Source organism: Colletes latitarsis, chromosome 5 (genome assembly GCF_051014445.1).
Source record: "Colletes latitarsis isolate SP2378_abdomen chromosome 5, iyColLati1, whole genome shotgun sequence".
Taxonomy (NCBI): domain Eukaryota; kingdom Metazoa; phylum Arthropoda; class Insecta; order Hymenoptera; family Colletidae; genus Colletes; species Colletes latitarsis.
The window spans coordinates 38,449,047-38,932,136 of record NC_135138.1 but is presented as its reverse complement, the minus strand read 5'-3'; the positions used below and the strand labels follow the sequence as shown (position 1 = coordinate 38,932,136).

General features: G+C 36.6%; 72 protein-coding genes, 5 long non-coding RNA genes and 1 other non-coding gene across 192 annotated transcripts; 39 read left to right on the top strand and 39 right to left on the bottom strand.

Annotated features, from left to right (window-relative positions):
- The first annotated feature begins 3,646 nt into the window (after window positions 1-3,646).
- Window positions 3,647-11,827, top strand: Ip6k (Inositol hexakisphosphate kinase). Of its 3 annotated transcripts, none has more exons than XM_076764996.1 (9): window positions 3,647-4,154; window positions 4,390-4,516; window positions 4,618-4,741; window positions 5,004-5,083; window positions 5,337-5,512; window positions 5,853-6,058; window positions 6,258-6,524; window positions 10,653-10,925; window positions 11,280-11,827. In XM_076764996.1, the coding sequence occupies exons 1-9, from the start codon at window positions 4,029-4,031 to the stop codon at window positions 11,494-11,496; spliced, it is 1,596 nt and encodes a 531-aa protein (XP_076621111.1). In that variant the 5' UTR covers window positions 3,647-4,028; the 3' UTR covers window positions 11,497-11,827. The 3 variants fall into 3 exon arrangements, with proteins under 3 accessions (XP_076621111.1, XP_076621110.1, XP_076621112.1); XM_076764995.1 differs by having other exon boundaries at window positions 10,650-10,925; XM_076764997.1 differs by lacking the exons at window positions 10,653-10,925; window positions 11,280-11,827 and adding an exon at window positions 10,136-10,614.
- Window positions 11,828-14,067: 2,240 nt separating this feature from the next.
- Window positions 14,068-16,035, top strand: Trprs-m (Tryptophanyl-tRNA synthetase, mitochondrial). Its single transcript, XM_076765175.1, has 6 exons — window positions 14,068-14,312; window positions 14,395-14,559; window positions 14,776-15,038; window positions 15,132-15,253; window positions 15,385-15,655; window positions 15,734-16,035. The coding sequence occupies exons 1-6, from the start codon at window positions 14,232-14,234 to the stop codon at window positions 15,975-15,977; spliced, it is 1,146 nt and encodes a 381-aa protein (XP_076621290.1). The 5' UTR covers window positions 14,068-14,231; the 3' UTR covers window positions 15,978-16,035.
- On the bottom strand, window positions 15,953-18,118 carry LOC143341859 (NAD(P)H oxidoreductase RTN4IP1, mitochondrial). The gene is made up of 6 exons (XM_076765174.1): window positions 17,428-18,118; window positions 17,103-17,338; window positions 16,818-17,027; window positions 16,634-16,746; window positions 16,292-16,559; window positions 15,953-16,187 (listed from the first exon to the last, which is right to left on the bottom strand). Exons 1-6 carry the CDS (start codon window positions 17,693-17,695, stop codon window positions 16,074-16,076), a joined length of 1,209 nt encoding a protein of 402 aa, XP_076621289.1. The 5' UTR covers window positions 17,696-18,118; the 3' UTR covers window positions 15,953-16,073.
- Window positions 18,119-19,243: 1,125 nt separating this feature from the next.
- Sif (guanine nucleotide exchange factor still life) lies at window positions 19,244-47,580 on the top strand. Of its 11 annotated transcripts, none has more exons than XM_076765814.1 (31): window positions 19,245-19,405; window positions 21,362-22,241; window positions 24,134-24,315; window positions 24,403-24,521; window positions 24,808-25,015; window positions 25,166-25,419; window positions 25,491-26,052; window positions 26,851-27,204; window positions 27,295-27,351; window positions 27,492-27,663; window positions 27,735-27,962; window positions 28,590-28,719; window positions 34,034-34,179; window positions 34,247-34,514; window positions 34,646-34,789; window positions 34,868-35,050; window positions 35,451-35,705; window positions 35,935-36,105; window positions 36,187-36,373; window positions 37,093-37,359; window positions 37,551-37,831; window positions 37,917-38,111; window positions 38,198-38,306; window positions 38,397-38,576; window positions 38,716-38,834; window positions 38,916-39,092; window positions 39,181-39,368; window positions 39,705-40,111; window positions 40,304-40,372; window positions 40,442-40,525; window positions 40,779-47,580. In XM_076765814.1, the coding sequence occupies exons 2-31, from the start codon at window positions 22,075-22,077 to the stop codon at window positions 40,955-40,957; spliced, it is 6,042 nt and encodes a 2,013-aa protein (XP_076621929.1). In that variant the 5' UTR covers window positions 19,245-19,405; window positions 21,362-22,074; the 3' UTR covers window positions 40,958-47,580. The 11 variants fall into 11 exon arrangements, with proteins under 11 accessions (XP_076621932.1, XP_076621931.1, XP_076621929.1 ...); XM_076765815.1 differs by having other exon boundaries at window positions 40,304-40,525; window positions 40,779-40,844; window positions 41,240-47,580; XM_076765817.1 differs by lacking the exons at window positions 40,304-40,372; window positions 40,442-40,525 and having other exon boundaries at window positions 19,244-19,405; window positions 40,779-40,844; window positions 41,240-47,580.
- Window positions 47,581-47,669: 89 nt separating this feature from the next.
- On the top strand, window positions 47,670-55,219 carry LOC143342212 (NPC intracellular cholesterol transporter 1 homolog 1b). The gene is made up of 22 exons (XM_076765870.1): window positions 47,670-48,987; window positions 49,341-49,471; window positions 49,684-49,801; window positions 49,876-50,059; window positions 50,276-50,386; window positions 50,534-50,751; window positions 50,853-50,951; window positions 51,047-51,249; window positions 51,337-51,537; window positions 51,601-51,805; window positions 51,942-52,058; window positions 52,124-52,304; window positions 52,432-52,559; window positions 52,646-52,903; window positions 52,997-53,160; window positions 53,251-53,366; window positions 53,479-53,618; window positions 53,703-53,899; window positions 53,981-54,212; window positions 54,313-54,426; window positions 54,531-54,693; window positions 54,793-55,219. Exons 1-22 carry the CDS (start codon window positions 48,454-48,456, stop codon window positions 54,828-54,830), a joined length of 3,852 nt encoding a protein of 1,283 aa, XP_076621985.1. The 5' UTR covers window positions 47,670-48,453; the 3' UTR covers window positions 54,831-55,219.
- Window positions 53,864-54,260, bottom strand: LOC143342214 (uncharacterized). Its single transcript, XR_013079754.1, has 2 exons — window positions 54,125-54,260; window positions 53,864-54,016 (listed from the first exon to the last, which is right to left on the bottom strand). It is a non-coding gene; the product is annotated as an uncharacterized LOC143342214 (long non-coding RNA).
- On the bottom strand, window positions 54,706-65,980 carry LOC143342213 (uncharacterized). Of its 2 annotated transcripts, XR_013079752.1 has the most exons (8): window positions 65,552-65,980; window positions 65,332-65,468; window positions 65,083-65,187; window positions 64,872-64,991; window positions 55,536-55,683; window positions 55,228-55,317; window positions 54,898-54,966; window positions 54,706-54,826 (listed from the first exon to the last, which is right to left on the bottom strand). It is a non-coding gene; the product is annotated as an uncharacterized LOC143342213 (long non-coding RNA). The 2 variants fall into 2 exon arrangements; XR_013079753.1 differs by lacking the exon at window positions 65,083-65,187.
- On the top strand, window positions 55,934-59,904 carry E(z) (histone-lysine N-methyltransferase E(z)). Of its 7 annotated transcripts, none has more exons than XR_013079747.1 (12): window positions 55,934-56,240; window positions 56,460-56,773; window positions 56,857-57,093; window positions 57,153-57,369; window positions 57,538-57,561; window positions 57,748-57,848; window positions 57,942-58,119; window positions 58,190-58,663; window positions 58,772-59,062; window positions 59,137-59,345; window positions 59,426-59,591; window positions 59,658-59,904. XR_013079747.1 is itself a non-coding variant. In XM_076765835.1 (12 exons), the coding sequence occupies exons 1-12, from the start codon at window positions 56,105-56,107 to the stop codon at window positions 59,716-59,718; spliced, it is 2,379 nt and encodes a 792-aa protein (XP_076621950.1). In that variant the 5' UTR covers window positions 55,936-56,104; the 3' UTR covers window positions 59,719-59,904. The 7 variants fall into 7 exon arrangements, 6 of the variants coding, with proteins under 6 accessions (XP_076621950.1, XP_076621949.1, XP_076621955.1 ...); XM_076765835.1 differs by having other exon boundaries at window positions 55,936-56,240; window positions 57,541-57,561; window positions 59,137-59,319; XM_076765834.1 differs by having other exon boundaries at window positions 55,936-56,240; window positions 59,137-59,319.
- Window positions 60,080-67,725, top strand: Adcy2 (adenylate cyclase type 2 Ac76E). Of its 4 annotated transcripts, none has more exons than XM_076765831.1 (19): window positions 60,080-60,529; window positions 62,231-62,397; window positions 62,562-62,894; window positions 62,963-63,157; window positions 63,246-63,352; window positions 63,439-63,550; window positions 63,661-63,788; window positions 63,855-64,013; window positions 64,123-64,255; window positions 64,368-64,420; window positions 64,728-64,833; window positions 65,098-65,162; window positions 65,247-65,459; window positions 65,536-65,770; window positions 65,974-66,137; window positions 66,412-66,574; window positions 66,652-66,906; window positions 67,038-67,155; window positions 67,460-67,725. In XM_076765831.1, the coding sequence occupies exons 1-19, from the start codon at window positions 60,508-60,510 to the stop codon at window positions 67,723-67,725; spliced, it is 2,994 nt and encodes a 997-aa protein (XP_076621946.1). In that variant the 5' UTR covers window positions 60,080-60,507. The 4 variants fall into 4 exon arrangements, with proteins under 4 accessions (XP_076621946.1, XP_076621945.1, XP_076621947.1 ...); XM_076765830.1 differs by having other exon boundaries at window positions 66,334-66,574; XM_076765833.1 differs by having other exon boundaries at window positions 60,128-60,529; window positions 62,231-62,436; window positions 66,334-66,574.
- Window positions 67,726-68,194: 469 nt separating this feature from the next.
- Window positions 68,195-71,207, bottom strand: Hexo1 (beta-hexosaminidase 1). The gene is made up of 6 exons (XM_076765841.1): window positions 71,074-71,207; window positions 70,463-70,871; window positions 69,458-69,904; window positions 68,815-69,329; window positions 68,515-68,645; window positions 68,195-68,427 (listed from the first exon to the last, which is right to left on the bottom strand). Exons 1-6 carry the CDS (start codon window positions 71,205-71,207, stop codon window positions 68,195-68,197), a joined length of 1,869 nt encoding a protein of 622 aa, XP_076621956.1.
- A 694-nt stretch (window positions 71,208-71,901) lies between these two features.
- Window positions 71,902-75,906, bottom strand: Med10 (mediator complex subunit 10). 3 transcript variants are annotated; one of them, XM_076765866.1, is made up of 4 exons: window positions 75,773-75,906; window positions 73,074-73,252; window positions 72,539-72,622; window positions 71,902-72,441 (listed from the first exon to the last, which is right to left on the bottom strand). In XM_076765866.1, the coding sequence occupies exons 2-4, from the start codon at window positions 73,193-73,195 to the stop codon at window positions 72,252-72,254; spliced, it is 396 nt and encodes a 131-aa protein (XP_076621981.1). In that variant the 5' UTR covers window positions 73,196-73,252; window positions 75,773-75,906; the 3' UTR covers window positions 71,902-72,251. The 3 variants fall into 3 exon arrangements, with proteins under 3 accessions (XP_076621981.1, XP_076621983.1, XP_076621982.1); XM_076765868.1 differs by lacking the exon at window positions 75,773-75,906 and adding an exon at window positions 74,715-74,791; XM_076765867.1 differs by lacking the exon at window positions 75,773-75,906 and having other exon boundaries at window positions 73,074-73,545.
- LOC143342205 (epimerase family protein SDR39U1) lies at window positions 73,761-75,407 on the top strand. 2 transcript variants are annotated; one of them, XM_076765854.1, is made up of 6 exons: window positions 73,761-73,976; window positions 74,069-74,175; window positions 74,242-74,512; window positions 74,592-74,857; window positions 74,926-75,039; window positions 75,105-75,407. In XM_076765854.1, the coding sequence occupies exons 1-6, from the start codon at window positions 73,952-73,954 to the stop codon at window positions 75,216-75,218; spliced, it is 897 nt and encodes a 298-aa protein (XP_076621969.1). In that variant the 5' UTR covers window positions 73,761-73,951; the 3' UTR covers window positions 75,219-75,407. The 2 variants fall into 2 exon arrangements, with proteins under 2 accessions (XP_076621969.1, XP_076621970.1); XM_076765855.1 differs by having other exon boundaries at window positions 73,762-73,976; window positions 74,046-74,175.
- Window positions 75,907-76,120: 214 nt separating the features above from the next.
- Atg101 (autophagy-related protein 101) lies at window positions 76,121-78,999 on the top strand. Of its 2 annotated transcripts, none has more exons than XM_076765857.1 (3): window positions 76,121-76,216; window positions 76,278-77,051; window positions 77,185-78,999. In XM_076765857.1, the coding sequence occupies exon 3, from the start codon at window positions 77,193-77,195 to the stop codon at window positions 77,847-77,849; it is 657 nt and encodes a 218-aa protein (XP_076621972.1). In that variant the 5' UTR covers window positions 76,121-76,216; window positions 76,278-77,051; window positions 77,185-77,192; the 3' UTR covers window positions 77,850-78,999. The 2 variants fall into 2 exon arrangements, with proteins under 2 accessions (XP_076621972.1, XP_076621973.1); XM_076765858.1 differs by having other exon boundaries at window positions 76,200-76,732; window positions 76,953-77,051.
- A 2,471-nt stretch (window positions 79,000-81,470) lies between these two features.
- Window positions 81,471-85,569, bottom strand: LOC143342211 (uncharacterized). Of its 3 annotated transcripts, XR_013079750.1 has the most exons (7): window positions 85,430-85,569; window positions 84,994-85,316; window positions 84,802-84,885; window positions 84,139-84,319; window positions 84,004-84,031; window positions 83,795-83,926; window positions 81,471-81,599 (listed from the first exon to the last, which is right to left on the bottom strand). It is a non-coding gene; the product is annotated as an uncharacterized LOC143342211 (long non-coding RNA). The 3 variants fall into 3 exon arrangements; XR_013079749.1 differs by lacking the exon at window positions 81,471-81,599 and having other exon boundaries at window positions 83,896-84,031; window positions 84,127-84,319; XR_013079751.1 differs by lacking the exons at window positions 81,471-81,599; window positions 83,795-83,926; window positions 84,004-84,031 and having other exon boundaries at window positions 84,043-84,319.
- On the top strand, window positions 81,505-85,431 carry LOC143342204 (prolactin-releasing peptide receptor). Of its 4 annotated transcripts, XM_076765850.1 has the most exons (4): window positions 81,505-83,284; window positions 83,530-83,778; window positions 85,019-85,077; window positions 85,147-85,328. In XM_076765850.1, the coding sequence occupies exons 1-4, from the start codon at window positions 82,307-82,309 to the stop codon at window positions 85,193-85,195; spliced, it is 1,335 nt and encodes a 444-aa protein (XP_076621965.1). In that variant the 5' UTR covers window positions 81,505-82,306; the 3' UTR covers window positions 85,196-85,328. The 4 variants fall into 4 exon arrangements, with proteins under 4 accessions (XP_076621965.1, XP_076621964.1, XP_076621967.1 ...); XM_076765849.1 differs by lacking the exon at window positions 85,019-85,077 and having other exon boundaries at window positions 85,147-85,431; XM_076765852.1 differs by lacking the exon at window positions 85,019-85,077 and having other exon boundaries at window positions 83,530-83,770; window positions 85,147-85,279.
- Window positions 85,570-85,985: 416 nt separating the features above from the next.
- LOC143342206 (N-alpha-acetyltransferase 30) lies at window positions 85,986-88,582 on the bottom strand. Its single transcript, XM_076765856.1, has 3 exons — window positions 88,102-88,582; window positions 87,598-87,773; window positions 85,986-87,304 (listed from the first exon to the last, which is right to left on the bottom strand). The coding sequence occupies exons 1-3, from the start codon at window positions 88,301-88,303 to the stop codon at window positions 86,987-86,989; spliced, it is 696 nt and encodes a 231-aa protein (XP_076621971.1). The 5' UTR covers window positions 88,304-88,582; the 3' UTR covers window positions 85,986-86,986.
- Window positions 88,583-89,074: 492 nt separating this feature from the next.
- Window positions 89,075-90,735, top strand: Rps8 (ribosomal protein S8). The gene is made up of 5 exons (XM_076765859.1): window positions 89,075-89,167; window positions 89,585-89,715; window positions 89,916-90,167; window positions 90,241-90,370; window positions 90,579-90,735. The coding sequence occupies exons 1-5, from the start codon at window positions 89,164-89,166 to the stop codon at window positions 90,686-90,688; spliced, it is 627 nt and encodes a 208-aa protein (XP_076621974.1). The 5' UTR covers window positions 89,075-89,163; the 3' UTR covers window positions 90,689-90,735.
- A 120-nt stretch (window positions 90,736-90,855) lies between these two features.
- On the bottom strand, window positions 90,856-101,125 carry Zmynd8 (Zinc finger MYND-type containing 8). Of its 7 annotated transcripts, XR_013079746.1 has the most exons (8): window positions 96,723-97,044; window positions 96,486-96,621; window positions 95,305-95,767; window positions 94,781-95,093; window positions 94,525-94,705; window positions 92,454-94,427; window positions 91,951-92,317; window positions 91,632-91,771 (listed from the first exon to the last, which is right to left on the bottom strand). XR_013079746.1 is itself a non-coding variant. In XM_076765827.1 (7 exons), exons 3-7 carry the CDS (start codon window positions 95,742-95,744, stop codon window positions 91,419-91,421), a joined length of 3,261 nt encoding a protein of 1,086 aa, XP_076621942.1. In that variant the 5' UTR covers window positions 95,745-95,767; window positions 96,486-96,621; window positions 101,001-101,125; the 3' UTR covers window positions 90,856-91,418. The 7 variants fall into 7 exon arrangements, 6 of the variants coding, with proteins under 6 accessions (XP_076621942.1, XP_076621941.1, XP_076621938.1 ...); XM_076765827.1 differs by lacking the exons at window positions 91,951-92,317; window positions 96,723-97,044 and adding an exon at window positions 101,001-101,125 and having other exon boundaries at window positions 90,856-91,771; XM_076765826.1 differs by lacking the exon at window positions 91,951-92,317 and having other exon boundaries at window positions 90,856-91,771; window positions 96,486-96,617; window positions 97,013-97,110.
- LOC143342199 (myotubularin-related protein 9) lies at window positions 97,117-100,114 on the top strand. Its single transcript, XM_076765842.1, has 7 exons — window positions 97,117-97,639; window positions 97,751-97,916; window positions 98,007-98,299; window positions 98,392-98,495; window positions 98,575-98,879; window positions 98,964-99,287; window positions 99,393-100,114. Exons 1-7 carry the CDS (start codon window positions 97,484-97,486, stop codon window positions 99,791-99,793), a joined length of 1,749 nt encoding a protein of 582 aa, XP_076621957.1. The 5' UTR covers window positions 97,117-97,483; the 3' UTR covers window positions 99,794-100,114.
- Window positions 101,126-101,133: 8 nt separating the features above from the next.
- Window positions 101,134-107,316, top strand: LOC143342203 (transmembrane protein 145). 2 transcript variants are annotated; one of them, XM_076765847.1, is made up of 4 exons: window positions 101,134-101,424; window positions 104,821-105,244; window positions 105,310-105,899; window positions 106,117-107,316. In XM_076765847.1, the coding sequence occupies exons 1-4, from the start codon at window positions 101,299-101,301 to the stop codon at window positions 106,384-106,386; spliced, it is 1,410 nt and encodes a 469-aa protein (XP_076621962.1). In that variant the 5' UTR covers window positions 101,134-101,298; the 3' UTR covers window positions 106,387-107,316. The 2 variants fall into 2 exon arrangements, with proteins under 2 accessions (XP_076621962.1, XP_076621963.1); XM_076765848.1 differs by lacking the exon at window positions 101,134-101,424 and adding an exon at window positions 104,222-104,402.
- Window positions 102,021-103,444, bottom strand: LOC143341737 (ribosomal RNA-processing protein 7 homolog A). Its single transcript, XM_076764886.1, has 4 exons — window positions 103,110-103,444; window positions 102,676-103,008; window positions 102,292-102,597; window positions 102,021-102,220 (listed from the first exon to the last, which is right to left on the bottom strand). Exons 1-4 carry the CDS (start codon window positions 103,144-103,146, stop codon window positions 102,135-102,137), a joined length of 762 nt encoding a protein of 253 aa, XP_076621001.1. The 5' UTR covers window positions 103,147-103,444; the 3' UTR covers window positions 102,021-102,134.
- Window positions 104,739-108,065, bottom strand: Alr (Evr1_Alr domain-containing protein Alr). 6 transcript variants are annotated; one of them, XR_013079748.1, is made up of 4 exons: window positions 107,804-107,951; window positions 107,407-107,603; window positions 106,603-107,059; window positions 104,739-106,399 (listed from the first exon to the last, which is right to left on the bottom strand). XR_013079748.1 is itself a non-coding variant. In XM_076765864.1 (3 exons), the coding sequence occupies exons 2-3, from the start codon at window positions 107,494-107,496 to the stop codon at window positions 106,670-106,672; spliced, it is 480 nt and encodes a 159-aa protein (XP_076621979.1). In that variant the 5' UTR covers window positions 107,497-107,575; window positions 108,006-108,065; the 3' UTR covers window positions 104,739-106,669. The 6 variants fall into 6 exon arrangements, 5 of the variants coding, with proteins under 5 accessions (XP_076621979.1, XP_076621976.1, XP_076621980.1 ...); XM_076765864.1 differs by lacking the exon at window positions 107,804-107,951 and adding an exon at window positions 108,006-108,065 and having other exon boundaries at window positions 104,739-107,059; window positions 107,407-107,575; XM_076765861.1 differs by having other exon boundaries at window positions 104,739-107,059; window positions 107,804-107,950.
- L(3)04053 (lethal (3) 04053) lies at window positions 107,977-111,261 on the top strand. Its single transcript, XM_076765845.1, has 8 exons — window positions 107,977-108,297; window positions 108,406-108,906; window positions 108,982-109,184; window positions 109,278-109,351; window positions 109,422-109,533; window positions 109,610-109,672; window positions 109,747-109,904; window positions 110,006-111,261. Exons 1-8 carry the CDS (start codon window positions 108,105-108,107, stop codon window positions 110,136-110,138), a joined length of 1,437 nt encoding a protein of 478 aa, XP_076621960.1. The 5' UTR covers window positions 107,977-108,104; the 3' UTR covers window positions 110,139-111,261.
- A 154-nt stretch (window positions 111,262-111,415) lies between these two features.
- On the bottom strand, window positions 111,416-113,624 carry Asciz (ASCIZ zinc finger protein). Of its 2 annotated transcripts, none has more exons than XM_076765844.1 (3): window positions 113,045-113,624; window positions 112,743-112,954; window positions 111,416-112,641 (listed from the first exon to the last, which is right to left on the bottom strand). In XM_076765844.1, exons 1-3 carry the CDS (start codon window positions 113,324-113,326, stop codon window positions 111,480-111,482), a joined length of 1,656 nt encoding a protein of 551 aa, XP_076621959.1. In that variant the 5' UTR covers window positions 113,327-113,624; the 3' UTR covers window positions 111,416-111,479. The 2 variants fall into 2 exon arrangements, with proteins under 2 accessions (XP_076621959.1, XP_076621958.1); XM_076765843.1 differs by having other exon boundaries at window positions 111,416-112,644; window positions 113,045-113,621.
- Window positions 113,625-136,145: 22,521 nt separating this feature from the next.
- LOC143341902 (uncharacterized) lies at window positions 136,146-160,509 on the bottom strand. 5 transcript variants are annotated; one of them, XM_076765286.1, is made up of 7 exons: window positions 160,330-160,509; window positions 159,930-160,080; window positions 158,893-159,529; window positions 153,147-153,590; window positions 143,320-144,345; window positions 138,981-139,670; window positions 136,146-137,653 (listed from the first exon to the last, which is right to left on the bottom strand). In XM_076765286.1, exons 4-7 carry the CDS (start codon window positions 153,363-153,365, stop codon window positions 136,832-136,834), a joined length of 2,757 nt encoding a protein of 918 aa, XP_076621401.1. In that variant the 5' UTR covers window positions 153,366-153,590; window positions 158,893-159,529; window positions 159,930-160,080; window positions 160,330-160,509; the 3' UTR covers window positions 136,146-136,831. The 5 variants fall into 5 exon arrangements, with proteins under 5 accessions (XP_076621401.1, XP_076621400.1, XP_076621397.1 ...); XM_076765285.1 differs by lacking the exons at window positions 158,893-159,529; window positions 159,930-160,080; window positions 160,330-160,509 and adding exons at window positions 154,405-154,598; window positions 155,104-155,696; window positions 155,904-156,281; XM_076765282.1 differs by lacking the exon at window positions 159,930-160,080.
- Window positions 157,064-157,731, top strand: LOC143341948 (uncharacterized). The gene is made up of 2 exons (XM_076765366.1): window positions 157,064-157,279; window positions 157,362-157,731. Exons 1-2 carry the CDS (start codon window positions 157,155-157,157, stop codon window positions 157,528-157,530), a joined length of 294 nt encoding a protein of 97 aa, XP_076621481.1. The 5' UTR covers window positions 157,064-157,154; the 3' UTR covers window positions 157,531-157,731.
- Window positions 160,510-161,711: 1,202 nt separating the features above from the next.
- LOC143341939 (uncharacterized) lies at window positions 161,712-163,040 on the top strand. The gene is made up of 3 exons (XR_013079698.1): window positions 161,712-162,074; window positions 162,240-162,404; window positions 162,477-163,040. It is a non-coding gene; the product is annotated as an uncharacterized LOC143341939 (long non-coding RNA).
- Window positions 163,041-164,625: 1,585 nt separating this feature from the next.
- LOC143341967 (leukocyte receptor cluster member 8) lies at window positions 164,626-170,296 on the top strand. 3 transcript variants are annotated; one of them, XM_076765417.1, is made up of 7 exons: window positions 164,626-164,774; window positions 164,860-164,995; window positions 165,391-165,854; window positions 166,055-167,217; window positions 167,362-167,695; window positions 167,797-168,004; window positions 168,769-170,296. In XM_076765417.1, the coding sequence occupies exons 2-7, from the start codon at window positions 164,928-164,930 to the stop codon at window positions 168,929-168,931; spliced, it is 2,400 nt and encodes a 799-aa protein (XP_076621532.1). In that variant the 5' UTR covers window positions 164,626-164,774; window positions 164,860-164,927; the 3' UTR covers window positions 168,932-170,296. The 3 variants fall into 3 exon arrangements, with proteins under 3 accessions (XP_076621532.1, XP_076621531.1, XP_076621530.1); XM_076765416.1 differs by having other exon boundaries at window positions 164,632-164,774; window positions 164,857-164,995; XM_076765415.1 differs by having other exon boundaries at window positions 164,640-164,995.
- A 435-nt stretch (window positions 170,297-170,731) lies between these two features.
- Pka-r1 (protein kinase, cAMP-dependent, regulatory subunit type 1) lies at window positions 170,732-178,990 on the bottom strand. Of its 3 annotated transcripts, XM_076765424.1 has the most exons (6): window positions 178,755-178,990; window positions 178,461-178,663; window positions 173,121-173,430; window positions 172,302-172,568; window positions 171,970-172,173; window positions 170,732-171,800 (listed from the first exon to the last, which is right to left on the bottom strand). In XM_076765424.1, the coding sequence occupies exons 2-6, from the start codon at window positions 178,623-178,625 to the stop codon at window positions 171,628-171,630; spliced, it is 1,119 nt and encodes a 372-aa protein (XP_076621539.1). In that variant the 5' UTR covers window positions 178,626-178,663; window positions 178,755-178,990; the 3' UTR covers window positions 170,732-171,627. The 3 variants fall into 3 exon arrangements, with proteins under 3 accessions (XP_076621539.1, XP_076621541.1, XP_076621540.1); XM_076765426.1 differs by lacking the exons at window positions 178,461-178,663; window positions 178,755-178,990 and adding an exon at window positions 175,415-175,919; XM_076765425.1 differs by lacking the exons at window positions 178,461-178,663; window positions 178,755-178,990 and adding an exon at window positions 173,672-173,868.
- Window positions 178,991-179,400: 410 nt separating this feature from the next.
- On the bottom strand, window positions 179,401-185,945 carry Syn2 (Syntrophin-like 2). Of its 3 annotated transcripts, XM_076765421.1 has the most exons (11): window positions 185,528-185,945; window positions 184,860-184,964; window positions 184,521-184,719; window positions 183,987-184,112; window positions 183,749-183,910; window positions 183,480-183,664; window positions 183,195-183,353; window positions 182,877-183,101; window positions 182,595-182,798; window positions 182,345-182,459; window positions 179,401-180,425 (listed from the first exon to the last, which is right to left on the bottom strand). In XM_076765421.1, exons 1-10 carry the CDS (start codon window positions 185,588-185,590, stop codon window positions 182,352-182,354), a joined length of 1,536 nt encoding a protein of 511 aa, XP_076621536.1. In that variant the 5' UTR covers window positions 185,591-185,945; the 3' UTR covers window positions 179,401-180,425; window positions 182,345-182,351. The 3 variants fall into 3 exon arrangements, with proteins under 3 accessions (XP_076621536.1, XP_076621535.1, XP_076621537.1); XM_076765420.1 differs by having other exon boundaries at window positions 179,401-182,459; window positions 185,528-185,944; XM_076765422.1 differs by having other exon boundaries at window positions 179,401-182,459; window positions 184,521-184,716; window positions 185,528-185,943.
- Window positions 185,946-186,806: 861 nt separating this feature from the next.
- Window positions 186,807-189,001, bottom strand: LOC143341972 (mitochondrial nicotinamide adenine dinucleotide transporter SLC25A51). Of its 2 annotated transcripts, XM_076765430.1 has the most exons (4): window positions 188,863-189,001; window positions 188,577-188,711; window positions 188,059-188,359; window positions 186,807-187,968 (listed from the first exon to the last, which is right to left on the bottom strand). In XM_076765430.1, exons 3-4 carry the CDS (start codon window positions 188,203-188,205, stop codon window positions 187,258-187,260), a joined length of 858 nt encoding a protein of 285 aa, XP_076621545.1. In that variant the 5' UTR covers window positions 188,206-188,359; window positions 188,577-188,711; window positions 188,863-189,001; the 3' UTR covers window positions 186,807-187,257. The 2 variants fall into 2 exon arrangements, with proteins under 2 accessions (XP_076621545.1, XP_076621544.1); XM_076765429.1 differs by lacking the exon at window positions 188,863-189,001 and having other exon boundaries at window positions 188,577-188,847.
- Window positions 189,002-189,023: 22 nt separating this feature from the next.
- Acadvl (Acyl-CoA dehydrogenase very long chain) lies at window positions 189,024-192,700 on the top strand. 2 transcript variants are annotated; one of them, XM_076765419.1, is made up of 9 exons: window positions 189,024-189,072; window positions 189,404-189,457; window positions 189,701-189,908; window positions 190,009-190,227; window positions 190,309-190,737; window positions 191,198-191,461; window positions 191,558-191,914; window positions 191,993-192,205; window positions 192,290-192,700. In XM_076765419.1, the coding sequence occupies exons 3-9, from the start codon at window positions 189,747-189,749 to the stop codon at window positions 192,425-192,427; spliced, it is 1,782 nt and encodes a 593-aa protein (XP_076621534.1). In that variant the 5' UTR covers window positions 189,024-189,072; window positions 189,404-189,457; window positions 189,701-189,746; the 3' UTR covers window positions 192,428-192,700. The 2 variants fall into 2 exon arrangements, with proteins under 2 accessions (XP_076621534.1, XP_076621533.1); XM_076765418.1 differs by lacking the exon at window positions 189,024-189,072 and having other exon boundaries at window positions 189,187-189,457.
- A 1,848-nt stretch (window positions 192,701-194,548) lies between these two features.
- LOC143341971 (leucine carboxyl methyltransferase 1) lies at window positions 194,549-197,410 on the bottom strand. Of its 2 annotated transcripts, none has more exons than XM_076765428.1 (5): window positions 196,922-197,410; window positions 196,189-196,372; window positions 195,749-196,100; window positions 195,436-195,654; window positions 194,549-195,246 (listed from the first exon to the last, which is right to left on the bottom strand). In XM_076765428.1, exons 1-4 carry the CDS (start codon window positions 197,129-197,131, stop codon window positions 195,450-195,452), a joined length of 951 nt encoding a protein of 316 aa, XP_076621543.1. In that variant the 5' UTR covers window positions 197,132-197,410; the 3' UTR covers window positions 194,549-195,246; window positions 195,436-195,449. The 2 variants fall into 2 exon arrangements, with proteins under 2 accessions (XP_076621543.1, XP_076621542.1); XM_076765427.1 differs by having other exon boundaries at window positions 195,422-195,654; window positions 196,922-197,409.
- Window positions 197,411-198,375: 965 nt separating this feature from the next.
- Window positions 198,376-211,682, bottom strand: Gyg (glycogenin 1). 3 transcript variants are annotated; one of them, XM_076765349.1, is made up of 9 exons: window positions 211,505-211,682; window positions 206,554-206,689; window positions 206,293-206,467; window positions 205,891-206,180; window positions 205,585-205,765; window positions 203,135-204,301; window positions 202,143-202,346; window positions 201,959-202,076; window positions 198,376-200,435 (listed from the first exon to the last, which is right to left on the bottom strand). In XM_076765349.1, the coding sequence occupies exons 1-9, from the start codon at window positions 211,509-211,511 to the stop codon at window positions 198,775-198,777; spliced, it is 3,939 nt and encodes a 1,312-aa protein (XP_076621464.1). In that variant the 5' UTR covers window positions 211,512-211,682; the 3' UTR covers window positions 198,376-198,774. The 3 variants fall into 3 exon arrangements, 2 of the variants coding, with proteins under 2 accessions (XP_076621464.1, XP_076621462.1); XR_013079696.1 differs by lacking the exon at window positions 203,135-204,301 and adding an exon at window positions 201,348-201,423 and having other exon boundaries at window positions 200,295-200,435; window positions 211,505-211,667; XM_076765347.1 differs by lacking the exon at window positions 203,135-204,301 and having other exon boundaries at window positions 211,505-211,666.
- A 1,040-nt stretch (window positions 211,683-212,722) lies between these two features.
- On the top strand, window positions 212,723-226,946 carry LOC143341928 (guanine nucleotide exchange factor DBS). Of its 4 annotated transcripts, none has more exons than XM_076765342.1 (16): window positions 212,723-213,159; window positions 219,382-219,477; window positions 219,570-219,684; window positions 219,787-219,877; window positions 219,962-220,192; window positions 220,276-220,535; window positions 220,621-220,855; window positions 221,980-222,174; window positions 222,271-222,447; window positions 222,543-222,728; window positions 222,811-223,146; window positions 223,216-223,533; window positions 223,607-223,804; window positions 223,873-224,081; window positions 224,152-224,350; window positions 224,430-226,946. In XM_076765342.1, the coding sequence occupies exons 1-16, from the start codon at window positions 212,988-212,990 to the stop codon at window positions 224,655-224,657; spliced, it is 3,246 nt and encodes a 1,081-aa protein (XP_076621457.1). In that variant the 5' UTR covers window positions 212,723-212,987; the 3' UTR covers window positions 224,658-226,946. The 4 variants fall into 4 exon arrangements, with proteins under 4 accessions (XP_076621457.1, XP_076621458.1, XP_076621459.1 ...); XM_076765343.1 differs by lacking the exon at window positions 212,723-213,159 and adding an exon at window positions 214,075-214,868; XM_076765344.1 differs by lacking the exon at window positions 212,723-213,159 and adding an exon at window positions 218,939-219,232.
- LOC143341934 (uncharacterized) lies at window positions 214,794-218,127 on the top strand. Its single transcript, XM_076765353.1, has 3 exons — window positions 214,794-216,143; window positions 216,544-216,741; window positions 216,844-218,127. The coding sequence occupies exons 1-3, from the start codon at window positions 216,075-216,077 to the stop codon at window positions 217,876-217,878; spliced, it is 1,302 nt and encodes a 433-aa protein (XP_076621468.1). The 5' UTR covers window positions 214,794-216,074; the 3' UTR covers window positions 217,879-218,127.
- Window positions 226,947-228,009: 1,063 nt separating the features above from the next.
- Window positions 228,010-230,641, top strand: Ak2 (Adenylate kinase 2). Its single transcript, XM_076765315.1, has 4 exons — window positions 228,010-228,307; window positions 228,450-228,686; window positions 228,959-229,126; window positions 229,214-230,641. The coding sequence occupies exons 1-4, from the start codon at window positions 228,191-228,193 to the stop codon at window positions 229,448-229,450; spliced, it is 759 nt and encodes a 252-aa protein (XP_076621430.1). The 5' UTR covers window positions 228,010-228,190; the 3' UTR covers window positions 229,451-230,641.
- A 720-nt stretch (window positions 230,642-231,361) lies between these two features.
- On the top strand, window positions 231,362-237,869 carry Cul4 (cullin 4). Of its 2 annotated transcripts, none has more exons than XM_076765350.1 (11): window positions 231,362-231,853; window positions 232,554-232,917; window positions 232,990-233,178; window positions 233,253-233,399; window positions 233,477-233,663; window positions 233,761-233,953; window positions 234,021-234,322; window positions 234,911-235,141; window positions 235,234-235,512; window positions 235,581-235,733; window positions 235,801-237,869. In XM_076765350.1, the coding sequence occupies exons 1-11, from the start codon at window positions 231,550-231,552 to the stop codon at window positions 235,894-235,896; spliced, it is 2,445 nt and encodes an 814-aa protein (XP_076621465.1). In that variant the 5' UTR covers window positions 231,362-231,549; the 3' UTR covers window positions 235,897-237,869. The 2 variants fall into 2 exon arrangements, with proteins under 2 accessions (XP_076621465.1, XP_076621466.1); XM_076765351.1 differs by lacking the exon at window positions 231,362-231,853 and adding an exon at window positions 231,892-232,175.
- A 573-nt stretch (window positions 237,870-238,442) lies between these two features.
- On the bottom strand, window positions 238,443-242,225 carry LOC143341933 (mitochondrial intermediate peptidase). Its single transcript, XM_076765352.1, has 10 exons — window positions 241,854-242,225; window positions 241,525-241,787; window positions 241,166-241,352; window positions 240,948-241,027; window positions 240,629-240,817; window positions 240,405-240,546; window positions 239,989-240,327; window positions 239,688-239,909; window positions 239,378-239,608; window positions 238,443-239,063 (listed from the first exon to the last, which is right to left on the bottom strand). The coding sequence occupies exons 1-10, from the start codon at window positions 241,989-241,991 to the stop codon at window positions 238,770-238,772; spliced, it is 2,085 nt and encodes a 694-aa protein (XP_076621467.1). The 5' UTR covers window positions 241,992-242,225; the 3' UTR covers window positions 238,443-238,769.
- A 2,185-nt stretch (window positions 242,226-244,410) lies between these two features.
- Window positions 244,411-250,850, top strand: Spock (secretory pathway calcium atpase). The gene is made up of 16 exons (XM_076765346.1): window positions 244,411-244,950; window positions 245,023-245,174; window positions 246,985-247,188; window positions 247,303-247,392; window positions 247,492-247,589; window positions 247,726-247,984; window positions 248,066-248,402; window positions 248,484-248,872; window positions 248,957-249,113; window positions 249,198-249,368; window positions 249,453-249,768; window positions 249,848-250,033; window positions 250,099-250,246; window positions 250,315-250,407; window positions 250,484-250,625; window positions 250,710-250,850. Exons 2-16 carry the CDS (start codon window positions 245,028-245,030, stop codon window positions 250,841-250,843), a joined length of 2,871 nt encoding a protein of 956 aa, XP_076621461.1. The 5' UTR covers window positions 244,411-244,950; window positions 245,023-245,027; the 3' UTR covers window positions 250,844-250,850.
- Window positions 250,851-251,963: 1,113 nt separating this feature from the next.
- Window positions 251,964-253,519, bottom strand: LOC143341937 (uncharacterized). Its single transcript, XM_076765358.1, has 3 exons — window positions 253,181-253,519; window positions 252,625-252,737; window positions 251,964-252,101 (listed from the first exon to the last, which is right to left on the bottom strand). Exons 1-3 carry the CDS (start codon window positions 253,196-253,198, stop codon window positions 251,984-251,986), a joined length of 249 nt encoding a protein of 82 aa, XP_076621473.1. The 5' UTR covers window positions 253,199-253,519; the 3' UTR covers window positions 251,964-251,983.
- A 435-nt stretch (window positions 253,520-253,954) lies between these two features.
- Window positions 253,955-254,880, bottom strand: LOC143341936 (uncharacterized). Its single transcript, XM_076765357.1, has 3 exons — window positions 254,770-254,880; window positions 254,344-254,475; window positions 253,955-254,242 (listed from the first exon to the last, which is right to left on the bottom strand). The coding sequence occupies exons 1-3, from the start codon at window positions 254,788-254,790 to the stop codon at window positions 254,099-254,101; spliced, it is 297 nt and encodes a 98-aa protein (XP_076621472.1). The 5' UTR covers window positions 254,791-254,880; the 3' UTR covers window positions 253,955-254,098.
- Window positions 254,876-256,534, top strand: LOC143341935 (uncharacterized). Of its 3 annotated transcripts, XR_013079697.1 has the most exons (4): window positions 254,876-255,001; window positions 255,128-255,266; window positions 255,405-255,912; window positions 256,006-256,534. XR_013079697.1 is itself a non-coding variant. In XM_076765355.1 (3 exons), the coding sequence occupies exons 1-3, from the start codon at window positions 255,222-255,224 to the stop codon at window positions 256,034-256,036; spliced, it is 471 nt and encodes a 156-aa protein (XP_076621470.1). In that variant the 5' UTR covers window positions 255,130-255,221; the 3' UTR covers window positions 256,037-256,534. The 3 variants fall into 3 exon arrangements, 2 of the variants coding, with proteins under 2 accessions (XP_076621470.1, XP_076621469.1); XM_076765355.1 differs by lacking the exon at window positions 254,876-255,001 and having other exon boundaries at window positions 255,130-255,266; window positions 255,405-255,799; XM_076765354.1 differs by lacking the exon at window positions 254,876-255,001 and having other exon boundaries at window positions 255,130-255,266; window positions 255,405-256,534.
- A 2,080-nt stretch (window positions 256,535-258,614) lies between these two features.
- On the bottom strand, window positions 258,615-273,438 carry LOC143341767 (uncharacterized). Of its 4 annotated transcripts, none has more exons than XM_076764929.1 (17): window positions 273,310-273,438; window positions 269,927-270,139; window positions 269,539-269,652; window positions 268,816-269,295; window positions 265,823-268,691; window positions 264,551-265,729; window positions 263,683-263,752; window positions 263,505-263,576; window positions 261,397-261,586; window positions 261,184-261,300; window positions 260,907-261,083; window positions 260,679-260,846; window positions 260,445-260,537; window positions 260,312-260,354; window positions 260,104-260,216; window positions 259,858-259,988; window positions 258,615-259,032 (listed from the first exon to the last, which is right to left on the bottom strand). In XM_076764929.1, the coding sequence occupies exons 2-17, from the start codon at window positions 270,062-270,064 to the stop codon at window positions 259,014-259,016; spliced, it is 5,973 nt and encodes a 1,990-aa protein (XP_076621044.1). In that variant the 5' UTR covers window positions 270,065-270,139; window positions 273,310-273,438; the 3' UTR covers window positions 258,615-259,013. The 4 variants fall into 4 exon arrangements, 3 of the variants coding, with proteins under 3 accessions (XP_076621044.1, XP_076621043.1, XP_076621042.1); XM_076764928.1 differs by having other exon boundaries at window positions 264,551-265,993; window positions 266,024-268,691; XM_076764927.1 differs by having other exon boundaries at window positions 264,551-268,691.
- A 122-nt stretch (window positions 273,439-273,560) lies between these two features.
- On the top strand, window positions 273,561-276,484 carry Pig-z (phosphatidylinositol glycan anchor biosynthesis class Z). Its single transcript, XM_076765653.1, has 4 exons — window positions 273,561-274,263; window positions 274,327-274,727; window positions 274,795-275,333; window positions 275,411-276,484. The coding sequence occupies exons 1-4, from the start codon at window positions 274,086-274,088 to the stop codon at window positions 276,315-276,317; spliced, it is 2,025 nt and encodes a 674-aa protein (XP_076621768.1). The 5' UTR covers window positions 273,561-274,085; the 3' UTR covers window positions 276,318-276,484.
- Window positions 275,662-283,451, bottom strand: Hdac6 (histone deacetylase 6). 3 transcript variants are annotated; one of them, XM_076765652.1, is made up of 20 exons: window positions 282,992-283,449; window positions 282,790-282,901; window positions 282,440-282,613; window positions 281,540-281,962; window positions 281,360-281,457; window positions 281,092-281,265; window positions 280,822-281,014; window positions 280,693-280,752; window positions 280,378-280,467; window positions 280,180-280,286; window positions 279,963-280,106; window positions 279,779-279,885; window positions 279,534-279,703; window positions 279,096-279,436; window positions 278,829-279,024; window positions 278,612-278,741; window positions 277,978-278,541; window positions 277,739-277,905; window positions 277,360-277,647; window positions 276,635-277,224 (listed from the first exon to the last, which is right to left on the bottom strand). In XM_076765652.1, the coding sequence occupies exons 3-20, from the start codon at window positions 282,488-282,490 to the stop codon at window positions 277,147-277,149; spliced, it is 3,381 nt and encodes a 1,126-aa protein (XP_076621767.1). In that variant the 5' UTR covers window positions 282,491-282,613; window positions 282,790-282,901; window positions 282,992-283,449; the 3' UTR covers window positions 276,635-277,146. The 3 variants fall into 3 exon arrangements, with proteins under 3 accessions (XP_076621766.1, XP_076621767.1, XP_076621765.1); XM_076765651.1 differs by lacking the exons at window positions 276,635-277,224; window positions 282,790-282,901 and adding an exon at window positions 275,662-275,771 and having other exon boundaries at window positions 282,992-283,451; XM_076765650.1 differs by lacking the exon at window positions 282,790-282,901.
- Window positions 283,452-283,962: 511 nt separating this feature from the next.
- Window positions 283,963-286,829, top strand: LOC143342129 (2',5'-phosphodiesterase 12). Of its 3 annotated transcripts, none has more exons than XM_076765655.1 (7): window positions 283,963-284,211; window positions 284,307-285,083; window positions 285,277-285,416; window positions 285,505-285,788; window positions 285,876-286,028; window positions 286,099-286,219; window positions 286,314-286,829. In XM_076765655.1, exons 2-7 carry the CDS (start codon window positions 284,353-284,355, stop codon window positions 286,574-286,576), a joined length of 1,692 nt encoding a protein of 563 aa, XP_076621770.1. In that variant the 5' UTR covers window positions 283,963-284,211; window positions 284,307-284,352; the 3' UTR covers window positions 286,577-286,829. The 3 variants fall into 3 exon arrangements, with proteins under 3 accessions (XP_076621770.1, XP_076621769.1, XP_076621771.1); XM_076765656.1 differs by lacking the exon at window positions 283,963-284,211 and having other exon boundaries at window positions 284,491-284,668; window positions 284,740-285,083; XM_076765654.1 differs by having other exon boundaries at window positions 283,963-285,083.
- Window positions 286,830-286,859: 30 nt separating this feature from the next.
- Window positions 286,860-294,768, bottom strand: Caper (RNA-binding protein 39-like protein Caper). Of its 3 annotated transcripts, none has more exons than XM_076765658.1 (9): window positions 294,624-294,768; window positions 294,462-294,535; window positions 291,969-292,033; window positions 290,390-290,692; window positions 289,965-290,172; window positions 289,622-289,888; window positions 289,365-289,540; window positions 289,114-289,284; window positions 286,860-288,853 (listed from the first exon to the last, which is right to left on the bottom strand). In XM_076765658.1, the coding sequence occupies exons 2-9, from the start codon at window positions 294,513-294,515 to the stop codon at window positions 288,556-288,558; spliced, it is 1,542 nt and encodes a 513-aa protein (XP_076621773.1). In that variant the 5' UTR covers window positions 294,516-294,535; window positions 294,624-294,768; the 3' UTR covers window positions 286,860-288,555. The 3 variants fall into 3 exon arrangements, with proteins under 3 accessions (XP_076621773.1, XP_076621774.1, XP_076621772.1); XM_076765659.1 differs by adding an exon at window positions 294,085-294,158 and having other exon boundaries at window positions 294,462-294,760; XM_076765657.1 differs by having other exon boundaries at window positions 294,462-294,760.
- Window positions 294,769-295,703: 935 nt separating this feature from the next.
- On the top strand, window positions 295,704-298,795 carry LOC143341731 (uncharacterized). 4 transcript variants are annotated; one of them, XM_076764874.1, is made up of 3 exons: window positions 295,704-295,819; window positions 298,276-298,398; window positions 298,490-298,795. In XM_076764874.1, the coding sequence occupies exons 2-3, from the start codon at window positions 298,283-298,285 to the stop codon at window positions 298,656-298,658; spliced, it is 285 nt and encodes a 94-aa protein (XP_076620989.1). In that variant the 5' UTR covers window positions 295,704-295,819; window positions 298,276-298,282; the 3' UTR covers window positions 298,659-298,795. The 4 variants fall into 4 exon arrangements, with proteins under 4 accessions (XP_076620989.1, XP_076620988.1, XP_076620992.1 ...); XM_076764877.1 differs by having other exon boundaries at window positions 295,715-295,819; window positions 298,273-298,398; XM_076764873.1 differs by lacking the exons at window positions 298,276-298,398; window positions 298,490-298,795 and adding an exon at window positions 296,859-298,027 and having other exon boundaries at window positions 295,706-295,819.
- A 153-nt stretch (window positions 298,796-298,948) lies between these two features.
- LOC143341729 (putative ATP-dependent RNA helicase DDX43) lies at window positions 298,949-303,218 on the top strand. Of its 2 annotated transcripts, XM_076764872.1 has the most exons (12): window positions 298,949-299,593; window positions 299,730-299,781; window positions 299,857-300,127; window positions 300,763-300,969; window positions 301,059-301,277; window positions 301,348-301,474; window positions 301,558-301,723; window positions 301,819-302,061; window positions 302,144-302,291; window positions 302,370-302,611; window positions 302,690-302,852; window positions 302,926-303,218. In XM_076764872.1, the coding sequence occupies exons 2-12, from the start codon at window positions 299,765-299,767 to the stop codon at window positions 303,037-303,039; spliced, it is 1,917 nt and encodes a 638-aa protein (XP_076620987.1). In that variant the 5' UTR covers window positions 298,949-299,593; window positions 299,730-299,764; the 3' UTR covers window positions 303,040-303,218. The 2 variants fall into 2 exon arrangements, with proteins under 2 accessions (XP_076620987.1, XP_076620986.1); XM_076764871.1 differs by lacking the exon at window positions 299,730-299,781.
- A 574-nt stretch (window positions 303,219-303,792) lies between these two features.
- Window positions 303,793-307,110, bottom strand: Eco (Establishment of cohesion). 3 transcript variants are annotated; one of them, XM_076764869.1, is made up of 6 exons: window positions 307,020-307,110; window positions 304,918-306,577; window positions 304,606-304,825; window positions 304,337-304,510; window positions 304,074-304,279; window positions 303,793-304,001 (listed from the first exon to the last, which is right to left on the bottom strand). In XM_076764869.1, the coding sequence occupies exons 2-6, from the start codon at window positions 306,552-306,554 to the stop codon at window positions 303,866-303,868; spliced, it is 2,373 nt and encodes a 790-aa protein (XP_076620984.1). In that variant the 5' UTR covers window positions 306,555-306,577; window positions 307,020-307,110; the 3' UTR covers window positions 303,793-303,865. The 3 variants fall into 3 exon arrangements, with proteins under 3 accessions (XP_076620984.1, XP_076620985.1, XP_076620983.1); XM_076764870.1 differs by having other exon boundaries at window positions 304,918-306,590; window positions 307,020-307,038; XM_076764868.1 differs by having other exon boundaries at window positions 304,918-307,102.
- Window positions 307,111-307,448: 338 nt separating this feature from the next.
- LOC143341671 (galectin-8) lies at window positions 307,449-311,599 on the bottom strand. Of its 2 annotated transcripts, XM_076764671.1 has the most exons (7): window positions 311,340-311,588; window positions 309,688-309,773; window positions 309,382-309,586; window positions 309,010-309,207; window positions 308,853-308,941; window positions 308,482-308,676; window positions 307,456-308,366 (listed from the first exon to the last, which is right to left on the bottom strand). In XM_076764671.1, the coding sequence occupies exons 1-7, from the start codon at window positions 311,427-311,429 to the stop codon at window positions 308,225-308,227; spliced, it is 1,005 nt and encodes a 334-aa protein (XP_076620786.1). In that variant the 5' UTR covers window positions 311,430-311,588; the 3' UTR covers window positions 307,456-308,224. The 2 variants fall into 2 exon arrangements, with proteins under 2 accessions (XP_076620787.1, XP_076620786.1); XM_076764672.1 differs by lacking the exon at window positions 308,853-308,941 and having other exon boundaries at window positions 307,449-308,366; window positions 308,482-308,657; window positions 311,340-311,599.
- Trnar-ucu (transfer RNA arginine (anticodon UCU)) lies at window positions 310,068-310,140 on the bottom strand. The gene has a single exon. It is a non-coding gene; the product is annotated as a tRNA-Arg (tRNA).
- A 308-nt stretch (window positions 311,600-311,907) lies between the features above and the next one.
- Glyp (glycogen phosphorylase) lies at window positions 311,908-319,848 on the bottom strand. Its single transcript, XM_076764670.1, has 12 exons — window positions 319,232-319,848; window positions 316,282-316,383; window positions 315,891-316,205; window positions 315,700-315,811; window positions 315,420-315,579; window positions 314,873-315,032; window positions 314,474-314,784; window positions 314,285-314,399; window positions 313,927-314,109; window positions 313,386-313,733; window positions 312,957-313,286; window positions 311,908-312,865 (listed from the first exon to the last, which is right to left on the bottom strand). Exons 1-12 carry the CDS (start codon window positions 319,472-319,474, stop codon window positions 312,710-312,712), a joined length of 2,535 nt encoding a protein of 844 aa, XP_076620785.1. The 5' UTR covers window positions 319,475-319,848; the 3' UTR covers window positions 311,908-312,709.
- A 4,019-nt stretch (window positions 319,849-323,867) lies between these two features.
- On the bottom strand, window positions 323,868-342,712 carry Rtnl1 (reticulon). Of its 6 annotated transcripts, none has more exons than XM_076765933.1 (6): window positions 341,541-342,711; window positions 335,432-335,467; window positions 329,181-329,388; window positions 328,852-329,060; window positions 328,308-328,413; window positions 323,868-327,780 (listed from the first exon to the last, which is right to left on the bottom strand). In XM_076765933.1, exons 1-6 carry the CDS (start codon window positions 342,298-342,300, stop codon window positions 327,729-327,731), a joined length of 1,371 nt encoding a protein of 456 aa, XP_076622048.1. In that variant the 5' UTR covers window positions 342,301-342,711; the 3' UTR covers window positions 323,868-327,728. The 6 variants fall into 6 exon arrangements, with proteins under 6 accessions (XP_076622048.1, XP_076622050.1, XP_076622049.1 ...); XM_076765935.1 differs by lacking the exon at window positions 341,541-342,711 and adding an exon at window positions 338,971-339,414; XM_076765934.1 differs by lacking the exon at window positions 335,432-335,467 and having other exon boundaries at window positions 341,541-342,712.
- Window positions 332,751-333,392, top strand: LOC143342244 (uncharacterized). Of its 2 annotated transcripts, none has more exons than XR_013079758.1 (3): window positions 332,751-332,891; window positions 332,960-333,065; window positions 333,253-333,392. It is a non-coding gene; the product is annotated as an uncharacterized LOC143342244 (long non-coding RNA). The 2 variants fall into 2 exon arrangements; XR_013079759.1 differs by having other exon boundaries at window positions 332,960-333,104; window positions 333,253-333,369.
- Window positions 342,713-344,470: 1,758 nt separating the features above from the next.
- Window positions 344,471-355,087, top strand: Lace (serine palmitoyltransferase long chain base subunit). Of its 2 annotated transcripts, none has more exons than XM_076765324.1 (10): window positions 344,471-344,726; window positions 346,468-346,644; window positions 350,305-350,459; window positions 351,082-351,227; window positions 351,555-351,773; window positions 351,886-352,049; window positions 352,134-352,295; window positions 352,370-352,632; window positions 352,719-352,848; window positions 353,353-355,087. In XM_076765324.1, exons 1-10 carry the CDS (start codon window positions 344,592-344,594, stop codon window positions 353,458-353,460), a joined length of 1,659 nt encoding a protein of 552 aa, XP_076621439.1. In that variant the 5' UTR covers window positions 344,471-344,591; the 3' UTR covers window positions 353,461-355,087. The 2 variants fall into 2 exon arrangements, with proteins under 2 accessions (XP_076621439.1, XP_076621440.1); XM_076765325.1 differs by having other exon boundaries at window positions 344,602-344,726; window positions 346,475-346,644.
- A 184-nt stretch (window positions 355,088-355,271) lies between these two features.
- On the bottom strand, window positions 355,272-356,077 carry LOC143341925 (gem-associated protein 6). Of its 2 annotated transcripts, XM_076765337.1 has the most exons (3): window positions 355,937-356,077; window positions 355,726-355,814; window positions 355,272-355,648 (listed from the first exon to the last, which is right to left on the bottom strand). In XM_076765337.1, the coding sequence occupies exons 2-3, from the start codon at window positions 355,800-355,802 to the stop codon at window positions 355,318-355,320; spliced, it is 408 nt and encodes a 135-aa protein (XP_076621452.1). In that variant the 5' UTR covers window positions 355,803-355,814; window positions 355,937-356,077; the 3' UTR covers window positions 355,272-355,317. The 2 variants fall into 2 exon arrangements, with proteins under 2 accessions (XP_076621452.1, XP_076621451.1); XM_076765336.1 differs by lacking the exon at window positions 355,937-356,077 and having other exon boundaries at window positions 355,726-355,934.
- LOC143341915 (serine/threonine-protein kinase dyf-5) lies at window positions 355,392-378,708 on the top strand. 7 transcript variants are annotated; one of them, XM_076765318.1, is made up of 11 exons: window positions 355,392-355,526; window positions 355,631-355,808; window positions 375,243-375,502; window positions 375,565-375,686; window positions 375,785-375,997; window positions 376,098-376,445; window positions 376,513-376,674; window positions 376,824-376,958; window positions 377,051-377,320; window positions 377,786-377,997; window positions 378,135-378,708. In XM_076765318.1, exons 3-11 carry the CDS (start codon window positions 375,341-375,343, stop codon window positions 378,245-378,247), a joined length of 1,737 nt encoding a protein of 578 aa, XP_076621433.1. In that variant the 5' UTR covers window positions 355,392-355,526; window positions 355,631-355,808; window positions 375,243-375,340; the 3' UTR covers window positions 378,248-378,708. The 7 variants fall into 7 exon arrangements, 6 of the variants coding, with proteins under 6 accessions (XP_076621433.1, XP_076621434.1, XP_076621438.1 ...); XM_076765319.1 differs by having other exon boundaries at window positions 355,392-355,547; XM_076765320.1 differs by having other exon boundaries at window positions 355,499-355,630; window positions 355,739-355,808.
- On the top strand, window positions 356,120-357,137 carry Trs23 (trafficking protein particle complex subunit 4-like protein Trs23). The gene is made up of 2 exons (XM_076765334.1): window positions 356,120-356,335; window positions 356,435-357,137. The coding sequence occupies exons 1-2, from the start codon at window positions 356,161-356,163 to the stop codon at window positions 356,911-356,913; spliced, it is 654 nt and encodes a 217-aa protein (XP_076621449.1). The 5' UTR covers window positions 356,120-356,160; the 3' UTR covers window positions 356,914-357,137.
- On the bottom strand, window positions 356,994-361,101 carry LOC143341918 (juvenile hormone epoxide hydrolase 1-like). Its single transcript, XM_076765326.1, has 8 exons — window positions 360,853-361,101; window positions 358,920-359,031; window positions 358,595-358,787; window positions 358,271-358,512; window positions 358,026-358,141; window positions 357,765-357,964; window positions 357,454-357,688; window positions 356,994-357,369 (listed from the first exon to the last, which is right to left on the bottom strand). The coding sequence occupies exons 1-8, from the start codon at window positions 360,909-360,911 to the stop codon at window positions 357,144-357,146; spliced, it is 1,383 nt and encodes a 460-aa protein (XP_076621441.1). The 5' UTR covers window positions 360,912-361,101; the 3' UTR covers window positions 356,994-357,143.
- Window positions 362,120-366,327, bottom strand: LOC143341920 (juvenile hormone epoxide hydrolase 1-like). The gene is made up of 8 exons (XM_076765328.1): window positions 366,169-366,327; window positions 364,081-364,189; window positions 363,747-363,939; window positions 363,423-363,664; window positions 363,098-363,213; window positions 362,837-363,036; window positions 362,526-362,760; window positions 362,120-362,446 (listed from the first exon to the last, which is right to left on the bottom strand). The coding sequence occupies exons 1-8, from the start codon at window positions 366,225-366,227 to the stop codon at window positions 362,224-362,226; spliced, it is 1,377 nt and encodes a 458-aa protein (XP_076621443.1). The 5' UTR covers window positions 366,228-366,327; the 3' UTR covers window positions 362,120-362,223.
- LOC143341921 (guanine nucleotide exchange factor for Rab-3A) lies at window positions 366,595-372,543 on the bottom strand. 2 transcript variants are annotated; one of them, XM_076765329.1, is made up of 8 exons: window positions 372,327-372,543; window positions 371,242-371,554; window positions 370,901-371,143; window positions 370,537-370,772; window positions 370,049-370,432; window positions 369,861-369,963; window positions 369,723-369,789; window positions 366,595-369,642 (listed from the first exon to the last, which is right to left on the bottom strand). In XM_076765329.1, the coding sequence occupies exons 2-8, from the start codon at window positions 371,467-371,469 to the stop codon at window positions 369,563-369,565; spliced, it is 1,341 nt and encodes a 446-aa protein (XP_076621444.1). In that variant the 5' UTR covers window positions 371,470-371,554; window positions 372,327-372,543; the 3' UTR covers window positions 366,595-369,562. The 2 variants fall into 2 exon arrangements, with proteins under 2 accessions (XP_076621444.1, XP_076621445.1); XM_076765330.1 differs by lacking the exon at window positions 372,327-372,543 and adding an exon at window positions 371,690-372,291.
- Window positions 378,709-378,882: 174 nt separating the features above from the next.
- Ent3 (equilibrative nucleoside transporter 3) lies at window positions 378,883-384,326 on the bottom strand. Of its 2 annotated transcripts, none has more exons than XM_076765317.1 (10): window positions 383,943-384,326; window positions 383,599-383,753; window positions 383,391-383,519; window positions 383,242-383,316; window positions 382,937-383,160; window positions 382,833-382,869; window positions 382,513-382,680; window positions 382,260-382,447; window positions 381,805-382,045; window positions 378,883-381,658 (listed from the first exon to the last, which is right to left on the bottom strand). In XM_076765317.1, exons 1-10 carry the CDS (start codon window positions 384,110-384,112, stop codon window positions 381,273-381,275), a joined length of 1,773 nt encoding a protein of 590 aa, XP_076621432.1. In that variant the 5' UTR covers window positions 384,113-384,326; the 3' UTR covers window positions 378,883-381,272. The 2 variants fall into 2 exon arrangements, with proteins under 2 accessions (XP_076621432.1, XP_076621431.1); XM_076765316.1 differs by having other exon boundaries at window positions 378,889-381,658; window positions 382,758-382,869.
- Window positions 384,327-385,173: 847 nt separating this feature from the next.
- On the top strand, window positions 385,174-388,639 carry Wbp2 (WW domain binding protein 2). 2 transcript variants are annotated; one of them, XM_076765333.1, is made up of 6 exons: window positions 385,174-385,330; window positions 385,626-385,960; window positions 386,163-386,315; window positions 386,450-386,647; window positions 388,063-388,148; window positions 388,251-388,639. In XM_076765333.1, exons 1-6 carry the CDS (start codon window positions 385,275-385,277, stop codon window positions 388,296-388,298), a joined length of 876 nt encoding a protein of 291 aa, XP_076621448.1. In that variant the 5' UTR covers window positions 385,174-385,274; the 3' UTR covers window positions 388,299-388,639. The 2 variants fall into 2 exon arrangements, with proteins under 2 accessions (XP_076621448.1, XP_076621447.1); XM_076765332.1 differs by lacking the exons at window positions 388,063-388,148; window positions 388,251-388,639 and having other exon boundaries at window positions 386,450-387,245.
- Window positions 388,640-388,773: 134 nt separating this feature from the next.
- Window positions 388,774-391,493, bottom strand: LOC143341922 (uncharacterized). The gene is made up of 3 exons (XM_076765331.1): window positions 391,005-391,493; window positions 389,758-390,923; window positions 388,774-389,667 (listed from the first exon to the last, which is right to left on the bottom strand). Exons 2-3 carry the CDS (start codon window positions 390,511-390,513, stop codon window positions 389,452-389,454), a joined length of 972 nt encoding a protein of 323 aa, XP_076621446.1. The 5' UTR covers window positions 390,514-390,923; window positions 391,005-391,493; the 3' UTR covers window positions 388,774-389,451.
- Window positions 391,494-392,225: 732 nt separating this feature from the next.
- Window positions 392,226-395,345, bottom strand: LOC143341941 (ubiquitin domain-containing protein UBFD1). 2 transcript variants are annotated; one of them, XR_013079699.1, is made up of 6 exons: window positions 395,141-395,345; window positions 394,275-394,646; window positions 393,990-394,180; window positions 393,723-393,911; window positions 393,429-393,639; window positions 392,226-392,971 (listed from the first exon to the last, which is right to left on the bottom strand). XR_013079699.1 is itself a non-coding variant. In XM_076765361.1 (5 exons), exons 1-5 carry the CDS (start codon window positions 395,151-395,153, stop codon window positions 393,529-393,531), a joined length of 876 nt encoding a protein of 291 aa, XP_076621476.1. In that variant the 5' UTR covers window positions 395,154-395,345; the 3' UTR covers window positions 392,978-393,528. The 2 variants fall into 2 exon arrangements, 1 of the variants encoding a protein (XP_076621476.1); XM_076765361.1 differs by lacking the exon at window positions 392,226-392,971 and having other exon boundaries at window positions 392,978-393,639.
- A 566-nt stretch (window positions 395,346-395,911) lies between these two features.
- On the top strand, window positions 395,912-399,610 carry LOC143342222 (upstream stimulatory factor 1). Of its 2 annotated transcripts, none has more exons than XM_076765885.1 (5): window positions 395,912-396,048; window positions 396,254-396,324; window positions 396,617-396,897; window positions 396,999-397,166; window positions 397,245-399,610. In XM_076765885.1, the coding sequence occupies exons 1-5, from the start codon at window positions 396,008-396,010 to the stop codon at window positions 397,464-397,466; spliced, it is 783 nt and encodes a 260-aa protein (XP_076622000.1). In that variant the 5' UTR covers window positions 395,912-396,007; the 3' UTR covers window positions 397,467-399,610. The 2 variants fall into 2 exon arrangements, with proteins under 2 accessions (XP_076622000.1, XP_076622001.1); XM_076765886.1 differs by having other exon boundaries at window positions 395,921-396,180.
- On the bottom strand, window positions 398,671-403,467 carry LOC143342220 (V-type proton ATPase catalytic subunit A). The gene is made up of 12 exons (XM_076765883.1): window positions 403,326-403,467; window positions 402,281-402,396; window positions 402,095-402,207; window positions 401,626-401,991; window positions 401,476-401,532; window positions 401,271-401,365; window positions 400,920-401,191; window positions 400,629-400,812; window positions 400,393-400,510; window positions 400,030-400,310; window positions 399,764-399,953; window positions 398,671-399,682 (listed from the first exon to the last, which is right to left on the bottom strand). Exons 2-12 carry the CDS (start codon window positions 402,360-402,362, stop codon window positions 399,590-399,592), a joined length of 1,851 nt encoding a protein of 616 aa, XP_076621998.1. The 5' UTR covers window positions 402,363-402,396; window positions 403,326-403,467; the 3' UTR covers window positions 398,671-399,589.
- Window positions 403,468-404,550: 1,083 nt separating this feature from the next.
- LOC143342223 (5'-deoxynucleotidase HDDC2) lies at window positions 404,551-406,700 on the top strand. Its single transcript, XM_076765887.1, has 4 exons — window positions 404,551-404,865; window positions 405,399-405,523; window positions 405,614-405,782; window positions 405,862-406,700. The coding sequence occupies exons 1-4, from the start codon at window positions 404,815-404,817 to the stop codon at window positions 406,090-406,092; spliced, it is 576 nt and encodes a 191-aa protein (XP_076622002.1). The 5' UTR covers window positions 404,551-404,814; the 3' UTR covers window positions 406,093-406,700.
- Window positions 406,701-406,793: 93 nt separating this feature from the next.
- Window positions 406,794-411,387, top strand: LOC143342221 (uncharacterized). The gene is made up of 4 exons (XM_076765884.1): window positions 406,794-407,738; window positions 408,705-408,966; window positions 409,962-410,108; window positions 410,220-411,387. The coding sequence occupies exons 1-4, from the start codon at window positions 407,512-407,514 to the stop codon at window positions 410,625-410,627; spliced, it is 1,044 nt and encodes a 347-aa protein (XP_076621999.1). The 5' UTR covers window positions 406,794-407,511; the 3' UTR covers window positions 410,628-411,387.
- A 144-nt stretch (window positions 411,388-411,531) lies between these two features.
- Window positions 411,532-412,674, bottom strand: LOC143341814 (CD209 antigen-like protein A). Its single transcript, XM_076765053.1, is given in 4 exon segments — window positions 411,532-411,688; window positions 411,769-412,060; window positions 412,145-412,249; window positions 412,332-412,674. Coding segments are annotated over 4 exon segments (894 nt in total). The 3' UTR covers window positions 411,532-411,534.
- Window positions 412,675-413,566: 892 nt separating this feature from the next.
- Window positions 413,567-421,355, bottom strand: Cad96cb (protocadherin Fat 4-like Cad96Ca). The gene is given in 18 exon segments (XM_076764704.1): window positions 413,567-413,872; window positions 413,939-414,210; window positions 414,309-414,646; window positions 414,736-414,909; window positions 414,986-415,096; window positions 415,177-415,246; window positions 415,315-415,429; window positions 415,664-415,810; window positions 415,881-415,990; window positions 416,053-416,140; window positions 416,215-416,409; window positions 416,475-416,600; window positions 416,686-416,787; window positions 416,903-417,010; window positions 417,081-417,206; window positions 417,267-417,553; window positions 419,569-419,685; window positions 421,147-421,355. Coding segments are annotated over 17 exon segments (2,526 nt in total). The 5' UTR covers window positions 419,636-419,685; window positions 421,147-421,355; the 3' UTR covers window positions 413,567-413,782.
- A 1,008-nt stretch (window positions 421,356-422,363) lies between these two features.
- On the bottom strand, window positions 422,364-428,682 carry LOC143341735 (inactive ubiquitin carboxyl-terminal hydrolase MINDY-4B). 4 transcript variants are annotated; one of them, XM_076764883.1, is made up of 12 exons: window positions 428,517-428,682; window positions 427,768-428,134; window positions 427,546-427,687; window positions 424,879-424,964; window positions 424,499-424,716; window positions 424,080-424,305; window positions 423,664-423,729; window positions 423,526-423,596; window positions 423,308-423,458; window positions 423,029-423,228; window positions 422,761-422,913; window positions 422,364-422,613 (listed from the first exon to the last, which is right to left on the bottom strand). In XM_076764883.1, the coding sequence occupies exons 3-12, from the start codon at window positions 427,673-427,675 to the stop codon at window positions 422,568-422,570; spliced, it is 1,347 nt and encodes a 448-aa protein (XP_076620998.1). In that variant the 5' UTR covers window positions 427,676-427,687; window positions 427,768-428,134; window positions 428,517-428,682; the 3' UTR covers window positions 422,364-422,567. The 4 variants fall into 4 exon arrangements, with proteins under 4 accessions (XP_076620998.1, XP_076620997.1, XP_076621000.1 ...); XM_076764882.1 differs by having other exon boundaries at window positions 427,768-428,682; XM_076764885.1 differs by lacking the exons at window positions 427,546-427,687; window positions 427,768-428,134; window positions 428,517-428,682 and adding an exon at window positions 425,424-425,637.
- A 2,025-nt stretch (window positions 428,683-430,707) lies between these two features.
- Window positions 430,708-432,808, top strand: LOC143341727 (spermatogenesis-defective protein 39 homolog). The gene is made up of 9 exons (XM_076764867.1): window positions 430,708-430,911; window positions 430,994-431,150; window positions 431,280-431,461; window positions 431,541-431,677; window positions 431,749-431,776; window positions 431,848-431,992; window positions 432,065-432,306; window positions 432,369-432,545; window positions 432,617-432,808. The coding sequence occupies exons 1-9, from the start codon at window positions 430,837-430,839 to the stop codon at window positions 432,740-432,742; spliced, it is 1,269 nt and encodes a 422-aa protein (XP_076620982.1). The 5' UTR covers window positions 430,708-430,836; the 3' UTR covers window positions 432,743-432,808.
- Window positions 432,809-433,195: 387 nt separating this feature from the next.
- Window positions 433,196-439,534, top strand: Eb1 (microtubule-associated protein RP/EB family member 1). Of its 5 annotated transcripts, none has more exons than XM_076765027.1 (7): window positions 433,196-433,646; window positions 434,058-434,350; window positions 436,016-436,247; window positions 436,584-436,640; window positions 437,506-437,600; window positions 437,663-437,821; window positions 437,936-439,534. In XM_076765027.1, the coding sequence occupies exons 2-7, from the start codon at window positions 434,084-434,086 to the stop codon at window positions 437,957-437,959; spliced, it is 834 nt and encodes a 277-aa protein (XP_076621142.1). In that variant the 5' UTR covers window positions 433,196-433,646; window positions 434,058-434,083; the 3' UTR covers window positions 437,960-439,534. The 5 variants fall into 5 exon arrangements, with proteins under 5 accessions (XP_076621142.1, XP_076621139.1, XP_076621143.1 ...); XM_076765024.1 differs by having other exon boundaries at window positions 433,205-433,646; window positions 437,932-439,534; XM_076765025.1 differs by lacking the exon at window positions 433,196-433,646 and adding an exon at window positions 433,743-433,967 and having other exon boundaries at window positions 437,932-439,534.
- A 1,468-nt stretch (window positions 439,535-441,002) lies between these two features.
- On the top strand, window positions 441,003-449,828 carry LOC143341838 (uncharacterized). Of its 7 annotated transcripts, XM_076765124.1 has the most exons (13): window positions 441,548-441,567; window positions 441,715-442,085; window positions 442,181-442,252; window positions 443,963-444,002; window positions 444,090-444,270; window positions 444,402-444,556; window positions 444,623-444,709; window positions 444,932-445,087; window positions 445,344-445,541; window positions 445,659-445,811; window positions 447,061-447,127; window positions 447,661-447,744; window positions 447,877-449,828. In XM_076765124.1, exons 3-13 carry the CDS (start codon window positions 442,242-442,244, stop codon window positions 448,053-448,055), a joined length of 1,311 nt encoding a protein of 436 aa, XP_076621239.1. In that variant the 5' UTR covers window positions 441,548-441,567; window positions 441,715-442,085; window positions 442,181-442,241; the 3' UTR covers window positions 448,056-449,828. The 7 variants fall into 7 exon arrangements, with proteins under 7 accessions (XP_076621243.1, XP_076621238.1, XP_076621242.1 ...); XM_076765123.1 differs by lacking the exon at window positions 442,181-442,252 and having other exon boundaries at window positions 441,532-441,820; window positions 442,009-442,085; window positions 447,067-447,127; XM_076765122.1 differs by lacking the exons at window positions 441,548-441,567; window positions 442,181-442,252 and having other exon boundaries at window positions 441,806-441,820; window positions 442,009-442,085.
- A 2,117-nt stretch (window positions 449,829-451,945) lies between these two features.
- LOC143341781 (uncharacterized) lies at window positions 451,946-461,867 on the top strand. 2 transcript variants are annotated; one of them, XM_076764987.1, is made up of 4 exons: window positions 451,946-452,216; window positions 459,264-459,361; window positions 459,514-459,717; window positions 461,169-461,867. In XM_076764987.1, exons 1-4 carry the CDS (start codon window positions 452,140-452,142, stop codon window positions 461,672-461,674), a joined length of 885 nt encoding a protein of 294 aa, XP_076621102.1. In that variant the 5' UTR covers window positions 451,946-452,139; the 3' UTR covers window positions 461,675-461,867. The 2 variants fall into 2 exon arrangements, with proteins under 2 accessions (XP_076621102.1, XP_076621101.1); XM_076764986.1 differs by lacking the exon at window positions 451,946-452,216 and adding an exon at window positions 457,266-457,717.
- Window positions 461,868-483,090: the final 21,223 nt, after the last annotated feature.

Below are 483,090 nucleotides of genomic sequence, written 5' to 3'. Positions count from 1 at the left end.
TAACCCAGACCTAACCCAGACCTAACCCAGACCTAACCCAGACCTAACCCAGACCTAACCCAGACCTAACCCAGACCTAACCCAGACCTAACCCAGACCTAACCCAGACCTAACCCAGACCTAACCCAGACCTAACCCAGACCTAACCCAGACCTAACCCAGACCTAACCCAGACCTAACCCAGACCTAACCCAGACCTAACCCAGACCTAACCCAGACCTAACCCAGACCTAACCCAGACCTAACCCAGACCTAACCCAGACCTAACCCAGACCTAACCCAGACCTAACCCAGACCTAACCCAGACCTAACCCAGACCTAACCCAGACCTAACCCAGACCTAACCCAGACCTAACCCAGACCTAACCCAGACCTAACCCAGACCTAACCCAGACCTAACCCAGACCTAACCCAGACCTAACCCAGACCTAACCCAGACCTAACCCAGACCTAACCCAGACCTAACCCAGACCTAACCCAGACCTAACCCAGACCTAACCCAGACCTAACCCAGACCTAACCCAGACCTAACCCAGACCTAACCCAGACCTAACCCAGACCTAACCCAGACCTAACCCAGACCTAACCCAGACCTAACCCAGACCTAACCCAGACCTAACCCAGACCTAACCCAGACCTAACCCAGACCTAACCCAGACCTAACCCAGACCTAACCCAGACCTAACCCAGACCTAACCCAGACCTAACCCAGACCTAACCCAGACCTAACCCAGACCTAACCCAGACCTAACCCAGACCTAACCCAGACCTAACCCAGACCTAACCCAGACCTAACCCAGACCTAACCCAGACCTAACCCAGACCTAACCCAGACCTAACCCAGACCTAACCCAGACCTAACCCAGACCTAACCCAGACCTAACCCAGACCTAACCCAGACCTAACCCAGACCTAACCCAGACCTAACCCAGACCTAACCCAGACCTAACCCAGACCTAACCCAGACCTAACCCAGACCTAACCCAGACCTAACCCAGACCTAACCCAGACCTAACCCAGACCTAACCCAGACCTAACCCAGACCTAACCCAGACCTAACCCAGACCTAACCCAGACCTAACCCAGACCTAACCCAGACCTAACCCAGACCTAACCCAGACCTAACCCAGACCTAACCCAGACCTAACCCAGACCTAACCCAGACCTAACCCAGACCTAACCCAGACCTAACCCAGACCTAACCCAGACCTAACCCAGACCTAACCCAGACCTAACCCAGACCTAACCCAGACCTAACCCAGACCTAACCCAGACCTAACCCAGACCTAACCCAGACCTAACCCAGACCTAACCCAGACCTAACCCAGACCTAACCCAGACCTAACCCAGACCTAACCCAGACCTAACCCAGACCTAACCCAGACCTAACCCAGACCTAACCCAGACCTAACCCAGACCTAACCCAGACCTAACCCAGACCTAACCCAGACCTAACCCAGACCTAACCCAGACCTAACCCAGACCTAACCCAGACCTAACCCAGACCTAACCCAGACCTAACCCAGACCTAACCCAGACCTAACCCAGACCTAACCCAGACCTAACCCAGACCTAACCCAGACCTAACCCAGACCTAACCCAGACCTAACCCAGACCTAACCCAGACCTAACCCAGACCTAACCCAGACCTAACCCAGACCTAACCCAGACCTAACCCAGACCTAACCCAGACCTAACCCAGACCTAACCCAGACCTAACCCAGACCTAACCCAGACCTAACCCAGACCTAACCCAGACCTAACCGGAGGCCCTAAACCAGACCTAACCGGAGGCCCTAAACCAGACCTAACCGGAGGCCCTAAACCAGACCTAACCGGAGGCCCTAAACCAGACCTAACCGGAGGCCCTAAACCAGACCTAACCGGAGGCCCTAAACCAGACCTAACCGGAGGCCCTAAACCAGACCTAACCGGAGGCCCTAAACCAGACCTAACCGGAGGCCCTAAACCAGACCTAACCGGAGGCCCTAAACCAGACCTAACCGGAGGCCCTAAACCAGACCTAACCGGAGGCCCTAAACCAGACCTAACCGGAGGCCCTAAACCAGACCTAACCGGAGGCCCTAAACCAGACCTAACCGGAGGCCCTAAACCAGACCTAACCGGAGGCCCTAAACCAGACCTAACCGGAGGCCCTAAACCAGACCTAACCGGAGGCCCTAAACCAGACCTAACCGGAGGCCCTAAACCAGACCTAACCGGAGGCCCTAAACCAGACCTAACCGGAGGCCCTAAACCAGACCTAACCGGAGGCCCTAAACCAGACCTAACCGGAGGCCCTAAACCAGACCTAACCGGAGGCCCTAAACCAGACCTAACCGGAGGCCCTAAACCAGACCTAACCGGAGGCCCTAAACCAGACCTAACCGGAGGCCCTAAACCAGACCTAACCGGAGGCCCTAAACCAGACCTAACCGGAGGCCCTAAACCAGACCTAACCGGAGGCCCTAAACCAGACCTAACCGGAGGCCCTAAACCAGACCTAACCGGAGGCCCTAAACCAGACCTAACCGGAGGCCCTAAACCAGACCTAACCGGAGGCCCTAAACCAGACCTAACCGGAGGCCCTAAACCAGACCTAACCGGAGGCCCTAAACCAGACCTAACCCAGACCTAACCGCAGGGCCCAAACCAGACCTAACCGCAGGGCCCAAACCAGACCTAACCGCAGGGCCCAAACCAGACCTAACCGCAGGGCCCAAACCAGACCTAACCTTCCAGAGCTAACCCTAGAGCCGAACCCAGACCTACATCTAGGGCCCAACCCGCAGGCCCAACCCGCGGGCCCAACATTTGGGCCCAACTTCCGGGCCCATCCCTCGGGCCCAACACCCGGGCCCAACCCGCAGACCTAACCATAAAGGGTTAGATCTGGGTTATAGGGTGGGATTAGATCTGCAGTCCGAACCCGACACCCAGTTCTAACCACAGATGGTTAGGTCTGGAAGGGGTAGGACTGGACGTGGTTATGTGTGGGGTGGGTTAAGACTGCAGTCCGAACCCTTCACCCAGTCCTAACCGCAGAAGGTTAGGTCTGGAAAGGGTTAGGACTGAAGGAGGTTAAGTGTAAGGTGGGTTGGGACTGCTGTCCGAACCCCCAACCATGTCCTAACCGCAGAAGGTTAGGTCTGGAAAGGGTTAGGACTGAAGGAGGTTAAGTGTAAGGTGGGTTGGGACTGCTGTCCGAACCCCCAACCATGTCCTAACCGCAGAAGGTTAGTTCTGGAAGGGGTTAGGCCTGAAAGGGTTAAGTGTAGTGAGGGCTCTGCAGTTCGATCCCATACCCGAATTTTAACCGTAAAGGTTTAACTCTAGAAGGGGTTAGAACTGAAAGGCGTTCGTTCTACAAGGGTTGGGTCAGGTGTTGAATGACAATGATATGCAGTTATTCTATTCGTGCACGCAGAATTACGCCTTCGGGAAAAGAATACGCTTATGCGACCGTCTTTAGTTACATTCTATTCCTTCTTTTTTTATTCTTAATTATCTCCGCGATAATTAAATTCCCTAGAAAATGATTCTACGTTTCCCCATCTAGTGGTAAAATATTCAAACTATTCCTATAGAATTTTTTTTAAATGCTGAAACACGTATCACGTATGTATCTCGTCTATGGGGTAAGGTCTACTCGTAATGTATAGCTCGGCTGTGATGGGGGACGGTAACTCTCGTTCCATCTCTAACGTCATGGTTAATCAAAGTTTCGCCTGAGAGGGTATGAACGTTCGCGTACACTTTCCATAACGATATTGCATTTCATCGATAGGATAATATCGTCGATTGCATTGCGCCGTGCATTGTTCCGTACGACCAATTGACTCAACAAAACTACGATTATTACAAGGTCTCCTTCTTTTATGTTCATGGTAAACTATTAAAAAACAATGTATTGGTTGAGTCTTCGCTGATGTCGGATGGTTGCAAAACATTGACAAACACGAAAGTAGAAATCGTCTGAATAAATCGAATTTCTTTCAATTTCGTATATCGGACTCTAGTAAACGGTTATGGTGTATCTTTCGGGTGTGTGGGGCATGGGAGAGACTAAACCACAGTGCCACGATACAAACAGTTCTTCGTCCTTTCTGCAGGAGAATGACGAAGAAGTTGCGTTGTTGCCTTTCAAAAATCAGGTACCGTTTTTTCTCCCGTAGTTCTTGTAATAAACTTCTAATTAAATGTTTTCTTATTGTTCTTGCAAAATAAACATTCGTTTTTCAAAATAATAAACGTACGGTACTGTTAACGTACGTCCTTTCTTGATTACGTATACCTTTTTATGATAAAGGTTAATACTTTTTACTTGACCGCATTGCCAAGTAAAGTAAAATTGGACCAACCAAAATTGTTACCATAATTTTCTTATAGGTCGGTGGACATACCAGATTGCTTTTGTTGAACCAGAATACAATTTGCAAACCATTAAACTGCAGAGAGCTTGATTTTTATCGAAACATTCCGCAAGACATAAAAATCTTTGTTCCAAAATTTAAAGGTAAGTTGCTTTTATTATCGCGTTCTCTTCCTTTTTCCTTTCCTTCGATTCCATAATTTCTTTTTCCGATTAATAGTTTTCTATTATTTTCCATGTTTAAGGTGTTATCCAAGCATCTAATAGCGGCCAAGTTACTTTGGATAAACGTTATAGTCCTAGCTTCAGAGATCAAGATAATAGACAAGGGCATGGTTCGACCAAAAGAAAACAAGACGATGTACTTAGGTAAACGTTTGGTGGATAAATTCTATCCAAGTATATGTAAACTTGGTTAAACTGTCGCGGTCAAGATGGAAAAATTTTTCGCGAGCACGATTTGGTCACTCGGTAGTTGTGTTTCCAGAGCGGTCTGCTGTCCTATTTATGCTTGTTGCTAATCACCGACGCATTAAACGAATTCAGAATATTTCCATTTGTTCGTGTCGAACCAGTTTTCGTAGCGTCCTGGTACAACTTTGTAACCGCAATCGTTTATTATTTCTTTTAGAATGAAAATTCATCGTGATAACACCTTAACTGGAATACCAAAATCAGGAATGCATTTAGACAATGCGGCAAACAGACAGTGTACGTATATAAAATGTTTTATTTAAAAATGATATTTCATGGAAATAACAAGTAACAAAAAATTGTTAAGCTTCCTTGTGAATATAGCTAAATTCAACGCTTTTACTAACTTTGTTAAAACAATCTGATATGGGAATTGTGTATCTCGAAGAGGTAAAAACAGAAAGTAATGAAAATTACCTAAAAAACATTAAGTTACGTCGCCCGTGGGATATCATGTACAAATAGTTTTATTATTTTTTCATAAAAATAGATTTTCTTTTATTGGAGAATATTACATCTCGATACACTCATCCGTGTATATTGGACCTAAAAATGGGAACCAGACAACACGGCGACGATGCGTCTGTTGAGAAACGTAACACCCAAATTGCAAAATGTGCTGCCAGCACATCGGCCTCTTTGGGTGTTCGATTATGTGGAATGCAGGTTTGTTATTTTAATGTACTACGTATGATAGACGCGCATACAGACGGCACAACAGGCAACAAATGGCAATCAATGGCAGTAAAGGGCAGTAAATGTATTTAACGCGTTCACGTACGGCTGCGCGTACCACCGGTGACAAATGATGTGTCGCATTGCACTCTGACGTATGGTTGAAAATTAGTATATAGGAAATGTAACGGAGCTGCCCGATGGCAAAAAAGTGAGAAAAAAAAACGTCCAACGCCGACGTGAACGTGTTAAACGATCGACGACGATAACGCTAATAGCAACGAGAACAACGATACTTTTCCTTACATTATATCGACAAAGAATTTTACAGGTTTATCAAGCTGACACTAATCATTACGTGAAACGAGACAAATATTGGGGCAGGGAATTGAACGAAGAAGGTTTTAAAGCAGCGTTGTATCGCTTTTTTCATAACGGGTTTTGTTTACGAAAATTGGTTATCGAAAAAGTGGTGCCCCAATTAGAACAGTTACGACGCGCGGTCGAAAGACAAAGTAGTTATCGATTTTATTCGTGGTAAGTCCGTTGGAATACATTATCCGAGTAGATCTTACATCGGACTACCATACCGACCTGAACATTCACAGGTGATCGAAAAAGTATCAAAGAAAAAAGGAATTTTTCAGAGAAATCGACATCGATGTAAGGTCTACTCCTCGTATACCTGGTCCGTAATTCGAACCTAGACTCTTTAATTGCATTCAACGTGTTCCAGTTCGTTGCTAGTCGTGTACGAAGGATATCAAACGGACAATTTTTCGGGGCTGGATCACTCGTCGACTGGTTTACAAGTACAAGAAGAATCGACCGATTCTAGTTTTGTTCATAGTTCGGAAGCGTGCTATGACGCTGACACGAGTAACAGTTCCACGGATTACAATGTTTCGATTCAAGAGGAAATCAGTCAAGCAACTTTGCACAGAGGATTTGGTGAAGCAGCAGCTAGAGGGGCAAAAAATACTGCTAGTTTTTACCCTCCAAGGTTTGTGATTAGTTATTTTTTCCTCCTATTGTTCGATTTGAATTTTCATCGATAATTTCGATAATAAGTAATTGGTTGTTTCGTTTCGTTTCGATTCGTCGAAAATTTCAAATTTATTTCTCAAATTACAACAACTTCTAATTATGCGTGAAATAAATTCCACAAAGATTTTAGGAAGAAACGTCTTAGGTAGTATATTATCGCGGATATGGGTATTTTAAATATTTTTAACCCTACGGCTGCGGACTAAGCGACAATGGGCTCCGGTCCTAAGCTGACTCGTGATAAAATGTTACAGCAACGTACGCTGTTGGCGAAGCTATTTATTTATCGTAACAAAATACGTAGCAGGAAATTCGAGCCGCGGGATACTATTATATCGGATAAAAATTGACAGACTGATGGCAAAAGCATGAAGCGTCCTGCTGGCATGCCGGCATGGCAGACGGAACCATAACCGAATTACATACGTCGAGGCTCTGGCTGGCTCTCTCTGTCGGCCCTGGTGTGTGTCAACACAAGTTGCGCACTGCTTTTTCTCTTACGTTTACTTTTTTCATTCGTGAAGAACGATTTTTAAGAAGGGGTCAAAATGACGACGACGACGAGGCGTCCGTCGCCAGAGGGTTAAATATTTTACGTCATTCTTTTCTTCGCTTGTATAAAACAGATGTAAAACCTAGCAAGCAAACAACCTTTCTCACGACGACTCGACATGTAACGACCCACGTTAAATTCCTAACGTTGTGATGCTGTCAAAATGCTTAACTCTTTTTCACTATATTTCCTTGATTCGTTCGTTCGTTCGTTCGTTCATCTTTCATTGTCATGTATCTTTTTGATGTATTATAACGGTAGGAATTTAATTATCTTTCTTCTTATTTTTTCTTTCGAAATTACGTATAATTGTATGCTTTTGTTAACGTTGCCTCGGAACAATTGTACAAGATTTTTAATCAATGTGCTTACAACCCTCCGATATTTTCAACAAATAATGAATAATATATATTATCTGGTCAAGTATGTATTTGACATAGGATACATGTATCGTTGGTTGCATATATGTATGTATGTATTCTTTGCGACTTAACATATATCGCGTTAAACGTAAAATCTTTCTTCTACTCGAAAATTAAATTAAATGTTAAATATCGTTGAAATAGGTGCGACCGCGCTGCTCTGCGGCGAATAAAGGACAGTGGCGACTTCCGGTTAAAATAAATTGTTGAATCGGGACTATATCGTTAATTTGATTCACGGTTGCATTTCTAGGTATCTCGACATACTCCATCGGAACATTGGAGGGTTTATCACGAGAAAAAAAACATTAGCTGTTACGATGGTTTTTTAGTACGTTTCAAGCTTATTTAAATGACATTTTGTTAAAAACCGGTTCAGAGGAAATATCGCACCGTCGGTACTTGAGTGTATCAACTGGAATGTGTTGGCTCTTCGAATGACTTTAAAACGTGAGTGTGTATGTGTATATACATATACATATGTGTACATATACACGCGCGCACACGCACATCTATATATCTACATATTTAACTCTCGTATCGGACGTTTCGATTCTTTATTGCACTTAATTATGAATAACGTTATGCTTTTCGTCGATTAAACAAATTCATTTACGGATAATTAGGTTGTTATACATATGTATGAAATGTGTGTTTAATTTATTTTAAAACGTATCGTCACTGCGTGTAAAACGGTAGTAGAATGAAATACGCAACTACGATTCCATACGGACAAGTTATGTATATAGATGCGCGGCGATCGGGGTTGGTACGTTAATTAGCTGACGGTGCGATATTTTCCTAATTTAAGCATGTATATTTCTGTGTACCGTCACTTTTTAGAAAACTGCTCTTTATTACGGCTGAACTATAATAAAGCGCGGCAATACCAGTCCCTAATCGAGCCCGATCAGTTTCTTACTAGGGGAGGATCGGAGCTGAATGTGCTGGATTTCAAAATCCTTTCGTAGGTATACCGTTGCTCATGCGTTGTAGAGTATAACTCTGCAAAAGTTACTAGGCACAAATATTTATCAATTAACAAGAGATTAAAGGGGCATTTATATGTTGTTTCATGGATCCGTACGATGCATGAAATTCATGCGTAGACGCGATCACCGCATATGCGACCGATATACATAAATATATCTAGATAGAAAGAATATTTCGTAAGACGTACATTGAGAATGAGATAGATTTTTCTACCAAAAACAAGATGATTTTTGCAGTTTCGTACGTACCTACACCGCAGAATATGCCTTTAGAAAATTTCAATGTTCAATCGGACGATTGCTTTTCGACCGTTCTTTTTTTAACATTATTTTCAATACGCCACGCTCGGTTTGAAATCTGTGCTAGGAAAATTTTGTCGTACGATACTCGACGTAGAAAAATCCGATCGAGATAGTAAAGCGTGGAAAAGTATCGTTTCAATTTATTTTCGAGTAATTTTACAAACTATGGATCATTTTATTTGCTTTATTAATTTCTCATTCCTCTTTGATATTATCTTTTCTCACATTTTGTATAAATGATGCATCTATTTATTGATTTGTATCGACGCGTATGCACGTACACACACGCGCGCACACGCACACGCACACGCACACGCACACGCGTACAAACACCTCTACATCGCAATAAATTCAAGACAATTTCCTTTCTTTAATTCAACTCGACTTAATTTTGCATTTCGCTCGAAATGAAAGCGAAAGAAATATACAAGATGTTCGGTAAGTGGCGCATTTCTCGTGACGGGGCATCTAATCTAACGTAGTACGACTTTCGATCTTTGTTATTTTTATAAAAACAATTAGAAAACTTGATAGAAACGTGCGTGTCCTGTTTAATTATAAAGTCAAAATTTTTTACGTGCCAGTTCAATTACGAAAAATATTTATCACGTAATTCGGAATCGTTCGTATTCTTTTAGGAATGCTCCTCCTGCTTCTACGAATGTAGAAAATACTATTGTTTTCAAGCATTCTCTTCGGATAATTGAATTTTTAATTTTACGATTGCGAAAAATCATTGATATATCCAATCATTTTATCGGTTATTCGCGTTCATCGGTCAGATTAATCGTTTGAGTTGTTTTAGCGTGCGCGAGTTTCTTTCGCAGTATTGCTTACACGAACAGATCATGTTTTATTTCCCATAATTTTTCCTCCATTTCGCAACCAGATAAATATTGATTAGTCACGGACAGGCCGCCCGCTGGCAGACTTTTTTTTATTTATTTTTCATTTAAAATAGTCATTCTGTTTCGCTAATTAAATGATACGGCGGTACGATTATGTCCTCGATTGTAATAGTAGCTCTGTTTGAAAGCTTTCTGATATAGGAAACACGTTGATCGTGTTGTCGGGATTGTACTGTTAGTTCAAGGACTGGAAAGTACAATTTTATTTAATCTTTTTTTTTCTGCGTGTACCATACTTTCGACCGTATAAATAATATTGTGCAGTACACATGTCTGTTTCCAGAACCAAGTAACGAATGCGTTGTACACGAAACGCGCCATTTACTTCGCATCCTGTATTTATATGAGACGTAAAAATTTTCTTTTATTGAAAAATATATGACCTACAGGGCCTGCATGCCCGCTACGGTCGGGACAATTAAAGGGTTATTGATAGACGGTAAGAGGTCATACGTTATACCATGCAACATCTACGAACAGAGGGTGCGTAAAAATTTCATTAAACGCGTTTTTTCTCTTTCCATTATAATAAATAACGTTTTACAAATTTTCTTCGCAGCATGCGTTTCAGCAAACCTTTAAAACGTATTTAAATATAAAAGAACCTTACGATAATCGAATCGAATAGAAATATTGCAAGTATAGTTTACTAATTATCAATTAATCAAAATTTAACGTAAAATATTCACAAGATAATCTAATCCCGACTGGTGGGGGTGTATTCTCGGTACAATTTTCATTTAGAAAGGAAGGTTACAACTTTAAAATCGCATCGAACTTTTTACGCGCTCCACCATACAACATTATTTCTTTACATCCTAATGTCCTATTTGGTTAACAGACGTAAATTGACTAAACGCCATCAATAATAACGACTTTTATGTCACTAACTCACAATCCCAGCAGCAAGAAGACTGTTTTCGTCGAATCTAGTGACAACTTGATCGACACAGTGCTTCAATCTCCCATATACGAACAGTGGATGCTTTATGACACCTCGAACGACGAGTTTTGTTTTGGACAAAGTTCGGATAACGCGGAGGAAACTAGTTCCGACACGGAAGTTAGATCGGATAACGGACCGAAAAGACAAAGGCACGCACATCGACTGCTTCGTCTGTACGAGAATGAGGAAAGAATAGAGGAACAAGTTGACTGCACCAATATCATGTCGAACAGGTAAAATAAACAAATTTGACGGTACGGTAACGATCAACCCTACACGTGGTATTCCTAACTTGAACCTTTCTATCCCTCCCCGGGGAGGGTACCCTTTCAAGCCAGTGACGCCTGATAGATGACATTTACAGAACGATACGAGCTGTATAGAGCTGTATAAATGCATGATCCTTCGGAACGCAATACTTAAAAAGACACTTTATATTTTTTTTTTTTTTTTTTTTCTTTTTTTTATTACTTTGTTTCAACGTCGAAACATTAACGCAAATAATATTTGAATCGATAAAATACTTAAAGATTCTTAATTTTTATGATTCAGCGTCTCTTTAATATCGTACAAAATTTTATTCGCAGGTATACATCGTGCTCGTATCGATCGAAAATAAAACAAAAGTCTCAGGAAGCACGCGTCGATGTAAAAATGATCGATTTCGCGCATACAACTTTTGTGCACGGTTCGACCGTACCTTGCAATTCAAGTTCCATGGTGCACCAAGGCCCGGATTGTGGTTTTTTAACAGGTCTCGATAGCTTAAGACGACTTCTGCTTGAAATTCTAACCGAAGGTTGAAAAGAAAAATGCCCGATATATTTGCAGCAAAAACCAGTGAAAATTCTATTGGCGGCGTGGCCAAAAAAAAATTACACCAACTTGCGTTGTAACGTAGACGTAGAATACTTCTCCGTTCGTGCAAAGGACACTGACGAGTCGCGACGCGATTGGTTTTCATGATAACGATCGATCTGTACATAACTTTTAGCGTATAATTTCATGTTGCCGAGTTTCATAAGTTATGTGGAACTTATGTTTAAGATGATATCGTGTACGTACGCTGTATACACGAATCCTGTATTGTATTATGATTTCGAATGTAAAGAAATAATATAACAGAACGAACAAATTTTAATCTAAAATGTTGGTTCGCAGCTTGCCTTCGTTATAAATCGACAATGAGAAAAATTATAATCGTCAAATTCAATATCGATTCTCAATTTTCTTCTCCTGCTTCTATCCTCGTGTTTGCCTAACACCGTAAACGACAATCTACGTACTTGGGGTCACTTTGCCCCGAGAAACAAACATGTTGCTACGCACAATCGTTGAATCTACCGGCCACATTGGGATATGGACTTTCCTGGCCCGATCTGAAAATTCAGGGCTGATTTTAGCGCCCTTTTCTCATGGATGGTGGTCAGTTGACCACCACATTAAAGCAATAACATAAATTCGACAAACAATGTAAAAGTAGAAACAGAGAAAAGGAACATTCATAATAGTCAAATAAAATCAGATAGATAAATAAAATTGAATTCACATGAAACAAACAAATAAAAATAATAGAATAAAAATTAGTGGAGTGGACTTACTACTTGTTGTCAGTAGGATGGGATAGTTACCACTGGGCTATCTGTAAAGTAAGAAAATATTCATATTATAGCAACATCGGTTAGACAAGCAAGGCAAAATCAGTTCATTCAAGCGAAATTGGTATCAAACGATAGAATAGAAGAGGGGAGAGAATTTTTAAACAGTTCTTACCGTTGGTCATCACCGTCCGGCACTGGTCAGTAGTGGTCAGTAATCGGATCTGCGTTGGTCAGTAGTGGTCAGTAGTGGTCAGTCCTGGTCACTCCTGGTCACTCCTGGTCCCCCCAGTGGTCAGCACACCACGAATGGCCTGACTTTGGCCCGCGAGACCCGATTCCCCTGGATGCTCCAGGGGTACTGAAGAATTTCTCCAGCGGTAGTCTACGAGTGGGGAAGTCGAAAAGTGGGGAGACAATGTCAACGTGAAGAGTTAAGAACCGCTTGGTCTAGAGAACAATACTATTTCGATTAGTCCCATCTCTTGACCATTTCTGGATCTTAACTGGACCGCTGACCTTAATGCCAACCTCACTGTTGACCACCAGTGACCATAAGCTAGTCATTGTTGACCCACTAAAACTATTACGAAGATTAAAGCCTTCTTACGAGGATCCTCTTACAATTTGATGCATGATCTTTTTAACATTTCGTTCCACTTTGGAAGAGTGTATCTCATGTTATAAGACACTCGTGGTACAGCGACAGCGTTCATCCCACTAACGATAGGTCTATTCTTTACCTCGTTTATGTATAATAGGTATACATAGGTCGGAAAATAAAAATGTCTGGGCAATTGAGACTGAAAATCGTATGCAGGTTGACACAAATCGGGTTTTAGCTGTTTCGAAAGCAAGAAAGAAAGACTCAGATTCGCCTTCTTTCTTCAATTCTCGAAGCTGTCCAAAGCACCTAAGCTCACGTACACATGGCCGTGAATTGGTGTGTGTAAATGGAGGGGTAAGCTTACTCTGGGCACCGGTCTGCCGTCTGATAACACTGTTACGAATCAATTTTTACATTTATCAAGACACATATGTATAACCTTCGTATCTGTAGTATTACTCATTCTCTATTCGTTAATTTTTGTTAATACATGTCTTTTTCTACATCAGTTCGAACCGCTGAATTAGTGTTGATGGGCAGACAGTTGTAACGTGTGCGTAAGTATATACATGTGAGTTGACTATGCATGGATTGAAATTCATTTCTAAATCTGTTGGTAATGTTGCGAGTGACACGAAAATGGTAATGGGGCTCTAGAGCCCCAGAAAAATGGGCCGAAAAAATACATTGGGTGAAAGGTCTACTCGTATAAGTAGTCTGTGGTACTAGCACAAAAATTTTATTTCAATCTGACTCGATAACACTGAAAATACGTAATAGACGTTGCACTTTATACTTTTTTCGTAACATGCTAATTAGAAGCACAAACTATGTATGTATGTATGTATATATAATAGACGTTGGAAGCAATGTTTTTTCGTTTCGCAGTTTCGTAAGCCCTTTATCAATTATACATGCTTTAAATTATGTTTCACTTGGAAAAGTCAAAGTTCAGTTTCACGATACGGACCATTTTACAATATTTCATTTATAGATTTCACAAAATATCCAAGACCAAACTGACCAACGAACCAATATACAAACTTTATTCGCGTATTTTGTTTAAAATGTTTTCGGTATTTATTTATTTTAAATTCTCGTTGTGAAGCGCATCCAATTCTTTTAAATATATTACGTATACCATGCACTAGTTTTCTTGGAAGCCATCTAGCATTCAAGCCACGCACCAACCCAACTAGAAGCATCAGGAGATAAAGAAAAGAATTCGTTTGGAATGAATATATAATAGTATCGATAACTTATTAAAATTACTTTCTCTTATACAACACCTTTCGATTAAATGTAATATAATACATATATATACATCGTTAAAAATGTTTACACTATTAAAAAGTAGTGTTGCATTTAAAAGTGTCAAATACAAAGGCGTATCCATAAAACAGTACAATCGAATGGTTAAGTTTTACTGGATTTTATGTAATTTTAGACTCGAACCGATAAATTTATATTACATGTATTATGAAATTAATAACTCAGGTATCGAAATGCAATTCGAAGAGAATATTTTCGGGAATTCAGCCAACTGGAAACGTACATTTAGGGAATTACCTTGGTGCTATAAAAAAATGGGTGCAACTCCAAGATAACGGAGAAAATGTTATTTGGAGCATTGTAGATATGCATTCTATCACTCTACCGCACGTAAGATTTTCGAAAATTAGCCCTGCGTAATCTGTACAGATATAAAAACAAACATCTTTTGAAAAAAATACTATTTCGTAAAAAATGAAGACATTGCTACAAATATTTAACATTTTAAACTATTATTATTATTTAGTGTTCCTTCATACTCAATAATTGTACTATAATTTGACAAAATAAATAGAAATATGTGCCAATTAAGAGCAAATGTTCTAGAATCCCAAAATATTATATGATAATGTACTAAAAATGACGGCCACATTGTTAGCATGTGGCATAGATCCGAAAAGGAGCATATTGTTTCAACAATCCACTGTACCTATGCACGCAGAATTATGCTGGGTTCTTGGATGTGTAACAACATTAGCACGATTGGCACACTTGCCTCAATTTAAGGAGAAAAGTCAAACGGTAAAAGATGTCCCGCTAAGTATATACATCTACCCTGTTCTACAAGCAGCTGATATATTATTATACAGGTAAATGTCGACAAGGCGACAAGTTTATTAACGTTTCAATTTGATTGACGAGTATTTCCTTTGACAATTTATAAATCTACATGTACTTTGCAGAGCAACCCATGTTCCTGTTGGGAAAGATCAAGTTCAACATATTCAGTTAGCACAAGACTTGGCTATTACGTTCAACAAAAAGTTTGGAGATACGTTTCCTGTACCGCATTCTTTAGTTAATGGTAAAATTTCTTTGTATATTTTAAACGTTTGTATCTTTATAAATTTATTATTGATACGTGCGCGCGCATATACGTATAGATATGAAAAGAAAAGTAAAAACATACGTTTCTTTTAAAATGTATATCTATAGATGACGCGAGTCAACGGATAAAGTCTCTACGCGATCCTCTGAAGAAAATGTCGAAATCAAGTATGGATCAAAAAAGTAAAATAGACATACTAGATGAGCCAAATAACTTGTTGGAAAAAATAAAAAAGGCCGTGACAGATTGTACGTCAGAAGTAACTTACGAACCTGAAAAGCGTCCTGGTGTAACAAATTTAATTACTATTCATTCTATGCTTTCTGGGAAAATGCCGAACCAGATATGTCTAGAAGCGAAAGGATTAGACACTGGAAAGTATGTAGACGCGTTGAAAATTCTATCGTTACTGCATACATCGATCAGTAAATAAGCTTCTTTGTCTGTACAACACAGGTACAAGTTGATGCTAGCAGATTTTATTATAGAGGCACTGTCTCCGATTCGACAAGAATTTTCGAAATTAATCAACGAGCCAACATACTTGGAACAAGTTTTAAAAGATGGTACGGAAAAAGCAACGGAAATTGCAACGGATTGTTGGTATCAAGTTCGCGAGAAAGTTGGGTTTGTAAATCACGCGTCACGCGTAAATAACAAACAAGTAATAGAAAATCTATTTAACAAAAAGTATAATTAATTCCTGTAAAAGTTAAAACATATACCCCGTTCTGATGGAATAAATAAATTCTTCTCTAGACGCTGTTGTTTTCTTGATCAACATTTTTCGTTTTTATTAATACAATCTCATGTCGACGACCAATTTACCCCGTAAGTGACCTTGAGCCACTCTATCGTATGCTAATGGTAATTCTTGGAACTGATATACTTTTTTTACTACTGGGACAACCTGAAATTAAATGGATACGCGTTTGATGAACCAACGTACGGTTCTAATTAATTTCAGTTTCTTCTAAATAGTAAAAAGTTTAAATAATATGTATTTGTAAATACCTCTCCAGTTTCAACAAATTGTTGAAGAGCCACGATTCCTGCTTGCGAAGGTGTAAAAAATCCCCATTTCACGAAACTTTTATTTTCCACAGTAGGGATGTTATATTTCACCAAATCTCCTATATTTTTCATGGTTCCGGCAATTAATCCGTGTCGATCGATATTTTTTAGCAGCGGAGAATTTAAAGTTATATAAGTACAATGTGGATAACCCTTTGATCGTATCTGATGTGGCCCCTGATTAGCACAATCCAAAATTATGTTGTATCTATAGGATAAGTGAGAGGAGAATTTAAAAAAATTCAACTTTCTTCTCTATACGAAGATAAAGAAATTACGTACGGCCCCTCTGTAATCACTTTTGAATCAGCGTCGTCCAGTTTATAATCGATTACAACGTCTGCTCCTAATTTTTGCACGAGATTTACAGCGTCGCTACTACAAGTGGTAATAACCTAAACCAGTTTGATTTATGTTTTATGACAGATAGAAATAATAAGTTTTATTCATCTTGTAAGTGACGCACGTGCATGTTCCAAGCCTTTGCAAGTTGTATCGCCAACGTTCCTACTCCACCGGAACCACCTAATACTAAAATTCTATTATTTTTTCTTGTTGCCATTGTACTCTTATAACATAATCCACCGGTAATCCATAAAGCAGACCATGCTGTAAGTCCAGCATACAATATACTAGCTGCCTCTACGCACGATAAATTTTTAGGATGCAGCGCAACCTAATAGAGAATTTTGCATATCTTTGCTTTAATTTATCCTTTACGCATATAGGAGAAAATAATGCTACTATTTACCAAATTATTATCGACTGCTACGTAACCAGCATGACAACCCTGTTGTTCCACTGGAACTACGCCCCATACTTGGTCGCCTAATTTTAACCTATTGCCGACGCCGTGCCCCTTTGAAACTATCACACCGGAAAAGTCTCTGCCTAAAGTTAATGGAAGCTCTAATTCATTATGCTGTCCACCACCAGTGAGACTCTTTGTTTTCCGCATAAAATTTAGAACTGCTGCTCCATATCCTCCTAACAACATACGTATATCGGAATGAAAATAAATGCACCTTAAAAATGTTAAACCACGAAAAAATGATGAATAACGAGACATGTATTACTCGTCATGGCAATGTCTATTGGATTTACGCTAGATGCTTGGACTTTTATCAAGACGTCCGTCGGTCTAGCGATCACCGGAATTCTGATGTTTGAAAGCTTCAATTCCTCCAGACCTCCGTACGAGTGTATCTGCCAAGCTTGCATTTTATCTTCAACGTTCACCTTACATTTAACAGATAGCTTACTAATAGAACGCGACTGAACATTTCCAAACGTTGACTTGAAATTTACTCGGATTCTGTTGAGCATTATTTTTAATAATGACATTTAACTGAACGCTGAAAAAGAAATTTAAAACGTAGGTTATGTCGAAGTAGGTCGGTTGCTCTCGGGTGTGATTTAATTTACAGAGATATTGAAAATAACGTTTCTCAATCTAGTCAACATAAATTCCTATCTAGACGCGTAAACATATAATTTAATATACGCTCTGAACGTTCTGTAATGAGAAAATTTGTCATGATCGACTCGTCAACATCCCCAACACCAGTTGAATGTTTGTTCTTACGTCTTTTTTTCTATTGTCGTACTGATGTACGCATACTGCAATACATCATAAACACGCATACATAGTATCAATTTGATAGTTTAGTGTAAAAGAATTTGTTTATCGGAAAATTCGAATGCGTTGCGTTTACGAGTTGTGTATTAAAATTTCCTGTAGACAGATGGCGCAGTCATCAGACGCAGTCAGACGCGGGCTATACGATGTTGGAAAAGTTTTAAATATTTTCAAACAATTTTCATTTTTTTCTCAATGCAGTCGAGTATTGGCTTTATTTTGTTTTATATTTAACGTTAATAATTTCCAAGTGACACGATTCGAAATAAAATATACACGTATTGATAAATGCCGATATCGTCGTTGATAAATAAATAAATGGACGAGTAAAATATAACATGTACTTGTATGGAATGTTTAACTTGTAAATGTTAAAAACGATTAGAAAGGGGGGAGGAGAGATAGAAGAGAAGATGTAATGAGATGGAATAGTCGTTGAAATATGTAAAATATGTTTGAATGATCGAAGACGTCGTTTGAGCATTCATTAGAAATGATATAAGAAAGAGAGGTTGATTGCGAGGGTGGTAATTGTTTCGTTTTATAAGTAAACGCGAGAACGCGCATGTCTGATATCGATCTGTAATCACTATGGTTACACCTCGGTATAGAAACGCGGCAGCGACTACGACGGCGACGACGACGACGACGACGACCACGACGACGACCACGACGACGACAACGACGACGACGGCGACGACGACGGCGACGGCGACGAAAACGACGGCGACGACGACGACGACGACGACGACGACGACGACGACGACGATGACGGCGACGACAACGCGACAGTGACAACGATCACTTCGTATTCGTTTGATGGTGAGTTGTTAATGTAAAAAGTCGAGGAATGGGATAGTGTGTTATCGATGGAACGTAAAAAAGTATATAGTGATGGAGAAGTGAATAAAGATTGTATATCGGATAATGGATGAAATAGGAGAGTGAGAAAAGAAAGGATGGTGTAAAATTGTAGAGAGAAGGAGGAAAATAAAATGCGAGTAAGGAAGAAGAATTGAGCGACGGAAGTAAGAAAAATTGAAAGAGCGAGGGCAAGAAGGGATAAGAGTGAGCGAGTGGTGCGAGGGTTGGGCGTATGGGCGGTGTAAGGGTAGAGGGAGGAATAGAAAACGCATACAGGGCTGTTCAGAGTAACATGGAGCGCATCGCGGGCGCAGCAAGAGAGGATATTGACATTTTCGGTCGAGGGGCGCGCATTCGTAGAAGAAGGGGAGGTGGGTAACGGGGCAGTTGCCTCTTTTGCTCGATCCTGCAGTATCCATGGCTACGTCGTTCGCGAGGATTTCGCGCGAAATACCGGAAATTTCGGACGGGTGATCTTTTATTTGTAACAGCGACGCGGCGACGGTGAAGTGTGTTGGGTGCTCGAACGATCCTTGACGGCACGTCGTTGGGTAAATTGTCATTTATTTGCCGACGAGTGATTGTTGGCGAATTATTTGCTTTTCGAAAGGGTGGATTGGATACTGTGGTGATCCCACCCCTCTACTAGGAGCACAGTAGCCCATCCCTTGGTTTATACAGTCCGTAATCCCTCTCCAGTCTTGCATTTACCATCCTATCTCTTACTTTACCACATCCGTTCGCCTCTTTTTGCTGGATCTAGCAAGGGGCGTTGATTAACCACTGGACAGCGGCTGGTGCATCTGGTGCATCTGGTGCATCCTGGCTGACGCAGTGTTTACCCGAACGGCAGGGTGAGGTGCCTCTAACTAGGCTGAGCCGTTTCCTATAAGGTGTCTCGTACCGTACAGTGTTTCGTATGATCCATCGATTGTGCAATCGTTGTATCGAAAAGGTTTTTCGACATTTTTTTAACTCAAACACTTTCGATAGACCAGTGACCAAGCATCCGATTCGTGAAAGTCAATGGAAAAAGGGGAACTGTTTCTATTGGAAATAGAAACTAACCATTAAACGTTTACGGCATACTTGAGCGTGAATTATTATCAGGAAGCTACGGGAGAAGGAAAAAAAAGTAGGCGATAGATATTTGAAACGATGTGGCCGGCTTATGCACCCGCCATTCATGTTTAGGCGCGGACGGCAAGTAACCGCATCAGGCTTGAAATCGATATAGCGTTTAGAAAGTTCTCTTCACCCACGCCTACGCTACTCAAACGCCTACTTTGTCCCAGTCCCTCCTGTTGGGTTAACTGACTCTAGAAACTGATTCAGACGTCCATTCGTGTTGGTGATGATGGTTGAACGCAAACCTTATTTTATCGTACCATGCGATTCTTTACTACACGATCGTTGTTACTATTATAACTTGTAAATGCGTACCATTCCGTCGTACTTTTCCCCTACAATGGCTGGAATTGATTGTCAAACGATGGACGTTCGAGTGTTTAATTAAATTGTGTTACCAGTTACTTTCGTTCGAGGAAGTGATTTTATTACTCGAATAATGTTGTTGCTTGACTCGCACACACGTTTTAGATGGATTTCTATTTCTATATTTTCCTTGACTTTATGCGAATCGATCGATTAGTACACAATTTCTTTACAATTGTAACTTTTGCGTTACGATAGAAACTCACATTTTTATCGAATAATTACGCGTCTATTTTCTCGAATGTATAAAGGGCGGTATTATTACCTTCGAAATAGAGTCGGTAGTAGATGCGCGCGCGCGCTTGTATTATGTAAATAATTAATAGAGAATTACGTATGATTAAAAATAAGTAACATTAATGGTTCTATTGTCAGGAAAAGAGTAGCGAAAGAAAAAGATAATAGCAAGTAAACGTGGATATCGGTAGAGTTTTGTACATTAGAGAAATATTAGGTAGATGAAGAGTCGGCACCGGTTCAGTAACCCTCCCGCGACGCTACCCCTATTATTATCCGTGACACATCCACGCAATGCCCCGCTCCGCTTCATTGACCTCGCTAATATCTATCCTATTGCATCGCGTTACAATTGCTTTTTACTCGTATGTCGAATAGCTTTATATTTAAAATAGAAACAAAAGGAAAAGCACAAAAAATTTTGCAATATTTCAACGAATTTTTTCACGGTTTATCGAGCCAACTTGTCGTCTAGTCGGCTGCTAACTTTTAACTGTAATATTTCTAGTGTTTTCTGCGGTTTACGACTGTTTACAGACAAGTGTGCGGAATGGAATTAACGTTGTTTTATTCAGTGGAATAGAATTGGTTCGTGGAAAGCAACGGTGTCGTTGTATACGTTTAGCCTGACTACTAGTTTTCGTTCCGATTCTCTCATTAGTTGTTCTCTTGTGCATACTTGGGAAAAAAAGAGGCAGAGGGGGCACGTTGTGCTTAAGAAAAACTAAACAGAACGATATTCATAAACTAATACAATAAAATTATTATATTTTCAGCGATCATGTCAGGGACTAGCTGATGACCTTTCGAACATCTGCAACGATGTGACAATAAAGTTATCTTCTCCTATATCCTCTCTCATATCACAGGGTATCGTCCCTGTGATACACATATAGTGCTTCCCAGAACAGAACAATAACAAGAAAGTATAAACAATAATCACCAGTCGAATCGGTGTTTAATGAAAGAAAGAAAACAGTGCCAAAAGTCGACAGACAAGCCAATCAAAGTGAATTTGACATTGGATTGATTTTTCAAAAAGTATCGACAGCGTCAGCAATTGAGAATCGATGTTGGAAGAGAAGTGAAAGAAGAAGCAAGCTACAAGGGTGCCTAGGAAACAGTGTATGTGTGTGTGTGCGTGCGTGCGTGCGCGTGTGTGCGTGTGTGTGTGTGAAACAGACAGACAGACAGACAGACAGACGGACAAAGAGAGAAAGAGAAGGAGGGAGAGAGCGAAAGAGAGGGAGAGAGAGAGAGAGAGAGAGAGAGAGAGAGAGAGAGAGAGAGAGAGAATAGATGAACTAAATGCGTAAAAGGATTAGATAAAAGTTAAATAAAGGGTAGAGAGCATGCCCTGAAGCATCATATTTCTGAAATTAAAGTAAAGTAGTAAATGGAAATTGATCAGCAAGAAGAGGCGTGAAGGGGAGGCGTGAAGGGGAGGCGTGAAGAATCACAGGTTGGATAAGAAAATAAGAAGCATAGAATGGGCAATAAGCTGTCTTGCAGTTGTGCTCCCCTTATCAGAAAGACGTATCGGTACGAAGATTCCCCATGGCAGACAGGGGTTAGGGGCGGAATGAGCAGCAGCGGAGGTCGCAGGGGTGATACTGGCCACTTGCTCAGGTGCGGAAGCTTAAGAGAAAGGAAGAGGTGCGCATACCATAGCATTCAACCATTCAACCACTCCATACGACTACATTATCAGTCTCTATCTTTGAGAAGGTCACTCGTACACATTTACATTGAATGCATTGTAATTTGTTCTTTTCCTCAGGTAGAGCATAACCATTTGCAATTTAGTTTTATCTTGTCCTTTATAACGATCATCGATCGCAGCCTATACATTTCTTAATAAACACTAATTAATATATGATATATAGCGAATAATAGCGTGTATACGTTTTGTTGAATGTCCAACTATACACGTACATGGATAGATTTCACTGATCGGTTACGTTCGTTTCATTTGAAAACGTTTAAATAACGTTATTGACCAACGAAATTCTTGGTTCGTTTGTCCAATCAAATTGTTCTACCTGGGTTCTTTTAATTCTCGTTTATTCCTTTCTACTTGTTCCTCTCCTCCGGAGACACATACGAAAATACGCGCGCGCCCGCACACGTACACTTGCGCAGCACACTCGCACACAGACAGCATACAAAGCATGCATCAGACGCGTGCGCGCGTGTTTGCATCCATCTCTGCGCGTTTGGTCAAGTCACTTTCTCTTCCTTTCTCTCTATTCTGACTTTATTTTTTTAATGCAGTCTATCCTATTTTATCATCCCTGGTCTTTCTCCGTTTCTTTCTCGTATCGCACGTTCTTCAAGTCCAAAGTTCATTTTTCATATCGTTGCCTTTTGCCTGAAGCTGATCACGGTACATGATGAACAAAATTCTCCAAGTATTCTTTTATGATTTTTATATTTACGTTTCAATGTACACATGTGATTTTGGTGTTGGCGTTGCTGTTGCTGTACGACGATATAGAAAATTATGTCAAGGAACCAGACAACTGGTACTTGGACAATTTTCGACCACATACTGTGATCGGTTTGTCCGTTGTTGTTCGTCGCAGATTTCTGCTTGAAACGATTGTTAAAACTAATACGATTGCTAGAATTGACTCGAGACTATCATCGTTTAACATGGTTACTTTTATGCATCGAAAATAATCTATTTATTTAGCACATCGTTCCACAACTCATGCCTCGTTTGCATGATATTTTAATATAGCGTCCTCTTATTGTTTATCGTTTAATTAGTGAAACTACGACCGAACGACCGAACGACCGAACGACCGAACGAACGAACGACCGAACGAACGAACGAACCAACAAACATGTGCGCGTTGAAATTTTCAAATTTTTTCCAAAACTTTAATTACCATCCTGTTTGGATAAACAAAAGCTTTTGCGCGTTATTATGTTGCGCAGAATGGATGATAATGGAATTATTATGTCTCGTAATTTTTCTACATGTATATTTATACATAGATTACCGTGTGTGTATTGGCTGATATTTCAGGGAATAAGGTTAGCCTTTCTGCATCGTAAATTGATAAAATTAGATAATTTCAGCTGTATCGTTTAAAAAAATGTTTTAAATAAAAGCGCAACTTGTTGATTTCCCTTGAAAAATAGACATTTACAGAATTGTTAGTTTTAGTCGTGTCGATGGATTTTTTTCACTGTTCCATCTATATCGCGAGCCGCTTTTATAACACGATACACGTACTATTACTGTGTCGGTTTCCAGAAAAAGCTAATAACTAATAACGACATGCACGCATGCATACATACATAAGCGAAATGTTATTTAAAATTTCGATCGAAGCAAATAACCGACTACTTTAACGAAAAATAATACATACGTATATTTCGATATTCTCTAGTTTTGTTGTTGTTGTTGATCAAGCGACGTTTCTTTAATTCCGTTTTTCTTATCCTTTCTCAGTAATAATATTAAATTAACCTGTTTGATATATCGATGTGATAAAGATTGTTACCGTGACGCAATATCCAGTAATGAGATTTTTTAGGTTGTGGGCCGAAGTGTTCCATGTGAGTGGAGGGGCAGGGACTGTAAAATGGCAACAGGTATCGGAAGATTTAGTTCCTGTAAATATCACTTGTATCCAAGATTCGCCGGAATGCGTCTTCCATATTACTGCGTACAATAGTCAGGTGGACAAAATTCTCGACGTGCGATTGGTTCAACCAGGTAAAGCTGATGATACACGATCTCGTATTTTTCAAACAACACGGCTGCTCCCCCTAATCTCTTTTCACATTTTTCATTCTGTTTAAGGAACACGTATCGGACAAGCGTCGGAATGCTTTGTTTATTGGAAAGATACGATGACTAACGATACATGGGGATTGAATTTCACTTCTCCGATAGATGCTAAACAATTCAGAGAATGTTGCGTAAGTTTAGAGAGAAAAGCTGTTCGTATTAGGTTTGAAGGAAAGTTCCCACGTTTATTCTTATTTATTCTTATTTACGATACTACACAAGGCGTAAAGAACGCGTAGGTTTGCGTGTAATGTGTAAAAGGGTAGAGAGCTTGTTGGATGAAAAACGGCGGAACTTTTCGTACGGCGGTTGGGCATTGTTATCGAGCGATATCGAATACGAGTTTGGGATTAAGAAAATCGATCGCGATACCAAGTATCGAGTAATTTACAGTCATTAGTTAATTTTCTCGTACAGTCACCGTCGTTCAAGATTTCAAGGAAAGCGTCCTCTTCTTACTCATTGAAGCTCGAACCACCGAACAAGCAGAAGATCAAAACACGGAGAAAGCCTCTATCGACGCCGGCATCGCCGAGCAGATCCAGAGAGCCACAATGCACTTGTATGACCCCAGAACAATTTGCCAGACTTCGAAGTCAAGAGGCTAGATTCCGCGGCTTCTGCGGTACGATATTTCCTATTTTTCGTAACGCGTGCTAGACAACAAATTGCCCTGCAACTTGTCGAGATGAGCTCTATGACAAAGAGTTTACTTTTTAACCGAGTCTCGAGACTCTAAACTGTGTAGTTAATTAGTGGAATTAATATCCGACAGACACTTCTACGCTTCCACGAACCATGGCACGATCCACGGAAATGGAAATGACACCGGGCCGCGACGAAATAACGGCAGCAACGTCCAGCGCGTCTCTTTACGATAACGTGAACAATACGGCCGCAACACCGGGGAAAACGCCGAAAGCTACCGGCGGCGAATCGACCAAGCAGAAGGAGAAACAGAATGAAACGTGCCAGACTACACCAAAGACGGCAAACGTTGGCATTGAAACTGTTACCGTTGGCTCGCAGGCAAGTCATCGTCCAACCATGTATTTACTTATCTCGAAAGTCGAAATCGAATCGTTTACTTAAAATCGTAGATTGATAGCCCGGAGGAGAAAGGAGGTAGTACAGTCTCGCCGAAAAAGCCTCAGAAACAAAGTCAAGATACGTCTACTCAGCAAAATGGCACGGAAATGCTAAAGTCGGAAGGCACGCAAGCTGGCGGTACCTTGCAAAACAAATCTCTCCGGAAGGAACAATTGCACCATACAAAGTCTGCCGATTACACGGATCTGGAAATGCAAAACGGCAATATCTTCAATATAGCGAATAACAACCACGGCGCAAGAAAATCGAAAAGCAAGAGCACAGACGACATGAGGATCGAGAATGCGCAAAACGGTGGTATCAGTCTAGACTCGAATACTCTAAAGAGAATGTTAAAGCCTATGTCGAGTATCGATAGTCCTGTTACGTCACCAGAGATGACCAGAAAGAGGAACAGTCACCACAGTTACCATTATCATCCGAGCAATAATAACCAGAAGTATGTTATACAAGAAACTGAGAATGAAAACTATGCGCATCCGTATCGAAGTCCGTACAGTAACAAATTCCAGGCTTCTAGAAGCGTGCACGACATGGGACGTCAGTATACTGGTACATACGAGATATTTTTATTCAAATTTTTACATGTCCGTGCGATGCTGTTTCTGTGTGTTTCTTTTCTTTTTAATTTCATTCTTTCTCGAGTACTAGGTAAATATGTATATTAAAATTCAGTTCTCGTACATTGCTTTCCTAAATAAACATACATATTATAGCTATTTAAACCTGTACACGCGCACACACACACACACACACACACACACACACATTTTTCATTGTGCACGTGCGCCCATCGCGAATAATAATATTAATTGACAACTACTCATCGATGCACTCTTCTACATGTACGAGATTCAATAAATATATGTATATACATATGTATACGTATACATATGTATATATATATACGTATACATATGTATATATATATATTTATTAACGTTTCGCAAAAATTTGTGAAATTTAATAACGCGACAGTTTCCTTTGGTCCATTGTCGAGACGTTGAATAAACTAAAGGATATTATCAGGGACTTTGACGGACAACTTTCGACCTGCGAGTCCGAGACACTTAATGTAATTTCACGTTTAAAAAAAGAAAGGTATTGTACTCTATAAATAATTATAAAAGGGGTGGCGGACCGACGGCCCCCGTAGATCGGTTAACAAGGGTTGCATGGCGCATGTCAACTCAGCAGCACCAGCAGCAGCAGCAGCAGCAGCAGCAGCAGCGGCAGCAGCAGGTTGAACAAACCTGAACGGAATATTAAGTAACGATTCTTTTCGTCCGACAGCTGAATACGTTCGTCAGACCGTTTCGAATTCCTGCATGAGGCACCTGTTTGTCGTAGGCGACAGAGGCAGGACCTATTTAGATTCGGAACGTAATCGGTGCACAGGTGACATGTCGCCGCCGTCGGATAATGTCATCTTCGATAATCAGTGTTACGCGACCACGCCAAGTTCGTCGAATGGTAACTCGGACATGGAACAACCGACACACTGTAATTCCCGACGTTGTAACGGCGGCCAGACATATCAACAACAAAGCATGCAATCCGTTTCAACGCCTGGCAGTCCAACTAGCAGACTCCTTCTCGAGTACGAGATGCATTTAAGGAACACGTTGGCCAAGGGTATGGATGCCGAAAGTTACAGTTTACGAACATTCGAGGCATTGCTCACGCAAAGTCTCGAAAACTTGGGTGAGTGGTAATTTTCATTCCTAATACGAAACAAACTCGAAACTTTCTGTCTCTATCGATTCTTTTTCCATGTTTATTCTTGTGCTGCAGAGTTTGCGGAAAATATACCACTAAACGTACAGCGAACGCCTCACGTTTCACGAAGACGTAAGTTGAAAAGCATATGCCGTTAAAACCTATTCTTACGGAATGGAACATTTTATCCCGAAATATCGTTTAATTTCATTCCTCGCCATATCGCGTTTCCTCACATTTCATTATTTATGCAGAATAAATTTACCTTTTAGGCCCCATTTCTAACAAATCATCGACGTTGCCTCTGTCTTATCGTTATTGCAACGAAAGACAAAATAGTAAAGATAGAGATGGCTACTATAGCGATCGCAACGAAATGATACGAGAAAAAAGAGAGAGAGAGGCCGATCGAGATCGTGGATATCTTAGCGATTATAATTCGAGGTAATTTTTCTAATTTAGATCGTGGTTGGAATAATATTTTTAATATGCTACTTTTACGTGTAAATGTTAAGGTGTGCCAGCTGCATCGGAGAATCGGCACGTGCTCAGTGGTTTCGGCATTCGGACGGATGGCAATCGGTCAGTTCGACTCTCGGCTCTGATGCTTCCAGTTCGATAAATCCAAGTTACTCGGGACATAAACGCGAGGGCCCATGGGATTCTCTTCCATCGTTGAGGCATGACAGCAGCCTTAACGATAGCGGATATAAATCCAATCGAACAGATTCTCTAGAACAAAGGTGAGAAATATACCGAATTTTCCTATCGATAAACCGATAAATAAATAACAAACTTTAACGAAATTTCAATTATAATACGCTAAACTAAATCGATTAATTATATTTAAGTTACGCCTATCTTGTTACAACTACCTACCTACGATAACGTGTTCATTTAACTAAAGAGTCGAAAGTCAGTATTATTGCCATTAAAACGACTAAAATGAAAAATTCGTTTTGGCATATATTGTGTATTAAATCGTCGTCGTCGTCCATTCCCTATTGCTTCTTTGAGCTCGTCCGTAGTCTGATATATTCCGGAGACTTTCTACTGGTGTGCGAGTGCCAGTGAACGCACGCTCGACTAAATTAACGGAGCAATCGCTCAAGATGGTTAGAGAGGGTGTGCTGGTGGATACATATATTCCATACAATTAATTCCATCCAACAAACCATCATTGCCATCGTCGAAATTTCATTTCGATAAATAGATTGGTTTTTTTTCTAACACATGCCCCATTCCATGACCATTCGAACCACTCAAGGCAACACGCAAGTCCAACAACACGTATCCCATTCATCCTTGTACTTTAATGAATTTATATTACCGTTATTAGTTAAATGTAGTACTTTTTCTTAATTTTTTAGGGCCACTTTTGATAGACAAGACAGCGTAAGATCTGATTATATGTCCGACAGGGACGGTAGATACGGAATCGTTCAACAAGCTTCTTTGGAGAGCACAGACTCGAGACTTTGCTACTTGACATCCTCGGAGGTGAGTCGTTTCAATATACAAATTCTCGTCGTCTCGATCCGATAGGTATGCGTATATGTATGTACCAACAATGAGTACGGCAAATAAAATTAATCAGAAATAAATCATTATTATCGTTTTATATAGAAAATAGTTTTTCTATATACACTTTGTTTGCACGCATACATAACGTACACATATCACGATATGATAATGTTTACATACATTAAGGTTATAACCAAAACGATTATCCTGGTTTTGTTAAATTTTATTTTCTACTTTTACGCTTATTTAAATATAGAAACGGTTAATTTTTCATATAGAAAATAATATATATTCATAGAAAAACATATTCCCTATGTGTTTCATCGATATTTGGAAGAAACCGTGAATCTATGTACATACATAGAATATGTATTTGTACGAATGTCGCCGTGTCGCGTCGCATCGCGCCGATGACCTACCAATCCTGTCCGTATACGATCACCTGTATAAGCCTGATCTTTAAATCTAGGTATAGGATGATCACGTTCATTCCGAAACTTGTACTGCTATTGTCTCGTTTTCTATCGCAACCATGAATATTAACATTTTCTAGATACGTGTCTACACACGGGCGCAACTATCAAATTTCACTCCTTGTTTTCTTCGTTTCAATGAAAATGAAACCTATAAATAATGTCAATAACGATCGTTAGTCTACGGAAATTCAAACATGAAATTTCTTTACCCAGTGTATCACTTTCTTTTTTTTTATAAAAATAATGCCACGTACGATACGTTACTCATGATTCAATGGGTGGTTAAAGAAATATTGGAATAGTTGAGTTTGAATAATATTACCTACAATAATATTATCCACCTATGGTAATAATGGCTTCTATAATACGCCATCCGTTTAATATTTTTTATCGTCTATTAATAGTATTGTATTACCGTTTGTAAATAATGGAACGATGTGTATAGCAATGCGGTGGAAATATTCAAAAGATTTTCAGGAGGAGATTTTAATTATCGTTATTTTCTAATCGTGTTAGTATATCGCATAACAGGCGCTAAATAAATAGTTGACAAAAAATGTATACATTCAAGTGTATAATTAATAAGTATTGGGGAAGATAGCAAAGAACAAGAATAGATTAGCGTATCGTTTCCGGTATCGGTGGTGTCGCGTCACGATTGGTACTATTCCCTACCTCGATAAAAAATGTAGCACCTTGTTGGTAGCTCGGTGCTTTTGAAACCTTTCCTTCATTCCGCTAAAAGTTGTACCACTACCACTACCACTACCACTACTACTACCACCTACCACCACCTCCACCCCCACCTCCACCACCCCCACCACCATCACCACCACCACCACCATCATCACCGCCGCCGTCGTCAGCATCGTCTATCCCCACTGTCCTCTTGCCCCTTGTATGCCTTCGCCCATTTTGCCATTCCAACCCCAGTTTCCGCGGCCCCTTCGCCTAACCCCTCGCCCACCTTTCGTTTCCCTACTACCAACTATTGCTGCCTCGTCCCCCTTTCGCTCTCCACAAGGACCGAGGTATTGATTCCCCTCGCGGTAGCAACTCTCCTCTTCCCTGTTCTCCAGCGCAGCAGTCGGGAGCAACGCACGTTCGTGACTGCGGATACCACTAATTTGCCACTCGTTCCGCGGAAAGTCGAGAAAGAACTCGATAAAATTCGATCGAGCTCCGCGAATAATCCAAGAAATCAGGGTCGATTTCTCCGATTAGGAATGTGGTAATTTTGCTTGCTTCCAAACTATTCACGGGTCCTTGAGGAGCCAGAAGACCGACGTTGCATCGTCTGGAGCTTATCTAGCACACGATGGATGGTGATAATCAGTGAAACTGTTGAGATTTGAGAGCGCACCAACTACAAAGTCCGAGCGCCGTATGTTGAGAAAATACGGCCCGGTTATTCGTGATACATCACCTCTATATACGTATACGTATATCATAGATGAAGGATAATCGGGGAAATTTTTATCAGAGATCTAGACAAACTACTACTACAAATTGCTACTCGATGCTAGTAGTTTCGAATCGTCGCGTCGCATAGAAAGTATCGAAAGAAGGAATAATACATATTTTCATTGAAATACCGTACAGGATTCATTCTGCGGTCACACAATATTTCCATTTCCAGTTGTTTGGCACGTGCGGGCTCACGTGGTGTTATCGAACAGCGACTATGTACCAACAAGTCTTTTAGCTAGATTCAGATATATTTGTGCGTATGTATATAGGAAGTAAATTAGGTACCTGGTATCTCTACTATTTTCATCCATCGTACTTAATTGCGCATGCCAACGATATTCCACTAGTCGGATTTGACATTAGAAAAATAATAATAATAACCGATGAATCGAGTATAGATTCATTTCTACGAAATGCTTAAGATAAATATGTAGTTTATTTCAAGTACAAAGGTAGAAATAGTAAGAAAAAGAAAGAGAAAAAGAAAAAGGAAAAGGAGAAGAAGAAGAAGAAGAAGAAGAAGAGGAAGAGGAAAAAGAAGAAGAAGAAAGTTACCTAAATAAAAGAAAAGACGTAGAGGAATGAAAACTATATATATATATACATATGTATATATGGTTAATTAAAAAAAAAGATAAAGAAAGTGATATAAAAAGAAATGTAACATATTTTTATACGGAGAGTTCGTTTCTACACATGTATTACAAAAATATTCTATATATTTACTTTTAACCGCAGAATAGAAAGTTTGCTGTTTGCGAACAGATGCAAGTAGTACGATACGTATACCAGATTTTTAGGAGAATTTTCGAAACGATTGTTTCCACTGGTCGACCAACTTGGAAAAATTGCTAAAGCTTGTCGAAAATACCGATAAATTATTATTATGGAAGAGGAAGATCTAAATCGAGAGAGGAATCTTTTTTTTGTAAAAATTTGAAAAATTCTGGCCGATAAATAAAATCGGCCGATCAAACGCGTTCGGATCAACATGAGTTCAAGGGCTCGTTGCATTCTCCAAGTAATCGACTACGAAGGTGAAATCTTTATACTTATATTGGAAGAGGAAATTAATATATCGCGTGAGCGCAGAAGACGTTTGACATAAGTAGTGATTAAAAAGGTGTAGAAATAATTGAACATGTTTCACCTCTCGACGGTGCTATTCCATATATAATATACATTAAAACTACGTACATAGATACGCATATGCATGTGCATATGTATATGTATGCGTGAGAGGGCGTGTGTGTGCGTGTGTGTGCGCACGTGTGCAGGCGTGCGCGTGCGTGTTTATATCAGGGCCAGTGTTTGGTGCACTTGTTGGAAAGGAAACGAAATATTAGGAGGCGAATTGGAAAATGCTCGAGAGGAAAGAAGATGAAGCGTTTGTTCTCTTGTTGCCTTAACAAAAAAAAACATTGCTATTTAGCTCCGCGCAACTGATTTCTCTTTGATCCTCGAATCGTGCGTGATTCGATCGAAACAAGTCGGTGTTGTTTGTTCGTGGAATATGATGAACGCGAGTCGCCTCTGTATTTTCTACTTCACGTGCACCTTTATAATCGGTCTATGGAATTTACTCGCGGAAGAACTGGAATCGTTAGCTATGATTTTCGTCAAGCAGATCGTTCAGATTTATAATCGAGACAAAGAATTTTACGCGCCAAGAGTGTACTGGAAAGATGGCGATGGCGGCGAGAGCGCCGATGCCGAAACTGTTTGTCACCACAACCGACTTTAACTTACAATTTATCCATTCGGTTTAACACGATAGAAAGAAAGTATATTATCTGGCATGTTTTTAAACGAGGAACGAAAAGACGTTGGATAAAAATCAAACGACAAATCGTTTTAGCAAACCGTGTCGCGACCGTTCGGTACGGTATCGCCGTTGGATAAATTCATTGGTCGGTTTGTTCCGTAGATCCGTGGTGCAAGTTTTGTCAAGTGTAGCGAAAATATCGATATAAAGACGAATAATGGTAGAGCCGAAATGGGCGATCAAATGTACGAATAGCATTTTGAATTTGTTGAATCCGAGCAGTAGTTACGCAGACTTGAGGACGCTGCACAAGAAGAATTGTAAAAAATACTTTTGTCTTTGCAAGAGGCATACCATCAGCGTGATATGTATAAACGAAACAAGGAAATTGTATTGGTTCAATTGTAAGAACGTTGCTGAGAAGGTAAATGTTGGCCTCGGCGACGGTTATTACTACAAGTTACTCAGGATCGTTAACGGAGCTCTGAGCACCTGGTCTCAGCGTTATATCGACGGTCTCAACGTTACCCATAGAGAGATCATGTTCAAGATCAACAGTACCGGCAGCAACGCGAACATGAAGCTCCAAAAGGAGGGTTGCTACTGTCATTACCATCCGCACATGACAGCGGATGCGTGCAACGCCGACTTTCTCAAAAAAGTCGTAAGTTTTTGGGCTGGCGAAGGCTTTAGAGGAATACGCGACAAGCTCCGCGGTATGACGAATTATGCTAAAAAGGTAGAGACACGAATTTCCGCGTAAACATTATTTTATTTTCCTTTGCGTTTATATGTCTTACTTTTACGATATTGTTGTTCTTGGTGTTTTTCTTCTTCTTGTTAACGTTTATCTCTTTTTTTTTTCCTTTTTGTTAATCTTCCTTATCTCGAACGAAAAGCACGATCTGTCAATGTATGTGTAATATACATGTTCCAGCATCTTATACCATCCAACAAATAAATACTGTCGTGGTATATCAGTTGCTCGTGAATGGTAAAGATACATATACTATCTTTATAGAATATATGTATGTATATCTTGTACGCATTCGATTCTATTTATACATTTTCAAGGATATTCACGGTAATCACTAATCGAGTTGTTCGTCACTGGATCACACTTTCCTTTTGCACTCGCCGCGCTGCTCGTATATCTTCCTCCTCCTCGTCCTTCTCCTCTTTCTCCTCCTCCTCCTCCTCCAGCTCCGTATGATACCCCTGCAACCCCTTTGAAATCCCTCCTACTGATCTTGTTGCCCGGCGCTCCGCTCCGTTTCATCCCCCACGACCTCTCCTTCTATCTTGTCATGTATTTTTTATCTCTTAACCGTATCGTTATTAAATACGTACACGCGTTCACGCTGTTGATAGAGGATCCTCAGGATACGCAGTCGATGATAACGTATGGTTTCGTAGTGATTAACGTACACTGTTGTAGATAATCCTTAAAGTTGTCACCTGTATTCGAAAATAATTGAAACTCGTTACGCAAAACACTTTTGTCCGACCGTTCGTCCATTCCAAAGTCGGGGTAAAACTATCAACAACTGCAATGACACGTTTAATTGTACCGTTGTAGATGTCGGACGACGACAGAATGTCCCTAACTACTGCTGTAAGCGACGACGACGATGGCGAAAGCGTGATAAACTCGCCGTATCGAGGAAAAGAGACCGGCACGGCTGCAGCTTCGTTCAATTGTACGGGTGCGATTCGAAAGGCTGGGTGAGTACCGACATACTATTATCCACGCGATTACTCGATTCTATTGACCGATAATGTTCGTTTCTAGATTTCTTAGCGTGAAAAAATGGCTGTTACGGAAGAAACATCAGATCGAGCTTGCGAGGAAAAGGGGATGGAAAGGTTATTGGGTATCTTTGAAAGGGACCACGCTTCTCTTTTATCCTTGTGATTCGCAAGAAAGCAGATCCATGGAAGCGGCGCCGAAGCATCTAATCATAGTCGATGGCGCGATCATGCAACCAATTCCTGAACATCCGAAAAGGGATTATATATTTTGTCTGAGCACCGCATTCGGTGATGCTTACTTGTTCCAAGTAAGTTACGATCGCGCATTAGAAATAATTCGAAATAATAATAGAAGAAAGATGGAAATAATAGAGGAATCGAGAAACCTGTGATTGGTTTGGTAGGTACAATATATTAAGGTTTATGGTTGTCGCGTTAGGCGCCGTGTCAGGTGGAACTGGAGAATTGGGTAAACAGCATACATTCGGCTTGCGCAGCTGCGTTTGCGCGTCACCGCGGCAAAACCGGGACTCTTCACTTGTTACAGGAAGAGATATTTCGGTTAGAAAAGGCAATAGAATCGGTAAGCATATCTCTACAGAACAGCTACAGAAACGGATGCAACCACACAGAAATCCCCTCTCCAACCTGCCCTTTATAGGATCACAAATTAAAGCATATGGCTGATCTTCAGCAATCTGTCGTTTCCGACGTGGAAACGAAACAGCAAATCAACAATCAAATCGTACAGTGGGAAGAGAATCTGGAACGTCTTCACTGCGAGCAATTTCGTCTAAGGTGTTATATGGCTAGTTTACAAAGCGGCGAGTTACCTAATCCTAAAGTAAGTTATACGCACTATCTATGCCTTTCTGCCTTTGGTTAACTTTTATTATCATCGTCGCCGTTTTCTACCCTTGATATTCAAGATGTTATTGTCAATTGCGGTGTTTAGTTGGCTCTCCAAGCAGCATTCGTTCTCACGATACCTCTATACCATCGACTAAGAAAATGTATCTTTCTTTTAAACGCGCACCATTTACGAGATATACCTACATCGTCTCTATACATATACATGGGACGCGTTATATCGGAGACTTGTATCGATCACTGTAGACCATAAATAGAATCTCGTACGACTTGCTCGAGCAGCAGTTTCCGCCAGATTAGTAGGGGCAACCGATAATAATGACGATATATGATAATCGTCTCGATTAAAATCATTTTTTTCACTTTCTATCCAGAGTTTATTGACGCACGTATCACGTGCCACGAAGCAAACATTAAATAAATTAGGAGTCTTTACGGTGTCGTCGTTTCACGCTTTTATATGTGCGCGGAGCCCCTCGTTGCTGAACAACCTGCTGGCAGGTCGTGGAGCTACGAAAAGAAGGCCACCGTTGCTCTCGAGATCCAATAGCGGATCCAGCAGAAGATCCCTTCAAATTTCATCGAGAGACGATGAGAAACCTGTCAAAGTATATGTACCGGAAAATCAGGTGAGCAATTCGCAATAAACAACTCTAACAACAAGAAATAATTAATGGTGGCCGATTTACACGGTATAATAATAGTTTCACCTCTATCCTTTCTATTGAAATTTTAAATGCATACACGATTGTGCGTGCGTGCGTGCGTGCGTATACGACGCACGATGAAATTAGGTACACGTGAAAATCGACTGGAACGAAAAATGAATTACTCGTTCACGTTTGTTTCGACTTACAGCTGGTGTCTGTATTTTTACGCGACGCTATGACGGTCGAAGAATTTCTGGCAAGTGCTTGCAACCGGAAAAATCTCAATCCTATGGAACATTTCGTTCGCGTGAAAAAGCGTCGCGACATGGAAGATCACAATTATTTCGTACCACATAGGACCGACCTGATAGAAACTTATGTAAGCATTTCGCTATTACGTGTTTAATTAAAAGAAAGGCAATGAATATACATAGAGTACATTACGTTATCCATGTTTCAGTCAAATACGCACGAGGTTGTTGAAGTTTGCGCAAAAATCTTGTATCAAGTAGAATTACAAAGAAATACTCTAGAACAAATGTGGGGCTTTTCGGTGGAAGCAGAGTTAATTGAAAATTCCGATAGACAAGACGAGTTGTGTTGTTACGTTAGCAGAGTCGAGGATAAAAGCGTGGCGATGCAAAACGGTAAGAACCGCTTCGTAGACACGACTAGACAGTTGGGAACCCCAGCAGTATTAACAAATATATAAATGACAAGCAAACTTGTGTCCGGTGACAACAGTCTTGTTAAAGATAACTCGAGTAATAACCGCGTCAACTAATCAATTTATTACCGGTTTAATAATAGATACTTGCTCGTACGTGCAAGTTTTCGGGTTTACGCGACTAGCGGAAGATTTTAAGGAACCACACCAGGTTGTAAATGTGTTCGGGCCAACAGGCTTTAATAGGAAATCGTTCGAATCGAGCCAAACATCCTCTTTATACCCTTGTTTGATCTATTTTAAAAACGAAGGTTACCGAGTTCCGCATTAAATGTGGAAACACTTCGGATGACCTTAATAAATAGCATTTTTTCTCCATTTATGTACATCAGAATCTTCTGCTTCGCAACAACATTGGAAAACATTGATTATTTGCATATCCCTATATCCCTATTTCTAGACTTGGCAAACTTGTCTCTAGATTCTGCTTTGACGAAGCTTGCTCGACATACAGTATGTATACTTGTGCAAATATAATGTATGTAGAGGGTGTCTGGCCACCCTTGGGAAAAAATTTTAATGGGAAATTCTAGAGCTCGGAATAAGATAAAAATCAAGGTTACTAATTTGCTGATCGAGGCACGCGGTATATTTTCGGTAAAAAAAAAGTATCAAGCGAGGGTAATTTAAACATTTTAGGAATCATTAAAGGCGACGAAATCATGGTGATCAACGGTGCTATTGTAAGCGACCTAGATATGATGTATCTAGAAAGTGTACTGCAAGAAGAAATCGGTCTCTGTATGATGATGAGATCGTCTCGAACCGAACCACCGGATCTTACGGGTATAATGAGGGTTACCGATGATATCATCGAGAGCTTGGTTTGCCCGCCACCTCCTTCCGATCCACCGGTTATAAGCGAAGAAATGATATCCGGTCTGATTGTCCCAGCTCCTGGTTGGAGTAAGATTACTTTTACTCGTTTCTTGTTTCTTTTCTTGTTTCTTTTCCTTGGTAAATTCCATTTGTTACTCTCGAGGATCTTTCTATTTCTATACCTTAAAAGATTGATTCAATTTAAAATAATAAAATGAATGATGGTCCATCGGTTGATGGACCGACCGATAACGAGATACGTTTAAATCTGTGCATAGGCAAGGAAAGCATTGCACAGGAGTGTGCGTCAGCTTCTCACATAGAAAACGGTAAACAAACGTCACGCACGAATTCGTTCGAAATTGAAAATTTGCTAAAAACCGCCGAACAAGTGACGGGCATCTGTCGATCGCCTGGTGAAACGAGAAAATCCAGTCCTACCGGAAGCGTCGTTAGTTCTCATTCGCAAGCGTTGACGCCAAGCCGGCAGCTAAGCGACGCGGAAAAACTGAAAAAGGTCATTCTAGAATTGATCGAGACTGAACGAACTTACGTAAAGGTAAGTTAACGAGCAGCTAAAGAATACATATATCCGAGCAATACCAATACAAACGTCATTAAAACATATCGCGCAACACTTTCAGAATTTAAACAATTTGTTGGAGAATTATTTGGAGCCCCTTAAACGCGAGACTTTCCTATCTAATGCAGAGATAAATGCATTGTTTGGAAATATTCAAGAAATTGTTACCTTTCAACGACAATTTTTACAAAATCTTGACCACGCGATCGAGATGGAGGCTGATTTCAATAATTTCGATCATCCGAGTCAGTTTAAGGTATACGATATACATCCATACACAGATTGTAACAAAGTTATATGCACATGTAACTGTATCGTATAATACGTATATGGTATTTAAAGGGTGTCCTGTTTTCCATTGGAAGTGCCTTCTTGTATTACGTAAATCACTTCAAGCTGTACAGCTCGTTTTGTGCCAGTCACTCCAAGGCACAAAAGGTGTTACATCCGAGTAAGTGAAATGCTACATATTCGATTGTTTGCTCGCGACACCCTCTTTCAATCTTTTCACATCTCTGTTGTATGTATATTTATCTGGTAGACGAAGGAAATCAAGCTTTACAAGAGTTCCTGCAAGCAAGAAATCCAAGGCAGCAACACTCGTCGACTTTAGAGTCGTACTTGATAAAACCTATTCAAAGAATACTCAAGTATCCGCTGCTTCTACAGCAACTTCGTAATCTCACGGACGAACGAAGCGAAGAACACGTACACTTGATCGGTAAATTAACAATTAACAACGATTCGATAGTTTATTTTAACAAGACGAATCGTTAAACGCTACTCCTATCGATTATTTTTCTTTTATTTCTGCGTGTTTTCTTCTTTTCTTGAATGTGTTTCGATCATCGATGTTGCAGAGGCGTTGAAAGGCATGGAAAAAGTAGCAGAACACATAAATGAAATGCAAAGAATTCACGAAGAATACGGAGCTATTTTCGATCACTTGTTTAGACAACATCAAAAGTCCTGCAAGCAGGTGAGCCGAAATAATGCCAGTATTGCAAGTATTTCATGCAAGATTTGAAGGAATCGTTGAAGAAATAATGTATTTACACAGCCAATCGACTTGAGCCCAGGAGATCTTCTCTATTACGGAGGCGTCGAGTGGCTTAATATTTCGGATTTTCTTGGTAAAATAAAAAAAGGACTAGAGTTGCACGCAATGTGCTTTGTTTTCAAGTCTGCTGTCGTCTTTTTGTGCAAGGAAAGATTGAGGCAAAAGAAGAAACTAATGGTAAGCTCGCGACTCTGGTTTTATCGTATACGCATACACATCCAATCCAGTATTTCGCATTGTTCGCGTTAATGCGCATTGCTTACAGGGAGTTTCAACGAAAGCAAATTCCAGCGAGGTAGAAATAATTCGTTACCAAGTATTGATTCCCGTGACGGAAGTTCAAGTCCGGGCTAGTTCCGCCAAAGACATGGAATCTCATTTCTTATGGGAATTGATTCACTTGAGAAGTCAATTGCAAAGAAGATCGGAGAAAGTATACGTGCTGTCTAATAGGTATATTATCTGTCGGAAATGGCATTTTACTTTGAATTTTAAACACACGTTTTGCCCCAAGTTGCCGATTACCGATCTATTTGCCTGCATTAATTTCATGCTACACCGTTTCCAAGGTATATTTTAACCACTCACACACACACACACACACACACACACAAACAAACATACACACTTCCTTCACGATGGACTAAACTAATCTATCCCATTGTAACATTAACGACGATAATAGTAATTCGGTATTATTGGCTAGTTGGATAGTTGATTTAGCAGAATATATATCGAGAAGCGGGGATAGTCGCGAGCTGATACCAAATTGTCTCTTCTTACCCTCAGCACGACAGAATTTCGAAACGCGTTCCTGAGGACTATTCGTCAGATAATTCGAGAATCAGTGCGAAATATGAGTATACCGTCGACGAAACAGAATCTTAACCAAACTCCGATGACAATTTCTCCACGAATGTCGACCGGGCACGTGGACAAATTCGAAAAACAGTCAATCGGTCAAGGACAAAATGGCGGCAATAATGGAACGGCAACTGTTACCGGATCACTGTCGAAAAAGTTGGTGAAACCACAACCGTTATCGACTTCGCATAACGTAAAACGAAAATATAGTCAATCGAAACAAACGATGGAGCACGAGAGTTCCGAAGACAAGGAGATGGAAGAGCCGGGGGCGATTAATCAACAGCAAACAATCTTTCGCTCCAGAAGCAAGACCATAAGCGATACGTCTGGTAAGAACGGAGAAACAGTTTATTAAGAGTACAACGTTGCTAGCGAAGAGCAGGACAATTATCTTAGTAGTATAGTTTAGCACAAGTAATTACGTGTCGAGAAACGACGCGACCTGTGTGTGTGCGTGCGAGCATGAACGCGTGTGGGCGTGTCTATGCGCGTATAAAAGCGCATTTATTTTAAAAATATAGGAGAGGTGAAGCTCGAGATGGATTCGGGGACGAAATCCGAGGGAGAAGAAGACTCGCAAGCTTTTTTAGGTGAGAAGAAGGCGAATTTGGGCCGCACTCCGAATCATTTGACTTTGAGCACCACTTCAACCATTTCAGCAGGAAGTACGGGTAGTCAGGCAAGATTAATCCAGTCCTCTCATCAACCGGAAAACTATCAACCCATTACAGTGAAAGAGCTTGGTAAGGGATCAATTTACAGTAAAGAAGCACTCTCTCTCCTATATTTTATAATAATTCGATACCTCGAAACCTTTATTTTATTGCTCATTTATTTCATTTAAAAATAGATATTTTAACCGATGATTCCGTTTATTTTCGTCGCTTCTCGACACCCGATTAATCAAAACAATAACTATTCCCATCGAATGATAATTTCTTGTGCTAGACACGGTAAAACTGTAGGTGTACTTGATTCTACTCTATTCTATTAAAGGTTCGCCAATCTGGAAACCGCGGGAATTATCCTCGTTTGGAGAAGCCACTACGCTACCACGTAAGGGTAAGTCGGCCAGCGAGTTTGGGGATATAAGCTCATCTCACAGCGCTTCCCGAAAGTCTCTGATAGAAATCAATAATTGTGCTCAACAATCTAACTATAATAACAACATTTAAGTTAAATAGTTATTAACACTGGCTAACAAAGTATCGAGTTAAGTTTAAAGACCGTGAAGTAAATAAAGTAACTGCATATTCGATCTATTGTGGAAAGATTAACGCGCTTGCCGCCCACGCGGAATGCTTCGACACCGTTTCCCTTTTCTTTCTTTCTTTCTTTCTTTCTTTCTTTCTTTCTTTCATTCCTTCCTCCCATTTCGTCTTCCAAAATCTACGTCTCGTCAGACGTACGTACTATCATTCCTTCTCTGTACAACCAACGATTCAACTGTTTAACAGGAGAGAATTTTGAAGAAGAGAGAGAGCTCCGCTTTTAACGGAAAAATGTTTCGACGAAGAGAGAACGTTTCGATCCTTACGACTGACAATGAGAGTTTTAAAGAAGATAATTCAGGTTCTTCTATCCTTCTTTCGGCAGATTCGAATATTTTGCGTCTACTACAAAATGGATACGCGATGCAGTTGTTGCAACATCGATGAGATGCACCATCTGTTACTACTTGTACTAATAATCGTAATGATTAATCGATTGCAACTAGACACGCAACTCGATTAATAATACACAATAGATATTATTCAGCCTGCAGCGCTACAAAGGAATAATAACGCATCTTCGAATAACGGGAAAGCGTTTCAGGGCTCACGTTACATTTCCATTTCGAGAATCTATTTTTCACGTTCACTAGTTGTTGTTGCTGTTGCTGCTGTTGTTGTTGTTGTTGTACCTACTAATACATGCCATGCATAACAGATTAATTCAAATTTTACCTAGTGGTACAATCGAAATCATTCAAAGCAACGGAGCCCTTTTTCAGAGTGATCCGTGATCGTTTTAAAATAAGCGTTCTTTCGCTCGATTCGTTCGCATTCGCACGATTCAAACATTATACTTGATTGTTTTTCTTTCTGCGTGGACGGCAATGCGGTTATAGAGTAACAAACTCTGTATATAATGTAATAATTATATTATTAATACCAAAATATTATCGTCGTCGTCGTCATTATCATCATCACCATCATCACCATCATCACCATCATCACCATCGTCACCATCATCATCATCATCATCATCATCATCATCGCCATCGTTATCATTATAGTCATTGTCATTGTCATCCTCATTGTTACCATCGTCATTGTTATCCTCATCTTCGTTATCAACATTATCATCGTACTTATCATTATTGTAATTATCATTAACATTGTCGCCGGCCTTTTTATTAGTATTATTAGAATTATTTATATTACCATTGCAGTTAATATTATTACTATTTCGTTTGGCATTATGTATATTATTATCGTTACTAGCATTATTTTTATTAACTAATGTTGCTACTACTACTACTATCACACTATTACCACCACCATCACCACCACCACCACCACCACCACCACCACCACCACCACCACCACAACCACTACTACTACAACTACTACTACTACTACTACTACTACTACTACTACTACTACTACTAGTACTACTACTACTACTATTACTACTACTACTACTACTACTATTACTATTACTATTACTACTACTACTACTACTATTACTACTACTACTACTACTACTACTACCACTACTGCTATTATTCCTACTACTATTACTACAAATCAATATTACTGCTTATGTTACTGATTCTGCTACTACTGTCAATATCATTTTCATCAACGTCGTTATTATCATTATCATTCTCATCCTAATCATCTTCATCGTTAGCATTACGACATCGTTATTATTGTCAACAAATCAATCGAAACGTTATAGTATATACTATGATATACGTAAGAAAAAACGACGACGTAACGAATGAATTTAGCGATGAAAAATAAGAACGTTTAATGGAATAAGTCGTATACATATTATACATATGAAAATTAAGGGGGAAAAAAAATGCGTATTACTGTTGCCTGTACGTATGTATGTGTGTTACGCGTGTATGGGTGCGCGCGTGCGTCTGTGTGTGTATATATTTACGTAAATATAAATAAAGATAAATTAATATGTATCCGTACATGTATATGCGCATACACACGCACGCACACGTTTAATCTATGGAAAAGGACGGTTTTCCACATGTTCGATATTTCAACTATTTTTTAATATCGAGTATGTTCATCGCCATAGGAAATTTTATTTTTAACGTTAGTTAAAATATGATTAGGGATTAGGATGCTTGAAACACAACGCATAATTTTTAAGTGAGATTGATCGAGCTCATCTTTCATGGAACGAATAACAACAATTATATACATACATAATTATGTCGCATTGCCAGAGGAAATGATATAAAGTTGCGTACGTACTTAACAAAGCCATCGACAAAACATTGTTCGAGCAGCGATATAAACGTCCGTGTGGAATATCGTCGAAAACTAGATGATAATATGTTGCAGAAACTAACTATACTTGACTTGTAACGCGTTATTGATGAGTATTAAGATAAGTTCAATACGATATTAAACCATTATTGCTTGTAAATTAGAAAACAGAAAGTGTATCTATATCAATCTATCTATCTATCTATCTATCTATCTATCTATCTATCTATCTATCTATCTATCTATCTATATCTATCTATCTATCTATCTATCTATATCTATATCCATATGATATATATATATATACATATGTAGATAAATATTCGCAGCAAACAATAATGTATACGCATCAATTAAGTGAGTGCAGTACGTGCACAGTGTATACACAATGAGTGTACTGTAGATCGTTGTCCACAACACATATAATAACCGTATTATTTATTTCTATTTTTCCCTGATAACCGATTGAATAATTTTGCCACGTATCAATTTGCCTCTTACTTCCTTTATTCTTGCTTCACACAGAGAAATAATTGCATTGTGAGAAACGATAGTACAAAAATGATGGTAAAATATGTTTGAAAATGTTCCAACAACAATTTGCAATTGCTCGGTGTATACACGAGTGTCTTGAACACCGAAAACACGTATGAATATAGTTGGATGGGTGGGTGGGTGGGTGGGTGGGTGGGTGGGTGGGTGCGTGCGTGCGTGCGTGTGTGTGTGTGTGTGCGCCATATACACGTGTATACACACTTATATGTGCGATATACATAATCGAAGCATCATGTTCTTTTAATTATCGTGTTATTCAGTGTTACATAGGAATCAATGTGTCGAACAAGACAGCTAGCTCTTTTTCGATCGTTATACTTTATAAAAAAAAAGCAATTTGTTAATCGACGGGAATATTAATTGATGAAGACACGGAATAACAAAAGCTATTGCGGAACAACGCAATTTTCCTTCTTTCTTGTCGCGTACACACGTGCGCACTTGTGCACGCGCGCCTATTCTTGCAATCAAGCTTGGTTTCATGCTCTCGTTGCACACATTTGTCTCGATCGACGCACTTTACGCTAATTATTTTATTTTATTTCTAAACAGAAATAAAGGAAAAAAATAATTGTGTTACTTATTGATACATTAATAAGTAGACATACTAAATTATATTTAATTGTAATACGAATAGAACGAAATAATATCGATGGTATAACTATAGCGACAGTATAGCATACGACTGTTGAAAAAGACAGAGGTTCGTTACATAGTCGGTAAATAACATGTTTATTTTGTTTCATCGAGAATCATGTTTGTCTAGGTAAAGTTAACGACACGTTTTCTTGACACGTTGTGCGAGCGTTTCACGTTTCAGCAAATATATACATACGTATGTTGTTTGATCGGCAGTTAAAAATTAAGATTATTGCGTTTAATCAGCGACGTTGATTAATAATAGATAATTCTTGTATAAACGGTTTGACGTTTCACAAGGGTGAATTGAATTTGACAAGGTTCAAAAATTTGGAAATAGCTGCACGATACGATAAAAGAATTTTACCTTATATGTGCATACATACATACATACATACATACATACATACATACATACATAGATAGATACATACGCTTGCATTGTGCTCTCCTGTTCGTTCGACATGGAATACTATCGATGAGACGAGACCGCGATGGCACTGAACAACGTGTCGGAGCAACGGAAAACTTTGCCACGGTCCACCTAATCCCCTCCAGAGGAGCCAAGAACCGAAACAGTGGAGGGAATTTGGTGGAGCCTGTAAACGATTCCTTTTGCCCGTTGCAAATGTGTCTCGTTTAGCTTATGGATAGTCTGTATGTAACTATATCTCGTCTCCCAATAGTACGTGCGCACATACAGCACAAGCACACCCTTGCATTACAAGCGCACGAATGCACGTGTGCGCATATAAACAAAGTATGTATTTAATAGGGTATTGGTTAATATTTCAGAGCGAAGAAAATTAAATACCTATTTACTAATAACTATAGACGTCACATGTGCAGATTTGAAACTTTACGGAGGACCTTCTGTTGCTCGTATTATTACATTGTCCACTATATATATAAAAATTTTATTGTATAAATTTTGTCGAGATGTGCCTCCGAGCGAGAGTCCATGCTTTTTTTTCTCGACCCGCATAACGTGTATGTGTCACAGTGAAACTAATTCGCGGTTGATTAATTCGTTTCGATATGCCAAGTCTGATACGCTAGTGTATTTTCTCGTAGTTGATGCACCGTCGAATCTACACTTATCATCGTTTGCGTTTCAATTAAACATAGTGTATATCTACACGCATTGAAAAATCTTTCATGTTTCGTATTATGCTCGTTCGCGTATCTATTACTCCAGGACTCGTGACAATCAATGCTAACATTCGAATAGCATTTTTTCATGAAAAGGACTACGATAGTCACAAGAACGGAAACCGTAATAATAACATTAACTATAATAATACTAACAACGACAACGGCAATGATAACAATAATAAAGATAGTAATACAATTAAATTCAAAGACATAGTATTACCGAGAGAGACAGAGAGCGAGAGCGAGAGCGAGCGAGCGAGAGAGAGAGAGAGAGAGAGAGAGAGAGAGAGATTATAAAATAGAAATGAAATCTGGATAAAGATCCGACAGAAAGTTATATTGGATAATTTTCTTTGCGGTAACATTGAAATGTAATAATCATCGTTGCAGTTAAATTCCTTTCGGTGATACGTTACTTTTCAATAATCGATTATAATAGACGCGTATACAGTGTGTCAGGTTTATCTAAAAAAAAATTGTGAACGGTATAAAGAATGTTTGAAAATGTATTAAAAGAAAATTGTAGGGTATAAAGGGTAAATATTGTGGTGGCATGTCCTTAACCCTTTGAAATGCTCCATGAAATTCACGTATATTCATAATTTAGAAAAATGTTGGGAATCAGGTAAATGCGGCTCTTGACCCCTCGGCCTTCCTTTAGATATATCTATGTATATGCCTGCCGTCCGTCTTTTCTTTTTCCAAATTGTCAAGCACAATCGTTGCAATTGTTGCAGAAACTGGGCGTATTATAAACCCTTTTGGTTCGCGTGCAAACTTTGCGGGGCATTTCAGGATGGTCTCAAAGCCAAGTACCTATCGATATAATACACATGTGCCCCTTTATACCTTCTAACTTTCCTCTAAACATTTTTTTATACCGTTCACAGTTTTTTAAATAAACTGGACACATTCTATATACGTATGCTGCATGTATGTACATAGTCACAGTTTATGAGAAATATCGAAACGCTCGGTACTTGTTTCTTCAGACTCGAAAGTGTTTCTAATCAGCAACCATGAACGTTGAAAGTGTATTAGGAAAACCGACAAGTTCCTAAAAAATTTGGTCAAAATAGAAAATAGAGGTCGAGACACTCTAGCTCCGAGGCGTATCTCTTAATAGTTGGCCTAGTATCAAGTTTCATATTTTTGTCCTGGTCGCAGAGGATCGTCGACAGATGTATCATCTATTATACGATTATTGGACATTCTCCACAAATTTTATTAATATAAACTTTATCGCTATCGTTGAACGTAACATACTATTATAATGACGATAAAATTCAGTATGATTACGGACACCGTACATGTACACGTATGTATGTATATCTTGAGAAAGGGAAGCGGTGAATGATACACGTATGTAGAATGAAAAGGACAAGACCATGGAAGAGATGGAGAGAGGGACAGAGGATGGTTGTGTGTGTGTGTGTGTGTGTGTTTTATGCGTGCGAGCGTGCGTGGGTGCGTGCAAAGAGAAATGATAAAAAGAAAAAGGTCGAGTGAGAAAGAAATAAACCTTTTAGTGTCCCGTGAACACAAAGATTTTAGATGGTTGATAGAATTATATTATAGATTATAAGGGAAATAGTAGATGGGGTATGAAGCAGGGTGGGCAGATATGGGGTCACGTTATTATAACGAAACAAAAATAGGATAAAGTAACAATGTAACACGTCTTTCCACATTGTTTATTTTTCTTCGTTGACGTTTGCAACCGTGTACGGTGAACCAGGAATGAAAATAATTTTCCATGTACGAATACAAACGCAATGTAAACTGCGTATCGTTTGTTTTTTCATCTATTGTATAATTACAAATTAGTAACCAACATTATAATTGCATTCATTCCTGTATTTATTGTTATTGTTCTTCGGTTACGTGGAAACGTTTAAAAGTGATCCATTTGTACAATCATTGAGTCATTAAAATATGATTATCCAGTATGATAATTGTTTTTAATTTATACCTCTGTATCGACGAGAGAGAGAATGGAGGAGTAATTATAATTAAGTGCACAGTGAGTAAATGAAGCATTCGCGCACGGCCACTCTTTCTGGAATAACTTCTCTTCTAAACAAAAGATAATATCTAGTAAAATATTAAAAAATATAGAAAAAGTTTCTTTCGAAACTTTTAAAGCGATTAACATGCCCATTTTATCCGATTGAGCTCTATTATTATACACAACTGTCCTTCTTTGTCGGTTAAGCGTAAAAATTTCAAGATTTATTGCACGATATCGATTAACGATACAATTTCATGCGTGCAACTGTTGTTTTTCAATCCAAGAATTCAAATCTGACACCGATAAGACGCAGGTGTGCAGTCTAATCAAACAATTAGAACGATTGATCTGTATCAATCGTATCGATTAGATATAAAATGTTTAACCCGACTTCTAGATCCCCCCGTATCGAGCATTAAAAATTTATATACCACTTTTTTTTCTCCTAATACTAGGAAGTAAAAAAGAGTAAAAAGACTATTCTATCCATAGCCAATCAATCGACTGCGGGAAAAGATACCCGACGCTAGATTGTATTCGATACATGTCGATAATAACGAGCGAGCAGTTTTACATTCGATTTATTTCGAACGGAAACCTCGATTGATCGACAACACGCAGACTTCCATGTAAAAAAAATAAAAAGTAAGTAGAGTGTTTGTTTATTTCGATAGGTTAAACGACGATATTTCCATCTTTAGTTATCCAGGTTATTCGAATGTATAGGTATTTGCAGAACGGAGGAAGAAAGAGTGAAAGCGGGGCCAAAGTAGCAAACGGAGAAAAATCGTAGACGATAATTGTTTGAAAGATGATCAGATTCGAGTGGACGTTTCGATGGAACCGAATGCACCGGATTTTCTTAATATTCTGTTGCGTGTTGACATTAGGACACAGTAGTGGAGAGCAGTATCATTGCATATGGTACGGAGACTGCGGTCCCTCGATCGAAAAGCCAACTTTGAATTACACGTGCGCGTCCAATGATCCTCCTCGACGGATCAACGATACAACAATCGCGTTGCTTCTTCGCAATATATGTCCGCAATACTTTGTCAACACTGGTACGTATTTCGAATCGGAGAAAAATTCTACTTGGATAAACACGTCGGTCGTCTACTTGTTTTCAGATTCGCCAAAGTTATGTTGCGACAGTAGCAATATTAAAACGCTGCTCAGTCAGACGACCATGATCGATGGAATCTTTGGCAGATGTCCAACGTGTATAGAAAATATATACAAATTAATATGTGATTTAAGTTGCAGTCCTGAACAGAGTAGATTTCTACAAGTAAAAGACGTTGGTATAAATTCTGAGGGCAAAGAGTACGTGAAAGCAGTCGAGGTACATAAATATGTATACACTGTTTTACAGTTTAAGTAGAATAAAGACATAAAAACGGAATTACTAAAAGCTGTATCCTTTAAAGGAATAAACAAGTATACAACTTTTGGTTGGGAAATTTTGGTAACGCGATATAAAAAAATGTTATCTATGTCTATGTTTAAAGGTTAAAAGAAAATGTTTTGCGTTGTGTTTTTTCAATGGGGCAAAAAATGTTTATTTTATTTTCCGAATTTGATGTTTCGCCTAGCGTGCCATACCGTCGCGTAGCGTAGAAATTTATTTCACCCACCCACCTCGGACCGAAACAAATATATGTCAAATAGAATGTGTATCCAATGTATGCTTGTTAGGTTTATATTGCGGAAGAATACATGAATACTACTTTCGATTCGTGTAAAAATATCGTTCACCCAGCAAGTGGAAATTTGGCTATGGATTTGGCCTGTGGAATTCACGGAGCCAGTTGGTGCACAGCAAAAAAGTAAGTTTAAAAAATCTGTCAAACAGTTTTAAAGGAATGTTTAAACAATGCTCTTTGAATGTGTACGTAAATTAACGAACGAGCTGCATGCAACCAACTAGCAAACGAAAACAGACTATAACCGCGGTTCGAAAATCACAAACATTTTTAAAATTATGTTAACACTAATATAGAATGTTTATTGGATTTTTCATGAAAGCAACTCATTTTAGGTGGTACGAGTATCAAGGTGATGTGACTGTGAATGATTTTGTAACTTTCAACATGCGTTTCATCCCTGATAGCAGTCGGTGGAACGAACCGGTAAAAAGATGTAACGAAACATACGACGTAAGTCCGAACCAATTACCAATGTATTTAAAAAGTTTCAAGTATATACATATATATGTATATGAACTAAATAGGGATCGTCGGCATGTAGCTGCGTCGATTGTCCCGCAGCTTGCCCATTCACGAAAATCGAACAAGATAATAACTACTTTGCCATTTTCGGGTACAACGGCTATGGAGTTTTAGCAGGAATTTTAATTACTATATTTATTTTATCCGCTGCAGTGGTACTTTTCAAGATAAGACGCGTTTCTTCAGGTATTGCATACAATTTTGTTATCGTCTGCACGTAATGTTTAAATGTGTATACGTAGGGGTATTTGAAGTGTATGGCTGCAAGATAAAGAAAAAGTGACATTGTCTTTGCAACTAAAGGTGAAACTGAAATCATGAGAATAAGCTGAGCCTCGCTCTCAGCGTTTTACGTTTACACGTATATCGTGCACAATTGTATTCTTGTATTAATCGTTGTAGATACCAGCAAGGATAAAGGGATAACGGCAAAAAATGAAACTAAATCGAATGTAAATTGGCGGAGGAGTTTGCACGAGATGTCCCGGTCATTTTTCACTGTTTGGGGAAAAGGTATACCATCGTCAACATAATTTTCTGTCGAGTGATAAAAGAGATGTTTGGTTGCTTGAAATCTCCTAGACACGGTAAAAGATCGTACACGCCCCATTGCGCGTTGCTCCAGCATGTTATTACTATTATTATTCCATTGTTGAACAGCATTCGCAGAATACCCGATTATAATACTTTTTACTATTTCGTATATAATATTGGCACTGAGCTACGGAATTAATCAGCTCTCCATAACGAGCGATCCGATTGAAATTTGGGCAGCACCTACTAGCAGAGCTAGAATCGAGAAAAATTATTTCGATTCGCATTTTCAACCTTTCTACAGGACAGAACAAGTTTACATGAAATCGGTGGGACTCGATAAGGTAAAGTCGGTCGATAACAAACGACTCTTTCTAGTTGTACTTTTAAATCCATCTTTTAAAATAAACACATGTACGCGTTCGTTTCATTTGATTGGATCCAGGTAACGCACAATACATCGAACGGCGTCCTTGAATTTGGTCCCGTATTTGGCAAACAATTTTTACTCGCTGTATACAAGCTTCAAAACAAAATTCTCCAAGCAAGTACAACTTGTGTTTATAGATATGTACATATAGATATTTGCCGTGTATGTAGGAAGGTTAAATAAAACATTAGGTAAATTGTAATAAACAGATTGGACAAGAGGTTGGAGAAGGATTGGAACGGATTTGTTACGCTCCTGTACAGAATGACTTTACAGGACCCACTACTTTGGATCTTTGCACCGTGCAAAGCGTATGGGGATATTTTCAAAACAATCTTGAACGTTTTAACGCGACGGATGTATCAAATTCATACGAAAGAAATTATTTGGATCATTTGTACGAGTGTGCGCAGTGAGTTTACACGCTATAACGGCGAATATAATACGATTGGTTAAATATCCATAATAAAATGAAACTTTTAACCGTTTGTTTGAAAAGAAATTCATATAGTCCTGCCTGTATGGCACCATACAAAGGGCCAGTGATGCCAGCAATAGCCTACGGAGGGTTTCTTCGAGACAATGAGTTTAACTATGATTCGAAAGATTACATAAAGGCAACAGGATTGGTTTTAACTTTTCTTGTGAAAAACTCATTGGAAGAATCTGTGGTCGAGTCTGTACACAAGTGGGAACAGCGGTAAGTAAAAGAAGAAGAAGAAGAAGAAGAAGGGACAAGTGAAAATGTTTATCGAAATTTCAGATTCATTGATTTTATGAAAGAATGGGACACTAACGAACGTCCGGAATTTATGGATGTCGCGTACAACACAGAGAAATCGATTCAAGATGAATTGGATCGATCATCGAAAGCCGAAGTGTCGACAATGGTTTTCAGTTATGCATTAATGTTTGTTTACGTTGCCTTTGCTCTGGGTAAAATAGACTGTCATTTTGAAGGGTACTTTGTAAGTTGACTATTCTCTTTTAGCTTACGATCAAATTGTTATTTTCATTTATGTATAATAGATACGATAGATGTGGTCTCGGTCTCTGTTATTTTTCATAGACCGCCGGTGTATTTCTTTAATCGTATGATTACAGGCAAAGAGCAAAATGATGCTCAGTATCGGTGGAATTATCATTGTGATGGCATCCGTAGCTTGTTCGCTTGGTATATTTGGCTATATCGGTGTATCCACGAGCTTACTTACGATCGAGGTGAGCAAAACTTGTACGGGAATGAATAAATACTAGAAAATGGTATAGAAATTAATCGTGTATAGGTAATTCCATTCTTGGTATTAGCCGTGGGAGTGGATAACATTTTCATATTGGTCCAAACTCATCAAAGAAATAAAAAATATTCGGAAGAATCAATACCAGAACATATAGGAAGAATCATGGCCAAAGTTGGTCCGTCGATATTGCTCACCAGTACATCCGAGTGTCTTTGTTTCTTAATCGGTTAGTAGGTACACGCGAAACCTCGTTTTTCCTTTATTCCACTTAAATGGGACAGTGGCGAGCAGAGATTAATCGCATTTAACGTGGAAAATATTTCACTCGAATCGAATTAATATACATTTTGCAGGAGCATTATCTACGATGCCAGCTGTTCGTACTTTTGCGCTTTATGCGTGTTTGTCTATCCTGGTAAACTTTTTCTTACAAATAACAGCTTTCGTCAGTCTGTTGTCGCTGGACGCTCGGAGATCCGAGGTAAGAAATTTTATTACGCGCACGCACGCGTCTGCGTATCGTATTTTCTCAAAGAGAACGATTCACGCTAGTTTATGACATTTCAGAAGAATTTGTTGGATGTCTTTTGTTGTGTGAAAACAAATAAGGAAAATTTGGAAATTTATCAAAATTCCAGTTTAATACAAACGATATTTAAACGTTTTTATACGCCGTATGTTATGAAGACGTCGATCAGAACGATCGTAATAATAGTATTCTCTGTAGCTCTGGTTGCAAATGCCATAGTCGTACCAAATATTAGTATCGGTTTAGAACAAGAACTTTCGATGCCTGTAGATTCTTACGTGTTGAAATATTTCCAAGTAATGTATCCGATTGTTTGTAGAAATCACGAGACACCACGATCGTTCGAATAAATACGCAATAACTGACAACGTATCGATTGATATTTCCAGTTTATGAAGGATCTCTTGTCGATGGGTCCACCGGTTTATTTTGTTCTGACACCCGGACTGAATTATAGCGAGAAAAAGGTTCAGAACATAATTTGCGGCGGTCAAGGATGTAATTCCGATTCTCTCTACACACAAATCTACTCGGCAGCTAAACAACCTGCTGTGTTTGTAGACTAAATAATCAATTTATTTCCATTGAAACGCATTAAATTCCTTATCGATCGTTCTATATACATTATATCTTTACTTTTTAGATCGTATTTATCAAAAGCAGCTTCTTCCTGGATAGACGATTACATAGACTGGTCAACGATTTCTGGCTGCTGCATGTACTTTCCGAACAATCGATCATTTTGTCCGCATACTAACGGTATTCGATCATGATAGAGCAATACTAATACTTTTCGACGCGATATACTCCACACCACACCACACCACACCAAACTAAACTAAACGAAACAAGCTTTTCTTTCTTTTTCTAGTTGACACGTGCAGTCCGTGCGACATTCGAAATATCGACTCTCGACCAGACGTAAACAGTTTTCGAAAATATATACCGTACTTTCTGGAAGACATTCCGAATCAAGATTGCGCAAAATCTGGTCGGCCATCGTATCTCGATGTAACTCGATTATTCGCCTCGTTACACGCACCGTCCGTTTTTTACCCAACAAGTTCTACAAGTTTATCATGTTTAATTTCACAGGGAATTAATTACTACGTCGACAAATATGGACTAGTCGATGTTGGCGACAGTTACTTTATGGGGTACCACGTCCCTTTAAAAAAGTCATCCGATTGGTACGAATCGCTGAAATCGGCAAGAACGATAGCCGAAAACATCACGAATATGATAAATAACGAACGTTTAACCGATCGAAAGATAACTGTATTTCCATACAGGTTTGTAAACGTTACAAAGATATTGCAAGCTTTATCGTCGGAAATGTGAAACATTGTTATTCCGGTTTTAATTTTCTTCAGCGTATCTTACGTCTACTACGAACAATATCTTACGATCTGGAAAGAAACGATATCATCGTTGGGTTTCTCTCTCGTTGTAATCTTCGTTGTAACTGCGTTGCTATCCGGACTTTCGTTATTTTCGGCCGTAACGGTGCTACTCACGGTATTCATGACCGTTGTAAACATCGGAGGTCTCATGTATTGGTGGCATATTGAATTGAACGCAGTCTCTCTCGTAAATTTAGTAATGGTATGTAATAAGATACTCGTTATTTCCATTTTCATCCACGCTTCCAACAAATTCAGTTCCAGTCACAAGTGCGGATATATTATATTTTCGTTTCTTGCAGGCCGTTGGCATTTCCGTAGAATTTTCCAGTCACATTATACATTCGTATTTACATTCCGCGGCAATAACGAAAATTGATCGAGCCACGGAGACTCTTAACGAGATGGGAAGTTCCGTAAGTATACAGAAAAACCTAACAAGATACGTTCTACGAAAATCTTTTCTTTCTCGCCATACGAGATGCGTAACAAATTTACAAACACTTATTTTCCATTACAGGTTTTCTCTGGAATTACCTTAACGAAAATTATAGGAATCATCGTATTAGCATTTTCGAAAAACCAAATATTTCAAATATTTTACTTTAGAATGTACTTGGGCATTGTGCTATTTGGCGCCGCGCATGGTCTTATATTTTTGCCCGTATTACTCAGTCTCGTAGGTAAGAAATACGTGAAATAGATATACATATGTATATCGTGTCGCGTTTCTACATCTAGACTTTAAATTATTAAAGGGTAAACTATAATTTTTATTACAGGCCCCGGAGAATATATACGTATAACTAATGAACGCTGAAAATAATTAACCACCTTTATTTCAAATGCCCCTTCGAGTATTGACAGTTACGTGTATGTATACCAACCTTTTGTTACTATAGTCGTAAGCGTAATGGTATTAAATTTCAATACATGTTTCGATTTTTATAAGCATTCTGAAATGTGCAAAAATTATACTTTTTCTTATTTATTTGTGTCTGAATGGTATAAATTAATTACGCTGTTTTTATCCATTACTCAGCTTGCATAGAAAACTTGTAAAATTTGTAAAAATTCAATAAATACTTTAAAATTAAAATACGACAATTAATTCCCATTTAATTTCCCACTTAATTTAAATCGATAATAAAGCAAATTAAAAAATAATCTATTATTTAATCTCGATTATTATAATAATACATGGATATAAGTTTTACCAATCCTTCCTTATTAGACCGTTTCAAGTTGGCGCGATTTCAATGTGTCCAAGTATGATGGCCTCGATTACGTGCTGCTGGTCAGAGACTCTAACAGAAATAAAATACAAATTAAAATCAAATGCACTGCACTAAACATACCTAATCACGATTAAAGAATAATTTAATTTTAAATAATATGTACGAGATATGTAATTTCGTGTAGAGAAAAAATGTATTAATATTAAACGAAGGCACCGTTAGAGAGTAACGGAGAGTAATAGTAGTGATTAGAAGCGTTTAGATATCGATAGCTAAAGCGTACATACCTTATTAGTCTGGAGACTGACGATCGTTCACTCGCGTGAAAATCCAGAGAACGAATCAAGGCAACCTTGAACTTGTTCCGTTAGCAACACTGTTGCTAGGTAGCATGCCGGTAGCTTCCCTTGTATGTACTCGAATTCCAATCAGAGACTGCAGGCAGAAATAAAATACAAATTAAAATCAAATCTATTAATATTAAACGAAAATGTATGTACATACTTAATTAATCCGGACATTAAACTGCCAACGCGTCTACGATTGAAACTGACACACACACACACACTACAGCTGTGTGCCGATCACACTATTCAACGAGTAGTTTCTCGACTGACCGCCATCCATGAGAAGAGGACGCGTTTGCATGGGCCACAAACAGTCGATGAGAAATAAGGAAAGTCTATTCGTATACCTCGTCTATGACACGAGAAAACAACAACAACACACAGGTGTTGACGGAGATCGCGGATAATCGTCATCATCGTATACTTGCTCGTCGAATCATCGATTTCATTAATACTTTAATGTTGTACCGCTGATGATGTTACTAATGATGAATTGACTTTTCGTTGCAATGTCGAAAGCAAAAGTTTCTGCAGAATGGAGAAAGCGCGTGAAATCCGAATACATGCGTTTACGACAAATGAAACGCTATAAGCGAGCAGACGAGGTAAAGATAGCTTGGAATCAAAATCGCAAGTTTATGTCTGGTTAGTACCTACATTTTCTGCAACTAAATGAATATTTCGCTTAATAATAACTATTGACAAATTACAATTTCCAATCGTGTTGCTCGTTTTCGAAATTTACAGTATCGCATACATAGTTTTCGCGTACGCAAAACAAAATATATATATATATGTATTTGTATATACGTATGTATGTATGTATATATAAATGTGTAATTGGCGTTTAAACTATGCCATTAGAGCTCTTAACGATCGAACAAAAACGATGGGCAGATGGAAAGGCAATGTGGTTAGCTATGCAGGATATCCCGCCTCATGTCTCTTGTATGAAGAAAGCAGAAGTTACTAGCTCTGACGGAGATGCACAAACGTGCCCTGTTAAAATCATTAATGCAGTTACACCGATACCAACCATGTATACCTGGGCACCTATACAGCAAAATTTTATGGTGGAAGATGAAACTGTGCTACATAATATACCTTATATGGGCGATGAAATTTTAGACCAAGATGGTACATTTATCGAAGAATTGATAAAAAATTATGATGGAAAAGTAAGCAGCTAGATCGTGTATGGTATATAGTTTGGTCGTAAAATACAAACGCATAAAAGATTAAAAAACTTAATAAATTTTAGGTACACGGAGATCGAGAATCCGGTTTTATGGACGATTCGATATTCGTGGATTTAGTTAATGCTTTGACGCAATATGAAAAAGAAGACAAAGAACGGGAGCAAACGAAGAAAGGAAAGGAAAAGGAGGAGGATAAAGAAAGAAAAGATAGTAATGTTAAGGCCGAAGTTAAAACCGAAAAGTCGTTGGAAGACTCTAAAATGCATGGGAATCCGTTTCCATCCATGCATATATTCAATGTAAGCTAAATGGCCAAATGTTTCGTCCTGTTTGCCGCAACGTTCTCTGTTAATTTTAGGCGATATCTAGTATATTCCCTGACAAAGGAAGACCCGAAGAATTAAAAGAAAAATACATAGAATTAACGGAAAGATCGGACCCGAATGTTTTGCCACCCGAGTGTACGCCGAATATCGATGGAGCGAATGCTAAGAGCGTACCAAGGGAACAGACGATGCATTCATTTCACACGCTTTTCTGCAGAAGATGTTTCAAATACGACTGCTTTCTTCACCGTGAGTACAATTACGACATCTATATCTAGAATTTGTACGCCATAACTTGTTTGCAATCGGTATACCAAAATATACCGTGTATATTGGCCATATACATGCTGGATTCCCGTTTTAAATGAAACACACATCTGTTAATTACGATAATTTATGATTCCTGATTTATCGTAGCAGCCAGGGGATCATCGCCGCAAGGTAAAGAACAATATTGCATACAAACGATCGTGTTCGAGCGAATGCTTCTCTTTTCTTTTCTTTTCTTTTCTTTTTTTTTTGTCATTTAGCAGAAAGGTATCGTCAAGGACTCATGCATCGTTGTGTCTACTAAAATCACATAGTTTGTTTATTTTCCTTTTCGAATAGTTTAATCGTTATTTATAGGTCTTCAAGTCTGTCATCCGGGACCGAATCTACAGAAACGGAAAGGACCTGATCTGAAACCGTTTTCCGAACCGTGTGGAACGGAATGTTACATGCATTTGGTAAATAAAAAAGAAAAAAAAAAAAAAGTAATATATATGTATGTATGTGTAATGAATGATAGAAAGACATAGGGGTATTTTGTTCGTTTACAGGAGGGGATGAAGGAAAAACTTGCAGCTCAAGCGGCTGATATAAAAGATGAGGAAAGCGACGAGAAGCGTGGAGGTCCTAGAAAAGTACGGAAACAAGCAAGCGTAGATTCCGGTAACGAAGCTAGTAGCGAAGACAGCAACGATAGCAACAAGTATAGCCAGGGAGGTGGCTGTCAAGGTAAGATGGTAAATTATTTCTTGTAGAAAAGAGCAATTTTTTAATATAATTTATCCGTTTATACTATCAGAAGTAATAAATTGTGCAAAAGGTGGCAGATATTCGGTAACACCGCGTTGTGCCTACTATTTAGAGTTGGTTAACTATCGTATAATATCTATCGTATTAGATTTCAAACAGAACGTTAATAAAGAAACAAAGCCGGAAGAGTCGATGGAAGATCAAGCACAACCGGAAAACCAAGTACCGTTTACGCTTCTGGGTCTCGATAAACGTATAAAAACGGAAAGCGAAGTTTCGTGGACTGGTTCGGAGCAAAGCTTGTTTCGAGCCCTTCATAAAGCTTTTCCTGGCAATCCTTGTGCATTAGCACAGATAATGTTAACAAAAACTTGTCAGGAAGTTTACCAATTTGCTCAGAAAGAGGCCTCGGATATCCCTGCGATTGAAAATTTGAAAGACTTTACTCCGCCACGAAAGAAAAAAAAGAAACATCGACTTTGGTCGATGCATTGTAGAAAGATACAGCTAAAAAAGGACTCTGGTAATATGGAGAATGCATAATCGAATAAGTAACGTGTAATTTAATCATTGAGTTTGATTTTAATTGTAAAAATAATTTCTGTTTTTTTTCTCTCTCTCTTCTTAAAAGGTGCTAATCATGTCCATAATTTTGCACCGTGCGACCATCCGGGAAGACAGTGCGACAACTCGTGTCCATGTATACAGGCACAGAATTTCTGTGAAAAGTTTTGTCAGTGTAGCAGCGAATGTCAAAATCGTTTCCCGGGATGTAGGTGTAAAGCTCAATGCAACACAAAGCAATGTCCGTGTTATCTAGCTGTAAGAGAATGCGATCCGGATCTTTGCCAAACATGCGGTGCAGATCAGTTTCATATTACTAAAATATCCTGCAAAAACGTTAGCGTTCAACGTGGTCTCCGTACGTGACGGATCTTTTATTTTCTTGAAACAATATTTTTCCCCGCCGCGTATCAAATGAAGAAATTTTTTTAGATAAACACCTTTTAATGGCGCCATCCGACGTGGCTGGTTGGGGAATATTTCTTAAAGAATCTGCGGCAAAGAACGAATTTATCTCGGAATATTGTGGTGAAATTATAAGTCAAGACGAAGCTGATAGAAGGGGCAAAGTATACGACAAATACATGTGCAGTTTTCTCTTTAATCTTAACAATGGTAAAAAGTCGTGTAAAATGTGGATGGTTGTTAATTTGCGGGATCCTTAAGCTCGAAAGTAAGCAATTTGTGTGGTTTTATGAATTTTTATATTGTTAACTTTCAGACTTTGTCGTGGATGCTACGCGAAAAGGAAATAAAATAAGATTCGCCAATCATTCGATAAATCCAAATTGTTACGCAAAAGTGATGATGGTAAACGGCGACCATAGAATTGGTATTTTTGCCAAGAGAGCTATTCAACCTGGCGAAGAATTATTTTTCGATTACAGGTAAAGCAGCATTTTATTTTATTAAATTTCAACGTTTCTTTATAATGGATTAATATTTGTTGACAGATACGGACCGACCGAACAATTAAAATTCGTGGGTATCGAGCGTGAGATGGAATTTTTGTAACGCGTACACGAGTTGAAATTGATATCGTAACGTTAGAAAGGATGTCTAAATTTCGATGACTACCGAACAAACGGAATTTTTTATGTACTTGTCGTAATGAATATTTTACCGGGTGTTGTAAATTCATTCGATTAATTTTAAATTGACGAAATTTTAACTGAGAAAATATAACGAAATTTTTAACAAGATTGGAAAATGTTTTTATTTATTTCCCAAACCGTACGTAGACGTGTACATAGGTGTACAGTTTAGCCGAAAATATGACGAAGCTTGTAACGAAGGAGTTGCCCTGAATGGAGTGTACGTTAGAAAAGCTTTGCGATAAACTTGGCTCGTAATTCGGCCACCAGTTGCAGACCTTGCAACCGCGACAACGGTTGGTCCAGTATTCAATGTATGTACGTATGTATACGTACATGTGTGGGGGGTGTTAGTTGTGTGCGTCGACTAAATTTACGTGCGATAATAAAATATTAGACATTGAGAAAGGAATTTGTTAAAAAAATTGCATCTCGAAGAGCAGTGTGGGTGGAAAGGAAAGTAACAGAAACGATTAAAGAAAATCGATCGAAGGAGACTGGGGTTTGTCGTTTTTAAGATTGCTGATTATAGACGCAGGCTTTAAAATTTCAAGTTTCCATTAAACCCATCTGCTGCTAACGACCAAAGTAGGAATAAATTCGATACGATAAAGAAAAACCGCGCAAGTTATTGATCAGTTCGAAGCGTTAAAGAAGAGTTTAAAGAGGAAATAGACGATAGCCAAGGAAGTGGAGAAAGAAAAATTGTATGACCGATATGTCGAACGAAGGTAAGAACACCGTCCGTGTATGCGCTTAAATATGTATGTGTACGCGTGAAACTTTTACTAATTCTAAATAACAAGTTGGTCTCGTAGCAACATATTCCCCTTAACTTTTGATACCTGTTGCGACCATTCTCTTGTATTATGTAAAAAAGATTTTATTGCGTTTAAAAGGACAGTGTTGCGTTTAATCGTAATTTTAATATGGCAGGTTAAAATTGTTGGACTAATAAGAGTAAAGTTTAATGCACGTTTCCTGGTGTGATAGAAACCCCGATACCGAACGATGTTGGAATTAATAACACAATTCCGGTCTAGAGTGTATAGCGTCTAGAGAGATGGTAACTGTTTGCGATGGAAAATAAAAACGATTCGTTTCTGTCTACATTTATCCGAACGCAGACGTATTCAGGAACGTTTCGTAATGTTTGTATGTACGTAAACGCGCGGAACGGGTACCTGGTCACGAAATAGATACGAATGGTGGAAATTACGTGGAGAACTCTAGCGAAATAGAATGAAAATAATACTTGTTGGACATTGGCCAATCGTCGAAATTAAGGAGCTGACCACGAGGAATCGAGCAAACACTTTCGCAATTGCTTATCGTTTGGTTTTCCATAAATGCAACCAACGTGCACGGCGTAATGCACGGCACACCCATTTGTCGATCGTCCTTTTCGTTCGCAACGCACGTAAATACTTGTAGCAAGTAGGTAGGTAGGTAGATAGAGTAGCGCGAGCTCGTAGGTTTCGTCAATTTTTTTAGAGATCCAAGAACAATTTTAACATACCGTCGATCGACCATGTTGGCTCCGCCATTTTCAATTTCTTTTCGGATACACAATCGTCAATGATTCTGACACGCACCCTTGTTGTATGTTGGATTTCGTGGATATCCGAGTTTATTTTGTTGCCATGTTTGTCGACATTTTCGAGTGCACCACTATACACAAGTCGTCTGACCGACACCGATCGAAAGGGAACTAAAATGTTCCGTCGAAAAAAATCCACGCTAATAAATATGTGTTTAGTGGGCGCCAGTCACGCTCTCGATTAAACGAATCTTGACTCGTTTGTACGTTCGATAGAATCGATTCGACCGATAAGGGACCATAATTCGGATTGTTAAGAAACGTTAATTAACAGCAATTAATCTTTCTAATGCGATATATAAAATTTCTTCTTGACAGTCTAATATGCGCCTTTAGAGTATGGTGTTGTCTAATTTTGCTCGAATCCAATATCGTTTCCTATGCCTGGTGTATTGTTGTAAAATCGTTGTAACAATAAACGTAACAAGACTAGATGATAATCGAATTGATCCGAGAGCGTTCGTGTCCACTGCAAACAGTTTGCGGTTCGTTTTATTTTGGACGTAACTCGCTATTAATAAAGGGACATGAGGTGGTCGTGGTCGTGGTCGTGATCATCATCATCATCACCACCACCATCACTGCCAACAGTTGTCGACGCAACTGAGCGCACGACAATCCTGTGCGCAAGTATCTTTCTGCATAATGTGTGTGTATACATGAATGCAAGTATAGGCACGACACTGATTCCTTATACGATACGTATGTGCATAGATCCGCCACCGCTTGATCGACGGCGGCCGGTCAATATTTCTCTTAATCCGTCCCCCATCCTACTTCCAAACTGGTCTCGTAATTGTCCAAGTTTGATCGCGACGCGATGTTATTTTAGAAAAATCGGAGGAGCGCGCCGCGAACGAAGCAAACGTCGAGGAATTGGAACAACTTCGTGACAAGTACGAGGGAAAATTGACGACGTCGCTTTATACCGGTACTTTGTTCGTCGCTGTAGCCGCTTCGGTTTTCGCGATAGGAGACCTCTGCGCTACCAGCTACCGGGTAAAATCACCAGTCAATTATCTTTGTCCACGGTAGAAGGTAAACCGGATATCGTTTATTCGATAGCACGTATTCCAATCGTTACTTTTCCCGCGACGATCCATACAACTAAACTAAAACACATAGTTTATATGGATGGTATTTAAAAGAATTTCTTTTTCTAGGATTTATCGAAAGTTATTGTCCCTGCATCGAGTTTAACGATAATGTTATTTTCCTCGTTGAGTTTACTGCTCTTTACGCAACTGCCGTCGGCTTTAACGTCATCTAGAACCAGATTTCTTATCGGTTTCGCTTCTTCCACGATCATCGGTGTTGGAATTTTGATCGTTCGAGGCTCGGTACCCTTATTTATTACCATTCTGGCAATGATTGCCGTGTTACCGAGAACCAACCGACAAACGCCAACCATCCTTGCAGTTATCTTTATAATTGTTCATTTGGGTGGAAAATTTTTATTTTCCAATCAGTCAAATTATTACCAATCAGCTCAGCAGGTATTACTGGTTACACGTTTAGCTGTATCATACGTGTATATTCGTTCTAATATTGTTCGATTCGTTAGATATGCAGTGAAATGATATTCCTATCGGTGGCAGTCGTTTCGGGTTCGTATTACAGTATTTTAACCGGAAAAGCGCACGCAAGAACGTTCTCTGGGACAAAAACGGTCATCGAATCCCGAATAAAGCTAGAATGCGAAAGAGAACAACAAGAACAATTATTATTGAGCGTTATTCCAGCGTACATCGCTGCAGAGGTGAGACCGGAGTATAGTATTTTGTTGCGTACCGACGCCCGCCCGATACTACGTAGTAAAAATGTGTATCTTTGTTCGTTCGAGATAGGTGAAAAGAAGCATTATGCTGAAAATGGCTGATGCTTGTCAGGAAGTTAATAACCACCAACAGACCAGATTTCACGAGATGTACGTACAAAGGCATAACAACGTTAGGTAAGCTAGAAAAGGTAAAAGTTTACTAGATGGGGGGAGAGGCAGTAAAACGCGGTGATATGATTTTATTTGCCCATGTATATCAGTATTCTGTACGCGGATATTGTGAATTTTACACCATTATCGGAACAATTATCGGCTTCGGATCTGGTGAAAACGTTGAACGAACTTTTCGGAAGATTCGATCAAATTGCACAGGTAATATACCGCTACCATCGTTGGACTTTACTTTACCAGTAGTAGTTTAAAAGTGGTTTATAAGATGGATAAAAATAAAGAAAAAATCCAGTTTGGTAAAAATGTTTTAGGATAATCAGTGCATGAGAATAAAAATATTGGGTGACTGTTACTATTGCGTGTCAGGACTGCCGGTTTCTCGGCCGAATCACGCGTACAATTGCGTAAACATGGGACTCGAAATGATCGATGCGATCAGGTAAGGGAAGGTAAGGTTAAATTTCCTCTGATAAACCGTTCCCCTTGGCTTTTTACGCTTCGTTAGATTTGTTCGCGAAGCAACGGGATTTAACGTGGACATGAGAATCGGTATACATACCGGGAACGTGTTATGCGGAGTACTCGGCCTACGAAAATGGCAATTTGACGTTTGGAGCGACGACGTTACTCTGGCAAATCACATGGAAAGTGGCGGATTACCGGGGTAACTTGTAACTTGTACACCAGATATCGACAATTTCTCTATATTCTCGATCCTAGCCATTGATCCGATTTCTCTCTCTCTGTGTGTGTATATATGTGTCTGTCCCAAGGAGAGTACACATAACCGAAGCTACCTTGCATCAACTCGGTAATTGTTTCCAAGTGGAGCCTGGAGATGGGAAATCTAGAGAAAGCTATCTTGCTTGCCATAACGTCGAAACTTTCTTAATAATACCACCCAAGGTAACATTTTTTATCGTCCCGAGAGGTTGTTACGTGTACGAGCGATAAATCTGTGAAAGGATAGAACCGCGCGGTACTGTGCAATGATGGATTTTTCTTGTTATTCTGTTAGAAAATCAGTCGAGAATATTCAAAGGATGTCGGAGCTGCTTCAATACCGTCAAGGTGAGTCAATTGCACAGGGTATATCGTTTCACTTAATTGCATCGGTCTATTATCATCCGACGACGTATGTAGTTACAGATATAAGTACGTATGTCTGTGTCAATTACAATTACAATTGCAATTTCTTAATTTGATTTCAAGTAAATTACTAGACGCGACTAATAGCTAGCCGGTAGATGATAATCGGTAAAATCTACAGGGCAGTAATATTACTTGAAAAACGAGAACAAATATTAGAAACGTAAAAAAAGAAAAATTCTTCTTTTTTAAATTAATTAATTAATCAGTCTCCTTTATTTAAAAACAGATCAAGACCAAGTAGCAAAATGACCAAATATGTTGAATGTTGGGGTGCGGATAAGCCTTTTGCTAATATCGCGGAAGCTACGCTCGCAAAAAATATCGGTCTAACGGTAAGTAAAAGAAATTTTATTAATTTTTCCCTTCTTACCGTTTGCTTTTGTCTCCATACAATCTAAGTACACGTGCCTCTTTGCGGTGAAAATGTCGCCCCTACCGGCAACCGGAAAATTCCAGTTCAAATATCGGTCCGGTCCTCCTTTTTTTTCTCCTACGCAAACAAAATTATTTAACAAGAAAATGAAATTTCATTTGATAGATACTATTACGATAAAATACCATCTAAACGATTCGATATACACCTTTGTTTCTTTCAGAGTATCGCCATGATCGAATCGAATTTGTTATCCAACAGAAATGTAAATTGCTTCGTGAACGTAAAGTGAGTTGTATTTTCTTCTCTCTCTCTAGTTTAAATTAAACGAACGAATAATGAATAACGTATGTATTTGTTGAAACGCGACAGAGAATGGTGCAAGGGTAGTAGCGACGGAAACGGTAACGGTAACGGTAACGGTAACGGTAACGAGGGTATGTCACCATTTACTTACCGATTCAACGACCAAAATCAAGAACTTGGATTCCGTGAACAAGTCGACGAACAATATCTTTGGTATCTTCTCGCCTCCGATACAATTTACGCAATCATCTTCTGTATTCAGATTATTTATTTACCCAAGTAAGTATCCTGCAAAAAATAATGACAATCTAAATAATGTTATGGTTATTTGTTACGCGTCGCGATCCTCTTTCAGAAGCGTCATAGTTTACGGCTGTTTTCTGGTTGGCTTCTTATTCCTGTTCATTTTTACTGCGATATCTTGGCTAGCCACTAAAGCTGAAAGCCAAGGTAACGTTTCCCGATATCGGATAGTTTTGACCAGAGGCGTCCGAACAACGGCGTACTTGGTTACGGTGTTTCTGTCAACCGGCTCATCCATGCTGAGCCTGATCGATGCCGATCGAACAAACGGGTACCATGTCGTGCCAGTACGTATCAAGTTCGTATGAAAGAGGCTTGATGAAACAAGCACAATTAAGCACATTTAGGTTTAAACACGCTCTCTATATCTCCTACATAATCGATCTTTCGTTAAAATTTAACTTGAAAGATAAAAGATTGGAAAAATAGCACCTATAGTTGAAGACATTCAGTGAAATTTCAGGTAAAAGAAACAATATCGTTGTTTCAGCTATACATTTATTCCGCAGTGATGTCTCTGATCGTTGGTTGGACATATTTACGCGTTGGTTTCTTACTGAAATTCTGTGTAATGTTCCTCTCCGTAACAACGATCCTTGCAACGTTTTCGCAAGTAACGGCCATACGACTGTACTGCGCAATCGAAAATGACGAGTAAGTACGAAAATCGATACTGTAAACCGATCAGAAGATGACACGGTTGCTAATTGGCTGTAACCAAATAGTCGTGTCATCTTTTCATCGACCTACACAACTTATTACTCTAAAGCAGGTCCGTTCGTCCGTCCGTCCGCCCTCTCTTCCGTTTCCTACTTGTAAAAAGAGAAAAACTAAATACAATATTTCACAGACATTACCGCATCCACTGCTTCCTTCAAATTGGATATTTGTTCGCACTCGTTTGCATTATATTGCACGTTTTGGACAGACAAGTGGAATATACCTCGAGAATTGATTTCCTCTGGCAAAGTAAACTAAAAATCGAACAAGACCAAGTAGAGACTATGAGGGGCATCAACAAAATTCTTCTCGAGAATATACTGCCGGCTCACGTAGCAGAGCATTTCTTAACAAACGTCAGAGCCATTCAGGTGAATTTCGGCTCCAAATGCCGCACGAGATCTAACGAAAATTTCAAAAACGATTAAACAGATATTTCACCGAATAGGATCTTTATCACGAACGATATAGTAGCATTGCCGTCATGTTTGCATCGATTCCAAATTACAAGGAATTCTACGATGAAACTGACATCAATAAGCAAGGATTAGAATGTCTCAGGTTATTAAACGAGATTATCTGCGATTTTGATAAATTGTTGCTCAAACCAAAATTTTCCGGCATTGAAAAGATTAAAACTATCGGGAGCACGTATATGCTTGCATCTGGTCTCAGTCCAGGGAAAGAAGATGCCGATCGAAAGGTAGTTAATGTATACATATTACTTTTTTACTATACCCATCTATAGTTTCCTATATCTATACATATACATTTCAGGTCAGTACGTGTAAAACGTGTAAAATATCAGACATTTTATCGTTTGTTAACTTTTAGGACCCGTTCAAGCAACAAGATCACAATGTAATCGTTCTCGTTGAATTTGCTCTTGCTTTGATGACCATTTTAGACCAAATCAACAAAGAATCTTTTCAAAGATTTAAACTGAGAATAGGTGAGTTGAAACTAGAGGATTAATCATTTATCTGTTTGCATGTGGATACCGTAGATACGTCCAACGCGTATTTAAACTGCACCGATCGATAGGTACCCCTACAAACTATACCCGCTTATTTACGCGTATTTGTCAGACCTAACCCGCAGTGAGCTCTCTTTTTCTCCGATCATTATCATCGTCGTTTCTCTTTTTATTAATTATCTTTTACCTACATGTATACCGAATTTACGATTTATCATTAAAACTTTTAACGATAATTATATTTCACATATACTGTATTCCGAAAATTTATTTCGACAAGGTTTGAATCACGGGCCCGTGATAGCAGGCGTGGTGGGAGCACAAAAACCTCAATATGATATTTGGGGTAACACCGTGAACGTGGCATCGAGGATGGACAGTTGCGGAGAAATGGGAAAGCTTCAAGTCACCGAGGACACGGCCAAGATTTTAGTAGCTGCTGGCTACGAATTGACGTGTCGAGGACCTACTTATGTTAAAGGGAAAGGCACGTTGATCACATATTTCGTGAAAACACCGTTCGACGACAAAGAGGAAAATTATTAGTCCAACAATTGGTTTCGATGACCAATTGAAACAGAGGCAAACTTTAACAAAGTAAATAAGAAAGAAAAACGTATTTATCGTGTGAACCTAACGTAAATTTCCCTATTGTGATTCGAATTACACGAAATTATACTCTTGCGATACCGACGAAGCTTTTAAACGAAATAACGATTTAAACACGCGCGAATAGATGAAAAATCACTGGTTCACGATTACACGTAAATCATAATAATGATAATTGTCGAAATGAAATGATACCTTATTTTCATAATGGTAGTTTTCGTAGTTGCCTGTCTGATCGAAATCAGCAGGAAAATACAATAAAAGTGAAATATAAAGCTGGAAAGAATCAGGTCAAGAGACAACGAACGAAAGAAAGAAAGAAAGAAAGTTACTTATTAGAAAAAAGTAAAAATAAAATAAAAAATTTTAATCATTTTGAAATGTTGAATAATTTTTTAAATGCAAATTACGCGTAACAAAGGCCTTGATTTTGCAAACACCACTCGGGTTGCAAACTTTCCGCTGCGATTCCTCTTCTCACATATCGTTCTCTGTGCCGGAGCATTCTTTGCTCCGCGTGAATCCAAGTCGAATTTGGCTCCGCCCATAATCTTTCGGCAAAAGCTGCAGCTCTAGGCCAGATTTTCGAACTGATTGTTGCACCATCGGCTTGCTCCGTCCAAAGAGCTGTTTCTCCGCCTGTTACAAACACGTACATTTTACTATGCTCCTCCCTTTCAATTCGCAAAATGACAATTTCGTTGCTTCTAAAAGAAAAAGATTTACCTAGTACGAGGTGCCTTTTGCTCTCGAATTGATGCGACTTGATTATTTTCAAAGGAGAATTGTCGTAAATCTTTTGCCAACCTTTATAAGGAGCACACCAGTTACTACCTTCGCCTATCCATGCCGAAAATCTGAAACGAACAACGGGAACAAGATACAAGAAAAAAAGATAAAGCTTAGCTTCCCTGGATCGTTTAACTTAAAAGAAACAAACAAACAAATTGATATCTTTAATGATCGGTTTCTGAAAAAACAACTTGTAACACTTTATTTTTACCATGCAGTATATTGTTTATTTACCCGCAATCTAAATAAAGAGCGTCGTAATTCGAAAAGATCACTTTAAAATTATTCTGCAACAATGTATCGATAGTAGTGTCTTTTCCGGTTACCCAAATTTGTACGATGTATTTATTCGGGTCCAGATAATGAATATTTTCCGCGTTGGTCAGACCGCTGGTCCACAAAATGACAGGTATGGGTTTCCCTCCATTAGCTAGAATCAATTTTTCCAATGCCCTTTCTTGGAAATGATTCCAGAGCTTATAGAAATTCGACTCCGATAGTTTCCAGCCTTTGACAGCCTGCATCCAATTTTTAATGCTAATCGATGAATTCCAGCAATTTATATTCACTTCATCCCCGCCCATATGAAAAACGTCCGGTTGAAAATCTTCCATCATGTCTTTATATATACCTTGAAGAAGTTCATATACTTTTTCGCTGGTCGGATTAAGTTGACCGCAAGGTGGCTCGACACAGTAATTTCTCCAGGGTTCTGCTTTAAAACAAACGACAGCATCGTCGTCTTCGACCTGAAAGTAGTGATTATGGAGTTTGCTATCTGGTAAATTTCTTAAATTTTATTTCAAATAGCTTTACACCCTTATCGCAACGAGACGACATTATGTCTACTATAAGGTAAAGAACAGTTTGAGCATACCCATTGCCATCCTTCCCCTACATGGGCAGGTGCATCGAATTCCGGCAATACCCGAACGCCGTTAACTAACCCGTATTCAACGATTTCCTTAACATCCATCTCAGTGTAGCGCTTCTTACGCGTATAAGAGCCAAATTCCGAAAATTTTGGCCATGTTTTACTCACGTACGGAAAACTGTGCGAGTCGATAATATGCCAATGTAAAGTATTCAGCTTTGACATGGCCATTCCATCGATCGTTTGCATTATCATTGACTTGTCAATGAAATTACGACTGGTATCTAGTAATAGTCCGCGATAAGGATAAACAGGCCCATCTGCGATCGATACTTCGCTTGGCATCTGAATCTGATTTCGTAAATCATCGTAAACTATCAACTGGCGCAACGTTTCCAGGCCGTGTCTTGCTCCAAAATAAGATTTCGCCATTATTGTTACATTCAACATCTAAATGATACAAAAGGAAAGAAAGAAAGAAGACCGGTTTTAAATAATTTCGCGCTTAAGATATTTCAACTACATATGCATATAGAATGATGTTTGAAACTGTGGCAAGCTGTAGGCTCTTTTATAAGTAACATTTATAAAAAAAAAAAGTTGAATCGTTCGTGCAAAGTCGACGACATCAGTTATTTTTTTCTTTGGTACAACATAATACATAATAACATAAAATATGAAATGTCTCGTAAAATACGTATTTACATATGTATACGTACATGTACATGTACATGCATAACGTTTTCAATTGTTTTCTCACGCTCGTATACATATAGTTTCGGAGATATATTAAAACTGATAATTGTTGTTATTAGACCTTACGTTATTGGAACAGACTTCCTCGAGCCCGAAATATGGATAATCGTTAACGAATAAATTTCTAAAACTCGTTCCGGAATGCTGAATGTCGACCTTGCATCCGTCAACGTAAATTTTTCCTTCGTACCATTCTCGCGATCGAAACAAAGAGACGAGGGATAATATGTGTGAAAAATTTGGCAACCTCACCGTTTCATCTACTTGCGTAACGGTCAACGTATAACTTTCATCCGTGTCCAAAGAAAGCTTAATATTGCTACTTTCAAGGGTTTCTGTAAATCGAACCAACATGCCCACGCCACCACTTTCTGCCAATTTGCCGCCAAATTCCTTCGCGCCATTTCTCAATAAAAACATATTCCTTGCAAGCAGATATCCAATTTCTTTCCCATTATCTGTGTCAGCTATTGAAATTTTGTCAGGATCAAGCTGGACCATGACTTTGCTTAAAGAAAGGTGTCCCGTTGGTTTCGGCCATAACGAACTGGATGCGCCACAAAATAATTCGCATACTTCCAACGAAAACGGTGAATTTACGTCCTTCGTGATTAGTTCCTTTTTACAAAGGCCACCCTCGCATTTATAATGCCAGGGAAAACTGTAAGCAAAATTTATACTTTTTATAATACCTTTTCCTTTGCAAGTGAACATGAAACTTGCAAAACTGTCGCAAACATTGTCAGACACCTGATTCTTACTCGAAAGATAAAGAGATTCTCTCTACATGGAATTTAAATTCGGACAAATTATAAATTAACGACGCTAATAAAGCTTAGTAGAGTAGTAATCATAATACATACCAATAGGCATCCTCGGCATCAACACTGACATCAGTTTGAACGAGAAACACAATAATTAATAAAACAATCATACTTCCCAACTGTAACCTACGATCAGAACAGAACCTCGTCGTCCCTCGTCGTCGTATGGCCATGTACCTTTCATTGAACAAAAATATTCTCTCCGCGCAAACTATGAACACAATTTCGTTGGAAGGGGAATTCTTCAACGAGTGAGAGTATCGACATTGTCATGTAACAAATTTGAAAGTTAATGTATTCGATATCGGAAACATATACTATTCGATGAAAATTTATTTATCTTTATTGCATAGTATCGCTCAAGTTAGGTTAAAAAATTTCTCGTTTGAAAGAATCTTGTACACCTATTTTCATACTTTCAACTAATATCTAAATTCTCTCGCCAACCTGTTATATTGCGTCACCAAACCAATTGGAAAACCAGAAACAAAGATATCAGGTTTCTTTTTTAAAAATTAACAGAGGCAAATGTATTCCTACGCTTACACAACATACCGACGATACTTACGGTATCGTTATTAATGTTATTAACTATGCAACGAATTAGATTTCATCTCATTATTAGAAGAAATAGAGAAAATGTATATTTTGCTCAAAGTTAAATTAGATCTTGAGATAAGAATACGAAACTCAAATATTAAATTTCATTGAAATCCATTAAATCGTTTAAACGCAATCGTGTTAATAGACACGTACCCTTAAACAATATTTTTATTTCTTTTACGGACAAAAACTAAAAATATACATATAATAAGATTTAACATCAACTTCTGTTCAGCGTGGGAAAAAATTGTTCATCGACGTATGTATATTGTCAAATTGATTTACTGTGTAACATAAATTACAAGTAACAATATTTTCAAACGTATTTCTTTGCGTCACAAACTGTTCTCTGAAATTTGATGATTTAAAAGTGAATTCAACTATAAACTGTACTACCACATTAACCTCGATGTTCTGTATTTCATCATTGATCGTAAAATAAAATAATACATTAAATGCATATTTCTAAGACGCATATAATGGAAATAAAATGTTGAAATTACTCGTACATAATTTTTTTTTTCAATAAACATCCTTAATCACAATTATGATCAAATAGAGAAATTAACAAAAGGAAGGTGGACAGGGATATCATATTGAATAATTCACTTTCTTCACTCATCGCCACGTATTGCTCTATATTTAGCCAATTCATGTGGAAATACTCTAGTTAATTCTACAAGCATATTTGCTTTGAATTTACGATAAGCGTCTATTTTACCTTTCACTTGTTCGTTTTTGGTTAATGCCTTTTCGATACAGTCTTTCGTATATAGTTGAGGATTTCTGCCTTGATCGATATAACTGAAATCATGTACGGTAAATTATATATAAATAACTTATTATTTTTAAACTTTGATCGTAAACAACATCGTAAAACAACAAAACTACATATACTTACTCAAAAACCTCCAAAGGTACATGGACATCTTGAACTTGAGATTTTAGTTTGTCTATTTCTTGTAAGCCATTTACCAAACCTTGACTAAAAAATAAAAACATCGACATACATGTATTATTATACCATATATGAATATTTATTTTCTTTGATAATTAACTTTTAATCGGTCTTTATAAATAACTGAACATGTAAAATTACTAATAACGTAATAACTATTGTAATAAATGTTTTTCAATAATTACACGTAACATTAATTAATGATAATCAATCTTATCCCTTATAAATCAAAATCTAAATGTCTCTTTATTCGAAAACGACCTCATTGAATTGACATTGAACCGAATTCATGTCACTTATTATCGTAAACTATATACATATATATATATATATTGCATTCATTGCATACTGTACGTTTAGATTATTTCAAACCACGTGTAGTAATTGTCAGTATAAAAAACGTAAGTTAATATCGTTTTAGTTGATGTTGAATATTTAACAGGAATACAATAAAAATAATACGACATATAATACTTACATCTTCTGATTTAATACATTCTGCCCTTGAGGCTGAAAGTCACTTACTATGATTCGTATTTGTCTCACATTTTCAATAAAAAGCTCCAAATGTGTTTCCAAATTTTCTAGTGTTGACGCCATCTTTTATATTTCATGACGTATGAGTCAATGGCACCGCAAATTCATTTACCTACGTACCTACACATATACAATAGGTATATAATATGTTGGGTACATACGGAAGTTACAAAGTTCAAATCTGTCAAAGCGTAAAAAAAAAAGTCTTTCGAAGGGTGGAATAACTGTCAACTGGTAAAATATCTCGTTTATCAGTGTAACTTCACTAATCGAAAGGCTAACGCCATTTATATGCCACGACCTCGCGACAATTCAATACCCAGATTCTGAACAAATTTTTCACCATAAATCTTTAACCATCCATGATAAACAAAAAGGTGGTTAAAGTAAATGTTATTCAGTTTGATAAGATTTAATCAGATAACAACAACAACATTATACCATCTTACATTTGAAATAAATCTAGGGTAGGGCCCCTTCTTCCCCTCAACGGTTACCCCAAAAAAATTTGTTACGTGTGAAAAGATTACAAATCCCCCCCCCCCAACCCTTCACCCTTTCTCCCTTTCTCCCTTTCTCCTCTCCACTTCACTTCACTCCCGGACTATTTAAATAAAAATAAAAATAAAGTTAGTATTTTAATTTGGTACTGGAGAAAACAACTTGAAAGACTTTATTTGGGCCACATGGTACTTACATGTACTATTCGATAGTTTATGGTTCTATCTCGGATACAATTCGATAAGATTAATGTAACGTTAATGCGTGTACTTAGCAAAAATATTATAAATTTCATAATACATTTGCTCTTCTGATAAAATGACTTTGAAACACGTAGTTGTAGGCAAGTTTATTTTTGTTCAGAAAACTCTTAATAATATTTAGAAATAACAATTAGTAGGTTATGTCACAGATAAGGTTATGTAATTGCCTCAGGTGGTGGTACAGGCTTTATCGGAACACAAATAATAAAGTCATTATCTAGTAAAGGAGTTTCATGTACGTGTATTTCGCGAATGCCTGGACCTAATCGAATATCATGGGTAAGATAAACTACGCGATATATTTGTATATCAAATAATTGATAACATGTGATACAAAACCCATAGAACGATTTAGAATGTTATGGTTTGCCTGAAAATACAACTGCTGTTATTAATGTTGCTGGTCAAAATGTACTTGATCCTAAACAACGGTGGACAGAAGGATTTAAGCAAAATGTTTTAAATAGTCGAGTGAGAACAACAAAATTCTTGGCTAAAGCTATAATTAATACTAAAGCTCATGTTTTTGTAACAATTTCTGGAGTAGCTTATTATAAACCAAACGATATAGAGTATACGGAAGAATGCAAATGTGAAAAATATGATTTTTTATCAGGTAAATTCATAATTTGTATTAAATTTATGCAGACATTGCATAGATTATGTTAGATTGAAATAATCGTTTCACACGTTAGAACTTTGTCATAAGTGGGAAGCAGCCGCACAACTTCCACAAAATAGTACTGTCAGACAAGTTACGATTAGATCTGGAGTTGTATTAGGAAAGAATGGTGGTATGATTAAAAATATATATCTACCGTTTATGTTTGGTTTGGGAGGTCCTATTGGTAATGGAAATCAGTATATGCCGTGGATTCACATAACAGATTTAGTCAACATGTTCTTATTTTCGCTTAAGAACAAAAATATACATGGTATATTAAATGGGGTTGCTCCACAGGTGATTTACTTCAATTCAAATTGTTTAAATTTTCATAAATCTACATGATTTATAAATGTTATTAACAGATTGTGACAAACAAAGAATTCACAAAGGTATTTGCATCGACAATGCGGAGGCCTGCATTTATTCCTATACCGAGCGTCATTTTGAAAATACTTTTAAACAAAGAACGAGCAACAGTTAGTAAAAGTATTTGTTAAATTATTTCTTATTGCTTTTGACAATTATACTAGTCCCATTTCAGATTATGCTAGAAGGACAAAAAGTTGTACCCAAACGTGTTAGAGAATTGGGATTTCAGTACCAGTATCCTGATATAAATTCTGCGTGTGCCGAGATACTTGGTAAAAATATTTGAAATAGGAATAGATAGTTGTTTGATGTTAAATACGCGTATACTTAAAAACTAAGATTTGCATTTAATTGTACATGTTTATACATACATATAATACATGTACAATGTGTGTGTATATAGGTGCAGTATGAAATTCTAGATTGTAAAGTGGTATACGAATATACGTGATTGTAGAGAATGAATTCTCAAGGACATTTTTTCTATATGTTTCTCTTTTCGAATTAACTTGCTAACATCTTTGTTTATCGTATCCAAGTATCGATAAACTTCAATTACAATTTTTTTAATCAATATGATTTATAATTATTTACTTTATTAAACATGATACTTTATCTAATATCGTTATTGCATTAGTTTAGTTTGTGTACAATGTATACAGTCTGTATTAGATGCAATTAAAAACGATTGGTTCAAACTATTTTTGCGAGGCCTCGTAAATAGAATCATATTATCACGGTAAAATTTCTCGTGCTTAAGATCGAGTTTTAATTAGAAAGTAACATGGTACGGAAATGATATGAAAACGTGTATTTTAGTAAAAAAAATTTACAATGTACCTTTGATGCCGGTCCGTCTTGTGTTTTATAGTATAAATCCACCTTAATTGCCGCTGATTATTCATACAGTAATAGTTATTCAGATGTGGTTTGTATCGTTGCCTTTAATGAAAATTAAGCAACACCTTCTAAACTCGCCATTACTAGAGAATTAGTATTTGTCCCAAATATTGTAAAATTCCCCACCGATAAAAAATTCTTTTACATAGATAGTAAAATCCTTTCCCTCGAATCAAATGTTCCCCTTGGGTTCCTAAAGAAAGTCTACTAGCTAAACGAGCTATTTAGAAACGAGTGCAACTAGTATAATTCCAAAAGTTGGTCTTTCTAGTTTCCTTCCTTTCGATCCAAACATTAATTTTATTCGTTAAAAAACTATGCTGCGTAGTAACCGAGAACGTGAGGTCAATTGTGAAGGATGACACAGAATAGAGAATGTGCATGGTATGGTTGTACTTCTTTCGTACATATGTATACCTATATACTAATATAAAGAATCATGTAGATTGTAAAATGGCGCGTGTCGTGAGGACAGCTGTTGTTTACCGACAAAAGAGATCCGTAGAGTCTATAACTTGTTGGTTTCAATGAAATGTATTTGTGCTACAAGTATCACGGACGTAGAAATTTCTTTGCAAAGGAATTTAAAAATGAATGGCTGGTGAGGAAGAAGAAGGTAGAATAAATCATAGAATAACGGATCGGTTTAAAGAATAAAGTGGCGATAGAGTGGTGACACGGTGGTTGTAGCGGTGTGGTAATAGCAGTGGAACTGGGTTGTGTAGGTATTGAAGAAAAGGACAGATGAAAACGATTGCTCGTACATACAAGGATTAATTGAATTGTAGAATGTGTCGTTGGTAATGGAACGACTATAAATGAAATTTATTTAAAGTATTTATCACGAGAAGCGTGAAAATTAAAGTGCATAAATCAGAAGGATAGAAAAACGAACAGCGAGTAAGTTAAAGTCACGCTCGAGCATAACATTTTTCTAATCATTGTTACGTGAAATTGTAAATAAAATATCCAACCAAGTAACAAATCTGTTTCGTAATTGTTCGTTTTATTTTGATGCGAACACGTACGTGTCGGATAATTTCGTTTTAAAAATTTTACAAGAATGTAAGAACTTGGTTGTATGACGTTGTTCATTGATCATTTAATTGTATTTTTGGAGTACTGGACAATATTCTACAACTAAAAGATGACCAAATATCATCCAATATCGCAGCGAGTCTTCAGTGATAATCATCGTTTCTACCGCTGCTTTTACGAGGTTAGAAATTTATCGACGTAATTACATTTTCCTTATTGCCATCCGTAAAATAACATTTTTAGTTTCTTTATCTATCGTGCGGTGTATCGTAAAATACGTATAAATTAATTAGTATTTAAATTTTATTGTATAGGAATCACCATGAATGCAAGAACTCAATTATTTGAATTAAGTATGGAGGGTCGACAAGTGGACGAAGCGGTAGCGAGTATCTTCCACAGTGTTCTTTTTCACAGAAGTCTTGGTAAATTTAAATATAAACAAGAAGGCAGTTATTCTGTAGGTACAGTGGGATACCAAGACGTCGACTGTGATTTTATCGATTTTACTTATGTCTGTTGTTCGTCTGTGCATCTGGATCAAACTCTGAAACGTGAAATATCAGGTTTTTCTGAAGCTTTACGCTCCACCGATAGTCCAGGTTCTGGCCAAATATCGTTGGAATTCTTTCAGAAGAAGAAAAATCGTTGGCCCTTCCAACCAGAATGTATACCATGGGAAGTATGGACAGTACGTTTGGAGCTAATAAAATTAGCAACGGAACACGAAAGACAGATATGCAGGGAAAAAGTTGGCGATTTATTGACAGATAAAATTCTTTACATAACAGAAGTAATGAATCGTCACGATTATCTTCCTAAAATGCCGAATCAAGCTGAATTGGATCTGATCTTTGATACTTCGTATCCCGATATACAACCATATTTGTTTAAATTATCCTTTACAACATCTAGTCCATCGAGTACAACAATGGGTAACACTATGAAGAAATTGATCAAAGAAACATTATCTATTTAGTCGTAAAATTTTGCCAGGATTCCTTAGCGCGATGCGTCTACGATGCGAATTCGTTTGAATAGAAAACTTGAGAATCGCTCTTAATCAATGGAAGAATTTTACTTGCCGTATCGAGTCGATTCGTTTAGGTTCACGAGTACATGGTACGTTTGTATAATTATAATTTTTCTTACTCTCAGTTAGTGATTATTTGTTGCGCTGCGTTTTGCGTGTTTAACTTGCAAACAAACTCTCATACTTGTTGTGTATAGAAGAAATTATTGCATGGAAGATTCGAGGATTAGGGAAAACAGATTGATATCCTCTGTGCACGTTACAAAGATACTGTTTACGATCTATGTACATAGAAGTTCTGTGCCGACAATACTTGTCAGGAAAAACAGACTAATATTTACAATAATCGCAATTATATAGTCCTGAAATATTTGTAAAATTTCTATAGTACAAAAAAACGAATTGTGCATAGTTGTTACCTTTCTGTGTACGTACTGTTCTATATAGCGTCTGTTGTGTAAGTTTATCGATAACACGTTAAATAGCAAATGTCTCTTTGTAGTCTTAAAATTCTGATTTATCCGTATGATTTAACATTATTAGTAGCAAAAGGATATAATTGGTTAATGTAATTTTATAAACCCTAGTCTTTCTCGTTTCTCCTAAAGGTTTTCTTTTCTTTTTCTTTTTTTTTTTAATAGGGATGTATAATAGTACATAAATGTATATGGCAGTGTACAGTGTTTATTTTAGAACAAGTAATTTGATCGGCAATAAATGTATTTTAACGCGTAAAGTTATTGTTCCTTAGATTTGTAAATGCATATTTGAATATTTATTCTCGCAGATTATAGTTACTTATGCGTTTGTTATTTTTCGAGACTTTGAGTATCGGCACAGACATTGTCGGCCCTTAAAAATTATACAGGATAAAGAAAAAAATGTATTATCGAGCTTGTCGTATGAAAAAATTGTCTTGCAGAAAGTTTAATATCATTAGTGTTTAATTATAAAAAATGTGTGTTTAAGCTTGAAATATACCTTTTTAGGAAAATTGTAAACTAGAAATTGTTGGATCGTATTGAGATAAAATTATTAACTATATGCTATTTTTGTAATCGTTTAGTTTACATGTGTTGTCAGAATGTAGGAAAAATAAAGAGAATTTCTCTTTGAGATTCTAAAGATTCCAAAGAGTCATTTGAATCTAACGAATGACAATTGTAACAGTTTGCAGCTTCGATCTCAGTTTATTACTAAATTCGAGTTTTGTCATTTACATGAAAATGTTATATTTCGGTGTGCGTGTGAGCGAGTGGGACGTGCGCGTGCAGAAAGACACGGAACGTTAGATAGCGTGTAGAAATGTGCATATTGACGAAGAGAAAAAGCACGTATTCGGTTCGGTATGAACTGAATATTCTTCTAAATAATGAAATGTATTAGGGGCGCGTTTTATCGGGAAACATGATACATACATATATGTATATGTAATCGGTAAAGACGAACAATCGAAAGGATAATATTGTAAAGATAAATAGTCTGTAAATTGATAAGTTTCTAGATGATTAACAAACAGTTAACAGACATATATGTATAGAGTAGCATCAACATTTATACTTGATGCGATTGAAAAAAAGAAAAATATTCGTTCGGTGTTGGACTGTACTGTGTGTACTATATTTGAGACGTAAAACGACGAAAGAAGCAATGAAATAGTAATAGTAAATGGTATTGTATCGATCAGAGAAGATTCGAACGATTCTGAAGTGTTTAAGAAATAGTGATAGACAGGAAAGATTTGTCCTGTAATAAAAAGTAATTGTTTTACGCGTGGCGTTTGTAAAATAGAAAGCGAAGCGATAGAGATAACTTGTTCGAAAATGGAATTTTCGAAAGTTTCATGCCTTCGTATTGAATTTTTATAATGAATAATTAAAATTTAGAGAGTATGTAGTATATACCTACATGATGTCTGATAGCATACGTAGAATGAAAGCGGCGATACCCCATTGTTACTATACATATACTCGAATGGTACCTTGGACAAGTCGTACGATTAGACGAGAAGAGAATCAGTGTCTTTTGCTGAAAAGGTAAAGGGTAGTTATCCTACTCGTTTGCGAAAGAGCAGAAGAGATGATCCGAGACGAGTAGTTTGTGTAAATTTAGTCCAACTCGAATGTAAAGTGTACTAAATCGGGTCTATGAGAAGGAACTTTGAACAAGTTTGGCGCGTGCATTAATGTAATGTAAATAGAGACTCGTTGATTGCCTTTTCTACGACTAACGAAGAAAAACATAACTATTACTTCCGAAGGTAACATTTTATTTGTTTGTTTATTCTTTTTCCTTGGCGTTCTATCAATAACTAATGATAAAGTTTGTTACTAAAAATTCCTTATCCGTGAAAATAGGTATAAAGTCAGCTAATGTAGGATTTTTCATTGGATCGCGTATAATTTTAACGTGTCTTGGATTACGTACGTATCGTGCGTCGGTGTATGCACACGTGCAGGAATGTGTATGGTAACGATGAGAAACGTAGAAGATGTGTCTCGTGATATCCATCGGATCCGAAGAAACAGAGACGTCCTTCTAAATAGAACGATCATTTCATATTTTTATACAAGCATCGATTTTTTGAATACATTACTCGGTACGCGAGTGTCGATTCAAACGTATTGGAATATTTGTAAGAAATCGTGATGTCCTCTAAGGAGAATTTGCTGATGAAACCCCTGTTTAATCGATCGTACGAAACTATCGAGAAACGTAAAAGTTTCCGTCGACGTATATTTCGGATTTGTTGGACATTGTGCACCTTGCATGATACTGCGTAATTGCGTGCCTGTAAACATTCGTACACGCACAAGTAGATACAAGTGTATATAAAAGAACTGTACAAAGAAAAGAAGAATGTAAGATGAACAGAGAGAGATAAGGGGAAGCGTGAAAAGGAATAACTAGACGTAGGATACACGTGCAATTAAAGATTTACGAAATATGTAGTTGTAAGATATAAGTTGAAATAATACGCGGCAAGTTATGATATTATAGCACCAGGCAAGGTGTAATTGCGTTTTTAATTCAAGTAAATAATGTACATATATATCCGTATGCGCATACATAGGCAGACAGACACACATGTAAGAAATAGTAATTAATGGTAAAATGTAAATTGCAAAGGTACCGAGATAGTGACAAAAATGTTACGTAGCTGTATTGTAATAAAATAATGGAAATGCTTTAGACTTAATTTATGATAAAAATATAGGAAGATAACATTTAACTCTTAATAAATTACCGTATTTTACAAGGAGCATTTTATTAAGTATGTTGAGCGTGCGTGTGTTGAGACCTTTTTTTAGTAAAGTGAGAAAAGATAAAAGAAAAATATGAATAGAGAAGTGTACTACTGACGATGCAAGATGATTTTGAGAAAAATAAAATCAAGTATAGAAAAGGTATAGATGTAACCACCAGCCGAGGTCGAGGATAATAGAGACGCGTGCGCGAGGAAGCGACGGCGGCGGCGGCGGCGGCTGGTCTGAGTTAGGTTCATCAGCGATTTTCCATTCTCTCAGTTGTCGGTAGAAAGACCGCTCGTCGTCACTTTGGATAAGTTTCGTGTAACGTTGTGAATAGCACGCGCGCGCGCGCGCGCGAGCCGTTACTTTTCATCCAACGAAAATATGTATATTGTAGAGAACATCGAGTTGCTTGTTATTTTCTTTCGAAGAAATAGAACGTTTCCTGGAAAAAAAGCCTCGCTTTAGAAAAATAGGATTGTAAAGAAAATTGTTATTGGCTGTGTTTTTGCTTGCTTTTAACTCTATACTGATTTCACATTTACCGCGTAGCTTTTTAAAAAAATACCTATAGAATATCGCTATTACGATATACAATCTGTAAATAATGTTGTACTTTGTTTATTTAGGTAATCCACATTGTCGGTCATTTTCCAGGATTCGTAGAATATGTTGGAAGAATAAGTTTAGTTTGTAAAATCTCTCTCTGCTCTCTCGCCCTCTGAAATGTTGTAAACGCGTTGACACGCGTAATTTCTAACAGGTGGCCTAAGCTAAAATTCAAAGATCAAGTTGTTTAAATTTCACTCTTCGAGCGGGTGAAAAAAAGAAGTAAATTGCATTCGGAAAATGTTTCGGGTGAAAAGATTGTAGCGTCGATTGGACGATTCGTGATCGCGTAATTCTGTTCTATTTTTGGGGAGTGTTTTTACCTCGGTAGCCTCGAGAAACGCTAGATTTTACTATTTTTAAGATAGTTTGTTCGATTCGAGCGACCCGAAGGTGGAAATTGTGTTCTTTTTAAAGAAAGATAATGGGCGAACGAACAAGTTTATCTCTTTTTACTCGTTTTTAGAGAGAGAGAGAGAGAGAGAGAGGATTTTCGAATTTTCAAAAGTCAGAAGAAAGAGAGGGGCGTGAAAGCGATTAATAATGATTAATGTGACGGTTTCGCGGGAAATTTTGCCTGCTAATAATAATGACTCGAATCGTTGGACCGTGGAGAACGATGCGACTTCGAATTCTATAGTGCAACTAATATTTTCTATCTTTTACGGGAACATTTTTGTACTGGGTGTATTCGGCAACGCGCTGGTGTGTTTCGTCGTGGCACGAAATCGTCAAATGCAGACCGTAACGAACCTGTTTATCACGAATCTGGCGCTAAGCGACGTGTTGCTTTGCGTATTGGCGGTTCCGTTTACGCCTCTTTATACGTTTATGGGTGGTTGGATATTCGGTAAAACCCTCTGTCACTTGGTACCGTACGCTCAAGGTGTCAGCGTTTATATCAGTACATTGACTTTGACGAGCATCGCGATCGACAGATTCATGGTGATCATATACCCGTTTCATCCTCGTATGAAGATCGATGTTTGCCTAGGCATAATCGTCGGTATCTGGATAGTGAGTTTGCTGGTCACCTTGCCGTACGGGCTTTACATGCATCTGGAGGAACCGTACGCTTATTGCGAGGAGCATTGGCCGACCGAACGGTTTCGTAAAATCTTTAGCTCTGTCACCTCGATACTTCAATTCGTCTTACCTTTCTTCGTGATTGCGTTTTGCTATATTCGCGTTTCGATAAAGTTGAACGATCGAGCTAAATCGAAGCCGGGCACCACCACCACCACCACCACCACCACCAACAACAACAAGAGGGAGGAAATCGAGAGAGAGAGAAAGAAACGAACGAACCGGATGTTGATAGCTATGGTCACTATATTTGGCATTTCTTGGCTACCTTTAAACATCGTCAACGTCGTCGACGACTTTTACACGCCTGCCAACGATTGGTCTTATTACAGACTTTGCTTTTTCATGACGCACTGCCTCGCCATGAGCAGCACCTGTTACAACCCATTCCTTTACGCTTGGCTCAACGATAACTTCCGCAAAGAATTTAAGCAAGTACGAACTTTTACAAAGCCGCGGACCACCACCCACCCCATCCGTACACAACTGTTTCCTTTACTCTTTCCTATTTACAACATAAAACAATCGAGCCACGCTACTCTAAACAATATTCTATAGTTACACGAGAGAGAGAAAGAGAGAGAAGAATCGCCCACTCGTTTCGCTGCGATTAGAAATTAACAAAACAGAACGTATCGACGAAACGCAAACTTTATCCTTGTAAATGATTTTCGTTCAAGGTACTTCCGTGTTTCCCGAGAATCGTTAATGGTCACGTTCCAAGAATCACCGAACGATTCCGAAACGATAATGCATGCAACGGTAATAACACCCTTCAACAATCATTGCTACCGAGTCATGCTCGAACCAAAACATCGAATCCAGAAGTATGTGAACTGATCGTTCTCGAAGCGACAATCACCAATGCGTGCCAAGAGCCCTCGAACACGGAATTCTATGACTCGATGCAACTTAATTCTGGTAACTACGTACATACGTACTTACATACTTAACTTTGCTGCGTACTAATTGTAACTTGCTTGCTTTCTATTTTCGCTGGAAAATTTCCCATCGCTATTTCGACCACGGTTATTCTTATCGATCAGGGTAATCCATAAGGGTATATCTCCACGTTATCTGTTATACGATAAAGTTTCGGTGGATGGTATCGGAGAAATAGAGATTACATTATCGCTAACAAATTGCAGACTTACTTTGCTCGTAAGCATAATTGGAATATCTCTAAAACCGGACAGACGAACACAATTAAAACCAAGAGCAACGATCGTTCTTTGAAATTGTTACAAATTCTATTTCTTGCTCCTGTTGTTACTTACTTATTTACTTACATAGCCGAGTTTTCTTTAAACCACTACCGCCGTTCCGCGCGATTTTCAATTAATCGTCAAAATCGATTCGATATCCTTTTTCAACGCACATTCCTTTCCAAGATCCTTTTTGGCTTCATTCTGTAGATCGAATACGTATACAAGATGGACCGATGAATGACCCGACGGGAGTGCAAAACGCCTGAAAACGAGCTTTCATAGAAATTTCAAGTGCCATTCAAATATAAAACAAAGCACGTTTCCTCAAGGACATAATCCATTTCAAGCACCAAGCTTATAGTTACGGATTCAGATTCTTTCAATTAATTGCTATTCAATTTATATCTACACTACTTGTTCGTTTCTAGCGTATCGAACAAAGCCGTGATGATACGAGATTACTTATTATTGTAAGCGATAGAAAATTTAACAAGAAAGAAACAGATTTTTAAGCAATAATTTACGCAACTAGCAAATTAATAACTTTCAGTTAACTCCGCCACGATAAATTGTACACGGTACGTAGGTACACTTGCCACGATATGTATTTTAAATAGGTTTCTCAAGTACCGCATCAAGACTACGCGTACTTTTTCTCCTCCGTTATCGTCCATTATCGTTTCTTATCATTCGTTATCATTAGGTATCGTCCATCGTACCGTTTCTTCTCGACAACATACTTACCCTTGCTTCCGCGACTCTATCTTAAACACCTGCTTTTCGCTCTTTTCTTCCGTTCCCCGCTCCCCGCTGCCCGCTTCCCGGTCTCTGAAACACATTTAAATGGAAAATGAATGACCCCGACGGTTCTTGTTGGTCAACAAACAACAGCTGTATTGTGTGCAATATTATGTATACACGGCTGCTCAAAGTTACCTCTTAAACATTAAATTATACATAGAGTAAGAATACAACAGAGGCACAGACAAAAGTCAACTTTCTTCTTCCAATTCTAATAAGGTCTGTCCGTTTATACTGTACTATTTATGCACGTTAGTTTTTCACAATAATTAATCTCTTGTGTTACAGAATAGAAGAAACTACATTTTCCGTCGAGAGACCAAAACCATCGTGGTAATAGTGCCATCAGTGTCAACTATTGCACCAGCTTTTCCACTAATTTTTCCAAAATTAAATAACAGTCGTTGGCGTTCGAAAAAGCATACGTTTTTTTAATTTTTTCATTCAAAGTCCTGAACCTGTAAATAGTCGTAAATTTTATCCAAGAGATAAATATCGGATTGGATCACCAACGATATGACGATCGGTAGGTAATTCAGCGATTCGAAAATCATACATTTCGTATGCACACCTTTCCTTTTCCTCGATTCCTACTTTGGGACTTGTCCGAAATACAGAGAATCATCGATACGCAATAGAATGGGAGAAATTTTACAAATATCCGATTCTCCGTTCCTCCCCGTTACTACTACCACCCCCTTTCCTTTCCTTTCCTTTCTCTTCGCTCATTTCATTTCGACGTAACGTACATGTACATCGTTTAAACCAGTTGCTTGATAAAACCTGCCCTCGTTAGAATCGTCAATCATTCTCAAGGACGAATTCTTCTCCCCTTTCGCTCGTCTCCGATTACAATTTCGCAACAACTTCCCGTTACTTTTGCAAATGATTGCGGTGATCAGCAGAATGTACCTCGTGCGAATCAACATTTCTCGAGACGGTTCGGATACTCGAGCATGGGATACGATCGTCGGGAGGATCGAAAGGAACGAAACAACTTGAAACAAAAGGAACAAAATTTCTTTACTCGATTTTAACGATCAACACATTATTCGATAACGTTACTGGTTTTCTTTTTTCCTCCCATTTTTCCATCAAATTTCCTGCGAAAAATAAATGTAATCGAATCTAAAAACATTTTCGTATTTTTATTAACATTTTTACATATTTTAATAGTTACATTATACAATCTGAGCCTCGCAATTTATTTTATACAAAGGTAGACATAATAAGTAAACAGCAATGAATACGGCCCTGCGATAATCGCGTGCAACATACTTTCTTCGGAATATTTTAATTTGGCAAATCATAGTTTTTTTCTTTTATTCTCTATTCACATGCATTCATGTGCGTGCGCGCTCCTAATATACTTACACGATAAACAGATGCAATACCTGATACAATGAGCTTATATCCAATAATTTATATGTACATACATTGTATCTCGAACGGCGACCGAAATTTTTTCCATTACAACAAATCTATTAATAAGATACTGATTTTACGTATGGTGTAGACATCGATTGAAAATTTACTTTGCATTTCTTACTTCATTGTATCAGTCTATATACATATAATTATAGCATAAGGCATGAGGATAATCTACATCTACTATTTCTAGTAGCCATTTGACAGCATCGATTTTCTTTCACTATCACCTTTTACTTTTATACTCTCCAACTGCAATTGTATTCTATGCCGACAAACGTTAATACCAAAAGAAATTAATTGCTTTCTTCCAACGATTTTACGATCAATTATCACGATAAAATTAAGAAATATACTTAAACCATATTTTAATCGACGATCTAACGACATAATGTAACGAGTGAATTTTCAAGTAAACTTTGCGCAACGTTAAACGATACGCGTTACACGCCGTGAAACATTATTTTTTTTACAACACGAGTCTTTTCTGCCTATACAATCGACAATTCTTTTGGCATTAACATTCCCTATTTCTCGACGTTACACAATTTAAATGTTATCTCTTTTCAATGTTAAAATGATTTAATTCCATTATTGATATATACATATACATTACATATGTATGTATATATATATATATATATATCAATAATAATTAAATCATAATATATATATATATATATATACACATAGATGAATTTCATCTGAGCCATAGCTTTAGCCGCAGAGCATCTACACCGTTCAAGTAATACCGAAATAATCGCTTGTCGCGTACAAACCCTAGATTCTCGTATAAACGTAGCGCTGGTCGATTAGTAATCTCAGTTTCCAAAACTACTTCGTCCGCGTTATCTTCCATCATAGCGTGAATCGCTCGCCTTACCAAATTCGATCCGACCTTCCGTTTTCGATATTTCACATCTACGGCTAACATTGCAATATATCCACGTTTTATCACTTTCCTGTGTATATCCAGCTTGCAAACAATAGCACCGACACATTCGTCACCGTGCATCGCCTTGACGAACAAAAACCAGCAGTTTTCTATAAATTCTACGCCTACGGGACAAACGAATCTAACGAATGCTGGCTAAAAATTCTTATGCTTCCTCGATGCTTTCTAATGCCACGTTGAAAACATTTCTCTGTTCTTTTAAATTCCATCGAAACGACAATGTACAAACATGTACAAATTATTAGGTTTTTTTTTTTTTTTTAGCAACAATTTAATTAAATCTATAGAATCGAGAAATAAGTATCTACACCAGCGTCGTTCGAATATATTTTACACTTGTATTGATATATACGTACCAAGAAGCATAATTTTGGCCAATTGTGAATAAAATATCTATACGTATAAATGGAATAAGGTTCGCTTAGATCCTTTTGTATCAAGTGCATAATATTAGGCATTTGTAATTCGCTAGTGTAACTAACATATTGGATGTTATCGCCTTTGTTCTCCAAAGATAATGTTTCCGCCTCGTCTAAATACATACAAGGAGGAAAGAATAAGAATAAGTTTACCAAAATGTTATTTCTGCTACGTTTAATAAAGTTGACGGTAAGAAAAAAAAATAAACCACAAACTGAATAGATTCTATGTAAAAACTAGTTTCAACTTAATTGATTAACGCTTAGTAATAATAATGCGATATCTTGTATTGACTATTTTTCAATACATTTACAGCTCTATCACCTACTGTAATTATAAGTTGCACGATGCTATGGCTTCGCTATCCTTTTTTCAAGGGCATTCGAGTTAGATACCCCTTGCAAAGACAACAATGTTTTTTAGATACAAATTTCTCATACCGTGTTGGTTTAAATGACCTTGTCGAGGTATTCCATTTGTATGTGGCTCTCCGTATACTTCAGTCGTTTTCAGACTAAGTCGAGATTTAATGTCTAACGTAGTAATATCTGACACAAAGTTTTCGTTCTTCTCTTCAATGTTACTTTCTTGAATCTCCGATTCATTTGTATCTGTAGCGCTGTCCATCTTAATGCTTTCCATTACTTTTAATTTTCTTATTTTTTAAATCTTTCAACTTTTCTTTTTAAACTAGCGAGTATAAAACGACTCGAAGATGTTGTTTTCACGATTTTCTATACAGCACACCGACGTGCCATCAAAATTTTTAGACAGGGCACAGACTTCTCAATCTAATTTTCATCATTACGATAGATAAACGTTTTTTTACAGTTCATTTTACCTTAAAATATGAAAATCCGACTTAAATCGTTCAACGACAAACACCATATTGAATTTTATGCGATGACTACTGCAAGTCAAACATAAACAATGATTTTGTGAGAAACAACGATGTCAGCAAATTTCTTCCAGAAGATTTAACGTAATCAGTTTTCATGGTAACCAATCCAACACTTTTATAAAGGTCCATATTCATGGTAACTTAATCACTAAAAACATTATCCTATCGTTTTTATTATTTTAAATACAATTTTCAACACACGTTAACATTTAATTTATCATAAAGCGTAAAGTCTTCTGATTAACGGAATATTACTAGAAACGCCACATTCTACTGATTGCGAATCAACAATGTCATTCTACCAATTGGAAGAGTGCGCCATACGACAGATTCAGCGCCGCCGTGTATACATAAATATAAAATAAATCATTTTCGGAATTAACAATGCATAAATGTCATTGAAAGCAATGAAAAAACTCAAAGAAATCATTGTCACGATTCATTTATTAATTTACGATATGGTTATTTCCATAAATAAATTTCTATGTATACTTAACTTTACTGGTCGCCAGATGACGCTCGTAGTTACGGGTACTACCGGAAGTAGAGAGAGGGCTTACTACTATTTCCAACACTCAAGTTTCTTTTCGACCTTAGCAAGATGGGTGAGATGCTTGATTTTATAGAATTTTTGTTTTCATCTGTTTCAATCTATATTTTCCGTTTAAAAATTATTAATAAACAATTATTAGTAGTCTAGAAATACATTTAATTCTATAGTTTATGCGTATATTACGTCGATGAGAATAGTACAATTAATTGAAAATTAATTTATTAGCGGCATCGATCAACGTTTTATTAATTTTCTATATGATAGTAGTTATTGTTTTTAAATCGTTCGTTCTTGCTGCTTTCTCATTCTTTCGTATAGTTTCGTACGCTAAAAGAGGTATTCGATGCGTTGTTTTTTTTTTTTTTTTGAAGAAATTTACAAGAGAATAAAATTAAATGTCGGAATATACAATTTCGCAAGTTCGTTTGTTTTGCTACGCAGAAAACCACAAAGAAATGTTTTGTTTCAGGTATTTCTCGAGATCATTGGCATAAAAGGCGAGCAACTGGTGGCAAAAGGAAACCTATTCGTAAAAAGAGAAAGTTTGAATTAGGGCGTCCAGCTGCGAATACTAAGCTCGGACTTCGACGTATTCATACGGTACCGTCGTGTAATTGTTTTCCTTCTTTCAAAATAATGTAATACTATTTTCAAGTAATATGATGAATGCCTTTACCTACTCTGAGCATTGTGTTGACCTATATCTCACAGCGTACTGAATAAAACTAGATATCGAATGCTATTCATTTATCATAAGGTAATTGCAAGTTAAATAAACTCTTTTCTTTTATATTAATCAGGTACGTACACGAGGAGGTAATAAAAAATATAGAGCACTTCGTCTGGATAGTGGAAATTATTCGTGGGGTTCAGAGTGTTCTACAAGAAAGACGCGTATTATCGATGTGGTGTATAATGCGTCGAATAACGAATTGGTGAGGACAAAGACCCTAGTGAAGAATGCAATTGTCACCATTGATGCAACACCTTTCAGACAGTGGTACGAAAGTCATTATGTTTTGCCATTGGGTCGAAAACGAGGTGCTAAATTGGTGAGTAATCAACTTAATTCTTACTATTATTGTTAATGAAATATTCTGACAAAGACAAACTAAATATGTATAGACCGAAGCAGAGGAGAAAGTTTTAAATAAGAAACGTTCCAAGAAAGCAGAAGCTAAGTACAAAGTAAGACAACGTTTTGCCAAGGTAGAACCTGCCCTAGAAGAGCAATTTGCCACTGGACGTGTACTCGGTAGGCAATAATCTTCGTATAATCAATATATTAATTCTGCAGTATACTATTTCGCATTGTTGTTATTTACTATATCATCATAACTTTATCGTTTCTAATATAATTGGTACATTGTACGAGTAAAACATAAGAGGTCGAACATATTTGAAATTACGATCTTTCAGCATGACAAGTTTTTAAATATTATAAAATTAAATATGAATTTCAGCTTGCATAGCAAGTAGACCGGGGCAGTGCGGTCGAGCAGATGGTTACATACTCGAAGGAAAGGAACTTGAATTTTATATGAGAAAGATTAAAAGCAAAAAAGCTAAATAAATGTGTAACTGCAACAAGAAAATAAAAAAACCGGTATAAACCAGAAACTGACTACACATCCATAAATAATACTGGGTAACTGACTTACATATCCTATGCATATTTAAAAATTCCTATATACTTGATAAATTTTACTTAATAGATTTAGATAAGTAATGCCAATTTGAAATTGCAACACTTTGATTTTGCTTACTATCGGTAACATTCCGACCCCCCGTCGATTTTTCTTAAAAATTCGTTTTTTATTTTTAATAACACACAACTATGGGTAATGAATTTATAAAATTGTTTAGTATCGGCGTCACTGCCGCGTGCAGCTGTGTAATATAATGATATATAACATTATCGAAGAATAGTCGGGGTAAATATGCCGGTTTTTCGGACACACCGAATGTGTCCTTAGTAATGAGTTTTAGGTTGCAAAATGATAAAGGATTTTTCAATTTCTCTTTGTACCAGGAGATAGATATTTCTGATAAAACGTCTGAACCATGTCCCCTGAATAAATATTCTGTATTTTTTATCATTTTTATTTTTATAATACGAGAAAAGTATAAAGTATTATTTTGTGTAACATTGCAATTATAATTATACCACTTGAACGTGAACACAAGACAGAGTAGCAATAAAAGAAACATCTAAAGATATTATCAAAACTTAGAGAACGAGTAATTATAAAACCTATTTAACTTTTTACTGTAATTTCAAGGGACTTGCATACCGATGCGCTCTAGGCCCTCCATACATTTGACGTCGCGTGTTGTGTATTTATCACAAGTCTTGGCATCATTTGCTGTTGATTCGAATTTGCAGCAGAACTAGTAACGATAGTAGTGAACGAAGGTTTTTGGGCGCACGTTCTCATATGCATTGGCCAATGTGACTGTTGGCAAGGATAGTCGCAGTACGCGGTATTCCAACAGCAATAAAATAATGCTTCTCGCCCGCACATTGCACACCATTGTTTACGTTTAATTTCCTCGATACATCGTACTTTATCCTCTTCGGCTTCCTTACGAGTTTCTTCGATGGCACGGAATCGTTCGGCTTCCAAACTTGCCTTCATTTCCCTGAATACTCGATCTGCAATCGTAAATGTTTAAAAATTTTGATTTTTTTCTTGGAGAAAATTTACTGTATTCGATTGCGCGCATGACCGTGCTCGGTCCGAGTTCGATTCAGGTAAAATAGCAGGAAAAGTTACTCGAATCGAATAATACGGTATTTGTCCGAAGGGATATTAAAAAAGATCGACTACGTACCAATAGATAAAAAACTAAAAGAGCGGCGAAACCGCGTATACGTATGTAGTGTTACATGTTAAACTTCAAGGTCCGTGCGACACGTTATCCCATTATCCGATAGAGTTCATATTGTCCAGCAGGCATGTCCAAACGAAACTCCGGAGCTTAGACGTCTTCCCCCACTTTGTCCCGTTAGTGTAGTACCACACGCCGGGCGATGTCGCGTAGTACAGAATACGCGTCCAATGTAAAAGTCTCTCTATCATTTTTCGTTTTATAAGCGAAATTTCCAGCAGAAGCAAGAATGCACAACTTGGTTGATTTCTCGACAACGGCGTGTGGAAGAGGAACAAGCCGCGTGAGGGGCTCCACTCGTGGGACATGCCTGTTGCACAAGAATTATTTTTATATGTATTCTAACTGTTCGGGGATAAACGATTTTCAAGGTAAAAAGATAAGGAAGGATCGCTGTTGCGTGTGTGCCGGTACAGGCGCGCGTACGTATAATGAAAATTACGTACCAGTGTTATGTTTCAGTTCGGCAAGTTGTTGTTGATGTTGCCATGTCATCCGTTCCATTTGTAATCGTAGAAAATGAACAGTCGTTTGATGATTCTCGGACGTAACATTTTCTTGAGATGCTTCTTTGTATGCCTCTTCCATCAACTGAGCCATTTTTCTAGCCAAATCATGAGCACCGTGATACAAACGAGCACTTGCAGGCCCTGCTTCTGGCGGAACCATTTGATATTCGGCAGAATTTTCAGCTTGATAAGCTGGAATACAAACCATAGAATCGATTGCATTTGACAATATACTTGTCGACGAGTGTGGAGTAGGTTGTGAACCAATACGAGCTTTATTAGGAAACGATTTCCTTGCTTTGCTCTCTTTTTTCGGATACGACGGCTGAGCCGTGTCTCTCGATGATTGTTGAACCGTCTGCACATGGTTACTTTTTTCTTTCTCGCTTAACGACAGATCGCCGACAGATTTCTTAACAGTGTCGGATACACTATTGTTTACAACAAACAGTAACGCAACAGATTGATCCACAGAATTTTTTTTAACCGTCTGAGCGTCATTTGCGTCGACTTGAGCTTTGCCGGTTGATGTCGAACTAGACGATGATATTAAATTATTATTATTGTTGGAACTTTTTGAATTATCCTTCGATGATATTCCGTCGGTCTGTTTATCTGAAATTGTTATTAATTCTGTCGCGGTCGGTTTCTGATGTTCGCTCGCAATAGACCTCAAAGCCTTCTCAGCGTTGACTTTATCAACCATTCTAGTTTTTGGTTTATAAACTTTCACTACGTTTTTTGTACCTTTAAAGTTATTTCTTTGCGAGCTTAATAAATTTTTATTGGTATCTTCCTTATTAAGGTTAATTGTCAAGAGAGATTGTTCCTTTTTCGATGTTTGAACGTCGTCCATCGAGTCGCTATCTAAGGACATTATTGTCTCTTTTGACAAATTCATCAAAGATTTTGTATTATCGTTCGTTACGTTTTCAGAGTTATTATTCCGTTCTAATGTCATAATGTTTAATTCGCTCGAATCACGTTTGTTCATATTACTTTTGTTTATATCATTTCCATCGATTTTACTTGAACTCGGCTTCGCTTCTTTTTTCTTCGCTACTTTCGAAACTGTTGGTTCACTTTCGTCAAGTTTTCTGCCCTCCTCCTTATTTTCTCTTTCTGTTGTTTCGTTTAAATCCGTAGAAGTACTCGGACTGCTACTCGTAATCAAGATCAATTCGACTTCGTTCGACTGATCAGGTTCTTTCACTTTCGACGCTTTAGCGTCAATTTTACTTTCTTTGGTGCTTGTGAGAAAATCAAATAACGTCCTAGTGTTAGTATCAGAATTGGTAATTGTCTCCGAGTTGGGTTTCGATTTAATTTTAACGTGCAGTCGTTTTTTTAGAATCGACTTTTTTCTGGGAATCAAAAATTGTGAATATCCATAATTGCAGCGAAGTGGGTTATAATTTGGTAACATCAACTTAATTTGCATCGGGTCGTGTGGATTGTATTGGACCTTGGGAGGTGCAAATTTAAATTGACCAAATACAATTTCGAGCTTACGACAATGTCGAGTTATTTCTCTAACGCATTCTTCCATATCCAATCTCCGTTTACGCGGAAGCGGAACCGGCGGCTCTTTAGAATATAAGAATAAATCTCGTGGCGATACCCACGCACGATCGTGTTCGCCAAAGAAACGTACGTCTACAAAACCTTGAGAATTTATCCGAGGCATAGCTTTTGCTGGCCAAAACGGAAAACCTTTTAATTTGGCCCATACAAGTGGATGAGGACGACGACAAGGCTCGATAAACCACGACGGCTGGGGTCTGGGTAAATTTCGGGCATGAGCATAACAATCGGGACAAGCTTCGATTTCTGATACTTCTTGACGCGCCAATTTAATTACTTGTTTTGCGGCATTCGTTAATTTAGATGTGTCGGTGTACACACCACCGCCTGCATAATTAAAAGTTTATTATTGAAATTCCATAGTGATATTAATTATCCTAATTAATCAAACATAATCTACGATATATGTATATTGCATACGTACACGTATTAAATACAATGCAGTTATGCTGGATCCATTTTGCATCAGCCATAAACGCGTCCGTACTACCATAAAGTTTAGATCGCACGTTTGATTCTAAAAGATTCAAATCCATTGGTTTTACCACGTATTCTAGGTAATTTGGAACTTCGGAAAGTTCGACTGGTTTCCAGAATGGTTCCGACTGTAACAACAGAGCCTTAAAATTTAACCAAATGGAAGAATAAAATATTGATGCGAATAAGAAGCTAATACCTACACCAGGGTACTCCCTCATTCTTTCAACCACATATTTTAATAATAGACAGAGCTGATCAATCGATAATTGTGCCATAGCTGTAGAACGGGTTTCTGCATTCTCTGCTTGTAGAATAGCTGCACATTCTCCGCATATCCAATTTTGAATAGACTGTGGTTGCATACCTATGCATCTGCGATGCCACGATCGAGGACAAGCACTGCAATATGCTTCTACGGATTCTTTGTGACACCTCCAACAAAATTTGTCGCTCGTATTTTTCTTTCTTCGTTTACTTCTTGAGCTACTTTCCTCTAAATCTCCATCTTCGGTACTGAAAAGGCAATTTCCTTTTTTATTTCCTATACATAGCCAATACATTATTTTGTAAATATTCGGAAGAAAGATAAAAGTTCACTTCCTAGCAACCTAAAATGTTTTCAGCTTACTTTATCGAGATAAAGCAAACGATACTAAAACAGGTACAGACAGAATTTGTTTAAGGAAAGATATACATATTAAAAATAGAAACTGTCTACACTCACAGAAAATTGCGATGTTTTCTTTTCAAATTATGGCCGCTCCTAATCATAGTGTCTTTTGTATTATCGCTCTTATTAATCTTGGAATCATTTTTCAATATAGAGGGTATTATATTTGATTTTCCTGTCTTCTGAACATGTTCTATTTTATCTATGTTACAATCAACATCTTCTTTGCTGCTGTCGAGGATAATTACCTCGTCTTCACGTTTTTCCTTATCACAGTTTGTGACATCCGCTATGTTTTTAATACTATTAGTTGCATCTGCAATTGAGCTTTTACCTTTTCCCCTACTAGGAGCATCGATGGAATTTTTTTGATTCTCGTGAATATTCGATTGTGAATTTTCCTGTTGCGATTCAGGTACAGCTGGATTTTCTAGCTGTAGAGAAGTTGAAAAACTTCCTTCGTCTTCTACAGATGACATTTTGACACATCGCATGCGTTTACTTGAATATATGTTTACTTAAACACAGAAATAGAAAATAAAACGATTAGAAATTACATAAATAAAAGAACATTCATACATTATGGAAGAATATCTTTCCTATTGAAATAAAATTTGCAAATAATTCTTATCTTTACGATTGATCTTAAATAAGAAACTGAATATATTTTTCTACATAGACATCAAATACAAACAAAGTAATTAATAAGTCAGTTATATAATAAAAAACTCAGCATACCTATTTTTATGCAAAGAATCAAATTTGCAGAGGAGAAGTAAACAAAATTGTGCAATACATATTTTTTAATTACCTTAAACAATACTAATTTTTTATTTATTTAGTTTTAAATCTATGATAATACACTGTTGACGTTTAATAATGAAACAACAGAAGAAATTAAAGTATTTGCCCTTATTAAAATTTTGCTTGTGATATATTTTAATAGCATTATATGAAATACAACATTATGTTTTTGCACTATATATTGATTGACGATAGCATGGTATAGCACATAATAATAGTAACTGTACAAACGTGCTTTAGACTACATATATCCTGCATTATAATGAACCAAACAAGACAATAACCATCTATGGAGTTCGTATATGAATTCAGTTATTTAAATGACAAAAATGTTTTGGACGTTTTATAACTTATAAAAAAAATTTCGCAGGGCGAATAAACCACCTTTCGTACAAATCTCACAACATGGATAAGCGAGATATATCACTTACCAATAAGACATTACATCAAAAAGCATGAGCATTCCTTCTCCCTCCTAAAAATCCGGTTTCTGACGCTGGTGTGTCCATCTCTTGACACTAACTTTAATTACTAGAACCACGTGGTGCGTTTGTATTTATGGGCTATCTATCGAAAATAACGCTCGTCAATTTTTTGTTCTTCAAATTTTTTACATTTTCAATAATGTAATTACACTTTAATTACACGTACCAATAAATAATACATACCTATGTTATTTGTCCACAATTTGTGTGTGTGTGTGGGTGTGTGGGTGTGTGTGTGTGTGGTGTGGTGTGGTGCGCGCGCGTGTAAATGTACTTATTTATTTATTTGCGTATATGTGCATTGTACATATTACAAATAATCACCCTTCGATACAATGTTCGTTGCTGTCTTTATTATAGGTTTACTATATGTCCAAATATTTTTAACACTTCTTTCTATTTGTTAGATACATTTCGTAATAATAGAAAGATGGGTAAATAATACTTGGTGATCGTTTACTAATAAATCTCACCATATTCCTTAATAAGTTCACCAAATAAATAAGAAATTGCAGTATAGAATATTACTTTAGTTACGTCATAGTGTATAGTAGGTTATATAAATGCACAATATGTGCTTCCCTCTATGCGTTCTTTCTTTAATACACGTACGAAAAACTATGAAAGTGTGTGATAAAATGTGTATGCGCAAGCGATGAACGAACGAAAAGTAAACAGCATTGTGACCATTGACAATTGACTTTAATTTATGTTTGAAATATCTTCGAACAATGGATATTAAAAGAAGGCAAATTGAACAATCGAAAAAGTGTACATAATTTTCTATAAGTTTACATTTGTTTTATTTTAACTTACTAAAGAGAAGTTGTACAATAATTTAGTGAGACAAGGACGTTAGGTTATGCAGAGCTGTCAAAACATTTACATTTGCTTAAAAATCATCAACGATTGATACTTTGATTGATCTTTGATCGAAACATATAATGGAACTTGGTGACTTAATATTAATTCCAAATCTCGACAATGTCGTGTTAACGGATAAAAGTGATGGAAATAGTAAATCCATAGATGGGACATTGTGTATTAGTAGTCACCATCTTCTTTTATCTTCGCGACAAGACGATGGGCAAGAACTTTGGGTACATTTTATAAATATAATTATTTTATTACTATATATATATATTATTGTTTAGAGTGTCAATTTGTTGGTTGCAAATAAAACATTTATTCGTCTGTCTGTATTCTTTTAGCTACTGTACAGAAACATTGATCTGATAGAAAAGAAATTAAACACCCAAAGTTCAGGCGGTAGTATTATATTAAAATGTAAAGATTTTCGAATCCTCCAATTAGATATTATTTCAACGGATGACTTAACGAATGTTGCATTATCTATAGAAAAGTTAACTTCGCAAGGTATAATACGTAAATATATTTTCTGCGTAAAATACATTAACCCTTTATCTCCGAGATTAGAGATTTCTCGTTTTTCTTTTTTTGTTGCAGAGCAAATATTACAATATCCTTTTTTCAATAGACCACAAATTACAAATAATATCACGGTACAAATAGAAGATGGCTGGACCGCGTTTACTCCTGTTTCAGAGTGGTCTAGATTATTAACTGCTCATGCAGACGAATGGCGTATAAGTTATTTAAATAAAGACTATAAAGTTTGCAATTCTTATCCTTCTGCTGTTATAGTACCTCGTCACATAGAGGATAAAATTATTATATTTTCTGCTAGTTTCAGAGACGGCGGAAGATTTCCTGTTTTGTGTTACAGGCACGAAGGAGGGGTATGAAATAATATTATACGAAATATCAAAGCGTGAAAAAAGAGACAAGCATGTTCTATAGGCATTTAACAAGGCTTTAATAAATATTACAGAGTATCTTGTTAAGAAGTAGCCAACCAATGTGTGGCTCTACCAGTAAAAGGTGTAAAGAAGACGAAAGATTATTAAACGCAGTGTTGGGTCCAGGAAGACGCGGGTAAATAGTACATTATATGTAACATCGATTGTTAAAGTTACCGATAATAGACTATTGCTAATGTAAGATTTCTCTATAGTTACATAGTAGATACAAGATCCATTAGTCAAGCTCAAAGCTCAAAAGCCAGAGGTGGCGGTACAGAAATGGACGCTGCTTATCCACAGTGGCGAAAAGTGCACAAAGCAGTTCCACGTCCGCACGATTTAGCAGATAGTTTTTTTAAATTGGTAGAAGCTTGTAACGACATAACGTGTTCGACTTCTCAGTGGCTTTCAAGACTCGATAATGGTGGATGGCTGTCTGCTGTACAAAGTGCTTTAAATGCTGCTTGTGTAACTGCTCAGTGTCTTCATCAAGAAGTTGCAGCTGTGTTAGTTCATGGTATATAATCGACAAGTATAATTATATTAAGAGTGTTAATTGAAATAATTGTTGCAATGATATTTATTATATTTTGAACAACAGGAAGCGCTGGTAGAGATTCGACTTTAGTGGTGACCAGCTTGGCGCAAGCGATATTAAATCCTGACTGCAGAACAGTGCGAGGTCTTCAAGCTTTGATCGAACGTGAATGGATACAAGCAGGACACGAGTTTTTTAGCCGCACACGTCATGGGCCTTATCATCCTTCGAGTTCACAAAATCCAACACATGCTCCAACTTTCCTTCTCTTTTTAGATTGTCTTTATCAGCTTCATTATCAATTCCAATTTAGCTTCGAGTATACGATAGAATTGTTGGTTGAATTATATAATCATGCGTACTGTTCCGACTATGGAACATTCCTAGGTATATATAGAAGCGTGGGAGCGCAATTATATAGTAATTTTGTTTTTACGATTAATACGCAATTTTCTTACGGTATTTAAAAATTTTTTTACATATTCTTTTTAGGTGATACAGAAGCAGAGAGAGTCAAACTTGGATTATCAGAACGAACGTGTAGCTTATGGTCGTACATAAATCAACCAGAAGTACTAGAGAAATGGTTAAATCCTTTATATGAACCAAATCCAGGCGTTATTTGGCCTAGTGTTGCACCAATTAGTATTCAATTATGGAAAGAACTTTATCTTTCTCACACGAACGTTGCTCCATGGAAAGGCTTATTACCGTGCATAAAACAAATAAAACAAAATTATACAGCAGTACGGAAAGTTGCTGGCCAATTACGGATTCAAATTAGGCGAGCGATAGACGAAATACGTTCAGATCCGGACATAACTTACGAAACTGAAATTCAAGACGAGCATTCGTGCATAGCACAATTAAGTTTAGAATCTCAAAACACCTGATACATGGATTACAAATATTGAACAAAAAAATTCGTGCTATAAAATACAATGTATTGTCAATTTTCCTTTCTTCGTACTGTAAAATTAGCACATAAAAAATTCATATTTTGCAAACACTTACTATCGTAAAGTTAAAATAACTTGTTTAGATTTCACATTTCTCGAGAAAATTACGGCCGTTGTTGCATCTAAGCGAACACTATTCGAAGAAATTATTAGTTGATAATTGCCTGTATATATGTGTGTACATTGTAATTTCATATTGTATTCGTACTATGTCTACCAATAAATTCATTTTTTCAATTGCGTCGGCGACGCTTAGTTGTTGGAATTTCTTTGGTGTTGGAATGGCCTAAACAAGTACATACTTGAAATCGCCTGGAAAATATTAAATCTTGCGAAGAGCTATACACGATTTAAAATTAATCGCGTCGAAAATAACCAAACTTTTTCAATCGCGCTCATTACCTCAAAATTGAGAAATTTTAAACGATTTGAAAATGAAAGCTTTAACCTTTAAAATTCGCTATTTGCGTAGAAAAATGAAAATGTTGCTAAATATATATCACGATATTAAGAAGATTCATCGATGGAGCATTGTCAGAATTACTTACGGAATATGATGCATACGTTGCGTATGTTCTCATCATTTCCAGATAAATCACGGTAATCGTATACCTTTATAATTAAGAGAACATCATTGGTTAAGTAATATTTTAAAGAAGAGAAACGAAATGGAGTATGGAGGTAAATGTTCTATATAGTGTAATAAACGGCCAAAGGCGGTTGGTTATCTTTCAAGTGTATTGGCAAGCTTTTACCGTTATTCAGAAAGGATGACAGGGACATGGGTGAGGTTAAGGGCGAATTATTGCTACCAATGGAAAGCGGTAGATCGTTGGTGGGGAAATACGGCAGGTGTTCGCACACAAAGAAACTGAATGGAATCTTGCAGCCATTAGCTTGGGCCACCGAGTCTTTTGTGTATTCCTTTAAAGAACGTAAAATAACGTAAATTCGTATATATGTATAGAATAATGTACTAGAATCTTGAAAAAAATTTCTTTATATAAAAATAATTTCGAGACAAGTAAAAACACCATTGGAGTTTAACACGAAACAAGTTTCACTTCCCTTTCCATATAGACGGAAATGAATTTGCGTAACAAATGTAAATTTTCCAATTCTTTCTCCTAATATTATTTACCTTGTTTGTATGCCGAGTAAAGTGTATACGATGAAAAGAAGAGTTCTTGCAAAAGGTTTACATGTAGTATTCCTTCAAGATCGACTTCGAAGCTCGGTTTCCTTGGATGAGTGTGGATCTAGTCACGAATAGAATAAATGAAACGTGGACTGAATTCAAACCCATCCAGGGCCACCGAACAAATTAGTTTTTTATTCTTCGATCGATGACGGTTCAACTTGATAAAACGTAAATTGGAATTTTAATAATGTTTTAATAAACGTTCGATGAGAAAAGAAGAGCGGTAACTTAACCGGCGATGAAATCACAAGCTAAAATGTGGCGGAATGATACGTTTGAAAATGGAATTGCAGAAGTTACGGGTAGGGGGAACCAGAATAAGGGGCCCCGATTGGTGCAACTCCCTACTCTTCTTACATTACAAGTAAGGCCCTTAAAAAGGAAGGGATTTTTCTCAACGCATCGAAATCACGGAACAAAGAATCCTACGTTTCTGCAACTGATCCATTTCGCTTGCCTTTCGATTATTTTTATTCATAGCATGCTACAAAATTACAGTGTTTCTGTCTTTAACAATATTCTAGCAAACGTTCATCGATCGGTACATGTATGTCATATATGTACATATGTATATCGCGTATGTACTTGGGCACATACACCTTTCCTGTAGCTTTCACGAAATTACCGTTTAGATTAATATACGTTATTTATTTGATGCTTATTAAAACATGTTGCATACATTTAAACCATTAAAATGCCTATTTTTCAATCAAACATGCAGGCGATCATTCCAGATTGCAAGCAAAAACAGTAGTATAACAAAACAAAAAACAAAAAAAACCCCTCGCTCCGCTAAAGAACGCGCGCGCGTGCGCGTGTGCGTGTGCGTGTGTGATATTATAATATCATTGTTAGAAATATTTTTTACATACGTAATATTAAGAAAGGGTAACCGGTGCTAGTGACTTTGTCGCTTAGGCTTGGTTGAAGAGGAAGGGGGCGAAACATAAACATGTCGAGTCTAGTCTAGTTATAAACGTCTATTTCATGTTGAAATTAAAAACCTTCTATTTACATTTATCATGCATCAAAGTATTTAGTATTAAAACCCTATGTTTTATTATACTTGTAGAATTAAAATGGTTTAAACGTCCTTTTTGATTTCAAATCTTGTAGTCGTTTTTTGTCTAATTCAAATTTCTTTCTTAACTCTGCCAAATCTAAAAACCAACAGAGTATAATACTTTCGGCATATGAATCTAACAGAAAAACGATATGAAATGAAACTTACTTTGTTTTTTACTTTCACGAATTTGAAAAGTGTAAAAGTTAAGCAGTTCTTTTTTCTTATTTTTTTGCTCTTCTTTACGTTGGATTTTATTAGTAGTACATTCCTTTCTAGAAAGAGGAAACTGTCTTCTTTTCTTTCGTCCAGATACAGTTACCCAACCATCGTTATCTTTCGCTTCTTCTTCGACAAGTTTTGCATTTGCTGTATTATTGGCAATTTCTTTGTCATAATTACACATGTAATCTTCAATTTCTTTTCTCATTTTGTCTTCATTGTATATCGAATCGTTATATTCTTTGCACCATTCTATTTGCGTAAACGTAACAATTTCAGTCAATTATATAGAAATAAAAGTAAACTGAGAAAAATATTAACATAACGCACTTGCCAATCCTGTTAAACATATATTATCTTTATTATTTAATGTTATTATACAATTTGCAGCAAGTTCTAATGCTTTCTCTAAAGCAGACTCTTTTTCAAATACTATATATGCTGCTTTGAATCCCTTCGAATTTGTAAAATACAGATTAGAAACTGTCCCGCAAAGTTCGCTAAAGACACTTGTCAGAACATTGGTTGTAACGTAAGGAGGTATGTTCAATACAAACAATGTCCTTTTTCTTGAATGTCGAGGATCCTGTTTCCTAATAGAATGTTCTTTAAAATATAATTGATGTTCATCTGTGTTTTCTTTGTCAAAACGAATCCACAATGCTAGAAATTAAACGTCCGTATAAAAACTAATTTGATTAAGTAAAGCGTTCATGAAACTGATAGATAAAATATTACACATATATATATATATATATATTTACATTTAAAACCCCTGCAATTTTGTTTATCATTCTTCATAATTTATTTATATCGTTCTATAAATCTTCAAGCGAATTAATAACAAAATTGAGTAATAGTTTGCAAGCTAAATTATAAATTTGTAATAATGCGTAGTATCAAAAATCACAATATTCATTAAATGTAGAATGGTGTAAAACATAAAATAAATGAGTTCACTTTTACCACACACGAGGTTAGGACAGAAATGCCAGATTCAGAACCCGGTGCACTATCCCTCATCCCAGATCACGCATACGTGAGCTCGTGGAGTTTCGGAAAGTCGACAAATTAAACTGACACATGCTTTCTTTCTCGATTCTCCGATGGCGCTTTTTTTCGACCTCAAAACCTCACGCCCTCTGGTGCTAAAACGCCCAAGTTTGTCGAGAAATCCATCTAGCGTGGACGATACAAACTATTTCACGACAAACTTGGGCGTTTTAGCACCAGGGGGTTTGAGGTCGATAAATAAGCGCCATCTAGCGTTGAAAATAACGAACTATTCCACGACAAACTTGGGCGTTTTGCCATCCGGATTTCCAATGTGCCCGGAACATTTCCAAAATGCTGGCGGATTTAGAACATTTCCAAATAAATGGACAAAAATTCTAAAAACGTTTAATTCGATTTAAATACTCTACAAACTATACATCTAAATTAAAATCTCTTAAAAATTTTACAATTACAGTAAAGTTACAATATTATTTACGTGCGATAACATCAAAGCGCAAAGTAACGTTGTAAAAATATTCGGTTACTTGATTTTGAAAGCCTCTAACTTAATGTTATATTTTAAAAAGTATACGTGTATGTACGTATATACACATTACTTTCCATAAATCAATATTGTAATACAATTGTAAGTAAATGTCAAGGTCATACGACATGATACGTACCATCATTGTAGAAGAATTCTGGTTTACTGGAAATACAATTAAAAAATAAGAGACAACTATAATTTAGACTAACGAATTCGTTTTGTTTCTAATTTAAATTTTTTCTATTACGTTTGTTTATCAAAAATATAATTTACAACGATCCATATACATATTCATTCATTCAAATGCATTGTTCTAATAGGTAGGAAAATATTGATCATAAGAAAAGCAGCAGGCAACGTGTAACAGATACGTAGACAACATTTTAGTCCACAGAAATTGTGCAGTAGAGTGTCAATAATGTTTAATCTATTATTGTTCTTTGACATAGTATTCCTATTTTTATTTACGTATTCGGAGACCAAAATTCTTCAAGGACGCCTAGTTACACGCGAAGTACTATAAGCAATCTTTGACAAACTATATGTATAAAGCATTCTTACATTTAATCAGTCACTTGATTTTTAATTAACAAAGATAGTCAATATTATTGCATGTATGATGCGTGCGAGCGCGTGCGTGCGTGCGTGCGTGCGTGCGCGCGCGCGCGCGTATATCGCACATTCTGTATTTCCGTTTGTAACTTTTTTAAAATAATTATAACTATACTGAACTCGATATTAATACCAAGTATTGTATTACACATATGTAGAAAAGGAGTCTTTAAATTAATTTACAATATTTCAAGCAATATTTATTAAAACATTTAAATACTGTTACTTTCAGTAATAGTTAATATTATTTGTTAACCATTTCTAAAATTTATATTATTATTTATAGTGAGACGAATTGGGCATTTTTTTGTTTATTTCAGAATTGGGCATTTTTAGCGAGGTTCTGCTTTTTGACGGAACAAGGCACGTTTCGGTACGAATTTGAGTTCGGAAACGAAGAAAATGATTTAAAAATACTGTTATATTATGATGCACCTGATCAATGGCAAAGTATTTATCCCTCAAACAAAACTTGCATCGAGAAGGAAGCTATACTTTGGGATGGAATTGGTCAAATAGTACCATTATCAACATTATTTCCGACAAAATCAGGATGCGTTGAAGAAGACACAGTAATACGATGCTCTAATTACCGAAGATTTCGATCATCTCGTCCGAGATGGTGGTTCATCGCGTTAGCAGATTGCTCCTTAAAAACCGGATTGAACGTCTCATATTGGATATCGCTAACCAATGCGCCGCATGGCAGTTTTTGGAGAGAACATTTTTCAGCAGATGAATTCTGCAAGTAACTTTACTGTAATTTAAACCAATTCAATATTGTTTAATCGAATCTATTTTCATTTCAGATATACTGCCAGAGTTGATAGTAATTAGTTTCATTTATGTTATACTTGTAATATTAAGTTTGTACATAGCCATGCAATTACGGGCAAGAAGACTTCTACACGTTTCGTATAAAATATTTGTAACTTCTTTGCTTTGTCAATTAGTGGGAATACTATTTGAGATTTATAGCTATACTATTCTTGGTTTAAGAGGAATTACAATAGCAAATGTTTCCTTAATGGGTCAACTCTTGGAAGCATGTTCGGATATTTTGTATACCATACTTATGTTACTACTTGCGCTTGGTTTTACAGTAACTAAAAGTACTTTAACGCCAAGACAAACTCGATGGCTTATATGTTTCGCCTGTCTCCATTCTTTCTGTCAATTTTCATTATATATATATCAATATGATGTGTTTGATCCTGGATTGGTATTGTATATATACGAATCACCTCCAGGTTATATGCTAATAGCATTGAAACTGATAGCATGGGTCATTTTTTCTCTTCGTTGCCTCAAGACGATTAAAAAAATGTCAACAAAGCTTCATTTTTATGGTTCATTATTTTCTTTGGGATCAGCATGGTTCCTGTGTCATCCGCTAACGGTATATAATAAACATATTATCAAATTTTCTCTATGATAATATAAAATATTACTATACAAAATAACTGTACGTAATATCGACTTGCATAGTGTAAATATATAAATACACAATATTTCTGTGCGCGCGTGTGTACATGTATATGTATATGTGTATATAGTTTTAGATAATGTTTTAATTTTTCCACAATATCTATAAAAATCTACTTATAATTCCATAGGTACTCTGCATTACTTTATTAGTAGATGAATGGGTTAGAGAAAGCGTTGCTAAGGGATGTTCGTTATGGATTGTTTTTATGGGACACGTAATATTTTTGTACATCACCCGACCATCTATGGCTAACAAACGTTTTCCATTTCACATTAGAACGTGTCAGGTTATGCCAATTGGTGATGAGGGACAGGACCACAGTTACGAACCACAATTTAGAACAGCATCTTCTGCATTTACCACTTTGCATCTACCACCATCTACTTCACGATTTTAAGAGTAAACACACTCTAGAACAGGTGATAATTAACATAATTATAATTGCATAATGAGTCTATTTTTATTAATATTTTCTCAACACTCGTAATTAACAAAAAACGCATTAACATCCGAGTGTAATTTATCTATAAGGATGAATATGGATTTACATGCGATACTAACGTCTACAGCTATTTTCTTCTTACAAAACTAGTATTTACAACAATTGACTTACATAATATTTTACATCGCGCGTAGGTCTTTCTTAAAAATTTAAAGCCAAGAATAATTATTATTTACTATCAGTCGCACGAACCATCCAGCCAGCCGTCTCGCCATCTTTGGTCAACAAAATTACAATCAAACTTTGGCTTTCCAAGTTTCTTGTTTATTTCATTATGTATATTACAAAGCCAACGACTCAATTTTTTCTGTGAGTCAGTCTGTGGTGGATTGTGTTTCAATTGTTCTTGCAAATCTTGTGCACATACGTAACAGGGATAAAATTTGGAAAATGTATAAAAAAACTTTGTCATATTTGACTGTTGTTCTTCGTTTGGATGATCAGGATAATATGCTGCCATAGTATGTAAAAATGACCATGTCCTTGAACCTAATTCATCTTTATCTAAAGGACAATCGTCGCGTCTGTTACTTAAAGATGAACTTTTTTCCTGCTTCTTCTCAGATTCCTGTTTAAAAAAACTTACATGAAGATACAAATAATTCAAATTATTTTCAAGACAGATATAATCTTATCTTTTAGTTTGTACAAATTATATATCGCTTTTATCATGGAATGTATAACAATTACTAACTTATACGGTAGTTTGTATATTATGAGTATTGTATTTTTATTCCTATATCATACATTTATAAAAAGATAACAACTCAAATATCAATATTTTGTAAGTATAGTATTAAATAATAAAAAATAGAATAAAATTAACTCTTATTTCAATTAATTTGTATAAATAGATATACACGATCGTAAAGAATATAATAAGTTTGTAGAAAACATTTATTTAAGAAATTTTACCTGTACCTTTTCGGACTCGAATGTCTTTTTTTGAATCTTTGCCCATGTTTTAAAATCTGTACACACGCGACAAGGTTTTTCTTGAGACATCGCGTTGAAATCACCGTGTACATCCGTAAAATCGTTTAAAAATTGTTATGATTAATGATACTCTCACGTGGATGATAACCTATTTTGTAAAATTAAAATTCCAGCACCTGTTACACATAGGAACGTGTCAAAATTTAACGCTCTGTCGAATTTTAATGCAATAGTGAATATTGACTGAATCTAACACAATTATTAATATTCGCTATAAATTTTTTTTTTTTACAGGATTTTAGCCAATTTTACATCAATTGATGTGTGTGTGTGTGTGTGTGTATCTATATCATATATATCTATTACGTATACATACCTATATATGTAACAACTTATAACTCATTTCAGATAGGAAGTTATATACATATGTATAAATCATTGAAACTTTGGGTTACGAGATAAAAACATAGGCAGAAAAGATTGATAGGTAAGGTACGTATGTACGTGCGTGTTTCTCTTACGTTCACGACATACTGAGTGAGTGAATAAAGAAAGAGAGAAAAAGACGTATGACTAACCTGACCCGAGCACAGCCAGCGGGTGACAAATGTCAAGTGCAGCTTTGACTGCACCGCAAATGATACGATTGTCGGTAAAGTTGATCTTCTGCATAAGTGATGGCGAATCATAAAAAAAGGTATGAATCGTATCATTCTGTATCAAAAAATATAAGGCGTCATGTCGGCGAGGTAATGTTTACGTCGTTATCTTCGTCTTCTGAAGAAGATGTAACAATGGGATGTCGAAGTTGTAGAAATACGTCGAGAGAACATTTTGGTAGAAGTCGCATTGAAACAGATACTCAAACAGGTTAGATTTCATTGTACTCGTTACGACAATTAATTTTATAATTAGTTTAATTACTTTCTTTTTATATATATATGTATGTATATGTGTATATATATATTTATTTTATAGGGCAAGATACTATACGACGCGAAGAGAATCCTTTTAGTTTTAAACATTTCCTAAAAAATAATTCGCAAACAAATTATTATAATGCAGGAGCTCGTCCAAAAGTTTATTCCCCTCCAACAACAAGTCCAAATAATTTGGAAAAAGATTCCACAGTTTATTCCCGTAATCCAACAGAATTACCCGACTTTGTGCAAGATCATTTAGTTATAGAACAATGTTACCTGAATCATGAATCCAAACAGCAAGGTATACCAGATGCAGATAATCTTCCTGATTTTGCACTCAGCGTGGAACAGAGGCAAACTCGACTTAGAAACGAATCGAAGAAAAGCGATCCAGTATTGTGCGATCTTCCATTTGACCTAACTGGAAGTCTAGACAAAGGTTTAGCTCATAGAACTCAGTCTATACCGAACGCAGGTTGTCCTGCTGATTTAAATTTACCTGTTTACAATAGACATAACGTAGATACAGGCTCTACAGAACATCCAGAATCATCAGGTAGTTAGAAAATAAGACAACGTATTGACAATTATCAAATAAATAAGTTTTATACATATAATTTTTGTTATATAGGATTTCCATTAGATTTACCAATACCTGGAACCGAATCTGTTTCTAGTTCAAATATTGCAGCAAGAGATTGTTCCGGAACAAACGAAACAAATGTTCCAAAGTCTTTACCAGATTTTTTAAACGACGATCCTATTCATAATAGGGCAACACTGTCTACAGATTCCGGAACTATCCCAAACAGCATTGAATCCATAGAGAGACGAGTATGATAGATTTAATAATTTTCTGAGAAAAATGTGTCGTTAAGTAATAATTAAAATAGAAGGTAACGTGTAATGTATTAAAATTTATTACAGGTATTGTTAGAAAATGAAAGATTACGTCATGAATTGGAACTAACTCGAAATCAAGTCAGTGAGAAGTCCAAGAGGTAATTATGAGAATACTGGTATTTGTAACGTTAGATTATATTAATAACTCGTGTGTTGTTTATTATGTAGGATTCAATCATTGGAATCAAAATTGGCATCTAGAAGGGAAGCAGAGCATGAAGAAACAGTGCATCTTGAGAAAGCCATGGAACAGGTTGAGGATAATCTAAAACGTAGTACTGTAAGCATAAAATTATATCTATGTATATTTCCAACTTTCGATTTATTTTCATAATTGTATAATTTCATTTCTACAGAGAAGAGCAGTAAATGCAGAAAGTACAGTTACATCGTTAAAAAAGGAAATAAAAGCTTTAACGGTTAGTATTAATTTTACTTTGCATTATTTACGAAGCACGCAATTATCATATGAAGAAGTGTAATCTCAATGTAGACAGAGATATTACGGTTACGATTGGAAAATAAGGACCTTAAAAATGGAATTGTAACAAGGAGTAAAAAAGAGTGTGGTTCTTTGAGTGTAGATCGAAAAGTAAGAAGGCTAGCTAATGATTTAAGAACTGCTGCTTCATCGGCAGAAGCGTCGCTGAGGTAAAAATTGTGTACATTTTTATTGGACACGATTTTTTTGTTTTCTATTAAAAAACTTTATATAACTTCAGCTATAGCATAATATGTTAATATTCTTACAGACAACTAATGTTTGGTGTGGACAATTTAAGAGTACTAGCTTCTGCGCTCGAGAATGTAGATAGGATAGAAGACCGGACCAAAGATCTTTTACCGGATTCTGATGAAGATAATGCTGCTGGTCCTGCACTTTAATACAATTCTGCATATTCCCCTTTCTGTACACTTTGTTTCATTTCTTCTAAGAAACATATCCCAGCCTGTGCTAATAAGTTCCTCGAATTCACGCGTTCACGTTCACATGTTTAAAATTCTTTCTGAAATCGATTAGTAATAATACATTTTATTGGAAAGCACAATGTTCATATCATATCTGTTGTATCTTCATGTGTCAATACCTCTCGTTTTCCAATTTACGCATTCACAAATATACATAATAGCTATAAATCATCACTCCTGCTTACCAAAGCATACCCTTTCAAATGTCGTTCTAATTTTTATCGACAAACGCGCATAAAAAAAAAAGTGTCTTACCGATACGTAGGTACATGTATCGTAAAATAACTCTACGCAAAAGTCTACAGATTTTAACTTTTATATGTACGCATTGATAAAAATCTGTAACGCGAAATATTGGTAAGGATTCATAATACAATTCCCACGTAATTGTTAAAAAACAATTTTTGGAGGCGTAACATTCCTCAACCTGAAATTCATCCACATACAGCGGCCCGGCCATACCTTTTATGGAAAAGCGTTACAGTAATCATGAGAAAAGCAGCACTAATCCTTGGTAATGTCACGACATAAGGGTCCAGTGACACCCCTCTTCTTCCGGTGTGCCTTGACTTGTGTTGCCAAGTCAGTTATCTCTGTGGTAACTTTTCTGACACCTCTTCCTGAAAACTCTTCAAGCCAAAAAGGATCAACAAGCCGTGCTTTCTTTTTTTTAAAAAGTTGTCTTTATTTGCGAGAGAAAATCAATTCGTAATATTTAAGTTTAACTATTACAATTACGATTTCAGGCATAAAAAGGTAATAAACTTGAAGGATTTAAAAATTAAACTATTTGAAACAAAAAACATTATTCTAGAAATTTGAAAATGTTTAAAAAAATGCATTAAAGATTTTAAGGCTTATTTGTCGCTTGAAAGTTTAAATTAATAAGGACGCTGGTGAAGTAGCTTTTAAATTTATAGATTTATTAACAAGTTACATATAACAGAATTACACTGCTACTACAGTATATTTTTATTATTAACATATGTATAAACTATACGTTAAATATATGAGAGTAAATTAACTATTTTCTGGAAAATAGTCTGGAATATTTAATTAAAAAATTTGCACGTACACAGGAATGTACATCGTTAGTTTGTAAAACGTATATGAAATACCAAAGTACTAGATAGCATAAAAAAAGTAATCAATCTATAATAGAAACTAAATTATTTCGAGTTTATACTTGAAATATGCTTTTGTAAATATTGATGATTATATCGCTATACATATAGCGCATAAAAATGAAATACTTGATTATTGAAGACCTTCGAAGATACTAAGTAAGTCTGTTTGTGTTTCAGTGTGACTAGTTTGAGTACTTAGCCAGGAACGACATACACCTATCGAAATGTTGCATCCAGTTTCGCATATTAAGGATTTCGTTTGCGTTTCGGTAGAAACGGTAGTGTCCTCGAGTTCGGTCCATGCTGTTTGTGTTTGAATATTAGATAATCCTAAGTCGGACGGTATTATATCGTTACAAGTTTGCGTGCACGTATTACTATATAATAGTTGTTCCATGTTATCAAGATTGTTAGTAGTTTGCGTTTCAATATTAGAACTCAAAGCAAATGATCTTGTTAAAGTATCAGAATCGAAAAATGATTGAGAATAAGCTTGCTCCGTCTGAGTCTCTATACTGCTAAATTTATCATCGAAAGTTTTATCCGTAAGCATAGGATCTGATCTTGATATACTATTCGATGGCACAAAGGAATATCCTCCAACAGTTGTTGCCGTTTCTTCAACATAAGGTAAAGTCATGAGAGCGACTGTACTTTTTGGAACACATTGTATCAATGGATTCGTACTATGATCATAAAATGTTTCAAATTCTGTTTGAGTAACATTATCATTTAGAGCTTCGAACATATCTTTTTCAGGTATCGTTTGAGTGCCCGACGTACTCTTTTCTTCCCAAAAATCTTGTAAACCAACATCGTGACTAAGCGGTAATGGACTATTAGGGAATAAATTTGAGGATGTGAAATTGCTAAGATTCAAGTCCTCTTTCAGTAATGTGTAATCAGAATTTTGCGATACACAATTTTTTCTAGGTTTTCGAATCTTGTGTGAACTTTTTATTGCATGGAAAGCATCCGTAGTCTGTGTTTCCATGGACATAACATTTTGTTTAATTCTTTGAGGAATATTTGTCTGTGTCTGTTTTGATATTCCACGTTTTCCATTGTAATAACAACCATTATTAATATGTTTTAATTGACCCGATATTCTCTTGTTTCTCTTATTTTCGTCTGTTTGCACACCAATATCCGAAGTAATTTTTTGCTCATTGCTACCACTACAATTAGATATTTTACTTTCGCTTTGATTCGTCGGCAGTATTGCAATCAGTTTATTTGTTTCTGCGTGGCTAGATGGTAAAATCAATTGCAATGCTTTAGAATTCGTGCGTCTGCTGAAATATTAAAATAAGAATAAAAATTAATGGTATTACGTCGAAACGATTAACAATTACATTTAAGTATTTATTTTAGTTTTTTATAATTGGCTTACCTCAAAGAACTTTTGTATTTGTCATTTATGGTGTGCAAGGACCGTTTTGCATGCGTAAGCAAAGCTTCGTAAGAAGAGTAAATCTTTAAACAAGAACATGTAAACTCAATTCCACATACTCTAGCGTGACCTTCTTTAGCTGCTTCGGTAGAGAAACTTTTTTCACAACGACTACACGCATAAGTTTTTTTTGCGTGTACTTTAAGATAGTGCTAAATATATGTATTTGAAAGATTCGAACATTAAATATGACTTTATAATTAACAAATAATCTTGTATAGCTTTATGAAAGAAACACTAACCTGCTTAAGATACTTCATACTACTAAAATGTCTTTCAGCTTTTGGCGCGTAAATGCAAGACTTGACGGGACAGTGGAACTCTACATTTTCTTTTATTGCTTTGTCTAAATTTTTACGCTGATGTACTTTTAGATCGTGTAAACGATATCGCGGCTCGTTCTGAAATATGAGTCCACATTTGTCGCATTTGACATTATTCGTAATCACGCCAAGTTCCTCTGCCGATGGACAAATACTTTTTACACATTTCAAAACATTTTTTGCCGGTTTTCTTGGTTCCATTAAAGGTTACTTTAGGACAGCACGAATTACCACCGCTCGCTGACACTTATTCAACTCGGGTGACTAGTCGGCTGATCGGCTCAGTCGGCAGGTTCGATCGATCTACACACATGTTGATTAACTATTGTATGCACATGCACTGTTTTATTTGCAATTCGAAGCAACGCTACAGCATTTCATCGGCTCGTTGACGGGTTTTAATTTAATATTATCAAGACTTTATTGGTAAGTGCATACGCAATCAATAAATCATTCATACAAGTATAAGCGAAAGAGAATGTAAGAACATTAGGTGACTTGATATAACGATCAATAAATTATTTTTCTTCAACATAAATAAACTAATAGAATCATAGAATCATTGTTTTCCTAGTAAAGCGAAAACCAGCTTCATAATATACAGGGTGTTCGGCCAGGCTTGAGAAAAATTTTAACGGTAGATTCTAGAGGCAAAAATAAGACGAAAATCAAGAATAGCAATTTGTTGATCGAGGCTTCGTTAAAAACGTTATAAACGTTCAAAGTTTCGCCTGTGGAATGGCAATCCGCGAACAGCTGCGTACGCACGGAAGGTTACGGCAGGCCTGTGCTAGTGAAAAAGGAATTAACTACATAGTTTTAATTTATTTATTAATATAACAATAGAGTAATAGGTAATAGGTAATAGGTAATTTATATCACTTATAAATGCTTCATAATTAACGTCAAAGGTCCAAACTTGTCTAGAAACAGTCCTGAAAGCACAGTGGTGAAAGCACAGACGAGGTATACGAGTAGACCTTTCACCTTATGGACTGAAAGTGGCCCAATCTGTCTGCCATACCGACCTGAAAATTCAGAGGTGATTTTAGCGGCCTCTTCTCATGGATGGTGGTCAGTTGAGAAACTCACTGAATTAGTGTGATAGGCAAACAGGCTAGTGTGTGTAAATGCATATGAATTGAGAAGTACGAATTATTCGCGATTCTTTGATTAGTTAAAGTTGTAAGTAATTTGCATGTAATTAACCAAGTGAATAATGTTAACAAATTCAAGAATCCTGTCATCTGCTATTACAAATCGACAAAAGTGTGAGTTATATTTAATTTGTACGTTATATGTATCGCCATCCATCGATATGATTCTAAAGTCAAGGTATTATACGTTGTTCTGGTAAGTAACCGAGAAATTTTGTCCTTTTTCCTACCAAGTTGTGAATTCTATCCTCGTCCTTCGTTCATTTGTTTGTATTCGTGGTTTCTATCCGAGGCATTCCTCGGATTTGTAATACAAGCTTCGCGAGACATCGGCCCTTCCCCCCACCCCGCCCCCGAAATCGCGAGCGTTACCGAGGTGTCGCCATTTGTACTTTGACGATTAACGTAGGAAGACGTCTCAAGATGTACCGGCGTTTCGCGATCGAGGTGCGTAATTCTAACCTATTCATATTTCGTCATTATTACAACTCGCGTTTTAATTACGATCTCTTGTTATACGGTTTCCATTTATTACTTAATTACAATAAACGTTTATGTACTTTAATGGATCTTTATTTCGTTTCTGTTACAGTCTCTTATTGGAATTCGAAATGAAGAAATTCCCTTTCGAAATACAAGATGTGTCGGTGTATCGCGACCAACGAAGTACGTATTTCTAACCTTTTGATATATTGCCTCATTATTATCAATTATTGTTTAATTATGATTTAATTTGTATTTTAGTTCTGTTGCAGTCTCTGAATGAAATTCGACACCATGGAAACTTTTATTGGCGCGTAAACGACACCATAACAGATGGCAGGCAAATCGACAAATTTTGGAGGGAATATTGGTAACGTTTAAACAATTATAACAAAAATTAACACACGTGTGCTTGTTGTATTTCTTCTCTCCTGTCTCTTTCTTTCCAGGAAATTTGGTTGGCCGCGCGCAATGCGGCCGGTAGATTCAGTGTTTGTGCGTAGCAACAAGTTTGTTTCTCGGGGCGAAGTGACCCTGAGCCATTTAGGTCTGAGTTAGGTTACGCGATAATAGCATCAGTGTTTCTTACGCAGTTTTTAAATTACTTTCAGAGCATCGTGGCTCTCCTTGTTTCCTGAATCGCGAAAATAGAATACTTTGCTCGGCGATTTCAATCTTCGGTCGCGGTACTCTAACTTCATACTATTAATTATTTTTTCAATTTGAAATTTAAACTTCTCGTTACCGGAATTAGAGTCACTGCATCACCGAAGAGGACTATTGGGCGATGCTTGACGAGCAAACAGTGTAAGTATAAATTTATACTTTGAAATTTTTAATTAAAAATCTCTACAGTATTAACAATAGATTCAAATTGTTTTTTTACAGTTTTCTTACAGTCTCTGGACCTCATTCTGGAAACCAGCAGCAGTACCCGGGGGGTATCGGGCGGTGGACCACGAGCGAACAACGTAAGTGTAAATTTATACTTTGATATTTGTTAACTAAAAATCTGTAATTCTAACAATAAATTGTAATTTTCTTGCATTTTTCTTACAGTATCGGGACCTGATCCTGAACCCAACCAACAGGGCCATGCTGACTGATGGAGGACTTGGATGATTTCCAGTCATCATTAGTGAGTCGCATGTTATTTGTGTTCCTCTGGTCCCCAACCATGTTGTAGGATGAAAGATCCGAATCAACACGGGTGACCAGTTGTATACTTGCTATTTTTCACGAGTTAAGCGACTACGGGTATGAAAAATACCCGTGAGTAGTAACTGTTATATTTTTTAGAGCAGGTTTTAGGGTCTTCTTGCACTCGCGTTTCTTAATGCCACAAATAAATATTACACATTACGATTATTATAAAATTTTTACAAATACATATAATACAATTTTTATAAAATATATGAAATATTTTTATTAACTTTGTATGAATTGTATGATCGAATAGAAAATGAATTAATATAATGTGAGAAACATTATATTTATCACATGATCGAGTAGAATATGAACGATAATATGACATTGTACAATAATATTTACAAGATTAATATAAATTATTAAATATCGATCGTTTATTTAATTAACACATCGTATGATGTATTTAACGTGCAAGAAGGCATTTCGCGACAGGTCGATTTTCGAGTCAAAGTAACATGCATTTTATACTAGTTTGATCTTTTAAAATATTTACTTTGACGACAGAATCGACCAAGGATAATTGAATAACAATTTAATGAATTCATTTCAATTTTTCAAGTAAATTATTTTATCATGAAATCTTAATTAAAGTCTTTCATTTTAAGTAATTAAATTTCAATCGTAACAGTTTTGTTTGAATAATAGTATTTTTCAATATTAACGTATTTTATTATTGATATATTATATATAACAAGTTGAGTCATTTAAACTAAAAATTAAATACGAAATACCGTTAGGTATTAACCAGTTTTTCTAGTTAGGATTTTCAGACTAATTTTTCCGTGTTCGTTGCCCAAGTTGATGCACATGCCCAGGTGCTATTTGCACGAGCGAAGGCAACGGGGCACGATGACTTTATTTATAACAATTTAACGATATATCAACGACTGACATTGATTAGTGAATCGTGCGCGACGTACTGTCCACATGTGTGTGTGTGGTTAGGTTGTGGAAGTGCGTCGTTTCAGATATTTTTATACATATTTGTCATTTACATACAGAATTTTATAACATTAGATTTTTATCAGTAATAATATCAAATTTCAATTTACCATTTATTTGAAAATTGTTGACCTTAATGGATTTAAATCTTAATATTTTTCAATCTTCTATAATGATACATCCATACAATATATTTTATTAAATACTATATTCCATATATTAAAACATTCTAAATATTTCACAAATATTTATGCATGTAATAAAAATACGCAATGGACACTAGCCTCTGTCAGACGATTTCAGAAACTGGTATGTACATTTAGAGTATGAATGGAGTGTTATGTCCGGGTGTCGGAGGAACCCCGGGGAGTCCTCTCTAGTGTAGGCTTTTGCGCCCGGACATTCAGAATGAGAACCGTGGAGTGTATGTTTGAGAGACTGAGTTTTACAATTTTTTAAATATAGGGTTAGGTAGGTAGGTAACTTTATGGTATGTGTGCTAGATTTAGGTAGGTATGGTCAGGGCAGGACTGTCCACATTAGTAATTCGGGTAGGCGCGTTTCTCGCGTGGCAGTTCCGTTCCTGTAGTTACGATTTCGAGGGTAGAAATGTTGCTGATTCAAACGGTGTCTATGCTGTTTCTTTCGGCTTTAGTTTCGACTCCTCGAATCGCGCGACTCTTAAAGTCGCTCTCTCGCGGTCGCGGTCGCGATTAGGTCCCTTACGAAACGCTCGTCCCCCTCGAGATTCATCACGTATGCTCTTACAACAATTCGTATATTGTTGGAAGACTACGTATTGCAGAAAATCTCGAGCCAAGTCTTCAGTAAGTTTCAGGCTTCGGCAGGACCGCCGAAGAAAGAAAAGGCTCTCAATGAGCTGAAGAGGCCCTGACAAACTGTCTCAAGAGTGGGCTGCAACAAATGGCTCTTCATCTTCATCTTCGGATGAGGATGGAAAGTCATTCCAGTTACTACTATGTCACTTGACTCGTCTGTAGTTGTAGTTGGTTTATTTTCCTGGCTGGCTCACATTGCACCATACATGCCAGCCATCAGGGCAACTCGCGGTTTTAATATCCATAGAGTTGCGAATGTGCAATAATCGCGTTTGCTCGTAGAGTTGCGACCAAAAATTTATCGCGTTGATGTGTTAGTGTTGCTTATAAACACGATTCGCGATTATTTTTAATGCAAACTTAGGAACCGGACGTTTGCTTTAAAAATAGCGTTGCGAATTCCATACGCGATTGCTTTTATTCTTATTTAAGAATAGTGTTGCGAATTAACCGATCGGTTTGCTCTTAGCGTTGCGAATTACTATTTTTCGCGTTTACTTTTCAGGGTAGTGTTGCGAATAATTACCATTTGCGGTTGCTTTTATTGTTAGAAATCGCGTTTGGAATTTTTCTATTATAAATTAGCGTTGCGATCTTTACTTGTCGCGTATTTTATTAATTAGAGTTGCGATCCAATGCCCAAAAGCTGGCCAAAACGCTGCCCACTACGCAAGCTGGGACGAGTGGACGATTATTTACAATTTCATTTATTGTCTGAGTTTCTGTTTCAGGGAAACATCGTGGGATTAACCAAGACACCAAGAAGAAAATATCTTTTCATATTTCTTTGTTTCGTATGAGTTGTATTTATTGGATATGAGTTTCTGTTTTAGAAAAACATCGTGGGATTGACGAAGACACCAAGAAGAAAATATTTCCTCGTATTTCTTCGTTTCTAGAAATTGCGTTAGAATGTAAGTAGAAATGTATGTAGAAATGTAGATTATAAGATAAAGAAGTGTTCCCCGGCGTTCTATTAAATATTACCGAAGCGTGTGTGCACATTTAAGTATGAATGATTACTATTAAGGTACATATTGGTATTCTAATATGCAAGGTCCGTATGTGCAGTTGTACATTCCAATTTCGTTTCCAGAAAACATGTGGTGGACTATCTCACATGTATTTACATTTTGTTAGGTTTTTCATCTCTTGATTGAGTAGTTCTTTTAAGAACTCACTCATTTCTAACTTTCCTGTAGCTTCTTTCTTAGATAGGTATTCGAATTGGTGGGCCTCCTTACGCAGCAACCTCCGCACGGTGAGACCTGGGGATTATTATTTACTATGCAATTAATATTATTATTAATTACATAGCAAATGATATGAGCTAATGGCTGCGTTCTTCTTATAAAATCTCTGTAATTTCAATTTCTGTCTCACTTGCACTTGCGTTTATTTCTAAATCTGTTGGTAACATTGCGAATGACAGAAAAATGATAATGGGGATTCGAGACCCCATAAAAATGGGCCGAAAAAATACATTGAATGACAGATCTACTCGCATACCTCGTCTGTGACAATACTCTAGAATCTTTGATGAATCAATGAGAATCAAAACTAATCTAGTGAGGAAACTCTATATTTATGATGACTTATGCAAGGCGGATCGCAGCCAATTTGCTAATATTATTTAGTTTTTAATTAATAATTGCATTACCCAGCCAAGAGTGATACGATTAACACCCGACAACCACCCTCCAACGATCGTTGGTCGAAGGAGATCTGCCTAACATAATGGTTAACCAAACACCTGCCTAACTATAAATCTAAATTCGTTTATTGTATCAAGAAACAATTGGAAATTCGCAGCCATTAGCTCGGCGTTACCCACGATAGAAAAGCTTTTTTATCGTGGGTAACACCGATTACCAGGTCTCACCACGTGGAGGTTGCTGCGAGTGGAGACCCGAAGGGAGATAGATGGAATCCAAGTTCCATCGATCTCCCTTTTACATCCTTAGAAGCTAAATTACTAAACTAGAGAGATAGAAGGAAGCAATGTTCCTTCGATCTTCTAGTTTAGTCGTGCCAAGTAATTATTTCGTTTGAAAAGGGATGAAGGTAAATCGAGGGAGACGCGACGCGACGCGATACGACGCGATGCACCATGCAATGGTGCAAGGAACGAAATACGCGACACCCGAACCGAGTAACTGGTCAAAAGGGTCAGCTCCGTTGCCTCTTGGCAAGTCCGATCGAAGGGGAAGGGAATCGACGCACCCGACACAGAGGTTCCCCATTTCTCCCACGCATCCTGTTGGGAGCCAACTGGACCCAACTCGGGATGTCTGACAAAGAGAGGGAGCGTGTGTCGGGGCTACCGCAGACAGGAACAGTCCCTGATCCCCTCTGCGGCCGAAATACTCTTTCCCTTGGATCGTCTCGCCAGAGGACGGCAACTGACCCTTCGGACGAGCTAAACGGCCGATCACTTGCTTTCTACATCGAAGCAGTGGTGATCGGAACGAGAAACGAGGAAACGGGTGAACGAGAGAAGCTAGTTGGTAAATAATTACTTGGCATATACGCAGACGCATACATGGGAGTAAATGTACCAAGCAATTATTTTGTTTAAAAAGGGGTGAAGCTAAATTATGGGAGACGCGACGCGACGCGACGCGATGCTGTACCGTACAGCAGATCTTCGGATGGAATCATGTTTCAAGAAACGAAAGATCGAGAGAACGAGAAGCTAAGTTAATAACTGCTTGGTATCGCGGCCTTAAAACTAAATTTATCCTAAGGGCCTTAGAGATAAAAATCCCTCGATGTCCTTGCGTTGTCGTCCCACGATGTCCAACGATGCTCTGTAAGTAAGCTGAAACAAACTAAAGCAGGCGGCATTTATGATTAGTTAAATATAATAAATTGGGGAACACGAAGCCCTGAAATAAAATAAATTGATCGATCGATGTCCTTGCGTTGTCGTCCCACGATGTCCAACGATGGCCTGTAAGTAAGCTGAAACTAAAAAAGTTTGCATTTGCGATTAGTTAACACAACATATACAGAATAGAATAGAGGAAGAAACACATTCGCAAACAAGGAGCCAGAAGTAACATATATGTAAGAAGACCAGACAAATGAAAGCGAGGCAAACCGATAGATTCAAGCCCAGCAGACATTTGAATGTCGAAAAAGAAGTAAGAAATTGGAGATTGAGATTTCACTCGCCACTGTGTCGATAGTGGTCAGTGAAACAGATTTTACATCGGACAAATGAAACAAGGAACCAGTAGTAAAATATGGAACTGGACCAGACAAGTAAAAACAAGATGTAACCCCACATTCAAGCCCAACAGACGCTTGAAGGTCGAAAAAGAAATTAGACAGGGGAGATTCAGAACTCACTCTCTACTGGTCACTACTGGTCACTAATGGTCAGTATTGGTCACTGGAGTTGTCCAGTGCTCGACCAGTGGTCAGTAGTGGTGAGTAAAGGTGGAGCGCTGACCCACGAAGATCCGTCACGTCCGCCAGCCTAGAAAAGAAAGAGCGAGAGAGAGAAAGTTCGTCACCGGCAGTGCAACTTAGCCTCAGGCAGAAGAGTCGAAGGGGTGGGGAAGACCGTCCTTGGCGAGTTCACCAATCAATTAACGGTTAACCGTGCCTTTGACCGAAAAATTAATATTCTACGCAAAATGATATTAAAAACGATTATTTATACAACCCACGCTATCGAGCATTATTTCAACTATTGCCTGATGTTAATTAATAATTATTGCAAACAATAGGTATGAAAATATGGACAAATTCGCGGAGACTGAAAGTTTCTTTGAATTTCTGTCGAGAACCAAGGTCGTACATCACGTATTCATTTCTTATCAGTAAATTATACAGGATTCTAACAACGATACGTAAACTACGTCACTAAAATCGTAAAACAATATGTTGCAACACCCAACAAAACATGCATTAATACACACGAAGAGAAGTTGTGTATTTTGGATCGTAAATTTGGAAAATATTCAAGCATCGAGGGGTTTAATCTCGAAACATGCGAGAACAACATTCGTGTCGGCCAATTGAAACGTTTTAAAGATATTAAAATGATTATAAATATTATATTGAAAAATTTGAGATCGTTCTGGAAAAATTATTTTCGTTTACGGGGGTCGATTAGAATCGTTTTTGGTAATAGACATATCCTTGAAATTCTATGTATTTTCGAGAAAAACGAGGTACATCCTACCATATTTTAATAATCTTGAAATCTTTAAGTAATCTTAATCGATTGATGTCCAATGATGGACCGTACAGCTTTCATGCCGTTAAAAAATAATAAAATTTCTGTAATTCCATTTTCTGTCTCACTTCTTCTCGTGTTCATTTCTAAATCTGTTGGTAACGTTGCGAGTGACACGGAAATGATAATGGGGCTTTAGAGTCCCATAAAAATGGGCCGAAAAAATACATTAGGCGATAGGTCTACTCGTATACCTCGTCTGTGGTAAGACCTTACACACCTTATGGACTGAGAAGTGGCTCAATCTGACTGCCATACCGACCTGAAAATTTTTAAGTGATTTTAGCGTCCTCTTCTCATGGATGGCGGTCAGTCGAGAAAGTATTCACTGAATTAGTATTGATAGGCAAACAGCTGTAGTGTTTGCGTAAATACATGTGAACCGACTATAGAGGGGATTAAAATTCATTTCTGAATCTGTTGGTAACGTTGCGAATGATACGAAAATAGTAATGGGGTTTCAAGACCCCATAAAAATGGGCCGAAAAAATACATTGGGTGAAAGATCCAAGTACTCGTATACCTTGTCTAGAATCTTTGATGAATCAATGAGAATGAAAATTAACCTTGCGAAGAAGCTCTATATTTATGATGACCTATGCAAGGCGGATCTCAGCCAAAATGCTAATATTATTTAGTTTTCAATTAATAATTGCATTATCCAGCAAAGAGCGATACGATTATTAATTAAACGGTAAATAATATTAGCCAGGTCTCACCGCGTGGAGGTTGCTGCGAATTGAGACTCGCCCTAACCGATTCCCAACCACCCTCCATTAATAAAGATCTTCTGTGACCAACGATGGACCAAAAATGGTCCAATTTTCAAACAGCCATAACTCGTACCATATCGAGTGTATTTGAGTGAAATTTCTTTGTGAAGCAGAGTTAATGGATACTTATAAATAGGTATTAAACAAGATTCTCGTAGTGCGTGGAAAAGTAAGACTCGTCGTGTAATAACGTTCCACTGTGATCGAAGGTATAAACGACATTTTACATTATTTGCGAAATTGCTCAATACAGATCGGCTATATCGGCACACCTGCTTCGAAGCAGATGTCGAGTCCCGCACGGATTTTTTATTTATTTCCGCTGCTTAATGCCGAGATTACTGCAAGGAGAATGTAGGGCGGTGAAATTTTGCTCTGGTTTTCTGAATTTCTTGATTGCAGCGCACCCGGCGCGTTCGATCTGCCAAGTCTTTACTGGGAATAGTTTCGTTAGGGTTTAGTGCACGGTACACTGTAGACCAAGGCAAATGGTGGCAACACGAGGACCACGAATACCGTTGTATTTGAATCGTGTCAAGGGTCATGGTAAAAAAAGAGATACCAAGATAGGTGTCATTTGTACTCGAAAAAAAAAGAAAAGAAGCTTCTTTTGCAGCTTCCAGTAGATGGAAAAAATCTGAAGAAAAAACAAGAGTCTATCGTCGTTTGTTCACTCTTTTCCGACGTTAAATATGCAATGTGTATAGACGCGTCCACCGATCGAATTAAGATTCAACCATAGCTGGAATGAAAATGATCACAGTAGGATGCAACGAACGATCGTGTGAAATTAAAATCTGCCATAGTTACTTTTCCAAATCGGTTCCTCTCGATCTAATTGTCAGTTTTGCGTTACGGTGTGTACGTGTCTGATAGCGCTAGTAGTTTTTAATGCTCGGGAATTCTCTGGACGGGATTCTCGAGATCTTACCGATACGGATCGGCGGAAATATTCTCGCCGCGGCGGTAAAAAGTTTTCCGGGGCGGCGTAGAGACGCTGAAACAAAATAAATACATAGAAACATACTCTTTCTGTATCACTGGAGGCGCGCCATTTAGAGTAATTTCTGTCATTACTTTTCCTTTCTAATTTCATCGGGCGACGCAAGTACGCGAGCAAACAACGCGGGAAAAACGGCTCGATCTCAGCTTTTGGCCGATCAATCGACTGCTGCAATTTGTTCAAATTAATTATCAAAGTGTACGTAATCGCTGTTAGTGGCAATAGCTTCGAAGCGTTATCCAGGTCGATTATCACCTGCACAGCCATAACGGCGATTTTCTTCCAACGAATAGATCCGCGGAAAGGAAGGAGTACGGTTCGAACGCGTCGAGAAAAGAAGACATTCTAACGAACGTTACAACTTGCGAACGTTTACGAAGCAACGCGCCGAGTAACCTGCTTCAGCCAATACTCGGTGACCATGTTAGGAGAAACGTTGACCCAGTCGTTGACGATCGTTTAAGGGGATCTTCTCCTATCGAACGCTCGAAACAGCCATTTTTTCGGTAAATATACATATATGTATATATGGTGCATGTTGCTTTATTTTTCATCTACATACGAGAGTACATTGTACACGAAACATGGTAACTTGTTGTTTAAAAGTAAATTCGGATATATGTAGATTATAATTAAAAAATTTGAAAGATTTACGAGTACCGGCTGTTTTTCGAGTCGTTACGCTAGAGTCTCTCTTAATGGAGAATGTCCGACAAATTTAAATAACGATCGGTAACTGTAATCGCCCTGTAACTTCCGTGTTACGTTCGCCCAATTATTCGAATACGATATCGAATTGCCTCGTGAATGAATATAGACCTCTGTGAATGGTTGTCCGCTTTCGTCTGTCTAACGAATACACGTTAACGGCATACATATGCATGCGAGATGCATATCTAAATACGCGTGCGCCTATATATTAGCATTGAAAATGTGCTCTCGGTATTTCACCGGCCCGCACGGCACGGCACGGCACGGCACTCTTACAATTACCGATTATAATTGATCGTGGAAACATAATAACGGTTTATTCATTAACGGGAATTTTTAATCAATAGAAGGTAACACCCTTCGCGAGATGTGTTTGTTTGTTTAATGGGGGTTTGTACACTTTGCACATAGCAATGGTAATTAATGCTAATTACGAGTTGTTTCAATATCGGTGAGATGAGGGATATCTATCATAGGAAGGCTGTCGAGTCGCGCGTATTTCCTTGTCTGCCTACGACTGCTGGAAAAGGAAACGTCGGAAAATAGAAACTTGTTCTTTGTCTAGAGCCTAGCGTGCAAACACATATGTACATATACTGTGGATAAAATTGCGGTTGTAGATTTATCGATAACGCGTTTCTATCACGAGTAGTGAAAAGTCTGCTCTGCGATCTAGATTCGTTTAAAAAATATACGACGATATCGAACGGGTCCCTGATTATTTCCGATAGTGGCCCTATTAATAATCAGACTGTATCGCTACACCCACTATGATATACATATACATATATGTATAACGTTTGACAGGCAATTTTACTTGTAAATTTCATAAACTAATTTCGAGAGAGTCTAGGAGATCCTCGGCGACCTCGCAACGCTAAATGTTACGAGATTCTCATCGCGAAAACTGAAACACGCATACAGATGTCTTTCTCGCTGGACGTGGAAACAACAGAGAGAACGGACGAGCGTAAAATGAAATTCGAAATGCTTCTGGCATTGGTGGTTGGTTCCGTAATAGGAGAAGTTGACGCGCGCGAAACGTTGCGATAGCTGGATTGCGGTGCGTCCATGTAACTTTTCTCTTCGTGTCACCCTAGGGCGTCTGATGATACGTTGTAAACTGCAATCGACCTCGTGAACTTAAGCGTTACGCTCGTACACACGGGAGTTTATTGCTCATGCCGACAGCATCGCAACCCGGTTGGATATTAATTGGAACCGGTTGTACCGCGTTGCAAACGTGCTCCAACACCGACCGGAGAATTAGAGCAAGGATTTTGAAGGAACTTACGAATACACGTTCTAATCGCTACGAACATCGATTCCTGGATAACTTATTCTAATATTAAAAGCCCAGCGTACATAACGTACATAACGCGCAGAGTTGAGCGTTATCGGATAATTAACGTTCCAAATAACTTGTACGCTGGTTGACTTGCTATCAGAGACAGCTATCATTACGCGAACCCCCGAAAATCCCTCTACATAAAATATGTATATTAACATAAATAGCAATACGCACCATTTGCTCGATAGAGATTTCTCGTCGAGCATAACGCGGCATCGATGACTAGGCGAACCAACCGAAAGAAATGCAACGTGCGTAGAAAATAGAGAGGAATGTAGGCTGATCCACGAGGTGAAAAGTATCACGGGCGGGTGTACGATCGTTAAAACACTGTCTGCTTCGTTTTATCTGCATATCCTAGGTACGTGTTGGGAATAACGCAACGATAATGATATACATACATCCTTTGAGTTACATCCACGTAAAATCTCGGTGAGATTTGTTGCTAGCGACTAATAACTGGATCCCCGGTAAAATTACGTTCCGGAAACTTTGTTGCTTCCAGCACTAGCTACATATTAACTTTGCCTGAAAATCATACCCCTTTCGAACACTCTCTCTTTAGAAAAGCAGCTGTTCTGTTTCCTTCCGTAGAGCTTGTAATCTCTTACGCCTGGAAGGCAAACCGTTCAATAACACGCGCTTATGTCATTTGTTTCGTACGAGGGTTAGCATTGTTAGCAGGAACTCTGGAAGCAAATATGAAATAATTCCGAGTTTTGCGTCGAGAGCGATTCATCAAAATTTTTAGATCCGACCAGGGAAGCAAGATACAGAACAGTGGGTAAGCATTAGAAAGCGAAGGAAATATGTAATGCGTGCGTTTTCTTTGCCAGAAACGCCCGCGGCGCCCGTCTTAACCGTAAACGACTTTATGATGTTACATCGTCGATATACTCCACCGCGGCTGCCCTTCTAATAATTTCCAATAATTATCGTCCGCGATTGTTTGTCGTTCGAAATTGCAACAACTTAATATTTTCTAGTTAAATTTAAACTCGAGACGCGATAAAAGCTACAGGGTTCCCAGAACTTCTTGGACACTTGTATCGTACGATCCATCGTACTGATCCATTTATCTCTGGATCTTTATCCTCGAGCTGGTGTCGCCCCGAGTAGGTACGGAATTCCCGCGTCTCCGAACGCTGAGATCATCCTCTAAGACGGTGAACCGTAATCTACATTTAGGATGGTGTGTTCGGGCAACTTAATTAACGGCGCAATTTACAGGGTGTTACGTTTTCAGTTGGTCTCCCCTTTGGTCCCCTTTGGTCCCCTTTGGTCCCCTTTGGTCCCCTTTGGTACCCTTTCCCATGATCTTTCTCCAAGGCCGACCGAGCGTTCAATAAAACACGGATCTTAATAGCGCGGAACAATTAACTCGGACGAGCGTGTGCTCTAGGAAGCTGGACAGCAGCCTTTTACGATCCTCTAGGAACGTCGCATTTATCAAGCGGCTCTATTATGCCTTGAATCTGCACGTTAAGCGGCGAGCTGCCCTGCCGTGCTTGCGTTTAATTAGCCGCCGGATGAAACATTGTGCTTCTCTGCTTCTTATCAGAATCGCGCGCAAGGTGAAACAAAAATTCCATTGTTTCGTTACACAGTCCGTTCACTTGGAGACTTTTTATTTATTCGGGGCAACGAGTAATACGTTAACGTAAATTACGTAAAAGATTAAGGGAAGGAACGAACTCTGCGATGAGATATTAAAAATCATTTTCATCTTGTTATCCTGTAGGATATCTGGGCCGCGCGCGATTTTATTTCGCGTCGCGTGTGTATTCGTAACATGCGCGATAAATATAAATTAACGGTATTTAATTAATTTATGGACGCGATTAGGCGCCGCTCTGCGCCAATATAAGAAAATTAGTTTAAACGTTTGCTTGGCATTAGTTGCCTGTATCCTGTCGATGTTGATAAAAAATTTATTAGAAATCTCGACGCGACGGTAAATACATATGTATACATATATGTACACGATACAAACGATCGATAAAGCTTAAACTAGATTCTATCGAGGAACATTCGTCTAATCGATCAAGACAGCTTCGCGCTATTCTATTGCCATTTTCAACACTAATGTTCCTTTAAAAAGTTATCAACGTGATTATAGAGTCGAGGAGGAAGGTTGTATCTATTCACAGTCAGCCATAATTATTTCTGACATTGACGCTTGCACAAATATTCACTAGTAATAAGAAAATATATTTTCGAAAACAAGATGGATGTCCATTGCAGCGTTCTGAAAGTACACCGATCGACTTTCATCGAAAGGAGCTCTTTATAGTAAGCGGTTCAAAGGTACCGTCACATTTCTATCCAACGTCGAAATAAATCAACACGGTATAGAATTATCCGGCATAGCTTACCACGTTGCCGATTATTTTTACGAGCATCTCGACTAAAATATGCGACCAATTTCGTCGAGAACCGCGACGTGCGTATCATTAAATGCTTGTTAATACCGAATGAAAGAAACGACTTCTTTATCTTCTTTATCGCGTGCCCGTAAACAGAAAGGGCTAATTGATTGATAACGATCTAGCGGCGAATCGATCGTTTTACGAGCCAGCCGATTTCGGTCACCGTTCTCCACACTATTTCGGTAATTATAAATTTTCTCTAGTTTGTACAGCGATCGTCTTTGTTTCTTTTTTCTCTGAAAAGAAAGGAAACAGAGGCAGGAGAGTTTAAATGACAGTCATCGGACTAAAATCTGAATTTAACTCGTCCCGAAAGTATCCGAAGACGACCGTCCGGCTATTTACGACGCGGCAAACGATAACCGAACCAACGCGACGCGACGATTTGAATTGTCCGAGCCTTAAATTCGGTATTCAGAGTCTTCCCGGTCGTAAAGAAGCGAATTGTAAATTCTCGAATCAATCGTGAACCTGATTCGTGTCGTTGTCCTTAACGGTAGGTAGGTGTCGTGGACGAGACGTCGAACAAAATCAAACAGTTTGAATAATCGGGAGAGATTGGAAATGCAAATGTTTAAATTTACACGAAATGCACGCGTCGAGACAAGTTGTCGATCGCCGCGAAGATTCTCGAGGGTGCGCTCGCAAAGAGGAGAAGTAGCAAGTCCATCCTTTCTTCGCGCGCGAAATAACCGTCGGTACGAAATGTCAAGGTGTTCACCGAGTGAAAGGACACATCAGTATTTGTGCTTCTTTTTCGTCAGCGTTCTTCGTACCGTGGTGGAATAATTAATAAATTATTTTCACCGTCAGCCGCCGGTTTCGACAAGACGAATTGATTTGAGCGTGCCCTTTTCAAGGGACAGATAAAACTGCACCATGTTCGCGGATCGCCGAGTCCCCCGCCCTTTCTCATCGGTTGAGGAGTCTCTTTATAAATATAAACGTAATCGAAACGCGTGATTTAACCGAGCGGTAATAACGGCTCGAGCCGCGAAGCTACGCAAAGTTACGAGGTATAAACGCGACCGAGGAGACATTTTCGTTTATGGCCCGACGATTTCAGTGCAGTGAAAGTCCCGCCGCGCCACACCGGCGTAAATTACCCGAACATTTTACCGTCTCAATCGCATCAAGGTGGTAGAAAAGCAACACTCGAATCGCGAGTACAGTGGACGCGACGATTTCTACGAGGGGGCTCCAAAAAACGTCGTTTTTTTAATAAATAAAGGGGTAAACGAGGCAACCATTGGTGTATGGAATCTGAAATCGTAGCATCAAAGTCTACTTTTTACTTTACTTTAATTTATTCCTCTCGAATAAACAGACCTCATACCAGTAATACTCCAAGCCGGAACGTACACAATTTTAACTCCCTCCTGGTCATTATGTATATCTACGTTTCACAGATTCCTACGCTTCTTTAAAACATGCAGCTCCAAGTTTAATTTATCCTATTTCCCATAATAGTACAGTTTCGTCTTCTCGTTGCGGGTACGACGTAACAGCATCCTAATCGTTCATCTCGTGTTTAACACGTTCTTTGCGGAGGAAGTAGGTAGATTTATGTGTTTGCGTCCGGGCCGACTGGCCGGCTGGCCGGCTGCCCGGCCGTAGGTGGAAGTAGATTTACTTTGCTTACCGAGCGTTTACCGCTACCATTTTCTCCAACGTTGAGCATCCATTTACTTTGTGGGAATTGTTAAAAAATAATAGTGCTCGTGCCGTGCAGAAAGTTTAGAAATTGCGAACAAACAGGTCTGTTTCGTATCGTAATCTGAAAAGCTGTAATTTAAACGTTTATAAATCATAAATCAATCGACTGTAATTCCCTTCGAATTAACGAGAGTAGCGTACACACAATGATTGACATTGTTTCAAGGCGTTCAGCACCGGTTGCCACTGACATTTATCGCCGGTGCAAAAAAATGGCAACAGAAGCGGCGCGGCGTTACGCAGACTGATTTACTCGATTGCACAACCCGTGATTAACGGGCTCTGACATTAGCTTTCTGACACGTTGTTGTCGACACACTCCCATCGTTGCTTTAAAAGAAAGTTAACGGCCGTTTAAACGGCAAATTAAACGGGACACTTATAGATTATAGTAGAGGCGTACCGCCTCGGTCATCAGTGAAACGGTCCCACCGGCCACGGTTAGGGCAAAGAGCATCTCGTTCGTTGCGGTATCGATTAGATCTCGCCTCGTTAGATATTATTTGTTCATGGAACATTATCTACGCGGCGGATCTGCGGATTTGATACATCAACCGTCCATTTTACACGGTCGCGAATATTGTCGAGTATTGCCATTTAATACGCGGAAACAAGTTTCACGACGCTTTAATTTACTTTTAGTCGCTTCAGTATTTACCAATTTTTTCTCACCTAGCCACAATTAACCGCTAAAGCGAGTGCGCAAAGAACTAGATGTATCGCAGAAACGTATAAGGGATTGCTCGTTTCTTTTTCAAATGCAATTAAAGCGTACCTTCGTCCGAACATTCCGGACGAGATTTCATGGACGGGAAGAGTGGTTCGTTTTCATCGCGAAAGATCGCGTTGGTTATATCGGTCGGTCAGCCTTGGCCCGAACGAGACGCCGTTTGTCGTCGATAATTTTATCGTGTTCGCGTAATAAATATCTTGGTACGAAGGCAGACCAAATATTATGTTAAAACCAGTTCGCCGTGGTCGGTCGAGGGAACCTGCTCGCCCCGGATTGTCCGCGAGCCAAACAGATCGTGTCTCTCGCGACCCACTGCCAGATAAAAAGAATCCAATCGATTTGCATGTCGAACACAAAGTAGCATGTACCGATTTCTAACACTTGCTTCGGTGAACCGTTATTTCCTCGTGTTTCGTTTATCGTTCCTCTCGATGCTACTCGTTAACTCGGAAGCAATTGGTTGCAATCGAGAGGCGAGGCGTGATAAGTGCCCCAAGAAATCGCTGTCTATTTCTATTAATATTAAGATACGAGCAAACGATATCTATACTCGTCGAACCGCTATTTTCACCCGATATTTAATAATTTTTCAGCAGATCATCGCGCGGCAAATCGACTTCGATATTCCGTTTCGCGTTTACGACGCGACGATTAGATAATTCATTTTTAAATGAATAATCGGTAATGTTCCGGGCGGAAGTGTGTTTGACGCAGACATCAACGCGAAACGCTTAAACATCATCGGCAGTTTCGATTAAAATCAGTCATCCTCTATGTATTTTGTACCTTTCTCGTGCATACTTGCGTATTTAATGCGCGTAAATGGCACATAATTCTTCCATATTTATCGTGCATTAACATCCACGGTCTAATTATAGCATTGACGCGCAAACCGAAGACGTTTGCAAGCATTTATTTTCGATATTAACGATTTCCTGCAGGATACGCGATCGTAAAATCTGGCTTACGATAATCGTTTTTCGCTCGAGCAGTGTGTGTGTGTGTGTGTGTGTGTGTGTGGAGAGGCGATCCGAGGCTCTTTTTGCCCAGGCCGTTATTCGTGGATTATATTCTGCTTGTCGAGCAATCTAATTTGTATCTCGACAAAGCGTACGTTTCTTTTCTTCCCAGTTCGTAACTTTGTCTCTCTTTCTCTATGCGTGTCTATTCTCCTCGAGCCGATCGCATATTTCATGGACACCTAGTTTGCACAAATTACGTTCCTTTCTCATAATAAATGAATTACTATAAATCTGAAATTTTTCTTTAACCGATCGTCCTCCTTTCCTCGCCATGACCGGCAAAATATTACTTACTACTCGTTATAAAAATATCGAAAGGTATCCTTTATTAGAAACTCTGTGCCAAGCAACGAAACGACTAATGCTGTTTACGATTAGGTAAATTAGAAACATCGATCAGAGGAGAGCGAAAAACAATTGACACGTGGATAGCCTAATCGTTTGAAAAGAACTGTCGTTGAAAACGATCCGGGGAATTAACTTGGAAATCCAGCCGATCTACGTGATCGATACGTATCTTGGGAATAACTCAATTATCGACAACAAGACTTGGATCGGTCCTTGAGGTAAATAATCCTCGTCGTTTTTTACTTGTTGTTACCCAGAGCGAGCAAAACGACGTTTAATTGATCACGAATAGGCCTCCGCTAAAGGAGAGCTAATACTCCACTTGGCTGTCGACGACATCTCGATCGAGGGTTGGTCCCGTTATTATTCTTAATAGCCCAAACGATTTAAGCGACGTTCGTTACTCGATGGAATTATAGAAAATTTGTTTCCAGAGCAACGTTGTTGTGTCGATGCATTCTCATGGTAACCAATAAACTATCAAAGGTTCAAGGGAAGGGCAAACTCCAAGGAAAGATTCGAGTCTGTTGAATTTCACAGTAAAGTTTTTCATCATTTAAACATGATAAATACAGAAAAATAGCCAAGGAGAGATCTGTACGTATGTATATTATAGATAATAATAAACTGTTAAAAAGTTGAATAGAACCAAAGAAATCGTCGGTCCATCCAGTTTTGATGTCGACATGGTTGCTCGACGTTGCTTCTTCTCTCGAGTCAAATGGCACACGCTCTGTGAGTGAATCCTATCTGGGGGCGGGGGGGCAGAACGGCGGCGCATCGCGATCTCGTTGCACCATTCCAGTGGTCGGCACGGACATTTCACCTTTAAGGATCGCGCACTGACCTCCTGAACTCGATGATCGGGGGGAAAAATCCGCCGATGGAACCCGATCGACCAGTTTCAACCGCGTTTTTCACAGGAATCGACGTTAATCGACGTTCGCTGGGAAGCGTGAGGCTAGAGAGGATCGAGACCGAGCATTTCGATCGTAACAGATGTGAAAGAAACCTCTAATCGATTACTTTAAAGAGAATCAAGCATCTTTAACTGATCTTATTACGATTAATTGCTAATTACTTTGTCGGTTGTCTCTCTGTTCTTGTACATGCTACTACGATTCCTACTTGACGCGAAACCTTGTAGAATGCTGATCCAGCAACGTGTGTATTTCAGTAGAGACCTGTAGGAAGACCAAAAATGTCGAGCAATCTTGTTTATCCACGAGTAGGTTGTGTAAAGATGGGAAAAGAGCCGATCGCGTACGCGACGAAAGTACCCTTTTTTCCCCACAAACGGTCTAGACAGGAGAGGAAATTGCAGAACAATTGTTAAGTAATTCCCCTATCGGTTACGTTTTATATAATAACTTGAAACTGTATCTCCCAGAGTCTGTCCCTTTCTCGGTTTCGAATGCGATTCAGAGACTTATCGATCCCCGTTAATTATATTATCCAACAAGGATTTTTTTTTCCCACTCGTTGGCAACAAACATTATCGTTAACCCGTTGTTATGTCATCGCAATTAAACGGAAAGATCGGTTGACGAAACGCACGCGATACGTTCGAACGTGGGAATCTGGTTTCGAATAAAACGAATCGCTAACGATTAATAAACGTTCCCGTCGAATCATTAATTACTTATAGATTCGAGACACGAATCGCGGTGAAAGGTAGTTGATTTGACAGCGTGTCTATCGTCAAATGTTATAGACATCGTACGATTCCTGGACAAAAGGATGCCGCTACGTATCGAATTTTTTCCTATTTGCCACTATTCATCCGATAAAACGTGTTGACATTTTTCGAAATTCTTCCATATACAGGGTGAACCGCGATACTTGGTCAGCTTAATTTACCCTATCGCTAATAGCTCGTGCTATCTTTTTCTTTCGCAGCGTACGCAGTGTACGTGTTATTCGTCGTTGGATAACGGATAGATAAATTCGATCGCGACACGTTGGCCTTCGGATGTCCGTGAAATATCAAATATCTTTTTTTTATACCAGGAAACCGGTGGTCACTCTTGTATGCTGAGCAAACGTTGGCCCACTAATGGAGGAACGTTTATCAAACATTTACATTCAAGGTACGCGATGCGGAGTACATTTGGCGTTCAGGCCTAACATCGAGTGTCCATTGTTTATTTAGTCGCCTTGAGATTACGACTACGTTATTAGAAAGATAGACATTTCGCTCTATTGCCTAAACTCTACGATAACTGTAAACGTGTCGTAAAATATGAACGCCTGTAAATTATACATATAGGATGCGTCCTAACAGAACCTACTTTTCTGCGATCGATCGAGGACACGGAATCGTCCGTGTTTGCTTTTTACAGCTCGTGTGACCAGCAGCTGTAAAAGAAAAGAAAATCCAATACATGAAATTTCGGACATTCCTGCCTCTCTACTTATTAATTCGATCTTGGCCCCGTTAGATTTCCGTTTCGGAGTAAATGGCTCCTTGATCCGCAGCTCCGATCTATCGCGTACCAACAGAACTTATCCCATGTCCAAACAGTCTACAAATCGAATGTCGGTAGCTGTTCGCTGTACTCAAACGTTTGACAGAGTTTTCAACAAACATAGGAGCGTACCGGTTCCTCTCCATTAACGTGCTGATTCCTCGAGCGTATACTTGCATGCCATTATTCCAAGTTTCTAAGCCCGAGCGAAGAGAACAGCTATCTCAGAAATGCCAGACGGAGCCCCGGGTGCACCGGGGACATCTAATTCCACTTTCTCACACTATGCAAGATTACACGTACGTGAGAGCTCGGACGAGTTTCGGACAGTCGACAAAGGCAAACTGACACATGCTCTCTTTTTCGTCCAAAGTAATTTCGGACCGCCTAGTGGGAGTCGAGAGAGAAAGGCTCACATTTGCCTTCTCGTAACGTACATAGAAATCATATGAAAAAGTTTAACGAAACTAACAATTTTTAGTTCTCTGCTGACCATTGCTAATACTTCCGACCGAGTATGTGTCATTTTGCCTTTGTCAAGCTCACGTACGCGTCATCAGGCATAGTGGAATGAGGTGTCCCCGGTAGACTCGGGGCTCCGTCTGGCATCTCTGAGCTATCCTCGTATGAGATACGATCTCTCGGCGCGTCAAGTGGTCCTTTGATTTGCTCGCGCCAAGAGGAAGCAACTCGTCGGTTGTTGTACGTTTTTCGATGAACACGAGAAAGCCGGGGAAGACGTCTATTGGATGGACATCGCAGACCCGTCGCAACCGGCGAGTCATTCCAATTATAACCTTAATTAGAGAGCGGATTCATTAGATTTTTATTACCGTCTTTGCTCTTATCCCGATGGTCGTGATGTATTGTTGACCCCGGGTCGAAAGTTTCCTCTAACGGTTACGTAAGCGTCGCTTAGAAAGCATTCCGAACGTTTCTTATTAGCGACGGATACACATTTAATCGGTCCGCACTAAAACGTGATAGGATCGAATATAATAGGAGGGGAGAAAGTAACGGTGGTTCGATAATCGTGTTATAATTATCGATTTTAATCCATGTTATTCGGAGATCGATCCGAGTAACGAGAGCTACGGAGAGAACCAGAATTCGAAACAAGACTAATTATGGGTTCAGTTGGTTTGGTGGACCGAACGAACGAACGAACGAACGAACGAACGAACGAACGAACGAACGAACGAAATTCGAAAAGAACTGGTGCATTCGATTATCGGTTTAATGAAATTAGGGACACAAGGCTGATTCTAGGATTGAGTTAGCCAAGATGATGGATGAGTGTTGATGCGAGGAGCACAGAGAGAAATGGCATTAGTCGCGGTAATCGCTTAGGACAGTGTTTCTCAAACTTTATCTGCCCACAAACACCCTTAATAAATACCCATTTTGTTAGACATTTTAGTACAACACTGAGAAACACTGAGTTTGGATGTATCGTGCAAAGGTTTCGTAATATTTCTTACGTTAAAACTAACGTTAAACCATTAATCTCATTGTCAGTTTAGAAAATCGTAGTAACATATTTTATTGTATTAAAAGTTCTTTTACATAAATAATACACGGTTTCGAAAATGTGGAATCCGTCGTAATTTTTATTACGACGAAAGGTATGTTGGACAAATACATACAATATTACAAGTAGAAAATGGAGCTCAACGAAGGGTGTCTTTTATTACAAGTAAAAATAGAAAATCGAGGCTTACACGCGATCTTATTATTAAACTATCCCCTTAGAAAAAGAATAACCTAGATTACGAGCTACGTTCCAATGTATGTACGCTTCATTCGTCTCAACAATAATTTCTCTCATTCCAATGCATAAATATTCCGCGTGAAACTCACAGCGACCAACAAAGATTAAAGTCCGTCTTTTTCGTACGAATCAACATTAATGCCAGCAACGATCGAAAAAATAATCAGGCCTGGCGTAACAATTTGCCAACCGAATCGATACGTATTACCGTAAAACAACAATTTCCAGGAAAAGGTAACCGTTCTTGCTGTTATGGTAGCTCGGATTGCCGATCGGACAGAGCCGCTTTCAAACGAATCTAATACTTTCTACAGTCTGATTAGATTTCCAGGGACAGAAGTTGTATCAACCATTTCCGCGCATTAATCGTTCGAACCTCATGCCATCTGGTCGTTGGAAAAATTTAACAAGAAACAACGATTCTTATAGTACGGAATATTTTAGACGTAATCTACGGTCTCGCATAATCTGAAGAGTACGTACTTGAACGATGCTCGACGCGCTAGGTGCAGGTTCCGTCGTTGGTTTTCGAAATGGGCGTCAGGATGCTCAATTCCTGGTCCGAATTCGGTGGCGTGAGGGCGTCCGTGGGCGTCCTCGAGATCATCCTCGTCTGAACAACTCTGGACGATTCTGTTCGAGCAGCAGCAGCAGCAGCAGCAGCAGCGGCCTCGGTCTGCGTGTTCTTCGCCTCGACGGGATTGTTGACGGTGCACTTCTTGAAGTGTGTCCTCATGTTACTGCTCTGCGAGAATCTTAGTCCGCAGTTCGGACAGGAGTAAGGCTTGGTGCCAGTGTGATAATTCAGATGCGTCTTCAGGTGATGTTTCTTGGTGAAAGCTTTCGAGCAGAGCGTGCACTGGTACGGTTTCAATCCGGAGTGAAGTCTGGTATGCAGCGTCATGTTGGACCTATCGGCGAAAGCCTTCTGACAAACCTGACACTGGTACGGTCGTTCGCCCGAGTGGGTCCTCAAATGTTGCTTCAGCAACATTTTCCTCGAAAATGCCTTCCCACATTGTTCGCATTGATGAGGTTTCACGCCCGTGTGTATTCTGACGTGCATGTTGTACGCGACCCGCTGGTTGAAGCTTTTTCCGCATTCCTGGCAACCGTACTCCTTCCGGTTGCGGTGGATCTTCATGTGAGAGCTCAGATAGCCACGATCGTTGAAGTACTTGCCACATTCCGGGCAAGTGGCCGCGAACTCTCTGGTGCCCTCGTGGACGCTCCGATGGTACTTGTAATTACGCAATTGCGAGAACTGTTTGCCACAATCGGCGCACCGAAACGGCTTCTCCCCCGAATGGGTTCGTACGTGTACCTGAAACAGATTTCGGGAGGTCAGAGTTCGATCGGAACGTGTATGTACGTAAGATAAGTGATCGGTAAAATACACAAGTTGCTCTTTACATTTCATTATTTTCATCCGGCAATTGCTACCTTTCAACCAGATATGTACGCGATTTAACGAACCGGTTCTTTAAATTCTACTTACGGCAGGATGATATAAAAATGGTGTAACAAGTTGTTCGTAAAAGATTCAACAAATACTAATAATGGGTCGCCTTTAACAGCAACCTACTACAATTTGCAATATTCATTTACGTACAAATTATTACCAAATAGAAGCTAGGTGATAAAATCTCGTAAGTGGTAAAATTTTGACAACTTTCCCCTAATTGACTGGTCGGTGAATATTCGAATATCATTAGCATTTCGTATTCGGTAGCCACGTATGTGCAGAATACCTGCTTTATTCGGTACTTTTTTTTAATCTATGTAATAAATAACGAACAGCTCGTAGATTCGAAGGTCCAAGACTTTAAATCTTGCGTAAATAAATAACTTTACAGCGATAATAAATATTTCATTAACTTGGAAATTCCGTAGAAATTTATTTAAAAAAATTTTAACAAGTTCAAGTACCGTTCAGGACCTTTGAAAATTTCATCTCTCTTTCGGAAATCAGATTTTCATTTTTATTTAGTTTTAGGTTTGTTCGAGAATGCTGCAGCATCAGCAACACTCCTCTATTTCGCTTAATTATACCACGAACTCTTGTACCGTTTCCGATTAGCAGTTCTGCTGTCTAAATACTGTCGCGATAATTATCCATGTATGTATACACGAAATCTTAATTAAATATTTTTAACAGCGATAATGCACGACAAAGCAATCCACGGTCTGAATTACTCGGACTGAATTCTATGTTTTTTACAGACCATTTTTTACGCTATAGAATGACGCTTTCGTCGAGTGAAAGTTGTTCCTTGGGTGTACAATATATCGATTAAAATTTATCTGGGAAATAATTAAAGAGCAACTTGATTACTCTTCGGTTATCTACAGGATAGATACCACTTACGGTAGAGTCTCCATTATACGAACATAGCATGTTCTTATATTGTCCCTCTCTTTATCGAAAAATCCTTCTATAATAGAGAAAGTAAATCGTTGGGAAAATTTTAAATGAAATCGAAATGACACGGTGACGATTAATACGTTGAAAGATAAAGAAATAATTTGACGATATCGGGACAAGATACTAAATGTATCAGAATCTTCAGAGCAATATGATACATTTTAACCAAACATGCAACAGATTTTACAGACTTTCGAGAGGTTATTTCCAATAACCTTGTCTGTACCTTGAGGGACGCCCTGGTGACGAAAATCTTCCCGCACTGATCGCACCTATGATTCTCCTGCCCGCCGGCCGGCCTCCCACGCCGAACAACATCGTTCCCGACAATCGAATCGTTGTTATTGTTATCGCTATTTAGAACGAGCCTTTCCGCGAGCTTGTCTTCGTTTCGCTGCTCTATTTCAGGCCTCTCGGTGTCCAGACTCGCGAAACAATCGTTTTTAACGTCGGGTTCGATCGTATCGCACAGTCTGCTCACAGGATGAGTGATTTCCGGCTTCTGGGGCGGATGGGGAACAACTTGCCCAAAGTAGCCAGCCTGTCTATTAACGTTTTCGTTATCGTTGGTCAACAGGGACCTGGTCGTGGTAGACACAGCGTTGTTCTGCGGCTGCAAAAGCGTCTCGTTGCTTCCGACATCCTTGCTGATCGTCGGGACGGTGGTCTGCGCGGTCGTGCCGATGAACGGGATGATCTGCGACGAGTAGAACTCTTGGTGTCGCGTATCTGGAACGACACCAGGCTCCAGCAACCTGGGACCATTGTTGTACGTCGTCTCGCGACTAATAGGAACTTGGAAACCGTAATAATGATCGGTGGACACGGTATTTTTGGAGAATTGCCGATTAGGGCTGCCGGTGGTCGCGACAGGCCTCGCTGCTGCTTCCGGTGGACGCTGGTTCTCCCCGATCTCCTGCAACAAAGCAATCAGAACTTCTAGCCCGATCACTATTATTTCGCGTCCACGAGACTCCGTAGCCGTTTGTTCTCGCTTCGATTGCACGTGTGTGCAATTACATTCATCTGATTCGGGAATGTACGATTTCGCTGCAATGTTAACTAGAGGAGAAGAGGTTCTGCTGTTAAAAATTACTTGGATAAATTGTAGAGATAAAGCTAGAAATTGACGGGAAACGATAATGTAATTGACGATTGGCGATCATCGGCGAGCTTGTCATTAACAAATGTTTTATGTAGATTTCACGAGCGTGTTCGTGTCGTTAATATTTCCGCGAGCGTAATGAAACGCGATAAGCAAAGTCTGTTGCAATAAGGATGTACATACATATACGTATACTGTTCGATAATCTATGGCCGAACCGGTAATATTTCCAATCGTTTGTAAAATGAATAAATTGCGGATACATAAAGAATCTACTGTCTTTCTTTGTAGCATTGCCGCAAATTATAGAGAAGCAACCGGAATCGCGCGATAAGGAGATCACTAAACTAGTGGCTTCGTTGCTTTCTGCAACTAGGATCTGGCACGTACAGCGACTCGGGCTTTTCTAAACATTTCATCGACAAACGAAATCCGGATTCTAAAGTGGACGTTATAGACCCGGACAATTGAACGCACCAACCTAACAGTTTACCACCTAATTGGAAAATTGTTGGTTGGATCGATCATCGGGTGTACCCACACTTACGATTTCTTCGAAGCGACAGTTTCGTATCGGATGGAACAGGTGTGTGCCACAGTCAAAGTAACGAACAACGGTATCGTAAAAAAAAGGGGAAGGCCCCGACGTGAGAAACACACGGGCCGCCGCGTTGCGCAAGGTCGTAAAGCAATCTGAAAAAATCTGGAGCATATCAGTGCACGTGTCGAAAGAGAAAACGTTCCTCCTTTCCAGATTGCGTGTAATCGCAAGGTAAAGCCGAGATTCGCAGCTGGCGTGCGCCAGCTGGTAGCACCTCGTACGCTGCTAGCACCTCGAACGAACAAAAAACGTAGACAGAGAAGGAAAAAAAAAAGAAAAAAGATTACATAAAGAAAGGTAAGGAAGAAAGAAAGAAGAACGTAAAGACGAAAGGACCGCCATGTAACTGATAGTTTCATTAATCAGAATGACATTGGCTAACCGAAAGACCGAGCAGCTGGTCGTACAAGTCCTTTATCACCTGGCACCATCGAATTATTGCAGCCTGGTAAGTGAGCTTGCAAAACCGCATGTCGGGGCCAGCACTGATTCTCCTTGCATATTTTACGGAAGAAAGCAAAATGAACGGCTGCCGTGTACGGACGCAATCGGTTGTTCAGCGTGCTTTCATTTGTGGTGAAAGGTCGATGAAGAATAAGCGGGCCCTGGCTCGCCTGGCTTCTTCCGATGTTGTTCTTGTTTCCTTAAGAAACAACAAGAGATCGCCTATATTTTATAGATAAGTGGCGTGCGCTGTGCTCTTTGGCTCGTATCGATGGCTCGCCGCCGATAACGGAGCAGCGTTGGGAATTTACAGACGAACGATCTAACGATGATCGGGATGTTCCTATCGAGATAAACAACCGAAACACTATCCTTTTCAATTGATCCGAGAGCGGCTCAGAACTTTTTTACCCGCACGAATAACAATGGTAATTGTATCAGAAGCCTAACCAGTTCGATCGTCAATGTTTCGCGAAAGCAGTCGTAAAGAGAATCTTTATCTTTTTGTGTCGTATGTTATGCTTGCAACACACACGCACACAACACCGTGCTCGTGATAACTGTAGTACGGAGTTTAAAATTGAACATCAAGAGGACCTACCTAGATAAGAGTTAATTTTCCATTTTTTATTCCGGCTGACTGTACACCACGGAAGACGCATAAATTTTCGATATGCATGTATGTATACCAGAAACGAGGACGATCTCGCGCACTAGGAGACGGGTAAACGTTATGCAACGACCCGTGCTTGTTCGAAAGATGATCAAACGTGAGCAAGAGAAAGAGAAAGAGTCGGAATTAGAGGCAGCGCGGAACGTTGGTTTCTTAGTTTCTAACCAATGACCAATATCACGGAACAACTGCTGAGACCTCATTATCGTCCTAATAACAAATTTTATACTCGAAGAACATGCGGCATCCTGGCGACTAAACTCCGTATCGCAGAAATAATAAGAAATAGAAAAAGCAATTAAACGAGTTTCACATTCGGAGCACCTACGGTGATGTTTTCGTTTAATTAACCGTAAAACGACGCATCTCATAAATAATTGACGGGCCTTGCTGCCGGAAACGTAATGAAAATACGTTAATCTCATGCTACTAAGCAGCCATCGTCCAGGCGTCTGACAAATAAATGGAAGAACCCTACGTAGCGTATCGGGGTCGGATTCGTTTAATTTCTCCCTTAGAGCCGAACTTTGAGATCTATCAAAGGAAATGAGACATTCGTCGAGAAGTGTGCGCGCGCGTAATAATATTTTTAGTATATAATACCAAGCGGTATAAAGAGAAGAAGCATCTCTGATGCGCGTTCCATATGGTAACGAGACTCAAAGGATGATTCGTGCAGTCTCCCCTCTGCGATCAACAGCCACAGCAAACAAGTCACTTTCTGTATGAAAGGATACCGTTTGCTACTGGTCGGATTAGTAATCCGATCCGACGAGATTCATGCATGCAACGTGTGACGTAACAATACGAAGCCATGGAACAGGAATCGGTAATTGTATCTAGCTGACAAATCCGCTCGGACAAATTCATCCTTGCCTGACGAGACAAAAAATTGGTTGGATTACGACAAGTTGATCGATCGGTGAATCACGCGTCCCTAATCGAACTCCCTTTAAAAATAAATGTTACATCTCTATCTTGTACGATCTACGGCGGTGCTCCAATTTTCATGAAAGCGGTGAAAGGAAATGCCTCGGGTAAATATGCCTTCGATCTTCTTCCAACGGGGGAAAAACGACGAGCATGCGCAAATATTATGATCCTAGTTCGTGCAGCTTGCACTTTGCAACATACAGAGTCGCGTTACGTTCGATTGTAGCAACAAGAGTTGCGTTGGAAGAAAGGAAATAATACATATCCTGATTCTTGAAGCGTCCATCTTCGAAAGCAGTAATCGTATTAATTTCATCGACTGTAACCTGTTCCTCTCGATGTTTCGTTTCGAGGAAAATAATCGAGGAAAGCTTGTTTCGCAACAATGTCAATGTGAATTTTTGAAAGTTTTCACCATCGCTGGTAAAGGTGGCTCGTAAGCATGGCAAGTGCAACTTGTTAAACGTCGTCTTCTTTTATTGTGTCAAAACTCGAACATGATCCGAGCGATGTTTCGATCGACAATTGCACGGCCTAGATTTATTCCAGAGATATGCAAATGCGTACCGCGGCCGTTGCAGTGCGGTATTACGAGTTGGATCTTATTTTTCTGGATGCACCCGGACCCTGTGCAATCGGATATTGAGGATCGACTAGTTCGTACGATAAATAATATACCGAACGAACGCCTTGAAACAGATATTTCGCGAATACCTGTCCGATTTATATCGAGTAAATTTTTTCTGCTCAAAGAAATATTCGAAAAGCGTCGAGGATCGATAAGGAAGAAACGATCGATAAGGACTTACGACGTGATCCGCGTGGGGCTGAAGGACGATCGGTTGCAGCTTGGGCAAGTGATAAGGCCTGACGGTTTGTCTCCACGGCGAGGCTATCACGCGATTGGCCACGTGCCTCTTCGGTGTTTTCCAGCCGTAGCAACTTTCCCCGCAAGTTAAATCCTCGCCGTAATCTGATTTATCCAACGACCTCGCGCGACCCGACGATACCGTTCCGCCGCTCTGACAGGAGCCAATCCCCGAACGAATCACAGTGAACCGATGTCCTCTGTCCTCGCGAACGGTCTCGTCGTCGCCGTTGAGCCTCGTGCAGGTTTCATCGTTTCCGATCCTCAGCTCGAGAGGGTCCAGGTCCCCGTGGACGTTGTAAGGACACCTCGTGAAACAGAATTCCTGCTGGGCCTTGATCGGCGGACGTTCCGCGTTGCTGTCGCTCGGCGCCATACCTCCTGAAGGACGATACCTCCTGACGTCCGTCTGATTCGTCCTCTCGTTATCCAACGTCCGATCTAAGCCTCGAACGGTCTTTTCCTGGCTGGCATTTACGAAAGCGGGAACGGGCCAGGTTGTAGAGCAATATCTGCCCGGGCCGTATCTCGGTCCGGCAAAGTTCATCGATTCAGGAAGCGGTCCGATTTCTCTCGCGGCTACCAAGGACTCGATCGCCGGATAGGAGGGTTCCTCCTTGCTCGCTGGACCTCCATCGTCTTGATTAGCCCCGGTTGGCCGGTACCAAGCGTCGCAGCACGGATACTGCTCGCACCGCAAATACTTTGGGTTGATCTTCACGTCTTTGATGTCCTCGTGCTTGCAGTGCGGCTGCGCGCAGGTCATCACGACCGGGACTGGCGGCAGTCTGATGTGCAGGGCCTCCGCAGCGCGCAGAAAAGCGTTCAGACGCGGACGGGGCACCGTCGCGGTACCCGTGTACACGAAACCAAGGATCGCTGCGAGTTCCGGTGCCTCCACCTCGGCGAGGATCACCGTGATTGGCTCGCAATGCCCAGAGGTTTTGCTATGCGCCAGCAACACTTCCTGAAACCAGAAAACCCGAGCCCGCGATTATTCCACGATAGTATATGTATTTACGGGCCACTAGAATCCGCGAATGCACCGGCCGACTTTTTAACCTCGAGCAGCGCGCGTCATTTCTAATCTCCGTTGGCTGTCTGTCGTCCGACCAGATGCAAACGCAACATCCTCGCCCTCGACATACATCGGCAAGTCGTACAGTATCCACTCGTTTTCCTACAATTTTGCGATAACGTTTCATCGATCTTCTCTAACGGTTTCATCCACGCCGACTAATTGCGCGGCTATACATCACGCGACCATCCAAGGATAACAGTTAACGTTACTTTCATGACTCGATCGCACGAAAACTGACATTCGTGGATTCGTTTGGAAATGGTACGCACACCGGGATTACAATCCCGGCGACTTGTGCATGCAACGCGAAACACGCAGCTACGTAGACATTATCTGCACTCGTACATTCCGAATTGCCAGAGGAGAACGACGACGCAAAGACGTTCCGAGTAAACGGAACGCGTATCACGCTCCTCGCGAGGAGATCAGGTGCGAATAACCGTGAATCTTAGATACGTGTTAATAACTCTTAATGACAAAGCGTAAACGATCAAGGAAACGTTCAAGGTAGTCAAGACTAACGGTTCGCCTTCCGTGATAACATTACCTGCGAATTAGAAATACATACATATCTACATTCAGCCGTGTTAATCGAACGTCATTTCTCAAAGGCAGGGCCTCCCAAACTATAATGCACTGTCACTTGTTTTCACATTCCTTTCTAAACTAACATCCGAATTGGTTCTTTCACGTTTTAACGGAACCTCGGACCGGACCCAAGTATCGCGCCTCTTTAAAATTCGACCTTCCGATTCTGTTACACGATCTAGACATTCCGTTATCTGCACGGCAAGGATTAAAATATGTAGTTTGAACAGGAGGACGGCTTACCAGCACATAATTCTACAGTTGCTACAACTTGTTTAAATAGAACTAATACAAGAGTTAATAAATAAACTCGGATGTATACATATACATATGTACATTGCCAACAACCTCTGACAATAACGCTTAACGAAGGATTCCAATAGGTATTTTCGCAATCGTTTCAGAACTGAACCGTTAATCTTCGATCGATTTGAATAATTCAGCCGATTAGAATGTAAATATGTCGTCTATGGTAGATCGAATAATTAATATTGTCGAACGCTCGAAACTCAGGGAACAAAAATAAAAAACTGTAGATATTTCAAGATGTTTAGCGTCTATTCTCCTTGTCAATATACGTCTACAAGACAAATTACTCCGTATCAACGGCTAACATTACACGTACCAGCAGGAAGTACGTAATTATTGTACTAATTTTCTGTCAAGGTATAACCGCAAACTGCCATACGAGATAAGTGATGACGCTCATTACGGTTCCCTGCAGACCTTTTTCCACTACGTATTATTCATAGCCCCACCATCCACCGGCATGCCGAGCATAAACGATCAAAGGACAAGTACTGTATCTGGTCATTGGAAAAATAATCTATCCTTCTTGCGAATATCAATAAACCATGCACTTTTTCTCTATCTTCTCCCCCTACAACGAGAGCAAATAATACAAGAAGGCGGTTAAAATTTCACTCGACGAGCAACGAATATATAATGTTTTAATGTTTCAAAATGTAAACAACGCGTAATAACGTAAGGAACGTTGTTCCTTAATCCCATAAAGTGAGAAAAAACGTACAGGGTGTTCGGCCAACCGTGGGAAAAATTTTAATGGGAGATTCTGGAGGCCACAATAAGACGAAAATCAAGAATACTAATTTGTGGATGGAGATTTCGTTAAAAAGTTATTAACGTTTAAAGTTCCGCCCGTACTGACTTTTTTTCTAGAAAATGGGTACGATTTCGGGGGTAGATCTATTCAGAAAAAATTATTGTAATTGTGCCTAAATTTTTCGAAGAAAAAAGAATTTTTCAATACAAATAAGGTGTAAATTAGACTCGTGTTGCTGATTTGATCGTAAAAGAGGAACAGATTTATGGATTGTTTCATTGAGGTATGTGGGTATTCGAAATGTTGCCAATTACAATAAAATGCTCGTAGAATCGTTAGATAAATATGGAATAACAGTCGTATTAGGAAAATGTTTATATATGTTAATCGTCTTTAGTGGCAAATTAAGCGTTATATGGCCAGAGAATTAGTATTTAATGGATTTTTCGACGATCGCACCATACCGTCGATAGATGATGTCATCGAAACGATGATACGAAAGAATGCATACCTTCCCGTGTATTTTGAATTTCAAATGGAAATTAAGTTATTGCGTCAGATAGGCACTAACGTGTTCTACAATTACCGGGGATCGTGTAAAGATTCTTCGAGTTTTGCGAGTAACGGTAGAAATTGTAAAACCTGCCGTGAATACGTAATACAAGTTCTATTAGAAAATCAAGCCTATATTCGATGTTATGCTAATCGCAGGACATCATTCGGTAGAAGGTTTACCATAAATAGAAAATTTGGTGGTTTAACCATACGGGATATCTAAACTATTATTATTAGATCAGGAAGATGAATGAAATATGAAATCCATGTTTCCGGGTTCCTATTATTCGGATATTTCCTTATAGAAATATCCGAAAAAGGATTCCGCGTGTTCTCGGCTAAAATTCTGTGAAAGTAACTTTTTCTAATTCGACGTCAAACAGAATTACGTTTCTCATTGGATGTCTCTCATTGGGCATAATTAACTTTGTACAATGTTAATAGGTGCAAAGAGTATTTGTCTACAGATTGTTCGCGTAGATTGTTGACAAATGGAGACCTTTCTAAAGAAAGTTGTTCCGTGTAATTTTACTTGTATGTAGGAGACTTGACCACGCGTCGATCTATGTATACATACATATAAAGCATCGATTCTTACAAAAGTCTGGGCAATTCTAGCAAAGTTAAAGAAACGGACAAACCGTTTACGAGAAAAGTGTTCGATCCCGTGGGGAAGAGTCTTTTCAGATGAACGATCAATTTCATTTCCTTAAACGAAGCGTTACATTTTTTACCATTTATGGTAACAGCTAGTTTCGAAAACATCAGGAGTACCTGACGATTTATCAGCCAGCATTGCGTGTGTACGTATACCGAAATGATGTAGAAAGTATATCGATGTTGACGATGGTCACGTTAAAACTTTCGACTGTCAAGTCAGTGACGAGACGAGTCGTTAAATTCGTCTCTATAAGGAGCCAAGTCATTTAAAGGTTATTAAGTTGACCTTGCGGTGCCATTAACACCTATACCTGTCGCTTATTAGTTTAAAACCGTATAAAATCGAGGAAGGAATTGGAACAAACGTCCGTTATCTCCAAACAGATTAATTTTACTCGACGTATGCCTAAGGTAATCTAACTGTACCGTGGATGCGAACAATACGCGTTCGTTTACACGTTCAAGAGCCAACGTTTCCTCTGGAAGAGGCGAGAGGACAGCTTCTACTAAATTGCTTTTTAGAACCGGGACTTGAAGAATGCCAGCAATCCAGAGACACGTTTCTAACGTTCCCAACAATAATATTATCTGCTCCGAAATGGGGTAGTTTGGTCCAGAGGTCCCCTGCTACGCAACGTTCTTAAATATCAGTTAAATCTTGCAGAGAAGATGCTTGCTTGCAAGAAATCCTAGAGGGAATAGTTTGCTAAAGAATACTAAGAAATCAATGCTGACTGCGATGAAAACTGTTGGTAGAATTTTCTCCATCGCGGTTACACGATAATCAAGCTTGGAAGAAACGATGAACCAATTAGATATTTCTCCCGTATCATTAGACAATTATCGAAGAAGACTTGGACGTTGAGTGTAGAATTTTACGCGTTCTTCAGCAGACCAATTCGGTAAATTGCAACTGAAACATTGTTGCTATCTAGATAGGTCGACGATAACGCTTGCTTGTAGTGCGGGATTCAGTAGGTCCAATTAAACTAGAAAACCAGCCGCGACGCGCGCGGACACGCGGAAACAAATTAATTTAATGTACAATATAACGAGAAACGAAACGGGTTTGTAACATATTATCTGCGAAGAAATATAGTTTTTTCAGTTAGTCAAAATGTGTAGAAATGCTTAATAATAATGATCATCGACGTGCTACGGTCGGGTGTGCAAGTGGAACAGTGTCGCGCGTAAACGATACGTCTACAACGACCGCGTAAATCCATCGAGTATTCTTATTAATCATTGTACCCGATTAGCGATCCGATAGGTCTGCGTGTAAATCAGCCGGGGGAATACATAGTGCGGAGAACAGAAGCAGACTGAGGAACGAGGCTGGTGGCAAACGCGATAAGTTGCTCGGCAAATGAGAATAAATCTTGGGGTTCGCGTGTAACACTAACAATAAACGCGGATGAAATCTGTTCCGTAAGGTCGCGGCTTCGATACCGGACGTCCCATCCATCGACGGAGACTTTCATCGATTTTATGCACCAGTGATATTCAGTAAGAGCCATACTCTGCCCTCGGGGGAATATGCAAACGAGTAGCCGCACAAATTATTACTAATCTAATTTTATTTGAATAAAAATTCATCGAGGATAGAGATTTGAAAAAAAGTAAAGAGTTAAATTAATTAGCTTCGAATCTCGATAAGCGTAGATTCGCCACTGGCGATAGGTGATAAATTATCGTAGCTGTGCGCGAACAACGGTCAGCAGTGCGGCTATCGTTTGTACATTAACAGAAATAGCAGTTGACTAAAAAGTAGAGAATTTCATTTTAATATATTATCAAGCTCAACACCGTTGTCGTTGATATATTGCGATTTAAATTCAAGTTTAATTACGTGACTTTAGGTAACCAAGGTAACCAAGATTAACAATCTGTGCTGTTTAAAAATTAATTTCATAATTTAGACGCTGCACCGACTATGTACATACTGTGTTAAGAAAAATCGAAAAACTAATAATGGTAATTATTCGACGATGTAAGAATAAACATCGGCGACGAAGAGCAGAATGGCGCGGCTTGAAGCGTCAAGTTAAACGGTGACTTGAACGCGCGCATAAGGAACGATCATAGTGTACATACCTACATACATATGTATAATCGTAGTTGTTGCGCGCGACTTGGAACAACTTCGAAACTCATAATAGAGCGTTCTTTTTTTTCTTTTTTTTCTTTTTTTTTACGGTGGAAAAAGGTAAGAGAGTGTGTTGCACGAGGCAAAGCGCGAGATGATTTCCCAGCAGAAAATGCACGCTGGTCTACGTGGAAGTTTATGACAATGCGTACGAAGAACGTTCGCGAGCGGGGAGAGTGTGCGCTATCTTGGGAATATAGTGAATCAACTGCCATAAAATAGCTGCGTGCAAGAATTTTAATGGCCCGCGAGCTGGTATCTCTGGAGATCAAACGCGGCGTTTAGCATGCATCAACTTGTATACCGCATATAGCGCGTCCTACGTGCTAGAAGCTCTTACTTTTTACGAGACACCGAAACGGTAAATGAAATCATTAGGGTGCGCTGACCCGCGTATCGAACTTTATTATCAAAGAGATGCGTACACGTCCCATGATCATTGGCATGCTCTTCTGCGATCAAACATCTTGTACGCATTGTGATCAACGAGATCGGTCGTTGGAACAAATTTCTATAAAATTAATATGTTTAGGCAAGTAAATTGTGGGAAAGTTGAGACACGCTTGCCGAACCTGCTAAATTTCTAACAGGTAACAAGATAATTTTCCATCTATCGAGCGTTCGACAGATTAGCTGGCTGCATTCTGTAGCTTTAAGCATGGAACTTTCTGGCGAGAGCGTAACTATTTCACGGGCTATATCTATTTGCAGTGTTGAATAATATGCGGAATCAGGAAACGTGACATTGAAGCGTACGGAGAGTCTGGACCGTAGAAAAAGAAGCGTTCAATTATCTAAGAAGAATTGTCGACGACGTAACAGAGAGCGTAACAGGGCATGGAATATGGCAATCGGCTCGACGACAAAGATGGTAACGGGGAAACGGGCCGTAAGTAGTTCTCATTATCGACTGGTTAAACGTGAATTCCGAATTCAGGATCCCGGCAGCGACATTTGTTTCAGAATGCTCGCGGTTCGGAGAAAAAACGGGACGAAAAAAAGTGGTGCATGCGCGCGCGGAACCTTTCGCAGAGAGATTTGCACCGTGTAATTTTTAAAGCGCGTTTACCAGCCGTCAAGAATAAGAGAGCAATCAAGAAGGAAATAAGAAGAGCAATCAAATTGAAATCGATCGTCGGAAAATTACACCAGGCTAAAAAATTAACCAGATAAAATGTCACAATTACGTGGATTCGCTGACTTGTGCAACGAACGTACAGAGACGGAGAGTTGGATGAAGGAATTAAAGTTGGCTCGAATAAAACGAAAAGCGTTCTCGAGGTTTGCAAATACCATTGTGAAATATAACACCGAACTATCTTGGGTTTCTTGTCGGTTGCTTACAAACTTCCGGGTGTAAACTCTCTCTGTGCGTGCGTGTGTGCATGTCTTTTGGAAAAAGCCTATTTTACCCTCTTCTGTTTAGTCAGAAGAAAGAAACTGAAAAGAGCTACCGATTTTTAGCACTCTTAAATTATCGATTTCTGATTCGTGAAATGTTTATCGCCGCTTAACGATACGCTAGTATTCTCTAATTCCCTTCTTAATTTTATTAGAAATTCACGACACGCGAGATTGCGAATAAATGGACGTTTCCTTTGGAAACTGGAATTTTTATCACTATGTATCGTGGCAATTAAATTTAATGTTCGACCATTGGTGACCGTCGTTAGCATCGCGCGACAATCGTGTAAAAGTCTTGATTTATTCGCGCATACACATGTATGTATAAATAAAATTTAAGACTGGATTCTCAAACTATCTCCCATTTGATTGTTCAAATCGAATTTCTTACGTCGACTTTAAGCTGATCATTACCGCTTAATATTTGATTAATGAACGACACGATTCACCGGTATTACTAATAACATACGAGGCTCGGTTTATTAATTAGTTTTCAACTGTACGCACAGAAGCGTGAGTTGCGATCGAACGAGTCGCGGCACGTATGCAATTAACGCGTTCCTTCTCGATAACACACTCTACTCCTACATTTTCCTATTACGAACCATCCCGAACGCCGACTACACAGTGGACGAAATTTCAAGGAATCTCTAATTTACAAAAACTAACTAAAAAATGACACTTTTCTAACGCTTAAATTGCATTCTTAAAATCATCGTTTCATACGCGCTAAATAGAAGGATTTACTTCGATCTTGTGTTATTTGAAAGAAACGATAAAGATGAATGTTGTTTAAATCGTTATTAAGAATGAATAGAATTAAATGCATCGTACAGCGTGCGTACATAGCAACGTATGTATGTATGTATGTAGTAAGGAATTAGAGACATACCAATCGCAGAATGCAGTTCCCCTTATCTGCATTACGTATGTATGTATATTGATTATTCGGTTTCCCTGAATTTCCGGAAACAATTTTTCACCAACTAAAAATGTGTACCGAGTATCGATATTGGCGCGCTGAATACCGAACAGGACTTTGCCCAAGCGCCTTCTATTCCAAAGAATCCCGCAGAAATTAATACAAATCAGCACATGCTACTGTAATGTAACTTTTAGAACAATGAAACATGACAATTTTCCGACTGCTACTCTTCTACCGCTGCTGAGGGTCCTACTCGTAATTTTTACAATTTAAACCTTACTGCTACGATTGTACCGTGAATTTAGAGACCAGAGTGACAACTTGATGGAAAAGAATTAGCGAGCTGGCCTATCGGACGAGAAAAGCGTATAACTAAAAACGACTAACCGAATTCGCTGCTTTCGCTATTTACATCTACTTGGAGAGTCGTATGTTACCAGTGGATCAATAAGCTCGGTGATTAATGACCGGCGCAACTCGTTGACTATCTTTGAACAGAAGTTAGCTCACTTTATGGCCGGCTTACTCCATTAAGTATTGTACATTGTAAATACTTGAGCGTAAGCTGACGAACGTACGTATTTGGAATCCAGCTTTTTGTCCCTTCTACACACGGCAGACAACCGGAAGCTACGTGTTCTCGGGCAGTATTAACGTTGATATTATACGTATGCGTATGTGTTTTCTATCTCTCCTTCTCCTCCAAGATGAGTTACACACGCGTATATGGTTAACGATCCTTGTTACGAGATGAACATTCGTTTCCTGATTTCTGACACACGTGACTCAGCATTAGATGTATACGGTCGGTCGTTATTTAAAAAGACAGTTACTAAACAATCACGTTTTTACCGTCTAATGGTTGGTCTGGGTTAGATTTAATTAAAATGTTTACGATCTTTCGATGATATTTCGACTTGCTCCTCGATAATAATAAACCAATAACTGGTAAATTATTTTCGAAATACTACACCACCGGCCGGCTGCCTATATGTATACTCTATAGGCTGACGTTTATGGTTATTAAGCTCTTAGCCGAGTTTGTAATCAATTCGCTTCGCTAAAAACCACACGGATAATGTTACACTGTGCGGTAAAAATCCTACTGCACCTTCGTTCCTGCTAAATTGATTTGTTCTTCCGATGATAAATGCTCGCGTTAAATTATCGAGACTTTCGAAACCTAGATTCCTGTGCTTGGACATTCTACGTATAAGAAGAAATAGGAACCGGATATCGAGACTTTTACGGCCGGTGTCGCGTGTACGTGATTCTACAATGTATAACCTTTGTTAGCGTATAGAATGTATGGTACGATCAAGTTAATTAGTAAAAAGAGTACCGACCTGCAAGTAAGGACTAGCGGCTGATAGGACCAAACGATGCGCCAAGAATTTCTGGCCGCCAGGACAGCAGAGAGCAACGTCGGCGAATCTTTGGGATAGCATCGCCTCCTTAAGGAACTCCCCGACATCCGGTGCTCTCCCAGAAACGCGGATCACTTCTCCCATCATGCTCCAGCTCGTGTACGATAACACACTGTATTCGCAATGGTCCGCGGTCATCAAGAAATCGAGGGATCAAGCATGATAATCCGTTAACAGAACTAAGTTACGCTTCGCTCTGTTACTCTTTCCCTCGCGTTGCACTCGAGCATACTGATTTCCATTACGTGTCCACGTGACGAAACGATCCACGACAGTTTATCAAAGTCTCTCCGTGCGTTCTTATAAATAGGAGTTGATTATCCGAGGAACAATTCCATTATCGATGCCCGACATAAGCCACCGCTACAAGAGAAACAAACAGATAGGAATTGAAACATTTTCTGGGAGACCCCATCGGAAGCGACCCCTAACACGTCAAGGCAACTCTATTCTCTCGATCGATTTAAAATTACATACCGTCTACGTAAAAACAGTCTCTCTGTTACGACTAGGAAATGATTCGTTATTATTTTATGGCTCATCGTTAAACGAGAGACGAACAAATTGCAACCCCCTGATGCGTAGATATACCGATCTATATTAATAATATTAAAAAGAACCAAGAGGTTTTATTACGGTTTACCGGACCGGTGGTTTTCTCGAATCGAGCATGCCCCCCTGTCTGATGCCGCTGTACTGTGAAATCACTTTGTGGCCAACTAGTAATTGATACTTTACAAGATAACACAACGATCGAAACGAGCGTAGATCGTGCTGTCATACGCATCGTTGAACAAAGTTATTCGGTTGCGATTCTAATAGCCTCCGAACACCCTCGAGCTGTTCTTTTCATTTCCGAAAATCTTTCGAATCGTTGTGCGTGCCGGTTGCTTTCTACTACAACTGTTTTAAACAAAAACAAATAAACCAACCAACGTTTCCCTATAACCGTCTCAAACCTGTCTCAAATCTTTCTTGACAATTTCATCTACATATGTATAATAGTAATTTTAGTATGCAGTTTCAGAATGCTTTCATAATGTTTCGAATTTATATGGATTCACGGCGCGAGAAAGATTCAATGTTTTACGAAACGTGTCGTTATTCATACAGTCGCTCGCAGCTGCCACGTAATTGCTTGGAAATCGAGATCGAAATAGCTTTCGTCGAGATTTACCAACGATTCGAGGTCCCAGCATTTGTCTGCTTGACGTTCGAATGCTCCGAATACTCCGGTAGTCTTGATGTTCCGTTTAATTATTATCACGATAACAGCGTTGACCTCCATCGGTACCTTTGGAAAGCGGAACTAATTCATTTGCGTTTGTTTAATCGTTGGAATTGAAACAATGTTCCGATGCGTTCTTCTCGCTAATCAGACAAAATAAAAGAATAAATTCAACTTTGCGTAACTATTTTAAAAAACCTTGCTCGTTCGTAGGAAACAATCCGTTGGTTAAACGGACACCGTCGTCACGAGCAATCGTCCAATTGTTCATTCGTGAATCTTTATCGACGCTAAACGAACGATACCCGCTGTCGATTTAAAAATCAAAGATACATTGATGTTAATCCTCTCCCATGATATATAATGTTATTCGACGATAGAAAAATAATTACTAATGGCTTGACTAACGGAACGTGATTCGTCCGTTAGACACGGCAGAATGCTTTTGTGAGTCACGATTTTCAATCGGAAGGTCGGTAATCGTTAAAATTATTTTCGATAGAAAAATAATATACTATACTCACGATTAAATCTTAACCCTCGAGCGATTCTATCTACGATCTACGCAAAGAAGGAGCACGATAGGTGCACGATTTATCATCGTCCGATTCTTAATAAAAGAATATGAATTGAATTATCAGTCGATACCTCAACGTTTTTCCATGCGTTTATCAAATAATCCTTGCGTTCGGATGGAACTTGGTTCGTGTTTTTCCTCCCCGCTATTTCTTGCACTGTGTATCACCCCGAAACTCTTCTCGATGCAAACAATTCCTATTTTTGACTCTGCATAACTTGTAAAGAAAATTGTAAAACATTACGTGGCAACTGAATATCATCGGTGCTATACTTCACTTCAGCATATTTCTAAGAGGAGGCACTTAATGCTCTATTTTATAGTAGATTTTACGAGCCACTTTGTCCAACGATTCAATATACGACGTACACTAACAATAAAATTTAACAGAGATTTCCCATCACTTCCGACATTTACCTTGTTGGTAAACTAACGTGCAACGTCAACAAGGTGACCGTATCACGTTACGTATCAACAGGTTCACCACGATCATCGAATGTTTATCGCGATTCTTGATCGCTCGATGCATCATCACTCTTCCTCGTAACGTTCACTTTCTATCCGCCGAATGCGAACGTCATCGTATTTCATGTTTCGTATAACCTCTTTTCGTCAAACTTCCGCCACCTTTCGTCGATCGCATTTTCGTTGTTTCTTTACGATTCTGACAAACAAAACGTTAGGATGAAACTGTCGGTATTAAAGAATATCTAACGATATCCGTCGATAATTTCGCCGCTTGACGAGGGGGTCTGCTTCAGAAACTTCCAAAGAAATAATGTAAACAGTGCTCGTAAGAGGGAAACTGCATCGAAAGGGAAAAAGAGAGGGAAAAAGAGAGAAAAGAACCATCGATGACGGATAAACTAACCGTGAAAACGCGTGTACTTTAGCCGCCTGAATATTGTTCGTGTTAAAGCGACCGTAAAAATCCGGCATCGTAAGGTTACGTGTGCGTGAGTGTGCAGTGAAACGAGAACGAAGACCGTGTGCTTACGAGATACCCGTCGTTGAACAACTCGGCAGGGCGACTGCCACCTGAAATCGTCAGGTGAGCAGAGACCACCTCTGCTCCTTGCAGTCTCTCAACGGAGAGAGAACTCGAAGGAACTCCTCCCATATCGGTGCTCTACTCCCCTCCTCGTAGTTACGTTTTCCATCGTGGCACACGATTCACCGATCACCATGCGGACACTTTGTACCAATGATCGGAAGAAATGGCGCTGGTCTGTTGTTATTTCAACGCTTAACATTTCTTCCACTCGTAACGGTCGTAAAACTTTTTCTATCTTTCTTTATGTTTTTTACGATAATTCATCCTAACCTTACGGTACTACGTGCACGCTATTTTTCCTTAAAATCGTAGCTACTTTTCACCAAACAGTTTTAGCGTCCCATGTATCTCGGATAAAGATGTCCCAGACAATTTTTTGTCACGTCCCATTTTTTATTAGATTACGATTGCTACTACGCAAGCAGCTAAAACTATTTCTATTATTAAAACGAAGACTTCGAAGGGGTCTAATGTTAACGCTTCCTGTACAACTAACAATTCGATCGTCGGCGATGTATTTAAATTGCCGTTTAATTAGTAAATCATTGTATGGAAAGTATCGTGAAAATAAACGAGAAAGAAAATAAAAATTCAGGTGTTCGAAATACGTACCGCTCTACTTTATAAAGCCGTTAATTTCGATGTGGAAGGTTTGTGGGCCACATTTGCCTCGTCCAAGGCACGTGGTCAGTGCTAAATCCATTAGCACGATGCGAGAACGTTTTCCAGATTGATTATCGGGTAAATATCAGTTTGTGTCGGTTCCTGTTCTAGCCACGTATCACCCCTTTGCGTCAACGTTCGTGTCAAATTGTCAATATTCCCAATTATCGACGTCTCTTTATTCCGATCGAAGCCTGGAACTTTCTAATTGCACAGTGCACATGCAATGCCTTTGCGATGCAACGATTACAGAAAGATGCACGATCCTCGCGTTCATTTGTCCAGCTGAGTTTTGTCAACGGTCCGATGCATTGCATTTTTACCGTTAACCTAATAGGAACTTTAGAGAAGAGAAGTTTGGAAGATTTGAAACCAAAAGCTAGAAAAATTATTTAATTGAAAAGTATGAACGCGACTACAACCGATACCAAGGTGAAGGCGTGGACGCCTACGGTTTCTTGCAAAATTCCAGATAACATAATTTCCTCGCAGTTTGCTACAAAAAAGGTGTTTGTCCCGTCTTACGAAAAGTGCGTTATCCTTCGTTTCGAGTTGGATTTTCAATAGAATCGATTCAATTACATAAAGCATAAGAAAAATTGTTTTATATAGAGAGAAACGTCCATGCATAGAACAATTACTGACGAACGAATACCAGCGCATCTGGTGGCAGGAAAAAGAATCATGGGACAAAAGGCACAGTAGAAAAGTAACTACCAAGACGCTATTGCAACGAATGGTAAGAAAGACTCTCACAGATAATAAACCTTTCACATCGTAATGACTTTTCTTTCCTTTTATTTTACCTTTCTCCAGCATTTATTGGCTTTATCATATACGGAAAGTTGCGTTTAAATGAAATTAAATGCTTCTATTAGATATCAGTTAAACTCGTTAATGATAAGCAGTGCTCATCGCGAATGCCAAGTAAATACATTTTATGAGTCTTCTTAACGAGAGTGACCATAATTTCGCTCAAGTGCACGAAACAAAAAACCAGACAACCGTTTCAACAATTTCACGGTACATTATTCCGTATTTGCCGGCCATTATTCGTTCACTGCTCATCGCATCCCTGGATCTATAGTATTTACGATAAATTTTCAGAGATTGTGTCTTTGCAAACAACAAACGATCTATTAATTGCAAGTCTGACCCTTTAATAAAAAAATATACGGTTTCGAAAAATACAGTCCAAGAGAAATACGACACTCTGTACGAAAAGAACGAGGTTATTATAAAGATACGTTATTGTTGAATAAATCTTTGTTTATTACAGATAATTCGAAGAAAACCGCCGACGACGTCCGTTGTCGGTAAACCGAAGAAAATTGGAGAGCCAAAGAAGAAGAAGAAGAAGCAGAAAGCAGAAAAGCCTTTGAAAAAAGACAAACAAGAGGAAATAACAGCTGCAAGGGAAACTACGAAACAAGAGACGGATAATAAATGCGACGAAACTAAATTAAATCCTTCTAATGTACCATAAATCATACTCGATCGAGAAGGTTTAAAACTTTTTAAAAATTCTACATACAGCATTTTTCCAACGACGATTTAAGATTTAGGTATACAACCTAGATTTTATAACCTTTACTAAACATTCAACTTGGCTATTTCCTTTTTGCAACTGTCACCCAACTCTAAAAACTTTTACTCCGTTTGTATGCGACATTTATATCGCGCAGAACTTTAAGAAGAAGAAAATAAAAAGCTATCGCTAATTACTTTTAATCAGATTCGCCAAGTATCGAACAAGTCGGAAGTAAAATTAACTCGCAATTAGCAATAGATTCGAAGCAAAATAGTAGATTAGGTTTGTTTTTTTCAGCGGAAGAATTTCCAATAATTATTGCCCATATGGGAGAATAAGTAGTTCGCCTTTCTATCCGTTACGGAAATTAATGCATCCGAATCCATTTGATCGCGATGTTTTATCAAATAATTGACGCTTCGGAATCATTTATACGCGCAAGTATGATCCTGCCGAGGCATAACCGCGGCAAAAGTGGACATTAAGAATAATACTGGCTTTGCAACGGTAATATATAACATCTGTGTACTATCGAATATCCTATAAAATGTTTATGTAATTTTGAAGATATTTTTCTATCAATTATGCAGACTTTCTAATGCTATTACTTACCAGTTTGTTATACTATGATAAGATTACGTGAGGTGGACACTACACACGATTGCACTTTGTCGAAAGACGAAAGTGGAAAATGCTGATGCAACGTGCCACGATAGTTGAGTTTGATTTCTAGCGTGCGGAATGAATTTTTCAACGGGGATAAAGAACGTTACCACGTGTTTTACTCTATCATTTATTTTCGTAACAATTGTCGATTCGTCGTTAATATTTTTCTGGTACCAATCGGACCCTATACAGACACGTTTCAAACCAAATCAACTTTCCAAACAATCTAACGAAAATTAATACCTACCCTTCGTTTTTCCATTTTCGTTAACAACGAAACGTATAGATTGCCAGTTGCAGTTTATTAGAACCAACAAACCGTCTACACGTTCGTTTTAACACATTGCAAGATAATTTACGACTGCGGTAATCGGTACATCTTTATTTGTTCAGGGCCAAACAGTTGGCGCAATTATTTTTTTAATAGATCCACTTTTATACACGATTGTTGGGCGACATTTTATGCATCGTTACTTTTTATTCTATTTTTGTCCAACAATATTTTTGAACAGTAGGCCCAGAAGTCGTTCAAGGCAAACCACATGTCTATGTATATCTATCAATTTATTATCCGATATTTCATCTAGAAAACAAGATGAAAGAATCAACGTTATTGCATCATAATCATTATAACATAGTTGTTTTATATCGTTATTAATTAATGCTACAAACATTCCTATACACGATCGTTGTATCCTAGAAACCATAAATTATAGCTAGGAAAACGAATTAAAGAGTTTTACGATTATTCGAAATACATATAAAGAATGAATTAGTTAGTTGGTGTTCGAAGAACAGACTTTTCAGAATAATTTTATTTTTGCAACAAGATGTACACGCAATGTGACGCAATGAAATTCGATCGCAAAAAGCTCGTTAATCGTGGATCAAGAGATAACAGATTGCAGTTTACAACGCTGCTTAAATGTTACGAATCTATCTTTAGCAGTGTTCCGGTATGAAAAAACAGTACAACTACGTACAACTTCATTCGATATCCTTTGGATATAGTATTACATTCGCGCTAGGCCATATTCCGTTTCTACCATTTCGTTGCAAAACTACCTTGGTGTTTCGTTACGTTACGTTACGTTACCCCGCCAGCGTTAAATAACACCCATCGACAATTGTTTCCTATAAATTCGTTGCGACGATCAACGAGAGTGATAGATACATTGCACGCCATACAAGTCTACTCCATTGCAAATGATAACATGAACATTTGAAAATACAAAGCGTCGCAAATTCTTAAGTGTGCTTCTTCTAAAATATAACTATGTACTATACAGTTTCCCTGACTATTTTATCCTGCGATTCTTTTACAATCCCATTCGCGGAAACACTAGGAACACAATTATCAATGTTATCACTAGGAACACTCACCGATTTTATTTAAATTCACTCTGAAATCAAGGTATAAATTAACTTTTAATAAACTCTACTCGCCTCTGCTCACGCTGCATCGAAACGGTAACCTAACAAAACTCAAGTTCGGTACAGAACCTTGTGTTGACTGCGACCATGTTTCTTTAATTCGCTGCTAGAGGGCTATAGGTACCAACCTTCTTGAACGGTATCAATTTAAATAACAGAATCTTCTAAATTTCTTATGTAAACAAATCTCGTATAAAATTTAAATACGAAATAAGACTTAAGCGTAATAATATTATTCGGAATAAAAGAAAATACCAATGTACCAATGTATGTACAAATACTTTCGACAATCTATAAAAATGTTATATCGAAACATTACCACAGACAAGCTATACGAGTAGACCTTTCACCTAATGTATTTTTTCGGCCCGTTTCTCTGGGGCTCTAGAACCCCATTACAGATTTAGAAATCAATTTCAATCCCTGCTTAGTCAATTCACATGTATTCATGCACACACTACAGCTGTCAGCCCATCAATACTAATTCAGTGAACAGTTTGTCAACTGACCACCATCCATGAGAAGAGGACGCTAAAATCACCCCCCTGAATTTTCAGGTCGGTATGGCAGTAGGATTGGGCCACTTTCAGTCCATAAAGTCTATTCGTATATCTTGTCTGTGGTAGCATGTACTTTTTAATTTTTCTACAGGCCTCTGTTGACCACTGCTGACCACTTCTGATATATCTGGCAACGTATAACGATTATTACTTCTCCTTCTTACTTCAGCCTTCTCAGGCTGATGACCCCATCCCCGCAACCTTGCGGTGGACTTTACCGACGAAATTAACAAATTTCAAATCATTCTGAAAAAATTATTTTTAGTTGCGGGGATCGATTACAATCATTTTTGCTGAATAAACATACCCTGAAATCCTACGCATTTTCGAGAAAAAAATTCTTTTTCCAAAACTACGATGTAAAAAAACCTGGTGGAAAAACGTCCAAGTTTGTCGTGAAATAGTTCGCTATCTTCGACGTTAGATGGCGCCCATTTTTCTACCTCGAACCCTCTGGTGGGAAAACGTCCAAGTTTGTCGGGAAATAGTACGTTTTCTCCAACGCGAGATGGCACCACAACTATTTCTCCAGATAGAGAAATAGGCGCCATCTACTGTCGAAGAAGACGAACTATTTCACGACAAACTTGGACGATTTCCCACCAGAGGGTTGGAGGTAGAAAAATAGGCGCCATCTAGCGTCGAAGATAACGAACTATTTCACGACAAACTTGGACGTTTTTCCACCAGAGGGTTCGAGGTAGAAAAATAAACGCCATCTAGCGTCGGAGATAACGAACTATTTCACGACAAACTTGGACGTTTAAAGGCTCATATTCACCTTCTTTTTCGAATTCCCGAAGCTGTCCGAACTTAAGAGTCACGTACAAATTGTTATTAGCGCGCGCAAGTGGAGGGGCAGTTATCTCCGAACACCGGTTTGCTGTCTGATACTCTTGAAGAACAGCAGTCAGTTTACCTTTGTCGACTTTCCGAAACACTACAAGATCACGTACATACGCGTGATCTGTCATCTCTGGTACAAACCAAAGATGCCACACGAAACACCGAGTGCACCGTGGACACGTCTCATGGGAGTTAAGAGAGGCAGGCTCACATTTGCCTTCTCGCTCTTGAACAACTGAAATCCGACCTCACGTCAACGGCATACGATTCGGAATCTCGACTGCCCAGGTATTTTTACTTGCCTTTCCTAGAGTTCATTACTGAACTCTGCAAATTACTCCTGCTTTCTATTTGCCTCTGATGACCTCTGATGACCAGTGCTGACAAAACTACAGAACTCCTGACAACTTTTTACATCATACAGCGACTCTTACTGACTGCTCCTGATTACAGCTTGCCTCTGCTGGACTCTGCTGACCATCGCTTATATTTCTGACAACCTATAACGATTACTACTGACTTCTGCTAACCTCTGTTGGTCTTTGCTGATCTCTGTCAGCGTGTGCTTGTCTCTGCTGAACTTTCCTGCCCTCTGCCGAACGCTACTGACCACTGCAGGTATTTCTGATAATGTATAACGATTAATACTTACTATTGCATGCCCCTACAAGTCTCTGCTTGCCTTTGCAGGTTTCTGCTTGCCTGTGCATGCCTGTGCTGGCCTCTGCTGAACACTGCTGACCACCCCTGATGCTTCTGACATCGTATAACAATTACTACATGCTACTGTTTGCCTCTGCTGATCTCTGCTTGCCACTGCATGCCTCTGCACGTCTCTGCTGACCGCTGCTGACCACCTCTGATGCTTCGGACAACATATAACGCTTACTACTTGCTACTATTCGCCCCTGGTGATCTCTGCTTGCCACTGCTGGCCTCTGCTGACCACCGCTTATATTTCTGGCAACGTACAACGATTACTACGACTCCTGCCTTCCTCTGTTAACCTCTGCCAGCGTCCCCTGGCCTAAGCTGGCCCCTGCTGACCGCTGCTGACCACTGCTGACCACCGTTTATATTTCTGGCAATGTACAACGATTACTACTGGCTACTGCCACCCTCTGCTGACCTCTGCCAACATCTCCCGACGTCAGCTGACCATCGCTGACCACTGCTGACCGTTGCTGACAAATTGTGACACGATGTAATATAATATAATATGTTTATATGTATTAAAGTGTTGTATAATGTAAATCTATGGCAATAAATGATATAATTTCAAAGTATTCTGTGTGTTCTCATCATTTTTACTCTTCTTTTCCTATCGAAATCATTCCCATAGTTATGACACTCCGGATCTTCTAAAATTATCCAAGTTCCCCGGAAAGATTTCAAATTTCGTGCCGCCAGAAATTTTTGCGAATTCCTGGAAATGACGTCATTTCTAAGAAATCCTGAAAATTCTCAGCCCCTGAAACTTACCGGCGTCCCTGAAACTTCTCGGAATCCCTGAAATTTCCAAGAAGTTTCAGGCAGTGGCAAAAATTTCGGCCTGAATTTTTCGGCAAAAATTTTAAAAAGCCGTTACGTAATATTACGTAATATTACGTAATATTACGTAACATTACATAATTTTTGCCGAAAAATTCCGGCCGCGAGAAATTTTCAAGAGCTATTACGTAATATTACGTAATGTTACGTAATATTACATAATGTTACGTAATATTACGTAATTTTTGCCGAAAAATTCCGGCCGCGAGAAATTTTCAAGAGCTATTACGTAATGTTACGTAATATTACGTAATATTACGTAACGGCTTTTTAAAATTTTTGTCGAAAAATTCAGGCCGGAATTTTTGCCGCCGCCTGAAATTTCTTGGAAATTTCAGGGATTCCGAGAAGTTTCAGGGACACCGGTAAGTTTCAGGGAACCGAGAATTTTCAGGAATTCTTAGAAATGACGTCATTTCTAGGAATTTCTGCGAATTTGGAGAGGGAAAGAGGGGTAAAAAATGATGAGAATACATAGAATTCTTTGAGATTATATCATTTATTGTCATAAATTTACAAAATATACAAAACTTTAATAGATATAAACATATTATATTATATTACATCATGTCACAAGTTGTCAGCAACGGTCAGCAGTGGTCAACGATGGCCAGCTGACGTCGGGAGATGTTGACAGAGGCCATCTTAGGTCGGGAGATGCTGGCAGAGGTCAGCAGAGACTGGCAGTAGCCAGTAGTAATCGCGTTGTACGTTGCCAGAAATATAAGCGGTGGTCAGCAGTGGTCAGCAGCGGTCAGCAGAGGCATACAGAGACAAGTAGAGTCCAGCAGGGGCAAGCAGTAACAAGTAGTAATCGTTATACGTTGTCGGAAGCATCAGGGGTGGTCAGCTGTGGTCAGCATAGGCTAGCAGTGGCAAGCAGTAGCAAGTTGTAATCGTTATACGTTGTCAGAAGTATCAGGAGTGGTCAGTAGCGGTCAGCAGAGTCCAGCGGAGGCAGGCAGAAGTCAGTAGTAATCGTTATACGTTGTCAGAAATATAAGCGGGGGTCAGCAGAGGCCAGTGGAGTCCTGTTGACGGGAGGTCGGATATTAGTTGTTCAAGAGCGAGGAGGGAAGTGTGAGCCTTTCTCTCTCGACTCTCACGAGGCGGTCCGAAATTACTTCGGGCAACTTCGGAGAATCGAGAAAGAGGGCATGCGTCATTTTGCCTCTGTCGGGTTTCCGAAACTCCACGAGGTCACGTTACGCGTGATCTGACATAGTGTGAGAGAGCACCTGCGGTGCCTTTCTGGCATCTCTAGCTTCAATTTACGCGACGGTACTGCCGTCTAACAGCAAGGAGTTGCATTGCATCGGCTTCATTTTAACTCGAACCTGTTCGGTCGTTACGTCTGACGCGTGTTACGGTTCGATAAAGTGCAATTTTATTCGTGAAATGTTTTAATAAAAGCCTTTTGCTTGGAGTAGATTCGTGGTAATGCAAAACGCATTTACGGCGGTGAAACATAAAGTGTAAAATAGTTTAAGTATTTCTGATTTTTTCCACGGTATGTCAGAAGGCGAGGCTACAGCGTCGCAGAAGAAACAGCAGCCATTTCAGCAACAGCCACAACTTGGAATTGGTTCGATGGCGAACATGACATGGCAATATCCTTCGCCAAATAGTATTCACAATATGTTCCCTCCATATTCGGGGTAATTTTACATTTCGAATATCTATCGAGTATCGCCAATTTATTGCATAACTGAAACAATGAGTCACCTAGCGCTTCGATCAGAAAAATTATGGAGTAGTCGTATCGGAAATGGCGCAAATAGGCGTAACGTTTTACGATTTTTTGACCCGTTTCGATTTCATTCGATCAAATTAGTTTTTTAAAGAAATCTAGTAGAGAGATATATCGATGCATCCAAAAAAGAAATATTTCCGTTGACCTAATTTTGGAGTAATAAATGCGATACAAGTATAATTGGATAATTATAGATATGCGTCTGGAATAAATGAAATATCTGAAATATTAATGCACAAAATTATGTTTTGATACACCATGTCATACGTATGTATAATTGTTTTTACTTTTTGTTTGCAGACAATTATATGGACCCGGGTATCAAGGTGTACCTCATCAAGGGCAAATATTTAATTATTATCATGCAATGATGCCAGGGTATGGACAACATTTTACTCCACAGCAGATACTACAGCAGCAGCAGCAGCAGCAGCAGCAACAGCAGCAGCAGCAACAGCAGCAGCAGCAGCAACAACAGCAGCAGCAACAACAACAGCAGCAGCAGCAGCAACAGCAGCAGCAGCAGCAGCAGCAAGGCAACACTCAGGGGAAACAGCTTCATCAACAGCCACCTGTACCTGGAACACCAATGTCTTTAGACGACGAATCGGATCTTCCTCCTTTGCCACCTGGACCACCACCATCCGTGCAGATGTTGCAGCAACACAACAGTCAAATCCAACCATTGATGCAGTCCCATCAAGGATACGTGTATAACTCGTTTCCGTATGGTAACTGGAATGGAATGCACGGTGATATGTCGCGTAAGTTCTATTTTCATAAATTTATCGAGTCTTTAACCCTTTTGCTCCAAAGCATGCACGTATACCGGATGAGCGATCTAATTCGAAATAAATGTTTTTCGATTCGATAACAGCTAGTTAAATAACAAGAAATGCGTATACGTGCAAAGACGCCAGAGCAAAAAAATGACAAAATGAATAATGTGTGTCTTTGTTTTCAGAATATAATAATCAGATTCGTTTTAATGCACAAAACAAGAAAAACGGGGGGTTGGCGTTTACTCCGTCTGGCAATAGTGGAGCTGCAAAGAAAAAACGTAAGCGGAACAAAAACTTAGCAGCTCAATTCAACAATAGCTTTCAGGCGAACAATCCAACGACAAACTTCGTACCGGGTCCCAATTTGAAGACCGAACTACCACCCTTACCTCCCGCACAGCGTGAAGTAGCAGCTCCTCCTCCACCGATCGAAGACTCTCCCACTCCTACTACACCTGTTACTACGAGCGTTAATACAACTCCTAGTGCTGGTTCTCCAGCGGTAGGTACTCCCTCTGTCATGACAACTGCCAGTCCAGTCGGAGATTGGCCTGACAGCTTGAAGAACTATGTAAACAGATGTTACGAAAAATGCAAAACAGCGGTCGACAAGGATCAAGTTGAGATTATATTAAAAGGAAAAATAACTCGCGCTGCGAACGATGGTTCGCTTTGGGTCAAGGACTGGGACCAAGAACCTTTGCCTAGTATTCACAGCGAACGTATGACCATGACGATAAAGCCACAGAAAACAACGTTAAAGTTGAACAATTTGGCGAATCCGCTAATGAATGCACAGGGAGGCTTGCGCAAGCCAGGTCTCTCTACTTCTCTCGGGGCTCGGCTTGGCGCGCGTCTCTCTGTGAATCACAAACGGTCGAGGTCGAGGTCGAGGACTAGATCAAGATCAAGATCAAAGTCGAGGTCGAGATCGAGATCGAGATCCAAGTCGAGGTCGCGTTCGAATACACGTAGCCCACCGTCCCGAAAGTACAGACGTAGCACGTCGTCATCGTCCAACGTTAGCGATCGGGAACACGATTATAAGTCGTTAAAATCGAAAAAATCTACTAAAAACAAACAAAATCACAGCGGCAAGAAAGCAAAGAAGACTAAACAGATGAAATCACATTTCTATTCAGAGTTTGGTTTAGCTACAGGCAACACTGAGGAACTAGGATCCAAGGAGAAATTGCAGCAACGCGCCGCAAGATTTAATGACAGTATTTCTAGGACGGTCAGCAACGGTGTGAAAGATGATCCTTCCGGTGACTTTGATTTTACTGGACTTCACATTGTTGGAATATGCAAGGATATAGAGAAACCGTATTTGCGTCTAACGTCTGTAAGATTTCGCTTCTTTCTTTATACGAAATAGAGAAGTTTAGTGGAAAACTAAAGCAAAATATGTCGCATGTGCCTGTTTTTCACCGAACCGATTAATCAAATTTTACTCTCCAACATAATACTTGCAACTTGTTTGTTACAGGCTCCAGCTCCCTCCGCTGTACGACCGGTAAGTGTACTCCAAAATTCTTTGGCACATGTCAAGAAACGCTGGGTGGCTGAACAAGACTATAGATATGCTTGCGATCAACTTAAATCTATTCGTCAAGACCTTACCGTACAAGGTATAAGAGATGCATTTACAGTCCACGTATACGAAACACACGCCCGCGTAGCTCTAGAAAAAGGCGATCACGAGGAGTTCAATCAGTGTCAGACACAGTTGAGGATGTTGTATCAAGATGTTGGAGGAGAAAATCGGTGTGAATTTATCGCATACCGAATATTGTATTATATTTTCACGAGAAACACTCAAGGTAACGAATCTAGAAATATTTTATTCGGTAGGAAAAATAAACGATTCAACGTTAGAGCACGAACAAACTACCAAACGGAATTGTTAATATTTTTTTTACAGATTTAACAACTATTTTAGCTGCATTGTCGAAAGAGGACAAGAACGACGAATGCATAAAGCATGCATTGAAAGTACGTTCCGCATGGTGGCTGGGTAATTTCCATGCTTTTTTCAAATTGTACACTTCTGCACCAAGAATGGCGGCTTTTCTGATGGATTGGTTCGCTGCAAGGGAACGCAAGAATGCATTGAAGTGCATGATAAAGTCGTATGTACTAGATCCTTTGCTACTCACCATTTAATTCAATTCATTAGAACGTTTCCAAATCGATGTTTCTCGCCATTTTACAAACGTTAATAACATTACTGCGAAAAAACATATACTATGCATTTTTCACAGATCATATTTCATAAATTCATCAATAAATCCATTTTTCTACTATCGTAAACATTCAAATAACGATTAGATAACAGTAATGACAATTTTTTAATATACTTTCCATCGTCGAAATAATAGAATAGCTAGTATTTAACGATGAATGTTTTACTTTGTTTGCACTTTTTCTCGCTAGGTTCTATAACATTGCTAAACGCGTTAAATTTTTATTCGAGTCTATAAATTATATTGCTTTTTCATAGACGTTATAGACAAGAATAAGCTAAGAGTATTTAGTGTTAGATGATGCAACAAATACCATTAGGTTTAATTAATTTTTAAGTATATTTTCACGTACGCGTCGAAAATATATTTAAAACCACTTTTGTTGTAACTGTTCGTTATTGGGAAGTGATCAGTTTTCCTAAAAAAATTATTATACAGGTATTACGTCGTTATGCAATGGAAGCGAAGGATTGTAAATAATTTTTTTTAACAATTTATAATCATACATAGATTTCTGTTACAGGATATCGTAGCTGAAAATGACTATTTTTATATTTAGTTATTATTTGTCTATATTATAAATTACTTTGTTTTTATGCGCATGCAATTAACGCACAACTGTCTAATGGTACATTTCTTCTGCTGTTTAGCTACCGGCAAAATTTGGCGGTTGATTTCGTCGTAGCAGAATTGGCCTTTGAATCTTTGGACAAGTTTTATGAATTTGTCAGTGAATTCGGATTGGTTTATGCTGATCCCGAACAACATCTAATCGACTGCAAGACAAGCAGTGGTTCTCTAGGTGCTTGGTAAAGCAACATGACTCTCTTCCTTTTTCGTCGAAGATGCATAACAAAAGCCATTGTCGTGCACACTCTAGGCACAAGCCTTGTACGTGTGTCTATATGCATATGTTTTTTCCAGTATATGCGTATGTGACTAATACATACATATGCATATACATGTGCATATATCATGATACACGTTACCCTCTCGCAATGATTCTTCTTGCTATCCAATTGCAATCATTGTTCTTCGTTGATCGACACGAATTTGTCGAGCAACAGATTTGTAAATGAAAATTCTCCCTACGTTAATTTGTACATAAAGTCATAATCTCAGCCCATTGTTTATACATAATCGCAAGCGAGGAATTTGTTACGGGCTAGTAAGAAAAAGAAAAGAAACGAAAAAAAAAAAAAAAAAAAATAGGATAATCGTTCCGATGATCCGCAACACTACCTCAATAACACTCGGTATGAAACCGAAGCTCGTAGAGAGTCGAAATGAAATTTAAAAAGAGAAAAAAAGATAAGGAAGCCGATAAGTCATCTTCAGAAAATTCTCGTTTGGTCGAATTTCGAATTCTTCGGTACCAGCCAGCCCAGCCCCTCCCCTACCCTCTCTCCCCCCGGCCCCTCTTCGTTGGTGTATCGTCGTTATGTATTTTTAACCGCCTTGTTTGATGATTCTAAACATCTTTTTAAATATTGTCCACAACATGGAAACGAATCTTTTAACCAATTGCCAATTCTTTCGCTCAACAAGAGAATCCGTAATCGTTACGTCGAGGAAGAATTCGAAAAATCTCATGCCATGGATTTACACTACGTGATCGCCGCGCGTCGAATAAAAAGCAGTGATTGTCTCTGTCTCTCGTTTAAACGCGAAGAATACTTGGACTTGATCGAGCAGGCACGCACGGAGAACATCATCGCGCTAGATACGGATATTCAACGACTTCTCGATGGAACATCGTGAGTTTGAACGGAACCTGACGCGACAAGAGAGCAGAAAACGAAGAAATGAACGATGGAGACCAACGAGTTTGTGAATCTATTGTAAAAACGATATAGAAAGTATTTCGACAACGTTACGTTACACGCGCTCAAGAATCGACAATTTGGAACTTTTAACGGGACAGATTCATCGGCGCTACCAAACGCCATTCGCGTGTGATACGAGTGATTTATTTTTATCTTTTTAAGTGTTTACCCGCAGGACGATGCTTTTCTTCCTCGGTAGTATATGTTATCGATTCTCGATTATTGAGAATTTTATTTCTACGCATGAAACAACGGGTACGAAAGATCATATTTGAAAGAAGAAAAGACATTTCATTGTACGATCGCATTCGAACATGGGTGTTGTGCATAATAAATTATTTAATTTTTTCGATGTTAATTATTTTTAATGCGTTACTGGAATCTAACGAATTTACAGGGAACCTCGATTATAAAATTAAAATAAAAAAACTCGATAGTATTTGTTATATTGTTATTAAATATCGTGACCTGAATATTTGGCAAAGCAATACCCGAATAATTCCTACATTCGTTAGAAAGTGTTCTTCGTTACCTAATTTTATAATTTATTGAAAATATTCAAATAAAAAAAAAAATTGCTAATTAAATGATGCATGTTTACAAAGCAACAAGGAAACAATGAATAATATCCGATTCGTATAATGATACTAAAAATTAACAAACACAAAGAATATAGTTGTACACAGTTCGTGGTTTGCAATGTAGATACGTTTAGATTAAAAATTGCAATATTCGTTACCTTGCGAGTATAAAAATCACAAAATTGTATCAAGCAACACAATGCTAATTTTCTTTTCTTTTATTAATATAATCATGTTTAATACTGCTTGATACAAGCTTCGAAGGAGGCTTTTTTCGTTTATTTTATTAATTCTTTGTGCACAGATTCTCGATCAAATTGTGCGACGTTACATTAGAGCTTTTACTTAAATCCAATGTTATATAAATATTCAAGTTTAATATACTTTTCTTTTTATATTCTTTTCCTAAATCATACACGTATATGAATATAAATTAATTGCTACATCATGAAATGCACACGACAGTATTTATCCCATTCTTATATAGAACGATTAAATTCGCAATAATAAAATTTAATATAATAAATAATAAAAACGAAATACTGCAGTAAGAAAAAGAATAGCGATTCAAAATTCTGAATATTTAATAAGACAATAAAATTTTTCATTTATTCAATCTCGATCGTCAAATGTTGCGAGATAAACATACATCTATCGATTATTTTTTATTCTCGCATATTTATTAACACTCTCGAGAAACGTTCGTGTAAAAGAGATTAAAAGATCGTTGAGAGTTACAAGGTGCGTAATAAAGTTCTGTATCGCGGCGTTTTGAATTACTATGTTTGTGTAATCAAAGTTACGTATGCCGTCAGTCGCGCTGAAAATTAATTTAAATTCCAAACGAAACATAATCCAAGAAAGTTTAAATACCGTTTAGCGTAAGAACGATTAGAAATTGATATTTGAAATATTGGAAAAAGGAACACGACGCGACACGATTGCCATATATGTAGAATTCTTCTATCGCGCATATTTTTTTGCTGACGTAATACAATAATTACTTATATGTTATTCAAATGAAAAATGTCAACAGTTTAAGGAAACGCATTTCCATAAAAAGAAATTGTGTCTGACTGATAACGGTCGTTTGAACAGCAATTTATACGGAGAGGGACACGAAACTGTTATACTGGGTGATGTTACGTTTCAGGATATCCGCGCATGGGCCTAAAACTCGTTCAAACCTTGCTCTATCGAGCTTTACACATTTTAAGGGACCTCGTGCCACTACGGTCGCAGCTCTTGGCCTGTCTAAGAGCAATGCAATTTCACCTGTAATCAAGTAACGATAGATATAGATGTAATTAACAAAATGTGATATAAATCGGTAGTGATCAGCTGTTGTATAAGAGGAAGGAAGCACGAGAAGATTTTCTTCGCTACCAAGGACCCGACGGTCTTGCGTTCTCCCCTTGTAAGCTGCAAAGTAATAAAAATTTACCAAAGTAATCGGATGGTCCTAAGCGGCCAACTTCCGCTGGTTCCTCGTTTTCTGAACGTTGTTGAAGAACTACAGCAGTACCCTCGACAATTATATAAAAGTCCTCGCCAGGTTCACCCTGTCTGACTATCGTCTCGCCATCGTCGAACGCCACTGGTTCCAAAGCATCTGCTACCGTAAGCCGTTCCCACTTATCCAAAGATTCTAAACGTAGAATAAAAAATCTAGTTGTAAGAACCGAAATAATCGAATGTTTTTTCATTCTATTCTATAGATACTATTAATTAGAAAATGTATAAATGTTCAATTTTGGCTCGTGTCATTGAACCCACCTAAAATTGAAACTCTGGAGAGAAATTCCTCGTACATCTTTCGTTTTCGTATAGTGGAGCCCATGAGGATTCTACGGTAAGAGTCTCTGTCGATACCCCATAATTTCACGTCGGTTTTCGCTCGAACGGTCGCTGCACGCGGTGTACCATAGATCAACGCAAGCTCGCCAAAACTTCCACCCTCACCGATCGTCGTGGCTAATTCGCCGTTCAGGAATATCTCGACTTCTCCTTGATCGATCACGTAAAAATTGTCGCCCTCGTCACCTTTCGAAACATGAAATTAAATTGCATTTCCTCCAGCAAACACTGTTAACAGGAGTAATGTATGTATAAAAAAAAAACAGAACATTTAAATAACCCCTTTGATAATATCACCAACCATGAAACCAGTTAACCTTTACACCGAACAATAAAGTAATTAAGTGTACTCTGCCTACACGATACGTGCGTGCAATGTGAACACGTACACATATGTGTATCGCAATCTACTGACTATGGATTAAACCAGAGTTGGCACACGTTATTGTCTAGATAACAAATCAATCTCTTTAATCGAATAAGATTTATTTTCTCGAATCAATATTCGAACAAACACGCTTATTCTGTATTTGCAAACGCATTATGCAGTATGATAGAACGAGATCGTAGTGTAGATCATAGTGTACCGCCGCGATGCGCTAAAAAAGTTAATATTGTTTAAAATGTATATGCTTACATGAACACGTTGACTGTCACGCGACGTTCCACGGTCGTATTCGTGACACGGACAGTCAACGTGATTTAAGACTGAAATGATCTACCGTTTAAGATAAACACCTTGACGAATGATAGCTTCTCCAGGTAGAAAGGTGACCGGAAACATGGCGTCGAATATGTCGGAGCGCTCGTTCTCGTCCAGATGAGCGAAAAGGACGTTCTTAGCGATGGCCTTGCTCAGTGCAGCCATCGTTTTGTAATCCTTAGGCACAACTTTTTTAACGTAACTGGTCGCATCCTCCTCGGAGACCGGCTCCGCGGAAATGCCACCTCTGCGCCTTGGAACTTGAGGACCCTGTTGGCCAGCCGGTATGTCCTCGGTGTCCTCCGGACTGGTCGCAATTTGCTGCTTCGCATCGTGTGCCTGCTCCTGAAATTATCAATAAACTAAAGTAAATTTACTGCTTAAGCTGTTTCTGCAATTTCGCTACATTTATACTGGACACGAACGATCCGAGCGACGATTAGCTATTCTTTAAATTTACATCGTTTGTTTGCGTTCTCGTGAGTAATAAAACAAAATTATTTAATTCTCTTTAATACATGCGAATCGCATGCATCGATTATATGTGCAATTTACACGCCGGATCCACGTATTTTGCTTTACTTGCCTGTTGCACCATGTCTGACGCTGGTGTCCTCCTAGTTGTTTTCTAATACTAACTTCGATACGGTTTTCAAAGCGCGGGGGCTCGATTCCTTTTGTCTAGTTTTACTTAAATTTAGACGATAAACGAACGTGTCGGCTGCTAAACGCGCCGATAATGTCTCAATTTTATTTAGACATGCGCACCACTGTCTATGCCCTTCTAAATTTTCTAAATATCTATAAAGACGATGACAGAGCCGTTTTAAATAATGCTTCGACTATTAATTATTGAAGAATTTCACGGTCAAACTAAAAAATGCTCGATGATAATATTAGGAATACGCAAAAGTTCCCATCGCTTATTCCTTAAACGATGGGAAAAGGCGATAGAGAAAGTAATATACGAAAATATTATACGATTTACACTCATCTTCACCCCTAATACATGTATATCGGCAATGCGTTTAATGCGTATTTGTTGAAAAGAGGAAGGGGGACTAACAAGTTGATTGCTCATCGTAAAATTATACAAGTCTTAAAATATTACACGGCTTATGAACATGATGAGCATGGACGTAGAAGGTAAGTAAATAATGCCATAGGTCACTTGGCGTTTTCACGGATGAGTGCCTTCTTGTAAACGTGTAGCATACTATAAAAACATGAAACGTATCGTAACGCTCGTAAAGAAAACTCAATCTTGTTTTTTCATGTTTTTTAGGATGTTGCTTAAACTTGCTTTATTCAAATTTTAAACTGTAAAACGTAAATATTGTTCGCGAGAAAATCGTTTCGAATAATCGGGCATCGTTAACGCCACAGCAGACACACGTCGCGAAACTTGATGAGAAACAAACAACACGATCGAATGATAAATCACGTCTGGCTAGCTACTTGGAATCCGTTTTTCTATCGATCACTGTTATTATACAATCAAGTAGCCAAGAAACCAATAACTATAACTACGAAACGCTCATCGTCAATGTCGTTACTTGTTTAGAAATACATTCACATGCATATGTAGATCGACAAAGTCTTTGCGTTTATTAATTCGACCAGATTTCAACGGTATAATTAAACATTAGAAAATAATGAAATTAAAAGACGTCCTTTCGTCTACACGCTGTTGCACTAACATTATAAATGCTACAAGCCATTACACACATTACAGAAACGTTAAAATAATACTGGTTCGTAATAAATGTCACAACTACTGTGTCAACGATTACGTCTAATTAAAAGGAGAGAATAGCGTAAAAGTTAGTCGGTCGATGGTCCTAACACGTGGTAAAATTGTATCGTTGTATCTTCTTCGATCGGTTCTTTTTAAAATTCTGTTTCGTGCATACCGCTTCTCTTTTCTTTTAAACGATTATAGTATAAAAGAGAGCAGCAATTCGTATTGTAGATATTAGTTATTCTCTTCATGCATAGTGATGTTTTTGAAAGATGAGCAAACCAAAGCGAATCAACCGTAGCAATTATTGATAGGTGAATCTCGAATCCTTTCTATTCGAGATGCCGTTTCCAAGGACCGACAAGCCGTGGAACCATACAGGGTGTCTAAAAATACACAGTATATGTATACGTATAGGTTTTTCGACAGGGACCAAAATACCGGTGTATTTATTTGTATTTAGCAGTAACCACTCCGGTTTAAAAATTTCTTTGGAAAATAATCCATTTTTCGGACACCCTGCAGTAAAACGCACATTTCGAAAGAGTACGCGTGAACTTGGAGTAAGATCCGAATTCACGATCGTACCTCGGTCATTATTTCTCGAGATATTAGACTCGGTTTTCGATTGTCGGCCCGCCCCGGGACGGTGTTTCTTGATCCACACACTGATCTCGCACACCGATCCGATGTATATGTCCCTTTCACGATCGACGCGCGAACGGAAGTGATCCCCGCGAGGTGCGGGAAACGATCGTTCTCTCCGATCACGACGTTCGTCCGCGACACTACGGACGGAATTTTCTAAGGCCTCGGCAAATTCGATTAATGCGACAACGATCTATCGTGGCGCGCGACGTTGCGTTTGCGACGCTGCGTGATGCCGAAACGGAACGGTAAATAAAGCTTCGCGACGAATGCACTACGAAATTTTTCGACGATACTGTCGGATCAATGGATAACGAATCGGTAGAAGAAAAACCGAACGAAACGGCTCAACGTAACTACATAGGTACTTTTCCGGCGTTGTCCGTCGAAAACGTTCCGTAGCAGCGCGCTTCGCACATTTTTCGAGGACGACGCGACGAACGCGCTTACACGCACGGTCTTTCGTCGCTTGTTGGCTAAGGTTGCGCGCCTCGTTATACGTATGTATTTCGAGCATATTCTATATTTAGAGCTGCCCCTATACAGGGTGATTCGTCAAACTGTAACAAACCATATCTTCATTTTTTGCTCCAAGCTACGATTACCACCGAAAACAAGTATCCGCCGTCAGGGCTTGCTTGTAAAGATTCTGAAAATAATTATAATCGTTGTGAAAAACTTTCTCTTACTGTTCTTATCGAACACTTGTAAGTTTTAATAACTGTTACGAATAACTTGAAACTCAAGTTTCAGTTCAAGTTCTTGCACTGGCTCTTCTATGTATAGCGTAAATCGATATCCTTCTCCAACATTTTTGTTCCATCTTGAACCGAAACAAAGATACATACCTACGTATCTCTGTCTTGTTACCATTGTGCGAATCACCGTCTCAACAGATACCGATCGAATGGGGCCTGTATGCGTGTGTGTACAGCGATCGGACCTTCCGATGCTGTGGCGTGCCCCTGATTTCGCGAGATTTAACACTTCCGTGTGTGTATATTTTCCTTCACGCTGTGTCCGCTATGAAATGGCAAGTGGTATCGATCATTCGCACGATATAGTAGTCCAAGTATCACTGATGCACGGTTGAATTTCATCAAATTCGAGACCCAGCAACGAACACTTTCCGTGCAAGCTGACATATTTTTTTAGAAAAGTTGATTGCAACATCAATATCAATCGGGCATTTGTAAAAGATGCTGCTACAACAAAATTTCTTATCCATAATTTCCAAGGTTTATTCCGTGTTTTGAATAAAACAGTTTAAGGCGACAGAGTAAATAGGTCTGAAACTAAGGTCAAACAGCGATTACACTTAAGTAAGTACAGGGTAAACTTGTTCGGAATGTCGGTCATGACAACATGACGCGGACGCGACGCGAGGTACACCCTATTTTCACTAATTATCAAAACATTTTCAATATATGTATTTTAGGTACAGCAATGCTCATGTTCAACTTGAAACTTCCCATAAAACATACTTGTATTATTTTCTTATAAATGTTTAAATATTTATGATTACATACTACTATTTTATTCCGAGAATCACTCTGTGCCAATACTTTTGTTCAGCACTGGAGACAGTGAAGGAAACACCGAAATGTTTCATAGTTGTTTTCGAAACTACGAAAATCTTGTCAAGGACAATGCAGTATAATTCGAAGAAAAGATACAAGTCACTTGATACTTTCGTACCAAAAAGATACAGCAAACGTAAGAGAGTTACATTTCGTTCACGATTACATAATACGTTTATCGTATACGTACATGTATAGGACGTATTTACCGAAATGTTATAAACTTTTTAAACTACTGCGAGATCTCGACAAAATTCTTTCTTCCAACTACACAAATCTTGCAAATTTACGATATTGTAGTATTTCTATCGAATACGTTTTAAAAATAGAAATCCAATAATGGAGAAATTTTTTTAAACATTGCACGAAACAGTTCAGATATAAATTAGATAAATTTTACAATGAAACAGTCAATTTAGAATTATGTACATATTACACTCGATAACGTCGCTAAATATTTATACAATTTTCTCTGTAATACACAGTTTTCGATAAATCTAGTTGAGTTAACCAGGGCAGTCGTGTTTATTTCATACTCGACTTTATTTTAGACCGAACACGATGCGAAGCTCTCGAAAAATTGTTTTTTCACGTTAAAAATACTTCGCAGCGTCGAATATTTTTGTTACAATGTTAAAAATCGTGCGCACATTCGACGCAAAATACTTTTCCCGAATTAACTTTGACCGCGGTTTTAGAAAAATAAATCAACTACCAAAGAATAAACGCACACAGAATGTTTGTTAAAGGATAGAATATTCTTTGCTAGAAAAACGCTTAGACAGTGATTTAACAAACGCACGCACGCACACACACACACACACATCCCTTTTTTAGGGAACTATTTAACTGTAGTTTCCCAGCTTTTATTAAACAGAACAGAGAAATAAAAAATAAGACACATTTTACGCATACCTAACTAATACTATCGATGCTCTACGGTATTGTTAGCTTTTTTCTATTTCTCTTTTCAACGTCATATAACATCGATAACTAAATTACCAAGTCGATAAATAAGTAATGCCATTCTTCTATTCCTCTTTTGAAAAATGACAAAGTTACGTTACATGTTTCTAGTCCTTCCGCATGTTTCCTTTACACTAAGATCGCAAGTTCTCCTAGGCAATGGAAAATAAAAATATAATGTTATCAAACATATAAGAGAAATATTAACAAACCCAATATTTATGAAAGTTTGAATTTTATTAAACTTCTTGATTATAATTGAAACTAGAAAAAAATTTCTATTTACATTAGCATTTGTACCAAATGGACAGATACATGTCATGTCCAAAGGAACAGCATTACCTATTAAATGACCTGATAATTTTGCCGTTTGCAACCGGAGATGAAACAAAGGAAAGAAAATCTAAGGTTATTTAGAAAAAATACAATTCGATACATACCCGTTCCAGTTTCTGAAAGTATTCCCTCAAGAAAGATATGGGATTTTCAGGCCGACCCACGCACAGTTGCACTATACAGTCTTTCAAAACTTGTTGAATATTGTGTCTCTGCACGTATTCCTCGCACTCTCTTAAACTTTGCTCTTCCTCAAGATTCGCCGCCATATTGATACAGAAGTCAGGTTGTCACTTTATAGCGAATACTTTCTCAACGATTGCGTTCACGATACGAACATCGAAAATACGTTATCCAGTTGACAGCTCAATTTTTTCACGTAAACAATATCAACATACCTTCTTCCAAGCTTATTGCTCATTGTTAATTAAGACGTAGCGCAGCCGAAAATCGTGCTACTCGGAACTATAATTCAATAAAATCCAATATCATCGATATCCACGCATATACGTTTAAATAAAAAACGAAATAGTTTCTTATTTTAACGTTTCACAATGATTTTTGTTAATTAATAAGATAGAAACAAAAGTAAATACACGCGTGCAACTCTTGTTTCACTGGAGCACGAAATTATTAAACGACCAAACTTTTTAGGAACTACATATGTATCGCTACTACATATGTATATGGACAGTTATAAGAAACAAGTTGAAAATTTCGCATACGCCACTGAATATTAATGCTTGTTATATATATATGTAAAGTTTCTATTATGAAAGAAGCAACGATATCCAAATTCAAACATTTTTAAAACATAAAGATGCAAATAATTTTTAGGATTGTAAAACATAACCTTAAAAACAGTATTTTTTTTAAATTTTCGATTCATAAAGTAACTAGATGTAATTTGATTTTCCTAGTTTCATCTCGAATAGCGTATTGTAATTATAGTTTGTAACTATGTTCTTTATTCTAAAAATACGTCAAATGGACACACGATCATTATGGGAGTAGGAATGTAAAAAATATTATGAATTTGCTGTTGTAACTTCTAACAATAATATATTTTAAAACATATTGTCAATGGGAGGATAGACATTATAACACATAAACTATATTTTAAAATATAAGATAAGAATGTTTTATGATTTCTTTTTTTTTTCTTCTTCTTTTCTTTTCTTTTCTTTTACCAGACAGTAATTCTTTAATCCCACGTCAATCTAACACCGTTACGAAACAAATTTCCCTGACATTCGGCGAGAATTAGGGAGAAATGGGATTTTAGAATAACAGTTGTTTCAAACTTAAAGCTTAATATTTAGGAAATGTATGGCCATTTTCTTCTTATGTACATTGATACTGTTGTATAACATAGAACGAATTAAAGTATCCATATAATAAATATCGATACACCACAGAATCCATTAAAGCGTTATAACGTTAAAGATTTATTATACTGTAAAAAGAATCTTGTACGATAACGAACGATACAAAAAGTTATGGCAATATCGATCTGTTCACAATTTCACTTTAACGTATTACATACATTTATTTTGTCATATGTATTTCTATTCGAGTATATCTCTCAATAAATTATAAACTCTCGAATGGATTCTCCAATGATTGTATTATACGAATTAATCTCAAAAAGAAATAGTTAATGTCAAATAAATATCTATGCATAGCATTGTATTGAACTTTTGCAGATCAGTTTCACGTTCTCTTGCTTATTTTACCTATACAATATAATTGTGCAGTTCTTTATAATAATCTAAATTTAACTATAGAATGCATGCGATGTATGTGTATAATAGAAAACATCAATGTCATTATGGAATATCGTAACATATTTTGCACTTAATAAATATAACGCACAATTACAATTGCTTCCTGGATGCATTAGTTTGTTCTGGTATTATTTATACGTTATCGGATATTACACGTTTATTTATTGCAAATCTAACAAGTGGATATGCCTATAAACAGTATTTCCTCCCTGTATTTGCATTCTCGACTATTTTCACTCTTGCTAACAGCATTAAACTTTATAAAAATTCACCGCAATGCATCTGTAATTAAATTCAGTAATGAGTTTTGCTTAACTTCTAACTGCATTATCATTCAATATCACTATACGTGTGTGTAATAATGTTCTAAACGAAGAACATAAATAATACATCGTTTCACGCAAAATACTATAAAATATTCTAATACGATAAAGCGATGTTTGTTTTCTAGAGTGCCTCTCGGTGATAATTAAATTACAATAGTATTCAAAAATTCTGACCATGGTAACACCCTTACAGTTTAGACTAGGAGAATAAAACAGTTGAAATTAATTATATTATACATGAAAACAAATTTGTTTTCATAATTCCTATTGTATTATATATATTTGTATAGGCACTTTCTACGAGTAACCGGAGACCCTTAAAATGTGCAATGAAAATTTAATTTTTAATAATCTTCTTATTTTGAAAAATTGTTTTTACATAATTCGTAAAAAAAATTAATTTTATTAATAATACATCATTAGCTGATGATTTTCGATGACCGATCGACAAATAAAAATGTACTGATGTATACAACGGTAAACACGTGCTCGTTTTATTCCTTTCTGCGATGATTATGATAAAATTCTTATAATATCCTAACGATAGAAATTGTGTATTGTGATTAATACAAAGTGCAGTTTGTATACTAAATGGTATTTGTTCTGTTTCTTCATTCAATGTACATTTATTGCTCTATAGTATAGAATTATAAATTGATAGATTAATTGCACAGAGTGTGATATTAGTTCTGTATGTTACTTCGTGTAATTAGTAACGTTAGAACTTTTAAAGACGATAAAAGACATAGAGAAGAATAGATTCTCGTTACGCAATAAAACAAACTTTTCTGCTAAATTTTACAATTTATAGTTTAGAATTTGTGATTAACTTAACGTTACAAATATAAATCGGAATTTCTATAAAATGCACTGCTGAATTCCATTAAAAAGATTGACGATTCAATTATTTATAAAGCTCGTCTAATAACAAGCCTTGATGATTCATATGTTTGCTCCCTGTGATCTATCTCTCGTTATTTATATATATATATATATATATCAATAAATTAATTTTTTCATAGATGGCCACCATGGTCTAATGTTACTACTTATTGCTATTAGGTTGTTACGCCATAATTTTGTTTTATTGAATTAATACTGATTTAAAATTAATATTACACTAATATAATATCATATTTTTGTATTTAACGCAAGATAAAATTTCTCGTAAATTGTGTATATTTATTGGCATTAGATGCATAAAACTTGCCGTTCTAAAGAACTATACAACTTCGATGCTCTTTTTTAACTTATTATTAATTACACCTTGTTCATGGTTTTTAAGGCACCACGTATACTTGAAAGGTAACTCAACACATGAATGTGTGAATCATTGCTTAAGGAAGATTACCTTACCATTGGAACTTAAAAATCATGAACCAGCGCATTGAGAACTTTTTAATTTTTCACTTAACGTTTCTTTCTTCTTTTTTTACACAATAAATGCAAGTATGTTTTTCATATAAAATTAAATTAGTTGCTGTTATGTTTTACCGTCAGCTTGAAATCTTGCATTGAAATATAAAATTTTCTAAAAACACCTAATTTGTTCGATATATAAAAATAAATAGCAGTGCTTAATCAATAGCAAGGTACATAAAAGTATATATAAATAAAATAACTTCTAGCAATTAGCATTATTAATTACATAATAAGTCCATCGATATTTTCTCTTGGAAATAAAATCGGAAGCATTCAATTAAAAAATTGATATAATCTCTCAGAACTCATAAAAACATTCCTTCTTGGAAATTGACTAGTATTTGACATGAACTTTGTTCTAATTCTTTAACCATAAGTATTTCGGTACGCCTATGTAAACATATGAATGTTGAACAGTGATTCATTTTCTGATTTATTGGCAATAGTACTTACTTTAACTTTATGGAGTTGTTGATTTTAAAAAGGTTGGGTCAACTGCAGCAACTTTTGCAGTCAAAAATGCATGCATACAGAACAGTAAATTCTGTAGTTGAGAACATTCCAATTCCTATATATATATATATATAAAATACATATATATGTAAAAAAAAAATAAAAAAAAAATAAAGGAAAAGAAAAAGAAAATATTAAATACAATGAATATAATTTGTTGATTTTATTCTTAGTTGTCGATTATAAATACCTTTGTCTCAATGGCTATGCTGTCAGGTTCTTGAAAGTGTAATTTCAGTCTGCTCTTTCCGTCATCGCTGGATCCTCTTAATTGAGAGAATTTATAACGCCATACGGTCTCGCCAATATCTTCGTAAGAAAGCGTGAATCCTTGAGTCCATTCTAATGTTAATCCAGCACTTCTCCCGTTAAAAGTGACGGGAAACGTTTTACTCTGCGATAAAAGTGTACATAACAAAAATCACGAATATTTTAAAAGTGATGTAAAATGCATAGAAAAAACGACACCAACTTTTAAATGTGTAACGGCTGAACAAACCGCAGTGTGCCATGCTGCTTCAACTCTTAAAAGTTCTTGTCTTGTTTCGACGCTGAGATATCGCGGAGGTTTACCCGGACTTTGGGCTAGAAAACAATGCTGTCTTTCGTCTACATTTTCAGATTCTCGCATTACACGAAACATAGTTTGATACACTTTAAACGTTAATGCGCATCGCGACCAATCTCCAATGTTACACTATAGAGTAAGCACGTATAACATTTCAGATATCTTGATCGTACAATATATGCATGTACTAATCATATAACCGACTATAAAATTAACACTTACGGGTGGCGTTTCAAATAGTAACAAATCGGGCCCCTTCAAAGCTAAAAATCTTGGCCTGTAACTTTGCCATGGCTGATTACTGTTGCTTACTGCTTCATTCACCCAACCCATGTACTCAATACGTTCACCCACTCCAAAATTGCGATTATACAATTTCATCTGAAAATAAGTATAAACGAATCCTCCTAACTCTGGAATTTCTACAATTCGACTTACGCGAAAAACATTAGAACGATTTAATCGTACAAGTCGAGGACTTACAGTAATTAATAAGTTTCTTTTTACCTGCAAATGCGTCAAGCCTGTGATATTGTCAGTGATATACTTCAACCATTGACTAAGAATAGCACTGTCATCGCAGTGAATTACACCAGTGCGAGCACCATTTAATCCCCTTACTTCAAACGCATTTCTTCTTAATTTATCAGTTCCGAAGATGTACCTTGTCACGTACGCCATCATTAATGGAACTACAACGATGAACGCATTCTTTTATTTATTTTTGTCTTCTAGGGGTAAATAGAGAAAAGCAAAACATTAATAATTGTTGTAACCTGTTATAACATCCACCCATTTTTTACATTGTATCGACGCAACAGATGCATTTGAACTTTGTCGACTGTGACCGCATCTAGGACTGCCACCCTGTCTGTTAGACGACAGCCAGTCGTCTTCCGCGCCACCGTTTGCAACGTTATCTAATTTCTCTTCTTTTTCTAAAAATAATATTCCACAAATATTACGTAAAAAATTACGATAGGTAACTGTATATATGCATAAAATCGTGTTTACCATTTTTTTGTAGAAATGGTTTGGCTGCTCGATAATGTTTAACTGTTAAAACAACTATGTCACCAGCATTCCTTAAGATGTTTACAGCATCATCATGGTTACATGCAGTTATGTATTCTCCGTTCACTACAAATACATTGCATATATTTGACAAAAAAAAAAAAGAAATCAATATGCCTAAAAGAAAAGAAAAAAAAAAAGAAAAAAAAAACTATAACTGTAGCTAATTAATTGTGTTACAAAAACGCATTTAAATTTTATATGCAAAATGTAGTTTAATATAGTTTCCTTTGTAGCTTCGATGCAGGATTCAGTTGGCGGTACAAATCGACAGATAACATAGAAACTTTGTTTCAAAAGGAGAAATCAATATTGACAGGTCTGACATAAATAGAATAAGCATTCAATGCAGGTTGCATAGAAAGTAGAAGTTTGACTATTACAAAATTGTGCATAGAGTATTAACAGAAGACACTCCGGAGCATGGTAAAATTACCAATTTCTAACAATTTTTTTTATAAACAATTCATTTACCTTTAATTATTGCATCTCCTACAAACAGTTGGCCGCATTGATCGGCAGCTTGGCCTTTATAAATTCTAGATATAAGTACAGGAAGCTTATGTTCAGCTCCCCCCTTTATACTTAATCCTAATCCTCCAACCTTTTGTCTAGTGATTTGCACCATTCGCTCTTTAGCATCCAATGGCGGTTTATTGTGATTCGCTGCCTGCTGAAAATCAGTGACATTTTGTTTACTAACTATATAATGTTACCATACAGTATAATAAGAAAAGATGTCTTTGATATTATACATACAATTGATGAAATGTTATAAACTAGAATAAAAATGGTGGTTACAGTAAACTTTACCTCCAAGTCTTCTCTTTGAAGTTTTAAAACCTCCATAGATAATTGCAAACGCATCGGTATAGGTTTACTTTTTCCATCGCTAACGCTCACCATCCCGGTCCTCACCTTTTCAAAAATAATGAAAAAAAATAAAATTTATTTATTATATAATTACTCTTCTACTAACTAAAAATTTAAAAGGCACTTTATAAAAGGGAACAAGCACTTCCTAAAACATAACTGAAAATTAGAATAAAAGGAGAGTAATGTGCCGAATTAATTAACTAACACTTTTGAAATTTAATCAACGTTTAAATAGATTTTATTATGTTCGCAATCGAGTGGGATCGATTTTCTAATGTATTCTGACGCTTAAACGGCTGCATAGTTAAATTAAATCGTCTTTCCAAAATAGTACATAAAAAGATCAAACAATAGCAGACTTTTATTTTACCTGCGCAAAAAGTATAATTTTCTGTGACATAACTCTTTCATAATTATTTCGTTAGGTTGATAATGAACGCACGATTAACGCGAAATCATCGAGAATGTAAGGAAATATAATCGTATAATAAACTTCGTAGCAGTGTGTTTAGGTCTGCCATTCGAAACATTCGAATTATTAGAAGCGTTAACAACAACAAATGAGAAAAAAATAGCAAGAGAAAGAAAAGTTATTAAGATCTCACCTTCAGCTTCTGATCAATCTTCTCCTCGATCGGAGTGCTCATCTTCGTTGCGTTGATTCTCATTATTCAACGTGATTACAGAGACCGCACGAGCAGCTTCCCGTACTGCCGAATGCAAATCTCCGGTTTCGACGAAATTTCGGTGATTGTTGATACGGCGAGTCGCATGTTATGTTAGTTTCCCACGAATCGTCCGACTCGACTGTGGCCAGCGTTCGAGCGACGAGAGTACGAGATCATATCCACGGTCTGTTTGAAATAAAAAAGAGAAAATAACGGGCACCGAGTCACGTCGTAATATAAGTGGCAACACGCGATATTTCACGACGAAGCACGCTCATCCGAAATTGCGAATCGCGAGACCGTGCATCGTGACGTTTCGAGACGTTCCAACGAGGCGAAAAGCCCCGTACCGTAAACCGGGACGCAGAAAAATTGGAGTGGGCTAAAAGTAGCTAAAAGCCCGCGGCCGAGGCGCATCGATTTACACAATACAGCGCGCATCGATGAAATTTCGTTTCTTTCGAATCGCGGGAAATACAAAACTCGACAGGTTCATCCATAAATACAGATTTTGCTCTTCAAATTAACCCTCTTTCTTTTAAACGATAGCTCGCCAATTACGAATATACTCATAAAAAAAAACAACAAAACGATATTGTATTACTTCACTTTTGAATCTTTCACAATGTGATTACAAAACTTGATTTACAATAAGATACAATAAGAGCGTGTACACGAAAACTGATAACTGAAATTTTTAAACATCGCTTATTGACAAGTTTTAATACTTATACAAGATAATATTAATCGTATGCATGAGTAATATTATCGTAAGAGCATGCGCCCTATGATTCGCGTGATACCTATTTTTAAGTAATAAACGTATCTGACCTCGATACATTTACATATCGTAATGTAAAAAATATTTGTTTGTAAGTGTTGTAAAATAATTATACAATGATGCTTTATAATCAAATTTCCGCAAATTTTTGTTACAGGAATATTTGCAAAATGTTTAGATACAATAATAAAATTATAAAGTATAAGCTACAAACTTTTTGTAAAATTATTAATTAACATTGACGCAAACCCTGGTCCTATTCATTTTTATTATATACATTCTTTATTTTGCCAATTTTACTATAGGGGACTATTACAATGTAATATTTCGTTTTTTATTAGCGACATAAGTTTTGAATAATTAAATATGATATATGTATATATTTTTGGAAATCTACTTTATATATTAATAGTTTGAGTGCCATGTCCCCCATTTCTACGAATTAATTTTATTTACTGAAATGGGAACAATTCTCGCACTTGTTTTTTTTGTAATTATATTGAAGATAAATAATGATAAATTAAAGATAAATTTCACATGATTTATATTTATTTATGTACGTTAAGAAAAATAATACTTTCCAATATTTTTACAATTGCAAAAGCCACGAATCGTATATATTTATTTTTTCATATTACGAAACTGTTTAGTTACAAACATGAGCAAGGAAATTAATATTTTTCTATGCTATTCTAAACGCTGTATAGACTAGTTAAAGTCCTTTTTATTTGCGTGCAATCCTCGTAAATTGTCGCAGAAAAAATGTGCGATTAATAGCTTCAACTGCAAAGTATAGTTTGCTAAGTAACACGTTATACGATAAAATCAATTGTTTTTTCTTTGTATAAATATATACATAGATATACATTTCAAATGCTACTTATTATTAAAAAATGATTGTTTTCAAAAAATCATAAGATGCGTTTATCACACCCCAACTAATAAATGATCTTATATAATTCAAATGTACACCTTTGTAGAATGACATTATACTTCTATTTCTTGAAACATATACTTCGCGAGTAACGGTCATAAACTTTTCAAAATTACCGCCTATTTTCGATTGCATGTGTATTTTTATAACATTCATTGGATAAAATAGAGTACTTGTAAAACCACCTATTAAAGCACCATTAACAAAACTCGTTAACAACGAATCGTTCTGGCCTATTAATTGTTTTGACTGTTCTCTTAAAACAAAGAACATGAGATTAGAAGAACTATTTCTACATATAATTGGAACTAAACCACGGTAACATTCTGGTATACCATAATTTTTCAGTAAATATGTAAATGCATGAGAAGTATTCTTAAATTTATCATGGTAACGCCAATCTTGTAGCAGTGTTTGAACTCTTTCAAGCGGCATGAGTATAGCCTCTGCAGTACCAGCAAAATGGGCTGCTAATATTCTAATTAATATATCATTGTTCGTTAACATGTACAAACGTTCTTTACATCCTTCATACACACTAAACATTATACTAAGCGAAAGAGTTTTTTGGCAAAGGGGTGGTAAAATGCCACGATACAACAATTGTACACCTTCTTTGGATATTTGCTGTAATGCAAGTTTGGCTGGTACACCTTCCAAAATCTACACAATAATAACAGAAAATTTATCATTTTAATACACATCCATAAACTTATATCGCAAAGTGTTAATTCAATGTTTTGTTTTACGTACCTGTCTAAATATAATTTTATTAATAGGAAAGGTAACAGAGACATTAATAACAGCAGCCCCCCAACCACAAACAAATTCTTTAAAATCATTATTCTTAAGTGTTAATAATGACCTTAATGAAACATTTTGCGAAGTAATGTTACTCATATTAATATTTTCTAGAATAATTTATTTATAAAATACTACAATTTAGAACAGCCGATTGCATATATATGTGTATATATATGTATATATATAGTATATACTTATTTTTTTTGTTTATCATCCTTTTCAAATTGTTTGAATCAAATAAATCATTCACCTGTAAACGATTAAAGTAATAAGATGAATTATACTTTTTATGAATTACACATAAATGATATATTTACAGCAAATGATAGCCGCTCACAGATGAAAATTAAAATAATAATATTGAGCAAATTAAAATCAAGGTTCTACAAAATACAAAAAAATAAGTTTCATACAGTAAATTCATTGCACGTGTAAATATAATACAATTTTATAAGCATTCAACTTACATCTTACGCGATTTATGATTCAACCGATATTCTCCGTTCAGACGTATCGAATATTCAATATTGTCAGGTTCCTCGAGCCGACACATTCTTTGCCACATATGTATATCATCAACGGTTCCGATTATTCACATTTTGCTGTAACATCAAGATTTGAAGGTACATACTTTTTTATAAGGCCAGCTAACAAAGTGCTCGATTAGAATGGTACGTGTAAATTAATCAAAATTCGTGCATCTTTCGAAAATAATATATATGTGTGTGTGTGTGTGTGTGTGTGTATACTAACATGAAATGAACCTTGCTCGTACACATATTTTCCTCTATCAATTTTCTCTATCTTCGTTTACAAAAAGGCACGTGACTGTGCATTAGCGTATGTAGATACGTAAATGGATATGCAGTTTTCTTTGAGCACTGACTGCCATCTGGTAACACTGAGTGGCACTGACTTATCTAATCGCGCCAAGTCATGCTATGTCACCGAATGATCTTCAAGTGAAGCAATAGTTGTTGTTTATCTGAGATTGATGCATGATATCTGTACGAACCATATAAATACATATAATTATATAAAAGACACTTTCTGCGTATCATTTATAAAGTAGTTTAATTTTCGCAACGATAGAGTATATTACAAACGATCAAGCGGAGTAGGGGAACCTTGTCCCACTTTTCCAAATACGTTCAATCGGTTGTTACGTGTCCTACGTTTACAATCTCGATACCTTAGATCGCTTCCGCGGTCTTTGACGGATCAATTTGCCCCTTTAACAGCGTCTCTTGGCACTCGTACGCGTTAACAGTAACTTAAAAATGTTGCGACTTACAAATTTCGTCGTGCAGAGATCTGGAAATTTGAAAAAAATCAACTTAAATGCCAGGTGAGCTATTTTCATAAATAACATTGGCGTACCCAGCTGTTTCAAAGTAATTGATAACTGTCAAAGAACAAAAAACACGTGATATTCTACGTTCCCGTAAGTGTTTAAACTTTTAATATTGTTAAAAATAAATGTATGAAATGATATAAAAATTAATACAATCTGTTATATTCATATGTCATTACTTATACAACAAATAATATATTTTTGAAGAATCATCTATGGTATTTGTAATTGTTTTAGATGTTTGTCAACACAAGCAGCTATCAAAAATGCTCCAGAGGAAAATATGGACAAACATAATGTTATAAAAGATAGTACATCCTTTACTAAGAATATTTTTTGTGGTCATGTACAAACAAGCCAAGTATTACCTTTCCCAAAACTTTTGAACAAAGAACAAACCGATACGTTAAAGTTATTAATCGATCCCATAGAGAAGTTTTTCGAGGTAATAAAAATTATGAAGGGAACAGGAAAGAGAGAGAAATCCTCGTGACTTTAATGTTATTACCGTGCGAATCTAATTTTATTTAAATTTTTATTTAAAGGAAATAAACGACCCCCAGAGAAACGATGAAACAGCAACCATAGATGACAAAACTATGGCTGCAATGTGGGAACTTGGTGTATTTGGCCTTCAAGTTCCACAAGAGTATGGAGGATTAGGATTATCTAATATTCAATATAGCAGATTTGTTGAAATTTGCGGATATCATGATTTAGGTATTGCTATTACGCTAGGCGCGCATCAAAGTATAGGATTTAAGGTATATTTATTATGTACTGTATTATTTTATTATTTATTATTTGTTATTTATTATTTATTATTTATTATTTATTATATATAGGGTATACTGTTATTTGGTACTCCGAAACAGAAAGAGAAATATCTGCCAAGAGTATGTAACAGAGAGATTGCAGCATTTTGTCTCACAGAACCAAGTTGCGGTTCGGACGCGAGTTCGGTTCGTAGTCGCGCGGTTAAATCAGCAGATGGATCACATTATATTTTAAACGGTAGCAAAATTTGGATATCGAATGGCGGTTTTGCAGAAATAATGACTGTTTTTGCACAAGTTCCTATGAAAGATCCAAAAACTGGGGTGACAAAGGATAAGGTCACCGCTTTTATCGTCGAGAGAGCTTTCGGTGGTGTAACAAACGGACCACCAGAGAAGAAAATGGGTATTAAATGTAGTAACACAGCGGAAGTACATTTTGAAGATGTTAAAATACCTGCAGAGAATATTTTGAGTGAAGAAGGACAAGGTTTTAAGGTATTATTTGAGAGGATCTCATTAAAAATCACGAAATTTTCCCCTTCTCGGCGATTTAGACAATTTTGTGTATTGATGTTCGTGTAAAACATGTTGATGTATAAACGTTTTTTACTATCAGTGCGATTTTCATTGAATAACAGACTTAAATTGGGTTTAGATATATACATATACATATATAGAGATATTTTTACGAACATATGAATAATAAGGAAAAAAGTGTCTGAATTATCGAAAAGAATTATTTTTTGGTTTCGTAATGGTCATTGTAAAAAAATTTATATTAATCATTATGAGTGAAAATATACTCTACGGATTTTGATTAAAAAAAAAAAAAACCCACTATCGCAATTATATCTTGTTTAATGTTCTTTCTGATAATAGAAGATAGATATCGAAAAGATACTTTAATAAGTAACTTTTTAAGAAAGTTACAGAAATAACTTTTGTGTTGTTTCAGGTTGCAATGAGTATCTTAAATAATGGTCGGTTTGGCATGGTATCTGCTCTTTCTGGTACTATGCGTTTTTGTATAAAAAAAGCAGTTGAACATGCAACGCAGCGCGTACAATTTGGACGCACGATAGATAATTACGGAAGCATCCAAGAAAAATTGGGTCGTATGGCAATGTTACAATACATAACCGAATCGCTCGCATACACAATTTGCGGTAATATGGATGCCGGAAGTCAAGATTACCATTTAGAAGCTGCAATTTCTAAAGTATGATTCGTTTAACAAAGTAACAATTATATGACACTATTTTTTTTATATTTAAAAGTTAAAATTATATGCGATATTACTTTTTTTTTTAAATAGTGTTTTGCATCAGAGTCTGCGTGGTGGGTTTGCGATGAAGCTATCCAAATACTGGGTGGAATGGGATACATGAAAGAAACTGGTCTTGAACGCATTCTAAGAGATTTACGTATCTTTAAAATATTCGAAGGAACTAACGATATACTTCGTCTTTTTGTCGCGCTTACCGGAATTCAATATGCAGGAAATCATTTGAATGAATTACAAAAAGCATTCAAAAATCCTGCAGCTAACTTGGGATTAATTTTCGAAGAAGCCACGAAAAGAGCAACGCGAGTAATTGGGCTGGGATCAACAACGAATTTCACACATTTAGTACACCCAAGTTTGCAAGAAGGTGCTACATTATGTGCTAAGGTTTGTATTGATTTACAATGTATGTTTCGATATGGTAACGATCGACTATTGGTTACGAATCAATTTAATCGTTTGTAGAGTGTGGAAGCTTTTGGCGAAAGTATAGAATCTACCCTCATCAAGTATGAGCGAGGAATTGTGGATGAACAATTTGTTCTCAACAGAATAGCACAAGTAGCATTTGACGCGTATACTATGGCCGTTGTGTTAAGTAGGGCGACTGTGTCTGCAAATAAAAACCTTCCTACCGCAGAACATGAAATTCTTATGGCTCAGGCTTGGTGTACCGAAGTAAGAACATGTTTTTATTAACGTCTAATTTTACCATTACTTAAACACGTTATCAAATTTAATGTGCCGTTGATTCTTTTACAGGCATTCGATCGTGTAAATTTAAACTTGAGCGCGGTTTCTTCCAGCAAACAATTAAATGTATTTAACAAATTAAGTAAAATTTCGAGGAATATGTGCGATGTTGGTGGATGTGTTCAAAAAAATCCACTAGGTTTATAATAATGCACAAAATATAATTCGTAAAGCAATTAGATTTTGCAAAGAATTAACCTAAATCATGACAGAAGTTGAACAATCGGAAATTTCTTATTTGAAAATAAATTGTCAACTTCTTTAGACTATTTTAGTAAGCAACGAGCAATGCAATCCATAACATAATATTTGAAATATTATGTAAAATTATATGTATAGTTATAATTAATATTTTTCGTATTTTTACACAAAGAATATTGTATGTAAATCGTTATAAATAATATTATACACATAAAAGTAGATGCTGTTTGTTTTTTTATTAATCCTCACGAAATAGTAAAATAAGTATTTAGGAAATAGAGTAATACACATGATATTTGTGTAATTTCTATATAATAAATTAAATTAAATCTAAGTACTGAACAAAAATGACAAGTTTGTTAGCGGGTCTGATTATTTATAATATAATCTCATTATAAACTCGGAAAGGTGGGTCCATAGAAATAAGATTATACCATAAACAATCAGAACCGTTAACAAACTTTTCGCCTCTGTACAGTAGATGAATCATATTCACTTATACTGTTTTCATCGGACAGTTTAAGATGTTTTGATACCGTTACACTATTCCTTTTTCACTTAAGATTTTGGTATGAAATATAAGAAAACAAGTACCATAAATATTTCAAGTTACAATTAATATTAACTCTTGATTACTTTCCTCTAATTGCAATATATAAATGCACAAGTTAACAATATCACAATGTTACGAAAAATAAGGATAAAGTTTCTGATCAGTTTACATCTGTCTATAACATGGAAGCACACAGAATATTTGTATAGCCATTGTATGGTTGGTTTAAATTTTACAGCATCCATGAGACAGTAATAATATTGCGCATAGAATAAAATACATGCAAAAACGTAGAATCGTGTAATTCGTTATTATGATAGGTATGGCTTAAGTTTGAGATTCAAACTATTGGCAAACCTTAACAATTTATAAAGGATATATCGTTAATTATATTTAATTATATAAAAAATAGCAAAGAAATAACACTTAATGCTTGTTATTTGATTTTAAAGCTCAAATTTTGCAAAAGCAACTATCATTTAACAATATGTTACATTTAAAAACTTTTGAATTATATATTGGCAGTGTTTTTCCCCAATTTGAAATACTTAACAAGAATAATTTGACTCTCAAACTTCCAGTTATCTAAAACATTTAACATGTATAATAGATATTATTTGAAGTAAATAAGGTAAAGTCATATGAAACTATTACGATCAAGTGCAATTTTATTACTGAATGCTTAAAACACGAAATTGGAAAGAATCTACTATTACTGATAGATATAACCGTGATCTATAACTTTCCAGAAAAATAGAATATTAGATTATTTTTTTAGCTTTTGTTACTCCAGGTATGCAATCCTATTTTTGAAAACATACGAATTCATAATTTTTTTAACACACTTATGTATTTTTTCCTATATAATGTTACGTCTTATGGTCTAATAAGCCTTTGTAAGAATATTGGTAAATATATTATCGCGAATAATCCAGAAAATATAGCTAAAGTCAATTGATAATTGACACATTGAAAGATGGGAGAAATAGAAACAACAAATAGTTGTATTGTTATTAGAAGATAAGTTTTTTGACACCATCTGTTAAAAATTCCATTTTCATATTACTCTTAATTTGCATATATCGTAACCCTGATGTTCCTTTATAAGAAAATAAATCTTTATTAATCCAGCAATCAAGCTGTTGGCAATTTAATGAGTCGGTTAGAAATTTCATTCGAATGAAATTAGTTCACATATTGTTGTCTTATTAATGTGCAGACAGTGTGTTTCCTGAGAATTTTTTACTACCACTTTAAGATCCACCTAATGTACTTACTTATGATGACAATGGTGAAAGTACAATTTCCTGTATATACATTTCTTTTTTTAAATATACAGAAATAATTGCATGTTATATATCCTAATAGTAGCATAAGTTACAATGTCTTGCAACGTGTGACTATTGGTTGTATTTTAATTAACCCATTCTGTACATGTAAATAATTAGAACGAAACTAGCTAGAATTTTCGTAAATGATACACTCAAATATTGACTTTCACAATATATGTACTGTTTTCTATTTTTCATATTTAAGTAAAATTTTATTTTCGTTGCATGTTAATATTTTACATAATCACGCTTGTAGAAAACTGCACGTGTAGTGGTTCAATCAATGATTTATAATACTAATTTGGTCTACAACGACTTAGTAAAAATGTAATTATTTATAACAAACACTATAAAGATAAGTGTTTTTAAGTACAAAATAGTAAGCAGCGTAAGAAAATAAATTTACAGATGCTTTAAAATTAAAACTTTAATGTCTGTTTACATCAGACCAACGATTACCATAGAATGCTAGATTAATGTTATAGGAAGTATATGAAATTCATAAAAATTAATTAAACGTTGTATGAATGAAAAATATTAAAAATATATATCTTTAAAAACCAGTACTCTAGTTTTGTTCTTTCAAATATTATTTTATGTTTAGCAGCAGTTCAAAAGACAGGAAAGAACTTTATATTTTCCTTCAATATTATTTTTACATTACAGACATTATAACATTTATAGCATACAAATATAGCCAAAATGGAAATATAGAATGGTGTTTTCAAATTAATATAATAAAATTGAACATTTTTATACCAAATTATCTGTTTTATACAAGTTTACTTACAATTTGCTTCTTTGTAACACCTTAAAAATGTTGTTTGAGTAGATATACACTGTATATATTCACCCCATAATGAAAAATACATACAAAGTCACTATAACGAAAGAAAATATTAACATTACCAAATATAAAAACGAACAGATTTATCAATTCGTACCAGAATTAGAGATTTGCACTTATTAATTCCATTAATGAACAATGATTTTGCATCTTTAGTTACCACACGTGTACTTACAAGTTTATACTTTTTAACAATACAATATTACTACCTGGAGTAACTTACGAGAGTTAGGAAGGCTAACCCTGTGCTATAGACAGATTCTTAAATGTTTGTCCATTCGAAGCAACAGAGATGCAATAATGTTGCAATAACTGTGTCAAAAGCTCTCGTTCATCCAACATTTCTATACGCTCGATTCGACTTCGATCAGTTTGAGGTAGCGAATCATAGACCTCTACCATTGTCCATGCATTAGAGCCTTCCCAATTATTTATTGTAAAGCTGAAATACACAATTTTCAAATCCTCTTGATAATGTTCATTAACTTTATAATATTAGACACAAAGAACATAAAAATAATTTATGTAATACGTACCGTCTTTGTTGGGTTTCCAAAGATTCGCAGTCTTCCACTCCAGCCAACAAACACCCACGACTACGTAAATTGGACAACATAACTTGTCCAAATTTATCTTTCATATTCACTTGCTCATAATTAACAAAAATACTATTTGGAAATTTTGCAGCAAGCCATTTCAACAATGCAGAAGCTGCGCTAGTGTCTACATACACTAAGACACATTCTGCAAGGAACATGGTTGGCAGATTAAAATTAACTTCTGCTTGCGATAATTTATTAGTAAGTTCAGATATGTGCCGCAGATCTATTCCTACTAAGTGATAGTTGGCACCGTGTAGATCTGTTGTCGAAAACCTAATTTCCCCATCTATAAAAAAAAACAGATAGGAAATGATGAAGGAATTTGTCTCTGAAAAATGCCAGTGTTAAAGAATTAATAGCATCTGACACTCTACCTTCTGTATTCATCATATCTATCAATTGTTTGTGCTTTTTAATGTGATAGCATTTTCTAGCAGTGACACTGGGAAAATCAAGTTCTACAAAATTAATTGGGCTCTTTCCTGCATCTTTCAGCCTCCAATAAAGGGTATCAAATCCAGCACCCAAATTTATAATTTGGCCTTTCTCACCAGACAACTATTTTAATGTTATAAATAAAAATCTTCCCTAAATAAATTTATTTAACCGTACAATTATAACGTATAATCTATTTAAAAAGGCTCAACCAAGTTTTATTCTATTTTTGGGCATGAAAATTCTTATTTTATAAACGTCAATTATTATCAAAATATACATATAAACGTATACACGTATTATATCTACAATTTAATAATTAATTTCTATCATACTTTTTAAAGTATGAAAAGAAAACAATTCTTAATTTTCTTTGTATTATCGATGTACAAAGTACAATAGTGATTATTCTAAAGATTAATAATCCGGTTGTAATTATTTATTATTTATGTGCGAATAGTGTGTGACAGGTGTTATATCGCAGTTCCATAGCAAAAGGTGGTCCGCGAAAATTAGGACAGGGCCTTGGTCAGGTCAAGGTTTCCCGCACTGCATACGTCCTTTGCTGCTCAAATCAGCTGTATCCCGAATTGTTTCTATCATGTTTCTAGGTTATGCCAATTTTGGAATTGGGATTACGAAATTCGCAAAAATTATTTCAACGACACGTACCTTAATAAACTTGTCAACGAACACTTCGATGCCCTTTACTCTGGCATAATAACCACGATTGATTTCGGGCGCTTTCCGTCCGGTTTGTTTCACGAAAAAGTTGATAAATGGATCGGACCAGTAACCAAGTTGTACCGCGTATCTTTTACACTCACTCGCGTCATCGTTGGTGGCCTGTATGGCCTCATCATCAGCCATATCTTTGATCATTACACCAATTTTCGTTCACTTCAGTTACGATTAATCATAATTTCGTATGTATTCCTTTAGTCGAGAACCGCGGTACTCGCCACTTACAGACGAAAACCTGGACAAGCGACCATACTGGCGACAACTGGCGACGCGAGGCGAGACTGCTGTATGCTGTATGCAGTGTGGTGGCTAGATTTGGCATAATTGAGTGCATCGACGGCGATACTAGTAACGACGAACTTCCTTAGCTTTTAACGGAGTGGTGGGGAAAGCCGACATATCCTACCCGTACGAGCCACATGTTCGCGAAGGTCAGCACTTGACGCAACTTTGGAAAATCGATAAAGAACGCGAATGAATGGGAGCCTTTCCTTCTTGGTTTGAACAGCTTAAAGTCCTTTCTCGCGTCAATGGCATACAATTTCGAATCTCGACTGCCCAGGCATTTTTACGTTTCAACCTACATAGGCACATACATACATACATACATACATATAAGCAAAGTACCACCATAATGAAAAAAAAATATGTATATGTATACATATACTAGAAACGCCATGGCCTATCAGACGTATCATGGACTGCTTATAGTCAAAGTCTAACCGAATCACGAAACGAGAACACGAAACTTAAACGTAAATTTTCATTTAAATTCAATCAGCTTCTTGAACGACTAAATAATTTATATAAACTATGTAAAAATATTTTTTAGCATTAGCATAGTTCCATGTTTGCAAAAAAAGAAAAAATTATAAAAATTAATTCCAATCCCCAGAAGCTTGTAGATAGGAATTTTTTGGGAAGAAGAATGTAAGAAGGCATAAAGTATAAATAAATTTTATTACTGAATTATTCAAACTTTTCTTTTCACAGATTTAAATAGATTAGCTTCAAACGGGTAATAAATAAAAAATAATGTACGTTGTAATCTTAGCAAGTGTATTTGAATAAATTTAATACCCCTGGCATCTTTTAAACAAGAAATTCGTGTGATGGTATAATTGCATATTATATATATGTATAAATATATAAAGATACAAATTGATAGATAAAAAATTTATAATTTTTACAGTGAATTACCACAACATAAGTGTTAGCGACATTTCTTTAGGAATATTTTTATAATTTATAACAAATAATGTTTCATGTGCTTTTGTCAACATGGTATATTATATATACCATAAAAATGATCAATCACAGCTATTTGCGTATATGCTTTTAAATAAATTGATGCTAACAAATGAGTGAAAAATTAGTCGAGACACGTATTAAAATAATATATTGATACAATTGTAATTACAGAGCACTATACCTAAATGGTATTAGTTTTACTCCAAAGAATATATGTAAATAGATAAGTAGGGATAAAATATAAAAGCTTTATTTAGCATTGACACTTAATTAGAAAGGGCACATAGTAAAATATGTATAAATTACAAAGCAAAACATGACATTGGAATATAATGCAGCTTAATAAATTCCAATGCATTCAAACATCAAAACTAAGGGTGATACGATTCGAGGCATATTAAAAGTATAAAAAATTAGGAGAGACTAGTAAGTATCACCTTTCATTACTTCATTGTTTTTATGGCTCCTAATTTTAAAACTTTTTCTTAGAGTATTTTTATCATTATTGTCAGTTCCTGTTATGGTAATTACTATTCTACGTCTGACTTCTTAACAACTGATTTTGTAGCTGTAGCTTTTACTTTTCTTTTAGGCGGAACTGGAGTATCAGAGGTACTAGACGATGGGGTTTCAGAAACGGTTGTATCAATATCAGGAGTTTGCAAAGTCTTTGTACCTTTTTTAACAAGTTTGACAGTCTTCTTTTGTTTACTATGAGAACTACATTCTTCTGCACCATCATCCAGTGCCTCTTCCGGTTTCAATTTTGACTTTTTTGCGACCTTTTTCACCACCTTTTTTACAACTTTCTTCCCTGTACCATCGCCCTCAGCTGTTTCTACAGGGTCTGTTTCCGATGCCGATTTCTCCGGTGTCTTCTTTACCACTTTCTTTGTGGTTGCTTTCTCTTGGCTTTTTAAGTCCTGTGGAGTTTCTGGAACACTTTTAGAAGATACATTCAATTCTTTTGCTCTCGAGGGCCTAACCGGATTTTCTCTCAACTGTGATGTTTTAGTTACTTCACACTCTGCAGAAGATTTAGGTGTCCCTTTTGTGCAACTTTCAGTTTTTTTAATCTGGTCCATTGCTTCTGTTGTTTTTTTTGTGCTGTCAACGGTTTCTTTAACTTGTTGTACTGGTTGTTCCATTGTCTCTTTCGTGCAACTTTCAATTTCTTTTACTTGTACTGGTTCTGTTATTTCTTTTGTACAACTCTCAGATTCTTTGATTTCTTGTATCGATTCTGTTACTTGTAAATGTGTATCAGTATATGTTTCCGTGCTTTCGGCCATACTTAAAGGTAATGTGGATGTTTCTCCAAGTTGAAGTTGTTCTACAAGAGGTAAAATTTGTGAAATTTCTGCTGATTTTGTAGACGATTCGCTCAATTTATCAACGGTATCGATAATATCAGAACTTAATTTCTCCTTGTTCGGTACAGAATCAATTGCTGACGTCGAACCATTAACTTGTACTTTATTTTCTAAATCTGTTTTGAAGCAGAGTACATTAGATTCATGGACAGGTGTTATTGTAGAGGAAAGAACTTCTTCGGTCACCGTTTGAGAATCTGACACAGATTCTTTAGGTTCCATTTGAAGAACAGATTCTGCAACTTGTATTGGTACAGGACTGACTGTAAGAACTTCAGAAGCAGTTGATAATTCATTTGCATGCTTTTCATCTCGAATATCTGGTTGTTTTATTTGTTGTGCATCTATAGTAATTTCAAGGTTTGTTACAGTACTTGCAAGTACTTCTGTCGGAGTAATAAAACTGACGTTATCTTTGTTACAAGATTCAACTTTCTGTTCTCCAATTGAACAAGACTGAACCAAGTCACATGGTACTATGGGTATAGTTGTTTCTCGTGGTACTCCTCTTAACAATAAACTTTTACTAAATTCCTCTGCAGGTTTTTCAGGAGATGTTTGCGTCGTAGATTGTGTAGAAAAAGGGTCTATAATCATATCATGAGATTCACTTTCAAATCTTGTTGTAGATTTTTCAGAAATATCTTTTATTTCTTCTGATACTGTTTGTCCGTTTTTATTTTTTTCAGCGGAAGATGATGTAGTATTGATAAATTCTCCACCCTCCTCGGATAATTTAGATACTATGTTATCATTGTCTGTTATAGGAACATTGTTAACTAGAGATTGTTCTTCAGTATGACTGATCGTTGCTTGAGCTAAATAAAAAAAATAATCACATTATATGTATATAAATGTAATAATTTATGGGAATTCAAATTGATAATACGTTCCTTGCTAAACAAATTTAATATCTAAATTTTCATACAACTGTCAATAAAGATTTCAATTACTATTACCATTCATGGCAGGGAACGTATAAATAATTATGGATTATGAAATAGAATTATGTGCAAATTAAAAAATATACACATAAGTGATACTCTATCTCCTTAATATTGTTTTCTATTACATACATGTACTTGAAAAGATTCTCTACTTCTAATGCGAAGAATACAATGATTTAAATTATTACTGAAAAAGTGCTCTTATTAAATGCTACATGATAACACTAAATACTAATATGAATGTACCATAAACACTGTGTTAATTTGAAGCACATAAAACATAAAATCAAAATATTTTTAGCATATTATACAGGTATTAGAAATGTTGTATTACAATAATGATACGAAGAAACACGTCATGCACGATGATTGCAAACATGTTTGATTTTTTTGCAGCACAGTTGTTATACCAAGCACACATGTAGAGTATTCTTGTTTTGAAATAAACATAAGCAAGCTATACAAATATATTCATTTAGCATTTTAAAAATTAGTAATATTTAATAATTTATTTTGAGAAATGCCATTAATTTGACATAGATTATTTTAATTTAGTAATAACCAAGTGTCTAAAATTTACTAAATTATATATGTGGGCATTTAATGTTAACGTATAATGAATGAAAACAGAATGGTATGATTTATTATTAAATGATGCTGCCCTAATGATGTCAATATGTATATTATTTACTGTTTTAGTTACGTTCGACAAACTTTTAAATTATTTAAAAATATGATTATAAAAATCGCGGTTGCGACGATGTGAGTTCTTAAAATATTTACCCCATTAAAGCAAAACGACAATACAAGACGTAGCAATGCTATGGCGCCAGGATCTGTTAGTTGCTGTCCTCTGTTCCTGTTTCAAACACTTAAACTTCATAAACTGTGTAAAAGTATATATTTTTCGCGTTTTTTAGATTATATTAAAATTTTCCAATTTAGTATCGAGTACTATTTGCGTTCGTTTTAAATTAACGTTCTATCATAAAAGTTTTATCATGAAATATCAGTTTGAATATCACATGCTGTATTAAAAAAAAGGGGAAAAATAAAATCGCAAAGCGTGTTCGAGAAAACAGTTAATAGCTTTGCACTATTCAGCACTTTAATTTACAACTTCTTACATTTTTATTGATGCTCAAAATTTTCATTGAATTCGTTTTGATATGCAGTCATAATCGTAACATACATATACATAAAAAATGTGTGGAATTCAATTATGTATAATTTGAAATATACAAATATTCCGAAACAAAAATTATATTTTTTATTTCCAGCTCAGAAATCACTTATATCCCAGTTATGCGATATATTTTATAAAATAGCCTATATAATCACAAAATATATGTGATACGTATACCTATGCAAATATAGTATATAAGAACACATACCGGTTTCTTTATCCACCTCGTCTATAGACTCAGCAGGTTGAACAGAACCAAGGGATTCGGTAGACTCAACAGATTCAATTGTCTTATCGGTCGTTGATTTCGCCGACTTTTGCGTTTCCTGTGAATTGAATTATAAACGCGTTTATCTAAATAGCTATTTTACTAAAAGTAGCTAAATAGTTACCTTAGGAGGAGATGGTAGTCGCGTTGGTGCAAGAGAAAGGGTTTGACAGATTTTCTTCCAGATATTGTCGAAACTATCAAGACCCATATAATCGATTTGTCCCTGCTCCCAACTTTGCTTACGCATATGTTCTTCTAATGCAATTTGTTCAGCACTTCTGGGTTCACCCAATGTTATTTGAGCCAAGGCACCAGCAAGTCCAGCCTACAAAAATAAAAAAAATACCTTTCTTTTTAATTCATTTGTAATATAATACATCTAAAAAGTAGTAGAGTGAGACTAAAATACAGTATATGTTTCTAGCAATTATTTTAACAAGTTACCTTATAAATTGTTATAATATACATACAAATGCATATACCACAAACATATAGAAAAGTGACACACACACACACACACAAATCTAGCACAAATTAGTAAAGTAGTAATAATAATAATAACGATGACAGCAATAATAATTAATAATAACAACAACAATAATAATAAAAAGGCGAATTGTTGAAGATAGACGCGGCATCCTTCCGGAAGCCTTGAACTCGAGTATAAACTCAGTTCGTGTATGCCTTACATCTCATAATAATAATAACAATGATAATAATAATAATAATGTTAAAAATTCGAGGATATTATAAATTTCCTTCCTACAAGCAAATACTGTTACTGAGTTTATCGGTACAACTATAGGATAATGCCAAGGATACTAAATAAATGTAAAGTGTAGATAAATTTTGTCAGGATTGTTAGAGACATTTTGTAAAAACACTTTTACTAAATAACTGCATTAAAACTGCAAGTAATGTCCCAAAAACTATTAGTTATACAAACAATATGTTTAATATATATTTTATGTAAGTATCTATGCGATTAATTGTAACTTAATAAATATATATTGGCTATATAATATCCACTATAGAAGATTACAAGAGGCATGTATAAAGTACATTTTTTAACTTTAGTGCAATCTAAAGAAGTATATGGGAACAATTACTTACATTTGAACTGTCTTCCGTTACGTGTAGGTCAGATTGCGTTGCTACATTGTGGATATCTGTACAAGGTTTGGAAACAGGATGAGGGCTAGTAGATATCAGTGTATTAGTTCGTTCGTCTGTAATGTTTATATCTTCACCTTGTTCAGTATTTTGTTTGGTAAAGAGATTACTTTGATGAATTATATTATTTTCTGTAGCTTGTTTACGTTCATTTGTATTATAAGGTTCTTGTTTTTTAGACTCAAAATCATTATATTCATTGGAATGAAAAGTTTGACTGTTTTGTTCATAATATTGAGTAGCTTGATGATGAGTTACATTATCATACATTTGATGTTGAGTACTATGTTGATGATTAACATAAGATTCATGGTGTTGATGCTGTTTTGTTTCTTCTGGTAGTGATTTATTACTATTGTTTGCAGAATGCTGGTAAGCATGTTCATGTTGTGTTGTTTCTTCTGGAAATAATTCGTGATTATCATTGCAAGGATATTGATAAGTATGTTGGTGGTTAACATGTTGATGTCTTTTTGTTTCTTCTGGTACTGATTTGCAGCTATTGCCCCAAGAATGTTGATAATCAACATGACTTTGAGATTCATTGGAGTAATGTTGTACACTATGTACGGGTACATAATTTTCTATATTTTGTTGATTTTGCCAGTAATCAGATTGAACGTTTAAAATGGAAGTATTATCAGAATGAAAAAACATATGTTTTTGTTTACTTTCACCAATGAACTGGTTAGATTGTTCTTGATTGCTATGGTGTTGGATGTGTGAATGAGAAGTATTATATTCACTACATTGTTGCTCATAAAGCACTTCCTTGTTATGTTCTGGTGGTGATTCATAATGTGTCTGATGAACAGACTTGACAGAATTAAATGTATCACTTAACATATTTATGGATGAAGATCTGTCGGTTGTGGAATAATACTGTTTTGTTTCATTATTGTCTTCTTTTCTATGAAAAACTAGATCACTTTGCACGTGATAATTTTCCCATGGGTCTTTAAATTCTGAGAAATCTGGTGTTTCTACATAAAAGTCACTCTGTGGTTTGTCTTGTACGTCTATGTAAGTGGGGGGACTGTTTGGAATATGGGTGCGAAAAGGCATAGGAGAAAATTCGTGCCAAATTGGTGCCAATGTGCTGGTGGTCTATGCAAGCATCATGCCAAAACAGAAAAATGCACATTCAGTTGGTTAGTAGAAAACTAATATAACAGTGTCCATTTTTCTTATGCCAGAATCACTATTTGGGAAATATTTAATATTACTATAGTAAATTATATTATGTTTTAGTTATATTTTTTCGAACTGTTAACAAAAGATGGAATACAATAAAATTTCAATAAAGGATTCCGATTTAACGGATTTCGGATTTAATGGACAGTATTCCATGATTTTATGTCTGAACATATCCAAGTTATATATCGTTCAATTTTTTCCCGTACTATATAAAAATTGGATAATTTCTTGAAGGTGATGAACCGCCTATAATCGGTTAAAAATGATACAGTTTGTGTCATATTAATAATAATAATCATCATCATCATAACTTGATAAAGTACCAAATACCAAACTAAATTGGCAACATTCATCTTTATTAATTCGTTTGTTTATATGTTAACACGAGTCACGTATTGAAATTTACATACTTGCAAATTACAAATGTTTATATTGTAAATACAATAGCGCTAAATAAAAAAAATGGACACTGATCTACAAGAGAAAAAAAAAAAAAAAAGATCAAAGAAGTTCAAAATGTCCTACTAGCTATGCTACTTTGGAAATTCCTTGAAAATTTGTAATATACATTTTATATCGTTTGTTGTATCGCTTCAGCTATTACCAATATTGAAAATTATACTACAACGATAAAACGAAAAATATACCTTGAATGCCACAAAAAATAAATCATGTCAGAAAATGTTACTTGTTTGTTTTGAATATTATTTAGAATGTCGGCATATACGTTTAATTTTTCAAAATAGAAATAATAGTTTGGCTGCAATATGATAATTTTCATACATATGTTATATAATAATACTTTTCAATATGTGCAATATATACAATCTTAACTACTTCATCAAGCATGTTTATATGTAACAGTGGGTGACTGTGCTTGTTATATGTAAACTATTTCTAACGATGTTTAAAAAAACATTTTGCAAAGTGAATGGCACACTAACAAGAGCAATGGAAGCACACTACCTTACCTTTTTCCAAATTATGTTTCAATTCAATGACTTATTGCTTTTGCATTTTATTTGGGATATGTAAAACCTTAGTCTAATATAACGTACAATAAACAAGAAAAAAAAAAGAAAAAGAAATAGAAAAAAAAAATGTACAAAGTTATTTGAAAAATTATTATATTTACAGTGTTCTTTTCCTTATTTATAATTGGTTAAACACTGAAAGTAATTCATTGAACTTACCATAACAGGTGATAAGTGAGGATGCACTTTTTCACAAAATATATTCCACCATAATTGTAATAATGGTTGTAAATGTGCAGATTCCATTGGTGGTTGAACAATACCAGTCAGAGTATCGAAATACTGTAACCATGGTTTTGTAATACCAATGAAATGTATTATTCTAACATCGTTTCCGAATCTGAGAAACAAGAGTATCTGCAATTACTTTATTTTATGTGTTGCTATTATGATATCGCAACTTATACGCGTACGTAATAAGAAGATATTATTCTATAATATAAAAAAAACATAAGGCTTTCTTACTGTTTGAATGCAGGGAGGTACGAATAGGTAGCCGTCGAACACATATTATAGATAAACGGTAAATGTTTCGAAATATCTTTGTGGGCCCAATCACTGAAGTACATGTTTAGTAACCCTTGATCACCGCCATCAAACGAGCCTTTATTTGCAGCAAATGCAGTGATAGAAGCAAAAGTTTGTTGAGATGGTTTGTATACAAATACACCAGAATTGAAACAGTCAGGCCAACCGACGTCAGGGGCAGCAGACAGTTCTTCTCGTTCAAATAATTCATCGCAATTCCTGATGACCTAATGTATATGTATCAAGAATTAAAAATAAGAAATTTTTCTAATTTATCATGGAATCTGAATAAAGTATAATATTGTTATAGATTGGTTACCAATTGCCTTAAACACTTACAAGAGTATCTGCATCAAGAAAGACACATTTATCGTATAGAGTCAGTCTCCAACAATGTAATTTGGTAAATGTAATACCCAATTCTGGTCTAGCTAAAAGTGCCAAATTAGCTTCATCTTTCGAATCGAGCACATTTACTTCCGTTACTAGAGAAAATACTGCTGCCAATTTTTCCCTAAATCGATGAAAGAAAAATTTGAATTATTCGCATACGTAGCACGGATTACTTAAAAATAAATTATTAATAAGTCGCGTACCCACCTCATTGTTTCTGTTACCCCGGGAGTGACCAAAACAGCTAATTCATGCTTGGTACCTACTCGACGCAAAGAGTGTGCCAAAACTAAAGCGCCCAAGGAATAGGCATCATTGGTAGCCAGTGTAACCCAGGCATATCCTGAAATTTATGTAACAATATACGTATAACGATAATTTTTAATTCCTTTATGATAACAATATACACAAGTATGCCAATAAACTATCGATATTTGTATATTATATGTATACTCGTTTCATAAAAAAACATTTAATTGACCAATATTTATTCGCGCACACGTTCATAAATCAAGTTCTCGTTGCTTGATATCATTGATATTCATCGTATCGCAATGCATATTAATTAATATGCTGTGTCTGACGAGTGAAATTAACTTGGCAGACATTGAAACATTGATTCCTGTATTGTCTTTGATATTACATCATCAATATAGCGCCAATTGAAATGCATTTTTCAATTGATACAAGTAGTCGAGGAAAGATAACTCCCTGAACTCTGTCGATGCCATTGACTTTAATTTACCATTTGTTTCCAGCGATTACATAAAACAGAGGATAACATTCCAACAATTATCTAACGTTAAGAATGTTCCTCGGTTAATAATAATAGCAATACGAATACCGGAAAGATTATTGTCGATGGAAACGTAACAATTCGTGCTTCGGTTCAAAGTAGTTGTACATATAAAAATTAGCCCGGTTTTCGAAAATATTTCGAAAATTTAATAGGAGCACGTTAGTTCTGCGAATAAAATGTCGAAAAGAAACGTTCGAAATAGAAGTTGGATCGAAGCGCGCGAATCAAAATGCGTTTGCTTTCCGCAAGCAAAGAAATTTAACGCGTCTTATTTATAACGTTTTCTATTTCTAATTCGCGAATGTCATCGTGGCAGCTTACTCGCTAACCGAGGCCACCAGATCTCGAGAAATTTGGCTCTAGTCTTCCTGGATAAAACTCTATTTTTAGTCATTATCTGAACTTGCTGTGCTGTATATCCCACCAGATAGGATATAATCGGCAAGAAAGAACGCGTCGAATTAGCAAAATAAAACGATTTTGCTAACTCAACGACGTTGGGCACTGGTTCGAGTTGTACACATAACGCAACTTTAAAGCATTCGTAACACGAATTTCACTCGAACCCGAAATAGTAATATAATATTATGCTTGTAGTTTAATTTATATGTATATCTTCCGAATTGGACAAGCAAGCGATTACTCGTGGATAATATTTATCAGAAGGAATACGAAAGGTCTCTAACATTTTATCAAATTTCCTTCTAGACAATATTGTACAATGTAGACGTTTTACGAAATCCCATGTAATTAGCTAACGCATATACAATAACAATTCTAGTTTAATTATACCATGTAGCCTCGAGCCTTGAAAATGTACCGTTCATGTTTCTGTTCATGGTTGCGTTGTACGTATCGACATTGAATGAGGTGTTACGTTTCCCGCGTTAGGTACATACATTTTACGAGGTTGATCGTTATAATCATCGCATAAATGTTATTTTCGCGAAGAATTAAATGTTCCGGAGTAAATGATAGTTGAATCTACGACAAATCGACGAGACTGTACATTGAACATTCATCTTTTACGTTGATTTAATGGAGGAAAAAATATTAAAAATAAACATAGCATCGTTTTCGCGAAATCAACTGTCACTGGTACAACTATTCCGTTTACAGTAAATAGATTATTATTATTTCGAGGCTCGATCTGTCAGAATGTGAAGATAATATAGCCTCAATATCTCAACATTCGTCTAGGTCTATTTATAAGCCAGCAATTAGTGCTTGTCCACTGCATACTGCGGAATTTAAGTAATTTACATCGGTTTACATCGGTCACTTATCGGCTCGACAATAATCGTTCCTTCTATCTACATATATCGGACTTTTAAACATCATCTCGTATATGGTTTTTTTTATCTTTCGATACTATCAAATAAATATAAAATGTATATGCAGTAATTTTGTTTCGTTAGATATACATATGTACATATGTACATCACCGCAGTGCTCGGCGGTCGCGTCAAGCACGGTGGTAAAATTAAATGTAACGAATGCAAAGGAACAGAGGAACCGAGTCACAGATGTAGAACGAGGAGAGATGAGAAGAACTCGGGAAGAGAATAGATGCGGCGGGAAGAAAGCTCGGATTTCTGTTACCGATATTCACCGAAAGAAAACTCGTTCGGTCGTATCGAGTCCCGAGAAAATTAACTTGGGATCATTTACAGTTTATCGCGTGCCACACATATTTATTCTATCAGAGTTCTATTGTTTCAGGCTTCAAGCGCCAACGAGAGAAATTCAACTTAAGGATTATGCGTTAAGATATCGAATGTTGCAACCGGGAAACTTTCCTTTGCAACAATTTTCATTTTGGCAGAAGAACCGCATCTGCAAGAAAAAAGAGGAAGAAGATTTATCTTGGCTATGAGAAACGCCGGTACTCGGCTTCTCGTATATTGTAACACGCAGACGAAACCCGAGAGGCAGAGTGCCGGCGGGTCGTCGTTGTGCCACACAGGTTTATATTTATACAAGCCGACCAGCTTATAATAGCAGCCGAGCCTAGCGTTTGTACAAAATGCATTCATATACTCTTGCCTTAGGTCAAGCACTTGTCGTCCAAGTCTGGCCAGATTTCCTTATACGATCCCGTAAGTACACATGTATCGTCTATGAATCGACACTTTCTCTTCGTAGTAGCGACGCGAAATAAGCATTGTCGTCACTCTTATCGTCTCGGCAGAACGACGATAAACCGGCGATTACACGAGCTTGTAATTTTAAAAGAGCATTCCTTACTGTAATTGTACTTTTTATCAAATGGGAATCTCTTTCTTTGGTAGCGCGTTATTTTCAACTGGCATTAAAATTATTCTATTACTTTTCTTTTTCCATGTCAAAATTCAACGTTAGATTCAACAACAACATATCGCTGTATATTATCATTTACACTACAGATATGTATCATACAGATGTATCTTTTCACTTTTTCAGAGTGTTTATGGTTGGAAAAATGAAATTAAAGTTATTACATACAGTACTTATTAGTTAGCAGTCTTCAAGTATTCAGACGATTCATGTGGCATGAACAGAAAGTCATCAAGCATCGATTCTATACGAAACGTGTTAATTAACGAGAATTGTTCAAATATTTGATCCTGTCGTCCCTTTTTAATGCCACATGTTTCGTGCCTATTTTAAGCCTGCTACGCGTGGAATTAAGGCAATAAGGATAGAAGAAACAACAGTTGCATTCCCGGTGTTTAATTAGGAATCAGTGCATCGTACGAAAGACACAACTGTGTTCGTCGCACGTCTAGACCGTACATCGCAAACTAGAATTACCGTGCCCAACCCAGACGAAGGTCAAGACTGAACTTTATGTATAAAAATAGTAACCGATCCAAGTACAATGCACCGAACAATACGAACGAACGAACGAACGAACGAATTCCGTTTAGCGTGACATTAAACTCTGCTCTTGCACGGCACGTTTTTTATTCGGGGAACATTCGGTTCTCCCGCGTGTTAAATTATTAAAACGCCAAGCAGAATAGCGAGGCATCATTTCAGTTGTGTCAACATTAAATTTTTCATTTTTTTCAGTGGAATTTCTCACGGGTTTATCGCTCCCGGTTACATCATCGTGCCGCACTGATCGATAAACATAAATTAATATAGTCGAAATTAAGCGAAATATGTATCATCCGATTACGAAAATCTTCAATTAGGTAATATGTACCATTTAAAAGTAATTACTCAAAATCGCGGATAAATATTTACAATAAAATGAAGGTAATTATTATTAATATGCAAAACACATATTCTTTTATTTATAATACTTTGTTCACGCATGTTTGCTTCGCGCAGAACAAGCCAGCGAATTTATGCAAGACATTTTTTAATAACATAAGACAATTTTACCACACGTGTAAAATAAACATAAAGAGACGGACGGGGTTTGGCAAAGAGCCGCAATTTCTCCCCCAGACGGCTAAGAATAAACGGTAGGAATACTGCCGACAGTTATCTTATTTTATGCAGGAGGAATCTCGCATCTAATAAAAAAAAAGGCACAAAATACCTCCCTAAGCTTGAGCCAATCCTCCAAGTATGTACTTAATTAATTAAATGCTATACAGCACGAAATTAATTTTATTTCTTAAAGCACGATACTTTTTTTTTTGCAAACAATGTCAACTACTTCGTTTTCTATAAATTTGAAATACAGAGAACATGGAAAAAGTATTATAGAATAAATATTAAGTTCGTTGTATTTATACTAGCGTACCATGTTAGAACTTTAAATATGGCTGCCCAGTTACGCTAACGAAAATAGACTTGCATGTTTGCAATATTACTTTATTACAAGTAAAGACGATGAAATTGGTCAAAGTCGTTTTCAAACGTGTAACTTTGTTCATTGTAAAACATAACCAAGCGTAATGTACTTAATGTATAACTCTGGGTATAGATGTAATATTAAATTGGCGTCGTCTCTTCGAAAAGAAAGCAAAACAAAAAGGTTTCGCGCATGCGTTCGAATAGAACAGCACAAACATAGCGCGAATCTCACCGATCTTTGCAAAATAAATTAAAACAAGCACACACGTTCAAAGGTAAATGAACAGAAAAAAACGTTACAAAAGAAATAACTTTTTCGTACGTAAAGACATATTACGGGGATACGATGAAATAAAACCTAAAACCTACGTGTTTTCACGCGTAAACGGTTATTATTCGTTGCCCATATTAGATATAAATCGTATGAAGGTCATTGGGTCAAGACCGGTTACCGGCGACTTTATCACACACCCCAAATGAACTCTCAATGAACGTAACCTACAAGCCGAGGCGTGTTTAGGAGGAAAAAAAATAAAAATACCTATAACAGACGACTCGTGTACTTACCACCCATGTTTGGAGAGAAACTCTGTGTTTCTTCTTCGATGGATTGACTCTACAGCACACTCAACACTTGCCAATTCCCGCACAACTGACAAAGATTCATACGCACTTCACCAGCGCTACAACACGAGTGACGAATCGAGGGTCTCCTTCCATGCCGCGGCGCTATCCCCACTTTCATTCCATGCGAACCAAAGTTTTCCATTATCGACTGAAGGTGCTACAATCTGACTGCCATACCGACCTGAAAAATCGGACGTGATTTTAGCATCCTCTTCTCATGGATGGTGGTCAGTTGAGAACTATTTGCTAAAAAAAAATCGAATAAGTGCTGAAAATTTTTGGGTGAAAAAAAAGACTTTCGAATCGTCTTGGAAAAATTATTTTTAGTTGCAGGGGTCAATTGCAAGCATTTTTGGTCAACAGACATACCCCCGAAATCCTACTCAGTTTCGAGAAAAAAATTCCTTACCGAAAATGTAATTTCTGGCCAGAAATGTCTCATGCGAATGATTCATGCGAATCTTTAAAACGTCATAACTTCCGAACGGATTGGACGATTTTGATGTTTAAAAAAGCAAACTACGCGTATTTTGATGGAGAATATGTACAAATCGCAAAAATATTCGAAAAGTTGGTCCTTGACCTCGCAAAATGAGAAAATCCCCCTAAAAATGGTCCAATTTTCAAACAGCCATAACTCCTACAATTGTGAATATATTTCAATGAAACTTTTTTCCGAAGTAGAGCTCATGGGTACCTACAAAAAAGTATTAGACAACTTTTCCGTAGGGCGTCAAATAAAATGATTAAAAACGAAAAACTAATTTTTAAGAAAAATCGACAGGGGGTAGGTGCCTAAATTTTTCGGCGAAAAAAAAAAATTTCAAATCGTTCTAAAAAAAATACTTTTGGGCTATATCGGTTTCGGTATAGCTTTGTTGGAATAATATCAGTATCAAAATCATATTTATGTAAAATCCCCGTTTATAACTGTTTGGTAAAAACCGATATACATATAACACTTTGAAACAGTTATTTTCAGAACCTTTTCACTTCTTGATATATAGTCGATCACTTACCGTAGTACATGAATCGAATGCAAACTTGAAATTGTAACGAACAGGCGCAGTACAATGGCAGCTGAATAATCCATGCGCGCGAATTTTACAGCCGTTCGCGACACCTGCCGCGAAAACACTGCAGTGAGCGATGCGTCGTTTCAGTTCCGGGCGTTCCTCGATGACAAACAAACATGCATCGTGTAGCAGAAGAAGGTACGACAGCGGTCGAAATTACAGCGATACGTTCGCTCGCGCGCTATAATTCTTTTGATTTTGGAGTGGCTCTTTCGATGCCATAAAATGTGGCCAATCCATTGGCCAAAATTAGTGCTGCGACGGCCGTAAAAATTCATACCTATGAGATCAGCTCTCATCTCCATCTCCAGCACGTTGACGTTCACCGAGGAGTGGCGCGTAAAAAGATGGCCAGCTCACCGACCAGCATCGAAAATCAAATAGACAGTTTTCTGGAACAGTTCAAACGCAGTGCCTCCCGTGCTATGGAGGAATCTCATAGATCTAGCTACAATGCTTGCAGCAGTAGTATCAGTCACAGTCGAAGTGGGAATCTGGATCTCGAAATCTTGGAGGCTGGTGAGTTTCCGCTGTAACTTTGTCACGGTGTATTGTTCCATCGCATTTGAATTTTGGCCGCCTTCTACTGTTCCTTCTGCCCTTTCTTTTTTCCAGCAGAAAATCAACAGTTTTTTTTTTCACTTGCTGTCGATTGATTTTTCGGGCGTTTCTCACACATTTCTATGCACCCATTTTCTAATAATTTAGTGGTCCAAATACATCTACATCAAATTTTCCATGTACTCTTTCTACATCCTTGATGTATTAAGAATGTTTATAAAATTATATCAGTTAATATTTTTTAAATATCATATTTTAAAGTTTACACATTTATTGCATTGTAAAATTATAATAACACACGTATGCCGTTCGTTATAATTGTATGCAAATGTATTTACACTGACGTATCACTAATGTTCATTGTAAGATAACAAAATAATTCATGCACATGTATAATATACGTCACATTTAAAAAGCGAATATTTTTATGCGTTTTTTTCCAATTATGCGTTAAAATTTGCATTTTTATGAAATCAATAGCAAAAACATTTGTACTGCTGGTTGTTTTAGATTGCACCAATGCATTTAATGAAACAATAGCAATATTTCTGGTGATCAGACACGTTTCTATGTTAACGGTGAAATAATTATCAAGTAATATTAAATTTGTTTCGATTGTATCGTACAGTTTGACAATGACACGCTGCAAGTCACGTGTTGCTACCCCCAGCTATCCCTCTTTAGAAATCGAGTCTTTCGTGATTGGTTGTTTCATTTTGTCCATAGACTTGTATGTACAGATAAACTGCCCCTTCTTCAGGGCGCGTTTTGAAGCATACATCGAAGAACAGAGATAGGCTCTCTCTCTCTCTCTTTTTGTGTGTGTAGGGGGGGGGGGGGGGGTGTCACGCATCACAGGAAGAGAGGGAGTAAATGATTAGAGAACGAGATGATGATAAAGTTTACGATACACGGCACTATTTTTAATATCTGTCGCCACTTTACGCACGAGTTAAAAAGAGGCACATGGACACCACTACTGTTCTCTCTCTTTTATGTTGTCTTCGAGTTTTTTGTCGCTAGTCGCGCAATCTATCCGAATACATATGTCTATGGTCTTGCTTTTGACACCATCGTGAAAATTCGTGAACCGGCATTACGGTGTATTGTAACTCGATTAGGTTTCGCTAGAGGTCGTCGCTTAATATCGTTGCCGCTCATGACGAGGAGTTGTAACACTGCAGGGATGCAAGATGTATTTAGTAGCCTCGTGAAGGAAATATCGACTCGATGTATCGCCATTAATTGCATTTCTACGGATCGCGTAACCAATGTGGCCATAATCTGTTTCTTGATTCACGGTTCTTTTTATCGTTACGTGGAGTGATAAGCGACGCAGTTCTGTCGAGACAATCGAGGTGTATAGGGATCAATCGAAAATACCGGCTGCAATGTTCGAACGACAAACAGGCACCGGCGTCGCTATCAGATTCCGTTAAATCGACGTACGCGACAAATTAGCCTGACTCGCCGCGTCGGTAATAAAATACTCCCTTGAAAACAAATAAACCGAACTGCTGCACGTCAACCTTTACTGATAATACCACGTGACGTTTTCAAGCGCATAGAAATTGACTGTGTGATAAAGAACGATATGATTCTACGACGAAAGTCCGTGCACAGCTGCAATTGTCCCTGTCATCAGCACTGCTCCACGAAATGTGCAGGTTTGAGTGAATTATACGTGTTTTTTCTACTACTAAATTAATTCAACACGAATGGACGTTAACAATGATGTAATTAGAAACGCTAACGACGTAAGCGATCATTCCAGTTCTCTTTTCATAATTATAAACGGATTATTGATTTATGGAAATATCTTATTTGTTTACGTACTGGTTATTACAGTATGCTTGTTACAAATAACCGATGCCATAATTATTTATAAACTTTCTGTATAAATATTTTATAGAAAATTAATTTAATTATGGATATTCATTAATTTCTTATGCATACAGTTTATGCGTTTGTACGTACCTACGTGTTTACACTTTAATATTGATCACATTGTTCACACCCGCGTCAAGATGTTTTACAATTTATTAATCGATAATTCAACACGCCCAGATAAACGTTACAAGTCGATAATAAAGTGGCTTACTTTTTAAATATTTGACTATGTATTTATCTATGTTGTAACATTTGTACTGCATGTATGTATCTTTGTATGCTCAGTTTTGTCAACGTTGTCGGATTAAAAATTTATACAATCTATGCTTGACGATAATGTTTAAGATTTATCACGATAAAGTTATAAAGTGATACATTATCGTCCTACCTGCAGGGTGTTTCTAAATGTTTAACTAAACTTGAATAGCGTATTCTATTAATTGTACTGATAAAAATAGAGATCCGCGACTCTTCTCTTTCCGAGTCTTTTCTTTTAAAACTAGGAGACGAGCTTCTTGAAACACTGTTATTGATTGACGGGCAGATTAAAAAATTCCTTAATATTTAATTACTACTATCGTTCTTATACATTTGTTTGCGATACACGAGCAAAATCAACGTTCAACATATTCGATAATTCAATCGAACGTGTTCGAGTTGTTTCGCGACTATATGTATAATTCTCAGTATCTATGACTCAAAAAATACATTCGCAAGATTTTTAAACGTTTAATATTTTTTCTTTGGCGCAATTAATAGAATATGTACGTTAGTAAAGTCCGGTGAAGCGTTTCAGGAACATCCTGTATTCGCTCGAGTTGCAACGTAGAAACTGATCCTGTATGTACGGGACTGGACCTGTTATCCCCTCCATGCAATGTTACAAACTACGTTCGCCATATCATTGAGCGTGGTGCTTCACAATATCAACCGGTATATCGAGAATCACGAACAATTTGTACCGCGAAACTACACATTTGTAAATGTGGTACCTTTTAAAACATAATATCGTTGACTTTGCGAAGATAATCACAAAGTTGAGTCGAGAAAAGGTAAGTAAACTTTGACGTGCCACGTACCATAAAGATCAAAGTTGGAAAGCCGTCGTCATAGATAGCGATTCTCAACCTTGTTGGTGTCGAATTTCTTTCTTTCTTTCTTTTTTTCATGTATCTTTATACAAGAAATTATAAAAAATTGATACGTATTCGTTTCCTATTTATGTAACGTCCGTTAAAATAATTTTGTTTACTACTGTATTTTTCCTGTTCTCGAGGAATTGTTAATTTCACGATAAAATTTCACATTGGCATGTACATTAAACGAAACTGTAATCAGCTGATCATTTGTTTAGAATGTTTTCGTTTGAAATTTCTTGTCATACGGTATTTCGTAAATATATAATAACTTATTTTTTATTCGAGTTACCTTTGAAATATTGATGTTTACCAGAAAGTGTTAAAAGGCACATCATTGTATAAAGTTTGGTTGAACATGGATGCTAATTTGTGTGAAAAAAATGAGATGCAAGTGCAAGAAGGTGTTATTACAACTCCAGACATTTTATGTGAAAAAAATAAAAAAAAACAGGTATCTAATTGTCAATGTATGGTCAATGATGAATTGACATATACACAAACAAAAGAAAAGGTAAGTGAATATCTGTTTTAAGTTTTATGAAAGAAAATATCTTAAAGAATTTGAATGTTAAATTAAAGTTTACACAATATGAATAAGTTTGTATTATTACAGGTAGTACACACGGATGCGACAAATATTTCTACCAAACCAAAGAAAAGTTTGACTAAAATTAAGGTGAAGAAATCCAAATCTGAAGGGGAATCAAGTTATGACTCCACAAAGTTAGAGGATAGCCCAGCACAAGTATTAGAACGATTTAAGCGAGGATGCGAATGTCAAGATGATCAATGTTTTAAAGGATTAAATCCTGAAACTGTGTATCGGCATAGATTGAATATCGCAGAATTAACAAAGGCTGAACATGATATGTATTTAATGGGTGTTACTATGGCTTGTTTGACAAATCCATATGAAACAGCAAGACATACAGAACGACGTAGATTACGTGCACAGTATGTGTATCAAGGTCGTAGAGTTTGTTTAGATGCTTTTTTATACTTGGAAAACTGTACGCATTATCAAATAAAAAGAATTAGGAAACACTTAATGACTCATGGCGTCACACCAAGAGTTCATGGCAATCATGGAAAGATTCCGCACAACACATTTTCTTTAGATATTTATAAAATTGCGACAGAATTCTTAAAAAATTTTATTGAATTGCAGGAAGCAAAACAAAAGACTAAAGTTGCTAAAAATGCACAGTTACACCTTCCATCGGATGTTACTCGCAAAGTAGTGTATGATTTGTACATACAGTATTGTAGGAAAATGTCACCTAATATTAAAATAATGGGGTATTCGACGTTCAGAAGATTTATGAAAGTTCAATTTCCACAAGTCAAGTTTGCAAAATTAGAATTTTTAGTTAGAAATCAAAGTGTACAAAATCAAGGGTGTAGTAAGACTGACTCGGAAAAGAAAGAACTGATCGGTGAAAAATTGTCCGAGTCAGCAGACTTAATAACAGAGGATGGTGCCTTATTACCTTTATTAATTGCTAGTGAAACAGGACAAAGTGATACTTATTTTTTGACACCAGTCAGCAAATTACAGGATGGTATGAGTTATCAGATAACTACAAGTGGGCTTCTAGTCAATAAACCAGCATTGCCTATCACTTTAACTAAAGTAAATGCTATTTAAAAACAGAAATCTTTATATTTAATATTTAAATATGATTAAGAAAATAATATATGTAATAATATATACATATACATGGAAAATAAATATTTAAGTGATACTTTAAACATCACACTTTATATTGAAGAAGAAGTAATTTATAGTTTATATAATAAAATGAAGGGTCCTTTGTCTAAGATAATTACAGATTTATGTCTTATAATACTTATCCATTGTTTTTTTTAATAAAATGTCGCCATTCTTTTATTCAACTATGTTGCTTTGAAAAGTCTCATGTTTTATAGCAATAATTTATAGAAATTATGTCTATAAAAAATATTATAATTGATTTTTCTTTGTTTTTTACATATATTGACATAAATATATGATCGTTATTCAATAAGTATTCCATAAAGTTACTGGTATTACTCCTTTATATTGAAAAAAGCAGTATTAATTATATAAGAGATGGAAACCTGTTAGAAGTTGATAAATATTTGTTTGAAAGTCAAGTAGTCAATCCTTATAAACATATTTAATGATACAATGTATTATATAATATAGTTGGAATAGATTACACAAAGCTCTTCTACGTGTTTCAGAAGTATTTTATGCAAATTCATGTCCTATATTTTTATATAAAAAAGTGAAAATATATATTTAAGTATGGGACATATTGTAACTAATGTATAATATCCTCTTATAAAATATCTTACTCCAACAAAAAGTCAAACGTGTAAAATAAGTCTTTATAAAAGTTAAGAATTTAATGTATAATTGTTTTATGTTAATGTTTACATTTTATACAACACAGATGTGTAATAAATAATATGAGCAATAAATAATTTGTATTTTTGCAATTTATAGATTTGTTCGTTTCTTTTCATTATTATGTACTAAGCTTATAATAGTTTTTTAACTTAAATTAAACTAGGGTTTGATTGATTTGGAAACTATGGGGGGAATGAAACAAAAGAAAAACTTTACGAAAAGATTTTACTTTTTTTTAGTATAATAATTTTTTTTTGTAGGAATTAAATTTCACATTGATCATTTAGTGTTGAGTTTAAGTTTGAGAGCCTCTTGGTTTACAGTTACAACAGAAATGTTGTAGGTACAACAGAGAACTGTTTCAGTTAGTTGGAGTGAGCAAGGTCATATGAGTGCACTCTGAGGTCTCAGTCACATACAGTAAATATTACATAAGTGATCATCACTGCAAATTGTAATAACATAAGACCATATCTTGATTGAAGTAATTTCTTTAAACAGTTATATACTTGTAACAATAATGTCTTACAAGAGTTACTTGTGTTTGAAAGAAGCTTACAAAGTTTATACACTAAATTTACTGTTTAAATTTATCATATGCAAAAATGTAAATAGTATAAGCAGTATAAGTTATACGCCACATTGATATTCCAGTTATTTAGTATCATGTGTATCGTATAGTGTACATTTATATTTTCAATCCAGTAAGTCTGTTAAATCTGTGTAATGTAATTAAATTAGATTGATGTTTTACAGAAGATGTAGAAAGTATGACTGGTGAGATTGAAAATGGGGATTTGGCAATCCGAGATGTTGCAGACCTTCTCCAATCACAGTATGCTATTATAGCAGGTAATTGATGCTCATTCTTGCTAATATTAGTGAAAAGTATCATTCAATAATTAGTCTTTGATTTTAATTGTATATTTTTTACATATCCGTAGGAGGAAAAACTCGAGAGGGCTGTCCAATAATTACTTTTCCCGATAATGGTAATTTTCACAATTTAACTGACTTGGATTATCAACGTCTCATGCTGTATCTTACTTCCGTGCCAACGTAAGATTTCACTTTTCACTATTATTATTATTATTATTATTATTATTATTATTATGTATCCACAAATCTTAATTATTTAAAAGTATTACCGATGATTTTCAGTTTACAAGAAGCTGATCTTGGGTTTCATTTAATAATTGATAGAAGAAATGATAAATGGAACACAGTGAAAACTGTCTTATTAAAAATCTCTGTAAGTATATGTATAAAAAGATATAATTAAAAAGTAAAATTAATATGAAACTAAACTTGTTAATATAATTATTTTATACTTTAGGGTTTTTTTCCTGGTTTAGTGCATGTAGCATACGTTCTACGTCCAGTTGGATTTTTACAAAAAGCTATTTCCGAAGTGTCAAATAAATTATTTCGAGAAGAGTTCAAGTTCAGAGTTATATTTTTAGCAAATATTGTTGAACTTCATGAGTTTATAGACAAAGATCAGCTGACTGAGCAGCTTGGTGGTAATCTACCATATTGCCATCACACTTGGATACAAAACAGAATTGTAAGAATCTAGTCTATAAAATAGAGAAAGGCAATATAGAAATACCTACTGTGCAATTTTAATTTTATTTCTATTCCTTGCAGAGTTTAGAAAAGTTCTCATCAATGACACAAGACGTATCTTTCGCATTGGATTCTTTTACACGGCGCTTAGCCGAGATTGAATTTCCCAATAATACTGTTGCAACAACATCTTTACTGTCCCAACAACAAGTCGAGTACAATGAATTAAAGGAAGAAATTCTTAGTGCTGCCAGACACGGCGAAGCACTTTTGGACAGTGTACGGCAAGTAAATGGCAAGGGAACGGCTGATAGATTAGGAAATGTTGCAGCAGTAGAAAGGTGCGAGATAGTTTAATTTAAGAACGAATTCATGAATTATATTGTTTATGATTAAAAAATAACATGACATTATTTTCGTTTCCAGATTACTTGTTCAATTAGAAGAAACAGAACGTACCTTTGACTTATTTTGGTCACATCACAGTTCTCGTTTGAGGCACTGTCTAGCCTTGAGACAATTTGAAGCCGACTTTAGAGAATTACAAGCAACATTGGACCAACATTTAAAAACGATAGAAGATATGACAGAAGTAGGAGAAACTCAAGCAAGAGTTGAACAATTACTTTGCGACACATTGGCGTTTCAACGAATTTGTAGAGTATGTACCATTCTTTTACTGATATCTGCACCATTTTATATTGTTAAACAAAAACACCTATTTAAACTTATGATGCGAAGCAACAAATACATAATAAATGTTCCAGCCTAAATAGATATTTTTTAATACATGAGAAAATAACATTCATGTGTCATATATTTAGTATCAGTTTAAAAAGTATTACCACACGTGAATTATTATAACACGTGTCGCTCTCAATCATGCACAGTTAATGAAATTACATAATTAAAAAAAATATCAATGATAGAATACTAATGGCTTTAAGTTTGAGAATGTTTACAATGCACTTAAAGCAACAAGGTGTAATATCCAAACCAGTATAATATTATATTATTTGATCCAATACTGTATTAAGTAACATTCTTTTCTTGCTAACTATGATATTTCTATACATATGTATATTCTAAGGTGGTCCATATTTCAGCCATGTATGAAATCATTTTAATGCGTTTTTATTAAATACAGCTAATAAACGATTCCATGTACAATGTAAATTCTGGTTTGGATACATTTATAAGCAGTCACATATCCATATAATGCACACCATGCACAAATGTTACTTTGCACCGCTTTCCTCATTTTGTCGATAGTCCTATTTGTTGCATACCATGTGGATTTGGGTCTTGGTAAGCAATCCACTCAACAAAATACATATATTTTGTAATAGATTTACATTTTTTAACACAGTGATAATAATTTAGTATTTCAAATATTAAATCCTGTGTTTAATATACCTTAAGATAAAATAAGAAACATATTACTTCTAGCAGTTTTTTTATGGGTTTGTGAATTAAATCTCTATCTGTGTCGTTCTCTTGGTAAATGTATATACATGTGTATACGTAAATTTAAAAATTGTCAATGAATAAAAGAAATAGGGATTTAATTCATGCCTTGTACTGGCATGATGGGTCTTTGAGAATGAATATCATTGTTATTTCTCACTTTGCACTGCACGTAAGATAGTATCTTTTTTTTTTTGGAATACTTTTTTAGACGAATAATATACATTTAATGAAAAAAATTCAATAACTGTTTGTAGTTTTCTTGTTAATGTGATTTCAACGTTTGTTAAACATAAATAAAGTTACATAAATTTATAGGGAGATATAGAACGTGCGGAGGAAGTGATATCAGCTGGTCAGCAACTGTTGTCCGGAAGACACCAATGCCCAACGGACGTCGTAGAACCCAAGTGCGTGGAATTACAGAGGATTTGTACTATTTTGAGTCAAAGATTGGAAAGGCGACTGCACATGTTGACTAAATGCAGAGAACTTATGGAACGAATAGATAAAGTAACTATTTACAACTTACAAAGTATTTAGGAATAGAATTTCTAGTGTTAACTCGGTTACAAAACGTAAATTTATTTCTACATATACACATAATAGGCAAATACGTGGTGTACACGTGGAATAGAATTACTTGCATCGCAAAATAATATAACACCGCCTGACCAAGCGCTTCAAGAATTGCAAGAATTGATAGAAGCCGCGGAAGAATTTCATCATCCCAGATGTATTTTTCAAGACTTCGTAATGCCTGAAACAAAAGCTCTTATTACTCAAGTATGGAAAATTATTTTTATCTCGGCGATTTGATGACAGTGTCAGCAAATGTAAATGTAAAATATTTTACTTATTTCACGAAACGTGTGCATTAGGTTTTGCAAAGAATAGAAGATGTATCTTTAATGTGCGACAAAAGAATAATGACACTAAAGCAGCAATTGATTAAACCAGCAAGACCAGTTCAAACCGTAACACCTGAACCAGTCAAGCCATTACAATCACTGCCTCAAACCGTGAAACCTGGAAGAATTCTTAAAAAAGCTAACACTATGCCAAAGGTAGAAAGAGCTATTGTCTGTTTTTCTTTTTTTTTTTTTAATATAGCATTGTAAATAACTATAATTCGTTACATTCTTTTAGATGGAAATGAGTCCTATAGAAGGGGAATCATCATCGCCGGAAAGTGAATCTAAAGACGTAGAAGCTTTACGTTTAAAACGCGGACACGTTTTGGCGGAACTTGTTGAAACTGAACGAATCTACGTTGCCGAGTTAGGATCTATAATTAAGGGGTACAAAATGGAATTAACAAACGAAACAATGGCACATTTAATACCGGCAGCACTAGTAGGCAAAGGGGATATTTTATTTGGTAACTTGGAAGATATTTACAGTTTTCACGGAGAGACGTTTTTAAGGGATTTAGAGAATTGTATTTCAAATACTGAACTTGTTGCATTATGTTTTGTACAAAGGGTAAGTTGTTTACATAGGTTTTTAATAAATTATGTAAAGTATTCTTAGATAATATATTTTCATTTTTAGCGCGAAGTGTTCTTCAGATTATATAGTTATTACTGTCAAAATATTCAAAGATCGGAAAGATTACGAGAACAGATCCAAAATGAGCCGCAGTTTCTTGCAACTTGTCAACAGAGGCTTGGTCATAAGTTACCTCTTGCCGCGTATCTTCTTAAACCCGTACAACGTATAACCAAATACCAATTGTTATTAAAAGATCTTTTGAAATATAGCGACGAACCATCATGTTGTACTGAATTACAAGAAGCCTTGGACTGTATGTTAGTCGTATTAAAGTGCGTCAACGATAGTATGCATCAAACTGCAATTACTGGATTTGGCGTAAGTGCAATGTTTCTTTGTATTGTTGTTTAATCATGTTCAATGACGTGTTATGCTGTAATCTTATTTGTAGGGAGATTTAAATGCGCAAGGTGAGCTCTTACTACAGGGCTCCTTCAGTGTATGGAGTAGCAGTAAACGAGAACGACTTCTCAGGTTAAAGCCATCTCAACGTCATATTTTCTTGTATGAGAAGGCTCTTATATTTTGTAAGCATAGTAAACCTCAAGCTCATAATAAAGCTACATACCACTTTAAGAGATATTTGAAGGTGATTTTTTACGATTCTTAATATTTTCATTAAATTTTACTCGTGTTATATAATTACATTTTTGTTAGATGTCACAAATTGGACTAACAGAATCGGTCAAAGGCGATGCCAGGCGTTTTGAAATTTGGCTTCAAGGTCGAGCCGAAGTACATACAATACAGGCATCTACCATTGACGTGAAACAATCTTGGGTGCGTCAAATAAAAGGTGTTTTAATGTCCCAATTAGCTGAACTTAAGGGAAAACAAAATTCTGCTCTTGGAAAGACTAACCACAAGTATGTTGTGCGTTAAATTTAAAACTTTGCCAACGGTAATTGAACGTACATTTAACAAAAATATTTATAGACCTTTGCGGCAAACAATTTCGTGGGAAGCTCAAGGCAGTGTTTCCGGGTCTCTACGGACTCTTTCGGTCGATGGTAGCAGTGTTATATCGCACATTACAGACGTCTCGCAATCAACGGAAGACGATGTCGCTTGGAGTTCGGAAAACAGTAATACCGATGACGAAGACGCTTTTAGTGAAAATCCTGGCCCAGCTCCTGTAAGTTTTTTTCGCTTTGAATGCTTAACCATTAGTTAGATGAAGTTAACACCGTGCCCGAAATATTGTATCCAATTAGGGTGGAAGATACGTAGCATTAGCTGATTATTGTGCAGTTGGACAGTCAGAAGTTACTATGCACGAAGGAGACAATCTAGAACTTCTTAAGGTCGGTTGTGCTGGTTGGTGGTTTGTAAAATTAATAGGTACTGGAATAGAAGGATGGGCACCCGCAGCTTACTTGGAACCAATTAATCGAAAAACATCGCGCAGTTCTCAGTCGGTCAACAGCCAAGAAACTATATGAAACAGGCGTCTAACACACTAGGTTTTTCTAGTGTGTTAGGTTTATATAATTGTCGTTAACGAGTATCGATTGTTAAAGAGTAGAATTAAGAATTGCATATGGAGGCTTTTGTAATATAAAGATACGGACAAGACTTTGGAAATTTTGCATAAAATTTAACTCGTAACACACACACACACACACACCCATATTAGATTTCTAATTCTATAAACTACATAATACAGCAATATGCGCTTGATTAATACAATTAATCAATCAACAGTTATAATTACGCGTTACTTTTAATATTGAAATCAGACAAAAGTGATTATCAAAGAACAATCTGATTGTGTAACCTTTTACGAAGAAATCAGGGAATAGAGAAATGCATGAATCTTTGGTTACATAAAGTCTACTCCAAAAAATTTGTTGGCGAAACTACTTTATGCAAGAAAATAGAATTTGCATTTACTAAATAAATATACTATTAGTTAGATTTATTCCTACAAGCAGAATAACATTTATAGAATTGTACAAAACAATGTTTCGATAGCAAATTAAAATCATGTGCGAGCATACACGCGTATTTACATTTACATAGTTTAAAATTGCTACAAATAATACAGATTTCGTTCAATCAACAATCGTTCAATCGTTAGGTTGTTACTTCCATGAAAATTTCCATAGGAATATTATAATCTATGAAAACTTATTTGTACTTATGAGCTGCATAATATTCGACCGAATGCAAATATTCCCAAAGTTCATATGCTACAAGACTTGGAATAATTTTGTTTAGTATAGTACGTTAGCAATGCTTGTAATCTGTTTAATATAGTTGAAACTTGTGTACAGTTACAGAAAAAAATCAAATACATCTGTGTTATATTTACGAATTATTTTTTAGGAAACTCATGTTAATGCACCACACATATAATTTAGGTATATGTATATGAAGTTTAAATGCGAACATGTATTATTTATTTTTACAATTAATACAGTACAACATAAAGTAGAAGTTTCACAGTGTTTTTAAGTGAATTTAGAATATTTGCAAAACTATCGGAAATTGGTTAAAGAGTCCTTACAAGTAGAAACAGACGATAAAATATTTATTTGATGGTTCCGTAAATGAAATATAAAACGTAGTACTACTTTGTTGGCACATTAGTGTAGTTAGAATAGAAAATTATACTGTTAACGAGTCTTCGTGACCAAACAGCTTGATATTAGTACACTATTTTAGTAAGTAATAAATAACTTATTTAAAATATTTCTATAAAGAGAAAGCAAACGATTACAGAGAGATTAAATAACATATACACAAATTTTTTAGAGGATAAAGAATTAACACCAAGCATTGTGCAATATTTAACACTGATTGTAATAAAAATGTAGAATATAGGTAGTAAAGTTGCAATATCGATTTTAGCAGAGTTAATGATCTACCAATTTCTTAAATATTTAATAATAATGAAACATGTATAATAAAGTAATTTGTACTAAAAGTTTATATAAATACAGAAGAATTAAGAAATTGTTAAGGATTAACATTTTTTTTTTATAGGTAAGGAGTGCAATAATTATGTTTACTTTATAATCGAAAATGATAAATATTTCATCGCATAATTTATATTACTTGTACAAGTGTTATTTAAATGTAATTTATGCATTATTTATACATAGCAAAATTCTATTGTGATTACGAGATATGCATATTGAGTACAAATAATTTATTTTAATACTATGAGTATCGTTTAAAAATATTCATGTTATAATGATTGAACTTGATGCTGTAATAAATGCGTCTGCGTAATTTAAATGTATAATTTTTAGTTATGTTGTTAATGTTTGATTAAAAGAAGTTGTGGAGGTTTGACCAAAGAAAATTTTATACTTTTCTTTGGTAAGATAAAGCTAGAGAAACTATTAATTTATAATTACGAATATTTGTAATTTCATGTGATTATTTCCATTTCTTTTAAGTAATAGAAATTTATAATTTTTATCCACTTTTACGCCGTCCTGATACTGACATAATGATAGGATTTAATCAAGCAAACTTCATTATTTTATGTTTACTATTTAATTTATATATCGACATTCGTTTTAAAAATGTTACAAGTGTTTGTGTGTATTCAAATACAGCAATATTTAATGATAATAAAAATCGACTATTGTTACATATTTGCAAAAGCGATTTTAAATTGTATTCGATTAATAATCCTTTTCGTACAAAGAGAAAAATAATGAGGTGTACTGTACAGTGCGTAATATACATATTATGAAATTATACAAACATAAATTGTACTATTTGTTTGAATATGATAGAAACATTATAGTTTTCAATTTTACTTCAAAATTTATATTATTTCTCTTTATTGTTTTTTTTCTGCTAATACACGTGTCCTAATATAAGCGATTGAAGAAACATTCAAACGTTTAGAATCTTCTGTACTTAGACACTATTAAATTAACATATAGACAATAAATATATGCCCATTGTGGAATATTTCCATTCGAATATACATATACGGATATATTAATAATTTTTGACACAAATATAAAAAAATATTAACATACTTCCTTTAGACAGTTAATAAGCAGCAAACTTTGATAGAAAACGTTCATTCTGTGTTATATTCATAGAATTACGATACAAGATTAACTTTGTTTGAGGCATTAAATTAAGCATCAATTTAAAAAGTCGATTATAGTTCAAAGATTGACTGCAAGTTTTCAATAAAGGGTTCCTTCTGTTGTTCCTTCAAAGTAAATTGAATAAAATTTATTTTTACATATAAGATTAACGTGAATGCTAAAATCTCTTCTATTTATAACAACGTTAAACGACAAAAGGCAAATTTTTTAAACTTTTTAATGAAGAAGAAACGTAGGTGGCAGATTCTTGTTCACTCCAAATATAGAATTTTTTCTTTTTATTCAAATTACGTTAATAGTATTAGTAAACGTTAGATAATAAAATTGCGAATAATGTAATAATTGCGTTTAAGTTAGTAATAATGCAAGTCGTTAGTATTTAATTATCGTTTGAAATTCTGAAATGTGTTACGAAGTTAGATGTTGAATATAATTAATATTGTATTTTGTTCAATATTAAACAATACAAATAAGATAAAAATACATATGAATTATTGAAATAATATCCTATTCAAATATTCTTTCTCATTTTAATTGTTATTATAATATAAATTTATAAGTGTATTTTTATTTTATCGAACCTTTAAAAAAGAACAGTAATATTAAAGTAATTTTACCGTATTTGAAATTCAAATTCAAATTCTTTTAAAGTAATCGATTCGACATTAATTTTAAAAAGGAACGCTAGATGAGGCAACAGGCAACTGTTCTGCATACTGATTAAAACCCATTTCGTTGCGTTATTTCGGTGGAGTCGGTGGGAATTAATGGCGCTAGATAATAACGCTGTTCGTAACAGTGATATGTATTCTTGATAGTGAACTCTGACATAAGCGTATTTCGAAAAGGTCGTCTGTTTTAATTTCTACAAGGAAAAATATTGATAAACAAAAATGGCTCCGCGAACGGAAGCAGCAGCAAAGGAACAGGGTGAATTACCAAAAGAAGTACCACATAGAGGTATTAATGCAGTTTTATTGGGACCACCTGGTAGTGGTAAAGGTACACAGGTAAAGGTCTTTTATTTTACACTTATTTAAAAAATATACTTGTTCCAGACATTAAAATGTTCCATCAATTGTACCATATTTTCCAACCTTTTTCAAACTGTTTTATAAATTTGTTCATTAAATTTATATATTTATATTCTAGGCCCCCCTATTCAAGCAACGATATTGTGTGTGTCATCTATCTACAGGCGATATGCTCAGAACAGAGATTACTTCTGGATCTGCTATGGGAGCAGAACTTAAAAAAATAATGGATGAAGGTAAACTGGTCAGTGATGATGTTGTTGTTAAAATGATTGATCACAATTTAAACAAGCCCGAGTGCAAACGAGGTTTCTTATTGGATGGTTTTCCAAGAAGCGTTTCTCAAGCTCAAAAAGTAAGTTAACAATCAACATTCAAGTATCGGTTAGTTTCTTTTATATAATTATTTTCGTAATTAAATTTTTGGCAACATGTAAGCGACACAATGTTAGTATCGTTAGTCATTGCTGCTGTATATTTCGTTTTTTATTTATAAAGACTACTTGACCTTGAAATGACATTGGGCAACATAAATTAAACCAATCATAAAATCATTGTACTTTTAATTAATTCAGTCAACTTGATTAATATAAAGCATATTTTTAATTTATTTTGTATTTTAAATAGCTAGATGATATGCTAAAGAAGAGGAAAACTAAATTGGATGCTGTAATAGAGTTTGGCATTGATGATAATTTGCTGATAAAAAGAATTACAGGTCGTCTAACACATCCTCCAAGTGGTAGATCATATCATGAAGAATTTGCTCCACCTAAGGTTCCTATGAAAGATGATGTAAGTAATAACAATTATAACTTAAAATATTATTAGTAAATAGTACTTGACGAAAATATCGATGAATATATAATTTTCTGTTAACAGGTCACTGGAGAACCATTGGTAAAAAGATCAGATGACAATGCAGATGCATTGAAAAAACGTTTAACAACATATCATACACAAACTCAACCATTAGTTGATTATTATGCTCTACAAGGGATTCATTACTATGTTAATGCAGCTCAATCAAGTAAAAATGTCTTCAAAGATATAGATCGTATATTTCTAAGATCGATTAAGCAAGATGAAAAGAAAAGTTTCTTTAGTCGATTTTTTTAAAATATCAAATGAAAATGTTCCAGATCATTTTTCTCTTTTAAGTGAAAGGGCAACCTGTAGTTATTGGGAAATGTTATACGTTAGTATTATAGTAATTTTTAGAAGAATTGTAGCATAATAGATGTACAATTTTTGATTCAAGAGAAATGTTTAAGAACACATAGTTTAAGCAGTATGTATTTTTTTGATTGGGAAATGTACAGAACATCTAACAAAGAATGTAAAAAAAAAAGGAAAACGGGAAGATAATGTTATCGCATTGATTTAGTTGCATATTACACTGTAAGTTTATAAAGGAAAGTATTATAAATCCATAAGACAAATGCACACATTTTATTAATATTGAGCTCTCGATGATACTATGACATAAATTAGTCATTTAACTACGCGAGAGGAACAATGTGTTTGTATATAATGGACAGCACAGAACATTTATTTGTTTGATTACCGTTATAACAAATATTTTTTTATCGATTTCTACTTTGTTTATTTTTTAAACATATATTTTGAGGATTATTGTAACATTCTTTGCATGTCATTCCTTGCACTGTTCTATTAAAAAAATTATAACTAGCAACTTTTAATACAATGTATTAATGTTTGGACATTTTACGATAATTGAGACATTTACGAGCTAACAAGTATAAATGTAAATAACTAAATTTAAAAAAAAAATTCATTTTAACGCTATTGTTTGTGTAAAATTGTAATAAAAGTAAAAATTTATTTACTCGAATCTGAGCGATTTGACGTAAAAAATTAAGGATTTAAATTTAACAAAATAACATTTTTAATGAACACCAATTTGAACAGTTAGAATAAAATGTCTCATTTATACATTTTACGCGCACACGTATCAACTTGGTAATTTTTTAATTCAATAAATTTTATTCTTATAGAAAAATGTGAATATAAACTAACAAATATTTTAAGGTATTGTACTGTTAATGCACTAAATTTACGCCTATGTATTTTCGAAAACAAACACTTTTACGAACGGCTATAAAAAAAAAACAAAAAAAAAGCACGCAATGTAGATCAAAATCTATTTTCCATAAATCAAAGTAATTCAAATATATTCTGGTACAGTATTTCCGCCTATACATATTGTATAATTCGATTGTGAATATTTTACATAGAGAAATTAATGTACACCTGGGTAAAATAAAATTTCTAACATACTGTAAAATCTACATATTGTGTTATAAAAATCGTTTCAGTATTAATTCAAGTGTAACGTTTAGTTGGGCATGTATGATGAATTTTTAATTGGTTCCCATTTCCTTCCTGAACGATTAACGGCAGAATCATCTTTTTTAATATTATTAAGAAACGATTTCCCGATGATGCTGTTAAATATAATTTTATCATTCCGTCAGTTGTATAAAAAATTGATCTAATAGATACTACTCCTAACTGATCAAGGGAGGGAGGGGGGAGCGTCAGTTTTCTGACCTTCTAGGTCATTTGACCATCCCCTGTAAATTTTTACTTATAAGGCTATTTGAAAAAGAAACTTTACAATACAGAGTCGCGTACAAAAGATAAATTAATTAAAAAAATCTACAAAACATGCAAAGAGATTAGACAAAATCACAATCAACGATAAATTCGATAGTACGTCGATGTAAAATTTGTCACAACGAAGGCGGGCTACACTTTGAAATGTACACATACATATGCATATTCTTACGTTCATATTTACAAAACAGCATAGATGTTTCACTTTCTACGAATAATAAACAGTGCGTGACGCAACAACGGGTCATAGTTTATACCAAAGTACGTGCCATTATCAGTGTTCAATTAACGAGCATCAAATTTAGATGTTAAACGTAGAGATACGAAACGAAGAAAATAGTGGTTAAAGATGCGCGGCAAGCACGCGGAGCGCGCCGGGTAAAACATATCGCGCATGTGCAAAGATTGCCAATTGTTCGCGAGTCTCGTCACAAGCAGGGTCCGGAGATAAATAACTTTTTTCCGCTGGTCGAGCACGCAGGGACAAAGGTAGAACGGGAGAGGGAGAATTCATTGGATTTCTCGGTGGAAAACTGTTTTCCGTGTGCTGAGGGCCGGCGGCCGAGTGATGCACGCATATGTCTAGGCTCGGAGGAACTCAGGTTCTGGCCACAGTACAGGTGAAGAAGACGGCCGCTGATCACGCAGCGGTGGTAAACTTCAGTGCTGCAAAGCGCAGCAAACTGTCCGCCGTTGCGATCACGGAGATCAACGAGATCGAAAACATGACGGATACTGCCGCGGCCACGACCGATACTCAGAAGAGGGCCAATTTTTCGGCGTTGACCGTCGGAAATCCGAACGGCGTCAACAAGATTTCACCGAGTCTGGCGAGCGCGAAGCCAGGCACAACCAGAAAGCTCGTCATCAAAAACTTTAAAAGTAAGCAAGACCATAGGACTACCTAACCTCAAAGTCAGCTGGTACTGACTAGCAATGATTCGTGGTGTATGTAATTTATGGCTGGCAATATGCCTTCAAGGATTACGACATTCTTTTCGAAATACGACTTTACGAGTTTCGTGACACTTTTATCCCGCGTCGCCCGTCCAAGGACAAAGTGGTTCTTACTGCGATTAATAATACGAAACTGACATAACCTAACATGACGCCTAAGAAAAACTGAAAATGGATAAACGTCTTGAAGATGTATTATTTCTCTTTTTTATGCGGTTTCCAGAAGTTCCGTATCTGCGTCAATTATGTAATTATCTAATAACGTAGACGTTACATAGTCATATTTTGATTTCTTCCAAATGATTAGTGCAAAATAAAGACTAATAAACTACTTTAGTAATTTATCAAATGGAATTCTGTAAATGGATGTATAGCCCCAATGTTTTGTTTTCCAAATTATGTATTTGCAAATAGAGATGCAGTAAATACATTTTTTTATTCTATAATAATTATAAAATATATACATGATTTTAATATTTAAGTTGATACAGGAATTGTTTAAATATTATTCAATGATATTTGATTGTTTTAAAACTTTAAATTTTATGCACCTAAAGATTTTTTAAATTAAATCTTGAGACAAAAATAATGATACATGGATATTAACATTGTAAATTTTGTACAGATAAACCAAAATTGCCAGAAAATTATCAAGAGCAAACATGGGAGAAATTGCAAGAAGCTGTAATTGCAATACAAACCAGCAAAAGTATTCGTTATTCGTTGGAAGAGCTTTATCAAGCAGTTGAAAATATGTGTAATCATAAAATGGCATCTACATTGTACACAAAACTCACAAGGTTAACAGAAGCTCATGTTCAGGCTAACATAGAACAGTTCTTGGCAGAATCTATGGATAGGCATATATTCTTAAAAAAAATGAACGAATGTTGGCAGTCGCATTGTAGACAAATGATTATGATTAGGAGTATTTTTCTATACCTGGATAGAACATACGTATTACAAAATCCAAGTATTTTGTCTATATGGTAAGTGGTTTGTGTCTATTTGTCAATTTTGTATTTATCATTATTTTAAGCTCATTCTGTGTGTAATTTCAGGGATATGGGATTACATTTGTTTAGAGTATATATCGTTCTAAACAATTTAGTTCAAACACGAACCGTGGAAGGACTACTGATGCTCATACAAAAAGAGCGGCAGGGTGACACAGTAGACAGAACACTTCTTAAGTCATTATTACGAATGTTATCAGATTTACAAATTTACCAAGATGCCTTTGAAACTAAGTATATATTTGTTACCAAATTTTTTATGTTCATATGCATTAAAACAATTCGTTGTTCAATTTTTATTTCCATAGATTTCTGGTAGCTACGGAAAGACTGTACGCTGCCGAGGGTCAGCGATTGATGAACGAACACGATGTTCCTGAGTACTTAGCACACGTGGACAAACGATTACAGGAAGAAAATGAACGTTTGTTACACTATCTCGATGCGTCTACCAAGTAAATGCTGTATCAATAATCACTACATAGAATATTAAGCTATATTTCTTTCGTATATCAGTAATTTAATGTTATAGGTGGTCACTTATACATACAGTGGAAAAACAATTGCTTTCTGAACATATTACTAGCATTTTGCAAAAAGGATTAAGTGGTTTGTTGGATGAAAATAGAATTAGTGATTTATCTTTACTTTATAATTTATATAGTCGAGTGAAAAATGGCCTTGTAGAACTTTGTTTGAATTTCAATTCTTATATAAAGGTATGTTTTACACATGTACTTGATAGATTTAGTAATGGATATTATATAATTCAAATTATAATTACATTTGTCTATTTTTTTTTTTTTTTTTATATAGAAGAAAGGTAAAACCATAGTCATAGATCCAGAGAAAGATAAGACTATGGTTCAAGAGCTTTTAGATTTCAAAGATAAAATGGACAATATAGTTAATACATGTTTTCATAGAAACGAGAAATTTGCAAATAGTTTAAAAGAAGCTTTTGAAGCTTTCATTAATCAACGAGCAAACAAACCAGCCGAATTAATAGGTAATACTAATATTTTCATATTAGTATATAATGATATCTTTATTAATACATTCTTTTGTAATTGCAGCAAAATTTGTTGACTGCAAGTTGAGAGCAGGTAACAAAGAAGCGACTGAAGAAGAGTTAGAAAGATTATTAGATAAAATTATGGTACTGTTTAGATTTATACACGGAAAAGATGTATTTGAAGCTTTTTACAAAAAGGATTTAGCCAAACGTTTATTAGTGGGTAAATCAGCTTCTGTAGATGCTGAGAAATCCATGTTGTCAAAATTGAAACAAGAATGTGGGGGTGGCTTTACTAGTAAATTGGAAGGAATGTTCAAAGATATGGAACTCAGCAAAGATATTAATATTGCTTTTAAACAAGTGAGTGTCTATATGTATATATTACAAACTACAAACATTTGTAGTTTCCTCCAATACGTGTTCATTCGAGTTCTTCAGTTTCAATCGTGTCAATGCGATATATAGTCGAATATAAAAAAAGCATAAATATTGGTATTTTAACTATCAAACATTGCTTACATGCAAATAATGTTGCATAGCGAAGCACAATTGGCATGCGAGAATCTTGACCGCGATTGGAGAGGTATCGTGTTCAGCGATGAGTCTTTCTGAAAATGATTCAATGTTTTTCTGTAATGAAATATAAACTCCGAGGAGAACGCTGTTTAACATTAAATTCATTCATAAGTAGAAGAAAGCCTAAACGTTTTGAAGAGATAATTGTTAACGGGAAAAATTTTACCCATTATCAAACAAATGCGTATTAGATTTTTAAATATACTTGCGATTTGTACTTAATTTTTTATGAAGAAAATTATTTTTTTCTGATTTATCGCGTTCACGCTTTTATCGAATGGACTGTATATCGCGTTCAGCTTCTGATACATAAATATAATTTTAATGTACATTTTCTTTATTTTGTCAACTATGTATTTCTTTGTGAATTAGTACTCAGGAAATCTGCAAAATGAATTGTCTGCTAGTAATTTGGATTTAACTGTATCAATACTTACAATGGGTTACTGGCCAACATATCCTGTAATGGAAGTAACATTACCACCAGAAATGGTTCAGTATCAAGATGTATTTAATAAATTTTATTTGGGAAAGCATAGTGGTAGGAAGTTGCAGTGGCAACCTACTCTGGGACATTGTGTATTGAAAGCTTGGTTTAATCAGGTATTCTTAATGCTTAATAATAAATACTTAAGCTGCTTCGATGCGTACTCATGAAAAGTAAAATATACCAATTTACGTAAATTTAAAAATAGGGTAACAAAGAGCTTCAAGTATCACTGTTTCAAGCATTGGTATTAATTATGTTTAACGATTCTGACAATTTATCTCTGGAAGATATAAAGGCAGCTACGAATATAGAAGATGGTGAACTTAGGAGAACTTTACAATCGTTAGCCTGTGGAAAAGCTAGAGTACTGCAAAAGAATCCACGGGGGAGAGATGTTGCAGACAATGATAGATTTGTATTTAATGCAGATTTTACAAACAAATTGTTCAGAATCAAGATAAACCAAATTCAAATGAAAGAAACGGTAAAAAATATTAATGTTCTATACTATGCTATAAAGAATCACTTTACAATGTATGATTTTTATTTCAGAACGAAGAACAAAAAGCTACAGAAGAAAGAGTCTACCAGGACAGGCAGTATCAAATAGATGCGGCTATTGTCAGAATTATGAAAATGAGAAAAACGCTTACGCACAATTTGTTGATTAGTGAACTATATAATCAATTGAAGTTCCCTGTAAAAGTATGTTATTAATTTAAAGCGTGTAAACTACTACAAGTATAATTATGTAAATAAAATTTTATTCCAGCCTGCTGATTTAAAAAAGCGAATCGAGTCCCTTATCGATAGGGATTACATGGAGCGGGATAAAGATAATGCAAACGAGTACAACTATGTTGCGTAACCTGAACCAAACGTCAAAGTCATTTCAGACTGGGTCGATGCTATGTTTTATAGCAAAAGGAACCAATTCGTTTTGGTGTTTGCCTATTGTGAATGTGACATATTGAAGAGAAGAAACAAGGAACGTTTAATCGAATGACTATCAACATAATGTTGCAGTATGTGCTAAAAAAAAAAAAAATTAGAGTGGAACTCGTTGTTTTGGTTTTTGTAGTGCTGCATAACGGACACTGGACAATTAAGATTCTTTTTAAACAGTGCTTTACTGTTGTTATTCTTGTGTTGTTTCTGGATTTCGCTAAAAAGGACAATGTGCAAAATATCTTGAATGGTACAGCATTTAAAATACATCAACAATTTTTTATGCAAAACAGTTTTTCACGGCATATTAAAGATTTAAGAAGATAATGTAGTAAGGATATTTTAAGAATAAAAATACAATGTATCGTTTGACTGAAAGTGAACAAAAATCCATTATTTGTGGCTAATATAAAATAGTATATTGTGAACATAAAACATAGTGATTACTGAAATCATTTCGAACAAACGGAAGACACATGAAATAAAAGGTTTGTCTATTTAACTAATATTTTAACATACGGAAAATATTTAATTCGACATAAAAATAAACAAAACATAATACGTGTATTCTAAAGAGATAAAAGCCACAATGGTTTAAAGAAACACTAATGGATACATAATATGTATTTCTGTAATAAATTTTTGTACATTACCTTATAATACAGAGTTTATAAATAAGAAAAGAAATATTGTACAAATGAAATCCATTTTTGTCAAAACAATAGTAAAGCAATACATGTAAGTTTATGATGACTTTAAAAATAATATGGAGCACTTTTTAAATATCGTGTATTGTTTGTAAACTGTTTATTTATATTCAAAGTAGTATTGTTAGAAATAGAGTTTTATGTATAAATAAATCATTCTTACGCTTCCTTTTAGATCATACATAATTAGTTTTGTCATAAGTTTAAAAAAAGTATATATCAATTTTCTTGCGATATTATGTAATAAAATTTATACATTACAAAATATAGTAGAAGTGTTTCATATTATTGTATGTTAAAAATACTCTGTCATTAGCTTTACGATTTTCATTAAAAAATTACAATACTAAGATTAAACATAAATATAAATAATATCATACTTATTTAATTACTTTTTGTATATCGTTTGAGTAAAATTGTAGCTTGTCAGGAGTACAAGTTTATAAAAATGTATGTATCTTCTTATATGTCGTTATATACAAATTAAAAAAGTACGTGATATAAACTGATTTTGGCTACTTGTCATTTTGCTTTGTATATATTATAAAGTATTGAAATTAATTACCATTGTACTGTTTTTAGAAATGTTATTTAAAATTATAAAATAAAGTTTTTTAATTTATATATTTAATTATAGACATTCTATGAAAACATAACATTTATTTTGCATAACGTGTAGTATGTAATGAAATTATGTTCTATGGACATGTCAAAAAGTATAACAAATACAACATATTATTCACAACTTGTTTATAACTTTCAATATATATGTCACCATTATAGAAATTAATTATAATTTTTTTGAGTAACTCTGTATTACAAGGTTATTTTACAAATGATTGTTAAAGAAATAATTTAAAAGCTCATGTAAATGCTGTGCGTAATGAAATTCTAGGAAGATAATAGTACAGTACTGAACCGAAAATAAATAAACCATAAATTGCTGTAATTATATATATTAAATAAAGTACACAATTTCTTACAATCACTTTTAGTGTAATCTAAAAACGAAAACAAGAGACTTGTAAAAAAATGTCCAGTGCTTTTTTGTGAATACAAACGTCTAGTTCTATGCCATGAAATATAAAAGAACAACAAAAACTTTGAAAAAGAAAATAAGCAAAGATTCGCGTAATGTAGAAACAGATTGTTATTAAAAAAAAATATATATGTATGCTACTGATAAGATTTGGAAATGGATCATCCAATGGTTTGTTGTTCAATCGTCTTATGTCAGTGTAATTATTAAATAGCTTATTAATGGAATTTTGTATAAACTCAAGGAAAACTGTTGTTGATGAATCATTAGCTAATTTTAATGGAAGCCCCGATGGAGAGTTTTAATACAAATTAAAACAATCCTAAACGCAGTACATGGTAAATTCATGCTAGAAGTTATATTAAAAAAATATATAGAATATACAAAAAATGATACAACAGTCATATTAAAATTTTGGAGCAATATTTCGTTTTTGTAAAAATAATTAAAAAGTTTACTTTACCACTTAGAATAAAATAATTAGTCTTCTCATAACTTACCTTATACTGCGTTTTGTTTGTATTACACTAAAAAAACTTATTTTTGTGTAATCATTCGTAGATTAATCAAGATTGTAAATAGGGTAAGGTTTCCGTACTTGTAATAAAATAAAACAAAAAACTCGAATTATTTTTTGTTCATGATACATACATTAATTAAAATTATTTACATTTTATTTACAAAGTACATATTTAATTACAAAATTATTTATGTTTTTTTATAGTTTTAATTCAAATATCAATATTTTTACAATATCTATCTCGAATGGGTTCCTTGCTTTATATTAGGTTTTTGTTAAAAAATGTTCTGCCCGTTGTAAAAACGTTTTCGTTTTATGTTTTTTACTTAAAAAATAGTCGTCATTAGTGCGTATTTTATGCATTTATGGTGTATATGAATATGAAAAATAAATGCACCAATATAAATTGATATACTATTGTTTTATAAAACATATTCTGCATATGTTTTCCATATTGGCATACCGCATTAATGCATAAAATTTCCAATCTAGTTATTATTTTACACGTTCCTTTTGTATGGCTTACTTTATCTTTTTACTTTTTGCGCTTCATCGGTTCTCATATCGATTTCGTTCAACAAAGATTTTGCAAAATTGTTAGCACTAGCTTCCTTATTCAAAAAATCAGATACTAATTTGGACGATGGTTTGCCACCTCCATGTGATAAACATTCTTTTCGATATCGATCCCCGGCGGTTCGATTGAAAGGATCTGCTTGGAAATAAGTTTGCCATATCCAAGAAGCAATTGCTCGAGAAATTAAATACGAGTAATATTTTGCACCATATCCAACTAAGTGAGAAAATCTTAAATGCCATGCCTGCAAACAACATTTATAGATTCATAATCATTTCTTATTAAACATTTCCTAATAAACTATCAATTTTTAATATTTCCTTATGCTAGTAATTATTTAATTATTAACTATTGAAAGTCGAATGCCCATGTAATAAGTGTTTCTGGTATATGTATATAAATGTAATTTATGTTGTGATTACCAATATAATTTAGCGTTATTAATACAGGCATATAACTGATTTTCGTTCATTTGGTTGATTCAGAGGTATATTTATAGTATGCGCAAAACAAGTATTTTTATTATTGAAATAAAATAAAAAAAAAACAACAACATACTGTATTTTCAACGTAAGGGAGTCCATAGTATTTTCCTTGTATCTCTCTCAAAACATCAGTTGATGATTTCTCCAACTTTCCACTGTGATAAACTTGATCCAACATGCTATAACATACTTGATTTTGTAACTCAGAAGCACAGAATATGTTTTTGGAGGCATGTAATTTTTCTAATAGAACCGTTGGTATTTGCTCCAATGTTTGAAAGTGTTTCGCGAACGTGGACACAACCTGATAGTACATATTGATTCATTAAAAAATTGTATAATTTATAATTTAATTATTAACACTATGTATAATCATAACTCACTCTTGGATCAGTTGCAAAATATTCCATTAATACACTCGGCACCTCTGCAAAATCTGTACTGCATCTGGTACCAGTTACATGTTGATATTTTGTTCTACCCAACATAGAATGTAATGCATGACCCATTTCATGGAACAAGTTCTCTACAGAAGCAGGACTTAATAAACATGGGTTGGACCATCTTGGCGGTGGCAAAGATAACATTAATACTGCTATTGGATTCTAAAAAAAAAAAAACATATTTATAAAAAGATTAAATTTCCGTTATGTTAATGTTACATGTATTACAAGTATTTTATACTTGATAAGATCCATCAGACAATTGTCTTCCACCCTTAATAGTAAAATGACAGTCTTGATTAGGTTTGCCTTCTCTCTCAAAGAAATCACAGTATATATGTCCCAAAACTACTTCGTTTTCATCTATAACAGCAATTTTATGTATATTATTCGCCCAAACTTCGCCTGATATAACTGGCATAGACTCTAGTCGAATGCCATATAGAGCTTGCGTTAAAATATTTATTCCGTCCATACAGGCACCGAGCGAAAAATATGGAGTAAATTCAGTGCTAGATATATTCAACCAGGTTCTTTTTGCTTTTCCCATAAAATACGCGGTGTCCCATGGCATTAGGTTCTAAGCAAAAAAAAAGGAAGTTTACAAAAGGAGCTACAGAAATTTTACAAGTACAATTCGATAAGCTTGATAACAACCTGTTTTGTAATCGATTCTGCATCTTTCATTTTTTGCATTTCTTTGAAATCCTGTGCTGCTTTGAGCTTCAAGTTATCATTTAAAATATTAAGAAAATCATATATCACTTCCGGCGTTTCTACCGTACTTCCTCTCACGGCTCTAAAAATTGTATTTCCTTCGTACATAAGGATATGGATAATATTTATTCTTAGTTTATAGTCAACTAATAATTAAAATTTACCGATGAGCATACGATGGAAATCCACATAATTTGGCCAAGTAGTGTCTCGAGTTTAAAAGTTCGTGCAAGAGATATTCTTGATTGTTGTCTGGATATAAAAATATACGATAGGCCGCTTCTCGAACCAGATTATTAGAAGAATCTACGTAAAGTCCTTGCACTATTATCCGATTATCCTTCATTGTGAAACTGTGAAACGTATTTAACAAAGTTCAATGAGCTACATTATAAATCCTGTACATAGCAAAATTTCTTAACGAGAGAACACAAACTGCTCAAAGAGGGTGCCTTTCAATGATTTCTCAACCGCAATACTTACTGTTCCCTTACACCCGGTAGAAGAATCTTGGCGTCCACTGTTCGCGCATTACCCGCACCCGCCATGAATTTTTGACCTATCTGTGTTACAAAAATATTGTATATTTAAATATGATTGAGCTTATACAGGATGTCCATACATAAATATCTCGTAACTTGCTTGTACATTTATGGATGAACATCTTGTATACATATACATGTGTAAAAAAAACTACATACTTGTAATATGTAATCATTTAACTGTACAACATTCTCCCGTTCAGATTCTGGTAAATGTATACCGCACTGTTCAAAATCAAATAAGAACAATTTCGCAACATGGTCATCCACGATAGACGTTTCTTGGATATCTCCATTATTTACTGCATACCGTAACGCATTATACAGTTCACAATGAGTATTTAATCTGAAGAGATTTACAAACGATTTTTTCTATTTTCCAAATCAATAAAGAAATAGAATTTAATACATCTAATATTCTTTGAGTTTCTACAAATAGTTTTGATTGCTAAATAACGACAAATTATAAATGGATATGACCACTGTGATTTACTCACACTCTAAGGAAAAATATTTACTTTTCTACTATACCACTGATGAATATACAAGCATTTTCTGCAGCTTTAATAAACTGTTTATCCGGATGCGCGATTCTAATAAATTCTGCCAAGTCTGCAACTTTGCATAGCGCGTCAGACAAATCATCAAAAATTTCTACTATCTTGCGTTTTCTATTTTTACTAGTGGCCTCTGCTATGAGTATATCCGTTTGGATCATTGCTTGATCCTTTAAAATGCTGAATCCCTCGGGAGTTTTTAACTCTGGTATACCAAATAATCCCTGTAGAATATTTAAAAACTTAAAAATGCAAACCATCGAACAATTAGAATAACCAAATTGACTTACAGTTTGATTTTTCGACAGATTGAATTCATACTTTTCCGTGGTAATGGAGTTAAATGCTGTTGCGAGCGGGGACCATGTATTAACGCTCCTATGCTTTTTAAAGTGCTTCAATGTCTGTTTCTTTAATATTTGCATCATTTTTCACGTAACATTAAATTGATCTTTTTAATAGAAACAATATCATTCATTCAATAGTTTGAAAAAAATCTAGATTATTCAAAGAAACTTTACATAGCCTATACTTCAATGTTGTAACAACGAATCATGTTTCACAAAATATCTTCAGATTAAAAACAGACCCAACGTTATAATATTTAACTTGGAAGCAAAATAAATTATATACTATTTAAAAGGCATATTTTACACAACTCTGTGTTATTGTGTACGAAAGGTTATACATAACACATACCGGACGAGTTTATAACACACCATCTAGTGTGTAAAAAGTGAATTATTTCTCGACAAACTTGGGCGGTTTATGGTAGATGTCGTCTTCATATATATATATATATATAGATATACAGTGAATTACGTCGTTATTATAATAATGATAATAAGCTTTAGGCACTGTTTATTAATTAGACTGACGTACATACAGTCTCAAGTTAATGTGTACTTATTACGTTTGACGTGATGTGAAGCCATGTATTTGCTCAAAGAAACGTAGAAATTAGGAATATGTGTTACAGTGTAAAGAGGGGATGTCGGCAGTGTCTTCTGACAGGAATGGGACATTGTTTCTAGACAAGTTTAATATAACAATAGAGTACTCAGTAATTTAGATCTAGATTTAGATTTTCGTTTTATTTTGGCCTCTAGAATCTCCCATTAAAATTTTTCACAGGGGTGGCCGAACACCCTGTATAATCAAAGTAAATTACATTCTCCGTGAAGTAAATTTAATTTGCGCATTGTAACCTTTTTGCTTCACAAAACTATAGGATAAAGTAATGCCAATGAACTGTAAATGTCGTTCAATTGAACACGGCTACACCATCAATATATCGAATCGAAAAATTGAATAACTGACGATGATTCTATTCTCTCGCTTGCATGCATCTTTGTTTGTTAATTTTTAAAGTATGTGCTAAAACATTTTTGTTCGATGTTCTTGCTACAGATCGACTTTGTTTAGTGTGCATGTAAACATATCGATTTTTCAATTTGTTTATGGATTATGTTAGATTATAAGTATTTTAATTTTTCTCTGCATCAACGTATTATTGCATCAATTTTTGTCGAATCTCGACGTTAGGATGTTTTTGCTAGGACACCCCATGTGTGAATTTGCAAGTGTAGCAGCTTAAGGTCGTCGTACGCTGGATGGACGGACACAGCTGCTCCACTTCTAACACACAAACGAAGAAGAACGTATACGTACGCATACATACACAAGCGTGACACGAAAGCAAGTACACTCTATAGTTGCTTTCCCAGATCAGTACTAGCAAGTACCTACTACTAGTACGGTACGAACAGCGCTGCTTGCTGCACTGTCGTTTCTTGTCTGTCACTCGATAGAGTTACACGTCAACCGACCATCGCGTTTGTAGTTTTTTTTTGTTTTTTTTTTTTTTATACGAGTGGATACGTAATCCTCGACAAACACTAAGCTACTTAATTGTTCCGAAACGTACTTTCGAGACGACTATAAATAATCGCAGAAAATACGCGATTCGCGAGCAGTTTGTCGTGCGCACTTCATCGGGCAGCATATCAAGGCTCGGTCTCTTGACGTGCCTCGGATATTAGTAAGGTTACACCATTTTTAAGGGTAGGATATTCTTCTCGAAAATTCTATGTTTATTTAAACGATTATCCGTATTTACTTGTATTTAATTATCGAAGAAACTTTTTTCGATTCAAATTAACGAGAACACGTACATACATACACCTGTAAACCTTTTTGATTACATTACGATAGGTGGATTTTTGTATGATTAATTTTCGATAAGTTTAATTCCAAATAGATACACGGTTCTTACAAAATCTGTAAATTAATCATGTATTTGATTTTTATCGATGTTGATTAAATAATCGAACGATTCGATAACGAACAGTGGACTGATCAATGTTTCTCGATGCAATGTTTATACATTTGCAATTTAATTTGCGTTAGTAAATTAAATGTAGGATGAACATTAAGATAGATAAGTAGGTAAGTATGTACTGTAAAACCTCGTTTCTTTGGAAAATCGATAAAACCATCTTTTCGTTTAACTCGAAAGTAGGTTAACGATAAATGTGTGCGTTATTATGAAGAGGTGTTGTAAATTTTTTAAAAATAAATTACGTTCAAACGAACAGTGAATCGTTAGAGGTTTAATATTCGAAATATAAGAAAAAAATTAAATTGCTTTGAACAGTTTAGTTATATCGTGAATATTATAAATCTAGAAGCAGGCTATGTATGCGTGTCAAAGTTCTGAACAGAAATGAATATTTTTTTCGTTTGTAGTATATTGGAAAATATTCGATTCTGAAAGAACATAACATAGGCACTCGTTCCTTCGTTTGACCTTGGCGTGACTGGAAAGTCGCCGGAAGAAGGTATACATATGTATACAACAGTAGAGTTTCGATTATCCGGCTATTACCCGGTTATCTGGAATTTCCGAATAACCGGCATATTTACCTCGACTATTATTCCGTAAACGTGTCACGGATTATACTATAATATTTCACAGAAACAAACAAGCCACAGCAGCATGCCATCCAGCAGTGACGTCGATGCTAAACAGTTTACGAATATAGCGAAGGAATTTTATATATTTTGTTTTTTATTAATAAATGGCATTACTATGTTACCCATGGTTGTGTTTTAAATTCTATTCCTCGTTTTTATCACTTCGTATGTAGGTATAGATATAGTCCAATTATCCGGCATTGCACCAGTCCCGTGTGTGCCGGCCGGATAATCGGAATTCTACTGTATACACAGAACCATATGCATTTAATCACTTACACGTGTTTCGACAGGTACTCATTCAGACCATGACTATGTGTTTCCATTTTTTGAAATTGTTAAACTGGATCGAGGGACAATAGAGGGTCTGTGTGTTCTATTTAAAACAGACAACACACAAAATCTGCTAGAGTACGAATTTTACTTTAACAAAACCGGACAAGTAAATCTCTATTGTAGAATTAAATAATTGCCGGTTAACAGGGCTTATGTATAAAGGGAAAGGAGAGAAGAGAGAGAACTCGTTGGTAGAAATGAAAGATACAACGAGTAAGAAATATGAACAACTTTTAGACGACAATGAACTCGATGTTGCTGCGGACAAGGAACATAACGAGAATGCAGTATTGAACGAAGTAAGAACAATTTTAGATTAACATTATTTAATGTTACATAATCAACCATTAACAGGAAGCAATAATAAATTGTCTAAATATATTAAAGGTAACAAACAATATATTAAGCGTTAACAACGTTTCGTAGACACTGGCTACCGCGATACAAATCTTTTCCACGAATGGTATAACAAATTAATTATAATCAGAATTATATGCATATGTATATGTATAGTTTTTCCTTACATCGGTTGATTACAAGAAAAATATTCGATACTGACAACGCAAACATTCTACATATAAATATACATATAAATAGCGTGAATCGCAAACAACTTCATTCTTGCAAAATAAACAATTTCTAAACTTTACCGTAACTGTAGTGTTTTGAAATGTTGTGGTATCGATCACACGCTTATCTTCCTAACTACACTTGCCAACGTTTCTATCGTCAATTAGCGAGTTTCTGTACAATTCTGGTAAATAATTGTTACAAATTAAAAAATTTTCACGTTGACAAAAACAGAATGTATATGTATATGTATATGTATACGTGTATTCGCGTCCGATAAGTGACAGTTTTCTAACGATGAAACACGTGACATGCGATACCTTCTCAGACAGTAACCAGCTGTAAACTTTACGAATAAGTTTACATAAAGTAACAAGTACAACAATATATTCTTGTAACATTATACATTTTATTCGTTTGGTATTACATATATGAATACCTTATACTATGTATTAGTAATCAAATTTAATACGATTTAGTATTCTTTTCATAAATATACAAGTAACATAATTCGCTTTTATAACATTATATACACATAAAAATGCAATAATTTTTTATTTATTTATCGTTTGCCTTTTATCTGAGATTCATTCAAGAATTTTCTTCTTTAGAGTTAACGGTTCTTGTACTCGTACGGATACACGAAATAGCCTTCAGGCTGAAACTTGTTTCGTCGTTTCAAACTGTTGTAACGTCAAAAAACGTATATCTGTATGTAAAAATTCGGAACTCTTGTTAACAAAACTCTCCAGCGAATTCCAGGCATTATGACTTTGTAGAGGTATCAAGCTTTTTCCTTTTTATTTTTGTATAAATGTTTAGTTTGCGAAACGTGTAACTTCTTCTTTTCCGATTCAGGAATAAAACTCACTCGGAAGTATTGTCAAGTATATATGTTTATATACAATATGTATATCCATATACGTGTATGTGTTGGATAAACCTTGGTAAAAGCAATGCATACATGTATGTATGTATGTATATATGACTGACATGTATAAACACTCGTTACTTCGAAGCGGCGAATTTCTAAATATTTAGGGTTATCCACTCTTTCTTTCAGTCTAATTTATACCGATATGTATTTATAATTTATCTTTGAAAATTAAGTATCTCGTTGATTTAGGGAATTGTGTACGTACCTCGTTTGTATTTCCATGAAACCTTAAAGGTTAGAATTTATGATATTTCATATTATAATATGACATAAAAAAAATTTTCTTCAAACGGTGTATACATATATTGCTTAAATAGAATGCGAGCATGATACTTGACAGTGTGACGTTAGCAATGTTGTTATCATAAGTTTCCAAGAATCGATTGCTCAAAATGTATTAATAATTTAAAAAATTTAGAATTTTTCAATTTTCTTTTTATAGAAAATAATCTATTAAACATTGCATATTTGCCAAGTACTGTTTTATAACGATGAAAAGCTGTAATAAAGGTAGAGAACCTTTTCTATAGAGGGGATAAAAATTGTTAACAAGTTAATTGTAGAATATTAAAAGGAAAATAAATAAATTTTTATCACTTAAGGTTGCTAAAGATCAAAACCCAGAAATGTGGTTAACGACTAACGAAGCAGCCAGTCTTGGCGCGGAAGAAGTAGCAGCTAGATTGCATGTCGATATAAGAAGAGGACTGTGGTGGCAAGAGGCTGACCACCGGAGACAGTTGGTTGGATACAATGAATTTAGTGTTAAAGAAGAAGAACCAACATGGAAGAAATATGTTGAACAGGTATCTATGCTACGCGTTATCCTCATTTCTTCAGTTATTAGTTGATGCTAATAAGGATAAAAATAAAAATTTATCAAGTCACAACAGTAATAGTAACAGAATCTTTTTTTCCAGTTTAAAAATCCATTGATTCTATTGTTACTTGGTTCTGCTTTCGTTAGTGTATGTATGAAACAATTTGACGATGCTGTCAGTATTACAGTAGTGAGTATTATATTTATAGAAACTGTATCATAAATTTTATAATTGCTTAGTAATCGCATCCTTATAAATATTTAAGTTATGAAAAATATTTTCTTCTAGGCTATCATAATAGTAGTAACAGTTGCATTTGTACAAGAATACCGCTCTGAAAAATCCTTAGAAGAATTAAACAAACTGGTGCCACCAACTTGTCACTGGTAAATAGATACATATATACTTCTTATTAATCAGATATTTTATAAACATGAATTTTAACACGAATAAAACACGTGACAGTGTATTCTAATAATAATAGTTGTAATATAACGAATATTTTATTACCTTTTTTTTCAGTTTACGAGAAGGTCATTTGGAAACATTTCTTGCTCGCAACTTAGTTCCCGGTGATATAGTTTATTTAAATATCGGAGATAGAGTACCTGCGGATATCAGGATATTCGAAGCGATAGATTTAACAATCGACGAAAGCAGTTTTACCGGAGAAACCGAACCAGCACAAAAATCAACGGCTCCGTTGCTTAAAGCTAACGGGTTGACAACAAAGAAAAATATAGTGTTTATGGGTACGTTGGTGCGCTGTGGAAATGGAAAAGTAAGTTATACCATGGCAATTATATGTTCGTAAATATGTCATGTATCAATAATTTACGAACATTAAAAAAATACTTTATAGGGGATAGTAGTCAACACAGGGAAAAAAAGCGAATTCGGACAAGTTTTTTCAATGATGCAAGCTGAAGAAGCTCCGAAGACACCGCTTCAAAAAAGTATGGATATTTTGGGCACTCAATTGTCCTTTTACTCATTTTGTATCATTGGTATTATTATGCTTCTTGGCTGGATCCAGGGCAAAGCTATACTTGAAATGTTTACTATCAGTGTAAGTTTGGCAGTGGCAGCTATACCAGAAGGTTTACCCATTGTTGTAACTGTAACTTTGGCATTAGGCGTTATGAGGATGGCTAAAAGAAAAGTCATTGTCAAAAAATTACCAACAGTTGAAACACTTGGTATGTATACGTCCACTATATTTACATAAAATTTGTATTATTTAGACACAGCCATATAAATATTATATTATCGATGTGTAGGTTGTGTGAACGTGATATGCTCTGATAAAACTGGAACTATTACGAAGAACGAGATGACTGCGACGATACTGATAACTTCCGAAGGATATATAGCTGACATTACCGGCACTGGTTATAACGATAAGGGAGAAGTACGAATTCGAAAGCGTGACAATTATGACCTTGCGCGCACTGCTATCAGCAACATGCTGGAAGTAGGATGTGTCTGCAATAACGCTATAATACAGAATGATACTCTGCTTGGTCAACCAACGGAAGGTGCACTGATAGCATTAGCTATAAAATACGGAATATATGGAGTTGCTGATAAATATTTACGGCTACAAGAATATCCATTCTCTTCGGAACAAAAAATGATGGCTGTGAAATGTGCACCAAAATATGGGGAGGTAGAATAACATTTTAGTGCACGCAACTTGAACTTTTCAATAAGTTTTTTAAAGTTATTATCCAGTATATTTTATATGTTACAGAATAGGCAAGAGATATATTTTGTAAAAGGTGCTCTGGAAAAAATCTTACCTCAGTGTACCAAGTACTCTGCCAATGGTCAAGTATATTCTCTTAATCAAAAGAAGGATGAAGAATTTCTAACGGAAGCTTACGATATTGGACAACAAGGATTAAGAGGTAAATGCTTTTTAATGTCGTTTACAACATGTTAATTTCACTGGTTTCTATTCTATACCCACATACTTGAGTAAATGATTACAGTAATTGGATTAGCACGTGGTACATCATTACAAGACCTTGTGTACGTTGGTCTCGTGGGTATATGCGATCCTCCTCGACCACATGTTCGCGAATCTATAGCAACTCTCGTTAACAGTGGCGTTAAAGTCAAGATGGTTACAGGTGATGCCAAAGAAACTGCAGCGGCAATAGGTATCTTATGCATATGTAATTTTTTTTCTATGTCTTTCAATGGTATTATCATAGTAGTAAATTGCATCTAATTTTTTACTTTAGCAAGTATGATCGGACTAGATATACTTCACTCGCGTCTAATGTCTGGAGATGAGATTGACTTAATGTCCGAACATCAATTAGAACAATGTATTAATAATGTTAGTGTGTTCTATCGTGTTACACCCAAGCACAAATTATGCATCGTTAAAGCTTTGCAAAGGGAAGGAAATATAGTGGGCATGACAGGTGATGGTGTAAATGATGGAGTTGCTTTGAAAAAAGCAGATATAGGTATTGCTATGGGTAAAAATGGTACCGATGTTTGCAAAGAAGCTGCAGACATGATTCTGGTGGATGACGATTTTGGAACTATTATGTACATACTCATAGTACTATGGATTTCTTTAATAATGTTTCTTTATTTTAACTACATCTCATATTTTTTTTTTTTTTAGCGATGCAATTGAAGAGGGGAAAGGAATTTTTCACAATATACGAAATTTTGTAAGATTTCAATTAAGTACTAGTATAGCTGCTCTTTCTTTAATTGCTCTCGCTACTCTGATGGGTATACCAAATCCTTTAAATGCCATGCAAATCCTTTGGATTAATATTATTATGGATGGTCCACCCGCTCAAAGGTAACTGAAAATAAAACTAGTGGAATATTAGACGTCACATGATTATATCTAATCATTTATTATAGCCTTGGTGTCGAACCAGTTGATAAGGATGTCTTGAAACAGAAACCACGTAACACGAAAGAATTAATGATTACGCGACATCTTATTCTCAATGTATTATTATCTGCCATTATTATCATTGTTGGTACTTTATGGGTTTATAACAGAGAGGTACCAAGACATTTTACTAAAAATAGAATATCTATTTGTACGACCGCCTTAATTTCTTTTTAATTTAGATGACGAATGGTACTACTGCAAGGGATACAACCATGACTTTTACGTGTTTCGTTTTCTTCGATATGTTTAACGCTCTAAGTTGTAGATCACAGGTTAGAAAGAACGAGACTATCTTCGAGTATTAAATTATATATTTTTGTTACATTTAATATAATATACATGATTCAGACAAAGTCAATATTCACTATTGGTTTATGGAGTAACAAGATGTTCCTGGTAGCTGTTACATTATCGGTAATAGGACAAATGTTAGTGATCTACTTCCCACCATTGCAACGAGTTTTCCAAACTGAAGCTCTCACGGCAAAGGGTAAATATTCGATCGAGATCGTATAATTAATAATCTGTTTGTTGATCAAGTTCTAAGGAATAAATTCCTTTTTATTTTTCGCAGATATTTTATTCTTGGTGGCGTTAACTTCGAGTGTTTTCGCGGTTAGCGAGATAAAAAAATTTATAGAGAGACAGCTTTACAAACGACGAGTAGATACAGAATATTACAACAAGTCCGAAATGGATTTTGTATGACAGTTACAGTCTGCCGAAGACAAGGCGGACAAGGATCATTTGGAATAAATATCCAAAACATTCTACGGGTAGTAGTAATTCGTTCGTTTATCAGCATTATCTTGTTATACACTGGATTATGCTTGCACATTCGTAACTTGTATGTGCACCTGTCACGAAACGAACATCGTCACGCGTTGTCGGCGCGTCAACTATTTACAAACGACTGCGTTTTTTTAACATTTACAAATTTTCTGACTCTGACGTATGATAGTCGGATTTTAGGATTAGTAGTCGTTTTCACTTCTACTCAACACGATGATTATTGGACACGCCATAGACTTTAGGGGCGCTAATGCACATTCCATACACTTTACATAGAAAGTAAATTTTATAACGATAACTGTTTGTAATTTGTATATGTGTCGGAGATGGGCAAAATTTTATTTGAATAATAAAAAATGAATAAGGGCATCGAATAGTAATTTATTCATAATATTCGATCGAACGGTTAATGTTTAAAGTTTTTGTCTGTACTATGCGAAATATTTAATTCTATAATTTAAATGTTTATTCAACGAATAACTATAACAGGCAAATAGCTGTAAATCTCATCGTCTAGATAAGAATTTTGCCCATTTTTTATCTGTAGGAATCAAACATAAAAAAGATTCTCTCATTCCAACACATTCTCAAACTCCATCGATTAAAGAAGCAATTTATCTCTTAAGACACATCTGCTCGTTTACTCTCGATATATCCTTGCGAGTCACAATGTGTTATCGTATTGTCACGTAATAAAAAACAATTTAAGACAGAACAGAATCAAGTATACAACCAATTGCATTTAAAAGTATCATTAATTATAGTTGAGAGAATAAACGATCTTGTAATGTTCCTTATTTTTACGACAATACCCGACGTGTTTTCGATAACAAGGAATAATATAATAAGAAGAAAGCTGTACAATATGTGACTATACATATGTATATTGGACGATAGGAATATTTCACGCGCGAGTAATATACAATTTCTTGTAATCGGAAGCAAAATCGTGTATGTACTATATTATTTTACAGTCATTCTATATAATATGAGTTACAATTCACTAAAATGATTGTCGAGTAATTTAGTTTGTAACATAATTAGTAGTTTCCAATACTAATGGATTCCTTCAAGGGCACTATAAGTTTTATATTGATAAAGATCTGGTCCTCCATAGCCATAGAGTAATTTTCCTCTGCCGTTTTCATCATAGTATGGATAACGGTATTTAGGCCTATAAATATATTTATAGTAAGGGTCAGTAGTAGAATTTTTTAATTACATTTGTTTTAAATTAATATTTGATAGGTATTTTATAGAAAAAGTCTCAAATATTCGGAGCTATTTTTTCAAATTTTTCTCAAGACGATCTTCAACTTGGAAATTTGTTAATATGTAATTTTCAAGTTAGAGAAACGATTATTCCAAGGGTCGATCCTTTTCAATGAAAAAAAGTAACACGATACGATCGATAGTTCGAAAATAGCTAAAAATCGCAAATCCTGACGTCCTGTCTCTTTTAAATAAATTTGAAATCAGCAAAATAATGATTTATATCCCGCTAATTTCACGTAGACTATTTATAATATTTTTCTATTTCATAAAAATCCGTCCGAGTGGTATAAACCGTTAAAATTTTAAACGATCGTTCAAACGGCATAAGAACATTGCGTAGTTATTTTTATAATTGTTCATGTTTTGTTTATCTATTATAAATTCAAAGTTGACTCGATTGGATAGCGTTTTTAGTTTCTTACCTTTCGAAGTATTGAAAATTAGGTGCCTTTGGTTGTGCTATCGTTGCTGCACTTTCAGTAATTAACCCGAGGAAAAAGACGATGATTAGTGTCACGGAGATCACGACCGTCCACTAAAAGTAGGTTAATCGATGTTGGAATGTTTCAAATCAAGTAGAAACATGGAAAAAAATGACTTGCGTTCAATTGCATTCATCGTATTAAATATTTTATATTAATATGGATTGGGTGGCGCTAAATCTGTCGCGATTGGTAAAATGACAATGAAAACTCCAGGCTCTTGCTATTGGAAGTGATAATAGTGTAATTCCACTAATCGAAAGATTACGCCTTGCAACAGATTTCAATACGCTCCATGTAAGTATACTAGTATACATATAAAAAAAATACGAGAAATACTTATGACATGTGTACCGTTACAAAGTGGGTCAAGCAGCGGTTTTGAACGTTTTCGTGTAAATTGTCGCTTGATTATTAAATTTAATTTTTAAATTAATTGATTCGTAAAATATAACTTGTTTACAACCTGTTTATTCGTCAGTATTAATTTACTTACAGAAGCGTGTCTTGTCATGACGACGGCCAAGGTGCGTTAAGACGTTTGCCAAATGAAAGTTTTGAAAGTTTGTTTTTGCGTAACACGCGAGCGTTGTTTCACTTTGGTAACGGTGGTTTAATTATTTAACGAAATTGACAACTGTTTGTTCACGCGTAGAGACGAATAGCATTACTAAGATCCATACGGTCGGTTAGTTTCGATTTTTCTGAGCCTCCACCTTTCCTCTACCTTGTCTCGGAATCTGTTACCGTTCTTCTCTACGTACATCCCCACTTTGTTCTTTATTCCATACCATCAAGTGAAAGTCGAACAGCGCACGTTGTACTAGTTGTACTTTGTACGTTGCTACGTGTAGGCATGTCGCGATCAAGAAAGAAACCTTGGACGCACTGCTGTATCTTTCGTTACGTTCGTTAAAAGTCAATTGGACGACAGCTAATGTCGAAATTGTTCAAGGTCGAAGAAAGAGTAGACGTTTAGAAAAACATTTACTAGAAAATCATTGGTGATTTAGTCGAAACATACGTTGTTAAAAGTAATTAAGAAATCAGTGAGAAAAGTCACTCTGTAGAGGAACAGTTTACTCGAGATTGAAAATGTAAATTTGTTATGGAAAAATAACGAAGATAATATCTTTATGCAGATATTTAGCCCTATTTGATCTTGTAATTCGCAAACGGTTGCAGTACATAGGTACCTACATACATATTTCTGTCTGTTTAGCGTCGTTTGGTTTTCGACGACAGTTTAAGTTAGCTGCGTGGGAAGGGGAGCGGTCGAAAGGGGAAGCAAACATGCAATATGTCCGTTGTTTTCGAAATATAATAATAATAATAATATAGTTTTCGAAACGAATGATATTTAATGTATCTTTTTACAGATAATTTGTTGTCGATCGATCAATGGGATTTGCCTTTACGCAGACGTTCCCCAAAGTCCTTTGTATCCGATACCCATGCCAATCTTCGCTATTGCGAGTTCGCCGTGACGACCATTTTCTTCTTCGTATCTGATTTTTCTCAGTTTCCCGACTTCTGGATCAAAATCCCAATGCGTTTGCTGCACAACAATTAGAAAGAGAAGTTAATACAACTCATTTACACTTTTTATTGATTTTCATTAATATTATCTTTCTGTTTGACAAAGTCAATTATACTTGCCTCGTGGATGAGCGGCACTCCTGCTACGTTATACTGAACTAGATCGTGAATAAACGAAAAAGCACCAACAGGGCTAGCGGCTAATATGTGTCTGTCGCTGTGAAATACCAGCACGATAAAAGTTAGCAACACCTAGAATTAATTATGTAATAAGGTAACTAAAATTACAAGAACAACATATACATATATAGAGTTGGAATGAAATAAATTGGCCATTCGAGTCCATTTCCCCGATCTTTAATCGATCTCTATATTTCCACGTCAACTTGTACTCTGTAGCGATCAAATAGCTTTTTAATTATTTCGAGCAGCCAGTTGATTTTGTTCCAAATCTAATGTTACAATATACGAATGAATGAATTTTGTTCAATGGGTTGCAGGAAAGTGCGATAACTAACTAACAGCCAGAAGCGAAATCGTAACTACCGAAACACGAAAGAAATTCATGTTGTTCCTTTTCGAAGCGATCACGTATGTAGAAGCACACTGCCTGCCGTTGAGTGACGATATTTGAACGAGTCTGGAATATCAACTAACTACTCGTCCCGCCACGGTTCCAAAGACCATGTATGCGTATAAGAAATCAGGCAGGCAGTCTAGTCTGGCGTAACGTTGCCAGTGAAAGTAAAAACGAACGATCTCGAGCAATGATGCGCAGGTAGTTTGATAAACTATATCTACATATATGTATGTATTATGTTTCGTTCGTTGAATGACAATTTATCGTCCCGGAATCGATTGACGGCCGATGTATTCTACGCACACGACACCTTCGCCCAGAAAGAAGGCATAAAAGTGAATCGACGCGATAAACTATGGGTTAGTTCCTTGCGTCCGTTTCTACCCGAAGGTTCAAATGCTGGAACGAAAAAGAAAAGATGCGGCTTGTAAAAAAAACGTTACCGTTGATATATTCAGTGGTGGTAAGTGGAGGTCATTTTTATGAACTAAGCTAACTACCTTTCTAATAAAACAGAAATGTACCTACGTACTTACCTAGCTTATTTCACCGATACAAAGGTGGTATGCTTTTAAAACGTTTATTTTATTGTCGTGTACAGATGTGCGTAATTGCTGAATCCAGTGGTACAGTGTCGATGCGAACGTCGAGATCGCTTCCGTTCGATTTATCTCCCTCAAGGTGGTCTGGCATGTTTCGGACTGTTTGGTCGGGCGAGCGGTTTTGGGAATGGCCACGAAACAGCGTCGAGGGTCTGTTGAAATTGTTAACTTCCCCAAATACAAGAAAGAAGATGGTCTTCGAATTTAGACCCGAGGATGGACCGCGCGCCTCTTACGCCTATCAAAAACGTTATGGATATAGGGGGCAATGGTTGATCGAATTACTCGGTTCAGGTTTCAACTCTAACGGTATCAACTTTTTCCAATCCTTGCCAACTACTATATTGGTTCCACCACCGCCTCCTGTCTCAGAGATGACAGAAAGGCACCGAAGGTACTCTCTCACACTATGTCAGATCACGCGTACGTGAGCTCGTGGAGTTTCGGAAAACCGACAAAGGCAAAATGACATATGCCCCCTTTCTCGATTCACCGAAGCTGTCCAAAGTAAGTTCGGACCGTCTCGTGGGAGTCCAGAGAGAAAGGCTCACACTTCCCTTCTCGCTCTTGAATAACTAATATCCGACCTCCCGTCAACAGATCTCCACTGGCCTCTGCTGACCGCTGCTGACCACTCCTGGAACTTCTGACAACGTATAACGATTACGACTGGCTACTGTTAGTCTCTCCCAGTCTCTGCTGACCGTTGCTGACCACTCCTGGAATTTCTGACAACGTACAACGATTACTACTGACGTCTGCCAGCCTCCGCTGGCCTCTGCTAACCGCTGCTGACCACTCCTGTTACTTCTGACAACGTATAACGATTACGACTGGCTACTGTTAGCCTCTCCCAGCCTCTGCTGGCCTCTGCTGACCACCGCTTATATTTCTGACAACGTATAACGATTACTACTGATTTCTGCCTGCCTCCGCTGGACTCTGCTGACCGCTACTGACCAGTCCTCTTACTTCAGACAACGTATAACGATTACTACTTGTTACTGCTTGCCCGTGCTGGACTCTACTTGCCTCTGCATGCCTCTGCTGGCCTCCGTTGGCCTAAGCTGGCCATTGCCAACATCTCCCGACGTCAGCTAACCATCGCTGACCACTGCTGACCGTTGCTGACAACTTGTGACATGATGTAATATAATATAATATGTTTATATGTATTAAAGTTTTGTATAATGTAAATCTATGGCAATAAATGATATAATTTCAAAGAATTCTATGTATTCTCATCATTTTTTAACCCTCTTTCCCTCTCCAAATAGAAATGACGTCATTTAAGCGATATCTTATTTGAATATCGCGCTAAAAAGTGACAAAGTATAGTATCGCCATCTAACACCAGGGATTCGTACTATTCGGAGTACAGATCCCCTCTCGCCCCCCAAGGTTTGGTGCAATCGTATAGTATCGCCATCTAAGAACGGGTTTCGAACTAAAAAAATCGTGCCAGGATCACAGAATGTGTAAGGAGGTATCCGGAGACAGCTACCCCCACTCCTCCTACTCCTGATGCGCACTACCTTGATTGTTCATTAATAACTCCTTTCCTGGGATTAAAATGTGAACATTTAGAATCGAAGAATATAGTATAGACCCTTAGCTAGATTCAAGGATACTTTTCATAACCATTCCGGGCGTAATTAACAAGTTATTAACGAATATCGGAAGTCGGAACCTTTACGGCTGTATCACCGTCTACTTTAATCGATCAATTATCAATTTTCCGCCAATAACACACATATTTCCGCTATTAGGGAACCAAGTAGACATCCCTGACAACATTCAAAGACCGATTTTACAACGCTCCACGCTCTAATTAATTAATTATTAGCGATTGTTCGCTAAGGTGTTGCGCAAAACAGTGTTCCGACTTCCGATATTCGTTAATAACTTGTTAATTACAGGCGGAATGATTCTAAAAAGTATTCTTTAATCTTGCCAAGGGTCTGTACTATATTCTTCGATATTAAAAGTTCATAATTTGTTCCCAGGAAAGGCGTAATTAGTAAATTAAGGAGCAGTAGTTAATTACAAGCCGAGAAACACATAGTACGCTATTTTCGCCACTAGTGGCGCCACAGTAGAAATCAATATTTTCAATGAACTATTGCTCCTTAATTTACTAATTACGCCTTTCCTGGGAACAAATTATGAATTTTTAATATCGAAGAATATAGTACAGACCCTTGGCAAGATTAAAGAATACTTTTTAGAACCATTCCACCTGTAATTAACAAGTTATTAACGAATATCGGAAGTCGGAACACTGTTTTGCGCAACACCTTAGCGAACAATCGCTAATAATTAATTAATTAGAGCGTGGAGCGTTGTAAAATCGGTCTTTGAATGTTGTCAGGGATGTCTACTTGGTTCCCTAATAGCGGAAATATGTGTGTTATTGGCGGAAAATTGATAATTGATCGATTAAAGTAGACGGTGATACAGCCGTAAAGGTTCCGACTTCCGATATTCGTTAATAACTTGTTAATTACGCCCGGAATGGTTATGAAAAGTATCCTTGAATCTAGCTAAGGGTCTATACTATATTCTTCGATTCTAAATGTTCACATTTTAATCCCAGGAAAGGAGTTATTAATGAATAATCAAGGTAGTGCGCATCAGGAGTAGGAGGAGTGGGGGTAGCTGTCTCCGGATACCTCCTTACACATTCTGTGATCCTGGCACGAATTTTTTAGTTCGAAACCCGTTCTTAGATGGCGATACTATACGATTGCACCAAACCTTGGGGGGCGAGAGGGGATCTGTACTCCGAATAGTACGAATCCCTGATGTTAGATGGCGATACTATACTTTGTCACTTTTTAGCGCGATATTCAAATAAGATATCGCTTCCAGTAATCGTTAAATAATAACAATTAATTATATGGAAATATGTATAGCGAAATAATTTAAGAACTTAATTAGACAGTAATTAGTTTCGGATAATAATATTCATGAATAATGACAAACACATTCCTTAAATAAATCATTATTACGAGGCAAATAAGAATATGTATGTACCTACTTACTTTGGTAATGATGGTATAGCAGCAACAATAAATTATAGTTAAGTATAGATTTATTCTCGGTCATTAAGATTTTATTTGACAACGTTTTTGATCTACTAAATGTACAACGCCGTAAGAAATTTATACATCGTAAGAATTCTAAAACGCGAACCTACTGCAAGTAATTAATGGTCATTGGTATGAAATATCGTAAAATTTTTTCAACTTTATTTTTTAGTTTATCCATACAATGGTAATTTCTTCAAATTTTTTAACACATATCGTTTAATTTCTCGGTAATAGAACGGTCAATAGGCAGCGTAGGACTATCGTGTACATTTAAACTATACGAATTATATATAAAAATGTATAATGAAAACATTTTCATTAAAGGTAAGTTATTTATATACAGTAATTACAGCGTGCAATAATTTACATAAGCTAAAAGGACTTTATGCCGATTCTACTAAATAACCTTTCCTATAAGACTGTATTAGAATCGCCATTCGAAGAATCTGAAAGTTGTAGGTACCTCGCTTTATCGCTTCTTTGTTCGATTGTAGCCGAATGAAAACAGAATTGTCATTATGATAGCGAGAAAAACCTGCAATAACAATGATCGTATAAGACACCGGAATTCGCTAATTAAACTATATGTAGAGATATTTATAATACAATAACAATCTAATACTTAAATTTCACAAAACGTAATTGAAAAAATAAAGAGCGACATTATCGAATTACATAAGGATTAAAATAAAAATGCACATATATAAATCTACATATAAGAGAAAATTATTTTATAAAAATTCATAAAAATGCAGGTTACAATTTATGGAGAATTTAATACAACATTCACACTGCGTCTTAACCGTGTCCACTTGAATTCCAGCTTAAATGTGTCTTTCTAAAGAATAGTCCACAGCAGACAAATATATACGATAATAAGAGAAACGTAACGCTTCGTATTATATTCTCCCTCTTGTTTTAAAATAATATCTTCCTCGCTAAAATACTCCATTTTAATATATTCTTAGGAAATTTGATAAAACTGTAACTTTTATACTAAAAGGACAGTCTTCGCGCGTTACAGATAATACTGTAAGAATACTTTTCTTACTATCATTCACCAGATTCTTACATCTGGTATCAAGTTTTACTTAGATAAACGTGATAACGTTATTTTTACATACGTTGTACAACTTTACATTTCATAATACAAAAGTTAGTCTTTTCTTTGAAAAAATACAAAACAACAAAAATTACCGTATCGTTACATTTCCTGTTTGCAGGACCAGTAATAATATCATTAGATTTACTCTTCAACTAATTATATAAATTTTTCGACTAGAATTTACAGAGCAAACAATATTAATTTTACTTATAATTTTTCCTAGATATTCCAGAAGTAGAGTCAAGTCATATATACTTTGTGCGTGTTAAGGCGCTTCCTCCTTTTGTCGGATCCATCATACGATCCCAATTGGTGTGACCAACCACAAAACCTACAGCACGCATTTTTTCTTGTTCTTTACGTTCTTCTAAATCTGCCCATCGTACCTGTATGAATTCAGATACGATAACATAGAGATTTATATTAAATTTTATGAGCATTACATTAATAATCTCAAATTACATTATCTCATTATCATTGGCAAGTTAAAAGTGTACTTACACGTTTTTTACCGGAAGTATCTTCCATATTATAGTAGTCAGGAACTTGAAGAAAATCTTTCATGGTTTGTACTTTTCCTTCGCTCTTCTTCTTTGCAAGCCCATCCAAACGGTCTATATTACATATTTATATAAAATAATCAAATACTTAAGAAAAAGGCATAACCAGAAAGAAATGACGACATTTTATACAGTACATGATAGCTAACCTAATTTATCTTCTGCTTCCATGCGTTCCCACTTGCTTACTCCCTACAAGAAAAAAAGGGAGAAAACAGTAATAATACTACTAATAATAATGATGATCATGATGATGATACATGATTGAAAATTTAAACTTACAACAATATCTTGGACATCCTCCTGACTGTCTAGGCTATCTTCATTTTGTTGGGAGGACTTCTCTAGCGTTTCCTCGCTATCTTCCATATGAACCTATTATAAAATACTGAAATTAAGGGTATTACACAAGTACAGTGCTACATTACAGTATTGCACGAAAACGAATTTAGCCGTAATCTGAATTGAAAATAATGATATATGGAAAATAATTGATATACGGGGGAAAAAACGTACCTCCTCGATTGCCTGATCTTGCAACATTGAATTAACGTCCAACTTTTGGTGATAACTTGGGGTAGGTTCAAAATAATCTATAATTCTGTTTATTTCATCTTCCGTACGATTATGAATATTTCTTTTTAAACAGATTTGTAAATCCATTTCCATTTCGCATACGTATACCTATGTACGAATAATTATATAAAACAACGATTTAACAGTTTTCATTCTAATAAAACTTACTTTAAAACCTTTGGTTTTAGCAAAACTCCACATTTCTTCATAATCAGATATTTTTTCATTAATGCAATCGAGTATTATAAAGTTAAAGAAACCATCAGTGATATTTTTTTTAAATGCTTTCACGAGCGACGTTACATAACTCTGTTCCATTGCTTCTTCGTATTCATAGATCATTTCCTACAAGATTCATCAAAGTAAAATAAATTGTGTCAAAATACAAACAAAGTGAATAGTTCACGACCTTAGATTTATTGAAAACTAATAGTTACCACTATACCTTGACTGTAACCTTTTTCCCATTATCATCTGTGGACTCCATTTCCTTTTCGATCAAAAAATAATCATCGAGACTTAAAATTCTTGGTGCAGAACCTCCTTGTTCAATTTCTTTATCCTATAAAACGAAAAAAATAAAATAAATATACGTATAGAATTATATTAAAGAAAAATACATTTCACCGAAGAAACTTCAAAGAACATATAAATTTACTTTAATGAGTTTTGCAACAAATGATTTTCCACTGCCTGGTGGACCTCTCAAAATGATGGCTATTTTTGGTGGTCTGTTCTGACGACCTGGAGGACACAATAAATCATCCACCATTGTACAGTTTGGTGTTTTTGGCAGTTCCAAAGTTTTTGGTGCTGGTCCCACCACATTATGCTGTGTATCTGTAACACTGTAACGTATGATGTTTACTTACTATGAGATCTTTATAATCCATTTATAATTTTTAAATACGTTAGTCGTCGAAATGTAGCAATTTTTTTCTTACAACATAAAATTAAGAAAATTAACGATGAAACATAAATGATCATAAATACGTAACAATTGATATATTTTTGAACATGTTTTGGGGTATTTAAAATATCACTGTTGGTTGGGTCATAAGCAGAGTTTTTTCACGAAATATTGAGATGGTAAGCATATATATATATAGAAACTATTTGTCAACAATTTTTAAGTGTATTGTATACAGTATGAAAATAAATAGAAATGTTCTTTTCGGTAATTGTAAAAGATAGCAACAGCAGTATAAAAACCTGTAAGTATGGTGTACATTCTCCTATCACCTGTACAAAGGTGAAAAAAATTAAATTGTAGAAAACACGTTCGTACATAATACAAACATATAAAAATAAAATATGTTTGCATTATGCCGTTGTACATTTCATCCGTTTAACTTGGTTTAAATTAATTTCCGATCACTGTTAATATATTTTGCGTGAGAAAAAACATATATTAAGTTCTGTTTATTAAGTATCAACATCCAGATCATCTAAAGATGTTCAAAAAGTCGTCAACTTCTAAAAACAATCGCAAGTTGTACTATTCGTACATATGTGGCATATTATACATATAATATATGTGCATATACTAGAGTCAATACAATGACATTAATAATGCTAATAACACATGTACAAAGTGTCTTATTCAATTCTTTTCACGCCGTTATTTCCGAGCTTAGTATTTCTCTCCCTCCCTCTCTTTTTTTCCAAATATATCATATCAAACATAGTTTATTTCGAGAGAGTCACGTTTTGGTCAACATAACATTGTTCCGGACAGAGTCATTTTCAAGATATGAAAGTTCAGACCTTTATTGTTTTGAATAGAATAATGCATTTTTCATTATCTTGTTTTTAAGCTTCTGCACGTACGAATTTAACACCTATAATATTCAGGTCATTCAAAGACAAATTTTTATAAATATTCTCCAAAATTCATCCGTGTCACGCAACATTATATCAGGCGTTAAATAAGAAACATTGTGTACTGCTAGAACGTTTAGTATAGTTTAGATTAATGCCGAATTTCTTTAATGATCCTAATTGGAGCCTGTTACAAAGAAAAGGCACTTGCAGAACCTTTGGATAAAGTTCGTGCTTGGTTCCAACAGAAGGGTAAGTACATCCACCTACGTCGTATGCACAGTTGGAACATTTTTAAATACTTTGTTTCCTGGACTGGAATAAGTTTCAGAAGATATTTATAGAAATTTGGTCTTGAATGGCATGAACATTATAACATTATGAACATTTAGATTCGTCAGTGCAAAAACTAAAAATCTAGATAACGAAAAATGTATCGTTCCATTGACAAAAGTAAAGGTCCTCTTCAAATCTTGAAAACGACTTCATCTATGATAAAGTTATGTTGACCAAAACATATTATCTTCGACAGAAACGGAGTTTGATCTGATATATCTGAAAGAAAGAAAAACCACTAGATTCAAAGATGACAGCGCGAAAAGATTAAAATAGACCCATCCTCTATGTACGTGTGTAAATTCGATAGTGCAACTAGAGAAAACCAATGGTTTTCAAATATATTTCGTATGCACCAACAAGATTGGCACAATATATTTGTACATTTTAACGGTTGAAGACATAGCATAAGTTTGCATAAACAAGTCTTCATACCTTATGCAAAATGCAATATATCCATTTCAAATAATCTATAAATAGATACCCACTGGTATGACATAGCATAATGTGAGTCTGTTTAAGAACACAAAAGTTGTAAATGCGTTTATTTTACAGTTCTTCAAACACTAAACATCCAAGACGCATTTAATAATCAATATAACAACATACCTGATATCTGACGGCTTTGTCTCTACGACGTTCTTGTTTGAGTTCTCCTGCCACTTTATATTTCCTTTCGATCTAAAGAAAGATATATTTTCAAACGTGTTTGGTATAAATGTTAATATAGTTCATTTACAAATGTACATATATAAATTTATAAATTAATTATTCGATATTACTGTACCTCTCCTCATTTTTGTCGTTCTCTTCAATCGTTTCCTTTTGCGAAGTTTCACACCTTTCTCGCGTTCGTTCTACAGTTTTTAAAAGACGTTAACAAACGTGAAACCAGTCGTACAATTTAATAATAAAATAAGTAAATGATTGGACTATGTGTACAGATTTGTAAATATAGTTTCACACGTGTCCTTATTATATTCGATCAATTTTTATTTATAATAAATGGACTATAATATTGAAATTAGAATATTGTATATTCTCATAATTATGGTGACCATGTATCCCGATTTCTTGCCCCTCGTTCTGATTTATTATATTTAATTAAGATTGCAATTTTGTCAGTAACACATTTTCAATTAAAAAAAAAGAGAAAAAAGAAAAAAAATACACGTCATACATATACAGGGTATTCGACCATACCTGGGGAAAAATTTAATGAGAGATTCTAGAGGCCAAAATAAGACGAAAATCAAGAATACTGATTTGTTGATTGAAACTTCGTTAAAAAATTCTAGAAACATTTTCGGTCATACAGTATATTTTCTCAATCAACAAATTGATATTTTAGATTTTCGTCTTATTTTGGCCTCTAGAATCTCCCATTAAAATTTTTCCGAGGGGTGGCCGAACACCCTGTACACAAGAGGAAAAATCTTGAATTTTCTAAGCATTTAGTACAGACACACGCACACACACCCTCACTTTTTCGACCCGGTCCCCATCTTCAACTGTCCCAATTTCGATGCTACGTAATGCAGTCACTTTATCTCATAATCAAAGATCAAATTACCTTCGTTAATGTTCTTATCGTATCAATTTGATTTTATTTTTATCAAACACGTGATCAAATATTCTACTTTCACATTCTTTACCTTTATAGTCTTCTCTCTCTCTGCGTTCCCGTTCAGACTTTTTATTAATAATCAATTCCTCGTTGTCCCTTCTTTGGCTATAATCTCTAAATCGCGTAGAATCTGTTTTTCTCGAATAATGTTCGTATCTCCTCATTTTTTCTGTATAATCTTTCAAATTTTGTTCATTCTCCTCCCAATTTCTAAAATCTTTCTTTGGATAGACCACATGATCCGGTACCAATGGCTTTAAATTACCATGTCCATAATCAAAGCACTGTACAGGAGTTAAGTGATCTTGAATCGATGTACGAGAAGTATGGGCATAGTCAATTACTTTGGCAGGTATATGTTCAACGAATTTCTTGTCAGCGGTAGCCCCACCATGATTATAATTAAATTGTTTTTCTATGCAAAATTCTTTAACAACTGGCAACATAATTTGAGGCTGTCGATTATCCAATGATCGTTTTTTGTGCATATTAGGGCTACCAAACTTTCCATAATCGCACCCTGACGACGATTCTCCATATCCAATTTTACAATCTCCTGATGTTAAATCGGTTATACCTTTTTCTGTTCTTTTATCAGGTACGTTAGATTTATTTGTATTTAAAGGAGACCGTCGTTCTATGTTACTCGCCACACCTTGACTTAATATTTCATTTTGTGGGGGCAAGGGATTCTCGCCATAACAGAAATCTTGTACAGATCTTTGATCAATATCGCCAAAACTATTTTTCGAATATGGTTGCTTCCACCCTGAATTTTCACTGGAATTAAATTGTCCTTGCTGTACATTCTGTTCTAACTGGTTTTGATCATTAGTTTCGAATGCTCCTCCATCGCCGTGAACCTCAGGATCGCCGATTCCTGAAGCCTCTCTAGCTTTGGGGCACAAACTATTATCAATTTGTCCCCTTGGTCGAAACTCTCCAATTCCTCTAACATCAAATTGTCTGTCGGTAGGACCTCGAGATCCAAACGAAGCATCGTTTGGACCACCGCCTATTGGACCTCGTGATCCAAAGCTCATGTCGCTTGAACCTTGAGACCCAAATCTTCCTTCAACGGTAATACCACATTGTTTCTCGTTGAATCTACTGGAAAACTGTCCATCGTTTGTTCCTTTCAAACCAATTGGACTACGCTGATAAGAAACCTCATTGCGTCGTAAACCGGAGAATCTATCATTAGGTCCTGAAAATTTAAGTTGCCCTTCGTTAAGCCCTCTAGGAGCAAATTGCATGTCACCGGAACCTCGATTATCGAAAGGTACATCGGCTGACCTACCAGGACCAAATTGTCTATTGGTAGGACCTTGAGATCCAAATTGCCCGTCGTTAAGTCTTCTTAGTGCAAACTGTCCATCGTATCTGGGACCAAACTGTCCAACGTTGGAACCTCTGGGACCAAACTGTCCACTATTAGGGCCTTTTATTCCAAACTGACTATCGACAGGACCTCTTGGGCCAAACAATCCGTCATTGGCACTTCTCAGACAAAACTGTCCATCGTTAATTACTCTCGAACCAAACTGAGAATCACTGACACGTCTTGGAGCAAATTGTCCATCGTTAGGTCCTCTCAAACGAAATTGTCCATCATTAGGTCCCCTTGACCCAAATTGTCCGTCGGTGGATCCTCGTGAACCTAACTGTCCATCGGTAAGAGTGCAAGGTCCTAACAGGTACGAATTTGGATCGGAGGAATTAAATGAAATCAAATCTCTAGGTTCAAACACGGGAAACCTGCTATCGTTAGCACCTCTAGGACCAGAAAACGGTGCGTTTGGTCTACATTGCATTCCTCTTGAACTAAACGAACTATCAAAATTTTCTCTAGGATCAGAGCATTCTGGATCGTTGGAAAAAGGTTTCGCGGATGGCTCTTTTGCATCATACGAATCGCCTATTCTTCGCAAAGGATCAATAATAGACTCGTTAACGTTTGTGGAAACAAGACCCAAATTTGGAAATTCTGGTGGTGGCTCCATATTTAAATCTTCAGGTTTTGGATCATTTTCTCCCATGAAAGGTAGCACGTCAGTTTTCTTGTTAATATCGGTATAATTATTAGATGGATCTGATTTTCGTTCTGTTGCTTCACTGATCACACTGCGAGTACCCTGTTCATTTTCATTCTCTTTAGTATCGTTAGTATCCTTTCGCATTGAATTGTCTTCGGGAAATTGAGCTTCCATCCAAGTTGATGTTTCCAACAATGGTATCTCATTTTGTACTGGATAATTTTCAGGACAATCTTTGAGCGTACTGTCAATATTTTGTTCGTTTAAATTTAAATTCGTTACTTCTGCTTGTTCTACCACAATAGCAGATTCACCTTTATTCTCATTATGTGTATCTGTATCGGTACGAAGATTTATTATCATCTCTGATCTTGGATCAGTATTCACAGAATCCTGTACTTGCTGCGGGCTAGAAGTGGGTCCTCTAAACGAAACTGTTCCCCCATCTCGGGAATCAAATGAATTATTACGTCCAATTCCTGCGGAACAGCGCGATCCAAATTCCGAATTTCCTGGAGGTTTAAAGTCTCCAGACATTCTAAAATTACCAAGACCACCCGGTCCGAAGTTAGAAGATACGCGCGGCCCAAAATTATTATTACCAATGGAACTTTTCATAAATGGCGAATCACCAGTAATTTTTTTAAAGCTTTCGCTCAATGAACCAACACCAATACTTTTATCAGAATCAAGAAAACTTGGTTTAAAGACATCCAACGCAGCTCTTCGTTTTTCCATAAGCTTCTTCAATTCTGGCGCAAGTTTATCTGGTGGTTCAAACTGATTGCTTCTACTGAAACTTCGAGGAATATTTGGAAAGCCATCGCGTCTATTATCTCCCACATCTTTTTGATCGAAACGATCTAAATTATTCCTATTAAATCTATCGCCTCCCGGACCAAACTGCTCGATGTTTGTGCTAAATCTATCATTTGATCCAAAACGATCAGAGACAGACTCAGTTCCTGATCCAATTCTATCCACGCCTGGTCCAAATCGATCATTTCCAAATCTATTGTCTCCGGATCCGAATCGATCATTTCCAAGTTCAGATCGATCGTTTCCTAAACCGAATCGATCGTTTCCAGGTCCAAATCTATCATTTACCGAACCAAATCGATTGTTCCCTTGCCCAAAACGATCACTTCCAAGAGCAAATCTATCGTTATTAAAGTTCATCTTCTGTTGACTAAACTGATTGCTTCCTTGTTCCGGATAATTTCTATCTTCTCTTATAAACTGCTCATTTTCTAATACTCGGTCATCGTTTAATTTATAATTATCATTTCGTTGACCAAATAAATCATTGGATCGAAATTGATCCAATGGTACGCTATCTTTTTGTCGATTAGATTCATTAATGCTAAGATTATTTGGATGACCCATTGAACCAGCTTGACTTAAACGATCACTGTGCGCAAGATTTCCATCGGGACCGGCTCCATTATTTGAACCAAATGGAGATCTTCCTCGAACATTTAATGAAACCTGCGACCGCAAATTATTGCTTTGCCGTGTATCGTTGTTAGCAAAACCTGGCGGTGGCTGTGAGAAGTTTGGTACATTTGGAAAATTTGGTGGTGGTTGTGTAAAATTTGGTGGAGGCATTTGCGTTGATGGTGCGCCAAAAGGCGGTGGAGGCACACCAGTCATAGACTGAAAGTTTGGAAAATTCGATAGATTCGCTCCTGCGTTATACTGGGACGGCCACTGTTGAGAATTCCAAGGCGACGAAGACATTATATTGGAAGATATCATATTCATGACAGGTAACTGAGATGTTGATTGTGATGTTGCTTGAGAGGAGGATGACATAGTTGTCGTTTGAACATTGGATGCTGTAGTTTCTGTAGCTGGTGGTGGTGGTGGCGGTGGAGGTACATTAGTGTTTTGTTTCCCAGTTAAACCAAGAGTTTTTCCAATGCCTAACAAATTGTTGATCAATCCTTGGTTTTCTGTGCTTGACAGAATATTCATTATTTTATCATCACCAGGTAAGTGTTTATTTTTATCAACTTCTGTCTTGGTAGTAGCTTGTTTTTGCTGTTCGCGTTTCCTACGCATCTGTTCCCGTCGCTCGATAAGTTTCTCTCGCCAAGATGTCCATTTTGCTTCATACTGTTTGTATTGGGTCTACAATAAAATTATATGTATTTTTTAACAAAATTTCGACTGAGACTACTTCGCATATAACATTTTAATTAATATGTTAATCTCTTTTCTTTTATTGGCACATAATAATCATAATATTACTTACCTTGTCTGGGTGGTTAGCATTTTGCTCTTTCCACTTATTAAATTGTTCCTCCCATTGTTTAAACTGGGCATCAAATGTTTTTTCAGCCTCGGTTAACTCTTCATCTTCAACTTTTAACTTTTTAGCACTATTAGATTCACTAATGTTACTACTACCGCGTTTACCGGTTAAAGAATTTTCTTTACTACAATTACTGCTTTCAGGAGGTAATGGCGGCTGATTTGGAGGTAAAGGGGGATTTTGGGGACAGTTTTGTGCACTAGTTTGCACTGTGGTATTCGCACTTTGTTTGGCAGGAAATAATGGAAGATTGTTCTGATGCGGCGGTGGCATGCTTGTAAATTGATATGTGTTTGGAGGTAATGGTGGTTTTGTATCTTCCTTTGGAAGAGGCGGTGGGGGTTGTACAATTGGTAACTGTGACACCTGATTAGTTATGTTCATATTCTGCGCCGACATATGCTTCATCGTTTCCTGATACTGAAACAAAATTAAATCGATGAACAAATGAGATAACATGAATCAATAGAATGTAATATTATGATCGAAAAACGAATTTACTTTCAGTGTTTTATTAATTTTTAATTCAAAAATAGATCATACTTTAAACTTTTACCAGAAATATATTAGAATCCTAATCGTCCAAGACACATTTCTTACAATAATAATATTTTAACATATTTTAATCAAAGCCATTTAACGACACATTAATCTTCCATATACCTTCTCTCCATATTGAGCTTGCCACTGCTGATACTGTTGTTGCCATTGCTGCCACTGAGCCCAATTCTGTTGTTGGGCTGTAGCCCACTGTTCTGCAGTATATCCGCTAGGTGCCTAATAAAAAGTAATGATAGTTTTATTATATATATTATTATAGTGTGGCATAATTACTCTCCTTTCAACATTAAATAAATTAACACATTCACTGTTGTATCAGTAATTAAGATCATATTAACAAATAGCTCTCTGCTATAAACCTCATAATCATTTTACAGAAACAATGTCTTGTACATTTTAATTAATATTAACATTCGATAATTTCAATTAAATGCTTGATTGCTCATGACGGTAAAGCAATATAAGAATTGATTTTTAATGTAATACTTACTGGTTGACTATAATACTGCATATATGCTTGCATCGTAGCCATAGGATCTGCTCCAGGTGCAGCATAACCAACTGGTGGTTGCGGCATTGGAGTGGCAACAGCACCAGCTGACAATTGCCATTGGTTCCAATTTTGCATTTTTAAACCCTCTCTCTAGCAAATGGTTTGCTAGCGCATTCCAAACTGTTTTAAGGGCCGCAGTCCGTTCGGACGCTATTTTGTATTCAAAGAAAATTGTTATAGAGTTACTGCCACACATGTTTATAATTTATAGTAAATATCCCTATTTGTTTATTTAGTTTACTTTCGTAGCATGGCCACCAATCATACATACATTTTAATAAACTTTAAAAACAATTTATCAAATGCATTTGTCAAAATTATATGCATTTATATACAAATATTTGCTAGTATCATAAATACTGAGACCATTTTAAAATAGATACGTTAAAATGATATACCTGGAATATTTTATATTGTTGATAAAAATGTATTATAATGTGAAGATCATATTAAATTGCGTAGGTGATAATTTACTAAACTAGTAGAATATACATATAATGTATAAACAGTTTCTTATTATATGTATAATAGCTAGGATACATAACATAAGGAATAAAATTTTTTGTAAAATCATCACAAAATGAAATACATATTATTAAGCAACTCATAATTAAATTAAACAGCGCAGAATATATTTGATGCAATAAATAAATGTCCAGTTGTTAACATTAGTACACATACAAAACATGTTCAATCAAGTTTTTTATCAAGAAATCCTTTGGATTCTATAATTCACCACAGTGAACCAACAATTGATTAAAAGTATTCTATTCGATAAACCATTTATATTATAAAGCTTCCATAGATGAATGTATTATCGCCATGTTGAACATAGCATTGAAAGCCTTTGAATTGTAAAATATAAAAATATAAATTTTACAAATCAGTTTGTTGTATTAATTTGTGAGATATGTTTACACACATGTTACATTTTGTTTGATAGATAATGATACATGTATTAAAAAATCAACAAAAATATGTGTATTTGTTCGCATAAATATTTTTCTCTTGTATCTTACAAAAGAACTAAATATTACAAATACATTTGCAGACAATACAGATAAATAGTACAAGTATTTTAATGTACACGTATGCTGTATATATTGAAAAATAATTCTTCGTATAATAGATCTTGGTTTATAAGTAATATGCAGAGTGTCTTGCCAGAAACAAGCACCTTAATATTTTTGCTATTAAAAGTAGTAAAAAGAAGCATTACTTACAAAAATTGGAAAAATATGTTATAATGCAAGGAACAATATCATTTATATAATATGGTTTCAAGAATGACATACATGTATCAATAGTTTCTGCGCGAGTGGAAGAGGAGATTTGAAGGTCAATGTTGTCTTTTCAAATCGAATCTTCTACAGGGAAATGGATTTTAAAAATAAAAATATTAAGGTATATCTACTCTAAAACTAATAGGTTCTAGGATATTCGGCTTCTGAAGCAGCATTAAAGCACTGTTTACATCTAAGGAGATGAAACACGCATGCAACATAACAATAACAAAAATTACAATTTCAATACTTTAGTAGCTGAATATCTTAAAAACTACACTTTTAAGATAGATGTTTATGTCTAAATATCTTTATACTTAAAATTCATTGCTCTATTAGATTCTTCCATAAAAAATTGGACTTTTGATTTAAGAATACAAAGTTGATATTCAAATCATCTTTATGCTTCCACCCACAAAAGAAAACTGTTGTCAGTATATTATTTCCCCTTTGAAGCCATAAAATTTTTGCACGTAACACTGTCTTCTTCTTATTTAAAATAACAAAAATATTAATATGGCCTATTCCTAGTAGGATACCCCACAAAATGTATTATCAGGTAATCTGCACAAAACAGAATATTTTGCTGTAATATACTTGTAGTAAATTTGATTAAAAAGAAGCAATTAATGCAATTGCGTTTCGTTTACTTCCACATAAAGGGAAGAAAATCAATTGATTGTCAATATATATTGATAAAAAGATTTAAATTTACACCAAAGATAAATGTAAATAAATCTTCTTTTCAAAATCGTAAAATCTTTGCATCCAATGAATTATAATGTATTTACTTCTTAGTTCAAAATAAATAAAGATTTCTAGAAATTAAAATAAAGTTATACTGAAATAGTTATCGTGGATAATTAAATTGCAAATAATTATCTTATCATCAAATAAACTTATTTAGTTAATTCTACATTAGATTCAATGAATCTATAGTATAATAATGTTCTTTTAACAGATTTAGCTGCTAAATAAATTTATTTGAGAACCAAATAGTTCCTCTGCAAAAATATAATATGTGTAATTGTTGAAGGTCTGTACAAAGATGTATAGAATAACATTAAAACAAAACCAACTTTAATAACTACTTATTACAAAGTATATAAAATACATCCCAATATGTATAATTAATGTATGCTTATAATTATTAAAATATATATCAATAGAAAAATGTAAAACACGTATAACTATGCAACATATTTATGAAAGGTTGTGACATAGTTTAATTACTTTATAGACACATACATATGTAACAAGTTGCAGCACCTTAACAACATACAATGATTCTCTTCATACTTTATAAAACATTAAAAAAATGTTATTTGCTGCGCAGTTAGAATAAAACATATCTTGTTAAACATAAAATCAGATATACTTTTTAATATATACGGATCAAAACTGATATTATCACAATGAATGTAAACTATTTCCTATTATGATTCAAATTACATAAACAAAGAAAGTTTGTAATACATCTTTCATATTTCCTTTATCCCATTGTAATGTAGAAGCGATGCACAAAACTGTTGTGCTATTAAGCATATATTTTTGTAATTTATTTCAAAAAGAATGTTCAATGCATCAAGAGCCAAATTGGGTTGTGTAAAGTGCATTGAATTATTCAATATAAAATACTAAAAAGCGAAACAATTAAGGGTCACATTTACTTTCCCTGCATGTCATCAAAATATCGAAACAACCATGAAATGCTCGTTGATTAAATATGTAAGTTCATCGATAGAGTTTCAAGAATATGCTGTGACAAGCAAATCTATGCAATCGCCATGATTGTTAGCGAAAAATAAAATTCAATTCAATGTAAATATAACTTTGAATTCTGGGTTAGCAATAATATAATAAACGCAATAAACCCTTCGTCAGTTTCTTATATCGATATAAACACACTTATATTGTTCAAATATATAATGAGCCGCGTTACCGCGAATAACTCGTTCATGATCTCTCGGATTCTTACAAAACTGTACAAGGAAAAGATATAATCATAAATACATGAAATTGAAAAATAGTACTCACGACTGGATATCCAAAAGGCAGCGAAACTTTTCACGTTGAGTTCCCGAAAATCACACTTTCTTAAACGATTACTAACGAAAATTGGCACAAGAACGTCGAAACTGATCGAAATGGCGGCTAGCGGCGACAAGTCAACTAATTTGAGATACCAAAAATATCCCTAGATAGAGTTATCACTACTTCATCTTAAATGTTTATACAAGGACTAAAGTACCAATGAAAAGAAATACGAAAACATTTCTTTGATTTTTATTAATACATATAAACGTAAGGAATGTTTTGCAGATTTCTAACTCTATTAAATAAAAGTATGCCTTGAAATTTTAATAGCACGTTTTATAAATAACTGAAACAGACGAGTAATATGTTTTTACAGTAATTGTAAAATGAATGTAAGGTGTATAGATATGTGCGCTCATACATAGAAATAATAAAAAAATTTCTTTTTTCTCAATAGTTTAGTTAATGATCAAGGGATCTTAAAATTTAATTATTTATCCATGACGGTTACTAGTAACCAGAATCGGGAACTATCGTATCCAATGCGACGCGAATGTTTTAATTTTCGTCTGTATTATATTCTATCTGGAATTGAATATTATGATTAGGTAGCTAGAATATGGTAAATTATATTCTGTGGTTAAAACTAATGTCGTATCGTCTTACAAGAATTCGGAAAAATGATCAATTTGATAGAAAAAAATTCCTCTATTCGCTGTCTTAACCTTACTAAACTGATTTGATAAATCAACGGCCTTATTTAATCGCATGTTAGAATGCACTCCAAAAATGAATATAGAAGGTCGATCGACGAATACAGACCTGCTATACCAATAAGAAGAAAAATAGGCCTTTACTGGTTCCTGGCTAGTTTGAGAATTATTTTAACATTACTTCCACAAACTGGATATGTTCATCCTGACGAATATTTTCAGTCGATTGAAGTAATATCTGGTAAGTTAAGGCTTATCATTGCACAAAATAAACTGTATGTTACAAACATTTTTAATTTTACAGGGGATTATTTTGATATTGACATTAACAAACCATGGGAATTCAATTCTACGTTTCCTGTAAGAACTGCTTTAATACCACAGATTATTGTTGGTCTACCATATTCAATTTTAACAAGACTTTCACAGTATACACGTTTTTACTTTGGTATATCATTAAAATCTCCATACTTTCTGGTGCTGTTTCCACGTCTACTTGTATGCAGCTTATCCTTTTTATCGGATTATTGCCTGTACAAAATATGTTACATGTACGGTCAAAATTATAAAATAAGACTGATCACTTATGCCAGTTCCTATGTAATGCTTGTTTATGCAACTCATACGTTATCTAATGCTATCGAGTTGATACTAATGGCTCTGCTATTGTACTACACGTCACATTGTATGGCATATTCAGAAAAGGTATAAACATCCCACTGTAAATATTTATCAGATTATTAAATAATGAAAAATATATGTACTGTTTCAGGTAGTTGTCCAAAGTGACTATCTTTCAGATAAATATAATAAAGCAAAAAGTGGCGTGGAAAGAGTAAAATATTACAAGCTTAAAGCTTCACTGCCCCCACATTCTTTAAATCATTGTATTAAAATTGCAACAATTACTGTGATTGGTGTATTTAACAGACCAACATTCATTGCATTTGCCCTTTCACCTATCTTCTTTTGGTTGCAAAGAGGTTTAGGTTCAAAGAGCATAGGTTTTAGTGATTTTCACGTTCGAATATTCACTTTCATTGTATGCGGAATACCTACAGCTATCGTTTTTATTTTGGTCGACAGCTTTTATTTCGGTTATTTAACAATGGCAGAGATAGGTAACCTTGACATCACCATGAACAACTTCGTCGTAACGCCGCTCAATTTTTTCAAATACAATACGAACACTAAAAACCTACAGAATCATGGTTTACATCCTCATTATGTACATTTCATAGTAAATGTACCTCTATTGTATAACGTTCTCGGAGTTATCGGCCTCTTAACATTTGGAAAAATGTTACACAGGTGATTAATTTATTAATATTCTGCTATTTTTAATAAGTTAAAGTATAAAATTGTTAATGAAAAGTTATTATTTGCAGCGGTTTGAAAGCTCGTTGGTTGGATTTGCCCCGTATACAAAGCGTTGTCGGTCTAATGACGACATCTTTTATTATACCTATCACACTGCTATCAATTTTTCCTCATCAAGAACCTCGATTTATAATCCCGACGTTATTACCTCTAGTCTTCTTGTATGCACCGAATATGAATCAAATATCGGGAGTCGATACCGTTTCACGTATTGCCGAAAATAACGCATATTCGAAATCTTTTACAACAAAGACCAAACTCAGTAAACAGCAGGTTTTTTGGTTCGTGTGTAATGCTGCATTAGTATTTTTTTATGGATTCGCTCATCAAGGTGGTATTTTACCTTTGACATCTCACGTAGCAACCGAACTAAAAGCAAAACCAGACCTTACACATGTACATTTATTTACATCGCACACTTATTCTATACCAACAGCACTTTTACATTTAAGAAATACTAAACGGACATACGTAAGTAGCGGAAATTACAAATATAAGTTAGTTAAAGATTTCCATCTCTATGAGCAAGGTTCAAAACCTATGAAAGATGTATGTAACATCATTGCCTTAAAACTTCGAGAATGCGAACAAAAATATGTTACCCGAAAGGTACCATACAGATTATATTATGCTTTTCCCGCCACAGACATGAAAGAGTTTATGTCCATTCAAAATAATACAAATTTATTTAATTATCATACTGTAAATAGATTTTATCCGCACGTTACAATCGAGAAATTACCGTTCACGAAAATGACTAATGTCCTACATCTGACAAGTATGAATAGCTTGTCGGTGCAAACATTTCTAGAAGTTATAAACGATGTATTCGACGCTTTTCAGCAATTTGAGTTGTTGTTAATACGAATAGAATATTTGATACAGAATAAGTGGGAAGGTGCGCATACATCATGAAAGATATATAAATTTTTTTATTTGATTATTTATTTGTATAGAATAAAATTAATTTATACGTAATTATTATTAATTTCTTGCTATAATTATTACATTTATTAACGAATTAAATTCAAAGTAAGATACCGTCTTAAATAAAATGCGTTTATATTTATGACCTTTAATAATGCAACCGTATTATCCTTATGTAAATATAAAACTTGAGATCAAATTAATGTTCATAAATGTATGTATATGCATTTTTAAAAGAAAATTTCTCTTTTAATATAAATCTACTATACAGGGTGTTCGGCCATTATTATATTATTGATATTTGCATTAAAGCGACTATAAAAAATTTAATTTACTTATGGGCACTGTACTTTAATCTAAGCTTTCATATCTAACATAATTTGTTTAGTTCTATTCGTAACTTAATATTGACCTAATAACCATTAACCTACATAGAAAAATAGAATGTGAAGTTATTTAAAGTCACTATCTTTAGTTCAGCAAAATACGTCGTTAATAAATGTAAATATTGAATACATTTAAAATGAATTTACAAGTAGTTTGATTATTTGAAATTGATTAAAACATCTATATATTTACTATTTGTTATTTACTCGTGAAGGTAAAACATTTTCGTATAATTGATCTTGTTCATCTCATAAATTCTGAATAGAAATGATATAAAATGTAAAAATCGATAAGTCTGAAATTTAACTAAATGTAAAATAAGTAAATAACAAATATTAAAACTGATGATATTTCTATTATATGAATCATTTATAAATATTAGGAAATACATATGGTATTAATAATAAATGTATTATTAAATATTTGCACTTCAATTCTCGTTATATGTCCATGGTAATTCTTCGTTAAATTTACTTTGATGTGCGGCATTACGAGCAGCGTATAGTCGCTAAAATTTTATTAAATTCCGGTTCAGTATTCCAAAAATAATTCGTGTAGACTTATGTCAAAACGGATATCTTTACCAGAACACGCTGAATATTTCAATCTATAATTATTTATAGGTATTAGAACTATAACTCACCGGATTATCTATGTACGCCTCGCAACTGTAGCACCAAACCGATAAATCGCTAAAACTCAGAGCCAAAGGATGTTCCGTTCTTTCTACGTGCAACACGCCGTGTTGATTAATGCTGCGGGCACAGTGTACAGTGTAACATTGTAAACAGATCCAATTTTCAACATTGCTTTCGCATTCCAGACATGGCAAATGTACATTGATTCCCGAAGGCGGTACATCGCTGACACTATCCAGGTGTGGACATTCTCGTAAAGGTACTATTGCAAACATTTCTCCAACTACCAACGCCTATAACAATATGCAAGCCACCAGTTCGTCACCCCTAACAACCCTAACTAAATATATAATAGAGTATTATAAGAGTTCAAGCATTGATTACCTGCAAATTTTGAGATAGGTAATCGTACAAGTTTGTAGCAACACTTCCTTCAGCACCCGATCTCTCATTCTGACCACTGCTGCCACCAGGGTTTGAATTGTTAACATTTTTCTCAGAAGACGCTTCCTTTCCCGGCTGATTTACATTTTTCTTTCCATATTCGGAAACTGAAAAATGGACCAATAAATCATTTACATGTCCGAACATATACATGTATACATTTCCTAGATATATCATACCTTGCATGTTTAATAATTTATTACGAGCTTCTTCGATCGCCTTTGAAGTGTCGTCGTACGATGAGTTCTTTATTTTTATATTCTCCACCTCGTTTTGTAACTTTGAAATTTCTTCGTCCGTCACAGAATTTAGACAGGTTTTATTAATCGAAATTTTCAACTCCAACTTCTCACTTTCAATTTCTTCCAACGCTATCTTGGACTCGGACTGTTTGGAATGGTCTTCAACGTTTCTCGTTTGTTCATTTGTTTTTACGTGTAATACTTTAGCCTTGGGGAGTACATTTTCTTTCGGCAGAGATACATTAAATATTAAATTCGGCCAATACTGCTTCTGCGTTTTTAAAACATTGTTTATAGAGTTAACGGCGCTCGCACACGGAATCTGATTGCTTTCTAACATCGGCAAAGGATCACCAAGTAACGTTTTTGTACAAATAGTCATCGCATGTGATATCGAATTAATATTGTAACCCCCTTCGAGACTGAGGATAATACGACCATTAGCCAAAGAAGATAACCAGTGTGTTAAATGCCCATACATCTCTGGTGTTACAAGGCAACCTAAATAATTAAAAATTAAATATTCGAACAAATCTTTTACAAAGAATATTTATAAAATCGATTTACACACCACCAAGTGGGTCGCCAATGCATGCGTCGAAACCCGCTGAGACTAAAATTAGTTCTGGATTAAACATATATGCAATTGGCATTATTACTTGTTGAAATGCTGCTATGTACTCTGCGTCGCCCATTCCTTTCTACGTGGCGCACATATAAATAAAATATATTAATAATTACATTTTATTCGCATTAGTTCTTTCCATATCGTATTTACAAAGACTGACTTTGTTCCATGGTATATTGACATTAAAACCTTCTCCCGGGCCGGAACCGACAAAGGTATAATTAGCACGTTTAGAATTTGGAAAGAAATTGCCATTATCAAAACGATGAACAGACATATATAGAATTTTTGGGTCTTCTTCGAAGATCGATTGTGTTCCATTGCCGTGGTGCACGTCCCAGTCCACTATTAAAACCCTGAAGGTTACAACATATTATCTTTATGCAAGCACGCATAATTGAGAACAGATCGATGAAACCATAATTACCTTTTCAAGTGATGAAATTCTATGGCATATCTAGCTGCTACAGCAATATTATTAAAAATACAGAAACCGCACGGTGCATCTTCTTCTGCATGATGCCCTGGAGGTCTGACAATAGCTACGCCAGATTGACTTTCTCCATTTAATACGCTATCGACTATTTGTAATAAAGATCCGGTAGATACACAGGCACTTGTCCAAGTTTCAGGATGTAAATAAACAGAGTTAAAAGTTGTGGCTAGCTTCTGCAACTCCTTGTATTTTAAACCTTCGGTGGCCTTTATCTTATCTATGTAATCTTTCGAATGAACCAGTAATAATTCTTCCATCGTTGCACTTCGTCCCTTTAGATAAAAAAAAAAATTGATCATTATAAAGAAAGATGATTATATTTCAGACAAAAGTGTAAAAGTTAACATTTTTTATAGCATATTAAAATACCTGTCGCACACAACATCGATCAAGTAAATTATATTCTTCGTACTTTTTGTAAATACCACTAATACGATTTGGTTTCTCCGGATGACTATCGTCAACTAAATCACAATGATATAGCATTCTATCATCATAAACGACGCACACTTTGTTCGATGACATAGACAAATTAGTAACTAAAATAAAATAATAATTGTTATGTATGTAGCCGTTTATTTCATAAGGTGAATAATATTTAAATAGCAACTTACATTGGATTAGCATATTTAACTGCTTTTCTATCAACTCGATAACTTCTTTACTTTGAACTGGATAGCAATTACTAGTTTCATACACTTCTGGCCTAATGTCGCTTCCTCTACAATAAAACAGTTATACGTTTATATAATTAAAATTAGTAATTAAATTTTCAGTAGGAATCACTTAATTTCTTACTTAAATATAACTGTAGGTAAATGTTGATTAATACTTTGCTCCTTATTATGCGTGGTAGTATTAATACTGTACGTATCCTGATATTGGTAACATTTCCAATATAATTTATGACTGTAAATCGTATTTAAAATTGAGTCGCGTATACTGAAATGGTAATAATTATATATCAATTAATATTATTCCTTATATTAAATTCATATTAGATTCTCGATCGTACCTTAATGAAGGTAATTCAAGATTTTGTAACATGGGACACGGATCGCCTAACAAAGTGCGTAGCGTCAATGCTGCACCTTCAGACAATGATTTCAAACAATAGCCACCCTATAAGAAAAGATACATTGAAAATAAAATATTTAAAGAATTATAAATCCGTCATGTTTAACACATTGACGTGTTAGGATATTTGTCATACCTCTAGTACAACAGCAACTTTTCCAGATGCCAAACTCAGTAAAGATGACAGTAGATGAGCATAACATGCAGGGGTCACCAACATCTCGCCCTTAATATCATGAACAATTAAAATTTAATTAGATGTATATAGTCTAAAAATAATAAATTTTTAAACATTTTTGAAACTGAAATAAATAAATATATACATATAAAAAAAATATCGTTAACCTTTTCACATCTAATTGCTGAATAAAATCCAGCCGAAACAACGATAAAATCTGGATTAAACTAGGATAATAAAAAAAGTATTAAAGAATAACATTTATCATTTTACCTCTGGACAGCCCAAGGCTGCATCATAACCAGCTGACACTATTACCAGATCTGGTTGAAACTATAATAATTAAAATTTTTCTATTTTATATCCAACTTATAAATTGAATTATTGGAATACGCTACTTACCTCGTAGGCCATTGGTAATAAAACTTGCTGAAATATGGCTAAATAATCAGCATTTGTCATACCAATTTTGTTAAGAGGCACATTGAAGTTATATCCTTGTCCTAAATCATCTCCGACAAAATGAAAATTAGATTCTTTAAGATTTGGCCAAAATTCACCATTCTCGTAACGATGAATAGAAAAGTAGATTACCCTACGAAAAATGTTTATATAAAAAGGAACATTCGTTACGAGAAATATTACGAGCAAATTACGAAAACAGCGATGTACCGTGGATCATTATAAAACATTTGTTGAGTTGCTTGTCCGTGATGTACGTCCCAATCGACAATCAAAATTTTATTCGCCAAATTATTACTCAAAACATTTTCAGCAGCGATCGCAACATTATTGAAAAAACAATATCCACAATATTCTACTTTCATTGCATGATGTCCAGGTGGTCTAAAATAGAATAAAAATAAAATGTATTACTGCTCAATATTTACAACATAGTAAATGTCATTCTATATATAGGTAAATTATAAAATTATTATACCTTATAATAGCCATTCCGTTTTGTACTTCTCCTTTACAAATACTTTTCACTAAGTTGATCGTCGAGCCCACGGCTAACAGGGACAATTTGTAGGTAGACTAAAGAAATGTTTAATAATTTAGTATTAAGATTCTTATATTATTTTAAAATTTACTTTGCACTTTATAAACATTTACATACAGGGTGTACATAAATTGCATCGTATTTAGACGAGAGAGACCGTAATTTATCTGCATCTGTACAGCCATCTGTGGCCTTTAAAATATCGATTTGTTTTTGGCTGTGCATCGTGAGTATTTCATTCTCTGTAGCATGCCTAGGTGCAACGAATTTACACCTACTTATTAAACCTAATTCTTCGCATCTTCGTAGAACATTCGTCAATCTGGCAGGACATTCTGGATAATTTGGATCCCAAAGACATTCGTGTTCTGACATAGACAGATCATATACAAGACCAGTTTTCTTTCTCTTTAAATTGTTGGCATCTATGGCTTTTTGATATATATCATGTACAAAGATAGAGCTACACTTTTTTCTTTGTGATATATGTTGTTGCGTTGCCTCTCGTTTAGCAGCTATTAAAGCTGCGGATGGCCGAATCTGATTAAAAGAACGACGAATAAATTCTTTTTGTTCCAAATATATTAGGTTGACCAAAAAATTTGTGGAGTTCTCAATGTTCAAATAGAAAGTAATTCTTTTAATGACCTAATAGTTCTAATTTATGACTTGTTTATGGTTTACTTATGACTTGATAGTTTTAATAGTTCTAATTTATGACCTATTCTGCGCTTTTTCTTTAAAATATTTACATAAATAAACCCTAATACTTGAAAAATTTTGAATGATGTTAGTGTCATTGGTGATGTTACAAAATACTAAGTGCATCATTGAACTTGAAAGTATTTCTAATTGTCATACTAATAATGTTATAATTATATATGATCATTTATGTTTTGTACCAAAAGTAATTGCATTTTGGGGGCCTGAAGACAAGTATTACCAAAACCCACATAAATTTCTTAGTCAAACTAATTATTAAAATTAATAACGATTCTTTTTAAAATATATTCTTACGCTAGAAGTTTTCGCAGATTTTTTGGCACTTTTTTTGACCGACATAGACATGTTTCCAATAATACTGTTGTTGTCTTTTCCTTTTGAATTTTCTATAGCTTTTATGAGCTGGATTTCACTATCTGCTAATTGTTTAGCAGCAGCAAACAGATTTCCACTTATCACAGAATCAGACTACAAGGCAAAAAAGACAAAATTAATTTTATAGATAGGAATCCTGATCATGATTTCAAATTGTTTTATTTGAAACTGTTGTTTCTCCATATACAATTAATATCTCCAATAAAATTAATAAGACAATTACTTCTAAATACAAAGAAACTATAATATAATTAGGGAAGTTTTCTTACTTTTCTGCTAAACAGCGAAACTTATTGCGAAAAAAATGAACTGTTGACAAGTAATATGTAGATATAGTACGAGACGAGACATATCCTTGTATAGATATCAGTACCCCTTCCACTTGAAAATGTATTGTCGTGTATAGAAATCATCATATTCGAACACTGAGAGACGATATGAACGCGAGTGATTAATAAATATCATTCTTACCATTTGCGTTTAACGAATAACCTTGAAATTTGCGATTTCACCAAACCCCGCAATAAATATGACTTTTACAAACATATCATGATCCTTTGGGAGACTGAACTTTGTCGGTCGAATAGGACAACTCTTGTGCATGAAAACTCTTTCGCTACAAAAACGCAGCTATCATAGCGGTCTGTGTCATTTTGCGCTTTCAATTTTGTTCTCACTCCATTTCAACGAAGAGCTGACAGTGTCCGTAATCTAACATGTAACTGCACAAGTCAAAAATAGAACCTCTATTCAGTGTGGCCAGATCTGGCATAATTGAGTGCATCGACGTCGACATTAGTAACGACGAACTTCCTTAGCATTTAACGGAGTGGTGGGGAAAGCCGACATATCCTACCACACGAGCCACATGTTACGCCCGGCCAGCATTTCATGCAACTTCGGGAAATCGATAAAGAACGTGCTCTTGAACAGCCAAAGTCCGTCTTCGCGGCACTAGCACAGAGCTATACATATAGGCACATACATATGTATAAACAAAGCCCATAATAAAAGAAAAATTTACACTGAAATAGAGAAAAAGTAATTTCGGACCCTCTCGTGGGAGTCGAGAGAGCCGCCCAAGTTTATCGTGGAATAGTTCGTTACATTCAACGCTAAATGGCGCTTATTTATCGACCTCAGGCCCTCTAATGCTAAAACGCCCAAGCTTGTCGAGAAGTTCCAATCTGACTGCCATACCGAGTTATTTTTTAAATAAATTATATATTACAATTTAAAATAAAAAATAGAAGATTTACGGTGTACTTAGTAATGAGGTACATCTTTACGTATTTTAATAATCTTGAAATCTTTAAATAATCTTAATCGATTGGTTACTCCATTGAAATTAATCGATCGATGCTCAATTCTGAATCGTACAGCTCTCATTCCGTTAAAAACTATTAAAATTTCTGACACGGAAATGGTAATGGGGCTCTAGAGCCCTAGAAAAATGGGCCGAAAAAATATATTGGGTGAAAAGTCTACTCGTATACCTCGTCTGTGGTTTAAGTACCAACTAGCAGACCGATTGATTATAATGCATTCCGCTACTCTATGACAGTTTGTTAACTAAACAAGAAAAGGCCACTGTTACGAGTACACGTGTATTTGGGCTCTGTTTGTTACGCGTTATTTATAGTCCTTGCCTAGAAATTTATTATTTTAACGTTGTATAATACGTATACCGCGTAAGTTGCACAATATGATAGCACAAGATGTCTAGATTAGTGGGTAAATTCTATTCAAAGTATCTAACCTCATTTTTATCATATTCAAAACTTAGCCAACATCTTCCCAAGTATTATTCTCAGGAAAAGTTATTGTTAAACATGAACGAAGCAATTATAAAATACGACGAGGGTAGCGACAACTTTCAAGTGTCACTTCGTTATGTGAATCCTAATCTACACGTAGACAGGCAATTCAATTTTAATAGAAACGTGAATGAGTCCATAAATACTTTTCTTCACAGAATAAACGTAAATATAACTAATTACGCTATGAAAAATCTAAAGAGAAAAAATAAGAAAATGAGAAAAATGTCTAAAGATACAGAATCAACAAATAGTACAGTGGATGATTTCATCCAAGATAAAACGATTAAATTAATAAAAAATGACTCTGTCATTGATGGCGAACTTACTTGTAAGTCGATTTTAGAAGATCCATTAAATGTAAAATTGATCATTTTTGATACAGAATGTATATTAAAACAGAATGTACCGTGTGTCACCAAGATAAAATTACCATCAAGCATTTTAACCGGTTTTCCAACTTATCCCACAAAATTTGAATCCACTTATGTTGATAAACTAAGGTCAACTTTTAATTGGTACAAAAGCAATAAAAGAAATTGGATCCTTGTTGGAGAAGAATATTTATACACACCTAATGTATCTGATATAGGATGTAAATTAAAAATAATGTGTATACCAAGAAATAACATACAAACTGGACCAACTATAGAAGTCACATCCAATTACACTGTAGAAGCTGGTCCAGGACTGTGCCCTTTTGAAGTCAGACATGAATTTACCAAAAATAAATTGTCTGGTAAAAGGTAAATTTCTAGCAAAAAGGTGTAGTACAGAGCAACAGTACATGTCAATGCTGGGTCAGTGTAACCCAGTTCTGGCCAAATAAGTGTTAAAACATTATTATTCTACTTACATCAAATATTCATAAATATATTGTTTAAAATTTACATACGAAAGTACAAGTAAAAATTGCTACTTTTAAAAACAGAATTGAAGTTTCAGAGTAACATCGTATAACATATTGGCAAGCATATATTCTGATACTGAATTATCCAAAGATGTTTTATATCCATATTGTCCATCATATGCGTTATCGATGGATTATCGAAAATTATTAATTTTGAAAGAATTAATAGGTAACTTTTTAACTTTGGTTCTTTCATTAGTGTTTCGTGTTTATTGTAAGAATGAAGAAATTTAAATATGGGTAACAAATTTTTACAGGATATAATGCAGATATAATATGCCTTCAAGAAGTAGATAAGAATGTTTATGAAAATGATTTAGTGTCTCTGTGTGCGTTGAACTACGATGGTATATATAATCTTAAAAGTGATACGCGAGAAGGACTCGCAATATTTTATAATCAGGAAAGATTCGATAAATTAAGTTGCGATTATAGCATCATGTCTCAATCTACAAATTTCAGTGGATTTAATGCCATTTGGTCACAGATACAAAACGAAAATGTAAAACAGACATTTTTAAATCGAAGTACAATTATACAGGTACTAGAGCACAATAATCTCTATTTTATTATTAAATATAATTTCTTCGTACTTAACGATGCACTATACATTTAAATTATATTGCAGACATTGATACTACGATCTAAAGAAAACTCTGAAATCTTAATTGTTGGCAATACGCACTTATATTACCGACCGCAAGCAGGGTATATACGTTTGTTACAAGCATATTATGGTCTGATTTATTTACAGAAATTTGCCAAAGAAATGATGGAACAGGTACTTACGTTCAATAATTTACATAATTGCAATCTACTTCGTACATCTATAACATACGAAACATTTTTAGAACCCAGAATGCAATGTTAGTATTATTTATTGTGGAGATTTTAACAGTGGACCGGAGAGTGGAGTTTATCGATTAATGACCGAAAAGTATATACCAGAAGATCATGCTGAATGGAAATTTAGTAAGTTAATTTAATGTCATAGTAATATAGTGAATTATATATACATAAAAAATTTATATTTATTTGGAGTATATTTCCTCTTACTCTATTATAGGTCCTGATGAATCTGTAGGCAATGTTTCCCTCAAACACGATCTTAATTTATCTAGTGCTTGTGGTACTCCCGAATATACAAATTATACAGGTACCTTTTGCGGATGTTTAGATTACATATTTTACCAAAAGGATCATTTAGGCATCGAACAAATTGTACCACTTCCTAGTAAAGATGAGCTTAGCTTGTACACGGCTCTTCCGTCTGTCGTGTCTCCAAGTGATCATATTGCTTTATGTGCCGATTTAAAATGGTTGAAATAAAATAAATCACATATTAAAATTTGTATCTCTAAACATTTGTAACAAAATAAGGAAGAAGTAAAAAAATGAAATTAAGCAAGGCGTCTCGTAAGATCCAAAAGGAGTCGCGAAAGAAAATTTTTATCGATACATATGGCAAATGCTGTTTTCAATTAATTTTAGTTAATTTATTAAATAATAATTTCAACTTTGTAGAATTTTTATAAAACGTACACAAGATTACCTTTCATTCAATGTGTTCAAAATAGCATTTGTAGTCTAAGTTAGATACATACAGTGAAGGTTAAAAAATAATCTTTGTATTCTATTCTACAATAAGAAATGAAAACCTTACGTATGCTACAATCACTTAAATTATCACGTGTATGAACGAACAAATGTCAGAAAAGTATGTTTGCGCATTTACAATATGTATACTAGAGGAGGATTTCATATCCACATAACGTATCACATTAATTTTACTTTTATAATTATCGAAGTGTACACCCACGTTTTAATAATACGAAGTTACAGCATTGTTTATATCTACGAACAGTTCGTGTTAATTTACAAACCACTTTATACAGGTTATCGTATTTGATTCTCAAGTAAATAGAGGTCTGCAGGAATAACGAAAGCATATTAAATTGACAAATATTATTTACGAAATCTTTTTCACGCTTCGTGTTTCTACAGGAAATTGTAACACAGCAACGAGCTCTGGACCGACAATTCATTGATATTTTATGATATTAGAAACTCCCATGTGTAAGCGTTGTAAATATAAATTTAAAAATGTATATTATGCGTATTCTCTTCTAACACGAACACCTCTATATTAACCATTTAAATTGCTTCCTTATAATTAAAAACATTCGTGAATAATTTATTTATCTAAATAAATAAATAATTTCACAATGTTAAGGACAAGTTTGCAGACATTTTACGATCAAAACGAAGGCCATTATGTAATTGTGTATATAACAAATACACAGAAATAGTAAGTACGCGCGTAAATTAGTTCCCTGAACGAACATTAGCTTTGCGTCAGTTTGTATCGTTTCAAGAAAATTAACATTGTTAAAAATATTTGTCATATTATCGATTGTACCAAAACGAAAGAAAAATCTTATCGATAATGTTAGTTGCCTGCAGACCCCTTCTTCTCTTTCATCCTCGCAATATTTTACGCGTTTTTTTTTTACTAATATATAACAAGTCTATGTTTTTCCTAAAGAAACAACCTTTGCTGCGAGTTTTGACGTTACGATAAATTTGTGAAGAAAATTCCACCACAATATATGCATTAACATACGCAATGGTTTCACTTTATCATTAATATTTGCTTTTGCTTTAACGGATTAAGCGCCAAAAATCGTTCAACCTTACGAAGAAATAGATAATAGGCAATTGTTTAATAGACAGTTTTCCGTCGCCCTTTTGTAATATAGCTGATAAATAAGGCAATTGAAGCCCCAGTATACCTTCGGTTGTGCTGAATCTGTTAAATATAACGATACGTGAACACAACACACGTAATACTCTTAAATCATTGTACTGTGTTAATAAATAACTATTTTTAAGGGGAAATTTCGTACCCCTGTGTAAGTGTATCCATCCAGAGTATGTATCAAGGGCAATACCTCCGATGTTGTCGTGTATTAATTGGTCAAGATTTCCGAAGTTCGACAAAGTGCTTCCGAGGATTTTTTTTATTGAATAAATACGATCGATTCTCGTTGCAAATGATTTACCATATGTTCTCGCTTCGATGTAAAAAAAGAACAATTGCGCTTACGAATATCGAAGGAGCTTGCGTGTACACGAGATTGCTCTCGTTTGTTCTGTACTTTCGCGATTGATAATTCGAACAGCGACTTGAAATGATGTGATTACGTGTTATAATAATGACAGTTCTTTTCTCTAAAATCGGTAAGAAAAAACATAATACTATAAGAATTTATACATTCGTAACTCGCCTCTCACAACGGCTTTTAGGATCACATCCCTCTTCTTGGCGCGCTTGGAACCAGTAACTGTAACGCGGTCATCGCGTCCGGAAATAGCGAATGATAGTTCACAACTGGCACGTACGCGGCCGTTATCACCCGTCCCGCAAACCATCGACCATGTAACGAATTAACGGCCGCTACCGCCGTCGCAATTGATGGACACTTGACATAAACGTTACCTTGAGGAGAGGCTTGATCCACGTACACGTGTAACACGCCACCATGTTTATTACATTCCTCGATCACATCGTCGCGAATCTCTTTCGCCCAATTTGGATTTGTCTCGCTGAAACAAAATGCATAAATTCTGTTTTAATCGCACGATGCAGTCAAGTTGTACTTGTATTCGATTGCGCACATTTAGGGCTTATTGTAATGTTAAATTATCATTTTTTAACATGCGTATACATACACGCATGAAACAATGTTTTGAGATAACTTGGTTTATATAGCATATGCATTCCCCTAGTGAAAAACGGAAAATCAAACACTAGGTCTACTGATATGCACATTTCTTTTACGTAAAAACTAATTGTACCAACTTACTTTTGTGGATCGAACATGTTCGACAACATAAAACATTGTGTTGCTATAGGCGGGGCAGCTTGTGGGGGTGGTTGTGGCGTCGACATAACAGGAGCCATGTTCAACGCGTTCGCAGCTGCAGGAGGAATTTCAAGACCGGTTCCTTCTGCCAATTTAAACATCAGTTGTAACCTAAAAACATTTTCATCGAAACATTAGTTACAAATGTTGAAAAGGTGAAAAATATTAAAAATTATATGAACATTATTTACCTTCCAGTAGCACCAAGGTCAATACCGCTTCGATCCAATTCGTCTGTATCGAGAAGCGATGGTCCCTGTATTAAGTCTGTACGTTCTGTGACGTTACCAACTTTCATAGGTCTCCCAGCAAGTTCAAAACCGTTCAATTGTTCTAAAGCTTTTTTCGCGTCGTCGGCGTTTCTAAACTGTATGCAGAAAAATAGGAATATATTTAAATAAACAAAAAAAATAATTCAAGTAAATTTGTAACATATTCAAGTACATACGGTTAAAAATCCATAGCCTTTGCTTCTACCAGTTTCTGGATCCATAATTAATTGAATATTGTCAATTTTCCCAAAAGGTTCGAAAATACCACGAAGCATGTCTTCTGTAATATTAAAATGAAGAGATCCAACGTATAATCTCATTGGTCCTGTCTGACCCTTTGGCATAAGATTTGGCATTGAATTGCCCATACGATTCTTTTCAGCTTGAGTGTGTTGTACTACTATAGGAACACCCAATAGCTTTTGACCCGATAATCCGAGTGCCTATAAATAAATTAAATATACTTTAACAAATGAAAATTAACTAAATGCCCAACACACACTATTCGTGTTAACTTACCAGTGTAACGCTTTCCGGATCTTTGAACTCAACATACGCTATACCCTTAAACCTCCTTGTCTTGTTGCAAGTAATAAGTCGGACATCTTGAACTTTACCAACACTGGAGAAGAATTCTTCTAAATCGCGTGCACGTATGCGTTGACTTAGTTGCATACAAAATACTGTACGAGCATCGCGCTCTTCTGGCGTCAACTCATCGTTTCTACTGCAATGTACATATAAATTTATTTTCTTAGTTTCTCTTTTTTTATTCTGTATTGCTTTATTGCATTCATTATTATATTGTACTCCTAATTGGATTAATAACAACATGGATCCGTTCTTCCTTTGTGTCAATTTGATGTCATTAATTGCAAGAGTTATAAAAGTACTCGACAAATGGTGCTGTTTCTTAATTTAATATTCAACACTTGTATACTTACATTCCAAGGGGACTGACACCTTTTCCAAATGGTGGTCTTGCTCGGGGAAGTGTAATCGGTGTAAGCGATCGTTTTCTTCTTCGATCTCGATCCCGATCTCTATCCCGTCGATCCCTATTATCTCTGTCATTGTCTCTGTCTCTGTCGCGGTCTCTTCGATCTCTCGATCTTGATCTGCGTCGACGATCACCACGATCGCGGTCTCTGTCACGATCTTTATCTCTGTCTCTATCGCGATCGCGACGATCTTTCTCCCTGCGGTCTCGCGATCGAGAACGGGAACGAGAACGATGTTTGCTCTTCCTAAAAAAAACAAAGAAAAGAATCTGGGACTTAGAAATTTTATATACGCTTAAATTTTCAATATGTAATATTATGACATACGCGATTGCACATATTGTTGTTACAATGTAAGTATCGAATTAACGGGTTCTGTAAATCTACCATTAATTCGATAACAAGTATGAATTTTTTAAATAACTTTAGATACAATTTGCGTGGCATAATTTTAATACTTTACGTTACAAAACAATTATTAAAGCAACAAATTTCGAATTTACTAATCGAAACCCTTAATGGTAAGAATTTTATTTAATTCAATTACAATTTGGTAATAGCAGGAACATTGCAAGCATAGACCCCCGCATATCCCATTTTAGTTCCACATAGTTCTCTAAAGATGTAGTATATATAAATATGCTATAATTAAAACTTTAAGCAGAACAGTACTTGATATTTTAAAATAACTTATGCAACATTTTATAAATTTTAGTTAATTTCGTTCCTATATACTTTTTACGCTTAAAATCTCTACCAATAATTATTTATTATATTTCACATTTGTAACTGAATCTGTAATACAGATATTCTGCCTAAACACTTACCATCTTTGGGTTTAACCTTTGGAATTATGAAAATAACCAGCATTTACACTAATTGTATGGGGTCTATAACAAAGAGAATATAACTTCAAATAGCTATAAACGTACGCGGAATGGCTATTTTGAAATGTTCACAAACAATTAAGTATTTACCTCAGTTTACAATGCTAAAGATTCAAATGAAATGATTTTAAATACTCGTAAACACGTGTGCTTTATATTTTCAAGAACTCGATATAAAAGGACAGGACATTATAATAATTTTATTTGCAATTAAGCACAAAGAACTAAATTAATAAATAAAAGGAAAACCTTAATAAAAATCCAGTCCTCTTACTGTTTCTCAAGCAATATATTTTGCAAAATGTTAATAAAGAAATCGTTTATTTTTATTCTCCAACACACTATAATAATAATGTACAGAAATGTAATTTTTGACTAGGCAAGAAATATAATAGTGAAAATGTCTAACTATATTCTTAGGATTATTTTAGTTTGCTTATTACTTTGTGCTCTCAACCATTTGCTTTTCAAGTATTATAGAATTACTATACATACATGTAATACAAATATAAAACTCGAACAAGTTCAAGTCACATAGTTTTTATAAAAATAAATCTATAAAAAGATTAAAATTGTTAAAAAAGGTAGTGAGCACAAAGAGTTAATTGAATCAATGACATATAAACTGTGCTTACCCAGACGATTTGCGGCTAGACCCATTCTCCTTGGAAGATTTGTCTTTGGATGAGGAGTCCTGCTCCTACGAACAGCAAACAGTTGAATGCCATGCCAGCCAGCCGATGTGGCAGGGATGCGCGAACAAGGGGACAAAAAGCAAATCATAGAACGTTAGTAAATTTTGTAACGATAGATTGTGTACAAATTGTACAATTTAAAGTCTGACAGTAGTTTCAGAAATAAAATATATTGGTCGTGAAGCTTTGTCTTCTGTTAATCTTTATAACCATGTGGACAACTCTCCTTCAAGCACTATGCAATCGAAGATCTATTTGGCGTTGGACGGTGGTGCACTCTCGTGCTCTTTCTCTTTTCCAGGTAGATTATATTGGTCTGAGGGGGCTGAGATGGGGAGACAGAAAAGAAAGAGAGAGACAGAGAGACGGGGCGAGCGTAGCGTTGCGATGCCTCGCATACACCTGGCTCAAACTTACCAATTATTTTATCGGGTTTTAGGAAAGCATTGCAATCTTGGGTTGAGCATGCCTTGGTCTTAAACTACCAATGGCCAACCACACATCCTTTTTCTTCTGCAAAAGAGAGCCCTCGTCAAAGACAGCACGTTTTTAATGTAACACGAGATGTGAACCCTAATTGCTAGCCTACAACCCCTGCATGTATACTCAATTAATTATCTTGTAATAAGAAAAAAACGATCGACGATCGTTCGCAGCTTCCATTCGATATATTACAAGATGACTTAGCTGTATAGAGAAAATGTTTCAGATGATTAAAACCGAACTCATACTTGGTATACCACATTTGATGCAATGGAATGATGATAATGGTGTTAAATGCATGTACCAGTGATGTTAGAATTATTAATCTATCCTTTTCTATTAATATGGTTTATGAATAATTACTAAGTTTCTACAAAAACTTGGTTGTATTTGCGAATATAGTTTTCAAAACATTTTCTCGTTTAAACCTCATGACATATTAATCCTGCTTGCCAATTTACCATGCATTTTATGTACAAATTACTACCTTTGAATTCGAAATAGCACAGACAATACTTTATTAATGATAAACTATAAGAATTATAAAAGAAAAGGGAACATCAGAAATAATTTAGTGGACATAACGTATTTAATTCCGATCAAATGATCAGGAACAATGGTCCAACATATTTTTAAGCATATAAAATTAATTACATGTTATTTTTTGCAAAATACAAAGTATAATATATTAATTATATGTTACTTTTTACAAGAAACTGATACATACACAATATTTGTAATAAATGTTACTTTTATCATAGAGAAATATAAATTTTTTTTGTAACACAATTATTTTACTTCAAGTTTTATTTTTGTTCCTATCTGGATAAAATATATTTCAATGAAACTATTGTTACATCTCTTATAGCACATAAATGAAATGCAATTTACTCCTTGCAAATTAATTTGATCAAAACACATTTCCTTCTCAACATAAAGACTATTCATCTGATTTATTTAATTTCAAACGATTATATCAATGCACGCTTCTTCCGAAAAAGAAGAATTGATATACAATTATATATAAAATAGGTGCATATACAAGACTCCTGTAAACCAAAAAACAAAGCAAAGCCAATGCGGGAATGCTTCAATTTTAAAAATTGACAGATACCCTTATCGTTCCACCTAAAAATGCAAAAGATGCGTGTAGAAGTTATGCCCTTCTACTATAAAACATTGTCAACACTGTGTAAATAAGTCTATGCACATATAATGGTTACAGAGACAGCTCGATTTATTCTTCTGCACTTTTTATGTACATCGTAAAGATAAAAAGAATAGCATGGCACATGGCAGAACAGCACCTAACAGATTTACTTTTTTCTTTTCACTTTATTCCCTATAATTACAAAACATCGTTTTTCATAATTGTTTCTCTTCCTATGGTTGTTACAAAGATGACAGTAGCAATTCTATCTACGTCATGTAAATAATAAACGTTACGGTTTCTGAGAAAGTAAAATTTAAAAAACAAAAAAAAAAAAACAAACAAATTATACAAAACAAGTGAAAATAAAGAAAGAAAACAGAATTAAGTAAAAATGATGTTAGTGATGGCTTTTCTTAATACCTCGTATTTCAAGTGCATTCTAGGAACTCGCTGCCGAACATCCTACGAGCGCGAGGGTACATGTTACGTACCATCTATAAGTACAGAAAACGGAGGTATTGATCAATAGTCGGTATGAGAGACAAGGGCGTACTTTGTTCTACATGTATATATACAGGAAGGTAAGGACGGACATTTCTATATTTTTTTTTTTCTCTCGAACGCAACATGACTGAACATGCCCAGAACAGTACGCCACCGTAATTGGATTTTGCGTGCGTTGAGACTTGAGGGGTGGACTTTACGGGATTAAAAAAAAAAAAATTAGGACCTCGAGGGAACAAACCGAGACATAAAAACGAAGAAGAAGGAAAGTAACGAAAAGAATTAAGCCTTACCCCTTTTTTGTATGGCGCCTCCAGCATCGCCTCGACATCCAAATCCTCCGCCATTGCGCGAGTAGGAGAGCTTTCTGAAATACCACGCATTAGCACACGATAAACCAAAAGAGGATTACGATGGTCGAGAGAAATGAAGTATGAGGATATTGTGCAACGTACAGACTAGCGAGTGTTCTTAATTATACGATTTTGAACGTCTTAACAATTTATTGAGAAACGTAACGATCAATAACGAACGTGTGCGAACAAGAACACAATTGTACGCGACACGATGACCAAAAGAAAATGGAGAGCCGGATGTGAATGAACGAGCACAGCGCCACCTTCATAGGATACGTTTGCGTTTCGTTGTTTTTCAGATCCGGTTCTTAGTTCACGCGATTTTCTAATATTTCTGCAGATTTTTTATTTATTTTTCTATATCGATGATATTTTTGCACAAAACTCCTGTGCGAAACGTTATTTTAAAATATTTAAGAACATTTATAAACATAAATGATGGAAAATTATACAATCCAGAGTAAATATTCCCAACCTCATTTAAGTTTCAGTCCATTTCCGAAATTGGATTCCATTTGTTTGATCATGACTGATAATAAAACAAAATGCTGTTACATAATAAAAGAAAATTAGAAATAATATGAGATAACAAATTTATCTAGTTATTAGATATAAAGATTATTTACTTTGAAATGGTTAACGACACTGAGAACCATTGCTTTAAGGAAACGTAAAAATATCGTTAAAAAAATGAATAAACTAATCAAACTTGATAACTATCTAAATAGTTTGTTATCCTTAAATATAAATTCAAAATTAAACCCCTTATATTTTATGTTCACGCACAATAAAGTTTTCCTAATAAATATTAATTACTTCCGTTGAGTCAAAAACCTCTTGAGAATACTATGGGGCAAAATGATTCTTGCTCCTCCAGAAGAAAGTCACCAGTTTAGCACCAATCAAAACGCCTACTTAAACGAGCCAAGATTTTAGTTGATGTAGAACCTAGTGACTTTCTCCTAGAGAAGCAAGAATCATTTTGATCCATGGTTCATCAACTAATTTTTAAATGAATCACCTTTATAACATCGGATACTTCTGGTCTAGTAGGAAATAGTTGAAAAGTATAAAAAGGGGGTTCAGTGGTAAGTGTGACGGGTACATCTAAAAAAAACACTAGTTGCGTTAGATTCGAGCGAACTCTATCGGATAAGGTTTACTGTATGTTTTACGTTTGCGATGTACCCTTCCAGAATCATATTTGACTCTGTCTTAGACGTAAATGTATGACGTAACAGTCTGGCGCAGTTTGCGTAGTGGCCATTTTGTTTTCAATCGCACGGCTGATTAAGGTATTTTATATAAAAATATTTCATGTAACCTAATTGTAGAATATTTTGGTGACTAATATAGTTGACGAATTATTCGAGAAAATCCCATATATACCAATATGGTTTTATCTATACTTTTATGGGAACTAATTCAGATTCTAATCCGAAAGTCGTACTTGATTTTGGATAAGGCTTTTCTATCAATTTTCATATTTTATCTATCTCTCTTCCTTTTGTCATTTTTCTATATTATCTATTCCGATGTAAATCAAACTACGTTTGTGATAAATAATTATTAAAGATTTATAATATACAAAAGATGAGATTATTATTCAAGAAGGGCTGAACTGTTTTCTATTCCGTCAACGGCTACCTTTTGTACAGTATTACGTTGAAATTTATACAGTTTATGGATCAAATATGTTACGCTTTAATGTAATTATGCCTTCAAAATCTTGTTATTTATGCAAATGCATTTCTAATTATCGATATCTTCGACACACCAAACGTGTTCTAAATACTTTCCCAAAAATATATGTAAGAGTTAAGTTTTCAATTATCGTACCGTTATCAGTTAATTTGAATCAATTATTATGAACGATGTAATTTGAAATATCATTGACAACATATACATTCTCTTAATATAAAATACTGGAAGAGAAACACAATGGAATTATATAACAATGTACAACTACTTTTTTACGAAAAGATAATTTATTGAAGTATAATTATGAATTAGTACTAGTGGTAGTTACTAAAATATTTGTAGACAATTATGCATATGAAACCATATTTATAGATGAGGCATACAGTCAAAGCTAAATGTCCAATGGTATTGAAATTAATAAATCTTAGCTTTGATTGAACTCTCTTTTCTGTTTCAATGTCAGTCAATATATATATATATCTATATATATCTATATATATCTATATATATATTTTGGTCTCTCGCTATATCCGCTTGTCTCTTGCATACGCGTACATTTAAAACCAATCAGATAAAGGCGTGGTAAGAAAAAATGGGCGGTGTACTTATAGAAGGCAGTTTCTATCCTTATAGGTGTCCATCTGTCCATTCAGCCTGACGAGAGAGGCACTCAAGCGCAACAATGGATTCAAAACGGCACGAACGTGGCTCCAAGTCCAATACAGACTCACCGCCTGCTCCGCCTTCGCCTCCTATGTATAGTGCATCTTATACGACGTACGATGGGTACAAAAACAGAATGTCGTCGCGTCGTTCATCCTCGCCATCGGACTATAGAAGCAGTAGAACTTCTCGAAACGATTCGCCACAGGAAAGACGTAGAAGAAGACGCAGTGGATCAAAATCGCCCCCGAGTCGATCGCACAAACGATCTCGGTCGCCTGACAGAGACAAGGATCGAGATAGAGATAGGGATAGAGATAGATCGCGAAAATATTCTAGAAGGGATAGATCAAGATCCAGATCAAGAGGAAGATCACGTTCCAGAGACCGAAGGCGTAGCCGTAGCCGCAATAGGAGTAGAGACAGGCATAGAGGCAGAGAAAGCCGTAGGTACCATAGAGCGCCATCGTACGAATCCGATAACGCGGAAGATAATATAGAAGCAACATTACCACAACCGGTCGTTCCTCCGCAATCTAATGCTTTTAAGAATGATGGTAGTTTTATGGAAATGTTTAAAAAGATGCAAGAACAAATGCAACCCGCGCAAAAACCGACGACTTCTGTTTTGGAAGAGAAAAGCGTAGCTCCCCCACCATTGATGGTGGGGAAAAGGCGAGGAGGGAGGATTTTAAAAACTGGAATGGTTGCTAAGCCAAAGACTGAACAAACCGTTGAACAGCCCAAGGATGCTTGGTCGCTTTACATGGCCGAAGTAAAAAAATATAGAGAAGTTTGTTGCCAAGAAGAAGACAACACTAGACCACTGGTCAAATAACTGATTTCAGTTTTTGTTTCTCACTTTGTTATTTCATTTCAACTACAATGATCGTATTTTTTTTAAAATACTACTCTTTATAATGAATTCAGAATTACACTTAAGCAAAAACAGAACAGCTGTCAATCAAGTTTAAAGAATTTTGTTCATACTTAAATTATTCTGAATTTTAACGAGCTTCGGAGTAACGTGTTTTGTTATTTGGACAAACATGCTATCCAAAAGAAAAAAAAATATATACAGAATGAATTCTTTTTCCTTTACCATTACAATATAGAATGTACAAACGTGTTAATCAGAAATTATGGATGCATAGTATCAGATTATTAACTACTTTAACTTGAAGAATGTTGTTAAGTAATCAGAGGATGGAAAATAATTGTAGTGGAGAAATAACTTATTTGTGATAGCGTTAAGTGATGCAAGAGACAAACGGACTAGAGCGAGAGACATGCATAGAGAGTTTGCCTTTAGGGAGAAAGGGAGGGTGACATATGTAGGTCATTCAATAAATATAATAGATTAAGTAACTTGTAACTTGTTAAGCAGCAACAATATGGTTAAATACATGAATATTGGAACTCCTACTGATTTACCAAACCTTGATACTGGAGAACTCAAGCCATGCACAGCACCGTATGACCCAAGGTTCCCAAATCAAAACCAAACAAGGTAAAAAGAGAAATATACTAGTATTATATTCTATAACGATAAATTATATTTTTTAAATGTAAAATCACATTTATTTGTGTTCCTAATACAGGTACTGTTATACCAGCTTCCTGGACTTTCATCGCTGTAAGAGCCGTCACGGCGAAAATTACGAAGCTTGTCAGTATTTCAAGAAATGTTACATCGCAATGTGTCCCTCTGACTGGGTAGAGAAGTGGGAAGACCAAATTGAAAATGGAATATTTCCAGGAAATATATAATACACTTGGGGCACTATGTTACGCTTGCCTCGTTTTTAGTGATATTATTTACATGAAAACAGGATTTTGGAATTCTATCTTCCTGTTTGTAAAATAATAAATATCGAATAAATTAAGAACAATCTAATTTCCATTGATTTCAGTGAGTTTTTTTCTTTAATTTTTCGTTTAAAACAATAGTTATCCATTAATAAACAAAAAGTTGCACAAAACTTACATGTATTTATTAGGATTTGTACATGATAATTGAATGTTAACCTCCATTATGTAAGAACATTTCGATTGTGTTTACGATGACGATAGCATAACTTGACTTTAGGTTTATCAATAATCAATGAACCCTATATTCTTATATGAAAATATTTAGTTTTTAAACTAGAATGAACAGAATTTCGAGTTTGAACCAGCTAGAAGAGCATATGAATTCTACAGTCGGCAGAAAAGTAATTTACGTACAGTCGTTACGCAACGTAATAAAGGAGAAATCATAAAGTCCCATTCTATTGTTTCTTATATTCCTTTAAGATACAATTTTTTTCTTATTACGTAGCTGAAATACTGGCTAATTTTATTTAAACTTTAGAATAGGTTATAAAAACAATGAATGAAACTCCTCTTTCCACTTTCGAACACTATGCCAGATCACGTATACGCGAGCTCGTAGAGTTCGGAGAATCGACAAAAGCAAACTGATACTTACCCCCTTTGAACGAAAATGGAATGGGGAGTTCCCGATGCACCTAGTGCCCGGTCTGGTAACACTGGATCCTATTCAAACATTTGCTAGAATTGTTCGTTGTTCTTATTACCCTAGCGGTGAGCCTGGAACTTGTCTCCATAAATTCAATGACTTAAATTTTGAAGATCGTTTACAAAATATTCCTGAGTGTTCTACCGAGCTTTACAATGTCAACGCGTGCACGTGTTTCTGAAAGGTAGATCAATTTAACGTTAATATTTATTTTCTTATAATAATATTATCCTATTCATCGTAATTGATACATTTCGTTTAATGAATGCTAATTTAAAGATGTTTACTCGCGTATATTTTTCGTACGAATATTTTTACAGATATAATTCATCATTACTGTTTTTGGCACGGCAAAATGTTAAATATTAAAATGTACATAGAAACGCACGAAAATAAATACGTCAAAGATCTCTTTATAATGGACAATTAAAAATCTGTTTATAATAGAATGGACAATAATCAACGAAGTTATGGAAATTCGTCTTATTCGTCTGCAAACTATAATCAAGGCTCAAGATCCAATGATAGAGGAGGATATCGAAGGAGTACTTACTCTAGGAGAGGACAAAATCAATCATTTGGCTCTGGTCATGATAGCTTTGACGATAAATCAGAGAAATTTATCATAAATATTGATAGCGACAAAGTAGGAAAACTAATTGGTAAAAGTGGATCTAATATTAGAGAACTTCAAGATAAAACAAGCACAAGAATTCATGTAAGCACATATAAAAGAGTATTAATTTTTGTAAACTTATATCCACACAAATTATATGGTAACAATGTCAAAAAATATTGAAATTCTTAAAAAATTACTAAAACAAAACTAAAGTATTTTATACTTTTCAATAAATGTTACTTACTCAATTTGAGATTTTAAGTGTATAATTTAATCTGACTATGTATGTAGCAAATTTAAATATTTCCAGTGTACTGTATTATGCAGCTTTCTTTAAAGTTTTTGTACCTTGTATATTAGGAATTGTATATGCCATCCATGCCCCATCAAGGTACATATTAATTATGGATGTAGCCAATATTGGCTTGTCTTGTGTAAACAAGGAAAGAGTATAGGTAGGTAATATAAACAAGAACCTCAATTTCTATATTAAGTATATGGATTGTTAAAGGTATGGACGGCATATAAAAAACTTAAAGCAAACGTGGAACAAGTCCACTTACTTGAAAATTGAAAATAATAAGTTCCAAATGAATTTTTACTTATCATGTTTTGTTAAATTTGCTCACTTTTATGTATATATATAAAATCATATACAAGATAATTGAATAAAATAATGTAATTTAACTTAATAAATAAATAAATAAATTTATCTGAAGGTTGTTTTGACACAGGTTAATAGATCAAGTGGAAATTCTACTACTGCTGTAACTATAGTTGGTTCTAAAGAAGCACAGGAACAAGCTAAACAATTGATAGAAGAATTATTGCAAGATCCCTCGTATTTACCGTCAAAGCCAGAAGAAGAGCAAAAAAACAATGAGAATGAATCAGAAATCGATTTTTCCACATTCAATTGGGCCGAAGCTAATAAACAATGTGTAAGTTTATATAGATTGTCAAAATCAATTTGTTATGACTATACTCAACATAGTTCTTAATATTATTTTCTCATGAATATATTTATTAGGATAATTATCGAAATCAGAAATGGTCAAAATTGGCTCCAATTATCAAAAATTTTTATAAAGAACATCCGTCTGTTACTAATATGACAAAAGAAGAAGCAGCTCATATTAGGAAGATAAATAACAATGTAGAAGTTAGGTATATGTTCGATGAGCAGGAGAATCATTCAGAAGAGTTTGATATACCTAATCCTATTGTAACGTTTGAACAAGCTTTTGAGGTAAATAAAAGATATCTAGAAATAAATACTTAACGAAGAAGAATACATTGCTCCAATTAAAACAAATTAGGCTTATCCTGATATACTGGAAGAAATAAGAAAACAAGGATTTACTAAACCCAGTCCGATACAGTGTCAAGCATGGCCTGTTCTTCTCAGTGGCAAAGATCTTATTGGAATTGCCCAAACAGGCACAGGTAAGTTATTTGGATGTTTAATATTGTTATAATTTCGTTGAATACAATAAGCAAAAGCTCTGTTACATTAATGATACGTTCAGGAAAGACTTTGGCTTTCTTATTGCCTGCTTTGATTCACATCGAGGGTCAGGAAACACCGCGGTCGGAACGAAATGGACCCAATGTACTCGTTATGGCTCCAACGAGAGAGTTGGCATTACAAATTGAAAAAGAAGTGAATAAATATTCTTATCATGGTATAAAAGCGTGAGTAGTAACATTTTGTTTAGTTTATAACCTAATAGTTTTCGTATGTACACTACAATTCAACACATATTAACAAAAAATAAATACCTTTGTAGAGTATGTGTGTACGGAGGTGGCAGCCGTAAGGAACAAGTTAATATTGTACTGAAAGGAGTAGAAATAGTTATCGCGACACCGGGCAGACTAAACGATCTTGTGGAGGCGAATATTTTAAATGTTTCATCAGTCACATATCTTGTGCTAGACGAAGCTGATCGCATGCTCGATATGGGTTTTGAACCGCAAATTAGGAAAACTTTGTTAGACGTAAGGCCAGATAGACAAACGGTTATGACAAGGTATATGAGATATGCGGTTTAAACAAATTTAAAATAATGCTTTATATTGAAGCAAAAATTATATTATTTGTTTGTATTTTAGTGCTACGTGGCCTCAAGGCGTTAGACGTCTTGCTCAATCGTACATGAAAAACCCAATTCAAATATTTGTTGGGTCTCTTGATTTAGCTACCGTGCATACAGTAGCACAAAAAATTTACCTTATTGACGAAGATGAAAAGACAGATATGGTTAATATTATACAAAATAGTTTTAACGATATTATATAAAAAAAAAGGATACATTATTAAATGTTCTTTTTTTAACAGATGTATCAATTCTTTCGTGAAATGACCCCAACAGATAAAGTAATAGTATTTTTTGGAAAAAAGTCTAAAGTCGATGATATAGCGAGTGAATTAGCCTTGCAAGGCGTGAATTGTCAGAGTATACACGGAGGAAGGGAACAGTCCGATAGAGAACAGGCATTAGAAGATTTGAAAACTGGAGAAGTTCAAATACTTCTTGCGACGGACGTTGCCAGTCGTGGAATCGACATCGAAGATGTTACGTACGTTCAATCTTATCTAATATCTTTTATGCAAACATCGATTTTTTCGAGTGTTACTAAAATAAAATTCTTCCTTAGGCATGTGCTAAATTATGATTTTCCACGGGACATAGAAGAGTATGTTCATCGAGTTGGTCGTACTGGTCGTGCTGGACGCACAGGGGAAAGCATAGCATTTATGACGAGGAAAAATTGGACTCTTGCGAGAGAATTAATTAGTCTTTTAGAAGAAGCTAATCAAGTAAGTTGTTAAATAATTGTAATTGGAAAACAAATTGTTTTACACAATTCTGTGAAATTTTCGTTCTCTAAAGGAAGTTCCTGTGGAATTATATCAGATGGCTGATAGATACGACGTATGGAAGGAGAAGCGAGCAAATGAAAAACAATCTGATTACTCTCATAGAAGGGGTAGCAGAAGATGGTAGTTAATAAGAAATATGCTCGCATAAATTACCATACATAAACTTATAACCTTATATTATTAATATTTTTAAGATAATTGAACTGGAAGTGTTACAATTTACTTTTTTTGTTTAATATGTTTTTTTTTAAATACATATTTCTCGTAGCTTCTTGTTTCATAACCATTAATAGAATAAAAACTTTATTTAAAGAAACAAACTTTATTCATTCATGTGTGCAGAAGCGGATTTAAGTTTCTGTGGTTCTGCGTGTATGTTTATAATATTCCTATCCATCGCTTTTAACCTTTTTGTTTCGAAAAATTAAATTTAAAATAACACTTATACGTTTAAAATAATGATAAATCATCGTTCACAAACTGATCCGATCGTTACTATTTAAAACGCGTGAAAACATGGATTCACAAAATTGTAATGATTATAGTATTAACCCTTTGAGTGCTATGGATATATACATATGTATATATAGGGTGTCTGAGCAGATAGTCTTTTAACTGCCAATTTCGTCACCCTGTTGTATCTTATCCGAATGGATTATGGTATTCTATATGAAAATAAATCATGAAAACAATAACTTAACTAACATTACATAATCGATCGCATTTTCCATACAACCGTCCATAGAATGTTTGATTTCGAAATGCTCTGCACTCAAAGGCTTTAGAAATGGAAACATTGTTAGTTATGTTTTGTTTAGAAATAATCGTTACTTTAATAAGATGAACCACTTCTGAACGAAAAATCGTTAAAAAAATAAAACAAATAAATAAGTCTAGCATTAAAAAAAAATATGTACCAATTTAAGAAATACTCTTACACAAAAATAAAATTAATAACAAACGGAGGTATAAACCTTGAAGTTTTTAGTCTTAGTATATTTCTCAGCAAATATTTTTCCGCTCACAGTTGGACTCGAAAATGCAATATCATCCAAAGACAATATATAACCATAATAAAATTGAGATCTAAAAGGATTAAAAACATTAATTGATAAGAAATAAAAAATTGTTAATAGATATCTAACAATAAACGTTTACCTTAATATATCAACTAATTTAGATGCTATGCCTTGTCTGCGATATTTCATGTCAGTCCACATAACATTTATACCACATTTAGCTGGTACACTTTCTGCTGTACAACAATCCAATTCCAATAGTTCAGGAATCATACGGTGAGCAGTGTTTATATGCTCTGCAACTAAAACTCCCAAGATGACATTGTCCCTTATATATAAGTACACCTAAAAATGAAACAAATTAGAATGGACCAGTATTTAAAAATAAAAAAAAAATGTTACCTTTTTATGTTCATAATCGGATAGTTTTGTGTTAACTAATCCCAAATCTCTATCTACGTATGTTAAAATATCTTTTATCTTATTCCAAGATTTTTTTGTATCACCAGGTTCTATCAAAATCACTCGACTCGACGTAATAGGATCTTCCATAATTACACGTTCTGTCTTCCAACCCTTGTAATCAGAGATTTACAATTATGCAACATTTGATGTATTATTTATGTGTTCCGGTATTATTTACTTATTGCATATATATATAAGTTACATACAGAAAATTTTAGAGTTCTTCTATTATTGTGATAATTTAAATGAGCATTTTCATCATCAGGACATCCCGACTGATATACGACACCGCATTCTGCACATTGTATGGCCCCGAATTTTGTTTGTCCTACATCTAATTGATATTGATCTTCACCATTTTGTTTCACGGATAATTGCCAATTTACGTTTCCTTTCATACTATTTACTGACTTTTTACCAATTTCGCTGAAATAGTAATTAAAATTAAATCTTCAGCTCGAAATAATCAGTAAGAAATACTTGAAAATGTTGTAGCATACTAAAGACTTTAAACTTACTCAATTATTTTATTAGCAGAGTATCCTTTACTGAATAATGGGTAGTACTTCTGTTCATTCTCTTTAACATTGTTTTTATTATTATCTAAAAATACATTTTCTAAAGTTATTGCTGTATTAACGTCTTTGATATTCATAACTGATGTCAAGTTACTAAGTTCGCTTGCCGGCGACATAGTAACATCTTTCAAAATTGCTACCGGCTTTAGCGGCGAAATGGGTTCAAATTTCTGATTAGTTAGTATTTCCATTGAATCGTATTCGTCGTTGGCCCAATCGTTTTCCAACATTTTCAGTATATTGGTAATATTATTCTCCTCTATCATATCATCTTCCAATTCCGAATTATCTATTGTCAAATCGGTGGTATCGAACGAAATGTCCATTAATTTTGCTCGTTTATTACCTTGTCTAACAGATTGTATATTCTCTTCGTTTAGTGCGATTTTATCATTCGATTCAACCTTTAATTTAACGTTATTGTTTATCATTACCGTAGCAGAACTATTTTTCTTAGACGTTCTTCTAATTTTGAAGAAACGCTTATTACAGTCAATTTCTGATTTAGGTGATTTTTCCCTCAATATTTTACCAGGTGTCCCCATATCTTTCGTTTCGTTAATATTCTTTTGTACAGAATCGACTACAGTATCTTTTACAATATTTACGGCATTAGTTTTTGTAGTACCTAATTTAGCTTTTGGTTTTGGTTTTCTAACTCCATGAAACACTCCACCATTGATGCCTCCTATAGTGTGCCTTCTCATGAACTTTTTACTATGGTGTATATGTTCCATGAAATTTCTTTGTTGCTTCTGTTCAAACGATTTGTTAATAATCCTGTAATTCTTCTTCCAGTCTGAGTTAGAATTATTGTAAAAGGTCTTAGTGCTTAATGTTATGTCTTTCAAGCTTCTTTTGCAACTTTCATCTCGAAACAAGGCTGCTCTAGCTTTGGGCACAGAACAATTGACATTGGTTTTTACTAATTTTGCAGTATTTTCTAATTCTTCGAACGCGTGCCTCTTTAACGTATTTTCATTTCTCTCAAACAAAGAACTTTTTGTTATATCAAATATGCTGAGAGACTTGCGTCTATGTAATTTTGGGAATGGAATCACTTTATTTTCTGAAGTCAATGGTGTAATTAATCTATGCTCTGGACTTTCTTGTTTAGATGGAGTTTCCGTAATATTATTTTGTAATTCTACTCCAAAATGTCTATTTGGTGTTTTTGATGCAGCTTTATTTATCAATGGTGTTAGTTTTGATCTCTCTATTGTCCAAGGACTAGAACACTTTGATGGTGAATTTGATAAAGCTTTTGATGAATCTGGTAGTATTTTTTGCTGCAGAGAAGTCTTGTTTCTTTTGTACCGACTTGGCGATAATTGATTGCTGGTTAGATACATTTTAAACGACGAAGATGGCTGTTTAGGTGTTGTGCATGGAGAGAGAAGCAAAGGTGACATGGGTCCTAAATCTGATTCTTCTTCAGATAAGGTATCTCCTATCCTCATACTATTTTGAATCCTTTGTATGTTCTTTTTAGTTGAACTTTCTGTTGATCCGAACAAACATTTTTGGACTCTACGTGGAGTGTATAATATACTTTCTTGTACACTGTCTACAGACATGTTGTATCAGCCTTAGAAGTTTCCTATAAACAGAAGCTGAGATAGATCAATAATATGCACAAATTATCATAGAAACAAATAAAAAATGGTATTACAACAATATACAGAATATTGTTAACTGTCTGAAAATTGAAATTGCTATGTTTAATAGTAGAAATTATTACACAGTTTTAAATTAAAATGAAATACAAATTGTATAACATGAGAATAACCTTTAAAGTAGAGTATACCAAATATTAATACATTTAATTATTTCAAACGTATTGACTAATTTAAATGTTAGAGATATAACAATTATGTAACACAATCATTAGAATATGGTTTTATATAAACTATGAGAGAAAATATGTTTTATTTAAACTAATTATATTACAACTGAAAATGGTATACTTTAAGTTTAAACGAATTCTTATGAACGATAATGAGTAAAATAAGATAATTAGAATTAATCAATGGATAAACTACCCTGATCACGTATTCGAACAAATCGAATCACATAATTCTGATACTCTAAACCACTACAAAACTTTCCGTTTCGTTGATCGGTGTTCGCGCCTTTCATACCTCCTGAGACTATATATATATGTGATTGGAAAGTTAGGTCAAAAATTTAAAACATCATAACTCCTCAACGGATTGGACGATTTTAATGTTTTAAAATGTAAACATCGCATATTTTGGTGAAGAATACGTAGAAATTCCAAGAATATGCGAAAAATTGTTCCTTCACCCCGTAAAGTGAGAGAAATCCATAAAAATGGTCCAATTTTCAAACAGGTATAACTCCTACAATAGTGAATATATTTCAACGAAATTTAGTGTGGAAGTAGTGCTCATGGATACCTAAAAAAAAGTATTAGACAACATTTCCGTACAGTGTCAAACAAATTTATTAGAAATCGAAAACAAATTTTTAAGAACATTCGACAGAGAGTAGGTGCTGAAATTTTACGATGAAAAAAAATTTGTTTAAATTGTTCTGGAAAAATTATTTTCAGTTGCAGAGGTAAATTACAATCATTTTTGGTCAACAGACATATCCTCGAAATCCTATCCACTTTCGAGAAAAAAATTCCGATAGGTAGATAAATTTTTCGACGAAAATTAAAATATTTCAAATACTTTTGAAAAAATTATTTTCGATTGCGGGGGCAATTACAATCATTTTTGGTCAATAGACATATCCCCGAAATCCTACGCATTTTCGAGCAAAAAATTCCGATAGGCAAATAAATTTTTCGACGAAAATTAAAATATTTCAAATCTTTTTGAAAAAATTATTTTCGATTGCGGGGGCAATTACAATCATTTTTCGTCAATAGACATATCCCCGAAATCCTATGCACTTTCGAGCAAAAAATTCCGATAGGTAGACAAATTTTTCGACGAAAATTAAAATATTTCAAATCTTTCGAATAATTTGTTGAAGGGGAAAATAAAGAAGTTATTACTAATACGTCCACAGCTAAGCTACATTAATCAACATAATTAATTATTTAATAATAAATCTTTGTTAAAATATTAATGTGTTACCTAAGCCATCAACATAATTAAACATATTAACATATACATATAATTCATTCACAGGCAAAATAATTTACCATTCTACTTCTTTAACAAAATAGATAACAAACAATAGAAATTTATACGACGAGGTTCGTTTATGTTGCTTATGTCATTGCTAATTCGTGTAGCACGATATCTCCGGAAATCCTAAGGGTATCGATGATAGATGGTTGTAATCTATGTTTGAATTCGGTAATCATTTTGTCTCCCAACCATATCGTGTATGTTTCGCATTCACATCGAATTCTGTTGGAAAAAGACACAAAGGAAATTCATTTTAAACATCGTAAAAAAAAAATGTAAATAGTGTATCGCTTCTTTGTTTTTCTATTTGATACTTTTAAAAAAGAATGAGGCCTACGTCAAAAGAAAGTCACGACCGGGCATCCAGGATAAGTGTCCCTCGTGTCTTTCCTCGTGTGCCCAAGATCCATTCATCCAACAATTCATTACGACGTAAGGAGCGCAGTTACCGTACATAAAACGGGGATTGAAGTGGAAAGTAATTATGGGATGAGGATAGATCATCTTCCCCTTCTGTAAGTTCACATAAAACCTGTTGCAGAATAGAAGAAAACAAGAAACGTTTACACAACAACTTATGTTTACACAGAATAAAATGATTTTTAATTTGTTCATTTTAGATACGCAAAGCGATCAGAATCGCGACAACCGTGAAGGCATGTTTAACAAAGAGGTCTAGGCAAAGAGAAAAAATTTGTCAAAACTTACGAATGAGGAAGAAGTTTTAATCTTCCAGCAATAAACAGTCTAGTTCCTACTTTAAATTCACTGTCAAGGTCCACCGTGATTGGAACACCCTATACATAATTAAACTTAATTTTAACAACACCAAAGAACAAATCTGTTGAATATTGAAAGAACTTACGAGGCTTTCAACGAGTGGTCGATCGATTCTTAAACTTAAAAAATTGTTTGGCCTGCATATTTTTGGATCAGGATAAACAAACAACTCGAGCTGCCTAAACCTAGTATCTTCGAGCGATCCATTGATTTCGATGCCTGTTATGTCTTCAAGAGACATTCTATATGAGAATGCGCAAAAATGCTCTCCATTTGTAGCAATCTAAAAAAATGTATAAAATTTTGTAATATACATACTCGTCTACAAAATTAGAGGATCGTTAAATTTTCACTGAAAAATTGTTGATCTTTCGGTGATTATAACTTCGTTAAAAGAAATCGTACAATAGTCTCCCTGGACTCATTTTAAACGGATTAGAACATTTTTAATTCTTACCTGAAACGCGTTGGCAGTACAAAAAATCAAAATATGTACGTAAGAGTTGCGCCGAAAGGCGGTATGTGCAGCCGGAGAACATGTTTCCTCTTCTTCCCAAGAACCCTTAAATTTTGTGTTTCGCACAACGTAGCCCCTGTCTAATCGCGCATTGAAATGTAAAGCAATGTTGCCGGCCGCTTTGCATAATAAATTTACTGAAAATCTACAGTAATTACGTTTTATGCATTTATTTAGACGATACATTTTTCTAAATTTATAAAAGCATTCATTACAAATTTCTACGTGTTTTTTGCACAAATTTACCTTAATGCATCGGGGGGAATGTAGCCTGTGACCACGATAGCTGACGTTGGCTTCAGAGGCTGTAATGGATATGCTTTGGATCCATCCTGTAACAAAAATACAATGTATGTGAATACAAAAATGTATCTTAGTTTTAATAATACATACTCTTTAAAATATTAGATGTTGTAGGTGAAATATTTGAGTATTTCGCTAATTGACGTTGTAATTTTTAAGGCATTCGGTATATAAAACAGATATAAAAGATGTTTATATTATTATTGTTTAATATTTTTCTTGTACGTTGACGGTATAACACAGAAACAAAGAAAATAGTTGTACTTTTTTTTTTAAATAAAAAATTTAGAAAAAAATTTCAAGTTTTCGAGAGCAAAACACATCATCCCTTGCGGGGATCGAACCCGCGACCTTTGGATTAGAAGTCCAACGCGCTATCCTCTGCGCCAAAGGGACTACGTGATTCAGATAGTTTTAATTAATTTATATCGTACAATGAATAATCGTTAACTAAAAATTTTAATTTTAAATTTTATTAAGGATATAATATACCGTCAGTTTAATTTCCGCATACCGAATGTCTTAAAGGATTGTAATTACTTAAGACGGGTTTTGCAGGCTCATACATAGAAGCTAGTCAAAGTTTGGATTCGAATCCTCGACATTAGTATTCGTGGAAAACATTATTCTATTTATGCAGGCATTTATCTTCATTTTCTTAATACGAAATAACTGGTCGCGAACCTATTTTGTAAAGATGATAGCAGTCCTAGACAAGGATGAAGAACACCATTAAATTATCGTGTAAAGGTAGATAGAATCTTTTGTATTATAGATAGAAAGTTCTAACGAGTGTGTAGAACTCGAATCTTTATACATATTCTCGAATTTAAAAATAAATCTTATGATAAAATAATTATTAAAATTTGTTAAATATTCCAATTAGAAAACTTCTTATTAGCGTCTAACCTGCAGATGTTTTCCTCTCGATAACTTTACTTTTACATTCTAGTTTTTAATGTTTCTTACGAATATACTATCTTCTTTACAACTTTCTTTATGACCAACTAAAACGAATAAAAGATGTATATATTCGAGGGAGATTTAAGATAAAATAAATGTGTATTTTATTCAAGATTAACATAACCAACAAATTCACTTGTCTGATACTTTTTTAGTAGCTACTCTGTCATAGGAATTATATATAGATATTGATCAATTGAAATAATATTCTCAGAGTTCAAATTGTTTTGTATTAACACAGCATAAGCATCGTTCAAATTATTTGAAACAATAGCAGGCATTAATGTATATTGGTTACATATTCCATATGCTATGTAGTTCGTTACAATGTATTTATAGCTTTAACGATTAACTAAAATGGTAAATATACGTGTAGGAAGGTTGTAAGACAAAGTATTAAAGTAATTAACATCACAAATTACGAATATAGGAATAAACGAAACGTTATGTTATCAAATATTTAAAGCAGTACGGACATAGTCTTATTAAAACTTCAACTTTACTGTGCAGTCATATTTCTATACGTTGAGTACTATCGTTGGGTGGAGGCAGGGAAATAGGTTACATATCAATGCCGAAATTTTCAATTGGTAAATCTATATTTGCATTATCTATGACCAATCAATACTCACTAACGGCACTGTGTCTTCGTCAACAAACGAGAATTCTCGGCGAGCATTTTCCTTTGTTTGCACAAAAATCTCGTCTTGATTTACAGACATACTTTCTGATAATCTCAAAGGATGATTTATTTGAACAATATGTTGTAAGACGTTCGTATACGCGACACTCCGATCGGAAACTTTTCTCTGATTAAATTCGAGGCGCGTATTCAAAAGAAACAGGCAGATGATAACAAAGTAGAACTATGAAACATTGCATTTTTCTCCAAATGTATCATTTTTTCGAAGGATACTATGTAGTTCCGAAACCAAAATTCATTTTTGATCTGAAAATTTATATCTGCACATAGTATATTGATTTGATGTGCTTGACGAGAACAAAATAGAATCGAAAACCCTAATATTAAAAATGATATTTTGCGAGTATTTTATCTAATTCGATATCAAAATAAATAAGTTCTCGAATCCCGAACGAATTTCGGTTTTGGGATCGGATACTATCCCTGGCTTTTTCGGTCGTGTCCCCTAAAAATCATTTTAATAAAAAAAATCAATAGTTGCAATACGTTTTATCGCATTCGATAAAAACAAGTATATTTACTTTTCAATACTAGTTTATTTACAATACTAGTAGATTTTCGTATAACATAAGCATTATGAAATATACAATTAAATATTCATAGTAATATTTATAATGGAGGGTTTAAAATTCAAGATAAATAGCATAGTTTTTCCCGAGTATCACTAAGGTCAGAGTTAGTTAACAATCAATGAATATTTCATCTTTTCCAAATTTATCGCAGGCATTTTATTTACAAGTAGAAAAATACGAGTTAATTAATTTTTGATACTTTTCTGTTAACTATTTTTCTTCTCGACTAGATTGCTTTTACGTTATTTTTGTTTAAAAGGAAATCGTATTTGTTAACAATATATTTTATCTTCGGTTAAAATGGAGGAATACGAGAAATTTGTTTTTCAATTCAACTTTCTTTCTCGTTCGATGATTAGTCGATGGTTATTAATAAAATTGTTAACAAGATTCAGGCAGTATATATGCTTTTTCTTTAAGCAAATATGAATAATTTTCAGTCGTTGGCGAACAAAAATAATACAAAAATAATAAATGGTTTTCTGAAATTTATACAATCTCAAATTACTTAATAAGTTAGAATTGTTTTATATCTTAAGATTTCTCTGTACTGTATTTTAGTAAAATTTTACTTCTTTACAGCTTTAGTTGTAAAATTACTCACCCTTGTCTAAAAATAATTTTTCTTTATCTATTTAAAAAAGGAGAGAAAAAAAAATAACGACTGTTAATGTGCGTAATAAGTGCAAACATAAATTGGCTAAAAAAAAAAGAAGTAAAGTACAATTTAAATGTCTCTCGGTTCGTGGGGCGCAGGAAGTCGCTGCCAGGATGGTTCGACACCCCAAATTTCACGAGCATATTCTGCGATTGTACGATCTGATGAGAATTTTCCTGACGAAGCTATATTGTTAATTGCCATTTCCACCCATTTACTTTCATCCTGAAAAAGTAAAGCAAAAAATAGTAAAGAAAATTTTAAAAGACGCATATTTACAAAACCTAATATTTAACAAAAATTCTTGCTAACGCACCTGATAAACTTTACTGACACGATCCTGCGTTTGAATATAACTCTCATAATCGGCAAACAAATAGAATCTATCCCAGTTAAGCAGAACATTAGTAATGTCTTTGAACTCGTCTGGATTATTAGGACTAAAGAAGCCACCCTGAATCTGATCAATGCATTGTTTCAATTCTGGGATTCTGTTATAGTAATCGTGAGCATTGTAACCCTTCTTTTGTAACTCTTCCACTTGATCGACAGTCATACCAAAAATGAATATATTTTCTTCGCCCATTTCTTCAGCCATTTCTACGTTGGCACCGTCTAGGGTACCGATTGTTAAGCCTCCGTTCAACTGAAACGTGGAATAAAGTACTCCGGTCACTCACAAGCGAATCAATCCAAAAACGATTCAACAAATTGATCGGTAAATCATCTATTCTTCGTTACTCACCATGAATTTCATATTTCCCGTACCGGAAGCTTCGGTACCAGCAGTTGAAATCTGTTCGCTCAAATCCGCGGCTGGAATGATCTTCTCGGCTAAGGTGACTCTATAATTTTCTAAGAAGATAAACTTTAATTTGTCACCAACAATCGGATCATTGTTTATAACATTTCCTACGCTGCAAATCAATTTTATAATTTTCTTTGCCAAATGATAGCCCGGTGCTGCTTTTCCACCGATCATCACTGTTCGCGGAACAAATGGTGCAGTTGGATTTTTCTTTATTCTGTTGAACAGAGTAATCACATGCAGACAGTTCAAGAGTTGTCTCTTGTATTCGTGTATTCGCTTCACCTGTTTTTTTTTTCACAATATAAAAAATTAAGTTGACATATAATATGCATATTTATTTTTATAGAGATTCTAATCACCGTATAACCATAACCTGATTAACAAGGGCTACTGTTACTGTTACTCTACGATAATGAGAGCCGAACCGGGTTTGGATTAGGATTAGAATCTCTGCTTTTATGTTATGAGAAGGTACCTGAATATCGAAAATGGAGGCAGGGTTTACTTTAACACCATAATCTTTTTCAAGCAACTGTGCTACTTTTAGTTTGTTTTCTTGTTTTACTTTTACGACACTCCGTTGAAAAACTGGATCTTTAGCCCATTGTTTCAGCTGTGCCAATTGCTCTAAATGCACTGTCCATTCGTCGCCAATTTTCTAAAAACACGTATCAAGAATGACGCGTTAAACAAATCAAAGATGTCTAAAAGTTTCTTTTCCAAAATTCTTTTGATATTTGTTACTTTGTAATACGGCAAAAGTTGTATAATTGCATGAAAATCAGGATCTAAGCCAGGTACTTACTGTATAAGTTTTTAATAGCGATACTCACTTCTTCGATAACGTCAGACAGATTTGGATTGCATAGAAGAAGCCATCTCCTTGGGGTGATACCATTGGTCTTGTTTTGGAATTTCTCGGGATTCATATCGCAGAAATCTTTGAAACTGAAATAGTAATACTGTCAGAAGTATTCGTCGAAAGTACTGTGACTATATCCGATCGGTTGAAAAATACCTACACGCTGTTTTTCAAAATTTCTGAATGTAATGCTGCGACACCATTAATGGCATGACTACCAACGATGGAAAGGTGTGCCATGTTAACTCTCTTCTCACCCTCTTCTTCGATCAAAGACATACGACGAAGACGATCAACATCGTCAGGATATTTAGCAGATACTTCCTGCAGGTGAAGGAAATTTATGTGGTAGATAATTTCTAAATGTCGAGGGAGAATGCTTTCCAGCATGCTCGTTGGCCATCGTTCCAGGGCCTCTGGAAGCACCGTGTGATTGGTATAGGCACAGGTTCTTTTCGTGATGTCCCAAGCCTTTATAGCAGACAAAAATCATTGAGCTTATCATAGATATATTTTGCATAGACAATGTCATATATAAAATATGCAAATAATCGGTTACCTTCTCCCAAGAAAGTCCTTCGACGTCAATAAGAATTCTCATAAGTTCAGGAATCGCCAAAGAAGGATGAGTATCATTTAACTGGATGGCAACCTTGTCAGGGAACAAGTCAAAGTCTGTTCTATGATGTTCCTTTGAACCAAATTTACTAGCTTTATACCTACGATTAATAATATTCCAAGATATTACTTTATGTATTAAATACTATAACAGACAAATAAAGTCGAGCCAATGACAATGTTATCGATAAATAAAGAGATATAAATATTTTCATGATCTGTGATTAAGTACTTAACGAATGTATGCATAAATATAAACAACCGGGTACAAAATCCATGTACCGTGCGATAAACTAAGAATATTTAGATATACTACACGCGTGCCTATAATGATAAAGAACAATTGGAAACAACCGATGATTACATGTTGCGTATAAATAAATAGATAATGTACATAGAAGTAAATAGAATTGATGATAAAATACATTGTTTTGCCGCAAGCATAAGCGGACAAATAAAGAGCCGGCTGAATAAGAATATTTAGTAACCTGCGTATTATGTCTTGAAGAGTTGCAGCAACCATAAAGTATTCCTGTTTCAATCGCAACTCTTTCCCCTCAAAGAAGTTGTCATTTGGATACAGTACTCTGGAAATGTTCTCGGCTAAGTTACGATCGATTACAGCTTGAATATAGTCACCATTATTGACTGAAAACAATGTTTATAATTTGAAGATGTACGTAATTTAATGGAACAAGTAGATGGAAATGTTATTATGTTGAAAAATAGATGAGCAGATACGTAAATTAATAAATAAGCTTTACTTACAAAATTGTAGATTGAATTCTACTGGTGATTTAGCAGACCACAGTCTCAAAGTGTTTACCACATTATTTTTATATCCAGGAATTGGGTTGTCATAGGGCATTGCAAATATTACCTACATTAAAAAATATGTAGAATTTAACATTGACAAACAGACATTATCTTAAGACCTTATTTACATATTTTATACAAACCTGTGTATTCACCCATTTCTTTCCCTCTGGTGTATCGATAACTTGTCCATAAAAGTTCACTGGAAGCATAAACTCTGGTCTAGCTTTTTCCCATGGGTTTCCATACCGTAACCAATCATCTGGTTCCTCTACTTGTTCTCCATTCTTAATTTTTTGTGCAAATATTCCATACTCATATCGAATGCCATATCCATAGGCTGCCAAACCAAGGGTAGCCATGCTATCCAAGAAACATGCTGCAAGTCTTCCCAAACCTCCATTTCCAAGACCAGCATCTTCCTCAAGTTCCTCAAGTTCTTCTATATCTAAGCCCATCTGCAATCAGAACAGAGTAAAACAACAATTTTTAATTTTTCTTGTATGTTGTTTATTGATTTTGCTCGAAACTGACCTGATACATTGCTTCATCGCAAGCACCTTGAATACCTAAATTAATCATAGTATTTTGAAGGGTTCTTCCCATGTAGTACTCCAAGGAAAGATAGTATACCCTCTGAAACAATGGAAAAAAAAAGAATACTATCAAAGAAGTATTGTAAAACGTAAATAAAAGTTGGTTTACTAATCGATCTAAAATTTGTATTAGTTATTCGCGAATAAAATTCGTCAAAGTGCGATAGGGATTATAAAGAAGAAGACACTGAACTATGATTCAGCGATGTAAAAGTTATTGGCCTTGTGTTGTAACAGCCTCCATAAATTAAGTGTTATTATGTCCTTAGTGTTTCATTACGAAATCAATTAACATAAATCTTGTCTCACGCGTCTCTATTGGTCTGCGAATAAAAATAAATTGAACTGGTGTTTTGAAACGGGAGCAGACGAAAGTGGACTCGTTTAAAATTCATTTTTATCTCGGTTTCGATTCACAAACGAAATATTTTCGATCCTTCCTCGTACAAATACCCGTTGATTGCTCAACGATTAAATTAACTTTAGAATATACGCAACATTTTTTTCAGTTATAAATTACGTATAATTATGTGGATAGAAAATCGTCTATATCTAGAGAATTATGATACCCTAGTTGCTTCAAGCATCGTAAATATTATAGAAAATGCGCCAACTCGTAGAAAGTTGGAAATTTCGAACAGCTTGTACATTCGAATCATTTTTGAAATAATGCGGGACTTGATCCAAAAGCTGAATCTGTCGAGGGAACGTGTTAAACGTGACTTGTCGGCTTTTAATATAGTTGCATCACGTGATTCGCGTTGTTGAAGCAATTCAATTTTACGAATATCTGATAAACTGAATCATTTAATTGTGTTTTGTTCCGTCGTTATTTGCGTAAATTAATTAAACGATTGTTTGAAATTAAGCATGTAAACGAAGATGTAAAAAGTTCACGCTATCTGATCTTATTTTGTCCCTCGTTCGATCATTACCTTCTCTTTCCGTCGCCATGGGACAAGTCGTACAGAATGTCTTTTCTACATTTCTATTATTATCTTTCACTCCCCCTTTTCCTGATCACTTTCCAAATTCATAACCGAGCCAGACTTTATATCATCTCTATCTAAATTTTCCTTATTTTTCATTCCATTTACATATTTTCCTAGTTATAAGTGCAAATTTAAATTACTCACAATCTATAAGCGATTATTAAATTATTGAAAAATACTTGGAACACGTAACAAGCTATGTTTAAAGACTTATGACTAATATATGTAGAGCTGGACGCAGAATGTTACGAGCACAATGGCCTCGTGAAAATTGATAAACAATTATTAATAATTTATCGATGCAATTGGAATGGTTTCAAAAATCGAAACGCTGTTATCGTTGACGTGACATTGTAGGAAAAGAATGAAAATCTTTTGGCTCAAGACCTCAAGATGAGATGATACTAAGGCCAAACTAAAATAGACGCTGTAACGTATTGCATCTGCGTTTCGAAGGTTAATTACGATATAGCATGTTTATCGTATAAATAGTATTGCATACGTATTTGTACTAATAATTCTCGACCGTTGCGAAAATTTCACTTGGACCAGCAATTCAGTTTTATCCTGTTATATTATCTTCCGTAAAGTACACTACTGTCCAAAAGTTTAGGTATACCTACCATATTTTCATTTTACAAGTAAATACATAGACGATAGTCATTATCTTACTATGTGTGTTTTCGTAAAGTAACTTGCATTTTATGCGGGTGTTTTTGTACGAGTTGTTATGGGAAGAATCAGTAACCAGAATTGCGAGGATATACAAAATAGTTATACGAAAAAAAGGCAGATATTTCGAAGAAAAAGATGGGTAATAGTAAAAAGTAACTTTTATGAAATGTAATTAGAAGTGAAAATCCTAATTTTCCTATAATTCGCAAATTTGACAAAAACTTACTTGCGATAAGGTACATTTCTCCCAATAACTACTAAACGTTATTCGATTTGTTCGTGTATGTTGGTTCAATTTTGAGTTCAAGGTGAAGATCGTTGATACGCGTCGTTCGTACATTGATTTAATTATTGCGTCAACTATAATTACAATGGCCGAAATATCGTGTGCCCATTTATTTTCGCACAGCGAACAAAGAGAAAGCCATTGACCGGTAACATATTACATATTACAGACGTGTCATTATCAAGCCAAACATCAGAAGAGAAACGCATAAACGAGAAATCAGAATCTATGGAAATCGATATTTATTATACAACGCTTTTATTATCGTGCATAGGTAAACAATATTTATGACTTTCCTATCAATTAACCGAGTAGAAAGAAAAGGATAACGATGTTTCGTCCAAGAGCAAGCAACTTCAAAATTGATCACGTATATTAAAGAAGACAGAATCATCCTTTTGTATCACCTGTTGCAAATAAATAACAATCCACCACGCTCGATATGAATGTAGAAAATTCGAGCCAAAAAGACGACAATATAAACTCGACTCAAAAACGTCTTTGACTTTCAAAAACCACGTCATGGACACTTGGAACTATTCGAAGGAAACCAAGCTGTATAAAAATGTTTAATAGTAACATCTAAAAAACAATTGTACAGAACCTGTCGCTAACGATTTTACAGTTAGGTTACATTAAGATCTCGTAAGTGAAAGAATGGACTTGGCAGATCTGCCAATTGTCCAGATGAGGGGATTTCTTCCCTCTTTCGTTGCTTTCGACCGGCAGATTAGAGTGAGACAGCATTCTCTCGGCGAGAGCATGGATAATCGCGAAAATTACACTTACCATCTATCAACAGTCGTTGAACAGAATATTCTGTATCAATGTTTATTATTTGGAATGTCTATTCGTCAAATGTTATATGTATGCTTGCAGCTTACGTTTTTGTATTTTACATAATATATTGATTACAGGATTTTAGGGAAACATACCTTGGGGTCTTTTTCGTAATAATATTGCTGAGTACGTATCCATCTTGATACTAAGTTGTCCTTGACGCTGTGTGCCAAGGCGAAAAAATAATCCCTGCTCGTGGCCACATTACGATCTTTCACCAGTGTGTAGTGCAGATGTCTGTTGAAAGTTTTCTTAAAATTCCCGACATTTTCCACATCAACGATTCCACGCACAGAGATTTGCTTCCTTTTCTCGTGATCCACCTCTGACGATGACATTTTTGTCTATTCTTTTTCTCTTTCGATGTTTATTTACTTGATATTATTGTACCTATAACGTGCACTCTTCTTACTGTACACAAGGCGAATACACAGGATCAGTTTTGTACTCGACACGTCAAATCTGATTCGATTGATTTTCGTCGAAGAAAATTTCTATTTTTCTGTAAAATTCTCAATTAAACCGACTAGTGTACACAGACGCTAGATCCGATATCGACGCGTCTATTTACGGGCAGCAATTTTTCACGAATGAAATGCAATGCTTCTGTTATCGTTAGACACAAAACTAACCGGCTTTCACAATGCATCCGTAGACGTCGCCCTGTGACAGATCCGTGCATGTACGACAGCCAGAGGCGAATAGCACGCGTAACTTGAGCAACTTCGAGGCGGTCACCTTGCATCAAGGTCGCGCAAGCGTACTGACCAATTGTCATCACGTGATTTCAGATTACAATACCGATTGTGCTCAGAATATTAAATATTATTTCGAAGCATTTTCCGCCATCTATGGTGTATTTTGTCATACACAAACCTGTGAAGAATCCATTATCGATGTTACTGTAATTTCGAAAATATCGTACAACCACAGACGAGGTAAACGAGTAGACCTTACACCTGATGGACTTTCGTGGCCCAATCTAACTGCCATACCGACCTGAAAATTCGGAGGTGATTTTAGCGCCCTCTTCTCATGGTGGCGGTCAGTTGAGAAACTATTCGCTGAATTATCATTGATGGGCTGACAGCTGTACTGTCGTCGGTAACTAAATCTGTTGGTAATGTTGCAAACAACACGAAAATGGTAATGGGGTTTCGAGACCCCATAAAAAAGGGGCCGAAAAAATACATTGGGTGAAAGATCCACTCGTATACCTCGTCTGTGTTTCGCATAGCATCAAAAGAAAAACGGTAGCTTGGAATGTTTATTGTATTTCTTTTACAATCGCGATTCCTACCTAGGGTAACCTCGATGAAAATTTTTTGTCTCGAAAATGCGTAGGATTTCAAGGATATGTCTATTGCTAAAAATGATTCTAATTGACCACCGCAACCGAAAATAATTTTTCTAGAACGATCTGAAATATTTTAATATAATATTCATAATCATTTTAATATTTTTAAAACGTTCCAACATTAATGTGTGTTTTGTTGGGTGTTGCAACGTATTGTTTTGCGATTTTAGTGACATAGTTTTCGTATCTTTGTTAGAATCATGTATAATTTATTGATAAGAAATGAATACGTGATGTACGACCTTGGTTCTCGACAGAAATTCAAAGAAACTTTCAGTCTCCGCGAATTTGTCCATATTTTCATACCTATTGTTTGCAATAATTATTAATTAACATCAGGCAATAGTTGAAATAATGCTCGATAGCGTGGGTTGTATAAATAATCGTTTTTAATATCATTTTGCGTAGAATATTAATTTTTCGGTCAAAGGCACGGTTAACCGTTAATTGATTGGTGAACTCGCCAAGGACGGTCTTCCCCACCCCTTCGACTCTTCTGCCTGAGGCTAAGTTGCACTGCCGGTGACGAACTTTCTCTCTCTCGCTCTTTCTTTTCTAGGCTGGCGGACGTGACGGAACTTCGTGGGTCAGCGCTCCACCTTTACTCACCACTACTGACCACTGGTCGAGCACTGGACAACTCCAGTGACCAATACTGACCATTAGTGACCAGTAGTGACCAGTAGAGAGTGAGTTCTGAATCTCCCCTGTCTAATTTCTTTTTCGACCTTCAAGCGTCTGTTGGGCTTGAATGTGGGGTTACATCTTGTTTTTACTTCTCTGGTCCAGTTCCATATTTTACTACTGGTTCCTTGTTTCATTTGTCCAATGTAAAATCTGTTTCACTGACCACTATCGACACAGTGGCGAGTGAAATCTCAATCTCCAATTTCTTACTTCTTTTTCGACATTCAAATGTCTGCTGGGCTTGAATCTATCGGTTTGCCTCGCTTTCATTTGTCTGGTCTTCTCACATATATGTTACTTCTGGCTCCTTGTTTGCGAATGTGTTTCTTCCTCTATTCTATTCTGTATATGTTGTGTTAACTAATCGCAAATGCAAACTTTTTTAGTTTCAGCTTACTTACAGGCCATCGTTGGACATCGCGGGACATCGTGGGACGACAACGCAAGGACATCGATCGATCAATTTATTTTATTTCAGGGCTTCGTATTCCCCAATTTATTATATTTAACTAATCATAAATGCCGCCTGTTTTAGTTTGTTTCAGCTTTCTTACAGGCCATCGTTGGACATCGCGGGACATCGTGGGACGACAACGCAAGGACATCGAGGGATTTTTATCTCTAAGGTCCTTAGGATAAATTTAGTTTTAAGGCCGCGATACCAAGCAGTTATTAACTTAGCTTCTCGTTCTTTCGATCTTTCGTTTCTTGAAACATGATTCCATCCGAAGATCTGCTGTACGGTACAGCATCGCGTCGCGTCGCGTCGCGTCTCCCATAATTTAGCTTCACCCCTTTTTAAACAAAATAATTGCTTGGTACATTTACTCCCATGTATGCGTCTGCGTATATGCCAAGTAATTATTTACCAACTAGCTTCTCTCGTTCACCCGTTTCCTCGTTTCTCGTTCCGATCACCACTGCTTCGATGTAGAAAGCAAGTGATCGGCCGTTTAGCTCGTCCGAAGGGTCAGTTGCCGTCCTCTGGCGAGACGATCCAAGGGAAAGAGTATTTCGGCCGCAGAGGGGATCAGGGACTGTTCCTGTCTGCGGTAGCCCCGACACACGCTCCCTCTCTTTGTCAGACATCCCGAGTTGGGTCCAGTTGGCTCCCAACAGGATGCGTGGGAGAAATGGGGAACCTCTGTGTCGGGTGCGTCGATTCCCTTCCCCTTCGATCGGACTTGCCAAGAGGCAACGGAGCTGACCCTTTTGACCAGTTACTCGGTTCGGGTGTCGCGTATTTCGTTCCTTGCACCATTGCATGGTGCATCGCGTCGTATCGCGTCGCGTCGCGTCTCCCTCGATTTACCTTCATCCCTTTTCAAACGAAATAATTACTTGGCACGACTAAACTAGAAGATCGAAGGAACATTGCTTCCTTCTATCTCTCTAGTTTAGTAATTTAGCTTCTAAGGATGTAAAAGGGAGATCGATGGAACTTGGATTCCATCTATCTCCCTTCGGGTCTCCACTCGCAGCAACCTCCACGTGGTGAGACCTGGTAATCGGTGTTACCCACGATAAAAAAGCTTTTCTATCGTGGGTAACGCCGAGCTAATGGCTGCGAATTTCCAATTGTTTCTTGATATAATAAACGAATTTAGATTTATAGTTAGGCAGGTGTTTGGTTAACCATTATGTTAGGCAGATCTCCTTCGACCAACGATCGTTGGAGGGTAGTTGTCGGGTGTTAATCGTATCACTCTTGGTTGGGTAATCCAATTATTAATTAAAAACTAAATAATATTAGCAAATTGGCTGCGATCCGCTTTGCATAGATCATCATAAATATAAAGCTTCTTCGCTAGATTAGTTTTGATTCATCAAAGATTCTAGAGTATTATCAGAGACGAGGTATACGAGTGGATCTTTCACCCAATGTATTTTTTCGGCCCCTTTTATATGGGGTCTCGAAACCCCATTACCATTTTCGTGTCGTTTGCAACATTACCATCAGACTTAGTTACCAACGACACTACAGCTGTCAGCCCATCAATGATAATTCAGCAAATAGTTTCTCAACTGACCGCCACCCATGAGAAGAGGACGCTAAAGTCACCTCCGAATTTTCAGGTCGGTATGGCAGTAAGATTGGGCCACGAAAGTCCATCAGGTGTAAAGTCTACTTGTATACTTTGTCTGTGGTACAACTTCATAATACCGTATTATTTTATTTAAAACTTATGCTGTGACCAAACAATAGATGGATTTTTCGAACGATGTTCAGTATTTTAATTGAAAAATATGAGGCCTCAGGTAAAATTCTTTGTTTTATATCTGTTATTTAATATCGCATCGACCACTAATTGGGTTGTTAACGACAATATAAAAAAAAGTTAAACGGTTTGGAGTTTATTATACAGCCCTATATGCTTTAGCTATGTAGTAGATTCTATGTAGATACATATGCGTCCTTTGTGTTGTCCTGCAAGGTGGATTTTAAATTGTATTATTGCCTTTGTGACGAGTACATATTTCCCACAGTGAAAGATAATGTGATTACGGTCAATGGAATTTTGTTGAGTTTGCATGTTGGAAGTTCTTTTCTATCGATTAAGTGTTGGTGTACGAGTTTTCTGTGTTCTATTTTCATTCTGGATAGTATTACTTGGGAAACTTCTACGTGTGATACGACTTGTTCGACTTCGAATAAATTATAGGAACGAAAAAAGAGAAATCGTCGGTTCAGTGTCTTATTTAATATAATTTATTTATAAATTAATCGTGCGGATGCAGATGCAGTAATGAAAACGTCAATAAGCGATACGCGTATTACAAGTCGCATTCTGAAAGAGACTTCCTCTTCAGTGTCTTTAGCCATTTTACTCGCATTTTTTCCTATCATTGTTGTCTCTTTTCGGACGCCATATTTTGAAGTAAAGAACGACGATTGGCATCCGACAAAATTTCATTGAGATCCTGTTAAATCGTGTCGTCGCAGAAAAGAGATGCGAATACACTTTTTACGCCGGTTAAAAGTAATTTAAAAGCATTCAATTTTTGGAAATACACCGCAAATTATGCAGAGCATTTTGAAACGTGTATTATAAGAATGTATAATATCTTTTAAGCGACATCGTTCGTCTTTTTTTATGGAAGATTTCAAAGTTCTAAAAAGCTCTGTTTCAAATCACGTTGTATAAAAATTAGGTTAAAAGATTGGAGACTTTCAAATTTGCTGATTAAATACATTGATGTTTTACGATGCAACACGATTTAAAAAATTCTAACGGAATTTCAGTACCAACATTGATTTACTTGGAACGATATTATTGTAATAAAAACTTGTAATTCAGCCAACAACTTTCCATCGTAATGTTTAACCATATAGTTACACTTAGTAATGTGATAGCGATAATTGCATTAATCGAAGAAAAAAAATCTTCGAGACCGCCGAAGAAAAAACAGACGGCGTCATATTTTTTATTCACACGCGCGCGCGTACACACTTGTCGCAATCATTCTCTCTGAAGAATTGTTAATGGTTGATGATTAAGGGATCGATTATTATGCAGACCCACTAACGTGCTCGATCGGTTTAATTTTCAAAAAATTTTTTCATCGTTCGTCCGACGAAATTGTGTTATTACTGAAAGTAATGTTTCAACAATATTTCGCTGTTGCAAGAGTAGATCGATGAATTTAAAAACATTCATTCAAGGTACAAACTAAACGATCAATTTTCTATTAAAATAATTATTAAAGATTCGTCAGATGTATGCAGATCTTTGCAACTTGTTTGTACTAAGAAAAACTATCGCATATAAATCTGTTGTTTAGAAAGTATATCTCTCACGGCCGATAAAACTGTACAATAAAGAATGACTATGCCGATCGAATAACATTTGTATCAACAAGAAATAGTTTTAATTAGCAAGAAACACAAACGCGTGTTTTTAAATTCACGATAAAACATAATATATTACGAGAAAAATTTAGGAACAATGTTCTTGAGGATGTTTCTTTATAAGCGAAATTAAAATTTCCCCAAAACAATAACGTATACTCTGTTCATCGATCAACGAGATAGAATTTAACTCCATAACACAATAAACTGTAAAGTAAGCAAATGTTTTGCAGCTATTAATTGACAGCTAACCAACATTTAATCTAATAAAGACGACTTTATTTTGGAGAAATAAATTTCAAATTTAATATTAAAAAAAAACTATCAATCCTTAATTAACCATGAATACAATAAATTAAAAATTTATAAGCGTTCTATCTGTACGTTTCATAAAAGTCTTAAATCTTAAGTATGACATAAATCAAATCAGATTTCATTGAATAATACCTATGTATTAGCATTTATAGTGTCGTTTAAAAAATAATATTCAAGATGAATGTGCAACATTCGCAACATCGTTAACAATCGGTAATAAACTTTTCAAACTTCAGTCTCTCTCTCTCTGTCACACCATCCCTTTCTTGGTTTCACTCTCACATGCATACACACACATGCACTCTTCCCTTTCACACAACGCAGAATTTTTATTTTTAAGGCAATGAATATGCGCAAAGTAAAAATTAACTACTGTAATTATCATAATTCGATATTACTACTGTCAATGGTTTTAATATCAACTTTGATTATTACTGTTAACTGTTTACCTTCTGCTTACGTGTTTGTATAAAACATTTAATATTAGAAAAAAGAGCGAGAGGTTTTTGACTGAACAATTGTTAAAACTATATAATCTACGTTTTTCAATCAAGTCTTATTTCTTAATAATATGTTTTCTTAATAGAAAACGTTCTTTACTACAGATAAACAAAATTAATCGTATATATATTTAACTATGACAACGCGTTTCGTATAAATTTTAGAGATACCAAATATAATAGGAATAAAAACGCTTGAAAAGCTTAAAAAGCTTAAAAAGATAATTATCAATTAAATTAATATGTTATCTAACTGTACCTATGCTGGCGCAGAGAGATTATTTGTTATAAATTTTCACCGTTCCGAATTAAGTTTTTTAAATAGATTTTTTGGATGATCTTTTTTATTAAAGGAATCTGAATTTAGTTTAATCATTTCTTAAAGTACAAACAAATAAAAAAAATAGGACGCATATTTACATACATCTGAAAAAGTTAAAAGTACTATCTAACAACAAAAATTTAGAAAACTGGCCTAAAATGACATATCGAGAAAAAAAACAACTGAATTTCACACAATTATGTATCTTAAATGGAATCAAAGCACAAGAGAGCCTACGTAAATTCAACGTTTCGTAATGCTTATTGTGATAATACATAGTATAAGTATTATCCAATAGGTTTAATAATCTTGCCCGGTTATAATGTTCTTCTTTGATAAACGAAACGTCTTAAAATACTTGAAACTAAACTGAATTTCAAGTAAAAAATTATTTTAAACCACTTTTCCATAACAAAATTATCCAAAGCTTTTAAAACGAAAAATAATCTATATCCATTCCTTTTCAAGCTATCTGTATTATTTCATTTGTAACAATTGAATGCGATCGTGTAACAATATTTTACTTTAAAAATTATTTTTCGCTATTCTAAAAATATTGTTAAATTCATTTTACAACTGCTAAAAACTATAAATAAAAAAAGTAAATTTATTAAGGACTAAGAAAGAAAACAACTTTGTAATTTCTCTACCAGAAAATTGTTTGATTTATGTATGCCTACTATGAAATGAACAAATTTAAAAAAAAAAAAAACGATCATTGATTTTAATGGGGCTGCATATCATCCTACGTCTGAAGATGAAAAATCAGTTTGGACTGGTGTAGGAGAGTGCGAGGAAAAACAAAAAAGGGTAGAAAAACCGGGAAACCCCTAAGAGACACACACGCATTGCACCGTTCGTAGGTTTTGTGTAGAGCACACCAAAGGACTCTCACCACCTTTCATGTCGCAACGAATTATTAACATAATCGCTAAACGGTACTTGTTTTCGTTTATTTCCATCAACAGGGACACTGTGCAGATCCGGAAAAAGGAAAATTCGCGTTACGATATAGCCGGACAATGAAATCCAACTGCCATTGTTTAAATATTAAGAAAAGACATTTTTCCTACACACACTTTAATGATCCTTTCGTTGTCCTTCTGCCCTATTGAAATTGTTTTTAGTTTGACATTTATTTGTTGCTTTTCTGTTCACTGTTTTAGAAAAAAATTCTGTTCAGTGATTCTCTCCGCCTTTTCTTTTTGTTATACATATACGTCTTCTTCTCAATGCTTGTATTACAGCTACTTATATAATTCTTTCATTTGCGGTAAGTCCAAAAATTAAAAAAAATTATTACTTCATTTTCATTTAATTCTTAAGACGCTAAGAACTTTTTTTATACTCTTCTTATTCCCTGGTATGCTATTTTCTGCATTTTCTCATTGTCTTTTTCTTTCGTTCTCCACCGAATCATATTTTACTTTTTATTTCCGTATCCTTTTTCAGTTCGTTTGCATCGTGTTTATTTTCTGCTTCTCATTCCTGCGTGAATTCCTCAGTTGCCCAACAAACTCTTTCAAGTTGTTTGGCCCCGCGTGATGGTGTATTCTTCAATTTATTCTTCCTTCGTTGGCTCTTTCTTACCAAGCGGTATAGCGGCCTTTATTCTGAAACAATAATCGAACGAACGGCAACATACAATTTTCTAGTATTTTTTAACCGACATTTATAGAAAATACGATAAAATGACGTTGTATCAGTTGAGATTTGAGGTAAATTTGGAATGCAAACTCTGTATACCGATCAACGTATAGTTAGTTAGTTATACATCGATGTAGAAAGCTCGCAAGTGAACACTCAATCAATCCCCTCTGCCTTAGGTAGAACCAATTTAAGTGATTATTTTAATAGACTATGCTGTGTCGAACACCCATGCCTGACGCGATGCTCCATCAAGAGCATGAATATCAGCCGTATCTAGTAAATGTAAATACTTTGTTGCGAAATTATATTAATATTTCATGGAAGAGACGTAGCTGACTAGAAAACATGTGTTGGTTGGAAATTAAAATGCCAGACGGCGCAACATACATAATTAAATTATAGAAATTTATAAAATATATATCAAGGAAAATATTAAAACGTGATTAGATATAAAGCTATCATTCGACTAATTTGAAATTATTATACTCACTTGGCGGTGAACTCGTTGATCTTGCCACGCACCACGGCCAAATTCTGATCAATTTGTGCCTTATTTGTCTCGTAGATTTTCGGTAGTGTAAAAAGAGCAACTACCCCTGCAACAAGGATCAATTCTATCGTATAATACTTGTAATATAATAGAACGATAAGGCGATAAACTTGTACAAAACTTTATCGTATTTCTCTAGATTATTATTATTATTAGAGTCGAATGAACGTTTGCTCTGGACAGTTTGAGGACTGTGACGTTGCTCAACGAGAACAATGACCTCGTTATATATTTCGATGACCACGCAGACACGTTAAATCGCGAATGTAGGTTTTTGATGCCGAATGCACTGTCGTGGGACCATCATCAGTCCTATTAATATCCTTGGGAACAAATATACGCGGTAAATAATTTCCGCCACACGGCACGAGCAAACATCGAGTATCTTAATCGACTATTTTACAGAAACATCCACAATTAAGTCTCGCAACTATTATTCGACCAGAAAACATTAATAAATTTAGAATAATGTTACATTGTTTACCGATTATTATCAGAGTCATGCCATTAAACCAAGAACCCACATAGGTGAGACACCAAAGTAAGACTCCAAACTTTAAGGAATCAACGAAGTCCTCAACGAGGAAAAGCCTACGAAGTTCGCTGACCGCTGCATTTGCATGTGCGACAGCCACGTCTGCAACTTCATGTACCTTCTCAGCGGGCACTGTCAAGTCCAGCTCCAAAATTTTCCTGAAATTTGAAGCATTTTATGATTTATTTTTGACTGAGATACTTTTTCTCCTTTTTCAGATTAACAGAACGGTTGGAATCATGTTCATTATCATTATCATTGAAAGATAAAAAACTTACTTGAAAGGATGGCCATCGGAGGTCTTCTGGATTGCTTGAAGAATGGTCTTGTTGATCCTGAAGATGATGGTACCGGTGAGAACGATGAGTGATAAATAAGCAAGGACGCTAATCAAGCTGAAATAGGCCAGCGAGAGGAGTACGCCGAGTATGCACCCAAAAACTGGGCCTGATTTTTTGGGATCACGCCAGTAGATTAAAGCTGCAACTACAAACAGAGAAAATTTTCTTAGTAATCGTACGTGTTTAAAGACAATCCATTATATCGTAATTTTTATTTCTTATCGAATTAACTATCATAATGTACAAATATCGACTAATTTGGTGGTAAAGCAGGCATTTCTATTTTAATTTTCTAACCGATTTCCAAGGTATCGGTCATATACAGGGTGGCCCTTAAAGCTACCTAAAGTGTGCTTGCATCTGAAATATGCGTCATGCGTATGTAAAATTTTCAATCGAACATCCAGTATTAGTGACACTAAGAATGTCACGTTCCGTAGGTCTCGAGAGAAATCAATTCTTTCTCTAGCTCCTTCGTGACCTCCTTTTTACGAACATTTCTCTACTAAAACTTCCAAGTATAACAGAAACCGTACAAACGATGCACCGTCGCGTTAAAATCTAGAACGGCAATAACGCATTTGCGACAGAAAAATACGAGTGTTCGCATCGAGTGTCGCACGAGACCACGTGCTCGAACCATATGTTACCCAGAGATCGACGGAAAATCGTTCCTTCCGATCGAGATTAAATAAAGACTAGCTGTAAACTCACCGGGACCTCTTTCGGGAAGCTCTTCCACGGGGGCCCTTAAATTATTCCTACGTCCCATTCTCGTTGAACAGACTTTACCTATTAACCGTGAGAACGACGCCTGAATGCAAAGAAAGCTGGGAGCACTGGGCACTGCCACCTCCTTCGAGGGTTCGTTTGCACATGGAACTGCTGCCTCGTGATATTACAGAGAGACATACGTGTACACGGGTTCTAAGCGAAGTGGGAGAAGTAAGGAGGAACAGCTAACTGGAATTGAAAAAGAAAAGGAAGGGAGAGACAGAAGACTAGTGTAGTAACCAGCAAAAGTAACCGGCAGGCAAAACGGATGGAGGAAGGAAGGAAGGAAGAAAGAGCGCTACGACCTACGACCGCTTCTAATAGATCGAATACACGAATTACTAAACCGAGCACTAAACGTTTCACTCAACTATTATTTGTACACTAAATTAGAGTGTTCGGTAAGTACCTCGGAATTTATTCCGACTTTTCTAAAGCCTAGAACAATAAAAGATTCAGGTTGCCTATCGTGTTCAACGAAAAAGCATGGTTAGATGAAAGATTCTTCGATTATTTTAAGTAACGTAATAATTAAGAGACTTTCAGGTAGGCAATCGAAAATTTGACGGACAGGTGTATAACCAAGATATTCGACGTTAATTAAGTATCAGCGAGGTAGTGATTAATGGCAGCGACTCGTGTAACAGCCTTGAAGGGGCCCTAATAATAGAGAGCTGGTGGATCCTCGAATTTTGCATTACCGTCGGCTTTGTCTCTAATCCAAAAAGGACGGTCTATTAAACTGTTTCCAAGGCCTTTTCAACGTCTTGCGCTACTGTTCTCCCGTAATTCTGCCAAACGAATTTATGTCGTCTGTTGCAATTCCTGATCGAACGAGCCGAATGTTCAAAGACCAAGAAACTTTACGAAATTCGCGTGCCCGTTCAAGCTTGCGCTTACACGTTGTTTTCATTCGACAATTTAGACGAAAATGCCGATCAATTTTCAACCAACGACCGGTCACGGTCAATGTTTCTGTACATAGCCATGATTTCAAGGAGCTTTGTCTAAAAAATTTAAAGAAAATAAGGCGACGCCAGTGAGACGTTTCATCGTTATTTTTTTCGCCATAAATGCATTAGCATCGAAGAACGCGTTACGAAGAAACTATAATCGATGGCATATACATATGTATGTACGTATCGACTGCGCAATAGGACTGGACAAACATGAGTCACCTCCGATACGCATAAATGCGACCAAGATCTATGTATACGGTGAATCTCATTGCGTGAGTATCGATGTCTTTTACGCATAACCTAGCCTTGAAACCTGCTATGCCTCTTATTTAAGTTGAGCCCAATTAATATAGACATGCTCATTGTGTACATTTGCAACCGTACTGTACACAGTGCGATGCAAAGAGATTTCTTCGATCGATTGAAAATGTGTTAATTTCGGAATAGTTTTCAGCCTGGTTTAGCCTTTGATGAGAAAAAAAAGTCGTACCGGAAGCTGGACACCTTTGAAGATCTGAAACTGACACACACGGTTCATAAAAGACGTATTTCGTAAGTGTCATGTATGAAAATGAATAGGACGGAGGGAAACGCTCGGGGCGCGGTTTGCCGGTGGAAAATCAATAACTCGTCTCTGGTAGTGCGACGCCCGGCGTCGCAGTGTCGGCCGTTGCCTCGGCGCCCCTTACTATTCCCAGAAATACACCTGCCAATGATTCTACCCCTTGATACACGTACGTATATCTACCCTTCGTAACTCGTCCCTCTGCTATAGTGGGAAATTATACATATACAGGGGATCGAATAGTAAATGGACACTTTCGTTTTTATCATTATTTAATGCGACACGCAAACGTAGCTTTAGTGCGTTTTTGTAAAATACAATCATTGGAAAAAATAATGCTAATGTATTATCAAACTCGATGCTTTCACCGATGTCCTAGGAAGAATTCCAAGAACGAACAATCTCCCGATAGAATTGGCAATAAATTTTTACAAATAATACCACTATTTTTGAGAATTCGATTCGATCGAAAGGTAAACTATCGCGAAACCAGACAATGCACTGTTAGAATAGAGGAAAATCAGTACCGGGTTAAGGGATTTGTTGCTCTATCGTCGAGACTCCGAGACACGTTACGTAACAGAATATAGGATAAAAATGACGACTTTTTCACGGTTGGACACGCGTTTTAAAAGAGCGCGCGGTCGGCCCGATTCATTCGATCGTTCTAAATCTATTCCGTGTCGAATGTGTCGAGTCGAGAGACCCAGTTCGAGCTCGACGCTAAAATCATTAACTTTTTCGAAAAATCCCCCACCAGGTGGTCTGACGTAACACGCGTCTGCGCGGATCAGCACCGTCTGGCAGCCTGTCAACGCCCGGGGTGGTAGCGTCTCCTCCCTGGCCTCCCCTCAATTAACCCTTGCACTTTTCCCCGTACTCACGTTCCTCCCTCGTGATGGCCATATTTTCTGCTTTCCGGTTCTTCCTCCCCGTTTGCGCTCGGGGAAGATCGAAGGGACCGAGGAAACACGCGCCGCGGCAACGATCGAGCAGAGACGCGGCGGGCGCTGTTCGTCTACAGAACGGACTGCGGATGACCACTCGGGGAAAAGCGAGAGTTCTCTTTGAGATTTCTGGCAGAGTACCAAGCTCGAACCGCCGCGCCGGCTGGATGCTATATTTAGTCGACGAGGGCCGCCAATCGTCTCCGGCTTTTTTGGATTCTGCCGCGACGAATTTTCGACCGTTCCAACGGAGGGGAGGGACACGCTCGTTCGAGCTTTCCTGCAACTACTACCGATGGAATCTCCAACGCTTTCGAATCTATAAAATCCCGGAAGAATCCAACTCGAATACGACTCGAACCCTTGAAAAATATTGATCGTCTTACACAAGTGGCCGATTCTAGTCAGTATTACGACACTAATTGTGAAAATCAAATTTCAGGCACAATCACCGTCAGTTGCTATTTGCAGTGGAAGCACCTTGAACGCTGATCGATAAACAGAACGAACGATAGTCTCGAATTAGAGAATGTGGCATGTGCCTCGATCTTTGACACACGATGCTCGCTGTCAACAGGTATCATCTACATAGATGCAGTTGATACGAATCAGAATGGTAGTACACTTTCGTTTCTCTGCGACTCGTTCATTATTATAGTTTCTATGCGTGGATAAAAAATTGCCGTTACCGACAATCAAATTTTAGTAACGTAGTCCTATATTATAAGCAGACCTTTAACACATTATCGATTGTTTATTTCTAGACCTCGGATCAGACAAGGGACTCTGGGGTGGTATCGATGAAATCATCGCAACCTTTAATTCTTTACACCTTACCTGGCCAGGGGAATTGAAGCTAGACGTTATCGGTTAAATATTGCAACCTTTATACCGGAAACTTAACCCAGAATCAATTCAGAGTGGAGGAGTCGATCAAGTCAACGAACGACCTTTTGCTTGCCTAATGCGGGACTCGAAACTAAATTTCAATTCAACTTGATTAAAAACTTGTCGATGAAAGAGGGCCCGAAAGCTTCTTGCGACCAAGGTATGCATGTACCTGATTCGTTGTTTAAATTTATCCGACGCCGGTCGAAACAGTAGAATCGCAAAACAGCGATCCTACGATGCACTCGTGTCACTAACAATCAAGATACCGGATAGTTGGACGGAGTTATCCAACGCGAAACACTCGTCACGAACATGATATGCAAATAACCGTGTACCGCCTACTCGCGTCATTCAACTTCCAACCGGTCAGGTACAGTAGCAAAAATACATTTTTTTTTATGAATGAGCCCTTCCACTCGAATATATGTACACATACCTAGGTTGCAATAAAATTGATGCCAGACTAAAAAAAAAAAAACATTTTTCTAGACTCTACATTGTCGCGTTCCTTTTCGTTTTATCGAAGAATCGGTAACTAGTTTGTATGCGGTACGCGAAATGCCATCTATTCGCGGCTGCAGCTTTATCCGCGGTCGTCAAGGAAGTTAACTGAACGTTGCGTCGCGGCGACAATCGAACGACAAGGAAATTATGATTCAAGAAGTGGTTTCGAACTCCGCAGACAGGCCGTTATGCAATGGCGCGTATTGCGACTGCCGTTGCAAAGGATCGAATGACTAACGCGCCGAGTCGAAACGTGCAACTAATGTCAGAGGAGAAGACAAAAAAATTCATGACCAGGTCGTTCAACTCCAACAGTTTGTAAAACACTGCAACGTGGTGGCTGGCTGCCGTGTTAGCCAGTCGTTCGCTACTGCTAAGTTCTCATATTTGTCGTTGACTTGAAGTTTTAAAACAAGCCAACAGAACGTGTTACGGTGCATTATATCGTTTTGCGTTGTTCAATGTTTATCGGTCGGAGAATTGTGGAGATAGGTAGGTGGTGAGTGTGCATTTTTCGGAAAAACACTTTTGTATACATATTATAGTGCTAATAGGATTAATTAGACAGATTAGAGTAAGAATAGAAGGAACGAAAGCGTGGTTGTAATCTTTATGGAAAGCAACAAAGTTTATCTTGTAAATTTAAGCGTTCGTGTACTCTTCGTTCGGCACTGTGTATAAGCGTTAATGTCTTGCAAGCGTGAAAAACACATTGGTCCACAAAAGAGTTTGGAATCAAGCACGCGCCTTTCTCAACGAGCTCACAATCGGTAAAAGCACCGCATTCTGTGTACGAGTGGCTTCTTTCATACACGCAGGGGCGTGTTTTTGCTCCTCGAACGACGTTACGAAAATCCTACATGATAATTTTCTTCGTGAAACAGCGTGAAACGGTATTTTTTACATTCGCGACTAAGCCATTCTATCGACGAGCCAAATAATTTAGCGATAACATCATTCGGTCGACAAGCGAGCGCACGTAAGTCAAGATGACGCGTACGTATTTAATAATAGACTGGTTAATCTTTTACAAGAGTCCATCGGACGGTTCAAAGGTCTGTTGGAAATCAAACGAGACTTTAGTATCGTAATGATTGTACGAGAGTCGTTTCTGCGAACGCGTCGCCTACGAGACACTATCAATTATCTATTATGGATCATTGAACTTGTCTCAACATGAAAATACCAAAATACATATACATTACTGTACAAAACTTTCGAACCGGTGATACTTTTTAGATAAAACACGACACTTTTTTATCGATAGATCGAAAGTAACGTTAGGCAACAGCATACGTAAAAGAATAAAATCATTCGATGCTCGTTGAAAACGTTTGTCTATTTGGTTTTTAGAAAATATTGCGGTAAAGTTTAAGCGGGTCATCCTGTATATGATAATTTAATCTGTCCTTTTATCTCATTCGATACCAATGCTAAGGAAAGGATTTTAAAAAAGAAACAATAAAAATACTGGAATAAATAACAAGCATATACATATAAGACTGAACACATAAATGAGCAGACGGACATCGATATCGAGGCTCTTACCTTTTGGATTCAGTCTTTCGGGATTAAACCATGCGTCTGTAAACAACAGAATCGAAATTATGTTAGTTCCCATCGTCTTTCATTAACGTTTACTTCTACTCTACAATGATCGAAAAATGTGCGGATGACAGAAAAGAAAAATATCGTCGATCGTCCGATTGCGAAGAATAACGAAAAACGACGATAGGGCGTTACGATAACAGATCAAATCAATGACTAATGAATTAGATAATGTAGTGATATTGTATTGCTAAAACTATGACACGTCTGTAGGAATATCGAACAAATTGTGTATGTTTAAAATGTAACTGTACAGTGTACAAGATCTAGATCAGAATCTAATACGACCAGAAGAACCACAAAAAAAAATGATGAAAACCACACGGTGCTATTTAATCTAGACTTGTCTCTCGAAAAGTGTAGCAGTTCATTCAGTCTCTAATTAAAGTTAAAAGTTTCCAGGCGGATTAACTTTTCATCTCTTTTAATTCGCTTCTGCTACTATACAGTTCAATTCACCGATGCACAACTTTTTTTTGCTACCAGGCCAAACAAGAGAAAATAATATATTCCGTGGGCCAAATTTCGAGATTCGACGAGAGTACAATAATATGTTTCTATTCAACGCAATCGCTATTTTATTTGGCAAGATATAAATAATTTATCAAACTTTCTATTTTTTCCTATCACTGTTGTAATGATAATCAAAATCTAATATAATAATTACATAATGAGCCGAGCTCGTTCTTAAATAGCAGATTCACAAAAATCGATTCATTATACTCGGATGTAATTAGCACACTGTGAAGTATTACGCAATGCCTGACCTCGACTTCTATCTCTATGCATACATATGTATACCTCTGTATTTCGGCCAGACAAATCAACTTAAAATCTACGCACGTGATTCGTCTTTATCGATTCCGATAAACCATATAATCAGCGCAGACTCGATACTTTCTTATCGAACAATTTATTTTTTTGGTGTCTTGATATTACGTGATCGGATTGCTTTCAACGTCGAAATGACTCGCAAGATTATTCGTTAAAAAAGAGAGAGAAAAAATATGTTATACGTAATGCAAGACTAATATAAGAATATTTAACAAATTCGCGATAGAAAATCCAAGAGAAATCCATGAAATTTTCACATAAATTTTCGAGACACGCGTGTGTGTCTCCGTTCAGATAAATGTTACGCAATTCAAAGTCTTTCGCGACAAATTCCTCGTATTCGACTCGAACCGGTAAACGTATTTAAATGTGCATGCATGTTATGCGATCGTTTTAAATTTTAACCAAGACAAAATTTTAAGCTGGCCCTCCTAAAGAATCTATACCATCATAATAAACGAGTATAAAAGTATTTAGCGTCTGAAATGGCGTTTACGGTGGTAATTAAAGTCGATCGTCATCTTCTTATGTAACCGATACTCTTGATTTCTGTTGATATATCACTGTTGCGATTCAAACTGATTTTGTCAATAAAATTGTCTTTTTTTTTTTATATCGTACGTAGTATATTACTATACTCTAATTTTCGTACGTACAAACAAACCTGAATAAACAATTCCTGCTACGAGGACACCATTTTTAATAGAGTTGAAATTATTTTTAAAAGATAACATTTTTCCAAGTTGGCAATAAATGGAATTGAGTTCATCGAAGGTTAAATGTCTACGAAATTTGTGTATCAATTTAACCTTTTCGGTACTAATCAATAAGATCGGAAGTTTTTTACTCAGTTTTGTTACTCATTCAAAGATTACACATTATCTTTCTATTATCTATATAGATATTAGTAAAATGATAATACTGCAGAAAATAGTTTGGAGCATTTTAATCAAAAGATAATAATTATTATTAAAGCTATATTACACGATCGAATATAATATCTGTCTATAAGAGATAATCGTTGGTTGCGTGAAAACGGAAAAATTCGACGCCTAGGCCCATTGGCACAACTTTTTTCTAACATCGATCTCGTACCAAAAAGGCCGATGATATTCAATTTTGAGAGTCGTCGAAATAATTAAAAAATAATGTCGAATGCTCGATCGATAAGATTTCTTATTGTTTTTTGGATCAAAAATTCCTATTTACAATGCTGAGTGTGGAATATTATATTTATAAAAACCGATACTCGACGATCAATAACCCACTTACAAATCGCGTTTCTACTGCGCATGTCAGACAGTCGATGCACTCGGAGCTACATTAATTATCTATTTCTTTTCATCTTTCCATTTTTAATGCGAACAATCTATGGATACGGAGACAAATAATTAAACGTTTTCTGATAAATCTAACTCTTATATGCAGGAAAAGTTATTCAAATTTTCGCTCGTTGTATCGCCGAATACTTTAGATAAAAATAAACTATACTCTTTGTACAACCGATTTCATAACAAAAACGAAATTCGCTGAATGCGTTACGAGCCTATGCGGCGTTGTATATTATTTAGTTAAAAATACTATGTTCGTACGATAATCACAGACTAGATTTTTAACATTCAAAGCTTGTTTCAACAAAATTCATTTTTGACAAATCAAATTGCTTCTTAGTACAATTTTACGAGATTTTAAGAATGTTATACATATATTTAACTTTATCCTAATTTTTTTAGGAAACTGATAAGTGTATATTAATAGATTCGATAAGCTACCGAAAATTTTGGCTACGGTGTTTGTTATTTCAAGAGATAAAATTTTATGGCCGACAATCTAGATAAGTAGTCAATTTCTGAGTGAATTTATAGTTATTATGAAAGATTCTCCATTGTGGAAAATTATATTTTTAAGAAATTCAAGGTAACCTATTCAAGATAAAGTCAACAGATACGATATCGGTACGTAGTAACAAGTTTTATGTTCCCGACACGTTACTGGAATAACTTTTACACATTTATTATAAAAGTATGTGGATTTACATATGTTTAATAAATATATGGAAAATTATTTGTGAATATTATTAGTATAATTTGTCCAAAATTTACCCTGCACGGTCGTTTTCTTACGCAACCCTACATTCTTTACGATGGATGATTAGCATTGTAACCCTAGGAATTTTCAGACCCTCTTATAACAAAGCACAATGGCATCAACTTTCCTTAGATACGATGCCAGAGTCTTTTCAAAACGAATAATACGACTACATAATATAAGAAACTGCTTGCTAATTGCCATATACTATATGGCACTTCGCTAAACAACACTTAAATCGGTATTATTCAAATTGATCCTCCTTCCTGTTTCTTTAAAGAGCGTTTTGTTCTATATCTGTATAATGACAGCCCTAACAAAGTTATCTTGTACTCAGGCATGCTGTACAGACGAATTTGACGATTCATTCTCAATTTATATTCGTTTATTGTATGTTCAAAGAATGTACCGTGCGGGCTTTGAAACCCTACCAATCGAGAATCGGCGTCTCTCTATGTATATCAACAATTTCTACGCAACCATGTCTAGTCTCGTAATGCGTTGAACTCTCGCGTCAAATGAAAATGCTAAAAAAGAATGATAAAACATGAACATACACGGATCAAGAATATTCCAGAAACAAGGATTGCCATTGGCTACACCGCAGCACGGTTTCTTGCATACCGCACCAGCGTCGTCCTTTTCCTGAGCTGGAAAATTCACAGGGCATACCGGCTCCGCTTCCATTTTCACCTAACCTTGCGTCTCGATCGAACCAAGGACGACGAATCGCATTCGAACACTGCTTCAACAGTCCGAGCCGACAGCGCGAACGGCGCACTTTTCAAGGGAACACTCGTTTCTTCTCGACTTCTTTTCACCTTTACCCTCTTTTTTCACCGACTTATTTTTACTATTGCACACTTTTCTTTCTTTAATCTCGATCGTTGATTCCGCTTTGCTCATCAAACGATTATCGTACGACTCCAAATCAAACAACTTTTCGCGTAATTTGATTGCGTACCACCCAACGACACTCCAATGTTCGAGACGAGAAGAGAACTGACACAACTATTATCGACCCGTGGACAGTTCCAGATATCCCCCCACTACTTCACGCTGCTATTGGATCGCACCGCTCTGGGAGGCGATACGGCTTCTAGTAAAGTGAAGTTAGTTCGTTTGAAGAACGCCAGATGGCGTGCTTACCAACGACGACGAACGGTAAAGTCTTGGTGTATGTTGTTAGATGGCGTAAATTTAAGGTGTAACGAAAAAAGGTACACCTAATGCATAAGGTACGAAAAGCCTACGATGCTAAAGGACTTTATTCGGTATAACAATTACTCAAAATAAGTACACAGTTAACAATTAATATGTTTTCTTAATATTTCGCAGATGCAAGAATATTACGATACGTAGCCGATAATAACCTTAAACGAAACGATTCAAATAAGAAACAATTTAAATGAAGCTAAAATTTTGGTTCAAGTGAACAATTTTACATTTTACCTCTGTTATTTTGTCTCTTTGTCTACCTACACAAAGAATTGGTAGAAAAGAAGCGACGCGATCTGCTGTGATCGGAAATAATTCATGAATCAGACTGCGAAATTTTTCGTTTTGAAATCATGTACAAAAATATCTCTACGGAGAACGAAACAGCACTGCCTCGGCGAGAAACTGTTCAGAAGTAGATGATTCTTAACAGGAAACTTTGATTTCAACAATTTTCTACCTTTACACGGCAATTATGTATGTATGTATGTATAGGGCTTACAAATACGCTATAACCAAGTATCAAATAAGTTACCCGATATTCAAAGCATGTGCGTTTAACAAAGAAAATATAAATAATCGTAAACTGGTCTGTTTGAGTAGTAAGAAATTTTTTTATTGTAGCTCTATTTTCCCATGGTCTGGATGTTCCTATTGGTTCAACCAAAAGAGGTCGTAAGGTATCCCCGGTGTGGATCAATATAAAGAGAAGATACGGGTGACTTCGACTCACCGTGGAAACCATACGCAAAATGTAACAGTCTCTTTTATGGTGCAACATTCTTGCAACATCTTGCAATTCAAACTTTCAACTACCTAAATTATCAATTGACTAACTCTTTTCAACAATACTGTTGTTCCCTAACAACGTCGACATTTATCTTATTTCTATGATATATGGATTATTCATTTTTGCATTACAAATATTTATCTCATAATTACGCAATAGAAATGATTTTTATGAAAAATGAGAATGAATCTGTCTTGGACAAAACTGTAAATTATTTAGTATGCTATTTAGTAGACTGCGAAAGACCAAAACCGTGATGTTACGATGATCTTTATAATTGTCGACTAAGCTTTAAGTTTAATCTAATAAGGTGTTAACTCGCGATCAACGTAACGGGAATTCATTAAGGTTCGAACGTAACATTTTCAGTTACCGTTACTGATCGTATATACATGTACATATGTATATGTACACATAACGGTATAAATTTCTAGGAACAATTACTTGTACCGTACTCATGGCACAACGGAAAAATTAACAATCCAAATTTGATAACGAATGCTTGCTTCATATAAAATATCAACGAAATCTTATTTATTCTGAACGTTATTTAAACGTTACTGATATCCAAAAATTACGCAGTTACGGTACTTTCATTTCGAAACCTTGTATCATTTCTTAGTTATGTTTACTCTGTCAGATCGTAAACAATTCGAGAAACTATACCGGAACATCATAAAAATTGCGTCCCATATACATATACATTCTTTGTGGATTAATTTTTGATTAATTCAATGGGAGGATAAAACGTCGTGGAAAGAAGTGCGACACGTCTGGAATAAATAATTACGTCGTTACGGCTCAGAAAAGCAGTGACGCTGTAGCCAAGCGGAAGTGTGGTTCACTTCGTACGAAGATGCTAAATTAATTAACATTTCGTACTAATCGTTTCTGCTTTCGAGATTGTAAAGGTCGTTAATAAAAACGTCGCCAAAGTGTTAATGACGAAGGAATATTCTTAAATTAAACAAATGTAAATACATATATTACTATTGTTTAAAGTCAAGCAATGTGAATATGTAGTACGATGTTAATTTGATGAAATTTTTAGTTTTACTGTAACGCATCCTTTCGAATGCACATTTTTTCAACTTAAAAAATGTTGACAGCTGTACTCACCGATTCCCATACTGCAGAATATCTCTTTTGGCGCGATTTCCACATCCTCCACTACTCTTTCCCGTCTTGCTTCCTGTTTTACCGGCTTAAAACATTTCGCCGGTGACGCTTCTGCTTCTGATTCGAAGTCAGATTCCCCGGTTTCTGGCGCACTGATTCGTTCTTTACTTTCCGTATCGACAAACTGATCACTCGCACTTTCTATTTTTTTCTCTTCTTTCGAAATAGACTGTGGCTTTTCCGAAACGGGTTGAGTCTCCTGCAAAACAGGCTGCGGATTCTCCATATTTTTCCATAAATCGTTCCCGGAAGAAACTGTTTCAGGTTTGAAATCTAGAATTTTGGAATCCTTAATCATTTCTCCCTTCTTTTCTACAGCTTCCTGCTTTTCTTCTTCCTTTTTAATAGTTGATTGCATACTCATAATTTCCGATCGGTCCTCTATGTTACCCGTTAACAAATCAGGTTCCCGTTCCTTCGATTTAACCTCAAAGTTACTACTTTCGGGCAATTTACCTTTCTCTGAGTCTAACAGTAACAATGTAGCTTTTCTGGAATCTTCGGATTCTATCGCCGACTGATTTAGAGAAAAATTAATCATGTCCTTTTCCATGTCCAGGTTCTGTTCTAGATTTCCTTGTACTTTATCAGTGTAAGCTTCAAGGTGGCTCGACTGTCCATCCTGGACGTGTTCGAGGTGCTCAAAGTCGTCCATCGAATCGTGCTCTCTTCTGATTGGCTGCTCCTTCAATTCGGCCATCTTTGCTACACGCGAGGAGACGATTATCCTGTCATAGAATTCAACTTTCCTTTTAGGACTCTTTCACTATTTCCTATTAAGTTTACTTTTATTTGATTTCCAGATAAAACTTTCTTACAACCTTTCTTGTATTTCTATAATATTCGATAACTGAAGCAGTTTGCGAGAGTTCTTTTTGCGATGGCGATGTTGACGTTTCACTCTATTTCGATCACTTGTTCATGCAGTTTCACTTTTTCGAATATTTCAAAACTAAAGGTTCGTTAGACTTGATTTGGCAATTTCTCTTTTTACTTACTATTAAACGACGCACAATATTTTATTCATGCGTTAATAAATAAGCTACAGACGTCGAGAAAATAAAAACCGGTTTAACGTTCACTCATCGACGGGTGGATTCTGAAGCACGTTCCGTGACAGAATATCTCGTAGGGTGACGTGAGAGGGCTCTTCCCCACCATTACTACTTGTGCCAGGAACGTATTCGTAATGGGCAGTAAATAATACATTAAACAAATTTTTCATTCAATTTATGCATTTACATATTTATGCGAACCGAACATATTTTTACTAAAGTAAAAGGTGTGAAACAATGCCGAACACTCTTCGACGTAAAATTCAAGTCCTTTTTAGGAATAGACAAAACTATTTATTTAACATATTTATTATTTCCATTTATATTAAATTTAAAATATGCAGCAGGAATATCTGTAAACGTTATACCGAAGTGAGATATTTTATGGAACAAAACACCCGGGGTCTGATGAATATCAACCGTTCCTGACTTGCGACCAATGAGAATCAAGCTACATTCTCCCACTACTTGCTGAGGATGCTAGAGGGAGTCGCAGGAGTTTAAGACAATGAGTCACATTGGAAAGGTTAGGTGAGAATGATACTCATGATACTCGTAGATGTGTCATACTTATTACGCATTATTAATTAATAAAATATTAACTAGGGTGCGTATAATAGATATCGAAAAAGAAACTAACAAGGAGAATAATGAACAATAATGAATAATAATCCTTTGTGTATTAGTTTCAAAGCTCATACGTAGACACGATTCTTTAAAATATTTAGTTACGCGTTTAGAACTAGCGTTTAATAATACTCTATTGTACAAATACGGTTTCACTTGTATTAATTATTCTCCTTCCCTAATCGATACGTCTCTTCAATTTTCATTAATACACAGGGTGGGGCAGTTAACGTTACCAACGAAAGTATCTCCATTGCATGTGATACTGCAATAAAATATGAAACAAGATGTTTCTTTTTAAATGGCAAATTTTGCAATACTCGTAACAATGTTAAGTGTTCCTCGATTTATAATTTTGTATTTAAATTCTATTCTCTAATGCTATAAACGGTGAAAGTTAATTCCCTTGTCTAATCGATACTTTTTATAAATATTATATTCTCAAAAATTAAAAAAATATGTACTTGTAAACAATGGAAGTGTGTACAGGTATGTCATTTGCGCACCTATAAGTTGTTGCGGGTTTACACGTATATACACACAAGCGAAACGTATACATAGGTTAGTCAATGCGCATGTCAAAGCCGGTATCCTGCGTTATAATCACGGTCGCATAGCGGCAAACAATTAATAAAATGGAATTTTGGGAATACGTGCATAAAAACTGAATAAATCTAAATAATAATTCTTCAGAAATGTGATATTTAATGTCGTTAATGTTATAAATATCCTTAGATATCCTTTAATATATTTTTAAAGAGATACAAAGTAAAATACTCCCTTTTAGATTGCACACAAATATAATACATAGTCAATTGAAAGTACATGTATCTTATCCAATTAAGAAACAGGTACATTATGTTTTCCACTTGTTGGTTTTAATTTCGAAAGAAAAGCATGCAATTTATATTATGTTATTAATTTTAATATAGAATTTTGATTTGAAAAATCGCACTAAAAAAGAAGTTAGTTGGGATCTTTGCGTACATTAATTTGATTATCTTTATTTTCAGTTGTATACTAATCCTGAGAGTAATCACTCTAATTCATTTCATCTGCGCATGTGCGTGTCCGTATATTCCTGCGTTATCCCCGTGTTTCGCCGAAAATCGCGGTCACAAAGTCAGCAAGGCCGACGCGCATGCGTGGCGAACATCGCAACGCGTGGTTTCAGCGTTAGTCTTTGTTTGTTCGCCGCGTCGTACAGACGTATGTTGACGCGTGTGTCTCTCTGTATTTTCCTCCTTCTCTGACATATTTTTCTCTCTTTGGTCCTACGGTACTTGGTGAAAAATTTGCCCTTCGCAAAATGGCGGCACAAGCTGCCACTAGAAGAAGGCTGAATGAACACGAGGAGAAAAGAAGCAGTAGAAATGGATTAACCTATCACGATGACTTCCTAGCTAATGGTCATGCCGGTTTACAAAGCAATGGACGTGTAAAGGTTAGATCGTCACCTGTCACGTGAATTATTTGTATTTAAGAGTTATGTTATTTGATAAAGTATTAAATATAATACTTGAAATTTATTGGAAATTCATACGATATACCGTGATTGATCTTTATATTTTCAAATCAAATTTATCAATACTGAAGTTTGTACTAATGACTATATTCATCGTGAAAATGTTATAATTATAGAAGTGCGTAAAGATTGGCCTTAAAATTTGTTTCACAAACAATTCAAATGTGCATATTTGTTTGAATTACTTATGACGTGTATTGAATAAATTTTAAATTCCTTCATTTCATACAGAATTATTTAGATATTTTGTCGATAATAATTTCCGATTATTATTATAATTCGTGTTATCAGTATCTTTTTGTTTAGTTTCGTATTTAATTATAATTATTAGCTCTGTTTATTTTCTGACAAGCATTTTTTTTTTTATTTTTTCACATTTCTGTAAGACAGTATAAAGAAAAATAATTTAAAGCTCAAATTGAATAAATTAAAAGTAAACCAAGTTAAATTTATTGTTATCTTTTAACATATTCCGAATAGATATATGTTACAGTGTGATAAAATTAACAATCATAAGCTTGATTTACCTTTAATTGGTTGAATGACAACTATACATGCCATAAAGCTTGAGCTATTTAAGCCAGTGACTTTGTACTTTCGATTGAAACATTTAAATTTCATTTATACATATATTCAGTAAAATTTTGATTGGTATTTAATAGAATTTAAAACTAATATATTTATTTTAGCTTTGTGCTATATGAAATTAATATTAAATAACATACTGATCATTAAAATTTATAAGCAACTACATAACTTTACGTAGTTTCGTTTACGTATTAATTTCATATCGCATATTGTTTGTTTTATTCGGCAATACTAAAACTAACCTCAAAATCGTAGAGACAATAATTAGGCATTGTTAAATATTAATATTGACTTACACGAAGAGAAGTTGTATGTGTACATACGTACATGTGCTTTTATAACCACATTCATATCGAACCGTAAATCATTTCATTGGCAAGAATATTCGTATGCATAATATGACATGATTTTTAAAACGCTCAAAATCTTCGTAATAGAGACTTGTTATATAAGTATAGAATAGATATTAGATTGGTATACATAGATATATTAATGAAATTTACATAAAAGTACGATTGGTACGCGTGCATTGCGCGTAGATCGTATAAAAAGTAAAATATTCAAAAAGCTTTTGACCAAAAGACTATTTTAATCTTGTAAAAAAAAGTTTATTCGAATTTCGTAAAATAAATTTGAATAAATAACATTTATGATGGATTAAAAGATTGAGGTTATCAATTTTGGCATTGATTCTCTTTTTTAAGTTAAATACGTTTCTTACGCGAAATAATTATTATTCTTCGGAAGCGTTACATTTACCGTGAAAGAACAACTTTGATTTAAAAGAAATTGAATTTTTATGTACTTTGAAACTTGGAAATTTCAGATACTCTTCTAGGCAAGCAGCTTATCTGCCGGCAGTTTATCAGCAATAACCATTATTACGATTGTTATAGAATCTTACAGTTACTTCCGCTAAGATTCGGTAACTGTAGATCTTTTGCATTTTTAATTTAATATGTAATAAATAAATTTGATTGAAAATGACGGGTAACTAAAATAAGTAGAAAATGTTGCATGATCATGATCTTGAGGAAAATGTCAAATGTAAATATGTTAAAAATATACTTAGTTTGCAGAAAAAGAAATGAAAGCAGAGCCGGCGAAGTCAAGGTCGAAAGAATCGTTCGAGAGAGTACCGTTTATCACAGCAGCATTAACCCACCTCGGTTTCTACATTCTTATGTTCCTGGGTTATATAAATCAATTATTTTTTACGCCAAAAGTCGCGAAAGAGTATAACAGAGAGGTAAGATAACGTACAGTATTTATTCCATAAAAGATTTAACTTGTACCACGTTAAATAGTTTTGACAAAAAATCCAAAGTTTTTAACGACGTTGTACCATGGAATAAACATTCGCAGACTGATTTAACGTGCTAGCTGAACGAAATTTACAGAAACTCTTTTATAGATCAATTATGCTCGTCGCTCTATTAAAAATAGGGTAGTAGGGAAGGTGGAATTATCTACGGATGTATGTAACGGGCGAAACAAACAGAGATTCGAAAATGAGAAAGTGGTCAAGGGTCGAGAGTGAGTCAGGGGTAAATAATGAGATTACTAAGGAAATAAGTTTGCCATGTTTTTATAGTTGTTATCAAATCAAGATACCACTATTGATAGATAAACGTGGTAATGTACACTTGGCATACAACAGTCTAATGCAACGAAAGTTAATTTTTATTTAGATTCAATTGTATGGTACCCCCTTCCTCGATGCCTTAACACGTTAAACGTTGTATCCGGTCCCCGGGGAAAGTGAAACAAAATTAGATTCGCGTTTAACGCGTTAAGGACGCCAGAGGTTACATTGTACGGTTTGTCGCGCGACAAGATTCTTGCTAGTTGTGTTGTGGATTAATTCGGCTTGGTTTTTGAACGAGCAAAATGTATTTCAGAAAGTATTCGATCAACGAATACGGTACTACTTGATATTCTGTTCCCGATCGAATGTTTTAAAAGTTATTTGCTTGTTATACTTGTTAGCTGTATGACTCACTCAGAAGCGCGATCCGAAATACGTCGTATTCGTTGTAAGGGCACAACTGTAAACAGATTTTGTTTATACGTATCGCGTATCTCGATTTACGCAGTTAGTCTGTATTCATACTCGATAAAGAATCCATGAAACTGGTACTAAGAAATGCAACTTCTCTACGTCTGTGAGAAATAAAATTATTTTCTTGCATAAGCGCGGGACGACAGTCATCGAAATAACGATTCCATTATCGAAATTCTTAAGTCGATCAAAGCTTCCACAGAGTGTTCGACCACCCCTGGGAAAAATATTAATGGAGGATTTCAGAGGCCAAAATAAGACGAAAATCAAGAATACCAATTTGTTGATGGAGGATTCGTTAAAAAGTTATTAACAATTAAATTCAAAAATTTCAAATCGTTCTGAAAAAATTATTTTCAGTTGCAAGAGTCGATTACAATCATTTTCGGTCATTACACATACCCCCGAAATCCTACGCATTTTCGAGAAAAAAATTCCTTACCGAAAATCTAATGTGAGGCCAGAAATGTCTGCCCGAATTTTCATGCGAATCTTTAAAACGTCATAATTTCTGAACGCATTGGACGATTTTAATGTTCAAAAAGCCAAACGACGCGTATTTTAGTGTAGAATATGTAGAAATTCCAAAAATATTGGAAAAGTTGCTCCTTGACCCCGTAAAATTAGAAAAACCCCATAAAAATGGTCCAATTTTCAAACAGCCATAACTCCTACAATAGTGAATATATTTCAATGAAACTTTTTTCTGAAGTAGAGCTCATGGGTACCTACAAAAAAGTATTAGACAACTTTTCTGTAGGGCGTCAAATAAAATTATTAAAAATGAAAAACTAAATTTTAAGAAAAATCGACAGGGGGTAGGTGCTTAAATTTTTCGACGAAAAAAAAAAATTTCAAATCGTTCTGAAAAAATTATTTTCGGTTGTGGGGGTCAATTGCAATCATTTTTGGTGAATAGTCATATCCCCGAAATCCTACTCATTTTCTAGAAAAAAATTCAGTACGGGCGGAACTTTAAACGTTAATAACTTTTTAACGAAATCTCCATCGACAAATTAGTATTCTTGATTTTCGTCTTATTTTGGCCTCTAGAATCTCCCATTAAAATTTTTCCCAGGGGTGGCCGAACACCCTGTATGTATAATATGTAGATTGAAAGCATTCCAAACCCCGTCACTGGATGCAAGTAAAGAATTGATCGTAGTTAGGAAAGAAAAAGAAGAATGGTCTAAGCGATTGTAGAGGTTGCGTGATAGAGCTATTCTGGTACTTAACTTTACCCGATTGCTTTCTGCATTTTCTCTATTCGCGACACCAAGCGTTGCAAGTTTCCTTGTTACGAATTTTCGAATGTTAAATATTTATCATTTGGTTCTCGCGATACAATCTCAGCATCGAAAATAATAAATGTAAATTGCAATGACAAGTTTTATAAATTTTCATACGGACTTTAAAGCGTTTCTAACTGCTACTCACTGCGCACCAGGTTTCTAGCTCGGTAACTGTTCATCATTGAACTCTGACTCTATTGCATCTTTTGTTGTAAACTACAATATGCGTGAAACTCAACCATTATTATATGACTTTTGTAACATTTATAAAACCAATGATTAATAGATAAACCAGTGGTTCTTAACCTGTGGTCCGTGGACCCCAAGGTCTTTGTATCTACGTACTTATATCTACGGTTCCGAATTTATCCGCGATGGCCGTGTCGCGCGACAACGTATTTAGTGTAACTACAGCTTTACACATTCCTATACAACTGAAATATAATATTTACGAGTTCGGTATTCCCGTAAAACAAACGAATTTTTATTACCGTCAACGACTGTAGATAGTTATTCGAAAAGAATTCAATTAATTGTCAACGAAGAAAGAGGAAGAAAGATTTCTGAATGTTACTTTCTTAAAATAAAAATTTTTGGTCGTCTTTTTTGTCATGATACGATCTTTGATATAACCAAGCGTTTATATCTAATCTCTATACGAGAGATAAATTTTATAGTACGTAAATATAGCATGCCAATACGCGACTCTAATACCGTTTTAGAAAAGCGACAAATTTCAAATAGAATGGTACATGTATACTGCGAACTTGAACTCTCTTTGAAAGAAAGTATCGCAGACTCCTATAAAACAATAGTTTTATACAAAATGTTCGAAAATACGTGTTCCATCTAAAGAATACATTGTTTTTACATGCTTTCATTTTCGTGTTTTCAAAGTCGATTTTCTTGAAAACTAAGGCCTGTGCGAAAAAATGGTATTCTATGTTTTCGATCTATTTTCTCGTGATATCTGATCGTGATACGTATTTTCGGTGTCGCCTGTACTTGGATGCCCCAGTGTACACGGTATACTACTTGTGGCAACGATGCAGTGCGATGCTATATGCCATATATGTATATATAGCACGTTGTTAAGTGGTCTGGTCGACGATGTATGTATCTATTGCTCGCTCTTGAAATAATGAAACGAACAAATTTAAGATCGAGTAGAAAATTACCAGTGATGGGCAGTGTCTTATCCACTTTGGCGAGGAAAATGCTTTTTCAAATCAAAGCCTGTGAACATCGAAACGATAATAAAAGTTCATTGTGTTGAAAACCGTTTAAATAAAAAAAAAAAGAAGGCACTCTGATAATTCTATAACGTGTGGGAAAAGTCAGGTTCTTAGTAACAATTATTCAGAAGGAATGAGGTAACCGTTTCAAGAAATCAAGCCTATATTACAACAGTTTTCAAGGCCTGTTTCTATGTAGATTTGCGCGATAAAGTAACAGATAAAACGGTGATAAGCTCAAGAGATAATCGCTTCGTGGCCTTGAACAGCCAACTGAATTTGTATCGACTTGGGTCGTAAAGTGAAAATCGTTTTTCCAGGGTTACGCGCCGTTATACGAAAATTTTGAAAGGTTTTATCTTCGATACGTGTACAGAAGAGTGAAAGATTGCTGGAACAGGCCGATATGCTCTGTTCCAGGTGCCACTGTTACACTTAAGGACAGAGTAACGCCAGATTACGGATGGACATTCCAGTAAGTGGGTATAAAAAATAGATACGTGACAAATTCCATCGATAAAAAATGATAATTAAACTTTTCACTGATCGAAAATTAAACAAACTATCGATTCGAAATCGACAACAATCTGTTTTCAACTTCTTGATTCAATACAGTTTCGATCCAGTAGTAATTTTCTTTCTTCTATCCAAGTACAACTAATTCTGTAAAAATTCTTGTTCAATTTGAACGGAATTTGGTTCGGTGTTCAGATTCGAAAATCGTAACGAGACTATTGGAGATGCAGGAAGGCAGACATTTGTCTTGATTAAATGTAATGAAGAACTCAAGGAGATTTGATGACCAGTGAGCGCGAAAACAAGTTTATAATTTTAAAATAAAATTCAGCAGCGTCGATTAGCACGATAATTTTTTTTTTTATCAGCCTTGTTGGTTTTTAATAAAATTACGTCATCTGAACTGAACATTGTATTTTTTATATGGCCATCTTGTCGCTGATTCTCAAGCACATTTGATCTTTTAATGCTCCGAATAAATGTACAATACAACATTTCTGAATTTGAATAATATAAGCACAGTAATACGAGACGTAAAGAATACCTAGCTGAATGTTTAATTTATGTTCCTCGCTTTGCAGGTTCACCGGAACGACCAGAAATTGTATAAATTTGGGATCGTACAACTATCTAGGCTTCGCCGAGGCGACTGGAAAATGTGCGGATCAAAGCATCGAAACCCTAAAAAAATTTGGCTGTGGTAGTTGTAGTACTCGTCTCGAACTTGGTAACTAATTTTCGTTTTTTCATCTACTTATTCCTCGTTATACTAAAATTCCGATTATCCGGCATACGTCGGGACTGAGGCAATAACGGATCATTGGACTATACCAACATATGAAGTTAGAAAAACGAGGAATATAATATTATATTTCTGGCCACGCATTATATTTCCAATACAGAATTTTTTTTCTCGAAAGTGCTGCGTACGATTCTAATTTACTCCCGCGGCCGAAAATAGTTTTTCCAAAACCATATTTGAAAAATTTCGAATAATCGGAACTCTACTGTATACGATATCTTACGTGACTTTGTTCGTATTCGTTCCTTCAAGGAAACATGCCCATTCACGAAGAATTGGAAACATTGACGGCCAGATTTCTGGGAGTAGAAGATGCGATTGTCTTTGGAATGGGTTTTGCTACAAATTCTCTTAATTTACCTCCGTTACTAAGTACAGATTGCTTGGTGTTTAGCGATGAGAAGAATCATGCTTCATTGATACTTGGATTGAGGCTTTCTGGTGCTACTATTAGAGTGTTCAAACACAACAGTGAGTTTAAATCAAATTAAATAGAACCAAATTAAATCTAACTTCAATTCAAAATTAAATAAGAGACTAGAATGTAGAGGACATTTCAACTTTTTTTTATTCTTTTACACAGACATGAAACATTTAGAAAATTGCCTGAAAACTGCAATAGTTTTTGGGCAGCCAGGATCGGGAAAACCTTGGAAAAAGATATTAATTGTTGTAGAAGGTGTTTATTCTATGGAGGGTTCTATTGTTAATTTACCTCAGATTTTGGAGCTCAAGAAGAAGTACAAAGCAAGTGCAATTATTTATATTAAAAGAGATTTGTTTTGTATTCTAACGTTAGATTCTAGAATCGATTTTTATTTCATGTTACAGGCATATCTTTATTTGGATGAAGCTCACAGCACTGGTGCAATGGGTAAACACGGCAGAGGCGTTTGCGATTATTATGGAATTAATCCAAAAGATGTGGACATACTAATGGGAACTTTTACAAAAAGTTTCGGATCTGCTGGTGGATATATTGCTGGAACAAAGGTAAGTAAAAAATATTTACAATTTATTGGCTACTTGGAAAATAATATTAATAAATGATATTATTATAATTCTAGACTCTAATAAATCATTTAAGGATATACGGTCACGCTCATACGTATGCAGTGGCCATGTCACCACCAATAGCACAACAAATTATCACTTCGATGAAAATAATCGCCGGTGAAGATGGTACAGATGACGGAAGGAAACGAACGAAACAGCTAGCAAGAAATACTAGGTACTTCAGGCGCAGACTTAACCAGATTGGAGTTATTATTTATGGAAACGAAGATTCGCCTGTTGTACCTATGTTAGTCTACTTGTTTTCGAAAATTGGGTAAGAACAAAGAATTAGAAATAACACAGGATTTAAAATTACGTGGAATGTCGAATTTAAAAAAAAATTATTGTTTGAATTAACAGTGCAGTCGTGCGAACCCTGACAACACATAACATAGCTGCAGTCGGTGTTGGATTTCCAGCAACTCCGTTGATGGAAGGTAGAATACGGTTTTGTCTTTCTGCTGCGCATACCAAACAGCAGCTGGATTATGTAAGTAAACTGTTACTTTTTTTTCTAAATCAGTGATGAGCAACCTTTGTCCCGCAGTACATCAAAATTGAAAGTCTAAAGGCCGAATCTGTTTTTTTTTATTTTTTTTATAAATGGAATATTTTCTGATAGAGCATTTCAGGACGAGTACAATTACCTATAATAGAAGATCGTTTAAGGTCACTTCTGATAAACTACTATGGAAAATAAATTGTTTCAAAGCATTTTTCCCAAGTCCCGGTTAGAAAAACTGCGTAACACAATAGAATACCCCATTAAGTTTTGAGGCAACTCGTATCGAATGTATCTTTCGCTAAGATTATCTTCAGGGCGCATAAAGCGTTAACGTTTAAACGTATTAGTGAGTCGCAGGTAAGGAGTTGAAGGGCTGCGGATTGCTTATCGCTACTCTAAACGTTACAAAGATGGAAAAAGAAGATTCTTTGCTTAGAAAAAAATACGGGTCATTTCCGATATCGTAATTTTAATTTTGTCTATTTCTAGGTTCTGTCACATATCGAAAGTCTTGCAGATTATCTGGGTTTAAGATATTCTCGTAAAGTTCGCGATTCAGCGCCTATAGAATATTATTCCGACGGGGAGACCGAATGACCAACTACTTAGAAAGTGAGCTCTTTAGGGCGTTCACTTTACTCCAAAGAAGCACCTTATACTTCTGTGGAGAGACACTGCCTTGGAAGAACTCTACACGCATTCTTTTTTTTATGCTTTTCCATCGATCCATCCGCGGACGTTATACTTCTTAATCATAGTACATCAGAAATTATTAAGATATCGATAAGTATCGTCGACGCTAGTTTCTTCGTTGTTATTCAATATTGAATCAAGAAATTAGTAATCGCGTAGATGAAACTGCTTTTTCTTCTTCTTCTTTTTCTTCAATATGTACAATGATACTGAAAGTTTAACATGAACCGAATAGTGTTCGAATATCTCTTGAACAATGCACAACGAATTATACTAGATAATAATGGAGAAGCCAGGAGTGTGTCAGAGTTCAGCTGTTGTCCCGTGTTTAGCGGCATATGCACATATCGGTGGCTGTGACATGCCAACAGATCTTAGATTACAAGGTAGTTCGAACGAATAAATCACACGTATAGTTTTGTTTTCATATCGGTAGAAAGAAAGGTAGAGGTTCGATATTTTTTTCAGCAAAGGAAAATAGTCGAACCAAGATTTTCCTGCGGATACCCGAAGCTCTTAAACATATTCTGCTGCACCGACGCACTGCCGTAATTGCATTTATTTCGTATCGAGCTTTTTAATCCTTTTGCTGTGGCAAATATCCTAGGCAGTAGCGCGTCGTGTGCAGCGTTCCAAAGCTTTCAAAATTCTGTATATAGCTAGTAATCCTCGATAACGTGTCAAGGAACGTTCACAAGTACAGTGAACGGTTAAAAAAGGGAGTAATAAATTGTTTAACAGAAAGTATTCACTGCGCACAATGGATGGATACAACGAAATTCAATGCTAACAGAGAAGTTGAGGTATTTTTTTCAACATTCACCTCTTAACAATAACATTGACTTTCAGGCCTTATTGCCACAGCAAAAGATTCAAGTCTGAAATGAAAATAGTGAACATTTTTCCTGTTTTTAAAGTCATAGAGATTTATACAATGGATCGCAATTATAACGTAACTTTTTTGTTTTTAAAAAATAATTTTAAACAAGTGTTATGTACATTCTGTGCGTCTTATATTTTTGTTTACAGTTAAGTATTGTTTGTAACGGAAAAATTATTGATCCCGAATAGTACGTTCAGAGAAATTTCGTATAATTTCTTTTTTCGTTTATTAAATTAAATGTAACTATAATTATATATTTACTTCTATGTAAAAATAATTATACTTCAGTTTGGAATTGATTACATACACACACACACATATGTGGTTTTTTTTACATTAAACAACTTTTCAAATGTCTGTATAAGTTTTTTTAAATATTATTTTTCATTTAAAACCGTACTATCAAATGATTTTATCGATTCTTAAGAAAAAAACGGTATGTGAATTTTAATTCGAGAAAATCGCGACAAGTTTCTTTTATTATTCTAATCGATAACGTGTGCCTAAACCTAATTTATACGCGTACGATGAGTTCAATATCTTCAAGTTACAATCAAACTTAGATTACTATTTTATTATATTAAAATTGAATTTAACTGTAAATGAAATGAATTTTTATCTGCAATTGATTTATAATCAAGCGGAACTTTATTTGCGAAATAAAGAATATTTTATGATAAAAAAGATAATATAGATTGCAAATTTTCCTAAACAGAACTGTTTTGCGATTCATTTGTATCCTTATTATTAAACGAAGCGAACAACTTTAATGACAAAATACTTCCGTCATTTTGTAGTTTCGTTTTTAATGGAATGATAATTTTTAAAAATATTTGTTCGTTTACTTACATAATTTTATTTTGTCCAAAATACTAAATTTATACACGAGATAAAAGATTCTGAATTCTTCCTAAAATGATGCTGTTTGTACAAACGCAATCGTTCGGTTCGTATGGCGGTTTTATAGACAATACATTTTCAATCGTTAATACATTTTCGTCTTCTTTTACGGAAAGTCTATTTTCTTTAAGCATCTTTATGACTGCATTTTTACGTTCTTCTAACGACGATTGGAGAAGATTAGTCGGTGCGTTCATAAATAATTCCGGTAAATCGTGCGGTTTATCCGAACGGATTTTTATGTTTTTTATCGCATGACCGAAGACGATTTTTAAATAATTCTGTTGACAGGTCCGTAGCAAGACAACGCTGTAAAAAAAGTAATCGATAGACAGACAAATACGTAAGAATGTGAATCCGTGTTCGCATAATGAAGATTTTCTAACCTCTCTGATACAGGATCAACAGTGTAAACAACGCCAGAAGCTGTAGTACCATCCACAGTTAAAATGTCCACTTCCATACCAAGGTAACTCTTAAACAACAAAGGATCATTTTTATAAACGTTATGAGACCAATCTGAATTTTCTTCCATATTGTGCATAAAAGAATTTTCGACGCGAAGATTATAAAACGCGAAATGGGTTTGAATCATACATAATATTCCCGTTGTTAAACTGGTGTCACTATCAGAGTTTTGTTAGGCGAATGGTTTACCGGAAACCTCAATCGCAACATAACCTCAAGGAAAGTTAATCTTGACAGTTTTGTTTATAAATGAACAGTTACTTGTAAAATACATTCCAATAAAACTGACGATGGAAAAGTATACGATAATGCAGTGATTGTACTGTTAATTTATATTGTTACGTAATTTAAAAATGGTCGTATACGGTGTATATATCGTGTCGAAGTCGGGCGGATTGATTTTTAATCACGATCATAATGTTCCTCGAATTGAAAATGAAAAGACGTTCAATTATCCTCTGGACATCAAACTAAGTTACGAAAACAAGAAGATTGTCGTTTCGTTTGGCCAGAAGGACGGAATCAATGGTAAGAAAGATATATTTTTTTAAACTAGATTAACATATTGTACTAATATATTATTAACTGAATAAGAACAGTACAAAAGTAATAATCAATTTATTGTAGTGGGTCATGTTTTATCAGCGGTAAATGGCAGTCCAATAGTAGGAAGGGAACTAGAAAATGGAAAAGATGTATTTGAAATGCTCGAGCAGCCAGAAAATTTTCCTCTGATTCTTAAATTTAGTCGTGCCAGGATGACAACAAACGAAAAAATATTCTTGGCATCCATGTTTTATCCTTTGTTTGCAATTGCCAGTCAATTGAGCCCAGAACCACGATGTTCTGGAATTGAAATATTGGAGGCTGATACATTCAGACTACATTGTTACCAAACATTAACTGGAATTAAATTTATCGTTGTAGCAGAGCCTATGCAAAGTGGAATAGAAATTTTATTGAAAAGGGTATACGAATTATACGCAGATTATGCTTTAAAAAATCCTTTTTATTCGTTGGAAATGCCAATCAGATGCGAGTTGTTTGAATCTAATTTGCAAACTTTATTAGAGAATGTTGAAAAATCTGGTTCTGGCAACGTTTGATCAATTATGGTATTATCGATAAAAAATAAAAGAGATTTTGTAAATAATTGAAAATAATGTGTACACAAACAAAACAATGATGAAACAAGAAAAAATTTATTACGTTTGGGGTATGAGTATAGAGAAATAAGAAAGAATATGTTATATATGGTATATGATAACAATTATGAACAATGTAGAGTTTCGTTCGTATTTAATATACCTAATGCTAAAACTTCTCTAAATCATAATTATTTATTCGGCTGCTCCGCTTCTTTCATTTCTTCCGTCTGTTTCACAAAACTGAACACATCGTCGGATAAAAGTCGAGGCTCCTCGAAAGCCGCAAAGTGTCCTCCGCGTGCTATATAATTATACTGAATTATATTAGGATATCTTTCTTTAAGAACAAATTTGGGCTGTATTATTAGTTCATGAGGGAAATTTGCACAAGCTGTAGGTACTTGAATAGGTAATCTAAAACAAAGGAAAATATATTTAAAATATTTCCTTTTATCGTGTAATATGTCTATAATATTTACTATGTAACTATAAACGTACTTTTCGATTTCTAAAGCTCTGTATGCTGTATTGAAATTCTCAGCATAAAGACGAACACTTGTGGTAATACTATTGGTTACCCAATATACCATTACGTTATCTAAAAGTTCGTCCAACGTAAATTTTTCCAATAATCCGCCATCGTCTCGATCTCTATATGCTACATTTGTCCAAGTGCTGAACTTTTCTAAAATGTATGCTGCCAGACCATCTGGCGAACTAGATACAGCAGCACCTAGTACATACAATTTTACATATTTTTGTGTAACATATCCTATCTTATTCTAGTAATTTTTAATAAAAAGTCGTACCTAATGTGTCTGGTTTAGTGGCTTGTATATGAAAATATCCACTTTCCTCGACTAGCCTTAGTAAAATGTCACTGATAGGATAGAATTTTGAGTAGTGTTCATTCACGTTTACTAGCGACGGTAAATAAGAACCGACTAGATACAAAAACCAGTTGCTTGGCGGAAGTGAAGAACACATGTTGGAATGTAAACCAATCACCCTAAAAATTATGCGAATCACAATTTTCACTCTTATTGCAGTCTTGAAAAAGTTTTACTGACTTTTCTGGATAAAGGGCGGCCATGTTAGAGGCAATAATGGATCCCCAATCTCCTCCCTGTACGTAAAACTTTTCGAATCCAAGTCGCTGCATCAGGTTTTTAAAGATAACTGCAATCTAAATAAAAAAAGTAGCAAGTGTATGCTGGACTCTATACCCCCACAACTTTTATTTGAAATAATTTTTATATAACAAACGGTTTTCGAATTATTTAGTTAGATCACTCGGTATATTATATTGTAATACCTGTGCAGATCCCATCCCTGGCCGAACAGCTCCTTCAGAGAACCCATATCCAGGAAGCGACGGTGCAATCAGTTCAAATACAAAATCGTGATTGGCAGATGGTTTTGTCAACATGGGTATTATTTTCTGAAATTCAACAATTGACCCAGGCCACCCATGCAGCATCAATAAAGGTAGAACTTTCACGTTTTTGTCTTTTGGAAGATTTGTTGGTTTAACGTGATAAAAATGAATATCTAGGCCTGAAATATTGATAAGCAATACGATTATGCTTAGTTATTTAGAACTGAAACACTAGTGCTCTTTAATGTCCACTATTGTTACCTTGAATATTTGTTTTAAACTGGGGATATTTATTCAATAATGCTTGTCTTTCTGTCCAATTATATTTTTCTTTCCAATAATCAAGTACTGTATCAAGGTACTTGGTGGAAATACCATAAGTCCATGCTGCATCTTCCAATGGATTTACATACTGTCTTCTCTTTGCAAGACGATATTTCAAATCGTCGACAACCTTCATAAAAAATTCAATTTTAAAAACATGGCACAATCGACCATGCACAAGATAGAAATTATTCAAAATAGACAATATATAAATTATTCGTCGATGCTGAAACGAATAAATATCGTTTTTTTAATTACTCACCGATGTCGGTACATCGATTTTGAAAGATCGTATTTCTGTAGACTGTTTTCCATTCTTCTTCGATCCCCAATTCGTTTCTGGTAAATTCGGTATTGTCAATTTTCTTGGAGTACTAAACAAAGTGTTAGTGAATTATCGGCTATGATCCGGATGGGTTTTAATTTAAGTTGACGTGCGTATAAAAAAATATCAAGTGTTTGTAGATCGTGTCTCATTTTGAAATAAAAAATTCGAAGTTTATTACATCTGAACATTCGAGTGAGATTAAATTAATGAATTATTTTTTTAATTGAATTCGATAAGTAATCGTGGATGATTATTAAAACGCGATGGGTATTACTCGAAATAGTATATCAAAAAAATTAAAAATATCACTCGTGACCTTATTCTATCGAATTTATCACGATATGCATTTATCACAGGGAATAAGAAAATTTTCCATAAGCGACGACTGAAAATCGAATAAAACAAGCCAAGAATAAATTTCAACTAAAAAATAATTTTTAATTGATCAGGATGTTGATCATTGCTTTGTCGTTAACGGTCAAAGTCTTGTAACGGTTAGATGATGTTTTCTCGCAATACAAACGATTAAACAGTAATTTCTAATAACTTTCTAATAACGGATTTGAATCTTCTGCTTACTATTATAATCTACGCTAAATAATAAGATACAAGGGACTAAGGTTTAGAATATAGTGTTTTACATAAAATATAGTACTTTATTTTCTTTTTTACGGTTAAGTATAAATTTTATATCTTTGCTAGCCAATCTATACAGATTTATAAGTAAACGAGAAGTTACATCGAAAAGTTTACTTAATAAAATACACAATCTTTGTTATTATATTTATACGAAATACAGAGACCAGTATCGCAAACTCTCAGTAGAAAATCGTAAAAGTCGTAAATTAAACGAAGCGTGTACGCAGAGGATACAATTACGAGGACAGAAGGCAATCGGAGTAACGAGAATATGTTTTCTATCTTATTTCGGTATTAGTCGGCAACGACGACTTTGATCGTAAACTGACAAGAGTTTCAGCCCATCGCACTATGTATGTTTCATAAAGTTCAATGTGACTTCGGTCAACCATACATAACCGTTATTAATTTTCTCCAAATTCATTATCTCTGTTTAACGTTAGATTTACGTGTTTTATGTTATTGTTGGCGACTACATTAAAACGCGAGTCTTTTTTGATTAGGATATATGTATACATATTCATATCGTTACATCAATCACGTGAACGTAAATTGCTAACAAATAATATTTATAAATCTTTAAGTATGCATCTTCACGGCCATACGTTGTATGTATTATTCTTTCCTAGAATAGACTCTTTAAAACTCGGTGTACTTGGATCCTTGATTATGCAATAATGAATCTCCGTATTACGTATTGCAAGGATAATTAATACTTGAGTCAATCAGTTAATATGCTTGTCTCATTAATAATCGTGTTTTTCTATCGCGATTGTATCCTTCTATAGTGAATTCGGTTAGTTGAATTTATTTTCAATTTCTCATAAGTAAGGTTTGATATAATACAGAAGATAATAACGGTTTCCTTTATTTCGAATTTATGCGTGCGGCAATAGTAGTATATATGTATTTTGTTCCAAACGAATAGATTCTCGTCGTAATAAAAACATTATCGTTTATTATAAATATATTTTGTCACAGCATGTTTCTAGATCTTTATATTGTCGGTACATTTCTAAACAAAAATACTACTCGTAAACGAAGTAACGTACAATTGAAACTGGTGAATATTTGGGCAGCAAAAAAAAAGTATACAAGTTCGTTAAATAATCATCAAACATTGACGAGAAACATTTCCCTACATACGAGTAAGTTATCGAGCAATCTAGAAATAATTGTCGTTTGTCTATTTTCCATTTACCGGTAATTAGAATATTGAAAAGCTCACCTCCAGTAGATGGATATTCCACTAGCCAAAAGTAGAAGTAACGCTGCGGTTTTCAACATGTTACATTAATCGTGAATGGACTATCGTCTGAACTGTACAATCAGTGCTATCAACACTTATACGTGAATGGTTATAAATCTTATCAAAATTTTACCGGGAATGATTGAGACGCAGTGGTGTGATCACTGATAGGCATTGCTGGACTGGAGCCAGACTTTTCTAGCCATAAGCTAGCGCCTCCTACGTCTAAACTGTCGAACCAATATACGCAATCTAAGCGTGTTCGCCGATCGCGGGAAAACGTGTTTATCGAGACCGGAGTCGGATAAATGTTTAAAACCGAATTTAGACTTTGTACTATGGTTGTACGTTCCAGATTATTCATCCGCAATGAATTTATAGTGAATGTAAAAAATTACAGCTGCAGTGTTGACACCATTCAAAGTATGTAATAAGTATTGATATTCAATTAATAAGTTTTACCCTTGCCGGAGAATGTTGTAAGGTATTAGAAACTGAAATACGTACTTGTAAACATTTCGTCATGTACATACTCATTTTTCCATCGAAAAAGACATTGAAAAGCTGAATTGCGAAATTTTTAGCATAATTAATCGCAGAGCGAACTAGATTAATAGATAATACTGAAATCGAATGGCGATACTGGCCTTACGCAGATATTCGTGTTCAGAGTTGTCATTGACGCTTCACTATAGATGACTCCTTCGCGATGCATGATCAATTCATTAATAATCGAACTCGGTTCTACTTCATTTATTATTCATTTTGGGTATTCACGTTGAGGGAAACGCGGATGAAAACAATGTTTAAAAACTAAATACGCCTTAAATTATAAACGTCCGTACGTTTTTGTTTTCCTCTTCCATTTTGACGCTCGTCTGACTTTGACTTTAAATTATGGTTACGTCATACTGTGAGACATCTGCATAACAAACACGGAAAAAAACATATGATTACATCTCTCACCTATTTTCCATACCTATCCTCTATTTGCAATTGTAGATCAAGTTTCGAATCATGTTTTAGAATGAAATTCATTTATTAGTAGCAGAGTTTATACAGATTATGCTTCAAAAAATTATTTTTAGTTTTTGGAAATCCCAAATAAAAGCAAACTGTTTAAGTCTAATTTAATAAGCACCATCCTGGAGAATGTTCATTTCATTATGGTGTTAAAATAATAACAATCATAACTGAAGATAATGTAAAAGAGATATGCTGGCAACATAAAAGAAAATACTTTAGATTTTCATTCATATTCAATATGAAACATTACAATTTATTGAAGTATTTAACAAAATATATCAACAATTTTGCAACTTCATACTAAAACTTAAGTATTACATTACATTACGAATTAGACTTTATATTATTAATTAATTCTGCCTTTCTCACAAAACTGAACACATCGTCTGATAAAAGTTGAGGTTCTTCCATAGCCGAGAAATGTCCCCCACGTGAAAGGTAGTTATACTGAATTAGATAAGGATATTTAGTAAGAAGTAGTGATTTGGGTTGAATTAATATTTCATGAGGAAAAACTGCACAAGCTGTTGGGACTTTTATAGGAAATCTGAAACAAAAGACATTTAAAATATTTTCTGTTATTGTGTAATATATCCATAATATTTAATCTATAACTATAAACGTACTCTTCAACTTTTAAAGCTCTGTATGCTATATTGAAATTCTCAGCATAAAGACGAACACTTGTGGTAATACTGTTGGTTACCCAGTATACCATTATGTTATCTAAAAGTTCGTCCAATGTAAATTTTTCCAGTAGTCCGCCGTCTTCTCGTTCTATATACGCTTTATTTGTCCCTAGGCTAAACTTTTCTAAAATGTATGCTGCCAGACCATCTGGCGAACTCGATAGAGCAGTTCCTGGTACATACAATTTTACATATTTTTGTGTAACATATCCTATCTTATTCTAGTAATTTTTAATAAAAAGTCGTACCTAATGTGTCTGGTTTTGTGGCTTGTATATGCAAATATCCACTTCCAACGAGTAGATTTCGTAAAATTTTATCAACAGGATAGAATTTCGAATAATCTTCATTATTGAGCACTAGTGATGGGAAATAAGAACCGATAGTAAACCAGAATAAAGTCTGTGGTTTAAGCGAAGCACACATAGTGATATGTACACCAATCGCCCTAAAAATTAAATGAATCACAATTCATATTTTTAATAAATTTTATCAAAGGTTTTACCGACATTTTTGGATATAGGATAGCCATGTTAGAGACAATAACAGATCCCCAATCTCCTCCTTGAACGTAAAACTTCTCAAAGCCAAGTCTCTGCATCAGGTTTTTAAAGATAACTGCAATCTAAATAAAAAAAAGTAGCACAGTGAAATTTTATACATTACGATTGAAAAATGCAAAATAAGTTTTTTCAAGAGCAATATAGAACAAAATTAATCATACCAGTGTATGCTCTACTTTATACCCTGCAAATTTTATTCGAAATAATTTTTATATAACAAACGGTTTTCGAATTATTTAGTTAGATCACTCGGTATATTATATTGTAATACCTGTGCAGGTCCCAACCCTGGCCGAACAGCTCCTTCAGAGAACCCATATCCAGGAAGCGACGGTATAATCAGTTCGAATACAAAATCGTAATTGGCAGAGGGTTTTGTCAACATGGGTATTATTTTCTGAAATTCAACAATTGATCCAGGCCATCCATGCAGTATCAATAGAGGTAGAACTTTCACGTTTCTCTCTTTTGGAAGATTTGTCGGTTTAACGTGATAAAAATGAATATCTAGGCCTGAAATATTGATAAGCAATACGATTATGCTTAGTTATTTAGAACTGAAACACTAGTGCTCTTTAATGTTTCCTATTGTTACCTTGAATGTTTGTTTTAAACTGGGGATATTTATTCAATAATGCTTGTCTTTCTGTCCAGTTATATTTACTTATCCAGTAATCAAGTACTGTATCAAGGTACTTGGTGGAGATTCCGTACGTCCACGCCGTATTTTCCAGTGGGTTTGTAAATGGTCTTCTGTGTGCAAGACGATATCTCAAGTCCTCGATAACCTTCGCAAAAAGTTAAAGAACTTTAGAAATCTAACACAAATGTAGTCAATCCTATGTTCGGTTATACAGAAGGTAGAATTTGTTAAAAATTGAGAAGACAAGATACTGAATGGAATAAGTATCGTTTATGTTATTACTCACCGATGTTGGTATATCGATTTTGAAAGGTCGTATTTCTGTAGATTTGTTTATATTTCTTAGTCCCCAGTTTGGTTCCGGTAAAGTCGGGGCGGGTAAGACATTTGGGTAGCTAAATAAAGTATCATTTGTATATTTATAATTTTAAATTAAAATCGTGTTTGAACTTGAATTTAAAAGTTCAATGTTTATTACACCTTAATATTCAGATGCAACTGAAGTAATGAATTATTTATTGAATAGTATACAACAATTGAGGAAATAATATACAATACAAGTAATCGAGGGCAATTATTGGAACTGTACGAAAATTGTTGCAAAAATATTATTACAGTCTGAACAAAATTGATATCCGATAAGTATATTAAAGAGTAAGTAACACAAGGGATTTAATTTAACCAAATTTGTCGCGGTATGTTTTTATCGCAGCAAATAGAAAGTGTTGGATAAGCTTTGAATAAAATATCGGTAAAACGAACGATAAAGTTTGTCCTTGAGAATAATTTTCTGTTTTAATTATCTTTTAACGATCAAAGTCTCTCGGCGATTTTTTCGAAATAAAAACGACTAGAAAATAATATTAAAAACTTTGTAACATCGGATTTGAGTCTTTTTATTCAGAATCGCTATTCATTAAAGAACTTTTTGTTGCATATCAAGAGACAGAGACGTATCGATTTTTTTCTATGTGCAAAAACGTCGGTATTAATTTGTAATCATTTTATTAGAGTAAGAAATTTTTAAATATTTTAGAATATTTCTAACAATTCTTTTGAAACATTTAAGATTTCTTGTATGCAAATTCTAAACTTATAAAGCTTTTCATCAAACAATTGCATATATGCATGTATATTTAGCCCGCGTATCAGATATGGAGGTCGGTATTGCACGTATTAGTTGGTAAAAGCAAATACTGCAATCGTAAGTTAAATATATTTTTTCTTTCTCATGGTTCAATAACAATCGACGCTTTTCGATTACGATAAAAAGATACATAGAGTTATTCCAATTCATAATCTTTTTTCTTCAGCGCGAAAAACACTTGTCGCACAGTTGGACATTTACCCAACAAAAGCAGAGAAAAGTAATTTTATAAAAATATCCTCCTATTGAAAAGTTTAAGGTTAAGAAGTTAAGTTTTTGTCAATAGGTAGTTGAACCGATGGGATGAGCCATAGTTTAGTACAATCTTTTTATCATATAGTTGTCTTGAACTTTTTTCAGTATACGAATAATAATATTAAATAACCTGCAACGCGTATGTGATTATTACATGTATGTTCGACCGTTCTTCTTCCTCTGGCAGTCAAACAGTACAGACGTAGCGTGTAAAAAAAAAAACATTGTAATACAATTCAGTTTTTAATACAAATGTGCCTATTTTGTTTTATTTCTATAATTACAACAGTAGATGAGAAGATAGTGTTGAATACGATAGTCTTTCGTATTAATACCAAATTTTTTCACCGGCTACAAGGCACAAAGATCATCTCCACCGCTATTTCTTTTCTTGAGTACCTCGTAAAACTTACAATTTGTATATTTTTTTATTAACCTCTCATGATAATCGTACCAGTAATCTACCGATAGTCAGAATTTTATCTAAGAAATAATATACAATATTTAAACAATAATCAACATAACGTTTTGAAAAAAAGTGACAATTACGTGATTAAAAATGTCGGAAACTTTGAAAGCTACAGAATTTTGAGACTTACTTCTCGAGATGAATTTCTGAAAAAATACTACTTATAAACGAGGTCGAATACAATTAAAATTTATGAAGATTCACACCACAAAAGGTCTCTAGAAACATTCGTTAAACGATTTTGAAAAATTCATGAAAAAGTAACGCAAGAAATGTTCCTTTACTGAAAATACGTTTGCTAGGAGAAAACTCTTTAATCTTCTAATGTGTGATGTCCGGTTCTCGATAAAAGTCTGTGCGGCACAGGCATACGATGCTAGTAGCGTGTTAAGTAATAGAGTAATTAAAAAATAATTTTCATATACGCGTGTTCTAGTCAACTGACAACGTGTTTTTACATCGTCCGTTTTCAATTTACTGTTAATATAGATTAAAAAGTTTACCTGAAGTAAATGAATATACCAATAGCTAAGAGTACGGAGAATATTGCAGTTTTTATCATGTTGCACTAATATTGAATCGACTGATGTCCAAACTGTACAACTGACGCTACGCGAATGAGTGGAAATCTTATCAATCTTTTATAGAGGATTTAATGAAAAAAATATAGGTCGTTGAGGGGACAACACAAACAGGTAACTTAAAAATTAACGCGGGAACTTGACATTCGACGCCATCCAACGAGCATTTACAAAAGTATTATGCAGATGTGGTGCATCTGATCGGCAGAAATTCAAATTGTAACACGAATTTCCCCATAAATCTTTGAATATTTGTATATTCTCGATAAAGCATTTTCAGACATAAATTTATACAAACATTTTTCACAAGACAAAAAATCGTTATGCACAGGATGAAAACGACAAGCGTAAAGATAAATGACGTAATTTTATTTCGACAGTTTTAAAACAAACTTTATTTGATTAATAATTAAATGTCAAAAAATATTTACGATTACAATGCACAGAGCGTATTAATAATTAAAATAACGTACACTTCGGTATCATACTAATACATATACGAATGTTTCAAATTATGCGTGAATTATTTTTAGATGTTCTACATCTAAATGAGCTTCCGCGAACTTGTCTAGAAAATTACAACTAGCAACAGAAGTCAATGTGTTTCGATAAATGTTGTTCGGGAGCGATCTTTGGCAACTTTGAACAGTTCGAACGAGTACTACTGAGAATATTCCTAATTGACTGTTTAACACGGATACTATTACATTTTTTACTTCCTATTATCTCAGTAATTAATGTTCAACGAATGCATTTGATACAATTCTATCGCAATTATTTTGAGTAATATTATTGTATGAGTACAGAGCACAAACGTTGTTTGATAACATCGGAACACATATATTAGACTACTATACATTGGTTACAAAAATAACCCAAATAGATCTATTTTTGTTTTCTTAAATCTTACTTAAATTTTTAAAATATGTACCGCACTGCGTCGTCTGCGAAAAATAAAATTTAGTTTGATTTGGTAATCTCTTGTTTTCGAGACATACGAAGTTTTCAGAAAATTATTTCATATTAAAATATGCGCGTATTAGACAAATATAATACGAACATATTTCTTTTTTAATTTGATTGTACAAAACTTACCAACAGACCAAGTATTTTCTAAAATTAGTCTAAGAGTTTTACATTTGGAAGTATTTTATACAGTTATCTTCTTAATAATTATTATAAAGCACCTTTAATATGCAGGAAACATATTCTTAATAATTAATTCTTTATAAGTAAATATGCATAAAAACAATTCTATAGTTCAATCTAATCAATATTTAACGGAAGAATAAAAAGCGCGTAAATATACTATTTCAATGGTATCTAAAACTCGAATTAAAAAATTTATACAATACAATGGAAGTATAGTATCAAAAGTTTCATTATTGTTGAAAATTCAAACAATTTCATATACATATAACAATAACAATATTTGATTGTACGCGTAACATATTAGTTGTATTGTTCTTGTTTCAAGTCCCAAATGAAATAATATACCAAAGAAATGAATATATCAAAAAGCAATATAACAAAAAATTGTCATTTTCCTTCAATTAGGACGCAATTTAGGTAGATTGACAAATATGCTTTTAACTATAGCACACATTAAATGTCAATAATTCGAAATATTTCTTATCACCTTAGTCATATAGTAATTATATGACATGTATTGTATAGTGTTTTATGAAACCCTTAACAGTATACATACATCTCTTATATGCACGCTAATTACCAGGTACTAGTTAATGTTTGCAATGGAAGATAACGTATTTCTTAGATCTTAGAAGAACTCTGTACCTTTGGACAAAACTCAAATTTCATTATTCATATCGCGCGAAAATATAAATTACATTAAATGTGAAAATTCTAATACATATTTTATGATCATTGCATTTAACATAATATCATGTATTCTTAAATTATGATTATAACGTTAAAATTATTTTACGCTGTGAAAACTTATAAAGTACAACCCTTACATATTCATAGATGTTCATACTTTTGATTTTTAATAAACGTTTTATGTATGGCATTCTTTAAATATTTTGCCAAGGTTTAAGATACTTGTATATTTCAAGGAAACAATATCGAAATAATCTCGTTATTTCAATATGCTAAATGACACGTCTTGCAATAATTTATTAAGATTGACAATTGTTTTTCAAATTTTTTTTCTTTGAATTAGATATATGTACGTGATTCTATAACAAGATTTGTTTGATAAAATTATAGTCCGATTTTTAATGTCCAAAGGTATGTATACGTATTTAAATCAATAAGAATAAATAAATTAATATTGTACAAAAAGGAACGAACTATATTCGAAATGTTGTAAATAAGAACTGTCAATCGAAAAACTATACAACATAAAATGGAGATTCGTTTTTAATCTACTATAGCCTATAATAATTAGCACTGAGCAATCGCCTTTTAAAAATTCAAGTCAATGAATGTGCACAAATTACTACCATAGATACTAGTTAGCACAAAAAGGAAACTGTAAAAATGATTGATCTGTCACTCGATACAGCTGTTACACATTGACTAACAAGCGTCAATGTGTAAATATAATACGTATTTTTATTATGTACCATGGTCCAAATTAATTTTGAACTTCAGAAGATACTTATTCCTACAGTCTTTCAGACTATAACACTTCCTTTTCACATTAGTGTGCACAACAACTTGTATTGCTTGTTACCATAGTAAAATTTATAAGGAATAAAAAATATAACTATGAATAAATTATAAAAATAATAGAATAACCTTTTTGTGTAATTCGATTAAACTGTCGCGTCAACTATAAAGCTTAAACTAAAATCTAGCCGCGTTTTATCAATGAGCGAAAAGTTAAAAGGCACCGTGTTCCCCAATATCTTACAAATATATCTCATTGCACTTTAAAGCTGATTAAAATGTATTTGTGCCTGTTAATAAAATAACATGCTATATAATTAAGGTCAGATCGTTAACCAAGTCTTTATCGTTTTCTGTTCGAGAACAAAGGTAGCATTAAATATTTTTGAAATTATAATCTCAACTAAGTTCGTTAAACCGACTGGTATAAACCTTTTTTAAATAAGTTGAGCGCGTTTTACGCTATGATAGAAGAATTTCAGAGCTTCTATATATGTATATTAAAACTTTAGCACTTACTCTATAAAATCTCGATCAGTGAGTAGAAAAAAAGATCGAGGCTAGTTGGAACGATTAAAATTTTCAACAATCTACGGTTGATAGATGTAAATGAATAATAACAGATCCATGGCCTAGTCTTTTTACATTTAGGATCAGAACAAGTCGATCGCGAAATACGTTAAGACGACAATGCGAGGCCCAAACGAGCAAACGCCATTTCCTTTCGCAACCGTGTAATTTCCCAATAAACATCGTGAACTATAACAAAAATCATGATTTTTTTTTTATTTCGATACATCATTTTTGGGATTCTAAATAAATATAAATGCGAGATTTACCTGAGCTTTTGACAAGGCCACGTTCAACATAACGCAGGTAATTCAAGAAATCGCAGACTGCTATGATCTACAAAAATGTATTAATTTTGTACCTAGTGCCCTATTATTCTATGTAATCTATGGAATTTTGAAACTTACTCGATTACGACAAATTTGTGATATGCTGTACCACTGATTTTCTTGATCCCCGAATCTCATTCGATAATAACATTGACGTGGTGCTTCGAGTAGTACACATTTTCTAAAAAGAAAAAAAACACCACTATTACAATATACGGTAACACAATATTCGATGTATAGTTTCGGTATTGGAATATACTACTTACTTCGGAAAAGTGAATTTTGTCTTGTCACTGATCGCTTCTATAAAGATGATACCATCGAGAACAGCTTGCCTAACTTTTGTACCCAATTCTTTATTAGGGAAATCAAGGCAGAGATCGATGTCTTCTTTAAAAATTCTACCAACAAAAGGGTCACCTTTGTCAACACATGGATTGGCTTTCCACTTAAGAAATTCTGTGTGCACTCTAGGATCAACTTCAAGGCCGAAATCTTTGCAGTCTTTGTCCTTTTCTTTGTCTGAATCTTTTTTCCAGTCTCTTTCTAGAGTCTCTCGATCCGACGGTAAAGATGCCCTTTGTTCCTTTAGCGGAGAATCCGGTGGAGAGTTCTCTCGACCGTATTTTAGATTGAAATGCGACGGTGACCTAGAAACAGAAACGTTCAAGATTTAACTAGAATATCGATTGTATCGTTTCTATGCACGAGCGTACACTGTATATCGTACTCGTAAAGTTTTAAATAATTTTACCTTCTATGTTTTCTTGCAAAAAGACTTTGCTGACCATCTTCGCTATTTGGACGACTTTTCGTATCGATTTGTGGATGTAAATGGAAGTTCGGTTTAGCAGGCGTTGAAGTTAATACTAGTGTCTTTAGAGCGGCCACTTCGGCAGCTAAAACTTCAGCTTTCATACGACTTTCCTCCAAAAGACGTTCCGCCGTGGCTTGACGTACATTTGCTTCTCGTACCATATTGTGTGCTTCCTATCGACAAAAATTTGATAACGTCGTTTTTTTTTTCTTTTTCTTCTTTTTGAGAATACATTTTAAACAAAATTGTTCTGTATCTCTTTCAAAAGAGAAATAAAGTTGATGGAATTTATGAGATTTACTTGAAAGAGGCTGGCAGTGAGTTCCTCCAATTCGGCTTCAACATCCTGCTTGATTCTTGAAAGTCTTGTAACTTCTTCGTCCTTTAGTTTCAACTCCTCGTGAGCCCTCTTAAGTTCATCTTGTAATTTTGCTACAGCATGTTCCTTTACTTCAGCTATAGCTCTACCCCACTGTAGAGTAGTTGGCGAGGGTGGCTGAATAGTTCTTTTTGTAGAACATGCCTCCTCTTTTTCCTTAGAGTTCTGAAATCAAGGACCAAATAAATTCCTTTAAGCTCCAAACACTTAAAGTAAATGATTCAAAAGTTGGAAAACCTGTAAAAGCTGATAGAAGAAGTTACCTGGGTATCCTTTGAAGACAATAATATTTTTGAGGAGGTATTGCAACAGTTAATTTTTGTTGAATCATTGATGGAATCTTTCTTACTGATTAAAATCTCAGCATCTACTTGGTCAAATGTTGTAGGCAATGGCTTTATACAGTGATTTTGATTCTCAAAGAGTTTTTGTTCAGTCTCATTCAACCTTGCCAGAATGTCACAGGATATTGAGAGTTTTCTTTCTTCCATCGTTGATGAATTTCAATATCGCAATAGAACATTGTGGAGCTTTCCGGTGTATGTAAATGAAGGATCAATTTTGGTTGAACTAGAACTGAATTGGTCATTGAAAGTAAATAAATTTCTGATTTAAAAATAATATGCAATAATGCATAAGAATCTAAATTAGGAAGAAAAGAATATCTCTAAACTGAGGATGTAAAGTAAGGAATGTCTTTGAAATAAATACCAATGTATTACACAATAGCATACATATGTTCATCTCTAGGTCTAAAAAAAGAAACAGCACTGTAAATAGTTTCAATGCATGTACTTTATAGAACAGTGAATTTGTTACTGCTATTATGTTATTCCCCTCCTCCCTTAAAATAAAATTACATTTTACAATACGAACTGCTCAGTGTACATCAAATGGTTTGTAATATTCGATTTCCATGTTTAAAAATTTGCGAATAAAAACAACCAATTTCCATCAATATTTTTCGACACTGTGCCACGATAATTATCTCAATTGGTCCAGCGACACGCCTTCAATTAAAAAAATTTATAGATTCAAAGAGTGTTTGATCAAAGGGACGTCTCCTTTGTACGTCTCTCGTAACGGAACAACTTAGTTAATAGCAGTTTATCTTCGTAATTACAAGTACGTACAGAATAATTCCGTCGAGTACACTTGGATTTTTTACGAAAAAGAAACCTTTCGCTCGCAATGATAATAAAAGAAATGAAGTATTTAACGCATTATAATAAAAAATATGAAACAGCATCCGCGGCGAAAAGAATTCATCGGTATTAAGAATGTATCCGCGTATCGATCCAAAGTCACTGTGGATTCTAATGCTTGGAAGCATCTAAATACAGCTTACCCGTGAACTTCTCTTTACGCAACTCTCCTGCCATTAGTGGATATGACGGGGATCATAAAATAATATCAGAGAGAATAATGAAGACAGGATTTATACAGTTTTCGCGCAATATGTCAACTTCGTGTCACCGTTCCACGACACGCGCCATCCATCACCTTTCGACGACCCACAACACGGTCCAACTGAAGTCTGACGGAATGAATGAACTTTCAAGCGCCACAGGTTACCTACTGCCGAACTACCACCACAGACGACGTATACGAGTAGACCTTTCACCACTTCGTGGCCTAATCTGACTGCCATACCGACCTGAAAATTCGGAGGTGATTTTAGCGTCCTCTTCTCATGGATGGCGGTCAATTGAGAAACTATTCACTGAATTAGCGATGAGCAGCAGTTGTAACGTGTGCGTAAATACATGCGAGTTGATTATGGAAGGGATTAAAATTCATTTCTGAATTATTGGTAACGTTGCGAATGACACGAAAATGGTAATGGGGGCTCTGAAGCCCCATAAAAATGGGCCGAAAAAGTACATTGGGTGTAACATTTCTTCTTTCTGAAGATAAAAAGCTAGATGTCCGTCTATAATGTATAAAAAATTATTTTGCGCGATTCAAATCGTGTTATTGCGAGCAGTTCGTGAAAGGTATGTGGTATGACATTTTTATTCATTATTCGTGAATAAAATTTGCCCAACTCTGTCCCCACCCGTTAACTAGAACGAATTCAAATACGAGTTGGTCGTGGAACAACCTCTGTTGTTGGTTCAAGTTTCAGTTAGTATTTGTTACCATGGTTACACACGGTGAAGCATGGCCGCTCGATTAACAGTTTGCGAACGAGCGTTGCGCAGAAAGGTAATCAAGTACGTGGAATGCTGATGATTCGCGCCGCAATCATTTTCGTAAGTAGAATTAAAGTTTTTCAAAATTACAAATTGTTTCCGTCGAACATTGGACTATTTACAAACAATTGTTATCGTCCATTTTTAGTGCTTCCGGTTTAGCAGCTGTACACAAAACGTATGCACATTTTATGGTCTTCGAAAGTTGGAAACTTCGAAACGTACGCTTTACACAGATATCGTCAAACAGTTATTTTCTATAAATGTTTTATTATAGCTATTTATTCGGTTAACGTGAGAGGAGATCATAATTGTCCTGTTCCCCTTTTGTAGTATCGATAATTTTCATTTTCTGTGGATGAAAAAAATTTCGGTAGTTTGATAACAAAACACGTGTAAACATACTTTTAGATTTTCACTGTAGAACAGTAAAATACTGTTTTCTAATTTCAATCAGTAATATGTGTTTAGATTAATCGTATACATATGTACGTATATGCTACTGAAAAATTTCAGATTAGGTATTCTACAAATTCTAAACTATAAACTAAAAACGTGAAGATGATTTTAGTGTAAAAAATGTTTCAAATTTAAACGTATTCGCAAGTATTAGAACTTATATTTGTACAAAGTGAAAGGGATAAAAAAATTTTCGTCTTTATTGTCTGGTTTTCACTCTGGTAAAAGAGTGGTTTTATCTGTAACCATATAATTCTTCCTGATTGAATTATTATGTTTTTCTGTGACTGTTTTATCATCAACGTAGCTTAAATCAATCGCGTGGCCCGCCTTGCATACATTTTCCAAGAATACGTATTTTCTTGTGTTGCGAGACTGAAGAAAATCTATATCCTCGCATGTCTGACTGGCCAACGAAGATTGTCCGCATGCGAGCGTTAAGAAAATGCTAATCTCGACCAGGCTACTCAGGTGTTGTTGCGCCTGTAGGACAAAGTCATTTGTTAACCCTTTCGGGACGTAACTGGGTTATCGTACGGTCGTTACAGACGGCTGATCTAGTATCGTTTTACGTCATAGAATTTTAAGGCCAAACGTCGAAGAAAGTTGCGACACAATTAGTATGCTGTACTAGAAAGCAAAAAGAAAGAACAATCTTGATCGCGATCGTTGATTTTTATCCGACGCGACGGAAGCGAACAGTTTTGTTCACTCAGAGAGAGAACATTAATAAACCCTGATAGAAAGGGTTTCTGCAAAATTAAAACCAGTCAAACAAGTATAAGAATACGTACAAGTATAATTTTTAGATCGATCTGGAAATAGAATCATTGCTTGGAAGTGACGTAGTGACAGTACGTATGCAGGCACCCCTATAGTATTTCATATTTCACGAACGGTATTTCAACGTTACTAAGCAGTGGCTTTAACGTTAGCGACAAGATTAAACTTTTATTTCGAGCCTTTAACGAACGCGTAGAAGTTTAAGTACAGCTATGCTTCCATCGATTTTAGACCGATAGACAGGGTGAGCAACTCGTCAATGCCGATAGAATTTATACAGAGATAAAAGAAACACTGTATTTTAAAAATTTTCGATATTTTATATTTTTCTCGAGATAAACTTAATTTCGTATCAAGATTGTATTAAAGTTACTTTCGCGTTACTAAATGTACCCGTAGTTTCACGAACATTTTAACGTATAATTCCTACGGTAAGGCTAATGGCCCATGAGTCAAGGTCGTTCAAAGGCAAACAACGCGCAAAACTGGATCGATCTAAATTCCTACAATAATAATCGGTGTTTTTTTCCTGGTCGACGGTGTATAGACTTAGGGTAGCATTATGGTGTAATGCCAATAAGACGTAACGTGTTCTAACGTGTTGTAGACTTTCATATTTTCACTGTTCATCGTACCCCATGACGTTCTTGACTATTGTCAAGAATCAATATCAAACAACTTGTAAATTAATCAGAAAAGGTCAAAGCGCATTCCGTATTAATGACCACAGGTGGACTAGCCGATATTGCGTGATAAAAACGTGTATTTTGAATAGCTACCAAATAATAAATGCATCTGACTTAAACGGTGAAAAATGTACCTTCCAGGGATTAATATAATGCACGAGCCACGTCCTGATAAGACGAATCAGGCGTCAAGCTGAAGGTGTGTGTGTGTGTGATCGTCTTTAATAAACCGAGCGCAAATGACGATGAACCGATACATAACTCTGAATCAATTGGGCGACGGAACGTTCGGTTCTGTCGTTCTAGGAGAACGCATCGATACCGGAGAGAAGGTTGCTATAAAACGAATGAAGAGGAAATACTATTCGTGGGAGGAAGCTATGAATCTGCGCGAAGTAAAAGTAAGAATGATTCGTGATTCGATAAAACGTTTAATGATTAATTATAATACGATCGGTTCCAGTCTTTGAAAAAACTTAGTCACGCGAACGTGGTCAAATTGAAGGAAGTAATACGAGAGAACGACGTGCTATACTTCGTCTTTGAGTACATGAAGGAAAATCTCTATCAGTTAATGAAGGATAGGTAGGATTAGAATCTGTATTAAGGATTCAGTGTTGCATTTGAACGTTAGACGCGGACTATGGAACGATACATGTTTGTTAATATTTGTTATACAACAGGGACAAACTTTTCCCAGAGCCGGTGATTCGAAATATAGTGTACCAAGTGTTGCAAGGACTAGCTTTCATGCATAAACATGGGTTCTTTCATCGCGATATGAAACCTGAAAATTTATTGTGCATGGGACCGGAATTGGTGAAGATTGCTGATTTCGGCTTAGCCAGAGAAATACGGTCAAGGCCTCCTTATACGGATTACGTGTCCACGAGATGGTAATAGTTATTAGATAACATGATTTCAGTCACAATTAAGTCCTTTTATGTTTGTGATCGATGTGAATAGTTTCGTTTAAAATAATGAAACCTATTTCAGGTACAGAGCGCCGGAAGTGTTGCTCCATTCGACGACTTATAATAGCCCTATCGATATTTGGGCAGTAGGTTGCATTATGGCTGAATTGTACACGTTTAGACCACTGTTCCCTGGCAAAAGCGAAATCGACGAAATTTTTAAAATATGTTCCGTAATCGGCACTCCAGAAAAGGACGATTGGCCGGAGGGATATCAGTTGGCTGCCGCTATGAATTTCAAATTCCCGAACTTTACTCGTACATCGTTGAACGTTCTGATACCAAATGCCAGCCAGGAAGCAGTGATATTCATGGAAGACATGCTACAATGGAATCCTATAAAAAGACCTACGGCACAGCAATCTCTGAGGTACTTTTAATCGACGAAAACAGGTCCAATAACAAAGATTTGGATTTACTAGATTGTCTCCACTTAGGTATCCTTACTTTCAAATGTCCATTCCGCGGGCAATCAACAGTAAAAATATCAGCGTCGCGACGCAGCGAGATCTAGTCCTGAACAAAGTGAATCTTCCGTCTCCTGTTCCCAAACAGTACAACTATTCCCAGGATATCTTGAAAAACTCGCTCGAAACCAGGTAAAATACAATAAAGTATCGCGATCGTGTGGTTTAGTAGAGCCTTCGATCATACATATATTAGAAATATTGATAAAATGATTGAGACTGATTATCCGTACTATGGATCCTAATATTCCGAGTAATGCATGAAATTTTCATTATCGCAGAGCACAAGAGAATGTAGTGCAGACGCAACAACAACAACAACAACAACCGATGCTACCGTTACTGAACCATAATAATTACGCGCGCAAAAGCAATCCCTCGAAATGGGATGAGGACGATTTTGCCGAGCTTCTGGGGTGCGTTGCCCGAATTTCGTAATCAAAGCCGTGTTAAGTGGATCTCGTCTGTCTCGCGATTGTATAATCTAATCCTTCATTGTCCACGTCAGAAGCAAGATCGTTCCCGAGAACGCGAACGTAAAGCTTGCTCCAGAACGAGTGTACAAAGAGAATCGTGCCAATTGGAACGCCAATTATTTACCAGACAATCCGAAGCAGAGCAATGGGAATTGGACGCTACCAACGTGGAACGAACCAGCCCCCATACATTGGAATCAGTCGCAATCTAACTTGAAGAACGGTCGAAAAGTTTCGGCGAAACAACACTACCTCACTGTGGCTCGGTACGTCGCTGGGCCGAGTACAAGCTTGTCCTCCAGGTATCCAGAATTCCGAACACCTAAAGCGAAAACCTGAACCCCCAATTATCGATAATACTGGGATACATACTGGTAAACTGCCTGCTTTGACATAAGGAACTTCAGAACCATTTTATCATCTTGAAATATTTGAAAATTTCTACTAACGTTATTCATGCTTGTCGGTGTTGAGATTGCGAGTAGGATGTACTCACAATATACTTAGTAGGTAATTTCATAAATCATGTTGTTTTTTAAGCTGATGTCAAATACGTGTACTTGTACTTCTAATAAGAACGACGAAGAAAATGCCCGAGTGTACAAATGCGAACCGTATCCTTCTTAATTTATTTCTTCCGCTGTAGTCGAAAAATCCCATTGTAAATTAAAAGTGTTCAATAAACTAATGACAATACTCTCGGGTCCGGGCATTTATTGCTTTCTGTGCTGCACATTTCTAATACTTGTTCTCTTTTGCTCTTGAAGAAATGGTGACTTTGACGCGAACCAACCTAGGTTAATGCGGAATTTGGTCGGGCAAACGTTGGAGAAGTATGAAGAATTCACTGATTCTTTTTGGGTACCCAGGAATCCTATCGAGAATCAATCGAAACAGTATTACCTCCCAAGAAATCGTTACATTACAGATCAAACTTTGAGACTGCCTTATCCTAGCGTTTATGGTACGCAAAGTATTAGTAAGTATTTAAAGTTAACAGCACCTCTTAATAAAATGGCATGGATGAACAAATTTGAGCAATTCGCACATTGTAAACAACTTGTACGTACAGTTACGAGATTCTTGCATTTTATTAACAATTTATTAATTTAACAGAAACCACGAACAAAGGAACGCTTCAACCGGGCGTGTATGGAAATGTGCTGAATACAAAAGGTAGCGGAAGCCTTCACGGTAGAACGGATTGGGCTGCTAAGTATCTAAAATGACTGTTTTAAAATTATTACATATATTTCTTAAATTAATCCATTTCTTTTCCTTAAAGCAACTTCAACTGTGATAGAATGATATTTATCACTCCATTGCGTTCTAAGAAAAAACATAGCGAATGAAATCCAAAAAATGATTTTAATGCTATCATGAAAGAACCAATTTACAAACGTTGCTATAAAACTTTTAAAAATGTAATCACTATATCGATTAATTATTTTTCAGACTGTATAAGTGATCACATTTTTAAAACGATCGGATTCGAGTTATCGAGAAGTAGGAACAAATTTTTTTTTTTTTTTTTCTTTTTTTTCTCTTTTAATTGCATCTTCTAATTTTGTTAATGACTATTACTATTGAATTATTTATCGAATAACAGTATTTTAGTATTATCAACGTGACAGAATTCGCTACATTAATTTTCCTTTTTTAAGTTGTTTAATTCGTACGAATGTAATGTTTGATTCATAAAGAATATAATAGTTGAGTAAGGTATATTAATGAAAATAATATACATATATATATATACATACATACATATATATATACACATATTTATTATTTGTACATATCGATTAATAGCGATATGGAGTAATTTCTGATTAATCGAACGATCGATTATATTTACCATTTTTTTTTTTTTTTTGTTTTTCGAATGCATATCAAAGCCTGTGTTCAGATAATTACTCCATGTCGTGTTACATACAATATTTAAGAATGGTACACTATGATGAAAAATACGATATAAAACAAAATGATTTTCCATATTTTCTACACACAATCTTTAAGAAGCATACTTATACTGTACATTCATAATCATACGTCTCACTCGTTTCATTATCTACCATAACTTTAGTTGTCTTATAAATGAATATTTTTTAATACGTTTCCCTTTGTAATAAGTTATACCCTTGAAATAGTTTTTTTTATATAGTTTTGATAGGTATATTTCAGAAGTTGTACGTTTACGATATAAGTTAAAAATAATACAAAATATACTACTATTGCATAATAAACGTTGACTAAAGTATTTCTCCTTATGATGCGATTGTAAAACTAGATTGTTTCATAAAAATGTTTCATAAAGGAACGCGTCATAAAAAAATTCGTTTTAAAATTATTTCTACTCGTAAGAGTTTGTACATATCAGATTCCTCGTTTCTAAATTCTGACGCTACTTTCTTAAATTTATTTTAAAAAAAATTTTTAAGTCTTTTCATAAAGATATGTGAAAGCAAGGTACCCAATAGATCGTGTTTTTTTTCTTTGTCCCTTAATAATCTAGCATATTCTCTATTTCGTACTGTTTTTAAAACGGTATTAATATTTGTATATGCTAGAAATATTGTATGAAACAACCACCTTGGAAGAAAACCTCTCACTCTGTTGACCAAAGAACTGAAAATTGATATGATTAATTTCCATTATCTCAAGTTTGATGTATGTATGTATGTGTTAGACAAGAAATCTATGCCGTTCTTGCGTGGTTCGTTTAAATAATATCTACGTTAGCTTTAAATACATGTACGAAATATATCTGTAAGCTGTTTGGATGGGTGGTACATTGATAAATATTACGCATATACATTTATCCATTAATGTAATATGATTTTATATTTGAAGTAATCCATCGGAATGTTCGTAAAAATGCTTCCGAGTTAACGTATTCGCACACGTACGATTCATCGGTTACGTTCATTTAAGACCATTTAATTCACGAGCTTGGATGAGCTTCATTATAGGATTTGATTTAAAAGAAAGTACAAGATTCTACCCCTTTTAATTATATGTATATTGTTAAATTCTATCGCAATGCATGGATACGATCTGTGAACTGTCGCGTCTGTCTCGCAAATTTCAATCCAATAAATATTCAAAATTTGATTATAACATCTTATGCAACCGTAAATATGTGTTGGGTATATAACATAAATAAATAGCGTGTTCGAAAGAAACAAGTACTGTTTCTTTTCTCTCGTACGGAAGTACGCTGCAAGTGTACGTATCTTACATTTATATGTAAACTATCCACGCAGAAATATAACAATTTCGTAACAATTTCGATCACTGATCTGACAAGTGTAGCACACGTTAGAATCATCAAGAAAAACTTACTCCACGCTTGTTAATCATTTTGTGATCGGTAATAGTCGTTACAGACAAATTTAGAATAACAAGTCTCAATTAAAAAATTAAATATTTAACGTACCCTCGAAAAATTCGATTTAATCCTTGAATGATATCGAACCAAATTCAACCTCAACGTTCATTTAATTTCCTTTTTTTTTCGTTTTCTAGGCAGAGACCTTACCAAGTGTTAATTTCAATGATACATATTCACGTGTCAATTAGGATCTCGAAAATTGTCTCTGCCAGCTTATAATTATTTGTCAACATGCTATTTAAGGATTAAAAGACATTCGTTTTGTTGCCCATGCGCAACAAATTTTGCAGCTATACATTTGAAATTTCTTCGCTTTTAACAATAATATTTAATAAACAATGATCAATTAAATTATTCACAACGGTATGAAAGGCACAATATCTTTTAAGAAAATCAAATATAAATAATCATAGATTCAAAAAGTATCTAGTATACATTCTTTTATATTATAAAATTGTTAAGCATTTCATCGAATTAATACATTCATATAATTCGCGATTGATTATATTATCGAAGATATCTTTCATCCAATTATTACGTTGTTAAAAGTTCAAATAAAACAGTTAATAGGCAGAATAATAATAATAATAATAATAGATAGATAGAATGCTTTGTGTGTATGTGTGTGTGTGCGCGCGCGCGTATGTGTGTGTGTTGAATCTGGCGATATTTTGTATTCGATGATTCTTAATTGGTTTCAAACGTTCTAAAACATTCGATCGAAATAATTTCTCTCGCAGGAGTGCTACAATTTAAGGAACAGAAATAAATAAGTAATGATTCTTAAACATAATTTCTGGTTTCGATAACTTTATTTACATAAAGCACCAGATTTAACACAGCACGCAAACATACGTGTCCTACTGTTGCAAAATCGCATTGTTAACGGAAGCAGTAACATTAGCTAACAGTTTAGGAGACACGGTTGTAGATGCCACCATGATGCTGCCAGTAGTTAACGTACTAACGGTAGTATTAGAAATTAAAGTGGACGTTAAAAGAGTTGACAAGACATTGACGGTAGTCTTCACCTTTGGTGTAATATTTTCTAACGTGGGTAAAGTGGAAGACATAGCGTTTATCATAATATTTGGCGTCGTATTGTTAAGTGGTATTACCGATGATTTTAATATCTCGGAACACACATCTTTGGTTTGTAATGATAATCCAAAGCATGCGTGCATCATATATGCCAATAACGAGCCAATTATTAAACCCGTGATGTACGATATTGTCATGATATTACCTGAAAAACCAAGGATATCATTTAAAAATAATATACGCAGGCAAGATTCGCGGAATATTATTAATAAAATTTCGCATTAAGTTTACAAGTTGCAGCGTATCCTTTTAAACGGTCGCGGAAATACATATACATATGTAAGTGCGTACCTGCTAATTCGCGAAGCCCTTCTGGAACTTTGGTCGGTGCTTGAATCATTGGTACTGAACCAACAATACCATTCGTAACGCCAAGAAGACAAGAAAATAGTAATGGATATCCTTCTCCTGAGAGGATTGGAGCACCTCTTGGTAGCGCGCATAGCAGGAACAAGGGAATTAATACGATCCGTACACTCGCAAAATATAATAACTGATTACGTTTCCATTCGTAAGGTATTAATGCAAGTTGCTGAAATATTAAATAGCGAAACATATCATTTGTTTTAGTTTTTTCTAGTAACGCGCATTTTGTACGCGATCGCTTTGCGGACTGGAAATTCAACTTGGGTACATTAACGAAAGGAAGGTTGTTGCATCGACTAATTTTCACAAAGTTAGAAGTAAATTTTTCTTGATACGACACCCGTCCGGAAAGAGGAGTTGGACGTAGTTCTAGTACCTACCTTGCCCAATACATCGAAAACATTAAACGCCGCCATTAAAATAACCGGCATCCACGATTCAAGCTTGCAAGAAATTATTTCGGACATAATACCAGGATATAGACAGACTGTAACACAATACGCCACGCCAATGCTGGACATGTATGGAAATATTATTTTTGCCACTTCGATTCTTGCAAGTAAACCCCCTGATGAAATTTTTTATATATTATTAAATACATATATGTTATCCGGAAAAGAGAAGGAAACATACTTTTTATTTCAGACCACTGTTTACTGTTTTGAGCGGCATACGCTCCTCTCATGACAACAACGTCTTCAACTTTGTACGTAGGACCAGCGCTACCGGGAGGATTTCCTGATGGCGCACTGGGTTCGTACACGGGATTACTGAACGAAAATGCTGAATACTGATTTGTTCCTAATTATTAAAATATATAACGGGCATAAGTAAATATCTATTTTCATTTAATATAGTAAACATAAACTGCAAGTTACCGTTCGAATCGGTATTACCGCTCGTAGTTTCGTTTCCCAAAGGACTAGTTTGAATTTTTAGAACTCCATACTGACCTTTCGAAGGGTCTCCAACTTGATCCAGAGGATCCATCTAGTTAAGAACATTATTTAACGGATACAATTTGTTATTATCTCGTTAACGATACTCGTATACGTACCAAACCTACATCTTCCGTCGGTTCCAATGTAATTCGATTTCTCTCTTGACACAATGTTATATAGAATTGCACGAAATCAGTTTTACGAACTATTTGATGTAAGACGAAACATATCAGGATCGTTATAATTGACAAAATGAAAAATGTGGATGTATTTCCGCGCTCGTCGTCAAGCAAGGATTTCGTAAGTATTCGATTTATAGACACCCAAAGGCCAGCAATACCTGTATTTAAAAAATTATATTTTTTTTAAACACTGTCATTCAAATGTTTCAGATGATGGACGTTTCAATTTTCTTTCTCACTTTCTCCAGCCATTACCGCCTGAGTATACTGACTGGGAAGCATAGACGTGTATCCATAAAAGCTCGATTGTTGAACTATAATTTATAAATTTTTATATCAAACTCTGAATTAATTCCAGGCCAGAATTATCGATATGGGCAATGTTCACCTGTGCATCCAAACGACACTACTGCAACGGCAACCAAATTAAAAGTATATGAAGTTTCGACGTCGAAACATTTGATCCAAATCACGCATATTGCAACGAAATTTAAGGTAACGAAGGATACGACATATCCTAAAATTTTCAACGATATATTAAACAACGATCCGCCGAGAAACAATGCACGGTTGTCGCATTTGTTTTCAATTCTTACCGAATGTTATCCGCGTATTCAAAGACAGTGTTTCAACTAAGATATTGTTTGCAAACACTGCAAAAAAGGCCACAGTAATGTAGACAATTAACATGTCGAATATTACAGTACTGCCGGGATACATCTCTTGAAAAAAATCCACAGCTATGATAAAGCTGCGAATAATAAAAATATCGACGTTACAACATTTTTAGTTTCAAGAAAAAGATCATTGCGATAACTTGGAACGATAACTTTTTTATTTTACGAGTAAATGATCAGCGCATATTACGGGTGAACAAAACAAACAATAAATGTTTTTTTTTTATTAGAAATATGACAATAATATATTAATGCGGCTTGACCTGTTGTACGGCAAGAGGAATCCCACACCGCCAAGAATAAGGGCAAAGTAGATGAAGTTGCGTCTGTCAACCGGTGGTGACAGATGAGTGAACCCATTGGAGAATTTGAATTCATTCATGCCTCTCGCCTTGCCTAATTGTACGTAGCCACGACTCAAATTCTCATCCATGTTAATCGCGACGTTTGTTGAGAACAATCAAGAAAGAACCAAGTCACTGACCGTTTTATGACTCCATCGTTTAAGAAGAGCTTCGACGGTCAGTTCTTTCAACCGAACTTCACCAATAACTGCACCATACACTTTCTTTCGATCAGTTAATTGCACCTGATCGCTACCTTATTTATTTCTTTACGCGTAATATGGATGCGAATGTCGCGCGTCCGAGCGCATGCTTTGAAAATTTGCGGCATTGATTTTTGCGCGCGCACCGTACACCCTATTTACCTTTTACCGCGTAATACAACCAACAGAATGTCCATTGTAAATTTGATACAAAAGTAAAGATACTTTGCAATACTGTTTTATTCTATGATACTCTAACATAGATCAAATGGAATTTGTAATCGAATGAAATGATTCAAATGTGACCTGCTATTTTTCATTTTAAGAATTAAAATAAATTATATTTAAAGACGCATAACTTGATGAATCACTCAAATGTAAGCGCACAATTTTTCCTCCGTGTCTAGTAGTTGCTAAAAAAATATTGGACGCATACAAAAGTTTCGATGGATTCTCGATAAATATCTGAGACAATCTATTAAAATTCTTTCCGTGTGTGACAACCAACTACTGTCAATTGTTATTCGCAACCGAAATTAGCTGCTTCCGGTTAACAAAATGGAAATTAATATTGAAGATGGACACCGATAGATATTGTTTACGTGTATAACGATGTATGAGTTCCGTAGAGAAATGAACGTTAAAGATACTGTGAAAACCGTGTGTGATGTATTGTTTTTAATCTGCGGTGATTTTTATCTGAAAATAAGTCCCGTTCAGGCAGCTTTTGTTGTCGATAATTACAGTTTGAACAACTTGACGAAGAAAAATCTATGAATTTCATTGAACGAGATTGCTGACGTTAATTAAACATAAGCGATTAAATAAGTTATTTTTCATAAAACTTTGCACGCGTCCTGCAACATTTTTTATTCGAGACACCGTATACATATATTTCACGTACTACATATATCGATGTATCGCATACTATATCGAGATAAGTATGCGCTTGCGCACCGTGTCATACTTATCACTTATGAATCAGCTGACGAGTAAAGAGGATTGTTGCCTGCGAATTCGAGCGATATTAGAGTAAAAGTTAAAAAATATGTCGTTAAATACGGCGCACGCGAATGGCGGCGTTCTTATACACGCCAGTGAATGGTAAGTTACGAAACATGTTTGTTAGTTTTGAAATTGTCACTGATATTTGGCATGTGTCGTCTGTGACGTTTCTGCAACGTAATTACTATCGTGGCCTTCCGAAGGCGACTTCCTTATTGTTTCGATCATTTTTCCTCCATTGATTGTAATATCGCGTACAAACTACAAAAGATGTTCACATTTTCGAAATCGTGTTAATAACCAACATACGAAACTATCGTATTTTATATTTTCCATAGTTGTTGATGCAATCGCTACAGTACTAACGAACAGATTATTTAACTGTTTGTTTTAGCATATTATTATTTTGCGACAATGTTACGATGGAATTCCATGGACAAGAACAACCGGAGTTTATGGGTAGCAAACGTGGTCGATTGTACCTGACGACGCACAGAATGATCTTTAACTCTAAAGATCAGAAAGACAAAATGCAATCGTTTAGTTTTCCATTTGTGACGCTGAACGAAGTTGAAGTGTACCAACCGATGTTTGGAGCTAATTACATCAAAGGCAAATGCCGTGCTCAACCAAATGGCAATTGGATCGGAGAATGTAAATTCAAATTGCAGTTTAAGAGCGGTGGTGCGATAGAGTTTGGACAGGCCATGTTAAGAGCAGCATCAATGGGTAAGTCTATCACATTTTTACATAATTATAAAGAATAGCACGCTTGACTCTGTTATTATTTATTTATTGGCTTTATAAACCAGAGTCTACTTTTATTAGACTACAGACTATAAACAAGAGACTTAACATTTACAGCCAAAGAGCTAACAATGTTACTCCATGAAATTCATTTTTGTATAGAAATTTATATACTTCTTTCTAGCTCAACGTAATGGACCTGCATCCGATGCCCCACCACCTTATCAACCACCAACATCAAACTGGTATGCTGCACCACCACCTGCTTATCAAGCTGCAACAACCGGGTATTATGGTTGGGTACCACCTACTAATGTATTTCCAGATATGCCACCAGGTTAATTGTCTATTTTTTTTCAAACATTTTTATAATACTGCATTAATTGTTCTCGCTAACTAGCTGTTCATAATAGACACTTGTTTAATTAGTAATACATCATTATTTTATATTTTTTTTATATATGTATGTAGCAAACAGTGTATTTATGACGGATATGCCACCTCCATATCCTGGTATAAATGCACCTTATCAAGGATACGCAAACGATGCACCCCCTCAAGGTGCATGGGGTGGCGCTGGTCAACAACCCGTGTGGGCACCACCTCAACAAAACGGCGCACCTGGATGGCCAAATCCAAATTATAATAGTCAACCAATGTCCCAAGCAGGTGCGTATCCAACCTATGGGCAACCGACTTATAATAATTACCTACAAAATCCACCACCATATTCTCAATACCCTCAAAGTAATAGTTATGCTCAACCCGGATATTATCCGCAACAAAATCCTTACAATCAGTATCCACCTACTTATTAGTTACATTTAATTGTGATAATATACACATTTATATCGTATTTTACATATGTGCTATGAAATTACGAAATTTAATACATTTAGAAGTAATGAAAATTTTTAAACGCGATTCCTTTAATCGATTATGCGATATTGTGATAGAGAAAGCACAATGTACATTCGTTTAAAATGTTTAAAACGCACACAAAATTATTTTGAGAAAAGAAAAAAGGATACAAATACATTTATTCTACTATATTCCTCTATATGTGTATAAAAGTCATCCAATAATATAACATATACTACATAATGAATACTGAATTACTTTCAAATACTTTTATTTTTATCAAATGTATTCATGAATAATACAAAAAACATCACCTACTATTGTTACCTAATAAGCTAAAATATTATATTTTCGTTGTTTCAATAGCATACTAGCATTATGATAATCATTATAATACAACAAACATACTATGTTATTAAAATTTAGTCAAACATAACTTGCTGTTTTTATTTAAACCTACCAATTCAAAATGTTATTTTGTTACAAAAATAATCAAAATCTATTTCACAAAGAAATTAAATAATGATGCCATATTTTTTTTACTTCACCTGACAACCTGGAAGGTTTTGAATATTGTGCAATATTGTTGCATAACAGGTTTGGCTGACCTGAAGTAAGGTTGACTTTCACTATGCTCAGTTATTATCTCATAGTTGTCAGAGATAGTTCAAAAATACGTGAAGTGTTATTATGAGTTTTTAATCAGATTTAATCCATTCATTGATTCATATGAAGAAAAAATGTTCATAAAATCGTTAATTTTATATCTTTTTTGACAAACTAGCATTAAAAATATATTATATTTTCAGTGTAACCAATGAATGACTCAATCAGAGTATGCTATGACAAAGTACTATTACTGGTAATAGCAGTAAAAATTGGAAAGATTATATAATTTTATTAAATTTTCAGAATAATAATTTCCAAATTTATATTAAGATTATTTCATCTTATAATTCTACTTCATAAACAGATTATTTGGCATAACTACAATTTAATCGAATACCGATAAAACTAATTTAAACAAAGAATAAAATCATAAAATATTAAAATAATTAATTCGTTGAAATTAATTCTTCTGACAAGAAAATGCCAGATCATTTAAAATTTGCTGCATCAAATATGTACATATGTATGTTACTCACAATAACTTTAAACATATTTTCAATTAAAATTTGATTTCCTTAGTTTTGTCTATGTGTTATATTTTTTCTCTTTTACAGATGCAAAAGCAGCAGAAGCTGCTCAGAGTGCATATTATGATCCAAGCAGACCACAGTGTGCCTATGTCCCACCTCCTGCATACTATGTATGTATAATGTTTATTAAATAATTTGTAATTGTTATCTAGGAACTGTAATCTAATATTTATAATGTTGAAAATAAATTTTATCTGACTGTAATTGTTTAGGAAAGTCCACCGAGTTACCAGCAAACAACGGAAAAAAAGGATCAGTGAAATTACATTAATGATTTCTGAAAACAGTGGGCTAACATCAACGCTGTTGCTGTCTGAATAGTATTATATGTGTAACATACTGCATAGTAACAGGTATATGCATTCCATTTTAGGTTTTGCTATGTCATTTCGATGTGCGCATTTAAATGAAACAATATTTCTATCTTTCCTATATTCACAATTTTGAATATTTACACTATATTATACTGTTATGCTTCAAAATATGCAAGTATTTATACTTATTGTGTAGATTGTATAAATATTCTATAAAAAATTCTACTGTTTTTTGTGCAATTAAATGAATATATAAAATAAAGTTACTGCATACGAATGTAAAAAAATTACTTATACTGAAGTGCGTTACCTATATTTAAACATTTTATTTAGAATTATAGAAGGTACACAATATTTATACATACATAATTAGTAAAATTAAATATAAAATGAACAATTAACAATGTCGCATAAAATTGATATAAAATTTATATTGACAAAATATATTTAAACATATGTAATTTTTTCTATTGGAAGTGTAATAGTGAATTTCAGTCCATGGAAACTCGTAACATGTATATTTAAATGCATATGTATATATATACAATATATATAATAGCAATTATATATATTTATATATTAATATATAAAAATAATTTTCAATTGCATAATAATCAGCTATATTAAATCACAAATCGTTCCATTTGTGGTAATATTTGCTTAAAAAGTTTACAATTTTATTCTGACTAGTTCTTCTCTATGGCAAAAATGGCACATGCAATAATTAATATTTATTTAAAAATTGTATGCTATTTAATAGTTCATAACAATTTGATTAAACGGACAGTCTAAAATGTTACAAAATTCATAATTCTATACATATATTAGAATTTAATTATCGGTACATATATGTATAACTTTTGCTAAAAATGCGCCCATTGTATCTGATAAGAATTCCTTATAAAAGTAAAGTTTAAATCTCGTAATATTAAATATTTGGTAAGTATAAACTTGATATGTTCGATCGAACGTTAATATAATACAATAATTTTGTAAGGCAAGACATTTTGTGTTTTTCGATTTTATGATCTAAAAACTTTAAACTGCATGGAATGCTATCTATGCAGTCTCTAGAATTGTACAATATACATATAAAAGTCTACCCATACTCGGAGGTGACCGTCAAACTGATGTTTCCATCCATAACATAAGTGCCATGATACCAAATTCTTGTATCTAAAAGAACAATATCTCCAGCATGAACAGTGAAATTAAAACGCGTACAAATATGATCGCATTCGGGAGTTGGAGCAACAGTCCACGTTTTGTCGCCTATAATTTGCCCTTGCCACATGAGTCGCGAGATGTAGTCCAGCTGTTTGTATGTAACAAAAATAATGAAACTGTAATATACATGAACAAAACCGTAACTACAAATATCATACATTATTGTTTTTGTACATACATGCATAGTAGCACCTTCCTCGTATCCCAAAAAAACATAATTGGTATATGGAACTTCTGCATCTTCTGGCAAAAAATGAGGTAGACTGTAAAACTTTCTCATAACATCCAAAATTTGAAGATGACAGTTTTTCCAACCAACATACCATGGGTCTTTTCCATTATGTTGCATAGCTCTATCTTTGCTCATTGCAAAAACATCGCGTAAATTAGTGAAATTACTTTTGAAATGCAAAAATTGGCATTCTTCTACCGAATCATAAGCACCATCAATAGATTCGTACAAATCTCTGAAGAATTTCCAACTAAATACCTTTGAAGCTGGCCAATGGCCAGCAGCATTTTTTATCACCATAGGTTGAGAAGAATAGGCATACTGTTTGAATTCTTCTCTAGTTAAATTTGGTAAGATCAAAGCTGTAGTAATATCGCGACAATAATTGCAATTTGCTATTGGTCTTGTAAATTCCCATATGAAATAATTATTTGGTATTAAACATCTTGTACCACGTATACTTTTAATCACATCAATGTACACATATTTAAAAAGCATACTGCAAAGTATTGGTATAAAAAAGGCAAGGAGAACCTTCTTTGAACAGATATAATGAAAAATGGAGCTCCTTGTATGTCTTCCATTATTTCGTACGCTGGCAGATTTTAGGTCAGACAGAGATGCACCTTGTTCCAAAAAGCTTTCAGTTAATATTAAAAATGCTTCTTGTATTTGTTCTAAAGCATTATCACTTTCTTCCATTACTAATAGTATCGATAAACATGAAAAGTTTCTCTATCAAAACAAATTTAAATGACTTTTGATACCCAATATTTCAAAATTTTTTTATCAATATTGTTTTAATCAGTTTCAATAACATTTTATTGTTCCTATTTGTTAATTTAACTTCTGGTTATTATTCAAACAGCTCCAAAACACGTTCATGTTTCAGCTTGAGAATAACATTGATCTTGTCATTACCAGTATACGCGTTATAAAATTTATAAACTTTACATCGTTCTAATAAACGTATTTCTTTTTCTCTTCTTACACACTTTACTCAATTTGACGATCGTATTTGGAGCATAGACTTCGTACGGCAAAAAGATATTCAATAGCTTTAAAAATATTCATCGTGTGTCGTCTAGATGCATACTCGGTATTTGTGATAGCTAAACGAACGTATGTTTCTTTCTTGTACTACATATACCGATGTACATATTACGGTATCAATAATGACAAAAACGACCTACCCGAAGCGCCTGGCTGTGTGTGTTTCACTATAGCTACCTTTGAACACGCACGCACATACTCGTATATCGAGTCAAGCCTTGAATCACTTATGCTTCATCGAAATGTGAAGGTTTCATAGATTGCACAACAAATATGTACTATCATTCTTCGACTTGTGCAAAAATACTATTTTTCCTCCTAATAACTTTTTTATATTTTTCTTCGACGGAGCAAACGGAAAGCCTGAGCCTGATGCCCGTTCGTTCGACTCCAAGTAATTTAATACCCTAATAGGAAGTTTCCTGTTCACGTGCTGAACAAATGTGGGCTAACGTATAAGCCGTAGGCGTAGCATAGTTTGTACGGACAAAAAGCAAATTCGTGAAACGCTATTTTTAACAATAAAGCAAATACAAGTAAGATAGTATTTCAAATGTAACGCGAAAACTTAAGAAATAAAATAATTTTATTTAAATAGAGAAAAAAATGAAATAGTACTTGGGTTTGCGTACGTGCGTTTCAAATAGAGTTATACTTTACTTACAAATAAAATATTTCTCAATGCCGTTTTATAAATTTGATACAGATAACAATGTACAAGGTGTTCAACCACTACTAATGGCAATCCTTTATTTATAATAGCATAAAATATCAAGAAAATCGAGTATAACGAAATTTTGTTGATATTTAATCGAGAAATTAAATAGTAGAAGATAGGAAATAATTTTATTAGTAAAACTAAAATGATACTGGATGATGCATGTGTCTACTTCAAAGATGGAGGGCTTTGGTCACGTCTATTTTTTTCATTCTTTAAAACTATATTTTCAAAAAACTATTAAGATACTCATGTCGATAAATGTCTTACTTTAAAAAATATTTTATTCGTAAAAGTAATACCAAACACGAACGAAGGCGTATAGGAAAAACGTTGAAATGTAAAAGTTCGGATCAAATGCAACAGAATGGATTCATTCGTTGCCTCATTGGTGCATACAAAAGAAAAATAGAGGTAACCTTGAAATCATCGAAACTTGTTCACTTTTGGAATAGGCACAAATACTAAAAAGTTATAGCTGGCTCCAGTTGCGTAAAAACTCAAACGAAATAAAAATAAATCAAATCTTAGATTTTTCGCGAATGTTTTCAGTAATTAATAACTCGGACACAAAACCACTACCCGCAATTTCTGCGTAATCGCTGCATGGAAATACAGTTAAAAAAGAAACACAATACAATAATGAAGTCTTAAAATTATTTATTTTATCAAATCACACAACATGATGTACAAGTCATATTTAAACGGACATTGAAATTGATTTTTAATGTGCAAATTGCAGTTATGAATTCCATGTAGACATTACGGTAGATAAATTTGATTTGTCGTTTTTCCTAATTTCATTTTAGTTGTATACATTACATAGTATAAAACCTAATTTACAGCAGTTATAATATTAAAGTTATGCAATATTAATTTGGTTTATGCTCGTCGAGATACAGTCCACTTGAATTTTAATAAATTTCTGATTCTGAGACAGCTCTTTTCCCTGACAATTTATTCTTTTTCTATAGGTCAATGTTACAACTCAAACGTCAATATGAATGCATTTAATTTGGCAACAAATTCGTTGTTTTATTATCGAACAATGTCGTGTAATGAATTTTTTTTCCTTTCGCGGAAAATGCGGACTATACATATGTATATCTTGATAGTGGCCTAGTTCACTAGAATCTAACCAATACTTATAATTCATACTATTTTATCTTTTGATTAAGCAACATAGAATCGTGATAATATTTAAGAGAGATGTTTCGATATTAAATCTAAATTATTAATATTGTAATAAAATTGAAAACATTACTCGCGTACCTGAACTATTATAATTTATTCTTTAATATTGTTAAATATGATAAAAAGTTGAATTATTTCTCGACGAACTTGAAAAGATTGTAAATGCAACATCATAACTTCTTTCTTCACTTCCTCCTATAAATGTAATTTTATAAACATTTCACTTTTATTTTAAAGGTTTACACATTCCTATTTAAATAAACAGAATGGGTTAAAATTCTTTAATCTGTTCATTTAAACAATAACTTTGTTTATAAAATAACGAATATTTTTAACATAAATGTATTTTTTAAGAGTTAAAAAACTTATTATATTTACAAGTCTTTTACATGGTATAATTCAATGAAATTATTATTATAATTATAGTGTTATCTCAATGTATAAAAAATTTGGATAGTTCAGAAATCACAATATCGTGCAAATACTTTATAATCGAAAAGTATGCTTTTGAAAGCGAACATGCCGATTTTATAAAATGACGGTCATCATTTTCAACAAGATTAAACATTATTTATCTAAAAGATTTTCTTAACAGAATACTTTGATTAGGACACATCGGTTATAATCCAACGCAAAATAAGTTATTACTTACTGTTAAAAGTGTGTGACTAGCACAGTCGTGTTTGTATCAATGCTTACACCTGATTACACTTTGCTTTCGTAGAAACAGGCATTTCCATCAGCGAGATTGATCAGAAGTAGCACCACTTGCCAAGAATAGCATCTTTTATAGCCGATATGTATTGTGCAGGAACCCAATATATCCAATATCTCGAAGCCTCTGTTGTGCCCAGTTGTATAGCCTGTAATGTATAAGGGCATTTAAATAAAAATATTTATGGAAGTTATAAAAATAAATACGTACATTATACGTATAAATACAAACCATAATATGATATTCTGGATGATCGTGTATAGCTTCACTATGTACACCTTTTATGGAATTCATAGGTACTTTATCGGTTCTTTCTTTTGTACCTATCCAAAGTTGATCTTGTTCCAGTTTAAATGTTAATCTAACTTTGCCACCAGATTTGTTTAACATGCCAAATAATGGAAATTCGGGTAGGGGCTCCTAATTTCAATTCAATCCATTTAGTTTAGATTAATTACTTTAATTAATCGATTTAATCATTGATATATAAAATCATACCTTGCTACCTACTAAACCAGGCATAACATCTTCCGGAATACCTTTATCTAAAACTTTCCTATGCATTTTCTGTTGAGACCATGGTTCTTTATCTGCTGTGGAAGCAGCTTCATCCGAAAGATCTTGCTTTGTTGGAATTGACACAGCTAATACATCATCTAACTTTGATCCTACTACCATGACTTTGGCACCTTAAAAATACAATACAATAAAATATGAAACAACAACAATTTGAAAGGAGTAATTAAGATAATGGGAAATATTTTTCTCTGTCTGTGAAATTACCTTTTGTAACACCCAAACTTTTAAGTGTTTGTTCATCTTTGGCTAAACCTTTAATCATAACTTTTTGCATGGCTTGTGGTACAGATATGATGTTTTGTAGATGAGCTTTTAATTCTGCAACAGTCCCATCGAGCGGGAAATTTATGTTAATTCGCTGCTTGTTATAAATCACTTTAAAGTCTATATTCTCTCTGGGTGGATCTTGCGAATTAGTTGCAATATTATCTTTTGGCTGTGCATCTAAAATTTCGCACTTTGGCGCAGAGTCTTTTATTTCTATAGATGAATTTTCGTTAGAATTTGTATTTGATACTAATTCAGCACAAGGGGTTACATTAGAACAATTGTCATTGCTTTCACCCTTTGCAGCATCTGAAAAATATGAAGTACTTATTGGAATATTTGTAATTCTGCTTCTAAATGTAAAATAATCTTTTCTACAAATAAGTAATAATTCTTTTGTATTGTTGCAGTAAAAATTTAATATGCGAAAATCTGTGAACGTTTTAAAAGGAAAAATGTTATAGATAAATTGGACAAGGTTATGACCAAAGTGATACGTGTCTAAGAAAAAACAACGATTTACAGATGAAACTTATATAGGTCGATTGATGCTCGTTATTTAATGTAATTCAGAAATAGATGTCTAGACAGTTTTCAAATAGATGATTGTTTTTTTATAAAATTAATTCAACGTATACAACTGATAGTTAAAATATTTTACAAAGAGGATTACTTCGGGTGACAGATATTCATTATATTCGAAATAATTAAAAACAGACATAACGAACGACGATGAAAAATATTTATTGGTTGACAATTGTTACTAAAAAGCATGAAAAATCGCCAAGATTTAGTGTACGTACCCACGTACTCCATGATGAACTGTATTTCGTTGACCAATCAAAACTGTTGCAAGATGCATGTAATTTCTGCCATTCGTATTTACAGCGATCCTTGGAATGACTTTCAAATTTTCAAATATTTTAGAAACAACGCAAGAATCCCTTTTTTATCCAAATCGAGATAAATTAAATGTACGTTAAAGCGATTCGAGAGTTTTAAATATTCAATTTAACGTTTGAAACATGTTACGTACTAATCGGAACACAAGCTAGAGGTTGATAAGCGTAACAATAAAATTTTTCTGCTGCAAAAATAAAATTTTGAATAATATCTCATTCATCTTTCATAGAAAACAATGTACGGGAAAAAATCTATTGCTTCTACAGTATTCTGTCGAATAGAATAATTTTATTTCGAATACACCTGATAGTTCTGAATATATTTTTCAGTGGCTTTGTTTTTTTGTTAATATGGTTTTGTAGTCGATGCTGTAGCACAATTTGATCATCAAATGCTTATAGGGTAGAAAGTTCATTTATTGGTATTGAATAATAACGAATAAGAAGGAAAGGAAGGAAATTTATTTTCAATTGAAACAGCTTTACATTATCAATCTTCTACGAGATGTATTATGTGTTTTTCGCAAGCTTGAAAAGTATCTAATCTTTAAAATTTTCGTGATTTGTCTGTAAAATAATTATTTAATTGCTGGTTGAGCATCGTATCGGTAATCGGTACGAATACGAATACAAAATCATGTATTGGGACGACGTGAGGTGGCACTGTAATCTCAGATCGCCATCTTGTGCACCACATGACCTCGTTGCCGTGTCCCGTGACCAGCTCACGTGAATTTTGACAAATTCAAACGTTTTTGGTAGAAAAAAATGGATATGTTGGAGCAGCACCTCGAACAGCAGGATGTCAGGTAGTGTTTATGTTAAATATCAACTGGCTGATAATGCGAACACCTATCCCTCCTGTTTCGCTCGAGGTCTCCTCAAGGTCACCACGTAGTGCACAGTGCGCACTTACAAGACTTAGGACAACGGTCGTGGAAGTAATAGGCATAGACGTAATTCTATAGATACGTTACATATCCATTCTTCAACGTACCTACGCTTGTTTTACAGCACTGTTAACGCGAAGGATGACAGCGGCACGGGAATTGTTATCGAAGAAGCGGAAATCGTCGACTGCGAAGGTAAATACCATCAAAAGTTTTAAACTAGTATATACCTCATGAACGTAAAATTTATGCGACAATCTTACGGCTAGTAGGATTAAGTAAATGATACAAGTATTTAAAGTAAAAAATAAGTTTATGCTATGCATTTTGTTGATATGATATATTAAATTCTCTTCTGTAGTAAGTAGATAGCAAATCAGAATTAGAAGATAAGCGAAGCATTACTCATGTGTGAGGTATATACTCGTGCAGTCTGATTTAGAGTAATCATGTACGCGTATTAATAGAAATTATAAATCTTTCATAGGAGAAACTGTCGGAGAAGATGGAATGCGCTATCAAGAAGCACTTGCGTATAGAGTGGTCCAAGTAAACGGCACTACAGGTGGAAATGAAATAGAATTGCCCGTTACTCAGCCAGGAAATAATACTGTACAGGTCCTAACATCCCCGTTAAATGGCCAGTTTTATGTTATTGGAAATGCTAACGAAGTTTTCACCACTGCGCAAACTTCTAGATCTCTTGTTCCTAGAACCACCACTTTACAAATAGAAGCACCAAGAAATTGTACTACAGGATTGAAGAAGGTACAAATCAGTTTTAAAATAATTTTTATATGATCTTGTATCTTGTTTTAAAATTTGTATTTGTATTTGAGATAACACGTGTATTTAATTGTGTGTTTCAGAGGGATGACAGGCGAAGGGCGACTCATAACGAAGTTGAACGCAGACGAAGAGACAAAATAAATAATTGGATTGCAAAGTTGGGAAAAATTATTCCCGAATGCAATACTACTTCGACTGCTAATGGAAGCGGTAGCAGCGGCGAAGGCAAAGCAAATTATGAAACGCAGGTACCACACTAACGTTCACGATAAAAATTTTATAAACAAACATGTATAAGAACTTGTATTTATTGGTATTGTATACAGAGTAAAGGAGGAATTTTGGCAAAAGCTTGTGAATATATAGGAGAATTGCGAGCAGCTAATCAAGGGTTGGGTAAGTGTTTACGGGACAATGAAAAGCTACGACAAGAAATAACTGCCTTAAAGCAACTTATTACACAGTTGAAACGTGAGAATCTTCAACTCAGGACACAAATAACATCCACCACAGGAACTAATGTTGATGTTGTTCATTTGAGTCCTTAAAATATTCTTAGTTTACAACACAGTGCTTCTTTTTGTAAATATTAGAGTACATAAGCTGATTTTTAATGATCAGACGAAGTATTTACTCTTATGATTTTTTTTTCATGCGAGCCACATCAAATTTCGCCATATTGGAATTACATTCTTCAAGGTATATATGTATAACATGGTCCTAATGGTATGGTCATAACTGAATTTTCCAACTATTGCATCTGTATTGTATATTTTCGTCTATCAATTTTTTAATAATGCAAAGAAAGAGTAGCATAAATTATTCTGTGCCTAAAAAATAATTAATCGTGTACGCAAAATCAGATTTTATGCGCACGTATATTTTATTAAAATATCGTTTCATACGATTAAAGAGAATTTTTGTAATAAGTTTGAACTATCTATTGTAAATAATTTTTATCTTTTCTTTTTCTTAGAAAAAGATCAATCACAGAATTTCAAAGTTTACGTTTTTGATGCTACATTTGTACGATTTATCGAAATATTTTAAGTGCAATTTTATATTTTAATATCACAGCAGTCAAAAAGGGGTGAGGTCGATATCATTAAAGTTACGACTATTCCTCTTAATTAGGACCTACTGAAAATGATCTTATTTCTGTATATGCATGTGCATTGGATCGAATTACCTCGTGTACGTGAACGAGCCAAGGCTGTGAATATTGAACATTGGTTTTGGAATTTTTGAAATATGAAATTTTAGACTACGCGAACGATGTTTATTTAAACAAAAAGAGATAAATTTTGTTGTAACATGATCGATGAAATTGCGATATGAAATATGACGACTGAATTATTAGAAGATCGTTAAATATTTTTTATTTTTAATACTGTTTTCACAAGTGTAGAGTAGGTACTTCATGAAAATGAACTAGGGACTGAGAATGTAAAATAGATTAATCGTACACGTATGGATGTGTATGTATATTTATATATGTATATATACACGTGTGTGTACATATACATATACGTATGCATATAGCAATAAACATATTTTTTTCAACTCGAGATTCTGCACGCCATGAAAGCGCATCGGAGTCATTGAAAAATTAAGTAACTGGTTTGTAATATATCGTTAATGTATATACCGCGAAGTTATTGTTATATAATAATATTATTATTATTAAAATGAAATTTAACGAAATTCGTTAATTTTATTCTATCGACAATCCCGAATAAAGTATAGTTATGATTTTTTTTTAATGCATAGTCTTTATTCGTTTTTTTTACATATGATACAATGGAAATGTCGAAGTTAGCGGAACACTGTTTGCGATGCATCGTTTTCTGTACTTTCTTTTAACGATAAAAGACCCTGCACCTTAACAGTTTAACATTTTGACACTTTTTTTTGTAAACTTTCTATATAATTTTCTTCATCTATTTTTATGTAACGTCTGCATTCGTCGTTTAACGCGTTTACATAATACAATATTTAATACTCTTTAATTGAAGTTTCGTACTTGGTAAAAAGCTATCATATCATCCCATACCACAACAAAAATAACAGCGCGTCGTTAACTATATTGGTTTATGCTTCGGTGAAACAACGCGTTAGGATGAATGGAAAGCTTCTTACGATACTTTTATTCTTTTACATACATACAAACGTTCCTCTACTGAAGACCTTTCGATTCGAAAGTTTCGAGTAATAGTTATTTTGACTTGGAACAGACAAAATAACCGGAAACTTGATTATTTCTCCGGACAATTTAAACTAATTACATAGAATTTCATTTCAAGGTTCGGAAGTAATTTATAGCAGTTAATGTATATTTTTAGCAGCTGGAAACACATTTAAGGACGTCCTATTTTATTGTTTCAACAGTCACGCATTATTTTCTGTTAAATGTTAGTTAATACATGTACAGTTATAGTAAATTTTATATTTGTAACTCTTTATGTACAATTATGTTTTTCTTTTTTTTTTTTTTTTTTTTTTGTTTTTTCAAGTATTGAAGTTAATGTATAACAGCTTTATGTGCGATACGTGATTATGAATGCCTATTATATACTTCTCTCCAACAGATCCAGGACATCCTTAAACGACCAGCATAAGATTCCTGAACGTTTACGTGGAGGAATTATATTCGTACGATTGCATTTGATAATTAATCTTCTAGATTTCTAAATGCCTGTTGGATATCTTCGTGCAATTGATCAAAGTCAGCTCTGATTTTTGCTTCGCCGTCTTTCACCGGGTCCTAAAATAAATAAAAGTTAAATAAATTTTGCTCTTCAATTTTAAATATGTTACAACACTATATTTTGACAATAATATTTACCTTGAATTTCATGGAACTCAATTGGTACAGAATGTTACCCATGCTATCTCTAATAACGTTCCACGTTATTTTATTGTCAGATTGTGCTGTAGACTCCACCGCATGTCTCGCCATATCATAGAAAGCAATCATGTTTCGTAACATTCCTACAGTTTTGTAGAATGGACAGAAACGATCGTACGACGAATAACTGCAAAGAATTAAGGTATACATGCATATGGGACGATCAGCGTGTTTGTTAGTACTCAATAAATAATGATCGTAACCTGTTCTGTTGTAGGAAGTCATCTTTCAAAAGTTTTGCGACCTCCAAAGTAATCTTATCCGTCTCGGCTAGAGAAGCTTTACCAACTAATTGTACAATCTCAGACAAGTCCTCCTCTTCTTGCAGAATCTCTTTTACTTTTGTTCTCAGAGGGACGAATTCTTGGAAGTTCTTATCATAGAAGTCGTCTAAAGCTCGCAGATATTTACTGTACGATATAAGCCAGTTAATAGATGGGAAGTGTTTGCGCTGTGCAAGTTTCTTATCAAGACCCCAAAACACCTAAGGAAACAGATAAATGAAAGAAAATTTCAAAGTCCATACTTTTGAAGGGATGTAGAAGAAATTGATGTTGCATCAATACCTGCACGATACCAAGAGTAGCACTCGTAACAGGATCAGAGAAATCACCACCTGGTGGTGATACAGCACCTACAATACTGACGGAACCTTCGCGGTCAGGATTACCTAAGCATCTCACTCTGAAAGCAACATACTTAACATTAGTAACGTATTTGATTGCCAGAATTAATGAAAAAGATAAGTCGAAAGTTTGTCCCAGTTTCTAGAATCATCTTATATAATACAAATTAACATTACCTTCCTGCACGTTCGTAGAAGCTAGCTAAACGAGCTCCAAGATAAGCGGGATAACCGGAATCTGCAGGCATTTCAGCCAATCGGCCAGAGATTTCACGAAGAGCCTCGGCCCAACGAGATGTCGAATCTGCCATCATCGAAACGTTGTAACCCATATCTCTAAAATATTCTGACAGAGTGATACCTAAAGAGTAAAGTAACAAATACATTAACATCTTCATCCAAAGAACTGTTAAGAATGAAAGAGAGTTTACGCTACCCTTTTTATTTACTTGACGATTGTTCACGTACCAGTGTAGATTGATGCCTCACGAGCAGCTACAGGCATGTTTGATGTATTGGCGACCAAAGCAGTACGCTTCATGATAGACTCCGTAACACCGTCAATTTCTACAGTCAGTTCAGGGAAATCACGCAATACTTCGGACATTTCGTTTCCACGTTCTCCGCAACCGACATAAATAATGACATCGGAATTCGAATACTTGGACAAAGCTTGTGAAATTACAGTTTTACCGCAACCGAAAGCACCTGGGATTGCAGTTGTTCCACCTTGAACGCATCTACGATTTTAATAAATAGTCTAAGCAGCCATGTCTCCAATCAGCAACCATAATACAAAACAATGAACTAAATTCTTACGGGAAGAGCGAGTCTAAGACTCTTTGGCCAGTGAGCAAAGGATGATTAGCCGGCAATTTTTCAGTAACTGGACGAGGCTGACGTACTGGCCATACCTGCATGCCATTATTATTTATATTAGTACGATCGTACAAACTATACTTGTCAGCAAAATTTAAGGATCAATAATTATTATACTTATACGAAGTAACAATGATTGATTTACCTGAAGCATACAATACTTCTGCGTTTCGCCATCGAACTCAGTTTCTAGTACAACATCCTATAAAACATACGAAAACATAAAGGTACACTATCAATTGTATTAAAAGACTTGATACAATATTATTTGGAATTGTGAAAACATATAGCTTACTGTAACTTTATAGTCTCCAGCAGGGGCTACATAAGTCACAGTTCCCTTGCTTTTTGGAGGTAAAATCATTCTATGCTTCACTAATGTATTCTCATAAACTACACCGAATAGATCTCCACCGGTGATGTGACTGCCATTTTTTATATTCGTTGGATTAAATTCCCAAGATGTGGTTCTTGATAATGCTGGCACATTGATACCCTTCGGAATGTAAATGGAACTGGTAAGTTCGTTAATGTCCTTTAAAGGCCGTTGAATACCATCAAAAATACTCCCAAGAATGCCAGGTCCTAATTCTACGGATAATGGTTTACCAGTACGTAGCACAGGATCACCTACAGTTACACCATTAGTTTCTTCATATACCTATGTAACAACAAATTAACACACGGTATTGTTAAAACACATATGATTATTACAACATGATAATATGAACATTATGTGAATATTTACAACAAATTTGACATACCTGAATGGTGGCCATATCACCTTCCAGACGAATAATTTCTCCCACCAGTTCATAATATCCTACTCTAACCAGCTCATACATAGCTGATCCAGACATTTTCTGAGCAGTGACAACTACAAGAAAATTAACAATGTAAGGAAGATGAAAAACACGAAGCTGACCATAGAAATTATATTGTCCACTAACCAGGACCAGATACGGCATACACATAGCCAAATATGGATTCCCTTTCTTCATTAGCAATTCTTGGCATCCCGTGGTTCGTCATTGTGAATGGTTATTCAATTAAAACCACACGATAGCTGAAAGCAAGTAACACAATAAAGTATGTCCAACTATAGTAAGAAATTAAATTAATACTCTTTTGTTGAGTGTTCTTATAAGAAACTAATGCAATTTATTAGTACAAGGTCAGTACTGTCAATTAATTTCACAAAAATGTAGACTTTTGTACAGACAAATTTATTAACATATTATGTTCAGAGCCCCTTAGCCCTGAAGATGCAAACTGTAAAAACGTTGGTAAATTGCTAAACTTAGACAAAACATCCATCCAAATCATTAAGCCATAAATATTAGCATTAACTCCGGTCGTAAAAATACCAAATCTCGTGTTAATGCATAATGTTTGATCATGAGATCGAACTGGAGCTACTTCACATTGACATACAATCAAAACGAATTGAACACTTCGCGTTGACATGAAATATAACGAAGCAATTACAAAAATAAAAGCAACGATTTCATATAATATAATCAAATACAGTGTTCTTACAAATACCGCGAGTAAATTTCGCTGATAAATTCAGTGTCAAGTGATGCATTCATTCATCATAAAATTCACGTGAGCAGTTCATTTAAAAAGTAGGCGTAGCCCTCTTTAAGCCCGCGAGACGTCTGCTGGGCTACCAGAACATCGATTCCAAATGAAATATTTGGTAATCGATCGTCAGTACGGAACAGCTTAATTTGCTATTTGCAGGATTTTGTTCGAAAATTGCGATTCTGTGCATTGCTAAACGAATAAAACGTGTAAATTCATATCGTTGACCGAAAAGCGATGGCGCATTCAAACTCATGCGATCGATACAGTACGCGATAGCCTTTTCGTAAAAATTTCAAGCACCATCTATGCATTGCGAAATTATTTTAATCGTACTGGTTATATGGTAAATTAAGGAGTGCTTAGCGATCCATAATCAATGAAATAAATGACAGTAGAAATACTTACGAGATGTACAAAGTATCGAAGCAAGTCCACCCTACAACAGCGAGTTAAGTTTCACAGTCGAGCCTGACTGCTATCACAAGACAGGTCAGCTGACTGAACGACGTGCTAGTTTTCAATTGCTAGTCCTCGTAAAATTAAGGGCCGATTTACAAGTAGACGAAATTGTAACAATGATTTTTAAATTCACTACCAGAGGGTAGTAAAGGTTTCATAGTTTGTCCAATAGAGTCAAATCTCTTTAAATAGCAAAATCTTTCATCGAAAATTAATTTTGTACATATTATAAACTTATAGCTTATAAGTAAGTAACACTAATCAATACAATAGAGTAATGTAGAAGATACAACATTGTAATGTGACTTGGAAACAAATCCAACAAAGAAAACTGATCATTTCATTTAACACAAAACAAAAGAGACGAATACACCTGTGTTCTTTAGTAGAAGAAATTTGATTTATATTTACAAAAGCATCGAGTTTAAAATTAGATATGGACTGGCTTCAAAAAGTTGAAATAAATTTTACGTAGGCAACAACGTTAACGATAAATTGATTATCCATACAATATATGCGGCAATTACAAATTGTGTTCATATTCGTTTTTGAACAGTCCTGATGAGAGCTAGTTAAAATTAGAGCAGCCACCAAGGTACGGTTAAACTGAATTGCTATAATTACAATAAAATACACACACACACAACAAGGAAAATAACGAATATATATATATATATATATTTTCGTCGTTTCCTTGTCGAGCACTTCCTCTTTCAAAAATGAGTAAAAATAGAATTATCGATGCCTCAACAGACGGAAGTATTTACAGTCCATGAAACTATACAAATTTCTATATAAATTTAGTTTTAATTAAAAGTCGTTTAAGCAATCTGCATTTTTTTAATAGGGACAATATTAAGCGTATGATACGTTATATTATTAATGTAGAATATAAGCAAAATTTATTTCTATTTTCAATAAGTTCATCGTATGACCTTAAACTGTTAAACTATGGGAGAAGCTTAGGAAAAATTTCTTGCCAGTATGACATTTATTTTCTTAAGTCAAATTATTTTTTTTCAGACTTTTTCTAATTATTAAAAATCAACGTAGATATTTTTAAGTGGCCAATATGAGAAGCACTGTCCATTCCCCTACCCACGAAATTGTTCGGTGTAAACGCGCCATCTAGGTAACTATAAATCGAAACTAATTTCCTACGCGAACAGTTACGTAACCTATTTCTTTGTAGACGCACGTGTCCGTGTACGTGGTAACAATGTAGGCGCGTATATATCTCTTAGCTTGGAAGCCGAAGCTACCAATCGAATCTCGAGTGCAGGATCGTGTGCATGTCGGCTATTTTGAGGCACGACACTATTCTAACGTTAAAGCTTTGTCGCAGTTTGGTAATTACCCGCGAAGTTCAATCGATCAGTGCGTTTCATCGTAGACCTTAACTTCATCAAAAAGAAGCTATTCACTTTCAAATACCATGGATTTAAACAATTTGCAAGAATTCATGGAGTTGATTGGACGATTAAAGGTAAATTCTATTACGAACTTGTGGTTTCACTGGACGTGGGCAGACGTACGATATTCATATGTCTGTGTCAAACATTTCATTTGGCATTCCCAATCAACTTCGATCAATATGATTTTGTGTAGATAATAATGTAGATAAAATTTGTTACTATACCGTATATAGCATATTTCTTATGTAATGATTTTTAAATAATTCTTGACATTTATGAGAAATAGAATAATCGATCATTGTATAGTAACGTTTATCTGGTTAAATGTTAGTTCATTTAAAAGTGCATAGAGCTTGAAACAAAAGTATGTAAAATACTATTTTGAATGACAGATGTCAAAGCGTTGTCAAAACTGAATAGGGAACAAATGAAATAAAAATATTAAAAATATAAATATTAAAGTTTACATACGATAAAACAAATATATGTATATACATATATACATATATATATAGTATACAGGAATGATTATTTTGAACTATAACTTGTACCTAGAGCAGTTATAAAATTTATTTTAATCTTGAGTATATATTTTTGATATTAGCACATGAAGAGGACAGGATGGGTGCACAAGAAAATTTCTGATCCGGAAACAGTTGCTGGTCACATGTACAGGATGGCCATGCTGTCTTTCTTAGTAGATAACAAAGAAAATTTAGACAAAGTCAAGTATGAAATGGTATTATTAATGTTGTTTGCATATAATTTGTCATTGTCGAAGCTTTATTAATCGAATAAATTATTCTTTGCTAATTGTAGAATTATGCAGATGACTTTAATACATGACTTAGCTGAGTGCATCGTGGGAGATATAACACCTTATTGTGGTATTCCACCTGATGTGAAACACAGGTTAGAAGATGAAGCTATGGAGGAGATTTGTAAACTTCTAGGTGATAAAGGACCTATGATATTGGAAATGTTTCGTGTAAGCATTACTAATATATGCTATACACACATGTATATGTATAAATATATTTTCCATTGATACGTATTTTTATTCGTAGGAATATGAGAAACAAGAATCTGCAGAAGCAAAATATGTGAAAGATCTGGATAGGTTAGACGCGATTATGCAAGCATACGAGTATGAGAAAAGAGACAATATTCCCGGTGTGTTGGAGGAATTTTTTGTAGCATGTCATGGAAAAATCGGACATCCTTTCATTAATAAAATAGTATCTGAAATTACTTCAAAAAGAGAAGCTCTATGTCGTAGTTTATCTACTTCAAAATAACAAGCGAGGTCTCTAAAACAAAAGTTGCGTATAAAAATTTTTTATTTCCCTCAGTTTTTATACATTTAATTCATTACATTTAACAAACATTATATATATAAGCCATTATATATTAGGGCAGGGAATATGATCTAGATTTTTTACTTATCCAAATACTCAATATTTGATTATTATTCTGATAGTCCCAGAACTATAAGGAATGGTAGAAAATAATGTTTTACACCTTAGGATATTTTCCCCTATTTTCTGTAAAAGTGGTATGTCTTGAAATATAGCTATAATCATATTTGAGAATTACAGTTTGATTTACAGTATTAGGTAACAAGAAAAATACAATTTCATTTTCGTTTAGTAAAGTAAGAATGATTGCTAATTTTGTTGTTTTATTTTGTAGTAGTAGTATTTGAAATAAATATATTTTGTTGCTATAGAAGGATAAACATGGAAGCTGTACTTTTAATTTTAAGATTTCAACAAAAAATGAGGTATTATTGTATTAGTTTTAAGTTTTATGCTGAAAATAAGTAACTTATTTTCGTTTAAAAGATGTCTTTTGGTAATGATTTGTCAAATATAAGTAAAAACCGCAATAAAAGATTTCTAGAAAATTTGGTATATTATTTCTACATAAAACAAAATTTTATACATGGAAAGGGTAGTGAAAATAAATTTAACCACCTCGGAAAATATATCGATCAATTACTATATTCTATTGGTCTTAGTTTTCTCGTGTTTTCCCAGAAATTAATTTTTTTGATACACCCACACGCACACATTCGTCATGTAACGCATTCATACGTATCCTATCTAAAGCTTCGGTATATGTTTGTTATGTATATCGAGATTACGATGGAATCGGTCGGTTATACAACTAGGAAAGGTGAATAAAGGTGTTTTGTCGATATTCGGATCAGTTCGAAATTTCGTTCGCGTACGAAAGGATCTGCAAATAGCAGAGTACAACATAAATATAATTCTTATGTTACGTGAATTCCCCAACTGCGTGTATTAAGGATAATGAAACTTTCTTAAGAAAACAATAATCAGGAACGAAAAGTAATAAAGCGACAGAGAATAGAGATCCGTAAGAATAAAGGATCACGTGGTATCGTCGAAGAAATACGAGTACGTGCAGAGCAATCGATCGATTCCGAGCAGCTGTGCGTCGCATGGCGAAAACTTGGCTAAGGAGTAGTATAATCAGTCTCCTAGAGTAATATCGTATCGTTTGGAAATCAGTCGTATCGATAAAGAATCGTAGGCCGATCGTGAATAAATTGAAACTTTCGTTAAACGTGTTCGCTCGTAATATCGATTATTCCAAAGTAGAGAAACAAACCGGCCGGTGAAACTGTTTGTTTCGTGACATTACTACAGCGTTGCACGTGAGCCATACAAACAATAAAAAGTGCCAAAACTATGACCGATTCGTCTGGTAGGAAAAAATGGCCGTCTACTGAAAAATTTTTGGGCAATCTCGATTTATCAGGCGAGGAAAATACTTTAAACGAATCAAACTTTCGCGTGATTTGCGCAGCCCTATTCTCGTCGGACGAGATCCAACAGAATGATTGGAGGATTCTGGACATTTTTAGTTTATTCGATCGCGATCGCGACGGTATACTGAAAGGACAAGAATGGAAGACGTGAGTATCTGTATGTATATGTTGAATTTGAAACAGATAGTGGACCGTTTAAGTACTTGAACGTTACGTTTGAATGCTTTGCGAACGATCATATTTTTTTTTCTGCGAACTGACGTCACTATACGATAGACGAACGGTTGATTGCGATTTCAAGAGATTTAAACGAGGATAAGTTGTTCATCGATACCATCGATATGGTAAACAATAATTTTCCATTGTCGTGAAATTAGATATATGTATTTATTTTTTCCCAGTTTTTGGATATATCAGATGTTTTACTTGTATACATATAATTTGAATGGTTCTTACAGTATGAATAATTGCGAGAAAAGTTTCTTTCCAATACTATCCCCCCCGAGTTTCCAAGTCCTGGTCCCATCAACTGGTGGAATGTTGAATCAGCAAGACAGTATATGCTAACACTGCTGCAAAGATTGTATATGTTGAAAAATATTTCGTTCGAAGTAGGAGGAATTCGATGATACGTGATTCAAGGCCAGTCAAGGTTAAATAGCAATACTTTAGTTGCTATAAGTATCTCGGAAAATATTAGTTTTACACAGGGTCGGGAAAAAGTATATTTTTGACACATTATGAATACATTAATTATTTATTTTTACAAATGCGCACATTAAAATAATACAGTACAATATAAAGCGAATAATAAATATATTTTTTTAAGATTTGAATCCACCACTGGCTTTCGGATTCGTGTACCATTATACTTGTACACTCAAGATTCATTATTCGGTCGAATTACGTCATAAAGAATTCAATAAGAAAGAAGTTGACCTCTGTATTTCTTTATCTTCATTCACAAAAAAACTATTGATATAAAATTATGCCTTCCTTGAAATCAAGCAAGACTCGTTTGAATTATTTTTGTGGATCATCAAAAAATCAAACGAGTTATTCGGGCGATGTCTAAAGATGTTATTCTTCATCGTATTTTTCTTTTCTTTTCAGATTCTACGACTGGTTGCAGACAATGATCGAACCTGTGACCGCTCTACTCGTCGTGGACGTTCAAAACGATTTTATCGATGGATCTTTGGCACTCCGTAACTGCGGATGCGATCAGGATGGAGTGGACGTCGTCGAGCCGATAAATCGTCTGATAAAAGAGGGTCAGTTTAATAAAATTATCTACTCGCTGGACTGGCACCCGGAAAATCATATTAGCTTTTACGAAAATTTGCATTTACGAGAACTTCATCCGGACTCGAAGGTACGTAACGTTACCGGAAATTGTAGTAGTCGTTGCGTAGTTTTTTACGAGCGTGTAAAAATAGACGCAGTGTCGTTGTTACGCGCGTTATCGAAATTCGCGTGCACGCAAACTTAATTCTTTTCTCAATAGGAAGAAATGTTACCAAAATCAATGTCGATTGATTATTAAAGAATTTGATCGGATTTACGATGCAACAGGGTCAATTACAATCATTTTTGGTGAATAGACATACCCCCGAAATCTTGCGCATTTTCGAGAAAAAAATTCAGTACGATCGGAACTTTAAACGTTAATAACTGTTTAACAAAGCCTTCATCAACAAATTGGTATTCTTGATTTTCGTCTTATTTTGGCCTCTAGAATCCCTTATTAAAATTTTTCCCAGGGTTGGCCGAACACCCTGTAGACAACATTTCTCTGAAAGGAGTTTCTTTTCTCTTTTTGTAGAAACATGTGCACGTCGTTTTCCCCATTCGAAGTGCTTCGGATTCTCATTGTTCGGTTAGACTTCCCGACTCCCTGGAAAATTTACGAGGCTGCTCGAGGCAAAGTCGTTTTATCGTTACAGACTAACCTTCGACGTTCTCTAACTCTTAATTTAACGACGACGGAAAAAAAACGTATGTCACCGTGACGTTTTCCAGATTCTATCGGTCTTTTGTTCCTCGATGAGAGGAAACTGTGCATGGTCGCGATGCGATAATTTACCTCTCAAGAGACCGAGCGTCGCGTCAAGATACGATGTTTGGTTTAAATAGTTTATGAGATGGTCGTTCAGAAATTGTTTGGACCCTCGCGAGATTTGATTATTTTGCCACGATCGACATTAACGGAGAGAAACGTGCTTCGGAAAGAACTGCGGTGAAATCTTCCATTTCACAGGCTCGAAAAACCCGGGTTTTAAATCGAAATGGAAGTTATATAAAATACAAAACGATCGGTAGGACGAATGATTACGTGTTCTGTTAGTAATTGACTTTGAATGCGCACAGGTGACAAAGGAAAATGCTAAACCGTTCGACACAGTGATATTCGCGAAACCTCGTTCGGAGCAAATACTATGGCCCAAGCATTGCGTCATGAACACATGGGGGTCACAGTTGCATAAAGACCTTGTGATCGCTCCAGGTACAGAACAGGTACTACAGTAATTACTATATTTCGTGATTTTATTTAACCGAATCGAAGAAGAAATAAACTCGGATAAACGGAGTTTGTATAATTTCCGCTGATAGTAGATCGTCTTTTAGGTACGAAAGGGCGATAATCCGGAAGTGGACGCTTACTCGGTGTTTTACAAGTCCGAGAATTCAATAGAGTTGCAAACCATTTTACGGAAAGCGAGCGTCACGCACGTGTACATTTGCGGTATCGCTTACGATGTTTGCGTGAAAGCCAGTTCGTTGGACGGGCTTCGATTGGGGTACTCGTTGGCCGTGATCGACGATTGTTGTCGCGGCGTCGACACGGACGATATCGAGGCTGCTAAGAAGCTAATCTCAGAGAACGGTGGTCTGATTACTAACAGCGATCATGTTCTAGCTTTGGTGAACGAGAAAAAACAGAGTCTTGTTATGAGCCATCAATCCGCCAAGACGATATCCTCTCGGAATGTTGTATACGATTTGATACAGCATGGTTCGTCGAGAAATGTTTAGGTTCCTGTATAGAGCTATAAAGGAATGCTTATAGAAATTGGTCAATTACACTTTCTCAGATATCATGGAAGAAACCATTTTCTATAACGTTCTAGACACTATGTACTTGAAAAAAGTTTACTTTCTGTACCTGAAAGAAAGGAATTGTCAGATTCAATTTCCTAAACATGTTGCCTCAAGAAATAATAGTTTAGGCTAGATCAACGTATTAAAAAAGTATATCAGGTATGACATGATTAAAACATGTACGTATAATTCATATTTTTATTTACATTAAATACGTATGTACGTACATAGATGTAGCGTCGATACCTTTTTAACGAAAGAGATGCGTTGAACGTATCTAGCGGCGTAGGCTATATCTTAAGAATACGTATTGTCTCGCGATGAATTGCACCCGTAAACACGTTATCGAGCTTTAGATTCGACAGCGGCGATACGCTGGTGTGTTGTTACAGTTCCGAGTATACAGTATATGTATACCGCGATTGTTATAATTCCGAGGATCCCGATAAAGATTTGATATAAAGAATCTGGCCACGGATTGGGTAAGATGATACTTCCTTCTGGTAAAAGAATTATTATTGATCTAACAACACTTACCCAGAATCGCTCTAAGGAGAACGTATCGAGTGTTAGTTAAATTCGTATAGATTAGGGTTTCACGTTTCCAGATAATTCAGCAGAACGTACTTATCTATATTAAATATTTTAATTTATACATCATGCTTGAGCTGTCGCAGTATTAAATACTTTTTAAGTATTAAACAGTATTAAATTATTACTAAATTCCTTGTATATCTTAGCGGCGTAGAAACTTGTTTCGCACATTCCTTTAGACTTTCAGCATATAATAAATAGAATTCCGATCTCGTAATAATATTCAGTCTATGATTTATGTCTAACGTTATCCGTTTATCAGCATCCGTGCGTTTTTCTCAATTTTATTCGCCGTCTCGTCGTCTGACATTAATTTGCAGACATATTTGTGCCTTGCCCCGCAATCGTCGCTTTGGTAACCGTATAGTCTGGACGTTGAATTGTAGGATAGTTTTAAGCATCTGAGAATACAATGTACAACAATCTTATTTGGTAATTGAAATTGAAACAACTTTACGTTAAAATGCGGAAGTATGTTCACCTGCCGTCGCCGGGAACGGTTTGCTTCGTGTTCTGATAAACTGGTTTTGCGCTGCTTGCCCAAATCCACAGTAGTCCCGGATTCAATCCACCCGTCCATAAATCTTTCCCTTTCAATTTTGAATTTGTTTGCAAGCTAGCTAGCACATCCCGTTTCTCGTCGTTCGTGTCGAATTCGAGCAAATGACCGCCCATTCCGCGGCAGAGGCTGGCCGACGATTTCCAATCGAAGCCGCGATCGCTGAAATGATAGCAATTCTGTCCGATCTTCGTGTAATTCGATGGACAGGACTCTGAAAATTTTATTTAATATCTAATACTATTTTGAAATAGTAAGCACGTTAAAAGAAACGGATAGAGATATACCGTGAGCACACCTTTTTCCTTGATATTTCCGGAAATCACATAATATAAAAGTTCTTCTGCTCTTCTCAGCCGATTCTCTAGAAAATCTACTCTATAGACGAGTTTCTCTATCGCGCCTGGAGGAATAAATCACGATTATTGGAGAATTCAATAAATGTTGGTAGCCAGAAAACATTGTATCGTAGGAAACAATTTTACCAAGTAAATAGAGATCGGTTTCGGTGACTTCTCTCTTGTTCGGTGTCGATATTTTACTCGAAACGGTCAAAGTTTTATCGCCAAATTTCATCACCTTCGAAGCTCGGGTAGATTTCGAGTCGGAAACGATCCAGTTTTCAAAAATTTCGGACCACGGTCCCGGTAACGCGCTAGTGGAAACATTTGACAAGCCTAAAATCGTTTTAAATACCTCGTCAATTAATTTAAACATCGTTAATAATGTTTTCCTTTGTTATTCTTACATACCACCAGGGATTCCCATGCAGACGTTCAACTGAAAAATTAGCAAAAGACACAAACGAATGGATCCTTTATCCCTCATAGTAGACCTGAAATTGGAGGCCAGATTAATTAGAGCAGGCTACGAAAAAACCAAATACCAGTTTTATTTCGTCGGAAGCACACTATCTTTAACTTTCCTTAAGAAAGTTCAAAGGAATGCGCGTTACCATATACATACATATGTAAGTACATACAAATTAACTCCATCGTTAACCTTTTTTTAATCGTTAATAGAATTTGTTCATCATTTAATAATCTTTAGATTTACAAACACTTCCCCTTTACTATTGTTTTGATTGAGAATTAGTTAGACGGTTATCGACGCGTTATTTCCATCTGTACTCTATAGTTGTGCATTAAGATCGATTGTTACTTCGCTTACGTAATACTCGTGAAATAGGGACGTTGTCGTGGCTATCACTATTCCACTTTTCTTTCTTCGTTTGCGTTTCTCGCCTGGTCGATCCGTTTTCATTCGCGATCCACGCAAGACTATCGACCGAGAGATCCGATCGAGTAGCCTTCCGTTGGACACTTTCTCTCCTCTTCAAAAAAAATTAGTCACTTTCTTCGTCAAGTGCAATTGCCGTAAGGCTGTCATTCGAGCACACGCCTATAATTTCAAATGTCCAGCAGGATAAAGTCCAAAAACTATCGGCAAAATAACTATCGACTAATTTCTAGACGGACGAGTCTTATCGCCAGTAAAGAAGTTATGTCGTTAATAGTTTTGGCACACTGTGGAACATGGACTAGGCGAGTGTAAGACAGCACTTCTTATAAAGATCGCCCTACTGACACGATTCTCTCTGTGAAACGGAACTTTAACGTCTCCGTAACGTAAACTCGTCGCCATTAGTATAAAGAAACGTTCGGTAGATCGTGGAGGAATTAAAATACAGCAAACTTTTTGATTCTTTGTACATCTTTAATGAAACAACTAGGTATCGTGTAAAAGAAATTTCCACCGTGTCCGACGCAAATCAACTGCGGCTAATATAGTCAACTATACATTTTATATATACATAGCGTTTAAATTTATTCAAAGTCTGGCAATGACAATGTTGGGAATCGTAACAGTCGAAACCATATTCGATGAACGATACGGAACGATCTCGCACTTTTTCAGTCTTTCGTTTCGCGCATAATTAAAAATACACGGTGAGATTTAGTCGTTCGGTCCCCGTTTGGCTGTTTCTCGATCTCGTTTCGGCGGCTACTTCGACACTGTCCACTGTCTGAAAAAAATAAAATCTTTCTAAATTAATCATGCTGGTTACGAATTTGTTTTTTCATGTACTTACCCTGTCGTCGTCGTCCCAAGATAGTTTTTTAACCCTCTGGGAAACGGAGCAAGCAGGCCAGGCGGGCATCAACGAGTCTGGAAGATCCGCGGAGTAATTGGAAGATTCGCAAGAAACTGTATTCAAATTAGACTTTGCGCTCAAATCGTTCATGTTCTGAACCAGGCCGCCGATGTTAGGGATGTTCGACGTCGCGGATAAACCTGGAGGATTCGGGGCTGGGGCCACTTTGTGCCTCGCGTATAAGGGCACTTGTCTGGCTGACGATAAACCTAATTTACACGGACAAACACGGTATTAGAATACATTAATTATGGGATGATATTTAACGATTACTTTGAAACTTTTTCAAAATGTCAAAGGGAATTACTTGTAATCGTTGCGCCGTAGAGGTTCCTCGCCCCAAAAACAGGATTCTCGAGATCGTTTACGTCATTATTTGTGTCCCTTGTCACGTCGTGATTGCTATCGTCGACGATTTCGTGTTCGACGCGCTCGTCTTCGTTTGCACCGTCGGCTTCTTCGTCGTTTTCGTCGATGCTGTGCGCAATCGCGGAACGATTCCCCCTGCAAGGTACTTGGAGAGCATCTTCGAGCATGCTCGCACCGAGTACCTGGGGAGTCGGGCTTAAAGCAGAGGGAACCGGGGATTTTTCACGGTAGGCAGTTCCCACGGAACTCACGGACCCGCTGGTTTTCGGTCTCTTACTGTAACATGTCCGAATAATTTGAAAATTTCTATTCCAACGGAAGTGGTTCCGTGAAAGTTTCCGTTTTCATCGATACGTTTCACTTACTGTTTATATATGTACAAAATTAACACGAGTATAATGACTCCAAGGAGGCCCAAGACAGCACCAAAGACCGCAACCAGAAGAACGCTACTGCCTAACCAAGCAGGTGCAGCTCTGGCAGCAACTGGTAACGAGCCGCTATTGGGTATGTGTACGATCACTGGGATCATGCTGGATCTTTAATAAAAATAATTAACGAAACATTCTATCGAGCAATGACCCGAATAATATTAAAAGGTGGTGTTATACATACCTAGGAGGGCGACCCGAATCGGAAGCTACGGCTACCAAACGAGCCAAAGACCCGTTGATAGTCGTTGACGATCTGAGAATCAACTCTCCATTGTCGCGTATCTCGAAATACCTGTTATAGTTGTACAGTTACTACTGCTATCGATACAGTCGATGGTATTTAATACGTATAATTTGAATTTGTCCTAGTACCTTGCATCTGGACCTCTGAGGGACAAACTGATCTTGTCGTCTCTGTCTCCATCGGCAGCTTCCAGTTTTCCTGAAAGTTACGAGAACTCTTCGTTAATGAATTCAACGAAGAAAACTGTACAGGAGAAAGCGACTTACCAACAATGGATCCCTCTTTCAAGGTTGTAGCGTGAAATTCGTATCTGGGATGTCGAAATCGGGGTTCCCACTCGTTTACATCCTCGACGGAGACATTCACTCGCGACGTGTCGTTCTGGAACGTCGTATTTACTCCGTTTGAATAGTTTACGAGCAAGTTTTGCAAAGCATCTAGACTAGAATATTCCTTTAATTTGCTTTTAATTGATCGATATACGAGTTAACATTTGTATTCCATTGGTACGCCGAAGCATCGTGATCGAATCGTAATAGCATCGTGACACCCATATAAATCAAGCTTTAAACAACAATTTACTGTCCAAGTTTATATACTTTCAACTAAACGTACATGGTGGCCGTCGGTGACACAGACTAAGAAACTGTGCTGGATCCTTCTTTCGTAATCCAAAGTGCCCTTCAAGATCAGTTCGCCGGAATTGGTGATAGAGAACCTCTCTAGATCTTCGATCGCTCCAACCAGCCAGAATTTTAAATTCTAAAAGTAAAACTATCGATTTATCCACGAATTTATTTAACAACGTTTCTATTTTCAGATTTCGACTCACGGAATCCACTTTGTTTACGCCTGTTGTCAACACAACGCTTTCTGGTGGGGTGTTTTCTGGGATGCTCGTTTGATGATCACGCCGTATGAATTTCACAGGTAATCTTCCACCTAATTTCGATCAGGGTTACATTAGGGAGGACCGGAATCGATCGAACGAAGCGATTGCTCACCTGCGGTGGGTTCCACGATCCAGTCGCTCTCCCGGGAAACTACTATCGTCGAAAGTGCATATTTGTCTGGATTGTCTACCTGCGTAGCCTGTAGACATCGATAATAGCATTATTTAAAATAGCATTCAAACTATTATAAAAATATTGTAATATATTTCTTGCCTTTAAAACGATTGTCGCCGGTGATAAGAGTTCGTGTTCGTACAGTGGGCGCGTTACAACGATCTCGGCGGTTTCAGGGTTGAGTGTGAGGAACGGCAGTATTCCACCCTGAATTGTGTATTTAACTGGAGCACCGATTCCCACGTCTTGATCCACAGCCTTTATCGGAGCTGGATCCACTTTCAACATCCTTCTCTGATAATAAATACATCGTACATTACATCACTGGATCGATCTTAGGATCAGATTTTTAATTGTACCGTTTTTATTTGTCGAGGAATTACGATTTTATATTGATCGCTTTGGAAGGCAGGATTTTGATCATCGGCATCGATCACGTTCACGTGGAGGGTAGTGGTTGATGACTTTGGTGGATTACCCTGATCCTGAAAATAAATATAATATTTTACAACGCTAGAACGAAAATTTCTTTAAATAAGTTTAATTAATCGATCCGAACGATGACTTTACCTGCGCTCGAATATTAACGGAGAAGTTTGTGAGAATTTCGTAATCCAATGGTTTCCTTAGAACCAGAGTGCCTTCCAAAGCGTTCACGAACACGAAATAATCCTGCGAATAGCATCGGAATATTTTAAAAAAGGTATCAACGTATCCACTATATTTCGGAACATATATTCCAAGAATAATAAAATATTTCAGAGAGATAAGGGGATGGAAGAACTACCGAATGCGGCCCAGGTAGGACGGCATATTGTACTGTAGAAAAAGGTCCTGGCTGATCAGCATCTACGGCCCGTACTCCTTGGAGCACTCTGGTACCAACTACCGTGACCTGACCAAGAAAAGAAAAGCCATCTTCGTTGTTAAAAAACACTTGACTTTGAAAGAAAATTCTTTCTTACCTCCGAGATGTTGAGTACGTAAGGCGCGTTCACGAACTGTGGAGCATTGTCGTTCGCGTCGGTCACGCGAATATTAACCGGTATCACGAATCCCTTGCAAACAGACACACGAATTTAGATATTTTCCTTGTTCGTCGACAAGAAACGAAACAAGATCGAATGTTAGGAACGGTGCACCGAACTTACGGGATCCAAGGTGTGTTTTCTCTCGCAAATAACGTTTACGTATACGCTAGCTGGCCCATCGACACCCTCTTTATCCAAAGGTCTGATCAGAGTTAGGTTCTTCGAGTAGGCTGCAAAGGACACGGGACTGTCGATTTCCTGGAGTCTGAGCTCAATGTCCCCCTGCGGTCCAGGATCCCCTAGAACTCCCAGGACACCCACGGTGTCACCGACCGGCAGATCTTCGCTGACGAAGAGGTGCGCAGCGGTGGCACCATTCTCCAGGAAACATCGCGCGTCACGGATCACTATAATGGTACGATTGCTCGTTACGTTATTTCACTCGATCGCAAACAGACGAGTAGACGAACCAATCGATCAAAATTAATATCGATTGAATTCGTTACTCTTCCATATACGGATAGCGGTAGTTTCAATTAACGCCTGTCTTCGGGTTAACTAAACCTCGAATCCTCGAATCGAGAGAAAGCGTCCAGTCGAAAGGAAGGAAGAAACGTATGCATAGAAGGCCGGAAGCGATAAAAGGAACGGCGGTTTTTGTTTCTTAGACTTCCTTGAGTTAAAAAAAAAGAAAAAAAAAGACGATCGTGTTCCATCGATTCGGATCGAGGTACCGTGTTCGTGTGAAACGTGTGGTTTTGGGGTTTCCGGAGATCGGGAGAACAACCGGTTCGTCAGGCGTCCTCCTGACGAAAGACTTGTTAAAAAGGTCAGAACGTACTCTGGACGAGTCAGAGTAATTTTTTAAACTTACGAGTCGCGGTTAAATTTCGTTCCTGTTCACGACCCCGTGACCTCCACCTTTGACACGGTAGGAACCTACCTACATTTTAATGGCCGACGAAGCACGAGCGGTCGTGTACGTTCGGGATGCCCCGTGCAGATAACGAAATCCAGATTCACACAAACGGCACGAACAAAATATCTCTGTGTCCGGCAAAACGTGCACACGTAGACGTTATTTAACAGGAACGCGTGCACAAGGGTTAGACGCGGCGCGCTCCCTTGGAGCGGAATTCCGCCCGCCGTAAACTCACGGCGTATATCGACGATGCAACAACGTTCCGCCGTTGCCTTTCGTAATCTTTTTCACCGCAGTCCAAGACTTTTCCAGAAGAAAACGATAGTATTAATTCCAATTAAAAGAAATTTATGCGGACCGTACGGTTCGCGTTTCGCATCTACCATTGCTAGCGGTCTTTTCCGCTTGGCGGATCCGCTGCTATTCTAGGGGTTTAATTTTACAATATATTACTAGTATTCAAACATAATCAATGGAAATTCAAGTATTTTATGCGGAGTATAATATAACAGCGGACCTTAGAACGGAGGAACGATAAAGAATATTATAAAATGAATACGAGTTTTGCTTTGTTCTTGGGTAATGCAACGAATGTAAATAAAAAAATTCAATGCTAATTAGTAGGAAGAACATACTGCAGACTGAGGTTAAAGAAAATATTTCCTTCTTATGCATTTTATAACGAGCTTCGGTGGAACGTTTTACGTTCGTTTATCTTTTATGTAACTTTATATATATTTATTGTAGCGACGCGACGAGGAGACAACGAAAAGTTACACGAATTCTCACGGTTCTATCTAGCGGAGAAATAAACGCCCGCTCAAGCGATATCTCGACGATTGTCGCGCTTCCGGTGTAACGAGATAATGGCTAATCGGCATGTAAATGAAACATCCTGGATCGCGCGAGGAAGCAAATCAACGGTTCGTGATTAAACGAAGTAATATTATGAAAACGAAGAAAAGAAGTTCGCTGGTGGAAAGGGCCAAACGGCACGGCCAAGTGGCAGATTCGAAAGCGTTATTATTCCAGTTATTGCATCTCTTTTAATACGACCCAATTGTCGGGTGCACGAAACGGACATTTCCACGCGTGTCCTTTGGGCGCGCCGCGACGCGTATCGCGGATTTTTCGCAATGTTGGCGACTTTCTATGTCATTCGATCGTTGTCTGCGACTGCAAGTGTCGCGAGGATCATCGAAGGGAAACGGAAAGGCCAGGAAACATCGGCAACTTTCGTGCACTGTGTCCGATTCGGACTCTTCTTTCGATCGCAACCACGATTCTTGTGCGTAACCGTTCGCACGCGATCAACCGTGCGACGAAGCAGGAAGAAGGAACGATTAAGGTCGCGACTATAGTGAATAGAGGGGTCCTGGAGGAAGAGGGGGGAGGGGAGGTCTGCTGGGCAGCAGGGTAATCCAGGGAACAGAAGGAACGAAACGTGTAAGAAGGGGCAGGAGGCCGGGCAGGTGGCGTGAGAAAGCTCGAAAGACCCACATTGGCCACTTTGTAAATGCACCGTGCAGCACAGGATTGCCAGGATCCTCAGAATGTTGTTTATCATGGCGATCCAAGGACATCCTTCACCGGTCCGAGCACCACCGACCGATGCATCTGCAAATTGATCGAAAACTCACGATTACGATTTCAAGGGAAGTCGAATAGAGAATAAAGAATTCTGTTTCTTAACGCGGGAAGCAATAAGTCTTCTGTCAGTCGTATTTCACCCAAGACTCGATAGCTTCTCGGTCGCGTAAATGCGTAATTGACTTTATTAAGGGCTTACTAGTTGCTGTAACGCCAGATTACGAATGAAATTCTTCTTTTTTACGGTTTTAACGCGAAATTGCCAACGATCGAAGCCCGTAAAAATGAGAATCGTCGACTATTGACGGGGTAAAGGCGTCAAACGAGGGTTACTATACGCGATGGCGTGACAACGGGTGGGTCTCGGGCAACAAAAGCAAGAGCAAATATTTGTCGGGTAGACGTTCGATCATCGAGCGACGGTTCGAAAAACGAGCGTCTGTGTCTGCAACAAGCAAACATAACGCGTAGTTAGAAAGCATGCGAAGAAACTACTTTATTACGTGAAACCTAGATACGTGGAACGACATCAGAATCGAGGGTGGGGGTGGCGAGAGCGATAGTTAGTCGATCCTACGTGTCCGAAACCAAAGAAGGCCTACATGAAACGAAGCATAAACGAATCATTACCGTTGAAGCAACGACGAGCAACATTTTGTTCGTCTTCCTCGTTCTTTCTTCGTTGTAGATATATCGTAACGATATCATCGATAGATAATATTTGTCAATATTTTTATAAACCAAGGTAATGGCTGGGAAGAGACAGACTGTTGAAAGAGTTAATAGTCGTTGCTCAAAAGTCGCGACTCCGCCGCAAGAGTTGGGTGTAATCACCGTATCCTTGTTAAAGTTGCCTATTGCATTTTCTATCGGCCGGAACAAAGCGGTAAAAGCAGTTGCCGCGCGAGAGTGAGCGGAAATAATCCGCGGAAAAAGGATTCTTAGCAGGGCCAAACGATTTATACGGGATACGCAAGCCGGATACGGTGGTTATGTGGGGCACGATACTCCTCAAATTCACGTACCGTAAACTGAAACGCACTGCCATGGGCAACCGGCGTAAAGACTCTCCCCTCTGAGCACGATTCGCGATGCCACCGATTCAATGGTGGTTCAAGAAGCGGTTATGATGAATCACTTCTTTCGCGCACTTTCACGATTACAAGTACGTACGTATCTTTCCTCCGTTTCTTTTTTTTTCACAATTATTTGCATCTACATCGTGCCAAGATGCCAAACGTCTCGAAACGAGAGAGCCAAACTTTTCCAGGTATAAAAATGTCTGTTTAGTGTTTTATTAGGATTAAAAACAGCATAGCGTTTCCTTGATCTGATTAATTTTATCTTAGGAAGGAAGATTCAGAAGGGACAGATGGAAGGTGTTTGGAATATGAAGATAGAAGGGAACAGTGACATGTAAGGTACTAGAAAGGCTTGGAGATACAGGAACAAGGAAAATGGACAAGATTGGAAATGTTAAATACTTACCGGAAGAAGCGTTCGATGATTAATAGCACCGTCCAGCACTTGGAGGTTTGAGCAATCGTATCTTCAAGTTCTTCCGCGTATCAACAACCGCAAACAAAGTATTCCTTTTAAATCATCACCGTTCACTCAACTCGACGACGAAACAGCGCACTTTCGTCGACATCGCTCAGCAACGATCAAACTTGGCCGACGGACATTTCCCGCCTTTCCTTCCGACGAACCCCTTCTTCACCGCGAACGTTTCCATCGCACAGGGAACATTTCCCGACACGAGACACCATCGAGAAACACCCCGATCGAACTGCAACTATATATTTACGCTTTTCCCGTGGCACGCGAGTCCTTATAACCGATCGTGCCTCCAACTTTTCTCGTTTTTCCCCACGCCTCGCAACCCTAACGACCACGGACAACCTATGAAACGCACCTGTCCGCTTTCGGCTAGCAGAACTCGCCTCTATAAAACGCAGACGAGCAAAGTGCGCGGTAGAGCGGCACTCGGGAAGTCGGTTCTCCATTGTTAGGAAGGGGGGAATCGACGACCAACCGAGCGCCTTCCTGGCCCTGCTTCGAACAGGTGTTTACTTTCATCAGGAGTAAATTGTGCGAGTATACGTGTCCACATGCAACTCTGTCGCCCTTAGCGATGGGGATTTCAAGTATTGCGAATCTCCATCGCTAGTTGCTCTCGTGAAAGCCGAAACCCCGTAACTGGGTATACCGATAGGTTCTCTCTATAGCGCGGACCATTGTTCTTAAACTTTTGTACCGTCATTAATTGTAGGACACATTTGGATGCGCTTTGTTTCATCAAAGCGTGTGAAAATTCCTCGCCGCGTTCGCTACCCAAACGAGGAACAATCTAGGTGAGAGTTTAAGTTATGATTAAACGAATTCTTGACCCGATTGGATACTGCATTGTTTCCCGTCTCGGGTGCTTCGTGGAGCTTAGTATTCTTACGTTGGACCTTGTTGGCGTTTCCTGTTAGGATTCTTGAACGACGATGACCGACGACTAAAGTTCTTAAAATTATTATCGGAGGACGAAGGGAAGATATATTATACATACATATATGCATCTATTTAGAGCGCAATCGGTCGAACCAGGTTACACTTCACGCGATCGCATGTCGAGAGGTGTTTGTCGAATAGATCGAACGCTATCGATTTGTTTTTATGGAATTTCTATATTTTTACAAGGTAGCTTTCCAAGGAGACGTCGTTCCAGATAATCGTCTCTTGGAAATTTTGATACCAGCTCTGAACAAAGTGATTATTTAAGTAGAGCAATACGAGCAATAAACTTATTTCCATGTTTAAATAAACGTTTAAAAAGGTGCTATAACGATCGAACGGTAAAACTTCAAGTTACAATTTGTCTGATGTTTATAGAGACGCGTAGAAGAAGATCGATTTCGCATTCACATCAAGGGTGTTCCGTTCCATTGTACGTAAGCGTCTTGCCATCTGCAAGTAATCGAAATAAAACAACGGATCTAAAATGTTAGATCCAATACGTTGGAACGTAATAAGAGTGATCCGGAAGAAGAGTTTATTAATTTCGAATTAATGTGTACCGTTATTAAAATGAAAAATGGGTATAATGATACTTACTTGGAACGAATAAGCTTTTCTAACGGAGTCGCGGCAATGTCCATGCACTCTTTGCTCGCACCCTCGAACTCTGAATCATTTCCTGAATTCGACCTCGTGTCCACGGTCAAAGTAGCATGACTGCCGCCGCAAGTAAAGTACTGAACGTCGAAGCTTGTAAAATACAAAGATACACGTATAAAGAAAAATTCGGAATAGTCGAATGCGCATTAAGAAGCAGGTAAATTATAAATTCAATTAAGATTTAGCGTAGGCATTTTGAACGTACAGGCGTTCAGCGTGATAATTTCGAAGCAATTCCCGGTTCGTGTTGAAGAGGACACCATGGTGACCATGGCACAAGGTGACCCAGATCGGCAAACTTGGGGTTTTCAGCCGAGAACCCGGTTGCTTGGTTACTTGTCCGTCGCCCTCGTGCACTAGGAACCCTATCTCGCTTCTCACCAGGACGCCCCATTGCGGCACAGCCTTGAATTTTACAGAAGAACTAAGGACCAGCATGCTCGAGGTAAAGAAAAATAATGAAAAAGCAAAGAAAGTCACTAACGTATGTATTTTCATCCCCCACGTGGAGCACCCCGTTGTGAAGATGAGGCGAGGCACGACCAGTCAACGAAAGCATCACGACGCTGAGTGGACCTTCTTCGGGACAGCCGCCTAAAATCGACGCTCTGGGGTCTTCGAGATCGGTTCGTACTCTGTAGTCGATAATTTAACGTTCAATCTATGGAATAGAAATTCTTAATTCTCATTTCGAGCACTCACTTGGAAAGATCTCTGGAAAGTAAAGCGCTGTACAACAGCAACTGGGCACCGGGACCACCCTCGTCTTGGAACTAAAAGCCAACATCGTATTGCAAGCTTATGTGCGAGAAAAATATTTGAAAAGAAAGTATGACTTACCAAATATAAGTATCTTTTGATGAATATTTGGAGGTCGTCCAGAGAATCGAACTCGAACAAGTGCAGCTAAAAGTAAGTTATTCTTGTAAATTCTTCAGGTATAAATGCATTACAGATCGGAAAGAAGGAATTTAAATTGGTAAAAGACGTCCCCAATGTTCCATGGATAGGAGTATAGTTTAATGAAATTTTATATTTTATTTCATGAACACAGGGATGGAAGATGTACGTGTAGACATCGAACTAAAGCATGTACGAACGATGTCTTGAAACGGAACTAGTTTGGAAGCCAAGAGATACCTGTAACTCGATCAGACGATCGTGTAATCATTTGGGGCAGTGTGTTAATAGCATGTTGGATTAGAGGTATTCGAACAGTTGATCCTATAATTATGTTGAGCAGTGTATTTACGTACGGTCTCAGTCAGTCCATCCTGGAAATATTGCACGCTATGCTGCAAATAGGGTGTTTCCTGAGGTAAGGCAACCACAGCCCTCGGCACGTTCGCGTTTCCGGCGACACTTTGATTTGGCGAGCAACCAGTATTTTGCACTACGAATCCGCCGGCGCATCGCCAAATGATCTCGGCTATTGCCGCTGTCAGGACATCGATTTGCCTGTCGTACGAAGGTTTCAGCAGGCTACCGTTCAACAGAAATAATTGTCAAAACTTTCGGCCCGCTTCTCGATATCATCGATACAGTTCTACGAACAATTTGGCTCCGATAGTAAAAAAAGTTCTGCGCGTACTATAATTTACAGTGTCTACAGCGTTATATTTGTTTGTTTGATTTTAAGCTTTCCGGACTTGGACTTTGGGTACTATTCATCTACCTTTCTGGATTCGCGCGGACGTCTTGTCTGTTGCATTTGAACAGAAAGTGCTTCAACATGATCGCCTGAACGGCCGTGACAAGACCTCTCGTCGTGTTCCGTGGCGATCGTAACCCAAATGCCAAGTTCTGACCATATGGTCGCAAGGTTAATCCGGTCCTTGCCCATTCTGGTTTCGGTGGAGTGGCGGGACTCCCGAACACCAAGGTTCGTAGGGCCTGTTGCGAGCAAAAATATTAGGAACTTGCAAATGACTTGTAAATTGATTTACATAAACAGATCGGTGCAGTAGGGGCTACTAAAGTCAACCGTAACATCACAGCGATTCTAAGCAACCTACCGAATACAAGGAGTACAAAGTCCCAATTAGAATAAATTACCATGCACGCTTCCTCCTCGATCGGTTTGCCGCCAATTACTGCCGTCTTTGCCAGTGTCCTTGTATTCCGTGGGTATATAATTTTCTCTGAAAGCAAAGGTACATGGAAGGTTAACGTTCACGTTGCTGTACGGACGCAGGTTTCTTCTCCACCTGGATAGAGTTCATCCGGTTCTCCCATAAGGGCCGCGCACCTGGCCGCTCTGGCGGACAACAACATCTTTCAGTCTCCTCGAGATCGAAAGACACCGAATTTTACATGTGTGACGAAACGACGAGGAACGGTACGGAACACTGGACGCGAAAAAATTGAATTTCGGGTACGAGACCGGATAGTAATAGGCCGAACCGAAGCAAGACATCTACCGTAACGAGTAACGAAAATATTCGGACACTAGGATATGCTTTTTTTTCTTACAACTTAATTATTTATACGGAAAACGTGTTCATCGATGGATCCCAGGCCTAGTATTAGAACTTAGAAAAAATAATGAACACGTTAGGGGTATAAATATTGGAGTCGTAGAAGAATAAAGCGAAACGCACCCCGGAGTTTGAATATTTTCGTTCCACTGACTGTAGGTGGCTCGGGTACAGGATCACGACTTCTGACGATTGTCACCCGGTGATGCACACTGGCACACCAAGCCCGCCAAGCAATCGAATATCAATTGGGGATTCGTGCTGGATTCCAAGACCCTTTATATACGGCTTATCCGCGCTTCGTATCTCGAGAAGTCCGTGAAAGTTGAAGCGCACGAAACGCGTCAATTCGTATGTCCGAAGACACTTCGGGAAGATAGACGATAGACATGCCCCAATAACGTCTGTCTGTCTCCGCCGTACATGTCTCGGACCACGCGATGAATCAAATCGTGTGTCCCGGGCGTTTGCCATTGAACGGACGTATACCGGAAGTGCAGCGATTCTTCGGCGCGTAGGCGGTGAACCACTTGGATCTTAATTGCCGTTGACGCGTCGATTGGCACGATTCGCGTCTCGCGAACACACCACCTTCTTCCCCTGTTTCCCGACGATTATTAACACTCTTGGTCTTGTCACTTTTTCAAATTGTTCACTCTAATACGTTTTTAATGTCCTTTAGATTTCTGAACAATTTCATTTTAGCTAATTTACATGAAACATTTTTACCGTTTTCTACAGAGATAACTCGCGTTTGTTTTTGCGCTCGCTGGTCATCGTTAATGCTAAACGGTAAATTACGTTTCCACGTAATTTTTATGTCATGAAATTGCGATAATGCAATGAATATCAGTAATTGGACCCCGGATTCCTGAATAGAGTATTAAATCAGGATATACATTAAATCCAGTAAGATCTTCACGCGGGTGGAACACGTTTGCCACAGAACGAAGAGCAATAATGATAGACTCGATGCGGTTTTTTACAATTACTCGAATCGGTGAACGCGGAATGCACGTACTTCCGCAATTTCGAATCTGGAGCAGTGGAAAATTGAAAATGCCGTTTCGCCCGAAATAATTTAATGCGCCGTGAAGTAATCGTACGCCCTCGAACGCGTTCATGTTTTCGTTTACCGTTTCTCTACGTACATACATACATGTGTTATGGTTGCGTACTGTTTTACAGTCGCAAAACACCGTGCTGCGCAACACTACTTCGCGTGACAGCACGAACTTTGGAAAAAAAAACCTTGGATTTTTGTTCACGAGGTATTTTCTCCCGAAGCAATAGTTTCCGTACCTGTCCGCGATCTCCGTAATTTTCTGTATTTATTAATAGATAAGAGAAAAGAACGAGGAAGGTATTCTTGCACCTAAATATACTCTGTATGTAGATATTTGCTCTGCTCTAATCTTTGGTTCGTCTTTTAGGCGATTTTCTAAAAAATTATTTAAAAAACGATTCGATATCCAAGAAAGAAGACGATCAAAGAACTTTGAACGAGTCACACCCGAGAAGGGGTGAAGGTATTAATTTTTCATTTGGTATATAATGCCAAAATTGATCATTTTTTAACATTCTTCCTTTGTTCCGAAGGTTGTGATTGGAACTGTAGACATCCAGACAGACGACTTCCAGACACGTTGCAAACTAGATTGCCCCGTTGCATCGTAAAAAAAAGGAGAATACCGATGGTGCCGAGACGTTCTATCAGCTTCGCGACGCATGTTAACGGTGAATAACACGTGTCCCTTACACATTCGCGAGCATAACGGGGGTGTGCTCTCTCCAGCACGCGTCTCGATTGCTTCGGAGCCTCTGGTCGAATCGCGTGCTCGCGTGCAATCGAGTCTATCGAATTACGAATTCGCGTCGGAACAGGCATCTGCATTCACCGATTACACCCACCGATATAACGCGGCTTAATTTACCCCTCGCGAGTACGGCTCCTCTCCGCGATTCATCGATCTGATTCACCTGCTCGTGCCTCCATCGCTCCTAAAAGGAGAGCCTAAAAAATCTGTTTGCCCCGGCCTTTTCGATTCGTCGGAAAAGAATTTACCTTTTTCAGCGGGGGATTCTCGAAAAGTTTGGAAACCACTGCGATAGACGGTTAACGTAGTACTATTAAGAACATAACGACTGGGTAGTACGTTTCTCGATAATTATTAAGCGCAAAAGATCGTGTATTTTTTAACAACAAATTCGGCTATCGTACGTGCAAGATGTTTGGATCGCGTACCTTTCTGTCGAAGATACACCGGTTTCTCCGCGCGCATTTCCGTGCAGTGTCTCTTGCCGCACGCCGAGGATGCTGACGACGCTTTGGAACACGAATTGGCAGTATCCTCGGTCTCTTCCGGTTCCTCCATGTCGACTGGATCCTTAACAAAAGAACGACCAACATCGATAAACGGTCGACGTAATCAATCAGTCTGTCGTGTCGCTTCAACACGATACGAACAACGAACTGGTCCAAGATGGAGAGGTCCTCGAGTTCTCAACGTCTTACAACCGACGATAGTTTACAACCAAGTCCATCGACGAAGATGAGAGTAGATCTTGTATCAGAAATCGTCTCGATATCCAATCCTTTACAAGTCCAAAAACGATAACGACTACATAAATGAAAGTTTGTTTTTCAGCGTCTTCCTGGATCGACGTTTAGATCCCCGACGATCGTTCCTTCGGACGTATTAACGAGTATGTGGAAGAGCTAGTCAAGTGCTCGTTGGTGCATCGAGCTACCTGAACTGACAGGAGTTAATAATTCCGGCAGCTTAAGGCCGTGTCGGTTCATCGCGCCGCGCACGAGCTACTATCCCACCAGGCTGTAGATACGTATGTATATGGACGTAACACCGAGCCGTGAACTCGAGGATAGCTCCGACTAGGAGCTTTAGGAAAGCCCGCGATCGGCAGACGTTGGCGAAAAAAAGTTCACACGTTGCGCGTCAGACTGACGTGCAAAGTTTCGGTTTTCGCCCCCGACGACGCGACGCTTGGAAATTTCAGACCTTCGACGGAACCTTAGACACACCGATTAAAAAGATTGCATTTAGGGGTAGCTCGCGAAACAGCTTTCATTCCCTGAACTTTTGCTCTAATCGAACAACGTGATAAACTAGCCATTTCGTTAGGGCGCAGGTACTTTGGAATAGCAGAATTTCGCTTAATAAAAGAAAAAAAACAAATAGATAATAAAATTTACACGCAGCAATTACGAATTTAAACTCTTTCGAAGCGAATAAAGGGTAGGGCTCTTGCATTCGTAATATTGTGCTACCTATTGTATGGAATTAATCTTATAACATTTTTGTCGTATTTTCACGTTTGAAACCGATAAACGAGTAGGGCATTTGTTGAATGGCGCCGAAACTCTAGTCACTTCGCAACGTCGTAACATGCTTACTGAAGTTCTCGATGCAGTCGAGTAACGCTTTTATGCCTGCATACACAGCCGCGTGCTTATATGCATAAATTCACACGTGCAGTGGCGCGATGGCTCGTCTCGCACGTGTGGTATCTCGCGACTTTATCGCGGCTACCAATCTCAACACGCGTTTCGTGGTATTTTCGTTCGAAATGGATAATCGGAAACAAGGCGTACATCTGTTGCGAGCAAAGGCGGTGAAGGTTTTCGATAAAAATATCAGTAATTTCTTTGAACGCCTTCGCCCGTGCAAGGTGATCGCGTTAAACTGGAAGCCATTCTTCCAACTTCGATCCTGTTGTTCCTTTTATTAGGCTAGTATGAAATAAACTTAAAATTACTTATTTTTATAAGACTTATAATTGTTGATTAGGATTGTATGGAATCTCGTATGATCGTGTAACAGAGTCATAAGAATTTTCCTGTCATTGTGTCTAGCCATTAAGTTGTTCAAAAGCTTCGTTCTAGGGCATTGAATACATTTTATCGTCGCTGAATAAAGGTTAACGACTGAATTGCATAATTTCACGCGTTAGCAGGACCGTGTAATACGAAGGTTTAGAAATAGAGGAAATGCTTCGCGTCAAGGTGAGCCGCCATCGGCTAGCAATCTGCGTATCAAATAATTTTACCTACATCTATACGGGCCAGTCGTTAAACTTCCAACGGAAAGCGTATCTTATCGCTCTCGTCCATAATTACCAATTTCCTGACTATCATGCCGCCACCATCAAGATTACGTCGGTTGGTTAAGTTCAAGTTCGCGTTCGTTCGAAATAGATGCTCCATATTTGGCCTTCGAAAGTACGATCCAAAGTTCCGAGTGGGAGCGTACGTGCAGTTTGCATGAATACCTAAGTACGCGCGGAAATACGCAGACTTATGTGTACAATCGTGTACAAGCTGCTACTAACTATCATACATATATTTTACACATCAATCTCTTATGATCCAATTCACAGTAATATATTTAATTATTTAGACGCTACTTTCATAATAGTATCGTATCGCACGTTTCTATAGAGCCCATGTACAAAGATACGGATACAGATTTAATTACTTGTAAAGTATATACGTATGCGATCGAGAATGATCGTGTGAAAACGTCAAGACTTACAGTATTTTTAGCTTGGAAATTGTTCAATACCAGCATACTACCGACCTTACGAGGTATCCTGTATTTAGGTGCGTGCATTGTTTGAAATGTTTCTATAAGTATGTATGCATGTATGTATGTATGTACGCGTCGCAGATGATGTCTGGTATATTGCCAGAGTGCAATATGAAATTGAACTTAGAACCGGGTGGCGTAGTACCAGGAGCGAAGTTACAGGAAATTACGTGCAACTACGAGTATTTGGTTACTTAATGATCGATCAGATTTACACGTTTCTGCGATGATGTTAGAAACTGACGGGCTTAACGAATCGATTCGTATCTGTAAGCGGAACGTTACATTAAGGTTTAGAAAGTATGTAGTTTCTATCTTTCCGTCAGATACTTTACCTTTACGTTTCAATGTACCGTTTCCTTTATACGTCAAGAAACCTAAATTAATTAATATAATATTTCATTCTACGATATAGAATGAAATTAAAAAATTTTAAATCAGTCCAAAAAAATTATTTTTAGTTGCGGGGGTAAATTGCAATCATTTTTGGTCAATAGACATACCCTCGAAATCTTAAACACTTTCGAGAAAAAAATTCGAGTAGGTGCCTAAATTTTTCGACGAAAAAAAATTTTCAATCATTTTTGGTAAGTTAAAGAAAGTGTGACCCATCGGTGGTACATGATTTGCACAGCCATCTACGGTAAAACGCCCAAGTTTGTCGTGGAATAGTTCGTATCGTCCATGCTAGATGGATTTCTCGACAAGCTTGGGCTTTTTAGCACCAGAGAGTCTGAGGTCGAAAAATAAGCGCTATCTATCGTTGAAAATAACGAACTATTCCACGACAAACTGTGCTCAATCTGGCATCTCTAGCTCGTCCATGTATACATACGTATGCTTTCTTGTCGATAAAACAATATTCAGTGCTTGAAGATCTTTTATATTAAATGTATATATAAATTAGTTGTTTAACAAGTATCATAAGTATGAACTCTGCTAAAGATGACGAAGATTTTTGGTACAGCAGCGAGAAGCGATCCTTCTGTTTTGAAAACAATGAGGTTAAGTTAAAAAATTTATATCAAGACTGCTTGATGTGTAAGTTTTTCCTATCAAGAAGTTCATTAATGTATAATGGTGCAGGTGGACCAGTTGTTTGGGGTATCAAAGACCGACACAGATAAGCTATGGGCTGGTATTTCTAATACCTCGACACCTGAGGGATCTTTAAAAAGTACCGATGATTATCAACCATTGAAACCTATGCTGTCTGTTATATCAGAGAAAACACTTTCTAGCAGTATGTCAGTAAATTCCTATACAAACAAATGCATGCCTTGCTCAGAGTAGTTTCTACGTTTATTGCTTGATCATAGATCCAGTAACGATCAAAGTATGTAAATTACATGAAATATTTTGTGTTCTACAGTTTTGGCAACGGATAAATTACAGAATCTTCAATCCGAAGCAACAAGTATACAACCAGATATAACTCTTTCAAAAATTTTACTAGGACAACCATATTCATTGGAACAGTATAAATCCTTAGTCTCTAAAACAGCGTTATTGGATGCTGCTATGATAAGTGGAGATGGAAATGCAATTTTAATAGTAACTTTTCATTTTTACAAACTTGTAAAGTGTCCAAGTTAAATTTATTTTTATGCAGATTGAAAAAATAATATTTCAGATTATCTTATTTCTTATAAAAACTCTGAAAAGATCCTTGGTACAAAGAATATTAGCGGAAAGACCAGATGCTGTAAATGTATATGTACGATACCTTTCTACAAGATTACAAATGAATGAAATTACCAATATTTTAACGTATGTATTTCTAAACACATTTTTTGTAAAGCACAGTCTCTTATTTTTTCATTAACTAACAATTTGCACAGAATGCTAGGGCAATCATTGGATGCTGCTGTAAGTCAATTTTCCTGCAATATAAATTTTTAATCCGCTCGACAAATGTAGTAAATCGCGTTTCATTTTAGATGAAAACTTTACATATTATTATAAAAAATACTCGAGATCCTGATAAACTATTGTACAAACTTCGAAATATTTATAAAACACAATTTTCAACCCTAACCGACTGTAAAGAAGCTTCGTTTGTTCAGTCCTACATAAAGCTACTCGGTAAATTATTTTCCTTTTAAGTATTCAAATAATTTATCTAGGTATTTAATTAAACTGTGCTAACGATATTAGAGTGGCAAATGGCAGTGAAGAAAATAGATGGTAACGACGAAATAGAATTAGATTCTTCTGTTCTCGAGTGTCTGAGACACGCGTGTAAAGGTCATTGGAATTTACAAGAGGGTAGTTTAATGTCTCCTACAATATTATCTCATCAACACGATATATCTCCTAGACAATATCAGAAAATTGCGTTAGAAGTTCGAGCATCGGCTGGTGAATGGGACGATGTTGATCGATTGTTGCTAACAAAGGTAACGAGCAACATTTTATAGACGTTTTGTTCGAAAAAATAAATAAAAAAGATATTTACTAGGGCTGGCTAGGAAGTAAAAAGTTGCAAATTCATCTACCTATAGAGGATGTATTGAAAATATTGCACAAAAATAATGCATCTTTCAATATTCTGGAAAAATATATAAAATATATCGATAATTTAGAAAGACGGTTAGAATTGGCAAAGACCATGCATTGCTTTAGAATAGCAATCGATGTGAGTGTTCGATTATCCAATTAAACATCTATAAGAAATGGGATGCATTAATCTTGCATTTTTTCTCATAGATTCTCGTACAGCAAGGAGATCGTGCCGCGTTATTGGAATATAAAACCAAATTGCAACAACAATCGGAGGAATATTTCTACGCGGAAAGTGCATTGCGTTTGCCATCGGTTAAATGGAAAAATTAGAATTAATTTTATCAATTGTATTAAATTTAAGTATTTATTACGTGAAATAATAATAATACATTTTCATCGGGGTATCCATTTATTTTACAGCCTAATACATTCTTCGCTACAGATCAAACAAAAAGGGGATAAAAGATCAGAATTTAGAATTTATATAAAAAAAATAAAATTTCACAGATACATTAGACACGTGTCGTTTGTTCATGCTTTAAAACGTAGCAAATAAGTTTTAGAAGTCGAAAAGTAACATATCTAACCGAAGAAAATTATTTTATAAGGGATTAAACTCCAAAAATTGCTCGGGTTATATGAAAAATTCTCCAAATTTGGCTGGCAGCGAAAATATTAAAGGTACCAATAACGAATAACGGTAGTGAATTTCACGACAGTTGTTGCCGGTTCAACGATTTTGTCCAAGAAGGTACTTATGATTGGATAGCATCTAACAGACAGTAGTGAAAGAGACACGCCTTGTGAGACGGGATTAAAGATTCGATCTCCTCCATTAACGGATATCGCAAATTCTTCAATTTTAAACGTATCTCAGAGCAACGAACTCAGATACCGGCGGCTGAAATCTCTAGAGTGCGGTTGTGTTCGTTTGTTAATTTCATTGACAAACGCGTGAAAGTTTTGTTGCTACTCGGTCAGTTGGATGAAATAAGCTCTGGCCAGTAGATGGTAAAAATAAATGAGTTGGGGGATAAGTACGAGAGGAAAATTTGTATAGAAATCGCTGAATTTCACGGCAAAATTTAGTGTGGTACATGTATATCGTCCAATCGTTGCTGGAGGAACCGTTAGAAGTTTACGTTGTATGCGCATTTGAACGATCTAGTACACATTTGTCATCTGCGTGCGGGAACCACTCCCGATTGGTGTTACGGTGTTTCCGCGTTATTCGGTAAGTTATTGTAAGTGTATTTTAAGATTTAGAGAAACATTAGAAGATTCTTAACGCGTTCGTAAGATTCAAATCACCGGCTAGTGTTACATTTCGAGAAAATATGCATCCTCCGAATTCGTGGCACGTCCTAGAAAGAGCCCCGAATATGTCGACGGAGTGTCTTAGGCCAAAAAAGTGAATGGAATGTTGTTCCTTTTAAGTCTGCTTTGAGATTAACCGTTTAAGGCATACCGAGTGATTGTCTTACGATTATTCGATAAATATATTACACCAAGCTACTGTATTTGCTTCGGACTTTAGAACCAATCAATTTTATGTGTAACATATATCTTTTGTCCTATCAATCCACTGATAACGCGTAATTTAAGCGACCGGTTTTTAACTAAACCGTAAATTACTATATTTCAGCCGTTTATTAAAAGAAGACCAGCAATATGGCTGTTAATGTCTATGCAACAAATGTGACAACAGAAAATCTGAGTCGACATGATATGCTGGCATGGGTGAATGATTGTTTGCAATCATCGTTCAGCAAGATTGAGGAGTTATGTACTGGTGCTGTTTACTGTCAGTTCATGGACATGCTTTTCCCTGGTAGTGTATCTTTGAAGAGGGTTAAATTCAAGACTAACCTCGAGCATGAATACATACAGAATTTCAAAATTCTCCAAGGAGGTTTCAAAAAGATGAATGTAGATAAGGTATGTGAAAAAGATATTAATGTAATTTATTCAAAAAACCCTAGACAGAAATAGTGCACAATTTTTAAGAATGACTTTCTTTGTCAACCGGTATAGTATATACAAGATTAATTGAATTATAGATTTTAAAGTGAAATTTATACTTTATCTTTGTTATTATCAAACATTTATTTGAATTATTGCTATATAATGCATATAATATGTCTATTTGATAAGAAAAATATGATTGAAATTTATTAGACTCGCACACTTATGCACACACACATTATACATATATATATATATACATATATGTATGTATGTATGTATGTGTGGGTACCTTTGTTTTTCACAGCTAAAGAACTAGTAAGTTGTTTAAGTTTCTTTTGTGAAGCTCCTATCTTAAGAATTCCTTGTTTAAGTAATATATGTGATATAGTTGAACTCCAAGAATAGTTTTGAACGTATATTAATGAAATGAGACACTAGTGTCAAGGTGAGCTGAAGCAATGAAACAAGATATCATGTCAATACATGGAATCAGATTGCTTCACAGAAAGTTTTGTTATATGAACAGCATTATGCGGAAGATCATAATCATATTATTATGAAAATGGTTCAGGTAATATCGGTGGATAAGTTAGTAAAAGGCCGCTTTCAAGACAATTTTGAATTTCTACAATGGTTCAAGAAATTCTTTGATGCAAATTATAATGGCCGTGACTATGATGCTTATGAAGCACGTGGTCGTATACCACTGGGTTCTGGTGTTGATGGAACACATAATTTATCAAATCCTCAATTGGTACCTTTACCACCTCAAATAAAGCAGCCTCAAATGCAACAAAAGCATATACAGCAACGTAACATTGTCCCTCGCCAACAGCAGGGTATAGCCATATAGTCTCAATTTAATAGTGTTGCTTTTTGCATGCTATTATCATTGTCCATAGAATTCTACAAATCATTTAACTTATGCTGCATAAACAATCATTCTGGCTGTGTATAGTTGCACTTTACATATAAAGCATTTTATATGTACATTAGATATTCTAGGGGGTTATTGTTGTACAGTAGAAAGCACTCTCTGCTTTTGCAATTTCAATCGTATATAAATGTACAGATACACCATTTTATATCATCCGATAGCACATTGTTTTTCTTTATAAATCGATTATCTGTTTTAAACGTAAGTAGACTTTTATTTTTGCATTATGTTTAGTTATGCAATGCTAATAGTTACATGTGTGTTAAATATGGTAAAAAGTACTTATTTATTACACGAACTAAAATTACCAGTATACAGATAAAATTTTATAACGAGTGTTTTGTTATCTTTAACAATCTATAAACAGACACAAGTAGGGGGTAACAGATTGTCTTAGGGACATACAACGGACCGAATTTTCTTTAATCTTTATATGGTACTTGCAGAATTTGAATATTACGATTCTTTAATAAAACAACATGAATTTATGTAAATAAATCTGAACTGATGGTATAGTAATGTATTTATCGTTCTAAACGTTTAACGAAGCGCGAAAATATTAAAATTTTTTGATAATTGCCAATATTTTCTACCACGTTGGTCTTTGTGTTTTATTTTTATTGTATTTTATTGATTTTTGTTTATTTTTCATTTATTTTATTATTTTGCTCCACATGCTTTTTGCTAATCGTTTGCAGATTGTTCCAATTGATAGGCTGGTGAAAGGTAGATTCCAAGACAACTTCGAATTTTTACAATGGTTCAAGAAATTCTTTGACGTAAACTACTCCAGAACGGAGCCATACGATGCACTTGCTATGCGAGGAGGAGAATCCATGGGTAGTGGTGGAAGTAATGCATCGCACGGCACTAATGCAAAACGCACCACGCCACGTGATGTAAATTCGCCTAAATCAGCTGCTCGTCTTGGTACATTATTCCACAACTTTTTTCTTTTATGTTGTATTTGAAATTATACCACTAAACATAATGCAAAAAAAACCTATTAAGGATAATTGACACTTACAAATAATCACAAATTTGATATTCGCTTTCTGTTAATCGATAAATAATTTTGTCCGTTTTCACTTGTATATCAAAAATTATTTTTAAAATGTAAATTTATTTGCTAAAGATATTCAATGGATCGTTAAGTATTAATTTTTGTTTATTTATTTCACCAAAGCAGTCTTAATTTAAATTGTTAAAATGGAGAAATAATGGACACATACGTCTTAATAATATAAGGAAAAAATTTCACTTCAGGTGAGGGAACTGCGCCTCCTGCACTTGCAGCTAGTACCAAGTCTATAAGCCATACTAGTAATTATTTTTTTTTTTATAATGTTTTTGTGCTCGTTTTTCATTTTTCTGTTTTATTATTGAGAAGTTTAAAGGAGGGTACCTATCCAAAAAATGTTTATGGAAGCTCTAGTGTTTCTTATTAAAACAGTAAGAAAATTGTTCTGAATTTTTTGAAAGAAACATAATTTTGGTTGTCCATCCTTTGTTTGACTACTCAAAGAATTCGTTTACTTTATACATTATAAACTATTTCGATCATTTTTTGCATGAAATATCATAATATCTTTTTAAAAGTTCATTCAAATTTTATTTTGATCGTGCAACTTAAAAATATTTAAATAGTTAATATCATTTGTTTGCTTATTAATCTTCGGACGGTAGATCGTCTTAGCGATCGAACGGCACGGCTCCATTTTGATCCAAATCTGAATTTCGTTAATTCTCATTCGTACATAAGATTTCCGATCGAATATACAAAATTTTTCAAGTCCATGTACTACTACTATTATCATTCTTCGGTAAAAACTAAAACATCACGATTTTAAAACGAATGGTTTCTACGAGTCAAAATGGACCCGTAGTCCGCTGTGCGAAGGTTACAAATATTATGCATAAATGTGTCGTTGCATGTTTTTCAACTCTCTGTATTGTACAGTTGTTTGCATAAACTGTTCTGCTTTCAGTTAGAATATACGCACCGCTTCTATAAATGTCTGTACAGTATTATTTTTATTTGAAAGTAGATTTGTGACTAAGCAATTATAGTTCTCTTGTGATTTGTACGTAATATCTATGTAAATATAATAAACACTATTTTGCATCTTAAAAAATAATATTATACGTAAGACATGTAAAGAATGACGTGTAAAACTTTTAAATCTAGTTAACAAAGTTCCTCCAATCCACCGTCCGCAAGTGAAAACAGCCGCCATTGGAAATCGTGGTGATCCTGGGAAAATCGAAGAGCTTAGTGCGCAGGTATAGTAAGCTTGTTTGTCACGACAATACAATACTTTGTCGTAAACAAATATAACTTGTAGGTGATGGAGCTAAAAATGTCGCTCGAGGGATTGGAGAAGGAAAGAGATTTTTATTTCGGTAAATTACGCGATATTGAAGTTATGTGCCAAGAATGTGATAATGGAGACAATCCTCCACCAATAATAGAGAAAATCTTAGACGTCCTTTACGCAACAGAGGTATATTCTTAGGAAATTTTATGTTTAAAATGATATTATAAAATTACGCGATTGGAAACTGTTTTACGAAACATTCTATTTCTACATGTGTTATTTTTACTTTCACGTAGGAAGGATTTGCACCACCTGAAGAATTAGCAGACGGAATTGCGCCCGATGACGAGGAAGAATATTAACTTTTTTTTTTTGTACAATCATTATAAAAAGAATAAGAGCAAACTGTCTCAAGTGCGTTTCAGGTTATTATGTTTGTGAGCCAGTATCAGTACCCTTTGCATAATTAATAAGCTACTTTGTATAGCTGTTTAAGCATTTGCGCCTTCATTTTGTTACAAAGTTCACCGAGTTCATTGAGGTTCGCACGTACTTAGGATAGAAATACGTCGAATAATGCACTCGAATAAGTTGTACTCTACAGCAAGTAATTATTAAGAAGGAAACAGAATTAGTAATTTACATATTGTCATAGTTCTTTATCGTGCTACAATAACGGTAGAGTTTCGAACATCGACAAGTCTCAACGTACGAAGAAAAAACAAGGAAATTATGGACGCAGAATAATTATCTGAGTTCAGTTTGTTATACAGTGATTTATGTTAACTATGTTCATTAACGTGTGAGTGTTTTTGTTTGTAAATGCACTACGTTTTTATCGATAAATAGATCGATCTTATCGGTTTGTCCTTTCATACCTCGCGTAGTTCTCTGAAACGTAGGGGGTCTATTCGTGCATAATCTAGTGCTGTTCGACTCGTTAAAGCCATTTACCTCGTGCAATTATGCATAAACGAAAGATGTATGTAATTGATTGTTATTAATATTAATTTTGTCAACCGTAGTACGAAACAATTATGTATATCAAACTGATACGAAACGCATTAAAATTGAATTTCACAAGTTTTATAAATATTTTTTATCTTCGATTTAATGCATGTTGTACACTTTAAGCGTATAATTGTAAACTTGTATGTAAAGAAAAATTGCAGTTTAAACAATTCAGGTGTACGTACGTTTTTTTTCTTGAAATAGAATCGAAACATGACGATTTATTCAATTTTCCAGCATTGATTTTTGGAGATGCACAAGATCGTCGATACATTCGATTTTAATCGACGCGTGATTTATTCGAATGTTATTGGTTTACTGGTTACTTACTATAGTTACTCCATAGTCCGTTTTTCAGGATAAGGATGGCCTTAAACAGCGATCAAATTTGAGGTTACAGAGAAATTATTAGAGTTAAACGCAAAGTGTATCCTCCCGAGTACTCTACGATAATCACGTTGCAGAACTATTAGACAACGGAGCGCTTCGCTTTTGAAAATTTGTAAAATTGTGTAGCCTAGAGTGTATGAGTAATAACGAGCGAAAGGGTTCTCCAACACGTAAAGCGAACCGTCTGCATATTTGCTGCGTGTGTATGGCTGGTGTGTGTATCTTTTGAAATCGTCATTTGAATAACAAAGACAAATTATGTAATGATTTTAGGTTTTTAAGAATCGCAGTAACTGTAAGAAACGCGTCAAATATTGTTATAATTATTTGAATACGATGCGAATCGCACCACGAACGACTTTTAAGGGCGAGAGATTACATTTTAATTTCCGCTCGCTACGTCATTGCTCTATATGTGCGTAAAAGACGATCATCGCGCGAATGTGCTTCAAAATTGAAATTTTATTGGTGAGGTAATAAACGTTTAATAGAATTCAATATTTTATTCTTCGTTTCTTTGTCTAAACCGTACTCTGTCGTTGAACTTTTCAGCCGAAGAAAACAAATTGAGCAACTATACTCGTAAACTAACGGCGACCGTCAATCGTTCCAGAGAAGAAAAAGTTTTTCAAAATGGCGGCTGACAACGTACGCGAAGGCCATCGGGGAAGTTTTATCTAAAACTTATTATTTGCTATTTTGTAGTATTTCTAATTTCAATGTTCATTTATAGAACGTATTTTGAAAGGTATGTAAGTTTAAAACGTTGGCCACCAGTGACCACCATGGCAGTCAACGCGTTAACTTTTAAGATGTCCCCAGATCCGTTTAGGAGCTCCCAGAATATTGAAACAGGACAGTTGTATAATGAGTAATATTTTTCGTACAAATATTATTGCGTTCAAGTAAGGCTTATCTAGTAGACAGAACAGTCTCAGATTACTGGTTAGTTCATTAGTGTATAATTGCTTCGGAGAGATCGTTCAACCGATTAATATCGTCGCGGTCTAAAGCTGAATCTGTTAGATAACTCTTACCGATGACTCCGACTATTAGATCCGAGACGAAACACTACTCTTTGTACCAAAAATCATCAGTATTACCAAATCGTAAACAGATCACAAGAGCCAAGAAATTTCATAATTAATTTGTTCGTGTAAATTTTAGGCTTCAAGTCGGGCACATCGGAATCTTCCAGTCATCTTGATACTGTCCCGAAACTAACATAATCTCGAGTGTCTCGAAAGCTTGAACGTTTTAAACGTTTTCAATTTTGCTACTACTTCAAACTGTTTCGCCAGTTTCATGCGTTTACGTAACTTTTGTAAGAAACGGTTCAAAGTCGCGAACGAAGTGGAAAAGATTCGAGACTTTGAAGCTTTCGATGGAGGAAGAGATACCTCGAGATTACAAGCAGCGTGGGATTTAAAACTCTTGGAATGATTGAAAGTCATATTTTCGTAAGTTGTTGGTTCGTTTTAAAAATATATTAATCAAAGATCAAGAGAAAGATCAAGAGGTTTGGATGCATTATAGAGAATATGTTTGCAGCGCTCCCGAAGATAAGTCTGTGAGAACGTTTAGAAGATTCCCAGGGCGATGAAGAGTTTCTTAAGATCGACAATGATATTCGTGTTGCAACGCACGATATGATTCAAAGTCCCACCACTACCTGCGAGCATGAGAGCCGGGTCAAATGGTCCACCCTGCGATAGGGCCTGATCAGAGGTCGAACGCGTCTCGATCGAATCGAGTTTGATTAATAAAAACCGACGTTCGGGAAGCGTGCAATCGGCAATATCCATCACCTAGAGCGCGTACGCTCGCGCGCATACACACACACACACACAGAACACTAGCTTGTGCACGTTCAGATAAGAGTCTCATGTTCGATCTAACGCTTCGACAAACATAAGTCTCCAATTGCGATTGCATCGTAGCGAAACCGAGGAATTATTCGTTGGAGGTTCGCGCAAAGATTCGGGGGGACGGACGCGGCGTTTCGAGAATGCAGCCCGAAATCAGAGAAGCGAACAGATTCTCCGGCGTCGTTCGCCGGTAGCCATGAACGTGCGCAATCGCGAAGAGACCACGGAGATACGCCGGCGTTGGGCAAAAGTTCGCTGATCGACGATTCTCCTCCTTCAGTCGTTCCAGCGACTACCAGTCGAAACTTCCATTACGCGCGCTGCTCGAGGGTCATAATTTTCCTCGGACCACGGGTAGGATCGCCCTTGAAGGACCTCGCGTGAATCGGCCGCTGACCGGTAGCCGACCGTCGATCGTACCCTGTCCACGGACCAGGTGAGACGACCAACCAAACCTATCCACCGGCCGGTTTTTCCTCCTCTGTTTGTCCGCGGTTTCTCGCGACCGAACAGTAACGTTATACATATTCCGAGCAGTTATGCAATCCGATTTTTACGAGCACGATCTGCGGTTTTGTTCCACGCTATTCGGGATGCGTGTGCCAGTCGATACCAGTTATTCGTCGATCGTGCTCGGATGACCGCACGGTGTTCTGGAAAGCGGTAATTCCTAGACGAAATATTTTACCCCTATCGAACGAGGATCGAAAATATTACGTTTGTCGGGTAACTGTATCATTAGATACAGAAATTAATTATGCATTTCAAATATAAAGTTTTTAATTTTTGTCAAAAATTACCGCTCCCTAGACCACTGTGATCCACTGCGAGACACGGTTCGATGGAGTCTCCGATCGCGATACTCTTTCAAGTACTATCGTCTGCAATCGCACAGTGCATCGAGTTCGTAAGTAGAGTTTCTTCCGAATAATTTAATCGACCTTTTACTCGCGACACCAAAGCGTATACTTTGTATTAATATTTCTCCCATTGTACGTTGTGTTTTGTTTGGTCGAAACTCGCGAACAAACCGTTTTGAATTCGAGCGATCGATTTCGATCTACCAACGTTCGTCCCCGTCGACCTAAACAACGGAAAAACAAGTTCTCGCAAAGTTTCCGCGAGCGTAGTTCGTCGCGAGCAGCGCGTGTCGATGCTATCGTCGAACGACCAACGCTTCGGTGAGTCTCGTTTTAATTTATATTCGATATCGTCCGAACCTAATGGACGAAATTCGCTCGAAAAGAAGAAATTGTAACGTTTTGAAATTCGTTAGAGTCGTCTGTCGAAAGATACGGGAAGTCCAGAGGGATTAGAAACGAGGAATAGCCGTCATCATGGAAAACAGGTATAGCTTCATGGTTTTTCGTAAATATTTCGGGAACCGGTAATCTTACGGGGAAAATAGATATAACTAAAATTAAAGGGCGCAACATTTTCTACGGAAAAGGTATCGTTCGTATTATTGATAATTCTAATATTCTACGAGTAAATAAAATTTGCTCAACTTTGTATGTGTGATCCTTGAGGTTGAGAAACAAGATTGTTTGGGTACGGTACGCAACACAACTACATCCGAATTATATCAGTCTGCGTGTCTTGTGTCCACTACCCATTGTTTCTATTTGTGCCGAAATCCAAGCTATACTCTATTCCACGTATGCATACGTGCCAATAACGTGCGACACACCGTTGTAGTTGTAAAATGTCTGAGTTATTCAAAGTGCGAGTAGGATGTTACAATCTCCGTAATAACTATGTTTTTAATACGATCGATGGTTCACGAAATATTAGATAAAATAGGAATAGAGCTGTTTCGGTCCAAAATGGCGACGATTCTTTGATTCCGATCTTGCGGGAGTTTTTATGCGTTTGACAGTACGCCTCGATAGGCTGCAATATTTGTTTATTTGCCGAAATCGGCCCCCTCCCCTCCCTGATCGACTAGGGGGGTGCTTCTGTTTCCGTTGTACGCGTCAAGACGTAATTTTTATTTCGTTACGAGTGTCTCTGAGTCCCGGGGCGGATAACACCGGGTCACGCCTCCTCGATAGCAAAATTATTGCCGCTACTTTTGTTGCTTGTTTGTCGTCGGTCCGCGGCGAACAATTTTTCAGCCGAGGTATCTTGGAATACGAAATTGAAGGAGAATTGTTCGCTCGGACGGCGGTAGATAAACTTGGACGCAAAATGGTGGCCGAACACGCGCTCCGTTCGGGGAGACGCGATTTTCAGTGGAAATTTAACGCGACTCTCGATCGGTGGGGTGACACGCTTCCTACAGACTGACTCACGAATCTCTTAGGATTACACGCGTGTGCCTGTAAGTACTTTCTCGCAGGAATTGTTCGGGAACAAGTAATCTTTCATCTTGTATATTTTTTCGAATTCGTTACGCTTGTACCTGTTGCATCAGATTTCACAGTGTCGATGGGTAAAAATAGAAAAAATGTTTTACGAATTGGCAATGGAAAATTTAAGTTTGCGTTATCAAGCGTAAACCTTTGAATCGAGTAGTGGGTGGATGGATCGTGTCACATTTTGCTAGGACCGTGATCTTTCGATTTCGTCCACATCGTAGCCGGTTAAAACGAAAATGGCGGATAGTTAGTGGACGTCGAAAGGTCTCTTTTTTTATTTGGTCGTTAGAGCGTTGCGTTTTGCAGCGGGAACACTCCATGATGGGAGTTTCTGCGCTTCGGGCGATACGGCGAGGTCATGCCTTCTCGATAGCGAATTATCACCGCCGCATTTCTTATTGTTTATTTATTACCGACTCGTTGCGGCTTAACGGAGAGGGATTTTATTTGCACGAACCCGTCAACGAACTATACGTTCCTCGATGGTACAAAGTCGAAAACGTCGTAGGCAAGGTTGGGGAAAAATGCATCCACGAGACGCGAAACGTTTCCCAGTCCGGCTTGAGAAATATAAATCGAGAAAGTTTCGTTGAAACCTGCCAGGTGATTTTAGCGATGCAAGATCGTTGGAGTTACCAGGTTCTGGAATACGTGGCTCGGCCAATAATAATCTACACCACCTTTTCCTTTATTTTCAGAGTGATCTTGAACATGGAGAATGAAGGATCTCCGTCCGTCGTGAGTGTCGAATCGTATTACCATAAATACCATCCGTTGGGTTTGGTTATCATTATTTAATGTTTTTTCCGTTTTTAAATCGATCAGGCGGGGCCCAAGCCACAGAAAGGTGTAACAGGATGGACGTTCTCGTCCATTCTGGAGTCGGGCGTCGTCACAGCGTCGCAAAGTTTCGTGGGACAGGCGTTGTTCAAACTCGTCGATTCGTTCCTCTGGGTGGTCGAGAAGTCCGCGCAATGGAGTCTACCAGCCCAGGAGATCAACGCCGGTACGTCGACGAACCCTCTCAAATAAACGAATATACATACGTAGAATAAAAGAAACGAAGCGCGATTGGAGAATGAAAGATCGCGTCGTTGATAAAATTCCTGGTCGGTTTTTCTTTGTTTATCGATGCAGAAGAGAACGGAAAAGTATTTGGGAAAATACAGCTGGTAAGGCCGCTGCCTTGGATTCTATTTCTGCCGAGTTTGGTAATGTTGCGTATCGTCAGAGCTGGATTGAACGTGGGCGCCTTCGTCCTGGGCTACCCAAAAATACAATCGAGTGGAGTGGTATGTAATTTTCATCGCGATAAAACCGAACGAGGACATTGGCACTGTATTAAAATTAATTTTCAGGTAAAGTTCGTGCAAAAGAGTCGCAGACGATTAAGAGCGTTGAATTTGAAGGCGGTAAAGTCTGCGAGGCGCAAAATGAGTAACAAGGTAAATCGATGGACTTTTATATGCGTACAGATATTGATATTGAGTGTAGTTGTATCCCGCAAACCGTGTAGTTATGGTTAAATCTTGAGCATGCACCGTCTGTGAAATTCCGCCCCCGCAGTTAACGTTTAGCGTAACCATTCGACATCCTCTCTCCAATTCGGTCAGTCCTTAGACAGTTAATTAAACTTAGCACGATAATAGTCTCGGTGATGGATGTAGGACAAGAGATTGACGATGATCGAGGCCAAGAAGGCCCTGATCAGATCCATCAGATTGACATTGTCGACGCTATCTTGCTTGGACACGTCCAAGTCGTCGCCGTCGCCGTCGCCTCCGCCGACCAAAATTCGCATAACCGGCATGGATCTCGAAACGGTGAGTACAACAGCTTCACGGAAACACGTCGTCTGTAAACCGAGACTCAACGACCAACGGCTGTTTAAGGCCATATAGGTTTTGCGATAAAGTTTGTAAAAAATATATTCGTGTCTTAAAAGTCCTTTTATGTACCGTCCTGTGTCCCTTTGTGTATTAGAAATCATAGTTGTTCGCGCGTCACTGATCAGATTGATGTTTTACCATCATGATCGATGAATTGTTCGACGACTACGATCGTGCTGGGTAATTGCAGGCAGCAACGCCGGACGAAAAATCGACCACGGAATCCGCCGGAAGTCCTATGCACGCGGAGATCAAGCGCAAGTACTCTCAGGTGAGCTCCGACGAGGAAAGCAGCGACGATTCCGAGAACGAAACGCTGCAAGCGAGGCTTGACAAAATCGCGTTGCACGACACTTCGGACAACAGCTCGGACGATTCCGACTTCAACGTAAGTGAAGTCGGCTTAATTGCTACCTCGTTTATTTCGTACGTGTTGAAAGAAAGGGTTCTCTTTGAAACTGTGAGTTTGAAATTCTAGTTTGATGGTAGCTCGATAACCTTTCAGCCCGGCGAATGTGTCACGGATTCGAGCACGTCCAGCAACGAGAACGAGGTGGACAAGAACGTGTCCCTGACCGAAGTGCTGGACGTTCAGAAAGAGTGCGAGGAGATTAAGAACAGTTTCGAAGAGAAGCCCGCGCCGCTTACTCTCGATAAGGTAAAGGCAATATTCGCAGCTGCTTTCTTTTTACATTACACGTACTTCCTGTTAAACGCGGTCACTTCTAAGTAGAGGCGATCGAGCGTAGGTGGTTAGTGCGGAAATGACGAATAAATGATCCAGGTCGAGTCGACGGCAATAGTTTTTAAATGAAATAAAGACTCGTGTCAGGTTTAAAGATTTTAAGAAAAGAAAAACTTTTGGGATTTTAAGTAACGCGTTCCGGACGCTGGTCAAAGTTCACCGGGGGACGATAAGTTGGATCAATCGCGCGTTTCACCGATGAAATTAACAAACATACGAACGATGCTCAATCTCTATCGCGAATTTGAAAAACAAGCGGAGAGAAAAAGGAGTCGCGGGGCGGCCAGCAATAAACGCTCGAGAAATAGTGACACTCGCTTTACCACCGATACGTTACAAGAAAACAATTAGAAGCGATAAACTCGCGTTAATAGCTGTTCGAAGCGCCAAGTTCGGACACATAGTTCATCGCTTCTCGATACGAACGTGTGCGGCGCCGCCGCGTTTATTGCCATACATCGAGGAAAAAAACTGTTCGTTAATTGTCTAATTACGAGAAACAGTGCTGATTACGAACAACCGGATGTAAATATAGGACCGTTCTGTTTACTGGTGGCTCTCGTACTCTTTCCCCTACGATTCACGCGCGGTAACCGTAGTATTTAAACAAAATTTTCAATATTATTTCTTTTCGCTTGGCTATTATTAGCGTCGTATACACCGCTTTATCAGCGTACAATTTACAGACTCGGACGTTCGGAACGCAATTAAAAAGAATGGCTGGTTGTATCCATTATCAATCGATAAACTGTAAAAATAAATCGTATAGTTGAGGCTGTAACACCGCACCGACATGCCTTATAATATATTTACATCGTTCTGGCATACGCGAACCGTTTCTAGATGTAGATACCGATATGCGTTTTATTTTTTTAAACTTTGTCGATTATAACTCTGCTTTATACCAACGGAATATTGTTGTATCTGGTATGCAGAGGATGCTGATTAAAATAAACGGAAGATCGCGTAAAGATTTATATTCCTTCAGTACCGTAAACTACGTCGGCAGGCGTTCAACGATGGACGGCTATATTCGTTGTTGGTTCAACAATGGACGAATATAGTTCTGATGTTGCGTAGCGTTAGAAAGTCGAAACGATCGGAAAGCTGAGATTGGAGCATCGTTTGCGGGACAAGCTAATATATTTGTTGTTTATACAAGTTGCAGGAGGCAATCGCGAAGAGTACGGAGGAGACGGAATCCAGCATCGGTCGCGTGGACAGTTCGGGTGAGTCCATCTACTCGTCAGCGAAGGAATACCACGAGGACGACGATTGGTCATTTTACGTGCCCATCGGCTGCACGAGCGGTTCGCTGGAACAATCCGTTCCCGTCAACCAGATCGTTTCAGCGCGCCGCTCTTTCAGCCGATGAGGTACGATGAATCGTTTGTCACACCTAACATCCGACTGATTAGAATAAAGAAGATTTCCGACAGGAAACGTTTAAAAGTCTCGCAGACTGTTTTACTTCTCGCCGGCCTTGTCCTGACTCACTTATTTTCGAAGGGAAAACGATCGACGTAGTAGAACAATGCACAGTTATTCCTTTAGAATAATAGAATCGCTACTACCGTGATTCTATCTGCGATTCGACAGAATTGTATAACGGGTAAAGTTAAGTGGAATTCATTCTGTCGTTTCGATTTTCGCTAATAAGCATAACAGCATTCGATCGTTATAATAAGCAACGAACGACGCCGATGTCGCGCTAGCCACGCGAAACCGATTGTAATAACGAGGATCGTTTCTATCTTTGTAGAGTCGAAGCTGCAAACAACCAGCCGTACCACCATCGATTTTATCAACGGGGAAGTAAATTCCACTTTGCCACCCATGCCAACAGGTATTTCGCTAAAAAGACTTTGATTTAACACGGTCCCACGTAACTGGGGTACAGATTCGATTCGTGAACAAATGAAACTCTGTCTACGCTTTCGCGAGACTAAAATTTCATCCGCGTCTACTGGTTTTCAAGCGCCAGCACCGACGCCGGAAGTGACGAACGGGGTGGTCACCGAGCACAAGGGGTCGAATCGCAAGTCGAGCAACGCTCCGTCGCAGCCGCGAGGCTTCAACGCGAGGGATCACGCGCCGGGCAATCAGGAGAAAAAGAGCAATTCTCGCAAGAAGCCGGGTCGAAGAGACGCCAAATAGACCGGAGGGTTCTCTCGATCGAAGAAACGAGCAGAGTGAAACGCTTTCGCTCGGTGCACGGTCGTCGACGGTTCCTCGCGTCGCCGGGGGCTTCTGGGTAAAACGAGCCCTCTTGGTCGCGAGTCGTCTTACGAAACGATGCTCCTTCTGGGTACATGTAGCGCGCACGAGGAACAACGTTATCGGTAAGGTTGCAGAGTTTTAATCGAACGGTCAAGATCGAATGTTTTGCGCGATTAGCGTTGTTCGACTACGCTTCCGGAGATACCACTACGTTATCGTCCGTTATCGACCACGATTTCAAACGAACCGTACGCGTTACCGTTTCTCGCAAAAGAAACACTACGAAAAATTGGCACTCTTCGGTCGCCCTTTCTACCACAATCGTCGATACGACTTCTCGAACCGGAAATCGCAAAGCTGTGCCCTCCGTTATTGTATTCGTAAACTCTTTGTTTATTATTATTATCCTGTTGCATGCCCGTGTACTACGAGAAGAAGCCGAAGACATTCGTGTTTCCATAGTGTGCAATTATTCGCGTTCGTTAAATCGGATGTTTAATTTCATATCGTATCAATAATAACTAGCTTTAGATCGGTCTCGATAATTATGTTCACACGCTGTTCCACGCTATTTTTACAAAAAGACATTCACGTTTCCATAGTCTCCGATTATCTGGAAACTTGACGGACATTTTCGTTGCTTTTCCGAGCAAAATCATTCTGATAACGCAATACGATACACCGTTGTTTACTACGTATTATGTTTATAAACTATACGGTAGCAGCTTCCAAGAAGGCGCGATCGTGGATGATTGGAAAAAAATACTACATCTCGCTAGTTTCGCCCAGCCATCTTGTTCATCCCCTTAATTATTTTTTCCATTCCGTTCCATCGTTCGAAACGCGGCGATTCACGAGTATACGAGTGGATGGAAGGAATGGAAATTCGTAAGTTTACTTTATCTCGCGCTTCACGAACGTACGATTATCTCATCGCGCGAGGCCAACTTGTATGGTTATCGCTATAGATGTACAATTAACTTTTACATTAATAAATTATTTAATCTAACGTCTCTTGCGTTACGAAATCCGTCGTCGAACGCAATAACTGCGTACACCACGATGACATAATCGATATACATATTTCGTGTAACCTTCGGTCGAAAGGAAGTTAACTTGTTTTGACTAGAACCGAACGTTTAATTGCGAGTCGACGCGAACGTAATTAGAATTAATTTTTCATTACTCGATTTCGATAACGGAAAGTGTATTAATTGTAACTTTGTAATTAATTTAAGACGCTTGTTAGTAGTAAGTGTTGAACTCGATTTTCTAATTCTGTAATAAATTTCCAGGTCTGGGGTTAGATCTATCAAATCAAACTCGTTATAATAACTCGATTAACTTTGCAAAAGAAAAGAAAAAACAAATTCAAAGTTTGAATTTCTTTTCGTTAGTCTATGGTGTTTCATATGATTATTAAGGAAATTTTAAATATATTAATCAAGTGCTTTGACACTCAAAGTATCTAAGAATTTTAGTAAGACTGCCAAAATAATTATCACGACAAATTTTTAATTTGGTATCCAATCGTCTAAAAAGAAAATGTTGATCTCTGTAGAAAGTTTCACGAATTTGGTCTGACAATGTGTTAATTGACTTCCTCGCGATCACAGACAATTTCCCGTCCAGTTATTTCTACTCTAATCTTCGATTGTTAAGCACGATTCTTTATACTTTATTAAAATATCTTTAAATTACGTGTTAGAAGATATTATTTTCTCAAATTCTAGCCTCACGACACCCTTTATATCGTGATTCGAAGAACGTTGCGCCATTAATCGCGTTTACTTAAAACTTTTCTCGATAGAGAACAATGTTTGAAAAATTCACGGTACGCGCGACAATGTAACAAACCGACGCGACGTTTTATTGTCCACGATGTTAATAATATCGATACGGCGCGTTCGTTCTTGCGAAAAAAATACCCCTTATCGTGAATCACGATAAATAGAGATTACGGCCCATATGCCGTGCGTGTGCTTGATGGACAGATAAGTGCGTTACACTGTCCTAGAAATGGAACGAAAGAAAAGCTTGTAAGTGACCGTTTCACCGATCCTTGTAAACTATTAACATCCTATACTATGCATACAATATGAATTTCTACTTTATTAATCGCGCCGTTCGATTATTATATTCTCAACTTGTGCCATTTAATTAAGTTATTCTTTCGTTTCCGATACCGTGAGACGGACTTTCTGTTCCACATTGACTTTTTTTAATTATAAGAACACCGTTGAACGCAGACATCGATCGAATCGTCCAACAGTTTCAGATTGTAAGGTTTAAACCAACAATCGCAATTTCGCTAAGAAAGATTGTTCGATAACGATAGTCTTCCATAGTAGTTTACGACGTAATTAACAGTCGGGAATGCAGTCATCTCCAAGATCCAACAAAGCACGATGCTCCTCGAGGTAGCTCGAGACGTTACCCTTCTTGCAATTGTACGAATAATCGTTTAGCGTGTGCAGTTTGCCTGAAAAACCGAGTATGCTTATCGGGGATGGTTGCATAATAAATATTGATACGGAAGGAAATGTTTCGCTTTATCAGTGCACTCGTAGCAGACTCTGTTCGGTAGCACTTGTCGGCTAAGCCTGGATACTTCACTTCGAGGGTCTCTTGTCATTAACAAATTGTAAGGTACATCCGACCGTCGAGTAGCAATAATTAGTTGGTTATCAGCCGTGAACTTTCTTTCCACCCTTGACATTTAGACCCGGCGACAGATTGACGTTTGACAACCACGTGCGACTGACAGCTACGAGTGACTCTCCAACTATAGAAATCTGTAAATCACCTCGTCTCGATTATCGTTACTCTTACAGCAAAAGCTGTTGCAAACCAAAGTCTGCAACTTTTCTTATGGATTTCGATAGGGTCGATAGTAATCGAGATGCCATTCTCTTTTAAAAATTCTACGAGAGTCGAACAACAAAGGTTTATTGCGTTCTAAAAAGTAAAACGGAAACAACGCACGGATTTTTAGCGAAAGGCTATCATGATAATTAGGGTTCTACTCTGATTAATTACTGGCGTCCGCGAGTAAGCACGTATAAGCTTGTAACAAAATCTAAATTACCAGATAGCAATAACAGTGACAGCAAACATTGTATATACACGTGCGTATCTATCGAGATCTCGGTGTGTCTGACTAGCATAGAAACATAGATCACCGTCATTGGTCCGAGATACCGTGGAATTGTTACGCGTGAAAGATACGGCGATCTATTACCTCCGTCTTTGTTCTTGTATTTGTATTTTTAAATTTCCTTTAAAAAACCGCGTCGCTCTTGTTTCTCACCATCGACGGTATTTAATTATATAAATGAAACGAAAGTCAACGAGTCGGAAATTTTCTTCGATCGATCTTTGCTCCGTTAGAATTGTTCTTTCGTATTTTTTTAATCAATTTTTGTGCGTTATAATCGCAAGAATCTTCCACCGTAATTTCAATAAATTACTTAATCGGAGATCAGCGAGAATCGGTTTGTTATAAAATTTCTGCCGCCACGGTATATCGAACCTTTTGAAAAGTCGATATCATTTGGGACTGTCTGACGTTACAGTAGTCAAACTAATCTATATAGGGTGTTATCAAACAGATAACGTTGCCGGAGCTCCTATCTGGTAGCCATATTTTTGATACAATATATAGGTGATCGATATATTCTCGTATAGTTCTCAGTAAGTGAGAGTACCTATTACGGATTGGACGAATCGACGATCCTACGCTCTTCGTCGATCATCGATCGTGCCTTCCGCGATCCCGCGTCTTTGAGAAAAATTCCGTTTTCGATATCCGCGGGACCAGACATGCGAAAAATCATCGTTTACGCGTATCGTCGAAAGGATTGAGAAACAACCGCTCGTGGAAGTTGAATTTGTACGGTCGACGAGGAAAAATCGCTTCGAATGAACTCGTCACCAAAGATCAGCCGGTTTCGCGTTTGATAGAGAGCCTAGATCACAGGTAACGACGCGTTTTACGAAGAGAAGGACCCGTGTTTGAAATATGGCAAACGGATACGACGAGTGCTACGACGCGTCCTGGCATGTGTTTCCGCCAGATTACGTGGAGGACGATTACAGGTAAGAGTTTATGGACGAATCGTTTCGTCGCGAGTGGCTAGTTCGGACATAACGATAGAGAAACCCTTTGGTAGAAGTATGGAACGTAATTTCAGTCACCGTGAGTCGTTTCGGCCATGTTGTGCGAGGTGGCGAGGCCCCAGAAAACCCTTGAAAACGAATTTTAGACGGGGGATAGTAGGGGAACGTGGCGGCAGAAAAATGGAATTTTACGTTCATTCATGAACTGGCTTACAATGGAGCAGCGGATCCCGGAGTCATGAATGAACGTAGTACGTCTCGTAGTAGGTGGCTCGACGGGTGGGCTTCGGGGAAGCCTCTTTCAGGGAAGCTTTCTCGAGAAGGCCCCGTCTTCTTTGGCTGCAGTAGCCACGGGGCCAAACGTGACCCAAACTCTGCACGGCTCGTTAAAGACTAGCCACTGCCGTCGTTTAAGAAACATTTAAGAAGTTATTCGACGCACAGACTAGCAACTGCACCTCCATTCACGTTCTCGACCATTCTGTACAGTCCTGCTAAGGTCGTAGAAAGTATTCACCGGTCCTACGAGCTTTTCCCGCTCCCCCGAAATTCAAATTTACAAGTTTATGATTGCCTAAGGATAATGGAGTATTTCTAGAGAATCGAAATTCGAAATTCTATGCCTCGAGATTAGAACCAGCATCGAGCCAAAGAAATTGCGTGGGAGTGTTCGTTTCGCGTTATCGCGTGTATCTAATCGTTGATCACACGGGACGCCAAGTGGGGAAAAAATGGAAAAATAGAAACGATCGCATCGAACGATCAGGACGGATGTAGGTCGCGTGTCGAGATCGAAACGACTTTTTCGTTTCTATCGGAAACGCGATCTCTGTACCGATGCGCCTGGGACATTTTCGCTGGCCTTAATCGAGAGGAGCAAATAGTTTTCTAGTTTCTTTTAGAGCCGTGTTATCGTTTCTAATATCTTGCACCTTCCACGGCCGTTTGCGTGCAAGAATCCAAGTTCCGTGGAATCCGATGGCTCGAGTAACGTACGAGGAGAGAAAAATCGGCAATCGGGAGGAAAATCAACGATACCGTTAACGCCATAGCGATTAGCATATCTGATTAGGCGGATAACACCGGAAACCGGAAGCGAACGTTTAAGAGCCAGTCACGCATATCGGTTAGGCGAATCCTTGGGCATAGAGTGGTACGCCTTGTTACACGGTGCCGGACACACGCGAGAACCGAAAGGGCCGAAGTGCCAACACCTGTTGGTTTCCACCATAAATTTCGGATTAATCGTAAACGCGTTTCTACCTGCGAGCTCGAACCGAGAACCACCGATGCCGGAGAATAGTTACAACGAACGTTACAGGCTCGGGGAATCGAATATTCACAAATGGTAAAACCGATAGACGAAAGCTGTGGCCCTGATTGTAAAATCGTGGATGCAAACGATCCATCTTGGAATTTCCTTACGGTAGAATTCGTTTATTAATAAATCCAGACACCGTCTTTCTTGCTTCGGAATTTCGATGTTGGTTAGAACGGGGAGCAACGGCTCTCGAGCGGCCACTTGATGTTTCAGTTCGTTTTTCGAAGATTCAGGTGTCGAGGGTGAAACGTGCCGCCGTGAATGGAGTGGAATCCATTTACGAGTTATTTCGCCTATCCCCCATTACCATTACAATATCGGTACCTGTCGGTCAAACACCTGAGGCTCCCGTGGTCCGTATTTATTGCCGCTACGTGCCGGCGCAACATTTGTCGAAAAATTTCCTGTCCTCGGGTCCTTACCGTCCAGGTCCACGGATACGGGGACCTTCGTCTTGAATGGGATGGCCGCGTCGCTGCGAGTGGGGAATCTGAATGTTCAACAAGCTCGAGTGCCACTAGACTTTGACTATCGAAACCGGCCAACCTCGAGTGGAGAGTCGAGTGGACCTTACACCGGGGACTGGACAAATTTTTAAGCACCGGTGCTCCTTGTTCCCTGGACAATTATCGTTAAAGGTGTCCCCCCAACGAAAACTTCTAGCTATCGAGCCACAGAGAACTCTAACAAAATTCTAAAGATTTATTTCATCGATATGAAATATACTTTTTCGCTATTTAACGCATAATTAACGATTCGTCGGTGCCCCCCTGTTAAAGTCTTTGCAAGAGGACAGACGATTCGAGCCCGAAATCCAGATAATCCCGGCTGGCTGATTAACTCGGAACAGTTAACGCGTTTTAAACTCGTTGTTAGAGAGTCCGAGATAAACCAGAAAAGCCAGATCGGCTGGACTTGGAGTTAATCCACTGTTTGAAGGGACGAGGGACGTCTCTTTCGGCAAGAGGGAAAAGTAAGTACTCGACCCGGGCAGCTGGTAAAGCAATTAGACCCAACACTGGCGGCAATAAAACACCAACGATTTAAAAACGGCGTCGGAAAATTGCTAGTCGCTCGTATCGAGGAAAGTTTTTCGAGTGGAGAGCTCGTCTAAATTTTCATCGAGACGAAAAACACGCGAAAGAAGAACCGGCGCCGGCGATGGCGTTCTCGTTTCCGCGTCGCGACGGTTCTAACTCGGTTAGAATCGAATTCAACGAGACGCTCTCGTAATTTTTCCCCGGACGAGTTCTCCACTCGTCGACCGTCCTGGAAACTCCAAGCGTCGGCGGGCGAAAACAGGGAGAAAAAGAACTCAGCCGAGAGAAGTTGGAGCTCCCGGGGCAATCGAGCAACATTTGCCAGGATCCCACGACTGTTTGGCGATAGCTGTGCCAACTTGTTTCGAGCACGCAACCCAATTTGTCTGCGTCTCATTGTTTTACCGGCGGACCTCGCCGTGCAATCGTCGTGCTTTCCTCGCCGACTGAAAATGTCGAGGGGATCGTGCCACGAATTATTACGGCCCCTCGACGATCGAGTGCCGGGCTCCCTTGGACGCTTTTCTCCTCGAAAATTCCAGACACTATCCATTTTCTGGCTACGGAAGTCGCTCGAAATACCAGTTCCATCTCTCTGGCATTTTTCTATCGCGTTCCGCCAAAAATTCAGTCGTCGAATCGTTTTTTCTTTCGCCCAAGGGAAAAGAGACGTTCCTAATTTCACGTGGAAATCTGCTTCCGCGTTATAAATCCCGGAGGAGTCGCGAGAAAAAGTCAGGAAGGTCAGGTCCGCCCTCTTCCGAACTTTTCGACTTTTTCGCCGGGCCAGGGAACGTACAAAGGCCGCGATGAATAAACCGGAAACCCGGTCCATCGTCGCTCCTGTCCGTTACCTGTTCCTCGTGCTCCTCTGACTGTCCTGGCGACCATTTACCTCGTCGGATCCGCGGGTCTATTGTGTCTCGGTTCAATTTAATAGGGCACGATTCGTCCTAGTTTTCGAGTGGGATCCATTTGTCAGAACCTAAGCGATCGTGGTCTCGTATTCGAGATTTATCGACGAGCTTCGATAGCTTAGAATTGGCCCCTATGCGCGTTACATAATAACGCTGTAAATCTTGTGCCACCGGTTTTTTAGTCGCCCTGTATCTGCGTTCAGGTTCGAATGTTTTGGTTCGGAATGACCTGGCAAAATATAGAAGATCGAACGCCTCCTGATAGTGTATATCTCTGTTAAGTAGTACTTACGGTCGCGTACTTGGTATCAAGTCTAAACGTTTATCTCGATAAGGGATGGGAATAGATTCGTGCTGGGTGGACGTAATATTTTTCTGAAAATCGAGGCCACCTTTTAGTCGATAGTTAGCTAGATAGAAGATGGATACGAACGCGGAATAACGCTAATCTCGATAGAACGACGATGGAGAATCTGGTTGGCGTTCGCTCAACGTTCTAGTTTATTTACGATCGAGCCAACCCTCGAACAAACTGCGAATTTCTATTCTTATGCGAGTATATACATATGTTTTCCTTTGTTTATTTATTCGTTCGAGAAGATGGACAGGCTATATTATTATTAACCTCGGTTTCGAGCCACCTGTACGCAAGATTAATTTAATTCGCGAAACGGTTGGTGCGCGAATCGTGCAACGATCGCGACGACGTCCGAGAACGCTTTTAACCCAGTTCCTAGTATCGATAGATCTCGGTTGCGAAGGGGCGGGAGGGTGGAGAGAGTGGCCTAAAATTGGCGGAAGAGGCAGGAGGGAAAAAATCGAAATGACACAGTAAAAGCACCGCTAATGCTCTTTCGCATTAACACTCGACGTAAAGTATGCTCTCGGTGTAAAAAGCACTGATCGATAGAGCCAGCCGATTGGTCGGTCCGCCGTGAGGGTTGAAATCAACCCCCGAAACGGTCGCCGTGCTCCCATTGGTCGAACGCAAGCTCCACCCCGTGGAAACACGCAACGGTTCGAGTCGATCCTCCACCGCGATTCGCGTCTCGATAAATTCCTATTCACCCTTCTGCTACGCTGCACTCTCGAATCCAAGTAGATCCGCCGTCGTAATAGCTTTCAGGTTTGGACTCTAAACATCGCTATAATTATTAAATTTCACGACCCTCGAACACCGAAGCCTCGTAGCAACGAAATGTCCGGTTTCTCGTTTGCGTTTAGCGACCCTGTTCCGCGAATAGGTAGCTTTATGGTAAAAAAAGTAACTTTTGGAAAGGATAGTACGTCCGGGGAAGCCGGTTACGATCGAAACTGATTCCGAAGGGATGACGACTGGCGTCGCGGAAATTTTCGTCGGTGGATCGTCGAGGAGTGCCAGCCAGCCAGGGTGCACCCGAGAGGGGTGGACTGTCGCTTGGGTCGGCCGCGAGGGGTGAGCTCGGAATCTCCGCCCCTGCGAAGATCCGCCCTCGGATTCGAGGGTGCTTGACGGGCGAAACTGCGCGGAGGTAGGGAACACTAGCCGTCAAGTGCTCGTCGAGGACACTCAAAAAGTACAAGGAGAGCCCTTCAGCCTCTGGGAAAAGGACTCCAGGCGTCTGTCGGACCCGGGCGTCGTCGGTTCGTCGCGAAGAATTCGGTCAGTCGCGAGCGACCTTTCCACCCTTCGGACGTTGACCAGGATCCTCCGAGCGCCGCCGCCATCGCCGTCGACCGGAACGTTTCGTTTCGCGATTACATTCGCGGGTGTACGATGAACCCGGGGGAACCGTTCCGTGGGCCGGAAAGGGATGTGCGCGAGTGAGGGTTGAAATCACGGGAGTTCGGTAGCCCAGAGTGACGGTGTTTGGGGAAAAGTGACCACGCACGGGGCAGAATAGAAAGGGACGAAAGTGGACGAGTGAAAAGTAAACAGAAGGTACGAGAGAGATATAGAGAGCAGACGCTAAGACAGAGGGGTAGAAAGAAAGATAAAACAGAGTGAGAGAGAACTCGAGGGAGAGAATTAAAGAGGAACTATATTCGGGTTCGAGCGAACCAACGAGGACGTTTCCTAACATGTACCGACGCCGCTAAACATCTCTTCGAGACCCCTTTCAAAATGGCGGACAAGAATAAGATTCTGCCGTGGTCGCTGCTATCCTATCCGACCAGTCTCTTGAATCACGTCTGGTACAGCCACCTTGCTTTCAATAATAGGTAAACGAACCATCAAAACCGTCTATCACGCGTAACAAAGCTTCTTACTCGATCGCCCCTCTATCGAAACTCTTTCGCGAACGAGCACGATTAAGTAGTAGATCTAACAACTAATCGCAGTAGATGGTAGCTTAAGTGCTAGTAGACTAAAGGAAAGCACGACGCGATGGGGAACGAACCTTGCAAAGTTTCGGACGGGTCGCCAATCGCAAACTTTTCTTATCTCTAAAAACTCCTCACGATTATTCTTTTAATTCGCTCCCAATATAATGTACTCTTCCCTTCCCGGCTAGACGTAGCCAAAATATGTTTCATCTCACGGTTCTTTTGAAAAGGGTTGTAAAAACGGTGTGAAAATGGGTTCGAGATAGGATGAAAACGAAACGAAAAGTTGTTGGGGTGTCTCTCGATAATTCCATCGATAAATCAGCCGTCGCGTAATCTCATCGAGATCTTGATGGCCCTCGAATTCTTGCACGTGGCTTCGGCGACATGTATCGCGGCTTATCGAAACGCGTTTCCTCTCGATTTTTACGTCGATCGGATCTGCGTACGTTCGTATCTCACAAAGAAAAACAGAAGCGACCGTACATCGAACGCACGATGATTTAATTACACGTTGGAATCGCTGGTGATTTCAATGCCGACGATTTAAGAATTAACGCATGACAGACGAGCTTGGATCGCGTTAAACAAACTACTTATGGTCTTGAAATGCGATCGTTCGAGGTACTACTTTGGTTAAACTTTCGTTAAACGTTTCAGTTATCGTTCGTTTCCCGCCGGAAGCCTCCAAATAGGACGACCCTTCGTAACTTTTTTCATTAAAATCTTTCTCGCGTATAGCCAAGGAACATTGGCTACGCTAAACGATTTTTTCGGACGATAACTTTCCCACACTTTGCTTGAAAGAGAAGAATCCCTCGCAGTAGCAGTATTCTCTTCCATTTCTTGAACTACGTTGGAGCGTGTGTCGATCTTTCGAGATCGAGGGTCGATCGAAGAAATGCGGAGGAATCGCAGAAAGGGCTTTCATGGAGGAACGTGGCCGAACGTGCCGCGATAATAGGTCGTTTGGCTTAAACTGCTAGGTCCGAAATTCGCTTCTGTGCCCGGACAGGTTGTTTGGTAGAAAAACTGCAGGTATCCTTCTAGCGGCCTGCCCTTTGACGGAAAAGACGCGTCTAATCTGGTCTTAAAGGTCCGGCTGGCTTCTTGACGCTCGTCACGGCGCGACGTCTCCAAACTTTCGGAAATTGGATTGATTCGTTCGAAACCACCCCTTCCGACCGCAACTTCTCGACTCGCGAATGTCCGGTGCAACCCTTCCGGGTCCTGAAAAACCAACAGCCGTTCGTCTACGTGCGGAACAAAATTTAATTTCGTCTCCTCCGACGAACTCGTACAATTTCCTCGTCGGCGATTCAAAGTTCGTTTACGTTTGCAAATTACTCGTACTATATTTTCGTAGTTTGCTTAACGAGTAATAAAGCCAGTATCTTCGCCGAGTTCCGTTCGTTATATTCTCGACGTTTCGCTGTTGCAGAATATTGGAGAGCATAAAAATGCCCAGGACGAGTTTCCACATCCACGACATCCTGCAGCTCGACGCTAAACCGTCCCAGGAGGAAACGGAGGTCCAAGGTAATTGCAAATGAGTAGCCTTTGACGGTTATCGTTATTATTCATTTATTAACGGAAAGAAAAAAAATCCCTTGGTACAAAAGATATTACGGCAGAGGGTGGACCAGGATCGATAGACGTCTGACCGTTTCTTGTTCGATTCTCGGTTACAGGGAGTACCACGGTCCTTCCAACGGCAAACGATGTTCCGTCGGCCTATCAGCAGTTCTTCGAGCACACGACGGCCATGTTGCAACCCGCGTTGTACGCGAATCTGAACAGAGGGACCCTTCCACCCCCGCCGCCAGGGCTCCTAGGATGGCCGGCTGGTCCAACGTTACCCACGACCCTGCCCCAGCCTCTGGAAGAACTAAACGGTGAGAAATTAAATATCTCCTCTATCTATGAATAATTTTTACGAAAGAAGCCATATTTCTACAAACCATGATAGAATTTGCGAAAGCTCGCGGTCCGCTAGACTCGCTCAAATATACGTTGATGAGGAAGCATGGTGGGAGGACACCTCGAAACCCTTATTTATTTAACACCCTACAATTGGTCCGCGTCGGCTAAGCAGGATCTAATGGTCCTATAAAAGGTCCTTGTAGCTGCTACTCGGCGATTGGCCCGTACCGGGGGACAGATGTCCTTTCGAGGACAGATGCGTGTTGCCTCGTGGGTCCTCGATGAATTGGAATCGTCACGCCCAAAAAATCCACCGGTAGCCTATCGGCTCTGTTCCTCTTCTTCCTTATCTCCTCTTTTTCTCGCCTCTTCGTGAACCGAGAAATCGGGGACCGGACACGGACGCGATCTTCGCCCCTATTTACGCGTGAAAAGGGTGTCCTGAATCGCGGTCGCTCAATCCGTACACCCAGGGAATTCGTTCCGATTTATCGCCGGGCCCTGCAAACGAGTAGGAGAAATTTAACACACTCGTACGAGTTAAAGATATGTGGGTACAAACGAAGCTTCGATCTCCTTCGAAGACGCGAAACTAACCGTGGCGGGTGTCTAATTGAAATCACGACTGCGAGTAGAGTCTAATCTCCCATGAAAATGATACAGTCGATCCCATGGGGTGCAGCAGGCCGCGTCGGTATCAACCAGGCTTTATATTGCTTCACACCCTCCCCAAGCGAGCTTAGGGACCGCTCACAAAAGCGTATTGTGTGCTCGCCGAAGCAGGGATTCGTCGTTGTACATTAAATTAGCGTGTCTCTCGGCCACCGTGGTATTTGCCACTTTACTCCCAGGCTAATCAAAATATTGTTAGATTAAACCGCGTACACGTTCGACGGAATATTTTACGAATCTAGAATTTCATTCGTTACATCAAACTATCCTCCTGGATTGTTACATGAAACTAAACTGGTGACTATCGATTAACGATAATTCCGATGTTCGATTGGATCGTTAACTCGATGAGCACCGTTTAGAAGCTGGACTCGTTAAGAGAATGGAACGAGGGCGAACTGCAGCTGCATTTTTTAGCACCTTTCGACGCCTAACGCTGATTGCAGGCAGATGCAAGCCGCTATCGATTTCTTGAGTCTTCCTAGCAAACGCTCGCTCGTCGTTCCTAACACGCACTGTCCGAAACAATTCTAAACAACTTGCTACAACTAATCGAACATCAAGAACGAAATGTCCTGCGAGCAATTAATTTACGTGGCACGTTGAGGCTTTCTACAGGAGTCTACTGTCTATTGATTCGATCCTTAAAGACATTTAAAGAAACAAGAGTGGCTTTCCGATCAAACGTTGTCCATCCTTCGTAAGAAAGCCGCCAAATCGTCGAATAACCAAGGCGTTCTACCAATTCCAGTGCTCCAGCAGCCAGACTCGACCAGCCCAGCGATCTCCGACCTGTCCTTTGCCCCGAAGCAGGAGAACAGCCACGAGTGCAAAGAGGAGGAATCGGCCGACTTCGAAGACGAGCAGCAAACGAACGACACCCAGCCTCACGAGACAGAGCACAAGAAGAGGAAACGACGAGTGCTCTTCTCCAAGGCGCAAACCTTCGAGCTGGAAAGACGTTTCCGTCAGCAGAGATACCTCAGCGCCCCGGAGAGGGAGCATCTGGCTTCGATAATCCGGTTGACGCCCACGCAGGTCAAGATCTGGTTCCAGAATCACAGGTACAAGACGAAGAGGGCGGCCACCGAGAGGGTGGAAGCCAGCGGGAGCGGATGTTCGCCTAGAAGAGTCGCCGTTCCGTTGCTGATAAAGGACGGAAAGCCTTGTCAGTCGAAACTGATGGAACCGTCCGCTTATCCCAGCACCGGGCAGGTCCCCATGCCGCCATACATGCAGAAACCTTACTGGTGGTAAGAGGAACCACGAACTCTTTTGTGAACGCGTCTTTGTGAACAATCTTAGCCCCTTGGATACGGTGTACTTGAAGTAGGACTCTTGATGGGGGGGATTGGTGAATAAATGTTTCAGTGGTTGACTGGCTGGAAGTTCAACTTGGAAAAACTTTGATAGAAAATTTGCGAATTCGCGAGTGAACAGATTGGACAGAATTGTGATTTGGTTTACGATTTTGGCGATTAGATATTGCTGGTGAGAACTGTGAAATCTATCTGGGACTATGTTTCGATCGAAGTAGATCAGGAATAGTGGATAGCAACTGGAAGCTATGGGGATCGCTCGACATTTTGTAAGAAATCGAACGTCTGAATCGAAGTTGGCCAGATTAATGGTAACAGCGATAGGAATTAATTCTCTTCCCAAATAACATTCGTCGCTGGTCCTTGTAAGAATCCCACCTGCAAAGAGACGAAGAGACGATCCAAAGACACCGTTGCATTGAACGATTGGACGCACTGTCGGTCGAAACTCTGGACGTTTGCTCGTCGACGACCAATCCATCGAGGTGTTTTAACGAACGGAGGCACGAGGGAAGCTTCTCTGCGAGTAAAAGTGCCGCCGGAAACAGCCGACAAGCATTAGGAAGTAAATTCGAGTCGCGTCGCGCGGAAGCGCACGCGATTTCGTGCAAAACCAAAGATAGCTCGCGATCGATGGACGTTGTTTGGAACGCGATCGCGGCGAGAAAGTGATCTAGCGCAAATAAATAGATAAGTAAACGAGATACTATACGTAGAATCGTTAGGTGAATCCACTGTTCGGGAAAGCTCTTCCGTTTCTCTTTCTTTCTTTTCTTTGTACCAGAGGTCACGTGTAGCGTGGGCGTTAGTCGGTGTAGCGTGTGTTACGAATCGTCGCGTTCATACTTGACGATATTAAACAAATTTCAGGTTAAGGAATCATTCGTTGTTCGATCTATCGGGATAGATCATATCGATAACGAGTTTTAGACGATTCCCTCGTTGCTTCGATCGTTCGTCACAATTTTCATTTCACGTTCAACGTCCAGTGTGCAAGGAAATTTATGTTCGGTTCACTATTTAATAGTACAAAATATCAGCAGCTCGTTTTACGTGTCGAACAACGAAGGAAATCGTATAAAATTTGATATTAATAATAGGCAAACTTTAAAAACTGTTCGTGTTCACGACGAATAAGGAGTTTCAGCCGTCGAGTGTTCCCTAAATAAAAAAATAAAATAAAACGGAAGAAATCGCGAAGATTGTTTGTCGCTTATGTAACTCGAACACCTCGCTTTCTATCAATCTAATCGCGATAACGAGATAATACGATGAAAAACAATTTCTCTTCGAACATAATGAAAAGTAATTCCGCGTTTATAATACAAAAATAACGTTCGTTTACTCGCGCCTCGAATATCTCGCGATCGAGAATTTGCTCGAGATAACTCTATCGTTCCTTCCGAAGAAAAATCGTGACAAAATATAAAAAAAAAACCTGTAGCCTCCTACGTGCAGTGTGTTTGAATCTGTTTTTGTTCGTTCGAGAATTCTTGTAAAATAAAGAATGTCCGGTCTTTACATTTAAGGTACACGAATGAACGACTTGAACTACGTACGATTGTTATACAATTATTCTTGTGTTAGTGCATTTGTCTGTCAAATGTGGAAATAGCAGGTATTGTAATTGTATAGATGGTGAATCGGGGGTGTGACATACTCGAACAGTCGACAAAGGAATCCCAGTTTATCGCCTTTAAATAGGTTGCATGTAATTACATCGATCGGTTGTATATATGTACATTGTGTATAATACATAGTAGCTCTAATATATCAGATACATATTTAATAAAATCAAATCTTAAGCGAGCAAGCTTCTACTTGAACAGCTAAAATGTTGCATTGGACTTTTCCCTTTCTGAACTCAATTCACGCAATATGATTAAACAATAAATACTCGAGACAGTGTGTCCCCTCTGGCAGCCCTTCGTCCCTTTTTATTCCTCTCCTCGACCGTTCCATAACGCTTCCCTTTTTCAGAACACGCCGGAAGCCAGCGTAGCTTGAGTGACAAGCTTCCGGTTTCCGTTTCCGAGCAGCCATCTTGTTACCGGTTTAGATTTCCTGAGGGCGTCCTATCGAACTTGGATAGGGAGAACGTCTCGACTTCTGTCCGAAAACTTTTCATTTCGCGACAACCTCCTACGTACAACTATTTAATTGCGCTTACATCGAACCAAATTTCAATGAAAGCCGACACAAAATCAAAGACATTTTCTTTCATGGACCGTAAATAAAATATTACGATGCAATCAAGTAAAGAATTCTTATCACAGTCGCTTAAAACTGACACGACAGAGTTCTTTTATAGCTTCTAAAGGAGACACGATTGCAATAAGTTCCTATCCATTCGCGAGTACAAGTATTCAGTGTGTAAAAATGCTTTGTTTACACAATTAAACTGTACTTTTTCTCAGGAATTTTCTTAGAAGCGATAAGATTGTCATTTTGTATCTAAAGAATTCAATGAATCGAAATCGACTGGTCACTCAAGGTTTCCGAAGGATTATCCTCCGCGTAATCGATTCGAACGATCGACTGATTCTTAAATCATAATTATATATTTCTACCGACGATGGTAGATTTTAACAACGACGTTAAATATTGCCCGAGCTTCGCATCATTGATGATCGATCACGTAATAATGGTGTCCGTATGACAAAACACATAATCGGACGAGTTTACGCAAGCATCCTTATCGCGAATTTTTTCTTACTGCTCGCCGATCGAAATTATCGGTTAGTAATCAGATTAATCAGATTGTGCATTACGTGGTCGCGTATCGCGCGCCAGGATTTATGCTCGTGGACATTTTTCTGCTTTACGAAAACATTAATCAATCAACGATTGCGTATCTGAATTATTCGTCGAATTATCGAGAACACTGGTCGAACGTTATGTTCTCTTTCGCCGTATAAAACACAGTATATCTGTATTCGTAAAAATATTGATTTTATAGGGACTCGAATAGATTAGGTTACCAGAAACAGTTTCTTTTAGAAGAGTCACTGGACAAGAAGGAACAACTCCTACAATTTCTAATATTTTTCGCTGAAAAAAATACTGTACAAACTCACGCGATGGACAGATATATCGGCAAAATGTAAAGACACCCTGATCATATGTTAACTATTGAAAATAAAGAAACTTTCTTCTTTTTTTATTATTCCTATGTATGAGCGTGCAAACATGTATATTATTAATACGATTTCTATAAATCAAAATTCTTCAAGTACTTTTGATTTTTCCTACAGGCCTCTGCTGATCATTGCTGACCACCGCTTATATTTCTGACAACCTATAACGATTCCTACTGACTTCTGCTAACCTCTATTGGTCTTTGCTGATCTCTGTCAGCGTGTGCTTGTCTCTGCTGAACTTTCCTGGCCTCTGCCGCACGCTACTGACCACTGCAGGTATTTCTGACAATGTATAACGACTCATACTTACTACTGCATGCCCCTACAAGTCTCTGCTTGCATTTGCAGGTTTCTGCTTGCCTCTGCATACCTTTGCTGGCCTCTACTGTACACTGCTGACCACCCTTGATGCTTCTGACATCGTATAACAATTACTACATGCTACTGTTCGCCCCTGCTGATCTCTGCTTGCCACTGCATGCCTCTGCTCGTCTCTGCTGACCGCTGATGACCACCTCTGATGATTCTGACAACATATAACGCTTACAACTTGCTACTATTCGCCCCTGGTGATCTCTGCTTGCCACTGCTGGACTCTGCTGACCACCGCTTATATTTCTGACAACCTATAACGATTACTACTGACTTCTGCCACCCTCCGCTGGATTCTGCTGACCGCTGCTGACCTCCCCTGATATTTCTGACAACGTATAACGATTACTACTTGTTACTGCTTCCCCCTGCTTGTCTCTGCTTCCCCCTGCTGGTCTCTGCTTCCCCCTGCTTGTCTCTGCTGACCACTGCTGACCACCGTTTATATTTCTGACAACGTACAACGATTATTATTGGCTACTGCCAGCCTCTGCTGACCTCTGCCAGCATCTCTCGACCTAAGCTGGCCTCTGCCAACATCTCCCGACGTCAGCTGACCATCGCTGACCACTGCTGACCGTTGCTAACAACGTGTGACATGATGTAGTATAATATAATATGTTTATATGTATTAAAGTTTTGTATAATGTAAATCTATGGCAATAAATGATATAATTTCAAAGTATTCAATGTGTTCTCATCATTTTTTACCGTCCTTTTCCTCTCCAAATCCTTCTCTTACATTTAAGATGCGTACCACCTTCTTCGCAAGTTCACCAGCATTTTAGAAATGTTTCGGGAACTTTGGAAATCCGAATTTGACCTTGACCTTGGCCCAGTTTCGAAAGTGGGTCAAGGCCATTCGAATCTTAGAAAAATTCTCCGGCCGCTTCGAAAATCCAAATGGCCTTGACCCAATTTCGAAAGTGGGTCAAGGCCATTCGAAATTTTTAGAAATCTTCCGGCCGCTTCGAAAATCCGGATGGCCTTGACCCAATTTCGAAAGTGGGTCAAGGCCACTCGAATCTTAGAAAATTTTCGGCCGCTTCGAAAATCCGGATGGCCTTGACCCACTTTCGAAATTGGGTCAAGGCCATTCGAAATTTCAGAAATCTTCCGGCCGCCTCGAAAATCCGGATGGCCTTGACCCACTTTCGAAAGTGGGTCAAGGCCATTCGAAATTTTAGAAATCTTCGGCCGCCTCGAAAATCCGGATGGCCTTGACCCAATTTCGAAAGTAGGTCAAGGCCATTCGAAATTTTAGAAATCTTCGGGCCGACTTGGAAATCCGGATGGCCTTGACCCAATTTCGAAAGTAGGTCAAGGCCATTCGAAATTTTAGAAATCTTCGGGCCGACTTGGAAATCCGGATGGCCTTGACCCAATTTCGAAAGTAGGTCAAGGCCATTCGAATCTTAGAAAATTTCCGGGCGCTTTGGGAATCAGGATTTGGCCTTGACCCAGTTTCGAAAGTGGGTCAAGGTCACCGGCATTTCAGAAAACACTCCAGACACTTTGGAATTCCAGTTTTAAGTAGAGAAACGGTTTTTTATAACTAAGGGAATAATGGGGAGAGGAAAAGAAAGGTAAAAGTGATGAGAACACATAGAATTCTTTGAAATTATATCATTTATTGTCATAGATTTACATTATACAAAGTTTTAATACATGTATATCACGTTAGAAGTTGTTAACAAAGGTCAGGGTGGTCAGTAGGGGCCAGCAGAGGTCAGCAGAGGGATGCAGAGACATGCAGAGACTAGCAGGGGCAAGCAGTAGCAAGTTGTAATCGTTGTACGTTGCCAGAAGCATCAGGAGTGGTCAGCAGAGGTCAGCAGAGGCTGGGAGAGGCTGACAGTAGCAAGTTGTAATCGTTATACGTTGCTAGAAGCATCAGGGGTGGTCAGCAGAAGCCAGCAGAGGTTGGGAGAGGCTGACAGTAGCAAGTTGTAATCGTTATACGTTGCCAGAAGCATCAGAGGTGGTCATCAGCGGTCAGCAGAGACGAGCAGAGGCATGCAGTGGCAAGCAGAGATCAGCAGGGGTGAACAGTAGCATGTAATAATTGTTATACGATGTTAGAAGCATCAGAGGTGGTCAGCAGAGGTCAGCAGAGGCTGGGAGAGGCATGCACAGGCAAGCAGAAACCTGCAAATGCAAGCAGAGACTTGTAGGGGCATGCAGTAGTAAGTATTAATCGTTATACATTGTCAGAAATACCTGCAGTGGTCAGTAGCGTTCGACAGAGGCCAGGAAAGTTCAACAGAGACAAGTACACGCTGACAGAGATCAGCAAAGACCAACAGAGGTTAGCAGAAGTCAGTAGGAATCGTTATAGGTTGTCAAAAATATAAGCGGTGGTCAGCAGAGTCCAGCAGTGGCAAGCAGAGATCACCAGGGGTGAACAGTAGCATGTAGTAATTGTTATACGATGTTAGAAGCATCAGGGGTGGTCAGCAGAGGTCAGCAGAGGCTGGGAGAGGCATGCACAGGCAAGCAGAAACCTGCAAATGCAAGCAGAGACTTGTAGGGGTATGCAGTAGTAAGTATTAATCGTTATACATTGTCAGAAATACCTGCAGTGGTCAGTAGCGTGCGGCAGAGGCCAGGAAAGTTCAGCAGAGACAAGCACACGCTGACAGAGATCAGCAAAGACCAACAGAGGTTAGCAGAAGTCAGTAGGAATCGTTATACGTTGTCAGAAATATAAGCGGTGGTCAGCAATGATCAGCAGAGGCCTGTAGGAAAAATCAAAAGTCCTTGAAGAATTTTGATTTATAGAAATCGTATTAATAATATACGTATATGTACGCTCATACATAGGAATAATAATAAAGTCTCCGTCTGGCCTCTGGTCACTAGAGAACATTCTCCGGTTTTCGGTTAGCAATTCGGCACATCTTCGTCCCTATCCGTCGATCCCTTTCGCGGGACAGTTATCTTCCCCGGGGTCGTCGTAACGGGAGAGATGACGTAGCGAGGTAAATGGAGTGGACAGCGGGCAGCATATGCTTTGTGCCCGGGTCCTTGTATAAAACGAAACCACCCCACGAGGAATATTTCGCGGCCGTGTGCGCGGAACGTCTGTGCGCCGAACCGGAAGCGCGAGATAACATTCAGCCCGCCAGCAAACCCGCCCGTGATTTATATGACCAGCCGTAATCTATAGAGATTTGGACATAGTCCGTCGACTTTTAGCCTGACTCCGTGGAACGAAGGAAGTTCTTCCACAAAATCCCAGAAATGGCCGCCAATAACCTTAAATATACTTAGAACCTCGATTGTTGCGGGGAAAATAGCATTGAAAAGTATCGATACTTATAAAATTGATAGGAACAATCTATCGTTGCAGCAAAGCTATACTAAGATCTAGAAACGCGTTTGCAAAATGACTGATCCATTCTCGTGGTCAGCATCTCGAAGCACGAAATGGCCTACGGGTCCGGGAACGTCTTCCCAAAGGAAAAGGACATATCTCTCCAAGGACAAAGAAGAAGACGTCCGCGCAGAAACGAGGATAAAAAGGCAGGGGAGTCGCGGGGGCCCAATCAATGAAAGAAAATAAATTGATAGTTTGTCGAACGGCGGGACGTCCCCTAATATTTCCGAATGTAATCGAGGGGGTGGTCGCGCACTTCGAGAACCGAGGAAAAAAGGAGAAAAGCAGAAAGCGGGATGGACAAGGAGAGCGTGGTCGGACAACAGCGACAAAAGAGGAGAGAAAGGGACAGGGGAAAAAAGCGAAAAAAGTTCGACAATGCAGTTACGGGTCAGGCCGGAGAGGGTGAGTGGACGACACCCGTGTTCCGGGGGTGTTTTATTGGCTGGTTTCCGTGGGGTAGAAATTTCGTGTAATCTATGAGATGTTTGCGCGGACTCTTTTAACCCTCTAGCCCTTGCATACGTTATCTGCTCGACTGTTTTCTCCCGGTCCACCCTTGCCCTCCGCTAACGTTATCAGCTTAATAAGAAAGAATCCTGATTATTCGTTTGATCGATCGTTAAGAACCGAATAAGCTGGCCAAAGAGTGGTCTCGTAATTTCCAAGTGGAACGTACCGGTTTTGGGCCGCGGCGACAGGAGAGGAAGTCGACAATTACGCGGACGGATTCAGGATAAGCCAACGAGGATGCATTCCGCTCGTGATAACCCTTCGGGTCGTGCGATCCGCTCGAAACACGGAGTAGCTAGCATTGTCCGTGGATTGGCGTCGGAAACCGGAAACGACGTTCCCTCTTTATCAACGTTTTTTAAAAGTCACGGTACGACACGTGCCAATATTATACGGGGGTGCGACGACACGTGACCGGAAGAAGCATCCTAATTGATATCGATTCTACGGCAGCGTCGCGTGCTCTTTTCCAGTCTGTGCCCAAAGACGATTTCAATTGTCCCTAGATCGAAAAGAACAGAAAGGATTATCTCTGAAATCGAATTGAAACTAATTGAAACTGATTAGCTTTCTCTACCGTTCTTTTTGGTTCATCATTCCCGGTTGTTGTTTGCTTCTGCGGATGCGTGCAACGCGGAGGAAACTTTTCCTTGTCCGATGATCGCCTCAAAGGCGCGTTTAGTGTTCGTTCGATCAGAATTCTCTCGGAACGTCCGACGGAAATCTGAATGTCCGTTCGCCTTCGAGCAGGAGGGGAGAAAGAAATTCGTCGAAACTTTTTCAATCCCGAGAACTTTTTGGTCGGTGGTCCATTGTGCTGCTAGGAGTTTGAAAAGAGTCTATGGACGTCGAACCGGTCGAACAACCGATCAGAGCTTGGTCGAGAGTATCGTCTCTAACTACGCGAACTTGATCGCTCGACCCTTCTGCCTTTCTACGTCGCATCGAAGCTATTCTCAAGTACGCTGCTCCTTGCATCGGTTGTGCCATGTTTTATTTTGCACTTTGCAACACAAATTCCAGATTGTCTCAGAAATTGTATAGTCGACAAAGAATGAAGATGACGAACCGTAGAGAAATACCGAAAGGAGGCACACGAGTACGAAAAGGTGAAATCGTAGTGCAAGGCTTACTGGAATGTTGCCAGATAACGTGCACCGCTCGAGATGATAAGTCTTTGCGGGCGGAAAAAGTCGAGGAAGATTAATCAAAGCAGAAATTCCGAGCGGCGAGCGACCACCGACAAAGCATATTCCCCGCTAAGAATGGATCGTTTCCGGTTCCGCTCTCTTTATGGTACATTGCGGCCCAGCGATGTATTAAGATTACTTAATCAATAAAGCTCCGTACGGAAAACTAATTCGTTTTTCACCGGGAACCGCTGCGTTTCTCTTTGCAATTATCGTTCGGGAACAGGATTCAAATATTTTATCGTCTTAAATGGTAAAGTTTGCCGGTTTTGTCAAGCGTTCTACGAGACGATACCATCGATAATGATCGAGAGGGCGATCGTAGATATCGGGTGTCAATGTTTGATCGCCTAACCATGACTAACGGTCCGCTAACTGTCGTTTAAACGAGCTTCTGTTTGTTTAACACGCGTTTCACCATTTTGTGCACGCGCCCCGTGCAAACAGACGACTTTTCGCTTCCCAAAGGAAAGGAAGGCGCGTTCGTTCGACGGTAATTGTTTCAAGGGAACACATGAACGCCGGCAAACACAAATACGAATTGTTATTGCTGGTCGTGACGTTCCATTAGTATCAAAACTACCGACGGCTTGCTTCTACTTCTCCAAGAGGGACAGAAATTGCAAAACATTGCGTTTAGATGCAACAGCGTCGTAGACAAAAGGACCTCGGAGGATGCAAACTCGCGTAAATCAACGTCGTCGAAGAAAGCAAAAGAAACAAGGAAGGGGAGGATAAAGAGAGGCCGGGAAAAAAGTTGTATCGTCTCCATTCTGGCCGGCGGCTCGTTTAAGCAGATTTAGCCGCGAGACCAGGAAACGTTTAAGAGGGCGAGGACCCTCGCTAGGGAGCTTGGTGCAAAGTAGTCGAGATTAAAGAATCGAAAAAAGAAAACATCTCCTTACCCGGAGCCGATACAATTTCTCCTCCCGATCCTGGGACCGAAAAGATGCCCATTGTGCAAACTCGATTCGCGATCCTTCCAGGGGAGAATCGATATATTTTTCTACTCGTGTTGTCGAATCGTACAACCCCTTTTCTAAAGCATTCCCTTCCTCGACGTTCGACGATGGAATTCTCGGAAAATAAGCTAGAAAAATAGTCATTTTCCGACTCGATTAAACGTGAATCCTGTCGTGTTTAGTCGCGTGGATGGAGACGTCTTTCCGTTTCCCAGGATGGGCCACGGGCTATATTGGCACTCCTGTAAATCGTTCTTAATAGGTGTATCAGGATCGCGTGTGATTTAAGGCCCTTTAGCGATCGCGATTAAAGGGCCGGAGCGATACGCGAACGGCCGGCCACCGCTCGGAACACCCTAATTTCGCGGCTATGCGTTCACCGACCCTCCCACGCCCCAGCGGGGGTTATTTCGGCCCCGTGACAATGGGACGAACACGCGCTCGAGTCATTAACCGATGGTTACGCCGATGCACAACGCACACGAATCACGAAACCGTTCGGGGATTCACCAGCAACGTGTCACTCCGTCACCGTGTTTTCCCGCGATCTTATCGTCCTCCTATGACCATTACCAACTTACCCCCATGTTTCTTTAAAGCTAATAGACACTCCAGAGTTCGTCCGGCTATGCTCGTTTCGAATTATCACTGTGCGAAACCAATCAAAGGGTCTACTCGAATTTATTATTCCTCTGTGACTGGAATAACGGTGGAATTACACCAAAGAATTACCTTATCGTAAAATCCTTGGCCGAGAGAATCGCGTTTCAAGGCTCGAACGGACCGTGTTACGGGGTGGCCGAGAGATTATCCTGCGGGATTTCTGGTCCGCATTACCGAAAATTCGTGAAAACACGACATTGATGCGGGGCGTTAACGCGTGCATTGATTTCCCGCTCAATTTCGTTCGAATATTTCGCCGCGGGGATCCACCGTCGTCCCCGTAAACACTTTCCCCGTGGTAAGCCGACGTTTACTCGAATTGAGACACAATGCGGCGTTCGGTGTTCCGTGAATAAGCCTGTTAAACGCAGACACTCGGTACACCTCCATAGAAACGGAAACTGCCAGCCAGAGCGACGCTTATTTTGCGAACCGACCGCGGTGGACATTTTTCTGCAGATTATTCCCAACGGTGGCTCGTTCGTTTCGATCCCTTACGGTCTAATCTTCGACCCTGGCATTTTTATTTCTCTTGGAACAACCAGAATCCTGTGGTAAAAGATTATGTAACGTGAAAACGGAATAGCAAAGTTACCGCGACGGATATTGTCATAATCGGGTCAGCGTATCTCGCGAGGAATCGAAGCAAAATTACGATCGATCAAACGTCTCGTCGTAAATCCAACGAGTGCATATCAATTTGTTAATAAAGTCGCTTAGGTTTCCTTGCAAGACGAGCTGCAGGTTCCCCGCGTTTCGAGTTCCTCTTCTAAACCGTATATTCCGTCGGTGTGCGCGTCCAAGGGGTGGAAACAGCCCCCTGAACGCTCACCTGGGCAAAGGCGTGGCTTTCGCGACAGTGGTCGATAGCGTGGCTATGACCCGGCAAAGCACAACCCCTCCTTGCGGAGGGTTCGTGCCAGGGAAGAAAAAAAGGAAGAATCAGTGGAACGGAGGGAGGAAGAATTACGCTGAAGCTTGAGGACTCGGCGTAATCGACGCTCTGGCAAGGACTTCCTGCCACCGTTTCGCGAGAAATATTGCGCCTCCAACGTTTACCTCCACCGATTAATCCCCTTCGAACGACCATTTGGTATTATTATTACTTTTTACCAACAGAAAGTTCGATCCAAATAGAACTTTCCGTCCCGTAACATATTTAGAAATGCTCGCAACGTTCAGGAATCTTTTAGAATAAAAATGTAACCGAATTTCCTAACGTGGCTATTAAAATACCTTCGAAACTTGAGTTACAAGTGTTGCGTTTGCCGCTGGGGAGGACCTGGAATATTTATAGACTCGTTAGCCAATTTCTTGTTTGCCCGTTACCAGTGGAATTTAAGACCACGATTCTCGACGAAAACAAAAGCAGAGACACGCGCTGCGATCGAAAATTTAAGGGAGCAAAAACGAGAAGAAACCGGTGGATACGGCAAAGAAAGGAGAACGGTAGAGAACCCACTAAACTCTGTCGTGATATATGTATTTTTATGGCGACCACATCGGCTGGCTTCGATCCAACCACGGTATCGTTAACAGCCTTGCTGTCGCGGCTCGATTTTCTCTTTACCGCGCCCGATACTCTTTATTTTCATTACACCATCATTCATGACATCATTCGATATTTGAAAAAAAAACTCTACAGGCGTGGAACAATATAATTTTTTCTATCTAGAGGATAAGTATGAATTTTCTAAAGAGTACAGCTTTCTGCGTACCTTCGGAGCGACGGTTCAATTTTCTCCAGTCTGTTTTACGTTCGTCGGAAGCTTGCACCGTCGGCCTCTGAACAAGATCTTAAACCGTCTCACGTTCTATGAAAGCACCTCCTTAACGACTAATTAGTTGCAACAGGAGGTTGCATTCATTCGCCTAAATACGCCTGTTGCACTTCATTTGAGTTACGTTTTCTGCGAATAAATTGTAAAGGAACCTGTCTTTCAAAGGGACCAACGAGAGTCTACGTTTTCCGTATCAAACGAATATTTCGAACGAAGCGTGGAAAAGCTGTCCGACTAATTATATTTGGACCGCGCGTGGTTGCACACGGGGTGGAGGAGTTATTCCATAGAGGAAGATCCGATCTAAACATACCGTGTCAGCGTTATGCCGGTAAAGTGCTAGTTTGTGTTACCGGATGGGACGTAATAGCCAACATGGAAGCTCGTCCTATTTCCAGCCATTGTTTCGAATCTATCAGAGACGGTACAAACCATCCTACTTTTTCAGGACAACACAGACTGAAACGAGAAGAAAAATTTCCTCGCTTGCAACTGCGCTTAGAGTCGACGGAAAGGATTACTAACTCTAGGAGGAGCCTGGGGGTGGATAACACGGTTACGATCTCTGTATCAGGTGGTTACCAAAGATTCCAGGTGTGAGGCTAATCGTCGATACTTTTTATCCCCTTCCATAAAAGTTTTCTTTTCTACGGTGACTTTTGGTTCGCGTCGGGCGTCAGGTAAAACTCGATATCCTTTTTTTGAGAAGAGAAAAGGCGTGCACGTCGATGGCACACGGCTACGAGGCCTAACATGACCACAATTACACGCTCGGGGAATGGTCGACGGTAGGCGCGACAATTGGCCGGATGTTTCCCCATTGTATGTCCGAACGGTATTGTCCGTAGTTTAGGGGCGAGCTGAAAAGCGGCGAACCCGAAGGAAACGCCGTTTAAACGCGGAAAATTTCGGCATTGTCGGTTACGCGCGCCGATCGACATTCCCGTCAATAGGACAAACTCTGCTAAGTAGAATACGATATCGCCCGATCGACCTCCGAAAAGGAAAAGTAGTTTCGAGGGATCGAAGATCTCGCAGAAGCTTCCAAAAAGTTTTCCCAACTTCCACGGTAATCGGAAGGGACGCAGAAATGCAATTCTCGATACACGAGAAGCCAAAGAATGTAATTTGGTGAACCAAAATGATTCACCACCCTAAAATCGACCCTTTCGATCGCGCGATTTTAAAGAGGGACTTTAAAAGCGAGTTCCGGTCGTGGTTCGCCGCGATTTTCGTGAAATTCGATGTTAATTTTCCGAGTACGCGACAGCGGGGGAATCACACGGTCGGCCGAGCAGCAAATCGTCAACTGGTTTTATGTTTTCATTTGGAAAAGTGCACCGTTCAGCCCCCATAAGTCGTATCGGACCTTTACGGATGTCTCCCCCATCAGATTTTGTTTACAACTCTCGTAACATAGGAAAAGTGGGTTTAAACGATGTTACGAGTAAATATATACAATTATCTATTTGTCGATTCCTCCAACTTTTTACTTTTTATTTTTGTTATAACAGGGTCCCTGCTAATTCGATGCAGTTCTTTCGCGATTTCTGCACAAAGCGTAACTAAGATCGAGGATCGTAGGAAGGAAACTGTGTACTTAGGACAATTCTCCGGCGTTCTTTGCCCTTTTCCCCCCTCGTCGACGTTTCGAATCAACGATGCAAAAGTCAGACGATAAATCAAAAAATCGTTGGGCAGCTGTAGAGTGCAGTTAGGCCGGTTGCGTGTCATCGGCATTGTCGTTCAACGCGGTCGTTTAAATCCATTTAAGGGCATCGTAATGGCGAACGCTAGAGGGGGTTACAAAGGGGAGGATTCTCACCGGGAACCCACGGGTACCGATTTCTAGACCCCGACAAGGCGTGTCCCGTGTTTCCGTCACCTCTGCCAACCTCGTTCTCTCTATTTCTGCTTTTTTCCAGCTCCCCACGACCCCGTCTTCGTTTCCGCCTTTCGAAGAAGAGATCGATGGTCGACCGGGCATTCACCAAATTTGTCCACCGCTCCTCTAACGCGTATCTCTATACCCTCGGTCGATTTTCGACCGTCTATTATTTTTTGTTCTGGTAAAAATCTTCCTGTAATACTCCTCTTATTTGACCGAAGACGCGTCTCGAGATTTATTAACTCTGGATCCACCATTTAGAAAATGTTTTAAATAAATTACTTTAAAGAATCTAACATTGACAAAAGTGTTACTCGATGTGATAGAACCCGAAAAATCGTTTCGACTTTTTTAGTATCGCCGCCCAAGTCAGAAGAGGGTAATACCCGGAGGTGTGTTCGTCGGTGCACCCTCTTCGGGGTCGCTGGCCACCCTTTTAGCGTCGTGTTCACACCCCCGAAACGTCAGCGGCTAATTGATATAAACGCGGAGAGTAATATACTTGTCATACAGGCGAGATCCGACCCGAAAGGGAGAAAGAGAGAAAGCGTCTGTGTGTCGGGGCTTAGAAACCTCGAGCCCGGATTACGTTAGTCGATATTAGACTCGGTGGTCTGATGTTGGACGATCAGCCATTAACATATGAATACGAGGACCCAAAACCGGCCGGTTGATCACCGACGAACGCGGGAATTAAAATCTTCGTTGGCTTTTTTCCTTCGATGTTTCCAAGAAACTAAGCGTACAATTGCAAATATTGTTTTCTCCATCGCCAAAGTAATTTGTTCGAACCCGCAACTGTCAACGATATATTTGACTCGATACCCCTTTTCATTCGGTCGGCATTCTCGTCGTTTCGCATTACTTCGGATGACTATGGATATCTGCTAACTCACGAGTCGAAGCTTTGAACGCGTAGAGATCGCCGCTAATGAAGACAGATACGTTAATACCTTTTTCCGATATCGTGTTATCTTCTATTAGAGCTATAATTGGGAGTTTAATATTTCCTTGTTCACAGTTCTGTCATTTTACGCTCCAAAATATAAGTTTGCGACCAAGAAAAGATTGTAAATGGTGGGTAGGTACTGAAATTTATTTTATCTTGCTTTTCTTTGCTTTGATTGACTTTAATTTAATTTGATTTTGTCTTGTCTTGTAACAAAACAACTTTAAATTCATTATTAATTATTAATACTAATGTAAAAGTAAAGTGAGGAAAACCTAAATGTTTCAAAGCATTTTGAAAAAATTATTTTCAGTTGCAGGGATCAATTACAATCATTTTTGGTCAATAGACATACCCTTAAAATCCTACCCACTTTCGAGAAAAAAATTCGAGTAGGTAGACAAATTTTTCGGCGAAATTAAAATTTTTCAAATCGATCTGAAAAAATTACTTTCGGCTGCAGGGGTCGATTACAATCATTTTTGGTCAACAGACATACCCCCGAAATCCTACTCAGTTTCGAGAAAAAAATTCCTTACCGAAAACCTAATTTCTGGCCAGAAATGACTGCCCGAATTTTCATGCGAATCTTTAAAACATCATAACTTCTGAACGGATTGGACGATTTTGATGTTTAAAAAAGCAAACGACGCGTATTTTAGTGGAGAATATGTAGCAATTATAAAAATATTGAAAAAGTTGCTCCTTGACCCCGTAAAGTTAGAAAAACCCCATAAAAATGGTCCAATTTTCAAACAGCCATAACTCCTACTATAGTGAATATATTTCAATGAAACTTTTTTCTGAAGTAGAGCTCATGGGTACCTACAAAAAAGTATTACACAACTTTTCTGTAGGGCGTCAAATAAAATTATTAAAAATGGAAAACGAATTTTCAAGAAAAATCGACAGGGGGGTAGGTGCCTAAATTTCTCGGCGAAAAAAAAAATTTCAAATCGTTCTGAAAAAATTATTTCTAGGTTCTGGGGTCAATTACAATCATTTTTGGTGAATACACATACCCCCGAAATGTTACGTACTTTCGAGAAAAAAATTCTTTACTGAAAATGTAATGTATGGCCAGATATACTATATTTCTCGTTTTTTATCACTTCATATGTAGATATAGTGCAATTATCCGTCACATTTAATTTTTCAGCTCTACCTCAGTCCCGAGTATGTCGAATAATCAAATTTTTACTGTATTTTATTTAAGAATTACATATTTATTTATTGGGTAAATACTCTGAGAATATGATATGTGTTTAGAATTTTGGTGGTTATATGTGTTATTTCAGGCGCAGACACCTCGGTGTGGGTATGATAGCTACGACGGAGTCTCGATCGGGGACAAGAGGGATCGTTTTCCGTGATATTCCAGCGGGGGCCGGAATAATGTCGTCAAATAATGTAGACAACGACGGTCGACAGGATAATCCTCGGGAGACACGTAGTGCGGGCGCAGGCTAGGGACGAAGCGAGCGGACATATTGTCTTAGCGAGTTTCGAAGGCTTGGCAGGGGTTCACCCTCCCGAGCCCATAAATGTATTCATGGCTGCGACGGGGGTTTCGGTGGGGGTTCTGCTTAACGTCGACGGAATCACCGCTGTCGATACGAAGCCTCGATGGCTAATAAAGATTGATGACGTTTAATTAAATGCTCGATAAAAACGACGCGCGGCGCTCGCCCGAGGGACAATGGGCGGTTAACGAGGCTTTTTAAATCGACCGCCGTCGATTACAAATCGTGACTGGCTACGATGTTGGAATCGACGAAAGCGTAAATCATTATTAGAAAAGACGGGAAAGCCCGAGGAGCGGATTGAAAGTGTCGAAACTTTTAATCAGGCTCTGACGTAGCGGCCATTTTTTGACTCCTACTTTTCTCTTGTAAGAATCAAGTTATAAAGTGGAGATTCATCAGAATCTAAAATCTGACTAATCTCCCACACTAAGAACATCTGGAGAGTAAGAAGTGCTATCCTTATTGGCTTTATTTATCGCGATCCTCCCAAAACGTACGATTGCTCCCGGAAAGAATACCAAAGACGCGATGGATCATATTCGTTCGAGACCGAGGACGTATTAAGGTCGGTTTAGATAAATGCGCCGAAAGGTGCGAGTGACTCGCGCCCTTTTGTCAAGCGGCATCTGCCCATTGACAATGGTAATGGGCGTGAAATTTCCGAAATCTCTGTCCGGGATCCCAAAGTCGACGACGCTGCTGGAAAGGACCGCGCAAAAGGGAACGATGACAAATTCTGGTTTATTGCAAGACAACCAGGTGGTCCGGACTTCTCGTCTAGCAGCGACTGCATCTTTGGCTATCTTTCAAGGTTCGCTGTTAGGGTAATTGCTGGAGAGATGACTGCAATTTCTAAAAATGCAGTCTCCTTACCTCGTCGCGTTAAAGAAAAATAAACGACGGATACTAAACTCTGAATTAACGTAATCTTTCCGTGACGTTCGAAATTCCCGAGTGTCCAAATATTTATGAACGGCAGTGCAAGAGTTTCCGGAGTTTAGCTAATTCGCTTTGTGCGTCGATCGTGTGTAATCCTGCTATTAACAAGGACACGTAAAGGCAGGAGATCCTTCTCGAAATAAACGTTGTCAGCTGCGGGCCATGCAATAGAAACGATTTTGGCGGCGCAGAGGAGGGCGTTGTCGCGTGAAATCGCGTCTACCCAAAATATTTGTATTTTTCGTCCATTGTCCGTTCGCGCGACGCATTGTCGCAGCCCGATGGGTTCGTGGGATGCCCGACGGAGAACCAGAATGGCCTGCGGTCACGAAATTTTCATGAATGAGTCTAGCAACCCCTAACCGAAGTTGCCAGGCCCACCCAAATCGCTTAAATATCTTTGAATTTTTCGGACGCGTTTTCCTAAGTGAAAAATGGATGGAAAATTAGCTCGGCGTTTACGGGCGTCGAGTGGCTCGAGGGAAATAGTTTGCGAGTCGAGGCGAGATGGAAGGCAACGAGAAAAAAAAGCTGATGGCGAGAAAAATCCCGAAGAGGACATAGAGGCGGAAGGACGAGGCGCGTTACTGCGCAAGAAACTCAGGACCGGTGAGCGCATGATCCTCCTGAGGCTCGTAAGGTGAGGAGAGCAGCTAATAAGGCGTATCAGTTACCAAGGAGACGAGCTTCTCCTTAACGGCGAAGAAGAATGGCGGACCAAAGCAAGAAGAGGAACCCCGAGGGCCCGTCGCGCCGCGCCGGTTGGAAAACTCATAAGTTTCAATTTACACGGGGATCAGCGTCCTCCGACGAGCTTTACGGGGCGAACGTTGCGCCTTATATTGATTTTCGCGCATTTCAACCATCCCCCGGGTACGTTTCTACTTCTTCGAGGACGAACGTCCCTCAGGTGGAAAGCGTCGTGTGAAAAATCACGGCAAACCGATCATCCCCCACTAGTTAATTTCGTTTAAATTTGTTTGCTACGTTTCTGTTCTTTTCCCTTAGACTTCACGGTCGAGATGGAGTTGTTTCCAAGATGGGGGATCTACGAAATTAGACCGAGTGACCGACACGTAGCGCAATCTCTATGCACCGGAGCTGTTTGTTTTCCTGCACGAAGCGATTCCACGGATCCGTCGACGCGAACTACTTCGTCATGCGTTCAATTTTAACCGACTGTCTCATTCATCGTCTTTCGCAATTCAGCAGCACCCACGCCTACGATCCTTACAGGCGATTTTTAACATCACGCCGCCTTGATCTTCGGCAAGGTGACGCGTTGTTCTCGATTACTTTTAAATCGGAAAACGCGCGTTTGCGACGCGCTTACTCCAATTTTCGACGACGTTGCCTCGCTACTTTTCGCGCGAGGTGTCCAGATGGCGGGTACAAGGTCGCGAAACTTGGTCATTTATTCGTGGGACATCCTGCGAATTTATTATAGAACCACGTCTATCGTACGCGGTAAATTTACGAGTCTCGATTTAGCAGTTAAATGAATTTAGGGACCGATGAAGTTTCGGGCAGAGTACAAACATGGATCGCGTCCGTGCGTTTCGAGGAACGCGTAAAATTCTCTATAATTGCGCAATACAAACGGAGAAATACGATAAACGTCAGAGTGTTTTCATCGAAATATGCCACCCTGTATGTTACGGCAAGAGTGTGGGTGACGCGAAACGTAGGCGTCTAAATTTGAAACGGGACTGAAACGAAGAGCTGGGAATTAGGTCAAGCGCTGAGAATTAGGATGTTGGACCGTTTATGGGATCGCGGTGCTCGCCTAGACGGACTGACCCCTTTCGGAGGACCGTCTTTCAAAAGGTTTACGATTCAATTTAAAGTGAAAATTTCCTATTAGACTCTTGAAAACTATACGGGAGTCTGGTTCTGGTTTTTTGCTTTGGTTTGCTGTCTCGTCTTGTTGGACAAAGTATAGAGACTGCCACGTGTCCGAAGGAAATTTTCTGGCCAACTATTAACGCACCGACAGGAAATTTTCGGTCTCTTATGCAACATGAAATGTTTATTGTAGCTTGTGTCTCGATAGGACTGGCAGAAGAACTGGTCGATCCGGACTGAATGTCACTGTATTCTGAGAAACACAATTTGGCCAGGTATTTTGAGTATCGCGTACGCTAATATGCTCGTGCAAATGCTAATGGAGATATTAATAAACAACTGCGCAAATTTGGTACCAAAAATCGTAATTTTTGGAATAAAAATCCGAGTCATGGGGGTCCATCAACGTCGTGCACGGTTGGCCGTGGCCGAATTGAAAATAAATACACCTCGTCCGTATCTGTATCGCCGGGTCGACCGATACGCGACAACCAAAATAGAGTTGCATTTAGAACACCCGGTACATGCGTGCTACGAGGTCGTACCGTATGATCAAACAGTGCCAAATCTAGAAGATCACCTTTCTTCCGTCCTCCTTACGAGTTTCGACAAACTATTGCAGTTTTTCACGCGTTTCGATAGCTCCCTACAACCGATTTATGTCCTGTTTCTAGTTTCTTCTATTTTAGCTGACACGGTATTTCGGTATCTCGATGGCGTCGTCGTATCAATCATGGCGTCGCGTATTTGTGTCCAGTGACGTACGATTTAAAGATCACCCAACGTCACCGCGGCGTATTGAAACAGATGTATTTACACCGGCGTTGAACGTAAATCCATTAGTCAGCTTCAAATCCTGAACGGTCCGATAAATCAGCAATGCTCCGCCATCATTAATGTCGGACGAGTTTAAACTTTTATCCAAAATCGTTAGAGCTACGTTTACGTAATCGTTTTAGGTTTTTAACCGCACCGACTATTTATCTTCTTTGGTGGGAGAAAGAGAGGAAATTGTACCGTAAAAGATTAATCGTTCTCTGAAAAAATATTCAACGCGCGATCAATTTTATAGTAGAAAGCAAATAAAGCGTTCATTATTATTATTATACAGCGGTAGTACCTCGATTATTGCACGAGATCCTCGTTCACTGCATCAACGTTGATGAGAAAGCAAAGTTCAAAATGGAGATTCTTCGATATAAAATAAACTGTACGGTTTGCAGTAAGCTTCGCCAATTAATAATTGCCGGTACAAGACAGACACTCTGTAGACGTAAAAATTTAATTCGGACGTAAACATTATATTTCGTGCAGGCCTGCACGAGCAATGACATTTTCGCGACAAATATACATGCTCACAGCCTTGGAGAAGGCCTCTCCTCAAGGACCGGAACATCGGATACTGCCAATGTCAATTTGGCTTGATGGTCGTCACCATTTAGGTATGGCTCGCGGTTAAGACACGAGCTTCGCGACGATGGAGGGAAAAGCATTCGACTTCCGGCAGTTTTCGAAACGTCAAAATCGCTCCAATTTAAACGAACGTGCTATTATTTTTCTTTTTTCTTTTAACAAGCGATAGTTACGGAAACGAGGAGGAAAGCAATGTCTCGAAATCCGTTGGACAGCGACTCGAGAGACGCTTAAAAATAGAATAAATGATTTTACATGTCCAGCGGGAAATTGAAAAACGTCCTCTGTCGAGGTTTGTTTAAAGAACGCTGATTAATCGAGGGAGAGCAGCTTGCCAATATTAGTAAGACTTCCTGTACTGCGTCGCGCACTATATTTTCCAATTCAATTCCGGTTGCGATTCTCGGAATGACGCCTCGTTAATGATTCATCCAGTGTATAAAGACAACTAGACTTCTAAATTCAGCGAATGTCTTTCTCCCGATAAGGGCATGCTATAATTATGGTTTCACGTGTGTGAAATAAGATCATAGTAATAATGACTACCGTTTAATTAGAAACTGATTCACGATCAAATATTTAGATTGTTTACTAGCTTGTTTACGATCGAATCAATGTCTCATGATCGCTAGATACAATGTTAATTTATTTACGGCTAATTATATCGCGAATCTAAGAATAATAATCGTTGACAAGATCAGTAACGTAATTATAAGTATTTGCATTCTCGCTTGTGATTTTCAGTTAATTCCTACATGGATGTAAATTGGCGCTTAAGTGGAATACTGGTTCCC

Bases quoted from the DNA above. Each gene is read 5' to 3' on its own strand.
- Ip6k (XM_076764995.1), top strand. From the start codon at position 4,029: ATGGTGTATCTTTCGGGTGTGTGGGGCATGGGAGAGACTAAACCACAG. The intron at 5,084-5,336 runs GTACGTATATAA...TCATAAAAATAG, and splicing joins CAATGCGGCAAACAGACAGT to ATTTTCTTTTATTGGAGAAT. The intron at 6,059-6,257 runs GTAAGTCCGTTG...AACGTGTTCCAG, and splicing joins AGTTATCGATTTTATTCGTG to TTCGTTGCTAGTCGTGTACG.
- Trprs-m (XM_076765175.1), top strand. From the start codon at position 14,232: ATGTTTACACTATTAAAAAGTAGTGTTGCATTTAAAAGTGTCAAATAC. The intron at 14,313-14,394 runs GTTAAGTTTTAC...TTAATAACTCAG, and splicing joins TAAAACAGTACAATCGAATG to GTATCGAAATGCAATTCGAA. The intron at 15,254-15,384 runs GTAAAATTTCTT...GTATATCTATAG, and splicing joins ACCGCATTCTTTAGTTAATG to ATGACGCGAGTCAACGGATA.
- LOC143341859 (XM_076765174.1), bottom strand. From the start codon at position 17,695: ATGTCATTATTAAAAATAATGCTCAACAGAATCCGAGTAAATTTCAAG. The intron at 17,339-17,427 runs GTAATACATGTC...GTATGTTGTTAG, and splicing joins AATAGACATTGCCATGACGA to GAGGATATGGAGCAGCAGTT. The intron at 16,747-16,817 runs GTGCGTCACTTA...AAACTGGTTTAG, and splicing joins CAAAGGCTTGGAACATGCAC to GTTATTACCACTTGTAGTAG.
- Sif (XM_076765811.1), top strand. From the start codon at position 22,075: ATGGGCAATAAGCTGTCTTGCAGTTGTGCTCCCCTTATCAGAAAGACG. The intron at 37,832-37,916 runs GTAAGTTAACGA...CAACACTTTCAG, and splicing joins CTGAACGAACTTACGTAAAG to AATTTAAACAATTTGTTGGA. The intron at 38,577-38,715 runs GTAAATTAACAA...TCGATGTTGCAG, and splicing joins AGAACACGTACACTTGATCG to AGGCGTTGAAAGGCATGGAA.
- LOC143342212 (XM_076765870.1), top strand. From the start codon at position 48,454: ATGATCAGATTCGAGTGGACGTTTCGATGGAACCGAATGCACCGGATT. The intron at 50,952-51,046 runs GCAAGTACAACT...TGTAATAAACAG, and splicing joins TTCAAAACAAAATTCTCCAA to ATTGGACAAGAGGTTGGAGA. The intron at 54,694-54,792 runs GTAAGAAATACG...TTTTTATTACAG, and splicing joins CGTATTACTCAGTCTCGTAG to GCCCCGGAGAATATATACGT.
- Adcy2 (XM_076765830.1), top strand. From the start codon at position 60,508: ATGACCGATATGTCGAACGAAG. The intron at 64,421-64,727 runs GTGAGTCAATTG...ATTTAAAAACAG, and splicing joins GCTGCTTCAATACCGTCAAG to ATCAAGACCAAGTAGCAAAA. The intron at 64,834-65,097 runs GTAAGTAAAAGA...TGTTTCTTTCAG, and splicing joins CAAAAAATATCGGTCTAACG to AGTATCGCCATGATCGAATC.
- Hexo1 (XM_076765841.1), bottom strand. From the start codon at position 71,207: ATGGCCATACGACGACGAGGGACGACGAGGTTCTGTTCTGATCGTAGG. The intron at 70,872-71,073 runs GTATGTATTATG...TTTTGCTTACAG, and splicing joins GATGCCGAGGATGCCTATTG to TTTTCCCTGGCATTATAAAT. The intron at 68,428-68,514 runs GTAAATCTTTTT...TGTTTGTAACAG, and splicing joins CAAAAGGCACCTCGTACTAG to GCGGAGAAACAGCTCTTTGG.
- Med10 (XM_076765866.1), bottom strand. From the start codon at position 73,195: ATGGCGTCAACACTAGAAAATTTGGAAACACATTTGGAGCTTTTTATT. The intron at 72,623-73,073 runs GTAAGTATTATA...TTTATTTTTTAG, and splicing joins AATGTATTAAATCAGAAGAT to TCAAGGTTTGGTAAATGGCT. The intron at 72,442-72,538 runs GTAAGTATATGT...ACATGATTTCAG, and splicing joins GTACCTTTGGAGGTTTTTGA to TTATATCGATCAAGGCAGAA.
- LOC143342205 (XM_076765854.1), top strand. From the start codon at position 73,952: ATGACTTTGAAACACGTAGTTGTAG. The intron at 73,977-74,068 runs GCAAGTTTATTT...TAATTGCCTCAG, and splicing joins TTTGAAACACGTAGTTGTAG to GTGGTGGTACAGGCTTTATC. The intron at 74,176-74,241 runs GTAAGATAAACT...CAAAACCCATAG, and splicing joins GACCTAATCGAATATCATGG to AACGATTTAGAATGTTATGG.
- Atg101 (XM_076765857.1), top strand. From the start codon at position 77,193: ATGAATGCAAGAACTCAATTATTTGAATTAAGTATGGAGGGTCGACAA.
- LOC143342204 (XM_076765849.1), top strand. From the start codon at position 82,307: ATGATTAATGTGACGGTTTCGCGGGAAATTTTGCCTGCTAATAATAAT. The intron at 83,285-83,529 runs GTACGAACTTTT...TTTTCGTTCAAG, and splicing joins TCCGCAAAGAATTTAAGCAA to GTACTTCCGTGTTTCCCGAG. The intron at 83,779-85,146 runs GTACATACGTAC...CTTGTGTTACAG, and splicing joins AACTTAATTCTGGTAACTAC to AATAGAAGAAACTACATTTT.
- LOC143342206 (XM_076765856.1), bottom strand. From the start codon at position 88,303: ATGGAAAGCATTAAGATGGACAGCGCTACAGATACAAATGAATCGGAG. The intron at 87,774-88,101 runs GTATGAGAAATT...GTATGTATTTAG, and splicing joins AGGTCATTTAAACCAACACG to ACGAGGCGGAAACATTATCT. The intron at 87,305-87,597 runs GTACGTATATAT...TTGTTCGTCAAG, and splicing joins GGCCAAAATTATGCTTCTTG to GCGATGCACGGTGACGAATG.
- Rps8 (XM_076765859.1), top strand. The intron at 89,716-89,915 runs GTACCGTCGTGT...TATATTAATCAG, and splicing joins GACTTCGACGTATTCATACG to GTACGTACACGAGGAGGTAA. The intron at 90,371-90,578 runs GTAGGCAATAAT...TATGAATTTCAG, and splicing joins TGCCACTGGACGTGTACTCG to CTTGCATAGCAAGTAGACCG.
- Zmynd8 (XM_076765827.1), bottom strand. From the start codon at position 95,744: ATGCGATGTGTCAAAATGTCATCTGTAGAAGACGAAGGAAGTTTTTCA. The intron at 94,706-94,780 runs GTAGGTATTAGC...CTGTTGTTACAG, and splicing joins GAATGAGGGAGTACCCTGGT to TCGGAACCATTCTGGAAACC. The intron at 94,428-94,524 runs GTACGTATGCAA...TTAATTATGCAG, and splicing joins CTGCATTGTATTTAATACGT to GCGGTGGTGTGTACACCGAC.
- LOC143342199 (XM_076765842.1), top strand. From the start codon at position 97,484: ATGGAACTTGGTGACTTAATATTAATTCCAAATCTCGACAATGTCGTG. The intron at 97,640-97,750 runs GTACATTTTATA...GTATTCTTTTAG, and splicing joins ACGATGGGCAAGAACTTTGG to CTACTGTACAGAAACATTGA. The intron at 98,300-98,391 runs GTATGAAATAAT...TAAATATTACAG, and splicing joins GTTACAGGCACGAAGGAGGG to AGTATCTTGTTAAGAAGTAG.
- LOC143342203 (XM_076765847.1), top strand. From the start codon at position 101,299: ATGAAATCACAAGCTAAAATGTGGCGGAATGATACGTTTGAAAATGGA. The intron at 101,425-104,820 runs GTAAGGCCCTTA...TGTTTATTTCAG, and splicing joins CTACTCTTCTTACATTACAA to AATTGGGCATTTTTAGCGAG. The intron at 105,900-106,116 runs GTATATAATAAA...ATAATTCCATAG, and splicing joins TCCTGTGTCATCCGCTAACG to GTACTCTGCATTACTTTATT.
- LOC143341737 (XM_076764886.1), bottom strand. From the start codon at position 103,146: ATGAAGAATGATAAACAAAATTGCAGGGGTTTTAAAT. The intron at 103,009-103,109 runs GTAAATATATAT...TTTAATTTCTAG, and splicing joins AAATTGCAGGGGTTTTAAAT to CATTGTGGATTCGTTTTGAC. The intron at 102,221-102,291 runs GTAAGTTTCATT...GTTGGTTTTTAG, and splicing joins TCGTGAAAGTAAAAAACAAA to ATTTGGCAGAGTTAAGAAAG.
- Alr (XM_076765864.1), bottom strand. From the start codon at position 107,496: ATGTCTCAAGAAAAACCTTGTCGCGTGTGTACAGATTTTAAAACATGG. The intron at 107,060-107,406 runs GTAAAATTTCTT...TTTTTTAAACAG, and splicing joins TCGAGTCCGAAAAGGTACAG to GAATCTGAGAAGAAGCAGGA.
- Asciz (XM_076765843.1), bottom strand. From the start codon at position 113,326: ATGGAACCAAGAAAACCGGCAAAAAATGTTTTGAAATGTGTAAAAAGT. The intron at 112,955-113,044 runs GTTAGTGTTTCT...ACATATATTTAG, and splicing joins GTATGAAGTATCTTAAGCAG to CACTATCTTAAAGTACACGC. The intron at 112,645-112,742 runs GTAAGCCAATTA...TTAATATTTCAG, and splicing joins AAATACAAAAGTTCTTTGAG to CAGACGCACGAATTCTAAAG.
- LOC143341902 (XM_076765286.1), bottom strand. From the start codon at position 153,365: ATGACCGCGGACCATTGCGAATACAGTGTGTTATCGTACACGAGCTGG. The intron at 144,346-153,146 runs GTCGGTACTCTT...TTCTGGTTTCAG, and splicing joins CCGCTAGTCCTTACTTGCAG to GAAGTGTTGCTGGCGCATAG. The intron at 139,671-143,319 runs GTAAGTCCTTAT...GCTTTGTTGCAG, and splicing joins AGCCCCACGCGGATCACGTC to GAGATCGGGGAGAACCAGCG.
- LOC143341948 (XM_076765366.1), top strand. From the start codon at position 157,155: ATGAACGCGACTACAACCGATACCAAGGTGAAGGCGTGGACGCCTACG. The intron at 157,280-157,361 runs GTGCGTTATCCT...TGTTTTATATAG, and splicing joins TTTGTCCCGTCTTACGAAAA to AGAGAAACGTCCATGCATAG.
- LOC143341967 (XM_076765415.1), top strand. From the start codon at position 164,850: ATGTCAGAAGGCGAGGCTACAGCGTCGCAGAAGAAACAGCAGCCATTT. The intron at 165,855-166,054 runs GTAAGTTCTATT...CTTTGTTTTCAG, and splicing joins AATGCACGGTGATATGTCGC to AATATAATAATCAGATTCGT. The intron at 167,218-167,361 runs GTAAGATTTCGC...TGTTTGTTACAG, and splicing joins CGTATTTGCGTCTAACGTCT to GCTCCAGCTCCCTCCGCTGT.
- Pka-r1 (XM_076765424.1), bottom strand. From the start codon at position 178,625: ATGGCGGCGAATCTTGAGGAAGAGCAAAGTTTAAGAGAGTGCGAGGAA. The intron at 173,431-178,460 runs GTATGTATCGAA...TGATAATTTCAG, and splicing joins ACTTTCAGAAACTGGAACGG to GAGCAGGCACACGATGCGAA. The intron at 171,801-171,969 runs GTAAATTTTTAT...ACTTGATTACAG, and splicing joins AGGACCATCCGATTACTTTG to GTGAAATTGCATTGCTCTTA.
- Syn2 (XM_076765421.1), bottom strand. From the start codon at position 185,590: ATGAGAATCAACGCAACGAAGATGAGCACTCCGATCGAGGAGAAGATT. The intron at 183,665-183,748 runs GTTACAACAATT...TCATCGTTGTAG, and splicing joins ATGGGTGGATGTTATAACAG to TTCCATTAATGATGGCGTAC. The intron at 183,102-183,194 runs GTAAGTGTTAAT...CTTACTCTATAG, and splicing joins TACTATTTGAAACGCCACCC to TGTAACATTGGAGATTGGTC.
- LOC143341972 (XM_076765430.1), bottom strand. From the start codon at position 188,205: ATGAGTAACATTACTTCGCAAAATGTTTCATTAAGGTCATTATTAACA. The intron at 187,969-188,058 runs GTACGTAAAACA...ATTATTGTGTAG, and splicing joins ATAAAATTATATTTAGACAG to ATTTTGGAAGGTGTACCAGC.
- Acadvl (XM_076765418.1), top strand. From the start codon at position 189,390: ATGTTGCGACTTACAAATTTCGTCGTGCAGAGATCTGGAAATTTGAAA. The intron at 189,458-189,700 runs GTGAGCTATTTT...TAATTGTTTTAG, and splicing joins AAAATCAACTTAAATGCCAG to ATGTTTGTCAACACAAGCAG. The intron at 190,738-191,197 runs GTATTATTTGAG...GTGTTGTTTCAG, and splicing joins AAGAAGGACAAGGTTTTAAG to GTTGCAATGAGTATCTTAAA.
- LOC143341971 (XM_076765428.1), bottom strand. From the start codon at position 197,131: ATGATCAAAGATATGGCTGATGATGAGGCCATACAGGCCACCAACGAT. The intron at 196,101-196,188 runs GTAGAGTGTCAG...TTTTTTTTATAG, and splicing joins AGATATGATGAATACAGAAG to ATGGGGAAATTAGGTTTTCG. The intron at 195,655-195,748 runs GTACGTATTACA...TGTGTATTTCAG, and splicing joins TTGGAAACCCAACAAAGACG to CTTTACAATAAATAATTGGG.
- Gyg (XM_076765349.1), bottom strand. The intron at 206,181-206,292 runs GTAAGTGTTTAA...CATATACATTAG, and splicing joins TTCTTGATGCAGATACTCTT to GTCATCAGGAATTGCGATGA. The intron at 202,077-202,142 runs GTAACTATTTAG...TTCAATTCACAG, and splicing joins GACTACCATCTCCTCCTAAG to GAAACGCAAAAGTCGGCGAA.
- LOC143341928 (XM_076765342.1), top strand. From the start codon at position 212,988: ATGGCCAGCTCACCGACCAGCATCGAAAATCAAATAGACAGTTTTCTG. The intron at 220,193-220,275 runs GTAAGAATCTAG...TATTCCTTGCAG, and splicing joins CTTGGATACAAAACAGAATT to AGTTTAGAAAAGTTCTCATC. The intron at 224,082-224,151 runs GTATGTTGTGCG...AAATATTTATAG, and splicing joins CTTGGAAAGACTAACCACAA to ACCTTTGCGGCAAACAATTT.
- LOC143341934 (XM_076765353.1), top strand. From the start codon at position 216,075: ATGTGGTACCTTTTAAAACATAATATCGTTGACTTTGCGAAGATAATC. The intron at 216,144-216,543 runs GTAAGTAAACTT...GATGTTTACCAG, and splicing joins CAAAGTTGAGTCGAGAAAAG to AAAGTGTTAAAAGGCACATC. The intron at 216,742-216,843 runs GTAAGTGAATAT...GTATTATTACAG, and splicing joins ATACACAAACAAAAGAAAAG to GTAGTACACACGGATGCGAC.
- Ak2 (XM_076765315.1), top strand. From the start codon at position 228,191: ATGGCTCCGCGAACGGAAGCAGCAGCAAAGGAACAGGGTGAATTACCA. The intron at 228,687-228,958 runs GTAAGTTAACAA...TATTTTAAATAG, and splicing joins GCGTTTCTCAAGCTCAAAAA to CTAGATGATATGCTAAAGAA. The intron at 229,127-229,213 runs GTAAGTAATAAC...TTCTGTTAACAG, and splicing joins AGGTTCCTATGAAAGATGAT to GTCACTGGAGAACCATTGGT.
- Cul4 (XM_076765350.1), top strand. From the start codon at position 231,550: ATGTCTAGGCTCGGAGGAACTCAGGTTCTGGCCACAGTACAGGTGAAG. The intron at 231,854-232,553 runs GTAAGCAAGACC...AATTTTGTACAG, and splicing joins CGTCATCAAAAACTTTAAAA to ATAAACCAAAATTGCCAGAA. The intron at 235,513-235,580 runs GTAAAAAATATT...TTTTTATTTCAG, and splicing joins AAATTCAAATGAAAGAAACG to AACGAAGAACAAAAAGCTAC.
- LOC143341933 (XM_076765352.1), bottom strand. From the start codon at position 241,991: ATGATGCAAATATTAAAGAAACAGACATTGAAGCACTTTAAAAAGCAT. The intron at 240,328-240,404 runs GTTGTTATCAAG...TTTTTTGCTTAG, and splicing joins CAGAATCGATTACAAAACAG to AACCTAATGCCATGGGACAC. The intron at 239,609-239,687 runs GTGAGTTATGAT...ATGTACTATCAG, and splicing joins ATTTTGCAACTGATCCAAGA to GTTGTGTCCACGTTCGCGAA.
- Spock (XM_076765346.1), top strand. From the start codon at position 245,028: ATGTATAAAGGGAAAGGAGAGAAGAGAGAGAACTCGTTGGTAGAAATG. The intron at 247,393-247,491 runs GTGAGTATTATA...ATTTTCTTCTAG, and splicing joins ATGCTGTCAGTATTACAGTA to GCTATCATAATAGTAGTAAC. The intron at 248,873-248,956 runs GTAGAATAACAT...TATATGTTACAG, and splicing joins GTGCACCAAAATATGGGGAG to AATAGGCAAGAGATATATTT.
- LOC143341937 (XM_076765358.1), bottom strand. The intron at 252,102-252,624 runs GTAAGAAACTAA...ATATATTTATAG, and splicing joins AATTTTCAATACTTCGAAAG to GCCTAAATACCGTTATCCAT.
- LOC143341936 (XM_076765357.1), bottom strand. From the start codon at position 254,790: ATGAATTTCTTTCGTGTTTCG. The intron at 254,476-254,769 runs GTAGTTACGATT...AATTAATTCTAG, and splicing joins TGAATTTCTTTCGTGTTTCG to GTGTTGCTAACTTTTATCGT. The intron at 254,243-254,343 runs GCAAGTATAATT...ATTGTTGTGCAG, and splicing joins GAGTGCCGCTCATCCACGAG to CAAACGCATTGGGATTTTGA.
- LOC143341935 (XM_076765354.1), top strand. From the start codon at position 255,222: ATGCGGCTTGTAAAAAAAACGTTACCGTTGATATATTCAGTGGTG. The intron at 255,267-255,404 runs GTAAGTGGAGGT...TGTCGTGTACAG, and splicing joins CGTTGATATATTCAGTGGTG to ATGTGCGTAATTGCTGAATC.
- LOC143341767 (XM_076764927.1), bottom strand. From the start codon at position 270,064: ATGCAAAATTGGAACCAATGGCAATTGTCAGCTGGTGCTGTTGCCACT. The intron at 261,587-263,504 runs GTATGTTGTTAT...CATACGTTACAG, and splicing joins ACAAAGCCGTCAGATATCAG to TGTTACAGATACACAGCATA. The intron at 260,217-260,311 runs GTTAGCTATCAT...TATGTAATATAG, and splicing joins GGAAGCAGAAGATAAATTAG to ACCGTTTGGATGGGCTTGCA.
- Pig-z (XM_076765653.1), top strand. From the start codon at position 274,086: ATGCACTCCAAAAATGAATATAGAAGGTCGATCGACGAATACAGACCT. The intron at 274,264-274,326 runs GTAAGTTAAGGC...TTAATTTTACAG, and splicing joins GTCGATTGAAGTAATATCTG to GGGATTATTTTGATATTGAC. The intron at 274,728-274,794 runs GTATAAACATCC...GTACTGTTTCAG, and splicing joins GTATGGCATATTCAGAAAAG to GTAGTTGTCCAAAGTGACTA.
- Hdac6 (XM_076765650.1), bottom strand. The intron at 280,107-280,179 runs GTACGATCGAGA...TTACCATTTCAG, and splicing joins CTTGAATTACCTTCATTAAG to TATACGCGACTCAATTTTAA. The intron at 277,225-277,359 runs GTGAGTTATAGT...ATAAAATTTTAG, and splicing joins AGGCGTACATAGATAATCCG to CGACTATACGCTGCTCGTAA.
- LOC143342129 (XM_076765654.1), top strand. From the start codon at position 284,239: ATGTCTAGATTAGTGGGTAAATTCTATTCAAAGTATCTAACCTCATTT. The intron at 285,417-285,504 runs GTAACTTTTTAA...AAATTTTTACAG, and splicing joins AATTTTGAAAGAATTAATAG to GATATAATGCAGATATAATA. The intron at 285,789-285,875 runs GTACTAGAGCAC...ATTATATTGCAG, and splicing joins ATCGAAGTACAATTATACAG to ACATTGATACTACGATCTAA.
- Caper (XM_076765657.1), bottom strand. From the start codon at position 294,551: ATGCGTGGTATTTCAGAAAGCTCTCCTACTCGCGCAATGGCGGAGGAT. The intron at 290,173-290,389 runs GTAAGTATACAA...TGTACATTGCAG, and splicing joins GGTGTCAGTCCCCTTGGAAT to TAGAAACGATGAGTTGACGC. The intron at 289,541-289,621 runs GTATGTACTTGA...TTCTGCATACAG, and splicing joins AAGGCTATGGATTTTTAACC to TTTAGAAACGCCGACGACGC.
- LOC143341731 (XM_076764873.1), top strand. From the start codon at position 296,908: ATGGATTCAAAACGGCACGAACGTGGCTCCAAGTCCAATACAGACTCA.
- LOC143341729 (XM_076764871.1), top strand. From the start codon at position 299,565: ATGTCAACGCGTGCACGTGTTTCTGAAAG. The intron at 300,128-300,762 runs GTAAGCACATAT...GTTTTGACACAG, and splicing joins AAACAAGCACAAGAATTCAT to GTTAATAGATCAAGTGGAAA. The intron at 302,292-302,369 runs GTTAATATTATA...TTTTTTTAACAG, and splicing joins AAGATGAAAAGACAGATATG to ATGTATCAATTCTTTCGTGA.
- Eco (XM_076764869.1), bottom strand. From the start codon at position 306,554: ATGTCTGTAGACAGTGTACAAGAAAGTATATTATACACTCCACGTAGA. The intron at 304,826-304,917 runs GTAAGTTTAAAG...TTACTATTTCAG, and splicing joins TCTGCTAATAAAATAATTGA to CGAAATTGGTAAAAAGTCAG. The intron at 304,511-304,605 runs GTATGTAACTTA...TCTGATTACAAG, and splicing joins GAAGAACTCTAAAATTTTCT to GGTTGGAAGACAGAACGTGT.
- LOC143341671 (XM_076764671.1), bottom strand. From the start codon at position 311,429: ATGTCTGTAAATCAAGACGAGATTTTTGTGCAAACAAAGGAAAATGCT. The intron at 309,208-309,381 runs GTAAGAATTAAA...ACATTTTTTTAG, and splicing joins GTACTGCCAACGCGTTTCAG to ATTGCTACAAATGGAGAGCA. The intron at 308,677-308,852 runs GTAAGTTTTGAC...ATTCTGCAACAG, and splicing joins TTAAAACTTCTTCCTCATTC to GTTTTATGTGAACTTACAGA.
- Glyp (XM_076764670.1), bottom strand. From the start codon at position 319,474: ATGTCATCGTCAGAGGTGGATCACGAGAAAAGGAAGCAAATCTCTGTG. The intron at 314,785-314,872 runs GTAACCGATTAT...TCTGCTATAAAG, and splicing joins AAGGACTTTCTTGGGAGAAG to GCTTGGGACATCACGAAAAG. The intron at 314,400-314,473 runs GTAGGTATTTTT...TTACTATTTCAG, and splicing joins GAAATTTTGAAAAACAGCGT to TTTCAAAGATTTCTGCGATA.
- Rtnl1 (XM_076765933.1), bottom strand. From the start codon at position 342,300: ATGGCCGAATTGAAGGAGCAGCCAATCAGAAGAGAGCACGATTCGATG. The intron at 329,389-335,431 runs GTAAGAGCCTCG...CTCTGTTTGTAG, and splicing joins CGAAAGACTGAATCCAAAAG to TTGCAGCTTTAATCTACTGG. The intron at 327,781-328,307 runs GTGAGTATAATA...TTATTGTTTCAG, and splicing joins ATCAACGAGTTCACCGCCAA to AATAAAGGCCGCTATACCGC.
- Lace (XM_076765324.1), top strand. From the start codon at position 344,592: ATGGCGGCACAAGCTGCCACTAGAAGAAGGCTGAATGAACACGAGGAG. The intron at 350,460-351,081 runs GTAAGTGGGTAT...CTCGCTTTGCAG, and splicing joins GATTACGGATGGACATTCCA to GTTCACCGGAACGACCAGAA. The intron at 352,633-352,718 runs GTAAGAACAAAG...TTGAATTAACAG, and splicing joins TACTTGTTTTCGAAAATTGG to TGCAGTCGTGCGAACCCTGA.
- LOC143341925 (XM_076765336.1), bottom strand. From the start codon at position 355,934: ATGATTCAAACCCATTTCGCGTTTTATAATCTTCGCGTCGAAAATTCT. The intron at 355,649-355,725 runs GTTAGAAAATCT...CTTTTTTTACAG, and splicing joins GTTGATCCTGTATCAGAGAG to CGTTGTCTTGCTACGGACCT.
- Trs23 (XM_076765334.1), top strand. From the start codon at position 356,161: ATGGTCGTATACGGTGTATATATCGTGTCGAAGTCGGGCGGATTGATT. The intron at 356,336-356,434 runs GTAAGAAAGATA...AATTTATTGTAG, and splicing joins CCAGAAGGACGGAATCAATG to TGGGTCATGTTTTATCAGCG.
- LOC143341918 (XM_076765326.1), bottom strand. From the start codon at position 360,911: ATGTTGAAAACCGCAGCGTTACTTCTACTTTTGGCTAGTGGAATATCC. The intron at 359,032-360,852 runs GTGAGCTTTTCA...CACTTTGTTTAG, and splicing joins GGAATATCCATCTACTGGAG to TACTCCAAGAAAATTGACAA. The intron at 357,689-357,764 runs GTACGACTTTTT...TGTATGTACTAG, and splicing joins CACTAAACCAGACACATTAG to GTGCTGCTGTATCTAGTTCG.
- LOC143341920 (XM_076765328.1), bottom strand. From the start codon at position 366,227: ATGATAAAAACTGCAATATTCTCCGTACTCTTAGCTATTGGTATATTC. The intron at 363,214-363,422 runs GTATTACAATAT...TTTTTTATTTAG, and splicing joins CAGGGTTGGGACCTGCACAG to ATTGCAGTTATCTTTAAAAA. The intron at 362,447-362,525 runs GTACGTTTATAG...CTTTTGTTTCAG, and splicing joins AGAGCTTTAAAAGTTGAAGA to ATTTCCTATAAAAGTCCCAA.
- LOC143341921 (XM_076765329.1), bottom strand. From the start codon at position 371,469: ATGGAAGAAAGAAAACTCTCAATATCCTGTGACATTCTGGCAAGGTTG. The intron at 371,144-371,241 runs GTAACTTCTTCT...CCTTGATTTCAG, and splicing joins TGTCTTCAAAGGATACCCAG to AACTCTAAGGAAAAAGAGGA. The intron at 369,790-369,860 runs GTAAGTTTCAAA...ACATTTTTGTAG, and splicing joins CACAAATTTGTCGTAATCGA to ATCATAGCAGTCTGCGATTT.
- LOC143341915 (XM_076765318.1), top strand. From the start codon at position 375,341: ATGACGATGAACCGATACATAACTCTGAATCAATTGGGCGACGGAACG. The intron at 375,998-376,097 runs GTAATAGTTATT...AACCTATTTCAG, and splicing joins GATTACGTGTCCACGAGATG to GTACAGAGCGCCGGAAGTGT. The intron at 376,959-377,050 runs GTGCGTTGCCCG...TGTCCACGTCAG, and splicing joins GATTTTGCCGAGCTTCTGGG to AAGCAAGATCGTTCCCGAGA.
- Ent3 (XM_076765316.1), bottom strand. From the start codon at position 384,112: ATGGATGAGAATTTGAGTCGTGGCTACGTACAATTAGGCAAGGCGAGA. The intron at 382,681-382,757 runs GTAACTTGCAGT...TTTAATAATTAG, and splicing joins CGGTAATACCGATTCGAACG to GAACAAATCAGTATTCAGCA. The intron at 382,046-382,259 runs GTAGGTACTAGA...TTAATATTTCAG, and splicing joins TTTTCGATGTATTGGGCAAG to CAACTTGCATTAATACCTTA.
- Wbp2 (XM_076765332.1), top strand. From the start codon at position 385,275: ATGTCGTTAAATACGGCGCACGCGAATGGCGGCGTTCTTATACACGCC. The intron at 385,331-385,625 runs GTAAGTTACGAA...TGTTTGTTTTAG, and splicing joins CTTATACACGCCAGTGAATG to CATATTATTATTTTGCGACA. The intron at 386,316-386,449 runs GTTAATTGTCTA...ATATGTATGTAG, and splicing joins ATTTCCAGATATGCCACCAG to CAAACAGTGTATTTATGACG.
- LOC143341922 (XM_076765331.1), bottom strand. From the start codon at position 390,513: ATGGAAGAAAGTGATAATGCTTTAGAACAAATACAAGAAGCATTTTTA. The intron at 389,668-389,757 runs GTATGTACAAAA...ACATACAAACAG, and splicing joins AGGAAGGTGCTACTATGCAT to CTGGACTACATCTCGCGACT.
- LOC143341941 (XM_076765361.1), bottom strand. The intron at 393,912-393,989 runs GTATGATTTTAT...AATTGAAATTAG, and splicing joins CTGGTTTAGTAGGTAGCAAG to GAGCCCCTACCCGAATTTCC. The intron at 393,640-393,722 runs GTTTGTATTTAT...TATACATTACAG, and splicing joins ATCCAGAATATCATATTATG to GCTATACAACTGGGCACAAC.
- LOC143342222 (XM_076765885.1), top strand. From the start codon at position 396,008: ATGGATATGTTGGAGCAGCACCTCGAACAGCAGGATGTCAG. The intron at 396,049-396,253 runs GTAGTGTTTATG...CTTGTTTTACAG, and splicing joins CTCGAACAGCAGGATGTCAG to CACTGTTAACGCGAAGGATG. The intron at 396,898-396,998 runs GTACAAATCAGT...TGTGTGTTTCAG, and splicing joins GTACTACAGGATTGAAGAAG to AGGGATGACAGGCGAAGGGC.
- LOC143342220 (XM_076765883.1), bottom strand. From the start codon at position 402,362: ATGACGAACCACGGGATGCCAAGAATTGCTAATGAAGAAAGGGAATCC. The intron at 402,208-402,280 runs GTTAGTGGACAA...ATTTTCTTGTAG, and splicing joins GTATGCCGTATCTGGTCCTG to TTGTCACTGCTCAGAAAATG. The intron at 399,683-399,763 runs GTAAATATTATT...TATTTATTTTAG, and splicing joins TGAGTTCCATGAAATTCAAG to GACCCGGTGAAAGACGGCGA.
- LOC143342223 (XM_076765887.1), top strand. From the start codon at position 404,815: ATGGATTTAAACAATTTGCAAGAATTCATGGAGTTGATTGGACGATTA. The intron at 404,866-405,398 runs GTAAATTCTATT...TTTTGATATTAG, and splicing joins AGTTGATTGGACGATTAAAG to CACATGAAGAGGACAGGATG. The intron at 405,783-405,861 runs GTAAGCATTACT...TTTTATTCGTAG, and splicing joins TGATATTGGAAATGTTTCGT to GAATATGAGAAACAAGAATC.
- LOC143342221 (XM_076765884.1), top strand. From the start codon at position 407,512: ATGACCGATTCGTCTGGTAGGAAAAAATGGCCGTCTACTGAAAAATTT. The intron at 408,967-409,961 runs GTACGTAACGTT...GAATGCGCACAG, and splicing joins AACTTCATCCGGACTCGAAG to GTGACAAAGGAAAATGCTAA. The intron at 410,109-410,219 runs GTACTACAGTAA...ATCGTCTTTTAG, and splicing joins TCGCTCCAGGTACAGAACAG to GTACGAAAGGGCGATAATCC.
- LOC143341735 (XM_076764882.1), bottom strand. From the start codon at position 427,675: ATGGAGGAACCGGAAGAGACCGAGGATACTGCCAATTCGTGTTCCAAA. The intron at 424,306-424,498 runs GTAGATGAATAG...GTTGAACGGTAG, and splicing joins GTCCGCGCGAATCCAGAAAG to CCTGCTGAAACCTTCGTACG. The intron at 423,459-423,525 runs GTGAGTGCTCGA...TATCGACTACAG, and splicing joins CTTTCCAGAGATCTTTCCAA to AGTACGAACCGATCTCGAAG.
- LOC143341727 (XM_076764867.1), top strand. From the start codon at position 430,837: ATGAACTCTGCTAAAGATGACGAAGATTTTTGGTACAGCAGCGAGAAG. The intron at 430,912-430,993 runs GTTAAGTTAAAA...ATAATGGTGCAG, and splicing joins TCTGTTTTGAAAACAATGAG to GTGGACCAGTTGTTTGGGGT. The intron at 431,678-431,748 runs GTATGTATTTCT...CAATTTGCACAG, and splicing joins GAAATTACCAATATTTTAAC to AATGCTAGGGCAATCATTGG.
- Eb1 (XM_076765024.1), top strand. From the start codon at position 434,084: ATGGCTGTTAATGTCTATGCAACAAATGTGACAACAGAAAATCTGAGT. The intron at 436,248-436,583 runs GTACATTATTCC...ATTTCACTTCAG, and splicing joins TAAATCAGCTGCTCGTCTTG to GTGAGGGAACTGCGCCTCCT. The intron at 437,822-437,931 runs GTATATTCTTAG...ACTTTCACGTAG, and splicing joins ACGTCCTTTACGCAACAGAG to GAAGGATTTGCACCACCTGA.
- LOC143341838 (XM_076765123.1), top strand. From the start codon at position 441,746: ATGGAGTCTCCGATCGCGATACTCTTTCAAGTACTATCGTCTGCAATC. The intron at 441,821-442,008 runs GTTTCTTCCGAA...CGGAAAAACAAG, and splicing joins GCATCGAGTTCGTAAGTAGA to TTCTCGCAAAGTTTCCGCGA. The intron at 445,542-445,658 runs GTAAGTGAAGTC...ATAACCTTTCAG, and splicing joins CGGACGATTCCGACTTCAAC to CCCGGCGAATGTGTCACGGA.
- LOC143341781 (XM_076764986.1), top strand. From the start codon at position 457,620: ATGGCGGACAAGAATAAGATTCTGCCGTGGTCGCTGCTATCCTATCCG. The intron at 459,362-459,513 runs GTAATTGCAAAT...TCTCGGTTACAG, and splicing joins GGAGGAAACGGAGGTCCAAG to GGAGTACCACGGTCCTTCCA. The intron at 459,718-461,168 runs GTGAGAAATTAA...TACCAATTCCAG, and splicing joins GCCTCTGGAAGAACTAAACG to TGCTCCAGCAGCCAGACTCG.